This window comes from Homo sapiens, chromosome 6 (assembly GCF_000001405.40).
Source record: "Homo sapiens chromosome 6, GRCh38.p14 Primary Assembly".
Classification (NCBI taxonomy): domain Eukaryota; kingdom Metazoa; phylum Chordata; class Mammalia; order Primates; family Hominidae; genus Homo; species Homo sapiens.
In genome coordinates this window covers 148,091,105-148,667,820 of record NC_000006.12, presented here as the reverse complement: position 1 = coordinate 148,667,820, position 576,716 = coordinate 148,091,105, and the positions used below count along the sequence as shown (strand labels likewise).

At 42.0% G+C, this 576,716-nt stretch overlaps 1 protein-coding gene and 4 pseudogenes across 17 annotated transcripts, besides 42 other annotated features; 2 read left to right on the top strand and 3 right to left on the bottom strand.

Moving 5' to 3' along the window:
- Window positions 10,503-10,562: an enhancer, noted in NCBI's record as "active region_25234". NCBI's record gives its function as "activates an Ori minimal core promoter by ATAC-STARR-seq in GM12878 lymphoblastoid cells {active_cell/tissue: GM12878}" and the evidence as "EXISTENCE:reporter gene assay evidence [ECO:0000049][PMID:35858748]".
- Window positions 19,150-20,197, top strand: RPSAP40 (ribosomal protein SA pseudogene 40; annotated as a pseudogene).
- Window positions 21,991-22,526: an enhancer, noted in NCBI's record as "OCT4-NANOG-H3K4me1 hESC enhancer chr6:148966431-148966966 (GRCh37/hg19 assembly coordinates)". NCBI's record gives its function as "activates a minimal SCP1, AML or CMV promoter by ChIP-STARR-seq in primed H9 embryonic stem cells {active_cell/tissue: H9 hESC(primed)}" and the evidence as "EXISTENCE:reporter gene assay evidence [ECO:0000049][PMID:30033119]".
- Window positions 22,527-23,061: an enhancer, noted in NCBI's record as "OCT4-NANOG-H3K27ac hESC enhancer chr6:148965896-148966430 (GRCh37/hg19 assembly coordinates)". NCBI's record gives its function as "activates a minimal SCP1, AML or CMV promoter by ChIP-STARR-seq in primed H9 embryonic stem cells {active_cell/tissue: H9 hESC(primed)}" and the evidence as "EXISTENCE:reporter gene assay evidence [ECO:0000049][PMID:30033119]".
- Window positions 64,240-71,071: a biological region, named in NCBI's record as "meiotic recombination hotspot D".
- Window positions 64,340-64,561: a meiotic recombination region, noted in NCBI's record as "this region was identified as a recombination hotspot within the HapMap CEU population". NCBI's record gives the evidence for it as "EXISTENCE:nucleotide sequencing assay evidence [ECO:0000219][PMID:20981099]".
- Window positions 64,383-71,071: a meiotic recombination region, noted in NCBI's record as "this region was identified as a recombination hotspot within the HapMap YRI population". NCBI's record gives the evidence for it as "EXISTENCE:nucleotide sequencing assay evidence [ECO:0000219][PMID:20981099]".
- Window positions 66,978-69,955: a meiotic recombination region, noted in NCBI's record as "meiotic double-strand break mapped by DNA meiotic recombinase 1 chromatin immunoprecipitation followed by single-stranded DNA enrichment and sequencing in the germ cells of some male individuals with the PRDM9 A/A, PRDM9 A/B and PRDM9 A/C genotypes". NCBI's record gives the evidence for it as "EXISTENCE:chromatin immunoprecipitation-seq evidence [ECO:0000229][PMID:25395542]".
- Window positions 67,133-71,017: a meiotic recombination region, noted in NCBI's record as "this region was identified as a recombination hotspot within the HapMap CEU population". NCBI's record gives the evidence for it as "EXISTENCE:nucleotide sequencing assay evidence [ECO:0000219][PMID:20981099]".
- Window positions 67,433-68,021: an enhancer, noted in NCBI's record as "OCT4-NANOG-H3K27ac hESC enhancer chr6:148920936-148921524 (GRCh37/hg19 assembly coordinates)". NCBI's record gives its function as "activates a minimal SCP1, AML or CMV promoter by ChIP-STARR-seq in naive H9 embryonic stem cells {active_cell/tissue: H9 hESC(naive)}" and the evidence as "EXISTENCE:reporter gene assay evidence [ECO:0000049][PMID:30033119]".
- Window positions 67,453-67,465: a nucleotide motif, noted in NCBI's record as "nucleotide motif; similarity to the predicted 13-mer PRDM9 A binding motif (LD hotspot motif), CCNCCNTNNCCNC".
- Window positions 67,534-67,828: an enhancer, noted in NCBI's record as "tiled region #590; HepG2 Activating non-DNase unmatched - State 8:EnhW". NCBI's record gives its function as "activates a minimal TATA promoter and a strong SV40 promoter by Sharpr-MPRA in HepG2 cells {active_cell/tissue: HepG2}" and the evidence as "EXISTENCE:reporter gene assay evidence [ECO:0000049][PMID:27701403]".
- Window positions 68,128-69,427: a meiotic recombination region, noted in NCBI's record as "crossovers mapped in sperm cells of males of European ancestry". NCBI's record gives the evidence for it as "EXISTENCE:DNA detection assay evidence [ECO:0005519][PMID:18650392]".
- Window positions 68,766-68,778: a nucleotide motif, noted in NCBI's record as "nucleotide motif; similarity, but not exact identity (6/7 nucleotides), to the predicted 13-mer PRDM9 A binding motif (LD hotspot motif), CCNCCNTNNCCNC". NCBI's record gives the evidence for it as "COORDINATES:motif similarity evidence [ECO:0000028][PMID:18650392, PMID:19165926]".
- Window positions 100,103-100,594, top strand: SNRPEP6 (SNRPE pseudogene 6; annotated as a pseudogene).
- Window positions 107,795-107,974: a silencer, noted in NCBI's record as "silent region_17651". NCBI's record gives its function as "represses an Ori minimal core promoter by ATAC-STARR-seq in GM12878 lymphoblastoid cells {active_cell/tissue: GM12878}" and the evidence as "EXISTENCE:reporter gene assay evidence [ECO:0000049][PMID:35858748]".
- Window positions 115,777-474,353, bottom strand: SASH1 (SAM and SH3 domain containing 1). Of its 17 annotated transcripts, NM_001346506.2 has the most exons (21): window positions 324,598-324,983; window positions 277,559-277,687; window positions 227,587-227,637; window positions 227,414-227,463; window positions 219,397-219,461; window positions 199,236-199,276; window positions 196,318-196,404; window positions 193,599-193,711; window positions 180,106-180,207; window positions 153,365-153,497; window positions 147,928-148,274; window positions 142,456-142,530; window positions 140,225-140,368; window positions 136,160-136,295; window positions 134,855-135,024; window positions 133,841-134,050; window positions 132,920-133,070; window positions 127,265-127,378; window positions 123,003-124,141; window positions 121,675-121,806; window positions 115,777-119,526 (listed from the first exon to the last, which is right to left on the bottom strand). In NM_001346506.2, the coding sequence occupies exons 5-21, from the start codon at window positions 219,408-219,410 to the stop codon at window positions 119,263-119,265; spliced, it is 3,372 nt and encodes a 1,123-aa protein (NP_001333435.1). In that variant the 5' UTR covers window positions 219,411-219,461; window positions 227,414-227,463; window positions 227,587-227,637; window positions 277,559-277,687; window positions 324,598-324,983; the 3' UTR covers window positions 115,777-119,262. The 17 variants fall into 17 exon arrangements, with proteins under 17 accessions (NP_001333435.1, XP_016866088.1, XP_024302152.1 ...); XM_017010599.2 differs by lacking the exons at window positions 219,397-219,461; window positions 324,598-324,983 and adding an exon at window positions 474,196-474,353 and having other exon boundaries at window positions 147,439-148,274; XM_024446384.2 differs by lacking the exons at window positions 219,397-219,461; window positions 324,598-324,983 and adding an exon at window positions 474,196-474,353.
- Window positions 133,819-134,318: an enhancer, noted in NCBI's record as "H3K4me1 hESC enhancer chr6:148854639-148855138 (GRCh37/hg19 assembly coordinates)". NCBI's record gives its function as "activates a minimal SCP1, AML or CMV promoter by ChIP-STARR-seq in primed H9 embryonic stem cells {active_cell/tissue: H9 hESC(primed)}" and the evidence as "EXISTENCE:reporter gene assay evidence [ECO:0000049][PMID:30033119]".
- Window positions 134,319-134,820: an enhancer, noted in NCBI's record as "H3K4me1 hESC enhancer chr6:148854137-148854638 (GRCh37/hg19 assembly coordinates)". NCBI's record gives its function as "activates a minimal SCP1, AML or CMV promoter by ChIP-STARR-seq in primed H9 embryonic stem cells {active_cell/tissue: H9 hESC(primed)}" and the evidence as "EXISTENCE:reporter gene assay evidence [ECO:0000049][PMID:30033119]".
- Window positions 147,143-147,682: an enhancer, noted in NCBI's record as "H3K4me1 hESC enhancer chr6:148841275-148841814 (GRCh37/hg19 assembly coordinates)". NCBI's record gives its function as "activates a minimal SCP1, AML or CMV promoter by ChIP-STARR-seq in primed H9 embryonic stem cells {active_cell/tissue: H9 hESC(primed)}" and the evidence as "EXISTENCE:reporter gene assay evidence [ECO:0000049][PMID:30033119]".
- Window positions 147,417-147,466: an enhancer, noted in NCBI's record as "active region_25233". NCBI's record gives its function as "activates an Ori minimal core promoter by ATAC-STARR-seq in GM12878 lymphoblastoid cells {active_cell/tissue: GM12878}" and the evidence as "EXISTENCE:reporter gene assay evidence [ECO:0000049][PMID:35858748]".
- Window positions 150,494-150,994: an enhancer, noted in NCBI's record as "H3K4me1 hESC enhancer chr6:148837963-148838463 (GRCh37/hg19 assembly coordinates)". NCBI's record gives its function as "activates a minimal SCP1, AML or CMV promoter by ChIP-STARR-seq in naive H9 embryonic stem cells {active_cell/tissue: H9 hESC(naive)}" and the evidence as "EXISTENCE:reporter gene assay evidence [ECO:0000049][PMID:30033119]".
- Window positions 153,329-154,126: an enhancer, noted in NCBI's record as "H3K27ac-H3K4me1 hESC enhancer chr6:148834831-148835628 (GRCh37/hg19 assembly coordinates)". NCBI's record gives its function as "activates a minimal SCP1, AML or CMV promoter by ChIP-STARR-seq in naive H9 embryonic stem cells {active_cell/tissue: H9 hESC(naive)}" and the evidence as "EXISTENCE:reporter gene assay evidence [ECO:0000049][PMID:30033119]".
- Window positions 154,127-154,925: an enhancer, noted in NCBI's record as "H3K27ac-H3K4me1 hESC enhancer chr6:148834032-148834830 (GRCh37/hg19 assembly coordinates)". NCBI's record gives its function as "activates a minimal SCP1, AML or CMV promoter by ChIP-STARR-seq in naive H9 embryonic stem cells {active_cell/tissue: H9 hESC(naive)}" and the evidence as "EXISTENCE:reporter gene assay evidence [ECO:0000049][PMID:30033119]".
- On the bottom strand, window positions 187,757-188,470 carry CYP51A1P3 (cytochrome P450 family 51 subfamily A member 1 pseudogene 3; annotated as a pseudogene).
- Window positions 213,209-213,708: an enhancer, noted in NCBI's record as "H3K4me1 hESC enhancer chr6:148775249-148775748 (GRCh37/hg19 assembly coordinates)". NCBI's record gives its function as "activates a minimal SCP1, AML or CMV promoter by ChIP-STARR-seq in primed H9 embryonic stem cells {active_cell/tissue: H9 hESC(primed)}" and the evidence as "EXISTENCE:reporter gene assay evidence [ECO:0000049][PMID:30033119]".
- Window positions 214,749-215,285: an enhancer, noted in NCBI's record as "H3K4me1 hESC enhancer chr6:148773672-148774208 (GRCh37/hg19 assembly coordinates)". NCBI's record gives its function as "activates a minimal SCP1, AML or CMV promoter by ChIP-STARR-seq in naive H9 embryonic stem cells {active_cell/tissue: H9 hESC(naive)}" and the evidence as "EXISTENCE:reporter gene assay evidence [ECO:0000049][PMID:30033119]".
- Window positions 221,623-222,123: an enhancer, noted in NCBI's record as "H3K4me1 hESC enhancer chr6:148766834-148767334 (GRCh37/hg19 assembly coordinates)". NCBI's record gives its function as "activates a minimal SCP1, AML or CMV promoter by ChIP-STARR-seq in primed H9 embryonic stem cells {active_cell/tissue: H9 hESC(primed)}" and the evidence as "EXISTENCE:reporter gene assay evidence [ECO:0000049][PMID:30033119]".
- Window positions 225,934-226,228: an enhancer, noted in NCBI's record as "tiled region #6687; HepG2 Activating non-DNase unmatched - State 16:ElonW, and K562 Activating DNase unmatched - State 10:DNaseD". NCBI's record gives its function as "activates a minimal TATA promoter and a strong SV40 promoter by Sharpr-MPRA in HepG2 and K562 cells {active_cell/tissue: HepG2 | K562}" and the evidence as "EXISTENCE:reporter gene assay evidence [ECO:0000049][PMID:27701403]".
- Window positions 299,523-300,398: an enhancer, noted in NCBI's record as "H3K27ac-H3K4me1 hESC enhancer chr6:148688559-148689434 (GRCh37/hg19 assembly coordinates)". NCBI's record gives its function as "activates a minimal SCP1, AML or CMV promoter by ChIP-STARR-seq in primed H9 embryonic stem cells {active_cell/tissue: H9 hESC(primed)}" and the evidence as "EXISTENCE:reporter gene assay evidence [ECO:0000049][PMID:30033119]".
- Window positions 300,399-301,275: an enhancer, noted in NCBI's record as "H3K27ac-H3K4me1 hESC enhancer chr6:148687682-148688558 (GRCh37/hg19 assembly coordinates)". NCBI's record gives its function as "activates a minimal SCP1, AML or CMV promoter by ChIP-STARR-seq in primed H9 embryonic stem cells {active_cell/tissue: H9 hESC(primed)}" and the evidence as "EXISTENCE:reporter gene assay evidence [ECO:0000049][PMID:30033119]".
- Window positions 302,962-303,162: a silencer, noted in NCBI's record as "peak6206 fragment used in MPRA reporter construct". NCBI's record gives its function as "represses an SCP1 promoter by STARR-seq MPRAs in K562 erythroleukemia cells {active_cell/tissue: K562}" and the evidence as "EXISTENCE:reporter gene assay evidence [ECO:0000049][PMID:32103011]".
- Window positions 318,872-319,381: an enhancer, noted in NCBI's record as "H3K27ac-H3K4me1 hESC enhancer chr6:148669576-148670085 (GRCh37/hg19 assembly coordinates)". NCBI's record gives its function as "activates a minimal SCP1, AML or CMV promoter by ChIP-STARR-seq in naive H9 embryonic stem cells {active_cell/tissue: H9 hESC(naive)}" and the evidence as "EXISTENCE:reporter gene assay evidence [ECO:0000049][PMID:30033119]".
- Window positions 319,814-320,108: a silencer, noted in NCBI's record as "tiled region #8239; HepG2 Repressive non-DNase unmatched - State 23:Low, and K562 Repressive non-DNase unmatched - State 22:ReprW". NCBI's record gives its function as "represses a minimal TATA promoter and a strong SV40 promoter by Sharpr-MPRA in HepG2 and K562 cells {active_cell/tissue: HepG2 | K562}" and the evidence as "EXISTENCE:reporter gene assay evidence [ECO:0000049][PMID:27701403]".
- Window positions 320,400-320,908: an enhancer, noted in NCBI's record as "NANOG-H3K27ac hESC enhancer chr6:148668049-148668557 (GRCh37/hg19 assembly coordinates)". NCBI's record gives its function as "activates a minimal SCP1, AML or CMV promoter by ChIP-STARR-seq in primed H9 embryonic stem cells {active_cell/tissue: H9 hESC(primed)}" and the evidence as "EXISTENCE:reporter gene assay evidence [ECO:0000049][PMID:30033119]".
- Window positions 325,757-326,336: an enhancer, noted in NCBI's record as "H3K27ac hESC enhancer chr6:148662621-148663200 (GRCh37/hg19 assembly coordinates)". NCBI's record gives its function as "activates a minimal SCP1, AML or CMV promoter by ChIP-STARR-seq in primed H9 embryonic stem cells {active_cell/tissue: H9 hESC(primed)}" and the evidence as "EXISTENCE:reporter gene assay evidence [ECO:0000049][PMID:30033119]".
- Window positions 332,312-333,301: an enhancer, noted in NCBI's record as "H3K27ac-H3K4me1 hESC enhancer chr6:148655656-148656645 (GRCh37/hg19 assembly coordinates)". NCBI's record gives its function as "activates a minimal SCP1, AML or CMV promoter by ChIP-STARR-seq in naive and primed H9 embryonic stem cells {active_cell/tissue: H9 hESC(naive and primed)}" and the evidence as "EXISTENCE:reporter gene assay evidence [ECO:0000049][PMID:30033119]".
- Window positions 335,284-336,275: an enhancer, noted in NCBI's record as "H3K27ac hESC enhancer chr6:148652682-148653673 (GRCh37/hg19 assembly coordinates)". NCBI's record gives its function as "activates a minimal SCP1, AML or CMV promoter by ChIP-STARR-seq in primed H9 embryonic stem cells {active_cell/tissue: H9 hESC(primed)}" and the evidence as "EXISTENCE:reporter gene assay evidence [ECO:0000049][PMID:30033119]".
- Window positions 359,918-360,604: an enhancer, noted in NCBI's record as "OCT4-NANOG-H3K27ac hESC enhancer chr6:148628353-148629039 (GRCh37/hg19 assembly coordinates)". NCBI's record gives its function as "activates a minimal SCP1, AML or CMV promoter by ChIP-STARR-seq in primed H9 embryonic stem cells {active_cell/tissue: H9 hESC(primed)}" and the evidence as "EXISTENCE:reporter gene assay evidence [ECO:0000049][PMID:30033119]".
- Window positions 360,074-360,368: a silencer, noted in NCBI's record as "tiled region #1441; HepG2 Repressive non-DNase unmatched - State 23:Low". NCBI's record gives its function as "represses a minimal TATA promoter and a strong SV40 promoter by Sharpr-MPRA in HepG2 cells {active_cell/tissue: HepG2}" and the evidence as "EXISTENCE:reporter gene assay evidence [ECO:0000049][PMID:27701403]".
- Window positions 376,309-376,810: an enhancer, noted in NCBI's record as "H3K27ac hESC enhancer chr6:148612147-148612648 (GRCh37/hg19 assembly coordinates)". NCBI's record gives its function as "activates a minimal SCP1, AML or CMV promoter by ChIP-STARR-seq in primed H9 embryonic stem cells {active_cell/tissue: H9 hESC(primed)}" and the evidence as "EXISTENCE:reporter gene assay evidence [ECO:0000049][PMID:30033119]".
- On the bottom strand, window positions 389,043-389,149 carry RNU6-1222P (RNA, U6 small nuclear 1222, pseudogene; annotated as a pseudogene).
- Window positions 402,721-403,274: an enhancer, noted in NCBI's record as "OCT4-NANOG hESC enhancer chr6:148585683-148586236 (GRCh37/hg19 assembly coordinates)". NCBI's record gives its function as "activates a minimal SCP1, AML or CMV promoter by ChIP-STARR-seq in naive H9 embryonic stem cells {active_cell/tissue: H9 hESC(naive)}" and the evidence as "EXISTENCE:reporter gene assay evidence [ECO:0000049][PMID:30033119]".
- Window positions 414,579-415,078: an enhancer, noted in NCBI's record as "H3K4me1 hESC enhancer chr6:148573879-148574378 (GRCh37/hg19 assembly coordinates)". NCBI's record gives its function as "activates a minimal SCP1, AML or CMV promoter by ChIP-STARR-seq in primed H9 embryonic stem cells {active_cell/tissue: H9 hESC(primed)}" and the evidence as "EXISTENCE:reporter gene assay evidence [ECO:0000049][PMID:30033119]".
- Window positions 415,079-415,580: an enhancer, noted in NCBI's record as "H3K4me1 hESC enhancer chr6:148573377-148573878 (GRCh37/hg19 assembly coordinates)". NCBI's record gives its function as "activates a minimal SCP1, AML or CMV promoter by ChIP-STARR-seq in primed H9 embryonic stem cells {active_cell/tissue: H9 hESC(primed)}" and the evidence as "EXISTENCE:reporter gene assay evidence [ECO:0000049][PMID:30033119]".
- Window positions 493,184-493,770: an enhancer, noted in NCBI's record as "NANOG hESC enhancer chr6:148495187-148495773 (GRCh37/hg19 assembly coordinates)". NCBI's record gives its function as "activates a minimal SCP1, AML or CMV promoter by ChIP-STARR-seq in naive H9 embryonic stem cells {active_cell/tissue: H9 hESC(naive)}" and the evidence as "EXISTENCE:reporter gene assay evidence [ECO:0000049][PMID:30033119]".
- Window positions 520,191-521,390: an enhancer, noted in NCBI's record as "P300/CBP strongly-dependent group 1 enhancer chr6:148467567-148468766 (GRCh37/hg19 assembly coordinates)". NCBI's record gives its function as "activates an origin of replication core promoter dependent on BRD2, BRD4, P300/CBP, MED14 and CDK7 cofactors, with strong dependence on P300/CBP, by STARR-seq in HCT116 cells {active_cell/tissue: HCT116}" and the evidence as "EXISTENCE:reporter gene assay evidence [ECO:0000049][PMID:35650434]".

Below are 576,716 nucleotides of genomic sequence, written 5' to 3'. Positions count from 1 at the left end.
CTTAAAGTATAATAAGAAAAGAGAAATTTTCCCTGGCACATTATAGTCAAATTATCAAAAATCAAAGACAAAGAAAGGATACCCAAAACAGCAAGAGAAAAGAAACATTAAATTCACAGAGTCCCAATACAGATATCAGTAGATTGTTCAACAAATACCTTGAAGGCCAGGAGAGAGTGGGATGTTATATTCAAAGTGCTGACAGAATTACTCTGCCAACTAAGAATACTGTGCCCAGCAAAGCTATCCCTCAAATATTAAAAAAAAAGACATTTCCAGACAAACAAAACTTAGAGAATTCATCAACACCAGATCTAACTTATAAGAAATACTAAAGAGAGTTCTTCAATCTGAAAGAAATGGATGTTAACAATGTAACAAGAAAACATCTGAAAGTATAAAACTCACTAGCAAAGGAAAACAGGCAAATTGAGAATACTTTAGTACTGTAATTGTGGTAAGTAAACCACTTATATCATAAATATAAAGACTAAAAACAAAATTATTAAAAGCAACAATACAGCAATTGGTTAAAGTATAGGCAATATAAAAAGATATAGATTAAAACATCAGAAAAGTCAAAACGTGTGTTTTGGGGGGTGGTATCAAAGTGTAGTTTGTTTTGATACTTTTCTTTGCAATCAAAGTTAAATCATTTTCAGTTTAAAATAACCCAGGATAACTGTAAGATATCTGTGTAAGCCTCATGGTAATCACCATGCAGAAACCTATAATACTCACTAAAAACTAAAAAACCAACATACTACCAGAAAAAAATTACCCACAAAAGAAGAGAAAGAAGGAAAGAAAGAGAGACAGGGGAGCTATAAAACAACCAGAAACCAAGCAACAACATGGGAGTAGTAAGTCCTTATTTATCAGTAACAACACTTAATGTAAATGGGCTCAATTCTCAAATTAAAAGACACACAGTGGCTGAATGCATAAAGAAATAAGACCCAACTATACGGTGCCTTCAAGAAACACACTTCACCTATAAAGGCTCACATAGACTGAATGTGACGGTATTGGGGGAACCAGCCCCCAATATTTCAACATAGTTCTTTCTATTTTCCGTAAGTGTCAGCCGGTCTGAGAAATAAAGAGAAAGAGTACAATGAGAGGAATTTTACAGCTGGGCCGCCGGGGGTGACATCACATATCAGTAGGTCCATGATGCCCACCTGAGCCCGCAAAACCAGTAAGCTTTTATTAGGGATTTCAGAAGCGGAGGGGGTGTATGAACAGGAAGTAGGTCACAAAGGTCACATGCTTCTGAGGCCAGTAAAGATCACAAGGCAAAGGGCAAAACAAAGATCACGAGGCAAAGGGCAAAATTAGAATTACTGATGAGGATCTATGTTCAGCTGTGCACGTATTGTCTTGATAAACATCTTAAACAACAGAAAACAGGGTTTGAGAGCAGAGAACCAGTCTGACCTCAATTTCACCAGGGTGGGGTTTTTCCCCACCCTAGTGAGCCTGAGGGTACTGCAGGAGACCAGGGCGTATTTCAGTCCTTATCTCAACCGCATAAGACAGACACTCCCAGAGTGGCCATTTATAGACCTCCTCCCAGGAATGCATTCCTACCCCAGGGTATTAATTATTAATATTCCTTGCTGGGAAAAGAATTCAGTGATATGTCTCCTACTTGCATGTCCATTTATAGGCTGTCTGCAAGAAGAAAAATATGGCTCTATTCTGCCCGACCCCACAGGCAGTCAGACCTTATGGTTGTCTTCCCTTGTTCCCTGAAAATTGCTGTTATTCTGTTCTTTTTCAAGGTGCACTGATTTCATATTGTTGAAATACACATGTTTTACAATCAATTTGTACAATAGTGGTCCTGAGGTGACGTACATTTTCAACTTATGAAGATAACAGAATTAAGAGATTAAAGACAGGCATAAGAAATTATAAGAGTATTGAGAACTGATAAATGTCCATGAAATCTTCACAGTTTATCTTCAGAGATTGCAGTAAAGACAGGCATAAGAAATTATAAAAGTATTAATTTTGGGAACTGGTAAATGTCCATGAAATCTTCACAATTTATGTTCCTCTGCCGCGGCTCCATCTGGTCCCTCCATTCGGGGTCCGTGACTCCCCACAACATGAAGGTGTGGAAAAAGATATTCCATGCAACTAGAAACCCCAAAAAAGCAGAAGTAGCTATGCTTATATCAGATAAAATAGACTACAAATTTAAGATTGTAAAAAGAGACAAGGTCAATATATAATGATAACAGGTCAATTTGGCATGAGGATATAACAATTATAAATATCTATGCACCCAACACTAAAACTCCCAAGTATATAAAGCAAACATTAATAGAGTTAAAGGAGAAATAGATTGGAATAAGTAATACTAGGAAACTTTAACACCCCACTCCCAGTAATGCACTGATCATCCAGAAAGAAAATCAACAAAGAAAGAGTGGAGTTAAACTATGCACTATAGTTAATAGGCCTAACTAACATTTACAGAACATTTCACCCAAATGCTGCAGAATACATATCCTTTTCATCAGCACATGGAACATTCTTCAGAATAAAACATATGATAGGCCACAAAACAAGTCTGAAAAAAATTTTAACCTAGAAATTATATTAAGTATTTTTCTGACCACAGTGAAATAAAACTAGAAATCAAAATCAATAAGAGGAATCTTTGAAAATACACAAACACCTGGAGATTAAACAACATGCTCCTGAATGACCAATGGGTCAGTAAAAAAATTAAGAAGGAAATTTTAAAATTTCTTAAAATAAATGAAAATGAAAATACAACATCCCCAAGTTTATGATATAAGGCAAAAGCAATACTAAAGAAGGAAGTTTATAGCAACAAACACTTATATCAAAGAATTAGAAATATTTCAAATAACCTAATGATGCACCTTAAGGAACTAGAAAAGCAAGAATAAGCCAAGCCCAAAATTCACAGTGGAAAGAAATAATAAAGATGAAGGCAGACATAAATGAAATTGAGACTAAAAAAATACAGAGATTAACAAAACAAAAAGATGGTTTTTAAAAAGTTAAACAAAAGGGACAAGCCTTTAGCTAGACTAAGGAAAAAGAGAGAAGACCCAATTAAATAAAATGAGAGATATAAAAGGAGACATTACAACTGATGTCACAGAAATACAAAGTATCACTGGAGAATATTATTTAAAACTATATTCCAACAAATTGGAAAACCTAGAAGAAATGAAAAAATTTCTGAATATATACAAGTTACCAAGGTTGAACCATGAGGAAATAGAAAACCTGAACATACCAATAGTGATAAAAATATCCCCATCAAAGAAGAGCCCAGGACCTGATGGTTCCATTGCTAAATTCTACCAAATATTTAAAAACCTAAAGATTCCACAAAAAACTATTAGAACTGATAAATTCAGTAAACAATATGAAAAATAAATTAAGAAAACAATTCCATTTACAATAGTTACAAAGAATATAAAATACCTACGAATCAATTTAACCAAAAAAGTTAAAGATCTATACAAGGAAAACTATAATATACTGATAAAAGAAACTGAAGAGGACACAAAAAATGGGAAAATATTTCATGCTCAATTATACATAACCACAAAAGACCCTGAATAGCCAAACCAATACTGAGCAAAAACAACAAAGCTGGAGGCATGACACTACCTAACTTCAAAATTTACCTCAAAGCTATGATAACAAACACAGCATGGTATTGATATAAAAACAGACATGTAGACCAATAGCGAATTCAGATATAAGTCCACACAAGAACATACAATGAGGAAAGGATAGTCTCTTTAATCAATGGTGTTGGGAAAACTGGATAACTACATGTGGACTAATGAAACTAGACCCCTATCTCTCACTCTACACAAAAATCAAATCAGAATGGATTAAAGACCTAAATCTAAGACCTGAAACTATCAAACTATTACAAGAAAACATTGGAGAAATGTTATAGGACTTTGATCTGAGCAAAGATTTTTGTGTGTGTGTAAGACTTCAAAAGCACAGACAACTGAAGCAATAATAGACAAATGGGATTACATTGAGCTAAAAAGCTTCTGTATAGTATAGGAAATAATCAGCAAAATGAAGAGACAGCCAAAAGAATGAGAGAAAATATTTTCAAACTACCCACCTGACAAGGGACAAATGACCATAATATAGAGCCAAACCAATACAATAATATATAAGGAGTTCAAACACAAGAGCAAAATAAAACAAAACAAAACAAACAACAATTGGGTTTAAAAAATGGGCTAAAGATTTTTTAAAATGGGCAAAAGATCTCAACAGACATTTCTCAAAAGAAGACATACAAATGAGCAACAGGTATATTTAAAAATTTTCAACATCATTAATCATCAGAGAAATGCAAATCAAAACCACAATGAAATATCTTACCACAGTTAAAATGGCTTGTGTCAGAAAGACAGGCAATAACAGATGCTGATGAGGATGTGGAGAAAAGGACAGCCTCATATACTGTTGGTGGAAATGTAAATTAGTACAGCTACTGTAAAGAACAATATGGAGATTCCTCAAAAAATTAAAAATAGAATTACCATAGGATCTAGCAATTCCACTACTAAGTATAAAAAAGGAAATGTATATATTCAAAAGACACCTGCACTTCTATGTTTATTGCAGCAGTATTCACAATAGCCAAAATATGGAATCAATCTAAGTGTCCCTCAGTGGATGAATGGGTAAAGAAAATGTGGTATAAATATATAACGGACTATTATTCAGCCATGAAAAGAATGAAATCCTGTCATTTGCAGCAGCATGAATGAAAATTGGAGTTCATTATGTTAAGTGAAATAAGCCAAGCATAGAAAGACAAATATCACATGTTATCATTCATGTGGGAGCTAAACGAAAAAAAGTGGCTCTTATGAAGATAGAGAGTAGATTGGTGGTTACCAGAAGCTGAGATGGGGAAGGGGAAAGATCAAGGAAAGACTGAAGAGAAGTTGATTAATGGGTACAAATACATGGTTTCATAGAAGAAATAAGACCCAGTGTTAGATAGATCAGTGGGGTGACTATAGTTTATAGTAATCTAGTGTGCATTTCCAAATAGCTGAAAGAGAAGAATTTGAATGGTTCTAGCATAAAGAAAAGACAAATATTTAAGGTGGAGATCCCAAATTCACTGATTTGATCTTTATAAATTATGTGTCTATAATAGGACACATGTGTCTATAATTATGTGTCCTGTAAAGGAAATAGGAATTTCCTTTTCCATAGTTCCATAGGAAAAAATTTAATCAAGAAGGCAAAAGACCGATATAGTGAAAACTACAAATTGGTACTGAAATACATTAAAGAAAATACAAATAAGTGGAAGGACATCCTGTGTTCGTGGATTGGAAGACTTAATATTGTTAAAACGTCTATAGTATCCAAAGTGATCTAGAGATGAAATGCAATATGTATCAAAATTCCAATTGCAATTTTTAACAAAATAAAAATAAAAAACAATCCTAAAATCCATGTAGAACCACATAGGACCACAAACTGCCAAAATAATGTTAAGAAAGGAGAATAAAGCTGGAGGCATCACATTTCCTAATTTCAAAACATATGAAAAACCTGTAGTAATCAAAATAGTATGGTACTGGCATTAAAAGAGACATATAAGCCAATGAAACATAATAAAGAGCCCAGAAATAATTCTACACAAACACAATCAATTGTTCTTTGACAAGAGTACCAAGACTACATGATGGGGAAAAGATAGTCTCTTCCACAAATGGTGTTAGGAAAACTGGATATCCACCTGCAAAACAATGAAATTAGACCCTTATTTTACATCATATATTAAAAAATCAACTTAAGATAAATTAAATATAAAAATGTAAGAGAGGAAACTTTACAATGACTAGCAGAAAACTTAGGAGAAAAACTTCATAACACTGGACTTGGCAAGAATTTCTTGAGAGGACATCAAAAGCACAGGCAACGAAAGCAAAGATGGAGAACTATATATAATATATATATGGACACCATAAGAACAGTATGATACACACTTGAACCCCTAACATCCAGTAAATATGATGGTATTTAAGATGGAGTGTTTGGGAGATAATCAGGGTTAGATGTATCAATAGTAATGAAGATGGGACCCTAGATAAGGCCATCAAGTGCAAAATTGGAAGAGAGCCCTCACAAGAAAGCAAATAAACTTGAACTTTGATGTGGACTTCCCAGCCTCCAGAACTATGAAAGATAAAATTTCCTTTTTTGAAAAACAGAACTGGATAAGATCTGTCATAACTTAGTTCCAGTGACATGTAGAAACTTCTATATAACTCTAATCCCTCTTCACCATTTTTAAAAATCCAAATATTATACCTATTACAGGTATATTGCTTACAAACACAATATTACACTTTTATAATTATTACTTTATATAAAACATATGTCTTTTAGAGAAGCTGACAGAAAGGATGTAGTTATAGAGTTTATTAAACTTCCAATTTACTATTTCTGATTCTCTTATTTTCTTCTTTTGGATTCAAGTTACCATCTGGCATCATTTCCTTAGTGCAATAAAGCTACATTCTCACCTGCCTTTTTTGTTGTGTTATTGTCAAATATATTACATTTCTGTATGTTATATACCCTACAGTACAGTACAATATAACACAACACAATACATATTGTTTCATATAATTGTCCTTAAATCAATTAAGAGAAGAAAGGAGAAGCAATATGGAATTGCTTTATCTTTTAGAATTACCTACTTAATTATCTTACTGGCACTCCTTGTTTATTTATATTGATTCAAAATACTGTTTGCTGTAACTTGCTCTCAGCCTAAATAACTGTCTATTTCTTAGAAGCACATCTGCTAGCTCTTCTTTATCACCTTTTCACCTTCATTTTTGAAAAATCGTTTTTTCTGGATCTGAGATTCTTTGTTGACAGTTTTTGTGTGTGTGTGTTTTGTGTTTTTTGTTTTTGTTTTTTTTTTTACTTTCAACAGTATGAATATGTTATTCTAATGTCTACTGGCCTCTGTTATCCCTGATAAGAAGTAAGCTGTTAATCTTATTAGTGCTCCCTAGTGCATGATGAGTCATTTTCTCTTACTCTTTTTTGAGATTTTTCTCTTTGTCTTAACTATGATGTGTCTGTGTGTGGCTCTCTTTGCATTTCTCTTACCTGAAGCTTGTTGAGCTTATTGAATGTGTAGATTATTGGGGATTTTTTGGTGAAATTTGAGAAATTTTCAGACACTATTTCTTGATTTTTTAATTCACATATAAAAATTGTATATATTTATCATATACGACATGTTTTGAAATATGTGTACATTGTGGAATGGCTCACCCAAGCTAATGAATACATCTATTACTTCACATACTTATTTTTTTATGGTGAGAACACTTAAAATTTATTCTCTTAGGAATTTTCAAGAATACAATACATTGTTATTAACTATGTACCATGCTGTAAAATAGATCTCTTAAACTTATTCCTCCTATCTAAATGAAATTTTATGTCCTTTAACCAACATCTCCTCAAGTATTCCCCAATCCCAAACCTTTGGTAACCACTATTCTACTCTCTACTTCTATGAGTTTAATTGTTATACATTCTACATATAAGTGAGATCATGTGGTTTTTATCTTTCTGTGCCTGGTTTATTTCATGTAACACAATGTTCATCCAGTTTACCCATATTGTTGCAAATGACAGGATTTTCTTCTTTTTTATGGATGAATAGTACTTTGATGTGTACATATACCACATTTTCTTTATCCATTCATCTGTTGATGAACAGTTAGGATGATTCCATATCTTGGCTATTGTGAATAATGCTGTGATGAACATGGGAGTGGAGATAGTTCTTTGATATACTGATTTCATATACTTTGGATATATATTCAGGAGTGGAATGGTGGTCATATGGTTGTTTTATTTTCAATTTTTTTAGAAACTTCCTTTTTTTTTTTTTAAATAATGGCACTAATTTGCTTTCCCACCAGCAGTATGCAGGTGTTCCTTTTTCTTCACATCTTCTCCAATACTTGTTATCTTTCATCTTTTTGATAACAGCCATTCTAAGAGGTGTGAGGCCATATCTCATTGTGGTTTTAATTTGCATTTCTCTGATGATTTGTGATTTTGAGCATTTTTTCATATACCTGTTATCTACTTATATGTCTTCTTTTGAGAAATGTCTATTCAGATTATTTGCCTATTTTGTAACCAGGTTATTTGTTTTCTTACTATTGATTTATTGGAGTTCCTTATGTATTTTGGATGTTAACCTCTTATCAGATGTACGACTTGCAAACATTTTCTCTCATTCCATATGTTGTCTCTTCACTCTGTTGATTGTTTCCTTTGCTGTGCAGATTTTTAGTTTGATATAATTCCATTTGCCTATTTTTGTTTTATACTTGTGCTTTTGGTTTCATCAACCTTTATTTGTTTAGATATTTTTCTGTATTTTTCTTTCTCTCCTTCACTTCCGCTATTCCCATTACACATATGTTGGTGCATTTAATGATTTCCCACATTTCTCTGAAGTACTGTTTGTTATTTTTATTCTTTTTTTGTACTCTTCAGATAGTATAATCTCTATAAATCTATCTTCAAGTTTGCTGACTCATTCTCCTGTTAATTCAAATTTGCCGTTGAGTACTTCTAGTGATGTTTTTATTTGTTATTGAAATTTTCACCTCCAGAATTTCCATTTGATTATTTTAAAATGATTTCTCTCTTTATTGAAATTCTTTATTTGATGAGACACTTTTATACCTTTCTTTAATTTTTAGATATAGTTTTCTTTAGTTTTTAGATCACCAGTACCCTCAGTTGTGATCTTTGACCTCTCTCCAAGTTAATGATGCTGTTGTTTTGGTTGTTTATTTGTTCAGTGACTTGGCAGACCTAACTATGTGAAGTTTATTTCTTCTGAAGTGTGCAGCCTTTGATGTCCCTTCTCTGATTTTTTTTCTTGTTTTATATTTTATTCTGACTACCTAGGAGTTGCCTGTAGGTCAGTATAAGCCACTTATTTGTCAGAGACTGTGCTTAAGATCTTCTAGTAAGTTAGACTTTTAACCTTTACCATGGGATGTATGTGTAGTATGGAGGCTATCACAATTCAAGGAGTTTATCTTTTTCTCCTATATTCAACCAGGAATGGGTAGCTTGTATTTTCCTTCTCTGATGTCTCCTGAGTGTGCAGCTTTGTCATGAAACAGTCTTTCAGATTGCCAGGGATGTATTATTTTTATTTTTATTTATTTATTTATTTTATTTTATTTTTTTTTGAGACAGAGTCTTACTCTGTCATCCAGGCTGGAGCACAGTAGCGTGATCTCAGCTCAACCTCCATCTCCTGAGTTCAAGCAATTCTCCTGCCTCAGCCTCCCAAGTAGCTGGGATTACAGGCCCTCACCACCACAACTGGCTAATTTTTGTATTTTTAGTAGAGATGGTGTTTCACCATGATGGCCAGGGTGGTCTTGAACTCCTGACCTCAAGTGATCCGCACCCCCTCAGCCTCCTAAAGTGTTGCGATTACAAGCATGAGCCACTGTACCTAGTCTTAATTTTATTTTTAAACCTGACTTCCTATGAGTTGTTCTTGGGTCAGAGTAATTTATAGTTCAGTAATTTATAGTGTTTGGTCAGGAATTGTGCTTAAACCCCTTGTGTCAATGAAGCTTTGTCTCTTTTTGATGAATCTGCATGTGGCTTTGGAAATGTTTTCAGGTATGCCCTGTGCCTTTCTCCGATTGCTCCTGAGTGAAGCCCAGCATATGTACACAGTCTTCCTAACTCCTAGAGTTGACTATTATCCCATCTGGGCCCTTCTTAGATGTTCTTTCCCTGATTCTCTCTGTTAAACTTTGGCTTGTGCTGCCATTTTGTTTTTTTTGCTACTCATATCAGGAAGCTATCATTGCCCTCTTTGAAAAATTTTTAATTGACAAATAATAATTTTCTATACCATAGGGTAAAATGTGACATTGTGATACATGTATACATTGGGGAATTAGCAGATCAGGCTAATTAACGTATCCATCCCCTCATATATTTATCATTTATTTGTGGTGAGAACATTTAAAATTCCTTCTTTTAGCAATTTTGATACATACAATACACTATAATTAACTGCAGTCACCTTGCTATGCACTAGATCACCAGAAATTATTCCTCCTGTCTAATTTGTAAACCAAAAATAAAATTCTAAGGTCCCCAACCACCTGAATGGACATGCTCATCAGCCAGGGCTCTTTTAAAATTTAACCTGAGAGATGGTTTCAACCCCCATAAATGAAAAATGGGGGTTGAACATGCCTCATTATACCTCTCCAGCATTAACATCGACACAGGCCTTAAGTCTGATAAGAAACATTTTACAACCTATTCTCTCTAAAGCCTAGTACTTGAAGGCTTCCTCTGTAAATAAGAACTTGGATCTCCACAATGCTTTATCCTAACCCAAACATTTCCTTTCTAAATTGAGCAATTAATGATTCATGAATTGGGCAACCCCAGAATCACAGCAGAGTCACAGAGACTCCAGCGCAGCCACTTGGTAAAAGAATATTTATAGATGAAAAAGGGGAAATGACGTACAGAAATCAGAAGTGAGATACAGAAATAGCTGGACTGGTTACAGGCTGGCGTTTGCCTTATTTGAACACAGTTTGAACATTTAGCAGTCTCTGAGTGGTTGAAGGATGGCCACTGGGATTGGCCAAGACTCAGTTATTGTTACAGGCGCATACTCCTAAGTTAGGTTTTCAATCTTTTCTGACTATTAAACTAGGTTGCTGTTCATCCACAAGGACTCAAATATAGAAGTACGGAATCCTTCTCAGGCCACGTTTAGTTTGCTTTAACAATTCCCCCCCTTTTGGTCATTTTCTCAAATTCGAGAGATTGACCAAAACCTTAGTCATTGATGTCACTATCACCATTGTAAATGTACTTATGGTCTTGAAACCCACTGGGAAACAATAGAACAGTGGGTTTTGCAAGAAGGGAACAACGACTGAGTAGGGGTACCTCTTTATGCTGGAACATTCTGTTTACAGGAGAAAAACAAAACCTGGTCTGCTCTAGGATCTTTGTGTTTCCTTGAAGTTTTAGTTTAATTATGTCATATTTAGCACAAGTAACTCCATATTAGTTTGGATTGGTCTGTTTGGGCCTACTGCATGAGCTCAGTACAAAATAATGGCCTCCCATAATTTTGTTTAAAATAAAATTCCCCTCTTTGGCAAGGTTCTCACTTAGGTGAGATTGTGACCAAAACTTAGGGCCTTAGCACCACTCTCAATTACCATCATTTTGAGTTTCCAGTCTCAGCATGTCATTTATAGGTTGTGGTGTCCTTATGGTCACACATTTCTTTCAGCTTTCATCATTCTAGTTGAAGAGAGACCATTTGACATTCTAGAGATGGCTGCGTGCAAACATTTAAAAACTTTGAGAGAATACAGCGCAGGAGGGAGACTATTATTATGACTATTGGGAGGATAATATCAAGAGTTTGGAGTATGTGCCTTATACAGGGTTCCCATAAACCAAACCGCTTAAAATTAAATACATTAAAGAATGAGCTACATGAAGAGTCTGCTCACTTGACTAAGTGGTCTTTTCATTAATCCCCTACAACTGAATTTTTTATAATCTGCATTCGATGTATTTCTTTCTTTTTCTTTTCTTTTCTTTCTTTCTTTTTTTTTCTTTTTTCAAGATGAAGTCTTGCTCTGTTGCCCAGGCTAGAGTGCAGTGGTGTGATCCTGGCTCACTGCAACCTCTGCCTCCCAGGTTCATGTGATTCTCCTGCCTCAGCCTCCCAAGTAGCTGGGACTACAGGCAAGAGCTACCACGCCCAGCTAATTTTTGTATTCTTAGTAGAGATGGGGTTTCACCATGTTGGCCAGGATGGTCTCTGTCTCCTGATTTTGTGATCCACCCACCTTGGCCTCCCAAATTGTTGGGATTACAGGTGTGAGCCTGATGTATTTCTTTATAGGCCACAAGTGCCAGCAGCTGCACAGATACTTTTTTGTTTAGCTAATTCTATTATTCAGCATAACTTTCACAGGAGAATTTAAAGCCTGTTGGGTAATGATTGCCTTTACATAGAATCTGCTATGGAGTCTATTATGAGGGATACATTTCTAGTTATTGCCTCTTTTATTCAAAATAACAGAAACAGGACCTAACAAATGATGTCCTAGAAGAGTGAAGGCCACCTGGCAATGTTCTCTTTAAATCCTGATGTGGGTTAAGAGGAGTTTTGGCTGATTATGAGACAATATATGTACCATTAAAGTTTCTCACTTACACTGGGCCTTCATCTTTTATCTATTAAAGTATAAAGTTATTCATGTATAAGGCTGGCTGCAAAATCCTTCACAAATAAAAGTATATGCTGTAAGTGCACATAATAGACCCCTTTTTCACTTCTATTGTTCATAGAGGCATAAGCAAGAAAAAAATATTCAAAGATAACTGTTTCGTGATAGCAGAGAAGTCTTGATCTGTGATTTTGGAAAAAAGTTGTTCACATTAAGGATGCCATCTTCTGGGGAGAAACTGTCCTGGTTAGCTTTACCTTAAGGGTCCCAATGGGTGTACAGTTCCAAGAGTGTGGAGGGACACTGCTCAGTATTGAGATTATGAACCCAAAGTTCAAGGTCCCCAAGTTTTGCTGTAGTGTGGATGGCAAGGACAGTCTTTCTCTGATGTTCTCAGAAGACCCAATCTTTGAGTTCTAGATTATGAAGGCATTGTCCTCAGTGAACCATAAAAAACTTTCTTTATGGGGTGAAAATACACTGTAGCATAATAATCTGCTGTTATAACATCAGCCCTTTCACATTGGAAAGCTGTTTTTTTGTTTGTTTGTTTTGTTTTTGTTTTTGTTTTTGTTTTGAGATAGAGTCTCGCTCTGTCACCCAGGCTGGAGTGCAGTGGCGCGATGTTGGCTCACTGCAAGCTCCACCTCCTGGGTTCACACCATTCTCCTGCCTCAGCCTCCCGAGTAGCAGGGACTACAGGCACCTGCCACCACACCTGGCTAATTTTTTTTTTTTTTTTTTTTTTGTATTTTTAGTAGAGATGGAGTTTCACCATGTTAGCCAGGATGGTATTGATCTCCTGACCTCGTGATCCGCCCACTTCAGCCTCCCAAATTCTGGAATTACAGGTGTGAGCCACCACACCCAGCCTGCAGAACCTTTAATAACAAAAGCTTTAAGGACTCAGGAAGAACAAGGTGGCCATCATGGTTCTCCATGAGTCCATGCTTAACATTAGATTTATGTCCTCTTGAATACCAGTTATTTTTCCAATTTAGGTGCGTAGCACTGATAACTAATGAGTTATCATAGGTAATCTGACTTAGACCATGGAGTTCATTCAAATTATATATCAAAACAATTTTAGTATTGGCTGATTTAACATGATAATCTGGCAAAGTGTTTTCTTGGTATTTAATTAATTTTTGTTCTACTTGGGTTAGCAGTTTTATAAACCAATCTTTTTATTAAAGTTTCAGGAATTCTTACCCAGTCCAATTCTTGAGGAATTGGGGAATTCATGGGAAATTCTTACCCAAGATATGATTTTAAAGTTATTAGAAACCTGTTTTCAAGAGTGCTTTTCAGGGTCCTTTCCATTCTTTCACAAACCTCTTAAAAGACACCATATTATAGGATTTTGCATGCTTGTGAAGTTTTCAGAAACTGCATCAGTATCAAGCAATTAACTGCGGAAATGACTTTAAATAGTGATAGTTAAAGACACAATTGACAAAGAAATTTGGTTATCTCTGTGGGCTACAATAACAACATAATAACCTTAATTATGATTGATAGCATATACTCAGAAATATTAGAATCCCCATTCAATTTTGGAACACATATTACTATCATTCACTAAAATATAACCTGAAGAGTAAACATTATTTTTATTTTGAAAATGCTTCCTGTGATTTTTATACCAAATAAGCCAAATGTCACTGTTGCATCAGTGCATTATTGATGTCAAACCCAATTCTTAATAAAACCTTATAGGCAAATGTATTCAATATTAATCAGTTTGACCATAAGGTAGAATATTATAAACCTTGTATAACCTTTTATGATTTTTTTAAAGAGCAGATTAGTGCTCTAAGAAAAACCTGTTGTGCTTTTATTTCAATGTTAAATTTATGGAAAAACCGAATAATACCCCTTTAAATTTAGTCAATATTTTCACACATAGAATTTTTTACAAAGTTAATTTTTATAAACCTTCCACAATTTATTTAAACCTTTAGCTTTATTTAATTTAAAACAATCCTTTAACTCTGTAAACTAGGCAAAAATTTACATTCCCTTACCTTCTTATAATCTCGTACCAAAAACACATTTCATTCTCCTTACACATCTTATATGTAAACCTATGTTTTCAGTAGTCTCAACTTTCACTTTTGGTGCATAAATTTTCTTTTATGAATCCTTTTATGACTTACACAGACCACCTATGACATGCTTGGACTTTCTAACTTGTCCTAAACATCCCCTCTTTTAAACAACCAGTCATTTTACTTTAGGACAAGAACTTACCATACAAGATCCTTTCTTATATAAAATCTCCTTTCTTTATAACCTTCTTTGCATAGTTCAGGGGCATGGCTAATTCTGCATATTCCCAGGCCTTATTTAGAATTTAATGTCTCCAAAGTAAATTGAAAATTTTCCAAAGTCAAAGCAGTTTATGACCTTAAAGCATTTAGCAAACCTAATATCTGACCTGCCTAATTTAGACCAAATGTTTTTATTTTGCCAATAATCTTTGAAGCTGTTTTTCTTTCCCCAAAATTACTAAAGTTACATGAACTAAAAGGCATTACAGTTTTTATTTTTCTTTCAAAATATTTAAGTATTTATTTTTGTTTAAGCCAATTAGAGCTCTTTTATATAAACATTTACATATACAACACATATATAACTACACAGACAGACAGACTGAATATTAGTACTGTAGTTGTAAAATTTTTCATTTGCCAGTTTTTAAGTTTCTTAAGTGGTTATTGGCTTTAGGGTGGAGTCCTTGGATGAACAGGGCCAGGAAACGGGCTCTGGTGCCTCCTGTTTTTCCCAAGGAGTCCAGGCTGTTAGAGCTTGAATATTCACTTTTAATTAAGCTGGCTTTTAACCATAGCACTCTTTAGTAAAGTCCTTTTAAAATTTCTTATGACCTGACTTTAGCTAGTCCAAACAGTCTATATTTCTGGCTTTTGAACTTTACCATAGGTAACTTCCCAGGTACTCAGAGAGAGGAAAATTTAAGATAGTCCATGGAGGAGAAGAGAATCCACAAGGTTACACAGATTTCAAACCAGAAAGCACTCATTTCCTAAGCTGGGAATCAAACCCAGACTGCCACAGTGGAAGGGCAAAACCTTGTCTACTGAGCCACAGTGCAGGGCAGTCCAATTGCCCATCCCAGAAAGAGTCTAGAGTAGTTAATTTTGAGCTTGCAAAGGCTTTTAACTACTCAAGATAATTTTTAGAGCTATGACATGAACCCTAAAATACATGTTCCCTGGAGGGTGGAGACCAAGAGAAAGTACTGCCACGTGGTTACAAGCTCAAGCCCCCAAGGACATAAAACAAGATGGATACCTCATCCAGTTTCTTGTTTGTTTCAGGGACCCCTGCAGAAAAGTTCATTACTGGCCAGCTTGCTGGGCCATCTTGAGCAGCAAGCTTATGGGGTCCTATGCCCATGTTTTATCCTAAGGTACCCCTCAACATAGAAAAACAAATTCATAGCACAAAATACACCAGATTCATTATGGCTTAAGACTAGCCTCAGAATTCTTTTTTGCATTAATCAAAACTTTACAGAGGAGATAAACCGTGATTTTTACCATTCACTCAAGTAGTTTGCACAGAGAGAGAAGCCAGAAATCTGACTGGTAAGAAATTCTTACCCTTTTGCTGGCATGCCAGGCTTCTGGGTTCCGTTTCCCTGAGTGGCTCTAGTGACCCAGCTCACTACACCATAACCCTGGGGGCCAAGCTGCAACACAAAAGAAAACATTTTTCTTTTTCTTTTAATGCACTTCAGTGCATTGTTTTTCATTTGGAACATTCCATTGTAAGTTATCTTTAGTAAGATTTTGACATTTCTGCCAGACTTTGCTGCCTCCCAGGCCTAATGCATAAGCCAAAAGGAGCTCAGTTTTCCAGAAATTAAGAATCCCATTTTAACCTAAAATATTGGCTTTACTCTCAGATTCTCTTGATTAACTTAGACAATGATTCCTCCTACCTAGGTGTGCAAGAAAAATGAAACAAAAGGGTAGAACACAAAAAGCTCCATGAATTTTAAAAGCCAAGTTTTATAACCCCTGCAATATTACTGCTTACTACCAGTTCTTTTCTGACCCAGTCAGATGTAAGAGACGTCTAACTGGATCCAAGCCAGTTAACTTCCAGATCAAATCCCATCCTGGACCTAGTCCAGTTTCTGTCATGACTTCCAAACCCAGTTTGGATGAGAAATTTGCTCAAAGAAACTCAGAGAGCTCAAAACACAAATCCCTGGAGCTCCAAAATCCAAGAGGGAGCTTACCCACAATTCCCAGCTGCTGTGAGAGATCAGTGGACACAAGTGGGTTCTGCAGTAGCCTGCATGTTCACTCAGCACTCCTGGGGGTGGCTAGAAGCTCCACTTCAGATCCTGCTTCTGACACCATCTGATAAAAGAAAAACTTCAGCCGAATTCAATTTAAAGGAGTTTAATATGTTTATTTGCAATTAAACTCCTTTAAATTGAAGTCAGCTGAAGTTTTTCTTTAATCAGTCCATAGACAAACTCAACCATTTGTCAACCAGAAAATTTTTAAATTTACCTATAGCCTGGAAGCCACGCTTCAAGTTGTCCTGCCTTTCTGAACCAAATCTTAATGCATTTCTTAAATGTATTTGATTGATGTCTCATGCCTCCCTAAAATGTATAAAACCAAGCTGTGCCCTGACCATCTTGGGCACATGTTCTCAGGACCTCCTGAGGGCTGTGTCATGGGCCATGGTCACTCATATTTGGCTCAGCGTTAACCTCTTCGAATATTTTAGAGTTTGACTCTTTTCGTCAACAAATTGACACTTTGCACTTTTTAACAAACATTTTCCCTTTTCCCCTCAACTCTCCTGCAACCTCATCTTCTGGAAACCACCATTCTATTCTCTACTTCTTGAGTTAAACTTTTTTAGATTTCACATATAAGTGAGATCATGCAATATTTGTCTTTCTGTGCATGGTTTATTTCTCTTGGCATAATGTCCTCTAGATTCATCCATATTGTCACAAATAACAGAATTTCCTTCTTTTTGAAGGCTGAATAGTATTTCATTGTGTACATGTACCCTGTTTTTCTCCATTCCTCCACTGATGGACACTTAGGTTGATTCCATGTTTTGGCTATTGTGACTAATGCTGCAATGAAAATGAGAGTGCAAATGTCTCTTTGACATGCCGATTTCAATTCCTTTGGCTATATACTTAGAAGTGGGATTGCTGGATTTAAGTGCCCTTTTAATTGCTGTCCACCATGAATTAAGATCTCCATTATCTCTACAACACCCTTAGGCATGAAATTCTCTGCACTATTTTCCTAATTGAGTCAGTTCCCTTGGGCAGGACTACAGAGCTTTGTCCTTAATAAAGGCTACTGCTCTCCTATGGCAGGAACTCTGCAGACTGCACAGGAGCTTGGGTGTAGATAATAGCCTCCTTATCCTGGTGACATCCCTGCTCTATTGGATGCTGGATGGAGGGAGAATGATAATCTCCAGCCTTCTTAGCTTGCCTTCTCCTTGTGGAACCTCTGCCCTGGGAATGACAGGGGAGGGACCTGGAGCCCCAGTATTCTCAATCTGCTGGTTCTGAAATAGTATTTCCACCCTATGAGTAGGGTATAAGATGGGAGCCTCAGCCCTTTGGGCTATGTATGATCAGAACTTCTGTATGAAAGAGTTTATGCAGGAGGTCATGTATGATAAGAACAAAGCTTCTCATCATAGGGGAAGTGAGAAACAGCAGCAGCCTGCATTCCCAGGGTGAAGCTGTAGCCCTATTCTGGGACACAGGAGGGAGAGGGATCCCCTGTGTCATATTCTTGGGCTTCACTGCCTGAAGTTGAGTGCCCAGAGCAGTGTTTCCATAAGTCAGAGCTTAGAGAGGGGAGGGAGGAAGCAGTCATGGCTCAGAGGACACTGTTAAAGTCAACTAAATATGGCCTGAGGAGGACTCTGTACTTCTGTATTTGAGTCCTTGTGAACAAACTGCAACCTAGTTTAGTAGGCAGACAAGATTGAAAACCTAACTTAGGAGTATGCACCTGGAGCAATAGCTGAGTCTTGGCCAATCCCAGTGGCTGTACTTCGACCATTTATACACTGCTGAATGTTCAAGCTGTGTTCAAATAAGGCAAACACAAACTTGGAACCAATCCAGTCGTTCTGTACCTCACTTCCAATTTCTGTACATTATTTCCCCTTTTTGTCTATAAATATTCTTCCACTACATGGCTGTGCTGGAGTCTCTGTGAATTTGCTCTAATTCTGTGGGCTGCCCAATTTGAAAATCATTCATTGCTCAATTAAACTCCTTTAAATTTAATTCGGCTAAAGCTTTTCTTTTATCAATACAGACTATGCTGTTACCAAGGATTTAGTAAATTTTCTGGAATAAATATTTCTTCATTTTCTGTATGCCCTCAGAACAATGTGCAGAAACTTAAAAAAAACTATTTTCTTTAACTTCTTTTTTAGTAAAACGATTGTTATGCTTAGTAGGCTGCTGTGCTTCTCACTTCTTCTTTCTGGAAATCTGTTAGCAATCACTGTCAATAGATTCTTGACAAAGATACCAAGGGAATTTAATGGGGGAAAGGATAATTGTTTCAACAGTTGGTGCTGGAACAACTGGATATTTATATGCTAAAAAATTACCCTTGTTTCTTACCTCACACCATAAAGAAAAATTGATTCAAAATAGATAAAGACCTTAAGGTAAGAGTCAACAGCATAAAACTTCTAGAAGACATCAGAGAAAATCCAAGCAGTCACAAGTTAGCTAAAGTTTTCATAATTAGGCTTTCTGGATACCCAGAGGAGGGTCCATATGGCATTGTTCTGGATTCCATTGTAACTTCAAGGGAAACTTTCACAACGTCTGGAGCCCTTGATATCCTGCAAATGAAGGAGGAGGATGTCCTCAAGTTTCTTGCAGCAGGGACCCAATTAGGTGGCATCAACCTCGACTTCCAAATGGAACAGTACACCTATAAAAGGAAAAGTGAAAGCATCTGCTTCCTAAATCTGAACAGGACCTGGGAGAAGCTTCTTCTGGCAGCTGGCGCCATTGTTGCCATTGAAAACTGTGCTGATGTCAGTGTCACGCCCTCCAGAATACTGGCCAGTGGGCTGTGCTGAAGTTTGCTGCTGCCACTGGAGTCACTCCTATTGCTGGCTGTTTCATTGTTTCACTCTTGAAACTTTCACTAACCAGACCCAGGCAGCCTTCTGGGAGCCATGGCTCTTGGCAATTACTGATCCCAGAGCTGACCACCAGCCTCTCACAGAGGTGTCTTATGCTAACCTGCCTACCATTGCTTTGGGTCACACAGATTCTCGTCTGCGCTGTGGACATTGCCATCCCCTGCAACAACAAGGGCACTCACTCAGTGGGTCTGATGTGGAAGATGCCAGCCTGGAAGTTCTGCATATGCATGGCACCATCTCCTGTGAACACCCATAGGAGGTCGTGCCTGATCTCTATGTCTACAGAGATCCCAAGGAGATTAGAAAGAAAGAGCAGGCTGCTGCTAAAAAAGCTGAGGCTAAGGAGGAATTTCAGGGTGAAGGGACTGCCCTGGCTCCTGAGTGTACTGCTACTCAGCCTGAGGTTGCAGCCTGCTTTGAAGGTGTGCAGGTCACACAGGTGCCCCCTGTGTCTGTTCAGCAGGTCCCTACTGAAGACTAGAGCACTCAGCCTGCCATGGAAGACTGGTCCACAGCTCCCACTGCTTGGGCCACTGAATGGGTATGAAAAACCACTGAGTGGTCGGTCTTAAGCCATTTTCCACAGGCTCCTAAGCAAAATGGAAATAAGGTTGTTGGAAAATAAACATCAGTTCTTAAAAAAAAAAAGCTTTTTATAATTAGGACATAAAAGTACAAAGTATAAAATAAAAAAAATTGGATTTCATCAAAAGTAAAAACTCTTGGTCCTCAAAAGAAATTTAAGGATATGAAAAGGTAAGCCACAGACTAACAAAATATTTTCAAATATTTTCAGATACAGAATTTGTATCTGAAATATATAAATAACTCACACAATTCAATAATAAGACAAATAATCCAAATAAAAATGGGCAAAAGATTTAAACAGAAACTTAATCAAATAAGATATAGAGAAGGAAAATAAGCACATAAGATAGATGTTCAACATTGTTGTTTATAAAGGAAATGTAAATCAAAACCACAATGAGATATCACTACACACTCATAAATATGGTTCTAATTAAAAAGGCCAATCATACCTAGTGTTGGTGAGGAAGCAGAGCAATTGGAATGATCATACACTGTGGGAACATAACCTGGAACACCACTGGAAAACTGTCAGTTTTTTAAAAACAAACCTGGCCGGGCACAGTGGCTCATGCCTGTAATCCTAGCAATTTGGGAGGCTTAGGCAGGCAGATTACCTGGGGTCGGGAGTTCAAGACCAGCCTGACCAACATGGTGAAACCCCATCACTACTAAAAATACAAAAATTAGCTGGGCATGGTGGTGCATGCCTGTAATTCCAGCTACTCGGGAGGCTGAGGTAGGAGAATTGCTTGAATCCAGGAGGCAGAGGTTGTAGTGAGCTGAGATCGCACCATTGTACTCATGCACTCATAGCCTGGGCAACAAGAGCAGAAACTCCAAAAAACAAACAAACAAACAAACAAAACCCATAAACCTGTTCTACTATGCTGCCATTTCAATCTTAGGTATTGCCTAAGAGAAATGAAAGCATGTGCCCACACAAAGACTTGTACATAATCTTCATAGCAGCTTTACTCTTAATAGCCCATAACTGGACAGAACCCAAATGTCCATCAACAGGTAAAGGAATAAATAACTGGTGGAGGACCAATACAAAGATGTACCACTCAGAAACAAAAAGAAATAAACTATTGATAAAGACGAATGAGTGTCATAAGTATTATGCTAAGTAAAAGAAAGCAGAAACAAATGCCTATAGACTCTATAATTCCATTTATATAAAATTCTGAAAAAGGCAAAACTAGGTTAGTGCAAAAGTAATTGCAGTTTCAGATTATAAATTTTAAATCATTATAGCTAGGCTCAAACACATCTTTATTAATCAAAATAGGAATCATTACAATCAACGCATTTTTGCCAACGATAAGTAAGTTTTTTTATTCCTGTAGCACAAAAATCCTTGCTTCAGGATTCGACAAACTCTTGGAAAGCATTTTCTGCATCCTGCTGGTTGTAGAAGCGTTTTCCCTGCAAAAAGTTGTCGAGATGCTTGAAGAAGTGGTGGTTGGTGAGAAGTCAGGTGAATATGGCAGATGAGGCAAAACTTTGTAGACCAATTCATTCAACTTTTCAAGCATAGGTTGTGCAACATGCAGTCAGGCATTGTCATGGACTCAAATAAGAAAATTGCTTGAATCTGCCATTCGTCTAACATCATTTCCATGGTCTAAAATGAATGGTAAGTGGTAAGTCATTAGCAAAAAAACATAAAGTGAGAAATGCATATTAAAATGATTTATAACATAACCACATTTATTTAAGAATGTATTCCAATATCAAACGGCAAATTCCAATAATGCAAAAACCACAATTACTTAATATAATAATAGAAAGTATGTCACTGGTTGCCAAGAGCCAGGTGATGGTAGAGGGAGGTGACTGTAAAGAGGTTGCAAGGGGATTTTTAGGGGCCATGGATATGTTCTATGTCAAGATTATTGTGATAGTCCTACAACTGCATACATTTATCAAAACTCATCAGATTGCTCACCTGGAATTAATTGATTTCATTTTGCATGTAAATTATTTTTGATGCATTTAAGTTTCCTCCATGTCTTTTTGTGACTTGATAGCTTCTTTTTATTACTAAATAATGTTCCTTTGTCCAGTTATACCACAGTTTGTTTATCCATTTGTTATTTGAAGAACATCTTGACTGTTTACAGTTTTTGGCAATTATTAGTAAAGCTGCTATAAACATACTTTCATGGGCATCCGTGTGAAGAGACCACCAAACAGGCTTTGTGTGAGCAATAAAGCTTTTAATCACCTGGGTGCAGGCAGGCTGAGTCCGAAAAGAGAGTCAGTGAAGAGAGATAGGGGTGTGGCCGTTTTATAAGATTTGAGTAGGTAAAGGAAAATTACAGTCAAAGGGGGGTTGTTCTCTGGCGGGCAGGAGTGGGGGTCACAAGGTGCTCAGTAGGGGAGCTTTTGAGCCAGGATGAGCCGGGAGAAGGAATTTCACAAGACAATGTTATCAGTTAAGGCAGGAACAGGCCATTTTCATTTCTTTTGTGGTGGAATGTCATCAGTTAAGGCAGGAACCGGCCATCTGGTTGTGTACGTGCAGGTCACAGGGGATATGATGGCTTAGCTTGGGCTCAGAGGCCTGACATTCCTGTCTTCTTATATTAATAAGAAAAATAAAACGAAATAGTGGTAAAGTGTTGGGATAGTGAAAATTTTGGGGGATAGTATGGAGAGATAGTGGGCGATGTTTCTTAGGGCTGCTTCGAGCGGGATTAGGGGTGGTGTGGGAACCTAGAGTGGGAGAGATTAAGCTGAAGGAAGATTTTGTGGTAAGGGGTGACATTGTGGGGTTGTTAGAAGAAACATTTGTCATGTAGAATTATTGGTAATGGCCTGGATACAGTTTTGTATGAATTGAAAAACTAAATGGAATAACAGAAGGAGAAAAACAGGTATAAAAGGTCTAAGAATTGGGATGACCCAGGACATCTGATTAGAGAGTGCCTAAGGAGATTCAGCATAGTCCTGCCAGCAAAGATTATTTATTTACTTCAGGAGTTAAGAGTGGCAGTTTGGGGATAGCACCAGGAGATATCAGCTGTGATGGCTTGGAGAAACAGCGTAAACCGGCAGTGTAAACAAGAGCAGGGCATGTATGAGTAGTTGAGAATGGTGAATAGGAGTATGACTAGACAGAAGTTAGTAGGGATGACAAGTTTTTTTGGGGCACAGTCTAAGTTGGTCTGGCGTCTGGAATGAGACTGGGGCCTAATAAAAAGGAATGTCTATACAGGAGCTCAAATGGGCAGTACCTTGTAGCATTCTGAGGACAGGTCTGACTTCTGAGAAGGGAAAGTGGTAAAAGTATTGTCCAGTCCTTTTTAAGTTGGTGGCTGAGCTTGGGAAGGTGTGTTTTTAAAAGACCTTTAGTCCGTTCTACTTTTCCTGAAGACGGAGGACCATAAGGAATATAAAGGTTTCACTGAATACTAAGAGCCTGAAAAACTGCTTGGCTGATTTGACTAATAAAGGCTGGTCTGTTATCAGACTGTATAGAGGTGGGAAGGCTAAACTGAGGAATTATGTCTGACAGAAGGGAAGAAATGACTGTGGTGGCCTTCTCAGACCCTGTAGGAAAGGCCTGTACCTATCCAGTGAAAGTGTCTACCTAGACTAAGAGGTATTTTAGTTATCTGACTCGGGGCATGTTGAGTAAAGCTAATTTGCCAGTCCTGGATGGGGGCAAATCCTTGAGCTTGATGTGTAGGGAAGGGAGGGGGCCTGAATAATCCCTGAGGAGTAGTAGAATAGCAGATGGAACACTGAGAAGTTATTTCCTTGAGGATAGATTTCTACGGTGGAAAGGAAATGAGAGGTTCTAAGAGGCGGGCTAGTGACTTGTACTATAGCATAGCCTGCCTTTGCTGGTGTGTGGCGATTAGGCCTGGTGGAACTGCCATCAATAAATAAAGCGTGATCAGGGTGAGGAACAGGAAAGAAGGAAATATGTGGAAATGGGGTGAATATCAGGTGGATCAGAGAGATACAGTCATGGGGGTCAGGTGTGGTATCAGGAATAATGTGGGAGGCCAGATTGAAGTCCGGGCCAGGAACAATGGTAATTGTGGGACTTAATAAAGAGTGAGTACAGCTGAAGGAGCCGGGGAGCAGAAAGTATATGCGTCAGGTATGAGGAAGAAAATAGATTTTGGAAGTTATGAGAAATGTAGAGAGTGAGTTGAGCATAGTTTGTGATTTTTAGGGCCTCTAAAAGTATTAAAACAGCAGCAGCCGCTGCAGGCAGACATGAGGGCTAGGCTAAAACAGTAAGGTCAAGTTGTTTGCACAGAAAGGCTACAGGGTGCGGTCCTGGCTCTTGTGTAAGATTTCTGACCACACTAACCATGCCTAGGAAGGAAAGGAGTTGTTGTTTTGTAAGGGATTGAGGTTTGGGAGATTAATCAGACATGATCAGCAGGGAAAGCACGTGTGTTTTTATGAGAATTATGCCAAGATAGGTAACAGATGAGGATGAAATTTGGGCTTGACTGAAGTAATGGGGGCTGTCTGTGAAGCCTTGCGGCAGTACAGCCCAGGTAATTTGCTGAGCCTGATGGGTGTCAGGGTCAGTCCAAGTGAAAACGAAGAGAGGCTGGGATGATGGGTGCAAAGGAATAGTAAAGAAAGCATGTTTGAGATCCAGAACAGAATAATGGATTGTGGAGGGAGGTATTGAGGATAGGAGAGTATATGGGTTTGGCACCATGGGGTGGATAGGCAAAACAATTTGGTTGATAAGGCATAGATCCTGAACTAACTTGTAAGGCTTGTCTGGTTTTAGGACAGGTAAAATGGGGGAATTGTAAGGAGAGTTTATAGGCTTTAAAAGGCCATGCTATAGCAGGTGAGTGATAACAGGCTTTAATCCTTTCAAAGCATGCTGTGGGATGGGATATTGGCATTGAGCAGGGTAAGGGTGATTAGGTTTTAATGAGATGGTAAGGGGTGCATGATTGGTCACCAAGGAGGGAGTAGAGGTATCTTATTGTTGTGGGTTAAGGTGGGGGAATACAAGAGGAGGATGCAAAGGAGGCTTTGGATTGGGAAGAAGGGCAGCAATGAGATATAGCTGTAATCCAGGAATAGTCAGGGAAGCAGATAATTTAGTTAAAGTGTCTCGGCCTAATAAAGGAACTGGGCAGGTGGGGATAACTAAAAGGAGTGCTCAAAAGAGTATTGTCTAAATTGGCACCAGAGTTGGGGAGTTTTAAGAGGTTTAGAAGCCTGGCTGTTAATACCCACAACAGTTATGGAGGCAAGGGAAACAGGCCCTTGAAAAGAAGGTAATGTGGAGTGGGTAGCCTCCATATTGATTAAGAAGGGGACGGACTTACCTTCCACTGTGAGAGTTACCTGAAGCTCGGCATCCGTGATGGTCTAGGGGGCTTCCGAGGCGCTTGAGCAGCGTCAATCTTCAGCCGCTAAGCCAAGAAGATCTGGGAAGGAGTCTGAGAGCCTTGGGCCAGAGTTCCAGGGGCTCTGGGAGTGGCGTGGCTGCCAGGTGAGTTGGACAGTCCGATTTCCAGTGGGGTCCCACACAGATGGGATGCAGCTTAGGAGGAATCCCGGGCTGCGGGCATTCCTTGGCCTGGTGGCCAGATTTCTGGCACTTGTAGCAAGCTCCTGGGGGAGGAGGTTCTGGAGGAATGCCACGCCTGGCCGCTGCGGTTCAGGCCTTTGGAAGTTCTTGTGTGCTGGAGATATGGCTGGGGTTTGTCTCACAGTGGAGACAAGGAATTGCAACTTGTTTCTATTATTGTACACCTTGAAGCTGAGGTTAACTAAATCCTGTTGTGGGGTTTGAGGGCCGGAATTTAATTTTTGGAGTTTTATTTAATGTCAGGAGCAGATTGGGTAATGTATTTTGAGAATAAGATGGCCTTTTGACCTTTTAGGGTCTAGGACTGTAAAGTGTCTCAGGGTTGTTGCCAAACAAGTCATGAACTGGGCTGGATTTTTATATTTGATGAAAAAGAGCCTAAATGCTATCTGATTTGGGATAAAGAAAAAGGAACATTAACCTTGACTATGCCTTTAGCTCCAGCCACCTTTTTAAGAGTAAATTGCTGGGCAGGTGGGGGAGGGCTAGTCATGGAACGAAACTGTAAGCCAGACCAGGTGTGAGGAGGGGAGGGGATAAAAGGATTATAGGGTGGAGAAGCGGAGGCTGAGGAAGAATTGGGACCTAGCTTGGCCTGGCGAGGAGCAGCCTGGGGAGGAGGGGAGAGGTCAGATGTGTCTGACCCCTAATCTGTAGAAAGGAAGATTAGAAAGACTCAGTGACGCTTGGGGTTGGGACTGAGGGGACAGGTGGGAGGGAAAGAAGGAAGATTTGGGATGAGTTGCACTGGGAACAGAGACTAGAGAGGGACTGATATGTAAAGGAATGCCTGGACATCAGGCACCGTAGACCATTTGCCCATTTTATGACAAGAATTATTTAGATCTTGTAGGATGGAAAAGTTGAAAGTGCCATTTTCTGGCTATTTGGAACTACTGTCGAGTTCGTATTGGGGTCAAGCGGCATTGCAGAAGAAAATAAGACTCTTAGATTTTAGGTCAGGTGAGAGTTGAAGAGGTTTTAAGTTCTTAAGAACACAGGCTAAGGGAGAAGAAGGAGAAATGGAAGATGGAAGCTTGCCCATAGTGAAGGAGGCAAGCCGAGAGAAAAGAGTAGAGACACGGAGAAGGGGTGGGGGGTTCTTGCCCTCCAGAAAAGCAGAGAAGGGGTTGGGGCACAGAGATATGAGGTCAGGGCACAGAAATAAGGGATTGGGGCACAGAGATATAAGAGGTTGGGGTGTGGAAATAAGGGATCGGGGCGCAGAGATATAAGAGGTTGGCGCATGGAAATAAGGGATTGGGGCGCAGAGATATAAGAGGTTGGGGCACAGATATATGAGGTTGGGGTACTGGCCCCTCCTCCAGAAAAGCGGGACTTGCTGCTAAGGGTGAAGAAGGGGTTGGGGGTTTCTTGCCCCCCAGAAAGGTGGAGAAGGGGTAGAGACATGGAGAGAAAGGGTTGGGGTACTTTCGCTTCCCCCAGAAAAGCGGGACTTGCCGCTAAGGGTGAAGGACCAAGGCAGGCATCCCTGTGTGATCTGACACCTCTGAAACTTGGGTGAATGATCAGAGAGGCATCCCTGCAATGATTAAACACCAAGGGAAGGCTGCCTTCCCAGTCCGTGACTGGCGCCGGAGTTTTGGATCCACGGATAAAATGTGTCTCCTTTATCTCTACCAGAAAATGAAAGAAATTGAAATTAAGAGAAGGGAGAGATTGAAGAGTGGAAAGGAGAAAGTGGTTGAGGGATAGTGAGAGACGTTGGAGAAGGGAATAAGAAGAGGCCGCTTACCTGATTTGAAATTGGTGAGATGTTTCTTGGGCTGGTTGGTCTGAGGACCTGAGGCCGTAGGTGGATCTTTCTCAGGGAGCAAAGAGCCGGAGAACAGGGGATTGATCTCCCAAGGGAGGTCCCCCAATGCGAGTCATGGCACCAAATTTCATGCACGTCTGTGTGAAGAGACCACCAAACAGGCTTTATGTGAGCAATAAAGCTTTTAATCACCTGGGTGCAGGCGGGCTGAGTCCAAAAAGAGTCAGTGAAGAGAGATGGGGTGGGGCCGTTTTATAAGATTTGGGTAGGTAAAGGAAAATTACAGTCAAAGGGGGGTTGTTCTCTGGCGGGCAGGAGTGGGGGGTCACAAGGTGCTCAGTAGGGGATCTTCTGAGCCGGGATGAGCCGGGAGAAGGAATTTCACAAGACAATGTCATCAGTTAAGGCAGGAACAGGCCATTTTCACTTCTTTTGTGGTGGAATGTCATCAGTTAAGGCAGGAACCGGCCATCTGGATGTGTACGTGCAGGTCACAGGGGATATGATGGCTTAGCTTGGGCTCAGAGGCCTGACACATACCTGTGCAAATTTTTGTGTGGCCATAAATTTTCAGCTTAATTGTGTAAATATCAAGGAGCATGATTCCTGGATTGTATGGAAAGACTATGTTTGGCTTTGTAGAAACTGCCAAACTGTCATCCAAAGTTTTCATGCCTTTATACAGTCCCATTGGCAATGAATGAGAATTCCTGCTGCTCCACATCCTTGCCAGCATTTGATGTTGTCAGTGTTTGGGATTTTAGCCATTCTATTAAGCATGTAGTAATATCTCATTTTAATTTGTAATTTTCTTATTAAAAAGTCATGTGAACATCTTTTCACATGCTTATTTGCTATCTGTATGTCTTCTTCAGTGAGGTGTCTGTTCAAATGTTCTGCCCATTTTTAAATTGGGTTGTTTGTTTTTTTATTATTAAGTTTTAAGATTTTTTTGCATATTTTGGATACAAGTCCTTTATCAAATATGTGTTTTGCTAATATTTATTTCCAGTCCGTGGCTTGTTTTCTCATTCTCATGACAGTGTTTTTCACAATGTAGAAGTTTTTTATTTTAATAAGGTCCAACTTATTAATTTTTTCTTCTATACATTGTACTTTTGATGTTTTACCTAAAAATCCATCACCAAATCCAAGGTCCTCTAGATTTTATCCTGTTATCATCTAGAAGTTTTATAGCTTTTGCATTTAACATTTAGGTCTATGTTGGATTCAGTTGCTACCATTTCGTTGAGGATTTCTATATCTCAGTTTTTTTCCTTTCTTGTAATCATTTACCTGGCTTTGGCATATGGGTAATATTGGCCTTATAGAATGAGTTTCCTCTCTGCTTACATTATCCATCTAGCTGTTCTTGCAGGTTGTCTACTTTTTTGCATTAGAGACCTTCACATACTAGTTATATTTAAATTCCCTATTTGATATTTAAAAATCTATGTCATATCTGAGTCTGATTCTGATGCTTGCCTTTCCTTTTCAGATTGTTTTTTCTTACCTTCTATCATGACTTGTAATTTTTTAATGAAAGGCAGCTATAATGTACTGGGTAATAGGAACTGAGGTCACTAGGCTTTTAATGTGAGGTTCTATGTTAGCCTGGCTAGGAGCTGACCATGTTTAATGTTTGCTGTGGCTATGGGTGCCAGAGGCTTCCGTTTCCTCTAGTTCACTTGTTTATTTTGCTCCTCTGTTGTCTTTGGATTTCCTATGAACTCCTTAAACAGAGTCTGTGTCTTACAGTTCTCTCAGTTGTAATCCACTGTCATGTTATAATCCATAATAGAGTCCTGTGGATGTGGTGTTAAGATGCTGGGGCAGGGAAGTGTTCTATAATCTTATGATTAAATCTCAATATTTTAGTGGGCCCGAATCCCTGGGCTTGACCTTCAGAAGTCTTTCTTAACCATTTTTTCCATCTCCTTTGTGATACAAGAAAACTGGGAGGTGGAGGTGAAGATGGAGGCTAGGACTGTCTAATTGTCCTTTCCTCAGGTCAGATAAGGCTATAGTAAAGTTGTTTCAAAGAACTACTTTGGTGAACACTCTGTGTGTATTTCAAAATGGCTACCTTTAATAGGGGCATATTTCAAAAAGGTTACTTTCCCCTCCTTCCTAAAACAGGAAGGGATTTTTCTGTGATCAAAGAACATGGTGCAATTCCTGGAGGTAAAACCCACAAAAGTCAGGGGCTTCACTAAGATTGGAACCCAGGAGCTTTTAACTCTTAAGCTAGACCACACTCAGCCTCCTGGAATTTGTCAAAATTACCATTTAATATTTTCATTAGTTACTGACCACAGCAGCTTCTGCTCCTGGTAAACTGAACTTGGCTGTGATTTTGTTTGTCTTTCTAGTTTCGTGAAGGTAGCTTGCCTTGTGATCTCAATTCTCTGACAGATCTAAGAAAAGTCATTGATTTTCAGTTTGTTCAGCTTTTCTCTTATTGTGAGAATGGGAGTGATGACTCCCAAGCACTTTACACATTGAAACTGAAACAGGAAGTTGCGCGTGCTTGCTTTCTTTTCTTTTCTTTTCTTTTCTTTCTTTCTTTCTTTCTTTCTTTCTTTCTTTCTTTCTTTCTTTCTTTCTTTCTTCTTTCTCTCTTTCCTCTTCTCCCTTCTTTTCCTTTCTTATTCTTCCTTCTTTCTGAAGCAAATATAGCAAACTACTAACGTCTATTCAATCTCAATGATTCATATTCTTCTAAATTCAGGCAAGAGGCAATGGTAGTGGCATTCTTTGGAAGGCAATCTGTGTTCATTGAGAAGTGAATTTACATTCCAGTCTTACTTTACAACCACTGAGATAAAATGGGCTTCAATTTTTATAACAATATCTACTCAGCCTAATGAGCAAGAGAGCACACAGGCCTCCAGAGCTCATTACTGGTTTTTTGGAGCCTTAAAAAAGTATTTTAAGGCATTTTATTATCTAATACTGAAGTGTCTTTGATGGGAAGATAGTTCTTTGAAAGCCATTCCCTGTGTGTCCTATTCACCTGCCTTCCTTCCAGGAAGCAGTCAATAAGATTAATGAGAGTTTTCAATGAGTTAGACTTGGAGAAAAAGGCCCCCAGTTAACTAATCGTGTCTACTTAGTGTTCAAATTGAAGTACCCTATTAAACCAAAACACCCAGATTTTTAAGTTAAGATTTTTCTTATCACTATTAAGTCATTATTATGATAATAGTGACAATAACTAAGTACTTTGGCCTCTTCAGCATGTAATTCTAATAATGTTTAGTTTTATGTATAAATGGTTTAACCACACCTACTGCTAAAATTTTTATTTTATCTTATTCATAAGGAAAATTTATGCTTTATTAGCGATTTACATCCTGCTAGGATCCTGTAGACTAACTTTGCATTCACAATATTTGTTTTTTCTTCACATAGTACACCCCAGATAGTTTTCATAAGCTTAGATTTCCCTAAAAATAAGTTACCTTCCAGCTATAGCTGCTTCTGAATGTTAGATTTCTCTCCTTGCAGTGGCCAGATTTTGCCATATGCCCTTCTGCTGGAGGTGGGATAGGATTTGGCCCCCGTGTTAGTTTTCTAGAGCTTCCATAACAAAGTGCCACAGACTGACTGGCTTAAACAACAGACATTTATTTTCTCAAAATTCTGAAAGCTATGTGTCCAAGATGAAGGTGTCAGCAGGGTTGGTTTCTGCTGAGGCCTCTCTCCTTGGCTCGCAGATGACCATCTTCCCCCTGTGTCTTCACTTGGTCTTCTCTCTGTGTGTTTGTGTCCTAATCTCCTCTCCTTATAAGGATACCTGTCATATTGGAATTGGGCTCATTCTAATGATCTCGTTTTAACTTAAAGACCCAATCTCCAAATATAGTCACATTCTGAAATACTGGGGGTTAGGACTTCAACATACAAATTGTGAGTACGGAGACACAATTCAGCCCATAAGGGTGCTGGAGGCAGTGAAGAGTGGAAAAGAACATTTTTTTGAAACCACTTTGTATTTGAGGCAATTTGCAAACATTATGTCATCCTCACAAAGCCTTATGAGGTAGGAGTTATTATTTCTGATTTACAGATGAGGAATCAGAAACACAGAGACAGGCAGTAACAAAGTGGAAGAGTCAAGATGAACACCTGGGTCTGATTGGCTTCAAAGTCCGTGTTCTGTCCACCAGCATATCCTTCATCTCTGCTGTATCTAAAACTCTTTACTCCGCTGGGCCTTGTCTTTTACAACCTTCTCCACTGAATGACTTGTACTCTTGGCTTCACTGCCCACTCCCCAAACCAAATCATCAACCAGTAGATTTGGGGAAATGAAGATGGTCCATTGCCATCAGAACTGGTAATGGTCCGTGATATGGTTTGGTATGTCCCCACCCAAATCTCATCTTGAATGATAATCCCTATAATCCCCGTGTGTCTAGGGAGAGACGTGGAGGGAGGTGATTGGATCGTGGGGGCATTTTCCCCCATGCTGTTCTCGTGATAGTAAGTTCTCACGAGATCTGATGGTTTTACAAGGCAGTTTTCCCTGCTCTTGCTTGCTCTTCTCTCACCTGCTGCCATGTAAGACATGCCTCTTCCCCTTCCACTATGATTATAAGTTTCCTGAGGCCTCCCCAGCCATCTGGAACTGTGAGTCAATTAAAATTCTTTTCTTTGTAAATTACCCAGTCTCAGGTAGGTCTTTATAGCACTGTGAGAACAGACTAACACAGCCCTTGTCCTAGAGTAACCTGAAGACTCACCCCTTCCTTCCTGCCTCTGGGTCAGCACAAACTCAGTAACCTGAGTAGCACATCTGCTTGGGCAGTTTCCCTTGATGGATCTTCTCAGTCTGGGGTGCTCCAGATATCACTTAAAGCAAACCAATCCTCAGGAATCTGGTGCCATGTTCAGATGCAGTTGCTGTGGGGATACCTGTTTTCCTTAGGCACTGTGTCCTAGAATCTCTCTTCTAAATTAGGAACATTTTCTCAGCTAGGACTCATGGTAAAATAATCTCTTAGCACAGGCCTATCCAGGGCTAAAAACATTGATGAAACATTTGTGTTGCTTCTTTTGAAACCTACAAATAGGATCAGCCTTGCATGTAGGCAGAGGAGACAGCTGCCCGTGGGATGGTTTCAGGACACCCAGGAAAATATCCTAGGTTAAAGAACTTTGTCTCCCACTCAATGCCACTCTTGTGTTTTGTGGGTTCAGTTTGCTTTTTAATTGCCTAGATTTTTCACTCTATTATTGTGAGATAAATTATTTTTGTATTATTGAGCAATTAACTCGTATTCCATTTACAATTCTCAGACTAAATCCCAAGCAACTGCTTCCTCAAATTTTCCACATTTGCAAATCAGTTAGGTTGATTTGCAAAGGGTTTAGAGCTAATCCAACCATTTGATTAATACCGATGCTGATACAAGGGCCAAAAGAGAGTCACTGAACTTCGGTTTTCAGCTCTGCCAGGCAAAAACACACATATTATTTCACATATCTATTTATGCAGGCTGTCCTCCCAGGTTGATCTGCTTCCATTTAAGGTAATTTCTCAGTATTTGCACTGCAGAGTAAATATAAATTTATAAAAGCTTGGGTATTTGCCATTATACAAAATAAAAATATAAGTATAGACAGAAATTATTAGAACTGGAAAGGGATTTAGAAATCATTTATTTCAACCTGATTTTATGGCTGAGACAACTCAAGTTTAGTAAAATAAAGAAATTCATTTAAGGCTTCACAATTAGTTAATGGCAGAACTAGACATTCACTCCAAGTCCTGGCCTCTCACGACAGCACTATTGCCTACCATATACTGTGAATACTTACGTAAGTTCATACATATGCTTGTTATAAGTTGTCCCTACCTCCTTTCCGAGTTGGATTTAGGAAAAAACATTGTTTTTTCAGGCTGAAAATAAGTTAGGAGAAAGCTATGTCTTATTCTTTAAAGATATTCAAGTAAGTTATGATTTATGCCAGCTTTAAAAGGAGGAAATGTGATATTTAAAATGGCATATGAAAATACCATCTATTTCCTAAGTTTTATTCCAATTTACAGTAAATATTTTTAAACCTCTGCATGTAGTTCCTGTACTTCTATGATGTAGCTCTGAGTCTAAACTAACAGCTGAAAAAGAAAATACTAGGCAACAGATGCTATGCCAAAAGCAGGGTCATTTACAGAAAACGCCCTGAAACATTCTGAGGATCACTGTCAAAGGCTATGGACCTAAAGTTAGATCTGTTTTGGTTCATGGGGTCACACCGACACAAGTAATGTTGCTGTTCTTCTGCCAGGTCGATCTAACCTTCAGATAGTCTACGTCATTCTTGGGAGCAGGTGCTTACTCGGATGCAAAAGACTTCTCAGATCCTGCCATCTGGGGTCTTGTTCATCACATTTGGAAATGATTCTTCCATCCCTTACACTTTATAGTAGCTATTATCTATGACTACCCTGCTCTATTGATGGCACGTGCTGTCTAGTACTTATTTGTGTTCCTGTTTTTTCTCTCTGATTAGATCAAAGATGACCATTTTCAGGTGTTCATGCCCATTACAGGACCCAAGGCAGTGCTTTAAGTGTAATATATGGCCCATAAATTAATTGCAAAAGAAAATACAATATATTTAATGTGTTTGAGAATTTAAAAGTTTAAGAGGAAAGGTATATTTCTTATAGATGTGTATAAACGGTCATTTTTCTTATAATCACACTTTTCTGTCCAGTAGATGGATTTATCCATTGCTCTTGGACATTAACTTGTATTAGAGAATATAATTGACATGGAAGATGTCTGTGGGAATGCCTAAAATAGTCATGCTTCTACTGTAGCAAAAGAAAGTTAGACTGGCCCAAATTTCTTAATTTACAGGTAAGGCAATCAAGATCTGGGAAATTATCTCTTGTCAAGGTTAAAAAGCAAGGTAATGGCAGATTTCTGTATTTGCTATAGTTGTCAAATGGGGATTTTTTTAAAAATGTATTTGTGAACTGTAAGAATGCATGCACCTGCATGCACTTCTGTTTTTTGTTTGTTTGTTTGTTTGTTTTTTGGCTCCATGCTTGACATTAACTTTTAGAAAATAATTTAAATTATAACTGGAGTACTTACAGTTCCTACATGAGAGTGCCATTACCTTAGCTTAACTTTGTGAAGACTGTGCTAGTACTAACAGGGATTAAATATTGATGCAGATTATTTCGGTTGGGAAAGAAAGACAGCACAAAGGGATAGGCCTGGTATTCTAATTTCTCATGATACAGTGGATTTTTTTGCTGGGGCACAGAGGGGGTCTCACTACATTGCCCAAGTTGGTCTCAAACTCCTGAGCTCAAGAAATTCTCCTGCCTTAGCCTCCCAAGTAGCTGGGACTACAGGTACATGCAACTGTGCCCAGCTTATCTTCATTGCACTTTAACAGATTTCTTTCCCTTCTGGCTGGCTTTTATCCAGAGCCCGAAGCCCCCATTACAGGACTGTCACCAGCTCACATTACTCTATGCTTGGTCATGGTCCTCAATGTAATACCTGACACTGGGCTTCCTCTCTCATGACCATAGCTCTCAAATGCTCCCTACCTCCTTTTCTTTCTTCCCAACTCTTTGCACCATACACTCTGAAGGCCATATTGCAGAAGCTTTAAAGATGTTGTAAACTCAAACCAACAAAACAAATTCTTTCCTTTTTCACAACTCAGAAAACACATGGAATATATAAAAGATTAGTAAAATAATGTGCAATGCGTTCTGGTGTCTTCTCTTTTTTAAAAAAAAATTGGTTGTGGGACAATTGCATATCCACATGCAAAGAAAAATGAAGTTATATCCTTATTCATATCATATACAACATTTAACTCAAAACAAATTATAGACCTAAATGTAACTGAAAACTATAAAACTTCTTGAAGAAAACATAAGAGTAAATCTTTGGGACGTTGAGTTGGGAAGAAATTTTTTTAGATAAATTTTCTTTAAAGAATTGATAAATTGAACAAAATCAAAATTAAAAATGTTTGTGCTTTGGCCGGGAGCGGTGGCTCGTGCCTGTAATCCCAGCACTTTGGGAGGCCGAGGCCGGCGGATCACGAGGTCAGGAGATTGAGACCATCGTGGCTAACACGGTGAAACCCCATCTCTACTAAAGATACAAAAAATTAGCTGGGCATGGTGGCGGGCGCCTGTAGTCCCAGCTACTCAGGAGGCTGAGGCAGGAGAATGGCATGAACCCCGGAGGCGGAGCTTGCAGTGAGCCGAGATCGCGCCACTGCACTCCAGCCTGGGAGGCAGAGCGAGACTTCGCCTCAAAAAAAATAAATAAATAAAAATAAAAAAATAAAATTGTGCTTCAAAAGACATCATCAATAAAATGAAAAGATATGGCTCAGACTGGAAGAAAATATTCGCTAATCATGTAGCTGTTAAATCAAATTTAGCCTAAAGCTGCCTCCTTCATATTTTAAGTTTGGCCTAAGGGTTTCTCTGTACCTCCTGAGCTATAGTGTATCGTAGCCTGAATGGAGTTGTATACAGACTGTAGCCACCACTTGTGCCAATCACTGAGTTTTGGCCAATCAAAGGTGGCCAGCTGTTCAAACTGTGTTCAAATAAGGCAAAGACGGAGCTGTAACCAATCCAGCTGTTTCTGTACCTAACTTCTGTTTTCTGTACCTTGCTTTCCTTTCTCTGTCCATAAATCTTCTTCCACCATGTGTCTGTGCTGGAGTCTCTGAGCCTACCCTGGCTCAGGAGACTGTCCAATTCGCAAATCGTTCTTTGCCCAATTAAACTGTTAAATTTAATTTTGTTACATTTTTAAAAAACATGTCTGATAAAGAAATATATCAGGGACTCTCATAGTTCAATAATCAGATTAAGAACCCAATTACAAAATGCACAAAAGATTTGACCATATGTGAATGATCACTGAGCACGTGAAAATGTGCTCAACCACATCAGTCATGAGGGAAATTAGGACTACAATGAGATACCACTACATACACACCCACTAGAAAAACTGTAATCAGAAAGACTAACAATACCAACTGAAGGATGTGAAGCAACTAAAACAATCATACATTGCGTGTGGAAATGTAAAATGGTACAACCACTTGGAAAATAATTTAGCAGTTCCTTAAAAAGTTAAATATAAGCTTTTCATATGACACAGCAATTCCACTCCTAAGGATATATTCAAGAGAACAGGAATATATTTCTACCCGAAGACTTATACACAGACGTTCATAGCGGCATTGTTTCTATTAACCTCAAACTGGGAACAATCCAAATGTCTGTCAGTTGGTGGTTGGATAACATAATGCAGTATATCCATACAATGGGCTATTCAGCAATAAAAAGAACATATTGATACACAGTTAACATGGATGGACCTCAAAAACACCAGTGAAAGAAGTGAAAGAAGCCATGCATGAAAGACTGCAAAATTGTATGTTTCTATTTATTTAAAATATCCAGGACTGGGTGCTGTGGCTCACGCCTGTAATCCAGCACTTTGGGAGGCCAAGGCAGGTTGGTCACTTTAGGTCCGGAGTTCAAGACCAGCCTGGCCAACATGCTGAAACCCCTGACTCTACTAAAAATACAAAAAATAGCCCAGCGTGCTGGCACATGCCTGTAATCCCAGCTACTTGGGAGGCTGAGGCAGGAGAATCGCTTGAACCTGGGAGGCAGAGTTTGCAGTAAGCCAAGATCGCACCAAAAAATAAAATAAAAATAAGATATCCAGAAAAGGCACACTTAAGGAGACAGAAAGCAAACCGGTGGTTGCCTATGGCTGAAATATGGAAGCAGAGATGAACTGCAAATGGGCAGGAGGAAACTTTTTGGGGTGTTGGAAATGTCTTAATACTGGATTGTGGTAATGGCTTTATAAGTAAATTTACTACAAATCACTGAATTGTACACTTACCATGGGTGATTGTTATGGTGTGGAAATTTTGCCTCAACAAAGCTGCTTTAAAAATTGAAAATGATGCAGGTCAAAACCTACTAAATTGATGTCTTGACTCACTAATGGCTCATGAGCTGTTGTGGTAACATTGCCTAATTTTACAGTAAGGAAACTCTCCTAAGCTTCTCACTGGAAGTTCTTAAACTTAAGAAGTTAAAATTCTTAAACTTAAGATCCTTAAGCTCTCTTCACTTCTTGCCTTAACTGGAACTAAGATACCAGTTTTATCTGCCAATGCTATGTCCAGATCTCCTGCAAACATAGGCTCACATCCTTCCGTGAAGTTCCTACAGCAGGGGTTTTCCCTCCTCTTCCCCCTTCTCGCATCTAATTAATGGCAACATTCTCCAGTGGTACTTACTTAATCTTACTGGCTTCTCTTTACTTCTACTCCTCAGACTTATTGTCTCTTGCCTTGATTACTGAAACAACTTTTATTTGGTTGCTTTGACTCTAATCTTCTTTACAAGAGACATGCCCTTCCAAAGCACAATCTTTACATGCTAGTCCCTGTTTAAACATTTTAATGGCTTCCAGTGCCCACAGGATGAAGTCTCAACTCCTTAGCAAGGCAAACAGTGTCTGGCAGACAATGATTGATAAAATTTGTTGAAAGAGAAAATGAATGTGTCTCGTGTCATTGATTTTTCTTTTACTTTCATTCTATCTATTTGTAAGTATGGGTGTCTCCCCTACAAATAAAACTCTCCTCTAGAACAAGGATTTGTGTGTTTAAACTCATTTGTCTTCCCCAGCCCCCAGCACAATGTACTTCACACAGTGGGAATCTGATGTGCATTTGTGAGTGGATACATGGAAGAGTACTTCTTGAAGAGCTGTGTTAGGACCCAAGAGTTGCTGGCTCTCCAGGATGCTCTTGGCTTTGGTGTAACCTGCAAAGCAAACAAGAGGCTCCTAGTACAATATGCAAACTCAATGAATGTTCTACATTCCTGAAATCTGCCTGGGGACTCATCATTCAGGCATTGTTTTGACTTAGGAGAGTTGATGAGCTCGGTTCTGGACTCCATTCAGCAGCCTCCTCTTGCCAGCACTCCTAGAATCTTCCAGAGAGGAGGAGGAACACATGTAGCATTTATATTGAATGTAGAGATTTAACAGATACCATCCACATGTGTGGTAATAGTTTTTATCCCAAATGTCACTAGAAAGGCTTTGTCCATCTCATCAAGCCTGGAAAAATGACAAATTTGTGTTACAGAAAGTAGTAAAGGAAAACGTCTCGTTGTCCTTTCCTTTCTATCATCTTGAAAATAAACACTGTCGATGTACATCTTCTTGGTTCACTGCTAAAATAATGAAGCACCTTGATGAATTCCTCTGCTGCCTATGTCTAAAAGGATCATATTCCTTTTATTCTAAAAGTTTGGCGGAGGCATTTTTCAAAAGATGAGCTGGATAACTATTTCTTACACAAAGCTCTTAAAAGAAAAAAAATTACCATTACATTCAGCCAAATTAAGGCTGCCTTCTGTTAGGAAAGAATAGAATTCTTATAAAAAACTTTATATGTGATCATTTTGACTTTTATCTTGGCCTTCAAAGTAATAGATTTAATTAGATCATGTTCTTCAGAAAGAAAAAGAGTAAGATAAAATAGCTGGGACTTGTGAAGAACAAAAATTTTCATTGAACTACTCAGACAGAATCATTTCTAAATGTTATCTTTTGGGTTACATTTTAAAATGGTCTTAATATTTTTATAGCTGTTTCCCTGTATACCCTGTTCTTGCTACCTCCTTGGTTTTGCTTATGCCATTGACTTATTCTGGAAAACCATTCTTTCTTTTAAAGTGCCCAGTTTAAGTGCCATTTCCTCTAGGAGGCCTGCCCCTAAAACTGCAGCTGTCTCTGAGTAAGCTTTTGAAGAGCTGTTTACTGCATTTGAACAGATAGTCACAGGGGGATAAGGATGGGGGAGGGGAACACATCAGAATCTGAGGTGTAATTTGAAAAGGATATTATGATATATTTTAAAATTTCAAAATAAACTATTTGTTGTTAGGGCTAAGCAAACAAATCATTCTTCTTGAGGCAGTGAAAATCAGCCTCTCTTGCCCTTTACCCTTCTTCAAATCAGAATCTCTAGATGGAATGTTTTAAAATTGAGTGAAACTAACATGGAGTCTACACCACACAGTGCACTTAACATGGAATAGTCAACATGTGTAAACTCTTAACAGTTTACAAAGGGCTCACGCACATTTTTCAGTTGGTCCTTATTAAAATCTTGCAGGTGGGATCAATATTACCACTTTCCTCTTAGACAAGGTAGCTGAGTGTCAGAAGTTCACCTCTGTCACGACATAAGTAGTAAGGAGAAAACCCAGGCTGGGATTCACATTTAGTGTGCTTTCTTTTGTACCAAGTTATGATCTCTAATTTTTAATGTCTGATGTCTCTGAATTTCTTGAGAATTTTTTCCCTCTATTTCCTCTTTGTGTCTAGTACAATTATGGGTGGGTGGATAGAGTTGCTACAAAGAGACATTTAAGTATAATATATAAAGCTGTTACAGGATTAAAATCAAAGGGAAAAATATTTTTGATTGTCCAACACCCTGTTAATATATTTTAAATTAAGAAATCTGCAGAAATCCTAAAGCTTTTTAGATGTTAATCACGATTATTCATTTGATACAGCTGGAAAAACTCAGAAGCCAAAGATTTTTATCACAGTTATAAATCAATCATAGAAGCAAAAAGAAAAAAAGTTGCTGTGATTCCTTTTCTGTTCAATAAGAATTATTTCTCTTCTCAATACACATTTGAGCATGCTTATTTGTATTTTAAACAGACTTCTCAAATGAAAACCAACATGGTTTTTGCTAAAAACGTTAAGACAATGAGTAAACTAGTTATCAATTATCGTTTTTCACATAAATATAGACTTTCTCAGGTTTCAATGATGGAGCAAAGTATAATAACTAGACTAAGAAGGTCTCTACACAATAGAAATATGTAACATTTTTGTATGGCAAAGTGGAGCACCTGTGCAATCTAGTTATGGCCTCTATGTGAATTTAGAAACAAAGAGAACTCGTGTGGTGTCTTAATTCTAGATAGCTATCAACTGAAATTGAAGTAAATATTGCAAGTTAATCAAAACTGACTCTTCCTCAGGCTAGGAAAACTGGGTCTCTTGTGAGCTCTCACTAATGAAGACAAAATAAACAATGCTTGCAGTTTATCACTGGCACGTGAACTACTTGCAGTGGGAAAATACCATGTCATTCCAAGTAGTCTTCAGATGCATAAGGACCACATATATGTTTCTTCAAAGTTTGAAACTAAATAAATTTTAAGATTTTTAAAAGTAATATTTCCAAATAAATGATTTTCCCCCATACATTTCCAGCTCCGTGAAGAATGTTTTTTTTTTTTTTTTTTTTTTTTTTTTGAGACAGTCTCGCTCTGTCGCCCAGGCTGGAGTGCAGTGGCGCGATCTCGGCTCACTGCAAACTCCGCCTCCCGGGTTCACGCCATTCTCCTGCCTCAGCCTCGCGAGTAGCTGGTACTACAGACGCCCACAACCACGCCCAGCTATTTTTTGTTTGTTGTATTTTTAGTAGAGACGGGGTTTCACCGTGTTAGCCAGGATGGTCTTGATCTCCTGACCTCGTGATCCGCCCGCCTCAGCCTCCCAAAGTGCTGGGATTACAGGCGTGAGCCACCGCGCCCGGCCTGCTGTGAAGAATTTACCAAGTGATTATTGAGGCTCTACTATGTGCCAGGGGCTTTCAAGTGCATTATTTTATTTTCACTCAATTGTTACAGTGATGTTTTCAACTACCAATGATTGGCTGAAAAAAAAAAAAAAACCATTGAGAAAGTTTCAGTAAGGTGTGGTTTGGTTTTGTTTGTTTTTGTTTTTGAGACAGTCTCACTCTGTCTCCCAGGCTGAGTGCAGTGGTGCAATCTTGGCTCACTGCAGCCCCGACCTCCTGGGCTCAAGCCATCCTCCCACCTCAGCCTCCACAGGCATGTGCCACCACATCTGGCCAATTTTGTTTTTTGTTTTTGTTTTTGTTTTTGTTTTTTAAGAGATGGGTCTCTGGCTGTTGCCCAAGGCTGTCAGTAAGATTTTTATTGTCATTTTGTAGAAAACACAAAGAAGCAAAATCAAAACTGCAAAGTTTCAAGAAATATGAAGATTATCTTCATTAGAACAAGCAGTACAAATAAAAATGCCATCAAAATAAATTCTTTTGCCCCTAATTGAGACTTTATATTTATCAAATTCCCTGTGTTTTTGTCATACTGATTAGTTTATTTGAAAGCTGGATGAATTAAAAGAATTACATGATAATTATTTTGTACTAGAACAGATCAAACTTCTGCAACTTCCCCAGTGTTACAGCCCTATAATTTTTCTCTCTAAATATTTTTAAAACTTACCATTAATGTTTAAAAAGGTTTTTCAAATGTCATATTTAAATACTTTCTCTCCAAGGACTACGTCATCCTTCCACTAATTAACTAATCTGATGGCTTCTGGCCAAAATAAACTCTGTAGCAAAAATTACGTTCATGTGTTTACCACAGTGTAGTTATTTGAATACTTGAATTCCAGGAAATTTTAAAACATGTTTAGGTAAATAGTTTTTAACATTATCCAAATGGCTCAGTTAACTTGATTTACAAAATTATGAGCAATTTCTGTTGCAAAGCAAACTTTAATTTCTGCAGAAGCTTATTGCACCAATCTCTTAAGAATAGCCCTTACTATGGGTCATCCAAATTTTTTGACTTGACCTAAATAATTAATATACAGCTATTTCCCAGAGACATAGCATAACTAAAACTCCAAACACGATTTAGAGTCAGAATACCTGAGTTTGAATGAAAACTTCTAGTCACAACTGAGACTCTGATATATTTAGGAAATGTTACTCATTTTACTGAACCGTTTGTGGCTTCAATTTCATAATCTATATGAAAATTCTATGTAAGTAGATGTTTAAAAATTATTTGCTTTAACCTGGGGTGTCAACACCCACATTTGTGACTGAGCCAATAAATGTCAAATGCAGCAAGCAAATTATTCTTTGAAGCTCATTTTCGCTGTGCTCTTAGATTAGGATTTCTGGGCTGGGGGCCATGGCTCATGCCTGTAATCCCAGCACTTTGGGAGGCTGAGCTGGGGCAGATCACCTGAGGTCAGTAGTTCGAGGCCAGCCTGGCCAACACTGGTCTACTAAAATACAAAAAAACCCTGTTTCTACTAAAATACAAAAAAATTAGCCTGGTGTGGTGGCATGCACCTATAGTCCCAGCTACTCAGGAGGCTGAGGCAGGAGAATCATTTGAGCAGGGGAGGTGGAAGTTGCAGTGGGCCAAGATCACGCCACTGTACTCCAGCCTGAGCAACAGAGTGAGACTCTCTCTCTCAAAAAAAAAAAAGAGATTTGGGGTTTCTGCTTTACCTCAGAATAAATCAGAGCATATTCACTCCTAAGCAGTTACTGACCCCTCCACCTGCCCCTGGCACCCTTCTGTGTGCAGGCATGGCCTGATACTCATCAAGCTCACGCTTCCCCAAATATTCCCCATCACCACCACATTCTGGCTTCTCTAATTCCTTGTGTTACACAATCTTTCTCATATGCATTTCCAAATTAGTTAATTTATGTAAAAGTACTTATTTTCCATGGTTTTTGAAACTAAGTTATCTGAGAATATTTTGCCATGATTACAAAAAAAAGGCACTATAAGATAATCATGTATCAAATAGTAAGCTTTATTACCAAGTCACACACACACAAATAGGATGATCAAATCATTTTTTTCTACCCTAAACCTAGTATGGGTAACACAAACCCCTAATGGTGCCTAAAATAGCACTGTGAAGGATGCCTCACTGACTGTCTACATCAGAGTCATATGGGTATTATAGAAAATGCTGGACTTCTCCCCTGACCTGCAGAATCAGAATTATCTGGAGCTACTTGGAAGTCTACATGTCATTTAAATTCCCTAGGGCAATGTTACGACAGACCTTTGAGCATGGCAGCAAGCATACAGACAGTACTTGAATATGTTTGGATTTATTGAGCAAATCTGCATGTGTAATTACATTTTGACTCTTCTGCCTTTTATTTCTCCTTTTCATCCATGACTCATCCACTGTTCCTCTGTAATCCACCACTGACCCTTTGAGCCACTTTGTCCAGTTCCAAAGCATGTCCTGAGCACCACATGATAGGGGTGGGTCCTTCTTGTGAACACTGTCTTGAGCTCCTTGTTTTTATTTCCTCCTCAAGCCTCATCCCACTCTGCAGCTAACCCCCTCACCACAGATGAGGCATGTGAATTAAGTTTGGACGGGGTGACATGAAGGGAATAAGATTGCTTGTATACAGTAGAGCCGATATCTCCACGGAAGAGAACACAGGCAAGAAAGAAGCTTCATGAGAAATTTCAGATTCATGTTCCTCAAACAGCTTCTATGTTTTTGAGTCATGAATTAGCTGATTTCTTTTCTTTCTTTTTTTTTTTTTTTTTTTTTTTTTTTTTTTGAGACGGAGTCTCGCTCTTTCTCCCAGGCCGGACTGCGGTGGCGCTATCTCGGCTCACTGCAAGCTCCGCCTCCTGGGTTCACACCATTCTCCTGCCTCAGCCTCCCGAGTAGCTGGGACTACAGGCGCCCGCCACCGCGCCCGGCTAATTTTTTGTATTTTTAGTAGAGAGAGGGTTTCACCGTGATAGCCAAGATGGTCTCGATCTCCTGACCTCGTGATCCACCCACCTCAGCCTCCCAAAGTGCTGGGATTACAGGCGTGAGCCACCGCTCCCGGCCGATTTCTTCCCATTATGCTATGCCACCAAAAATACCAACAACACATCTCCTGTAAGCAGAAAAGAATGCTTTAGGCCCTTTGAGTTAAATATTGAAAAAAAACAAGTGTCAAAGGATTCTAACCAAAAAGTCAAGTTATTCAGAGTGAGATTAAGCTAATGACGTATTGTTCATCTCTCAGCTAATCTGGCAAACTTCTCTATAACATCGCCGGGTCTATGAGACTCTTCCTGTTGGTTACTAATTCTAGATAAATGACAACCAGGCAGGTCTTTGAGCTCTCTTCCTTCATGATTCTGAAGAACACTTTTTCAGACACCAGGGACCAAATAATGAGCATTCTGTGCTCTCTGAATTCCTTGGCCAGACCTCAGAAGTAATATAATGGGTAATGCCTCGGAGACCTGGACAGCCCCGTGAAAGCAGCAGCCAAGATGAATTAAGTTGATAACAACAACATACACAGTTCATTCGACTTTGTACAACAACAATAACGAGCTAAGATGATATGTGAGTCTCTAAATTCTTATACATTTGTTTGTGCCATCATCTTGAAATTTTGAACTGAGTTTTATTTTGAGAAATTTGTTTGCCAGGAGAAGTGAGCCTGGGCAGAAATGTTATCATCTGAGTAGAGGTGGTACAGGAGAACAGCTATTACAAAGAGCTCATAAGGTTTCTTTTCTTCCTACCTTGATGAAAATTATAGTATGGAAACAAATGCAAATACAAAATGCAGCTGATGTTACATGTTTTTGGCAAATCTATTAGGGATCTTATTGTTGAGCTCATTTCTAATTATTTCTGTTCTATTCTTACCCTCCTAGCTTGTTTGCCTTCCTAGTCATGACCTTGGCCCTCTTCACACTGACAGGGCCATTTCCTAGGCTGATGGGACTCGGGACCTTCTTTCCCTGGCACATTTCAGGGATGATCTTCCCACCCAGAACCCAGGTCATGATCAGCATTTTAGAACTGTTTCCAGGATGGTCACTGGGAAAAGTCACTGCATTCAGCTCAATAACCTTTATGAAGTGTAGACTAAAACATGGAGTAAGAAATAATAAAGAGGTCAGGCACGGTGGCTCACACCTGTAATCCTAGCAGTGTAGGAGGCCGAGACAAGTGGATCACTTGAGGTCAGGAGTTGTAGACCAACCTGACCAACATGGTGAAACCCTGTTTCTACTAAAAATACAAAATTAGCTGGGCATGGTGGCACACGCCTGTAATCCCAGCTGCTTGGGAGGCTGAGGCAGGAGAATTGCTTAAACGTGGGAGGTGAAGGTTACAATGAGCTGAGATTGTGCCATTGCACTGCAGCCTAGGCAACAAGAGCAAAATTCTGTCTCAAAAGAAAGAAAGAAGGGAGGAAAGAAAGAAAGAGAGAAAGAGAAAGAAAGAGAGAAAGAAAGAAAGAAAGAGGAAAGAAAGAAACAGGCAGACAGATTCTCAACACATACTTTAATCGAGATCCTATATGTATAAATATATTTCTCCTGATGTCATATACATCATTCATGAGAATTTATGGAGTTTATTTTGTTTCTTGATTCTTGATCGATAGAACATGGCTCACTACTCAGGGCCACCAAAAGATTAATTATAAAGATTTGGAGGCCCCTGGGTAGCCAGTTGCTTCATTTTCTCCTGAAGAGGATGGAAAATGTAGCAGATTTGCCATAAGGCATAAGACACTCTAGCAAGATAAGTCATGGTTGCTGGCCTTTCACTCCTTTCTCTAAATTCTTATCAACTGCTACATAAATGTGTGTTCTAGGAAAACGGGACATGTCACCTGGGCAATGACCCTTGGCTCCTTCTAATGGTCCTTGGCAGTAGAAAAGTGAAGAAACACCACTCTTGGGAGACTACCTGAAAACCCAGAGACCAGGGGTCAGAGAACTGTGGTATCTCCCAAGGAAGTTCAGTCTTGAGACAGAGCAGGAGAGAAAGTCTGAGGATTTCCTTGCCACTCTCTGGAACCCAGGAAGAGCTCCATGGGCACTTGATGCCACCAGCTATGCTCCAGAGAGGACAGTGTGGCAGAATCTTCCCCAAAGAAGAAAGAGTTCACACCAGAGGCCAGAACCACTTTAGAAGGTGCATTTAATGTTCTGAATTTGGGGATATGGGAGGCAGTCAAACACAAGTTTTACAGGCAGATTGACTCGAATTCTGATTCACTACTTGCCAGCTGAGTGATGGGACCTTGGGCAAGAAATTTATTGGTATCCATTTTCATCATTTACAAAATGGAACTATTTATACCTTCTTCATAGGGCTGTTGTATAATCTAAAGAAGATAACATTTATGAAAACATTTGTGGCACATCCCAGTATTGCTACTTACAACTCTATGACCCTGGGCAAGTTATTAGACTCTGTGCCTTCATCTGCTCATCTCTAATATAGATGAGATGACAGTAATTACAGTACCTGCCTCATAGGGATCTTGTGAGTATTAAATGAGAAAATACATGTAAAGTACTTAGAATTGTTTCTGGTACTTGCTGTCAGCTATTTTAGTAATAGCAATAAATGTTAGCTATTGGTAGGAGTAAGCATGGAATAAATTGACATTATAATCATTATCATCATCATTATCATCATTCAGAGACCATAAAGTGGTTTAAAGAAACATTCATTACAAAATTTTGCAGGCTCGCCAGATTTGCTCATTGCAGAACATAAACTTGTTCTCCCTTCCTCTTAATCAGCTTCACCCAGTCATAATGCGATCGAAGTGTTTGTAAATAGAAACCTCCAGATCAGGCCACAGGGTGCATATCTGAGACTTCTTCGTGCTTAAACTTCAGTCAAGAAACACAAAACAACTGCACAGAAGCTACCTAGGCCTTTCCAGCAACAAGAAGGTTGAAGTAGCCAGATTCCAATGAGGCTGTCCAGGTAGAGCATCGGATGACTGGCATATCATGTAAACATTAAAGAACGAGAGGACCTTGAGGACTTTAAAGATAAAATAGATATCTTGGTGGCTGTCTCACTCAGCTTCTCACCCAGGGAGAGGTTCTTCATCAATGAGAATTCCTGTTCCATTCTGCTCTTTGGGGAGAGCTTGCTCAATGCTTGAGCCGTTGTTGGACAATTTGAGTTATTTTAAAGTTTTTTTATATACTGAACTAAAGTTGGCCTTCTGGAATCTTCTACCCAGTGCTCATTTCTGTCCTCTGAATATAAAAAAACCAAAAGTCAGTGCCCTCTTCCATACAAAGAACTCTTCACTCTTACAGGCAGTACTTGAATATGTTTGGATTTATTGAGCAAACCAGCATGTGTAATTATACTTTGATTCTTCTGCCTTTTATTTCTCCTTTTCATCCATGACTTATCCACTGTTCCTCTGTAATCCACCACTGACCCTTTGAGCCACTTTGTCCAATTCCAAAGCATGTTCTGAGCACCACATGATAGGGGTGGGTCCTTCTTGTGAACACTGTCTTGAGCTCCTTGTTTTTATTTCCTCCTCAAGCCTCATCCCATTCTGCAGCTAACCCTCACCATAGATGAGGCATGTGATCTCACATGCCACAAAGCTGCTCTCACGCTGCCTCTTCATTTTCTCATCTGTAGCTCTTCTCACCATTTTTCACCCAGTCTTCTTAATTAGTTTCATGAAAATAGGAACATTCCCTCCATGGTGGACATCTTTTATAGCTCTTCTAACCATTTCTCACATTAGTATCATGAAAATGGGAATATTCCCTCCATGGTGGACACCTGTTATACTTGCCGGTCTAGTATCCATTTTTCTCCCTTTCTATTCATAGGATTCCTCATTCATGTGGAAACCTACCTTATGGGGCTTAGATAGATATAATCCCATCTGCTTCCGCTACACCCTCCAAACCAGGAGTGGGCACATGGCCTGTGTGAGGCCACTCACCCCAATTGGTTCAGGGATGTGAGCCAAGCCAGGTGAATGAGACCCCACTCTAGGACTCTGCTGGAACTAATAAGAAAGGGATTTTTATTCTGATGGGGCTCTGGTTCTGCTAAGTTAATAGAATGTACATCGCAGGTGAGGGCTATGCTTGCTACCATTTGGTAAGAACCTATCTAAGAAAGACTAATGCAGGAAATGAAAGTCAAGAGATTGAGAGAGGCAGATTCCTGCCTGCACTGAGCACTTGGCTCCAGCTATGACAGAAGTGGGTTTTTCTCTGGAATTTGTAAGTATGATAGTCAACATATGTTCTTTTCTGGTTTTGAATTTTATTTATGTCACTTTTTTACTTAAAACAAAATTAATTAGCACACTGCCCTTGCCTAAGCTGTGATGAGAACAGACCAGGACCTAGAGTCCAAACCTGCTCCCCCAAGCCCCTCCCTCGTAGCTCTGCAGTTCCCCTGAGATTAGGCCCCTGAGCAGTTGATGTTATCAGTTGTCTTAAATTTGGAATCCCTTGGTTGCAAGAAAAGAAACCCACATTAACTAGCACAAATGTTATTACATTTTATCAGTTGCCTTAGTTTGGGATCCCTTGGCTGCAGGAAAAGAAATTCATATACATCGCACAAATAATAATATTCACAACAGTGCAATCATAAATGGGGCCCTCCTTCCTTTTAAATTGGATCTGATTTATTTTGATGCAATGTCTCAACATCCTGAGATCACTTTAAGTCCTGATTCCATCACCTTTTGAATTAGCCGTTTCTGGCAGGTGTGTAACTTCTGTATACATTTATGAGTATGTCTTTTCTGGCTTTATTTAAACCACTGATACAAAAGATGCATAAGACAAGGCCTCAGAGTCCTGTGGTCCACCACTAGGAATCCATTTAGGTTAACCTGACTATTCATTAATATCCTTTGGGTCTAGTTAGCCAGCCAGCTGCTAAACTATCTACCATTTCTGTAATGCAGCTCATATTTCACATATGGTTTCTAATCCACAAACCTATCTCAAAGGAGACTTTGAAAATACTTTTCTTAAAAGAGAAAGTAATAACCCACCACACCTGGCATCCACTAGACCTTCGCTACTTGCCAGCGCTAATTTCTACTAAAGAACTAAAGAACATGTCATTCTGCATTGTCACCGCCTTTCCAACAAGACTGAGTTCCTTGAGCTGGCTCGGGTCAATGCCTGCAGCATAGTGATGTTCCCTTGACCCTTTAGTTCCCACTGTGGTTTTACTGAATCAAAGGATGAAAGCTTCAGAATAAATAGATAAAACAGAGAATAAACCCAATAATGCTTTAATGAATTAGGTTTTAAATGTTTTATTTTACCTTGCATATTGATATTTGAAGAGAAAAGTTTATTAATTAGGAAAAAAAGAGAGAGATTAGGGGAAGGGGGACAAGAGATGGAGACTTTGGCAATAATCCAGAGAGATTAGCTTGGCCCTTTTGAAGAATTTATGATGATGGCACAGGGTTTTGTTACATTGATAGTTTTTTCCTCTAAAACAGGGGTGTCCTTAGTACTATTCTTATGCTTACAAGCCATAATTAGGAAATTAGAGGGTAATGAATGGATTAGACCGAAAGAGGAAAGATAGATAAAGGAGATAAGCCAGGATGAAAGGAAATGAACTGCAAAGTGGCAAAAGACAGAGAAAAACTGAAAACAAAAAGGACAAAACTTGCCTCCTTTCCAGCAGGTGAATCAAATCATCCCCTTCCTGGGTCACTGGCCCAGCCCCAGGGAAGATTGTGATATGATTGCCATGGGGTGGCCTCCAGGAGAGAGAAGAAGTCAGCTGTTTATATAAACAGCGCATCTCGCTGTTTGGATTACATAACATAGGTTACTGAATGTGGTTCAGATGAACAGGAATGCGTGGTCATATCTGTGGTCAACAGTTTGCAGTGTGTCTACCAACAAATTATTATTAGGCTTCCTGTGTGCTAGTCATTGCAGTAAACATTTTTTTAAACAAAATATCTATTTTAATTTCCATGATAACCCTGAGAAATGATATATCGCTCTCCTTTTTTTTTTGGCAGATAAGGAACTGAGGCTTAGAGATATTAAATAATCACCTTAAGTCAATACTTAATTTGTGATGTAGCCAGAATGTGATTCCAGACATCCTTCACAGGCTCCCAGGGTCCTGAGATTTCATGGCTTGACTTACAGCTCAGTAGGCACCAACAGGTTAAATGTGTTTATCATTGCCTCTTTTTCAAGACGCCTATATTCTTTTTTAAAAAAACTGTGACATTGAACAGTATGTTGTTACTCAGTTTTTCCAATAAAGTTTGTAATAAACTTCAAAGTTTGGATTCTCACTTTAAAGCAAGGGACAAACCCCTTTGTAACTGGACAAGATATTCATCACTCTGAGGTTTGAAGGATATTCACTTGCTCGTGTATTGAAGGATAATGCAGCTGCCTGCAATGAACCCCTGATCACAGTCAGGGGAGGGGGATGGAGAAAGGGGCCTGATGGGAACAAATGGAACATCTGGCCGAAGAACTCAGATTTCCTCCTTTGGATTTTCCCTCTCTCAAGTGCCATTCATTGCATAACCTCTGATGATCAGTTATGATCCTTGGAAGTAAAGCCAAGTTGTTGGTCATACTGTCAATATTTCTTCGGTACTATCATTTGTATTGTGAAAGCCATATGAAGGAAAAAAAGAAAGAAAAATTTTAAATGGCCACTTCTCCCAGAAAGTTTGCAACTTGCAATATTTATAAAGGTTATTAGTGGGTTCTGTAACTGGATGTTACTTCATTTCTTTAATAATTAATCAAACATGAAATGAATCTATTATTATGGATAATTATTTAATGAAACCATTAGCATAAAGTTCCTAAAGCAGAATGCCAGCACTTCAACTGTAATTCAAAGATGTGTTTTTCCCTTAGAAACTACTTTATAGACAAGATGGTTTCTAAAAAGCAACACTTTTCACAGGAATAAAGCAGCACATCTGCTCCTAAGCCCCGTTTTTCTCCTCCTCCTTCTGCAGGTTCCTACCTTCCCCTCTCTGCTTCATCACTTCTCAAAGCACTGCTACAGAAAGTTGATATTAAACTTAGAGTTGTATTAAGATATTAAACTTAGAATCATGAGTTCTGATTCTGAGACTCTCCAGGTACTAGAACTGTCCCTGGAAACTTACCCCTCCTAAGAACTAGGAAAAAGTTACTTCCAAGCATTGGAGAAATTCAGATTGTTCTTCAGCTGCCTTAGGAGATAGTTTAATGTTCCCTTTTATCAGACCCCAGAAGCAAATCAGTAATGGAGTCCCAAATTAACCTTGTCTTTTTGATTCAGTATGAGCTGGGCCCATTGGAATTACTGTCAACCAAGGCCCCCTGGCAAAGACAGGCCCTAACTCAGATCTGGGAGGCAAAGTTAAGACCAGAGGTCTCCCAAGCTTAGGGCTGGCCTACATTAATTGCTTGCTTAAATCTTCATTCTTTACATGTTCTTCTTCTTCTGCTCTGTTCCCTGGACACTCGTGAGGCATTGGAAATTGTACAGCAAGCAAGAACCTGTAGAGAAAAGGGACAAGGAGCCGTGGGAATAAAGTGGCCAACCACAAAATGATCATGATACTTGATGACAAAGGAAAAGGGACAGCTCTACAGGAGATGAAAGAAGATTCCATCCAAGCTGTGGAAACCTTATGAGCAAGAGGAAAGTCTGTGAATACAAGAAATATGGCAAGCCTGAAGCCATATCTGACACATGGAAAGTGGCCATGGCAGGCCCACAGTGGCCGAGTGGCATCCAACTGGCCAGGCTTCACTCACTCAGTCTCAGCAGCCCTGCCAGGACCACGGAAGGTGGCTAAGGATGGCTCTCCAATCAAAGCTCACTGGATTGTCAAGAAATAGAAACCCACTGAAGCTAGCTCAACTGCAGAGGAGATTTATGACACTGAGATGCGTCTTGGAATCTAAGGTTGGTAAACAAGATACAAACCCTGACTTCTAGGATCTGCAAAGCTTCCAGGAATAAAATTTCCATTTGTCTGTGCCAGTGTGGCCTCTTCTCTTGACTTCTCACTCTATGCTTCCTCCACCCCCTTCTCTCCACAGGTTCATTTCCTCATCAGGCTCCATGATATTCAAAATGCTCACTCTAAGTCTGAGGTTCCCATGACTTTCCTGCTTCTAAGCGCTCTTGACTGATCAAAGTCTCTGTATAAAATAGTTTGAATTTTGAGAAAATGAAAGAAGGAGAATTAATTCTTCCTGGGAGACTTGGTAAAATCTTCAAAGGAGCTGATTTACTGCTATGCTTGGAAAAACATACTGAGTTTTTACAATAGATAAGCATGGAACAGCCTTTTTTCAAAGCATTTTGATATTTGAATCTCCCAACAGTGCCATGAAGTATGTTGAGCAGATTATTTATATTATATAAAAGAGAAAACTAAGTCCTACAAAAGGTAAATTAATTGACCAAGGCCATGTAGCCAGTGTGGGATAAATTCCAGACTAGATCCAAAGTTTTCTGACTTTTAATTCACTGCTTTTTCTATTTGTTCATGTGTAGACATGAAAGAATGGGTCTCTTTCATTGCCACTGATAAAATAAAAACTTCAGCTGAATTAAATTTAAAAGAGTTCAATTGAGCAATGAAAGATTTGTGAATTGGGCAGCCTCCTGACCCAGAGTATGCTCAGAGACTCCAGTGCAACCATGTGGTGGAAGACAATTTATGGACAGAAAAAGGAAAATGATGTACGGAAAAGGGAAGTGAGGTACAGAAACAGCCAGATTGATTACAGTACACCGTTTGCCTTATTTGAACATGGTTAGAACAGTCAGCTACATTTGATTGGCCAAAACTCCATGATTGGCACAAGTGTGGGCTACGGTCTGTGTACACCTCCATTTGTTATAGTTCATGATGCACAGAGAAACCTTTAGGCTGAACTTAAAACATTGTCAGGAGGCAGCTTTAGGCTAAACTTGATTTAATACTATCAATAGCCCTAGAACTGGGACTGATACTACTATAATTTTAACTTGCCTTTCTCAAGTTCAATCTCTGTCACCTCCTTTGCAAAAACTCATATATTTGTAGAACATATCTGTCCAACTCATGATGGGAAACCAATGCCATATTTAAACAATTTGATTTGGGAAGAGTTTAATAAAGAGATTATTTAGAGGTGCAGGCAGGGTTTAGGGGAACCAACAAAGAATAGTGCAGGATTCCCAAACTGGCAACAGCACAGATCCATCATCACTACCCCTTGGTCTGAGGGGCAAAATGAGAGCCGAGTCACCAGAACATCGAGAGGGTAGCACGGAGAAGTCACCTGGTAAAAGCTGTGGCTTTCACAGAAGGACGCAGCCAACCCCTGCCAACAACCACCCTCTCTTCCAGCTTTCAGAACTCCTGCCAGTGGGCCCACTGATTCATTGGCTGATTCCACTGGAAGCCAGAGGGTATGGGGAATCCTTGTTGACATTAAGCTTCCTAAGGCAATAGAGAGAAACTGAGGCTGGAGAGGCAAATGACAAACATCCAGTACAGGGAATAAGGGGAGAAATTCAACATGGGAGGCCAGGCGTGGTTTCTGATCTGTTTTGTGTCACTCTCCTTTCTCACCCACACAGGCCTCTAAAACTGCACTAACACATGCATACACACACGTGCACACACACCCCATTCTCCTTCTCCTTTCCTCTTGCTGTTTCCTTTTATATTTTGGAAATCTGACCATTCAAGTCAGTGCCCTGGGTTTTCAGCCAGGAATCCACTCCAGGTCAATGGAGCCAAATCAACTGGTCTCTTGGTCATTGCAAGTCCTGAACTGAACTTGAGGATGCATGCCTGCCAAGGTGAAGGATGAGTTGCAAAGGAAGCACTTATATAATTCTATAGTATTCCAAACCCCGTCCTTTTCAAGACCTTCTTGGTATTGTCAGAGTGGCAGCTCTATGGGATCATTTTGAGGAAAACATCTTGGCGATCCAGACTGAGGTTTTTCATAAGCTCTGGCTGGGTGAGCCAGTGACACCATTGTGGACCAGCTGCAACCAATCTGCTGTCTTCCATGCCAGGCCGAGGGGCTAAGGTGGGCCAATCTGAATTTGTTATGACAGATCAGTGCATCACAACAGTCAAAAGAATGCTCTTAGAGGGCACAACCTGGAAATATTATCTTTCTTCTTCTTTTCTTTTTTGTCTGTTAATGTAACTGGGCATCCAAAAGTTTGTTTTTGTGGATAAGTAATTCCTTGATTTATTTTGCTAACGAATGAAGTTTGCCTTAATTTCCACTTCTGAAAATTTCATAGAGAGATGAATTATATTTGTGACCTTATCCAGTGACATTTTTCCTCTCAGAGTCTTGATAGGAAAGGCAATTTTATTATAAGATAGAAAAGTGACAGTTTAAAAGGGATGGGAAGGTAGTGGTATTTATTATATATCATGATTAATTTTACAATATCTGATACTTTAACAACTGTGTGCCCATTAGAGTAAACCAAAATATTATTATTATTATTATTATTATTATTATTTTGAGACAGAGTTTCGCTTTTGTTGCCCAGGCTGGAGTGCAGTGGCATGATCTCGGCTCACTGCAACCTCCACCTCCCAGGTTCAAGTGATTCTCCTGTCTCAGCCTCCCGAGTAGCTGGGATTACAGGAGCATGCCACCACGCCCGGCTGATTTTTGTATTTTTAGTAGAGACGGGGTTTCATCATATTGGTCAGGAAGGTCTTGAACTCCTGACCTCAAGTGATCCGCCCGCCTTGGCCTCCCAAAGTGCTGGGATTACAGGCGTGAGCTACTGCACCCTGCTGAGTTAACCAAAATATTATATTCAAATAATACTGAAACGATGTTTCTTAAATAAGAGGTCTCAACTCAATGGTGGGCAGGTGGGATGATCCTAGAGAGTTATCTGGTGTGCCTGAAGGTGTTTCCCCATCCTCTACCTCATGGCTGCCACCCCAGAGCCCCTCATATCCCTTCTGGCCAGTTATTCCTCCCAGGGGGAGGCTGCCCATTCATGTGAGACTTTCCTCAGTCCTGTCTCATTGCTTTTTACTTCTCCTACCATGGGCAACAAGGAGTTCAGTTGTCTTGGGATTATTTTATCCTAGAGACATCTCAAAACAGTGCAAGGAGGACTCCAGGAGTTTTTAAGGTAGAAGAGCAAAATCTCCCACAATAGGGCAATATTTTGCAGAAAAGGAGATTTTCAAAGGGAAGAAGGAAGTCAATTTTTTGGGAAACAGAATGTCTGGTTTTTATCTTCCCTGCCTTGCCTTCTAAATTCTTTTTTCTTGGCTGAACTTTTAGAAGTTGGGAGGAAGTTTTGAGTAAGTTTCTAATGTGTCAACTGGCAAAGTTAAAGAGCTTCACAGAACAATGGCTAGCTCTAGTCTAATGATCTCTGCTATATGAAGGTTTGAATGTTAAGTCAGATATAGGCAAAACCATGAAGTAGGAAGTTTTCTCTTCTCCCAGCTCCTCTTCCGTCTCATCATGCTGGCTAGTTTCTCAGAACACATCCTTCTATACCTCTTATTCCTAGCCCATGGTATGCCTTGGTCACAGCCTTTGCATTTTTGAACCCATCGAAACAATCAATTCACTTGATTTCAATTCTCTCAGTATCCAACCAAAGGAAGTTAGCTAGTTCTCACAGACAGGAGCAGAGAACTAAGGAGTTAACAGGTAACTAGGCAGGTAATACATTTGTGTTTAAACTGGGGCATCTTAGAGACTTTGCTCAAATATAGAGAAATTACTGGCAATTTGGAGACCTTTCATGTGTGACAGGGCAGTTGTGTTCTAGGGAGACAAGCCTTTTGGGAGCCTTCCATTCTTGTCATTTCCATCTCAGTTCTGCTTCTTTCACACAGGGTTGATGCTTACAGTTTAATTGCAGGAGTGGTTGGGAGGTGGTGTCAGAACCTCCAGACCTGAGACCCAAATGTGGGAGAATTTTGCCGTTGTTTGGTTTTGTTTGTTTGGTCTTTGAAACGCACAAGCCAGACGCCACTCAGTAAGATCCAAGATTAGTGGCACTGCTTGCTGCCTGATGACTAAGGCAATTAAATAAGTCTCAGTGCTGGCACAGCACCGCAATAACAAATCCCATAGTGTCAAACGCCTCTGCCAGATGGATTGCTCAAACCTTTGGAAGCGTTCTCAAGTACACATAGTTAATCACTGCAGGCCCAGTTCGTGGAAAAATGACATGGTACTTGTGTGGGCGGAAGGTTCCTGTCACTTTCCTTGGGCCATCAATCCCATTGTCAGCTTCTATAGCCAATATTGTCCTGATTCCCCTTCTTGGGGCTCAAGATATTTAAGTATTAGAAATATGATGAATTTAGGAGATCTTGTGATATTTTTTCCAAATATTTTAGATTTTTCTAGAACAGGCCTGATTTCAAATACTGTACCATTGCCTTGAAAAGTACATCATACTCATCATATTGTGTCTCAATTTTTACTTTAAAAGCAGGTTATAGCATTTCTTCTATTCGGCTTATTAAAGAATGTAAGTTACTTGCCCAAGAGGGATGCATATATTGAAAAGTAAGTTAAGCCTTGTGAAAACCTAATTAAAGCTAATATTAAATACACTTATGCCAATAAATCAACAAAGCATTTATTTTTCCTTCAATCAGTGTTTACCACGTTCAGGGAACTTGATGAGATAGAGACTCAGCATGCTGTGATCTCTCTCTTCAAGGAGTTTACAGTTTAATTGAAGATGAATGCACTCGTGAATGATTGTGAACAAGAGGCATAGATAAGCAAGGGTGATAATTGGCACAGATTGTTACTGTTGTAGAAGTTCAGGAAGAGAGAAACAAGTATAGGAAGAAATAGTCAAACAAGTCTTAGAAAGGGGGTGGCAGATGGCCTTGACCTCTAAGGTCTTGCTGGACTTGGATAGATACAGAGGAAGAGTGTCCATATAGGAAAAATACTGAAGCCAAGAGACTGTGGTGGGCATATATGCCAAGATTAGGCTGCAGGGGTGGAGGGTTTGTCTAAGAGAAAGGAGACAAGAATGAAGATAGGTAAGGTTGGAATATGGAAAGCCTCAGGACAGGCAGAAGCTCTCAGACTTAATGGAGTAGTCTGGGGGGAAATCACTAGAAAGTTCTGATGAAGAGTTAAATTTCAGGACCCTTAAGCTGGATAAGAAGCAGGATAAACTAAGGTCTTCCATCATGATTCAGATGATAGTAAGGAGGCCTTAGACTAACTTGGTATAAGTGAAATGGAAAAGGAAAGAGAGATGTAAGTGATATTGAAAAAGATCTATTAAGACTAGGTGCAAGAAATAAAGGAGAATGGGTCATGGTCTACTCCAAACCCAGCCACAGTGTCTGTGGTAATCAGTGAATAAATCTACATTACATGGAATTGAGAGAATGTTGATGCCACTGACAGAAAGGAGACTTCAGAAAGTAATCTATTTGGGTTTGAATTTATGATTGTAAGATGATGAAGTCCAAATTAAAGTATCTCTTAATCAATGAGGTGCGTAGATGTCAGGTGAAAGGTCATAAAAAAAGAATCACTGGCAAGAATATGATGCTGAAGCCATGATAAAGGCTGAACATTCCCAGGAAGGGAGGTTTTTAACCCTTAAATTTGAAGACTGGTTATATCCTACATGGAAGGTCTGTCCGGGGATGAGCAACGTTACAATAGCAGAGCTGTGGGCATAATTTTACCAACTTGATCAAATAGCATTTTAGCATTGAAACACTGTGTGAGAGATAGTTTGAAAATATATTGACTTCTGCTAAATTTAAAAAATGAAATTTCAAAATTAATGAAATGTGTTTCAAACCTCCAGGCTGACACATTAAGCGAATCAACATGGTATATGGGTGGGAGGGGGTTGAGGGTTGAAAAATTGCCTATTTGGTACAATGTTCATTGTTTAGGTGATGGGTACACTAGAAGCCCAAACCTCACCACTACATAATATATCCATGTAACAAACCTGCACATGTATCCCCTGAATCTATAATTTAATATATATATGTGTGTGTGTGGGTGTGTGTGTGTGTGTTGTGTGTGTGTGTATTTTTTAAAGGCAAATATAAGCATGTTAAAAAAAAAAACATGGTGTGTGGCATAACTTGTATCTTCCACCACCTCTGTTTCTAGAATACTATGCCATGATTAAGTAGGGTAGGTTTTTCTGTGGAGCTCTGACATACATTTTATCACAACTATCTTGCTGTGTTGCAGTTGTTATCATCCTGATTCTTATATGAGAAAACCAAAGACCACAGAAATTTGGTAGCTTGCTTCAGATCAAATAGTCAGTGAATGGCAGAAATAAGGCTATTACCAAGAGTTTCTTGTTTCAAATGCCATGCTTTTTCTGCTATGTGATGAGAAGTCATGTTCAATGGCAATGCAGAAAAGGTGGGACCTCATCCAAAAAGCCAGATGAACAAATTCCTGCAATGCTAGGTCTGCAAGAAGAGTTACAAGGGCACAGACTGCTAACTTCTTTTCACTTTCTGTATCCCACAGGGTATATGCACATGCACACATTCACACACACACACACACACACACACACACACACACACACACACAAATCTGCAAGGCCTCTGGGGATCACGAGGTGAATTACAGTCCATTGCAGGTACATAGTTGTAGGATACATGAGGAGTAATTATGCTGCTATATATTAATACTTAATAGATATTGGTGCTTTGCTATTTACAAACTTTCAAACCGTTGATACAGATGAACAAAGTTCCTTTTCAGAGCAAAAGCCCACCATTTCTACTCTTCACCAACAGATGGCACCATGATTGTGCACAGACATTTTAGTCTTGGCTTAAGTTTGTTACTCTGTGGCCAAAATCATAAACTCAGGCAGGTAAAGTAAGTGAATGAAGTGAGACCCAGGTAAGGCAATAGGGAGTGAAACTGTGAATGACTGTGTCTGCCCAGTCAAAAGTGGACAGCCAAATCTCAGCTCTAGACCATTGCTATCGCGCAGGTTAGAGGCCCACTATTGTAAGATACCCTGATTTTTCAAGAGAGTATGAAAATTCATGTGAAAAGTCTGACTTTCGTTTGAATGCTCTTGGTTTTTTAATTTGGCAGCTAATTCACATAGCAGCACTGTGTAGATGAAACACATGCACATCTGCAGGCCAGATTGTGCTTGTGTGTTTTGTTTTGTTTCTTGAGATGGAGTCTCGCTCTGTAGCCCAGTCTGGAGTTCAGTGGCATGATCTCAGCTCACTGCAACCTATGTCTCCCAGGTTCAAGCAATTCTCCTGCCTCACCCGCCTGAGCAGCTGGGACTACAGGCGTGCGCCACCATGCCCGGCTAATTTTTGTATTTTTAGTAGAGACAGGGTTTCACCATGTTGGCCAGGCTGGTCTCGAATTCCTGACCTCAGGTGATCCACCTGCCTTGGCCTCCCAAAGTGCTAGGATTACTGTCATGAGCCACCGCGGCCGGCCTGTGTTTGTGTTTTTTGAGTTAGTTTATTAACATCATTAACTTCATCATTTCCAAAAAGTGCAAATTAGGAAGAGTGATGAGAGTCATAAGAAGAGAGCCAAGAAAGTTAAGAAAGTCTGAACTAATGCCGTCAATATGTGTGCTCTCTGGAAAAGCCTAACTTTACACAGATATGGATATTTTAATTGATTTGAAAGTGATACTTTGGATTCATGAACCAATGGACTTACAAACAGCTTTTAAGATCCTTATGTGTCATCAAGACAAAAGTGCCGACAGCAAACATTTATACTGTGAACCTTCTTTAAAAAGAGATTCTCTTAACATATTTATATAAGGGATGCTGCTCTGTGACTCCAGGAAGGTTGAAAGCCTCTGAAATATTTTAAAAGTTACATCAAACCGGCCGGGCACGGTGGCTCACACCTGTAATCCTAGCACTTTGGGAGGCCAAGGTGGGCAGATTGCCCGGGCTCAGAAATTCGAGACCAGCCTGGGCAACACCGTGAAACCCCATCTCTACTAAAACACAAAAAATTAGCCAGGCGTGGTGGCATGTGCCTGTAATCCCAGAGACTTGGGAGGCTGAGGCAGTAGAATCACTTGAACCTGGGAGGCAGAGGTTGCAGTAAGCCGAGATTGTGCCACTGCACTACAGCCTGGGCGACAGAGTGAGACCCCATCTCCAAAAAAAATAATAATAACTAAAAGTTACATCAAACATGAATTTTGAAGGCAAGATTAGTTGAGAAAAAAACAATTTTATCACTAATTAAGAGAGGGACCAGAGAAAAGGTATTTTGGTATGGTGATAAAACTATATGGGATTTGTAATCAGAAGGCCTGGACTTTAATCTTAGCTCTGTTATTTATATCTACCTTACCTTGGGCAAGTCTTGTAACATTTATGTGTTTAATTTCATTTTTATAGAGTAGGAGTTAATAATTACTTTCCTTACAAAATTGTATTAATTGTAAGTATATAATAATGTTTCTAAATCAAAAAATTGAACAAGCATTTAATTTTTTAAAAAATTGCTGTTAAAATTTTAATGATAATGAAGAAGAAGAGGATGATGTTGGAGAAGAATAAATATATCAGATGAAGTGCATAAAGCAGAAATCATTTGCACTCTGTTAAAAACAAATCTTTCCTGGCTCTGTCTAGACTGAAAGGGAATACGGACTTCTCAGGGACATTGCTATAAAGGATACTAGTCCCAAAACAATGTGAGCATGAGAGAACAACTGCATCCCAAAGCAGTTCAAGCAAAACTATCCTCAGGGCTGGGACTCAGTGAGTCCTGGACAGTGATTTTTAACAGTTTACCCTTACTTTTATAATTAAAATCATTTTTGTTGCATTGAAAAACTTGACTAGAGAATGAGATATATGGGGGTGCATACATCTGCACTGTGATTTTCAATACAGAAAGGTGCAAATGACAAGAGGAGGCCAACTGCCATTACACTGAGGGAGAATCCAGTGCTAGGATATGGGTAGTAAATGAGGGATCCTAGTGAAGTAGATACTATACTGCCACATTTATATTATTTTATATTAAATTTGTATATTAGGTTGGTGCAAACATAATCATGGTTTTTACCATTACTTTTAATGGCAAAAATATGTGATTACATTTGCACCAACCAACTATATATATATATATATATATACACACACACACACACACATATACATGTATATATATACAAATTTATATCATTTTATAGCTAGTCTTTGACACTGTATATGTCATGATTTCTTCAGCTAATTTATTAATTTAAAAAGATTTTGAAGGAGACATCCATTTCAGCCATGATTGAATAATTAGAGCTGGATTTACCCTCCCATCATAAACTACTAGAAAATTGGCAAAATAATAAGGAAACGGCTTTGGGATATTAGGCAACAGGCAATGCAGGGATGTGATTCCTGGGAGAAGAGAGACAAATGAAGTGAACCCAGCTATCTGCTTGAGGGTGTTTCTGGATCATGAATCTTGGAGAGAGATTCATTTTACTTGAGGAGACACAGACTGAATTATGAGGAGGCTAAATTGGCTACAACATGTAGGGCAGAGTACTGGGGAGTGTGGGGAAGTTCATGGAAGAAGAGCTCATGAAAATTTCATAAGGATCAACACCATATTAAATGTAAATGGTTCAAACATTTTGATTAAAAGAGATTGTCAAATTGGATAAAAAAGAAAGACAACTATATGCTGCTTACAAGAAACTCATTTTACACATAAAAACACAAATAGGTCAGAAGTTAAAAAGATAAAACAAGATATATCGTACTAACATTTAAAAGTAAATAAGAAAAATATTGTTTCTATGTTAATACCAAACAAAATTAACTTCACAGCAAAGAATATTACCAGAAACAAACAAGTTATTTCATAATGATAGAAGTTAATTAATCAAGAGAACAAAAAAATCCTAAATGTATGTACACTTAATAATAGATCTTTAAAATATATGAAACAGAAATGAATAAACTGCAAGGAGGAATAGACAATTTACAATTATAATTGGAGAGTTCAGAACCCCTACACCTCCTTCTCAATAATTGATCAAATAAGTAGACATAAAATTAGTAGGATATAGAAGATTTAAACAACTCTGTCAACCAAATTGATCTAATTGATATTTATAGGATAGTCCACTGAACAACAGCAGAATGCTCATTTTTCTCAAATGCACACACAACATTTACTAAGACAGACCATATTCTTGGGACATAAAAGAAGTCTCAAAAAATATAAAAGGGTTCAAGTCTCACACAATGTATTTTCTGACCAAAATGGAATTAAATTATAATCCATAACAGAAAGTAATCTGGAAAAAAATCTTCAAATATTTGGAAACAAAATAACACACTTCTAAGCAATCAATGAGTCAAAGAAGAAATCAAAAGACTACAAAGTATTTTAAACCAAGTGAAGGTGAAAACACAAAATTCCCATACTTGTTTGATGCAACTAAAGCAGTAATAGAAAGTATTAAAGAGGATAAAGAAGTATTAACTGTTTTATAGTAACAAATACTATACTAATAAATTTGACGATATAGATTAAATGGGCACATTCCTTGAAATATAAATGGCTAAAGTTCCTATAAGCAGGAATAAATAACCTGAATAGGACTTCTATCTATTAAAGAAATTGTAGTTAAAAACTTTCCCACAAAGAAAAGTCCAGGCGCATATGACTTAACTGAGGAATTCTAGCAAACATGTAAGAAAAAATGAATACCAATTTTATGCAAACCCTTCCAAGAAATTGAAGAGAAGAGATTATTTCCCAATTCCTTTTATGAGGCCAGCATTACAAACATATTGCAAGGAAAAACACCCTGCACATATATGATCAATTCAGTTTTGATAAGGTGCCAAGATAATTCAGCAAAGAGAGACTTTTTAAAAAATGTTTCCAGAAAATCTGGATATTCAAGTCAAAAATAAATAAATAACCTCAACTCTTACTTCATACCATATACAAAACAGAACTTGAGTTGGGTCATAGTCCTAAGTGTAAACTGCAAAACTATATAACTTCTAAAGGAAACCTAGGAGAAAATCCTTGTCATACTGGCATAGGCAAAGGTTTCTAAAGACATAAGAAGACAAACCCACTTAAAAAATTGAGAAATTATACTATGGCAAAATTATAAACTTTTATTCTTTGAAATATACCTCAAGCAAAATATGTAAACAATCAAACTAGGAGATCTTTGCAGGACACACGTCTAAAATGACTTGTATCAAGAATCTATAAAGAATCCTTGTAACTCAGTAAAAACAAAACCAAAAACAAAAAAAATGGGCAAAAATTTTAACAGATGCTTCACTGAAGAAATACGGTTAGAAAGTAAGTGCTTAAAAAGATGCTCAACATCATTAATCATTGAGAAAATGCAGATTAAGAACACAATGAAAATTATTATGCACTTATTGGATTGGCTAAAATTTTCAAAACAATACCAAGTGTAGACAAGGATCCAGAGCAAATGAAATTTCGTATATTACCAGTGAGAATATAAAATTGGAAAGTTACCTTAGAAAACAGTTTGGCAGTATTTTAGAAAGTTCAGCATACTATTGGACTCAGCAATTCCATTCGTAGGTATTGAATTAAAAGAAATGAAAGATACATATTGACAGAAAGACATGCATGCAACTTTATAGCAGCTTTATTCATAATTTTGAAAAACAGGAGTTATTTAAATGTCAATCAATAAATGGATAGACAAATTGTGGTTCATTCATACAATGAAATATTACTCAGCAATAAAGAGAAACAAACTGCCAATACCACAGCATGGATGAATCTCAGATGCATATTGCTAAATGAGAGAAACCAATCTGGAAAAGCTATAATATGGTGTGGTTCCAATGATGTGAAACTTCTGGAAAGGGCAAATCAGATCTATAGCTGCCAGGAGCTGGAGGTGGAGGGAGGGGATTGACTACAAAGGGCCACAAGGGGAACTTTCGGGGTGATAAAAATAGTTTATATTTTTATTGTGGTAGTGATTATAGGACTATATACATTTGTCAAACTTTATTGAATGTACACCTAAGAAGAGTGAATTACACTATTGGAAATTATATCTCAATAAGCCTTACTTGAAATAAAGAATATAATGGGAGGAAAATGGTTACTGCATAGAGTGATAGGTGCAGTCTAGGGAGCAGTACAGGCTCATAAAGATTCACAGGATCTTTACCATGAGAACCATGCTTTGATCATCTTTAATCTTATATTTGAACAAGCTCAGAAGCTCCTGTGAAATCTGATTTTCATTTAAACCTAACCATAGTAACTTAATGTACACAGCAACTTCCATACCTGAAAATACCCTGAAATGTATAGTCGGCTGACACCTGTCTCCTCGTCCATTCCAGGAAGGGAAATAGTTGAAAGTCTGTGTGACAGGAAACATCTTGAAAACAAAAGCACATTCTATGTCCCTAAAACAAAACAAAACTGCAAATAGTTACCTCTATGCACTCACTTAGATTAGTTAAAATTTAGAAGACTGGCAGGACTAACTGGGGCTAATGTGAAGCAACTGACGCTTGCAGACATTGCTGGTGAGGATGCAAATGGAAACAACAATGGTTCTGCATGCTTCCATCTACATGAAATTCCTTTATAGGGAAATCTAATCAATGACAGAGAGCAGGTCAGTGATTGCCTGGGGCTGAGTGTAGAGAGGGCGTCTAACTGCAAGGGGGCACAAGGAAACTTTTGGGGTGCTGAAATGTTCTTCATTGTAGTGGTGGTTACAGGGGTGACTATATTTGTCAAAATTACTAAACTCGACACTTAAATGGCTACATTTTATTACATACAAATTATATCACAATAGTGTAGATTTATTTTAACAAGACTTTTAAAGGCATCTATCTCATGCAGTGCAGTAGACTAGATATACTTTTTAACTCATTCAATAAAAACAAAAATATAGGTTAATATTTAATGCTTACATTGTTTCAGTTATGAACTTGCTATTCACAGCTAAGATACATAGTAGGTTATTATTGTTTTTTCTTTTCCATGCATTAAAAAAAATTTTTTTTCATTTAGGTTTGTGGAAATAAAAACCCACCAATGAAAACAAAGGCTATTTATTCAGAGCTTGCAATAGCAGGGGAATCAACCACCATCACTTGTATTTTGGCAGAAACTCAAGGCAGGCAGAGGAGTGGGGAAATCTTTAGAGTGGAAAAAAGAGGTTTCAGGTGTGCTCTGGTTAGAAGCTGTTGGCATCAGGAAGTTGGAGGCAGGCTAACAGGAAGTGGGGCATCCTGTGTGATTGGTTAAAGGTGAATATTTGGCTTTCTCTGATTCATCCTAATTGGAAGCAGGAACTGCTGAGACCAGCTCGGTTGAGGAGACCCTAACCCTGTGGCGCTAGAGAAATTAAAGACACACACACACAGAAATATAGAGGAGTGGAGTGGGAAATCAGGGGTCTCACAGCCTTCAGAGCTGAGAGCCCCCAACAGAGATTTACCCACGTATTTATTAATAGCAAGCCAGTCATTAGCATTGTTTCTATAGATATTAGATTAACTAAAAGTATCCCTTATGGAAAACAAAGGGATGGGCTGAAATAAAGGGATGGGTTGGGCTAGTTATCTGCAGCAGGAGCATGTCCTTAAGGCACAGATTGCTCATACTATTGTTTGTGGTTTAAGAACGCCTTTAGTGGTTTTCTGCCCTGGGTGGGCCAGGTGTTCCTTGCCCTCATTCTGGTAAACCCACAACCATCCAGGGTGGGCATTATGGCCATCATGAACATGGCACAGTGCTGCAGAGATTTTGTTTATGGCAAGTTTTGGGGCCAGTTTATGGCCAGATTTTGGGGGTCCTGTTCCCAACAAGGAACAAAAATTAAGGAAGTTGTCAGTTATTAATCAAATCCTGGCTGTTTTTTTAATTATTATTATACTTTAAATTTTGGGATACATGTGCAGAATGTGCAGGTTTGTTACATAGGTATACACGTGCCATGGTGGTTTGCTGCACCCACCAACCTGTCATCTACATTAGGTATTTCTCCTAATGCTATCCCTCCCCTAGTCCCCCACCCCATGACAGGCCCCGGTGTGTGATGTTCTCTTCCCTGTGTCCATGTGTTCTCATGGTTCAACTCCCACTTATGAGTGAGAACATGCAGTGTTTGGTTTTCTGTTCCTGTGTTAGTTTGCTGAGAATGATGGTTTCCACTTCATCCATGTCCCTGACTGTTTTAACTGACTGTTACAGGGACTGTTTGCCTTCATGGACCACTTGCTAGAGATAACAGTCTAACTTCCTACAAATCTGACTTGTAGAAAAATGGCTGGTTTCCTGGGCTGGTTACTGTAGATAATGAATTGGTTTCTGGGGCTGGTTACTCCAAGTTGTGGGTCAGAGTTCTATCTTTGTATATGGTCTGGCCATTGTCTGTATATTCAGTCTGTTGGGTTTCTATGACCTTATCCTGAATGTAAGCCCTAAGTCATCATCAGATATCTCAATCTCTTCTCCAGTTCTATCACTTTAATCTTCATAAGGAAAATTACTGGGGCTCTTTTAGTCTGTCTCCATCTAAATGCCTGTGTCCTGGGGAGCACCCTGCCCTGTCCTCTGGGGGATGTCTTTCTCCTCTTTCCTGTATGGGATCTCTTCATTCCTACTCTCCATGCCTTCCTGTATCTTGGTTCATTCTCCTATTTTGGTGGTACATATTAACTTCTCGAGAAAAATTGCATGAGTGGTAAAACTGTGGGGAGTTTGCACTCCCAAAACTCACCTTAGCCAAGCTTTGCTTATAAATAATATGGATAGGTAGAAATTCTTTTAGAAAATGTTTTTCTTCAGAAGATTTTCCTTCAGAATTTTAGGCATTGCTCCATTGCTTTTTTTTTTTTTAACCTTCAAATGCTGCTGTCTTTTTATTTTTTTTTTGAGATGGAGTCTCGCTCTGTCACCAGGCTGGAGTGCAGTGGCGTGATCTCAGCTCACTGCAGCCTCCGCCTCCCGGATGCAAGCAATTCTCCTGCCTCAGCCTTCTGAGTAGCTGCCTCAGCCTTCCAAGTAGCTAGGACTACAGGTGTGTGTGCCAGCATACCCTGCTAATTTTTGTATTTTTAGTAGAAATGGGGTTTCACCATCTTGGCTAGGATGGTCTCGATCTCCTGACCTTGTGATTCGCCCGCCTTGGCCTCCCAAAATGCTGGGATTACAGGCGTGGGCCATCGCGTGGGCCCTGACTTTCCTTTTCTTAGAGCACCTAGTTTAGAAAACTTGCAATTGTAAATTCTTTCTCTGCCCCCTTTGAGATGTAAATCTTCTCCCAGCTCCTTGCCAGTTTTACAGCCCAGGAATGTCTTTCTCAAGGACCTGTGAACCATCCCTTTGAAATGTAATCACTGAGAAAGATGGCCCTCTCTGTGGATGGGTAGGAGCCTGGCTTTGATAAACACAGGCTAGCAAACACAGATGCCCAATCACATTGACCCACCTCTCTCCACCCTCTAGTACTTTTCCACTGGCTGATTCCAGAGTTTGAAAACTCTCCCACCGTTTGTTTTTGTGGAATTGAGTTCAATCTCTTTCCCCTATTGCAACAATCTTGAATAAAGTCTTCCTTGACTGTTTAACTCTGGCTGGTGCAATTTTTCTTTTATGATATGTTTACATTTTTTGTTTTAAAAATTATTTGGATCAGTAACTAATAAAAGCAAATATTTTTTCTGAAAAGAGATCACATTTTTGACACATCATCTAACTTAGTAAATGTTTCTTGAGCAGTTGTATTGTAATTGCATTATGCCAGGCATTGAAGACACAAAAATAAGCAATAAATTCAGAAAAAGGACAACTACTTCCCAAAACATCTCCTTACATCATTGAATTTGATTTGTTTACTTATAACTGAGACAAAGACTAGCTTTGAGACTTCAGACAAATCCAGACCCCTCACTGTACCTCTGTCCTGTTCTCAAAAAACAATATTGGACTACGTGTTTTCTAAATTTCCTGTTTGACTCCTGGATTCTGAGAAAGTTTTGAAATAACTCAACAACTGGTTTTTGGCAATAAAATTGCTAAAATAATTTAAAATTTTTTACTTTAAACAATTTTAAAAATGTTAATAGCTTATTTAAAATTTTGGTAGAATTAGATAAGAATAATACGGAATTAAACTAAGCATAGCTGAATACTCTGAGAGGTATTTACAAATCAATACTGGAGCCTTATCTGAAATCCTACCAATTTATTTTTCATTGTAGGATGTAGTTTCAAGGTCCAAAAATGTATCTCTGGAGAATATTACATTTTGGAGCCTGCTAAAAGTTTTTCTATAAATATTCCACCAAATGAAAGAAAACAAGCCATCAGCAATCACTCTGACAGATTTATCCAGCGGCTCAGAATGCTGGACTCTAGTCCCAACCCTTGACAAGTTATGAAGGCAGCAGAGTCATCATTCAAATGGATTTAAGTGCCCATTGTGTGTAAAGACCTTCCTTACCTCTCAAGGCCAACAAGCTAAGATGGATAACTGGAGTCTTTTAGCCTTAAAGGGTGTTTGGCATAGCAAAATACAAACATAGAAAAGATAGCTTCACTCCAACTCCTGGCTGAGCTTATCCCAACAGTGTTAGTGAGGCTTTGGAGAACTAGAAGTAATCTGCAGGCTTAAATTCGTTTTTCAGTCTCTTCCCACTTACTATTCGTGTGACCATGGGAAGGCTTACTTAACCCCTTTGAGTCTCATGGAGTTGTTGAAAGAACGAAATGACATAGATTATATGACATGCTTAGCACAGTGCCTGGGATATAAAATGTGTTCCAAAAGTGTTAGCTGAAATTATTAATATTAAGTAAGAGCCAATATGAGAGAGAGCAATAATATTAAAGGTGGGAGTTTAGTTCACTGTGTATTTATTGTAGGGAATCAGAATATGCCACCCCAAAATATGCCATTGGCATAAGGATTATTTTGAGCTGAAGACACTTGAAAAACAGCAGATGCAGGAAGAGCTTTCTGACCTTCCCCTTTCTATCTAAAAGTAGGACATAAAATTTCCCATGAGAAAGGTGCCCTTCCTGTACCAGGAAGAGCAGAATAACTCTTAGTAATCAGATTCTTATCAGCCCAGAGATGAAATCTACATAACAAACCTTAGGAAAACAACTTGTCTTTCCCCTTATATTTACCTTCCCACCCCTGAAAGCCTAAGCCCCTTTTCCTTGTCACTTCTCTACAACTTTATCATTCTTTGTTAACATGCTCTATAAGCTCCAAGTTCTAATCGCCCCTTTGAGAGACCAATCACCAGATTTCTCTTGAATGTATTCATGCTGCATGTGTGAATAAACTGTGTTTTTCTCTTATTCATCTGTCTTTTTTCAGTTTAATTTCCAGTATCCCAGCCATAGAAGCTAAGTGAGGAAAGGAAGAGTTTTTTTAATCTCCCCTACATATGTGTGTATGTGATAACTCTGTCTATTACTAGATGAGGGTTAGTGGGCATGGGAGTGTAATTAAGTACTCTATTTTTACTTTTTTTTTTCCTTTTCTTTCTGTGGCCCTTTGTATTAACTTTTTACTAATGAAATAGTAACCTTTACTCTCCTTCTTTCCACTAGGCACTTCCTTGCATTGCTGGTTTATCTAATTATGTTTGCTTAGAAGTTCTGGAGACTGAATCTTCAGACAATCCAGGTGCCTATGGAATTCTCCTTGACTAGGAGATTACTTTAAGGCTGCAGCTAATTTACAACCCTGTCAAACCCAAGATGGTGCCAGCCCATTCACCAGATGAGACAATAACTCAGGATAAGTCATTGGAACAAGTCACATAGTCCTGCACTGCATGCCCTCCATACCAAATTTCTCTTTCTTAAACCTTAGCATTTTGCCTGGGAATTTCCAAGTAGTTTTGTTAAGGCGTGTTAAAGCAAACTAAATAGGGCCTGAGAAGGACTCCATACTTGTATATTTGAGTCCTTGTGGATGAACTGTCACCTAGCTTAATAAGCAGACAAGACTGAAAACCTAATTTAGGAGTATGTGCCTGTAACAATAGCTGAGTCTTGGCCCATCCCAACAGCCATACTTCAATCACTCGTAGACTGCTAAGTGTTCAAATTGTGTTCAAATAAGGCAAACATCAACCTGTAACCAATCCAGCTGTTCTATACATCACTTCCGATTTTTATACATCACTTCCCTTTCTTTGTCTCTAAATTTGTTCCTACCATGAGGCATCCCTGGAGTCTCTCTAAACCTGCTGTGATTCTGGGGGCTGCCTGACTCATGAATTGTTCATTGCTCAATTAAACTCCTTTAAATTTAATTCAGCTGAAGTTTTTCTTTTAACAGACAGGAGACTGAACCATTTCCACACTGCTGGCTTCAGAAAATAAAGTCGCTTTCCTTCCACAGCACCCCATCCTTGTTATGGTTTTGCAGGTGGCAAACAGCCAAACCTGTGTTCAGTTACAAGAGGAACTGTGAAATCTGGGAGCTCCTCTGGCAGAAGAGGGTTGAGCATCCAATGCTGTGTTGTGTTGAGATCTAGTCTTGCTCAAGTGAGGTTTCTCATCTGAACCACAGAATACAGAAAGTGATCCCAGTGACTATCTCCTGATTTTTCCAAGGATGTTGCATTCTAGTATCATTCTAGAGACCTAGGAAGGAAGTTAATTTGTGACATACAATGAATGCCTTAGGACACTGGGGCTTAATGCAGGTCTTGGACTTGATGTAATCACATGGAAAGTGGTTCAATGGCCTTCAGGAGTCATTTTCAAACATAGCATTGTAAAATTCTGTGCATCTGTTAAAAAAGATGAGGTGAGCTTGTACATAACATGGAAGAATATCCATGATTCATTGATAAATGCAAAAGGTAAAGTCTTGAATAACAAGCATAGAATACCCCATTTTATTTTTTAAAAATCCTACATGCAAATACTTAAATAAAAAACAAATCCTAGAAGATTCTATATCAAATTGGGGGAAAGATTGCCCCAATCTCTAAAATAAAATAAAATTACTTAAAATAAAATTTAAGTAAAAGTAGTAGGTGAGCAAAGATAAACTAGCACATTTTATTTGTATTGTTCAAATTTATTCAATGAGCATCTGCTTCTTTTTAAAATTAGGAATAGTTTAATTCCCAGTTCAGATATGGTTTAAAAAAATTAATAATGTGAAAAGTGAAGGTAACTTTAACAATGCAAGTTGTGAGTGCAGGGGAGTAGGGTAGTAAGAGACAGAAGTGGTGGAAATATGTTTATAAGTGATTGCAGATGTGTGGGGCAGCGCTGGGTAATTGGAGCATTTACAGGCTGAAATATTAGGGGCTGGCAAGGCTCCAAGGAGAGGCTGGGACTGGACGGGTCATCTGGGAGGATGAGCCGAGTGCCTTCGAAGGTTGCCCAGCATTGCACACACAGAGCACCCATCTGCCTCTGTAGCTCTGTCCTCTGGAGGAGGTGCCACAACCAAGGTCTCCTGCCTCCCAAATCAGAGCTTATCTCACATTGGTGACTGTATCCAAGTTCCCCAAATACCAGTCATTCTCATAGTATCTTTATACTATCCTCTAATTTACTTATTTCTTTTGGCTCCATAAATTTGGCTCTGTTTTGACTTATAATATTCATGAAATAATGAGTTTCAGTGTTGATTATATTTTCTACTTCCCAGTACGGTCATGCGTCACTTAGTAATGGGGATACATTCTCAGAAATGCATCGTTGGGCGATTTCATTCTCATGCAATTTCCTCATCATGTGAACATCATAGAGTGTACTTAAGTGTACTTATGCAAACCTAGAAGGTAGAACCTAGTACACACCTAGCCTATTGCTCCATCCACGGTCATGTAGGCAGTCCGTCATTGACCAAAACATCATATAGGACACATGACTGTTTTGAATAATTTTTAAGAAGCTTTAGTCTGTATCTCATCAAAAAGCATCAAAGCATATTTTGGGAAATAACAAATTACATTATATATTAGATAATTATTGAGATCATGCTATAAAGTAGAGGAAGGCAAGTGTATTAAGTATTTAGAAAGAAAGTATCCATATTTAAAATGCTGCTGATAATGCTGGAGAAATGATTATTAATTGGCAGGCTGAGTACAGGATACTTTTCATGTGTATGAATGAAAGTTCAATCAGGGAAGAGGAATGACAATGAGGATGATGGAATAGGACTTTCTTACAGGGATTAAACCTTACACAAGTGTGGGAGGAGCTGGAAGTAAAGGTCTGACATGAGAGCTGGAGGTTCTGGGAAAATGCCCTATGCAGCCCTCCTGAAGCACTGGGACAGATGGGCAAGTCAGCACTTGCAGGGATTCCGGGAAGCCAGCAGATCCAGATGCTGGAGAGGAAGGACAGTGGAGAGCTGATGGGGAAGTCCAGGCAAGATGTTGCTCCTACACCTGGTGGTGGACCACAGTCGATGCTGGTCAGCAGGGCCAGCTGGCAGGAGGAGGGGCTGAATGCAGAGCAGGGAAGCATGATGACCACTGGCAGTAACTGGCATCTCAGCATCTGTTTTTACTGAGCATGCTTTGGCCAACTTTCTTTTGGCCAATTCTAACTCAGAACCATACTGGGAAGGGAATTCTGTGAAACATAATTCTAACCAGCCGAAGTTAACACAGTATAAAGCCACTGTAGCATAAGATAAAGTTAAGAAACAGGAATAAGATGGGAACTACTCTCCTCAAGCAAGAATAATGGCCAGAGGTGTAACCGTCACTTCATGGTTAAAACAATTAACGCAGATATGAACTCTCCCGCTAAGGTGAATCAGGCTTATTTGGACCTTTCTGTTGGGCCTACATGGGTTTTCTAAAGGCCACAAATCCAGGCATCAATAGGCCTGGCCACAATACAAGCAGCTGAGAGCCAATACTATCCACCACTTCTCTGCATGCCTCTGCAAGTTTGTAACTGTGCAGATGCACGAGTAACAGTTAAGGTCACCTAGTCATTCATTCAGCGTGGATTCATGGAGCATCGATGTGCCAAGCACTGTTCCAGAACCTGCAGCTATGGTAGTGAACGCAGTAGACCCAGTTTCTGCTCCATGTCTGTGAAGGGGATGGGAGATAGGCAATTGTCGATATTTGTCCATACTCTATGTGGGATGGAGGTAAGAGCCATAAATACAAAGAAAGGCTCATGTTGACTTTTTATTATTTGTGCAAATTTATGGGGTACATGTGAAATTTTGTTACATGTATATAATGTATAGTGATCAAATTAGGGTGTCCATCTCCTGGGTGCAATACATTTTTGTTTAACTATAGTCACCCTATTCTGCTATCAAACATTGAATTTATTCCTCCTACGTAACTGTATGTTGGCAGGGCACAATTTTAGAGAGGGATCGGTGATGCTGTTTTAGACACGGCAAGCAAGGAAGGCCTTTTTGAGGAGGAAGTTGATGAAGAATGGAGCTCCGTGGCTCTCTGGGAGGAAGGTCACAGGAACAGATGTGCAAAGGCTCAGACAGTGGAAAATACTTCACATGCTCGAGGAACCCCAGACAAGAGTGACTGGAGCAGCAAGGGTCAGGAGGAGACGGAGAGGATATGAGGTCAGAGACCATGGTTAAGACTTAAAATTTCATCCCAGTGGGAGTGAAAGTCCCCTAAGGGTTTCAGCAGCCACGTGGCCTCCTCTGAATGCAAGGGAAATGGAGCCACTCCTGCCCAGTCAGAGTTAACTGGAGTTTTATGTATGGCTTACACTTGTACCGCTAAGTAGAGGTACAGAGGGAAAATTTGGGCGATAATTTAACTTTTGACTGGATGAAGGCACGGGGGTGTCAGAACGGCTCATTTTTTTCCCTAGATAATTTAGTTTCACAACCATGCCTTGTAACTGGCTGAGGGCCTTATCTGTCAGAAACTTAGCCATCCGGCTCTACAAATGAAATCTCATGAGCTCTCACTCCTCATCTGGAGCCTGGACCCCTCAATGGGGCCCCAGGCAGCAGGGCAACAGCATCATGTCAGCATCATGTCAGCGTCCTGCCACCCCTCTCCATGCAGCAGAAGCAGACGGGAGAAAGGGCGGCGACTCCTGTAGAGAGGGGGCTTAACCCGTGAGCGTGAGAGGCAGTGGTGGAAGTCATTTGCTAAGTCAGAAGAGGCCCAAACATAGGGAAAAGGTCGTGTGAGTATAATTTCAACTTCCACTTCCATTTCACGGCCACATGCCACTTCTCGTAGTCATAACAATGTTAAAACTGGAACAAAATAATCGTTTAGGGAACTTCAAGTCCTATAAATGATCAAACTGTGCTGAGCAGTGCTAGGATTCCACAGAGGTGACTCAGGGACACTCTGGAGAATGTCACTGGATGTGAGGAGAAGCCCGTGGGTGGACAGAGGGTCTCCTCCCTTCCAAGCCCTACCCTCTGCTTCCATCTATGCTGGATTGGCTATTTATCTAAGATTTTGCTTCAAGGAAGAGTTTTGGCGCCAAAAAGTAAACAACAACAACAATAACAACCAAAAAAAACAGATTCTGAGATTAATTAGGACTAACTATGTGCCAGGCACTCCACTGAATTTTTTTTTACAAACATTATCTCATTAATCCTCCAATAGCCCTATGAAGTAGATATTATAGTCCTATTAATGAGAAAATTAAGACTTAGTGGAGTTAAGTAAATTTTTCATGTCTCACAGTACTGCAAAGCCAAGATTTGAACCCAGGCCAACTCATCTGACACCTCAACCTCAACTCCTAACTTTTATGCCATCCTGAAAAAAGAAAACCTATCAACCAAGGTTATTCTCATTACCATTCAAGGAAATGTCTTAAAATGTTTAGAATAGCCATTGTGTTCATCTGCTTGGGCTGCCAGAACAAAGTATCACAGACTGCATGTCTTAAACAACAGAAATTTATTTTCTCACAGTTGTAGAGGCTAAGAAGTCCAAGATCAAGGTGCTGGCAGATTTCGTGTCTGGTGAGGACTCCCCTCCTGGATTGCAGATGGCACCTTCTCACAGTGTCCTTTCATGACCTTCCTTGGTGCACACGTGTGCAGAGAGAGAATGCTGATATATTTTCCTCTTCTTAAAAGAGCACCAGGCCAGGCGTGGTGGCTCACGCCTGTAATCCCAGCACTTTGGGAGGCCAATGCGGGAGGATCAAGAGGTCAGGAGATGGAGACCATCCTGGCTAACATGGTGAAACCCTGTCTCTACAAAAAATATAAAAAATTAGCCGGGTGTGGTGGCACGTGCCTGTAGTCCCAGCTACTCGGGAGTCTGAGGCAGGAGAATCACTTGAGCCTGGGAGGCAGAGGTTGCAGTGAGCTGAGATCGCACCATTGCACTCCAGCCTGGGCAACAGAGCGAGACTCCATCTCAAAAAAAAAATTTAAAAAAAGGTACCAGACCTATCAGATTAGGGACCCATATGTGTGACCTCAGTTAATTTTATTACCTTCTCATAGTTGCTATCTCCAAGTATTGTCACATTGAGGATTAAGATTTCAACATAAGAATTTTGAGGATACACAAATATTCAGTCCTTAACAGCCATAAAGGCTAATATAATACTGACACTTATAGAGCTTTCACTATTTAATATATCCTTATGTAGTGCTTACTCTAAGCAGAGCCCTATTCTAAGTGTGAAAATATTGACTCATTTAGTACTTCCAATAGCCCCAGGAGGTAGTTGCTATCAATATTTTCAGATAAGGAAAAGACTGAGGCACAGAAAAAATGATTAATTTGTTCCCTAGTGGTGAGCAGTGATGTAAACCTGTCAAATACTTCACACACACACACACACAAAAAGTTTAATCATCCCTCAGCCTCCCTGGGGGATTGGTTCCACAACTCTGCAGATACCAAAATCCCTGGATGCTCAAGTCCCTGATACAAAATGGCATAGTATTTGCATATAACCTGTGCACATCCTTCTGTATACTTTAAATCATCTCTAGATTACTTATAATACTTAACACAGGCCAGGTGCAATGGCTCACACCTGTAATCCTAACACATTGGGAGGCTGAGGTGGGAAGATGGCCTGAGCCCCAGAGTTTGAGATGGCAGTAAGCTATGATTGTGCTACTGCACTCCAGCCTGGGCAACATAGTGAGACCCCAACTCTAAAAAAAATTTAAATACCTAATATAATGTAAATGTTGTGTAAATAGTTGTTACTGTATATTGTTTCCTATTTGTATTATTTTTTGTTGTTATATTGTTATTTTTGTTGTTGTTGTTTCAAATATTTTCAAGTCAGCATTGGTTGGATCCAAGGATGTGGAGCCCACAGATTTGGAGGGCTGACTATAACTGAGGGATCAGGCTCCTTTCCCACCCATGGCTCCACCTTCTTCAATGGATGCTTCCCATGTCACCATGGAAGGGAAAATAACGTGAGAGGTTCTATGCGTCAGCTCTGGCTTCCTCTCACATTCCATTGGCTAGAACTCAGTCATGTGACCACACCTACCCGTGAGAGAGGCTGGGAAATGCAATCCAGTTGTGCGTCCATGACAAAAAGGAAAACGTTAGGTGAAAAACTCGCAATATCTTCTACTATAAAGACACAATAAGTAATATAAAATATTCTCAATTTATTTGGAGAAAATAACCCAATTTCTGTATTTGATTTTTTTAAGTTGCATATCCAGGAGGGCTAAATGGCAATAGATAATTTTTTTTTTTAAGCAAATGACATTTTCAGAATAGAGTAGCCACATGTCCCAAGACAGAATCCACATCATTTACTGCCTGTGCCAGTGCCATGGCTAGGCAATCTGTGAAAGTCTCCCCTTTGTTTTTCTTCTTTTTCCTGTGTGCACCCCTATTCTTTCCCTCTGAACCTTATTTCCTCCTCCCCACCAGTTTCATTTTCACTTTTGTGTGGTTCCATTCTCACCTGTTTTGGGCATGAATGGACAGGGGCACCACAGACATCACCAGCCCCCCTCACTTTGGTGGCCCTTGAGCTGAAGGAGGAAAAAAAGCTGTTTAGTGGAGCTGAGAGGGGGCTGGGCACAGATAGTGCCTGGTTTGTCCCAGCCCCGACACTTTCCAGCTCTAGTTGACCCAGGACAACTTTGCTGCTCATTTTTCCCACTGGTTAAGGTCCAGGTGTATACAGGAATACGTTGGAGATATTGTGGGTCCTGTTCAAACCACTGCAATAAAGTGAATGTCACAAAAATGCACGTCACAAAAATTTTTTTGTTTTCCCAGTATATCTAAAAGTTATGTTTACACTATACCACAGTTTATTGTGTGCAAAATCATTATGTCTAAGAAAACAATTCACATACCTTAATTTAAAAATGCTTGATTGCTAAAAAATGCTAACAATCATCTGAGCCTTTGACACATTGTAAGCTTTGCCAGTGGAGGGTCTTGCCACAGTGTTGATGGTGGTAATTGTTGCTGAAGTTTGGGTGGCTGTGAGGCAATTTCTTAAAGTAAGACAACAATGGAAATTGAGGCATCGATGGACTCTCTCTTCCTTTTATGAAAGATTTCTTTGTAACGTGAGATGCCATTTGATAGCGTTTTACCAATAGTAGAATTTCTTCCAAAATTGGAGTAAATCCTCTCAAGCCCTGCCACTTCTTCATAAACTAAGTTGACATAGTATTCTAAATCCTTCATTGTCATTTCAACAATGTTCACAGCATCTTCACCAGAAGTAGATTCCATCTCAAGAAACAACTTTCTTTGCTCCCCATAAGAGGCAATTCCTTATTCATTCAAGTTTGATCATGAGATTGCAGCAATTCAGTCCCATCTTCAGGTTCCACTTCTGATTCTAGTTCTCTTGCTGTTTCTACCATATCTGCAGTGACTTCCTCCACTGAAGTCTTGAGACCCTCAAAGGTACCTATGAGGGTTGGAATCAACTTCTTTCAAACTCCTGCTAATGTCAGTATTTTGACTTCTCATAAACCACGAATGTTCTTAATTGCACCTAGAATGAGAAATACTTTCTATGAGGTTCAATTTGCTTTGCCCAAATCCATCACAGAAATTACTATTTATGGCAGCTGTAAGCCTTATAAAATGTGTTTCTTAAATGATAAGAGTTGAAAGTCGAAATTACTCCTTGATCCATGGGCTGAAGAATGAATGTTGTATTCACAGGCATGAAAACAACATTTATTTCCTTGCACATCTCTATCAGAACTGTTGTGTGACTAGCTGCATTGTCAATGAGTGGTAATATTTTGAAAGACATCTGTTTTTCTGAGTAGTAGGTCTTAACAGTGGGCTTAAAATATTCAGTAAATCATGCTATAAACAGATATGCTGTCATCCAGATCCTGTTGTTTCTTTATATAGCACAGGTGGAGTAGATTTAGCATAATTCTTAAGGGCCCTAGGATTTTCAGAATGCTCAATGAACATTGGTTTCAACTTCAAGTCACCAGCTGCATTAGACCCTAACGAGAGTCAGCCTGTCCTTCAGTGCTTTGAAGCCAGGCATTCGCTTCTCCTCCTATGAAACTCCTGGATGCCATCTTCTTCCAACAGAAGGCTGTTTAATCTACATAGAAAATCTGTGGTTTAGCCGGGCACGGTGGCTCACGCCTGTAATCCCAGCACTTTGGGAGGCCGAGGCAGGAGGATCACGAGGTCAGGAGATCAAGACCATCCTGGCTAACATGGTGAAACCCCTTCTCTACTAAAAATACAAAAAATTAGCTGTGCGTGGTGGCGGGTGCTTGTAGTCCCAGCTACTCAGGAGGCTGAGGCAGGAGAACGGCGTGAACCCGGGAGGTGGAGCTCGCAGTGAGCCGAGATCGCGCCACTGCACTCCAGCCTGTGAGACAGCGAGACTCCATCTCAAAAAAAAAAAAAAGAAAATCTGTGGTTTAGTGTAACCACTTTCATCAATGATCTTAGCTGTCTCTCCTGGATAACTTGATAACTTGCTGCAGCTTCTACATCAGCATTTACTGCTTTACTTTCCACTTTTATGTAATGGAAATGGCATCTTTCCTTAAACCTCATGAACCAATCTCTGCTAGCTTCAAACTTTTCTTCTTCAGCTTTATTACCTCTCTCAGCCTTCATAGAATTGAAGAGTTAGGGCCCTGTTCTGGATTAGGCTTTGGCTTAAGAAAATCTTGGGGCTTGTTTGATCTTCTATCCAAACCACACAAACTCTCCATGTCAGCAATAAGACTGCTTTACTTTCTTAACATTTGTGTGTTCACTGGAGTTGCACTTATAATTTCCTTCAGGAACTTTTCCTTTGCATTCACAACTTGGCTAACTGATGCAAAAAGCCTAGCTTTCAGCCTATCTCAGATTTTGACATGCCTTCCTCACTAAGCTTAATCATTCCTAGCTTTTGATTTAAGGGTGAGACTTGTAACTCTTTCTTTCACTTGAACACGTTAAAGACATTGTAGGGTTCTGAATTGGCCTAATTTCAATATTATTGTATCAGGGAATAGGGAAACCCAGCAAAAGAGATATAAGGGGGAACAGCAGATTGGTGGAGCAGTCGGAACACATACAACAGTTATTGAAGTTTGCCCTCTTATCTGAGCATGGTTGGTGGTACCTCAAAACAATTGCAATTGAAACATCAAAGATCACTGACCACAGATTATCATAATAGCTATAAAAATAGTTCAAAAGTTTGAAATATGGAAGAATTCAGTGGTCTACAGTCAGAGCTCTGATCTCACCCTGGGACAGGGCCTCCTGTGGGGAGGGACAGCCACCATCTTTGTGGTTCAGTCAACTCAGTGGTTCCAGCCTGCCAGCTTTGGAAAGTCCAAATGGTCCAGATAAGAAAAGTCTCCCAGTGCAGCACAGCCACTTTGCCAGATTGTGGCCAGACTGCTTCTTTAGGCAGGACCCAGATCCATTCCTCCTCACTGGGCAGGACCTCGCAGCCAGAGCTTCAGCCACTCCAACCAGTTTTCCATAAACAGAGCTCTAATTTCCCCCTGGAACAAAGTGCCCAGGGGGTGGAGCAGGCCACCACCTTGGCTGTTTGGACTTCTCACTCAGCCCAGCCTGTGGGTCCTGGAGACCCCATACCAATCGGGGCTGAAGGGATCCCCAACACAGCACACCTGCTCTACCAAAAAGCAGCTGGATTGCTTACTTAAGTGAATCCCTGATCCCATTCCTACTGACTTGGTAAGACCTCCCAATACGAGTCTCCAGCCACCTCTTACAGGCACACTTGGGCTGGCGAAAGGTCAGTATCCCCCTGGGATGGAGCTTCCAGAGGAAAGGGCAGACTGCCATCTTTGCTGTTTCACAGGTTTCACTGGTGATACCTCCAGGTAGAGGAAAAACCGAGGCAACTAGGGTATTAAATAGATCCCCAATAAACTGCAGCAGCCCTATGAAAGAGCAACCTGACAGTTAAAAGAAAAACAAACAAACAGAAAACAACGACAACAACATCAACAAAAAAGACCCCACAGAAACCCCATTCAAAGGTCAGCAACCTCAAAGATCAAAGGTAGATAAGCCCACAAAGATAAGAAAGAATCAACACCAAAATGCTGAAAACTCAAAAAGCCAGAGAGCCCTTTCTCCTCCAAATGACCACAACACTTCTCCAGCAAGGGCTCAGAACTGGGCTGAGGCTGAAATGGCTGAAATGACAGAAGTAGACTTCAGAATATGGATAATAATGAACTTCACTGAGCTAAAGGAGCATGTTGTAACCTAATGCAAAGAAGCTAAGAATCGTGATAAAACAATACAGGACTGGTAGCCAAAATAACCAGTTTAGAGAGGAACATAACTGACCTGATGGAACTGAAAAACACAACACGAGAACTTCACAGTGCAATCACAGGTATCAATGGCAGAATAGGCCAAGCAGAAGAAAGAATCTCAGAGCTTGAAGACTACCTTTCTGAAATAAGACAGGCACACAAGAATAGAGAAAAAAGAATAAAAAGGAACAAACAATACCTCTGAGAAATATGAGATTATGTAAAAAGACCAAACCTATGACTGATTGGGGTACCAGAAAGAGACAAGGAGAATGGAACCAAGTTGGGAAACATACTTCAGGATAGTATCCAGGAGAACATCCCCAACCTAGCAAGACAGGAAAACATTCATATTCAGAAAATGCAAAGAATCCCAGTAAGATGCTCCATGAGAAGATCTACCCCAAGACACATAATCACCAGTTTCTTCAAGGTCGAAATGAAAGGAAAAATGTTAAGAACAGCCAGAGAGAAAGGCCAGGTCACCTACAAAGGGAAGCCCATCAGACTAACAGTGGACCTCTCAGCAGAAACCCTACAAGCCAGAAAAGACTGGGGGCCAATATTCAACATTTTTAAGGAAAATAATATCCAACCCAGAATTTCATCTCCAGCCAAATTAATCTTCATAAGTGAAGGAGAAATAAGATCCTTTTTAGACAAGCAAGTGCTCAAGGAATTGATCATCACCAGACATGCCTTGCAAGAGTTCCTGAAGGAAGCACTAAATATGGGAAGGAAAAACTGTTAGCAGCCACTACAAAAGCACACTGAAGTACACAGACCAATGACACTATGAAGCAACTACATAAACAAGTCTGCAAAATAAACAGCTAGCATCATGATGACAGGATCAAATCTACACATAATAATACTAACGTTAAATGTAAATGGCCTGAATCCCCCAATTAAAAGACATAGAATGGCAAGCTGGATGAAGAACCAAGACCCATCAGTATGTTGTCTTCAACAGACCCATCTCACATGAAAAGACACACATAGGCTCAATATAAAGGGATGGAAGAAAATTTACTAAGCAAATGGAAAACAGAAAAAAGCAGGGGTTCCACTCCTAGTTTCTGAAAAAAACAGACTTTAAACCAACAAAGATAAAAAAAAGACAAGGGCATTATATAATGTTAAAGGGTTCGATTCAATAAGAAGAGCCAACTATCCTAAATATATATGCACCCAATACAGAAGCACCCAGATTTATAAAGCAAGTTCTTAGATACCTTCAAAGAGACTTAGACACCCACACAAGAATAGTGGGAGACTTTAACACCCCATTGACAATATTAGACAGATTATCAAGGCAGAAAATTAACAAAGATATTCAGGACCTGAATTCAGCTCTGGATCAAGTAAACCTCATAGATAGCTACAGAACTCTCCACCCAAAACCAACAGAGTAAACATTCTCCTCATCACCACATGACACTTATTTTAAAATTGGTCACATAATCAGAAGTAAAACACTCTTCAGCAAATGCAAAAGAACTGAAATCATAACAAATAGTCTCTCAGACCACAGCACCATCAAATTAGAATGCAAGATTAAGAAATTCAGTCAAAATCACACAACTGCATGGAAATGGAACAATCTGCTCCTGAATGACTCTTGGGTAAATAATGAAATTAAGGCAGAAACCACGAAGATCTTTAAAACTAATGAGAGCAAAGATAAAACATATGAGAATCTCTGGGACATAGCTAAAGCAGTGTTAAGAGGGCAATTTATAGCACTAAATACCTGCATCAAAAAGCTGGAAAGATCTCAAATTGACAACCTAACATCTCAACTAAAAGAACTAGAGAACCAAGAGCAAACAAACACCAAAACTAGCAGAGGACAAGAAATACCAAGATCAGAGCTGAACTGAAGGAGATAGAGACACGAAAAACCCTTCAAAAAATCAAGGAATCCGGGAGCTTTTTTTCTGAAAAAATTAATAAAATAGACCACTAGCGACACTAATAAAGAAGAGAGAATATTCAAATAACACAACCAGAAATGATAAGGGGGCTGTCATCACTGACCCCACAGAAATACAAACAACCATCAGAGAATACTATAAACACCTCTATGCACATAAACTAGAATATCTGGAAGAAATGGATAAATTCCTGGACACATACACCCTCCCAGGACTGAGCCAGGGAGAAACTGAATCCCTGAATAGAAACAATAATGAGTTCTGAAATTGAGGCAATAATAAATAGTCTACCAACCAAAGAAAGCCCAGGAGGTACAAAGAAGGATTCTATCAGAGGTATAAAGAAGAGCTGGTACCATTTCTACTGAAACTATTCCAAAAAAATTGAAAAGGAGGGACTCCTCCCTAACTCTATGAGGCCAGCAGCATCCTGATACCAAAACCTGGCAGATTAAAACCAAAGAAAAGAAATGAAAAGAAAACTTCAGGCCAGTGTTCTGATGAACATCAATGCAAAAATCCTCAATAAAATACTGGCAAACTGAATCCAGCAGCTCATCAAAAAACTTATCCACAACAATCAAGTAGGCTTCATTCCCAGGATGCAAGTTTGGTTCAACCTACAGAAATCAATAAATGTGATTCATCACATAAACAGAACTAAAGACAAAAAACACATGATTATCTCAATAGATGCAAAAAAGGTCTTTGATAAAGTTCAACATCCCTTCATGTTAAAAACTCTCAATAAACTAGGTATCGAAGGAACATAACTCAAAATAATAAAAGCCATATATGACAAACCCACAGCCAATATCATACTGAATGGGCAAAAGCTGGAAGCATTCCTTTTGAAAACCAGCACAAGACACAGATGCCCGTCTCTCACAACTCCTTTTCAACATAGTATTGGAAGTTCTGGCCAGGAAAATCAGGCAAGAGAAATAAATAAAGCGTATTCAAATCAGAAGAGAGAAAATCAAACTATCTTTTTTTGCAGATGACGTAATCCTATATCTAGAAAACCCCATTATCTCAGCTCAAAGGCTTCTTAAGCCGATAAGCAACTTTGGCAAAGTCTCGGGATACAAAATCAATGTGCAAAAATAGCTAGCATTCCTATACACCAACAACAGGCAAGTAGAGAGCCAAATCATGAATAATCTCCCATTTACAATTGTCACAAAAAGAATAAAATACCTAGGAATACAGCTAACAAGGGAAGTGAAGTTCTCCTCTTCAAGAACTACAAACCACTGCTCAAAGTAATCAGAGATGACACAAACAAATGGAAAAACATTCCATGCTCATGGAAAGAAAGAATCAATATCGTGAAAATGGCCATACGGTCCAAAGCAATTTATAGATTCAATGCTGTTCCCATAAATTACCATTGACATTCTTCACAGAATTAAAGAAAACTATTTTAAAATTTATATGGGACCCAAAAAGCTCCCAAATAGCCAAGACAATTCTAAGCAAAAATAACAAAGCTGGAGGCATCACACTACCCAACTTCAAACTATACTACAAGGCTACAATAACCAAAACAGCATGGTACTGGTACAAGAAGACCAATGGAACAGAATAGACACATAGACCAATGGAACATAATAGAGAACCCAGAAATAAGACCGTACACCTACAACCATCTGATCTTTGACAAATCTGATCAAAACAAGCAATGAGGAGAGGATTCCTTATTTAATAAGTGGTATTGGGAGAACTGGCTAACCATATGCAGAATATTGAAACTGGACCCCTTCTTTATACCATATACAAAAATGAACTCAAGATGGATTAAAGACTTAAATATAAAATGTACAACTGGCTGGGCATGGTGGCTTACACTGGTAATCCCAGCACTTTGGGAGGCAGAGGCAGGTGGATCACCTGAGGTTGGGAGATCGAGACCAGCCTGACCAACATGGAGAAACCCTGTCTCTACTAAAAATACAAAATTACCTGGGCGTGGTGGCCCATGCCTGTAATCCCAGCTACTCGGGAGGCTGAGGCAGGAGAATCACTTGAACCCGGGAGGTGGAGGTTGCAGTGAGCCAAGATCGCGCCATTGCCCTCCAGCCTGGGCAACAAGAGTAAAACTCCATCTCAAAAACAAACAAAAAAACAAACAAAACCTAAAATTATAAAAACTCTAGAAGAAAATCTAGATAATACCATTCAGGACATAGGTATAGGCAAAGATTTCATGACAAAGACACCAAAATCAATTGCAACAAAGCAAAAATTGACAATGGGATCTAATTAAACTAAAGAGCTTCTGCACAGCAAAGGAAACTATCATCAGAGTGAACAGACAACCTATAGAATGGGAGAAAATTTCTGCAATCTATCCATCTGACAAAAGTCTAACATCCAGCATCTACAAGGCACTTAAACAAATTTACAAGAAAAAAACAAATAATCCCATTAAAAAGGACATAAACAGACACTTCTCAAAAGAAGACATACATGCAAAACATAGGAAAAAAAGCTCAACATCACTGATCATTAGAGAAATGCAAATCAAAACCCCAATGTGATACCATCTCAAGCAAGTCAGAATGAAGATTATTAAAAAGTCAAAAAACAACAGAATGCTGACAAGGTTGTGGAGAAAAAGGAACACTTTTACACTTTTGGTGAGAGTGTAAATTAATTCAGCCTTTGTGGAAGACAGTGTGGTGATTCCTCAAAGACCTAGAGGCAGAAATACCATCTGACCCAGCAATTCCATTACGGGGCATATACCCAAAGGAATATAAATTATTATAAAGATACATGCAATAATTGTATGTTCATTGCAGCACTATTCACAATAGCAAAGACATGGAATCAACCAAATGCCCATCAATGATAGACTGGATAAAGAAAATGTGGCACATATACGCCATGGAATACCATGCCACCATAAAAAGGAATGAGATCGTGGTTTTTGCAGGGACGTGAATGGAATTGGAAGCCATTATCCTCAGCAAACTAATGCAGGAACAGAAAACCAAGTATTTCATGTTCTCACTTATAAGTGGGAGCTGAATGATGAGAACACATGGATACATGGTGAGGAACAAAACACAACTGGAGCTTGTCAGAGGGTGTGAGGTGGGAGGAGGAAGAGCATCAGGAAGAATTGCTAATGGATGCTGGGCTTAATACCTAGGTGATGGTATTTCTGGTAGTTAGGCATGAGTGGATCAGGAGAGGGCTCTTTTCCACCCACTGGGAATGTCGAGTGATGGTTTGGCAGTTATCACATTGCCTTTCTAAAAGCAATGAATTGGAAGCCAGTGCCAGGAAGGAGCCATTTCCTGATGGTCAACACCTGCCCAACTAAAGTGCTAATTGGATTCATATGCCAGGGAGAAACAACTTCCCAGCACATGCATTAAGACAAAATGGTGGAGTATGACCTTCCGAGGGCATACCGCCAGCAAAGGGAAGAAAGTCTCAGATGGTCATGCGTACAACTTCCTAACCACACTGTACGTGCTCTCCTCCCAACGGTAAGGAGGGCACTGTGCATGCTGGCAGCCCACCCTAAGGGAAGAATCATGGGAAAGGGGCCAGCCTGGAAAGTCCTAGGATCAAGGTTAAACAGAGCACTTGATCTGAGTGCCCACTTGGGTCTCTTCCAAGCATAGTTTTCTTTCTTTCTTTCCTGTTCTAAAGCCTTTTAAAATAAACTTCCGCTCTTGTTCTGAAACTCGCCTTGGTCTCTTTTTCTGCCTTATGCCTCTCTGTCTAATTCTTTCTTCTGAGGAGGCAAGAATTGAGGTTGCTGCAGACCCATACGGATTCACCTCTGGTAATTCGGATACCTTCCACCAGTAACAATGGGATGATCTGGGCAGCAAACCACCATGGCACACATTTACCTGTGTAACAAACCTGCACATCCTGCAAATGTACACCTGAACTTAAAATAATAGTTGGGGAAAAAAATTTTAAGTACGATCCTCCCCCCCCACCAAAAAAAAAAAAAGAAATCTGTGAGAATTCTTCAAATGTGACACGAAGACATGAAGTGAGAACATGCTGTTGGAAAAATGGTGCCAATAGACTTGCTGGATGCAGGGTTGCCCCAAGCCTTCAATTCGTGAAAAATGTAGTATGTGTGAAGTGCAACAAAGCAGAGAGCAATAAAATGAGGTATGCGTGTCCTTGATGATCTTATCAAGTTTGAGGAGTGAGCTCCCTGGCTTAGTCAGGGAACCACACGTGGAGGGTTACAAGCTATGTCAAAGGACTAGGGGATAAAAACCAAGCACAGTACAAATGGTTTTTAAGAGCCTGCATCATTCAGGAAGTTGCCAGAAGGAAGTGAGGACTTAAGGATAAATATTAATCGTGCTGGCATAAAAACAGACACACAGACCAGTGGAACAGAATAGGGAGGCCAGAAATCAATCCAACATATATGGTCTACTAATTTTCCACAAGGGCACCAAGAGGATATTTGCCTCTTCAATAAATGGTGCTAAGGAAACTGGATTTCTACATGCAAATAAATAAAATTGGGACTTTATCTTACACCATACATACAAATTAACTCAAAACATATAAAATACCTGCATGTAAGACCTGAAACCATAAACTTTTTAGAAAAAAATGTAGGAGACAAGCTCCTAGACATTGGTTTTGGAAATGATTTTTTTTTTTTTTTTTTGAGATGGAGTCTTGCACTGTTGCCCAGGCTGGAGTGCAGTGGTGGGATCTTGGCTCACTGCAAGCTCCACCTCCCGGGTTCACGCCATTCTTCTGCTTCAGCCTCCCGAGTAGCTGGGACTACAGGCGCCCGCCACCACGCCCAGCTAATTTTTTGTACTTTTTTAGTAGAGATGGGGTTTCACCGTGTTAGCCAGGATGGTCTTGATCTCCTGACCTCGTGATCCGCCCGCCTCGGCCTCCCATGATTTGTTAAATATTACACCAAAAGCTCAGGCTACTAAAGCAAAAATAAATAAATAAATGGGACTACATCAAACTAAAAGGCTCCTGCACAACAAAGGAAAAAACCAGCAAAATGAAAAGGCAACCTACAGACTGGGAAAAAATATTTGCCAACCACATATCTAATAAGGGGTTAATGCCCAAAATGTATAAGGAACTCTTACAACTCAATAGGAGAAAAACAAATAATCCAATTAAAAATGGGCAAAGGACTTGAACAGAATTTTCTCCAAAGAAGACATAAAAATGGCCAACATGTATATGAAAAAGTGCTCAACATCACAATCAGGGAAATGCAAATTAAAACCACTATGAGATAATGCCTCACACCTGTTAGGGTGGCTGTTATCAAATAGATGAGAGACAACAAATGTTGATGGGAGTGTGGAGAAAAGAAAACCGTCGTACATTGCTGGTGGGAATGAAGATTGGAACATTATAAAAAAAACAGCATGGAAGTTCCTAAAAACATTAAAAATAAAACTATGACATGATCCAGCAGTTCCTCTTCTGGGGATATACCAAAAAAGAGATGAAATCACCGCCTTGTAAAGATATCTACACTCCCATGTTAATTGCAGCATTATTCATCATAATTAAGAGATGGAAACAACTTAAGTGTCCACTGGAGGATAAATGGATAAAGAAAATGTGGCATATGTATATCAGTGGAAAGTAACCACTATACTATCTATACATGTCTCATAACATCATGTTGTAAACCTCAAATATACCAAATACAATTTATTTTTACTAAAAGGATAAGCAAATCATAGAGAAGTGGTTGAACTCCTCCCCCAAAAAGCACACATACAGGTGCTCCAAGGCAGACCAAAGCACACAGCCTGGGCTGAGAAGGGGACTAGGTCCCTAAGGGAAGACGTTGGGACAAGAGCCACTTACTCTAATCCTGTGGTGTCAAAGCAGGACCTGAATATGCCAGGCTGGCCAGTGGGGTCCACAGAAACTGAAGAGCACATGTCCAGTCCAGCCTCACAGCTGCCCTGCAAAAATTTGGGGTGGCTCTTGCCAGATTTACCTATTTTTCAATAGAAATGGAAACACCGGACTCTTCATTCTAAAATGTTGATACTTAATGTTTACAAAACGTTAACACTACAAGTGAAACAAAACATGTGCATGGGCCAAATTGACCCCAGGTAGACAATCTATGACTCAGGATTAGGTCCACATGGCACAGTCACCTACAGAGAATTGTCTGTGTCAAATCGGAGTCCGGCAGCCACCACTCAGGACGCTTTTCTATGCATGTACAGATATTCTTTACTTGTGAGTTGGGAGGGCTGATGCCCTGGATCTCAACAAACATTAACCAAAACAGATGAAGGTGACATGGTGATGGATTACTGCTGGGACTGTCTTCATCATGAGGTGACGTCCTCATTCTTCCCTAAGGCAGGCAGAGCTCAAACAAAGTCGCTGCCTCATTTCCACAGAACTCCTTGCTGCTTGGAGGGCCGCTGCCTCCTTCACACTGTCCCCAGGAGCAGCGCTGTGGAGCTGCCCCGTGTCACTTGAAGGGCGTCAGCACCACTGTGTGGTCAGGCTTCATAGCTCCGCACAGGCTGCTGGAATAAACCAGAACCCAGAAAATGTGATTTTCTTAAGTTGCATTGATGACAACTGAATTGAATTGAATTAAAAATACAATTAGCTTGATATGTATACAAATTCAGTGGGAAATGCTTTTGTAGATTCAAAGAATCTTTTGGGGAAGTAGGTAACCCATGCCCAGCCTGAATTTCTAAATTCTTGTATACATTCAGAATGATGAGTACCAGGTTTTCTGAATCACAAAGCTGAACGTGTGAGCAAGAGGTCCAAGGGCACACATTTAGACTTTGCTTCAGGAGTGGGAATTCCCCTCACCAATAACCACATGAATCTCAGGGCAGAGTTGGGGGAAGAAAGTTAAGAACCATATACACATAAAAAGAATGAGCTTATTAAGGAAAAAAATAACTTTACTTTAAAAATTATTATTTTAAATTATTAATTATTTAAAATCATTTGATTAAAATTATTAAATATTACATATGTTTAAAATATAAATTATGATCTATCTTAATTTCTGTTTAAATTAATTAAAATATTAAATGATTATATGTATCAATCTTCATAATTATTAAAATATTGTTTGTTTAAAATGAATAACAACAGAAAACAAACTTCATAAATATCAAAAACAACAGATTTCTTCTATAACAATATAGATCATTGTATAGATGTGTTCAAGAAGAGAGGGAACAAAAGAACTGGGGGTGAAATGGGAAAGAAAGACAAGGAGTTTTGGGGGACAAATATAAAACTGTCTATGGTTAAAGACTCCACTCCTCCAAGCTGTTGAAGCTGCCAACCAGATGGAATTCTTAGCGAGCCATTAAGCCTCTTTTAGTCCCAGCTTCCTTTCCTGCAAAAACGGGAATTACATAGCTGACCCTATCTGTCTACCAAATATGCTGTCAAAAGGCTTAATAGGATTTTTGTGAAAGCATTGGAAAATTATAAAGTATATAAGACATTATGGCATTTACAATAATATAGCTTTAGTAATATACATGGAAAAAAACATAGAAGAGGACAAAAGTAGATTGAGGGGGCCAAAGAGTGGCATGGGTGGCTCTTCTGGTTCTGCCTGCTGTGATGTGGCCATCAGAACAAATTTTCTCCAGCTATCTCTTGCCTGTAAAATTCAAGTTGTCTCAGTAGTCTTTTGAATGGTCCTGATCAGCTTTATTTCAGACTTTATACTTTACATTTTACTTTTATTTTTCTGAATCTCACCCTGTTGCCCAGGGTCTCACTCTGTTGCCCAGGCTGGAGTACAGTGGTGCGATCACAGCTCACTGCAGCCTCCACTTGCTGGGCTTAAGTAATCCTCCCACCTCAGCCTGCCGAGTAGCTGGGACTACAGGCACACGCCACCATGCTTGGCTAATTTATTAATTTTTTTGTAGAGATGAGGTCTCACTATGTTTTCCAGGCTGTTTTCAAAATGAAGCTCAAATTATGCACCCGCCTCAGCCCTCCAAAGTGCTGGGATTACAGGTGTGCGCCACTGTACCTGGTCCAAAGTTGACATTTTAAATAATGCCTGTCCTGACATGGAGTGTTGAAAAGTGTTACGTGTATGAAGAAATTTAGACATTTACATTGATGTGAACTTTGAATTTCTGTGACATTGAAGATTCCTTATCCATTACTTTTTATCAGAGATTGTTTTCCTCCCACTGTAAGTGCCTAAGAGTTAGATTCAGGATCAGCCTTTGCTTAGTTACTCTATATTATTGCTTGTATAGCTTAAATGTATGTATGGCAGTTCTAAGGAAGAACAGTGTGTAGGTAAAAGCAGCCTGAAACCATGAAATTCAGGATAGACACAGCCTCCTTGACCCACAGTTACTCTGGTACAATGACACTGTCAAACACTACTTTCATCTTATCACTTCTTATGGTTCTCCAGTGACTTAAAGGAATCCAAACTCTTTGTGGCAAACCAACCTCTTAACTGTCTTGCTCCAACCCACTTTTCCATCTAGTTCTGCAATCAGCCTAGGATAATACAGCATAACACTATATAGCAGCCCAGAAAGCAAATGGTTTAGACTGTATGTGGAGAATGGGCACTACAGGGGGGTCTTTAGAGAAATATAAACAATAATAAAATGATAGACCATCTGATATTCTTCAGCATTTACAAAAATCCATTGATAGCTAAATAATCCAAAGCAGAAAAAAAATTAAGTCTCAGTATATAGAAAGGAAAACCATGATAATTTCAGGAAAACAAAACATTTTGCAAGAATGAAAACATGATAATAGTGTATTACTTAGGTTTTGCAATCAATGTTATTTACAGGAACCTACTAACGTCAATTACCTGTACCTTTATTGCTTTGGCTAAAAGTGGGATATAACTACCATGGGATTGGAAAGAAAGGAAGAAGGGTAGGGAATAGAGAAGTACTAAATTTCCATCTAGCATAACAGAAAATCAATAGATAATGTTCCAGTTAACAAAAATAGTTCTGTAAGTATACTATTTAGAAATCTAGAAATAAATGTCATCTCGTTCATTATACCGATTATAAAGGTCTATTTTCATATTCTAGATACTCAATTTGAAAATGTCTTGCTTTTCCAGGAAGCTTTACACAGCCAATTGCCAATTTCTCAAGGCACCCTATACACCTAGGTTAAGGTTCTTTGTTTCAGAAAATGGATCTGAGTGCCTATTTTGAGTCTTTTCTTGATAATTTTGAATTCTTTGGACCAACTTCTTATAAAATATAAACGGTTTTTTTTCTACCATATCATTATAGAGTTGACAAATCACTCTGGGACCACTTGTCCATGGTGTCACTTTCTGGTTGGTTGTTCATTGGGCTTGCATGATGAGTGTTGACTTGTCTATTCCATGAGGATCCTTTCAGTGAAATTCGGCAATATGATCTTGAAAACCACTTCCGTGGTCACATAGAAACAACAATGCCTTGGAAACTCACCAGAGAACAAATGAATGAGGGACACTGTCACCCCCTGCCCTGCGATGTTGTGGAACTCTTTCCTTGGGGTTGGCAGTGACATGAGGCAACTGACCTAATGATAGTGTCAGTGGTGGCCCCTACATATAACATTAGTCACAATTTGTTTATTTTTAATATAAAGATTAAATATGCACAGACGTTCTCTATTTTTACCCTTCATTCTAGTGAACTGCCTTTCATACCCCACTCTGGATTGCAAGGTGTGTCTTTAAAGGGCCAATCTCCATGCTCTGCTTCTCAGCATTTTGCAAAATGTCCCTGAGTCAGAAGGGAGGGAGCATGGGCCACTGAGGTCTCTGAAGGAAAAATGGAGCTTTGGCCAGGGTGGAGCAAGGGAGTCATTTCCTTGAGTTCTTTTGCTTTACCTTAAAATTTTATGCAGTTTGTTTTCTATTTAAGAATGTTATACCTATGCATGCATTAAGCAAACACATTTGCATCAAACTCAAAGTGATAATTCAGGCAGAAGCCTGCTTGTTGTTCTAGTATCTCGTTTTTGAAGCATATCTGTAGGATAAAGGAATAAGGGTGATTTGAAATTATCACTAAGGAAAGCCAGCTATTGACCAAATTCATTCAAATGTCCTCCAGGAAATATTTTTTATTTGAATCACAATGGCAGTTTCTTACATTTTCTTTGCCCTCAGCCTATTCTCCCATTTTTCTGGCACCTTCATCAGGAGCTTCCTGTGGTAGTCAGCCTCCCATGGCCCCCAAAGATCCTCAATCCTGGATGTCTGTGCCTTGCTCAGACCCCTCCCATACTGAGCCAGGGCTGCCCTGGGTGGTGCATTCAATACGGGGAAGGTGATGATGCATAACTGCAGAGGTGAGGCCATGAGGGGCACTGCAGTACCTGCCTGCTTCTTCCAACAACTTGCTTACTCTGTGGAAGTGAAGCAGAATATTCAATGGCTAAGGGAGTACAAAGGTTCATATGTCCGCATTTGTCAATCTATTTGGGAGATGCAAAGACATCCACCAGAGAAGTTTTAATTTCCACTTCGCACTGAGTTAATACCATTAGATTGGATGAACATTGAACACATGAATGCACCCTAATTTTATGTGTATTTATTCATTTCTTGGCGAGTCTAGGGACATAGGATATCACTGTATTGCCCTCAGGCACCATTCGGCCCTGCTAAGTGCTTGTGATCATAATGTAGGAAGCCCAGCCAATGGTGCGCTTCTATTTGCATCTTTGTGAAGGATCAACTTCCGCCCCTAATGCCATTAAAACCAAGCACACAAATAAACCCTTGATCACAGAATCACAAAATGTAAATCAAGATTTTCAGAAACAATGCATCCATATATAATTAGAGCCCTGTCAAGAAAAAATGGCATTTTTATTTGGTAATACATCAAGGGCTTTTGGTACCGTTAATAAAGTAAAACAATTTATTTTCATTATTGTTTATTTTGTCTTCATCTCATACTTTTAAATCTTGTTTGTTTCATAATAGGTATTAGTATAGTAATACACTTGAACAAAATTTGTCAGTAAATAAATGCATCTATATCTGTGGTATGTATTCAAAGCTTTGTGTAATGCATGTAAGGTCAAAAAAGTTTGGGGAGCACTGAGATTATAAGCTATCATTTTTTCAGGGTTTTTTTATTAGACAGGGTCTCGCTCTGTTGCTGATGCTAAAATGCAGTGGTGCAATCATAGCTCACTGCAGCCTCAAATTCCCAAACTCAAGCGACCCTCCTGCCACAGCTTCTCAAGTAGCTGGGACTACAGGCACACACCACCATACCCAGCTATTTAATTTTTTTTCTTTTTAGTAGAGATGAGGACTGCATTACTGTGATGAGGTCACACCATGTTGTCCAGGCTGGTCTCGAACTCCTGAGCTCAAGTCATCCTCCTGCCTCAGCCTTCCAAATTGCTGGGATTACAATTGTGAGCCACCACACCCAGCCACTTTTCAGTGTTTGCATAGGAAATTCTTGGACTAGGGATTGCTCTGTCTAAGATGGCCTAGAAGGAGCCACATTATAGCCTTACTGCTCCTCCCTGTTCACAGCTATGGTCTTAATATCAAATGTGAATTTACACACTTTATCTCCTTTAGTTCCATGAGGTAATAATTAGCTGTGTTTTACAGATGAGAAAATTGAGAGTCTCTCGGTTTAGTAACTGGGGCTATATTTAACTATAAGTGAACCCAGGTCATACTGACTCCAAAGCACATGTTCTTATTATTACCCTGCCTTGAGTTTCCATAAGAGTAGGACTTCTTACAACTCAATTTTTCATTCCATGCATATTCTGCTTTACTATCCCTAAGACGTATAGTTTTTTGACACTTGAAAATCTCAGAAGTTAGGCTGCATCTTATAACTGAGGGGGTCTCAGCCCTGCTCCTGCCCAAGTGGCAGTCCTAATGCAGGAGTCGCTGTCTGTACACATGGCCTGTGCATGCTTTCTGACATTCTGGGAGCGTGAACGGTCTACTGTAACTGCACGTGGTTTCAGCCCACAAGCAATTTAAGGACATGGGAATCCGGCGTGTTGAGAAACATGATCTTTTTTCTAGGTTTAACACCGTTGCTTCCTTTAACCATTCCTAATGGGGTTTTCCTAATAAACCATGCCCAGTTTATTTCATGTCTTTGTTCCATTTCTTTCATCTGTATAGAATGTTCTTCCCTCATTCTCTTTCTGGTTTGTTCTCCTCCAAGACTCAGAGTTCAAGAGTCAGATTTAAGAGTTACCTTCACACTAGGCACGGTGGCTCATGAGCTTGAATCCAGGAGTTTGAGACCACCCTGGGCAATATAATGAGACCTTGTCTTTATGAACTTTTTTTTTTTTGAGACAGGGTCTTGCTCTGTCGCCCAGTCTCGAGCGCAGTGGTGCAATCATGGTTCACTGTGGCTTCAACCCCTCTGGGCTCAAGTAATCCTCCTATCTCAGCCTCTGAAGTAGCTGGGATCACAGGCGCATTTCACCACATTCAGCTAATTTTTTTAATTTTTAGTAGAGACAAGGTCTCACCATGTTGCCCAGGCTGCTCTCAAACTCCTAGACTCAAGCAATCTACCCACCTCAGCCTCCCAAAGTGCTGGGGTTACAGGTGTGAGACATCGCATCTGGCCCCCCAAAAATTAAAAAATTAGCTGAGTGTGGTGCTGTGAGCCTGTAGTCCCAGTTACTGGGGAGGCTGATGTGGGAGGATTTCTTGAGCCTTCAAGGCAGAGGCTGCAGTGAGTCGAGATTGTGCCACTGCACTACAGCTTGGGCAACAGAGTGAGACTGTCTCAAAAAAAAAAAGAGTCACGTTCTTGGTAAAGCAGTCCCACAGCACTTAACTAACACAGGTTTCTCCCCTCTCAGTGTCCACTATCACACTTTCAGCTCTTAGAGAGGGGGCCTCAGCCATCGCTATGGCCCTGAACATATAGAACATGTGTAGGTACCACCCTGGACCCTCATAAAGCCTTCATCCCACACATCCCAATCTCTCTCTCTCATGCCCCACCCACTAGTTGAGCTTGCATGTCATGGACGGAGCCCCTTTCTTCCTGTTGGCCTTGCAGTGTGCCCTTCAGTGTGCCCTGCAGGGCAGCGTGCCACTGCCCTGTTCTGTCTGCGATCTGTATGTGATGAACTGCTTCTGTTTCTTCATGGGCTCTGTGCAACTGCTCTTCTGTGTCTCCCCTGACTTCTCTCCTGCTCAGGGCTCTCCTAGAGAGCGGCCATCTTGGTGGGAATAAACTGCACACAGGTCAGACAGAAGCCACAAGGGGACCTACCAGTATCAACAGGTGTTCTGTGAGAGGGACCCCTGGCCGTGGGTCACACATTTAAGCATTAGGTTGTCTGCCAGAATAAAGAGGTACTCCACGAAAGGCTCACTGTAAACATCCATGATGAAGTTCCCTGGAGCGCTTCAAGGGCAGGGCTAAAGTTTGTGGCCACTCTCCTGAGAGAGACCACAAGACCAAATTAGAGTAAAACACAACACCTACTGACCAGGGTGTCAACGGTGAAGGGGTCAAAAACACCGCTAAAGAATAGCCTAAGGCTGAGAGTCCTGAAGGAAGAAACACACTTCAAAGGGGGGCCGATTTGTGTCCCCCAGAATACATGCACTGAAGTCCTACTGAGAAGGTGACCTTATTTGGAAGTGAAGCCATCACGGATATAATTAATTAAGTTAGGATAAGGTCATGTGGGAACAGGGTGTGCCCCTGATCCAATGTGACTCGTGTCCCTTATGGAAGAAGGAAATGTGGACACAGACATGCACACAGGGAGAACACCATGTGCAGATGAAGGCAGTGATCGGGATGTTTCCACAAGCCAAGGAATGCCAAAGATTGCCAGCAAAGCCCCAGAAGCAGGAGCAGAGTCTCTCTCCCAGCCCTCTGAAGGAACTAACGCTGCCCATACCTCCTACTTAGTTATGCAGCCTCCAGAATGGGAAGACAATGCATTTTTGTTGTTTAAGTCAGCCAGTGCGTGGTACTTTGTTACACCAGCCCTACAAAACAACTGCAGAAGCCTCCTTCCCCAAAACTGCTAGTCAGGCCTCACTGGGAAGGTGTGGCTGCTACCCGATGGATGATAGATTAGTTTCCTGAACTGACCCAGGTCAGAATTGGTCCAAGTCACAGGGCTGAGCTGGCAGGAAACAGCCACTGCCTCTCTCAGGCTGGCAGAGGAAGCTTCCAAAAGCCTCCTGCTGGTGCCCGTGGGCTGTGGCTGATAGGCAGGAAAGGGCAACATGGAACTCACTAAGAACTGTAGGGTGCCACCGAAGCTTGGTTCGGGGAGTACCAGTGGATGCCCACCTCCTATGTCACTGGTAGCCGTGCAGGAGGAGCAATGAGAAAGGAAAGGAAGCGTGCTGGGTGCTAGGAAGAGAAGCCCCTTCCTCCTGCATTGGTCCCGCCAGTGCCCTGTATGCACACACAAAGGAGAAACTCACAGTGCTCGGCTTCAGGGTGGGTAAGCGACAAAGAGTCCATTTAGAGCAGAGGGGCAATAAATTGATAGCCAGCTCACCCCTTCTTCCCTTCAATGTATTTAAAGAATATAAAACAGAATGTATGATTTTGAGAAGGATTTGTTTCCACCAAGGAAGTGGCCAAACAAGGGCTGGGGGGCCACATGGCAAACCTGTTCTCCACGGGGGTTCTTAAGATTTTTTTGGTGCCATGAGCTTCTTTGACTGTCTGGTGAAGCCTGTGTATCTTTTCTCAAAATAATGTTTTTAATATGCATAGTCTAAAATACATAGAATTACAAAGAAACCAATGAAATCAAAACAAAGTAATGTAAATTATTAAAAAAAAAAACAAATTTGTGGCCAGTTGCTGTGGCTCACGCCTGTTATCTCAGCACTTTGGGAAGCCACAGCAGGAGGATCACTTGAGGCCAGGAGTTCAAGACCGTCCTCGACAACATCGCAAGACCTCGTCTCTACAAAATTTTTTAAAAAATTAGCCAGGCATGGTGTGCACACCTGTAGTCCTAGCTGCTTGGGAGGCTGAGACGGTAGGATCACTTCAGCCCAGAAGTTTGAGGCTGCAGTGAGCTGTGATTACGCCACTGCACTCCAGCCTGGGTGGCAGAGTGAGACCCTGTCTCAAAAAAACAAAACAAAACAAACAAAAAGCAAAACCAAATTTGTGATATAGTTTGATGATTAATTCTATGTGTGAACTTTATGGCATCATGCGGAGCCCAGAGAGCTGGCTAAACATGATTTCTGGGTATGTCTGTGAGGGTGTTTCCAGATGAGGTTAGAATTGAATGGCAGCCTCAGTAAAGCATTGTAGATGGGCATCAGCCAATCTATTGAGGGACCGAATACAACAAAAAGCTGGAGGAAAGGGGAATTTGCTCGCTGTGCCTAACTGTTGAGCACAGACATCTGTCTTCACCCTTCAGTGGAAACTTACACCATTGGTCCCCTGGTTCTCAGAACTGTACCACCAGGCTCCCCAAGTCTCTAGCTTGAAGATGGCAGGTTGTAGGACTTCTTGACCTCCATGATTGTGATAGACAATACCTTATTTTATTTATACACAGACACAGACACACACAAACACAAATACACACGCACATATATATGTATACAGGATAAAATTCCTAAAAAGGAAAATAACTCAAAGTTTAGACAGGGTTTCATTTTAACATTAATGCATTTTGCGTGGTTTTTTTTTAAGTGGAGTCCTTATTTAACAGGAGGAATGGGCCCTCCTGCCTCCCTGCTTCCATAACCCCGGGATAGACTTCGCCGCCTGTGGAGTCATCACACCACACTGTCATTAGTGCCCATGTCGATGTTCTCCTCCCTGGACTGAGCTCCCAGGGAGCAAGAATTGACATGCTGCATCATTCCTACCCCACCAACCAGCGCAGCGCCTCCTCCGTGCCAGGGCTCCACAAGTATTTGTTGGATGAAGAGTACACAACAAGAAAGTACGCCAGCACCTATATCTTTTTTCCTTTTTCAGGAGGCTACCCCAAGGGAGAGTGGAATTGAGCAAAAATGGAATGTGCAGCCTGGGGACTTTAGGTCTGTGTTCCAGCCTGTGCCTGCCAGCCTTGGCCGCTCTGCCCTAACTTCTAGTTCTGCCTTCTGGGATGTTGCTTTGCATAAGCAGGATAGGGCAGATATCTATATCTATAGATAGATATAGATATAGATATAGATATAGATACACATTTATATTATAGTAATATATATTATATAATATATAAATGTTATATATTATATAATATATAAATGTTATATTAATTATTATATAATATATATAATATTATTATATATAATATAATATAATTATTATATATAATATAATATAATTATTATATATAATATAATATAATTATTATATATATAATATAATATAATTATTATATAATTATATAATATATAAAATAATTATATAATTAATATATAATGTATTTACATTGTATATATTATTATATATGCACATATGCATATAAAATATAAAATATAAGTATATTATAGGTAATATAATTATATATAACAAAATTTTATATATAATATAAAATTTGTGGGTATATATATGCATATATGTACACGTACATAGTTATATATGTACACATACATTTTTTTTACCACCTCTGGAGAACTGTAATACACAAGTGCTTCTATATTACCGCACTAAAAACCAAGATCTAGCAGTGGGTTCAATAGCTACATCATTTCTAAGTAGTGATGAGTACAAATAACATCATGGGCTATTTGTAGCCACTCTGAAGTGACATGAAAATATCTGTGTTTTGAACACTTCCGCTTCCGGTTTATTTATTTTTGAGACAGAGTCTTACTCTGTTGCTCAGGTTGGAGTGCCATGGCATGATCTCAGCTCACTGCAGACTCTGCCTCCTGGGTTCAAACTATCCTCCCACCTCAGACTCTCAAGTAGCTGGGTAGCTGGGATTACAGGCGTGAACCATCACAACCAGCTATTTTTTTGTATTTTAGTAGAGAGGGGGTTTCGCCATGTTGGCCAGGCTGGTCTCGAACTCCTGGCCTCAAGCCATCTGCCTGCCTCGGCCTCCCATAGTGCTGAGATTACAGGTGTGAGCCACCATGCCCAGCCCATTTTCGGTTTTTTATTCCAGAAGTTGCTGGCTGAGGTAGCGTGTGGGTCAGTGTGCTTTCTGTGGGATTCCACCATGGTGTACCACAGCCAGGGCCAGAAAGTGCAGAAGGTTATGGTGCAGCCCATCAACCTCATCTTCAGATACTTACAAAATAGACCCTGGATTCAGGTGTGGGTCTATGAGCAAGTGAATCTGGACAGGAAGCTTTATCATTGGTTTTGATGAGTGTAAGAACCTTGTATTAGATGATGCAGAAGAGATTCATTCTAAAACAAAGTCAAGAAGACAGCTGGGTCAGATCATGCTAAAAGGAGGTACTATTACTCTGCTACAAAGTGTCTCCAACTAGAAATGATCAATTAAGTGAGAAATTGTTGAGAAGGATACACTTTGTTTTTTAGATGTCCTTTGTCCAATATGAACATTTATTCACATTGTTTGGATTACCCTTATGTCATTACAAGATGACAATAAATGCTGTAGGATTGTTTGAATTGAAAGAAAGAAAGAAAAAGAAAGGAAAGAAAGAAGAATTAAAGAAAGAGAGAGAGAGAAAGAAGGAAAGGAAGAAAGAAGGAAAGAAAGAAAAGAAAAGAAAGAGAAAGAAAGAAAGAAAAGAAAGAAAGAAAAAATATCTGTGGTTTTTATGGGTGATGTCACAGACAGTGCTAATACTGGCAATTGTTGCTTACATTCAGAATTGAAGAAAATGCTAAATTGCAGTCAGAAGTTAGTTGGAAGGAAAAAAATGATAAAATTCTTCTATTCACGTTTGTGGACCCCTGAGTTAAGCATCTCTGTGCAAGAGGCAGTTCCAGCATTAGCATTGAGGTTGACCAAGATTTCACCACATATCAGGCCGGTATTTTTGAGGTTCGCACCAGGGAAACTACCTAAACCCAAGTGTCAGCCATTTCTATGTCCTTTATATGCATCAAATACTGTTCTGGAGCAGAGGCACCTTTAGATGCCTCTCTGGATGACCCACTGAAAGGCCTCTGCTACTCCTCTTGTCTCTCCCCTGCCATAATTGCTGCCTCCTGCATGAGGAAGCAAACAAAACACAAATGCATGTGGTCTGAAATGTGAGGAAGAGGAAAGTTCCTGGCTTCACAATGCTTGCTCACATGAAAACACAATCATGTACTTCATCATTCTTGGTGGAAGAGTTGTGTGGTTCTGCCCACGCCTTCGCCAAGTGAGTCAGTCAAAGAGGAAATGCTTGTGTATTTGCATGGGTGGTGCTAGGCAGGATAACTGACCCACTGACCACTGGTGAGGATAAAGACATGACTTACTTCCTTCACTGTGTTGCACAGCTTGTAAAGCAACGTCCCAGAAGACAGAACTAGAAGTTAGGGCAGAGTGGCCAAGGCTGGCAGGCACAGGCTGGAGCAGACCTAAAGTCCCCGGGCTGCACATTCCTTTTTTGCTCATTTCCACTCTCCCTTAGGGTAGGCTCCTGAAAAAAGAAAAAAAAAGGTGCTGGCGTTAACTTTCTGGTTGTGTACTCTTCATCCAACAAATACCTGTGGAGCCCTGGCATGGAGGAGGCGCTGCGCTGGTTGGTGGGGTAGGAATGATGCAGCATGCCAATTCTTGTTTCCTGGGAGCTCAGTCCAGGGAGGAGAATATCGACGTGGGCACTAATGACAGTGTGGTGTGATGACTCCATAGGCTGCGAAGTCTATCCCGGGGCTGTGGAAGCAGGGAGGCAGGAGAGCCCTTTCCTCCCGTTAAATAAGGACTCCACTTTTTAAAAAATGACATGCAAAATACTTTAATATCAAAATGAAACCCTGTCTAAACTTTGAGTTATTTTCCTTTTTAGGAATTTTATCTTGTACAGAAACATAACCAACAAATATTTAGCCAGGAAGAAAGAAAGGAGACACAGAATGACTTGTCATCACCCTGGTGAAAGCACTCAGTTTCCACCGCCTCTCACTTCCAAGACACTTTTTGTCCAGCCCTACTCCCTGCCAAAGTCAATAAAAACACGAAGAAGTCAAAAATAAGGATAAAACAGTCTATAAAATTCCATAAAGCAACTAAATTTGAAGACAAATTCTGGTTGCCATCCCTTAGAAGTGGGTGAGTTAGTATCTGGCGATGAATGAAGGAAACCGTGACAGAAGCTCAGACCTCTGAGACAGCACTCAGCACAGCCTCTGCCCGCATGGTTTAGCAAGTGCTAGAAGCAGGGCCAAGGCCAGTGTGGCTTAGCATTCTGCTCCCTGGGGAAATCAGGCCAAGAGACATCGCAGCGCTCAGCGTTTGGGTGAAACATGGAGATCTTTCCACTAATGTTGATGGAGGGACAGCCTCTTACATGTCTTCTCCATGACTACCCATTGTTTTTCTGGGTGGAAAAATAGGAGAGGGAAGCTTGGGTTGATAACCTGGACACTAGCACAAGTGGCCACCTGCATGGCAACCAAGTAGTTAACACATTTCTGAGGGCAGCTTTGGGAAAGTAACGGGTGCTAGCAATGCCACCTCTCCTTTCTCTGCCAAATATGAGAGTAAATTAATTGTCCAGTTTGCACATTTTTAGAGAGTGTTATGATAGAAACCAGTCCATCCATTTTTCTACCATTGGGCGTATATTTGGCCTCACCTGGCAGTGCCTGAAGAAAAAAATTGATTTCTTGGTTTGTGAAAATCATTCTTTACATACCTTTTGAAAAGATTCCTGCAAGGAACGCTATGCATTTTCTCCAATTTTGGAGGGGAAAAATATCTGCAAGGAAAGTTTGAGTATTTGTAACAATCCTCCACGATCCGACCAGCATGAACCCCTCATCAAACGTTCTTTTGTGGGCTACTCCCTTAAACCTCAAAGCCAGCAGGGGAGGAACCCTAGGGAGGGAGAATGGGAGGTCCCTGATGGCTGGCGCAACCACAGTCTCCATCTGTCCTGACAGCGCAGAGAAATACTACCACGGGACTCAGCAAAGCCCAATTCCATACGTTTGGAGCTGGGACTAACTAGGAAGTGCCTAGGTGCCAAAGTAAATGAGCTTCCTCCCTGGGGTGGTGCCAAGGCCCTGAATTTAGACCACAGCTGAAAGGGCCCTTGGAAAACTTGTGGAAAGCTCCCCTAGGAAGATGGAAGAAATGCACACACTGTCCCTGTGTCCGGCACTGAATCTGCTCTGCAGATCACTGCAGGGTATTGCAAGAGCTGCAGCCATCTCATGTGGAGCCTTCTTCTGGTCTCTAGGTGGACTCTGGCAGCCACTGGGGCCCTTGCAGATGTAGTGAACCATTCTGCAGGGACGAACTCAAACCAAAAGAAAGGATAACTTGTTTTTGGTCCAAGCTTCAGGTCCCAGATATGGGGCAACTTAGAATGTCTCCCTCTTTATCCACCTTTCCTCCAAACCTACCATTACCCACTGCTTCTTTATTTTCTTCAACTTTTAAGTTCAGGGGTACATGTGCAGGATGTGCAGTTTTGTTACATAGGTAAACGTGTGCCATGGTTGTTTCCTGCACAGGTCGCCCATCACCTCGGTATTAAGCCCAGCATCCATTAGTTATTCTTCCTGATGCTCTCCCTCCTGCCATTCCCCACTCTGATGGGCCTCAGTGTGTGTTCCTCCCCACCATGTGTCCATGTGTTCTCATCATTTAGCTCCCACTTCTGAGTGATAACATGTGGTGTTTGGTTTTCTGTTCCTGCATTAGTTTGCTGAGGATGATAATAGTTTTCAACTCCATCCACGTCCCTGTAAAGGACGTGGTCTCATTCTTTTTATGGCTGCATAGTATTCCATGGTGTATATGTATCATATTTTCTTTACTCAATCTATCATTGATGAGCATTTGGGTTGATTCCACATCTTTTCTATTGTGAATAGTGCTGCCATGAACATACGCATGCATGTATCTTTATAACAGAATGATGTATATTCCTTTGGGTATATGCTCAGTAATGGGATTGCTTGGTCAAATGGTGTTTCTGCCTCTAGATCTTTGAGGAATTGCCACACTGTCTTCCACAATAGTTGAACTAATTTACACTCCCACCAATACCCACTGCTTCTAAAACAATCTCTTGAAATAGATTTTCACCTTGGCACATGGGATAGAAGCCAAGAGGAGGCTTATTGGAGCTAGAAGAGGACTGGAATTAGCCAATGGGGAAGTGGGTGAAATGAATCTCAGAAGAGCTATTCCAGAGGACAAAGGGACAGTGAGGTCCCATCTTCTGATGTGCCCTAATGACCTCGGTGTGGAAACCCCAAACCCTATCCCTCCACCTGTCAAGAAGAGAGAGAGGTCAGCCTCCAGCCTGCCTCAGCTGTCCTGCGCCTGCCCCAGTGCCTACATGGTCTTCAGAGAGAGAGGCCTTGTCTTCCTGAGGGAGACGTTCCCAGGTCTGCCCTCCCAGGCAGCTGCATGAGACAGATGGCATCCAGGCTACGATGGAAGGGAGGGGAGAGGCCAGGACCAGTGCAAAGTCCCTAACTTCCCCTGCATGGCTTCGCTGAGTTCTGACCAGAGTTCCTACGGTGGGGGGAGCTTGAGCCCTTTCTGAGCTTAGAGTGTAAACTCTAACCAGCCTGGCTAAGCAGGACTTGAAGCAGCTGCCAAATGAAAAAGACCTGCCAGTTCCCCACCTAGGTGGATACCCAGTCACCCCCATGAAGTTTCAGGGACCCTTCCTAGTGACTCCATTTTAAGGCAAGTAGTCACTAATTACCCGGGGACATTGTTGGTCAAGCAGATCAAAGAGGTTACTTGCTTTCAGAGATGGGACAAACTGGAAGTTCTCAGCATTCTCTTACCTCTATTACAGGACCTTTAGACTAATGACATATTTAATTAAACAGGAGCATGTATGAGAGATAGCAACATGTCCTCCAACAGAATTTCAGCCAATCTGTGTCACTTTCAAATGTGGTTTTACATTGATTTGTTAGGACTTGATGGTTTAGGAAAAGGCAAAGGAAGAAATGATATGCTTTGCAGGTTTAAACTGCTAGATGGGTCCCCTTCCTCCGGGATCTTCTGTGATTCTGAGATCCGATGCCTTAACTAAGGGCATTCTGGGCTGTCAGGAAGGGGTGGTGTTGACTGGAGTTACTTGAGTCTTGCTGAAGGAGGCTTGACTTCAGATGATAAAATTCAGACAGACAGAGAAAGAAGAATGTGGGGAGGACTCTAGGATAGGAAGAAAATTCAAGCACGGATGAAATAGGAGTCACCATGCGATATTCAGGAGACATTGAGGGGACATTGAGATATTCAGGATGAATCGTTATTTACTGAAGGAGCCTGTGGTAAATAAGAGGTTTTTCTCTATGTGGAGGCACTAGAGCCAGGGGAATCCACGTTCAGCTAGATCATTGAGTTCTGAATCTTCCCTCTCCAAAACCCCTGTTAGCTCCACACATTCCAAAGCTCTGAAATGAAACAGCTACAGAATCTTTCTCTCCCTTTCCCTGCCTTGACTACTGCCAATCAGGGCAGGCATTCTTGCAAATACTTTATAATTGAAGGAGGAAAACAATGCCCTGGCTCCAAAGTGGCATTGAGGACACAAGCTGTGACTAGTTTCTGATTTTCCTCCCTGTTGGGTGGGCTTGAGTCATTGATGTGGTCCATGTGGCTGCTGCCCTACCCTCATCTTTACTGTTGCCTGGGAGGTGGCAGGAGAATCTTCTATGAGTGAGGAAAATATCACCCTCCGCCTGTGCCTTATTGGATACAGTTGGGTCCTGTGGCCACTAATGGCTGCAAGGGAAGCTGGCAAAGGGGGCTTGGGAGGGAGGGGCCGACACAGCTGCCACTGGTTTGAGCCAATTACGATTCATGTCCTGGGACTGGAAATAATGAGGCCAAACAAAGCAGAGATTCTGCCATCAGACAGCAGAGGGGTGGCTTTCGCAGAAAGGTCAGTGGGGCAGGCAGGTCTTTTCCCGGCACCTGCTATGTGCACAAATAATGACAATGAGGCTGAGCAGTGAAAGGACCTGCCTGGGGTCACAGAGCAAGCACAACTCCAGAGCACACCACCTCCAGGCTGGGCGCTGTCTTTTCTCCTGTGATCCCAGCACAGTGGACCAAGTGCTGGTGGCTCAATGTAAATTTCAAGGCCCCAGGAACTCCTTCACTGAAGATACTCATAGTTTTTAACCCTTACTATGCATCAGAATAACTTGTGGAACTTGCAAAAACTCATGAATGTCCAGACTTCATTCCCTGAAGTTCAGATTCAATTGGTCTGCAGTAGGCCCCGGGCAGCCTCCTTTGCAAAGCTTCCCAGGTATAATGGTGTTCTACTCTCCCCAGTTATTCAATGAAACACAAACTTAGGTGTTTCTATGAAGGTATTTTGTAGATGAAATTAAAACCCCAAATCAGTTGACTTTAAGTAAGGGAGAGTATCCTAGACCAGCAGTCCCCAACCGTTTTGGCACTGGTCACCAGTTCCATGCAAGAAAATTTTTCCGTAGATGGGGTGGGGTGCGAGGGGATGGTTTCAGGATGATTCAAGCATGTTTCATTTATTGTGCATCTTTCTTTCTATTATTATTACATACTCACCATAATGTAGAATCAGTGGGAGCCCTGAGCTTGTCTTCCTGCAACTAGATGGTCCCTTCTGGGGGTGATGGGAGGCAAGGACAGATCATCAGGCATTAGATTCTCATAAGGAGCCTGAAGCCTAGATCCCTTGCATGTGTAGTTCACAGTAGGGTTTGCGATCCTGTGAGAATCCAATGCCACTGATCTCACAGGCAATCAGATCCTAACAGGCCATGGACTGGTACCAGTCTGTGGCCCAGGGGCTGGGGACCCCTGTCCTAGACAATCCAGATGGGCCTGATTCAATGCATCAGAAGGCCTTAGAAGCAAAGCTGAGGCGTCCTTGATGAAGAAGAAATGTCATGGTGGACAGCAGCATCAGCTGGTGTCTGTGAGTTCCAGCCTGTCCTTCCTGATGATCAGCCTGCCCTATGGATTTCAGACTTGCCTCGTCACACCTCGCAATTAAGCCAATTCCGTGCAAAAAATCTCGAATTATACATCTCTCACGGGTTCTGCTGAGAACCAGGGAGTTATTCAGTAGTTGTTAAGCCAAAGGGCATCAGAATAAAATAACACAAGGTCAAATCTCATCTCTTCTCCCTGCGACCTTCGTGGCTGCAGTTCCTTCAGCTATAAAGTGGGGATCTCGGTGTTCGGTGCACAGGCATCCTGTGAAGGGTAACTGCTCTCAGGAGTGTGTACGTTCACTACACATCAGGACTGAGTGATGGCAGCTGCTCTTATACTGCTAGGCTATTCTGGGCCATGAGCAAATAAATGTTCAGACAAAAAATGCGGCTGGTGTTCCCTCACCATTGCTTGACATCTAAAGTTTAGGGCCTTGGAGTGACCTAATCCGGCTTCCCCCAGCTTGCTCCCGCAGTAGGCAAGAGGGCGCCTGCGCACACACAGACACGTGGACGCTGCACCCCAGCAGGTGCAGGACACCGAGGCGGCCGCCCAGCTCCGGTCATGAAAGCAGCCAGGAGTTCCATCGGTCACCCATCATCGCTCTCCTGGGAGTTTTAATAGGTGTTTTGGTTACAGGACTCCAGGTCTCGCTGCTCACTTGGTGAGTCGTGGCGGTCCTGCCGGCCCTGCTGCCGCCGCACTCGGTTTCGGGGCTGCGGCTCGGCTCCGCACCGCGCGGCGTGGACGCGCTCCTCCCGGGGGCTCCCGCGCCTCCCACCAGCGCCTCCCGGCGAGCTGGCTCGGCCTCCAGCCTGGCGAAGCAGTGCCCTCTGGCGGCCACGCACTGCAGCAGCGGCTCGCTCGGCAAGACGGAGGCCGAAACCTGAAACCGGCTCTGGGCCCTGATTTCTTTCTAAGCCACTGTTTTTTGACTTGGAAATCCATAAGAAATCCAAAATTGTAGGTTTTTCTCTTTTTTTATGAAACAATTTTTGTATTTTCCACAGACAATAAATTAGATGTTTCTGTTCCTGGTAGTGCCCAATGTGAGGATGGATACATTTAGCACCTGCACATGTGAAGGTGACCCGACATTAAAAGTAGGGAAACTCCGTGTGGATTTCGGTGATGAGCTACACGTTCACAAAACCACCCTTGATAGTCATTTCCACAACTTCCAGTCCTGAGAACTGGTCACTCCAGCAGGTTTAAGGTAATAATCTGTGGGTCAAAGTTAAGTCAAAGTTAAGCCTTGGATACGCAGAGAGGAGCCGCCTCTTTGTCTATTTACCTTGTCACTAGCCATCCGCGTATGGACCTCAGCCCCTCGTGTCACCCCTCTGGGTCTCCGTCTCCTAACCTAGGAAAGAAGAGGGTTAAAATAGAGCCTCTTCAGCGTTTGCATTTAGGATCCAAGGGCTAGTCATTCTGGAATAGTCATTCATTCAGCAAATACCACGTGTCAAGTGGAGAGGGTTCAGGTTCACCAGGGAGCAAACCTGTGCGTTCCCGGATGTTAAATTGTAGCAAGGGAGAAAGGTACTAAGCAATAAACCTAAAGATGACACAGTGTGTTAGAAGGTGAGAATGAACGCCAGGTGGAAACTGGCACAGGTGTGGGACTCGAGAGTGGTAGCCCAGGGAAAGGCTGAGGGAGAGGCAGTTTCAGATGACGGAATCAGGCCAGGACTCTGAAAAGTGTCCTTTGAGCAAAGACCTGTAGAAGGGCATGAGAAAACCACAGGGTCTTTCTGAAGAAGAGACTTCCAGGCAGAAGGAAGCCTGCAGAGGCCCGAGGTGAGAGCGGTCCGTTAAACTTGCGGACCAAGGAGAAAGCCTGTGTGGCTGAATCAGAGTGGCTGAAGAGTAGCGATGGCTGGGGAGGCTAGGAGGTCACAAGAGATGGTTACACAGAACCTGCTGGGCCACCGCAAAGGATTTGCCTTTGACTCTGAAAGAAACGGGGCCATTGGAGGTTTTGAGCAGAGGAGCGGCACGATCTGCCTGATGTTTTCACAGGTCTGTCTTAGCCTGCTCGGGCTGCCATACATAACAAAATGCCATAGACTGGGTAACTTACACAGCAAACATTTCCTCACAGCTCTGGAGGCTAGAAAGTCCAAGAAAGTCCGGTGAGGAGGCTGGGCGCTGTGACTCACGCCTGTAACCCCAGCACTTTGGGAGGCTGAGGCAGGTGGATCACTAGGTCAGGAGTTCGAGACCAGCCTGGCCAATATAGTGAAACCCCATCTCTACTAAAAATACAAAAATTAGCTGGGTGTGGTGGCACGTGCCTGTACTCCCAGCTACTCGGGAGGCTGAGGCAGGAAAATCACTTGAACCCAGGAGGTGGAAGTTGCAGTGTGCCGAGATCACGCCATTGCACTCTAGCCTGGTGACAGAGCGAGACTCCATCTCAGAAAAAAAAAATCAAAAAGGCCTCCATCTCAAAAACAACAACATAAAAAAAAAGAAAAAGTCTGGTGAGGGTCCTCTTTCTGGCTTGCACACGGCTGGCCACCTGCCCACTGTGTCTTCACATGGTAGAGAGAGAAAGTAATGCCTGGTGTCTTCTTCCTCTTCCCATAAGGGCACTAATCCCATCATGCAGCTCCGCCTGTGTGACCTCATCCAAATCTAATAATCTCCCACAGGCCCCACCTCCAAATACCATCACACTGGAGGCTGGGGCTTCAACATACGAACTTGGGGGAGATTCAAGTGTTCAGCCCTTAACAAGGTCACCCAGGCTACTGTATGAGCTACTGTAGATCACAAGGGTGGGCGGAGATGGGGGCAGGAAAAGCAGGAAACCACAGTGAGCATCGAGGCGAGGGTGGTGGCTGTGGCTTGGGCTGGTTTGGTAGTAGTGGAGACGGTGAGGAATGGTCAGATTCTGGAGAGACTTTGAAAGCAGAGACCACAGGATTTCCCAACAGGTTGAATGCAGAATGTGAAAGGAAAAAGAAGTAAAGGATGATTAAGTCTGAACGAAGTAACTGGAAGCTGTTATTGAGAGGGGAAATTGACATGGGTGGGGCAGAGATCTGCAGGGGGGCCAGATATTTCATTTGGGACATGTTGATAAACTTTAAGACATCTGTTTGTGAAGAGAGAGAAGTGAATGTGCAAAGTTCAGGAGATTCAGGGGACAGTTGTTGCTAGAGATAATTTTCATCCTATAAAGAACGTGGGTTCTAGAGTCAGGCGGATTTGTGCTCAAATCTCAGTCCTGTTACTTACTGTCTATGTCAGCCTGAAACAATGTCTTAACTTCTCTGAACCTTGTTATTCAATATTTATATTTTCAGCTCCTCATGTGTCAGGCACTGTACCAGGTACTGGGATTGAAAAAATAAGCAAAGTCCCTGTGCTCATGGACTCTACACTGGTCAAACAGGGATGAGAATGAATGTCCACTTAGTGTTCATTGAATGAATAAAGCGTATAAACTGCCTCAGGCACTCAGTATAGTGATTTGCCCAGTAAATAGCTGCTCTCACCACGCTTTCCTTGCTTTCTACCCATTGGAGGACAATTTGTGTTGCATACTCGGACTGACAAGTAAAGATCTAGAGGACATTTTGGGTGCCACGGAAACTATAGAACTGATTCCCCAAGACTAGAAGGTGGTCCAAAATACCAGAAATTATAGAATAATATGTTGCCTGCACAGCAGAATACAGCCTCTGATTTTCCTTCTTTGGAATTATTCTAGAGACCAGATACTAAACCCAGCTCAGGGACATTGTAACAATGACCAAAATTGAGCTGGTGCTTGAGGATGCATGGGTAGTCTAACAAGCAAATAGCTGGGGCAGCATCTTACCATGAGGGTTGTTCTCATTGTAATCAGCATCCTCTTAGATAGAAGCGCTACATTTCTTCTTAAGTGACGAATTTCTGGGATTGCTTCTTTTACTCTAAGCTAACTCTTGGAGATGAAAAGTCAACCACAGAGAGATCACCAAGGGTGAGAAGAGGCCCTGGGATGGAAGTCTGAGGCCCCTGAACATTCAAAGGGTGGGCAGAGAAAGAGGCTGCCAAGGGTGCTGAGAGGCAGTGGCTGTTGAGATGGGAGAGGGCAGAGGGGAGCGGGGAAGATCAAGAATGGGAAGTGGGGGCAAAGGGCAGCCCCACGCAATGCTGCAGAGAAGACAAGGAAGTGGAAGCCGGGGAGGTCGCACTGGATTTAGCAATGTTACTTCCGTCCGTGGCCTTAGTTGCATCCAGGGAGCAGTGGGCTGACGGATATATGAAGGATAAGGAAGAAGAGACAATGGACAGAAACATAATTCAAGATATTTGGCTGTGAAAAGCAAGAGACTGGATTATCTAGACAAGGAAAATGTGAGTTTGAGAGAGAGTTTTTCAAAGGAAAGAATGGTGAACACTGTTCTAGCCTGGCGTGCGTTGTGCTCGCTTGGAGGAGGATGGGGACTCATGACAGGAAAGTGGTGGCAGGAACAACTTGAGATGTGGGAGTGCAGTCTTCCCCAAGGGAGAGTGCAAATATCAAAATAGAGGACTACGGGCTGGCCTGAAGAGCACAGCACCGCCTGCCACAAGCACGTGCCCAGGGGAAAGTACAGAGAAGTGAGGGAGTGAATGAGGGGCTGGGAGTCCTGGGACAGCATCCTGAGCTCAAGTAGGGTTAGATGAATGGAGAAACACTTCCCTGGTCATGGCAGGAGCCATGAGGAAAGATGAGAAGAGGATGCTGGGGAGTTTGCAAGTGAGGCCCAATGGATGATTTCCATTGTTCTATGAAGTGGGAAGAGACTCAGTCAGGCTGAGGGCCAGGTGGATCAGGAGTCTGGAGACACAGAGGATATTCCTTAATTATTTTCTTGTTATTTCCAAGACTTTTTAATTTATTTATTTATTTATTTATTTATTTTCTTTTATTATTATTATACTTTAAGTTTTAGGGTACATGTGCACAATGTGCAGGTTAGTTACATATGTATACATGTGCCATGCTGGTGTGCTGCACCCACTAACTCGTCATCTAGCATTAGGTATATCTCCTAATGCTATCCCTCCCCCCTCCCCCCACCCCACAACAGTCCCCAGAGTGTGATGTTCTCCTTCCTGTGTCCATGTGTTCTCATCGTTCAATTCCCACCTATGAGTGAGAATGTGCAGTGTTTGGTTTTTTGTTCTTGCAATAGTTTACTGAGAATGATGATTTCCAATTTCATCCATGTCCCTACAAAGGGCATGAACTCATCATTTTTTATGGCTGCATAGTATTCCATGGTGTATATGTGCCACATTTTCTTAATCCAGTCTATCATTGTTGGACATTTGGGTTGGCTCCAAGTCTTTGCTATTGTGAATAGTGCCGCAATAAACATGTGTGTGCATGTGTCTTTATAGTAGCATGATTTATAGTCCTTTGGGTATATACCCAGTAATGGGATGGCTGGGTCAAATGGTATTTCTATTCTAGATCCCTGAGGAATCGCCACACTGACTTCCACAATGGTTGAACCAGTTTACAGTCCCACCAACAGTGTAAAAGTGTTCCTATTTCTCCACATCCTCTCCAGCACCTGTTGTTTCCTGACTTTTTAATGATTGCCATTCTAACTGGTGTGAGATGATATCTCATTGTGGTTTTGATGTGCATTTCTCTGACAGCCAGTGATGGCGAGCATTTTTTCATGTTTTTTGGCTGCATAAATGTCTTCTTTTGAGAAGTGTCTGTTCATGTCCTTCGCCCACTTTTTGATGGGGTTGTTTTTTTTTTCTTGTAAATTTGTTTGAGTTCATTGTAGATTCTGGATATTAGCCCTTTGTCAGATGAGTAGGTTGCGAAAATTTTCTCCCATTTTGTAGGTTGCCTGTTCACTCTGACGGTAGTTTCTTTTGCTGTGCAGAAGCTCTTTAGTTTAATTAGATCCCATTTGTCAATTTTGGCTTTTGTTGCCATTGCTTTTGGTGTTTTAGACATGAAGTCCTTGCCCATGCCTATGTCCTGAATGGTAATGCCTCGGTTTTCTTCTAGGGTTTTTATGGTTTTAGGTCTAACGTTTTAAGTCTTTAATCCATCTTGAATTAATTTTTGTATAAGGTGTAAGGAAGGGATCCAGTTTCAGCTTTCTACATATGGCTAGCCAGTTTTCCCAGCACCATTTATTAAATAGGGAATCCTTTCCCCATTGCTTGTTTTTCTCAGGTTTGTCAAAGATCAGATAGTTGTAGATATGCAGCGTTATTTCTGAGGGCTCTGTTCTGTTCCATTGATCTATATCTCTGTTTTGGTACCAGTACCATGCTGTTTTGGTTACTGTAGCCTTGTAGCATAGTTTGAAGTCAGGTAGCGTGATGCCTCCAGCTTTGTTCTTTTGGCTTAGAATTGACTTGGCGATGTGGGCTCTTTTTTGGTTCCATATGAACTTTAAAGTAGTTTTTTCCAATTCTGTGAAGAAAGTCATTGGTAGCTTGATGGGGATGGCATTGAATCTATAAATTACCTTGGGCAGTATGGCCATTTTCACAATATTGATTCTTCCTACCCATGAGCATGGAATGTTTTTCCATTTGTTTGTATTTCTAATCAAGTCTGATACTTAGAACATGGCACACTGTTATCCATAGAACCACCTCCTCTGGCCCTCTCTGTCCCCAGGCCAAATCCATCCTCCCTCTAGTTCCCACAGCCATTTGTACACATCTCTCTTATGGTTCCAACCATATTCATTACCCAAGTTTTGGGGAAAGTCCATTGAGGATGAATGGGGATGGTGGTAAAATCCAACCAGATTAGTCTTAACTGCTGTGGCCGTCACACAAGTACCCTGGGATCCTTCCAGATTGAACTCAAACTCAGTTTGGTTAGGGTCTTCCGGTGTTTTTGTTACAGTATGCAGAAGGTGACAGCTAATACCCTTTTCAGAGTATTCTTCTCTGAGGTCATGTGGGAGGGGTGCTGTATTGGAAATTGGAATATTTCCAAATAATGGTTCCCATGGTTCTCTGATGAGTGGTCCAGACCTAGACCTGAATGAGCATTCATCTTCTCTTCCTCTCTCCCTCCTCCCTTTCTCTCTCACAGACACAGACACACTCACACACACTCTAAGTTCTAGGAAGTACAATGTACATAGTTTGCTCTGAGAGGGTCCTCATAGCTAAGAGTAAAGACAGTCACAATTCTAAGGGTTCCAAAATGAATTGTGTGGTTGAACAGTGGCAACCAACCACCTTCTCTTTTCTTCTTTCCCTATTCAAATTAATGTTCTTTATAAGTGAATACATCATAGGTATCTACATACGAAGAGAGATTACAAGAAACACCAAGACTCTGGCAAGGGTTTCCTAGAAATCATAAGAAAAAGAGCATCTTCTTTGAACTGTTGAATCTTAGGAGTTAGCAGGGGATTGGGAAGATTTGAGGTTTACGGTTAGTTCTTTAAAATGATGCAGCAGTCAGGAGAACACTCACTCCTGGAATACATGAAATATCCCCGTTCGCAAAATGGATTGGAGGAGTTGGGAGTAAGATGATTTAAAAGTGGGCCAGGCACGGTGGCTCACGCCTGTAATCCCAGCACTTTGGGAGGCCAAGGCAGGCAGATCACCTGAGGTCGGGAGTTCGAGACCAGCCTGACCAACATGGAGAAACCCTGTCTCTACTAAAAATACAAAATTAGCCGGGTGTGGTGGTGCATGCCTGTAATACCAGCTCCTCAGGAGGCTGAGGCAGGAGAATCGCTTGAACCCAGGAGGTGGAGGTTGCAGTGAGCTGAGATCATGCCATTGCACTCCAGCCTGGGCAACAAAAAGCAACATTCCACCTCAAAGAAAGAAAGAAAGAAAAAAGTAAAACCAACATTAAGCTTCAATGAAACCCACCTTATTCTATCAAAATTTAAAACACACACATAACTTTAATACAGCAATTCCACATGCTAAGTGATATAGGTATAGTGATATCCACAATAGCTTTTTCTTCTATAACAGCAGAAGGTTGCACTTTCATAGAGTACTGGTTAAACCTGCATAATAGAATATTATGTAGCCTTTAAGGAAATGGGAGAATGTTGACATGGGAGGACCTCCAAGATGTATTCATTTAGAAGTATGGTGAATAGCATGAAAAATCTGCTCTCATTTCTGTATGGCGAAATACATATGCAATTATATTTATAAATACAGAAGAGTTTCTCTGAAAAGATGGTAATTTTTTAAATAGTTTCTCAAATGCATACATTACCTCTCAAAGTTTATTACAAACACCCTCTTCTCCCTATTAAAAATGTGTCTTTGTATCAATTGTGGTACGCTGAAATTAAAAACCCATTATTGTCATGTTGATTAATTTCTAGGCTATCCAGACCTAGACTTGTTTTTTCTTTCTCAGTAGAAGATATGGGTGGTGGTGTCATTTAGCTGTATAATATTGAGCAAGTCAATCATCCATATGGACTCAGATTCTTCATTTGAAAATGATAATCTTAGACTCAAGATGACTTCCAAAAAATATCTTGCTGGTCTAAGGTGCTATCATTATATGACTCGATTATGCATATTTGAAAATAAAGCAATAAAGTGGCAAAGAGAATCTGGGTGGATGTCAGAGGGTGAGTTCTGGTGATGGCAGAATTGCAGACAACTACAATTTTCCCAGTATATTTCATTATTTGACCACTTTATAAATTCCTTTTCATTTCTACTCCATTCATCTTTAAAATACCCAAGAAACAACAAAAAAGGCATATTCAACTGAAGAAATTTATTTACTTTTTTCTAGGTACATAGATGACATAATTATAGACAAGTTTTGATACATAGGAAAACCCTTCCGTCCACCTCTCTTTATGCTAAATGAATCATCACAATAATTTTTACAATTTTTAAAACAATACACAGCTTTCTTGGGCTGAAGCAATTGCAAGAACATATTGGTACTGGTATATTACAGCTACTTACAATGTTTTTAAGAACAGCAATGGAGAAAAATAAGTTATTTAAATATTGATTTCATATACAGAAAGTGCAATGTTGTTAGTTGTTATATAACTTGCTCGACAGTTTCTTTTCTCTATCAATTTTAAATCAAGATAACTTGGACTCAGACTATTATATTTTTTTCTGAAAATAATACAGTACACACATGGCAGCAGTGACTTGGCAAGTTGACCTTTTTTGCTGCAGTTATGAAAGCAAACTTTACTATGTCAGGAACTGATTTCCAATAGATTAGTAATTTCCAATTTCACCCATACCTGGGGGTTCAGGACAGAGAAAAGGGCCTCTGACTAAGGCAAGGCCATGAAACAATATCTTAGTTATCTGGGTACATAAATAGTACTAGCTGGAGCTGACTGCATTTCCTTCCAGACAGCTTTGAAGTGAAAATCATACACAATGTTATGTGTAGCTACCTGAGCCGAACTGCCTTTCCAGGTTTCTTTTGTGCTTTCCAAAGACAACAATTTTCACCATTACTCAAAATTCTGTACCAAATGCAACTGATTAAAACTGGATATTCCTGAAGCCTACCACCTGTTCACTAATGTCCACAGGCAGCCCCAATCCACCTCAGTCAAACGTCACACCCAAACATTCAGCTTTTCTCAGACCAAATTAAATGTTTACAGAAAAAAAAAAGACCAAACGCTAAAGATATTTTTAAAATATTTAAACAACACAATAAAGTAAAAACAACCTCAGACCCCTCAGACTAGACATTCCCACTGAAAATTCTTTGTGGTCCCTGAATTTGATTTTCTATGCAAAGGCATTGATTTCCAAAGAAGTGTGATAAAAATGTGGTTTGGCATTCTCAAAAACTCCAGAAAGTTCCCTCTTCTGCTGCGACTTTCACTGAAATGAAAATCCTTCATGGAGAACGAATTAAAACTTGGAAATTCACATGAGATTTCTCTCGCTCCTTTGTTATCTCATCTCTTACACAACTTTTGTGTGGTTTTTTGCTCAGCTTAAACAATGACAGGATCTGTCCAAATGTCAAGCCGAGGTATTTTGAGAGCAGGAAGAGAAGAAGCCTGTCTACAGCACCCACATCCACCACAGCACGTGAAATGCATTGAACGCTTTAGCTATACAAGAACCCTGCAGCTTCATTACATTGCAAATAGGCTAGGCCACAACCCGAGAGGACAAACAAACATGAGCTGTTTTTAAGAGTTCAACAGAAATTTGGCAGCTTTAGCTTTTTATTCTACATTTCCACAACTTCTTCACATGGCATCTTATAGAAGATGAAAATTAATTATTAAAGAAACATGCATTATTTTTTAAAAATGCATACTAATGCATGAAAAAAATACATCACCTGAGAATGTCTTTTTCCTCAGAAACATGGATCCAGACATAAGCAATATGCTAAAGATGGCTTTCTAATTAATTTATGAAATCACTTCCCCTCCAACCCAAGGGAAATTATTTGTTTTAATAAGTAGATGAAATATTATAAAATGTTCAATCAAGGGCTTGTGGTCAAGGTGTTTCTATTATAAATGATTGACCTTTATATTTTAGATGATTGCATTTGATGCTTAAAATAGTGTTCATGATAAGAATGTAAAGGAAAATCATTTTGTAAGCAATGGAAACCATAATAGTTTACTTGTTTAAATTTACTGTTTGCTAGAAAACCAGACACTAGACTAAAAGAGGACAGAGGCCAGGTGCGGTGGCTCACACCTGTAATCCCAGCACTTTGGGAGGCTGAGGCGGGTGGACCACCTGAGGTCAGGAGTTGAGTTTGAGACCAGCCTGGCCAACATGGTGAAACCCTGTCTCTACTAATAATACAAAAATTAGCTGGGCGTGGTGGTGGGTGCCTATAATCCCAGCTACTCGGGAGGCTAAGGCAGGAGAATCACTTGAACCTGGGAGACTGAGGTTGCAGTGAGCCAAGATCGTGCCATTGCACTCCAGCCTGGGTGACAAGAGCGAAACTCCATTTCAAAAAAAAAAAAGGATAGAATGTGCTGAAATCAGTTGTAAAACAATTTAAAGTAGCAAATACTTAACACATGGCTAATGAGATTTGTCTGGTTCCATAGTGAACCTTTGTTTAAATTAAAAGAATTATCTAAATAAAAAAAGAAGGATAATAATAGTATTAGTTGTAATACTGAAAAGTCTTTTAGAAAACATCTTATACATGACTTCCCTTATTAAGGACATCTTTCTGAAATATGCAGCCTCACAGTGACCTTTTGCAAACATGATCCGTTAACTGAGGACTGAATTTTGGGATGGACATGGTCAGGATTCCAAGTCAATACTGCAGCGCGACGATCCACACAGTAACGATACTAAACTGGTTAAAACCAAAAGCAGTCACTATGAATACAGACACACACGCGCACGCACGCACGCACACACATGATATTTGTGAATTTCAGATAGCTTTTTACTAGATTTGTAGTTAGCTTAAAAACCAAAAACCAACATGAAGTGTGTGGCTGATGAATACCTCTACAAAATAAGCCATGTTACAATGAGACGATTAGAAAAGCTCACTTTTGCTGGAAACATCCCAGAGAGGTTCGATGTCTGCCTAAGCTGAAGATGTGGAAGTATGGTTACAGGGTTGTGGACACTAGTTAGATAACTGCTTAAAAGCTTATATTAAGGCAAATAAAAGCTGATTGCTAGAAAGCAATTATGAAAATGTCTCTTGTTTATCTAAAGAAGAACAGGACTTTTTTTTTTTTTTTTTCCTGGTGCAGCCAGATGTTCTAACTTTTGAACAAATGAGCGTGGTCAGTAATGTACAATAACTCTTGAGTCTGTTACTTTGGCCTAGCTAAGCCCATCTGGCCCTCGGGCATCCTGCAAGATGACAGACAGAAGAGCAAGGGCACTATCAGAAATGGAACAGGCTGCCCCCTACTCCTCCCAGCCTCTACCAGTACACAGAGACAGACTGGAGATAGAGCATTCGCAGCCAGTTGGCATCTTGGTTCTTTTGTCTTCTGAAAATAAAAATAAGTGCTTGTCTTGTCTTTGGGGGTCAAAGAGAACCGCACTAATTTATTTCCTCGAGGGGGCTTTTCTGGAGGAGAGGATCCTCAGTCCTGTGCCAAGGTTTCACGCTGTTTGGCCACACGCCAGGCCTTTCTTCTGGATCTGGTCTGCACGTCCAGAGATGATGGAGGAATTGCATCAGCATCATATGCACAGTGAAAGGGTGGCTCTTGTCCAGAGAGGCCCATTCCGGGCCTGGCTACATGGCCTCAGGGCCTGGCGGCAGTTTGAAGAGTCTGGCTGCAGATAGGAGCTTTCTTATGTGTCTCTCCTCTGTGATGCCGGCCTCCTGAAGGCAAGTGTGAGACAGAGAAGGCACTTGGCTCAGTGTGCTGAAGCCCGCGGTGGAGAGGGTGCCGGCGTACATGGGCAGACCGATGGAAATGAGCCAATCTGACACAGACGAAATGCACCCAGGAGAGACGGGCTTTCGGCAGATTTCCGTGAGTCCACCACTTGGAATCTGGATAAATTAAGAAAGAATATGATAGAAACGCTCCATGTGTCATCGAGGACTACTTCGCGTATGTCTAAAAGGAACAGCACTGAAATACTGCATTGCTAGACTATTATCAGAAAGCGACAATGCAATGAGTGTCAGAGATCAAGACTAGCAGGAAAAATTCTTCTCTAAGATGAAACAAATCTTTAAGGAAGAGTTCCACAAGGTTCTCGAAGGTGTTGGAATGAGGTCAAATCCCATTTATGTGTCCGAGTCTTCAAACTATAAGCATTTACATATTCTGCTATTTTGTTTCACTGTGGATATGCTCTTGACAAAGAGCCCTAAGGTAGTCTGAAGGGACAAATCTGGGTGATCGTGTGAAATGTAGCATTCAGTGGGTAGGGTTTTTATAAAGGAGACTTTCCACTGTATTTTGAATCTATGTTAACAACCAGAAAATTACATGTTTAGTCAATACAAGTTATGAAGAATTTAAAATACAATAATATCAAGGGTTGGCTGGAACAGGGAAGTGGACATTTAACCTTGACTACTGGGTATATAAAGGGCCTGCACCTTTCAGAAAGGTGATTTGCTAACGAGTATGAAAATCTTTGGGATTTTATACAATTTTGATGAAGCAAACCATCTTCCAGGAATATCTACTCAGAAATTAACCTTTAAAGTCTACAAAGATTTATTAACAAGGATGTTCTTCATTACATTATTTAAAATAAAAGGTTAGAAAAATCTAAATGTTTTAACTATGAGACTCACTACTAGAGTACACTGACCTACTAGAATACTTTGAAATACAATAGCCACCCCCCTGCTTATCCATGGTTTTGCTTTCTACAGCCTGAAAATATTAAATGGGAATTTCCAGAAATAAACAATTCATAAGTCTTATATTGCATGCCATTCTGAGTAGTCTGAAGAAATCTCACACCACCCAGCTCTGTCCCACCTGACAATCATCCCTTTGTCTAACAAATCCACGCTGCCTACACCACCAGCCCCGCAGTCACTTAGTAGCCCGTAGTCATCAGATCAACTGTTGCGGTAATGCAGTACTTGCATTCAAGTCACTCTTATTTGACCTTACAATGGCCCCCAAGTGCAAGAGTAACGATGCTGGCCATTCGCACGTGGCAAAGAGAAGCCCTTAAGTGCTTCCTTTAAGTAAAAAGGTGAGAGTTCTTGACTTAATAAGAAAAGAAAAAAAATTGTATGCTGAGGTTCCTAAGACCTACAGTGAAAACGAATCTTCTATCCATGAAATTGTGAAGGAAAAAGAAATTTGTGTATAATATATACAGGGTTTGGTACTCAGCAAGCTTTCAAGAGATCCACTTGGAGGTCTTGGACCATAATCCCTCATGGATAGGGGGAGACTACTGTATTGATGATATCAATTTTTTTTTTTTTAAGTAACAGGGAAACAGATTCATGATCTGATAATAGCCAACAATCAGGTTTCGGTACTATACATTTACGCATACATTACGCATGTGCAGAGAAATGACTAGACAGAGTTTTAATGGACAAGTAAAAATTGTGTGTATTTATGGTGTAAAACGTGGTGTGTTGATAAATGTACACATTGTGGAATGGCTAAATCAAGCTATTTGACATATGCATTACCTCATATACTATATTTTGTGGTGAGAACACTTAAGATCTGCTGTCCTAGCAATTTTCAAGTATACATTGTTATTAACTGTAGTCACCATGTTGAACAATAGATCTTTGGAAGTTATGCTTCTAACTGAAACTGTGTCATTCAGACGGATTTTATTTTATTTCTTAAGAGATGGGGTCTCACTATGTTGCCCAGGCCGGCATCAAAATTCTGGGCTCAAGCAATCCTCCTGCTTCTGCCTCCCAAGTAACTAGGATTACAGGTGTGCACTATCACGCCCAGCACTAGACGGATCTTTAAAAAGTTTTTCACAGTGTTGGGATTACGGATAATTTTCATTTTTTTTTTCTTTCTGAAAGTGTATTTTTAAACATTTCTAGGCTGACCACATATTACTTTCTCCCCAGCTGTCTCCTTTCCATAGCTACGCAAGCCCTTGCCTACTTGGCAGTTGTTAGTATGGTCATCACTAAGCGTGATCACTAAATGTGCCTCAGGAAGCTGGAGAACTGTGGGCTGCTCACCGCCATGCGGTGCTGCTTCCGAAGCTGCTTCACCCGGATCTGGTCCATGTTGGCGGCGACGTCCCGCTCGGGCTGATCCAAGTCCTCTGCGTATCTCTGCACCAGGGCTTCAGGAATCCCACAGCGGCCATGCTGCCAGGGAGAACAGGAATATGACATCAAGAGTCATAAGGATTTTGTTTTTCTTTCCCTAAGATACACCACATATAACGTAGGGTCTCACTGTCACTTAGACTGGAGTGCAGTGGTGTGATCATGGCTCACTGCAGCCTCAAACTCCTGGGCTCAAGCGATCTTCTCGCCTTGGCCTCCCAAAGTGTTGGGATTCCAGGCGTAAGCCACCACACCCAACCCAAAAGTTTGAATTTGAAATGAATATATTTTCTTTATTGGTCAGGATGAATGCTTTAGAGGGAATACTTTTACATCTTTATCTTAAAGTACTGATGAGCTCTAGGAAAATGTTCTGAAGCATAGTTAAGGCAGAACACAATTATTCCACATTTTTCAGGACAATGCCTTCGCCTCAATCAGATCATTTTGCAAAATACAACTCCTCTAATGTTACTGAAGAGAGTCTTCTAAACTGCAGGAGAGAAGGGCTAACTTCTGCTTTACAGATATTCAACTGTTTGCACTTTATCTGCTACAAGTGATACCACCAGCTCACTAGGCCAGCATTTACTGTATGGTCTTTCTCACTACCTTTCATTTAAAGACATTCACTCAGGAAATATCAAGGAGGGTCAGAGAGGTGGAGGAGGATCTGATTCTAAGGCATTCATTGTCATGAGAATTTTATAATAAAGGACTCTCAGGAATGCATCCTAATAGGACCTGTATTTCCAGGAGTAAAGTACTGCTGTATCTGTTAGCATTGCTTTGTCTTTGGAGTCACTTGGTATTGGTAGATCTCATTTTTTTTGAATGAGAAATAATTTTTCATTATACAGCTAAATGTTTTTGGTACAATGGGGGATTTTATATTATCTTTTTCCCATTACCCATACAGATAACTGTATAATACAATTATCACATCTGAATAGGGTTCTTTTGTCCACATTTATTTTATTTGCTCCTAGTAATCCCTCTAAGAGGTCTTCATGCAGGTTATTTTTAACCTCGGTTTACCTACGGAGAGATGAAATGGGGTGGTGTCAATATCTGAACACATGCATGTCAAGTAAGGTGTGGACACGTGGATTCAGGTGTCTCCTGTCCACTGGGCGGGCTACCGGGCTGGCTTCAGATGTGGGTTCATCTCACCTGGCTGCCTGACTTCTACAAACAAAGGCCTGTGAACGTGGTGGGCCCAGGACCTTTGATACCTTATCAGAATACGGCTCCTCCGTGAGATCGATGCCTTCAGCGTGCAGCTTGTTTTCAGTGAGCGTTTCTAGATCCACTCCCCGGGCACAGGAGACCTTCCTGGTCAAAGCCGGGCCCAGCTTCACACCGTGCTCCTGGAGGCTTGTGTTCTCGGGGAGCTCTGAGAGCCAGGGGGGCGGCCTTGTGCTTGGTGGGCTGCCAGGCGCCTGCCCTGAGAGAGGCCTGGGAGCCAGTGCTGGGGGACAGTCGCTAGGGCTGGTGGGGCTGGCGGGGCTGCCCCTTTTCACTGGCAGGCATGGCGCATCGGGACTGGGGAGGGCCCCACTGGGGCCCATGGGAACAGGGTGGAGTCCGTTAGCAAGGCGTTCTCTGCTCTTTTTGGCAGGAACAGGTGGAGGCTGTGATGGAATTTTGGGCTGCATTCTCTGCTCAGCATCTACCCCTTCTTTGGTGCCCAGGGGATGGTGTGTTCCTTCAAACTCGTGTCCTTTTCTGTGGCCCTCCAGAGGCGTCCTTGCTAAACCGTGTTTAGCTCCAGGAGGCTGAGCATCATAGTTTCTGGGCAAACACTGAGGGGGTGACAGGCCGCGACCAGAGGCTGCGATTGAGCCCTCCAGTTTCTTAGTTGTCAATTTCTGAGGTTCAGAAAATCTCTTGCTTTGGGTCAGTAGCAATGCATTGTCGACAGCAGAGTCTTGCTCCAGGGGCTGGGCCTTCGTGGAAGAGGCGGTCGTCTTCTGTGGCACTTCAGGTACAATCTGAGGGGGCGGTTCTGTCACCTCGGTAGGCACGTCTTGCTCAGCACCAGGCTCCACTTGAAGGTCATCCAGGGAATGGGATCGGGGCCAAGTGTCCACAGTCTGGGGGCCCTCCAGGGTCTCACAGCTCCGGCAGATGGAAACTGGGAGGCTTCTTCGGTTTTTATTCAAACCAGTCACACCAGGTGGGTCACAGCTCTTGGACGTGTCTGGGGCAAGGCCACCACCCAGCCTGCCCTCCTCCTGTCCCTGCTTCAGTGCATCCCCTGATTTCATTAAAGGCAATGTTGGGTAATTGCCCAACTGGTTTCTGCTAAAAGACTTCAAGCTGGGCTCGGTGGATGACTTGGCAGATAGGAGGCTAGCTTTCCGAGTCTTGCCTGTGAGACAAGGGAATATTTTACAATCACATTTTAAAAGCAAATCAATCAAACGGATGCATAAAGTTGTGCTAACATAATTGAAATCTCCAACACCCACATCCTATTGTTCAATTACACTAAAAACATAAAATCACCATTTATGACATCGGGTGATAGAGGGTTATTATGGTTCCATTTTTATTTTTAGAAAGAATTCTTAGTCTTATTAAAGGAATCATGAAGACTGAAATTAATTGGGTTACATGGGAAAGAAATACGCTGTGTCAAGCAGTAAAATAAATCTTGGCTTAAGTCTGTGCCCCACTGCAATCGACGTGGAAAGAGGCTGATCATCATACCGCATATTGATGAGATTTGTTGGGTGAGTACAATTTCTCAAGGTCATGATGGAAAAGGAGAGCTGGACTGAATTTCACAACAGGTTCTATAAATGGTATCCCCTACAGAGTGATCTGTGAATACTCAAATCCCACCTTCCCTGAAGCCCCTCCTTCTAGTAAGTTTATCCTAGAAGCAATCAACCAACCTGGACACAGACAGGTAAACTTTTGTGAGTACTTTGCCAAAGAAAATCTACAAAATACTGATAAAGTTTTAGGTCCCAGCAAAGCAACAGTCCTAGTTACAACTGCCAGACTGATAACTGAACTATCAACCAGACATAATCTACTTATCTGACGACTGGTAGTTGATACTAAACTGCTGCTGTTGGATAAGCTTTGCCAAGAACTTACAATTCATGGGCCAGACAATGTGCTGAATGCTTTGTTCTCATCAGTACTTACATGTGCGCGCGCACACACACACACACACACACACACACACTGTCCCTTGTTACATTTTTGGTTGATAACATGTTTGTTGTGTGCTTTGACCCTGTCCACCTGTATGTTCCACACTGATAAACACCAACATGCTATGCATTTGTAGGATATTATTGTTGTTACATAAAGATCATCAGCCTAGTGCTACTACTGAAGATATTGACCATGGTCCTACTTTTCATTATTAGAAAAATCATCACAACTTAAGGAGGCCAAGGCAGGTGGATCACGAGGTCAGGAGATCGAGACCATCCTGGCTAACACGGTGAAACCCCGTCTCTCATAAAAAATATAAAAAATTAGCCGGGCATGGTGGCAGGCGCCTGTAGTCCCAGCTACTCGGGAGGCTGAGGCGGGAGAATGGCATGAACCCGGGAGGTGGACCTTGCAGTGAGCCAAGATCGCGCCACTGCACTCCAGCCTGGGCGACAGAGCGAGACTCCGCCTCATAAAAAGAAAAGAAAAATCATCACAGATAAATGAAGAAATACCTCTTCAGAAAAAAAAAATTGCATCAGATTTTAAAAGTGGGTTGAAATAGAAAATTATTAGAACCTCTTTAGCATAAATTTAGAAATATGACTTTCTTTTCCCTTAACTCCCAATATAAAACTATATATATAAGTTCCATTTTTGCATTCTGCATTACATTAGAAAGATCCCTGAACTTACTTTGAGTTCAAAGTATGGTTCGCTAGCAATCTAGTTCTTCAGCAGGTACACCTGAATTCATTTGGGCATGAAAAATTCTGCCAGTGATATCTGTGAGATCCTTACCAATCACCAACAGTTGGGGGAATTAATTTCCTGAAAAGTTTTGGATATGAAAAGGTTATTAAGAGAAAAAAAAATTCTTCAGAACCTACATGAGCTACATAAGGATTCTGATGTTTACTGAAACTGAGGATGTACTGGGATACTAGGTGAGTTTTGCATCCTGTCTTGACCGAGGCTATCTGAATATTATATATAGTTTGGGGAGAACTACTATCTTCCCAAGTTGATAGAAAACCTTGAATAGCAGGGCATCATGGCTCAAATTCTGAGGTCCCCAAGATGCTTCTTAGAATTGGAATTAGAGTGAGGCAAACAAGGTGCCCAGAGGACAAACTCTAAGGAGGTGAATGCCCAGAGTCATGTGAGTGCAGGGCTGGTACCCGAGAGTGAGCACTTGCTTAGGGTTTGCATCCTGGACACCCACTTTCCTGTCCTTAGCCCTAGTTTTGGTACCCACAATGGCTCTCAAACTATTTTTTCCCATGATTCCCAGTAAGAAATACATTTTACATTCAACATGTAGTACACAGAGACACACATGCATGTACACAAGCACAAACACACACACAGACATAACTGAAACAAGGATTACAAGTGACAGTGCTAACAATACTAACCTTTATCTTAGGGGATGCTCTCTGATATTTTGTATTCTATTTTGTCTTACAAAACTGCTGTCCATGACCCACTAAACTGCTTTCATGACCTACTAATAAAGTACAACCTGCATTAAGTTTTAAAAAAGTTTGCTTTAGTAGGTGCTCAGTAAATATCTTAACACATGGGCTACTAGATAGGATTCCAATGGCTGCTAAAAGCTATCAAACCTGGGCATTTTTTATGACGGCCTTCAAGAGTTTGACAGAGATTTAGGTCACTGTGGCAGCGTAAGCCTCTTACCACTGTTTCTCATCTTGCTACAATGGGAATTCTGGGGTCACAACAGGAAACCACAAAGCCATCCATGGTAACGTTTAGCCCACCTGACCCCATACCACTTAAGACTCCTCTTCTGTTTGAGACAAGTACCTTTTCTGAAATTTCATACTGATTACACTTCCTGACTGGCTGTACAGAGAGGCCACAAACAAGACATGTGGCCATCCAATCCTTCTCTCCTGCAGTAACTGCCTCGACATTCAGGCCATGCAGCCGAGGCATTTAAGACACTGCTGCTGGTATGACCCTGATGGATGGTCTACCTGGTAAACTGTTTTCCTTATGGACCTAATAGCTCCCAACACTCCAATGTTGGTTTTTATTGCATACAGAAAAGGGCATAGGAGACACACAATTTAGGTTTTACAGCTGCAGGTATTTGACACAGAATTTATTAACCTCACCCAGCAGCCAGGAGAATAGATAGGGAGGCTAACTTGGACTAGAATGGTGTAGAGGTGAGAAAGGAAACGATGATTGCTGAGTTCATGACAGGAATAGAATCGTCCTTTTGCAGAAAACTGTGCTTTGAAATCAGTACTTGTCAAAGCAGGTTCCCAGCGACTCATGCTGACATTACCGTTTTCCAGGTTCTCACTGCTTTCGTAGCATCCTGAGTCTCGGGGTGAGCATCCACTCAGGCCCTGGCTGTCAACGAGCAGCTTCTCCTGGGATCCTGACTGGTCGCTGTTACCTAGAGGAGAGAACACGGCATGAAATCAACAAGGTGAGTGAAAAGCAGAGGTTTCAGAGTCAACAGATCTCGACTTTATCCTCAGTTACTGCCCTGAGCTTTTGGAAGAGAACAATTTATCTTAAAATAGATGAGATCAAAATGAACTAGTGTGATCACAACTTTTCTTCCAATAAGGTATTCATCGCACGAAGATAAGTTTGGAGAGAGCACACAGTTGGAATATGTTGACACCTTTTAAGTTAGTTATGCGAACAGAAGCTGACTCTGGCCTTGGGGCTATGAGGAAAGGAGAAAGGTAGAGTGTTGTTTTGGCAGTGGGGCTCCCAGACCCTTCTGAGTGATGGCACCATCAAGGAGAAGCAAAGAAAGAATAAACGCCCCATTCACAAGGTGAGATTAGGTCATATGTTTTTCGGAGATCTGTAAGACTTGTGCTTGAAGACAGTTATGTTGCCAACTTTCCAAATTTGGGAGCTAATATTAAAGTGTCAAATGAAATAAATTTTATTAGCATTTAGGAGCATTCTTAGCCCTCAGCAACACGTGCTGAGGGCTCTTGTATTAGCTCAGCAAGAGTAAGGCTGGCAAGACGAGGCACAAACCCCAAAACTCAGGACAGGCCAGTGGCAAATCTTCTTTTGTTTTTGTTGTTTGGGATGAGTTAGAGGTTGTTTTTTCTTTTCTGCTTCTCCTTTTGTCTTGTGCCAGCACATTTTTGTCTCCTGCATATAAGTAAAAGCTGGGGAAAGCTTAGGAAACCCTCGAACTTGGAAGCTGAGTAACAGATACATGCTTGCTGGTATAGATAAATGGATGACTGAAAACTGAATGTCCTCATTCTGAGTGGATAAAGAAAATGCAGTACCTATACACCATGGAGTACTACTTGGCCATGAAAAGGAAAGAAATAATGTCTTTGCAGCAATTTGGATGGACCTGGAGGCCATTATTCTAAGTGAAGTAACACAGGAGTAGAAAACCAAAATCCACACGGTCTCACTTGTAAGTAGGAGCTAAGCTATAAGCACATAAAGGCATACAAAGTGATATAATGGACTTCAGAGAGTCAGAAGAGGAAGGGTGGGGGGAGTCTAGGGATAAAAAAACTACACATTAGGTACAATGTATACTACTCAGATGATGGGTGCACTAAAATCTCAGAATTCACCACTATATAATTCATCCATGTAACCCAAAACCACTTATACCCCCAAAGCTACTGAAATAAATAAAAAATAAAATAAAGAAAAAAAAAGGAAGACCTCATTCTGAGGAAGGCTTTTAAAGAGAAGCATCATTATTTGTCAACTGTGCCTCAACAAAGCTGGAGGGGAAAAAAAAAAAAAAGCAGCATCGGACGCTTCTGTTGAGTGAATCTGCCCCAAGTAAATCACGTGGAAAGCCACGAGGGCCTTCAACACCCTAGCAGCATCACCCGGCATGTTGTAGAAAGGGCACATGGAGCCTTACATGGGACACTGAGGTTACACGCAGAACATCTTTGCATTATTATGCAGAGTAAGTAAGTGCTTGGTCACATAAAACAGAAACCAAGAAAACATTTTCTACACAAAATAGCTAGTTGCAATGATGAATGGCTTTATTTTCCTTTCTTTTCATCCCCCACCAACTTCCCCACTCCAACCACATACACAAAGAAAAAAAGAAATCAATAAGCCAGAAATGTGATGCCTTTTCTCAGGTCATCAAAATAAAAATGCGGGGAGGCAGAAGGCTCTGGCAGCTCTCCGGCTGTCCACCACTTCCTGCTTGCATTTCTCACGGGGAAAGCATTTTACAGCCCCAACTACAGCAGAGATCGTGGCAGCGTAAGTCCCTCAATTAGAATCCCAAATTAAGAGTGCTACTTTTAAAGTGACTAATGAAAAATTAACTAATTGGAAGCACAAGAGCAAATACTGTCCCCCTGACCACCTAAAAGTGGAACATTCTAGAGCGGTGTCCTCACTGTGTGGAAGAGCCTGTGGCTTTGCAGTGGCCTTTGTTCTGGCCTAGCATGTTATTTAGAAAAATGATACTTATAAAATGAGGGCTTTGTGCTATCCATTACAACCCAGGGAGAGGAGTCGGTGTACTCTGTCCCTGGTGACATGGTTCAGTGCACCACAGTGGCCAAAACAGACTCCAGAGTGCTGGGTGGGAGTAACACAGAAGACCTGCTCCTACTGCAGCATGGAAGTATGTGCTGTGCCTGCATCTTTGGGGACCCCAGCCTCAGCAGACACAGCAGAATACCTGAAATTATTTTGGAGAAGGAGGGGATCCATTGTGTCACCTGAAAACCACAGTTGGCGTAAGGAAGGGGGCTAGAATCGCTGTCTTCATTAGGGAGAAGAGAAAAAGAGGTGAGGTGCCTCTCCTCTGTAGTGCAGAATCAAGACCATGACCTTTTCCCACACTTGTCAGCGTGGGTGCCAAGGTACAAAAGGTAAGAAGGAAGATAAGCTAGAACGCTGAAAATTCTCACAGTCAAATCACAGCAAAGTGCTAGGTTGTGAGGCTGTAACCCCATTTGAGCATGACCTGAACTTTGACCTGAAGGGACTCTGCTTGGGCTAAGCTCTCTCTGCCTCCAGCCTCACCAACCACACACACACACACACACACACACACACACACACACACACACACACACACACACAGAATATGCTAAGACACCTATGAATATTCCAACATCAAAAGGTAGTGGTACCCAAAGGCACATAGCATTGCCTGGGGAGCAGTTACCTTGGGAAAGAAGAGAAGGGAATGGGATTCTTTGAAAGCAGGACTTTCTGTGGGCTTACACCATATTTCTTAAAATGTAAAAGAAATAAGAAAATATGGCAAAACATTAACTTCAGCATGTGCATGCATATGTTTGTTTGTTTTCTTTTCCTCTGTACTTTTCTGCATGTTTGAAATAATTCCTAATTAGAATTCTTATACAAGTTATTGTTTATACTTAGAAATGGCTAAGACAGTAAACTTTAGATTATCTGTATTTTACCACAAGTAAAAATTCTTTTAGCAATTTGTAAGAGGCTTTCATTTGCCAGACCTAAGATAGTGGGTCTGGGCTTGGCGTAAGGAATAGCCATCTGACAATTAGAGTCTTTTCCCAATGGAACCCTATATGATGGCTGGCATTTTCCCACGCTTCGAGGGAGGCTGGACGGGTCTGACTTCCAAGTAGTGCTGGAAATGTACTTTTTGCTCTCAGTTATGGCTAAGCTAGAAACCTTTCAAGATCCCTACATATCTTCAAAGATCTCAATAGACCTCTGCATCTCCCTAGTGTATGGAAATCTTGTTTGACAGAAACCTATCATGTTATCAGTTAGAGGCACTACTTCTTAGCCACGATGACTTTAACTGTATTGGATGTAAAAATCCTATAATGCTAGGAAAAGTCTGGACCCTGACTCTTGGCACTAATGGGTACTCTGGAACCTTGAAGCCTTTGTTTTAGAACCAATAAAAGGAAGTACAACTTTATCTATCAGGGACGTTCTAAACACCAGAGCAGAATAGATCCACAATGGAATGTCTGAAGAGGCAAAGAGGTCTTCTTCACCTTCCAGGTTAGCAACCTGATGGATAGCGATACCCTCCTACAAAATGCTCCTTGGTACAAAAATCTCAGGATGTGATCCCAGGAGGAATGATGGGTCTCAGCCAAAGTGGCATGGAGCAGTCTAAGCACAGATTCCTGCCTTACACTCAGGAGTTAGCTTTTCTCCTCCAAAGCTGTGGATGATAAAGGAAATGTCATGGAGAGTATATATAAACCAGCTGTTGGTTGGATGCAGTGGCTCACACCTGTAATCCCAGCACTTTGGGAGGCCGAGGTGGGCGGATCACCTGAGGTCAGGAGTTTGAGGCCAGCTTGGCCATCATGGTGAAACCCCGTCTCTACTAAAAATACACAAATTAGCCATGCGTAGTGGTGCATGCCTGTAATCCCAGCTACTCGGGAGGCTGAGGCAGGAGAATTGCTTGAACCCGGGAGGCGGAGGTTGCGGTGAACCAAGATCGCACCACTGCACTCCAGCTTGGGCAACGAGAGTGAAATTCTGTCTCAAAAACAAAACAAAATAAAACAAAACAAAACAAAAACCCCAGCTGTTCTTGGTGACTGAGGAAGAGCAAGTGAGCTGTTTCTGGGCAGATGTGGTTCGGGACAATAGATGCTTTAATACTGATTCATACTAATTGAGCTGGTAGGCTACACCAGTTACCGTGCAGGCTCTTTACACGCAACCTGGCCACAGACCCCAAAGTGTCTCTTGGGCAATCAAATACTTACTTAAAAGACCTTGTTATAAAGTGATATTAACTATGAATCACAATTGCCTCCAAATCTATCCCAAATCTATCCCTAAAGGCAGCCTGTTTATCTTAGGCTCAGACATCTATCTGATGGTGTGTGTTTCTCTAGCTTACCAGTTCATTTAGAGGGACTGCCTATTTAGCAGAAGGGAATTTCACCTAATGACACTTGCTTCCACGTTTCTCAGGCCTGATACATTTCAGTAATGTATAATTCTTTTTTCCACCATTAACCATGGTTTTGGTGTGTCTTTTAGCAACAGAAATGCTATTAGCTACTGATATCCCTGAAGCAGAGTCCTTGAAGGAAAACGTGTTTGAATTCAGTAACTGGAAAGGATACTCCTTTAAGATGAATGATTTCAGGAATATTTCTGATGGCAGATTGAATAATACAGAGCAAGATAAGACTGAGTTAATGGAGCAAAGGGTATGGTGTATTCAAATAGACAGACTTCATAAAAGCTGTGAGCTCAGTGATGATTCTGCTCACAGGCTGTAAAAATAAGCTGTCATTTAGGTTGGGAATTTGCAAGCCAATCGATACGGAATTCTCTGCTCTACATATTCACTGCGGAGAGACGTCTCCTCCTTTAACGAAAGCTGATGAATTTCATTTATTCACTAACCAGTCTATTCAATAAGAACACAACTCCTCGTGTGCTCTGAGAAGTAATCAAGCTTTGGCTGAGCGAAAACCTCCCAGCTGGTCAGTCACTTTTGTGCTCAGCTGTCCCAATGGCCTGCTGGAGGCTGCACCTCTCAAAAGTACTGAAAGTGGAGTCTACCCATTTTTTTGGGAAAACTGTAATTCCATTCTTGCAGACACTTGGTGCAGAATCCTCTTCAACTATCACCTAGAAACATGCCCGGAAAGGTGGCGGCGGCACAGGAGGTTTTCTTTTGTTCCCATGTCTGCACTGGGAATTTATGATTTTGTGCTGTTTGACCTTGGCATGGGAAAGAACAGGACAGAATAAGTGACTCCAGGGACCTAAGCACATACTGGCAGCGTAGGTGGGGCCTGCTGTGGCAGACCTCACAGGGAACACCTCTGTGCGTACAGGGACTTACTGTCATACTCTTGTAACAGAAAGAACAGGACAGAATAAGTGACTCCAGGGACCTAAGCACATACTGGCAGCATACGTGGGGCCTGCTGTGGCAGACCTCACAGGGAACACCTCTGTGCATACAGGGACTTACTGTCATACTCTTGTAACAGCTCCACTGCTGTCAAGAGAACAGCTCTGTGTTCCGGGTCCCTGATATTTAACTCATCCAAGTCTTCCTCCTCCAGCAGCTTAAAGGTGTCCAAATCTTCATATCCATTGAACAGGAAAGTGGGCATGTGCTCCTGTGAGAGGGAGAAGGAAGACAGAAGGGTGTCAGCCAGCCCAGACACATGATAACACCGCCAACAACTAGCCTGCAACCCACACACTGTTCCCATAGTCACCTTCAGGCTAATCAAAAGATTAGTAAGTATCATTTGCAATGGATCCTGTACATCCCAGCCCTCTGGCTTAGTAGGCAAGCAGGGTGTTTTATTAATCATGGGTTAGGAAGATGTACATTGCAGGCTGTGATGGATTCTGCTGGCTTGCACTATAATTGTACTCTTGATAAGAGCTAATTCCTTTACCTCCACAGAGCCCACAACAGAGGAGACTCCTCCTCCACTTACAGAGCTATTAAAATCCAGCTTTTAAGTCCTCAGGATCAAGAGTTTTGCAAAGAGGAAACATAATCTCTCATTGCAGACTCATGCTAGTAGATGCCTGGAGTGATGGTGGGAGAGAGGTGGGCGCAGAGTTTCCTTGTGGCCCCTGTGGAGCTAGCTGCGATCAAGGTGCCAGGAGTTTCTGCCTACAGCTCTTCCAGCAGCAAGGTTTGACCCGGGGCTTACGCTATCACCCACAGCTGAGGTCAAGGGCAGTGTTGGAAAACTGGTAACTAACTAACTCTTTCTGTAGAATAATGAATGCTCATCATAGTAACGAGCTGCCCTTATTGGACCACACAGATCAGCCCCAACCCTACCCTAAAAATGCCCTCACTTGCTTAGTGTAGGAGAGAAAAAGGCAGTGAGGTAGTAGCGTGTGACAAGAATCAGAAGCGACTGACTTTTAGGTTAATCCGATCCAGGAGATCCTCCACAGACTTGGGCTGGGGTGGTCGTCCTTTCCGACGCCTCCTGGTGGGGCGTTTGGGTTTCTCCTCGTCTTCACTGAGCACGTCCACGTAGATGAACTTGAACGTGCCGACTTTGTTGTTCAGCAGGCCCATCCAGGTCCCCATGGGTGGCTTGCTGATTATATCGATGATATCTCCTTTCTGTGGCCCAGGGAGCAAAGATCTTTCCATTAGGTACATTCCATGAACGTACAAATCAAGAATCTGTCAGATACACAGGTCATGCAGAAGTGAAGATGCCACAAAGGCCAGAATCGGGGTCCCACAAGTCACCCCTCTGAGTGACCTGCATAGGATGTGACTGTGAGCTCCGCAGAGGCCAGACAGGTGTCTCTGACTGTACGGAATTCCACGCAGGCCCCCGGTCACAGCCCCTCCACCCTCCTGCCCTGCAGAACCAGGGGTGCCTGGGGTACCCCTGGTGCTCTCAGCCAGGCTGCCCGCCCGGCACTCTGAACGCCTTCCCTCCTCAGAGGGCTCCCACTTCTTAGAGGAGGCACTTCCCACCTGTCCTAACCAGTGGCAATCCCGGCCCTGTCATGGCTGCACACACTTTGTGGAACCCCATCTGTCCCATAAAGGTACCTCTGAGCACACAGAAGGCAGAAATCTTTCTTCAGATGGAGAAAACACAGAAACCAGGTGTGTGGAGCAGGAGCCAGGTGGGGAGAGGGAGGGTGTGCAACAGGAATTCTAGAGGGAAGCTGAGGTCAGAGGGGTGAAGTGATGCTAACCCAGGGATTAACACGAGACCCTCCCTCTGCCTCGAGGGCTGGCTGGTTCTTGTTCTGTTTTTCACTACAGAGGAGACCAGTGATCGAGGTAGCCAAGATACTGTCCAGTCTGTACCATAGTAGCCCAGCATTCAACAGTGAGGAGGAAAGAAAGCCTCCTAGAGAAATGGAAGAGCCCAGTTAGCTGCTCTGAGGCCAGGGAGAGAGATACCTTGAGCTTGAGTGAGTCTGTGTCATAGGGACTGGGGGTGAAGTCGGTGTGCACCCTGGCACGCCCGCAGAACGGGCCTCGGTAAGGCGGCTCTTCGTCATCCCCATCTTCCGACTTGACGCTTTCCCGGTTGCTGGTTGAGGAATCAGTGGTGCTCACTGTTTGACCGCCTGTACAGGAAACATAGGAAGAACACGGGTAGATCCAGATTTCCCACCCAGCAAAGCAGAAAGGTATTGAAGGTATGGCAGATTAGGAAATGAAGGCCCAGAGAAAGGAAGCCTTGAGCCACAACCCTCTGTCAGGACCAGGGCAGGGCCCAGTTATGAATTCTCCGAGTGCTATCCCTCAGCTCCTCAGTGGACAGGGGACTCACAGCAAGTTACCCTCATGACCTGGGAATCCATGTGGCACGGAGGATCCCGCGTGGAGGACACTGCAGGGCCAGGCACCAGACTCTGCTCTTAACATTCGTGACCTCTCAGTGGTAATGCACACTCTCTCTAACCATTTTACAGATGAGGAAACAAATTCAGAGCAGTCATGTCATTTGCCCAAAAGGGTAAGAAAGAGCTTAAAGTGGTAGGTTTAAACTTGATCTCGGGGCACGGTGGCTCACGCCTATAATCCCAGCACTTTAGGAGGCCGAGGTGGGCAGATCGCTTGAGTCCAGGAGTTCCACCAGCCTGGGCTACATGGCAAAACCCCGTCTCTACAACAAAATTAGCCGGGTGTGGTGGCATGACCCTGTAGTACAGCTATGCGGAAGGCTGAGGCAGGAGGATCCCTTGAGCCAGGGAGGTGAAGGTTGCAGTGAGCTGAGATCACAACACTGCACTCCAGCCTGGGAGACAGTGAGACTCCATCTCAAAAATAAAAATAAAAATAAAATAAAGTTGATCTTTTCCTTCATACCATTCAGCCAACTCCAACTACCATTGGCCCGAATTTATCAGTCACATATAAAATTCCCCTCCCTTCCCCACTCCCTTTATTTTGCTGGTCATCTTCATGTGCTTGTCTCCCTGGCTTATTCCCCCTGCTCTCTAGATCCTTCCTCTGAGATGCTTTCCCTATTGTCTCCGATCAAAATTCATCACCTCCTGTTTTGGGCTGCTGCTGCTGCATGTCTACTAATAAACAAACACGACTCTGAGTCCAGAGAGTTTATTGGTCTGATTCTCTAATAGCACCTGAAGGGCAGGACTTGGTCTTATTCACCTTGAAATTGCCTGAACCTAGTGCTCAGTATATGTCAGATATTAACTCCAAAGAAAATAATCTACAATGACAAACTCGACTTACTCATGGAGCTCTGCCCACTGAGAGAACTGCGAAGACTTTCTACAGAACCCCCGGCCTTGAGCTTGGGCTTGTCCAAGTGTTCGGGGTCGGGCTGTGAAGGCGGAGGGGAGCCAGGCATTCCATCAAGGCCCGAGTCCTGCCATGGGTTTCAACAAAATGAAGAAGTTCATCAGAGTGGACAGGTGTTGTTTTGTAATTCTCAGCGACTTGGCCTTCAACGAAATCAATCAAATCAATCTATACCTATATTTGATTCTATAACCAATATTCTCCTCCTCTTAAACTTACATCCTCGCTTACTTTTAAAGTCGTGGCCAATGTCACTATTTATTAAGCACTCAAATACTATTTCTCATTCTCGAATAGATATTCTTGGAATCTCCAAGAAAAAAAAAATCTGTCTACCACACAGACAAAATACTTAAAGGTTTAGAGACTCAGCATACGCAAAAGCCCAGTAGCAAGGCTGGACTTCAAATGTAGATCAAGTACAATCCATGATTACTAGAATACCTGGAAGTGTAGTCAGAGGATATTTAATCTACTTGGATAGGAAACATGCACTTTTAAAAAAGTGTATTCCTGGAAAAAAAAAATTGGCTAGATTCTTATATTTCTATTTGTACAAATTATTGGCATTGGATAAGGAAACATGAATTTAAAACCCACATATACAGCAAACATACTATTTTCCAGTCTACCATAAAATTTCCATATGTTACTCTAAAGTTTTAGCTTCTTTCACTTTTCTAAAGTGTTGTCAGTAAAAAGCTGGGAAATCTCTTTCACACCAGAATCCTGATGGGAGTGACTCAGCAGTACTTCCTGCATTTTGAGTAGCTAAGTATTATCCTCTCAGCGGCTCCTCATTTGCACATTTGAGTATAGCATGCTTATTTGATTCGTGGTGCTACATCAATAGACGATATCACACTTCAGAAAGTTTGCAGTGAGAATTGTTTACTTGCCAAAATAGAAAAGTCTCTGGCATATTACATATGGCCGCAGCCACACGGGCTCAAAACCAGCTAAAATGAAACCTGCTATTTGCATGCTGCCGAGTCATCAGAAGGGCCTTAACACAGCTCCGCAGGTCCTGCAAACATCTGAGGACATCAGCAACAGCAGCTTCTGATCCAACACACATTAGTGCTTTCAATGTGAGGAAAGTGAGCAAGCGACCTCAAAAACAACAAAGAAAACTAGAGCTGACATTATTAGGAAGTTACTGAAGCTCCAAAGTATGAATTCCTTAAAAAAAAAAAATTCATTCCTCCTTTCTGCGTCATAAAATAAGTAACTTTTTTCCCATTAAAATCTTCTGTAATGCTTCTGAAAAAAGCACGCAGTTTGAAAAACAGCAATAGTAAATGTGGGTCTCTGATATATTTTCAAATGCTTTAAAAAATTATTAATTTATTCATCACATGTTTATGAATTACCTACAATAACAGGCACTAATCCAGGTATTGGGCATATAGCAGCAACGGAGAAAACAAATATCCCTACCATAATGGTTGGTATATTTACTAAAAAGTTTTTTTAAAAAAACACACAAGGTGGGCGCAGTGGCTCATGCCTGTAATCCCAGCACTCTGGGAGGCTGAGGTGGGTGGCTCACGAGGTCAGGAGTTCGAGACCAGCCTGGCCAACGTAGTGAAACCCCATCTCTACTAAAAATACAATAATTAGCCGGGTATGGTGGCACGTGCCTGTAGTCCCAGCTACTCAAGAGGCTGAGGTGGGAGAATCGCTTGAACCCAGGAGGCAGAGGTTGCAGTAAGCCGAGGCCACACCATTGCACTCCAGCCTGGGTGACAGAGTGACACTCCGTCTCAAAACAAAAACAAAAACAAAAAAAAAACAACCACATAAAACCTTCCATTATTTTTGCTTTACAGAAAATTTATAATGATCAGTTGTTTCTTTTATTCCTTAACTTATGTGAAATGGCTGCTTTAAAAAAACAGAACTAAGCACATAAGATTGCTATATGGTAGTAAAATTATTGAAAAATGCCAAAATGACATTAAAATTCTATGCTTCTGATTCATAAAGCAGAAAACCTCTGTGAACGTAAAGCTTAAGAGTTTTAGTGGCTGTTTCAATCTATCTTGGGGAAAAGCAAACTTAATAAAATGCTTTCAATTAGTAGCATGCTCTCACTAGCATGCTGACTGCTTCATTGCTGGGAAGAAATATAGAATCACTATCACTCCGTCACCCACAAGGACAAGAGAATGAAAAGAATAAAGAAAAAAAATCATGGATAAGACATGCTGAAGGCAGTCCAGACATCTATCTCCTGCAGGTCTAACAAGCCACGGTTTCTCAGCCTGAGCACTGATCATTTTGATGGACAGCTCTTTGCTGTGCAGACCGTCCTGTGCATGCTAAGATGTTTGGCAGCGTCCCTGGCCTCTATCCTCTAGATCAGCATTCTCCAACTCCCGGGCCACGGACCAGAACCCGTCTGTGGCCTGTTAAGAAGTGGGCCGTACAGCAGGAGGTGAGTGGCGGGTGAGCAGGCCAAGCTTCATCTGTTTTCACAGCCACTCTCCATTACCCGCATTACTGTCTGAGCTCCACCTCCTGTCAGATCAGCGGCGGTATTAGATTCTCGTAGGAGCACGAATCCTATTGTGAATTGTGCACACGAGGCATCTAGGTTGCACGCTGTTTATGAGAATCTAATGCCTGATGATCTGTCACTGTCTCCCATCATCCCCAGATGGGATCATCTAGTTGCAGGAAAACAAGCTCAGGGCTCCCACTGATTCTACATTATGGTGAGTTGTATAATTATTTCATTATATATTACAATGTAATAACAATAGAAATGAAGTGAACAATAAATGTAATGCATGTGAATCATCCTGAAACCACCACCTACACCAGCTCCGTGGAAAAATTGCCTTCCACGAAACCAGTCCCTGGTGCAAAAAGATTGGGCACTGCTGCCCTAGATGCCAGCAATATCCACTCCACTTCACCTCAACCCAGTCTGACCATTGAAAGACATTGCCCTGGAGTCCATGGGGGAGCAAAATGATAGCCTCTCACCCCTTCCCCGTGAGAACCACTGTAATCAACTGAAGCTGCTGTGCAGGCTTTGTTTGAATCAAGTGAGGTGGGTGGCAGGCTGGTGACGTTCGGTCATTCGCATAGGGGCGATGCTTGGTTTTAGCTCACTGTGCCCACCAGAGAGCAGCAGCTGAGCAAAAATGTCTGCTTTTCCTGCTGTTTTTATTTGGTAGATAAAGTGCATTACCTACATATTTCAAGCAGACAACCAGCTCATACACAGGAACTTCAACAGGCTACAAAATGAGTGCTATACAGGTGCTGGAGGAGAGTGTCTTGAAAATTGAATGGTCATAATTACCTTGAGGCCCAGCTCTCCAACTATCTTTACTCCCTCCACCCATGCAATTTAGACAGAAACAGTCATTTCTCTAGCAATGAAATTATAGATCCAGGGGGGAAAAATCAATTCTATGATACCTTCCTTCATGGCTACAGATAAGGCAAATGAGGGAAAACACCCCTCTCTGAAACATTATTACCAAAGCCTGGTACCCAGGAAGAACTTTGAGTTTATTTCTTAGACTGGCTATGTGCTTCTAGAACAACTTATGCTATGATCGACAAGTCTACTGCCACCCCCCCCCCCAAAAAAAAAAAGCTTTAGGTTTGATTCAGGTAACATCCATTTTGTAGCAAGGCATAGTTTAGAAAATAAAATCCTTCCTTTGTATTCAAATTTACAACGCTTAGTGCACTGAAGAATAACCATTTCTTTACATGTCTGTCTCTCTTGTCTGTACACAGAAGGCAAGTTCTGTATTTTGTATTCCCAGCACCAAGCACGGTGCTGAGCAGCCCAAAGTGCTTAATAAACGTGTGTTGAATTCAGTGTTTCTCTACGTAAATAAAGCACGGACTTGGAGCAGGTTAATGCCAAGGAGTATGTGTATTTAGCACCATTTAAAATCTCAGAAGGGCCATTCTCAGCTTTTCTTGTCAGGAAGAACCAAGGGAACATTCTACCAGGTAGCTGCATACCTGCTCAGAGACAGAGCTGCTGTATTTTTTAGACATTCTCTTTCTCATCGTCTCTTTCACTGATTTCACCTTTTTCCCAAGAGAGATGCGAGAGGCAGTAGGTGATTTGATGACTTCTTTGTACACAAAGTCTCCTTCTTTACCCTGTAAAACAAAATGTTGCAAGTATTGTTGGTCGCAGAAAATGAAGAACAGGTTTTATTATTTAAACCATTAACATCCTAGCTCTCAGAAATATTGACATTCCTCATGGATCTTGACGTTTTTCTTGTGTTAACTCAGTGCTATTATTTATCTCTTTGATTAAAAATTAAAGCTTATTGACTATTTTTGTTTGCTTAAAGTGGGATGTGAGTCACTTTTTATTTTACTTACTTTTAGTACATTCTTATCAGGTTACATTTTTTCCACTATTTTTAACATCCAAGGGGGCTGCATTTCATCAGTAAAGAGTGATTTACCTTTGGGAGGCTGAGGCAGGTGGATCACGAGGTCAGGAGATCGAGACCATCCTGACTAACACGGTGAAACCCCGTCTCTACTAAAAATACAAAAAATTAGCTGGGCGTGGTGGTGGGCGTCTGTAGTCCCAGCTACTCAGGAAGCTGAGGCAGGAGAATGGTGTGAATCCGGGAGGTGGAGCTTGCAGTGAGCTGAGATCGCGTCACTGCACTCCAGCCTGGGCGACAGAGTGAGACTCCCTCTCAGAGGGAAAAAAAAAAAAAAAAAGTGATTTACATGAACCAATGTTCATGTAATCCCAGCAATGGGGGAGAATAGAGGGATAATACTACCGAATTGCCTGGAGAAAGAGATTAGAACAAATGGTGAAAGCTCAGTCGTTAGAAGAGCAACATCTGATTGGATTTCCATCACCATAGCACTCAGTGTGTAAATTTCTCTCTCTTAAAGAGCTAGATTGTGGTCATCTCTCATTCTAGTCTGCATTTTTTTAAAAAACAAACTTCTCCCTGAGAAAGAAAAAAATCATATTTTCTCTCATTTCTAAAAAAGATTGACAGCAGAAAACTATTGGCTTAAGAATCAATATAATTCGATAGCCAAATAAAATAGTTTAATTCTCTTCCAGGAAATTTTCAAAACATTTCATATATATCCCAGGTGGGTATTTTAGCTGACCCATGATCATAACAAATATGAAACATGAAATCTTCATTTTACAGTTTTATGACACAATGCAAAGGACAAGCTAAACTACATGTAAGACTCACCAAAGGCCGGGCGCGTGGCTCACACCTGTAATCCCAGCACTCTGGGAGGCCAAGATGGGCGGATCACAAGGTCAGGAGTTCAAGACCAGCCTGGCCAACATGGAGAAACCCCATCTCTACTAAAAATACACAAATTCTCTGGGCATGGTGGCGTGCACCTGTAATCCTAGCCAGTCGGGAGGCTGAGGCAGGAGAATTGCTTAACTGGGATCTGGGAGGCAGAAGTTGCAGTGAGGCAAGATTGTGCCACTACACTCCAGTCTGGGCTACAGAGCGAGACTCCATCTTAAAAAAAAAAAAAAAAAAAAAAAAAAAAAAGACTCACCTTCACCCTTGGGGTCTGAGAAAGCAAATTTCAGGAAACAAAACTTGTGTGCCACTGTGGTGGCCTGTCCCTAGACTATGACCCCAAAGCAGGTCTGAGAGGGCAGACACCTGGGCCTGACACCAGACCCCTGAGGGATCTGGTCTGCTTTGGTCCCACAGAGACTGGGTTCATTCCAGGACACCCCAGACCACAAAATCCTAGGCTTAGTATAGGCCATGTGGGGCCAGGTACTGGGCCCATAATAAGACTGGTGTTCCAAAATGCCAGCACATACTCTTGGGGACCAAATCACAGGGCTCCACTTCATGGCACTATGTGTGTGTAGTAGTTACATGCTTGCAACTAGCAAGAAGAAAAGGCCGTGTGCAAAATGACTCAGACCACAGAGGCCAGACTTATCTGGATTTGTTACTTGAAGAAAACTGGAAGCAAAGGCATTAAAGGAACTGTGCTACTCAAGGAAGGAGATGGCAGTGAGAGTGGTCATCATTCATTCCACGTGGAACAGTGGAGTCTGTAAGGCAAGTGAAATAGAGCTTTTTTCCAAACGTGACTCAGGATTACCAAGGAAAACGGTACCCAGTATCAATTCTCAAAGATACTCAATGGTGAACTATTGTCAACCTCATCGCCTGAATCCATATTTTTTGCTTTCCTCTGATGTTACTCACCATTGGGTCAGAATTATTACTGCCAACGTGCAGAGAGCGATTCGTCAAGTCAAATCCTCCAAAACTGCAGGTTCTCTGTGGAAAAGAGGGTAGGGCAGAAAAACTTCAGTTATGCTTAAGCCAGCCGGCAGTGCACCAACCCAGCAGTCCCCGTTTGCAGGACATCTCTGAATCACAAATACGTGGACAGGATGAAAGTAGAAAACGAGAAATGATGAGAAAAAAACACATGAGTCATGTCGTAAGGAAACTTCACTCATTTTTCCCTTTCACAGGCCACTGGAACTCTGCCTACCCCAGAGGTCTAGAATCCCCTTAACATGCAAAAACCAACCATTTTTTTTAAAAAGCCTAAAAAACAAAAGAAAAACCCTCCATGAGTCCAGTGCTGTGAGATTCCCTGTCTCCAGCACAGAACTTCCCCTAACATCAGCTACATTCAGTAGAGATAATGAAGGGATATGTGTTAGAGGATCCATGTACTCAGGCATCCTGAAAACCCAGGTTTGAAATCCCACGGCTCTGACACCAACAGCAAGCTTTTCAAACAGACTTTCATTTTGTTTAGCTTTAAATCGCTGAGAAGAGGGGGGGAGAAGGTTATGTTTACAGTTGTCCAATCAGGCCAAGAGAATTACTCACTCACCGCTTCCCCATCCTAGCCAAAAACGCTGGTAACTTTCCCATCGAACTGCCCAAGTTAATTCATGGTGACCCTTTTCTCTCAGTGAATGAAGATGCCACATTTGCCCAGAAAGAAAACGGTTGATTCAGTGACTGTGTTTGACCACACTTTTTAATTTCAGTAGGAACAATGCTGATGTTATAAAGAATGAAAACTTTATTATCCTTTTAGGTGGTTGCAAACTTCACGGAACTGCTTATATCTTAGTGATTTCTGTATTTGCAGAACTTGATTCAAATTCACTGTTGTTTTTCTAGTAAAAGCCACTGAGTGACCGCCCTGTGCCCCACAACACACATTAATGTTACAGCTAATTATCTTTTTTAAAAATCAGTAATAAAAGTTTAATTGTAGATTCGGGCTTCAATATTTTGTATTACCAGCTTCTCAGAGAAGTCTAATGAACAGCTATTAAATGGAAGAAATGAACAGAAAAGTACAATGTATTAGGTTGGTGCAAAAGTAATCGCAGTTTTGCCATTATTTTCAATGGTAAAAACTGCGATTACTTTTGCACCAACCTAATATACTATAAGCATTGCTTATTCATTAAAAAAAATATATATATATATATATATATATAATTAACTGAATTGATAAAGTAGAAACATCCTAGAAGGAAAATGCCTACATTTTTGAAATCACAGAAATCTAGATGCAAATCCTGGTTCTGCCACTTACTTGCTGTGTGATCTCAGGTAAAGTACTTACACTCTCTGAGCTTTAGATTCTTCATTATTAAAATAATACTTATATCATATTTGAAGCCTTCTAGCGCACTGCCTGGCACAAGGCAGACACTCTATGAATGCTGGTTTCTTCCACTACTTTTCATTAAGGCTGTACTGAGAATGTGGTAGTCATCCTGACAGCTGTTATACTGAAGTTGAGGCTTAGTTAACATTACAAATATGCAAATACAGGGCTGGAGCTTTGTTCTGGGCCTTACAATCTAATCTGGGAGTTCAACTATAAAATCAGAGCATACCAGGAATGGGCCACAAAGTGAGAGACGGCCATTGGGGTCTGGAGAGGGCCAGGAGATAAGGAAAGCATTTCGTGACAACTGACATCAGGAGGTCTCAGAGCTGTTCTTATTCACCGATGCTGCTGCTGCTGCTGCTACTACCGACTTGTTTTCTAATAGACATTATCCTAATTCTGTATTAAATATCAATGGGCAATCTGATTTCTCTTATCGTCAGCTTAACTGGACCTATATCTATTCTATAGAAAGAGAAAAACCTTTCTACACAAATATATTCACCAAATCACCTAACTGGGTAAGCAATGTTATGACCACCTCTCAAGGCTAATTTTTAACATTAACCTTCTCTTTCCAGCTTATAATGCCATGTACATTTCCTCCTTCTTGCAAAAGCAGTGATTTTATTCTAGTTCCTTTCCCGTGACTCAGGGCTTCACAGACATGGTATGGCACCCAGATGCCTCATCATTGTATGGCTTTTGCACGTCCCTGCTTTAAACCACAGCATCTACTGCAATGTTGGAGCCCAAGTTATTTCTGATACATATGAAATAAGTGACAAAGAATTTATGTGGAAATTATGACTGCAATAAATTAGAATCTCATTTAAGTTTTCACATGCCTATTGTATGCATTTATTTCTAAAATGAAAAACTGAAAGAATGGACCAGTTTTCTTAACTACCAACTAAAACCTCTTTCAGTGATAGGCTAAGATATCTGGAATTGATTCTTTTTTACAGTGGAGGAGTGACAAAGAATATAACAATAAAGATTGCTTGAATTAATTTCTAACTTTTTCTATAAGATCAAGTAGTTCTTTAAACAGCATTCCTTCAAAAGAGAAAATGGACTGTAAAGAGACTCATAAAAAATAAATCAATACATGAACCAGCCCTTGACGTTGATGACCTAAATAAATGAAGCCTAAATGAAGTTTTTTTAGTTCACACACTTCCTGTACTGAAAATTATAAAAACACTTTAGATAGATGCTTGGGATGAGGAGGGCTAGTCAATGGAATGGCCATGCAGTTGGAAACACATGTTTTGGGGTTGAATTCAAAAATGGACAAAATTGCAAAATGTCATGCATGTCTGTTCTCTCAAACAAAAATTGAATGACCAAATAAAATACGAGACAAGTGACCACTTCCAGTGGATACAAAGCATTATCATTTCCCTGAGGCTTCATCAAGCAAATATGGCATTTTCGAAAGACAAAGAGCTTGAGGTTGAAGAATAAAGGAAACTTTTAGATAAAATGAAAGAAATATGACAAGGAGAATGGAAAATAACCTTTTAAATAAATCTAGCAAAGAAATAAGATTAATCCCTTTTTAAAAAAGTTCTTTCTATTGTAAGATGATAGAACACTTATTTACATTCTCTGGATAATTAGAAAGTTAAATTTGTTTGATTGTACAACTGTACTACAAGAAAAGGAATATGCAAATATATAACTTCCTACTGAACACATATTTTTGCAAGTGTTCAAACTGTCCATTAGTGTCTCAAGCTCACAGTATTTTAAAAATACTCAGCCTCAGACTGATACTTGGGATAGGGATTACACAGGAGCACGTTAGGTGGGGGCGGTGCCTGGAGATGAGCTTGCCCAAATGTCCATACTCAATGTCAATGAAGAATTAATCACTGGCCTACAACACTAACTAGCACAAATCCCAGAAATATAACTTCTAGAGACAAGGCCCTCATGGAGTTATAGTATTAATCTGACAGTAAATAACATGAGAGGCACATCAACAATTCAAGGTGCTCAGATTGGGAAATTTCTCAGTATTACATGATGTAAACTCACAGAGGTGAGTCATCAATTAACAGAAGAAGTGCGTCTGTTCTATCAAGGTCATGTCAAAACATACAAGAGCAGATGAATTGGGTAGAACACTTCTGAAAGTAAAAAATAAATACATAAAACTAAGACTGGTTATTTTTCAAAATATCTGTGAGTCAGAGCAAACCAGAGGCTGAATGAGTGAGAAAGAGAATTGTTATTTTAAAACAAAAACTCAACCATTGAAAAACTGTTGCCATGATACAGAAAGAGCCAGAAGAAAAGTTCCTGCTACATACTAGTAGTATTAAAAGTGCTGCAAGAATTACATGAATATGAAAGGACAGAAAATAAGGAAAGTCAACATGTGGAAATATGTGGAAAACCCAGGGGCTAGGAAGGACCTAAGGATTCTTTTACAACAGAGAAGGTCGTTTTAAGAATGGCATTGACCAATCCGTCTTCACTTTCACAAAAGCAGAACCCGACTGAATGAATTTAAATTACACTGATCGTCTGGGGAAGAACATCCTGTTCATGAACGGGAAGGCCCCCTGGGAAAACCACTATTGAAGGACACTCTATTCTTTCAGGTCTTTAAAAGGGCCCACAGCCAACTGTCCTGAGCAGATCAAGCAAGGTGCCAGGTGACAGAGGGCCAAGAAATCTACTTCCTCACTTTGCACCATTTTATATGTGCCACTGTGCAAACTAAAAGTTAGGTGGGAATTTCAGAAGGAAAAATATCTATATTCTGAAGTTCAAAGTAAGTCATGCCTTGAAAATAAATCTTACTAGGTCTCTGATCATCCAGCGTTAAAAGTGAAAAACATCCTACTCTTTGAAAGTGAGTACTTTATTCCTTGCTGAGTACAGAAGAATCTATAGGCTAGGGGAAGGCATTTCCAAATGTTGATTTGTTTATAAAGATAAGAACATGGAATAGACTTAAGTAAAACAAAAAAGCTCCCATTTTTGTTGTTAGATTTACGAACTTTCTGCTTGCCTCTACTAATAAAATAAATGTGCTTTAAAATGTTTTCAAATCACCAAATTGGTGACTGTGATGACGGCAGTTTTTCCATGAGCCTGCTCCTATTGTTTTAATTTTAAAACCAAGAGCAAGCATCTCTTTCAAGGGTGAAATGCCCTTCTGTTTTGAATCAGCTTCTTTGAGGTCAAGTGACATAATGGCCGAGAATCAAGACAGCCACTCCTGGAGGCGGCCAAACCCCACCCCTGTACCCTGGAAGCCCCTCTCTGGATTAGCTTCAATGCTTATTTTAATGGGCACTCAAACAGCTTCATCTGACAAGAGGAGAAATGGAAGAGAAGGTGAAAGCTGCCTGGAAGTGAAAGCAGGATTTGAAATTGAAGGTGATGGTGGGATGTGCCCTGACGTCATGAGCAGGAGAGAGGGGAGGAAGCCGGTCCCCGCAGAAGAAAGGCCATAATGCTTGACTGCACATCACAGAAATGACAAGGCCGTCCTCAGGACCATCTTTGTGACTCACAGACTTCTGGTGGATTCTCAAGAGAACCCTTTTAGTACAGCGGTCGACCGTGGCGGCCCACTTCCTCTTTGCCTCCTCATCCTCCTCCAGCAGGCACCGCCTCAGGTCCTGTCTCTCAGCCTTGCTCAGGGTCCTGTCTGAGGCAGGCCGCACTAGCTGGGTCAGGTTCAGGTGGCTGTACAGGCTCCGCTCCACCACGTAGGTGATATTGAACTCGCTGACCGAGGTGCGCCCGCGCACCCTCCTGCCGGGGAAGCCGCAGCTCCCGCCCCCTTTGCCTTTCTGCCGGAGCAGCTGCAGGTCACAGGTGGTGCTGGTGACGCCTTTTCTGGAGGGACGCTGGCAGAGAAAAGCTCTGGAACAGGAATAATTAGTATCCGTTTTCTTCAAGCGGATTTGCTTCCGGACACTCTGAAACTCCTCCAGGGACACCAGAAGGTGGTGCCTGCGACGGTGGTTGTCATAGAAGCAAACACCATCCGTACTTACCCCGTGGCTTAGGGACCCGAGACCCTTCTTCATCTCCCCCTCGGTGAGGGAGCGGGACACTTTCTGGGCCTTTTCTTCTTCTGGGTAGGAGAAGAATGTCCCCATCTTCTTGGGGGGCTTAATCAGGCCCCGGCTCTCTCCTTTGCTGAAGGTTTTGACCAACTTCCGGCCAGCCCCCCAGGTGTCCAGGCTGCTGGAGGATGGAGACGTGGTGAGAGAGTCTGAGTCATCTTCGGGAGGTTTCTCAGGAGAGCCATCAAAGAAAAGGGGCTTCTTGTGCACGCCAGAGTAGAGGGCGGACCGTTCATCCAGGACCGGCGAATTCTCAAACACGTGCTCCTCCCCACCTGGAGGGAAACCAACAGAGTCTCTTGTGAACACACCTTTGCATTCTTGCATACATCTTTCTTTACATTCACCACCTTTCTCCGTATCATGACCCTCTTTATAAACCCAGCTCCCACTTACATATGTACAGAAAAATGAAAATACACTGTGCAAATACATGGTTTCACATGAGCTTAATGTTAAAAGGATTCAGATGTGTTTTCTTCTTCTTTAAATATCTTTGTAGACCTAACACCTTCACAGGCGTATTTAAAATGCCGTTTGCAAAATCTAAGCTAGCCATAATCACAATATGCCTTAGCATTTCGAGATAATGCCCTCTGCAGTTTGTAAATGCAACCCTCTGAAACTAGGAATCAGGATCTTTCCCCCTTCTGAAAGGCACTCCTTTATGTTGGCTCTGGTCGCTTTTTATAGTTGGAGTGTGATAAATGTCATGTGGCTGACAGTGATTGTTTTATTGGTACATATGCCATTTGAGTGACTAAATCTCCAAGGAAGTTTTGGTGGGGAGAAACACTATAAAGCGTTGTATCTTGCAAATGTGACTGACACATCGTCTCCAGCTGACAGGCCAAATGCAAAAAGTTAGGAAACTCAGTGATCCCGGCCAGATACTCCCATCAACTCAGGCCTCACTAGGAGCAGCCAGGGCGTTTAAGGGCCCTGACACGCAGGCAGCTCCAGGGTCCCACTGGTCTCAGGGATTCCAGCTCTTGAAGCCCTCACTGGAGCCAGGTGGCAAGCCAAGCCCTCCAGAGCCCGGTGGAAAGGTTTGGACTTGGCAGGAAAACCAAGTTCTTTTCCGCATGTGTTATGTGAACAGATGTGAGAAAAGAAGTAGGTCAAACTGTGGGTGTAGCGATCCCAACTGGCTGTGTCCCTTTAATTATAGGGAAACTTTGAGCTCTGCAGCTTTCCACCCGCTGAATTGTGAAGAGGAAAAAAGGAAAAGTTCCTTGGAACAGAAGGATGGCACTAAATATACCAGCTGGGACGAGGGCGCCAGTGTGTGGTTAAATGTCAGAGAAAAAGGGGAGCTATGCTCAGTTCAGAGCAAAACTCAGAGGGGAAAAGAACGGCAGCCATCCTTTAAAATTCTAAAAATGGCTTACTTTCCCAATTGATGGGATTTATAGGTACAAATCTAACAACAACAACAAAAAAGAACAGCTGCTATTAAATACAACCCAAGGTCAACTTTACATTCATGCCCAGCAGACGGTGGTGGGGAAGCTGGAAAGTGGAAAAGAAGATGTAAAACTCTGCCTAGCCCACAGTCCCCTGAAGAGTTGTTCAGGGATCTTTCAGGGGGACTTTAAAGGCAGGATTCGGGGTTCTCACAGAAATTCACCAGCCCAGATGCAGGGTACCAATATCCTGGAAGTTTCCCGCTCCTTCCTCAGGACACCTGACTGACAAGGTGTGGAGACCAAGGGTTCTTATGCTGTTGGAAATAAAAATGGCAACCTCTTCTAGTTATAGTCTACCCTCCACTTCCAAGAAGAAGCGACTGGGCTAAGACTAGAGGCACAACCTGTGGCAGGGGCAGCCCAACCATGGACTTCTCTATTAAAGAAGTCGAGCGTGGTTGTGGCTTCACCATCCGCCCAGGTGTCCACGCAGATGTACAAAGGCCCTTCTCCACCCACAGTCCTAAGGGGTTTCAGGGAAGTCAGGTGAGTCCACCCTGCGTATCCTAAGGATCTGTCACTCAGCAGTTGCTTTGGACATTTTCTGGGCTCTGTGCTTAGGATTGTTGTCAGAGATTCCAATACTTTGGTGTCACATCTGAGTCTGGAACCAGCTGGTGCACGCATGTCCATGACGAATGTAGCTCTATTCTCGGGTTCAGGAAAGTCAGCATCTGGTAAGGGGTTGTGAGGGAAATGTAGCAAACGCTTCCCAGGAGGCTGCATCTGCCGGTGCTGAGGGCAGGCCTCCTGTAGTGCGGGCTTTTCCGTCTGAGCCTGACCAGTGGCTTGGAATCCCAACCTTGACCTGGATGGCTTGAACTTGGAGCATCGCTTCTCCCATCCTTCTCTGACTTGAGCGTACAACTCCCCTACTGGAAGAGTGACCATCAAGATGAGCTCACTCCATCACATTTGCTGTGATTTGCTTCACGTGAAGGCCTCCATCATCTATCTTATTCAGCTGAGACCGGCTTACCAAAGGCAAGGTGATTTTGGCAGGAGGAGAGAGGTAGGCTGTGGGCTGACTTAATGCCAGGAACTCAGGGGTATGCTCTGCATCCAGCCCGGCTCTGCCACTCACAGCTCCATGACCTTGGGCAATTACTTCCTGGCTCTGAGCCTCTGTTTCCTCATCTGTAATAATGCCTACCTATCTTTCCATAATACCCCTGGCAAGGCTGTTGTGATGATAACAGTAAACATTATCCTCATAAAAGAGTTACGTGAAAGTGCTGTATGAACTGAAAGGCTTTCTACAAAACTGGCGATTCATTACTGGAGAGAACTGAGTGGGAGCAATGAGGGAAGGAAAGGTGTGCATTCTGTGGCAAAGACACAGAAATGGGCAGATAAAGGGCACCAATGTAGCCTAGGTTAAAGATTGGCCAGGGTTGTCCCTGACAGGATAAGGACTTGAAACCCAGGGTGCAAGGGTGAGAATGAATGAAGAACTGATCTCTCTCCTGGCTTTCCGAGGACTCCAGAGCTGGTGGGGGAGACAGGTGGCAGCGGAGTGAGAACAGGCTGCTGTCAGGGAGCAGGCTGCCTGGACATCGTGCTGGGCCTTCTGCTGGCTGGCTGAGTGGCCAGGAGTCAATTACTTTTAGCCTCTTTGAGTCTCAGGTTCCTCATTTTCGAAATGAGGATGGTGTAAGTGCTTACTTCTGGTAGCTATTCTGAGGATGACATTAAAGAGAATATAAAATCTAAAGTGTTAAGGAAAGTGCCTGGCACACGGTGTGCCCTCAATACATGATGATTATCATGCAGACAACTTGGTATTAGCACAGGCACGCAGGAAGTCAAAGGATCAACCCTTTGTAAGTCCAAGGGCGGGGGAGGGGGGAGGGGGGAGGGGGCGCCTACTGGCGTATGAATCCTTCCTGCTCTGCAAGATGGACAGGGGCCAAGATAGCCTCTCCCAAGTACCACTGCCAGTGAGGACCCTCAGAGAGTTCTCTATTGTGCAGGGGTTGGAGGAAGTTCCAGTTTAGCAGGGAATTGGAGGGCAGCCCAAAGCAGGCGCCTTGAGCTACACACACACACCTGGGGCCTCTCCTGAGAAGATGGGTGAGATTGGCCAACGGCAACTCAGCACCCTGACTCATCAGATGCCAGAGTGTACCTTAGGATTTGAGTTCACTAAATCCATCTTCCATCTGTGAAGCCTGATTTGTGCCCAGATAAATTAAAGTTCAGAGCCAGAATTCCATATGGTTATTACTTTTTACGTTAGAGTTATCCCTTTTGCTATATTTTTCCTTTTCCATTGATGCCTCTCAAAGATAGTTGGATTGATTTATTCTGAAATAAATGTGCAAATTACAATGTCTGTATTTTTAGTCATGTTATTCTAGTGGAAAGGCTGCTTTAACACACCACTATCATGTGTGAAGGGCCCACTGGGGAACAGGCCCAGGACTAGATACTTTGCCCATGTTATCTCAGTTATGGATGAACCCCACCCATCTATTTGTTATATCTGAGGCTTGATTTTGGCCGAGTGTTCATGAGATTTGTTACCAAATGTGCCCTTAAAGTTGAATGTTGGCAATTCCATATGGTTCCCCCAACAGTACCAACTGACCCTGTCTGTGATTTCGGTAAGGGCCGCCACAGGGTACATTCAATACTGTGGAATTCACGACTGGCGGGCAGGTATTAAAACACCCAAATGTAAAATCAGCATTGCATCCAAATGTAAACAGAATTACCACGCAAAAAGATACCCTAATGAAACCCCGGAACTGAAAACAACCCAAGAAATTGGCCACAAAGCTGATTTCTCTCCCCATGTTTTTGTTTTCCATTCGAATCCCCATTCTCTCACAGTTACCCACTTAGCTTCGGTATTATTCTAAGGGATTTAAACCCACGAATAATACCAAACACAAATTAAAAGCAGCAATAAAAACGAAAAACCCTTATCTTTGCAAATAAGGGGAAATTCATTTCTTTACATGGCTTGATTTTATTTCTATATAACAAAAATGCCTCTACAAAAATAATTTTAAAACCTACATGTTAAAATTTTGAAATTCCTCACAATGTAGATATGACATTTTAACAAGTAAGGTGTTTTTTAAAAAGCATAGTCTTTCCAGTATTTTTATCCAATTCAATTATTTTCATTTTTCAAACAGAAAAAATCTTATCTTATTCTTTCATTTTACCTTTTTGGGGAGAATTTATAAGATGCTGCAAAGAGGCACATTACTAACAAGAGAGATGAATAAGGTTGAGATTTGAACTGTCATAATTATATGTCAAAGGCTAACTATCCATTTCAATAAATCCAAGCTGATGTCTTTTGACATTACTGTTTCACCTGGCTAACCCCAGCAATACAACTCTTAAAAGATTCTCTTAGAATCCTAGGTCCTTAAAGCCCCCATTTGAATTGAGACTTGAGACTCTCTACAGGAAGAACAAATCAACCCTGAGAAATTTAAAGGGATATTAGGTGCCTTGATTGTTAGGCATTTCTTCAAAATGTATGTACATGAAATTTGAACTAAATTCACTGAGCAAGAACCATAGTCCTTTCTGGGATTGGAGGCTCATGTGAAAAAGTTAGAAAGTTTATATAAAATGGTATAAGCTCATACATAAAGCTATACTACACCTCGAGAAAATTTCCATTTCCCATCTTTTAAATTGAAATGACTAAGCACCCCAAACGCCTGACACCAGGACCCTTCATTCCATCACATCATCGCATCTGAGCATCACTCTGCTGGCAGGCATAGTCCTGCCAGATTCAGCCAGAGCTCAATGCATTTTCCACTTGAAATCGTATCCCTTTTCTGCTGAGAAACTGACCCCAAATGATTTCTTTTGGAATAACCAGGGTGGAGTCTGCCTTTTTTTTTTTTTTTTTTTTTTTTTTTTACCTTCAGTGCTGGGTTTTTTCATTTCTTCCACCCTAATTAGTTTCTTTCTGACTCTGCGAGTGGAGTTTACCAGCTTGTGTAACCTCTTAAACTTCACCGACTCCTCAGTCTCATCATCCGATTGTTCTCTTGACTGGCAAAGAAACAAAGGAAAAAGTTAATCAGGTAATTGCTCCGAGCTTTGCCCGTGTGGCTGGATGTAGCCGGCCTTGCTGCCAGTCTGAACCTCGGCAGCTCTGTTGCTGAACTTGGGAACCAACAAAAATTTGCCCAAGAGGTTTACAAAGTGCCACATACCATCTTAAGATCTAAATCGGCGTAGAATTAGGTCCTAGGCACGGAAACACACATCCTTGCCCTCAAGGGCAAGTGGGGGCAAGTGGCCTGTGGGGGCATCTGTCTCAACTACTTCCTTGTCCTCTCTTAGGAGGACTCCAGCAGGACTCTCCCTCCGATGCTGGCCCTGTAATTCCAGTTTCACTGCTGTGGTTTGGGCCAGGCTCTCATCTGTCTGGCCCATCAGGGCTTGCTGTTTAACGTGGTCATCAACTACTTCTCCAAACCAAAATTCTGTTGGCTTTTTCCAGCCCTCCCCCGAAAATCAAAAACAGCAGGGCAGGAAAGGGAAAGAGATGCAAACAGCCTCTTCCATCCCATTGGCTAAGACTGTCTGCCACATTGCAGCCAGCCCTTCCGCCTCTCCCGGCTCCTTCTAAGGGCTCACAAGGCGAATGTGAGGACAGACCCTGCATTCCTCCAAGAGAGACAAGGGAAAAAGCTGACCTTTCAGCCATACAGTACAGTCCATATTCCCCAGCAGCCCATTGCACTTTGCAGGGAGTCAGCATGCTCAGGCCCAGCTGTTTTCCCTCAAGTATCAAACATTACAGAGAGAGGGAAAAATATCTCTCTCTGCAGCAGTGACCCAGGCTAAAAACAATCCTTCCCTTGTGAACAAAATGAGGGTTTCATTTCTAAGTCAGCTCCAACATCCAATATGCAGCTTCCTCTGTTGTATCTGTTCAAAATGTGAAACAGCATAAGAGATCTCTGACTAAACGAGTGTGCAACACGGGTGCGTGGGCATGCCTGGGAGCAGCCGCCTCGGCACACCCTGTGCAGTGGGTGAGCAATTCCAGCTCACGTCGCACGCCCTGACAACAACCTTCTCTCCATTTCCTCCAACCCAGTTCATGGAACAGTAGGAAGATAAATGCCTCAAATGAACACACAAAACAAAAACAAGCCTCATCTCTGAATACAAATCTAATGTAGAGACTTTTCTCCCAAAGAAAAGCTCTCACTAATCCCAGTGTTACAGACAATAAAACAGATAAGCAAGAGTTGCAGAGAATACCTCAAGAGAAGAAGAAGTAGAGTTTCTATGCATTATTTAGGCATAAAAATGGTGCACGTTGTGAGTCCTCTTTGCACTATGGCACGAACATTAGTACAAGGATAGTAAGGGATATAAACAACTGATGTCCTGGCCTCTGTCCTCACCCTGGAACTCAAGGCATGGAGCCATGGTACTTTCTCCCTGTATGACTATCAGCAAACCGTTTACCCACTTATGGTTAACTATAAACCTAACATCAGCAAGTCATCAGGACAGAAGTGTTTCTCAGACTTCTCTTCTGTAAAGTGTATTAATATCTATGTCCAATTTCTCTAAAATTACTAGATAAAATGTTGCCTGCAAGTGTCAGAATTAAAGCTAAGTACTGGTTACCTAGTAATAAAGAATGGGAACTGGACTCCCAGGTAACGGTGGGGACAGGCTACACTGGATGCTGACAATTAGGCTTAAAACTAAAAATATAAAAAATTAGAATAATAAGTGTAGTTCATAATACAAAATGGTTTTGTCTGGTTTGAGTTTCATTTCTACTTGGTTGGATTGTTGACATGTGATGAAATGGTTGGAGCGGTCAACCAGAGGAATGAGAACTTGGTTAACCCTCATTCTGGGTAACAAGCACCTGAAAAACCCACAGTTCATGGAATTACATATAAACATTTAAAAACATTCTGCTCTCTTGATGTAGCTCAAAAGCCAAGCAATTCTAATAGAAGAAGAATCAACATTATGTTATAGAAAGTCTCTATAACTATCAACGGGACAAACCTAGAATATGTCTCTAATCCTCACATTTAAAAATGTTGAAATCAGCACTTTGGGAGGCCGAGGTGGGAGGATCACGAGGTCAGGTGATTGAGACCATCCCGGCTAACACGGTGAAACCCCGTCTCTACTAAAAATACAAAAAATTAGCTGGGCGTGGTGGCGGGTGCCTGTAGTCCCAGCTACTCAGGAGGCTGAGGCAGAAGAATGGCGTGAACCCAGGAGGCGGAGCTTGCAGGGAGCCGGGATCGTGCCACTGCACTCCAGCCTGGGCGACAGAGCGAGACTCTGTCTCAAAAAAATAAATAAATAAATAAATAAATAAATGTTGAAATCAAATGAAAATGAAATAGGTACAGATTGTTTGTAATCAAAATACAAGAAGCTGTGTTACAGGATGAAAATTACTGATGTGTATACCTCATACCTAGTTTGCTGGTTGGTGGTGGTGGTGTGGGTGTGTGTATGCATGGGACAGTGGGCAGTAAGAGAAATGGGGTATAGAAAAAACTAATACAAAAATTTTAGTCCACAAAGACACAAATCATTATATGTACTAGAGTGAACTTTCCAAGGAGAAATCAAAATAGTTAAACAAGGACAGTAGATTTAAAGGCAATGCCTTCCTCATAAAATCCTACTTTCCTCTGCCCAGATTCACTGTGGCAAAAAGTAACATATTCCAGGTACTTATTTAATTGTTTTCACATGTTCCATTTATTTTTGAGAAACACACCTTTGAATTATACCTTTGAATTATACTTCTTTGTACCTTTGAATTAATGCTATTTTTATTTTTCTAGAAAAATCAAGATTTGGAGGTGTTTGTCACTGACAAATCACAAACCATGGCAACCAAGTCCTTCTTTTCCATGATCATTTTTTGGACGCTAGACAAGATAGATGCGGCACAATTTATACGAAGAAAAATGCAATATAAAATCCAGGTCATCCAAGGTGTGTGTGTGTGTGTGTGTGTGTGTGTGTGTGTGTGTGTGTGTGTGTGTAATAGAAAATTAACCTAGAAGTCAGCCTAGAAGTTACTTGAGTTCAACAACCTATCCCAAGAATGTATTGCTGCATCCATGATATTGATGGAGAGGTGTTGACTTCTCACTTCCTACTGAGTCCAGAGGAAAAAAGCGTTGTGAAATATTTGCCTTTAAAAAATTCTCTCCAGCTGTTTTAACACAAAAACGCTGTAAAAGGCTTGCATTTCTTCTAAACTGGAGAGTAAATCTTGAATTCCTCATGTCATATTTCTCTTTTTAAGTATATTCCACTTCCCAAATGCTGAAAATAACACAGCATGTCTTTCTTTTTTTTTTTTTTTTTTGAGATGGAGTCTCGCTCTGTCTCCCAGGCTGGGGTGCAGTGGTGCGATCTCAGCTCACTGCAACCTCTGCGTCCTGAGTTCAAGCGATTCTCCAGCCTCAGCCTCCCGAGTAGCTGGGATTACAGGCACACACCACCATACCCAGCTAATTTTTGTATTTTTGTAGAGATGGCATTTCGCCATGTTGGCCAGGCTGGTCTTGAACTCCTGACTCTCAGGTAATCTGCCCGCCTCAGCCTCTCAAAGTGCTGGGATTACAGGCATGAACCACCATGGCTGGCCAGCATGTCTTTTTATTCAGGAAATACACCACCAGGGATGGGGGCTTGAGAATTTTTATATTTATAAACATAAAAAATATATAATTTTTAAATTCAAATACTATGTATATTTTAAAAGAAATCTTCCTATGTGAAAAACTTCGTAGAAGATAGAGGAAATCTGCATTGTATATAAAATAAATGACTGATTCTAAGAAATAGGTTCAGCACTGTTATAGAACAGGTTTTAAACTAAAGTTAAAAAATAAAAGTATATATTCACACACATTCAAACATGAGATAGTGTGGCCTCCCCTCCCTTGTCCCACCCTGGGTCAGAGTTAAACAGATCATCTTCTCAGTGAGAAGGTGAACTCAATCATCTGTATGACAGCTCCTCACCAGAAAACCTTCAAGAGAAAAAGGCAACTTATCCCACCAAAAATTGTGGAAAAGTGGATTTCCAATATTGTAAACAGAAACATTTGATTTCCAGCCTCTCCTCTGCAGATTTTTTTCCAGCAGAAAGCCCATATGGCTCAACTTTTAATTACTTTGGCTAATGCTATATGTAGTAATTCTGTGGTGAATGCTTAAGTGTTTCATTTCTGGTTTCCATAGCAACATTACATCAGATTGCAGACAGCTGGCTCCACAGTTTTAAACCATAACAAATTGACCAAGCCAAGACACAAAACTATAGCTGCTTTAAAGAGATAGCACACCATTTGCCGGCCAGGCCACTGAATGAGGAACCTATGGGGCCCGTCTGGCACCCGGAGGAGGGTGGAGCCTCCTTCCTTCCCAGCTTCTTTTGGAACAAGTGCATCCTTGACACATCTGCAATGTTCTAATAGGAAAGACATGGAGCCAGCGTGGAGAACTTTTTATAACACAGCTACACGCTGGATGATCAGAAAAAAGGAACAAAATGAATAGCATCTGTGAGTACAAACATTTGTGTGCCGGAGCTCACTAAATGCATCCTCTCCCTGCTCCAAGTAAACCTGTCACTGCTGGTCGGTAACAGATACTTCACCGGACCCTGTAACAAACAGTTCTTGGGACTGCAGTGTGCAGAACAAATCCTTTCCAAAAGCCATATGGCACAGTTGTGCAAGCACAATGGCAATATGCTGTAATAAAGGTTAAAACCAATTTGCAAGGAGCAACTAGACCCTTTGGAGGACCGCTTGAGACCACCACGCTGATCACAGGATTACAACTGTGCCCTCTGCAGAAGCACTTTCACTCAGCTTGTTTCCCTAGCTCGAAACACACGACACGCTGTCACAATTAACACCCAGACTAAGCCCACTCATCTCCCCCAGCGCCACGTAACACCGAGAGATATTTAAACATTTCTGAAAAGCAATTTGAAACTGGAAATGTACTTGCCTGTGAAATTCACACACTGGTCTCTCTAACCTAGCGCATGATTAGACATACATACTTCAGCTTTCTAGGTCGGCTGTGTCACAGCGTTAATCTTAAACTTAAGAGAAGGAAGCCAATCAGATATAAGCTTATGAAAAGCAATGTGCAACACTGTCTGAATTCAAGTCCTCCCCAGGAAAAGCCTCCACAATTCACAGCTGAGCCATATATGCTCATTGTCTCAAATTCTCAAAACAATACTCACTATTCTCTAAAAGTTACGCATTTTCACTGGTGAAAATGCCAGGCAAAAATGCTCAGGGTTACCAGGTAGGGAAGTAAACAGGCGAAGAAGGACAAATCTAGAGGAATTTAAGAAGAAAAGAGAGAGAAACATCATAGGCAGGAGCAGCAAAAACTTTTACTTGAAGCAACAGAAAACACATTCTTTCTTTCCCATTGAACGCATTCAGTGACTTACCGGCTTCGGCATTTAGCAAGCCTAAGGGGTAATTCTGAAGACGTCCTGTACCTCCCACCCCCCTCCCCACTCGGAGAGCGTCTTCACTCTTGTAGCATCAAACTCCGCAATCTCAAAATTAAGATTAGGCACTCCTGGAACATGTCTCTCTGGAGTTACATGATCAGGCAGGCTCCACCGTCACAGCTCAGTATCCGAAGGAGAAAGGGGAAGACACTGGATTCAATTAGCTTCTTTCTGCTTGCTGACTGATTCCCCAGTCGCTTGCTAACTGCATAACTCGCAAGAAAGGCATAAGTCATCAGCTCTAAGCAAATCTCCTATTCACCACAAGGAAAAAAGGGAGTGTTGTGCATGGCCAACAATCCCTGTTTTCACTGAGGAAGGCTCCCTGACCTCCTGCTGGCCTCCAGTTCCTTAATTACTGTCTATGGAATTCCAGAGACAGAAAAAAGAACGCGAGAATCTGAGCAAATCCAGGACAAGGAGGACAAGGACTAACCCTTAAAAGTGACTGAACTTAAAAAAAGATCTCTTTTTCAGACATTCTTCTGAACACCCCCTTAAGGGAGCAGTCTCAATTGAAAATAGACACCTTCCAATGGCTATTTTTGAAATTACTGAATTAAAACTTATGATTGTGGTTTTCTCCTAGAGTTGTCACTTTCTCTCTCTCTCCCCATTCCTTTTTAAAATTTTAACAACCAGGGTAAATGTAGGATATTTCCCCTTCATTGGTGCTTCTAAAGCTCTCTTAACAAATTGTTTTAATGCCCATTTCAGAGCATCCGAGTTCTCCTGCATTCTAGAAACGTGAGCATGAGGACCGTGTCACAAGATGATTATTTAATTTTCTCAAGGACCTCAGGGGAGCCACTAGGCACATGCTGTTACTTAAAAAGAACATCATCTAAACAACACAGGACTAAAAACCCACACAAAGTCTCCATGACGTGGGCTGCAAGTCACGTTTGTCTTTTCAGGGCTAAGTTCATTCACTTGGGTAAGTCATTTATTCTCACAGCACAATGTGAGTTGCTTGTTTCTAGATGTCCCTCCTGTTGGGTGAGTCTTCATGTATAATGCTCTTTATAGGACATCACACGACATAAAATACCTAGCTACACAGGACTCAGGGATGCGTAGGAACCACTGTCCCTCCTTAAAATGGCAGAAGTTTAGAGTTGGACAGGATTCAGAGGTTACCTAAACTAAAAACGGCCAGGCACAGTGGCTCACGCCTGTAATTCCAACGGAGGCGGGCAGATCACTTGAGGCCAGGAGTTCGAGACCAGCCTGGGAAACATGGTGAAAACCCGTCTCTACTAAAACTACAAAACTTAGTCAGGCGTGGTGGCATACACCGGTAATCCCAGCTACTCAGGAGGCTGGGATAGGAGGATAAATTGAGTCCGGGAGGCAGAGGCTGCAGTGAGCCAAGATCGCCTGACTGCACTCCAGCTTGGGCGACAGAGCGAGACTCCATCTCAAACAACAACAACAACAACAACAACAACAAAAGGGAATTGGAATACGAAGCTCCCAAGTGGAGGGTCATGTTTTACCACGCACACATTGCGGGTTCTGCATCAGATCACCAGAGCTCCATCCCCTTTTCCTCGGCTCTTGTCCTGCTCTTCTTCCCTGGGCGGGCTGGCGTCTCTCACTCCTTGCCAAGAATTAAACTCCCTTCTCCCACTCTGTCTTCTGCTCAGAAGTATCTCCTCCCAACCTTTATTGAATTTCCTCTTCTTTCTCCTGCAAGGGTTCACCACACCTTCCCTACACTGCCCAATTCCCCATTTCACAAACTGATTCTCCCACAAACTCCCCTTCCCCTGCCACCATCTGACGGACCAGGTGCTTTTGCGATGTTGTACTTCCAACACTTGTATTTGTCCAAAGCTTAGCATTCCCAGGCACTGTGCTAAACATTTGCATACAGACCCCATTTCACAGCAATGGCAGGGGCAGAATCTGAGACTGTATGGTTTTGCTCCTGTGCCACTACCCTACCTCAACAAGACCTTTCTTCATCCAAGACTGACAACTATGCTGCAAAGTTATGCTCACAGTTCCTTAAAACTGAGTGTAGACATTTTCCACCAAATTCCTTCGTTACAGGATAAAAACGAAGAAAATGAGAGTGCCCCAGTGAGACTGGGGTAAAGGGAAGAGGATTAGCCCAAGGTCTCAGGGGTTAGAAAAACCTGGGTTTAATTACCAAGTTCTCTAGCAAATCACTTTACTTTTATGGGTCTTAATATTCCTGCACATAAATGTGGTATAGTAGCACTTTTCTTACGTTGTGGTTGTATTAAATACTGCGTACCTGAAATCCTTACTGAACTGGAGTTCAATAAGGACTTAATATTTTTACTATTACTATTAATATTATTATTTGAGATGGAGTTTTGCTCTGTTGCCCAGGCTGGAGTACAATGGCTTGGTCTCAGCTCACTGCAACCTCCACCTCCCGGGTTCAAGCAATCCTCCTGCCTCAGTCTCCCAAGTAGCTGGGATTACAGGCACCCGCCAGTATGCCCAGCTAATTTTTGTATTTTTAGTAGAGATGGGGTTTCACCATGTTGGCCAGGCTAGTCTCAAAACTCCTAACCTCAGATGATCTGCCTGCCTTGGCCTCCCAAAGTGCTGGGACTACAGGCGTGAGCCACCAAGCCCAGCCTTATTATTAACTCTGCAGTCTTCTATTCATAACTCACTGGAGTTCAAATAACACCTAATTTTCACAAACTGTTCTTTTAGGTGCTGTGTAAATAGCAAAGACCACTTAAAAACCCAACAACCAGGCCGGGCGTGGTGGCTCACGCCTGTAATCCCAGCACTTTGGGAGGCCGAGGTGGGCAGATCACGAGCTCAGGAGATCGAGACCATCCTGGCTAACACAGTGAAACCCCGTCTCTACTAAAAATACAGAAATTAGCTGGGCGCGGTGGCTCACACCTGTAATCCCAGCACTTTGGGAAGCCAAGGTGGGCGGATCACGAGGTCAGGAGTTCGAGACCAGCCTGAACAACATGGTGAAACCCCGTCTCTACTAAAAATACAGAAATTAGCCATGTGTGGTGGCACATGCCTGTAATCCCAGCTACCCAGGGGGCTGAAGCAGGAGAATTGCTTGAACCTGGGAGGCAGAGGTTGCAGTGAGCTGAGATCATGCCACTGCACGCCTGGGTGACAGAGCGACACTCTATCTCCAAAAAGAAAAAAGAAAAAAAAAAACAACAACAAAAAAACCCAACAACCAGCCAGGCACAGTGGCTCATGCCTGTAATCCCAGCACTTTGGGAGGCCAAGGCAGGCAGATCACTTGAGGCCAGGAGTTCAAGACCAGCCTGGCCAACATGGTGAAACATGGTCTCTACTAAAAATACAAAAATTAGTCAGGCATAGTGCACATCTGTAATCCCAGCTACTCAGGAGGCTGAGACACAAGAATCGCTTGAACCTGGGAGGCAGTGGCTGCACTGAGCCGAAATCGTGCCACTGCACTCCAGCCTGGGTGACAGAGCAAGACTCCATCTCAAAAAACAAAAACAGAAAAAACCAACAACCTTTTTACGTGTGAAAGCTTGTCATATGGCCAGCATCTGAGGCTGGTTCTGGACAGGCTGTTCAGATATAGAGAAGACTCTGAGCCAATGCAGGTTCAGATCCCCTCTGTGCCACATGGGAAGAGCCTGTGGCTGTGGGCATGTTTCTTCTCTCATTTCTAAGATAGGCAGTGAGAAGCCTCCTAGGGCTCTCTAGAGGATAAAATGAGACCTTGAATGTGAAGTCTAGAGCTTGGCAGGTAAGGAAGCCCTCGTTCCATGTGAAATACACATGAAGTTCATGCACTGATTTATCCAGATACTTTGGGGAGGGTGGCGGGAAGGATACATCCCCAGTACTTCCCCTGAGCGGCCTCTCCTCACAGCACAGGACTTGGAGAGTGTCCTAAGAGGATGGGAGAGAGAGCCGACCTTGTCCACCCCTTTTTAACCTCACTGCCACGCCTCTCAGGGAGTCATTCAGGTATTTATCAAGATACTCGATGTTGGGCCCTTTGTGAGGACGTACCATGGCTTGACTTTCAGAAAACAGGAGGCTCCCCGGGCCAGGAGCCTTGTCTGATCTCCTGCTCCTTGCATTCCTAGTGCCCACCCATAAATACTGGTGCGATCACTGTGGAATGAAGAAGTTGAGACTCCCCAGCCCTGTGGCTCTCAGCCCTGGCCATGTGTCAGAGTAAACTGGGGGATATTTGGAAGACTAGACTGAGCCAGGCCACCCTAGGAAGCTCCCTGGTGAGGGACAGATTGGGAGATAGACTTTGTGAGGGAAGGCCACTGCTGGTCCTGTTCTCTGGGTGGCGGGCTTGAACACAGTAGATGTGCAAATTTGCTGAGAAGGGACTTCAGTATTTGACTCCTATGGTGAGGAATTGGTCCTCATTAGCTCCTTGGAACAAGGTCCAAAGGCCTTATAGTGGAATATGTGACTGTGTGCGGTCAGATTCAGTTTCTGGTACATTGTGCTCCACTCTTCAGATACCACGTGGTAGAAAGGGCACCAGAGCACCCGGTCTCACCCCCTGCTTCCTTGCAGCATCTCAAACACCCCATGCCCATCACTGCCCTGATGGCTCATCTTCTGCAAACAGCTCTGCTGATTGCATCCACACCCCTAACTCCTATGCATCCTTCAAGTTTCAGTCTGCATATTGCCTCCTCTGGAAAGCTCTCCTGGCTTTGCTCCTCATCTACCTTAGACTAAAGATACTTTATCCAAGGACTTCACACATATATTGGCATTGCTAGATTCCCTAGCCCATCACTAACTGTCATGCAGACAATGTACATGACCATATTCATTTCCACATCTGTATGTTAGTAGCATTTATTGTTTCTGACTACACATGACATATATTATTAAAAATTTGGAGAATGCAAAAATGCACAAAGTAGTAAGAGAAATGACGTATCATCCCATACTCAGAAAACTTGGTAATATTTTGGTTTATGCCTTCCCACTTTTTCCCCATACACACACATATGCACATGCACACACAAAATACACCCTGATGTTTCTGTATGTTTCTTTTTTTTTTTTTTACAAGAAAGGGTTATCTTTGATCTTTACCTCCTCCAACTCCTCTAGTCACTATCAGTGTCCCCAAATCCTCCCTCAAATGCACACGCACAGTCTAAGTAGAAATAACACATTTGCCTGTAAGTGGGGACCTTCTCTGGGTCACGGCTGCCTCAAAAGATTTTCCTTTAGAGAAACCCCAGGCCCCTGGTGTGCACCGTAGCCACACTGTTTCATAGCCCATTTTTTAAAGCTGTATGTTTTGAATATTTTCGCATGTCAAGAAATAGTCAATACAATACAATGTATTAATGATGCAGTAGTATTTAGCCATCAAAGTATACCATAATTTACTGATATCATGGTCCCCCGTAATTAGACATTTGCCTGTTTCCAATTTTTCAAATAATCCTTGGATGCACACTTTGTGGTAAAATTTCTAACATGTCTAACACATTCTTTTTTTTTTTAGAAAGATGACTCGACTGTAGAATTGACGGGTAAAAGGGTGTGTCTTTAGGACTTTTGATACATATCAACAACTTGCTCTGAAAAAATGTTGTATCGTTTTAAAATCTCAGGAGCAGTTACCAACACTGAGAATTACAATATTCTTTTCCACTTAGATAAATAAATATCTATGTTTGTGCTAAACAGATATTTCCTGATTGAAATGAACAAATGAATGAATGCACTGATTCAAGGCATTAGGAAAGGCAAGGAATAGCAATAGGAGGAAGCCAGCATTCCCTGGGTTTATAAAGGTTATCATCTAGACGTCTGAGGGTAGGGACAGCCCCAAGAGAAGTTCAGAAATATGATTAATGTTAAGGTCAACCGCGACAACCGCAAGAGAAAAACACAGAGATATAGGAATTCCGATGTGGGAAGACTCATCTCTGGGTAAGGAAATTGAGGCACACTTCCGTGAGGGGAAGAGGAAACTGCCATGGGTTTAGGGATATTTCCATGTCCCTACATGAGCCTAGTCCAGTATTTACATGGCCCTGGGGCCCTACTTCTCCCACCCACCCCATCCCAACCTTAGATGCCCTCCTATCTAGACAAAGAAGAGCTCAGCTGATGTTGTTGCTTTTATAAACAGCATGTGACACCAGTCAACAGGAGCTTCCCGGCCCTCCTCTTCCCCAAGCTTGATTTCATAATCTCTCCAACTGCCTGATCTCCCTCCACGGTCCAAAAAGTGAAGCACCGAAAGTCCCTCCCTACCTCAGGGGCACTGCACTGACTCTGGGGCCGTGGCAGAGGCCTTTTGGTCACAGTCATCAGGTTAATGTGTTATTCTTCGTATTTAGAAAAAAATTAGTCTCACTGTTCAAATAAGTTAGAGTTACTTGAAAGTGTGTTTATGAGTTGCTAGAAGTAACAGTAGAAAATATGAAACACACTGTGGGTAAGTTTTTTTTTTCTTTTATCACAAAGGAGTCAGGGGAGGACTCATCTGTTTAGTAAGAAATATTTTGCTCATTAGCTGGTGACATCATTGCCCTCTGAAATTAGGAGATTTTGGTTAGCATATGGAAAAAAAAAGATGAGATTCCATTCTTCTCCCAGAGGTACAGTGGAACACTGAAATAATCTCTCTGGCAGTTTCAAAATTAACTAGTTGTTGCCAGATTTGAAGAAAGAGACGGAGGAGGAGGCGGCGGCAGAGAGAAGAAGATAATTACATGATAGTTTTATTTGGAAAAAGTATGTGAGAATTTGAGGTAATATTACCATTCCTTTGGGGCAAAGGCTTGTCAGCACTTAATTCACTTAAGAAACTGCTTTAAAATTTAACCATAAAACCAAAGGAGCAGCAAATGGATGTTATGTTCCCTAATCAACTGCAATCTATTTCTTAAACTCATGAACTTTGAATCGTTTTTAATCGCCCCCATGAGGAGAAGGGAGAAAAATACAAAATCTCAGGAGTCCTACAGCCAGATCTAGGGAGACATAAAACAAAAGTGAATCCTCCCACCCCAATTCTGCAGGTTGCCACAGAGCAGAGAATGCCTTTCCTCCTGAATGGGTGGGGGGAGAGAGTGGTAAGTAGAGGCGAGAGGACTGGCTTCTCCTTCACTCTGTAAATCTTTGGAAGACATTTCTGCCTGGGGCTTTGTCACCCTGACCATAGGTCAGAGAAACGTATTGTTTCATATTAAATAGGTGAGTTAGGAAACAAAGTGTTGGGAAGGTAATCTACAGCTCTACAGGTCCCTCTGTTCAGAGTGGGGTAGTGTTATCCAGAGCAAATCTATGGGATCAGACACACTGAAGACTAAAGCAAAACACCAAACCCACTCATTCCCAAGGGCATCCAATTCTCACATGCCATGGAAAAAGGATGATTCAGAACAGGACTGCCAAGTAGGGCAATTACATACGCATTTAAGGCGCTAGTTTCTGGAGCTGATGAAAGTGTTCATCCCAGAAGCCGTAAGTCTCCTAAGGGATTGGGTGGTGTTTGCAAAGTCACATTACTTTTATGGCATCTTAGGCTGAATGACTCATGTATCAGGCACGATGACTTCTCCGACAGGGCTGCCAAACAACCTTGTCTAGGCAAATGGCAATGTAGAAATACAGAGAACTGATGGAGCCAAATGGCAATGGAGGGAAGGTGGGACCACCAAGACCATTCCTCCAAGCCAAACTTATGCCACCAGGTCAGTGGTCATCTGTCGAAGCTGGAGGCAGGAGGGTCCAATGTTACCTCCTAGACTGACGATCTACAACCTTAACGTTAATCTCCTTCTGTTTGCAGAATAAATAAGCAAATTTACTTCAAGTTCCAAATTGAAGAAATCTAGACTAAATACCTTCAGAGAGGAATTATTTAGAGCTAGAAAGGTTCTTTGTGGTCATCCAATTGGCAAAACAATCAGGTCATGAACTCTGCTGAACACTGAACCACAGAATATTCTTCTCACAACGACTAACAAAATGAGCAAAAGCCCCCCAAGAAGAAAAAACAAACAAACAAACAAACAATAAAACACTAAAAACTAGCAAAAATATTGCGCCAAGAGCAACCAAAGAGAGAAAGCTACATAATCTAATGTACTAAACTCCATGACTAAGGTAAGAAACAAATTTCTGAGGCCCACTGGAAAAGGCCCACAACTTCTACAAAAGCCAGGCTGGCAGGAATCCACAGAATCCTTTCATGTGACTCCAAATCTGGAAGGAAACTGTGTGACCTCTTTATCTTTTTCTGACCTAACAGCAGTGGAAATGGCTACAGAAGAGCAATGAGTGAAACGATGGAAAGTCAAGTGAGGTTGTTCTTGATTGAAATACAGTCTCTAAAATTCAAAAAATGAATGAAAGGCAGAATGGCTATGTTCTACCAATTACCCCAGCTATGAACCAGGTGGCATCAATTACGATACGGCACATTCAACACAGTTTCAGGAGAGAAAAGGCAGAGTCCAGCTATCCCAATGAAGACCACATTTCACCATATATCATGGCCAGGTTGTAGCAACAACAAACATAAATGGACCACAAAATGAAGCCCTCAACTGTATCTTGAAAGGAGAAAAAAAAAAAAAATCTATTGTCAGATAGCATGGCAAACAGGTCAAAACATAACCCTCAATATCAGCACAAATGGAGAACGTGATCAGAGCCACCCAAACAGGACCAAGGACATGACAACTATACAAACAAACTACGGCAAAGAGAGGGGGAAAAGAAGAAGCATAGATAAAAACAAAAAGCCAATCTTTGCTCTCATCACTTCATCATCTCAACTCAAGGAACAGGAAGAAATTCCTAATAGTTGCTTCTCTCTATAAAATAATTTAATAAGAACGTGAATTCAATTAAATGAGACCTCAAAGACAAGATAAAAAACATAAATTATATAAATTTAAAGTTTGCAGAAATAAGGAAACAACCTATTACAGAACCAATTTATAAATAAAAATAAGTAAAGAATAGAATCTATACCCTAGAAGTCAAAATACTGAGAGAGAGAAATGCTTCATATTACTTGACCTAATTTTCTCATATTACCCAAGTTTTCCGATTTACTCAGCTCTTCATCTAGACCTCTGACTTTGCTGCTGCCTCTCCTGACACACATTTCTCCTTCTCCTGGAAAGCTCTTCCTCAGTGTCAACCACCTTCTCTGGGAAGGCTCCCAGACCCTCTTTGCTGGGGCTTGCTGGACTTTCTGTGTGCACCTATCACAATAGGCAGGAAAATCTCAATGAAGTCCACAACCACGCCATCTATTAATCTAATCCTTTTCTCAAACCCAAGCTCCCTGTGTACAAGGACTGGCACATAGTGGGTACTCAATAAATGCTTGCACATAAATAAATGAAAGAATGCTCAAGATGGCATTGTTTCAACCTACACTTTGGTTCAAATGCTCAGTGTAAGAAGAGATTTGCATCCTTTTATAAACTAATTATGTGATGCTATTAGCATAATACTAATAATAAATATTAGAGTGAACATTAGAAAGTTAGTAGTGTGGTGTGGTACAAAGAGGGAGATGAACGGCATAGAGAAGAGAATAAAAGGATATTTTGATAGAAATTATATTGTAAAAAAATTTGGTTGTGTTAAAATATTGCTTTCCAAATGATTTGTCTCATGACTGACTATCGTTCTAAGAATTTTGTTGCAGTGAGCCGAGATAGTGCCACTGCACTCCAGCTTGGGCGACAGAGTGAGACTCCATCTCCAAAAAAAAAAAAAAAAACAAAAAAAAGAATTTTGATACAATGGGTAATTGTGACAACATTCAAATGGACTCAAAACAAGTGAAGGGCAACCTATGATTCTAATAAGCAGGCTTAGGTTGGAGATGGCCCGCAGTCTAAATTCTACTTACGAATAACAATAGTGCCTGGGTATCTCCCCAACCCATCCATTAAATAAGGACCGGCGCTAGGGCAAATGATTTAACAAGGAATTGACATGTAATCAATCAGTAACATTGAACAAGTAATGGAAATCCTCTTATCCCCAACTTCCCCAGCGTTGTTCCCAAGAGCACAATAAAAAACTGGGATTGCAAACTGAAATGCCAATCTCTAAACCAAATTAGATTACAAATATCTGTACTGAAATATAATCAGCTAGCAGGGGAAATGTGGCATATCCTCTGTGGTATGTATGTATTAGGTTGGACAAAGGAAATCACCACTTTTATAGGTCAAAAGCTGTCTAGTATCTCGAGTTCCACAAGGTTCAACCAAATGAAAGAAACAGACCAAATTGTATCCGTAATCTATCTTAAATTAATTTTTTAAAAATAGGTATCCTCAGATTATATAGTATCTGGGTTATTTTGTCATTTGTTTTTATCAATGTGGCCCTTGATATGTTTTTCTTTTTCTTTTTTTTTTCTTTTTTAGAGACAGGTTCTTGCTCTGCCACCCAGGCTGGAGTGCAGTGGCATGAACACAGCTCACTACAGCCTCGTTCAGGCAATCCTCCCGCCTCAGCCCCACAAGTAGCTGGGACTACAGATGCACACTACTATGCCCAGCTAAATTTGTTTTTTTTGTTTTTTTTTTTTTGTTTGTTTGTTTTTGTAGAGATGAGGTTTCACCATGTTGGCCGGGCTGGTCTAGAACTCCTGAGCTCAGGCAATCCACCCACCTTGGCCTCCCAAAAAGCTGGGATTACAGGTGTGAGCCACCACGCCCAGCCAGCCTTTGATATGTCGAGGAAGGCCTCCAAGCAGCAAGCACCCTCAACTTCCTGAAACTGCAGAAATCAGTAATGATAAAGATGTGCCTGGTTAGTTCCCAAAGTCAAAGAGCCAAATGGGCCTGCCATGAGAGTGCCTTCCGACATAACAGGTATGGAACACACACCCACACACTCCATGAGACGACGTCATCAGCACTGTAGGGCCCTAGATTATTTCAGTACAATAACTACTTACACTTCACAGACAGTACTAAGTCCAAACATGCTTACTAAAATCATACCAGACCCACCCTTAAACCCACTTACACAATAATGCCTTCTGAAATAGAAAATAAATTGATTATGTGTTTGGTAAAAGTGTAACCAAGTATGCACTTTTACATTAAGTTTGTTCTGACAATTCTAGCCTATCTGCTGATACATGAATATAAGCCATTACTACCATGTTAATGGCATGTACAAAAATAGCACTTTTATGGGAACTCAAGTATTTTAAGAATGACAGTTGACGGGAAGGGCAGAAGATCTTCACATCAAATAACAAAGAGATGAAGTGCCTGGCCACAGATACAGAGCTAATAGGTGGGAGATTTGGATCTGAGCCCCAGGTCTGACTCAAGTCTGAGCTTAACCAGTCTCCTCTCTTGCCCACGCAGGGTGAAGGCCTGGTTTCCAGGGCCTAGTAGAGGCAACAGCTTCCTTCTTGTGTAACTTTGTGGAAACATGGTGATCTTAGGGACTCAACAAATACATGCCTGAAAACTTTGGCCCCTGTCCCAGAGAAAAGACTGGGAATGGGAGGGCAGAAGAGAAGAAGTGACAAGAAGCCACCTAAGCAATGGCTCCTGGGCAGCTTATAACCAGACGGAACAAAACGGGCATTTCTCAAAACCTCTCACTATGTATATTTTTCCAATGGACTGATTTTTCCTTTAGTCTCACCCTAAGCTGTAGATTAAAGGAATTATTACTTTTACTCTTTTAGTAAGAACTTTAATATATTCTTATTTTACTATCATTTTAGTTTCAGAATCATGGTTTTATTAAAATACAGAGTAATACTTCCTCCTATAATCTCCTACCCAGCGAAATAAAATGAAAATTTATAAGAATTATCCATAAAAATCAGAATAATCATATGAAGGTCTCAAACACATTAAAAGACTAAGATCAGTATACATTATTTTATATTTTTAAAAAATTTACTTTTTTTTTTTCTTTTTTTTGAGACAGGGTCTCGCTCTGTCACCTAGGCTGGAGTGCAGTGGTACAATCATAGCTCACTGCAGTTTCGGCCTCTTGGGCTCAAGAAATCCTCCCGACTCAGCCTTCTGAGTAGCTGGGACTACAGGCGTGTGCCACCATGCCCGGCTAACTTTTTTATTTTATGTAGATCCCATGCTGGTCTTGAACTTCTGGCCTCAAGTGATCCTCCTGCCTCAGCGTCCCAAAGTGCTGGCATTACAGGCATGGGCCACCACACCCAGCCAATAAAAGTTAATTTTAACATAGTTACATGTAGAAAGATTTTTGAAAAGGGTTCATCTACACAAGGTAATACTGCATGCATCGTATACAGAATTGCTGATACCTATCCCAAGGATACAGGGCATAAATGCCTTCTGATAAATTATTGCTATGTTTTGTTTCTTCTTTCTCCTGGTCATATTACAAGTCAAACAAGTAAACTCTTCTGTGTGAGAAATAAAGAACTGAAGAACATGAGCCTAAGACAACTATTAGAGCTTTAATAAGTAGAACCATTTTCTAGCTGTAAACCAAAAAGCATCTTGCCAATTAGAACCCTTTTAAATTTAAACCCACACACTCAGAGTTATGAAAAGATCCCTTAGGAAAAGAGATGCAGTGGAAAAAAAAGTAAACACCATTAAAAAGCAAAACGCTTATTCAGAAATGAAAGTTATTTTTATACTTGGAATCTATCCTCTCTTAAACTTCCTTATCAAACACGCCTATAATTCCAGCACTTTGGGAGGCCGAGGCAGGCGGATCACCTGAGGTCAGGAGTTCGACAACAGCCTGGCCAACATGGTGAAACCCTGTCTCTACTAAAAAATACAAAAAAAAAAAAAAAATTAGCCAGGCGTGATGGCGTGCGCCTGTAATCCCAGCTACTCTGGAGGCTGAGGCAGGAGAATCGCGTGAACCCAGGAGGTGGAGGTTGCAGAGGGCCGAGATCGTGCCACTGCACTCCAGCCTGGGTGACAGAATGAGACTCCTTCTCAAAAAATAAATGAATAATTACAAGAAGACAAAGACAGTAGAAATAAAATCCATCATTTTCTTGGGGATACTTTCACCGGACCTACAACGCCGACTGAAGTACTACAGTATGTGTCACTCTTCACATAATTTATGCATCTAATCAATATTCACTGCCATCCAAGTCAGCAAAACTATAAAAATTGTACACATTTTTTTAGATTGCTGGGAATATTTATAGGTGGGAGCAGATTTTGTAAATTCATCATATGCTGCCATTAAAGAAATCTTTGCGGTCAGACTTTTCCACATGATGAAGCTAATGATATAGGTTTATATGTTAACACCTTTGAAATGTAAAAATAAAACATCTGGTAAATTTTAACCTAGTGTCTAAAAGTTACTCTAGTAAAAAATAAAATAAAATAAAATTCAAAATAAACACAGCAAGAATAGTCAACCTTTAAAATTTTGAGTTGAGCTCACAATAGCAGATTCTATAAAAGACGACAGTGGTTATACAAGTAGAAGGATGCTGCCACTCTGCTCCAAAAAGCAGTGAAATCACAACTGCTCAGGCCACCTTATGAGTGTGTGCACTGTTCTTCCGCCATATTCTATAAAAAGGGATTACACTGTTAACCTTTTCTTGTGTCATAATGGAAATTAAGCCATTTGCCACAAGAACCACTTAAAAGGAACTTCTGCCGGTGCCCTGGCTTTCGGCACATACCAGAATTGTTATTAGCAAATTATCTTTCAGAATGTTCTATTTCGACTAGGGCTGTGACTACCTTTCCTTCCAAAACTTCGAAACTAAATCCTCTGGCTTGAAGACAATGTCTGTTATTGAGGCTGGTGAAAGGACATTGAAAACTCTAAGTAAAACCTGGCCACTGGAGAGGCACATGTTTATGGTTTACAATTTTAGAAAGTCCCAAAAAGATTTAAAAGGTGCCAACTAAAAGATCTTATAATCTGGGGATATTTTAGTTGAGACCTTGGAAGTCCTCAATCAAGGAAACATTGAAAATAGCTCCACGGCATTCTGTGTCTGTGGCCCAAAGTTTTGGACACAGTTCAACCACATGGCTCTCTCTACCTCAAACCAAATTAGTGACAAAAATGTACATATGGTTGAATGGAAGGCTATGAAGAGTGCACACATGGAGGTAAGGTGGTGTTATAAGGCCACAAGCCCACAGTTATAACATTCTTTTTTTGTTTTTGTTTTTGTTTTTTGTTTTTTTGAGACGGAGTCTTGTTCTGTCGCCAGGCTGGAGAGCAGTGGCGTGATCTCGGCTCACTGCAACCTCTACCTCCCGGGTTCAAGCGACTCTCCTGCCTCAGCCTCCTGTATAACATTCTTTGCACAAATATTTCCCAACTCTAAAACTCCCCAAAAGCAAAAGTGATCAGTTATGAAACGATGACTTGCTTTACTCACTCAAAACAACATTTCCCTAGAGGTCCTCCATCCTGGTAAGGAACTCCAGCTACAGAAACACAATTCCAGCTTTTCCTGGAACACATTTTGCTATGAAGTGAAAAATCTACTGAACGGTAAAGATGACTCTAGCCCATCTTGTGCTTTGTTGTCATGGTTGTTGCTTTCATTTTTCTTCATACATTATATATATTCTTAAAAAATTTTAAATAAGATTGCCATCAAATGACCTTTCATTTGGAAAGATCTTTCACAGCAAACATTTTTGTTAATATTCAAGTACCAGGTATAGATCACTAACTCTTACCCACCAGCTTTCTAAAAACAGAAAAACCATGATTTACAACTTACATTAGCAAAAAACTAGAAAACCCGGTAAAACAGAGATCATAATTTCTTTAAATGTCTTCTTAACTAGAAAATAAACTGAATCTTAGGGCACAAAGCTTGAGAACTCTTACAATCACCCCTCCCTGCAGGAGGCAAAGGAAAAAATAAACTTACCAAACTAAATTAAAATGAAAAATAATAAATAAATGTGCAGACATTTAATAAGAAATCGAGCTAAGCTCTCAACCAAAAATCTCTTTTAAAACTTTTAGCACTCCCAACAGAAGTTTATTATTAATGGAAAACAGCACAAAACAGATTCTTCTCTGGCAAAGGGAAATCTATTTTTCACTTCCCCTGGTAACTATCTTTAGTACTTTACACTCTTGGAAACTAGGAATGTGCATATGGATTTATTGTGAGGCAACACGCGATTATCTAATTTCAGCGATTGGGGTGGGGAAGCCTATGAAATCAATGCAAATGAAATCCTAAGGCATGACAGGCATCAATATAGGCATTGAGGTCTGGTGACAAAGGCCTTGTGATCCCTAAAACTTTCATGGCCTGGGCATTCCTGATTCGAGCCAGTGGGCTATTCACATCTCTGTATTCTAGAAAGGAATCGATAGAAAACAGAAAAGCTCCGGCTCTTGCACAAAAAATATTCAAAGCGCCTATAACCCGTGGTGGCTGAATTCTGAAATTAACTGCTCTGCCACAGAGGAAAATCTAAAATAATGAGAATGAATATTTTGGATGGGGTTTCTGGCCAACTCTTCATAAAAATGCAGAACAGGCTAAAGCCAGAGTAAGAGGGGCAAGGGTCATATATATACCTTAGGATTACAATCAAGTTCAAGCAAACTTCAGTGGTGATGGTGGTGGGTTGTAGCTCTGAACAGCATGACCAGAGGTGGGCATGGGTGTTGGCAGAAAGTCAGCTAGCAAAATACACAGAGTAAATCAACTGCTTCAAAAAACTGCATTGCTGACTAGCCTATCATCACCTACGCCTCTCAGCCAAAAGAGAAGTCACTCTTCAGAACTTCTGGAAGACCGTGCTCTGAGAGGAGGAAGCATATGGTATTTCTGGCCCTAGGTCTAACTAAGACAGGCTGAATTTATTTGCGGGCCATCTATGAAGAAATAGTTTGGTAAGAAGTTAGTAATGCAAATGTGTATATGGCATCTCAAATCTGTGTGCATACACGAGTGTGATTTTATTTATTTATTTATTTATTTATTTATTTATTTATTTATTTATTTATATTTTATGAGACAGAGTCTTGCTCTATTGCCCAGGCTGGAGTGCAGTCCTGTGATCTTGGCTCACTGCAACCTCCGCCTCCTGGGTTCAAAAGATTTCCTTGCCTCAGCCTCCCAAGTAGCTGGGACTATAGGCACAGACCACCACATCTGGCTAATTTTCTATTGTATTTTTGTAGAGACCGGGTTTCACCATGTTGGCCTGGATGGTCTTGAACTCCTGACCTCAGGTAATCCGCCTGCCTCAGCCTCCCAAAGTGCTGGGATTACAGGTGTGAGCCACTGTGCCCTGCCACATGGATGTGATTTTAACCTCTGCTCTACAGCATAAACTGTCAGAAAAGGACCTTTCTCTTTCTCCTTTACTTTTATAACTCAAACATCTAGCACAATGCCTGCTATATAGCAAGGGCTCCATAAACGTCTCCCAAATGAATAAAGAAATGCTGAAGAGAATGAAATGTTCCAACTATTAAGAAGAACCCATTTCATTCTCACAATTTATATCTAGCTAATGGTTCTGACCAGCCCTCTGAAAGGGGTCTCATAAACCAATGCTTAATAATGCTTTCTTAGCAGCTTGTTCTAAATGCTTGATAATACTTATATTAACTTTTTCCTAAACAAAACAAGCTTCTCTCTTTGAAGTCTAAGTGTGTGAGGTTTTACTACAGTCCTGTTTCTCTGAATGGACAAAGTCTTCTAACCTCTCCCTTGACTCAGATGCTATTAATCAGGGCAGTATACAGTGGGTCTGATACTAAGGGACCCGGTATGGACAACTGGGTCTTTGTTTTCTCCCCCAAGTTGGGTTTGAATCAGTCCTGAGTTACTGTATTTATTTCTCATGATCCTTTAGGTTCGTGATTTACATCTATATTATGTTAGACTTCAGGACTTGAGGATTAGAGACCCAAAAAGGCACATTGATAACCATGGACACGGCTCTTTTGATTACCTCATCGTCCCGGGACACACTGCTGGCTGGCCTATGACACATTTATTATTATAAACGGTAATGTCTCAGTCACTTTCACACAAAAGTAAACCAGGCAGGGCTTTCAGATTCATAATCCTTTGTTTTTTAGCTGCAGTGGAAATCTGGTGCTTGATTCAGGAAATTGGGAGATGATGGGAGGATTATATTTATTTCTGATAAACTGCCATTTGTTGCTTAGATAGAAAAAAAGGTAAAGACTGAATCTGTAGTTGCAAGACATAAAACATGCTCTTAAGGCAGCCAGGAAGAATGAATGTTCAGGCCAGGTGCGGTGGCTCACGCCTGTAATCCCAGTACTTTGGTAGGCCGAGGCGGGTGAATCACCTGAGGTCAGAGGTTCGAGACCAACCTGGTCAACATGGTGAAACCCCATCTCTACTAAAAATAGAAAAATTAGCTTGGCGTCGTGGCGCATGCCTATAATCCCAGCTAATCGGGACACTGAGGCAGGACAATTGCTTGAACCCAGGAGGCAGAAGTTGCAGTGAGCCGAGATCATGCCGCTGCACTCCAGCCTGAGCGACGGAGTGAGACTCCGTCTCAACAACAACAACAAAAAAGAATGAATGTTCAAATACAATGCTCTTCTTGAAATATTTCTATAGGAGCTGGACATTGGAGAGACAAAGAATACAGTCTTTCTTGCCCAAGGGGGTCACTATTTCCAAGGAGGCTGAAATATGTACAACCAATTTTGATATTCTAGGATAATTCTTTAAGTTTGATCTATAAAGCCAGTTTAACAAAAGCACATAATAGGTAGCAATAAATACGCTTGAGGACGGGAAGGAAAGTTTCAGAGAGCAAGGAACAGTTGGACTCCACCTTGAAAAACTCAGATTTTTACCAGGAAAATTTTGGAGGAAAACATTTTAGATAAAGAAAATTATGTGAGTTAAAGGGCAGAAGAATGAAAAATACAAGGTTTGTTCAGTCATGCATATGGGGTCCAATATGTCTGGTGTATAGGCTATTGGGTGTGGAGATAGAATATGAGATTTAAGAAATTGATTAAAGCCAGATCACATAGAATTTTAAGTGTGCCAAGAAGGGTGGAATTTATCTTATAGAAATGGAAAACCATCAGCGTTTTCAAAACATAACTGCAAGAACAGAGGGATGTTTTACAAAGATGACTGGTTGTATGGAACATAGATAGGAAAAGACAAGAGACTGAAGACAGGGAGATGGGGTAGTTTCCAAATTTTAAGGATGAGATAACCTAAAAAACAAAACACAACTATATAATACGTGAAAAGAGGTAATTCCTTCTGTTTCTGCTCCACACATTGTGAAGATGGCACCCTACAATGTTTGTATGAGGCCAGGCGCAGTGGCTCATGCCTGTAATCTCAGCATTTTGGGAGCCCGAGGTGGGTGGATCACAAGGTCAGGAGTTCGAGACCAGCCTGGCCAATATGGTGAAACCCTGTCTCTACTAAAAAATACAAAACTTAGCTGAGTGCGGGAGTGCACACCTTGAGTCCTAACTACTCGGGAGGCTGAGGCAGGAGAATCACTGGAACCTGGGAGGTGGAGGTTGCAGTGAGCTGAGATCGCGCCACTGTACTCCAGCCTGGGTGACAGAGCAATACTCTTATCAAAAAAAAAAGCCTATATGAAATTCTGGAGCCTTCATTCCTATCATCCCTATGGAACTTGTAGAATAAGAAGCACTGTTTTGGTCATATTGAAACAGTGTGAATAATACAAGGTACGTAAGATGGAAAGGAAAAAGTTAAATTATTATTATTATTATTATTATTTTTTGCAGAAGACATGATCTTGTTTTCTTGTTTTTTTTTTTTTTTTTTTTAAAGACAGGATGGAGTGCAGTGGTACAATCACAGCTTACTGCAGCCTTGGCCTTCTGGGCTCAAGCAATCCTCCCACCTCAGCCTCCTGAAGACATGATCTTATATATAGAAAACCCTAACACTATACACACACACACACACACACACACACACACACACACAGCCTATATAGCTAATAAATTCAGCAAAGTGACAGGATAGAATATCAATGCATGAAAATCCACTGCATTTTTATACACTAGCAATGAACAATTTGAAAAAAATTTAAAAAGCATTGTCACTTACAATAACATCAAAAAGAATAAAATACTTAGAAATAAACTTAATTAAGGAAGCAAGACTTATATACTGAAAACTGCAAAACACTGCTGAAAGAAATTAATGAAGACATAAATAAATGGAAAGATACCCTATGTTCATTGACTGGAAGATTTCGTATAGTTAAAATGATATTACCCAAGTCAATCTAAAGATTCAATGCAATCCCTATCAATATCCCAACGATATATTTTTCAAAAATAGAAAAACTCAAACTAAGATTAATGTGGAATCTCAAGGAACCTTTAAATAGCCAAAACAACCTTAAAAAACTAGAACAAAATCGGAGGTGTCATACTTCCTAATTTCAAAACTTACTATAAAGCTATGGTAATCAAAACAGCATTGTACTAGCAAAATGACAGAGATAGTCCAATGGAATAAAATAGAGAGCCCAGAAATACATCATCACATATATGATCAATCAATTTTCAAAAAGTATGCCATGACCATAAAATGAGGAAAGGACAGTCTTTTCAACAAATGGTTCTGGAAAAACTGGATATCCACATGCAAATGAATGAAGTTGGACCCATATATTTCATCATATACAAATATTAACTCAAAACAGGTCAAAAACCTAAACTTAAAGGCTAAAACTATGAAACCCTCAGAAAAAACCAGAGGGCAACATCTTCATGATATTAGATTTGGCAATGATTTTTTGGATATGACACCAAAAGCACAGGCAACAAAAAAACAAATAGACACACTAGATTTCAAAATTTAAAAGTGTGTGCATCAAGGACACTATCAAGAGAGGTAAAAGGCATCCCACAGAGTGGGAGGAAATATTTACAAATCACATATCTGATAAGGGATTAATATCCAGAAAATAGAAAGAACCCCTGCAAGCTAACAACAGCAGCAAAACAACATAACTGAAGACCAGGCAAAAGACTCAGACATTTCTACAAAGATGATACACAAATGGCCAATGAACATGTGAAAGATGCTTGAGGGAAATGCAAATCAAAATCACGAGATACCATTTCACACCATTAGGATAATTATTATCAAAAAAGTAAAACAACAAGTGTTGATGAGAAAGGCAAGAATTTGGAACTTTTGTACATTGTTGGCAGGAAGGTAAAACGATACAGCTACTGTGAGAAAACATATGGCGGTTCCTCAAAAAGGTAAATACAGAATTACTACATGATCCAGAAATTCTACCCCTAGGTATGTGCTAGGTATGTGCAAAAGAACTGAAAGCAGAGACTCAGAGATACTTGTACACCAGTGTTCAGAGCAGCATTGTTCATAATGGCTAAAAGCTGGAAGCAACCTAAGTGTCCATTAACAGATGAATGGATAAACAAAATGTGGTATACACATAGAGTGGAATATTATTTATCCATAAAAAGGGATGAAGTTCTGATACATGCTGCAGCGTGGATGAACCCTGAAAGAATTATGCTAGTGAAATAAACCAGACACACAAAGACAAATATTGTATAATTCCACTTACATGAGCTATTGAGAGGTGTCAAATTCACAGGGGCAGAAAGTAGAACGGTGGCTGCCAGGGGCAGGGTGTGTGTGGAGGTGGGTGAGGCGGGGGCGTAGGGAGAGTTATTGTTTAATTGGAACAGAGTTTCGGTTTGAAATGATGAAGAACTTCTGGAAGTAAATTATGATGCTGGTTGCACAGCAATGTGAATGTACTTAATGATCAATATCATTAACAGTACCAGTATCACTGAACACTTTAAAATAGCTGATATGGTAAATGTCATCTTATGTATACTTTACTGCAATTAAAAAAAAAAAAAACAAAACCCCAGCATGATAACACTATTTTGACTGTAGATGAGTCTCTGTCAGGTAGAGAAAATAAGCAATCTATATGAACAGACACCTCTTTGCAGACCCAGGTGCGAGTCGGAAGTTTCGAAAAGAAATACAAAGACTAAAATGGTGAAGACTGTCCCTTATCGGCGTAGGTGATCAAGATGTCAAAGACATGATAAACTCACATTGCAGTTTGATGAGCCATCAAACGTTGGGTAAGAACCATCTGGCCAGTCAGCAGGGTCCAGGGCAGCCGACTGCCGGTGCTGGGCCTCGTATTCCTTGAGCTGTAACAAGAAGAAATGGATACTGAAATGGAAAGAATGGCCAGACACTGGCCAGACCTTTTACAGGGAAATGACTCAAATAATACATCTAGGTTCCTGGTTCATAATCTTGTGCTCACGCAGCACAGAGATCACTTTGGGTACCTTCTTCATGCCAGTGTTGGTAACTAAGTACCAGCCAAAGACACCTTTCCCAAAACCAAGAGGAAGACAAGTACCCTGCCCTATGGGTTTTCATCTAAGTCAAATCAACAGGCAAAATGGACTCTTTGTATCCTGTGTTCCAGAAAGAATTTTCACTTTCCCCCTCCAACATCAAAACTTCTGTTTCCTCAGCCTGATTATAAAGAAATTGTCTGTAATTTGGCCTCTGAATTACCTTTCCAAGTGTGTAAGTCAAAAACATGCATGCCCTTTTTAGGAAGAGAAAATGACAGACTACAGACATTTTAGTGAAATGGGGTCAAACCCTGAAACATACACATATATATATATATATATGTGTGTGTGTGTGTGTGTGTATATATATGTGTTATATATATATATTTGTTTTTTACATATATATAAAACAAATATATATAACAAATATATATATAAAAACATATATATAAGCAAATACATATATATATATATATATATATATATATATATATATATATATATATATATATATATATTTGTTGTTGTTGTTGAGACAGGGTCTCTACTCTGTCACCCAGGCTACAATGCAGTGGTGCAATCATGGCTCACTGCAGATTTGACCTCCCAGGCTCAAGCGATCCCACCCCAGCATCCCGGGTAGCTTGGACTACAGGCATGCACCACCATGCCCACCTAATTTTTGTATTTTTTTTTTTTTTTTGTAGAGATGGGGTTTTGCCATGTTGCCCAGGCTGGTCTCAAAATCCTAAGCTCAAGTGTTCCACCCCCTCAGCCTCCCAAAATGCTGGGGTTACAGGTGTGAGCCACCATACCCGACCCTGAAACAGATTTTTAACAATCACATGTTTGTCTTGTTCAAAATGGCTTCAAGTTGCTAGTCCCATGTTATCACCTAACAAACGTGATGGGGTTATTGGAGACCTTTGAGGATGGTCTCTCTATTGAGATCTTAGAGATATTAAAAGTTTAGGTTCAGAAACAAGGTTTCTAGTTTTTGAAAAACACAGAAAGACAATTGAAATCCTATAGCAGGCCAGGCGCAGTAGCTCACACCTGTAATCCCAGAACCTTGGGAGGCCAAGAGAGGTGGATCACCTGAGGTCAGGAGTTCGAGACCAGCCTGGCCAAGATGATGAAACCCCATCTCTACTAAAAACACAAAAATTAGCTGGGCTTGGTGGCACATGCCTGTAATCCCAGCTACTCAGGAGGCTGAGGCAGGAGAATCGCTTGAACCTGGGAGGCAGAGGTTGCGGTGAGCCGAGATCGCACCACTGCACTCCAGCCCGGGCGACAAGAGCAAAACTCCGAGGAAAGAAAGAAAGGAAAGAAAGGCTATAGCAAAGTGAGCAGATTTACTTTTAAAAATTTTTTATAATGTCTTTTACTATACTTCCCAAATAAGTGAGCAAATTTAACTTAGCAAGATGAGATCTTTCAGAATGGCATATGTGAGAGAGTGTTACACAGAAATTGAGCTCTGGGGTTCAAAACAATTGTCACTGCATTCAAACCCTATTACAAAGCAGTGTGCACATATGAATTTAAGACAGTGATCAAATCATGTTCCATGTGCCAAGCAACTTAAAAACAGAAATAATTGAACCTGCCTGCCCACGTGATGGTGACTGGACAATCCCGAAGCCCTGGAGCTTGAGGATGTGGTAGCGCCACTACAATGACAGTTATTGCTCCAGGAAAAAGCCACTTTCACAACTGTGATTTCAACCTGCGAAATTCTTTTCTGCATGTATGTGGGAGGAGGTAGGCAGTATTGATTATTGAGTAAGAGCTTGAATGCAGAACCAAATACCAGCTGGGAGGCCTGAGGACAAATTATTTAACCCCTCTATGTTTCGGTTCCTCCACCTGGAAAACAGGCATGACGATAAATCTGTCTTACAGAGCTGTTACCAGAATTAACTATGATAATGCAGCAAAACTCTCAGCACACTGTATCAAAGCAATAGAGTTAGTATAATACTATTATTATTACCATTGTGCTTTCAGAGAAAAGAAAGCTCAAAGTTCACATTAACTTGACATGTTTAAACTTTTGGGTATTAGAGGTATTAATCACTTTAATATTTCCATTACATTAGGGACACTTGGATTGTTCCAGTCTTTACATTATGTTATACACTAGGATGTTCTCTCCATTTTGATATATTGGCCTGTGAAATGCTACATTCTCCCTGTATGATTGAGAGTATCTGCCCGTTGGAAAATGGGATTATCATGAGATTATTATGTCTTCAGGTCTCTAGTCCATGTTTATATCCAACCTTAGCTGCATCTCCTAGGAGCCACTAAATAACTTTCAGCTTTAAGGAAAACAGGTACAAATTTCTAACTAGTCAATCATATATGACGATTTTTTTTTCCTGCTGTATGCTCATCTCTGCTATCTACTTTGGGGCCTAAAACTATGTGTGCTCTTCTGAAAGAGATTTTAATTCTGTGCCCTACCCAAACTTTGCTACTTAACTGGTTTTTTGGTTTGTTTTCTGTAACAGGGTCTCGCTCTGTTGTCCAGGCTGGAGTGCAGTAGTGCAATCACGGCTCATTGCAACCTTGATCTCCCTGATTCAAGCAATCCTCCCATCTCAGCCTCCCGAGTAGCTGGGACTACAGGGGCATGGCACCACATCCAGCTAATTTTTTTGTATTTTTTGTAGAGATGAGGTTTCATCATGATGCCCAGGTTGGTGTCGAACTCCTGGGCTCAAGTGATCCACCTGCCTTGGCCTCTCAAAGTGCTGAGATTAGAGGTGTGAGCCGCCGCACCTGGCAACTGTTTTTTTTAATTATCCTAATTACACAACTCTAAGTGTTTTAAAGTTACAAAACAAGCTCTCTATTTTTTTTTTAAGTGCACTGCACAGGAAAAAAAAAAACCCATGTAATTACACAGGTTATTACATGGATAATTACCTGTTATAATTACATTTTTATATTCCACTTTGGTTCGAGAAGTTTTGGTTTAATTATAATTTCATGAAGGCATGACCATTTGTAATTTCATTAAAGAATGTATATTAAAGCAAATCTGTAGTGTTTTACATTAATTCCAGGAGTTATAAAATAATGACATTTTAAGGTGTGTGTGTGTGTCTTAAGCAAAAACATTCCCTCACATCCTGTGTTCCCAAATCTCATTGTTTTCTCACAGTTGAAGTCCATGACATGATTTTTTTAGAATGATGGCCATCTTTAAAAGAGTAATGCTTATTCCATCTTGGAGACCTTTAGGGAGAGATATATCATAATGTTCCAATTTCTACTAGTACTTACTATAAAGAGCATTTACATTATATTAAACCGAAATCCACTCCAGCTGCTTTTTAAATTCATTTCTTTCTAATCTGTCCTCAGTAGAGATTTTAAAAAACAAACAAACAATCAAACATTCTCCAGGACATCCGAAATATGTACTCTTTAACAACCCTCAGGCACTTGAAGACTGTGATTAAGTTCTTTTCTGCTTCTTTTGAGATAAATCCTTTCCAACTTCTCCCCATGAGATCAATTTTTTAAAAACCTCCTATGGACTCTATATGTGTCCAAATCTCTGTGATTTGATGCACAGTCGCTTTTATAAGGAAATGACTCAACAATACATCTAGGTTCCTGGTTCATAATCTTGTGCTCTGGTATACCAGATGCCCAGATTACCTTAATGACTTTATAAGAATATCCTATAGGTATAAATTCACATACCCTGCTCTAGAGAACATGACTAAAAGAAGCTGTCTCCACAAAGATATCTAGATGGCTGCTCCCCATCCCCAATCAGCTTTCAGACATCTCATCCCTGGCATGACAAACTCTACAATGCCATTCACCCTCCAGGGCTCCCCACTCCCTTTGGAATCAGGCTGAGTGAGGCTAGACTCCTCCTGAAATCACATCTCTGTCCAACTTCATCCTTCTCCCTCACTTAGAGGTTTCTCTTAAAAGCTTTCTTTCAACAGGCCACTTGCACAATGCTATATATAGTTTGGATGTCTCTTTCCCCAAACCTTATACTGAAATTGAATTCCAATATTGGGGATGGAGGCCTAAAGAGAGGTGTTTGGGGCCATGAGGGAGGATCCCTTAAGAATAGTTTAATACCCTGGGGAGGGGTGGGGAAGGTGATTTCTCAGTCTATTTGTTCCCCAAATAGCAGCTGTTATAAAAGAGCCAGGCACCTCCCCTCTCCCTCTTGTTTCTTCTCACCAAGTGATCTCTGCACACACACTGCCTTCCACCATAAGTGGAAGCAGCCTGAGGTTTTCACTAGATGACCAATCTCTCGGCAGTAGAATCATGAGCCAAATAAACCTCCTTTCTTTATAAGTTACCCTGTCTCAGGTATTCCTTTATAGCAACACTAAATAGACTAAGATACACAAGAGTCCCTATCTCAGGCTGTGCTTCCAGGGAATCAGATGTATGACACCTGAATTAAGAAAAGTTTGAACCAGGCACGGTGGCTCACGCCTGTAATCCCACCACTTTGGGAGGCTGAGGCAGGTGGATCACTTGAGGTCAGGAGTTCGAGACCAGCCTGGCCAACATGGTGAAACCCTGTCTCTACTAAAAATACAAAAATTAGCTGGGCGTTGTGGCACGTGCCTGTAGTCCCAGCTACTTGGGAGGCTGAGGCAGGAGAATTGCTTGAACCTGGGAGGTGGAGGTTGCAGTGAGCCAAGATCGCGCCACTGCACTCTAGCCTGGGCGACAGAGCAAGACTCTCTCTCAAAAAAAAAAAAAAAAAATTAGCCAGGTGTGGTGGCACATGCCTAGAGTCTAAGCTACTAAGGAAGCTGAGGCATGAGAACTGCTTGAGCCTGGAAGGTCGAGGCTGCAGTGAACCATTATCACGCCACTGCACTCTAGCATGGGCTACAGAGCAAGATCCTACCTCGAAAAAAAAAAAAAAGTTCACCATGCCAAAACATCAGTGACAGTCAATGACAAACATTAAGTGCTCTTTGCTTCATCTCCAAAGGACTTTATTTCTGACTTTCACACAGATATGGTCTTGTTGGACTCACATACATACATTATCAGATCAATGTGTAATACTTATTGATTAGATCACATTGACTTGAGCAGTCTTTAGTATAAATAATTATTTTTAAGGAAATGTGATTATTAAATCACGGTCATAGATCTCTCTCAATTTCATATAGACAGTGCTTCCAGTTAAAATGGCAAAGGACATATTTTTCTACAATATCACTCATCAATGCTGAGTATTATCATTCCAATACATTTACTACTATTCTTTTTTATCCAAGGCTTTAAACATGAGTGTATTCCCTTCCCTCTTATCTTCCACCCTCCAACAAACAAATTACTCACATAAATGAATAACCTATAGCTTCCAAGTATGGGCTTTCTACATCTTATGGAATTAGTAAAAGATTGAATGTCCTGAACTTACTTGCCAAGAGCTATGTAAGCCCTTAAAATTGGTACAGCCGCACCTCATTTTACTGAGCTTCACTTCACTGCACATCACAGAAACTGCATTTTACAAACTGAAGGTTTGTGGCAGCCCTGCATCGAACGAGTTTATCAGTGCCATTTTTCTAACAGCACAGGCTCACTCTGAGTCCCTGTTGTCACATTTTGGCAATTCCTACAGTATTTCAAACTTTTTCATTCTTATTACATCTGTTATGGTGACCTGTGATCCGTGACCTTGGATGTTAATATTGTAATTGTTTTGGGGAGCCATGAACCTAAACATATAAGATAGTGAACTTAATGGATAAATATGTGTGTTCTGACGGCTCCACTGACCGGCCATTCTCCCATCTCTCTCCCTCCTGCTCAAGCCTCCCCATTTCCTGAGACACAACATATTTAAATTAGGCCAATTAATAACCCTGCAATCGCCTCTGTGCCTTAAATTGTAAGGAAGAGTAGCATGCTTCTCACTTTAAATCAAAAGCTAGGAATGATTAAGCTTAGTGAGGAGGGCACGTTGAAAGCCAGGGTAAGCTAAAAGCGAGGCCTTTTGCATCCAACAGTTAAGTTGGGAATGCAAAGGAAAAGTTCTCAAAGGAAACGAAAAGTGCTACTCCACTGGACACACAAATGATAAGAAAATGGAACAGCCTTATTGCTGACATGGAGAAAGTTTGAATGGTCTGCGTAGAAGATCAGAACAGCCACAACACTCTCGTAAGCCAACGCCGAATCCAGAGCAAGGCCCTAACTCTTTTCAGTTCTATGAAGAGATAAGGAGGTGCGTCTTATATTAAATCCAGAAACTATTTTTTTGAGAACACCAACAAATTTATGTGACTCACTTTACTGCAATATTCCCTTTACTGCAGTGGTCTGATGGCAAACCTGCAATACCTCTGAGGTATCCCAGTACACAGAAATTGTTATTTAAAATCTGCCGATGACCTAGATCTCCCTAAGCAACATTTTTACTAATGAGCTCGACTTCCTTAAAGCATATGTGTTAATTATCCATCATAAAGCTATTAGAAAATGTCTGTTAATGCCATTAGATGGGATGAAAGCATTCAGTAAATAAAATATCGAAATCCTAACTTAAGCTATCTTTTAAAATTACACTAAAAAAGACAGTACACTGAGGTTTGTTTTGTAAATTTCATTCTTTTCCAGTGATTTTTCAGCTTACGGTAATGTTTCACATATTAGTTCTTTGTAGCCTTTTTCATTTTGATCTTCATTTGTATGTGATAACTGGGTTTTTAGGGGTGTGATGAACCACGGTTTTATAATTTACAGTGGGAAAATATCCATCAATGAAATCAAATTCATACAAATGAAACAGAGTGGACCAAACTGTCTTGATCTGAACATGGGCAAAATTTTTCCCAATATGATGACGCCCGCCTCCAAGACCATCTTCTCTCCTGTTGAGATGTCCTGTAATCACTGATCAGGATCCACAAGCTCCACCCAAGTGTCTTGAAATCCTTGATTGACAGTGAGAGATAAACCCATTTGGTGGCCTGCAGGAATGGTACGTCCTATCACACCCTCTGAGGCAGTTTAGCCATTCTCAATATAGTCAATACAGGAAGTCTAAGTCTTAACTTTCTCTGTACGGTGATTAAATAAGTTTCAATCTTTCTTTTTTTTTTTTTTTTTTTAAGATGGAGTTTTGCTCTGTTTGCCCAGGCTAGAGTGCAATGGTGCGATCTCGGCTCACTGCAACCTCTGCCTCCGCGATTCTCCTGCCTCAGCTTCCCATGTAGCTGGGATTACACGTGCGTGCCACCACGTCTGGCTAATTTTGTATTTTTATTAGAGACGGGGTTTCATCATGTTGGCCAGACTGGTCTTGAACTTCTAACCTCATCAGGTGATCTGCCTGCCTCGGCCTCCTAAATTGCTGGGGAGTTTCAATCTTGAGCAGGTCATAAGTTAAAGAAGGTAGATCCTCTCCACGGACAGTTTTCTGCTTCAAATAACATTTTTCATGAAGTGTTTCATCTCTGGCTACAAAGCAGCTCATTTAGGCACCAGTAGTTGAGGATGTATGCTGCCCTGAGAACAGTCTAATAAGCAGCCCTGTGACTTCCTCATCTGCCAACAGGTGCTCACCCTTGTCTGTAGTATCCAGTAAAGTTTGGAGAATGCCTTGGATTTTTTCTTCTGGTTTCTGTGTTTCTGGGTTGCCTTACAGACAATAGTTGTGCTCTCAATGAGCTTTGTAGCTGCTTCTGCAACCACGCAGAGGCAGCCAACGTGGCCGCAGCCAGGCCAAAGGCTTGAAGCCGCCACTCACATCTGCGCACAGCTGTGCCACCTCTTACTGAGTTGACTTCTGATTTCCTTTCCATGTAAACCATGGCTAGCTATCAAATTATGAGCTCAGAAAGAGCTTCACACAATTTTTTTCTCTGCTTTCTCCCCAGCTTGAAAGTATTCCTTTCTTTTTCAGTTATAGAAACTTGCTGTCTAAAGTGGGCTACTTTAAGGCTACTTTTTAACATTTTCTCTTGCCCCAAGAACGCTGGATTAGGCATGTCACATTCAACTCCCTTCCCAAACGCAGGTGTCCTGAGATGACTGTAGACATCTTCTGCATCTTTGGTTTTACTATTAAAAAGTGGTGCAGTCGGCTGGACGCAGTGGCTCAGGCCTATAATCCTAGCACTTTGGGAGACCAAGGCAGGTGGATCACATGAGGTCAGGAGTTTGAGACCACACTGGCCAACATGGTAAAACCCCATCTCTACTAAAAATACAAAAATTAGCCGGGCGTGGTGGCAGGCGCCTATAATCCCAGCTACTTGGGAGGCTGAGGCAGGAGAATCGCTTGAACCCAGGAGGTGGAGGCTGCAGTGAGCCAAGATCATGCTACTTCACTCCAGCCTGGCTGAAAGGGCAAAACTCCGTCTCAAAAAAAAAAAAAAAAAAAAAGTAGTGCAGTCTCATCTCTCTCCAGGAGTAAATGTCTTGCTCACCACAGAAAAACTACATACAGGTCCATACTTCTCATATGCCCATACTTCTCATATGCACTTTCTAGAAATTCAATTTAACTTTTCCCAAATGTATGGCATGCCCAAGGAATGTAATGGGAGAGAAAACATATGATGAGCATTTTGCACCAGCTGGCAGCTAGGCCAGGTGGTTACTATTGTGGCAAAGCAGACCAGGCTGAGAATGAAGGCGCAGGAGATGAGCAGCATGGACAGGAGGCTGTCACTTTCACCTGCCACCCACTCCACCAGCTGCCCCAGCGCCGACCTGCTCATCTGCACTAAGCCCAGCATTCCAATTATAATCTTTTAGTTATTTTTAAATGTACAATATATTATTGTTGACTGTAGTCACCCTGTTGTGCTAGCAAATCCTAGATGTTATTCATTCTTTCTAACTATACTTTCGTACCCATTAACCATCCATACTTCCCCTCACCTCCTCACTACCATCCCCAGGCTCTGGTAACCATCATTCTACTCTCTATCTCCATCAGTTCAATTGTTTTAATTTTTACCTCCCACAAATGAGTGAGAACTTGTGCAGTTTGACTTTCTGTGCCTGGATTATTTCACTTAATATAATGTCCTCCAATTCTATCCATGTTGTTGTAAATGACAGAGACTCATTCTTTTTTATGGCTGGGTAGTGTTCCACCGTGTATATGTACCACATTTTCTTTATCCATTCATCTGTTGATGGACACTTAGGTTGCTTCCAAGTCTTGGCGATCGTCAACAGCACTGCAATAAACATGAGAGTGCAGATAGCTCTATGCTTACTTCCCTTCTTTTGGGTAGATACTAGCAGTGGGATTGCTGCATCATATGGTAGTTCTATTTTTTTGTATTGTGAGGAACCTCCATACTGTTCTCCATAGTGGCTGTAATAATTTACATTCCCATCAACAATATATGAGGGTCCCCCTTTCTCCATATCCTTAACAGCATTTGTTATTGCCTGTCTTTTGGATAAAAGCCATTTTAGGCCAGGCACAGTGACTCATGCCCGTAATCACAACACTTTGGGAGGCCGAGGCGGGTGGATCACCTGAGGTCAGGAGTTCGAGACCAGCCTGGCCAACATGGTGAAACACTGTCTCTACTAAAAATACAAAAATTAGCCAGGCATGGTGGTGGGACCTGTAATCCCAGCTTCTCGGGAGGCTGAGGCAGGAGAATTGCTGGAACCTGGGAGGTGGAGGTTGCACTGATCCAAGATTGCACCATTGCACTCCAACCTGGGCGACAGAGCAAGACTCCATCTCAAAAAAAAAAAAAAAAAAAAAAATTAGCCAGGTGTGGTGGCAGGCACCTGTGATCCCAGCTATTCGGGACGCCGATGCAGGAGAATCACTTGAACCCAGGAGGCGGAGGTCGCAGTGAGCCGAGATCTCGCCACTGCATTCCAGCCTGGGCGACAGAGTGAGACTCCATCCCACAAAGCCATTTTAATTGGGGTGAGATGATATCTTACTGTAGTTTTGATTTGCATGTCTCTGATGACCAATAATGTTGAGCACCTTTTCACATGTCTGTTTTCCCTTTGTCTTCTTCTGAGAAATGTCTATTCAGATACTTTCTCTATTTTTTAAATTAGATTATTGGATTTTTTTTCCTATTGAGTTGTTTGAGTTCCACATATATTGTTTATTAATCCTTTGTCAGACGGTTAGTTTGCAAATATTTTCTCCCAGTATGTGGGTTGTCTTTTCACTTTGCCTATTGCTTTGTTTGCTGTGCAGAAGCATTTTAACATGATGTAATCCCATTTGTCCATTTTTGTTTTAGCTGCCTGTACTTTTAGGATATCACTCAAGAAATTTTTGCCCAGTCCGGTGTCCTGGAGAATTTCCTCAATGTTTTCCTTTTACTAGTTTCATAGTTGAGTCTTAAAGATTTGTTTTTAATCCATTTTGATTAGATTTTTCTATATGGCAAGAGAGAGGGGTCTAGTTTCATTCTTCTGCCTATGAATATCCAATTTTCCCAGCACCATTTATTGAAGAGATTGTTCTTTCCCCATTGTATATTCTTGGCACCTTTGTTGAAAGTGAGTTCACTGCAGATGCACGGGTTTATTTCCGGGCTCTCTATTCTATTCCATTGGTCTATATGTCTGTTTTTATGCCAGTACCATGCTGTTTTGGTTACTACAGCTCCGTAGTATAGATTTGAAGTCAGTTAATGTTATTCCCCCAGTTTTGTTCTTTTTGCTCAGGGTGGCTTTGGCTGTTCTAGGTATTCTGTGGTTCAATACAAATTTTAAGATTATTTTTTCTTCTTCCTTTTTTTGGGGGTTGGGGGGGATGGATTCTCACTCTCGCCCACGTTGGAGTTCAACGGCATGATCTTGGCTTACTGCGACCTCCGCCTCCCCGATTCAAGCTATTCTTCTGCTTCAGCCTTCCAAGTAGCTTGCTACAGACACGTGCCACCACGCCTGGCTAATTTTTGTATTTTTAGTGGAGACGGGGTTTCACCATGTTGGCCAGGTTGGTCCCGAACTCCTGATCTCAAGTGATCTGTCCGCCTCGGCCTCCCAAAGTGTAAGATCATTTCTTCTAATTCTGTGAAGCATGTCACTGGTATTTTGGTATGGATTGCACTGAATCTGTAGATTGCTTTGGGTAGCATAGCCATTTTAATGATATTGATTCTTCTAATCCGTGAACAGGGAATAGCTTTCCTTTTTTTTTTTTTTTTTTTGGTGTCCTTTTCTTGCATCAATGTTTTATTGTTTTCATTATAGAGAGCTTTCACTTCTTTGGTTGAGTTTATTCTTAGGTATTTTATTTGTGGCTACTATAAATGGGATTACTTTCTTGATTTCTTTTCAGAGTATTTGTTGCTGAACACATACACAGAAATGTATGTGTTGATTTTGTAGCCTGCAACTTTACTTATCAGTTCTAATAGTTTTTCAGTGGAATCTTTGGTTCTCTTTTATTTCTCTCTCTTGCCTGATTGCTATAGCTAGGACTTTCAGTACTATGTGGAATAACAGTAGTGAAAATGGACATCTTTGTCACATAACTTTTATTATAGGATATTGTTGTAATTGCTCTATTTTATTTTTATTGTTGTTAATTTTTTATTATACCTAATTTATAGATTAAACTCTACCATGGATATGTATGCATAGGAACATAAGAAAAAACATACATAGTATGTATAGGGTTTGGTACCATCTGCAGTTTCAGGCATCCACTGGGGGTCTCAGAACATATCCCTTGCATGTAAGAGGGAACTACTGTATATTAAACTAAACTGAGTATATGTGTGCCATTGTTTCAAGGTTTCAGACCTTTAAGGTTCCACTCAATGGTTGCTATAGGTTGAATGTTACGGTTTCTATGTGTTGAATGTTTGTTTCTCCCCAAGGTCATGGTGAGAATTTGGTAGTTGTTGTGGCGGTGTTAAGAGGTGAAACTTTGGGAGGTGATAGGGTAGCATTACCGTCATTATCAAAGGGCAAGTTTGCCCCCTTTAGCTTCTTGGCATTCCTCCTTCTGGCTTATAAGCATCTAGCCTTCCTCCCCTGCAGATCATGTGGTGTACAAGGTGTCATCTTAGAAGAGCACAGTCTCACCAGACACCAAACCTGCTGGGGCCCCTTGACATTAGATTTCCCAGCCTCCAGAGCTATGCGCCAATAAATTCCTGTTCTTGATGAATTACCCAGTCTGTGGTATTCTGTTACAGCAGCACAAAATGGACCAAGACAATGGTAAAGTCTTAACTCATTCAATGGTTCCTTGGTGATTTGAAGGTTTTTGTCAATTTCTAAACCTGTTTATTTGGGACTTATCTGCACAGTACTGAACCAACTGTTCAAAGTGAAAATTCAAGAATCAATGGGTTTGTTGTTCAACAACAAAGCAGGGAATCTCTTAATAAATTGCTGCCTTACTATCATAAATGCTGCTCTAGTATACTAAAGGTTAATTAGGCTTCTTGTAGTGCCTAACTTAACTCAGGGGGAAGTAATAAAAACAAAAAACAAACACAATAAATTGCAATTAATATTTACTTGGATATGAAAGTAAGTATAACCTTTAGATTATTCAAAATTCAGTTTGTGAAGGCATCTTATAGAACCGATATTTATAGGCCAGGTGCGCTTGCTTATGCCTGTAATTCCAACATGTTGGGAGGCCGAGGTGAGAGGATCACTTGAGCCCACGGGTTTGAGACCAGCCTGGGCAACATGAAGAGACCCTGTCTCTGTAAAAAATTTAAAAACTAGGTAGGTGTGGTGTCACACACCTGTGGTCCCAGCTACTCAGGAGGCTGACATGGGAGGATTACTTGGACCCAGGAGGTTGAGGCTGCTGTGAGTTGTGATTGCACCACTGCACTACAGTCTGGGCAACATAGTGAGACCCTATCTCAAAAAAACAAAAAATCCTGATGTTTACAATGTTTTTAGTACATTTGATTTTTATTTAATAATTGATCTTTTACTACTGATTACATTCTTTTCAAAAGGCTTGTGAATTTTGCAGCTGCATTCAGAAGGCCATTTTCCTCATTAATGTGGTCCACAGATCAAAAATATTTGCCATTCATTCATTCACGTTTTCATTGACCATAGAAGTTTCACCTCACAAAGTAGAATGTTTGTATCAAGTAAACAGAATAAATATTTTATCTGACAACATGGGTACCTGATTCCTATACCCCTTGTTGGCCGCAAACATTTTTACACTTCAGAAAGTCAAGTCCTCACAAATATAAACCAGGTATCTGCATGCTTACCCTAGCAAGTGCTTCCTCAATTGTGATCATCTTTTCTTTGACCATCATCATTAGCTGAATCCGCTCCTCATCGCTCATCGTTATTTCACTGGCAACATAACCAACGTCTTCTCCTGGAGATTGAGGACAAAGAACAACAGGAGTGAAAACAAGAATGGCGAAACAGAACGTCAATGCGGAACATCTGCTGTCTCGGGCTAGAGAAGAATGTTGCTCAGGACACTATGTATGTTGAACGTTACTGATGAAGCAAAGGGTGGCAAAAATATGCTGCTTTTTAAGAAGCCAATAAGCACCTCTGATTGAGAAACAGGCTTGCAGAACACGTGGGTGTCACCATAGAAACAAATCCTTCAAGATGATCAGAGCCTTTGAGATAGAGTACCCAGTGGATGGGTTTTGGAGGAAAGTGAGAGAGAGATCCTCGCTATAGGTGGAGTAAAGATCTAATTTACACACCCAACTGGATCATACAAGCATTCCAAGGCTCCTTCAGCTGTGGGTTCTTTGTGTCCTTCCATTAGCAATACAAATGAGAAGAAAATATTTTTGCAAAGAAGTGGGAAAGAATCCTAGGTCATGACAGAGGAAGGTCACAGAGTTCAGACCTGGCAAAACCTTCCATTCCTACTAAGCTATTTCACTGTTATTATTCCTCAAAACTAAGTGCACCGGGCACAGTGGCTCATGCCTGTAATCCCAGCACTTTGGGAGGCCAAGGCAGGTGGATCACTTGAGGTTAGGAGTTCGAGACCAGCCTGGCCAACAAGGTGAAACCCCATCTCCACTAAAAATACAGAAATTAGCCGGGCATGGTGGCAGGCACCTGTAATCCCAGACACTCAGGAGACTGAAGCAGGAGAATTGCTTTGAACCCGGGAGGTGAAGGTTGCAGTGAGCCAAGATCACACCACTGCACTCCAGCCTACGTGACAGAGCAAGACTCCATCTGAAGACAAAAAAAATAAATAAATAAAAAATGCTAAGTGCAAATCACAGACATGAAGCATGTTGAGTTAATCAGAAGAAGGGTGCCATATAGGTCTGTATCTGAAAGTATTATTGTCATAAATTGGTTTCCAAACTGAGGGAAAATCAACTTCCAACTCGCACCTGAAGGCAGCTAGAACCTCAGAGAAGAGAATGTCCCATTAGATTCCAAAGATTTTCCTACAGAGCAAACAGACTGCTATTGCCTCTGGTATATCTGAGCCACATTGGGCAATGGTGCCTCTGGTCAGCGTGTGGGGAAGGACATGTTACTGAACATGAGCTTTAACATCCCCACTCCAGTCCCACACCCTGCTCTCCTCCCCATCTTTCTCATTCATACTTTTTACCAGCTTCCAATATCGTTAGGATGCCCCCGGCTGTGGCTTAATTTGCCTTTGGTGTAAGAGACAGAGGGAAAGAGTCTGCCTGTAGACTTGTAGGAAACCATTTCAGGCACGGCTGACTTTGGAATTTATGTTGCCCTGTATTTCCATCTAATTTCCATTTTGTAATCAATCAATCCAAAAATACTCCTCAAGTTCCCTCAAGTTCCCTTTGCTACTTGCACAGGGAGAATAATAGCGTGTGCTGGGTGAAGAGAGAAGCCTGCTGGGTTGATTCATTTTACTATCTGTGTCACCGCAAATGGCAGAGTGGGTGATGGGGAGTTGGTTGGGTTCTTTAAAAATCCACATTAGCTGGTAAACTGTTGGCTTCCTCCTTCCCTCCCTCTCCCTCTGTACCTCTCCCTTTCCCTTAGCTTTAGACTGTTTTTTTTTTTTTTAGAATCCAAGGTTTATTTTGAATCACAAGTGACGCTGGGTGAATACAAAAAACTGGGAATGCTTAAAAGTAGGACAACTTGAAAAAAGAACCAAGTGGAATGTTGCCAAGGAACCCAGGTGTGCTGTGACGTGTCTGCTGTTCACATCCGTTTTTCTCATTTCCACGCGTACTGATAATTAGACAGACGTTCCACACAGCACAGGACACTAAGATTTTGTAAAGGAAAGCAAGCAGTGTCACTGGTGATCAAGGAAAACTTTTTAATCTACTGATAACCTCATTCAGCTGGACTGGAATCTGGAAGTGGATTTGTTCTGGTTTCTTCTCTGAATACTGGGGAAACATAAATTATGTAACTGAGCCTCAAAGGGATGATATATTTACTTACTATATAAACAACAACAAAAGACACAGCCAAGAGTAGGGCAGAACTCCCTTCACAAAGCCGCCCGGGCAAATTCCCATGATGTCAGACCACTGGAGTTTCCAGGGGCAACACCCCATAACCGTCCCGCTGCAGAAGAGCATCAGAAGTTCAGAAGAATGCAAAGGATCTCAGTGGGAACGCGGACAGGAGAGCCCCAAACCAACACATGCTAGGGCTCTCTAGGCCCTTTCAGGCTAGATCTTGACGAGAGAAGAGTAAAGATCTTTCTGAGGTTGGTGCAACTGAGGAAACGAAAGTTTCGGCCTCTGCTGTCAGATCTATGAAAGGAAAGAACTGTGAACTTGTCCCCTTTTGTTTTCTTTGACTTAAAACAAAAGAAAATCACTGGAACAAAGTCTTAAAGTAATAACAGAAATGTCAGAAAAGTTGAACATCTTATGGGCACATGCGGTGAGTTACGCTAACTTATAGCATCCACTGAGATTAGCCGCATAGGATTCTTCCCATGTTAGAGCTAAAAGGACCTACTGTCCGCCAGCTGCATTGCAGTACCTTTTGAAGTCTGTCTCATTATTCCTTTCTGGTTCTTTCGGAAGTTCTGCCAGAAATACTTATTTTTCTTCTTCCAGTCTCCTTTTCCTTAAAAAAAAAAAAAAAAAAAAAAAAAAAGAACAAAAAGCACAAGCAATAAATTCATCATTAATAACAAAAGTAGCCTCTTCCTTGTAATTCAAAGCTGGTAGGAATACTTTGATTTCACAAAAGGACAGTTTTTTCTTTCAGTTAGTGAAAGAATGGGAGATGCCTATAAAGTTGTTTAAAAGAAATGCAAATTTCCTAGTAGCAAGAAACGGTGCAGTGAGGTTAAGAGGAGAAACGGAAACATCAAAAAGGAAGGCAGAACATGCATTCTTGTGTTTACTTTGATGTTTGTTTAACTAGTATGCCTAATTTGGCCTCGTCTTGCAGTATATTTCCCCCCTTTGGTCTTAGCCACAATTATTTCAACTACACCACAAATAGGGTATTTTAAGAAGTTCACTTGGTTTTGTTGTTATTTCTGTTGTTGATCTACCCTTGGTTTATTTCTGTTATTCCAGATTTAACAACAAGAAGAGAATGGTTGGTATGTCCTGGGCCCACAGGTCAGGGGAGTTGGTCCCCTGGTTCTCTGGGTCTGGCCCCCAGTGTTACTCTCAGAAGTGTGGTCTGCACGGGTCTTGCTATGGCATGCTTATGGCACTCCCTGGCATTCAGGCTACCTGGTGACCCACCTACAGCTTACCCAGGGCACAAAGACAAGCAAGACTGCAATCCCGCTGTGTCATCTCCCAAATGGGTCTCCCTCTACCCACCGCACCCCCGATCCTTTCCAGATGACTGCGGTGACTTTCAAGTGAAAACAAATTCGCTGCTATAGCTAGACATTTTTAATATGTGGTAGGGTTCCGATCATTGATAACACGTAATACCTTTTTAAAAGCAAAGCGAAAGGGGAGAGTAAGTAAAATGAGTGGGTAGAGCAGTCCTTTATTCTTTACAAATAAAAAGCAGCAGCAGCGGTGTCTGCCATCGTGCTGATGTGGCACATTCAAAATAGCAGCTCTGTCACCACTTGTTGTCTGTCTGGTTGCTCCATGGCCACTGGAAACAGGGCCCAGCGAAGTGATGGGTTTCCCCAGTCTAGACTGGTGGTGCCAAGCAATGAAGCAGACGTGTGGGAACCATGTCTTTGGTGCTCCCAGGCTAGAAAGGGCGTCGTCTGTCAAAACAGGATGCCCTCACATTTAAGTTTTGACAGCCCCCAGAGCTGTGGGAATGAAACCCGAGCCTTTCCGCCAAAGACAGAGCTTCATGGCAAGTTTTGTATCACCCACTGCCTTTGGGCTTAACACTGAAGCAAATGTCAGACATGCAGGGTTAAAGCAGACTAGTTATTATTAACTCAATCTTGCTCTTGGACAGTTCGGGAATATTCATTTTCTTTCTTTTTTCTTTTCTTTCTTTTTCTTTCTTTTTTTTTTTTTAGTGAGACAGAGTCTTGCTCTGTCGCCCAGGCTGGAGTGCAGCGGTGCAATCTTGGCTCACTACAACCTCTGCTTCCTGGGTTCAGGTGATTCTCCTGCCTCAGCCTCCTGAATAGCTGGGATTGCAGGCAGGAGCCACCACGCCCAGCTAATTTTTGTATTCTTAGTAGAGATGAGGTTTCGACATATTGGCCAGGCTGGTCTCGAACTCCTGATCTCGTCATCCACCCTCCTCGGCCTCCCAAAGTGCTGGGATTACAGATGTGAGCCACCACGTCCGGCCTATTTATTTTCTTTTTAAGAGACATGGTCTCTTTGTCCAAGCTGGAGTGCAGTGGTGCAATCACAGCTCACTGTAGCCTCAAACTCTTGGGCTCAAGGGATCCGCCCACCTCAGCCTCCCAAGTAGCTGGGACTACAGGTACATGGTGCTATGCCCACCTAATTTTTAAATTTTTGGTAGAGAAAGCATCTTGCTATGTTGCCCAGGTCAGTCTCGAACTCCTGGGCTCAAGTAATTCTCCCTCCTTGGCCTCCCAAATTGCTGGGATAAGAGAAGTGAGCCACTGCACAGGCTGACAATATATTTCTTTGACTATAAGCTATATTCCCTTCTCCCTTCTCCCATTTTCATGTTTCTGAAACAGAGATGCAGCCTAATAAATGGTAATAGCTAACATTTATTCAGCTACTATATCCAGGCACTTAGCTATCTAATGGCAAGATTTCATTTAATACTCAATTATATGACACATCATTGTTCCCACCTAGCAGATGAGAAAACTGAGGCTTGGTGCAAGTGAGCTGCACAAGGTGATAGCTATTGGGTCGGCATATTCAAAGTCAGGCAGCCAGGGTTGATTGAGTACTTAATGTTCCTAATCACTATCAGCCACCCACCCTGTGACCCAAACAAAATAGCTGTTACTAAACCAAGAGTGAATTTTATAATCAAGAATATATAAAACATACAATGCCTTAATTATGCATAATCTTGGATCCAAAAAATTCCAAATTGAAGGATTTATCCTAAGGACATTATTAGGGACACAGACCCCAGGATTTTTATAGCAGCAGTAAATTTTTAAGTCTGCATAATATTCCACCATATTGGATGTGCCATAAGCTAATTAACCAATTCATTCTTTGCTGGATATTTAGGTTGCTTCTAATTTTTCTGTATTAACGTAGAGAATATTCAGTCATGGGAAAATGCTCATAACATATTCAAGTTAAAAACTATAAAACAGTATGCAGAATATGATCACAATTATATTTTTTTAAAACTGCCTAGAAAAAGGAGAATAAGGATGTACATCAAAATCTTAACAGTGTTTATTTCTGAGTAGAAGGATTCTTGTGGGTTTTGTATTTTCACATATTCGTGTTTTCTATAAAGTATTGAAATAATTAAATAGGTAAACCAAGAAAAGTGGTACTGACCTACAGAGCTGTCTTCTGAGTTTGATTTATGAAGAGGGTTCCTAGAAAAGAAAAACAAATCAGATTACCAGAGAGCCTTGCTTTCATGGGAGAACTGAAAATCCTCCTAACTAGTTTGACCCAGCATCAATACTACTTAATACAGCCAGGGAAATTGTTATAGGCTATTTACCACTGGCTTTTTCTACCCATCTGCTGACTTCCTAGAAATAGACTCGTGTGCCATTTGTCGACATTTATTAAAGACTCACTCGAAGGTGAGACCTGTAATATTAAATGAAGAAGACAGACTTCACTAGACGATCACTGAAGTACCTTTCATTCTGTGAACTACTAATACAAGTGAAGTTACTGCCATTGGGAAGTCTCTTGTGTAAGAGGAAAAGAGAAAGCAAATAATAATGAAAACATAAACTCAGCACCACAAATGCCACTTGGGCCCACAGATGAGTACAGTGGTCGGCTCTAGGAAAACAAAGGGGGCAGGGAGGCGGGTGAGACACCCACAACAGGATATTGAGTGTCCCTAATAAAGGGGGCGGCCAGTACACAGTTCCTCCAGTTGGTTGCTGCCAATTGGCAAGTGCAATGTCCATCCTGCTGAATCTTCCAATGTTCAAAAAGAAGACAGAAATCTGCATTTTTTTTTTTGAGACAGTCTTGCTCTGTAGTCCAAGCTGGAGTACAGTGGCATGATCTTGGCTCACTGCAACCTCCGCCTCCTGGGTTCAAGCGATTCTCCTGTCTCAGCCTCCCAAGTAGCTGAGATTACAGGTATGCGCCATCACGCCTGGCTAATTTTTGTATTTTTAGTAGAGACGGGGTTTCACCATGTTGGCCAGGATGGTCTGGAACTCCTGACCTCATGCAATCCTCCTGCCTCGGCCCCCCAAAGTGCTGGGATTACAGGCGTGAGCCACTGTGCCCAGCCAGAAATCTGTATTTTTATACAAGAGCTCTAACATTTTTAAGTGATGGTAAAGAAACCAATGTTTTTAAACATGTGTCCAAATTAATCAATACATGTCTGGGCATCGAATTTGCCTCCCACCCCAACACCTTTGGCTGCCAGTTTGTGAAGGCAGATACAGATTAACCCAAATAATCTGAAAAGTGTGCACAGCCCAAAACCAGTTCATTAAGCATTTCTCCAGAAAAAAACTTAGACAAACAAAATTTAAAGAAAGAAAGCGGGAAAGCCAAAGAAAGTTAAAATTGGTTGTATCAAAAAGGGAACGAGGTGGGCAGATCACTTGAGGTCAGGAGTTTGAGACCAGACTGGACAACATGGCAAAGCTCCGTCTCTACTAAAAATACAAAAATTAGCTAGGCGTGGTGGCACAGGCCTGTAATCCTAGCTACTCGGGAGGCTGAGGCAGGAGAATTGCTTGAATCTGGGAGGCAGAGGTTGAAGTGAGCCAAGATCGCACCATTGCACTCCAGACTGGGCAACAGAGTGAAACTGTATCACCAAAAAAAAAAAAAAAAAAAAAAAAAGGAACAGGGAACAGTAGAGTGTGGAGCAAAATCTTTCATTAGGTGTGTCCAAATCCCAGAAGGAAAATACAGTATCCTTGGGCTTACAGCCAAGGGAAACCAGAAAGAAGGCACCTGCATCAGAAGAGACACAGACACTTGGGGGATTTAAACCTGAATCTTCACTACAAGTTCACCACCAGGAAGGAAGATGGAAGAGGTGATTTTTGCATCTGAAGGCTAGGGAAGACAAGAAAGTGGGAGGCCAGGTATGAGTTACACTGAAAAAATTAGAGCAAAGGCTGAGGCAGGAGGAGAGCAGCCTGGGCAACATAGTGAGACACTGTCTCTTTAAAAAAAAAACTTCTAAAAAGTTCAACTGGGTATGGTGACATGCATCTATAGTGCTAGTTCTAGCTACTCAGGAGGCTGCAGCAGGAGGACTACTTGAGCCCAGGAGTCCGAGGTTGTAGTGAGCTATGATCACACCACTGACCTCCAAACTGGGTGACTGAATGAGACTCTGTCTCATTCAGAGGAAGAAGAATTGAATATCCTAATCACCTAAAGTGATTTTCTGCCTACCTTTTGGATAAAAGGACCTTGAGAATCTAAGGTGACCAGAGAGAGGGGAGGGAGGCTTTTTCACGCAGAGCAGCCTTTAATAAGCCACCACCCTTTGGTGTAGCTGCACTGGTGTGGGCTGACCACTGGGTGCCATTTCTGAGTGGCAGGCCCATGCCCTGCAAGCACCACCATTCTCCACGGCTGAGTGCAGAGAACTGTTGATGACCAGCACAAAAATCTGAAAGCTTTCTATTGTAAACTAAGGGAGAGTCGGAGCTAAGAACAGAATCAGGGGAGAAACCGCTAGAGAGGACAAGAGCTAGTTTTGAATTCTAGTTATTTCCCCTTATTCCTGTGCTGTGAATACAGAACATGTAAGGAAAATCTCACTTATCACCAAATTGTGCCAAAACATGGCTAGGACCTACTCTCCTTCCTCCTATCCACACAAAAATGAAAATACCTGTATTTACCTGCAAGGCTTTTAGGAGGTAGCCATTTCAAAATTTAAATCTTTCAGCCAAAATGTACTGAACAACGCACAAGTAAGGTACATGGATGAACACGAAGGAAGGGGAGCCACAGGTTAGAGACGGAGGGAGACAGGAACAAAAAAGCATAAGAAATGACGAGGGGGAAGGGGAGGAGAAGAATGAGGAAGAGAAGCAGCAAATGTAACATGCTCAGGGCCACGGGAGAAGTGGGAGCAAAATAAGAGCAAGCTAGTTGGCTGGGGACTGAGGCAGGAAATCCTTCAGAAAGAAAGAAGGGTTTCTGCTAAGTTTAGCTTCTTAATTTTTTTAAAAAATCTTACTGTGCTGTACTTTGCACTTCAAGTCATGGGACTGTGCAGCTGCCACCTTACTTCAGCGGGCTGGGGTCTGCAGCTGGTTAAACATGTTTTCTGTAAGGGGCCACCAGAGGGACAGGGAGCCCCATATGTATTTTTGTCCTCACCCTAAGGACTAGGGATGTCTTTTTTTTTTTTTTTTTTCTCCTGGAGACAGAGTCTCACTCTGCTGCCCAGGCTGGAGTACAGTGATGCGATCTCGGCTCACTGCAACCTCCACCCCCAGGTTCATGCGATTCTCCTGCCTCAGCCTCCTGGGACTACAGGCATATGACACTATGCCTGGCTAATTTTTGTATTTTTAGTAGACACGGGGTTTCACCATGTTGACCAGGCTGGACTTGAACTCCTGACCTCAGGTGATTTGCCCGCCTCGGCCTCCCAAAGTGCTGGGATTGCAGGCATGAGCCACCGTGACCGGCCAGGACTAGAGAAGTCTTGACCTAACTGCTATGGACCAAATATCCCCACCTCAGGATAAAACTTATTATGTAATAAGTGAAAACACAAATTGTGAATTTTTACTTTCCCTAAAAGTCATCAAAATACTTCAAAAAGTACACTGCAGAAAAATGTACGCTCCCACTGCTACACCATTAGCACAAAATGTGATTGCATTTTCCTCTCTGAAATGATGACTGACAATATTTTCACTATTTTTAATCTACTGTCTTCAAACTACCACACACTTTGAATAATTTTATCCTCCGGTTTGGACTTGGCCCAGGCATTGCTTGAACTTCCCCAGGATGCCAGCAGATGGCACTGTAGTTTCTTTATTCATCTTGCTGTGGTGAGTGGGATTTTGTTTTTAAAATTTCACAAGTTCACCACCTAGATGCTGGCCAAAGAATAACAAGCCCATGTTTCATAAGCGTGAGGCTCCCCAACTCATCAAATTTACAATCCTTTGAATTTTACGTTGAATCCAAATTCAATGTGTGAATTTGGATGCAGTGACTTTCTCCCTGCAAACAGAAGCTGGCATAGAAGCAGTGCAAAATGCCATCTCCTTTCTCCTTGAGAATGATTATTACAATTCATCCAGCAGGAGCAAAAATCAATGATATAACCCAAGTCCAAAAGTGGATGGCAGCAGGTGGAAGGGGTCATTTACTAATCTCCTGGTGGAAGAAATTAATGCTCAGACGTCAGCTCCAAAGAGGCCTCCTGGTAGTAGTACCTCCTTCCTCCAGCCAGAAGCCCCAGGCCTGAGGATGGTGGGCGCTGGAGCTGGATCTGCTCTTTGGACTCATCTTTTTCATTGTCAATGGGTAAAAAGTATGGTAACTTCAGCATGGATTTTGATGACCAGGAAGCAATAATTAATATTCTGCTGTGCTTTAAAAATCCATTTAAACATTTAATTATCATCAAGTATTGGATTTAAAGTCTCAGAACTGAACCTTAGCAAATATTTGTTCATCAATAACTCCTACTATTAAGACCCCAAATCTATCTGCTTAAGTGTCAACATTTTTCCTCAAGATCCCTAAACTGCTTTAGCTGTTCCTGAAGGCAAAATTCACTTAAGAAAATTCCTACATTAAGGAATTTATCAATCCCATTGAAAAATAAAAATAATTTAAGAGACAGTATCCCCAGAACTGGTTTCTTTCCTCCTACCTCTGTCTTTAACAAATTCTTTGTTAAATTGCTTTGTGTATTCATTTTCACTCATTCTTTCATTCAGTATTTATTTATTCACCTCTCAGTAGGAGTCAGGCATCCTCTGAGGTCCTGAGAACATAGCAATAAACAAGACAGATTCAAGAAGGGCGACTGCAGAGTCAAGGAGTGAGGAGAAGTTGAGGTGATGGGACAGAGAAGGCTTCTCTGAGCAGAAACCTAAATAATGAAATAACATTCACTTCCCCAGATGGGGAAAGCTGGGCAGGGGAACAGCAGGGGAGGGAACAAGAGGTCCCCTTTGGACATGCTAAGTGTGCGGTGCTTATTAAACATCCCTGTGCAGACAGTAAAGAAACAGTTGGACATGTGAGTCTAGAGCTGCAGATAAGAATTTGTAAGTGACTTGCATACTCTAAGCTCTGACTGAACACTACGAAGAGAAACATTATGAAGACTGAGCTCCAGGGCAACCCGATTTTTAGTGGTCATAAAGAGAAAGTGAGGCCCAGCAATGAGACTTAGGAGGAGCAGCCAGTGGGAGAAGGAAAAGAAGGCAGAGTGCTCCTTTACCTTTCTGGTTAGAATATTATTAAACTCCGTTTTACAAAAATTATATCGCAGCTGGGCGCAGTGTCTGACCCTGTAATCCCAGCACTTTGAGGCCGAGACGGGTGGATCACCTGAGGTCAGGAGTTCGAGTCCAGCCTGGACAACATGGTGAAACCCCATGTCTACTAAAAATACAATAATTAGCCAGGCGTGGTGGAGAGCACCTGTAATCGCAGCTACTCAGGAGGCTGAGGCAGGAGAATCACTTGAACCCAGGAGGTGGAGGTTGCGGTGAGCCGAGATTGCGCCACTGCACTCCAGCCTGGGTGACAAAGTGAGACTCCATCTTAAAAAAAAAAAAAAATTATATTGCAGTCTCTCACTCCACACAGTGGAAACTCTAGGTTGCCATATTTTCTTTTCCAGTGAGTCTACTGCTTTACAGTGGAGATCCTCGTAAGACCATAGAGTAGGAGGAGGAACACAACACAGGTCAACATGAAATTCTTTACACTTGTATAGAATTCCACCTCTCAAATGCAATACTCTCATTACCCCCCATCACAGAATAGGACTGTCACTGAGATGGGAGTGATGACATGCCTGAGGTCCAATCGTGCTGGGCAAGGGCATAACTGGGCTTGGTGGCCACGTCTCTGACTCCTGAGTTCAACACCTCACCCTCTTCCCCAGACTCCTCCTCATTTGTATAACAGAATTCCAAATTGTATACATTCTTTAACAGGATGCTTCTTTTCTATTATTTAAGGGATAGACAGAAAGGGGATACCATTACATACTGGCCCAGCTCTTGAGTAAATTGCTAAAATGATACTCAGAAGAACCTGCAAAAACAGAAAGTTTTCAACACCAAACCTCACCATGGTCTATGGAAGTATCAGAACTAAATATTCCAAGAACACTTTTCAGGAATTGACTATCTGGCTATTGCAAGACCCCCCTATCTGCTTCTAGAAGGAAAGGAAGCCAAATACTATGGCTCAAACTCATTTTTCTTCTTCTGTTTATATACAAATAGTCTAAGCTACATCCAGACAAAGACAACTCTATCTCGTTTCTACATACTGAGTCCAGCACACCAGAAAAGTGCAATGAATGGCCAAGCATAAACAAATTCCTAAAATACACTTCATGTTTTGGCTTTGATGAGCTGTCCAGAAACTTCATTATAACCAAGAAAAAAAAAAAAGAAAAGAAAAGAAAAAGAAAGGAAAGTGGTTATAACCTCATTTCCAAGAAAGGAACATATGCTATATGTTACTGGAAAACCTGTACTTAAGGGATTTTCAAAGTTCCTTAATCTTGAGTCTCAGGAAATCAACTTCTCCATTAGTTGATTTCCTGCTGAATTTGAAATCTGGTCTTTTGCTGTGTCTGGGTCTTTTCCTGCATCATCCCAGGCCTGCCAAGGCAGTCCCGAAAGCCAGTAGCAGCCTTTTCTCCACCATTTAAAAAAAAAAGCCTGACACATCTGTGCTACTGAATTGTGCATGTACAGGGGGAGGCAGGGGAAGGTTAAAAGGTTGAAGGGCTTACATTAAGAAGTAGTTAAGATTTTCATTTTCTTTATGTCCTACTTAAGTATGGATAACTGTACCTTCATATTTTGCTCCTTTCATGACAAATCATTACATGTTAAAGAAGTAATTCCTCAATTTAATATTTCTTTCTATCCTTTGGGTATCAAAGATACTTTTATCACACAAACCTATCTCCTCTGTTTAAGAGAAATAGATATGAAACAAAATTCAATTCATACTATCCACTAGTTGCCATAAAAACTCAAGAGTCACCCTTTCTCCAGCCACAGGGCCAGGACTTGGATGATGCCAGAGAGACACAGATAGCCCAAGTTGTAAGAGGTCACCTCTTACAGATTTGGTGTTGATTTGGTGTAAGATTCTCTCAGAATCCGGCAGGTGCAGGGAGTGAGTTGCCTCCTTAAATTCCATGCCCTATGCACCTCTCTTGCTTGGCCCCATGATTTAGCTTGTGAATTCACTGGCTGAGACAGAAAAGCAATTCTATTGCCAAAATCTGGCATACTGTTAGAACTCCAGGAATAATCAATATCAATGACAACATGGGTGACATTTTGTCAAGCCGGTCAAAACAATCCCCATACAGGTTTTTTCTTTCATTTCACAGTCTATTCCCAGCCTGAACTTGCTGGCTTTTTGTTACAGGGTCACCTTTATAAATGAACAAGGCAGGTGTCTGCAATACCAAAACCAAGACAATGGCCTGACCCAGCACACACATTCAGGAGTCAGGCAGAACTAGGGGTAAATGACAGCGCTGCCACCAATCTAAGCCTTGACTGTCTTTCTAAGTGCAGTTGTGATGATAAAAACAGTACCCCTTAATGGACTGTTAAGAGGATCACATGAGACAGTGAATGTTAAGAGCTTTGCGCAGTGTCTGGCACTGGGGAAGCTCCAAGGAAATGTTACTTCTTGTAACTATTCACAGAGCAGTCCCAAACTGACGAACTTAGTCTTCTCCAGCAGACTCGCTGTTCCCATTCCACCAAGTATTGCCATGAGGTATCTCCTATTCTAGAATCTAAGTTTCCAAATCACTAAGGTTCCTCCTTGTAAATTATTTTATCATTAACCTCTCTCAAATAATTGAGATGGACACAAGGATTTCTCTTCTACTTGCCACTTTATAAAAGCAATTTGTATGTTTTTTAGAATTACAAAAAACAACACACATAATGATTAAGCATGACATCAAAATCTCTTTATCCAATGGATTTTCAGCATATTATTTCCATTATTCTCATGTTATTATATCCTATTGTCTTCCTTAAGCAGTATTTAGCTTATTGTGTATGGCACACTGTCTACTAAATAATTTGTCATTGATGTTGCATAGCTTTTCAATATAGGCACTTACATCAAGGGAAATGGCTTGAGTCCGTCGATTACCTCAATTATCATTAACTCTCCAAAACATTAACTCTCCGAAAGAAATGGCAGGATTTTCAGGTATGAAGTGTGGACGTTGACTCTAAACAGTAATACCATCTAATCTTTAATTCTGGTTCAAAGAGGACTTTTTGCCCCATAATCCAAATTCTCACACTTGGAGGTGCTAGATGGACACTGAAAGATCTAAATTCTCCAACTGTGAGTTGTAGAATGTTTAATTTTTCTACCCCACCCTCTTTGTATATCTTTGATTTACAACTGCCATCAGAACCACTTTAAGTCAGCCTATTCCTTCTATATAAGATGTCTCAAAAGGGCATCTTGCTCAGAAAAATAAGGAGAAAGATGCAGCTAATTTAGACATGCAGGGTTAGTTCTATTGACAATCACCTTTGTTATCCTTCAATCCCCTGCTAATTGCATTAGACATATGGAGGTTGTAGGTAACTAAACATTATCTTTCCTGCTGCAAATCAAGCCTGCCTCCTTTTGTTCTGTCTGTGGTAGAGATCATGAGCAGCTGACTGGTACCTCCATGTGAAGGATGTCTCAAATGCTGTCATAAGGCCACTACCCAGGAAGTGGCACCACACAATGAATGGCTCAGAATGTGGGTTCAGGAGTCCAAGTGCCAGTATTCAAAGCCAAGCTCTACCTGCTACTGACTCTGGGCACATTACTTAGTCCCACTGATTCCCAGTTTCCTGCTATGCAAAACAGAGACAAAATGTTACCGATCACATAGAATTTTTAGAGTTTTCTGTTGTGACTTTTACTTTACTTACTACATGCCTGCACATGCTAAGCACTAAAAAAATTAAATAAAATAAGCTAGCTATTATTAGCGGCCTTTTTTTTCAACCACCCTACCTATGAACCAAGTCATCCTCAGTCCTTCTTCAAATATACTTCCATTTCTTAACTTGTAAGGGGCTGGTTCTCTGGCACCTCGGGAATGGCCAAAAGGCTTTCCAGGCCAAGGACAGATCCCACTCCTGTTGACTCTAAAAATCCCTACAAAGGTGCAGTGAAAGAGATTTGTGTCCTTTCATTCACCAACTGGTGACTTGTACCGAAAGTTAATGATGTGGGTCACTGGCAGAAACTTAAAGAGTTTCACATCTGAAAAGCAGCCAAATGCCATCTCTCCACAGGGGAGGCCCATGGTCTGGTTGTGTCTGGGCCACGGCCTCACTAAGGCCAGGACTATCCAAGTGCAGGAGCGATGTGGGCTTGAAGGAGGGAGAATCAGATCTGGGATGGGATTCAGTCATCCTCTGAGGTTTCCAAAAACCCCTCAGTGGGTCTTCTCTTTTCCATCTGGGCCATATTTTTCTTCATTTGTGGCTTCATGGGTCTGAACTGCATAAGAAGTTGAGATAAAATTGCTCCATGAATGCCAGCTTTGATACTAACAACACTATTGACAGTAACAGCACCTATTCCAGCACTGTGAAGTTATAAATGCCTTCTCAATTCCTTCAAAGTTAATAACTAATGTTCAGAATATCCCCGTGACATATGCTAGAGGGTGTGTGTGTGTGTGTGTGTGTGTGTGTGTGTGTGTGTGTATACTTTTTTTTTTTTTGAGACAGGTTCTTGCTCTATCACCCAGGCTAGAATACAGTGGCACAATCATGGCTCACTGCAGCCTCTACCTCTTGGAGTCGAGCAATCTTCCTGCTTTGGCCTTCCACGTAGCTGGGACTCGAGTCGCATGCCATCATGCCCGACTAATCTTTTGATTTTTTGTTTTTTGTACAGACATCTCATTATGTAGCCCAGGCTGGTCTTGTCCTGGCCTCAAGCAATTCTCCCACCTTGGCCTCCCTAAGTGCTGGGATTACAGGTGTGAGCCCCCATGCCTCAGCCCACATAGTATTTTTTATAATGAGAGGTCATATAAAAAGGAATCAGCAACTGACCAGTTTCATATACAATCAATGATTTATTGTTTGCTTGGTATAGATAATAAAGCTCTATGCCACTGGATGAGTAAACTGCACACGACATGGCGCATACCTTCCAGGAGTTTACAAAACTCAAGAAGATCTTACTGTAACATAAAAATAGTCAAGCTAGTTGCCTCCCATGTCAATATCCAGTTCATTTTCTTTCTTACTTACAGAGTCCCGAGTTTGTTTGGGGTAGCAGTACACCTTGTTAAAAACTCACTTCCCCAGACTCCCTTGAAGTTAGTTGAGGCCAAGTGTCAGTGTCTGGCAGAGAAGAAATACTAGAACTTTATCGTGAGATGTTTCTAAGAAAGCTAGTGTTTCTATGACAAAAAGGATTTACTCCATCTACATGCCTTTTGCCCGGCTCTTCCCATTATCCCTCCTGGAACAGGCATCATTTTATCATAAGGAAGAAAGTTCCATACTAAGGATGGTAGAGTAGGAGAGGGAATAATTCCCTGAGCAGCTGCTCAAGCCTTGGAAAGCCCAACTCCAGACTACCTGCTATATGAGAAGATGTCCCCATTGTCTAAACACTGAAGTCACATGTCAGTTACATGCAGGTGAATATAATCATAACAGTTTGATATCATTTGGCTCTGTGTCGCCAACAGGGGTGAGACCTGGTTGGAGGTGATTTAATCATGGGGGCGGTTACCCTCATGCTGTTCTCGCGATAGTGAGTGAGTTCTCATGAGAGCTGATGGTTTTATAAGGGCTTCCCCCTTTGCTGGCACACATTCTTCTCCTTCTTGTCATCATGTGAAGAAGGATGTGTTTGTTTCCTCTTCTACCATGATTGCAAGTTTCCTGAGGTCTCCCCAGCCCTGTTGAACTGTGAGTCAATTAAACCTCTTTCCTTTATAAATTACTCAGTCTTGGGTATGTCTTTGTTAGTAGCGTGAGGATGGATGAATACACAGTTAGTGGCGAAGAAACGAAAATGACTAACTTCCACAAAGCATTGGTCTGGCTTACCAAAGTAGATTCATAAATCTCATCGTATTTCAGTCTCACAAAAACACTCAAAAAAACTAGCCTTGCTGTATGTATGAAGAGATTCTGGCCTAGAGTCTTTATATAAGTGACTTGTCCAAGGTCACGCAATTAGTCACTGTAAGTCACAGAGCTGGAGATTAAACTCAGCTCTTCCGACACCCAAACCAATGTTTTTCCCACTAAAACTTGAGCTTCATGGAGTCAAGGGGTTCACTAGTCTTACTGATCACAGTATTCACAGTACCTGGTGCAATACTGTGAGCCGAAAGCCAAAACCACATTGTCTCTAATTACCGGTACTGAAAGTGCAATTTAAGTTTGTAATGCTGCCCCTGGAGTCTGCGGCTTCAGGTCAAATTCTGACTTTTGATGATTCTTCAGTAGGCATAAAAATTAAGGTGTAAAAAAAAGGGGCGGGGGAGGGGGCCTTGAAATTCTGCTTTTTATTCTGGTTTTGATCTAACCAGTAAAAACAAATGCCTTCATTTTATGGCCTCACTGTGAATTTTAAATTTTACTTAGGTTTTTTTTTTTTTTGTCTTAAGGAATTACTAAATTATTATCAAAAGCAAAATAAAATAAAACAGGGCTGTAGCACATTGTTTTCACCACAAAAACTAGTTATTATAAAAATGAGCAAAAATTTCTTATGAGCTTAAGCAGCCTACTAAAAAGAAAGTACCTTTGTTTACATTATATTATTATTATTATTATTATTATTATTGTTATGAGACACTCTGGGTCTCACTCTGTTGGCCAGGCTGGAATGAAGTGATGTGATTATAGCTCACTGCAGCCACAACCTCCCCAGGCTCAGGTGATCCTCCCACCTCCTCAGCCCCCAAATAGCTGGGACTACAGGCGCGCACCACCATGTCCAGCTAATTTTTGTTTGTTTTTGTAGAGACAGGATTTCGCCATGTTGCCCAGGCTGGTCTCGAACTCCTGGGCTCAAGCAATCCACCAGCCTCTGCCTCCCAAAGTCCTTGGATTACAGGCATGAGCCACTGCGCCTGCTATTTACATTACTAAATGGCTCCCAAGTATTTTGTAAATGGGGCAAAATTATTCGTTTGCTCTATTTCCTTTATTAAAATTTCCTGCATATGTGTAATAAATATGGGGTCCAAGAGAGGCTTTTCTATGGGGAAATGTGGCTGAGGCTGGCAGGGGCTCCTCTGGAAGGCCCTCTCTGGCCCTCTGTTTGCGTGAGGCAGGCCCAGGTTAAGAGCTGCTGTGAGAATGGGCTGCCACACGCTCGGGCGGTATGGAGATGGGGTCACTGATCCCTATAGAGACGGGCAGGGAGGGCCCCCAGCTTTGAGTATTTTTACCAAATGTGCAAGAACCTAGGGGGAAAGTGAGGCAGCAGGGGGCTGGCCCTTACCAGCCTCGGCCTGGGGTGGGGAAGGGAGTAGGGCAGATGGGGAGGAAAGAGGCTCCATTCAAGAACCTCCTCCTTGCGTTTCCATGGCAATGGCTCCGGAAGCAGGTCAGGACTTTCTCAGTGGAAACAAACAGTGGCTCCCATTCACCATCCCCGAGGCCTGCTGGCCACGCAGGCCGTTGTGCAGCCTGGACACAGAGGACCCTGGAGGGATGTGGGGCCTGGGGCTGCCGCTTTTCTTCTGCCAGCTGCCCTGGGGGCAGCAGGGGAGTCCAGGGGAAGCAGCACTGAAGGCCAAGGCTGGAGGCACTGCGGGCATGGAGGGCCCTTCCTCTCGCTGCCACAGCACAGTGACCAACAACCCCTCCAGACCATGGCTGTGGGAGCCGCCCACCTGCCCTACTTCTCCCAACGGGCAGCATGGACACGCGGCAGCCCTGAATCTGCGTCCAGCCAGCAGCAACCACTTCAGCCTTCCCCTGCCCCACTTCTAATTCATTCACAGACATGGCTAATGGAAAATTTGTATATGTTATAAATACTATGAAAATGGAAACTCAAGTTTTCCTGTCTTCTCAGATCTCATTTTTAAATTCCCAAGCATCTCTGTCACTTCCATGCGCCCTCCACACCTAGACTCACTCCAAGTGGACCCTGTCCTCCCATTCTTAATCACTCCACTCGCTGATTTCACCCTGCCCTCAGATGACTTCACGTCCTTCCCCTTCTGATGTTGTGAGCGCACCAGCACCTGCTGGAAATGATTCAGACACCGGGAAGCTTTCCAAGGTCACCGTGACGATGAAATGACCTCTACCCACATCAGCTGAACAGCCCCCAACTCGACCTGTGCTTACGATGCAGAGTAGAAGCCAAGAGCTTAAAGCTGACAAGACACTGATCTGGGTGGCGATGAATAAAGCCAAGCTGGCTGCTTAAGAGTCTCCTGGGAAACTTCTTAGAAGCCTCCAGGGTTCCACATCTGGATATTGAATGCATTAGGTCTGGGCAAGGCCTGAGGATCTGTCTCTCCAACAAGCTCTCCAAGTAATTGTGATGTGCAGATATGCTTGCAACCACTGGCTTGGCCTAGGAGAGGCCAGGGATCACAGGGCCCATCTTCATTCTCCATTCCCTCCTTGTATCCAACACCTCCAAAATAAAATAAGCAATACTGCAAGTGAGGTGTTCAGAAAAGAATACAGAGTAATACGATAAAACAAGTGGCAAATACTTTTCAAGCATTATCCTGACTTGTAAGGTTTTATTTGGGCAAAGCTTTTAGATGAGAGGTTGGGGACTGCGTTGTCTTGACCACCAAGCATTCCTGACATGAAGGAGACACTCCCTAAAGATTCAACGAAGTAATGAATCAGCCGGTGGATAAAAGAATTTAGAAAGTGGAAGCAAAATAAAGAAAGGCTTGACAAGGCCTTTAGACCTTCCAGATCTCTCCCTCTCTTCACAGTTCTCCCTGCCTCCTGTGATGCACACAGCCCACCTCCTCACGCTGACAGTGGCCCGTCTAAAATACAAAGCCCATCACCAGGAAATGCCTGAGCTGGCTCTGAAAGCCTTCCACCAGCTAGGCCTGGGGCTCCACCACCCATTCCCCCAAGATGCTGTGCTCCTATGGTTTCGCACACCCTTTCTTCCACCAGGAACTTCCTTCCTCTCTGCTTTTGCCTAAGAGAACCCCCAGTCAGCCCTCAGGTTCTCACTCCTATGGGAACCTGTGACGATTTGGAGTCTTGACAATTTAGAACAGCCGGATTACATTTCTCCGAATTCTCTTCCTTGCATAGTTCCAGGTTAGCCTGGACCACAAGAGAGATTTTACATGAAATGCAGAAAGTAGCTCTTTTTTTTCCGTGCTTCACCGTCAGTGTGGGCATGGGGCCCTGCTATAGCTGTTATTGTTGGTCCTCTGGGTCAGGGGCTGGCATGGGGCAGCAGCTGGGCCCACAGCGCTCACATTCCTGCTGGGTCTCCTCCTCAGCTCCTCAGTCCTGGGCCTGTGATGTGTGGAGCTCCTGAGGAAGGACGTCAACAACTCCTGCAGGCCCTCTGCACCCGCGAAGCTGAAGCCTCGCTTGGAGACGGTGACTGATGGCATGGGTGTCAGCCCACCCTGGCAGGGTGGACTTTGTCCTTGCTCTCTTCACTTTGCAGGCATTGTTTTTGCTGAACTGCCTGCCCTGCTGACTTCAGGCTGTACCACCTGACACAGAAGGAACAGCCTCACCTGGCCTGTGCAGCCAGCACGGGCTGTGATGCATGAGGTCAAAAGCATATAACCAAGTCCTTATTCTATCTTAACATTCTACTTCTCAAATAGAACCCTGACTGATGCCAAAATACAGGGCCCTCAGCACCATGCCTATCCCCCAAGCGGGGTTCACCATACCTCCTTCTGCAGTTCCCCTGTCCTGATGGTTTTCGCATTGCATTATAAGCATCTTTCCATGTCTTCAGATTGTAAGAGGACAGCTACCCTACCTATCTTACTCATCTTTCCAGGGCTTACTGCTGGATAAATGCTTATCAAATTAAACTTCCTGAGCTGCCTGGCCCATCACTGGTCTCTCCGAGCACCCCAGTCTTTGATTGTACCTGTAGTTGGGTGGATGAGAAGCAGTCTGCCCCTTGCAGATAAACAGAGCTGGATTCAGAATCCAGCTCTGCCTTACCCAAGGTCTGTGATCTTGCTAAGTCACTGACCTTTCTAAACCTTGGTTTCCTTAACTGTAGAATACCATCTGCATTATAGATTTGGTAGGAGAATTAATAAGACATGCAGGGAGCACGCACTAAGCTGTAGGTGTTGAGTCTCCACATCTTCCTGCAAGTATAGGAATGATATTTATTTACTGATAGCCTCCCACCATCACCCCATCCTTGGCCTAATATTCTGTTTCTTCTTATGCAGGAGAGAGAATAAACAGCAGCCACCTCCGTACATTAAACAATTCCTGGCAGCAGCACCTGTCCCCAGCCATCCCAGCAAGAACACACACAGCCTGCCACCGGCAAAGGACACAGGGCAGACGTGCGGACTCAAGCTGTGTCCGGGTCGGCTGGTGGCTCACTCGCCAGACAGAGGGAAGGGCAACGGAGTTTCCAGTTGGGAACAGCTGAGGAGGAGGATTGTGGACCAGCTGCTCCTACCCCAAGCTCCTGCATTCTGGAATGCTGAGCCCTTCAAATATGCTGTGCAATGGTGCACGCGTGCACACACACGTGTGGACGCAGTTATGCCTGCACAAACGCACGCTTCAGCGCATTGCTACTGCACAGGCTCTATGAAAATAGCTGTTGTTTCCTAGTCGCCCCCATTGCAGGCATCACAAAAGAAACGAAAGGTCATGTGGGAAGGGCATATTTTAGGGGACCATGGCCAGTGATAAGCTCTGTGTGTATGGCACCGTCTAATGAGCCTGAGAAGAGACACCACAGACTCACTGCCCTCACCAGGGGCAGCACTGCACATTACAGAGGGGGTGAGGGGAGGGAACAGCAGAATGTGAGCACCTATCGCGTGCCAGGCAGTGTGCTGGGCATTTCACAGCACCACCCTTGAAAAGAGCTGTTTTTGTGCATGCTTTATTGAATAGAAACCTGAGGCGTAAAGAATTCGAATAACTTGTTCCCAGTCCCACAACTAGCGGAGCGTAAACTCACGCTCAGATTCTGTCCAGCTCCAGAGCCTAGGCCAGCTACAACATAGTGGGATATGCAGAGTCCAAGCTAAATTGATCGGTGCAGGGCATGCTTTAGACTGGAGCAGAAAACAAAAGATGGCCTGAGCTAGAAGGACCCTGGAGACCACCTGACTCACACTCCTCACCATGCCCACGAGGGAGCTGAAGCCCAGAAGATGAAGTGGCAAAGAGGACAAGTCACAGATGGACGAGCCTCCTGGCCAGTGACCTGGCCCTCATGCCCTCAGCCTCTACTGATTAAGGCAGAAGAGTACCTAATATCATAACAACACCTGGCTCTTGGGCCAGTCCATTTATTTTCTGAAAATTAAGTTTGCCATTTTGCCTATGCTTCCCACCCTAGTGTGCCTGAAAAAACAAATAATGATGGCTCCAGTTGCCTTTGGTTATCTTAGGGATGCTCTAACAGCTCATGGGGACCGAGAAGATGCTGGGCACAGAAGGACACATCCACCTCCGTGGGGCAGAAGCGCCCTGTGACCCACTCTGAAGGGCATGCCTCTGTGTGACATCCTCACTCCCATACACACAGGCCCCAGGCGCAGGGCACACACACATGCTCCCTGGGGGAAAACATGGGTGTCTCCACCCTACACCACAGCCCCGCCACAAACAGGATGTGGAGACAGGATGCATTCATGTCAGCACCAGGGGACGTGGCTTGACCTGGATTTCCTAGCAAACTCACAGACCTCATCAGCCCTTTTCACTGAATCTGGTCTACTTCCAAAGGCGGACTGATAATTCCACAGCATGATTTTCTAAATCACAATATTACGTATGAGTTTCTTGGTATTGTACCTTCATCTGAAGGTATTATGTCGTCTGTTGTTTCTTTCTTCCTTTCTTTCTTTTAAGAGACTGGGTCTTGCTGTGTTGCCCAGGCTAGTCCCAAACTCCTGAGCTCAAGCAATCTTCCTGCCTCAGCCTCCCGAGTAGCTAGGACTACAGGCGCATCTCACCGTGCTCAGCAGTTGTTTCTATTTTAGAAGAGGAAAATCTAGGGAGACTTGAACCAGACTATGAAATAGAATCCGGTAAGAAAAGGGGGGCAACCCTTAGAAAAAGATTTGGCAATTTATGGAAGCTACTATGTCAAATGTTTATTTAGAGGTGTCTTTATAATGTTGATATTTACAAGCCGAAAGCACTTTTTATTCACACCGTCAGTCTGGGGAGACACTGACACATGTTGGGTCACGAGTAAGCCCAAGGTAGCTTCTCTGAAATTCCAGTCCTGGGAACAATCCATTTGTAGCCCTATTTCAAATAACTAGGGGCATTCAGTGAATTCAATGCAAGTACTAAATGAGCACTTGCTCTGTGCAAACCATTATTCTGGACACTGAAGAAAATCAGAAGAGTGAGCTCTCAGCCTCAGGGCTCATGACTATGTTGGTTCTTCTGGGATTAGGGAAGTATACAAGTGGCTCAAGCCACAGGCAAAGGCATGAATGTGGGCCAGACAAGATAGATAACAGACAAGATTATCAAGCACTTACTATGCTCTTGATGGCTAAGTGAGGTAAGCACTATAATGATCATCTTCATTTGATAATTGTGGAAACTACAGATAGAAAGGTCAAGTGGCTTGCCCAAGAGTTACAGAGCTGGTAAGGAAGACAACCTGGATTTGAACCCAGAGAGTCTGGTATCAGGTAGGGCATCTTAATTCCAAGGCTATAATGACACTCAGAATGGATTGAGATGTTTGCCTCTAGCTCTGGAAATTTAGGCAAGCTAATGAGTCTCAAATATAATATATACCTCAATGAGTTTATACAAAAAAAAAAAAAAGATAACATATAATAAGAGATTCACACAGTACCCAGTACATAGACATCACCCGAGAAGCCACGTTATGATGATGTTAACAACAATGATGATATGATACGTGTTAAAGTACATTAAGAGACATCAGATCCATGGAAAATGCTACTAGAGTCCAAGGAGAGGAGAGGATACAGACAGTTAAGAGACTGAGAAAGTACTCAGTGAGAAGCAGTCCTTCAAATAGGACTTGAAGGAAGGAAATGCTTCCAATGCATGAAATTCAGACAGCCAAGGGGGCATTTGGGTAATCGTAATATCCAGTTGGGCTGGAATTGGGGTTATATGGAGGTATGAGGTTATTGCTGGGGAGACTGAGCAATAAAGAAGGGCTAGGGATATATGTAGGGGCCACTGATTACCAAGGTGAAAACCTAGACAGGTCCTAATTTATAGATGTCACTGGGGAGAGCTGAGCATCCCCTCAATGAGATGTGGCCTGAGTGTATTTTCGGGAGATAAATCCAAAAGCAATTTCTTGAATGCTCTTTAGTTCACGGAAAGAGCATTAAGGGTCTCACTTGGAACAATAAAGATTAAAAATAAACAGAGAGTGCTATAGTTTGGGTATGGTCTTTCTGTCCCCACTGAAACTCATGATGAAATTTGATTTCCAGTGTGGTGATGTTGGGAGGTGGGGCCTAGCAGGAGGTGTTGGGTCACGGGAGCAGATCCCTCACGAATGGTTTGCTGCCATGCTTGTGGTAGTGAGTGAGTTCTCCCTCTTGAGGGCCTGGATTAATTTCCATGGAAATGGATCAGTTCCTGAGAGAGTGGGCTGTTATAAAGTGAGGTTACTCTCTTGTTTGGTCCTGGCTCTTCACACATATTCACTTCCTCTTTGGCCTTTTTCACCATGTTATCACCCCACAGGACGGCCCTCCCCGGAAGCCAGGGCCATGCTCTTGAACTTCCCAGGCTGCAGAACCCTGAGCTAAATAAACATTTTTCTTTAGAAATTAGCCAGTCTCCGACTGGGCGCAGTGGCTCACACCTGTAATCCCAGCACTTTGGGAGGCCAAGGCGGGTGGATCACCTGAGGTCGGGAGTTCGAGACCAGGCTGACCAACATGGAGAAACCCTGTCTCTGCTAAAAATACAAAATTAGCCGGGCATGGTGGTGCATGCCTGTAATCCCAGCTACTCGGGAGGCTGAGGCAGGAGAATCACTTAAACCCAATGGGTGGAGGTTGCAGTGAGCCGAGATTGCACCATTGCACTCCAGCCTGGGCAACAAGAGCGAAACTACGTCTCAGAAAAAAAAAAAAAGAAAGAAATTAGCCAGTCTCAGCCAGGTACGGTGACTCACACCTGTAATCCTAGCACTTCGGGGGGCTGAGGCAGGTGGATCACTTGAGATCAGGAGTTCATAACAAGCCTGGCCAATATGGTGAAACCCTGTCTCTACTAAAAATACAAAAATTAGTTGGGCGTGGTGGCACATGCCTGTAGTCCCAGCTACTCGAGAGGCTGAGGCAGGAGAATCACTTGAACCCAGAAGGCAGAGGTTGCAGTGAGCCGAGATTTGCACCACTGCACTCCAGCCTGGGTGAGACTCTGTCTCCAAAAAAAAAAAAAAAGAAATGAAATGAAATTAGCCAGTCTCGGGTATTCTATCACAGCAACACAAAATGGACTAAAACAGAGGGAAACAAAGGAAAGACTATAGAAGTTGAAAAACAGGATTTGGCAACTGACAATCAAGGGTCAAGGAAAAAAAGCAGGACAGCATGATGAAAAAGTCTGGGTGAAGGGCAGAAAAGTTTCTCAAGGATAGAGAGAGGGAAGTGTGGACAAAGAGCAGGTAGTTAGAGAAGGGTCAAGAGGAAGTGGTGAATTATGTTATATGAATGGGCAGTTTGGGTGGCTGAGATATTAGTGAGCAGGCATTTTTCAGCAAGAGGCTGTAATAGGCAGGCCACCAGATTGCAAAGGTCAGAGCGAGAGAGTTAAATCTACAATGAGTACCTAAAGAGCTCAAAGCCATGGGCGCAGGTAAGAGCCTTGGGAGAGCTCACAGGCTGGGTAAAAAGCCTGGGGTGCACTCACAGGAAGGGGTGGGCAGAGCTGCACAGAGTGCACATAAAGGAGAAGAAACTCGAAACTTGGTGGCAAAGTCGCAGCCACCAAGGGAGATGAGAGAAGTGTGACCCGGGGAAAAGTCAGCAGGACCCAATGCAACAGGGACTCACGTGGGGAGAGGCCTCTGGTTAGGTTCCTATGAAGCCACTGACCTCTGAAATAACATTTCATCAGGGAATGAAGACAGGAGCCAGGCTTCATGGCAAAAGTTTAGCAACTAGGGAAAGAGAGAAAAAGAAACATAGTCTGGAAGAACGGCAAGAAGATTTTTCTAGAGTAAAGAAGACCTAAGCATGTTTGTGCATGCTCACTCACTCAATCGATTTATTCAACATTATGGAATATCTTCTGTGTGCCAGGAGAGAAGCAAAAGATCTAGGGCTCAAGGAGTTCAGGGTGGAAGGTGACAACGCACGCACGCACGCACACACACACATACACACACACACACACACACACACTCTCTCCACTGCAATAGAAGCAGGAGAGTCCAGGGGGTGTAGAGGCCAAGTACCAGGCCACTTCACCTCAAGTCTGTGGATTACGGGAGAATTCTGGGAGGGGCCAACCCCAGAGCTGAGGTTTTAAGATTGAATGGAGCTTGCCCAGGGAAAGGTCGGGGAGTGGGCAGCGGGGGGTAATGGTGAGAGTGGGAGACAGAGTATCCCGCTGAAGGAGCAGCATTTCCAAGGCTCAGCACGCCCTGGGAGAATAGGGCCTGTCTGAGAAACTGCAGCGGCTTTTGCTCTGCCTAGGGAGCACATAGCAAGGGCTAAGGTGGCCAGGTAGGTGGATGGCAGACCACAGAGGAAGAGGAGGACGAGGAGGAGGAGGAGGAAGAGGAGGAGGAGGATGAGGAGGAGGAGAAGGAGGAAGAGGAGAAGAGGAAGAAGAAGAGGAGGAAGAACAAGAGGAAGAAGAGGAGGAAAAGGAGGAGGAGGAGGAGAAGGAAGGGGAGGAGGATGACGACAAGATCAGATCAGTGGTGCAAGCAATCAAGAGAGCAGCAGATGATCCAAAGCAGGGAGTTGGAGGGACTGCAACAGGCATGTGTGTGCTGGGACTTCTTCCCTGCAGTCAGAGGAAAGAGGGTGAAGACAAAGATCTTTGAGAGGGAGAAAAGGAAAGCTGACATTATCAAAAGAGTAATCAGCTTGCCAGATAAAACATACCTGAGAGCGAAGCATTGTCCAAGGAGAGTAAGTGTCCGCAGAGAACATTTATAAACTATATTCGATCCTCTTTATTTCACCACAGAACACTGCTCTATTGGCCTTCTCTACTTTTATTTACCTTCCTTTTCCATCGTGCTATATATTTTTGGACTTTTTCACCATAAAATAGTTCAAGTGTAGCCACAGATAATGAAAAAAAGTGAAACTAAATCAGTGAATGTTCAACTCCAGTGAAAGACTTAGTAGAAAAGAAGTTATAAATATTGGCTTAGGTGAAGTTTTGAGATTTATTTTGGACCTTCCTGCCTCTACAGATAAATAACTGGGACCTAGCTTATATCTGGATGAGGGTAGAATTTGCTCCTATTTTCAAGGGAGCCCTGAAGTGTAGGTTTTACCTGCTGCTGTTTATTTGATGCTAACGAACACGATTTGCCACTAGCCTCTGTATTTGCATAAGCAATGCATTCTAAGGACTTTGGAATTACAGCTCTGTGGTTAGGGTTATGGGTTCTTAACTGGGATCAAATCTGTGTACTGCTTCTTAGTAAGTGTGTGGCCCTGGGCAACTTACCTCTGTCCTTTAGTTTTGCATTTGTAGATGGGAATCATACCATTTGTCATCTCGTAGGATTTTTGTATTAAGTGAGTCAATGTTAAGTGCTTAGCTCAGTTCCTGGCACATAATAAGAACTCAATAAGCATCACCTATTATTACCTGTCTATGCCTTTTCAATTTTTAGTCTATATAAACCACCCCATGAAGATTTCCTCCATAAACATATTACAAAATAGCCAGGTGGCCCTCCCTACAGTTGGCTTCCTTGAATGTAATGACACTAAAGAATCTTGACACACAGCTTGTCAGACATCTAGGTAATTTTCAGATTCCTTTGTTTACATGCATACAAATAAAAGTTAAACTTTTCATAGAAAATACTGCTAGTCTCCTACGCAATGTCTATTCACCCTCTTTCCTTAAGAAAAGAACCCTGGCCAGGCACGGTGGCTCACGCCTGTCATCCCAGCACTTTAGGAGGCCAAGGCGGGCGGATCATGAGGTCAGGAGATCAAGACCATCCTGGCTAACACGGTGAAACCCCGTCTCTACTAAAAATACAAAAAATTAGCTGGGCATGATGGCGGGCACCTGTAGTCCCAGCTACTGGGGAGGCTGAGGCAGGAGAATGGCGTGGACCTGGGAGGCGGAGCTTGCAGTGAGCCAAGATCGCGCCACTGCACTCCAGCCTGGGCGACAGAGTGAGGCTCCGTCTCAAAAAAAAAAAAAAAAAAAAAAAAAAAAAAAAAAAAAAGAACCCTATGTTGTTCAGGATAGCAATGTGCTCCGTTAAAAATGCTCACTTCTCTAAACTCCCTTATAGCTATGGTGGTCAAGTGACCCAATTCTGGGTCCCCTTTCTTTGCTTTATTTTTCTCCATACCATGACTTTAAATATGTAATTTTTGTTCTAGTATATGCCCCTGCCTTCAAACGTAAGCTCGTGACAGTTCTGTCCATCACTATATCCTGGGCCCCCTGAAGGGAGCCTTCTACAACCGGTAGTTGGTCAGCAAACAGCTGCTGCACGAGGAAATGAGTGGCACACACTGGAATGTGGTGGACAGGGTTTCTAGGAAAGCTCTGCAAAGCACAAGGTTTAGCCTTGGGACCTACTGCCTTCTTCCCTCTCTTCGCCCTGCTTTTTCTTCCCACCTAGAAGATGCAGCAGCCACTTTGAGGCTATGACGGGAAAGAAAAAGAAAGAAGAAAAAAGAAAGCAGTCCAGCCATCTGGGTTTCTGAAGGCCGACTTGAGTCATGGAGCCAGCCCTGGACCCATTCATGGAACTCAGATGTGTCTAAGGAATCACTATTTGTCAGGTTTTCTGCGACTCGTAGCTAAACTCATTTGTTGTAGTTATAAAGCTATTTCCCAGCCCTCTCAAGAAAAGCCTTACCCTCTAAATATTCTTAAAAGTGTCTGGTAATAGAAAATTAGTTAATTTCACCTGTTCAGCCAGTTGACACAAATCCGAGATTGAGCAATAAAGCAGGTATGTCAGAGGCATTTGAACCAGAGCGTCTCCACCTTGAACTGGGGCTGGGTAAAATAAGGCTGAGACCTGCTGGGCTGCATTCCCAGAAGGCTAGGCATTCTTAGTGACAGGATGAGACAGGAGGTTGGCAGGACTGGTGTCACAAGATACAGGTCAAAGATCCTGCCGATAAAACAGGATGCAGTAAAGAAGATTGCCAAAACCCACCAAATCCAAGATGGCGATGAAAGTGACCTCTGGTCATCCTCACTGCTCATTATATGTGAATTATAATGCAATAGCACACCAAAAGACACTCCTAGCAGCACCATGACAGTTTACAGGTGCCGTGGCAACATCTGGAAGTTACCCTATGTGGTCTAAAAAGGGAGGGATGCTCAGTTCTGGGAACTGCCTGCCCTTTCCCCAGAAAACTCATAAATAATTCACCCCTTGTTTAGCATATAATCAAAAATCAACTGTAAGTCTATTCAGTCGAGCAGCCCATGCCACTGCTCTGCCTATGGAGTAGCTATTCTTTGGTTTCTTTACTTCTCTGATAAACTTGCTTTCAGTTTACTCTATGGACTTGCCCTGAATTCTTTCTTGCATGAGGTCCAAGAACCCTCTCTTGGGGTCTAGATCAGGACCCCCTTCCAGTAACAGATAGTCTCATCAATAAGCGATGTAGATAGATATAAAGAGAAGAGGCTCAAATGAAATCTCCCTTGGCCTTCTTTATTAAACTTCCAGTGAAAGCATATGGAGAGACCAGATAGTGTAAGAAAATAAGGATGAATGGGGACCCCACCAAACTCATAATGGGGTAGGGAGGGTCTGTTCTTTCTTTCCACACACCTACTTACCTATCACCTACCTATCAACCCACCTCTTGTATATGCAGGTCAAGCACATCTAGAGGTCAGCAGCCCCACTTGGCAGGGGCATCCACAATAGATGCTGAGATGCCAGGTATGTCGGAAATCTCACTGCTTGTCTCTCTCCCTCCCCCTCTTCTGGTCAGAGCTAACTTCCTGTGACTTGAGACTTTAAACCCTGTTAAATGCTAAATACTACTGACAGAAGTGATGTTATTTTTTAGAAACAGACATTTGAAACATAATTAAGGCCAGATACCTCCCTTAGAATAGGTTTCAGCTGGGCAAGGAGGACAGAGGCGTGCACACAGGGGGTCCCTGAGACAAGCTGGGAGACTGGATCTGCGAGGCAGGAGTCGCAGGAGCAGTGCTCAGCTTCCACGCTGCCTCCTTCTTTGCATTTCTGCTTCTAAGGGTGGGCCCCTGCAGGTCTTGCCCACATGTGTTTTCTAAGTTCTCTTGTTTTTGGAATAAAAAGCAGAGAAAACTTCTGCCCACAGAACACCACTCTGACGCAGAATGATATTTTGGTTGGCAGAGACTTTTGCAGACACCAACCAGACACAGCCAACTGGTTCGCCAGGTCACCCTTTGAGGGTCCTGTACTCAACAGCAAGGCTCCCAGCAAGCATTTTGATGTAAGGGAATAGTGAGATTGTCTATTTGCATCTTCAAATACAATGTATAAATTATTCTATAGCGACAATGCATCAAACCTATTCAAATTATAATCTGACTTAGGATTTTCAGGGTGATACATCTTTAAAAGCAAATGAAATTTAAACACAAAACCTCTTGGGAGATTTTATACAAAATAATCATCAATGCAAGAATAAGTATCACCCTTCTGCAACCATCACAGTAACACTGATTCAGGCAAGAATCATGGAAAGAATCTAAAACCAACAGGTAAAAGTTTGATGAGAAACATAATAGTTTCACGGTCTCAGAGGATCACCTCACAATATATGTATATACATACATACATATATATAAAATATATATAAAAATATATAATATGTATTATATATAATATATATATTATATATATATTCACTACAAAGAAGAAATTGTAACTTCTCAGAGAAAACCTGGCAGATACCACCTTAAGTGAATGACCAAAATTAATATCACTAATAATGAAATAAACGGACATCACGGGCCCCCGATATAATGCACTGTGGCGCAAAAAAACACAAAAACAAATAAACCCTAAACAACAAATACTTCATCAAACAACTAGCTTACACTCTGAAAAAGGCTAAGAAACCCTTTCAGATTAAATGTGACAAAAGACGTGACACCAACATGCCGTGAGCCATTTTTTTTTTTTTTTTTTTTTTTCTAAAAAGTGCTGGATTGGAAAAACACTGCTAAAAGAGACATTATTGGGACAATTAGTAAAACAAATACAGCTGGCACGGTGGCTCATCCCTGTAATCCCAGCACTTTGGGAGGCTGAGGCGGGCAGATCATTTGAGGTCAGGAGTTCGAGAACAGTCTGCCCAACATGGTGAAACCCTGTCCCTACTAAAATACAAAAAATAGTAGCCGGGTATGGTGGCGGGTGCCTGTAATCTCAGCTACTCAAGAGGCTAAGGCAGGAGAATAGCTTGAACCCAAGAGGTGGAGGTTGCAGTGAGCCGAGATGACGCCACTGCACTCCAGCCTGGGCGACAGAGCGATACTCCCTCTCAAAAATAAATAAATAAATAAAAAAGAAAAGAAAAGAAAAAGAAAAACTTGAATAGAAACTATGTATTAGAAAAAGTTATTAAGTTTCCTGTATTTGGTCATTATACTATATTATTCTGTAACAGAATGTCATTGTCCTTAGGAAATATTTGCTTAAGCATTTAGGGGTGACAATCATGATGTCTACCATTTATTCTCAAACAGGCCAGCAGTAATAATAATTAATGGTGGTGTATGTGGGGGGCAGGGGGTGTGTGAGAGAGAGAGAGAGAAAGCTCAGGAGTGTGCAAATGTCAACAACTGGTGGCCCACGTGAAGATTACATGAACATTCACTGCACAATTCTCAATCCTTGAAACTTTACTGTAACTTTAAATTTATTTTAATATTTTTTTCTTTTGAGATGGGGTCTTGTTCTTTCACCCAAGCATGATCACAACTCACTGCAGCCTTAACTTCCTGGGCTCAGGGGACCCACCTGCCTCAGCCTCACGAGTAGCTGGGACTACAGGTGGGCACCACCACACCTGGCTAATTTTGGGGGGGCTGGGGGCGGGGGGCTGGTGCTGGATCAGACAGGGTCTTACTATGTTGCCCAGGCTGATCTCAAACTCCTTGCCTCAAGTGATCCTCCCACCTCAGCCTCCCAAAGTGCTGGAATTACAGGCCTGAGCCACTGCACCCAGCCATAAAAGTTTTCAAAAGAAAGTGTTTTTAAGTTAAAAGCAAAGGATAGCATAGTTTTCAAAAGCCATTAACAGAGAAATAAAGGACAAAATGTTTTTAAACTTTCAAATTGTTTAGAAACACATTAAGTTTGAACCACTTAAAATTACAGAGGCAAAATGACAATATTACAAATGGAGACAGTGGGCGTGTGTTTAAAATTTTTTGTTAACCTCAGAGGAGGCCATCAGTCTCTCTCAGCCACAAGAGCCATGCCACATTTTACTAAGTAAAGGATATAAACACGGAAAGAATGACTCTCCACAATTGAGGGGAAGAAGTACTACCCAGCCTAACTAAGGTTAGTACAAATTTGGTGAGTCACTTCCTCTTAGGAGGAAGAGCAAACATTTCTCGTTTCCTGAAGGATTCAGAGATTCTGAGGGAACACCTGAGCTCTCAGCCTGAATCATGGCACATAATAAACTAGGGCAGGAAAAGCTACAGCCCGTTCACTCGATGCTTCTACCCCACCACAATACCTCCAAGTTCAAAGTCAATGTCAACTTGAGCCTTTTTTGTCTATTTCAGCCTCCATATTACTAGGTTCCTGGGAGGAGGCAAGGCAAGCAAAACAAAAAAAGCTGATGGGGTGTGCACAGTTATCTTCTCAACCTGAGTGGGCAGTGGCCTTGGTTTGCTATGGTACATCACCCACAACGTTCCTCAGACCAGAACAAAACCCACAAAGCCTCTTAAGTTTAGAATTATAGCTTTCTGGCAAAGCAGCCCTCCTCCCAGAACCGCCTGTGCCAGCAGCACACACACGTGGATGGATTAGGCAAAGCTGTGCTCTAAAGCACACACACGCTCTCCCCAACGTGTGCTTTGCATTCCAGAAATACTTGATGCCTAAACCACTTCTGTGCCTCCCTTGGCATGAACGTACAAGTGGCTCCGTGCCAAAGGAAGCGTCTGTTTAGAGATGTGGACTTTCTTTAAAATTTTTTACCATGGAAGATCACAAATAGAACATTCTAGTACAATGATGATGCAATAAAGCAGAAAAAGAAAAGGTTTTAGAAAAAAGATTCTCTTGTTTTTGTCTTATTTATGTTGCCTAAAAGAAATACTGAAAATATAACAAGAAACATAAAATTAGCTTCCATGAGAGCAGAAATTACAGGGTCCAAGTTGGGTCAAGGAAGCAAAAATATTACCTTTAACAGGAAACGCTAGGGATCATTTGCCATTTTTTAACACACACATTCACTGTTGTTTTAAGGTCACCTACCAAAATGAGGTGCAGAAGACGGGTTTTTAATCATTGGTTTATTCTGGAATATAGTATATTTTATATTTGTATCTTGCTTCTTGATAACTTTTATCCTACATTAAAAATTAATGTAAAAGATGAAAATCCATCTTGGTTAATGCACCTATCCTTTCCCTTTCTATTTCCGGAGATTTATTTAGGGTTTATTCACAATAAGTGTAAAATCAGTAACTCTTCACAAAATCCTCAGACATCACCAACTGCATTACAAAACACACTCTTAGCCACCTAGATACACACACATGCATGCAACATGTTAAGGAAAATGACATCGCATAACTCCATAGTACATACGCACATGATCGCCTGTTTGATTTCCGTCAGCATGGACCTAAAAGACACCTTCTTGGAAGGTGGTCCTGGGCAGAGGGAGAAAGACTTACTTTCTTTCCACTTCTGGGGTTGACACGGCGCTACAGAAGCCAAGCGACTCCTACGAGAGAAGATTCGTATAGTCAGTGTGGTCAGAGCAGCAGGCTTCATCTGATTTGTACAGAGTGTCACTTAAAAAAAAAAGGCAGAAGCAAAACTAGATGATTAAAGTCATTGTGCTTACTTCGATCTGGGACCGCAGCTGAAGTGACGTGGGGCTAGCATCGGGTTTCTCCTAAAACAGAACAGATGCCAGTTTAACGGGACTTCCAAACATGTCACACGCGAGAAAGACAAATAGACATGTAAGAAGAGAGGGGAGGATTCGGGAAAGGTTGGGGTATAGAGTGGGAGGAGATGGCAGAGATAAACAGATTTTCTGGGAAAACTAAAATACTTTTAAAATGAGAGCTCTAGCCCCCTAAGATTGAAATATTTTCCAAACTTTGTTGCCAGACTCTGCTGACAATTTTATTTCAGAAGAAAAAAAGCACAATTTCAGTCAAGGGGACTGACAGTTCATGGTGAAATAATTCTGTGGATATACTTAGTTGGTCACTAAGACACTGAATTTACTGCAACCCATTTGAGTTTAGCTGTTTTCCAACGACACTAGACTTCCAATCCAATTTTTTTTTTTTTTGAGACAGAGTCTAGCTCTGTCACCAGGCTGGAGTGCAGTGGCATGACCTCGGCTCACTGCAACCTCCGCCTTCCAGGTTCAAGTGATTCTCCTGCCTCAGCCTCCCAAGTAGCTGGGATTACAGGCATGCGCCACCACGCCCAGCTGATTTTTGCATTTTTAGTAGAGATGGGATTTCACTATGTTGGCCAGGGTGGTCTCGATCTCTTGACCTCATGATCCGCCCCCCTCAGCTTCCCAAAGTGCTGGGATTACAGGCATGAGCCACCGCGCCCAGCCCCAATCCAATTTTAAAGTTCTAAATGTATTCAGAGCACTTAATAGCTTAGGAGAAGTTGTTAATGTCTTTAGGAAGTTGGGAAGCTAACTGAATGTTATCTTGCAGCCTTAAAAATCACTATACTTCCCTAACACAAATGAACTGACCTATCTGGAAATTTAAAAACAAACACTCGCGCGGTATCGAGTTGATAAATGAAATATAAATACTTGATATTAAGAATGCACTGAAATATCATTAAATTGTGAGAGGCAGAAGAATCAAAGAATATTACAGATAAAACCATATGGTGTAACACCCTCATTTCATAGTTCAAGGAGGCTGTATCTCCTTTGAAAGTAAAAGAAAACGAAGAGTATTTAGATAAACAAATTACCTGTGATAAAAATAAATTATGTAAATTATGCATTTTCACATGCATCTAATTGTTCAATTGCCCTTTTCATCATTAACACAATTATAAAACTACACCAATACCGAAAACCTTTTGTTGATGTATAAAAGTAGCAATAAAGTATTAAAATAAGTATAACTCAGAGCAAAGTTATACTTTTAAATAAGGAACAGGAATCCAGCACGAATATAGAGTATCGGAATGAATGCACTTTCATGCAGGATTGTGGGGGAGTGTTCTGGGAATCTGTTGCTCAACAATGTGCATGTGGCTGACAACGCTGCACCGCACACTTGGGTAAACTGTTGGGAGTGTGAATTTTATGTTACGTGGTTTTTTTTTTTGTTTGTTTTGGTTTTTTTTTTTTTTTTTTTTTGCCACAATGAAAAAAAAAGAATGTGCTGGGATGAGTACATCTGAGAATGGGATGACTGTAGACAAGCGGCCAGAAAGAGAAATGGGTTTTAATGGACAAGAATTTAATGAACTGGCAACTCACTCTTCCCCTAATCTCAGGCCCTTGTTATAAACAGTTATCACAGTGGCGTAAAACCTCCATAGAACTCTCATTAACCTCCTCCTGGTTTTCATTGCTGCCGCTGTTCATGACAGACATATTTCTGTACCAAACTTGATACACCATTTCTACCAAACAGTATATGGACAATGTTTTGAGTTATATATTCCAAATGTGAATGGTAGGATGTCAGGCTCAGGTGCAGTTAACAAAGGGGATATATACTTTTGGACATTTCTGGTGCTTACAGACCAATCACAATTTTCCAGGACCTAACCTTTCAGCCTCACATAGAGAAATTTACAAACTTAAATGGCAGGAGGTAAGCAAAAGTATAATTAGCAATTTTTTAATCCCAAATCTTCCTTCCTATTCAGGAGTTGGTACAGAGAACTCAGAGTGATGATGAAACTAAACTGTTAGTTTGTCTGAAATTTTCTCTGAAATTGCTCCTTTAACACCCAATTGCAGCCCATGACCTTCTATAACCATCAGCAAAAGTGACTGGTTCAATTCACCTCCCCTCCTCCATTTTTACCTTTTCTTCAAGCTCTAAGTTTCTACCTCACTAGTAATCATAATAGTCATGCTAGGAAACGATCTTCTTTTATTTATCTGCATTTTTTTGAATAGATTTTATTTGCTAAGTGCATCATTTGCCATGTCATATCACAAACGTAACATATATGGTACATTATGCAAAACGTACCTGCCCCTGCATACAAAGTAGTTGCTTATTAACAACCATATTAAATGTTTGATGATAGGGAAGCAAAATTTTAATCATTTCATCTTAGCATGTTCATTTGCTACTTATAATAGGCATTTGATTCTTTTAGCTATTTAAACAAATTTTTTTTTTTAAAGAAACAGCATCTTGCTATGTTACCCACACTGGAGTGTAGTGGCTATTCATGGGCGTGATCATCACGCAATGCCGTCTTGTGCCCAGAGCTCAAGCCATTCCTCAGCCTCCCAAGTAGCTAGAACTATAGTTCATGACCACGCCCAGCTTGTTTAGCTACTTTTCAGAAAATTGATTGGGGCTATAGTTTGACATATAATGTTAAAATCATGGAGACAGGCAATGTTTTCATGCAGGACGTTTGTTTTATCAAGGGCAGCTTACTGATGTTGAGCAGGAGATCTTGTATAGTGATATTTCTAGTGACTTGTTTTTTTTAAGACCAAGTAAGAGAATAACTTTTTCAGGACGTCTTCTTAATTTTATCCCCCGAGGATAAGAGATTACAGTCATCATTTAGATGCATGTCTTCTAGCAAACACATTCTAAAGTAAAAATATTGCACAACTGAGGAGAAGCTTGTAAAGTCATCCACTAAGTTAAGGACCTATAAATGATTGGAGAAAGAAAAATGGAATAAACTATTGGCAAAATTCCGTTATTATAACACTGATGAGTGTCACATGATGTCAATGACAAAAGAGCAGAAGAGTAATTCCTATAATGTGCCATGTGCCATGCACCTGACTGCTCAGCCATGACCCCTTTATTCAGAGAATAGCTGATGGTTTACACTACAGCTCCCGATCTGGATGTCACAATGTAGACAGAAATAGTAAACATTGTGAACCTCATCAAAACAATCATTGAGTATATGTGTAAATATGTATAACTTTTGGGCATGTTGTACACTGAGAAATAAGAACCTTCTCTCCTCCCCTAACATACACCGACTGTTTCATTTACTACTGCCGTGTAACAAATCATCCCAAATGTAGTGGCATAAACCAACAAGCACCTTATGATGTTCACAGGTTCTGTGAATATGAATTCAGAAAGGCAATAGCAGAAAAGGCTTGCTCTGCTCTACAGTGTTTGGAGCCTCAGCTGGGAACATGCAAAAGCTGGGGATGACTTGATGGGTGGGCTGTAATCACTGGAAAGCTTGCTCACTCAAATGTCTGGAAGCTGATGCTAGGGCTGCACGGGTTGCTGAGGCTTCCTCACAGCAGGATGCTGGGTTGCAAGAGTAAGCATATGGAGAAAGGCAGGCAGCAGCTGTATTGCCCCTTTGGTTTTTTGTTTTTTTTAATTTTTATTTTTATTTTTATTTTTGAGACAAGGTCTCATTCTGTTGCCCAGGCTGGAATTCAGTGGCGAGATCATGGCTCACTGCAGCCTTGACCTTCCAGGCTCAAAGGATCCTTCCACCTCAGCCTCCCAGGTAGCTGGGAGGCACATGCCTCTAGGTGGCACATGCCATCATGCCTGGCTACTTTTTTTGTACTTTGTGTAGAGATGGGGTTTCACCATGTTGCCCAGGCTGGTCTCGAACTCCTGGGCTCAAGCAATCCGCCCACCTTGGCCTCCCAAAGTGCTGAGATTTGTATTGCCTCCTATAACAGCCTCCTATGGTAAGATATCTGCCAGAGTCACAAGCCCTCCCAGGGTTCACGGCCACCTCTCTCAGCTGGGGGAGTGCCAAAGCCACACCGTGAGAGCAACACTGGATGGCAGACATCGCTGTGGCCAGCTTTGGGAATTACAGTCCGCCATGCTGACTGCCAAGGAAATGGGCCTGCTCATGAGTTTTCAAAATGAGGAATGGGGTGCAACCATTTATTCATGACAATATCTGGAAGGATTATCTCGTGGCTTTTACAACATTTACTCAAGTATATCTTGGCAATAGTCAGCCTGAATTATCACTTAAGGTCAAAATATTGCACTGTATTAGGCTGCAATGATCATGTCTCTCATTTCAAACCTATGATTATAGAAAATTTTAAATATACAAAAGTAAAGAGAAGAGGATAATAAACTCCCCAATTCCTACTACCCAGCTCCAACAATCAGCAGTTCAGAGTTGATTTTGTTTCCTCTATACCTTTACTGTTACTTCATGTTCATCTCATTTTACTTTGAAGAAAATCCCAGACATCAAATCATGAAATATCACCATTTCTAAGTTAAGAATTAGCTATCAGAGTTCCTTAACTGTTGCTCAATCTTGAGCACGTGGCTCAACCACCAAGAATTTGACTCCTTCCTGGTACTGGAGGACTTTCTTTGGTCATAAGGAAAAATCGTATTTATGAAATTTAGATACTCCATCTAAATGTTGCAAAGGGACATGAAGAAATGCATTCTGAAGTTGAATGTAACTTTAGAGTTTATTAGAAAAGTATTCACTATTGTTTCCTAAGTGTAAATATACTATCCTTTTTTTTTTTTTTTTTTTGAGTCAGAGTCTGGCTCTGTCTCCCAGGCTGGAGCGCAATGGCACGATCTTCGGCTTACTGCAACCTCCACCTCCCAGGTTCAAGTGATTCTCCTGCCTCAGCCTCTCAAGCAGCTGGGATTACAGGTACCCACCACCACGCCCAGATAATTTTTGTATTTTTAGTAGAGATGGGGTTTCACCATATTGGCCAGGCTGGTCTCTTGGCCAGACTGGTCTCCAACTTCCGACCTCGGGATCCATCCACTTCGGCCTCCCAAAATGCTAGGATTACAGGCATGAGCCACCTCACCTAGCAATGCTTTCAATATTTTTTTCTTATTTCCTCACCCCCTCCAATAGAGACAAGTCTCGTTATGTTGGCCAGGCTGGTCTTGAACTCCTGGCCTCAAGCAATCCTTCCACCTCAGCCTCTAAAAGTGCTGGGATTACAGGCATAAGCCCCTGCACCTGGCTACATCCTTTAAAATTTCTGAATATGATATGCACATAAACTTTGCTTGGAAAAAGCATATTCTACGCAGAATTTAATGAGAAATTACTCCTCAGAATGACCTGGGAGAGCCACACAACACTGGTGGCTGAACTTGAACCTTAAGTGAGGGCATTATAACTTAGTTTGAAATGTTTTAAATACATTAAAAAAAGAAAGTGAATTGTGAATTTTTTCTGTGGCTGGTGAGGTGAGAAGATTTTGAAATTTGACCTATAGATTGAATTGTTCATCATTAAGTCACATATGGATACCTTAGTTAAGAATGACAAATCTCATTAACATTACAAACTCTTAAAGAAACCATCCCAAGTTAAGTGTAACAGTGAAAACTAAACACAAATACAAATATATCCCAACATGAACGCATGCATGTTTGTTCATATATGAATGTGTGCACATAGAGGAAAAAAAACGCTGAGAGTATATCTCACTGAATTTTTTTACAAGCATGTAGTCTTGCATTACTTTTTTCTAAAGATGAAAGATTAGCTTAAAAATACGATCTCCAGGCCGCGCACGGTGGCTCATGCCTGTAATCCCAGCACTTTGGGAGGCTGAGGCAGGCAGATCACGAGGTCAGGAGATTGAGACCACCCTGGCTAACACGGTGAAACCCCATCTCTACTAAAATACAAAAAATTAGCCTGGCGTGGTGGCGGGCGCCTGTAGTCCCAGCTACTCGGGAGGCTGAGGCAGGAGAATGGCATGAACTCAGGAGGCAGAGCTTGCAGTGAGCCAAGATTGCGCCACTGCACTCCAGCCTGGGGGACAGTGCAAGCCTCCGTCTCAAAAAAAAAAAAAAAAAAAAAAAAAAAAAAATCTCCAGTTCCCCTATGTTTTTAAATTATCTACATATGTATGTCTATAAATGCAGAAGAAAATATCTAAAAGAATTCTACACGCCAATGGTTACTTCTCAATTTATAACCTTTTTCAATTACTTTAATATATTTTTAAAACATAATAAAAGATATATATAACAAATTCCTTTTGTAATAAAAAGTATACATATACAAATTATTCATATATTTTTTAAAACTTAATAAAAGTCCCCAAAGTTAACTCTGATAACAATTTAAGAATGACAAATCTCATTAACATTACAAACTCTTAAAGAAACCCTCCCAAGTTAAGTGTAACAATTAAGTCCAACAATTAAGCTAAAAAGCTACCTAAGAAATGTTAAAACAGGCCGGGCATGGTGGCTCACCAGCACTTTGGGAAGCTGAGGCGGGCGGATCACGAGATCAGTAGTTCAAGACCAGCCTGGCCAACATACTGAAACCCTGTCTCTACTGAAAATACAAAAATAAGCCAGGTGTGAAGGCACACACCTGTAGTCCCAGCTACTCAGGACACTGAGGCATGGGAATGGCTTGAACTGGGAGGCAGGGGTTGCAGTGAGCAGAGATCACGCCACTGCACTCCACCCTGGGCGACAAAGAGAGACTCCGTCTCAAAAAAAAAAAAAAAAAAGAAAAAAGAAACAAAAGTATTAATACTTTATTTCTCTAGTTAGGTCATGGCTAGTATTGAAATATTTTCTTGATGTGTTAAAATTTGTATATTTTATTATTAATAGAGAAGGACCATGCTGAAATGATTTCATATTCATACTTTGACTAAAAGAGGCTCCGCTATAGTATGGTATAGTTAAAAAGAAAAATGAATCAGGTGATCAAAAATCTTACTGGGGAGAAAAACCTCAAATGCATTTATTGTCAGATTGGACAATTTGTAGAAAAAATAGTTCCACAAACATTTATTGTATCTAATACAGAAGCTAAAAAAATAAATAAATCCAACAACAAAAGCAAAACCCAAGTATTGCAAGATGAAATCAGTAGTTTGCCAAAACCAAAACCGAAACAAATGTGTACCTGTGTGTGCTTTCACCTGCTTGTGTATGTATACACACACACATCTACAGCCACACTAAAAGGGACTAGGTCAAATACAAAACTAAGTCTCTGACCCTAAATGATGACATTCTGGCTTTAGGAGCTACATCCCATTGTGCAAAATACCAGACTCAAAAACCCACCCAGGGCAGAATTAGATCCTGGAAAACAAATATCATGCCCTCATCCCCACTCCCACTTTGTCTCCACCTTCCTGTGGAAATCCACACGTTCCTCCTCCCTTAATGCTGCCAAGGCTGCAAGCCAAATGAACTTCACAGCTGGAAAAGCAGGAGGGACAAATCCCCCTTCTGTTCCAAAAATGGAGAGGAAGAATACCAGGCGCCCACCAGCTCAGCTCAGTGCCAAGTTCTCCTCCTCCACACTAGGTACAGGAAGGAGGAGGTGGAAAAAGCCAGAGGCGATCGGATGCTTAGCCACATGCAGCTAAAAGTAAAATGCCACATGCTACTACTGATGCATGCAATTAATGGAAGGACCCAAGCTCTGAACTGCTGTGGAAAGTTGCTGCCGGTCACAGATTTACGTTTTTTTTATCACTTTACAAGAAGGCTGTAGAGTTGTGGTATCTCCCAGTTGGCAAACTACATTATATGTGTTCTTCACCGGAGAGATCCTTACCAAGTAACAGATAAACCAGAAGAACAGAAACTTCCAGATAAACTCTACTTAAAAATGTATATATTGCTCAGGCGTGGGGGCTCACGCCTATAATCCCAGCACTTTGGGAGGCCGAGGCAGGCAGATCACCTGAGGTCGGGAGTTTGAGACCAGCCTAACCAACATGGAGAAACCCCATCTCTACGAAAAACACAAAATTAGCCCAGCGTGGTGGCACAGGCCTGTAATCTCAGCTGCTTGGGAGGCTGAGGCATCAGAATCGCTTGAACCCAGGAGGCAGACATTGCTGTGAGCCGAGATTGCGTCACTGCACTCCACCTGGGCAACAAGAGTGAAATTCAGTCTCAAAAAAAAAAAAAAAAATTATATTACTTTGTACACTATCTAGTCTTGGCTTTTATTTGGTTTCCTGCTTATGACAAATGGGTCCATATGATCAGATTCAAGTAGGTTATTTCTCACCTTTTAAAGGAGGCCCCTTTCTCCATGTTTTAAACCTAAAAATACCATCACGTCTTTATTTTTATTGAAAATTCAAAGAGACTCTAACTATTTGCAAAGTTCTGGGAGTCCAAGCGTTGACTCCATGACCTGCTGGCTGCTGTTTAACCTTTCAGTCCTGGCTGACCTGTCTCAGACGAACCAGCCGTCCCACTAGATGAGCTCCAGCAGTCAACACATGGACTAGTGCAGGGCGGTCAGGCATGTAGATCCCAGGGCAACCTGAAAGTCAACATTCTCACCCTTGCCAGGAAATCATTCCACTCTTGTCTGACTTCTCTATTCCAGTCAATTCATGGAACATGTGTCGATTTTACCAGGACTTAAAATTCAACATTGTCAGCCAGGCGTGATGGCTTATACCTATAATCCAGCACTTTGGGAGGTTGAGGTGGGTGGATCATCTGAGGTCATGAGTTTGAGACCAGCCTGGCCAACATGGTGAAACCCTATCTCTTCTAAAAATACAATAATTAGCCGGGCGTGGAGGCCGGCATCTGTAGTCCCAGCCACTAGGGAGGCTAAGGCAGGAGAATGGCTTGAACCCGGGAGGAGGAGGTTGCAGTGAGCCGAGATCGTGCCACTGCACCCCAGCCTGGGCGACAGAGTGACTCCGTCTCAAAAAAAAAAAAAATCTATTGTCTTAGGAGTCTTCTCACTCCCCACTAAATCAGCTGCCCAAAGCTACTGCTTTTCTCTTCCCAAGGTTTCTGGCATCCATCCAGTGAATCCATTCCACTTGTAGTCCTTCGCCTCACAGCTACCTGGGCTACCAGCATACGGCTGCATGGAAAGTACTGTCAGCTGGGAGACTGGAGTCCAGTTCTGCTCCCTGCTGTAGTGTAACCTTTAGAACCTGTTTTGTTTGGTTTGGTTTTTCCAATGGCAACAAACGGCAAATGGACCACTTGATAATCTTTAGGGTCCTTTTTTACTCTAAAAGGGCTATAAGTGGTGTCATGCCCCTCTAATCACTATTGTCAACTCCATCTTCTGGAAATAGTACTCTGTGTCTCTGCTATTCAAAATGTGATTTGTGGACCATCTGCATCAGCATCACCTGGGAACCTGCTATACATCCAGTCATGGTCCCATCCCAGACCTCCTGAATCAAAATCTGCAATTTGCCAAAATTCCCCAGTGATGTGTATTGTTTGAGAAACTCACTGCTTCTGTGTCACTTCTCTCTTCCAAAATCTTTCCTGGAGGCAGGGTGCAGTGGCTCAAGCCTGTAATCCTAACACTCTGGGAGGCCAAGGCGGGTGGATCGCTTGAGGTCAGGAGTTTGAGACCAGCCTGGCCAACAGGGTGAAACCTCATCTCCACTAAAAATACAAATATTAGCCAGGCATGGTGGCATGCGCCTATAATCCCAGCTACTTGGGAGGCCAAGGCAGGAGAATCGCTTGAACCCAGGAGGCGAAGGCTGCAGCAAGCTGAGATGGCGCCACTGCACTCCAGCCTGGGTGACAGAGCGAGACTCTGACTAAAACAAAACGAAATCCACAAAATCTTTCATGGAAACACAATACTGACAGGATGAAGTCCACGTTTCAGAAGAAGAAGCCCCCTTCACCAAATAGCCTGATCATAAACCCTCTTAGTGAACAGTTACCATGTCCTCTGCTCCCTGAGTGCAGACTGAGCCTGGTGTCTCACTTCTGCTTATGCTACCTAGAGTGCTTCTCCTTTCTATCCATCCAAATCCTACTCATCCTTTAGCTCCAATCCCAATACGCTCTCCTATTTAACCTTCTCTGCCCACTTGGGCCTTAAATGATATCCCTGAGTATGGGCACACCAATGACTAGCCACATCACTTATTCATTAAATGTACCTATGGGTAGCGACTCTTCTACTCACTTACTGGTTTTCCTCAACTAGACTGTAAATGGCCTTCCAATAAATTCCTGTTGAAATTCATTGTATGCCACCACAATCCATCAAAATCTATTTACTTAGCATTTACTATCTGCCAGGACATCCCCTTGAGAATGTTACTTTCTACAGCCTTGCACAGGCTCCCTGTACAAGGGAGTACTACTGGGAATCTATTGATTTTTTTGTTTGTTTGTTTGTTTTTGTTTTTTTTTAAAGAGATGGGATCTTGCTCTGTCGCCCAGGCTGGAGTACCGTGGTGTGACCATAGCTCGCTACAGCCTTGACCTCCTAAACTCAAGTGATCCTCCCGCCTGAGGCTCCCAAGCAGCTGGGGCTGTGGGTATACACCACCATGCCTAATTTATTTTTTTTAGAGATGGAGTCTTGCTATGTTGGCCAGGCTGGTCTCAAACTCCTGGCCTCAAGCAAACCTCCCACCTCAGCCTCCCAAAATGATGGGATTAGAAGTGTGAACAACTGTCCTAGGCCTGGTTTGTTTAAATTGGATCACTTTGCCAATAAGCCTGACTCTTTTTTCCTTCCTCTTTTTTTTTTTTTTTTTTTTTTTTTTTAAGAGACAGGGTCTTGCTCTGTCACCCAGGCCTAGGTTGGAGTGCAGTCATAGTCCACTGCAGCCTTGACCTCCCAGGCTCAAGCAATCCTCCTGCCTCAGCCTCCTGGATAGCTGGGACTACAGGTATGTGCTACCATGCCCAGCTTCCTTCCTTTAATTTGTGTTTGCAATTTTACTGCATGGGATGTGTATTTTCATGTTTTTATTTAAGATTTACTTTTGGATTGCAGAGTTACACTAGGAAGCAAAAATAATTCAACAAATATTTAAGATCTACAACCTAGATACATAAGAACTTAAAACAGAATGTTGTAATGTTTAATCACTTTTAGGTAAAAATCAGTAGTGGCCTGTCAGTTTCTTCATCCATACCTAACTCTTCAGCTTTTCATGTCTCATTTCACCCGTATTGCTCGAGGTATAGCAGAAGATGTTAGTCATTGTTCTGGACCCCCATAAGCTCTTGGCCTGGTATAAGAAATTTTCTTCCGAGTGAAACTGAAGGAAAAGTACTCTCATCCCATCATATCAAAGAAGAAAGGTTCTAAGGGGGAAATTTTTATTTCACAGCTGAAGAATTCTATTCCACTAACTGCAACCTTTAAGTCTCACCATAATTAAGGGATCAGTGAATTTCTGCAAGCTTTCATAAGAAAGAAACCTGAAGTGGCAATTTCCACCCAGCCATTAGTGCTCTCTGTTAAAATAATTGAGCCTTTTGCTGTATTAGTTTATATTCTCTTTTTTTTTTTTTGAGATAAAGTTTCACTCTTGTGGCTCTGGCTGGAGTGCAGTGGCGCCATCTCAGCTCACTGCAACCTCCGCCTCTCAGGTTCAAGCAATTCTCCTCCCTCAGCCTCCCGAGTAGCTGGGATTACAGATGTGTACCACCACACCTAGCTAATTTTTGTATTTTTAGTAGAGATGGTTTCACCATGTTGGCCAGGCTGTCGCGAACTCTTAACCTCAAGTTAAGATCCGCCTGCCTTGGCCTCCCAAAGTGCTGGGATTACAGGCATGAGCCACCGCACCCGGCCTGATAGTTTATATTCTGCAGTTATTAGTTACTTATTTATTTAGGCCTCACCACGTTCCAGAAAATGACTTAAGATGGCTAAGTAACTTAGTTCAGTGTTACATGATAAAAGTAAAAAGCTAAAGAGCTAATTAATTTATATGACACAAATAGCAGAGGGAACAAGACTACAAAGTAGAGTAGGCCCAGGGATTCAGTTAGTTCATAAAAGGTGAGCCATGGGATGCTACAGTACAGACAGACAACATGATCAGTTACGAGATGGATGTTACTATACTTTTATGTCTTAAGGTAGCCATAGGAAAATGGCTCTTTCTCTGAGTAAAAATTTCTCCTCTGGCTTCTGGCAGAGATAACACACTATTACTCTGAAAGATACCACATGGAAAATTCCTGAAGAAGTCACCTTGCTCTGGAAATGCTTTCACATTGGGCAAAGCTGAAATTAGGTCTGAGATCCCCGAATGAAAGCGGAGGAGCATACCAAGGGGGCCTCCCTGAGGTCCACACTCCCGTACCCATTCAGAGGAGACAAGAAGTACCCAGGGCAGGAACAGAAATCAGTCTGGGAAGACAGGAGGGTAAGTTCCACCATCTTGAAGCATGGCTGTGCTAAAATACATCAGAGTTGAATTGGTTAAATTCAGGAGTAATTTGAATCTAAGAGGGTCAAGCTTGGTGCTCCCACACCTCATGTCAAACAAGGCGTATACTGCTTTAATGTCTAAACTGTCTTTGTTTAAAACTATGTACTAGATCGTTTAAGCTACAACTTTACCAATGTTGAGTGCATACCACATACCAAGCATTTTGCATGGAGATAAGAATAAGATCTACACACCACAATGTGGCAATGGATCACTTCAATAAGATGTGAGTGTTGTGTTAGAAGAATGCACCTTTTACAGTGTACAAAACACCAGAGTGTCATGTTATATAAATGTAATCATTAAAAGACACAGTGTCCATGAAGACATTTTAGTTATCCTAAAAAACAAATCCAACAAGTTCTATAATTCAATTTTTCATTCTACTAGCAGGACTTGGCATATCCACACTATAATCCACCCCCTGGGTGAATTTCCCAGGGGTAAAGACCATGATATCTGGCCATTCTAGATGGTAGTGGCTATCCCCAGAATCCTCTCACCCTCCCTGTTCTCATCCCATGCTCACTAAGTGATCTCCTTTGCTTTTTTGAGACAGAGTCTCACTCTGTTGCCCAAGCTGGAGTGCAGTGTGCAGTGGCACAATCTCAGCTCACTGCAACCTCTGCCTCCTGGGTTCAAGTGATTCCCCTGCCTCAGCCACCCGAGTAGCTGAGATTATAGGCACGCACCACCCACACTGAGCATGTATATATATATTGTATTTTTAATAGAGATGGGGTTTTGCCATGCTGACCAGGCTGGTCTCAAACTCCTGGTCTCAAGTGACCAGCCGCCTCAGCCTCCCAAAGTGCTGGGATTACCCGTGTGAGCCACCGTGCCCGACCACTAAGTGATCTTCTGAGTACATCCAGTTGCTCACTGGGATTGACTAACATAAGACAAAAGTGACAGGAAGCACTACATAAGCTCATTTCCTTTTGCTTTCTCTGTTTTTTTCCATCTCCTCTTTCATCTAATCATTCCATCATTTTAAAAATAGTTACTGAGCCCATAAGTCAACGAGGATAAAACAGTGAAACAGACACGCACCACTTCAGTGGGGTTTCCATCTAGTGAATTCTTAAGTCACTCACTTTGCATTTCAACTCTAAGCCACAGGTACAACACTCCTTCTGTTCGGGCACCAGGCACATGACATCTGGGTAACTCTGCTCAGCTCTGGATGCCACATTTCCCGGGGACAATGGAAACCAGAGCACCTTCACTAGAATGGTGTCTGGAAATGGTATCAAATACTCAGGATCAATTGGAGGAAGCAGGGCTGTTTACACAGAGAAGGGAAGAAAAATATAAACATGGGAAAGCCTTCCAGGGAGCAGGGAACTGCCCAGTGCAGAGCTGTCCGACCCCTTTCCCCACAGCGGTCCCCTGACAATGAGAGCGCACTGCACACTAGGAGAAACTGAGAAAATTTTAAATGGAAAAAAAAGTATTATTATTTTTATTTATTTATTTATTTATTTTGAGATGGAGTTTCACTGTTGTTGCCCAGGCTAAAAGAGTGCAGTGGCACGATCTCGGCTCACTGCAGCCTCCGCCTCCCAGGTTCAAGCCATTCTGCTGCCTCAGCCTCCCCAGTAGCTGGGATTACAGGCGTGTGCCACCACACCCAGCTAACTTTTGTATTTTTAATAGAGACCAGGTTTCACCATGTTGGCCAGGCTAGTCTCGAACTCCTGACCTCAGGTGATCTGCCCGCCTTGGCATCTCAAAGTGCTGGGATTACAGGTATGCGCCACCACGCCTGGCCAGAAGTATTCTTTTAAAGTAATACCTAATGACCATTGAGAAAATAAAATCAGGCCAGACACAGTGGCTCACGGAGGCTGAGGCAGGAGAATCACTTGACCCTAGGAGGCAGAGGTTGCCGTGAGCCAAGATTGTGCCATTGCATTCCAGCCTGGGGGACACAGGGGGACAGGGAAAAAAAAAAAGGAGGAGGGGGAGGGGAAGGGAGAGGGGGATGGGAGGGGAGAAGGGGAGGGGAGGGGAGGGGAAAGAGAAAAAATCAGAGTATTAGTGAAGATATTAAATATCGAATTGACATAATACTTTTAAATAAAATATTTTCCAATTTTTTCAAGAATGTTGAGCTTACTTCTTTGAAAATAATTGTCTTTGAAATAACTGTCTATATGCTTGAAAGAACTATATGCCATTCCAGATCAAGATGTTTAATGATGATCTCTTGATGTTCTTGTTGGTTATTAGTAACAAGAAGTTTTACTCAAACTAAGAGGTAAAAATTGTTTTAACCTTTTTTACAACCATTTTAAATTTATTAAGCATTTTACAGCCAACAGAAATACGGCAATTTCTATTTCAAGAATGTAAAAGCACCTTATTTCATTAACAGACACAGTGAAATCTCTTATGAAAACATAACAGATTTTAAATCTAGTTTAATTTTTCAATTAGGTACTACAATATACTGACAAAGTTCTTGCGTGCAGCCTTGTGCATGCAGTGTTCATCCTGAAGCTAGCTTGGCCGTGCTGGTCCAGAGCTGCCTCCCACCACATCTGACCACTGCACCTTGGACTCCATGCCTGAAGCTTCAATTCATCTCTTCCATGAGCTTCAGGGACCCTTGACCATGATGACCAAGTATGCCGCTGAAGTACACATCACCCATCCTGTGTACTGCTCATGGGAATCACTTACACCGCTCTGCCCTGGGACCATGTTCCAATAAGCCCTGTCAGCGGTTCTCAAACTTAGTGCCTTGCAATCCCTGGAGGGCTTCTTAAACACAGATTGCTGGGTCCTACCCAAGAGTTTCATCTGCATTTTTACCAAGTTCCCAGGTGACACTGATGCTACAGGCTGAGGAGCCACACTTTGAGAACTACTGGTCCAAAGAAGGCTGCTCAGAGCTGCTTCTAGTCAGATTCAGTGGCCTGCAGGTGAAGGGGTAGGTGTATCTGGAGCCCCACCTGAAGTCTGGCCTGGTTTTCAGTGCTCTAAAAGGGATGATCAAGACTAAGGATTTTAAAGTTAAGAGGAGGCTGGACTCAGTGGCTCACACCAGTAAACCCAGTGCTTTGGGAGGCCCAGGCAGGAAGATCCTTAGAGGCCAGGAGTTAGAGGTTACAGTGAGTTATGATTGCACCACGGCACTCCAGCCTGGGCAAACAGAACAAGCCCCATCTGGCCGGATATGGTGGCTCACGCCTGTAACCCCAGAACTTTGGGAGGCCAAGGTGGGCGGACAACTTGAGGTCAGGAGTTTGAGACCAGCATGCCAACATGGTGAAACCCCGTCTCTACTAAAGATATAAAAATTGATCAGGCATGGTAGCACATGCCTGTAATACTAAGTACTTGGGAGGCTGAGGCAGGAGAATCACTTGAACCCACAGTAAGCTGAGATTGCGCCACCGCACTCCAGCCTGGGTGACAGAGCGAGACCCTGTCCCACCTCCCCCCCCCAAAAAAAAAAAAGAAGAAGAACAAGACACCGTCTCTAAAAGAAAAAAAATTTTTTAAAAGACAAAGATGGACTCACCATCATTTTATTAAAAAGGATGGGGGAGGAGGGCAAGCAGAGCCAGGTGTCCAACAATAGAATAAATTACTTACAACATGTGGAAACCACATCAATGGAGCATTCAAGCTTGACTGCAGGACTGTCTGCTGTCTGGGATGGGGATTTTTTTTTTTTTTCTTCAGAAACTGGTCAGACCTCTGACCGACTACTATAATTCCACTACTTGATTGGAGTGTAATCATTGGAAATGAAATTAAGTTATTGTGGTATAATTTATCGTTTACATGAGTTTTTTTTAATGGGAGAAGGAACTGCAAGTTCTAGCCCAATCACTCAAACATTTGAAACAGACGACCTTCCAAAGTTGGCAACAGCCTACAACTGAACAAACATTTATGTCTTCATCTATTCAACGAGTGTTTCCTGACCAGTTTGTACTCAGTTGACGTGCTGGGTACTGGCAGTATAAAAAAACAGTCACTGACCTTCAAGAGCTCGCAGTTAAGCAAGAGAAACAGTAACTGAGAATATAAAAAATTAAAGGCTTTCATGTTATCATATAAATAACGTCGGAACTGATTAGTATGCAGATTGGGTGACTGAATAAGGGATTTACAAAATTATGCAGCCTGATCAAACAGGAGGTGCTAAATTTGAATGGTTCCTCTAATAGATCAGCTCACATTTTGTACTAATGAAGTGTCACTATTATTGTTGTCTTTGCTATTGTAAAATCATGTGGTGCTATCATGACATTTAACCACTTTCTCATTCTCTGAACCATATTTTCTAACCATCTTTAAATATTGTGTAACCATCTTTAAAAAGCTCCAGAATCAATTGCAAGCCAATACATTCTGAAATCATCAGCCACAAATTTGCTTTTAAAATAAATAAACTTTTGACTTAGTCATGTTGTATAATGATGTAACACATTAAAAAACACATGGGGCTGGGCGCGGTGGCTCACGCCTGTAATCCCAACACTTTGGGAGGCTGAGGCAGGCGGATCACAAGGTCAAGAGATGGAGACCATCCTGGCCAACATGGTGAAACCCTGTCTCTAATAAAAATACAAAAATTAGCTGGGCGTGGTGGCGTGCGCCTGTAGTCCCAGCTACTCGGGAGGCTGAGGCAGGAGAATCGCTTGAACCTGGGAGGCAGAGGTTGCAGTAAGCCGAGATCACGCCACTGCACTCCAGCCTGGCGACAGAGCGAGACTCCATCTTAAAAACAAACAAACAAACAAACAAACAAAAAACCACACACGGATAGATATCATATTATTTGAGAAAGAAAAGAATTATATAAAAATTGGAATCTCAGAAACAAATGGCAAACTCTAGCCCAGGGCAAACTTTTTATTGGTCTATTATAAATGTTTGCAAAATCAGGTTTATAATGGAAACAGGCGGACAAAGTTCCAATGTAATATACATAAATGACATGTTTCTGTTCTTGTATAGTGATTTTCCTCCCTTCTGAGCATTAATCTTTGAATGACTTACTCTATAAATTATGAAACTTAGTTCAAAAGCAAATGAAATTTAAAATACCCATTTATTGAATGGCAAAAGTGCCACGTTGAAATTACTGTGATTTATCTGTGTCTGTAATGGTTACTACAGCAAACATACTTCATTGCTCAAAATTATTACCTGGTTGCATAGTTTACTGTGGTTTAAACATAAATTTATCTCGCTGTTCAGAACAGCAGCTGTTTGTCAGGGTCATGTTCATTCATCCACAGCCACAAGGCCCAACTTTTTCTTTCTACAACTCTAAAGTGGCACACTGACGTATACACGTAACACTCACTTTCTGGAAACCAATTAAATTCACACGGATCACTGACTACTAATATGGGAGGAGGGGACAAGGTGGAGTACTGTTTATCCAGAACAGAGTTCATCTCCATGCTCACATGCCTGCTTGGACCCCGCATGGTTCTGGCAGCTCAGGCAGAAAGCATAGATTGGCACTATAAAAGCAGCCCTGTCTGCAAAACAAATGGGATTCTTGGGCATTGGTGCTTGTGGGCACTGCCATCACAGTGACTGAGTCATTGCTGCTGTGCCTAGGTAGAGAGATTCTGGTTGAAAAGCCAACCCTTCCTCTATACCAAGAGGAGGGCCTTCTCCTTTCCCTCCTCGTCATTTACCTGGTAGAGAAGTTGGACAAAAATGCATATTCTCCATCTGGAAGAAAATGTGCCACATTATGATAATGGACTAAATGGCTCACTATATAAAAAGTGCTGATAAATAAACAAGAAAGACATTACTTTAAATAGAAAAATGAGCAAATGACTTTAAGAGATGGGTCAGACAAATAAGGATAGAAAAATATGTGTGCTCTTATAAATAACGAGAGCAATATAGTTTAAAAGCACAATAAGATTACTTTCCAAACTGGTAACTTTTTCTCCCTAAATACTGGGAAGTATAAGATAAGAACAGGGCAAGAGTGCTGCTGGTGGGAGTGCAGACTGTAGAACATTTCCAGGTGGTCAACAGTGTTTCAAGAGTCTTTCAAATGTTCCTACTTTTCAGCCTGCTACACTCATATCTAATAATTGGCCCTGGCTGGGCACAGTGGCTCATGCCTGTAATCCCAGCACTTTGGGAGGCCAAGGTGGGTGGATCACCTGAGGTCAGGAGTTCGAGACCAGCCTGGCCAACATGGTCAAACCATGTCTCTACTAAAAATACAAAAATTAGCTGGGCATGGTGGCACAGGCCTGTAGTCCCAGCTACTTGGGAGGCCGAGGCAGGAGAATTGCTTGAACCCGGAGGGTGGAGGATGCAGTGAGCTGAGATTACACCACTGCACTCCAGCCCAGGTAACAGAGCGAGACTCTGTCTCAGAAAAAATAATAAATAAAAATAATTGGCCCTAAGGAGACAGTGAACTCTTAAGGTAAAGATACACATTTAAAGATGTTCATAGTCACTTCCTTCTTTCTTTCTTTTTCTTTCTTTCTTTCTTTCTTTCTTTCTTTCTTTCTTTCTTTCTTTCTTTCTTTCTTTCTTTCTTTCTTCCTTCCTTCCTTCCTTCCTTTCTTCCTTTCTTTTCCTTTCTTTTCTTTTCTTTTCTTTTTTTGGAGACAGGGTCTCACTCTGTCACCCAGACTGGAGTGCAGTGGCGGAATCTCGGCTCATCACAACCTCCGCCTCCCAGGTTCAAGTGATTCTCCTGCCTCAGCCACCCTGAGTAGCTGGGATTACAGGCACGCGCCAACACACCCAGCTAATTTTTGTGTATTTTTAATAGAGACGGGGTTTTGCCATGTTGGCCAGGCTAGTCTCGAACTCCTGACCTCAAATGATCCACCCGCCTCAGCCTCCCAAAGTGCTGGGATTACAGGTGTGAGCCACTGTGCCCAGCCACTTATTTCTATCATAACAAAAAATTGGAAATTGCCTAAATAGTTCAAACTGGGGGACACAAATTATGGTATACTCAAAGACAAAGACAAAGGGTACATAACGATTAAAAAAATAGGGAACAATAATTCATAAGGGAAAGGTATTCCTTAGTGAAGGCTAAGGAGTATGAACAAGCCCACCATATGACTTCAGCATACAGCTTGAAGTCATTGTATATTTTGGTATATGGTATACATATATAAACAGTGGCATGTAAACTCCCTGGGGAAGGAAATTTTGTGTGTTTTCTTCACTGGTGTATCTTCAGGACCCAGCAGAGTGCCTGGCACTTAATAGATACTCAATACTTACAGAACAGATATGTATGTCAGACAAAAGCATGTGGTTATATCTGAGTTGCAAGTGTGAATAGAGGACTTAAGTATCATCCTTATTTTTTTTAAGCCTTCTGAATTTTCTACAATGTATATATACAAATTTTACAGTCGAAAGCAGAACAAAAATGTTTCTGCTTAAAATCGGTTTTTCTTAATGTTATTCCTTCTACAGACCCAGAGTCAGATTTGATCTAAAATTTACATACACACACGCACACTATCAAGATTCTATACCACAACTGGGATATAGAAGGTCCATGACATAGAAGATCTATGTTAACTTTTTAAAATCATATATAACAAACTTCTTTTCTACACATAGATCTTTGCAGGGCACTTGTCATTTAAAGGTACATTATTCAATACGCACACACTTCTTTTTTACTGTATTATATTAATAAGGATTTTTGAAACATCAATAATGCAGAATTTTTCTCACAGAAATTTTGCTTTACTTTCCCTTTTTCTTAAAACACCTTGTTGAACTCTCCTTTCCTGTAGCATGAAAAGGAAGAATTAAAGTATTTTCTTGTTGTCTCTTAACTGGCCTCAATCAGCTAAATACCACCAGGGTGTTAATTACAAAACAGTTATTTCATATAAGGTTATGCATATTACTACATAGAAAATCTCCATGTACACAAACTAAGCCAATTTCCCCCTAGCACATAGCATGTCTTTTTCTCAGGAAAAGCCAACAAGCAAAAACTCAGAAGAGTACAAACAGGAAACCTATTAGGACCTGCTCTCCAAGGGCAGAAAACGGATGGTCTGTAGCAGAGCAGATAAAAGCAGCGAGTCTGAACACAATGATTGATGTGGCTGAGAAACAGGACAGGAGGGCGGACGGCATCCCCAATACTACATGGTCATCTAAAAAGGATGACGTGAACCTAGAGATATGATTGTTATTTAAAGAATAGAGACAATCAAGAGTCTTACATGAGTACCATCAGATCTGTTTTTTAAAGAGCCATAATCCCTATAGGGATACGGCATCAACCTCAAAGTCATCCACATTTTCTCTGTCATGCCCTAAAACAACGTATGCAAATTCAAAGCACTAACACTTGAATTTTTCATTCATTCTATAAAACATAAAGAGAATCCAAAAAGGGTGCTCACCTTTGCCCCAAAACTCCAAGCTAGAATGAGAAACCATTAGCATCCCATCCCAGTACAGATTTTAAATATTCTACCTATACGTTTTGAAAGTTGCTATGAAGACTCTCTTTGAATATTCCAAATTTTAATCACCAGACAAATGGCCTTCACATGTAAATGCTTATTACCTGAAACAGAAAATGATCTTTGGAAATGGAGAGGATTTGTCTGTTTTTGCCATAAATTATTCACAGAGCAACAAGAAAACCTCTCAAATTTCACCAAAAATATTATAAAGTTGGGAGCAATATGCCACGTGACAATGCCAGAATGGACAGGAGATGGGAGGGGAGTAAGTTTCAAGGAAGATTCAATCTTGGGGAAAGGACTGGCTGCATGGAAACTGCAGAGGGCTTTCAAAGTTATGATCTGAGGGTGGAAGAAGGGTTATGATTTGGGGTCTGGAGATTAAGGTGTATTCACAGAACTTTAGAGAAATTAAAGATGCTGCCTCCTCCTGGGCCTTCCCTGATCCCCTAAGACTGGATCAGGTGCTTCCATCGGAATACTGCACCACGCTATCTGTACTCAGACTTCAGTGTACCCTGGGCACAGGCTATCGGTTGCTCACCATTAACATCTCAAGACCTAGCGAAGTGCCTGGTTCAGAGTAAGTATCTAATAAATATCTGTATCGTGAATTCAAAAAGGAAAGAGTAGAGAAGACTGGAAGCGGAGACACCATCACACATAAAGCCCAGTGCCTTACTATGGAAGTCATTTAAAGTCCTACTGTGTTTTTAGTTGCTGGTTACTAACATTGTATAATTTGACTGACAAAGCAGGAGAAAGACAGTATGTTCAACAGTGAAGCAAAACAATGACAGAAACATGTTCACGGAAGGACACAAACCATGTTAAGTGCTATATATAACTTCTACCACATGTGTCAAGGGTTTTGTCAGGGATCACGTAGACTGCCATTTGTCCTTGTTTATCCCGAGTAGGCAGCCAGGGAAAAGCTGAGTGGCGTGGTAAGGAAATACATAAAAGTAAATTAACTATTTTCTTGAAAATTCCCTCTTAAATAACTATATGCAAGTGGTAAACAAAAAATTGAAATGATGGCTGATTTGGTTATTTACACCTAGATGTTGTCAAAATTAACTATAGAAAGAACAATGTCAAACACCTTTGGAGCTACCAAACATCTATATACCTCATAAGCCCCAAGTATTCACCAAGTGCCCACTAGGACCACTGGGTTTGTTTTCAGATTGCATCCCACTTCCCCACCTTTTGTCAATCACAACATCTCCACCTATAAATTGAGTACATGTGCCAGGGCCAATCCTGGAGCTTCAGGTGCTTCTGTAGCGCTTTCTGGTTCATCATAACCATCATCATCATCAAAGTTATCATCAACGTGATTATCACCATCTTCATCTTCTTCTTTGCTTCATTCCCATCATTGCCAACATTTATCTAATGCTAACTGGGTGCCATACACCATTCTAAGCACTTTTTCGTTACGTGTAATCTGAAAAAAACTTATAAGGTAGGAACTTTGCCTATTTCCAGTTTTTTTTAAAAAAAACCAATGAGGAAACTGAGGCATGGAGAGATTAAGTCATCTTGCCCAAGACCATGTCTGAAGGTGGCAGGCTCTGTGGAGTCTATCTGATTTGACTATGGGATACATGCTCTTTTATTTATTTATTTATTTATTTATTTTGACAGAGTCCCGCTCTATTGCCAGGCTGGAGTGCAGTGGCACAATCTTGGCTCACTGCAACCTCTGCCTCCTAGGTTCAAGCGATTCTCCTGTCTCAGCCTCTCGAGTAGCTGGGACTACAGGTGCATGCCACCACACCCAGCTATTTTTTGTATTTTTAGTAGCCACGGGGTTTCACCATGTTGGCCAGGATGGTCTCAATCTCTTGACCTTGTGATCCGCCCGCTTCACCCTCCCAAAGCGCTGGGAATACAGGCATGAGCCACCGCGCCCGACCAGGGATACACACTCTTAACTGCTACCCTAAGATCTACTGGCCCTCCCAGTCAGTGCTCCAGGGCTGATAACAGGCTTCCTTTAGCTTCCTGAGTCTCTGCCCTCCTCCCCTACTCTCTAGCCTGTACCCAAGTGTGTTTTCATTTCTTCTTTGCAAGGCCTTGTTCTGGTAACTGCACAATAACCCTCGTCTTCTCCCAGGGCAGGGGTTCCACCCCATCCATGTTCAGTGACTGAGTCTCTTCCACCTACTCACAGACCTAGCTATGAGCAGACACACAAATATGGGCTGTTCTCAGTTTCCCAGGGCTACCTCTACCCCATTATCTTGTCTTGAGGGTCCCCATCACCTGCTGCTTGCCCAGACTTCAACTACCTACTGGAGGACTGAGTCTTTCCAGTAAATCCCCACAATGAGGTCTCCCTCAATGGCTGGGTCTAAATTCAGGCTGGTCTCTCCTGCAAATTTCTGCTCAACTAACCATAACTGGCCTTGTGTGGCAAAAACCCAAGGTTGCTAAGAATGGTAATGAATCTCACTTAATGATTCCCCGTGTTCCAGGGCAGATCCTGGGTTATTTATCTGTTTCTGTTGCAATCCAACGAAGTCACATTCTCTCTAGAGGCAACACAACCCCAAGACACAGAGCCACTGTTCTGAGCTGGTGGCGTGTGTGCAGGAGCCCCCTCTTCCTGCAGGCCTCTGAGGGGTCTGCCACCTGTCAGACATTGTGCCGTTAATTAGGTAACACTTGTGAAGGGTTTTGCGACACATAGCACACATGTCGTCCAGGATCTCACACATGGTGCTCCACGCTGCAAAACTCAAGAGCTATTTTTAAACTGTATCTAACAGTTGAGCAAAACTTGAGTATCTCCTATTGCAGACCACTTTAAACTCATTACTCTTCCACTGAAAATTCCTCAAAAAGAGTGTACAGCTAGTGGGGATTATTAAATAGGATACAGAGGACACTTTAGGAAAAAAAGAAAAGAAAAAAAGAAACAACCTTGTTGCAATCCATGCCAAGTTTCAGGGAAACCTCAAAGACTTTGCTTTTGTTTCATCTATTCTTTTGAAAACAAGCAATTCAAGAGGAACAGGAGGGAACAAATTGCATCCTGTCTGCCCAGATGTCATGTCCATATAGGTGAGTGTGTCACGGCACTGGTGGGCCATCTGAGGGTACACTGAAGAGGCATCTGTGATGCCTGTAACCTGCTAAGACAAAGGCCAGCTTTTCTAAAGCCCTGGACAGACTTGCTTGGGCAGTTAACCAAATGCCTTGATGGATGTAGGCTTGAAGTGTGGGATCTCCTTTACCGCCCCACACTATAATTACACAAAGCTTTTCTGGCTTAGGGAAAAATAAAAGGTTTATTTTTAATTAATGAGAGCAGGTCCCTAATTCTCTCTTTAAAAGAGCTTCCTCTTGCCAAAGGGAATCCTCTGAATGAGTGGGTAGGTTTAATGGACTGCCTTTGGCTAAGAGGTTTGCGGGTAGTTTCCCCAAAGAGTTAAACTCCAATGACAGAGCCATGGATGTGGGCTTCCTCTTATGGCACTCCATATCATGATGGCTCTGCGGTGACCTTTGTCCTGCTGGCTCTCAGGTGATTGCTATCAATCTTTAAATTCTTGAAGTTTGCAAGGGCAGGTGCTAGCATGTGTTCAAACCTATTTGTATTTATCTTTCAGATATCTGTGCTCCCAGACAACATTAATGATCATACCAAGTTACTTAGTCAAACCTGAAGAGTGATCTTCCCTCTGATTTAAGTGGTTTTCATTTTTTAAAGAAAACGGTCCTACAAAATTAATTTATGTATATTTCCTGCAAAATTAATATTAAGTATTGCTTTATCAATCTTGTCTTCACCCCAGATGTGTGACATAACCCAGGGACCCTTTAAAGAACAGGTTGTGTCAAGCAAATGTCAGAAAAGTGATACTATTTCCTCGCACTTACTATTTAATAGGAAGGAAAGGAAGCGGCACAAATACATTAAAATCAGTGCCCAGGCCCCTTTAGAGTAATCAGAACTTCCTAGACAAACAAATAATTATCACTAATGTCAGTATGTAAATTGTTCAGCTGGCATGCACACACCAATAGCACTAATTAATTTTTTCTCTCAAATTAAAAATACTCAATACAAAGTTCTAAACTCATTTGTCAATGGAAGCCCTACTCATTTGTCATCATAAAAATAAGAAAATACTGTGCACTCTGTGAAGTCGATGGTGGTGACTCATGTTGATTAAATGCACAGTCAGGCATTATACTTGGCACTTTAAAAATATTCCCTCTTGAGAAATGTATTAACTCTTCCTGGGCTCAGTAGAATGTAAGCTCCAAGAGGCTGGATGCAGTGGCTGACGCCTGTATTCCCAGCACTTTGGGAGGCCGAGGTGGGTGGATCACTTAAGGTCAGGAGTTCAAGACCAGCCTGGCCAAGAAACTACAAAAAATTAGCCCGGTATGGTGGCAGGCATCTGTAAACCCAGTTACTCAGGAGGCTGAGGCAAGAGAATAGCTTGAGCCCAGAAGGCAGAGGTTGCGGTATGCCAAAATCGCATCACTGCACTCCAGCCTGGGCGACAAAACAAGACCCTGTCTCAAAAAAATAAAAAATAAAAAAAAAGAATGTAAGCTCCACAAGAGCAGACACTACCCACTTCCCTCACTGCTGCAGCTCCAGGACCTAGACCAGTGCCTGGCACGTTGTAGGCATTCAATAAGTATGTGTTGGATAAACTTTTTAATATTATTTCCCATAGTTCTCACTGCAGCCTCCAAAGGTAGGTATGGTGTTTATCTCCTTACAGAAAGAGAACCTGAAGCTCAGAGAGACTAAATCACTTGCTCATAATCACATAGCTAATAAGTGGCAATGCCAAGGTTTCTACCCCAGTCTACCACCTTCCTGCATTCACCCTCGCCCTCATCCTGAACCATTCTGCTTGACTGCCTAAGAGTCTCTTACATTCAATTCTCTGCTAAAGACATTTGCATCCACAAAAGTGTCCACATGAATATACATATGGGAACACGCCAGAAATTCTTCCCATTATATTTTTTCTGACTGTGCCTTAAGACCTAATACTCAGCATGCCTTGGTTCTAGAACCTAATTATTTTAGTGCTTCTTTTATTTCCTTACATAATAATTTTTGTTTTTAGTAAATATCGTACTGACAAAAGTACAGACACAAATTTTATAGGACAACTTGCCCCTGCTGTAAATATTACTGATGTGCTCCTGGCTAAGGAGGGTCCCAGAAGTGACCCAAGCTTCCAGTGTTTTCCATTCTCCAAAGAGGGACGGTTACCATTCTTCAATGGTTTTTACATAGACTTCATAAAAGGGAGGAGTGATTCCCCATATATTTATTCTTTTTTTTTTTATGCTTCGTCATCATTCTTTTCTCTTCCCTTTGGCATGTTCATACAACCAGGTTCAACTCTCCCCATAGAAAGAAGAGGGGAGCAGAAGGAGAGGCCCGGAGAAGGAATGGGAGAGGGGTAAGGGGAGAAGAGGGAGGAAGGAAGGTAGGGTGGTTCATTCTCTTATTGTATCCATTCCTTCAGAGCCAAAAGTGCAAACTTCTTGACTAAATGTTCTACATCAACGGCCTCGATTTACCTGACATTGATTATTTCAGGCCACACATCAAGCTAGGTGCTAAGAGCACAATGACGAATGAGCCTGGATGCATTTCTTTCACTCCTACCGCTTCTCTTGAGCCCGCATTCCACAAGAATGTCCCAGCAGCACCTCAAATACATATCGTAAGATGAGCTCCTGATCTTTCCCGCACATTCTCCTTCCTCCTCCCCTTTCTCCCTGTTAACAGCCACACTCCCCTCCCAGCATCTTCAGTTAGCCCTATCCATTCCAATTTAGGTCAATCGAGACCTAAATTCCTCCAACAAAATATTTCTTCTGTTCGTTTCCTCATTTCCATTTCTACACTTAGTGTCTTTGCTCAGCCAGCAGCAATACCCTTTGGACTGCTCTTCCTCCTCCCAAGAGCATAATCCTTGGGTCATTCTCCCAATCAAAAGTTTTCCTATGTCCCCTCTTAACAACAGAACAATGTCAAACTATTAAACTGGCATTTAAAGCTTCCACATTATGGATGGAACCTATTCTCCAAGTCACTTAGTCTCACTAATGTAACTGAAACTGAACTTCTCTAAGTTCCCTTGAGCATCCTAAACAAGATTCAAACTAATCAAATACCAAAGTAGCTCAAATTACTAAATTAAAAGTAAAGAACTGTGCATTCAACAAGAAATCAACACAAACAACAGGTTTACAGTTTCCAAAATGGTAAATATTTCCCTACAGAGTCTCATCATTAAAACTTCAGCAATATTCTGATACACTGAGCTGCTTTAAGGAACACGACTTTTCTTTTTTCAACAGTAATGATTTTCCTATGACCCTTTCTCTGTATTCTTTATGACTTAGCATCCTAGTGATATAGTTTGGATGTCTGTCCCCTCTAAATCTCATATTGAAATGTGATCCCCAGTGGTGGAGGTGGGGCCTGGTCGGGGGTGTTTGGGTCATGGGGGTGGATCCCTCATGAAGAACTTGCTGCCCTCCCCATGGTAATGACTGGGTTCTTGCTCTATTCGTTCACCAGAAGCCAAGCAGATTCTGGTGTTGTGCTTGTATGGCCTGAAGAACCCTGAGCCAAATACACTTTTCTTTAGAAATTATCCAGCCTCAGGTATTCCTTTATAGCAATGAGAGGCGGACTGATACGCATAGCTTTTAGGGAACTCATTGCAAACTGACATAACTATGGTACAAATTCTAAGTTGAAAAACGAAACACTAAATGCTTCATCAAATCACTTTATATCATTTTTTAAAGCAACTTTTTCTTTCATTCATGGATGCTGTAGGTGTAACTATAATTTATTAAATAATTATTCTCTCAAAACCCCACTGCCCATTTACATACCTGCTACTATTACCAGGAATAGAATGAGATACAAATTGAAATTTATGTGAAAAACAAACACTAAGTGCTAAATAAATGTAAAATAAAATAAAAATAAAAGTGATTTCTTAAGTGAACCATAAATTTCTCAATCCTTGTATCAAAATCTAGCCAAAATAATGCTTCTGATTTGCAAAAAAATGGAACCACCTTAAACATCTTCAAATACATATATATATATTCCTTCAACATCTCAACTACAAGTTACAACGAGTCATGAGTGGCAACATTCAGTGTGGCTTCAGGCCATGAAAGGGTTATGCAACAACATAAATTATATCAAAACGGAGATTCAGTATTTGAAAAACTGATGAAAAATCTATCAAGAGTGAAACCTCCATAGAGACTTGGGTGAATATTCCCATTATGGTTTTTGGGAATAAATTTTCAAACAACTGAGAATTTCAAGGGGGATTTTATGATTCATATTAATTTCATCAAGTTGGCTGAGCACAGTGGCTCACGCCTGTAATCTCAGCACTTTGGGAGGCCGAGGCAGGCAGATCACTTGAGGTCAGGAGTTCAAGACCAGCCCAGACAACATGGTGAAACTGCGTCTCTACTAAAAGTACAAAAATTATTTGGAAGTAGTGGTGTATGCCTATAATCCCAGCTACTTGGGAGGCCAAGGCACAAGAATCGCTTGAACCCGGGAGGCAAAGGTTGCAGTGAGCCAGTATCACACCATTGCACTCCAGCCTGGGCAACAGAGTAAAACTCTATCTCAAAAAAAAAATAACACTAATAAATAAAATAAAAATTCATCAAGTTTTACAGAGACAATTACTAAAAGGCCAAATGGCATTTCTGTTTTCTTTTATAAAGTTTAGATACAGCCTTGTACATGCTGAGGATTCAATATATGTTGACTGGATATAATTGCATAAGACTGAACTCCATAAATCTTGTCTTCTATGTTATGTGCGTATGTTTACTGGGGAAATATTTTTATATTGTATTTCTCTTGGTCCCTAGGGTACCTGTAAGGCTCAATCAATATTTAGTGACTGATTGAATCACAGAATTATATATGTAACTAGAACTAATGAAGTAGATAAAACAAAAATACAAAAATACAGACCTGGAAGGCCTTTTTTTTTTTTTTTTTTTTTTTTTTTTTTGGAGATGGAGTTTCGCTCTTGTTGTAGGCACTCAGGCTGGAGTGCAGTGGCACGATCTCAGCTCACCGCAACCTCTGCCTCCTGGGTTCAAGCAATTCTCCTGCCTCAGCCTCCCGCATAGCTAGGACTACAGGCATGCGCCACCATGCCCAGCTAATTTTGTATTTTTAATAGAGATAGGTTTTCGCCATGTTGGTCAGGCTGGTCTCGAACTCCTAACTTCAGGTGATCCACCCGTCTCAGCCCCCCAAAGTGCTGGGATTACAGGCATGAGCCACTGTGCCCGGCCGCCTTTTATGTCTGTCACAGATGTGTGAGCAAAGCTTTTATATTCTACTACTGGGTAGCCTGTGGCACTACAGCGTGTTAGTTCACAGTGAGGTCCTCCTTACAACTAACCCACCTTACACTGAACACTCATATCTAAAGCAACATGGTTGTTTATTTCCTTATGAAGTTTCTGTTTACTACGGAATGTCACTTTAAGTGCAACTTATAATTAGGCTTGTCCTATACAGAAAATGTAATCCTAAAAATTGTGATTCATTGGCTTACAGGAAAATATGGCTCTTGTCTCAAGAGAACTAATTCTGAGAACTTTAAGAACTTTCTGGGATAAGAAACACCTGCTCTAGATTACTAGTAATCTCTTTTGAGATTTGAATATGCAACCATTAAATGTATCACTGTGAAGTACTGCCTTCCACAAATGTTACCTTTTCCTTATAACAAAAACATACAGCCGCCCCAACATTTCAGCAGTTTCTTACGGGGAGGGCTCATCAGGACTGCTCTGTTGGGAGGCCGAGGCAGGCAGATCACAAGGTCAGGGGTTCGAGACCAGCCTGACCAACATGGTGAAACCCCGTCTCTACTAAAAATACAAAAATTAGCTGGGCGTGGTGGCGGGCGCCTGTAATCTCAGCTACTCACGAGGCTGAGGCAGGAGAATTGCTTGAACCCGGGAGGCGGAGGTTGCAGTGAGCCAAGATCGCGCCACTGCACTCCAGCCTGGGCAACAGAGTAAGACTCTGTCTCAAAAAAAAAAAAAAAAAAAAAAAAAAAAAGGACTGCTCTGGAAAACACCCTACCTAGTTCAATGTCCCTCTTGCACAGGTACCCTCACACCTTCTATTTTAAGAAGAAATCAAATTTGTGTCAAGATAAGAGCATGTTCCCTTATAGTCTGGGGTGAAAGTTATTCTCCTTTTTTGTTGTTTGTTTGTTTGAGATGGAGTCTTGCTCTGTTGCCCAGGCTGGAGTGCAGTGGTGCAATCTCGGCTCACTGCAGCCTCGCCTCTGCCTCCCCAGTTCAAGCGATTTGCCTGACTCAGCCTTCCGAGTAGCTGGGATTACAGACACGTGCCACCACGCTCAGCTAATATTTGTATTTTTAGTACAGATGGGGTTTCACCATGTTGGCCAGACTGGTCTCGAACTCCTGACCTCATGATCCGCCCACCTAGGCCTCCCAGAATGCTGGGATTACAGGCGTGAGCCACCACGCCCAGAATTGGTCACTTGATACATACTTTGTGGCTGCTTCCAGCCGTTCACATTTATTAAAAACACAAGAAAATCTCTTTCTGTTGTCTGACTTAAAATATGGATTGCAGTTTTTAATGACAATCTTGAAGTCACTAAGGTAAGAAATTTCTTACATAGCCCTGAGGTGGTACTGGTAGAAGACAGCCTCTCCTCTCTTGCCTTAGCAATATGGATGGCAGCTTTCAGAGTATTTCAGACACTTTCAAGAAAACAAAACTGAATTTGAGAGTTGATTTACGCAGGAACTGAATAAACTTCTACATTTAATATTGTTAATCATAAAATACCATCTATTTATGACTCTTTATAATTGGATATCCAGTTAATATCTGTTAAGCTTCTGCAAAATACAAGTCACCGTGAGGCACAAGGCACTATGGCATATGGTCTGAAGGACACAGAGATGCAACTTAAACCCAGCCATCCAGATGCTTAGAATTTGGCAGAAGAGATGAGACAAGCACGTGAATAATAATGCATGGTAGGAAAGCACAGACACGACATGAGAAGTATCATAAAACTGCAATGCAGGTACACAAGGGCAAGAGCCACTTAGCTTGGGGAACCAAGAAGAGCCTGCAGAGAAAGCGGCATTAGAGCAGGGTGGAGTGACAAGCATAGCAGGTGAATGTAGCCGAGTGACAAGTGTAGCGGGCAAAAAAGGTGGTGGGAGGGAGGCAGGGGCTGCCTTTTTCTCCAAAGCAAATCACTTCAATTTATGCGACTATGTGTAAACTGCAAGATAATGAAAATAAGGGGACACCTTACACCATATGCAAATATTAACTCAAAGTGGATCAGAGGCCTAAACGTAAGACGTAAAAGTGTAAAACTCTTACAAGACAACATAGTGAGAAAGGCTCACAACACTGGATTTGGCAATGATTTCAGTGGATATGACACCAAAAGCACAGGCAACAAAAGAATAAACTGAACTCCATCAGAATTATGAAAACGTTTGTGCATCAAAGGACACGATCAAGAGTGAAAGGCAACCCACAGAAGTGAAGAAAATATTTGCAAATCATATCTGATAAGGGATTCATATCCAGAATGTATAAAGAACTTTATACATGGAGTTGGATTGAAATAAACTTCTTTTATACATTGAGTTGGATTGAAATAAACAATCCAACTCATAAATGGGGAAAGACTTGTGTAGACATTTCTCCAAAGAAAATACACAAATGGCTAATAAGTATATGAAAAGATGCGCTGGGCGTGGTGGCTCACACCTGTAATCCCAGCACTCTGGGAGGCTGAGGCGGGCGGATCACAAGGTCAGGAGTTCAAGACCAACCTGGCCAACACAGTGAAACCCCATCTCTACTAAAAATACAAAAATTAGCCGGGCGTGGTGGCGGGCACCTGTAGTCCCTGCTACTTGGGAGGTTGAGGCAGGAGAATCGCTTGAACCCAGGAGTAGGAGGTTGCAGTGACACAGCAAGACTCTGTCTCAAAAAAAAAAAAAAAAAAAAGGAAAGATGCCCAACATCACTAACATTAGGAAAATGCAAATCAAAACCATAATGAGATACCATTTTATGTCCATTAGGATAGTTATTATCAAAAAGGAAAAAAAAGTGTTAGCAAGGATGACGAGAAATTAGAACCCCTGTTCCCTCCCTGCTGGTAGGAATGTAAAATGGCATAGCCAGTATGGAGGTTCCTCAAAAATTTAAAAGTAGCTGGGTGCGGTGGCTCACGCCTGTAATCCCAGCACTTTGGGAGGCCGAGGCGGGTGGATCACCTAAGGTCAGGAGTTTGAGACCAGCCTGGCTAACATGGTGAAACCCCATCTCTACCAAAAATACAAAAATTAGCCAGGTGTGGTGGTGCGCGCCTGTAGTCCCAGCTACTCGGGAGGCTGAGACAAGAGAATTGCTTCAACTCGGGCGGCAGAGGTTGCAGTGAGCCGAGACTGCGCCACTGCACTCCAGCCGGAGTGACAGAGCAAGACTCCATCTCAAAACAAAAACAAAAAAATTAAAAGTAGAACTGCCAGATCATCCAGCAGTTCCACCTCTAGGCATATTCCCAAAAGAAATGAAAGCAGGGATTTGAAGAGCTATTTGTACACTCATGTTCATAGCAGCATTACTCACAATAGAAAAATGATGGAAGCAACCCAACTGGCTGTTGGTGGATAAATAAACAAAATGTGGTATATGGGACAAGGAAATATTATTCAGCCTCAAAAGGGAAGAAAATTCTGACACATGCTACAAGACAGATGAACGCTGAGGGCATAAAGCTAAGTGAAAAAAAACAGTCACAAAAGGACAAATACTACATAATTCCACTTACAGGAGGTATTGCGAATGGTCAAATTCATACAGACAAAAGTAGAATGGTGGCTGCCAGGAGATGTGAGGAGGGGAAATAGGGAGTTGTTTAATAGGCACAGGGTTTCAGCTTTGCAGGACGGAAAGAGCTCTGTGGATGGTTGGTGGTGATGGTGGAACAACATGTGATTATGCTGTCACTGAACTGCAACTCAAAATCAGTTAGGATGGTAAATTTTACGTTATGTATATTTTACTATAATTTTTTAAAATAATTTTTTTTAAAAAACTAAAATAATACAAGATAAACTCAACTTAAAAAGTTCCACCCTCCTCTATACCACTCCTGCCATGGACTAGGCTTTCCTAGACCCTTGGAGCGCCTGATTCTCTCTGCTCCTCCCTTGGAGAGGCTGATTCTCTCTGCTCCTCCCTTGGAGAGCCTGATTCTCTCTGCTCCTCCCTTGGAGCGCCTGATTCTCTCTGCTCCTCCCTTGGAGCGCCTGATCCTCTCTGTTCCTCCCTTGGAGAGCCTGATTCTCTCTGCTCCTCCCTTGGAGAGCCTGATTCTCTCTGCTCCTCCCTTGGAGAGCTTGATTCTCTCTGCTCCTCCCTTGGAGCACCTGATTCTCTCTGCTCCTCCCTTGGAAAGCCTGATTCTCTCTGCTCCTCCCTGCCTTCACTGTCATCCCTGGACTTGGCACCTTGCTTCACCTGTCTCTTGGGGCCAGACCCTGTCTTGCTTACCTGGATCCCCAAGCCCAGCATTCTGCATCTATGCTCCATGATCCCCCACAAGCTGTTGTAGAAGGTGATAGGCATATGTTGGCTGCCTTTTCTGCTGTGTGCTGATGGAGAGGACACTGTTCTAAGTTTGAATACTGGCAAGTAGGAATCTGTATGCAAACTGTAACACTATTTCACATAATGCAACAGATTAAAATAACATTAAACATATTCCAACTGCTTTTATCTACGACTTCTTTTTTTTTTATCTCTTGCAGCTCAGAAATAGATTTTACTCGTATCAGCAATGTTCACACTGGGCCCCCAAATGAAGTCCTTCAGAGGTATTCTTTGAGATTCCTATGACCAGCCAGAACAAACAAGCACAAACAAAAACAAGCAGATTGCTGAATAAATTCAAATCTCACTAAAATGCTGGCTTGTGTTCAAAATTGTCATCTCCTGGGGTCAGGGCAGGTGACTGGCACCCAGCAATGAGAAGAATGCCCATCTGACCTGTTCTACAGCCCTGCCCTACCCTGCCCCATTCTGAAATCGGTGTGGCATAGGCACAGGGCACATCTCTGCCTGCAGAAAATGTCTCTAAGTTTTCTTTTACCATGGAGGCCACTTCCAGCACAAGAACTGGAGTCCAAAGATTACACTGTCGATTTCTGATTTTTTTTCCTAAGTAACAAGTTGCACTTTAAAGTTAGCAAAAGAAGACACATTCCCAGGTCAAACCAGTAAGTGCAGCTTTTCTCATGATGTGCTGGGATACAGAAGTACAGAACTTATCCACCAGGCATAACAAGTTTCTATGGGAAAATGGAGTCAGGGGTCCAGCTGGGGTTTCTAAGATGAATCCACTCCACAGAGGGAAAGAGTGAGTGCATACGGCCTCAGCCTAGAGTCATTACTAGTGGCCATTTTCATCTGGGCGGTAGAGGCAGTGAGGACCCAGAAGTGAGGATGGGCTCTAGGTGGATGGAGAGCCAAGCAATATGAGGAGGGAACAAAGGCCAGAGGTAGCAAGGAAGAAGGCTCACAGGAGTGAGGTGGGGCTGTGCAGAGGAACAGATGGAAAGGGAGAAGGAGCAGACTGCCAGGGTAGTTCCTTGGTATCTTCATTCTCAGCCCTGCTAACCTGAGCCTGGAGTAGAATGCAGTGGGAACAGGGCAGAACTTTCTGTTTTCCTCTGTGCCTTTCAACCAAAACCCCCTAGTCAAGGCGGGAAGGAAGAAGGGACAAGAGTTGGAGGGGAGCTTTCTATTCTCCTTTCTTCCTGCTCCTCCTTCTCTCTCTTTTCCACTTCTCCTGGCAACCATTACTTGCTAATATTCTCACTGGCACATACATACATGCACACAGAGGTGATCACAAGCAGAAGGGGATGCTTAGGTGGGCACAGCTAGGAGACAGGCCTAAGAAAGGCACAGAATCACCCCATGTCCAGGGTGTGGAGTAGGAAGAGGAAAAGGAAGAGGGAAGCAGAGGCAAGAGGCAGAAGGCAGGAGTATCCCCGGTTTGAGCAGTAAGTTCTGCAAGCTTTCAGTCAAGCCGCCCTGTGAGCAGAATCAACTATCTCTTCCTAGACTGTGATGAGCTAGCTTGGTTCCACTCCGCTTCCAACACTGCATTATTATTTTTTCCTCTCTGCTATTCTGCAGCTCCTTGCGACTACACAATACACTCAGCTGTGTTAAACAAAAACACAAAAAGTTGCTGCTGTCTTGGACAGTTCCCTATCAGATGAACAGAAAGGCCAGCAACCATAGCCTGGGCTGGGGCTGGGGGTGGGGTGTTGGAGGGGGACTGGGGACTGGGATGAGGGCGAGGCTGGGGTGGGGCACGGGCTGGGAGAGGGGAACGGTGGGGCTGGGGCAGGAGGCTGGGCTTGGGGGGCAGGTGGTGGGGGTGGGGCTGGGGTTGGGATGAGGGTACGATAGGGCTGGGATGGAACTGGGACAGGAGTGAGGGTGTGGGAGGCCGGTGGTGCTGGGCTGGGGGTGGGGCAGGTGGTGGGGGTTGGGGCGGAGCAGGGATGGGCTGGGCTGGGGGTGGGTAGTAAGTCAGTTTAGAAAGGACTGAAGTGCCAAGCACATTTTTTTTTCTATTGTACCGGTTTTTATGTAGTTTATCCTCAGTGGATCCTGGACGTTTATATTTGTATACCCATTTTAAGACAACAGCCTATCCCTTAGAACCATATTTAAAAAATAGGTTTACATAAGCAAACTTTACAGCATGAAAGACTTTTGTCTTATCAAATACACTTTCATTGGGAGCCTTTCTTCCTCTAATTAGAAGTCTGAACTTGTTAACATATTTTATGTTTTTATTAGCCAGCAGGTTCATTCTGTAATAAAGGCATTTCTTTTCCAGAATTATACTTTCAAAACTTTCTTGCTTAAAAGATTTTTCTCATTAAATATTTATGCTTATTTTTAAAACCCAAGAGTGTAATAAGAAAGCCTCACTTTATGAGTCTAGGAATGCAAATATCTCCAGAATGCACAGCTATTGTCATTCATTCACCCCACAAAAATTTATTTGTCACCTACTATATTCAGGGGATTGCTCTGGCCATAGAGATACAGTAATGGACAACATACTCACTATAGAAAGGTGAAACAGCATTCAAAGTACTATGGAATTTTGGAATTAGGAATAAAGGTACTAAAAATCACTGAATTGTACACTTAAAAGGGTGAATATTATGGTATATGAATCATATCCCAATTAAAACACTCATTTTAAAAAACACTATGGGAAGGTGGGGTGCAGTGGCTCACGCCTGTAATCCCAGCACTTCGGGAGGTCGAGGTGGGTGGATCACCTGTGGTCAGGAGTTCAAGACCAGCCTGGCCAACATAGCAAAACCCAATCTCTACTAAAAATACAAAAATCAGCCAGGGGTGGTGGCAGGCACCTGGAATCCCAGCTACTTAGGAGGCTGAGGCAGGGAGAATCACTTGCACCCAGGAGGAAGAGGTTGCGGTGAGCCAAGATTGAGCCATTGCACTCCAGCCTAGGTGACAAGAGCAAAAACTTTGTCTCAAAACAAAACAAAAACCCAGCTGTTAACAATTGTTATCTTTGAGACCTGGGTATTAAGAGACGTTACAATTCTACTGTGGAATTTTTATTCAATTTTTTTACAATGAATGTATGTTGTAATTGTATAGCAAAAATTACTTTTGGCTGGGCACAGTGGCTCATGCCTGTAATCCCAGCACTTTGGGAGGCCTAGGTGGGAGGATCGCTTGAGGCCAAGAGTTCGAGGCCAGACCAGGCAACATAGTGAGACCCCATCTCTTAAAATATATATATATTCTTATATTAATATTCTATATTATATCATGCTTTATAATATAGCGTTTTGATATCATATTACCCAAGGACATAAACTAATCTATAAATCAAGTCAACACAAACTGATTCTTCTAGAAGGCTCTGAGGAGACTCTAGAGAAGAAAATGCAAGGTTAGGGAGTGGCCAGGGAAGATTTGGCATTGGCCTCCTGGTTTCAAATCTCATCTCTGATACTTACTAGCTGTTCAACTTTTAACAAGTGCTAACTTTATAATGAATATCTCTACTATAAATAATAATATCTATGATAAGTATTCATTGAGCTCTAGCATGTACCCAGGAACTATGTCAACTCTAATGTGCTTTTAAAAATGTCGTTTTTGGGCCGGGTGCTGTGGCTCACGCTTGTAATCCCAGCACTTTGGGAGGCCGAGACAGGCAGATCACGAGGTCAGGAGATCTAGACCATCCTGGCTAACATGGTGAAACCCTGTCTCTACTAAAAAATAGAAAAAATTAGCCGGGCGTGGTGGCGGGCGCCTGTAGTCCCAGCTACTCAGGAGGAAGGGGAATGGTGTGAACCCGGGAGGCGGAGCTTGCAGTGAGCCAAGATCGTGCCACTGCATTCCAGCCTGGGCGACCGAGCGAGACTCTGTCTCCAAAAAAAAAAAAATGTCATTTTTGGCCGGTCGCAGTGGCTCACCCCTGTAATCCCAGCACTTTGGGAGGCCAAGGCAGGCGGATCATTTGAGGTCAGATGTTTGAGACCAGCCTGGCCAAAATGACAAAACCCTGTCTCTACTAAAAATACAAAAAAAGTCCGGCATGGTGGTACACGCCTGTAATCCTAGCTACTTGGGAGGCTGAGGCAGGAGAATCACTTAACCCGGGAGGCAGAGGTTGCAGTGAGCTGAGATCGCACCACTTCACTCCAGCCTGGGTGACAGAGCAAGACTCTTAAACAAAAAAACAAACAAACAAAAAGTCATTTTTGTGATAATTATCAGCATGGTTGTTATTACCGCCTTCCCATACTTTGTTTTTTCCTCTTTAGTTTTTGGCAGTACTTTAGGTAGCAAGGCAGATAAAGTACCGTACCCTGAGGTTTAGACATGTGAAGTGAAACTGATGATCAATGATGCAGAATAGCTTAATTGATAATTATCACATCGCTAGCATTGAAAAGATTCATCAAAAATATTAAATAGTAAAACTTTCCTTAAGTTGAAATTCTCCTTTAGAAGGAAATGTTTAATCTTCATGAATCAAAATGACTGACTCCAATGAAGAATTCAGATAAAATACCCAAACAGATCCCGAAAGATGAAAGAGATCAAAGGAATATCTCGGAGAAAAGAAACCCACACCCTAAGGAGAAAGGACACACACATACAAACAAAGACACCCTTTGAAATCACAGATGAAAATCTGTCTTCCTTTTGGCATCTTTGTTAAGAAATCATGTCTCTGCTGTTGCACACACTAAAAAAAAACATACACCCCCCCACACACACATCCAGATGTTCACGAATATTCATGATGTGCTTCCAATTTGGTTTGGACTTGCTCTTGATTTATTTTTGATTAAGTTTCATCAGCTTCTGCTGGGGCCCATGAGATGGATGACATTGCTGTAGCACAAATTTAGAACGTCTTCATATTCTAAATAATTGCTCCAGTCTCTCAAACTATGCCTTATACATAAATTACTTATGCACAGGTCTCAGAATGGCCAGAGACAGGAGCAGTGGCTTACTCCTGAACTTAGATTCTTAATACCATTCTAGAGTTGGTAAATTAAGTCTCCATTTCTAATACACAGATTGACCTGTCAAGGGAGAAAAAAAAGCAACAACTTAATTTTCTTTTTTGAGAAGTGCAGTGAAACACTAAGGGAAAGGTATGAGCTGTGCTCTGGGGTGTATTGAGATGTATTTTCCAAAGTTACCCCATGAGCTAGTGTGTGTCCTTCCTGATATTGAATAGTTGAAAAGTCAGGATAACTGATGTGACCGCATCAATTTTTTTTTTTTTTTTTGAGATAGGGTCTCATTCTGTTGCCCAGGCTGAATTGCAGTGGTGCAATCTCGGCTCACTGCAACCTCTGCCTCCTAAGCTCAAGCCATCCTCCCACCTTAACCTCCGAAGTAGCTGTGACTACAGGCATGCGCCACCATTCCCAGCTCGTTTTTGTTTTCTGGGTGTTTTTGGTAGAGGTGGGATTTCACCATGTTGCCCAGGCCAGTCTCAAACTCCTAAACTCAAGCGATCCACCAGCCTTGGCCTCCCAAAGTGCTGGGATTACAGTCATGAGCCACCACACCTGGCCAACACCAAACAAATTTGCTCAACATTTTACCATCTTGTTTTCTTCAACTTAAAATTCTTAAAACTTCCAAACCGAAAGAAAAGACAATCCCAAATGCAAACATACTGCTGGAATGGGGGCAATGGTCTTCTAATGAGAGGGAGCGAGAGAAACCTCCCACTGATACACATGGTGATCCACAGCTCAGAGCTTAATTCTCTTTCTTTTTCCCCCAGACAAAGTCTCACTCTGTCGCCCAGGCTGCAGTGTAGTGGCGCTATCATGGCTCACTGCAGCCTCAACTTCCCGGGTTTAAGTGATCCTCCCACTTCAGGCTTCCCAGTGGCTGGGACAATAGGTGTGTGCCACCACGCCCTGTTTATTTTTGTATTTTTTTGTAGAGACAGGGTTTTGCCATGTTACCCAGGCTGGTCTCAAACTCCTAGGCTCAAAGGATCCACCTGCCTCTGCCTCCCAAAGTGCTGGGATTACAGGCATGAGCCACCAGGCCCAGCCCAGAGCTCAGTTCTCTCTACTGTTAGTCATTTCGGTGTACAGGAGCTGTGGTGAGAGATCAGTCTAAAATATGGACTGCGTGCGTCAGGAGGACAATGTCAGGTGTAGTGTGTGACAACACCAGCATAGGCTCAGGGCCCTGCCTCAGCTGACTACCAGGCTGGGCCCTGCAGGTGTCTGCCTAATTCCATTCCAGATGCCAAACTGCCTCAGGCCCCACACAGGGTTCTGCAGAATAGGTGGGCCACTTGGCTTGGACCACTCAGTCATCTCCTACAGTCTCAAATGTAGACTGTTGACATCACCGCTAAATGACATAGATCCAGCTACAGAAACCCACTCTGAGGGCCTGGAAATAAGCAAACATTCACTGCACTCCTTTACATTTTGTCTCACTTCAGATCATACTGCCTCTAGTGTGCTACAAATTAACATTTTTAAATAGCCTATAATTAGCTTCTGATTAGCCTAAATAAATTATACTGTAATCTTCCATGTTAAAAATGTATATAATTGTTAAATGTAAAGACTGAGATCACACTACAATTTTGGCATCCTGGTTTTAATATTCCAGGCTCCAAAAAGGCACCTGGCCTGGGCCTCGTTCACCCCCTGAATGGTCCTGACTCCAAAAACAGGGATGCTCCTTTCCCTCCCAAGCCCTGGCCAAGCCCTGGCCAAACCCTGGATACCTGCTAGGTTCCGCCATCAAAGTGGCCACTTTTACCTGAGTTCCTAACTCTTCTCCCCAGTTAGTGTCAATTTCCTCAACATTTAGGAATGCTGTCTGTTGTATGCAAATGGAAACAACAAAGCTCAGACTTTTTCCTTTTTGGCAAGTACTAGTATTGAAGTAGTATGCTAGTTTGGTGTTTAAGCCCTCAGGTGTACTACTTTTTATTAAAGCAAGCAAACAAAAACCATTTCTAAATGTTCAGGAGCAAGAGAAAAAGAAGCTGAAATTCTGTAATCCTAGCATTTTGGGGGGCTGACGCGGGTGGCTCACCTGAGGTCAGGAATTCAAGACCAGCCTAGCCAACATGGTGAAACCTCATCTCTACTAAAAATACAAAAATTAGCTGGGTGTGGTGGCGGGCACCTGCAATCCCAACTACTTGAGAACTTGAGAGGCTGAGGCAGGAGAATCACTTGAACCCGGGAGGTGGAGGTTCCAGTGAGCCGAGATCACGCCACTGAACCCCAGCCTGGCAGACAAGAGTGAAACTCAAAAAAAAAAAAAAAAAAAAAAAAAAGAAGCTGAAATTGTTGATGCACATTTGAAAAATCTGAAGCTCTCTCTACTCTTAGACTGTCATGCACAACACAGCCAACCCGGTGGTTTCCGCAAGTGCACAAACAGTCTGCAAAGGTGTCTAGTGCCTAAGTGTAAGGTTGGAAACACCTGAACTGACTGCAGGGTTAATAAAAAAGAAAAGCCTTCTTAATTACCAAAGGTACAGAATGCCAAGATCAAATCTGGCACCAAGAGATCTGTTGATGTCCACGTTCCCATAGTGCCATGTGCAAAAAATGCTGACTAAATTGGAACAGGGCATTTGATTACAAATGTGACTTTGTCTGAGAGAGGCCAGAGCACAGAACTGTATTACCATCTGGCTTAAGATATAATGCTTCAGTGTATTTGACATCAAGTGTGTGAATCCCACAGCAGAATGGAGTTCAGACTCACCATCTAATGCCCACAGATACTGATCACCATCTTCAAATCAGCTGTAGCCCAAAGCTAGCAAATAATGTAAGTGAAGACAAAAGGAAACAGAACAAAAACTAATGCCATTTAGAGAAACAACGGGGCTTCAGCAGGATAACTCAGGATAGTGTGCGGCACAGTTCTCATTCTTATCCTATGGGGATAAGAATAAGAATTCAGGGACGACATAAGTCTTCTGTGTTTCTATGCTCTGGGGGCAGACCTGTGTTCCTTAAAAACAATGGTGACCTTGTAGACTGAGCTGGGCAGAGTCTCACTTTCCTGATCATTTTCTTGAATATTCAGGAAGCTCAAATGTACAACAGGAAACCTGTTTCCCATATGCTTTGCTGTCTGTAGCAAATAACAAAAGAGCAGTCAGTGAAACCAAACAAAAACCCACACAGACTGGACTATGTGCGCATGTCTGCGTGAAGCCACAGGCAAAGCAAGAACAAGTTCACCTTGGCCCAGCGGTCAACAATTGCAAAATGGCAATTTATTCTGTTTCGCCCTGTGAATAGGAATGAATCGGAATATTCTACTTTATCTTTTATATCATTAATAATCCAAGGACCTGTGAAAGAACAGCCTGCCTCTTTTTTCCCCTCACATCGTTTATACCATAGTTTCTAGCCACATTTACCCCTCCCTCCATTTTTGGCCTTGGATGAAACTGTGACGTCTCCCTGAAGTTACTCCCCACGGTCCACACCTCCCTCAACCAGGTCAGTCTTCCCTGTGCCTTCTGATTGGGAAGCCTGGGTTACCACTTCCTCTAAGGAGTCATCAGGGACCCTCTTCTGTACTCCTGCACAGCACGGTAAGAGTATGTTACTTGCCTCACACCCCTACTAAACTGTGGCCTCTTTGTGGGCAGGGAATACATATTTTGTCTGTGATTCTGGAAAGGCAAAATCCCACATGACAGACTCAATGCTCATTAAATATTTCAAATATATTTAAATGCTCAGTTGAATATTTACACACATGAATGAATTCAACAAATACTTATTGGGCACCTATTATGTGCCATGCACTGTTCTCTATGCAAGGGTACAGTAGTGACCAAAACAGACCAACAAAAATCCCTGCCCTCAAACCAGGCAGGACCCACTAGAAGGGACAGGAAGCAACTTTGCAGGTGCTGAATGTGTTCTCTATCATGCTGGGCTGCGGGTGACGTGGGTATATTTATTTGATGAAGTTATACAACTGACATTTGTGCATTTAGATGTATATAAGTTATACCTCAAAACAAATTTTTTTTTTGAGACGGAGTCTCACTCTGTCACCCAGGCTGCAGTGCAATAGTGCGATCTCGGCTCACTGCAACCTCCACCTCCAGTGTTCAAGCGATTCTCCTGCTTCAGCCTCCAAGTAGCTGGGACTACAGGTGCCAGCCACCACACCTGGCTAAATTTTTTTTTGGATTTTTAGTAGAGATGGGGTTTCACCATGTTGGACAAGCTGGTTTCAAACTCCTGACCTCAGGTGATCCACGTGCCTCAGCCTCCCAAAGTGCTGGGATTACAGACACGAGCCACCGTGCCAGGACAAAACAAACTTTTAAAAAACATAGTAATCATGAAGTGTGAGTGGGATGTGAGGATGAAACAATGGCAGGATGCTGCTAGCTGTGGACGCCGGGAAACAGGCACAGGACGTTCACGGTATTATGATCTTTATAGATGTTCACATTTCCAACATAAAAAGCTATTAAAAAAATCCCTGCACTCACTTGAATAAATATTAATGAAGTACAAGTAATGGATACTCTTCAGCATTACTGCAGGGATTTTTCAACTCAGAACAGAAAGGAACGGAAAGAAATCAACAGTTACAGTCACTTATGATGACAGCAATTTTTTTCATTTAAGCCTCTAATAACTTTGAGATACTTTACTCCCATTTTATAAATTGGGAAACTGAGGCCAGGAGAGGTTACCTCACTTGCCAGGTAAGTAAAAGAGCCAGAATTTGAACCAAGTCTGTGACTCCCTCAGCCTCTTTCCATTAATGTTTCTTACACCCTCTTGCTCACTGCAACAAGCCCGGGTAAGGGCTCTTCCTCCAGCTTGGAGAGGGGGTGGTACAGTCAAAAGAGGCTCTGACAATTAGCACTGGTTACAATGGACACTACTCTTACTGCCTCTGTCTTAATCCAGAACTATATTTGGAAGGTTTAAGTTATTAAAATTGCAAGGAATGATAAGTCATTCCTACACCATTAACAATGGTTCTCTTTCTTTCTTTTTTTTTTTTTTTTTTTTTTTTTCTGAGATGCAGTCTCACTCTGGCACCCAGGCTGGAGTAAAGCGGCATGATCTTGGCTCACTGCAACCTCGCCTCCTGGGTTCAAGCGATTCTCCTTTCTCAGCCTCCCAAGTAGCTGGGATTATAGGTGCGCACCACCACACCTGGCTAATTTTGTGTTTTTGGTAGAGATGGAGTTTCACCATGTTAGCCAGGCTAGTCTTGAACTCCTGACCTCAAGTGATCTGCCCGCCTTGGCCTCCCAAAGTGCTGGGATTACAGGTGTGAGCCACTGCACCCGTCCAGCAATGGCCCTGCTATGACCTTTCACAGTTATAATATGCAATATTTTTATTGACATTCCCAGTCCTTAAAGACCTCAGTGCATCTCCACCTGGGCTCCCTTTTCCTTGTATTCACAAAGTCATGACAACAAATTGGCACAGAAGCTGGGCCAGGCTTCAGCTGCTGATGAGTATGTCATCATCAACAGAGTGCTGCTGGGGGTAGGGACTTCTCTGTCAGCTCCGTGCCACATCAACAACTGCACAAACTTGTTTTCTGCCAATACCCACACAGATTCCACCTCAAGATGCTGAGGAAGCTGATACTGCCAGTAATAAGAAGCCACCTTGAGTACTTTCCTGACCATGGTGTCACTTTGACAGATGTCAGACTTAGTATCATTCAAGTTGGACCATTATGGACTTGGAAAGCCACTAGCATTTCTGATTGCAGCTTCTCCCAGCCAAAAAAACACATGGTGCCCAGGGATTGTGCCAAATGTGGAGAGATATGGGCAACTTCCCTGCTGTTCACAAGCACTAATGTCCCAATCCCCAGCAGAGGGAAAGGCTGTGGTCCAAACACACCATTCCTGTAGGGCCCATTTGGTGCTAAATAAAAACTCTCACCATAGTTATAAATGTGAATCATAATCTCTGTTTATATTGTTGAATTTTTACCCATCTGTACTCTCTGTTGTCTTCACCAAAACTAACTGGCCCCAAAGACACTTTATCAAATGCATTATTCCAGTCAGGATCCGGGTGATTAAGTCCTAGAGAAAGAGCTTGACATCCAGTCCAGAAAGTTAATTACTAACATAATTATCAAAACCTTTTATTTTTCAGGGTTAAGTCAAGCAACTCTGTAGGCTGAGTGTCCTTTTGTTTCGTTTGTTCTCCAGTTGATACATAATTAGCTCTTAAGGACAATGCATTTTTTGACTTTTTAAAGCCAAACACAAATATCTAAGTATCCTATCTGTAGACTATTTCTTCAATCTCCAAAATTCACCCAGAAGATTTAGAATGAAACAAAGCCATAAACCAATTCAACCCATCACCCAAAATTCTCTGTCCCCAAGGCTGTCTTCTAAAATGACTTTTTCTAGAGCAGATACAACAAATCTAATGCTACTTTTCCCCTATAAAATGTTTGAGGCTTCTAATATGTTACTGCATATTTCCTCTTCTGCTTTTAACAGGTTATTTCATCTCAAAGCCATCTCGCACTCAGCTTTGACAGGGCTGCTGACAAACATAGAAAGAAACTGGCCAGTCACAGTGGCTCATGCCTATAATCCCAGCTCTTTGGGAGGCCGAGGCAGGTAGATCACCTGAGATCAGGAGTTTGAGACCAGCCTGACCAACATGGTGAAACCCCAACTCTACTAAATACAAAAAATTAGCCGGGAGGGGTGGTACACACCTGTAATCCTAGCTACTCGGGAGGCTAATGCAAGAGAATCGCTTGAACCCAGGAGGCAGAAATTGCGGTGAGCTGAGATTGCGCCAATGCACACCAGCCTGGGCAACAAAAGTGAAACTCCATCTCAAAAAAGAAAGAAAGAAAGAGAGAGAGATAGAGAAAGAGAGAAAGAAAGAAAAAAATTATTAAGCTGCAGGTCCTCAGACCTGAAGTTGTGCCAACCAAGCAGCCAGCAGGGAAGGCATATTGTTTACTTGTCTGAAGGCAGAATTGAAAGATTAGAAATACATGTAAAATTCTGATGCAATAAAAGGGAACATGACAGACTGGAAGTCACAGCTTTTCAAGGAAATGAGTTCCCATCAGGAATCAAAACTGTTAAGCACTGTGAGAGGGAACTTTCAGTAGGTTAACAGTGTTGTATCATAGCCTAAATGATGACTAGCCTCAAAACACATCTAACATGGACATCTAGACTTTGGAGCCATGTGAGTGACACAGGAAACATCCAGCACCTAAACCCGATCCTTGCCAGTTTTAGAATTTCCCTTTTCCACTGCAACTTGTCTGGAATTTCATAGAAAGAGAATCTGAAGGCTGAGCGCAGTGACTCACGCCTGTAATCCCAGCACTTTGGGAGGCCAAGCCGGGAGGATCATCTGAGGTCGGGAGTTCGAGGCCACCCTAGCCAACATGGTAAAACCCTATCTCTACTAAAAATACAAAAATTAGCCAGGCGTGGTAGCGGGCACCTGTAATCCCAGCTACTTGGGAGGATGAGGCAAGAGAACTACTTAAACCCAGGAGGCAGAGGTTGCAGTGAGCCGAGACCATGACATTGCACTCCACCCTGGGCAACAAGAGCAAAACTCTGTCTCAAAAAAAAAAAAAAAAAAAAAGAGAGAGAGAGAATCTGAATATGCCAATTTGGGGTCTTACTTGCTAACTACAATTTAAAGAATGAACAGTCATGCTTCCAGCCTGGCTTGAATCAGCTCCCATCAATTTTACTCACCACCAAATTCTTGCACCTTTGATGGGAACTAATTAAGCTCATGTGGTGTTTTCTCCCCCCAGACTGTCTTCTGCGGTTTTGGAACAGAGCACGCCAAATTAGCCCCATCTGTTTGAATGAGAAGGAGGTTTTATTATCTAAATAATAAATCAAAATAATAATCTAAATCCCACCGATGGGCAGACTTTCTCTCCTACCTAGAAGCTGCCTTCCAAAGTTCCCAAACACCATGGGATGATGATGGTAACCCCAACTCCTAACCAGCTAGAATCCTGAGAAGAGCAGTTTAGTGTTGTGTCAGTGGTCTGTCTTCTGCCAGTTCACAGCAATCATTTCCTCAAGCACAGTAAAATGTCTGAGGAGGCCACAGAGTCCTACCAGACTATCATTTGAGGCAAGAATTGCAACATTCTGGCCAGGCGCGGTGGCTTACGCCTGTAATCCCAGCACTTTGGGAGGCCAAGGCGGGCAGATCACCTGAGGTCAGGAGTTTGAGACCAGCCTGACCAACATGGAGAAACCCTGTCTCTGCTAAAAAAAAAAAAAAAAAAATACAAAATTAGCCGGGCATGGTGGTGGGCACCTGTAATCCCAGCTACTCGGGAGGCTGAGGCAGGAGAATCAGTTGAACCCAGGAGGTGGAGGTTGCGGTGAGCTGAGATCACACCACTGCACTCCAGCCTGGGCAACAGGAGGGAAACTCCATCTCAAAAAAAAAAAAAAAAAAAAAATTGAAACATTCAAGAATTCAGGGCATTATGCAATATTTATTTAAGTTGTCCTGTGGTAATCTTGCCAAAATGAGAGTATTTTTTCATTAACTATGCTTCAACAGGAGAGCCTAATGAATTTTAAGAGTGTGGGAGTCTTTTGACACATAAAGTTACTTTCTTCAAAAGGAGGAAATAACCCCAGCATTCACACATGTCAAGGAACAAAGTTAAAAGAAAGAAGCCCTTGACAACACTGCCGCCCACCTGGGCCAAGGCGTCAGGCTCCCGTGGTGATGGCTGTCAGCCCCTGGATGACACTTCTCAGCCTCAGTCAACTTTAAACTAACTCCCATCCCTGCAGCTACTAAATTGGTGAACATAAAAGAAAGAGAATCAATTAATATTTGGCAGTCATGATATAATGTTACTCCTGATCCAAGGAATGTTTACTTGGTTAAGAAAAGAAATAATAGTACATAAGAACACCATAGTCTTACCGTGGAAACAGATTATGTTCACTTGCACAATATAGGGCAGTGGTACCCAACCACTTGCTGAGTCCCTTGTATGAGAGGACTCACAGAACCCTTGTATGTAACATAAAAATAATTATTAACAAAAGAATTATCTGTTCCTACTTAGTTCTAAATTAGTTACTTAATTATTATTTTTGTGTGTGTGCTCACCCTAAGTAGATAAACAGGAGGTGGGAGGAGGATAAATAAGGATTCAACTGAATCAGCAGTTTTCAAACTTTTTTTTTTTTTTTTTTTGAGACAGAGTTTCACTCTTGTTGCCCAGGCTGGAGTGCAATGGCGCGATCTCGGCTCACCACAACCTCCGCCTCCCAGTTTCAAGTGATTCTCCTGCCTCAGCCTCCCGAGTAGTTGGGATTAGAGGCATGCGCCACCACGCCCGGCTAATTTTATATTTTTTTAGTAGAGACGGGGTTTCTCCGTGTTGGTCAGGCTGGTCTCGAACTCCCGACCTCAAGTGATCTGCCAGCCTCGGTCTCCCAAAGTGCTGGGATTACAGGCATGAGCCACCGCTCCCGGCTTAGTTTTCAAACATTTTTTTAAAGGCAGAGGAACTCTGTTACTTAAAACATATCCATGCAGCCCCCACTATATGAGATGGCTCAAAAGGAACAGGTCTGGATGAGGAGACAGAGGGTTGAACATTTTCTTCTGCCTCAACCCCACTTCTTGAGGAGGTCCTGAGGTTGGCATAATGAAACAAAACTATTTGAAAGGCACGGAACTAAAGTGAATCCAATAGTAAGACATTTAAACTGAGAAATGCAGACGCTTTTATGATATTTTATAGCAAATATACAATTTTGAACTACTAGTATACATATAAATTATATATATAGCACCTATGCTATTTAGTTACTGTTTATCACATACAAGTCCAAATGCATCTCTGATTATACACATAAAGGTTTTCACAAACAGCCAAATTTATTTCAATGCACCTGAGTGAGAGGAGACTATAACCATGAAAGATGGTGATGACAAGTCTCAAGGACAGGGAATATGAGCTGCAATAAAATGTTAAGTAATAAAGGAAGAAGTTTTTTTTAAATATATAGATACAGCATTGTATCACTGATTTTTTTTTTTTTTTTTTTTTTTATAAAAGTGTCTTTAGGCCGGACGTGGTGGCTCACGCCTGTAATCCCAACACTTTGGGAGGCCAACGCGGGTGGTCACCTGAAGTCGGGAGTTCAAGATCGGCCTGACCAACATGGAGAAACCCCGTCTCTACTAAAAATACAAAATTAGCTGGGTGTGGTGGCGCATGCCTGTAATCCCAGCCACTCGGGAGGCTGAGGCAGGAGAATCACTTGAACCTGGGAGGTGGAAGTTGTGGTGAGCCCAGATCACGCCACTGCACTCCAGCCTGGGGGACAAGAGAGAAACTCCGTCTCAAAAAAAAAAAAAAGAGTGTCTTTAGTGGTGGGCTAGTTTTGCTGATTTTTAAATGCCCACAAAAACACTAGAAGGATACCCGCTAAAACACCAACGTGATTATTGCTAGGTGAGGGACTACAGGTGATTTATTGTTCCTTAAAATTTTATGTTGCTTTCCAAAAGAAGAAAAGAAAAAGAGAAGAAAAGAAAAAAGGAACGAAAGCTGGAAAAAAAATTAGCCTAGACACCCTTTGGGCTTAGAGTCAATAAAAAATGTAGTATACACTGGTGAACAGTAAAAATATACTTTTCCCTTAAGTAAAAAAATAAAAATAAAAATCTATTTTTTTTTTTTTGAGACGGAGTCTTGCTCTGTCGCCCAGGCTGGAGTGCAGTGGCGTGATCTTGGCTCACTGCAAGCTCTGCCACCCAGGTTCACGCCAGTCTCCTGCCTCAGCCTCCCGAGTAGCTGGGACTACAGGCACCCATCACCACGCCCGGCTAATTTTTTTTCTATTTTTAGTAGAGACGGGGTTTCACCGTGTTAGCGAGGATGGTCTTGATCTCCTGACCTCGTGATCCGCCCGCCTGGGCCTCTCAAAGTGCTGGGATTACAGGCGTGAGCCACAGCGCCCGGCCAAATCTGTTCTTTTAATGAGTGCAAAGGTTCGATCCTATTGCTCCAGCCAACACTCACTCAGTTTGATATCTGCGGCAGAACTGGGCCAGTCTTTTAGGGACCTGAACATTCTACCCCACACTAGTGCAGCAGCCTACAGATTGATACCCCAGGAAGAGCTAGCACTGGGATAAAGACCAAGGAAAAGCCCAAATTGGAGCAGCTCTGCTCACAGAAGCATATTCCCAGGACCCCCACTCACCACTTCCAGGTCCTGGGAAACCCGCCGTTTCCGCAGCTCCTCCATCCTCTCGCACACGTCGGAGAAACAGGTGTTGTAATAATCTGCATACTGCTGCGCCAGGTCATCGATGTTTCCCAGTGAACCGTCCTGAAGGGGTGGACAAACAAAGGCGGTCAGGTCAGTCCACCCTGGAAAAGCCCACAGCCATCGGACCTCCCTCTACGCAGAGTTAATAGTAATAAAGGTTGGTATTTAAGTGGGAAACATCAAGTGCCAGGTTGTTTTACATGCAGGATCTCCTAACCCTCAGGACAGCCCTCTGACAGGGGCCTGTTTTTTCCCACTTATATTGATGGGTAAACAGGAGCTCAAAGAAGTTGAGCGACTGCCCACAAATCCCAGGACTAAGAAGCACAGAGGCCAGCTCTCCAACCTCGGACGGTCTGGTGCCAACACCAAAGTCTTCAATCCCCATCTCTCTGCCTGCCTAGCAGGGCTAAGAGAGGAAACACCAGGGAAGCACCTTCAGCAAAGGCACTGTGTGAGGAAGAGGCTCCTAATGCCCAATGTGGCCCCTGGACTGCACCACCACCTACTGGGAAGCTCATAAAAGAGATGTCAGGACCCCTCCCAGGGATTCTGATGGGAGCCTGAGAATTCAGGAACCGATAGAGAATTGCATCTGGGACAAATCTCACTGCACCTCTCAGGAGACCCTCAGAAAAGTGGAAAATCTTTTTATTCATTTAGTCATTAGTGTTCATTAATATTCATTATTATGGTCATTAATATTCATATTATTCATTAGACTCATTATTCACTAGGCATTCCAAGTCCAGGTGCAAGAGTACATGTTACAAATTCACCTGCATAAATAAATAAACATGTCACTTGTTTCTTCCCCAAGGCAAGTGCCACGTAATTGCTCTAGAGCTCATTCTGAGTTTCCACCCAGCTCCATAGCGCCTGGTATTGGTTAAGTGGCCTTAGGCACGTCTCAACCTCTGAGGAACACTGAATAATCACAACACCTACTTCAGTGAGGACTACTGGAGTAACACGTGTGAAGCGCTTAGACTTTAGCCGGCTCGTGTAGTCCACCCGGCATGTAGTAAATGCTAAAAATTTCTCGCAGTGTAATACTCACTGCAAGATTATGTTCCACACTATAGTCTTCCTTTAGAGCAATGGATTCCTAAAAACATACCTGAATACATACAGGGAGGATGACAGAAATACCTTGTACATTTGTAAGTTATGCCATTTCTTCTATCAATTCATTCAGAAAGACCTCTCCTCTCCTCCAGCTCTTTTTTTTTTTTTTAACCTCCCAACATTCTGCTCTTTGGTATAAATAAATGACTTTACCAAGACAACCAAGGAAAATACGACTTTTAGACCACCTAAAGCCACACACACATTTTCCATTTTACAGACTGCTAGCCAACCCCTTCAGTTATTTAATGTTGGTGCACTGCCCATAGCAACACACGCCTAACACTGCGAAGCAGGCTTAGATGCAAGCAGGGCTTGGGAGTTGAATTTCTCCCAAAGCCTTTCTGCTAAAGACCTACACCCTGGTCAGCAGGCCTGGGGCAGAGCAAGGATCATCTCTACCCTACTTCTGCATTCACTGATTTTACAGAACCAAGGGAGAGGAGAAACAGAGACGGGAAAAAAATGACGCTTCAGAAAAGCTCCTTGCTTCCCCACCAATAACATGTTCTGCATTTGAGCTGATTGCCTCAAAGTTCCTAGCACAGTGTGGAGACAAGAAGGACTCTTCTAAGGCCAGTAAGATCTTTGAATGTGTCTGGACAAAAGTCACCCCTTCACTACAATCAGTCTTGTCTGTCTGAGCCCACAGCCTGGACTGACACAGCAGGCAACGTGGGAGACCCCCTCCTCTTCAAAATGTCGTCTATTGTCAAGTGTCCAGTAGAAAAATAACAAAGGTCAAGATAGAATCTGTTGCTGCCCCTCTGAGGACATGCACCGTGGCCCTCAGCCTCCTGGCCTCTGCTGTGCTGCCTCCAGGAAAGGAAACTGCCTGAAAACAGAACCTGGGCCGGGCGCAGGGGCTCACGCCTGTAATCCCAGCACTTTGGGAGGCTGAGGTGGGCGGATCACCTGCGGTCAGGAGTTCGAGACCAGCCTCACCAACATGGAGAAACCCCGTCTCTACTAAAAATACAAAATTAGCTGGGCATGGTGGTGCATGCCTGTAATCCCAGCTACTCAGGAGGCTGAGGCAGGAGAATCACTTGAACCCGGGAGTCAGAGGTTGCGGTGAGCCAGGATTGTGCCATTGCACTCCAGCCTGGGCAACAAGAGTGAAACCCTGTCTCAAAAAAAAAAAAAAAAAAAAAAAAAAATTAGCAGGGCGCATTAGTGGGCACCTGTAATCCCAGCTACTCAGGAGGCTGAAGCAGGAGAATCACCTGAGCCTGGGAGGCAAAGGTTGCAGTAAGCAGAGATCGCACTATTGCTCTCCAACCTGGCCAGGGCAGCAGAGTGAAACTCCGTCAAAGAAAGAAAGAAAAGAAAAGAAAGAATGGAAAGAAAAGAAATAATTTACTAAGGATGCCGAAAGAAAGAAAGAAAGAAAGAAAGAAAGAAAGAAAGAAAGAAAGAAAGAAAGAAAGAAAGAAAGAAAGAAAGAAAGAAAGAAAGAAAGAAAGAAAGAAAGAAAGAAAGAAAGAAAGAAAGAAAGAGAAAAGAAAGAAAGGAAAAGAAAAGAAAGAAAGAAGAAAGAAAGAAAGAAGGAAAAAGAAAGAGAGAGAAGAGAGAAGGGAAGGGAAGAGAAGAGAAGAGAAAAGAGAAGAAAAGGGAAGAGAAGAGAAGAAAAAAGGAAAAGAAAAGAAAGGAGGGCCGGGTGCGGTGGCTCACGCCTGTAATCCCAGCACTTTGGGAGGCAGGTGGATCATGAGGTCAGCAGTTCGAGACCAGCCTGACCAACATGGTGAAACCCCGTCTCTACTAAAAATACAAAAAAATTAGCTGGGCTTGCTGGTGGGTGCCTGTAGTCCCAGCTACTTTGGAGCCTGAGGCAGGAGAATTGCTTGAAACCAGAAGGCGGAGGCTGCAGTGAGCCGAGATTGCGCCACTGCACTCTAGCCTGGGCAACGAGAGCAAAATTACACCTCAAAAAAAAAAAAAAAAAGAAAAGAAAGAAAGGAAGGAGAGAGAGAGAGAGAGAGACAGAGGGAGAAAGCAAGAAAGAAAGAGAGGGAGAAAGCAAGAAAGAAAGAGAGAGAGAAAGCAAGCAAGCACCCAGGTAGTTCCCAGGACAGAGGGAGCTGGGCTATCTTCAGCACCAGGGCATCCTCCTTGATTCACCTAGGGATGTTTGTTTGCTGATACTTCAAAGAAACAAAGTGCTCACCATCCCTGTTCACCCTGAAGCCTCTCCTAGTTTCTTAGCTCCTTTCCCCAGCCTATATTGACAAAGACAAAGGAGCTCCCTTTTGTGTGTGAGTTTGAGGGCAAAGGGGAGCAACTTAACCTGAAAGCCCATTTTTATGAGTTACAGATCTGATCCCTATCACAACCGGGGACCCTGGAAGATCCTGGGCTCTTTGGAGTTGTCTTGGTCTCAGGAACGTGATGCTGTCCTCATCCAGAAACTTCTGCCTTCATCCAGCCAGGAAACAAAACACACCTGCCACTTTGACCAAATAGAAAGTCCATGTCTCCCAACAGCCAAGTGTACTTGTTAAGGGGGTTTACAGCTTACACACTACCCTGTGGCTTTCTGGTCTGGAATAGAAATCCATCACTCTCTCTGTCTCTTATACACAGAGGTCCACACTGAGGTATTCCAACATGGAATACTGGTTTCTCTCTAAAACAACCAGCTTTCACGTTTGTGAACTGTCCAACTTATCACAACCAACCGTCGTCTTGGACTAACCAAGACCACTGGGAAAAAAACTATTTATATATTATTTATGTAATTATTAATATAGCTTTGTCCAAACTACTTTCTTCCCCTTTTTCTCTTCTCTCTCATATATCCTAAGAATATTCTGATGATGTAGAAAAACCAAACTCAATGTCTTCTACAGCCTCACAACAGAGATCACTTCTGACACCAGACATGGTTGGGCAGGGGAGGTGGTTCCCCTCCCTCCACACTCCAAAGAAGCAGCAAGTTCTGCAGTGGACACTAGCTGGGTGTTTTCCAGTTCAAATCCGACACTACCGAACCAGAGACAGCCTCATAACCCAAAGGCTGAAGGCTCAGTCCCACAAGACTGCTCTTCACTTCTGATGCCAGAAGCAAGCTCCAGGTTGTTTTACCTGCTACAAATTAGGGTTCCCACGACCCCCTTTTGGGGCTCAATTAATTTGCTAGAGTGGCTCGGAAAACTTGGGGAAACACTATACTTACATTTACTGACTTATTTTGAAAGAATTCACAAAGGATACCAATGAATACCAGATGAAGAGATGCACAAGGCAGAGTATTGAGGAAGGGTGTCGGAGCTTCCGTGCCCTTTCCAGATGCTCCACCCTACACAAATTTCTATGTGTTCAGCTATCCAGAAGCTCCCAGAACCCAGTCTTTTGGGGTTTTTATGGAAGCTTCATTATGCAGGCATGATTGATTAAATCAAAGGCCAATGACTATCAGCTCAACCTTCAGCCCCTCTCCCCTCCCCAGAGGTTGGGAGGTGGGGCTAAATGTCCCAACCCTCTAATCCAGCCCGGGTCTTTCCTGTGACCAGCTTCCATTCTGAAGCTACCTAGAGTGGCCAGCCATCAGTCAACTCATTAACATACAAAAAAATACACTTATCACTTTGGAGGTTCCAAGGGTTTTAGGAGTTTGCCGGAAAACAAGATTAAGACCAAATATGTATTTCACAATATCATAAAACCAACAACAAGCCAACTCTTCACTTCAGTTCTGTTTTTCCTACGAGTGAAATTCTCTATCCCATTCCCAATCACTCAAAACTCCCCCAATAACTTGGGGACCTGAAAAATATATTTGTTGCTCCTGAGGAAAAGAGCAGCTGTTCAAATCAACTCAGGCCAAAGAAAGCCAGCATTTCACACCCTACAACATGCCATAATAGCCACTCCTCACTCCAGATAATAATTAGAAAAGGGTGGCACAGCTGCTTTTACATCTTCCCAAATTACTTTCCAGATGTGCAGTAAGTCCCCATAATTACCACTTTCATCAGTCCTGATGATTTAAATGCCAAGAAAGGCAACAGAATAGAAGAATGTATATGTGTGTTTTTAAGAGTGGGTCTTGTCTGCCATCCCACAAAAAGAATCTTTTACATTCCAATCAATGAAACCAACCAACTACCTGATGATTATCTTTACCCACTCAAAATTCAGGCTTTAAAAAATGAAATAATAAGAATAATCATCATTTCTATGTTATATGGGGGTGGGAGGAAACTCTGGGAATGATGGATATGTTTATGATGTTGATGGTATGGCATATACTTATTCCCAAACTCATCGAATTGTATACATTCAAAATGCACAGCTTTTCACTTATCAAGCATACCTCAATAAAGCAGTTTTTAAAAAGCCATGCTCTTTCAGGACTGACAGTGTTTGCATTATTTTTATTCAGCTTATTCCTTGAGATAGCTACAGACCTACTCCATAAAAATATTTAATTTTACTAAAAATACTTGCAACATGAGTCTGCAGGAAATTTAAATAATGTAGATGAGGTTTCCATAGGATCGCATGCTGCCATCTTTACGGAAACACAAAATCTACGTCTGACTCAACACCCCACCATACTAATGTCAAGCACTGATGTTGCAAAATAAACTTGTAACTATAATAAGACTTAAAATCATCTCTACATTTATTATAATAAATATCATGATTAAAACACTGAAACGGATTCTTTTTTAAACCTTTTCTTTTAAGGTGTTCAAAAGTTTCTGGTCTGGAGTTTATTGCTTGCCTCATCTGTTTCACTTCTTTCTTATTTTCCCTCTTTGGTTCTCTGGCATTAAACTTAAGCAATATTAGTTCAAGTTTAGGAACATGGGAAAACGTTATTTCCTCAAAATAATTTTTTGAGAAAATTGTGAAATTTTGAGTCACGCGATCTTTTTATAAGAATTTTCCCACCCCTGTCTTTGAAAACAGGAAAAGAGATACATGCAGATTCAAGTTCTCTTTCCTTTTCTTCTCATAGAACCTGGTCACAGCATCTGTCCATATGTATGACAATCCATTTCACTTGCTGAAGATTTAAATTAAATCTGTGGAGTCATCACCCGTGTCAGCTCAACGGACAACAAACTTGTATAATCTTCCCCCAAAGCCACAGAGCATCTTTGTCCCAAACACCCGTCTTTCATACAACCAACATAAAAATACAGAGATAAGGGGCATTGTACCGAGCAGTTCAGATTGGGTGGACTGCTGTTGCAATTAAGGAGAAAAGACACAGAGCACTGTTTCCTCAACAATCGGTTTCACAGTATTTCTGAGATTTATCCCAATTCACTTCTGTCTCTGGAAAATGGAAAACCTAAAACTACTAGGAAAACAAAAGGCATTTGTATCGTTACTTTTGTTATTTCTGCGCTTCTTTCCCCAGATGTCACTTCCAGTTTAGAATAAGTTGACAGATTCAGGAGAGGAAAAAAATAAAAAGAAAAAAAAGCATCTGAAAACATCAGGAGATACAATGTGATCTGTTGCATGCAGATTGTATGCAAACGAATGTGTGATCCTCCTATTTTATGTATCTATAAAGTTTTCCCCAAGGGAAAACTCATGTGTGTTGCTCTAACTCCCCAAAGTTGAGAGAAAGACAGACTGCTGACTCCTTTATTGTTTCTTTACCTTTTCCGTCCTTAATAATAAGTACATATATTTTTATATAACATAAATTCTGTTATATTTACATTGCTCCTTGTTTGAAGAGGGATGGATGGAGATATATACATCCCCTCTAAGCTAAATCCATTAAAAAAAGAAATCACTATGGTACAATGAAACCTAACTGATTTTTTGAATGACTTCCCAAGGTGTTTTCACCCTTAATTAGCTTGTTTAAAGATTTTTAAGGTGATAAACACTTTTAGCAACCTTTCAGGTGAAATTGCTACAACCATAAAAATGTCTTTAATTCTCGTTTTCTTGTTCGGCCTCATTGAATCCCTGTAATGTTACTGTTCTCACCAGCTCTGTCATCACTTCCTGCCACGTCGTCGTCGTTCTGCAGACATTCACTGACTGTAATAACTAATCTCAAATACTTTTCTGAGGTATCACTCCCAGTGTTTCTACAGATGGGTTGAGCTGGAAGTATACTTTGTCTCAGGAAAAAGTTTTAACGTGTAACGACATATGCCAGAGGGACGTATTAGGTCATGCAAATGGCAAGTGAAGCCCCCAGGGGCACACCCATAGGGCAGGTGGCTGGAGTGAGGCTTATTTCATACCTTCCATCCCCTCTCTCCAAAAACACCCAAAACCTGCCAGCACCCATGTCAAATCCTGGCTTTGGCATATACGGTCATGGTGATGCTATTGCGCACAGGTGGATCCCGGTTACCACAGATCCCCTCCTGAAGAATAAACGGCCTCCCAGAAGGCAGGATTGACAAACCCTCCTCCTCAGAGCTCTCTCAGCACCTGCTTCTAGGTCTCCAAATGTCTAAGGAAAAAAATAGCAGGAAAAAAAATTGGGGGGCCAGGCACGGTGGCTCATGCCTGTAATCCCAGCACTTTGGAAGGCCAAGGCAGGTGGATCACCTGAGGTCGGGAATTCGAGACCAGCCTGACCAACATGGAGAAACTCCGTCTCTACTAAAAATACAAAAATTAGCCAGGCGTGGTGGTGGGTGCCTGTAATCCCAGCTACTCAGGAGGCTGAGGCTGGAGAATCACTTGAACCCAGGAGGCGGAGGTTGCAGTGAGCCAAGATGGCACCATCGCACTCCAGCCTGGGTGACAGAGCGAGACCGTCACACTCTTCACAATGGACCTGCACACATGGCCGAGGACACAGAAGGCGGAGATCTGGCGGGCTCTGGAGCTGTTGTGGGTTCAGATGCTGTCTCATGCCAGCAAGGTAAGCCAGCAGATCAGTGACACCATGTGGAAGCTGCCACAATGCCTGGCATCCTACACCAACCTTCAGAGTCAAAAAAATATGCTGCTGATTCACTTCCAGCTCCCAAATCTCACACAAGGTGTCTTTTGTAAAGGTCGCTAACCCAGAACCATACCAGAAAGGGTGAACGCAGTACAATCCCCCACAGAGTCTTTGGATAAATTTAAACATTTGAGACTTGCATTTGTTTAAAGGATATCACATAGCATATTAGAAGAGCACAGAAGAGGCTGGGCACAGTGGCTCACACCTGTAATTCCAGCACTTTGGGGAGGCAGAGGTGGGTGAATCACTTGAGGTCAGGAGTTTGAGACCAGCCTGGCCAACCAAAATGGTGAAACCTCATCTCTACTAAAAAAATTACAAAACTTAGCTGGGCGTGGTGGTGCATGCCTGTAATCCCAGCTACTCAGGAAGCTGAGGCGAGAGAATCACTTGAGCCCAGGAGGTAGAGGCTGCAGTGAGCCAAGATTATTGCGCCACTGCACTCCAGCCTGGGCAGCAAAGCAAGACTCTGTCTCAAAAAAAAAAAAAAAAAAAAAAAAAAGAAAGCAAGAAAGGCACTGATGGAGTTCGCTTCCTAGGCAACAGCCATGGGGGCCCACACTGTCTCTATTTTAGAACCCCACTGCCTGTGAGTTTCCCTGTCACCATCCACCCCTCCTCCTCAGCACACCCTTACATGCAATGATTCCCCAAGGTCCTCTGCATTTTTCTCTTCTTACACTCCCTGCTCCCTTGGGGAAATGTCATCTGTGGTAGGACAGAGTTAAAGTCGCGGCAGAAACACTTTCCCTCTCCTCTACTTCCAACAGGCCCAGTGCAGCCTGCTTGACCCTAGGATTCGGCAGGCTTGAGACTGGTAGCAAAAATGTTATTACCAAAATCTTATGCATGAACTAGTCATCCCCAACTACCTACTGGGAAGAAATCTGAAAAGTTTAGTCTAAATATGAACAAACTCAGTTTCCTGGCCAGGCAGAGGAGCAGCTCTAATAAAAGAGATGACGAAGAAGGCCTACTCCACATCCCTCATGCGGAGTATATGCTAGCACCTCTGCACAGCACAGTGATTTTCACGTATGATGAAGAAACTGAGGAAAGCTGTCAACATTCGCCTGTGTTTATGCCCTTCAATCATCAACAGTTCACAGGATATTTCATTAATTCAAATAATATTTACTAAACATCTACTATATTCCGAGTGTTGTGCTAGGTATTAAGTATCCAATATAAAATCAAAAAACATGAATGTTTATTTCTACTGCACAGAAGAGCAAAGTGTGGCCATTAGTTTATTTTAATGCAGTCATACGGTTAAGTCATGAGAACTTGTTGAAGGGATTTACTAAGCTGTGTGCTTAATATTAGATCTCTTTGGAACGAAAGGCTCTGAAAAATCCAATCTGCTGGCTATCAGTGGCTCAAAAGAGTATTACACAAAAACCCTAAGAACTTGAAAATGTGGAGAAAAGAATGGGAACATTGATCATTGGTTTTTAGAAAGTACAAGCCTAGATTCAGACTCAAAATGGACATTTGGATTTAGCAGATGGCAGTTTTAGACTGAACTCATTTTCCATTTTTAATCTGCCCTGAGCTTAACAGAATCACAGATTTGAAAAGCAGCACAGATAATTGGGTGGGAATGAAGTCACAATTATAGACCACATTCACAGATCTTGATGAGCATGAATCACACTGGGTTTTCTCTGGCCGCCTTTTTGGCACACAAACGTGAGGCTGTGAACATTTTCAAGCATTTGACCAACAAGATCTGAATGTGATATGACCAGAATTTTAGAAATGAAAATATTGATCTCAGAACAATCTGAAATTTCTAGTACTATGGTTAAATGATGTACAATATTTGAGTTTTTGTGTTTTAGAAAAATTATAATCTGCCACAGCTTGACTAGAGAGCCTCGCGGTGTGACCGTCTGTGGTATGAGACTGAGCTTGACTCTGGCTGATTTCCTCACACAGCTCCCCGGCGCAACTGGTAAGTGAGACGCAGGAGTCCAGACAACTCAATCAAAACTGACTGACAACAGGCATGACGCTGGTAACCCTCTGCTTTTATACAGCTAAGGTTGAAGCAACTGTTTCTTGGTGCTATTGCCAAAACTCCACATTTTTAAGAACTGACAGGTAACAACTGAAAAATACTCTTTGTGTGGCACCTACGTTCCGCATCTCACAAATGGCTGCACACGATATCCAGGACTTGCTTTAAAATCCTGGGCCTGGGAGGGGTGGTGAGTGCAGATATAGATGGAACAAGATCAGCGGTGATGGAACATGGCAGCTCTTTAACATATGCTCCCCACTTGGTATACATCTGAAATTTCCCACTGTAAGGAGTTTTTAAAAGGTGACTTATTTGTTTACGTGTTTGTTGTTACCAGGCAACTTTAGAGTTTATGAAAACTGGGAATGGATCTTATTCATTTTTATAACCTCAATATCTAACATTATTGCAACACCCAACACTTAGCAGTTACGTAATAAATACTTATCAAATGAATGAACAGATGGATGGATGGATGGATGGATGGATTGATGGATGGATGGCAGTAAAGTTGATCCCTCTCTTTCCTGAGAGTGCCATAAAATTCACTCGGTAACTAGGAATTGACAGACTGCCCGCTAAACCAGCATTTTTATATATAATGGTGAGCTTCTAGTCACGATTCTTGTCCCTACTGACCTCACAAGAGTAATACAGTCTAATGAGACATTGATACATGAAATATATCATTAGAAACAATAACAAACGAAGATCTGAGGGAAGGGGGTAGGAAGAAGTTCCATACAGAGGGAATATCAAATGTAATTCCTCTGAGTCCAGAGAGAGAGCTTAACATGTTCCAAGAGGTAAAGCTACCCTGGGTGACTAAAAGGTCAGAATGCAGAGGTGTGGCAGGACAGGGGACTGGAGAGACAGGAAGAAACCCAGGTTTGGTGATTCCTCATGAATTCAATAGCCATAGATATTTAAGCAGGAATATAGAGGGCATGCACTTTGCTTTAAATAAAGTACGAAACTCGCTGTCATACACTTCAATGAAAACCAAACCACAGAGATTTTGAAAACTGTGACCCTGATTTCATTAACTTTGCACCCACACAAAAACCTCTCAACAGAACATACAGTTGGCACCTGTGAATTGATAGTGCCTTGTCCCTCACCAGCTAGAAAAACCAAACTAACAAATGGGGATATAATCCTAGAAGCTCATCCAGCCCTTGGCCAGCTCTGTTTCATTATATTTTTGTCCAGCTGTGAATCTTAATGCTGCTGACACCAATAAAGTGAACCATTAGCATGGTGTCTGCCTCTGTGATCCTTGACAGCAGACCCAGTCCCACCTCTGTCATGGAAGAGGCTGAACAGTGAAGACAAGATCTAAACCCACTGGGATGTTATTCCTCTTTACAGGTATGGCCACAGCCCAACAGGAAGAGAAAAGCTTCACAGAATAAGGGTGGCCTACATGAGAAAGAATTATCAACCAGGCACGGTGGCTCACGCTGATAATCACAGCACTTTAAGGCAGGCGGATCACTTGAGCCCAGGAGTTTGAGACCAACCTGAGCATCGTGGTCAAACCCCAGTTCTACCAAGAAAAATATATAAAAATTAGCGGGGCATGATGGCACACGCCTGCGGCCCCAGCTACTCAGGAAGCTGAGGTGGGAGGTTCAATTAAGCCAGGGAGGCAGAGGCTGCAGTGAGCCAACATCGTGCCACTGCACTCCAGCCTGGGCGACAGAGTGAGACCCTGTCTCAAAAAAAAAAAAAAATTGTGGCCGGGCTCAGTGGCTCATGCCTGTAATCCCAGGACTCTGGGAGGCTGAGGCGGGTGGATCACCTGAAGTTGGGAGTTTGAGACTAGCCTGGCCAACATGGTGAAACCCCGCCTTTACTGAAAATACAAAAAAATTAGCCAGGCATGGTGGCGCATGCCTGTAATCCCAGCTACTCCGGAGGCTGAGGCAGGAGAATCTCTTGAACCTGGTAGGCTGAGGTTGCAGTGAGCCAAGATTGCGCCACTGCACTCCAGCCTGGGTGACAAGAGCAAAACTCCGTCAAAAAAAAAAAAAAAAATTGTGGGTGACAGAGAACTCCAGTCAATGGAACAGGAAGTTTGGCATCTGAACCCTTCTCTCTTTCTCTGCTACTTACTGACCCAGAGTAAGGTAGTTAAATGTGTACGGCCTCATTTTCCTCATCTGTAAAATGGTAATTACAAAGCTACCCCACAGGCTGTAATAGGATTAAATAAAATACTTGTAAACCCTTGACAGATCATCTGGCATTCAATAAGCACTCATGAAATAGAAGTCCTCACTCCTCCAACAGGAAGGTTAAAATTTCTCCTATTATTTGATGGGACCAAGTTATATCACATGAGTGGCACAGAATTCCAACCTATTATAAAAATAAAGATCTAGAATTTCAATACAGGGAAGGGCCTTAAATATGATCTCATTTGATAACTTTATTTCAAAGATGAATTAAGAGTAACCAAAGACCACAGGGTTTTGAGTGACTTGTCCCAAAAGACAAGAAACCAAGCCTCCTAAATCAGAGTACAGGAATTATTGATTTCTAATTATTTACATTTATTGCTGATAATTTTTAACATGTTGAGAGTCAAAGATCTTCCTGAATCCAAAGATATTTCCCACACCAAAAGGAATAAATGGAAAGTTCCTGGGTTCAATGGGCTTAATTAAAGTCTCACAATCTTCTCATATCCTGACAGAAAAAAAGCAACTAAGATTTTAAAATAAAGATAGCCCATCTAGAAGGGCACTGAATACACAAGGAGCTTATCCAGAAAATCCTCAGCATTTTACTACCATCAGGGAGACCAGGAGGAATGCCACTGGTTCCCTCCACAGGTTTGAGTTTCATCTTTTGTGTTTTTTTTTGTTTGTTTGTTTGTTTTGTTTTTTTTTTGTTTTTTTTTTGTTTTTTTTTTTTTTGAGACGGAGTCTCGCTCTGTCGCCCAGGCTGGAGTGCAGTGGCGGGATCTCGGCTCACTGCAAGCTCCGCCTCCCGGGTTCACGCCATTCTCCTGCCTCAGCCTCCCAAGTAGCTGGGACTACAGGCGCCCGCCACTACGCCCGGCTAATTTTTTGTATTTTTAGTAGAGACGGGGTTTCACCGTTTTAGCCGGGATGGTCTCGATCTCCTGACCTCGTGATCCGCCCGCCTCGGCCTCCCAAAGTGCTGGGATTACAGGCGTGAGCCACCGCGCCCGGCCGAGTTTCATCTTTTGTTTTTAAAAACAGGATCTCATTCTGTCACCCAGGCTGGAATGCAGTGCTGCAACCACCGTTCACTGTAACCTCGAATTCCTGGGCTCAAGTGATCCTCCCTCCTAAGGCAGCCTCCCGAGTAGCTGGGACTACAGGTCACGCCACCAGGCCCAGCTAATTTTTTGTATTTTTTGTAGAGATGGGAGTTTCACCATGTTGCCCAAGGTGGTCTTGAACTCCTGGGCTCAATGTGATGCTCTTGCCTCAGCCTCCCAAAGTGCTAGGATTACAGGCATGAGGCACCATATATGGCCTGGTTCGGGTGTTGTAAGAAAACAAATACAAGAGCAATGCTGTAGCCACGGAAAACATGCATATATTCCTTTTGTGGTGATGAGCGCTTACAATAAGCCCCACCCAGAAGCTAAAGGAAAACCTGTTTGTTTCTATTTACTAGAAACTATTTTAGAGCCCTTCATTCATATGACACCAGTTGGATAGTGTCTTTCCAAAGTCAGAAAGACGCAGGAGGCACTGTGGCTCACTCCTCTAATCCCAGCACTTTGGGAGGCCCAGGTGGATGAATCACTTGAGGTCAGGAGTTCAAGACCAGCCTGGCCAACATGGTGAAACCCCATCTCTAGTAAAAATACAAAAAAATTAGCTAGGCATGGTGGCACACGCCTGTAATCCTAGCTACTTGGGAGGCTGAGGTGGGAGGATTGCTTGAATCCAGAAGGCAGGGGTTGCAGTGAGGTTGGAGATTGTACCACTGCACTCCAGCCTGGGTGACAGAGCAAGACTGTCTCAAATCAAAAACAAAATCAGAAAGAAACCAGTTTACCCCCACTGTCTGGAAAAATGCCATGCAATCCCCAAAAAACTCTTCACAACACACCTAGCCCTCTCCAAGTACAGTGCATGAGTTAGCTTCTGGCATCTACCCTTCTGATGGCTCCTTGAACTCCAGGCCAATCACACCACACAGCTCAGTGCACTAAGGATGCCATTCAGGGACTCAGAGGCCAGCTTGTGAATGTCAGGTATAGGGGAACTCTGTTGCGTTCATCCTATACCACACTCTGATCTGTAATATACAGGAAAAATCCGATTTAGAGAATGTCAGTCCTACAAAGGAACTTTTCTTGTTCCGGCACATGTGTATTATCTGTATCCATATCTATGCATCTGCCCATCTATCCAGGTAACTATATAAAATATTACATATGACATCATGGCCATACTTTCATTTCCGTTTTGTGGGGAAGAAAAGTTATTTCCTAACTACATCATTTCCCCTCAAGATGATCTCAATTTTCATCATAAAAGGCTTTTACTTTTGCCAAGAAAATAATGTGAAAGTACTCTGAAAAAGCATCTGAAGCACATGAATCTGTTCTTATTCGTAGATTTAAAACATCTTGGAAGTTAATGAAATTGTCTTCCGTTAGGGATTTCTGTTAAGTAAGTAGATTTTAGCTGTTCTTGTCACCACAAAAAAAAAAAAAAGTTAACTATGTGAGATAATAGGTGTGTTAACCTCTTCACTAGACTGTCTAAATGTATCTCTATGTCTCTGTGTATCCCACAACATCATGTTGTGGCCAGGTGTGGTGGCTCATGCCTGTAATTCCAGCACTTTGGGAGGCTGAGGCGGGTGGATCATTTGAGCTCAGGAGTTCGAGACCAGCCTGGGCAACATGGTGAAACCCTATCTCTACAAAACATGCAAAAAATTAGATGTGTGTGGCGGTGCATGCCTGTAGTTTTAGCTATTTGGGAGGCTGAGGAGGGAGGATGACCTGAGCCCAGGAGGTTGAGGCTGCAGTGAGCTATCATTGAGCCATTGCACTCCAGCCTGAGACAGAGTGAGACCCTGTCTCAAAAAACAAAAAAAGGCCAGGTGTGGTGGCTTGCACCTGTAATCCCAGCACTTTGGGAGGACAAGGCAGGCAGATCACTTGAGGCCACGTGTTCGAGGCCAGCCTGGCCAACATGGCGAAACCCCGTCTCTACTAAAAATACAAAAATTAGCCATGCATGGTGGCAAGCACCTGTAATCCCAGGTACTCAGGAGGCTGAGGCAGGAGATCGCTTGAACCCAGAAGACGGAGGTTGCAGTGAGCTGAGATCGCACCACTGCACTCCAGCCTGGGTGACAAGAGTGAGACTCCATCTCCCCCCCCCCCAAAAAAAATGCTGTAAACCTCAAATACACACAATAAAATTTAAGTTTGAAAAGAACAATATCTTGGAAGTTAAGAGTGAGAGTGGAGATTATTTGCTTTGTGTCACATTCTACACAGGGTTACAATGTAAACTTGACAGTCATTTCTGCCTAAGAGAACTAAAAAAGCTGCAACGAATTCACATCATTCTCCTAACCCAGTTACTGTGAGAATGAAAATACCCATTTTCTCAGTTTGCTTACAAGGTGAGAATTTATTAACATCACCACTGGCTTTTTCACTGACATCTAATACATAATTTTTTGAAAGAGCAATTCATTTCATTGAAGAATTAACATTTTTATCAGTTCATCTTGGCTAACAGTTTTACTGGTCAATGTTTGCTTGGACATTCCTACTCCCCTCCTTCCCATTCATATTCCTGGATTTACAATGAAACAATCCCTTAAAAGGAAATGAACTAGTTAAGGCATGCCTATCACCTACCCAAACTTGTTTATGCTTCTCGATTGCCCTATAAAAAGGGGTAATTTCACTTTCTTCTCTGGGATGTGGATACAAGTATTTTTATTTTAATTGTTTGACACATTATGGGAAGAAAGCCTGCAAAAAATTCAATGTACTGTCAAGACGCCTAGTTGATTCTGTCAGGATGGACCGTGTGTTTCCATTCTCAGAGCACAGCAGTTCAACTGTTTTTTGTTGTTGTCCTTGTTGTTGTTTTTGAGACGGAGTCTCACTCTGTCACCCAGGCTGGAGTGCAGAGTACAACAGCACCATCTCAGCTTAGTGCAACCTCCGTCTCCCAGGTTCAAGCAATTCTCCTGCCTCAGCCACCCAGGCAGCTGCGATTACAGGTGCACACCATCATGCTCAACTAATTTTTTTGTATTTTTAGTGGAGATGGGGTTTCACCATGTTGGCCAGGCTGGTCTCGAACTCCTGACCTCAAGTGATCCCCCCCACCTTGGCCTCCCAAAGTGCTGGGATTACAGGTGTGAGCCACTGCGCCCAGCCCAGTTCAGCTGTATTTTATACTGGGAAATCAAATTCTGGGCTCCCCACTGTACCCTCAAGCACCCTCTAAACACAACAGTTGGAAAGATCCTGCTATCCTGTTGGAGACTAAGTCAGATCATGTCCCTCTGCTCAGAAACCTTACTCGGGCTCCTGTTTCTTTCAGAGAAAAGGCCACAGCCCCCAGGATGACACAGAAGGCTCCTCACAACTATACACCCCTACATCTTTCCTGCTTCAATGTGTGCCTCTCCCAGCCTCACTGCCCCAGCCACACTGGCCACCTTGCTACTCCTCCAACACACCAGAGCCACTCCACCTTGGCCAGGCCTTTGAACTTGCTCCTCTCTCGGCCTGCTCAGCTCTTCCCACAATTACCTACCCTCATCCTCTGCGGATATTACTCAAATACCCTCTTCTCAAGAATATCATGTCTAAAATTGCAGCTCCCTGACCTGTCCACATTGCCTCTGCCTTATATTTCTTCTTTTTTTTTGAGACGGAGTTTCGCTCTTGTTGCCCAGGCTGGAGTGCAATGGCGCAATCTTGGCTCACCACAACCTCTGCCTCCCAGGTTCAAGCAATTCTCCTGCCTCAGCCTCCCGAGTAGCTGGGATTACAGGCATGCACCACCATGCCTGGTTAATTTTATATTTTTAGTAGAGACAGGGTTTCTCCATGTTGAGGCTGGTCTCGAACTCCTGACCTCAGGTGATCTGCCCACCTCGTCCTCCCAAAGTGCTGGGATTACAGGAGTGAGCCACCGTGCCCGGCCCCTTATATTTCTTCTTACCATTTTTTCACCATCTGAAATAGTTTGGATATTATTTGTGTAGGTTTTCATTGTTTCCCTCCCCTAACTAAGGTGTCAAGTCCAGGAGGGCAAAGATTTTTCTAAGTTTTCTTTTTTGTGCTTAGGACAGTATCTAGCAGGCTCTCAATATAAATGCACTGAATGAATGAATGAATGAATGAATGAACGAACAAATGGAATAAATGAAACAATCAATCAACATGCACCTTGCCAGGCACTAAGCTCAGGCCCTTGGGGAGATGAATATAAACAATTTATATATTGCTTTATGCTTTAATTTTTTTCCCTTCTAAGTAGCATATCTACTTTTCAGTCCTCAGACCTTAAAAGTAACTAGCAAGTTTTAACTTGTAAAACATCCATGACTTCATTATAATTTTTAAAGCCAATAAGGCACTATGCTGGTGCCTTATGCATGTATATCATCCTGTTCTCTTTGTATGATTTCAAAAGAAACAAATGGAATACAGTTCAAGGTGTTAATTACATAAGCTTATTAAAAACAAACTCCTAAGAGGCGTCAGTTCTAACATCTGGCACGTCTATGTTTATGTAGTTTATTAGTTTTATATATGTGAGAAAGTAAAATGTAGGAGCATAATATTGCAAAACAGCCACTACCAAAGGAAAATTATTTCATTCCATAAACAAGCCTTATAAAGAACTAGCTCTAGTGTAAGTCTGAAAGGGAAAGAGCGTGGCAGCAAAAACAGGTTTTTACATGCTAGTGTTTCTGGATTCATGGGAGGGTGGTACTGTGCTTCCTTATGTAACTGCAATCTAAACAATTTTACATAATCAGAAAATAAGTGTTTGCATTATCCCATTTTATAAAAATGAGTGAAGACCTTTTCCAGGCATTTTGCATAGCCAGGTCATAAATGATCTACATTGAGAACTCTGGATAATTTTTTGCAATTTGTAAGTGAATAACTACTACTGGGGGAAATGGTTCTGATAGTAAACATCCCAGAATAAGGCCTATGACCTCCAGGAGCAAACTCAGGCCACAAATACAGGAAACAAAGATTCTCAGTAGGCCATTAGAATTAACTGTCCTCCAAGAACTGGCAGGTACTTCACCATCCTCCTGGGTCACGGGGAGGCAGGTGCATGGAGGGGCCTGAGTGCAGGAGGTTCCCTGCCCCCACTCTGCCTTTCCTTATTTAGGACCACCATGAACCCAGAGGACATCCTGGCTCTGACCTAAACTCAAGTCAGATCTGTACCCACCTCCCTACAGACAAGAGTGGCAGTGGGGACCTGACATGACTCTCATGCTAAACTGCAGAAGAGCCAACAAGGCAGCTGAGCACAGTGGCTCACGCCTGTAATCCCAACACTTTGGGAAGCCAAGGCAGGTGGATCACCTGAGGTCTGGAGTTTGAGATCAGCCTGGCCAACATGATGAAATCCCATCTCTACTAAAAATACAAAAAAAAAAAAAAATTTAGCTAGGTGTACTGGCGGGTGCCTGTAATCCCAGCTACTCAGGAGGCTGAGGCAGGAGAATCACTTGAACCTAGGAGGCAGAGGTTGCAGTGAGCTGAGATTGCGCCACTGCACTCCAGCCTGGATAAAAAAAAAAAAGAATAGCCAACTAGGTGCTCCATAGATATAATTCAGAAAATGCCCAAAAAGAGATCAGTCAGTTAATTTCAACTTAACTTCATTTTCTCTTAAATATTAGCCCAGTGACATTGGTCTCTTCTCTCCCCATCCTCCTCTGTGGCAACAAAGACCTTAGAAGGTAAAACATGGAGGAGGGAAGGGAGATTGGCCACTCCTGAAACACACTTCTGTGAGGCTGGTATTCTCACAGCAACATTCAAGGAGATCGCCAAGAGAATGACAGTAAGCACAAGGCACTGGGTAAGATCCTTCACCAATTGTGTTTTCATGACAGCGTTTCACTTCTTACATAAAAAACATGTATTAGTCCTCATTTGAGAATACCTTATAAAGTCAGTACATATTTTTGAAAAAATGAGACCCTTATTAGGTCAGAATATATTTTTGTAGGGTTTTTTTGTTTTGTCTTTTGTTTTTTTGAGACAGAGTCTCACTCAGTTGCCCAGGCTGAAGTACAGTGGTGTGATCTCGGCTCACTGCAAGCTCCGCCTCCCGGGTTCACTTCATTCTCCTGCCTCAGCCTCCCGAGTAGCTGGGACTACAGGCGCCCGTCACCACGCCCAGCTAGTTTTTTGTATTTTTAGTAGACACAGGGTTTCACTGTGTTAGCCAGGATGGTCTCGATCTCCTGACCTCGTGATCTGCCCACCTTGGCTTCCCAAAGTGCTGGGATTACAGGCGTGAGCCACCGCACCTGGCCAGGTCAGAATATATTTTTGAAAAAGCATGAGACTCCAAAGCAAAGAGAGAATTTAATAGGAGAAAACCAAGATGGCACTGTTAAGAGACAAGAAAAGGAAAAACCTGAAATTGAGATATTTCAACCTAGTGTGTTAACATAGGGATGACTCAAGGACTAGATGCTGGGACCAGTATTTCAAAACTTTCCACACACCAGTTCTGTGTAAATTTCCTCCTGATTCCAAATCTTGCCAACCATCTTTAAATCTCCAGTGATAGTTAATTACCTACTTGTTTTTTAGAGTTGTCTTGGGTTTTGTCTATATATCACAATTTGTTTTTTAATAAAAGATGTACAGATAGACTTAAAAGGCCACAGAATACTTTGTGTAGACAGGGACATTCGAAAGGTCACTTTCACTTGATCTATCCTTCTATCCTTCCTCACCTCTGCCTTCCACTTACAAAAGAGAAAAATGCTATTTGTTATTAACAAATTATCTATTTTGAGAATTTTTTTTGAGGAGGTGGTTGGATTTTTGTTTTTGCTGGTTTGGGTTGGGTTTTTCTTTCCTTTTTTTTTTTTTTTTTTTTGTTTTTCTTTTTTTTGAGACAATCTCGCTGTGTTGCTCAGACTGGAGTGCAGTGGCATGATCTCGGCTCATTGCAGCCTCTGCCTCTCCGGTTCAAGCGAATCTCATGCCTCAGCCTCCTGAGTAGCTGGGATTACAAGCACACACCACCACACCCAGCTAATTTTTGTATTTTTAGTAGAGATGGGGTTTCGCCATGCTGGCCAGGCTGGTCTCAAACTCCTGACCTCAAATGATCCACCCGTCTTGGCCTCCCAAAGTGCCAGGATCGCAGGCATGAGTCACCACGTCCGGCCAGGTTGGGTTTTTTTGTCATGGAAAGGGAACAGCCAGTATGGTAGAGTGGTTAAGATGCTAGGCTCTGACCTTAAGAAAGTTATTAAATTTTTTTTGTGTCTTGGAGAGAGGTATCTGCCTCAGGTATTATTTGCATTGCTGCCAAATAAAGACATAATCCATGTAGAACACTCAGAACAGTGTCTGATACCCAGAACTCCATAACGATTACTCTTATCATTAACAATGGCCACTGTTGCTTATCATTTTAATAGACTATGATGACCAACTCTTAAACTATCTTCAAAAAACTTTCCTGCATCATAATGAAATCACCTTTGCCTGAGTAGAAACAGTTTCAACATGTGAAGCAGATGTGACTACAGATGAAAACAGTCTGCAGAAGTCCCAGAGACTCATGACAAACCCAGCTTCCAAAACAGCCTTTTCCCCTCTCATAGCAGGCTGTGCCACTAAAGACAGATTCTCCCTCTGTGCTGCATTCCTGGAACAAGCAGCCAGTCTCTCTACCTTGCACACGCTGATGATTTCTAGTTGTTTCACTTAAGCACATCCAGGTACTCTCCCCAACACGTACAGCTCTGCCAGGCCAATGCACGTGTCTGTTTCCTTCATAACTCTTTGCAGCTCCACCACAATGTTGCACAAGGCAGGCATTTACTAAAAGCTCCACAAGTGAATGGATCCGTATCTTCCAGAGTAAGAGACAGCATGCAACTTCCCACATCATATGAATGCCTTGAAAATTATTTGTTTTTGTTCCATTTGATCAAGTTTGTAAAACAAGCTAAATGCCTTCTATTGACTTCCTGATATTTGTGGATTCAGAGCCCAGGAAGATTCTTGTATCTATATCAGACAACAAATAGAACCCCGTGTGTGTGTGTGTGTGTGTGTGTGCGCGCGCGTGCGCGCGCATGTGGGGGAGGTTGGAAGGATGAGAATTAAGGGGAAAATTTCCATTTATTGAGCATCTGTATACCTATACTACATTGTCGGTATTCTTGTACATCATTTCAATTAATGCACAACACCAATGAGGACATCAAAGCAGGAAGGTTCCATGTCCACTGCCACATGGCTAACAAAGAGCTGGTCCTAGCTGGGAGCAGTGGCTCACACCCGTAATCCCAACACTTTGGGAGGCTGAGGCAGGTGGATCACTTGAGGTCAGGAGTTTGAGACCAGCCTGGCCAACATGGTGAAAACCCGTCTCTACTAAAAACACAAAAATTAGCTGAGTGTGGTGGCTTGCGCCTGTAATCCCAGCTACTCAGGGGGCTGAGGCAGGAGAATCACTTGAACCTGGGAGGCAGAGGTTACAGTGAGTCGAGATCGTGCCACTGCATTCCAACCTGGGCAACAGACTCTGTCTAAAAAACAAAAAAAGAAAAAAGAGAGCAGATCCTGGCTTCAAATCCATTCCTGTCTACTCCAAAATCTGCCTTCACCACCACAGAAGTACGGGCTCACTGCAGTTGGGCACACAACAAGCTTAAGCTAACCTTACTGCTTATTTAAACTATAAAGCCATCTACTGAGGCCTTCCACAGAAAGTAATCCCCACCCCATAATATTTTAAAATAAAACTTAGGGTTAGTTAACAGTACTCCTGAGATGCCTACAGTGTACAGTTGAATAATTCACTTAACCTGAATTGAGGAAACATATGGCTGGGTGCTTGGCCAGGCCAAATTGCCACATCCTCCACTCCATTATTTCTTCCTGAGGCTGGGCTTGCGGTAGACCCCGCAGCCCTGAACGACTCCACCCACAGGCCCCATGGGAAAAGCTGTGACTGAAATGCTGGCACAGCCGCTGCCACCCAGGCACTCGAGGCCTCCGAGGGGTGTCCCCCTCCTGGGCTTTTCACCCCAGCACTGCAGATAAGAAAATGAAATGGAAGTAAGGAGCCAGGGGGATGGGGGCAGCAGCTCCGTCCATCCCCACCAACTCCATCACCCCAACCTGGGGCAGAAGACCTGGACTTGTAACTCACAGACTAGGAAGCATAGGCCAGATACAGATAGAGGCTTCACCTCAGCTGGCTGCAGAGGGCAGGAGGGCTGCGTGTCATCACATCCTGCTTCACCCTGGTCCACCCTCCCCAAGGAAAGCTTCCTGAGGAAATCCTGACTGCTACAGAGAAATGGGTGGTTCAGCCCGAGGACGTAAACAAGAGCAATGTGTTTTGTTCTGTTTCCCTGCAGACCTGCGCAGGGCCTCTGGCTAAACAATTCTTTGGCAGCCATGCAACTAAAAACCAAGCTAAGCGGTGGCTCAGACAACTAAAACTTGTAAGTAAGAATGTGCATGGTCAGACTCAACTGAGGATTGCTAAAAGGACTGAGGTGTGTTCTCACCTAAGTTTTTAGCTTAAGGAAGCATAATTATAAACCGCGATTACTTTTGCACCAACCTAATACAATAACAAAAAGATACACTGTGGCCAGGTGCGGTGGCTCACGCCTGTAATCCCCGCACTTTGGGAGGCCGAGGAAGGTGGATCACCTGAGGTCAGGAGTTCGAGACCAGCCTGGCCAATGTGGTGAAACCCTGCCTCCACTAAAAATACAAAAATTAGCCAGGTATGGTGGCAGGCGCCTGGGAGGCAGAGGTTGCAGTGAGCAGAGATCACGCCATTGCACTCCAGCCTGGGCAACAGAGCAAGACTCAGTCTTAAAAAAAAAAAAAAAAAAGCTACCCACTAGTTACAGAATCCATCAGAACCCAAAGATGATGAGAAGGAAGGGAAATTACTTGCAGAAGCGTATCCAAATGGAATCCTTGGCTTATGCCTGTAATCCCAGCACTTTGGGAGGCAGACGGGCAGGATCAGGAGGTCAGGAGTTTGAGACCAGCCTGACCAATACGGTGAAACCCCGTCTCTGCCAAAAATACAAAAATTACGCGGGCTTGGTGGCCCGTACCTGTAATCCCAGCTACTCAGGAGGCTGAGGCAGGAGAATCGCTTGAACCTGGGAGGCAGAGGTTGCAGTGAGCTGAGATCGCACCATTGCACTCCAGCCTGGGCAACAAGAACAATACTCCATCTCAAACAAACAAACAAACAAAACAAATGGAATCCCTATTTTCTTTTAGTTTTACAAATGACAAAATTCAGGCCCAAACCTAAATGCTTGCCGAGCTTATACTCAGGATCCAGACATTGCAAGTCAGACACCAGAAATGCACCATCGCCCCACCAAGTCCGGACAAGACTTTAAATGAAGTTCTTCTTGTTCTGTTGTCTGCTCGTCTCCTTCCAAGTATCCAATATTTTCTTGTGTCTATATCTTAGCAACTAAGTTCCTCAGCACAGTGTCTACCTTTCTTAAACTTCTTCTCAAAAATGATCTCTATGGGTTTTTTTTGGTTTGTGTTTTTGAGACAGGCTCTCCCTCTTTTGCCCAGGCTGGACTGCAGTGGCGCGAACACAGCTCACTGCAGCCACAATGTCCCAGGCTCAAGCAATCTTCCCACCTCAGCCCTCCAAGTAGTTGGAAATACAGGCAGCGCTACCATGCCTGGCTAATTTTTTTTTTTCTTTTCTTTTTTGAGACAGAGTTTCACTCTATCCCCCAGGCTGGAGTGCAGTGGTGCCACCTCGGCTCACCGCAACCTCCACCTCCCAGGTTCAAGCAATTCTCCTGTCTCAGCCTCCTGAGTAGCTGGGATTACAGGCGCACGCCACCACGCCTGGCTAATTTTTGTGTTTTTAGTAGAGATGAGGTTTCACCACTTTGGCCAGGCTGGTCTCAAACTCCTGACCTCAGGTGATCTGCCTGCCTTGGCCTCCCAAAGTGCTGGGATTACAGGCACGAGCTACCCTGCCCGGCTAATTTTTGTATTTTTTTTTTGTAGACATGGGGTTTCATCATGTTGTGCAAGCTGGTCTCGAACTCCTGAGCTCAACGATCCACCCACCTCAGCCTCCCAAAGGGCTGGGATTATAGGGATGAGCCACTACACCCAGGCAAAAATGATCTTTATATTCCTAGCTCCATCTCTCCTTCAGTTAAAGCTCCCATTATGTGAGCCATTTCAGCAAGGGAGAGCAAGACATCAAAGGTGCTTAAGGATCGATCATGGAGGATGCATCATTTGAATTCTTAAAGGGAAATATGGTCATGAGGTGGGCAAGAATGAGATGTACTTCAGTATGACCCCCTCCTCATCACCTCTACCAGGAGAACCAACAATATCTTTGCAGAGAACTCTGTGCCCTGCAAGATGTCTCAGTTAAAAAAAAAAAAAAGATAGTAAAAGAATTTGATCCAATAAAACAAAAAATGGCCATCAGGCTTCCTAAATACTGTAAATGTCAAATGACTGATACAAATAGTAGGTGCTAAAGAATGTGCAAAGAAGAGAAATACTGATTTTGCAATGTCAACAGACCATACGATTTAAAAAAGCAATCATGGGTTGTAAATCATATGATAATGAGGCATGACAGCTGGGAGCTAGCTTGATCACAAAGTACCTGACACAGTGAAATACTTGAAGGGAAAATTTTCTTTTTCCTCTCCTTTCTTTTTTTTTTTTGTGACAGAGTCTCACTTTGGTGCCCAGGCTGGAGTGCAGTGGCACGATCTCAGCTCACTGCAACCTCCGCCTCTCAGGTTCAAGTGATTCTCCTGCCTCAGCCTCTCAAGTAGCTGGGATTACAGGCACATACCACCATGCCTGGCTAATTTTTGTATTTTTGGTAGAGATGGGGTTTCACTATGTTGGCCAGGCTGGTCTCCCACTCCTGACCTCAGGTGATCTGTCTTCCTAAGCCTCCCAAAGTGCTGAGATTACAGGCATGAAGCACTGTGCCCGGCCGGAGGGAAAATTTTTGTTAATCATGGAATGTTCTTAATTTTTTAATATTGGTATCTTTGACTCCATGCTTCATTTGTACTATTTTGCAATGTTTCCTATGGTCAGAACCCTTGGGGATGATGCAGACTCTATCCTTGTGTTCTTCCCATTTCCCGTGGCAGAACCTATTCTCATCTTGACCTTGTATCTACAGAAACCTTCCTTTTGGACTTGAGTCATTTCCTGTCCCAACTATAGCAACTGCTAGCCTTACGTTCTTCTTGAATATTGAATTGTGAACTCTAAACGTGCTCAGGACAGGCAACTTTCACGTTTCAACTTCCACCCTACATTAGTTAGGAGTCTACACTCTTGCTTTTGTAATCCATCGCTGAGCTTGATTCAAAATTACTGATTCCACTGTCATTCTTTTAATTGAGTATGGTCCTCTCCACACACCCCATCGACTTCCCACAGCTAATGGTGAGTGTGTGTGTCCCCAAAGGAAAGTGGAGCAGTGGTGAGCCATCTCTCAAGACTTCAGGGGACCTTTCCCTTCGTGACCATGAATCATCTTCCTTCTCGATCTCAACGTGAAAACTTTCCTTTTCCTCTGCTAATAAGAAGTTTCTTAATAGGATGTCTGCTGGGCTGTGTAATAATCTCCAAAGGGAAGTGATGGAGGTTTTGGCATGAGTCATTGACGTGGAGCTGGAGGAAGTAATGGGCAGTAATGGACCAGAGGGAGCAGTCCTTTACCAACAGGATGGGCTGCCGATGAGCTGGGAAATTTTATTTTTCTAACTCTCCATTTTTATATTACTTGGTGAGGACATTTCTCTCAATGCATTTACTCTGAATGAATGGTGGGCATTAATATTAATTTATTCAGGGATCAGAACTTTTTAGAATGTATGTCCCATTAGAGTTTAATTAAAATGTCCATTATAGAATCCACAGGGAATAAAATATCCTATAAGTGGTTTCCATTTTCTCCATATCCTCTTTTACTTTCATTGCTAACCCTCAGCAATCCAGCAAGGAGTGATTTCTGACTCTCCAAATCTTGTAAGATGCCTGCACATCTTACACAGCCTCAAAGACCAGGGAGTGAGGTGGTACCAGGAGGGGTCTGAAGCAGAGGTTAAGAAGAGCCTCAATCGGCCGGGCGTGGTGGCTTATGCCTGTAATCCCAGCACTTTGGGAGGCCGAGACGGGTGGATCACGAGGTCAGGAGTTCAAGACCAGCATGGCCAAGATGGTGAAACCCCGTCCCTACTAAAAATACAGAAAATTAGCCGGGTGTGGTGGCGGGCGCCTGTAATCCCAGCTACTCAGGAGGCTGAGGCAGAGAATTGCTTGAATCTGGGAGGTGCAGGTTGCAGTGAGCGAAGATCGTGCCACTGCACTCCAGCCTTGGCAACAGACCAAGACTCCATCTCAAAAAAAAAAGAAGTGTTGGGAGGCCCAGGCAGGCGCATCATTGGAGCCCAGGAGTTTGAGGCCAGTCTGGGCAACATGGTGAAACCCTGTCTCTACAAAAAAATAAATAAATAAAAAAAATAAAGAAGAGCCTCAATCACTCCGTCCCTAACACTATCCACCGCCACGTCCTCCAGAACACCGTGATTCATCTGATGTTGCATTCAAAGGATTGAGGACAGGGAATTCAAAGGGTGAGGCCAAGGGGTGAGGCAGGGCAGCCCTGTGTTTATGGATATCACCACCAAGGTTCCTTTGCAGCCATGCAGCCCATGCCCAAAACCCTTGGCCAGGGTCCCTGCCCCACATCAGCATATCTGCCCAGACCTAAGAAGCCACTTCAGGAATCCCTGCACCAATAAGACTTCTATGCTGCACTACAACTTTCTCTCCACACCCTCTCTCCCAGCTCTGTCCTGGGTGGCAGTTGGGATAGGTAGCAGTTGAGATTCAAAGAGGAAAACAAAGAGGTATTATCTTCTTTAGGAAACTTTAACTCAATTCCACTACTTGTATGTATGTATGTATTTTTGAGGCAAGGTCTTGCTCTGTTTCCCGGGCTGGAGTGCAGTGGCACAATCATGGCTCACTGCAGCCTCAACCTCCTGGGCTAAGGTGATCCTCCTGCTTCATCCTTCCAAGTAGCTGGGACTACAGTCACACGCCACCACACCTGACTAATTTTTTATTTTTTGTAGAGAAGGGGTCTCACTATGTTACCCAGGCTCAATTCCACTATTTTAAAACAAAGATGGAAAGCATTCCTAAGCCTCCGTTTCCTCATACGACCACACCCTCACCCTCACCTCACTTTCAAAAAAAAAAAAGGCATATAATAGTAAAAATGGCAAGCAGGAAAGGGGAGAAAACCAGGGGCATTAGACTGAGGCCTTGTGTGGGAGGGAAGATGGGGCACATTGCAATCTCTTCCTCATTGCTCAGTCCACATCACTGCTTATCTCATAGAACCTAGTAAGAAATGCTGGACATTTGGCCAGGCATGGTGGCACATGCCTGTAATCCCAGCTACTCGGGAGGCTGAGGCAGGAGAATCTCTTAAACCAGAGAGGCAGAGGTTGTAGTGAGCCAAGATGGCGCCACTGCACTCCAGCCTGAGCGACAAAGCAAGACTCCATCTCAAAAAAAAAAAAGAGGCCAGGCACGGTGGCTCACGCCTGTAATCCCAGCACTTTGGGAGGCCAAGGTGGGCGGATCACAAGGTCAGGATATCGAGACCATCCTGGCTAACACGGAGAAACCCCGTCTCTACTAAAAATACAACAAACAAACAAACAAAAAATAGCTGGGCGTGGTTGTGGGCGTCTGTAGTCCCAGCTACTCGGGAGGCTGAGGCAGGAGAATGGCATGAACCCGGGAGGCGGAGCTTGCAGTGAGCCGAGATCGCGCCACTGCACTCCAGCCTGGGCGACAGAGTGAGACTCTGTCTCAAAAAAAAAAAAAAAAAGAAAAAGAAAAAGAAAAAAGAAATGCTGGACATTCATCAGGGAAACCGTGCTTCCCTCTGTCTCTGTCTCTCCTGTTGCTCACTAAGTACCCTGGAGGAGGCCCCTGTCTTCTTCTTCCACACTGGTCCAACCCATACCTGATAAATGTTTCCTGAGTCGGTTTCTATGCTGCCATGGCCAGGGTCATATTGAGGCTCTCTGCTTATCTATCTTCTCAATGTTCTTTTTCTACTGGCCAAGGTGTAGGGCTGTGCAAGGTAGGAAACCTGGAAAAAGTTCTGCTGTCCTTTTTTTCCCTTTCCTTTTTTTTTTTGAGACAGAGTTTCACTCTTGTTGCCCAGGCTGGAGTGCAATGGTGCGATCAGCTCACCACAACCTCTGCCTCCCAGGTTCAAGCGATTCTCCGGCCTCGGCCTCCCGAGTAGCTGGGACTACAGGCATGCACCACCACGCCTGGCTAATTTTGTATTTTTAATAGAGACAGGGTTTCTCCATGCTGGTCAGGCTGGGCTGGTCTCAAACTCCTGACCTCAGGTGATCCACCCGCCTTGCCCTCCCAAAGTGCTGGGATTACAGGCATGAGCCACCGCGTCTGGCCTTGCTGTCTTTATACTTTCCTCTTTCTCCCAACAGCTCAAAGCTGCTACCCTGTGGTAATAGAGCAGCCATCTGTATTGTTTCCTAGGGGCTGCCATAACAAAGCACCAATAATTGGGTGGCTTAAAACTACAGAAATGTATTGTCTCCCAGTTCTAGAGGCTAGAGGTCCTCGCCACTTCCTAGCTGCTGGGGGCTGCCAGCGATCTTCGGCATTCCTTAGCCTGCAGGTGCATCACTGCAATTCTCCACCATCACATGCTGTTCTCTGTGGGTGTCTTTACTTCATCTTCCCCCCGTGCACATCTGTGTCTGTGTCCCAGTAAGGACATCAATCATGTTGGACTAGGGCCCACCCTAATGACCTCAACTTAACTTGGCTAAATCTGAAAAGAAGCCATTTCCAAACAAAGTCACACTCAGATACCAGGGATTAGGACTTCGAGGTATCCTTTTTTGTGGGAAAAAAAATCAACCCACAACCACACCTCACAGGGTCACTGTAACAATTAAATGAGTTAAGGTATGGAGAGAGCTTAGTATAGTGTTTAACACATAGTCCATGCTCCATAAATAACTGCAGCTAATATCAATATTATCCTTACTCTTATTACTAGGTCATCCATTCTTTCTGCCCCACAGCATCTTTGTTAAAAAGGCTTTAAAGCCTGGCGGGGGGGTGGCTCACGCCTGTAATCCCAACACTGGGGGGCCAAGGTGGCAGATCACTGGCAGTCAGGAGTTTGAGACCAGCCTGGTCAACCAAAATGGTGAAACCCTGTCTCTACTAAAAATACAAAAATTAACTGGACGTGGTAGCACATGCCTGTAATCCCAGCTATTCAGGAGACTGAGGCGAGAGAATCGCTTGAACCCAGGAGGTGGAGGTTGCAGTGAGCCAAGATCACGCCACTGCACTCCAGCCAGGGCAACAGAGCAAGACTCTGTCTCGAAAAAAAAAAAAAAAAACAAAGGCATTAAAAGCAAGTCCTGTGGCAGCCAAGTTTCAAAGAATATTCCAGCTATCACACAAAAATGCAACCTCCAATCCAACTCCTTGGGAAAAAATCAATTACGATGACTGACTAGATTAAAAAAAAAAATGAAGGACGTCCCTTGTTCTGTCCACTGAGCTCTGAGGCATCAAGGAAGCATGGAATGCAGAGCCATGTAGGAATCAGTAAAGGAAGTCCTCCAAAGAAGCAGGTGACAACCAAATTTCTGGTTCCTTTGGTTTGTAAAGAAAGAAAAAAAAAATTCAGCTGGGTGCGGTGGCTCACGCCTGTAATCCCAGCACTTTGGGAGCGGAGGCGGGTGGATCACAAGGTCAGGAGATCAAGACCATCCTGGCTAACACGGTGAAACCCCGTCTCTACTAAAAATACAAAAAATTAGCCAGGCATGGTGGCGGGCACCTGTAGTCCCAGCTACTCAGGAGGCTGAGGCAGGAGATTCACTTGAATCCGGCAGGCAAAGGTTGCAGTGAGCTGAGATTGCACCACTGTACTCCAGCCCTGGCAACAGAGTGACTCTATCTCAGAAAAATAAAATAAAATAAAAGACAATAAAGAAATCTGCTGCATCAAGGGACTCTTCCTTTCATGAAAGATTTCTCCTTAACATACTATACTGTGTGATAGCACTTTACCCACAGCAGAACCTCTTTCAAAATAGGAATGAATCCTCTTAAACTCTGATACTGCTTTATCAACTAAGTTTATGGAATACCCAAAATCCTTTGTTGTCATTTTAACAATGTTCACATCATCTTCACCAGGAGTAGTTTCCAGCTCAAGAAACCACTTTCTTTACTCATCCATAAGAAGCAACTCCACATCTGTTCAGGTTTAATCATGAGATTGCAGCAATTCAGCTTCAAAATGTGACATAGGGACTCAAAATGAGCGCACGGTATTGGAAAAATGGCACCAAAAATCTTGCTCAACACAGGGTTGCCACAAACCTTCAATTTGTTAAAAAAAAAAAAAAAACCGGCCAAGCACAATGGCTCATGCCTGTAATCCCAGCTACTCAGGAGGCCGAGGCAGGAGAATCACTTGAGCCCAGGAGGCGGAGGTTACAGTGAGCTGAGATGGCGCAGCTGCACTTCAGCTTGGACAATAGAGTGAGACACCGTCTCAAGAAAAACAAAAACAAAAACAGAAACAAGCCATAACTGCAAAGTGCATAAAATGAAGTATGCCTATATATACATACTTGTATTTTTTTTTTATTTTTAAATAAAAATTCCAAGGACCACAGATGTTTAAACATGGCATTAGGGCCGGGTGTAGTGGCTCACGCCTGTAATCCCTGCACTTTGGGAGGCCAAGGCAGGCGGATCACAAGGTCAGGAGATCAAGACCATCCTGGCTAACACGGTGAAACCCCGTCTCTACTAAAAATACAAAAAATTAGCCGGGTGTGGTGATGGGTGCTTGTAGTCCCAGCTACTCGGGAGGCTGAGGCAGGAGAATGGCGTGAACCCGGGAGGCGGAGCTTGCAGTGAGCCGAGATCACGCCACTGCACTCCAGCCTCGGTGATGAAGGGAGACTCCGTCTCAAAAAAAAAAAAAAAAAAAACAAAAACATGGCATTAGGAAACAGGAAACCAAAGAACCAACCAAGCATCTAAGGAGGGGTGACTTAAATTTAACGCAAAACAATAAAGGTAATCACTTCTAGTTTTAAAAGATAGTTAAGAGTCTGGCCATATCCCTAGTTGTACAACAGTGACTATCTGTCACAACCAAGGCACTGGTACAATATCAGTGTGCTTCTCTCTGCCTCCATAAAAATTATTTTGAAACAGACCCTCCTGGGACCCCAGAAGGTAGTGTGTCACTATTCCCTCCCCTCATTCATTTTGCTAAGTAGTTTTTCTGCCAAAACAACACTCCGAGCCGCTTCAATCCTCCCTGCCAACTGCATTGCATAATTCAGTGCTTACTTCTCTTGAGCCAACCAGCAAATGCAAGATTCAAACCAATCTGCTTTCACTTGCTCATTGGTCTCTGGCTGATCCTTGGGAGCCATCGGTGACCTACAGTCCTTGAGCAACTCTCGCCCTGGATTATCTTCTTTATACATCAAGACTTGAAATAGAACATACTCAAACTTGTCTGCAAGTCTGTCTGCAGGTGTACAAATAACAGGTTTATGTGTCTTCAAATCTTGATTTTTTTTTTAAAGCCAAACCTAAGATAAAACCTAACTGCTCTGCAGCTTGAATTTTTTTTTTTTTTTTTTTTTTTTTGAGACGGAGTTTTGCTCTTGTTGCCCAGTCTGGAGTGCTGCGGTGCAATCTCAGCTCACTGCAACCTCCGCCTCCCAGGTTCAAGCGATTCTCCTGTCGCACCCTCCCGAGTAGCTGGGATTACAGGCACATGCCACCACACCGGGCTAATTTTTGTATTTTTAGTAGAGACGGGGTTTCATCATATTGGTCAGGTTGGTCTCGAACGCCTGACCTCAGGTGATCCATCTACCTCAGTCTCCCAAAATGCTGGGATCACAGGTGTGAGCCACTGTGCCTGGCCGAAAATCTTTTAGGTGACAACAGGAGGCTGACTTTCCCGATGTCGTGGAAGTAGGCCTTTCTATTTTCTACAATAAAGAACAAAGTGGACAGTCATGGGTGCTGTTCTGGAGCCTGTCTCAAGCTGGTTACAATGAGGAGTAGGAGTCTGTGCTTCTCTCCACCACCTTGGAATTGATGGACCTGCAAATGCAAAGCCTTAGGTGTTTGCCACACTGACCCACACTGGCATCCAAGACACCAGGATCCAGGGAGCCTGGGTGGAAACTGGGAAAACCCAGACTGTGGGAGACTTTCTGGCTTTACCATCAAACTCTGCTCAAAGAGCAGAGGCCAAATCCATCTGGGTCTGGTCCACCCTGTGGGGCAGTGTGCAAAGATATATAAGCTCAGTATTTTACCTGTTTTACAGGTAAAACAGATGAGTTTGGAAGTCTAAAATCTGCAGAAGCCAAAGTCAGCCAGCAATTGTTGAATTATGGTTATTGAATAAAATGTGGGTGTGTTTAAAAGGAAACCAGGAACCCTACATTATTTACATGGCCAAAGGATGCCAACAACAGGAAGTTTCTAGTAGCTCTGAGGGCATAAATCCAATCAGCATATGTGCACAGCAAAAGAAATAATCAGCAGAGTAAACAGACAACCCACAGAGTGGGAGAAAATTTTCGCAAACTATACACCCAACAAAGAACTAATATCCAGAATCTACAAGGAACTCAAACAAATCAGCAAGAAAAACAAATAATCCCATCAAAAAGTGGGCTAAGTACATGAATAGACAATTCTCAAAAGAAGATATACAAACGGCCAACAAACAAAGGAAAAAAATGCTCAACATCACTATCAGGGAAATACAAATCAAAACCCCAATGTAATACTACCTTACTTCTGCAAGAATGGCCATAATCAAAAAATAACAGATGTGGGTATGGATGTGGTGAAAAGGGAAAACACTTTTACACTGCTGGTGGGAATGTAAACTAGTACAACCACTATGGAGATTCCTTAAACAACTAAAAGTAGGCCAGGCGTGGTGGCTCACACTGTAATCCTAGCACTTTGGGAGGCCAAGGCTGGAGGATCACCTGAGGTCAGGAGCTCGAGACCAGCCTGGCCTGTCTCTACTAAAAATACAAAAATTAGCTGGATGTGGTGGTGGGTGCCTGTAATCCCAGCTACTTGGGAGGTTGAGGCAGGAGAATCGCTTGAACCCAGGAGGCAGAGTTTGAGGTGAGCCAAGACAAGAGCAAAACCCAGTCTCAAAAAAAAAAAAAAAAAAAAGAACTAAAAGTAGATCTACCATTTGATGCAGCAATCCCACTCCTGGGGGTATCTACCCAGAGGAAAAGAAGTCATTATATGAAAAAGACACTTGCACAGGCATCCTCATGGGCTGTGTGTGGTGGCTCATGCCTGTAATCCCAGCACTTTGGGAGGCTGAGGCAGGCGGATCACCTAAGGTCAGGAGTTCGAGACCAGCCTGGCCAACATGGTGAAACTCTGTCTCTACTAAAAATACAAGAATTAGCCAGGTATGGTGGTGTGTGCCTGTAATCCCAGCTACCCAGGAGGCTGAGGCAGGAGGATCACTGGAACCTGGGAGGCAGAAGCTGCAGTGAGCAGAGATCACGCCACTGCACTCCAGCCTGGGGGATAGAGCAAGACTCCATCTCAAAAAAGAAAAGAAAAGAAAAAAAAAAAAAAACAGAATGATACAATGGACTTTGGGGGACTTGGGGGGAAGCGTGGAAGAGGATGAGGTATAAAAGACTGCACACTGAGTGCTGTGTACACTCCTCAAGTGATGGGTTTACCAAAATCTCAGAAATTACCCCTAAAGAACTTATTCATGTAACCAAATACTACCTGACCTGTTCCCCAAAAACTATTGAAATTTTTTTAACCTGTATTCAAAAATAAAATAAAATAAAACCAATCAGCATATGTAAAAGTACATATGAAGTGCAAGAAATCATACCAATGTAAATATGATCATTCTAATCTCTAGAGCAGCACTTCTTAGATTAAGGGATGTGACCTGGTAAGCTTCTCTCGAGGTTTAAGGAATGTGTTCATTCTATTCGTCTCCCCTCCTGGTCTCTATGGAAGCTCTTCCACTATAGAAGGCATCCTGCTTTCTAAAGACCCAGACTCAGAATATGCAGCCACTCAGGGGCATGACAAACCAAAGAGTTCTTGATACAAAATATTAACGTGGGGTAACTAGCTGACATTTTCTTCTGTTGAAAAAGGAGCCAGTTCTTTGATAATGCTAAAGTTACATCATGAAGATTTTATAATATCTTCTACATATCATTTAGGAATCATTTGACACCTATTTAATGCTCATCATGAAGTCTCAGTTTCCCAATCCTCTAATCAAGGCAAATTGCTACTACACATCAGTGTTATGACGCTCTTCCAGTAAATCACCACCTGGGCGTCACATGTTAGGTGAGTTACAACAACATGTTGCAGAAGACAGTAATGACCATACCCCAGTAGACTATGTCTTAATGCCATACATTCTGAGAAGGTTTTTTTTAAAAAACTGTAATTCACAATAAAATGAGCCTTAAAAATGAAATGTTTTACCTTTTCAGAATAAATGTTTATGGTCTTTACAGACTTTCCCAAAGATTTCAAATTCCTGTAGGCTCTCTTTAGATTCATAACTAAATCATCCCAAAATAACAATTTATGTAAGTGGCAAGTTTGGCCGGGTGCGGTGGCTCATGCCTGTAATCCCAGCACTTTGGGAGGCAGAGGTGGGTGGATCACCTGAGGTCAGGAGTTCGAGACCAGCCTGGCCAACATGGTGAAACCCCATCTTTACTAAAATACAAAAATCAGATGGGGGTGGTGGCATATGCCCCTAATCCCAGCTACTTGGGATGCTGAGGGAGAATTGCTTGAACGCGGGAGGCAGAGGTTGCAGTGAGCCGAGATTGCGCCACTGCACTTCAGCCTGGGTGACAGAGCAAGACTCCATCTCGCGGGAAAATAAAATAAAATAAAATAAGTGGCAGGTTTATTCATTACAGGCTTATAGTTCTTCCTCAAACCACAATGAGTCCCATTTTCTGCCATATTCACGCTGAAATGTGTGGTCAAGTTTTTCATAAGTCTGGTGGGGCCATTGTTATATGATGGCTTTATAAATTCTTGACTGGAAACCTAAGACTCTTAATTAAAGCTCAAAGATGCAGAATGAGTGATTTGCAGAAAATAGCTCATAAAAAATAGCTGCTAACTGAATGAAACCCTGGGAAAAGAGTCTACAAAACAAAACAAAAAAAACACAAAAAAATCAGGATTATAAAAACCAATTTAGTACATTCATGAATCCATCACTCAAAAAATGAAATCATAAGTGAATGCTTTTAATATTTTACATGTTTCTAAATAAGTAAACTATTCAAAAGCTCTCTTATATTATTGTGCCACTTAGACACATAAAAAAACTAAAAATGGCAATGTGGGTACCATTTAAACAGAAAATATACTTTTATTACAAGCATTTTCTTGTTTTCAGAAAATCTTGGCTATTCAAAAGCATTCATATTTTCTCTCTTTTTTTCTTTCTTTTTTGTTCTGTTTTGCTTTGTTTTGACACAATGTCTTGCTCCATCACCCAGGCTGGAGTGCAATGGTGCCATCACAACTCACTGAAGCCTTGACCTCATGGGCTCAAGGGATCCTCCTGACTCAGCCTCCCAAGTAGCTGGGACTACAGGTCCATGCCTGGTTACTCTTTTAAATTTTTTTTGTAGAGGTGTGGTCTCTCCATCTTGCTCAGGCCAGTCTTGAACTCCTGGCCTCAAGCAACTCTCCTGTCTTGGCCTCCCAAAACACTGGGATTACAGGAGTGAACCACTGTACACAGCCTTTTTCTCTTGTGAGTATAGAAGATATTTTACACACATATTTCTCAATATGTAAACTGAAGGTTAATACCTTGAAGCAATTTATGTACTTATTTTTAAGCTACATATTAAAAAGGGCATATTACCTCAATCAAATCAATAGTTAAGATCAATTGGTCAGGTATGGTGGCTCACGCCTGTAATCCCAGCATTTTGGGAGGCCAAGGCAGGTGGATCACCTGAGGTCAGGAGTTCGAGACTAGCCTGGCCAACATGGCAAAACCCCATCTCTACTAAAAATACAAAAATTAGCCAGGTGTGGTGGTGCATGCCTGTAATCCCAGCTACTCAGGAGGCTGAGGCAGGAGAATCATTTGAATCTGGGAGGCAGAGGTTGCAGTGAGCCGAGATCGCGCCACTGCACTCCAGCGTGGGAGACAGCAAGACTCTGTCCAAAAAAAAAAAAAAAAAAAATCAATCTTAAATTGAACATGTAGAATCAGAACATCATCCCTTCATTTAAAAATGAAAAATTAGTAATGCAGTGGTTCACACTTGTAATCCCATCACTTTAGGAAGTTAACTTGGGAGGACTGCTTGAGGCCAAGAGTTCAAGATCAGCCTGTGCAACAAAAAGAGACCCCTCCAATGCTAGAAAAAATAAGAAAAATATAATAAGCTGAGCGTGGTAATGCACGCCTATAGTCTCAGCTACTGGGAGGCTGAGGCAGGTGAATCCCTTGAGCACAGGGAGGCGAGGCAGCAGTGAGTCTTGATTACACCACTGCACTCCAGCCTGCGTGACACAGGGAGACCCTGCCTCTGAAAAACAAAAAATAAAAAATTAAAAAGATTAAAATAAAGATATATTAATTCATATTCTAAATAAAGAGATTCAACTATTGTTAGTAGTTAATAATAACTCACTTTTTTTTCTTTGGAGACAGAGACTTGCTCTGTCACCCGGGCTGGCGTACAGTAGCACAATCTCAGCTCACTGCAACCTCCACCTCCCAGGTTCAAGCAATTCTCCCTGCCTCAGCCTCCCCAGTAGCTGGGATTACAAGTGCCCACTACCACACCTGGCTAATTTTTGTATTTTTAGTGGAGGTGGGGTTTCGCCATGTTGGCCAGGCCGGTCTTGAACTCCTGACAGGTGATCCACCTGCCTCGGCCTCCCAAAGTGCTGGAATTACAGGCATGAGCCACCGTACCCAGCCAATAACTCACATTTATGAACTGCTCATCGTATGTCATGCACAGTTCTATTTATTTATTTATTTATTTATTTATTTATTTATTTATTTATTTATAAGAAGGAGTCTCACTCTGTCTCCCAGGCTGGAGTACGGTGGTGTGATCTTGGCTCACTGCAACCTCCACCTCCTGGGTTCAAGCAATCCTCCTGCCTCAGCCTCTTAAGTAGCTGGGACTACAGGCGCCTGCCACTATGCCTGGCTAATTTTTGTATTTTTGGTAGAGATGGGGTTTCACTATGTTGGCCAGGGTGGTCTTGAACTCCTGACTTTAGGTGATCCACCGCCTTGGCCTCCCAAAATGCTGGGATTACAGGCGTGAGCCACCAAGCCTGGCCTTTGTTCTCATTATTTAAATAATCCTCATGAGAACCCAATGATGTTGGTGACTGTTAACCTCATTTTACAGATAAGGAAACTGAGGTACAGAATAATTAAATAACTCACCCAGGTCACATGTCCGGTAAGGGTTAAAGCCACAATTTGAACTCAAACAACCTAAAATAGTTCCTTTGCTCTTAACTACTTTACTATTCTACCTATCAGTTTTCTAAGAGATGTTCAATTAACTTTTGTTTGTTTGTTTCTAAATGTTTTAACTCACAGATTAAGGTTGTTACTCTTCTCTTTCAAAACTTTTTTTTTAAAAGACTGGGCATTTCCAAACAAGGAATGCTACAAAGTTGTTAATGGTTTATTTCACAAAGGAGGTCCTTAAAATCCTATGAAAACAGACAAAGACAAACTCCTATAGCAAAGATACATATTCTTGAACTAGAGTATTCCTTTCCTCTACAAATAATTTAATGTTGAAACACTAAATTTTTAAAGCACACACACACATAAACATGTTTTAGCTCTAGGTTAAAAACAATTGTTGGCTGACAGCAAGACCAATACAAAATTATTATTAAAGTCAACAAAGTCAAGGGTGCTTAGGATACATTTTAAAGGAAACTAGGTCCTACTAGATTAAGGGCAGTTAAAAAAAAAAAAAAAAAAAGCGGTGAGTAACTAGGGCTCAGGGCATATCCCAAGATTTTTTATTCTGCTCCTCAATGGCTCTTTACTTAAAAATCATGTGATTCTTATAATGCTTTTATTTTCTTTCTTACTACCTCATGCTAGGAGAAAGAAGGAAGCCACAACCAGGCAGAGTGATGGGTGGACACATGGAAACTTCCTCACTCACTACTTGCTGCAAAAGGAATCTAGCAAATAGTGAATGAAACATCAAAATCAACCATGAATGGAACTTGCATCAGACACCCAAGGAGAACTGCAATGTATCTCTGTGAACACAGAGAACATTAGTCTGAAGAGCAAACATAAATACAAATATATTTCCGTTTTCACCAATCATCTTGAAAAACAAACATAAATACAAATATATTTCCATTTTCACCAATCATCTTGAAAGCCATAGAAGAGCCTTTCAGAAAAAAAAAAAAAAAAAAAAAAACTACTATCGCAGAAAGGAAATACTAGCCCTTTCTCAAGCGTTTGTCTTCTGAGTCTCAGAGTTACCATAATGCCTGGATACCCAGTCTCCAGGATGGAGATGTCTGTATTACATGACTTGACATGGCAGGAAAGATACAAGATAGGTTATCTCTGTGAAGCATCTCTCCTCATAAAGAATTAATGCTGCCCAGTGAAACACTTCAGAGAACAAAAGAAGGGACGTTCAACATCTGGCTAGGAGCAAAGCTAATGAGGAAGAGACCTACCATTTTCAGGTCTTCTTACAAAAGTGAATTAATAAATAGATGAGCATATCATTTGAAAAATGACAATTTATGTACTCAAAAAATACATTTTATCTCAAAATTAGTCTGAAGGTTTAGTTAATTCTTGTAGTCTCAGTCTGTACTCACAGGTATTAAATGGTATCACTGATAGTGAGAGTCAGTCTCTGTCCATTTAGATTCACTCTTTTGAGACCAATTTCATTTTTACTAATGCCAAGAATGTGTGTCAACCACAGGTAGGCACATCGTCTATTACAGTGGGATTATGACAGTCAAGTCTTAGACACGAAACAATCAGGTAGCACCACAGCACTCTTAAAAAGGACACATTAGATAAACAATAGTTTTTCCTCTTACATCCTTTGTAAAATTGAGCTACGGATTTGCAAATGAATAAATTTGCATTGAACTACATATTTCCCACTATTTCACTGTACTCTACAATTAGCTTTTAAAAGAATGATTTAAAGATCTTTCAGTGGTGTGCATATTGTTATAAATAATAATTCCCCCTTTTAAGGAACCACATTCTATCAGTATAGAGAGACAGGTATACAAATATTTGTACATATATACATGGATAGATACTTTTTTCTTTTTTCTTTAATAAGAATTACAGATGAGATCTCGCTATGTTACCCAGGCTGGTCTAACTCCTGGCCTCAAGCGATCCTCCAGCCTTGGCCTCCCAAAGCAGTGGGATTACAGGTGTGAGGCGCTGTGCCTGGCCGCCTTTTCCTTTAGAGAGAAAGAAAATCTGCCGGGCGCGGTGGCTCACACCTGTAATACCAACACTTTGGGAGGCCGAGGTGAGTGGATCACGAGGTCAGGAGATCGAGACCATCCTGGCTAACACGGTGAAACCCCATCTCTACTAAAAATACAAAAAATTAGCCGGGCGTGGTGGCAGGCGCCTGTAGTCCCAGCTGCGCAGGAGGCTGAGGCAGGAGAATGACATGAACCCGGGAGGAGGAGCTTGCAGCGAGTCGAGATCACACCACTGTACTCCAGCCTGGGCGACAGAGCGAGACTCCGTCTCAAAAAAAAAAAAAGAAAAAAAGAAAATCACAAGGCATACGACATCTCTAAAATGTCTTGCATTAACTCAGCCCACTCTTGAGCATAAAAGAATTATCAAAAGAAAGTTACCATGGAGCAGTCTTGATTACTTTAGAGACTGTACAAAGTGTTGGGCCTCAGGCAGCCAGAGGACAGGTAATGACTCGACACAGAAACATCTGGTTGGGGCTCTCACTATCCCTGCCTGGGTCACTAAAGTAGTCTCCTTCCCTCCAACCTCATTGCCACCCCATCGCCTACAAAAGTTACTTTTCTGGCCGGGCGGGCGTCGTGGCTCACGCCTGTAATCCCAGCACTTTGGAAGGCCGAGGCAGGCAGATCACCTTAGGTCAGGAGTTCAAGACCAGCCTGGACAATATGGTGAAAACCCATTTCTACTAAAAATACAAAAATTAGCCGGGCATGGTGGCAGATGCCTGTAATCCCAGCCACTTGGGAGGCTGAGGCAGGAGAATTGCTTGAACCTGGAAGGTTGAGGGTTGCAGTGAGCCGAGATCGCGCCACTGTAACTCCAGCCTGGGCAACAGAGTTTGACTCACTCAAAAAAAAAAAAAAAAAAAAAAAAAAAAAGAAAGAAAGAAGAAAGAATGAAATAAAAAAGTTACTTTTCCAAAACACAGACGCAAGTAGTCCCATGCCCAATGGCCTCTTTCACCGGTGCCCACAAACCTTATCCAGCAACATCAGCACCCAGATCTGGGAGATCTGTGCCCTTCCACCTTTGTCCCTCTTTGCTCTGTGGGGAAGGGCCCACCTCGCACCTTCCTTTTTATCCCTCTCACTAGAAAAGACCTCTCTGGGAACTCCTACTTATCCCTCAGGGCCCAAATCCAAAGGTATGTCTGGTAGGGGCCGCCCAGACGCTCCTGGGTTGCTGATCCTGAGTGAAGGGATCCTACCGCCTTCGGGGCGCTCTGCCCACTGCCCTGTGAGGTTGGGTATATACTCAGCGACCGTGGGGCTGAGGCTTTTGCAGCAAAACTAACCTTTTGTAGAATTCAAGGGCAAGTATCGCTAATAGCTCAATAGCTTAAACAAACAAAAATTAGCAGCCAATAAACGTCTGAAGAAGATGTGTGAAAGAATGAACTATACACAGTTGCAAATGGAAGTCAGTTTCAGGGAAATACATGATCCAACTCTCAGCTTCCCCATCTACTATCTGCATGACTTAGGACACAGACGTTTACATCTGAACTGTAAAATGAGGGCAAGAATACTCACTGACCACACCTCCTACAAGGATCAAGTAAGGAAATGTATGCGCAAGATCCAGCACAGCCCCAGGACTCTACACAGGAGCACTGCCTCTCACTCCGTCCCCATAGAGCTGCATGCAAAGGACCTCAGTAAGAAGCCAGGTGGCAGAGGGAAGGGTTGTATGGCTGAGCAAAAGAAAGACAAGGTAGAGAACAGCAAATAAAGGCAGAAAGGCAGGAGAAGGGAATCATGGAAGAAGGTCACTTAAGCTTAAGGGGTCTCCTTTAGCAGGAAAAGATTCGGCAACCCCAACCAAAATTATCAAAGCCGGCCAGGCGCAGTGGCTCACGCCTGTAATCCCAGCACTTTGGGAGACCGAGGTGGGTGGATCACTTGTGGCCAGGGATTTGAGACCAGCCTAAACCCTGTCTCTACTAAAAATACAAAAATTAGCCAGGTGTGGTGGCAGACGCCTGTAATCCCAGCTACTTGGGAGGCTGAGGCAGGAGAATCGCTTGAACTCGGGAGGCAGAGGTTGCAGTGACCGGAGATTGCACCACTGCACTCCAGCCTGGGAGACAGAGTGAGACTCCTTCTCAAAAATAAATAAATAAACAAATAAATAAATAAAATTATGAAAGCCATTGACTTAGTCTTTGCCAAAGAAGTGAACATCCAGACGCCTGAGTTCTGCCTCCTCTCTGTTACCCTGAGTAAGTCTTTTACACCTGGAAGCCCTCCAAACCCTTCTCTCTAAATGAGAGTTGAGGGTGCATTTCCAAGGGCGCTTCAATCCCTTCCAGTACATAACCCTGCAACTTCTCCACATAGAGAGGCCACAAGGCTTTCTTCAGTGGGCTAAAAGGAACATCATAAAATTAAGGTGAAGTCAGAATATTTGAAATGTGCTTGACTCTCAAATTCCAAGACGTAAAATTAATTAAGTCATTAGCTGATAGGCACAACTCTAGACACCTCCCAAGAGAACATGTAAATTAACTGCTTTCAAAGGAGTTAGCATTTTAAAAGCCCCCTCAGGATCTCACTAACATCTCCCCGCCCCACACTGGGCCTAAAACAACAAAGGAAAAGAGGGAGACATTTTGTTTGTTTGTTTTAGGGGTTTTCTTGTTAATTTTTTAGGAATGGAGTAAATAGTAAGATAGGATGAATATAGCAGTTCTGTGGACTGATGCCTGCCTTTCTGTAGCTTGCACAGGAATTAGAGTAGGGGAAGGTTCGGAGTATCTCTATACAATGGATATTTTTTAAACATGCTGGGAAATGGGTGTAAATTGTAGAAACAGAGCAAAAACAGAGGAAATTTCAGGTTTGGGGGAGGTGCATCTTGCAGGATCCTGCAAACAATAGGCACTTACTAACCCCCTTCCCAGTTAACAAGTAGATTTAAAGGCTTCTAAGGCTTTGCCTTAGAAGTCCTCAAATCCTGTAGGCAGAAGCTGAAGAACCATCACAATTTACCAAATGGATAAATCAGTTCTGAAAAAAGGATCTACCACACCTAACTGTATCAACAACCTTAGCAATTCCCGCTCTTAAAAACAACTTCCCTCCCCTACCTAAAAAAAGGAATGCCGTGTCTGCCAACTATGGAGTAAAGAAAAAAGGGTAAAATTCCACAGGATTCTAACTCAGTTTTGCACTTCTCAATAGAAGTCTACACATGTCACAGGGAGAAGTGACATGCTTTGAAAACCCTGGCCTACCACATGTCGTGGTGTTAGTGAACAGAATGGCACATTTCACAAGAACGCCAAGGTTTAATAGCTCAGGGCTTATAAACATGTTGCAGTTTACCATTAGTTTCCAGTGGAAGCACTGGGATTTTAATTTGCACGATGAAACTGCCCAAAATGCAGTTTCAGCCAGAGCAGAATGTATTCACATCTTTATAAATGTAACCCATTACATTACAGCAGGCACATGTGTCTTGACAGAACAATGCTTTGATGTGACTCCTGCATTTAAGAAATACATACTTTTCCCCTTTTTCTTTCAACAAAGCCATGTTCTCAGCACCCAGTTAAGTCAGGAGCACTGGAGATAGAAAAATGAGTAAGACACTGACCCTGCCCTCCAGGCACTCACAATCTAGTTAATTTTTTTTTTTTTTTGCAAGCTTGTTTTCTCTTAATTCTATATCCATTTATATATTCACTTATTAGCATTTATTTATTCTAGTACTGCTCAAACATTTTCATGCCGTAAATTATACTATTATTTCTTTTCTAAATGAGCACTTTGTTAACAATTATCTGAAAGCAACTATTTGGTGCTTAACTGTGCATGGACTGAATTAATCTAAATGCAAAATGTGTCCTAATGAACTCAAACAACCATCCTGTATTTACTGAGATCCATGACTCTGGGGCAATACTTTCACTGGGTTATAACCAACAAAATCCCCTGGGGGACAACTGCTCAATATTGCTCATTCACCTAAAAATGTTTTCACTTACTAAGCTGTGAGTTTTGTCATTTCAAAGTTCCACATACAGTATTGATAAGCTGTGTGGTTTGATTTCCACAATTAGAATAATCTGAAAAAGTAAGGTAGAACTGTGTCTGAAATCTGTTAAGGATAATGTTCAGATGTGTAATTTCCCAACTACCTCTACTGTCCTCTTCAAGTTCAGTACGGAAAAAGAATCTTGTAAGTCACATTTTACCTAAAACACACAGGATTTCTAAATGTACTGAACTACATTTCTACTGAATTCATCTGAGAGTTAACTATGGAGCGTCATGACATCAGGATCCCTACTGGAGGGGCCAGCGACCAGGGACAAGTCTAACATTGTCACTAACATGGTATGTGCCATTGGCCAAGTCACTTCACCTGTCTAGATTGATAGATGATTGCAAAATCTTATATTTTAAATAAAAAAGGAAGGAAATGGTGTCTCTTGTTTCAGTGAGAATAAAGTCAACTGTTAATTTTGTGTCTTGATGTATTTCCCCGAAGACTCAGTTTGTATAAACACTTGGATGACAGCTTTCCCTCCCTTTTAGCCTGGTGTCTCCCTGCAAGACATCTACAAAGGAGCAGTAAGCCATGTCTTCCTCTGAATTTTACTAAGGAACAATCTCCATGCCTGTTTACCCCAGATAAACAAGAGGAAAACATGAGCAAACACAACCTGTCTGGGACAGGCTTTACGTTCTTCCCAGCCTGATCCTGAATGATTAGCTGAAGTACATATTTTCTTTGCTCCTGCATCTGCCCTTTCAATAGCAGGTTTGAGCTTCTGAAGCCCCACCCCATCTTTTAACTCAGCCAAAGAACACTCCACTACAACTGACCCAACAGTGCTGGAATCTGTCAGGGAAGGGAAAGCAAATCTGCAGAAAATGCCACTGGCCAACCCTCTTCCCCAAAAGAACCCTCAGCCCAAGTTTCATTTAAACAGGCCCCCAATCCTCCCCGCCCCCAGCCCAACGCCCTAGAGTAAGGGATACAATGGGATATTATCAAACCAATTTCCTCAGTGACTGAAAACTTAGAACTGGATCTAGACAAGAAATAACAGGATAACTTAAAAACAGTCTATCGGGCGCGGTGGCTCACGCCTGTAATCCCAGCACTTTGGGAGGCCGAGGTGGGCAGATCACAAGGTCAGGAGTTCGAGACCAGCCTGGCTAACATGGTGAAACCCCGTCTCTACTAAAAATACAAAAATCAGCCGGGTGTGGTGTTGCGCGCCTGTAATCCCAGCTACTCAGGAGGCTGAGGCAGGAAAATTGCTTGAACTCAGGAGGCGGAGGTTGCAGTGAGCTGAGCTCGTGCCACTGCACCCCAGCCTGGGCGACGGAGCAAGACTTCGTCTCAAAAAAAAAAAAAAAAAAGAAAAGAAAAAGTTTATCACAACTTTAAAATGTCCATTAGGTTTTCTGGAACTTCAGTGAAGGATCATATTCATCTGTATACTTCAGAAAATGCAAAAACAAAACCTTTTAAATCTAAAATATATATTAGATTTAGGTATATTATATACATGTGCTATATATAGTATGTAAATATACATTGCATGCATATTTATATACATTTTTCAATACTGGAGAGTGACAAGAGCAGATAGAAATCTTTAACCAACGCTCGCTGGTTCTCTGTATAGTAAGAATCATAAATACCAATGGTCACCTGAAAATGGAGTAACTGGGCTTTTAGGATGTCCAGAAGGAAGAGACAGGAGACTTTGCAGGAAACAAATAAAACCTGAAAGACAGCTACACTTATTGAGCCTCTACTATATGCTATACAGTCTGCTGAGTACTTGATACACACATCAACCCAGCTAAATCTCAGAAACCCCAAGAAGCAAGTCTTCTTTTCTTCAATTTTCAGGTGATGAAACTGAGGATCAGAGAGGTTGAATGACTTGGCCAAGATCATGTAAACAGTCAATTGGAGAGCTGGCATTTGACCTAGTATAACTTACTTTGAAGCCCAAGAGTTTAATCACTGTGCTAAAAACTGTACACGGTTTATCATTCCCAAAGAAGAACTTTCACTCCATCTCCTCCCACTCAAAAAATATAAGATCTCAAAGCAAATCTAGAGACTTTTCTGATAATCTGCACATCTGGCCATTCCAAGTCTTTAAACTAAAGTTGTCTTTTATGTATGGATTAAGATGTCTGACTGTAATAAACCTCGCCCATCTGATTCCAGTCTACCTGCCTAACTACAGCTCCACCAAAGCAAATCTATTACTTCCCCAAGGTATTCAACCCTGAGCAGGTTAAAACTTCACCCTCCATACAGAAGAACTGCTTCCCAGAGACTATGCCAAATCCAGGGGCGCTTTTAGTCACTGGACATTTCAAAATACATGACAGCACAGATTTAGCAAAATAAGTCCTATTGTTTTAGCCCCAAACATATAAAACAAATATCCTGTAACTCCACAAATTGAAAAACTGCAAAAAAAAGTAGGCAAACATTTTGGCAGTTCTGAGTAAGGAAATGTTTGTTTTCCCTCTTGTGGTCACACAACAAATGGTGAAGAGATAAACATCAGTAACATCAGCCTTTTCCCTAATCCAGCACCAACCAAATATTTATTTACATCTACTTTTTGAAGGCCTCTTTCTCGCCTTTTCCACACCAACATGTCAGCAGGTGTCCCAGATTAAACTGTTGAATATCATACCCGATTGTTTAAAAAACACCTTTTGACGGGACCTGTGGCTGGTTATTTTTTAATTAGGGTTTGAAATCCTATACTGTGTGTATTTAGCCCCCTAAGAACTAGAGCCAGAGAAGGACGCCTCTGCGGAGTGGGTTGCCCAGTGGGTGGGCGAGAAGGGAGCCCCCGGTTTCAGAGGGGCTGCTGCGAACTGTACTTCCTGCGCCGCCCCCTCCCCAGGTAACTTACCAGGATACCCATCACGTCGGTCCAGAGTCGGGAGAACGCCTCGGATGTGCCAGCACCCGGCTTGGGCTCCGGTTCCGGCTCCGGCGCGGGCTCGGGCTCCGGCTCGGGCTCGGGCTCAGGCTCCGGCCCCGGGCCAGCTGCTCCCGCGTCCTCCATGGCCGTGTCCCGCGCGCGGGCCGTGCGTCCCAGTCCCCGCGGCGCCCTCGCCCCGCACCCGCGCGCAGCCTGCCCGGATGCCGGGTCCCCGCCCGCGGCGTCACCGAGCCGCGCCCCCGCGCTGCATGCCCCGGCGGCCCCGGCCACCCCGCGGGGGCCCTTCGCAGGCGCCCGCACCTCGGGTCTAGGTGGCCACGGGCTGCGCGACTGACAACTCCAGAAACTTTCCCACCCCGCTCGGCGCAGCAACAGGGTAGCAGGAGGCAAAGTCCGCACCACTGAGTTGTACGGCGGGGAATTCGCTCGGCCCAGAAGCAATTAAACCCACTGCAAAGGCGTTTCTTCCTGTGACGGGAACCAACTAACTAAGGCACGCGACTCGTTCCTTCTAGCAAGTCTTGGCAGGACCCGGCAGGGGTGGCCGCGGAGCCTCTAGATCTTGGAGGGAGCTCCCCGGGACCCCTCTCTTCAAAATGAGCTCTTCCAGCTCCACATGACTCTCTCCCTCGAGGCTAAAGAAAGCGTTTAGCAACAAAAGGTGCTCTGATGTCAGGCTCTTTGCATGGAAATGAGCCTCGGACAGGAGAACAAATCGCCTGTTGAAAGAGCAGCCGCGCCGCGGTCTCCGGCCCGCACAAGTTTCCAATCACGCTATTCACGGAAACGCTTTTGGTAACGGAAACCCGAGAAAGTTAATCTTTAAGCGACTCCCGCCCAAAGGCTTCACAAGTAGTCCGTGTCGCTACAATGCATACCTCGCCCCTCGTGAAGTCAAGCGACCCAAGGAATTACAAATCCTGCCTCTGCCAGCCAAGACTTCTCTGCAAAACAAGTGTGAAAGCTTGGGCACGAGCCATTGTTTGGATCATTTTTTATGAGTGGGGGCATTTTGGCTCCTGAATGCCCACAATGCCATGCATTGCTAGGGCTTTCGGCTAATTAAGGGAAATGCGCTTTGGGTTTTAATTATTCCTTTACATTAGGGACACAGGGAAGGGCTATTTTCGAAACTAAATTCAAATGATTGTGTAGCCAGTCAGCCTACACACACTTGGGGCCCTGTGTGTGTTTTTCCAAGGGGAAGCCCCAGGACAGATTTATTTTATAAGGGAACTAGCCCTGGAGAGGTGATTTTTCCCTTTTGTGATTCTATCTTTCAAGACTACTCAGAGTTTTCCTTGGAAGGTGACAATGCACGTCACATTCGATTTGGTGATTGATCACTTTTGAAACAGTTAAGAAACCACATGGAGTTTGCTCCTCTGTTAGGGCCTTGTGGTTTAAAAGGAAAAAAAAAAGTGAGATGCCCCAGGGAGAGAGCCCTGCTTGTTTTGAGGCCTCTCCTGTTTCTTGTTGATTGTGGGGTTTTTTTTGTTTGTTTGTTTGTTTTGTTTTGTTTTGTTTTGTTTTCCTTCTGAGTCCACTTGAAAGGGGATAAGAGCATGTCCTTGAATTCCCCTTGTTCAAGTATTAAGTGCTGTGAGCACCAATCAATGCAATGGGTGAATAGTCCTTACAGGAAAGTTCAAAATGTAAAAACATTTTCAAAAGTAACTAAATTTATAAACACAATCCCTGATAATTTTTGTGTGTTTTTGGCGGGTGCGGGGCTGGCGCCTGTAATCCCAGCACTTTGGGAGGCTGAGGCGGGCGAATCACTTGAGGCCAGGATTTTGAGAACAGCCTGGTCAACACAGCAAAACCCTGTCTCTACTAAAAATACAAAAAAAAAAAAAACAAAAAAAAAAAACAAAACATAGCAAGAGTGTTGGAACATGCCTGTAATCCCAGCTACTCAGGAGGCTGAGGCAGGAGAATAGCTTGAACCCAGGAGGCGAAGGTTACAGTGAGGTCCTGCTGCTGCACTCCAGCCTGGGTGACAGAGGAAGACTCTCTGTCTCCAAAGAAAAAAAAAGTATGCTGAAAAATTTTTTTAGAGACAAGGTCCTGCTCTCTCACCCCGGCAGTGCAGTGCTGCAATCGTAGCTCACTGCGGCCTTGAACTCCTGGGCTCAAGCAATCCTCCTGCCTCAACCACCTGAGTAGCAGGGACTACAGGCACACCGCTGCACCAGACTAATTTTTTAAATTTTTTATAGAGACATGATCTCTTGCTGTTGCCCAAGGTGGTCTCAAACTCCTGGACTCAAGGGATCCTCCCTCCTTGGTCTCCTCAAGTGCTGGGATTATAGGCATGAGCCACTGCGCACAGTCTCTGACGATAATGTTTGTGAAAGGAAACCAAAAGAATTATTAAATTTCTCCTTAATAGCATTGAGGCATTGTGTTGAAGTAGAAAGAGCACTGAACTATGAGTCAGTACAGCCAGGTCTTGTGCTTTCCTAGGCTGATGCCGGAGTTAGGCCAGATGGGTTTTCAAGGCTCCCTCGTGCTCTGTGATACTTTGAATAAAAATAAATTCAGTTAAGGCTGATGAGGTTTTTTTAATTGTCATTTCTATAAATAGATAAATATAAGTAAATGATAGGAAAAGATAAATAGCCTTTACAGTTGACTGTATTGGTATATTTAAGAATTTGAATTTATTCACCACGTGATACTTTTTTTTTTTTTTTTGAGACAGAGTCTTGCTCTGTCACCCTGTCGCCCAGGCTGGAGTGCAGTGGCACCATCTTGGTTCACTGCAACCTCTGCCTCCCAGGTTCAAGCGATTCTCCTGCATCAGCCTCCTGAGTAGCTGGGATTACAGGCATGCACCACCACGCCTGGCTAATTTTTGTATTTTTAGTAGAGACGGGGTTTCACCATATTGGTCAGGCTGGTCTCGAACTCCTGACCTCATGATCCACCCGCCTCAGCCTCCCAAAGTGCTGGGATTACAGGCATGAGCCACCGTGCCTGGCCTGGTACTTTCTTAAATTTAAGAAGATGCAGAGGACTGTGCTGCTTCCAAGGGGCAGCCTGTTCTCTACATAAACACTTTCCAGCAAATAACTCAGCAAGGAGCCAGGCAAGCCGGGCAGTTGGGGCTGGGGTTAGGATGAAGCCTGACTCTCCAGCACCAATCCAGAATCATTTTCTTCTTGACTCATCAGATGACCTGGGGCAAAGCATTTGACCTGGTGCTAGTTTCCCCATCCAAGATGAGGCAAGGCCATACTAATGGCCACCTGCTTCTTCACAGGTTATAGTATGTTTCAGGGTCATCTAAAGACACGTACAGTTTAGTGACAACACATACCCGCATCAGTGTAATTAAACGGGCCGGGCATGGTGGCTCATGCCTGTAATCTCAGCACTTTGGGAGACTGAGGCAGGCACATCACTTGAGGCCAGGAGTTCGAGACCAGCCTGGCCAACATGACAAAACCCCATCTCTACTAAAAATATAAAACTTAGCCAGGCATGGTGGCACACACCTGTAGTCCCAGCTACTTGGGAGGCTGAGACAGGAGAATCGCTTAAACCTGGGAAGTGGAGGTTGCAGTGAGCCACTGCACTCAGCCTGGACGACAGAGCGAGACTCCATCTCAAAAAATACATCTATATAGATATTTATATAGATATCTATATTTATAATTATATATCTATATATATACACACACATATAATTAAACCTTAGCCAGCATTTTGGCACTTATAGAAATCAACCTATTCTAGATATTTAAGCTGTTTTTCCTGGTGCTTCTTAATCAATGGATAGGGAAATGAGATAATGTTTTGGGAGAAATGTTGATGCCTATACATAGAATGTGAAATTTGAGGCCAGGCATGGTTACTCATTCCTGTAATCCCAGCACTTTGGGAGGCCGAGGCAGAAGGATCATCTGAGGTCAGCAGTTTGAGACCATCCTGGCCAACATGGTGAAACCTCGTCTCTACTAGAAATACAAAAATTAGCTGGGCATGGCAGCATGTGGCCTGTAGTCCCAGCTACTTTCTACTTATCAATTTCCATGTGTTAACTCAACATGATCTGATTACCACTCCCAAGATTGACGACTCTTTTCTCTCTTAGTTAATGTCACTTGTCACTCCTTTCTTCTAAAATTTCCTTCAGGGGCTTTTTATCTCTCTCTCTCTTTTTTTTTTTTTTTTTTTTAAAGACAGAGTCTCGCTCATTGCCCAGGCTGGAGTGCAGTGGCCCGATTTCGGCTCACTGCAATCTCCCCCTCCTGGGTTCAAGCAATTCTCCTGCCTCATCCTCCCAAGTAGCTGGGACTACAGGAGCCTGCCACCACGCCCGGCTAATTTTTGGATTTTTAGTAGAAATGGGGTTTCACCATGTTGGCCAGGCTGGCCTCAAACTCCTGACCTCAGGTGATCCACCTGCCTCGGCCTCCCAAAGTGCTGGGATTACAGAGATGAGCCAAGGCTCCTGGCCCTTCAGGGGCTTTTTAACAAAGTTGTCCTTTCCTTATAAAGAAATCACCATCATCATCATCATCACAACTTCAGAGTCATATAGGATATCATTTACCAAGAACGTTTTATATTAGAATTCTACCTCATGGAAATGGAAAAGGGCCTCGAAAAAGATCTAGGTCAAATCCTTCATTTTACAGATGAGGAAGTAGGCTCCAGAGAACTTGAATGATAAGTCCAAGTGAACACAGCTACATGGGGCAGAATCAAAGTAAGAACAAACTGATTTATATTATCATCTTTTTTTTTTTTTTTGAGATGGAGTCTCACTCTGTTGCCCAGGATGTAGTGCAGTGGCGTGATCTTGGCTCACTGTAACCTCTGTCTCCTGGGTTCAAGTGATTCTTGTGCCTCAGTCTCCCCAGTAGCTAGGATTACAGGCACGTGCCACCATGCCAGGCTAATTTTTGTATTTTTAGTAGAGACGGGATTTCACCATGTTGGCCAGGCTGGTCTCGAACTCCTGACCGAGTTCGAGTGATCCGCCCACCTTGGCCTCCCAAAGTGGTGGGATTACAGGCGTGAGCCACTGCACCAGACCCAAACTGATTATTTTAAAAGTCTTTTCATCTGTATCATACTCCATTTGATTCCCACAAAGTTCTTCAAGGCAGGGAAGTGTAGATATTCCATTGAAGATGGGTATACCGGAATCCTACTCCCCTTTTTCTCTTACCATCAGGAATCTCATCCAACTCATTGAAATCGTCCTTCTGTGGGTGAGTGAATTCCAAGGAAAGTGACGTAGAAGATTTTTCTAGACTTCTAGTAGAGATGCAAAAGTTGATTACAGAATCAATTCTGTGGCTCATAATAAACATTTGTTGTCACAAATGAGTGAAAACTATCACCATAATGCATTCATTAAGAATGTTGATAATTTAGCAATCTCTGTTATTTATTGGAAATTAGTCTCCATCATATTGTTGCACAGATAAGTGTACAACACATATATACATATACACACGTATGTACAGATAAATGTTTACACTGGCTTGCTTTGTAAAAACTTGTTCTTAGGGCCAGGCACAGTGGCTCACGTCTGTAATCCCGGCACTTTGAGAGGCCCAGGCAGGCGGATCACCTGAGCTCAGGAGTTCAAGACCAGTCTGGCCAACATGGTGAAACCTCGTCTCTATAAAAAATACAGAAATTAAGGGCCAGGCATGGTGGCTCACGCCTGTAATCCCACCACTTTGGGAGGCCGAGGTGGGCGGATCACGAGGTCAGGAGATCGAGACCATCCTGGCTAACGTGGTGAAACCCCATCTCTACTAAAAATACAAAAAAATTTGCCAGGCGTGGTGGCGGGCGCCTGTAGTCCCAGCTATTTGGGAGGCTGAAGCAGGAGAATGGCATGAACCTGGGAGGCGGAGCTTGCAGTGAGCCGAGATTGCGTCATTGCACTGCAGCCTGGGTGACAGAACGAGACTCCATCTCAAAAAAAAAAAAAAAAAATTAGCTGGATGTAGTGGTGGGCACCTGTGGTCCCAGCTATGGGAGGCTGAGGCTGGAGGATCACTTTAGCCCGAGAGGCGGAGGTTGCAGTGAGCCGAGATTGCACCATTGCACTGCAGCCTGGCAACAGAGCGAGACTCTGTCCCAAACAAAACAAAACAAAAACTTGTTCTTAACTGTGGGCCAGAATTACAAAAGTTTAAAAGCCATTAGTCTACAAGTTGTGGGGTATTTAGAGTATAGGTACAGCCTATTTAGGTCATTATGTCAACATACGAAATGTAATTAGTTTTCCGCTGGGCAGGGTTAAAGTAAGGTAAAATAGAGATCAGGCCTGCAGAATCCCTGCGAAGACAAAACCACTTAGTGAACTCAACCTTTCTTGATTTGCAAACCTAAGGAAAACTTAACTTGAGCTAACTCTTACAAATGCCTGTATTACAGAAAAACAGAACTTAAGCTCAACCAATCAGAGGTAGCCAACAAACTTTCATAATTAGGAACTTTCATAGGAGATCAATCAAATAAGGCAATTGTGTAATTATATCCAATCAAATGTTTGCTTTGCTTTACCTCTGTTTCTGTCTTATAAAGGCCTCCCCATAGATTCCCTTGGTGGAGTTCCTGAACCACTTCTGGTTTAGAGCTGTCAAGTCCATGAAATGTTGTTTGCTCAAATAAACTCTATTAAAATGTTTATTGTGCCCCCATTTACCTCTTTAGCAGCAGTAAAGATACAGTTTCAGGGCCGGGCATGGTGGCTCACGCCTGTAATCCCAGCACTTTGGGAGGCTGAGGCGGGCGGATCACCTGAGGTCGGGAGTTTGAGACCAGCCTGGCCAACATGGTAAAACCCCGTTTCTACTAAAAATACAAAAAAATTTAATGGGCGTGGAGGCAGGCACCTGTAATCCCAGCTACTCGGGAGGCTGAGGCAGGAGAATCTCTTGAACCAGGTAGGTAGAGCTCGCAGTGAGCCGAGATCTTGCCACTGCACTCCAGCCTGGGTGAGACTCTGTCTCAAAAAAAAAAAAAAAAAAAAAAAAAGGATGCAGTTTCATAATAGAAAGCACAAATGTAATGAGGTCAAGACAAAGCTAGGTTTTCCATTTTTACTCAAGTTCCTATATTGGGCCAGTTGTTTATCTTATCTGTGAAATGGGAAAATTCCACTTATTTGATACAGTTGTGAGGTTATCTGTGATGACACAGGCACCTTGATAAATTATAATTCATCATTATAACCTTTCTCTTTTTACCCTCTTTTTGTTTTTCCTTCCCCTACCACTCATCCAATGAGGCTGTATCTATAAATAGGAAATTTCCTTGTTCATACCTACGTCTCTGTGATCATGAAGAGGAGTCAACTCTAGCTCTGGAATGCCGTTGCTGAGTAATGGAGCTGGGAGTTTACCTCGGGTGGGGCGGGGTGATTAGGATGCTTCAGTTTTCATAGTAAAGGTATTAACAGCAGCAGTAACCATCGCTGTCATCATTTATGGAAAACCTACTCTCTGCCAGGCATTGAGCTGAGGTTCAGATGTATTTCAGTGAAACTTTCACATTCCTCAAATGGAATTTATGATTTCCTACCATGATCCAACCCTCCCTCCCTGCTCCTTTCTTGCTTCAGTTTTCGGATATATCCATTCATTTATTCAAACTACCAACTTCATCCTTCCCTTCCCTCACCATCTCTGTGATCCAAACCACAGATAAGCCCTGCTGATTTGAATTCTTTTTTTTTTTTTTTTTTTTTGAGACAGAGTCTCACGCTGTTGCCCAGGCTGGAGTGCAATGGCGCGATCTCGGCTCACTGCAACCTCCACCTCCCGGGTTCAAGCAATTCCCCTGCCTCAGCCTCCTGAGTAGCAGGAATTACAGGTGACCCCTACCATGCCCGGCTAATTTTTTTTTTTTTTTCCTGAGACAGAGTCTGGCTCTGTTGCCCAAGCTGGAGTGCAGTGGTGCGATCTCAGCTCACTGCAACCTCTGCTTCCCGGGTTCAAATGATTCTCCTGCCTCAGCCTCGCAAGTAGCTAGGATTACAGGCACATGCCACCACACCTGGCTAATGTTTGTATTTTTAGTACAGACAGGGTTTCACCATGTTGGCCAGGCTGGTCTCAAACTCCCGACCTCAGGTGATCCACCTGCCTCGGCCTCCCATAGTGCTGGGATTACAAGTGTGAGCCACCACGCCCGGCCTCAAATTCTTTTTTTCTTTTCTTTTCTTTTTTTTTTTTTTTTGAGATGGAGTCTCACTCTGTTGCCCAGGCTGGAGTGCAGTGGTGTGATCTCGGCTCACTGCAACTCTGCCTCCCGGGTTCAAGTGATTCTCCCTACCTCAGCCTCCCGAGTAGCTGGAATTACAGGTTCCCGCTACCATACCTGGCTAATTTTTTTTTCCCTGAGATGGAGTGTTGCTCTGTTGCCCAGGCTGGAGTGCAGTGGTGCGATCTCGGCTCACTGCAACCTCTGCTTCCTGGGTTCAAGTGATTCTCCTGCCTCAGCCTCCCCAGTAGCTAGGATTACACGCGCGTGCCACCACACCTGGCTAATTTTTGTATTTTTAGTAGAGATGGGGTTTCACCATGTTGGCCAGGCTGGTCTCGAAGTCCTGACCTCAGGTGATCCGCCTGCCTCGGCCTCCCAAAGTGCTGCGATTACAGGTGTGAGCCACTGCACCCGGCCTCGAATTCTTAAATTAGGCCAAAGTCATCCACTTCCCTTCACCTCCATTACCATCACTGGAGACCACACTGCTATTATCTCTTTTTTTTTTTTTTTTTTTTTGAGACGGAGTCTCGCTCTGTGGCCCAGGCGGGAGTGCAGTGGCGCAATCTCGGCTCACTGCAAGCTCCGCCTCCCGGGTTCACGCCATTCTCCTGCCTCAGCCTCCCGAGTAGCTGGGACTACAGGCGCCCGCCATCACGCCCGGCTAATTTTTTTTTTGTATTTTTAGTAGAGACAGGGTTTCACCGTGTTAGCCAGGATGGTCTCGATCTCCTGACCTCGTGATCCACCCGCCTCGGCCTCCCAAAGTGCTGGGATTACAAGCGTGAGCCAGCCGCGCCCGGCCTGCTATTATCTCTTAAAATATTTTATTGCAGATGGCTCACACCTGTAATCCCAGCACTTTGGGAGGCCGAGGCAGGCGGATCACGAGGTCAGCAGATCGAGACCATCCTGGCTAACACGGTGAACCCCCGTCTCTACTAAAAATACAAAAAATTAGCCAGTCGTGGTGGTGGGCTCCTATAGTCCCAGCTACTTGAGAGGTTGAGGCAGGAGAATTGCTTGAACCCAAGAGGCAGAGCTTGCAGTGAGCTGAGATCACGCCACTGCAGTCCAGCCTGGGCGACACAGCGTGACTGTGTCTAAAAAAGAAGGATATTTTATCTAGCTGGGCGCAGTGGCAGATCACCTGAGGTCGGGAATTTGAGACCAGCCTGACCAACATGGAGAAACCCCATCTCTACTAAAAATACAAAATTAGTCAGGTGTGGTGGCGCATGCCTGTAATCCCAGCTACTCAGGAGGCTGAGGCAGGAGAATCGCTTAAACCCGGCAGGCAGAGGTTGTGGTGAGCCGAGATCGCGCCATTGCACTCCAGCCTGGGCGACAGAGTAAGACTCCATCTCAACAACAACAACAGCGACAACGATATTTTATCTAGAGCAGTGCTTCTCAAAGTACATGCCCACAACTCAATCATTAGCATCACCAAGGAATTTGTTACAAATGCAAATTTCCCGGCCCCACCTCAAGCCTTCTACTGAGTCACTCTGGGAGTGGTACCACCAATTTGTTTTTTGATTTTTTGTTTGTTTCAGAAAGGGTCTCCCTCTGTCACCCAGTCTGGAGTGCAGTGGCTTGAACACCTGGGCTCAAGGGATCCTCCCACCTTAGGCTCCCAAGTAGCTGGAACTACAGGCATGCACCACCATGCCTGGCTAATTTTATTATTATTATTATTATTTTTTGTAGACACAGAGTCTCCCTATGTTGCCCAGGCTGGTCTCGAACTCCTTGGGCTAAAGCAAGCAATCTGTTTTTTAACAAGTTCCCCAGAGGATAGTGACTAGTGCTCAAATTTGAAAGCCCCTGCAGACTATAGGTATGTCAGAGTAAGGAAGAGGAGCTGAGGAAATGTGAAGTTTTAAAATAGAATACAGTGTATTAAAAAATCTATACCAGCAGATTGTTTTTATTTTTATTTCTTCATGTATTTTTTGAGAAGGAGTCTCGCTCTGTTGCCTAGCCTGGAGTGCAGTGCCACAATCTCGGCTCACTGCAACCTCCACCTCCCGGGTTCAAGGGATTCTCCTGCCTCAGTGTCTTAAGTAGTTGGGATTACAGGTGCACGCCACCAAGCCCAGCTAATTTTTTGTATTTTTAGTAGAGATGGGGTTTTACCATGTTGGTCTGGCTGGTCTCGAACTCCTGACCTCGGTGATCCGCCCGCCTCAGCCTCCCAAAGCGCTGGAATTACATGCATGAGCCACCGCACCCGGCCAGTAGATTATTTTTAAAAACTCACTGGCAAAATAACTAACTTACCATGAGACAAGTGAATGAAGAAATCAGGTATTTGGAGATATTTGGTTGTATCCTTTTTTTTTTTTAAAGCTCTGTTGGATTTGAGATACTTGGTTTTAAAGGGCAGACGATTAAATATTGAAATTAAAATGCATTCTCCCTTAGAATAGCATATGTTTTAGGAACACAGATTCATTTAAATACTTGTTATTTGTTACAGACGACAACAACACATTTTCTGCTTATAGCAGAGATTAAATCTGAAAGATTATAAATAGTCCAATTTATTTTTTACCATAGTTCCTGCTGCTGAAATTGAGCAATGAAAGTATATAAGCTCATTTAATTTTTGCCTACAGTCAGCAATCCTTTCTGGCACTCCTACATGGGGCATTCCACAATGCCTTGGGGGAACTGACTTCAAGGAAAGACTGATAGGTTAAAACATTTTCCCCATCACAAATCCACACCATTTTTTTTTTCCCCCACAAATGCCTTACAGGTGAGCCAAACCCATGCTAAAGCATTACCTGTTAAAAAGCCCTTCATCAGGGAGTGTTTGGTGAAAGAAGTGGGAGAAGAGCTAAGAGCAAACTAAAGAGAAATTAAAACAAAGTGCAGACAGCAGAACAGGCTAGGGAGAGAAGGGAAATAAACAAAGTGAGGCTGCAGGGATGTAAATCCTTTTCTCTGGGCTGGGTAGGGCAGGGGGGAACACACCTGTAATCCCAGCACTTTGGGAGGCTGAGGCAGAAGGATCACTTGAGCCTGGGAGTTCCAGACCAGCCTGGGCAACAAAGTGAGGTCCCGTCTCTACAAAAAATTAACCAGGCACTATAGCATGTCCCTGTAGTCCTAGCTACTGGGGAGGCTGAGGTGGGAGGATCACCTGAGCCTGAGAGGTCAAGGCTGCAATGAGCCATGATTGTACCACTGCAGTTCAAGTTGGGTCACAAAGCAGAAAATTTTTCTCTGAAATGTTTTATTCTACTCTGATAGGCAATAGCCAGTTAGGTTTTCATCTGTGTTGATGCTGTGTAAAGACCAAGTTCTGGCTGGGTGCGGTGGCTGACACCTGTAATCCTAGCACTTTGGGAGGCTGAGGTGGGCGGATCACGAGGTCAGGAGTTAGAGACCAGCCTGGCCAACATGATGAAACCCTGTCTCTACTGAAAATACAAAAACTTAGCGGGGCATGGTAGCAGGAACCTGTAATCCCAGCCACTTGGGAGGCTGAGGCAGGAGAATCACTTGAACCCGGGAGGCAGAGGTTGCAGTGAGCCAAGACCGTGCCATTGCACCCCAGCCTGGGTGACAGAGTGAGACTCCAGTCTCAAACAAACAAACAAACAAAAACACAAGTTCTGCCTGGGAATTATTCCATCAATAATATCACAACAGGTATTTATTTTATTATACACAGCGGGTTCAGACTAGATTTCTAAAGCCACTTGTAATTCTGAACTATGAAGATTCGGAAAAATTTGGTAACACATTATAGACAAGAAGCAAATTTCTGGCAAGATCTATACAGATGCCCATGAGGATCAAAAAAGTGGGCTATGTGAATTGCATCCCATACTGTTTAAGGCAGGAACCAAGAGACTTCAACTCACCATTGAGTTACTTCTGAATTAAGATGAGAACAGCCTCTCCTACAGAGAACCGTAAGATTATATGAAAGCCACCCGACACTTAGGAGAAGAAAAAAAGGAAACACTGAGGGAAATGATCTTTAGAATCACACTTCCTGCTATTTCTCTTTTTTGCTTAGGAGATACAAAAAATAAAAAAGGGGCCAGGCACGGTAGCTCACACCTGTAATCCCAGCACTTTGGGAGGCCGAGGCTGGCAGATCACCTGAGGTCAGGAGTTCGAGACCAGCCTGGCCAACATGGCGAAACCCCATCTCTGCTAAAAATAAAAAAATTAGCCGGTCGTGGTGGCAGGCGCCTCTAATCCTAGCTACTTGGGAGGGTGAGGCAGGAGAATCGCTTGAACTGGGGAAGTGGAGGTTGCAGTGAGCAGAGATCGTGCCATTGCACTCCAGCCTGGGCGACAAGAGGGAAACTCCATCTCAGAAAAAATAAAAAAGTAAAAATAAAAAGGAATGTGTTAATAAGAGACCAGAGATTGTTAACTGTTTCCAAGTTATGTAAGAAAAGACTTAAAAGTGCAGCTGGGAAGTATCCATCAACCAAATTGATTTATCAATCTTGTCTTCTAATAAACTTTACCCTATGAGAATGTCCACTTGGCTGTCTCTCTTGCTCTTAAACATGGTTATGGAAAATATTTTTTTCCAATAAATTTTAAAGCTCCAGTTAAAACTCTTGCTCTGCTTCTTTGAGGTGCCATCGTGTTATGTGCATAGAACAAAAGATTCTCACTCACGTAATTAATCCCAGGAAACAGAGGATCATTACAGTCTTATCCAGAGTTGATGTATGCTTGCACAATACTTTGGGTGAACAACAACACCACACGTATGATTAATGACATTTGCATGAGTATTTTTAAAAAAGGCAGTGAGCTGAATATAACATTCTGGGAAAAGTATGTGTTGAGTCATTATAAAGCAAAGTTCGATATCCTTTTTTACTACTCATTTTTTAAGTCACAGATCTACCAGATAATTACTTGAGGAAGACCCATGAGTGCCAGATGCATGGTGGAGCCCTGAGGTTAACCCTGTTTGTGTCTGTTCTCTGTCTTTCATGGAAATGCCAACATTTTTGTATTAGAGTAGCATGATTTTTATACTAGTAAAATTCATCTGCCAGCCCTTACAAAGAGACACTCCCATTCCTGTTCCTGAAAAAAAAAGAAAGAAAACTCAACTTTTCCCTCAGCTGTAAAATTCCATTGTTTCAGAATCTCAGAAACATATATCTTTCTTCTCACGCCATCTAACTCTTCTCCTTACCAAATATAGTAAGTCATAGGGACTCGCCCCTGTTGTTGAAGGCCATGTTCCTCTCTAGAGTACTTTCCTTCTAATTGCATTTTTTGTGACACACACGGATGCACAGACACACACACATACACACTCACACACACAAAGGCTTAGTTATCTCAGTTCTTCTGAGCTGTCTTATACAATTGAAGATATAAATAAATGAACTCTATGAAGAAATCATCAAAAGAGGTGGCACTGTGGCAATGTCTTCAATGAGTTTCTCACATATGGAGAGAGAAGCTTCAAGTGACAGGACATTGGGGTCATGGTTATTTCTTTAAATAGTGCCTTGGTCTAGCTTAGTGAAACAATTCCCTGTTAAGGGAAGTACATAGCATGCTCTGCTCCTATGGCTAGTGCTGGCCTGAATGAGGTTTGAAATCTAAAAGACATATTAATATGGGTGAGCAGGCACCAGATTTTCTGCACCATTTCCCTCTCAATGAACACAATTCTTTTTTAAAGGGATTGTCTAGGCATAATTTTTTTCCTATGCCTTATAAATGAAACAACTAGGTGCTAGCTATCTAATGAATGTTCTCAAAAATCAGATGATGTTGATTCCAATAGCAAAGAGACACTTAACAAAGAAGCCTTGTTCTAGAAATGAGGTCATTTGGACAGTCTATCCATTAAGAAAAAGCCTATTTTGCTTTCAGAGGTCACCTATTGGGGCAGGAAATCCATCTTTCAGCCAGTGAACTAACATCTGGCCTAAGTCTTCTAAGCTGAAATGTCAATTTCCTGATCTGAATGGAACACACATGAAAGGAAGAAGATGAAAAATACAGATCCTCATGTGCTAAAGAATTCTTCAGCAGCAGCACAGATAAAGATTCTCCAAAAAAGAGCTACTTTTTAGTGATCAAAACCAACAAAAATAGTAAAATGCTTGTATGAAATATTTTCTTCTGTAATAATGTAAAGATAAATGACAGCAAGGGGACAAATCAATCATTCACTGGTAAATCAAAAAATAAATCTACTTTAATTTAGACCAACTAATCACAATTTATGGTGGTTTATCCCAGGCTGGGTAAGTTTTACTTCTGTGCTGAGAAATGGGAGCAGGAGCAAGCTTACTAGGTGCAAAAGTAATCACAGGTCTTGCCACTATTTTTTTTTTTTTTGAGATGGAGTCTTGCTCTGTCACCCAGGCTGGAGTGCAGTGGCAAGATCTTGACTCACTGCAAACTCCACCTCCCGGGTTCAAGCAATTCTCCTGCCTCAGCCTCCTGAGTATCTGGGATTACAGGTGCCCACCACTGCGCCTGGCTAATTTTTGTATTTTTAGTAGAGATGGGGTTTCACCATGTTAGCCAGGCCGGTCTCGAACTCCTGACCTTGTGATCTGCCTGCCTCTGCCAAAGTGCTGGGATTACAGGCGTGAGCCACCGCGCCCGGCCTCACTATTTTTAACTAATAATTAAATTACTAGGATATAACTTGAAGAGAACTGAGAAGGTCTTTAACCTACATAAGAAAGTAATTTTTAAAAGCTGTTTAAAAGTACCATAAAATAGCCAGGCACAGCACGCCTGTAGTCCCAACTACTTGGGAGGTTAAGGCTGGAGAATCACTCGAGGCCAACCGTTCAAGGCTGCAGTGTGCTCTAATCGCATGTGTGAGTAGTCACCGCACTTCAGCCTAGGCAACAAAGTGAGACCCCATCCCTTAAACGAAAAACTGCCATAAAACACTTCACGTATAATTCTCTAATTTGCCACTCAGTTTACTTTTTGTGTTCTTTTTTCTTTTTCTTTTTCTTTTTTTTTTTTTTTTTAGACAGAGTCTTGCTCTGTCACCCAGGCTGGAGTGCAGTGGTGCGACCTTGGCTCACTGCAAACTCCACCTCCTGGGTTCAAGTGATTCTCCTGTTTCAGCCTCCAGAGTAGCTGGGATTATAGGCATGTGCCACCACCTCCAGCTAATTTTTGTATTTTTAGTAGAGACGGGGTTTTGCCATGTTGGCCAGGCTGGTCTCGAACTCCTGACCTCAGGTGATCTGCCCACCTCAGCCTCCCAAAGTGTTGGGATTACAGGCGTGAGCCACTGCACCTGGCCACTTTTTGTGTGCTTTAAACATATTCCATAATTTTGACTAATCTTTCTTCTACCAGTGTACATTATAGAAATTTCTGGCCGGGCGCAGTGGCTCACGCCTGTAATCCCAGAACTTTGGGAGGCCAAGGCGGGTGGATCACAAGGTCAGGAGTTCGAGACCAGCCTGGCTAAGATGGTGAAACCCCGTCTCTACTAAAAATAAAAAAATTAGCCGGGCGTGGTGGCAGGCGCCTATGGTCCCAGCTACTTGGGAGGCTGAGGCAGGAGAATTCCTTGAACCTCGGAGGCGGAGGTTGCAGTGAGCCGAGATCGTGCTACTGCACTCTAGCCTGGGCGACAGAGCGAGACTCCATCTCAAAAAAAAAAAAAAAGAAATTTATATTGTATGTGTCATTCATTCATTCATTCATTCATTCGTCCGTTCGTTCCTCCATGTAACAAATACTGATTGAGGACCAATTATGTCTCACATGTGCCAGGTCTGGAGTTCAGGATCACTTAGTCTAGTAAAGGAGATAGAAAAGTAAATAATAGGCATACATACCCCATAAAGAGGTGCTCAGAGGAGAGAATGGCCAATATTGGTGAGGAGCAAGAATTGTTCATGAAGGGGTTGAACCCCTTACAAAGGGATTGAGGAGCACAAGATTCACCAGCCAGTAGGGGAAGTAAAAGGAAAGATTTTCAAGGCAAAAGGAAAAGTCTGGAGATGTTAAAGATTGTAAAGTCCTAGTGTGGAGGGCAGGATGTGACGGTGGAGGTAGGAAGCAGTAATGAGTATGGCCCCATATGCCAAGCTCGGAGGGCGGATTTTATTATGTATGCCTCATTTAGTGGCATGCATTGCTCTAACTTCACCCTCTTTTATCCTTCAAGCAAGGAAAGCTGAGTAGTAATCCGAGTGAATGATAAAATCTCATTATGTTTTAACAGTTACTGTGATAAGAGCAATATGGCGGCCAGGCGAGGTGGCTCATGCCTGTAATCCCAGCACTTTGGAAGGCCGACGCAGGCGGATCACCTGAGGTCAGGAGTTCAAGACCAGCCTGGCCAACATGGTGAAACCCCGTCTCTATTAAAAATACAATTAGCTGGCCACGGTGGCGCGTGGCTGTAATCCCAGCTACTCAGAAGACCAAGGCACGAGAATTGCTTGAACCCGGGAGGCAGTGGTTGCAGTGAGCCGAGATCACGCCATTGCACTCTAGCCTGGGCAACAGAGTGAGACCCTGTCTCAAAAAAAAGAAAAGAAAAGAAAAGAAAAGAAAAGAAAAGAAAAGAATGTATATATATATATATGCATATATATATATATATATATATATATATATATATGCATGCGGTGGCTCACTCCTGTAATCCCAGCACTTTGGGAGGCTGAGGCAAGTGGATCACCTGGGGTCAGGAGTTCGAGACCAGCCTTGTCGGCATGGTGAAACCCCATCTCTACTAAAAATACAAAAATTAGCCAGGCATGATGGTGGACACCTGTAATCCCAGCTACTTGGGAGGCTGAGGCAGGAGAATTGCTTGAACCCAGGAGGTGGAGATTGCAGTGAGTGGAGATCGTGCCATTACACTCCAGCCTGGGTGACAGAGTGAGACTGTCTCAAAAAAAAAAAAAGTTCAAGAGCAATGTGGAATCACTGAGGATTATAAATGGGGAAATGCTAACCTGCCTCATGTAGGTTCATTTAAAAATTAATGGCCATAAGGAACCTAACCTAGAAGAAGATGAAATTTGAGACAAGACAATTTGCAAGAGTCATGCTACTAATCCAGGCAAGAGGTTACCATGGCATCGGGGCAAATACTGTGGATTGGCTCACCTAACATCCATTCTGACTCCTGTCTAGCATGTAGGGGCTAAAAAGTACATTTTTCAGGGTTTCCTTGCAACTGAGGGTGATATGGTTTGACTGTGTCTCCACCCAAATCTCATCTTGAATTGTAGTTGCCATAATCCCCACGTGTCGTGTGAGGGACCCAGTGGGAGATAATTGAATCATGGGGGTGGTTACCTCCGTGCTATTCTCGTGATGGTGAGTTCTCGTAAGATCTGATGGTTTTATAAGAGGCTTTTCTAGCCAGGCACAGTGGGTCATGCCTGTAATCTCAGCACTTTGGGAGGCTGAGGCGGGTGGATCACCTGAGGTCAGGAGTTCAAGAGCAGCCTGACCAGCTTGGTGAAATCCTGCTAAAAATATTTTAAAAATTAGCTGGGCGTGGTGGCATGCACCTGTAAACCCAGTTACTTGGGAGGCTGAGGCAGGAGAATCACTTGAACCCGGGAGGCAGAGGTTGCAGTGAGCCAAAATCGCGACACTTGCACTCCAGCCTGGGCAACAGAGTAAGACTCTGTCTCAAAAACAACAACAACAACAACAACAACAACAAAAGAGGCTTTTCCCCTATTTCACTCTGCACTTCTCATTCCTGGTATCATGTGAACAACGACGTGTTTCCTTCCCTTTCCGCAATGATTGTAAGTTTTCTGAGCCTCCCCAGCCATGCAGAACTGTGAGCCAGTTAAACCTCTTTTCTTTATAAATTACCCAGTCTAGGGTAGTTCTTTATAGCAGAGTGAGAATGGACTAATACAGAGGTCAAGGATGGAATTGAGGTTCTACCAAGTTAACACAATTGCCTAAGGCTTTTATTGGTAACTGGGGAGTAGCTCAGTGCACACGTGGCTGGCACAGATGGAAGCAGAAGCACCATCATCCCACAGCACTGGCTTCCTGATTTGGAGGCTGCCTGATGGCAGCAGAGGCATCGGTGGCCCAGTTCCGGGTGAGTTAGCAGACTTAGGGTGCCCAGCCGTCCTAGTTTGACCAGAACTACCACAGTTTTAGCACTGGAAATCCTGCATTCTGAAAAGCCCTCATACTCAGGCTAACTAGGACTGTTAGTCATCCTATAAAATTGCATTATTCCTGAAAGCTCAGCCCAGAGTCTATTTCTTTATTCTTCCCAAAAATTCAAGCCATCTATGTATCTTAATAAATACCTTAAAAAGAAAACACTAAAGAATCTACTTTTTTCTGCAGCTGAGAACTTGGAGGAAGACAGCAAGAGCAATGGCTATAAGGCTGGAGTGGAGAAGAAGAATCTGAGAACATTCCCAAGCTGAATTGGAAGGACTGGGTGATTCATTGGATGGCAGAGTTGGAGAAAGGGAAGGAATCAAGGCTAATGTCAGGTTTCTGGCTTGTGCAACCAGGCAGGGGACAGTGCTACTCACTGAGGCAGGGAACACAGATGTGGGAGCAGGTTTGAGAGGGAAAAGAATGAGTCCAGTTTGACTTGTGTGGAATTTTAACTGTTTTTGGAATAACCATGTCCACAGCTCATGGATAATCTAGAACTCAGGAGAGCAGTTTGGGCCAGAGATGTGTCCTGACTACAAAGGAATCCTTAAATGATTTTCTACCACTCTTCTCCTCAGTTCTTCATCACCTGATCCTTCCAGCCTGCTGCCCTCCCATTTGCCATTCTTGAGTTATACCTCACTTATGCTTGTTTTTTTTTTTTTTTTTTGAGACAGATTCTTGCTCTGTCACCACGCTGGCGTGCAGTGGCATGACCTCGGCTCCCTGCAACCTCCGCCTCCCGGGTTCAAGCGATTCTCCTGCCTCAGCCTCCTGAGTAGCTGGGACTACAGGCGTGTTCCGCCCAGCTAATTTTTGTATTTTTAGTAGAGACAGAGTTTCGTCATGTTGGCCAGCATAGTCTCGATCTCCTGACCTCGTGATCCTCCTGCCTCGGCCTCCCAAAGTGCTGGGATTACAGGCATGAGCCACTGCGCCCTGCCATGCTTGTTTTTAATGGAGAGCCTCAGTCTTCTATTCATGTGGGTCACACATGTAGCCTCCATACATGTGGCTCATGTATGCCTGAGCAGTGCCTCCCTTTAATTGGTATCAACGTGCATGGATGTCATCCAGGAAGCTTTCCCTGGCCTTTCTCAGCCTCCTCTGCATCTCTGTAACACCCAGCTATTTTCCTATCACAGCAGTTATCCTACTTCTTTGTAATTGCTTACTGAGTTGGATCTCTCATGATTAATTGCAAGCTCTGTGAAGGGAGGGGCCATGGAGTCTTACTCACTGCTAATACTCCAGTGACCAGCGTCAGCCTGGCCCATAGTAGAGATTCATATGTATTTGATAAAGGAAATCACCAATGGAGACAAGACAGAGCAGTGACTATCAAATGAGTGTACACATTAGAATCACTGTGACACTTTAAAAAAGTACAGGTGTCCAGGCCCTAGCTAGAACTATGTCAGAATCATTGGAGATGGGACTCAGGTATGTTTATTTTTTATTTTTTGAAAGAGCCACCGTTGGCCAGGCATGGGGCTCACGCCTGTAATCTCAGCACTTTGGGAGGCCGAGGCGGGCAGATCACTTGAGGTCAGGAGTTCGAGACCAGCCTGGCCAATGCGGCGAAACTCCACCTCTACTAAAAGTACAAAAATTAGCTGGGCATGGTGGTACATGCCTGTAATCCCAGCTACTTGGGAGGCTAGGGCAGGAGAATCACTTAAACCCGGGAGGCAGAGGTTGCAGTGAGCTGAGGTCCTGGGTGACGGAGCTAGAACCCTGTCTCAAAAAAAAGAGGAAGAAAGAAAAGGAAAGAAGAAAGAAAGAGAGAGAGAGAGAAAGAGAAAGGGAGGGAGGGAAGTAGAGAGGGAGGGAGGGAGGAAGGAAGGAAGGAAAAGAAAGAGAGAAAGAAAAAAGAAAGAAAGAGAGAGAAAGAAAGAAGAAAAAGAAAGAAAGAAAGAAAGATGATTTGGATGGGTGGTCACGGATGAAACCCCTCTGTGTAAATGAGAATGGAAAACTGTGAAAGGCAAAAGATGGAGAACATCAGAGTCAAAAGAATGAAGAAAAATGACACAATGTCTGAGAGAGAGAGAGACTGGTTCTAGAAGTAGGAGAATTATCATGGCATGATGCCAAGGGAGGTGAGAATGACAGCAAGGAGTAAGGGATCCGCAGTGTCCAAAGCAAGAGAAGAGTCACAGCAGCAAGAAACGTCAGCTGAGCATGCATTTTGGAGTCAATGGTAACCCTACCCAGCCTCTGCAATTTCAGGGTCAGGGGAAGGAGTAGAAACTGGATTGCAACGGACTGAAGGATGACTGGGAGAAAAATAGGTAAACAAATGTGAAGAAGCCCAAGAAGATGGTTAAGAATGTGAAAGAGTTGAGCAAATTTATAAATTAAGCCGAAAAGAACTATGTAGAGAAGGACAGATGGAAGGTTTCTTTTTATTTTATTTTATTATTTTATTTTATTTGAGACTGAGTCTTGCTCTATTGCCCAGGCTGGAGTGCAGTGGCGCAGTCTCGGCTCAATGCAATCTCCACTTCCCGGGTTCAACTGATTCTCATGCCCTCAGCCTCCCAAGTAGCTGGGATTACAGGCACCCGCCACCATGCCTGGCTAATTGTTGTATTTTTAGTAGAGATGGAGTTTCACCATGTTGGCCAGGCTGGTCTCGAACTCCTGACCTCAAATGATCTGCTTGCCTCGGCCTCCCAAAGTGCTAGGATTACAGGCATGGGCCACTGTGCCCGGCTGAGAGATGGAAGATTTAAGAGATGCTACTGTTAGACCAAGATTCCAGAGGAGATGAATGTGGTAATATTATTATCACCATCATTTATACATATATTTTAATAAATGTATATGTATACCATTTATATATGAAAGTTAAAAATTTACACATAGAAGAAATTATCACTGTAGGAGTTTTCTCTTTTAAAGATCAAATAGACTCCTCCTTTCCTATTAACACATTTTTCTTACCCAATCATAACAACAGAATTGATCAGACCTTCTAAGTAAGGAGGTAAGGACTGCATTCTAATTACATTTCCCTGATGCTATGCCTAGACCATCTTCGATGGATTTCAGTTCAATAAATACTTACTAAGTGTCTATTTTGTGCTAAGCATTGGGAATGTGAAAATAAGTTGTAAATCCTGATTTTGATGAGCTTAGTCTAGTGAGGGAGACAGACACATAAGTAGGCTGGTATGAATGTAATCACAGTTTTTGCCATTACTTTCAAAGAGTGCAGTCAGCCAGGTGCCATGTTTGATCACCATTATATTCCTGAAGGCAGAAATGGCAGTATTTTTAAGCACAGCAATCTCAGGGGTTCCTCTGTTTCAGTAGCTCATAGGACAAAGAGCTTCATTTTGATCTTTCATGCACATACATCCATTTGCCATTACTTTTTTTTTTTTTTTTTTAAGACAGAGTTTCACTCTTGTTACCCAGGCTGGAGTGCAATGGTGCAATCTCAGCTCACTGCAACCTCTGTCTCTGGGTTCAAGAGATTCTCGTGCCTCAGCTTCCCAAGTAGGTGGGATTACAGGCATGCGCCACCACGCCAGGCTCATTTTTTGTATTTAGTAGAGATGGTGTTTCACCACATTGGCCAGGCTGGTCTTGAACTCCTGACCTCAAGTGATCTGCCTGCCTTGGCCTCACAAGGCATGGGATTACAGATGTGAGCCACCGCGCCTGGCCTGCCATTACCTTCAATGGTAAAAACCGTGATTATGTTTGCACCAACCTAATACTATCAATCCTGTGTGATAAAGGAACGCACAAGGTGCTTTATGAACAAAGAGACTGGACGGTTAGTGCAGCCTTGAGGCATTATGGAAGACTTCTTGTAAGAGGCTTCATCTGAGTTAGTAAGAAGTACTGAAGGAAGAATCAAAATTACTCAGCCATGTGGTGGCTAAACTGGACTCAGACTATGAGAACAATGGGAGCAAAGGCACAAAGACATAAAATGACATTAAGTGTTGGAGGGACTTGAAGCTCTCTGTTTTAAAAAACACAAGTGAAGTCTGGGTACGGTGGCTCACGCCTGTAATACCAACACTTTGGGAGGCTGGAGGAGGAGAATCTCTTGAGCCCAGGAGTTCCAGACCAATACAAGTGGGAGAATGGCTGAACCCAAAGCTCAAGGCAGATGGATGGTCAAACACTTTCCACCTTGTAGGCTGTAAGCGAAGGAGGTTGGACTTAAAGACCTGAAAGAACCCACCCTTTGTCTTTTGGTTCTTCCTAATGTCCTCTTTGGGATGGTAATCTTCACTTTATTTTGAAGAGCACCATGTACCAGGGACAGTCCCTTGGCTGAGTAGATGATTCCAAAGCCTGCTGTAACAGAATACACACATTAGGGAGAGAGGGAGTAAAATTTGGAACACTTCACTAATGTGAAGGTCATACCTGCCCAAAGGCCAGCCAGAAGCGGTGCCGCTATCAAGGGGGGTGGCCCATACACCAATAATGTACCTTGATATTTTCTAGCAGCAGCACCAATCAGCTCTTTTCAGAGGGTCTTGTCCAGATCTTTCCACAGGCTCTGCGATCTGAAGTAAAGTATTCTCCCTTTATCCTTAGGGGATAGATTCCCCAACCCCCAGTGAATTCCTGAAACCATGGATGGTGCTGAACCCTATAGATATTATGTTTTTTCTCATACATACATACTTATGATAAAGTTTAATTTATAACTTAGGCACAGTAATACATTAACAACTAACGATAAAATAGAACAATTATAACCATATGCCAGCATCACTGCTCTTGTACTTTGGGGCCATCATGAGGCAAAATAAGGGTGACTTCAACAGCAGTATGGTGATAGTCAATCTGATAACTGAGTCAGCTACTAAACAACTACTGTGTAGACCACATGGGTACAATGGACAGAGGGAGGAGTCACATCCTGGGAGGGATGTTGCTGGACAGCACAAGATTTCATTATGTCCCTCAGAATGGCGTGCAATTTAAAACTTATACATCGGGCCGGGTGCGGTGGCTCATGCCTGTAATCCCAGTACTTTGGGAGGCCAAGACTTGCGGATCACCTGAGATCGGGAATTCGAGACCAGCCTGACCAACATGGAGAAACCCTGTGTCTACCAAAAATACAAAATTAGTTGGGCGTGGTGGCGCATGCCTGCAATCCCAGCTACTCGGGAGCCTGAGGCTGGGAATTGCTTGAACCCGGGAGGGGAGGTTGTGGTGAGCCGAGATCATGCCATTGCACTCCAGCCTGGGCAACAAGAGCAAAACTCCATCTCAAAAAAACAAAAAACAAAACAAAAAAACAAAAATCTTATACATATTTATTTATTGAGTTTTCCATTTAATATTTTAGGACTAAAATGTGGGTAACTAAAATTGAGGAAAAAGAAACCATGAATAAGGGAGGACTACGGTGATTCACAATCTCCCAGGTTCCTTAACTCCAAATTGAAGGGGGTAAAAAAAGATAAATGGGGCTGGGCGCGGTGGCTCACGCCTGTAATCCCAGCACTTTGGGAGGCAGAGGCGGGTGGATCATGAGGTCAGGAGATCAAGACCATCCTGGCAAAACACGGTGAAACCCCGTCTCCACTAAAAAATACAAAAGAATTAGCCGGACGTGGTGGTGGGCGCCTGTGGTCCCAGCTACTCGGGAGGCTGAGGCAGGAGAATGGCATGAACTCGGGAGGCGGAGCTTGCAGTGAGCCGAGATCGCGCCACTGCACTCCAGCCTGGGCTACAGAGCCAGACTCCGTCTCAAAAAAAAAAAAAAAAAAAAAAAAAAAAGAAGATAAATGCGGCTTCTTCCATATTCCATAACAGGAGAATGGTCAAATAAATGATGATATGATGTCTTGAAGGAATAATATCTACAGATTAAATTGTTAAAACCGTATAAAATATGTAACAGCATGGGAAAATATTCTCTGTGTGAAAAATTTTAAGAAATTAGTAGTATAGCTGGGCGTGGCGGCTCACGCCTGTAATCCCAGCACTTTGGGAGGCTGAGGCGGGCGGATCACAAGGTCAAGAGATCGAGACCATCCTGGTCAACGTGGTGAAACCCCGTCTCTATTAAAAGTATAAAAATTAGCTGAGCGTGGTGGCCGGCGCCTGTAGTCCGAGCTACTCGTGAGGCTGAGGCAGGAGAATCGCTTGAACCCGGGAGGCGGAGCTTGCAGTGAGCCAAGATCATGCCATTGCACTCCAGCCTCGGCGACAGAAAGAGACGCCGTCTCAAAAAAAAAAAAAAAAGAAATTAGTAGTATATGTGCCCACAAAAGGTGAGAAAAGAAGCTGCCAATGTTCTATGGCCATGTTTGCAGTACAGTAAGGAGCTCAATAAATATTTTTTGAACAAACAAATAAATGAATGTCAAATGAAAGCTGTTGATGCATTCAGATGATATGATTTTGAACTAAACTATCTGAAAATTTTTCTATACTGTTACTATGCTGTTTAATGATAAGCATAATGTTAATAAAGAACACTGATTATTTACTGTATACAGGTACTGCCCTGTATATTAAATATTTTGTAATGCTACCTATTCATTGCCTGGCAAAACATGCCTGCTGTTTGTCTGTTTCCAGACTCAAGCATTCATGGAGACAAATTCAATGCCAGCCAGACATAGAAGTGTTCTAAAAATTGGTCTGGTGAATGAAAGAATGAATGAATGCCTCCATGAATGACAGTGGCAGAAACTGAGGGCCACGATACTAGTGCCTTAGACCAAAAGGTCTCTGTGTGATGCATGGGGATGAATTCTCAGTCTAAGTCCTGGGCTTTTAGATTCTTTATGTAAATACTTGCTAGTATTAAAATGACTGAGTTCCTGAAGCTGAGAGACAAGGGTTCTTTTCTCAACAGTTTCAGAAAACACAACCTTTCACATAACTTATGATAGTTCCTGAATGCCTCACTGTTAAATAATGGAATGCGTTGCTAAAGGTTGAGATATTATAGCATTTCCAAAAAGGCAGCAATGCACTATGGCAAATATTTCATGAATGGAACCTGAATGGATCCAGTATCCAACAAAAGCAAGATGTTGGGAGTCCCATTAAAAATTTTTTTCCTTGGCCGGGCGCCGTGGCTCACGACTGTAATCCCAGCACTTTGGGAGGCCGAGGCAGGCGGATCACAAGGTCAGGAGATTGAGACCATCCTGGCCAACATGGTGAAACCCCGTCTCTACTAAAAATACAAAAAAATTAGCCGGATGTGGTGGCACATGCCTGTAATCCCAGCTACTCGGGAGGCTGAGGCAGGAGAATCGCTTGAGCCCAGGAGGCGGAGGTTGCGGTGAGCCGAGGTCGTGCCATTGCACTCCAGCCTTGGCAACAAGAGTGAAACTCCATCTCAAAAACAACAAAAAAAATTTTTTTCCTCAATATTTTCTCAAACCTCCTAAATAATAACAAATATTCAGGAACCACTTCTTTTGATCCACCCATAGTGTTTAACTTTCCTGGTTTTCCAGGTTTCATGATAAACATGGTGTCACAGATGAACAAGAGCTCTTTATTGGACCAAATTTTATCACTGGCTTACGCATGCAAGGGTTCAGTAGAGACCACTGGAATTTCTTGTCTTCATCCAAGAGAAGTATTTAGCCTTTGGTCAGTAATATAAGCAATTTCACCCTTGATTTTTCTTGGATACAGAGTCTACCTTCTTTGCTATTCATCTCTAGATTTTCCAATGAAAGCCACTATTTTTGAAGTTGTTTTGTGCTGTTGGCTATTTCTCCTGATTCCTTCCCTTTCCAGCTAACTCAGAATGGAGTGCAAAGTCAGCCAGGTGCCATGTCTGATCACCATTATATTCCTCAAGGCAGAAATGGCAGTAGTTTTAAGCACAGCAGTCTCAGAGGTTCTTCTATTTCAGTAGCTCATATATGACAAAGAGCTTCATTTTGATCTTTCATGCACATTTGCACCCAAGATACACACCTTTTCTCATAATTCTATAACCCCTGACATACCAGAGCTGAGGCACCTCTGTATAGCAATCATAAATACTACCTGTATCATCTCAACATATGGTGACTGATTGCTCTGAAAAACATTTATAATCTATGAAGAAAAAACAGCAAAACATTTCATAAACCAATGGTGTCAAATGCCACTACTCTCTTGGTGTATAAAACAAAATGTCTAACTTTCAGTGCCTAGGAGGAGAAAAATGGAGACTCCAGATAATGCGCTGCCCAGCATTTCCTGAGAGCTTTCTTCTAATCATAGATGCATTCTGGGCAAGCCAATTAATCTGGGCATGATGCCCTGAAGCGGGCCGTGTGCTGTTCGAAGTCAATAACAGTGTGACATATATCTATGCTCTGTACCCACTTAATTTGTCCCTGGCTGGAATACATGAACTTTTATTTGTGCTATTATCATCATATCCTGTCTACACAGAAAACAGCTTCAGAGTGGCTCCCTTCATATTCAGTGCATTACAAATAAAGAGGCCAGTCTGCCCCACGCTGCCTATGCTTGGGACTCTGGTGGGTTCCCTCTCAGCCTCTCTCATTGAAAACAGCAGAAACAGAGGGAAGAACGTGGAAGCTGCTGCCAACTGGGAACACCTAGATAAGGGTAAAACTTGACAAGAAATTGTAAACATTGCACTCTGACTCCAGTAATATTATATTCTCAGTAAATCATTTGGAAAAATAATAAAGGTTTTACATCAAGCTAGGCAGAAGTAATGTTTGGACTATGTTTTGATTCTATTTTCAAAACATTGGTGCTCCAGGAAATCAATGAACAAAAGGAGGACTGTATCTCAAGGCTGTGAGGGGAACAATCTATTGGTCATAGCACAGGGATTTAGGAAGGTTGAAATGCCCATGGGTGTGGCAGGCTGGTCTTAGTTTCGAGGCTTTTATTTTTTCCTTGACACAGGGTCTTGATCTATGGCTCAGGCTGGAGTGTAGTGGCAAAATCATGGCTCACTGAAACCTCGACCTCCCAGGCTCAAGTGATCCTTCTATCTCAGCCTCCTGAACAGCTGGGACTACAAGCGTGCACCACCACACCCAGCTAATTTTTAATTTTTCTGTAGAGATGGGGTCTCACTATGTTGCCCAGGCAGGTCTCGAATTCCTGGGCTCAAGCAATCCTCTCGCCTGGGCCTCCCAAAGTACTGAGATTACAGGCAGGAGCCACTGTGCCTGGCCTAGTTTTGAGATTTTGACAGGGTAAGAAAGCTCCCATAACTAAAGCGAGGAAATCTCTTAAATTTAAGAAAGTTTGAATTTATATAAAACTGATCAACTAGCGGGGTTACCTGCATCATAAAAAAGTACGGTCTTTTAAAGATTCATCAAGGAATCTAAGGTAGTGGTTGAACAGATTGGCTTTGGCTTCAGACAAACTTCAACTCCCAGCAAGTTACTCTCTAAGGTTCACTTTCTTAGTTATTAAATGGGGTCAATAACAGAGTCTCTGACATAGTGTTGATAAGACAAATAAAAAAGTTAGTTTGCAAAGAACTAAACACCATGAGTGCCACATAGCAAATGATCAATAAAAACATATTAGCTACTTTAAAAATTATTATGTGGAAAAGTGCTTACTATAATCTCTATCTGGCATAAAGGGAGCAGTCACAGTCAATATATGATCATGGTTGTTATTCAATTTTTCATTTAAATTCTATTTAATAACAGTAATAAATAGTAGCTAATTTAATCCCTTAAATGCTTGCAGATCATTAACTGCTTTAAAAATCATTTATACGGGGCTGAGTACAGTGGCTCACACCTGTAATCCCAGCACTTTGGGAGGCCAAGTTGGGCGGATCACCTGAGATCAGGAGTTCGAGACCAGCCTGACCAACATGGTGAAACACCAGCTCTACTAAAAATACAAAAAATTAGCCAGGCATGATAGCAGGCGCCTGTAATCCCAGCTATTCGGGAGGCTGAGGCAGGAGAATCACTTGAACCCAGGAGGCAGAGGTTGCAGTGAGCCAAGATCGCGGCACTGCACTCCAGCCTGGGCTCCGTCTCAAAAAAAAAAAAAAAAAAGTCATTTATACCATTTTTCATTAATAGACTTGAAACTTAGGGGAGCAAAAGGAATTCTAAACCCACCTTCTCGTTCTTGTCCCTCCTCTTGAACTAAAGACAGTAATGATGTTGGGTGGAGACGCAAGAAAGAAAATACAAAGAATGCCTATTTCCAAACTTTTGTTTGAGGGCCTAAACTGAAACTTATGCTGTAGATTAGAGGGAAATGACCGTGAATGTCTTAGAAATAACTCCTAGATTCAGGCACAACATAATGCATTCAGCGGGCTCAGTAAATTCCTCATTACCATATAAATTGTTTTCAAATCTGATCTAATAGGATATGATTAATAATTGGGATTTGTTTTCTTCAAGAAGCTGAATGATTGAAGGGAACCTGATACAGTTTAAAGGGCCATTTCTCAATTGATCAAGTACTTTTTGTTTTGTATAAACAAAAGTATTCTGATTAGAATTAGAATGAGCTCCTTGTGGATACTGAGTGGGGAAGTGTGTAGCTGTGGCCTTGGAGTTGCATGAGTTCACCACAGGAAGTGGGGCTGCATCCACTCACCATATGGCTTTTAAAGTGAGAATTACAAAAATAATGGCTGCTCCGGGACAGGACTTCTAACTCCATGTTGTTTATCCTCTGATTAGAATACCTGGTAAGGCTCCCAGTGTCGCTTGGGCTACATCCCACTCCTTTTTGTTTTCTCTCTAGACCATGTCTGAGACGCAAAAGCTTGTTTCTGGTGTAAATTGAATGCAACCTGACTTGCTTATGAAAATCTGGACAGGAAAACACTGAGCTTATGCTAAAGGTGATTTTCAGAGGAACAAGGTTTCCTTGTTGAAGTTGACCAAAAATCAGAGCTATGCAAGGGGGAGGGAAGGATTAGCAAGTTAAGGGAAATAAAACCAGCAAAATAAGTCCTCTGATGAGGAATTAATGCAATGTGTTCAAGCCAGTTGACACAATTACAGCTCCCACTTCTCCGCCAGAAGGAGCAGGTAGCAGTATCTAATTCCATTCCCCACCCTACACCCGGCATGCAGCCGCACGTGCCACAGCCACCGAGGCCCCTGTCAATTAGAAACAGCATTAAAATGACATGCCATCTGCTCTACAAATGTCATCGAGCTCGTGCCACCTGTTGAGGGGTAGTGGGGGCAGTGGAAGGGTAAAAAGTCTCGACATAGGTTTGTGTATTTATAGAAACAAAGAACCATTTGATTCAATGTCCTCCCTCTCCCACCACCCTCTCCTACCCTTCTTTGCCAGAAATCTTTTTGAATAGTTTTGCAGCAGTATTTTCTACCCAGAAGAACATTTAAATACCATGCCCCAGGAATCACAGGACATGGAAAAATATGTGATGTACCCCAATTAGTAGGGAAAGTAATAGCTTGAAGCTACTCTTGAGCCATCCCCCACTTGCATTCACAAATAAACATGAAGGAAAAGTGCAGCCAAGAGGATTTGCACTTAATGAATTTTCTCCGGGTGAATACTAAGACACCAGAATGGGTATACAGGAGATTATGAAAGCTCTTTTCCAAAGATCTGGACATTAGGAATAGTATGTCCAAATCAGGACATCATGTCAGCTTCTGTAAGCTTCCCTCCTAGTCTCTGCTAATGTAGTTCCCCACTTCTACAATATCTGTGCCCAAGTTTGAGGTTTGGCTCAGTTGGTCTCTCCTCTCTCTGCCACTAACTCCTAAGACTTCTTTTTTGTTGGGAAGGGGTGTTGTTTTGTCTTGCTGGTGTCATTTAGTGAATCTCCCTCCTCAATCCTTGCACATCCCACTGAATCTCTGTTGACACTTCTACCTGTCCTTTAAGACACAATCTGATGCCACCTCCCCAGGAAGCTTTTCTTGACTGTCTCTTCTCATCTAGCAACAGCCACAGCCTCCTTCTCCTCCTCCTTCTCCTCCTTCTCCTCCTCTTCTTATCCCTATAGGACAATAGAACCTATCTCCTAAGGCTGGAATTAACTTATATAATGAATATAAAGGCACATCTAAAACCTAGCGTAGAGTAAATGGTCAATAAACTTTAGCAAATTTTACTTTATGCATTAGGTAGTTTAATTCTCAGAGCATATTTTTATTCAGTGCTTCTACTAATTCTGTTTTCACTTTAGAGATGAGGAAATGGGTATTTCTAAAGGTTAAGAAGCTTGTCTATGGTCATTCACTCAGCTTTAAGTGCCAGAGCACAATTTTCAAAATATTGCCTTCATGCTTTTTGGTTGTTGTTGTTGTTATTAATAGCAGGATCTCACTCTGTCACCCAGGCTGGAGTACAGTGACATGATTTATAGCTCAGTGCAGCCTCAAACTCCTAGGCTCAAGCAATCCTCCCACCTCAGCCTTCCAAAGCACTGAGATTACAGGCATGAGCCACCACGCCTGACCACCTTCATGGTTTTTGATGACTAAGTACTATCTAGAGTATTGCTTCTTTTTTCTTCCTGATCAGGCTTATGGAGGTATAATTTACACACTAAAAATCATGCTTTTCATTGCACAACACTGTGAGTATTACAGTCATGTAACCAGCATGACAGTCAAGATATAGAACAGTTCCATCACCCAACAGACTGCCCTCATGCTATTTAACAGTCAACTCGTCCCCCGACCACCAAACTCCAGAAAACACTGATCTGATTTCTATCCTTACTGTTGGACTTTTTCCAAAATGTCATACACATGGAATCATACAGTATGCAGCTTTTTGAGTCTGGATCCTTTCACTTAGCAAGAAGCATTTGAGATGCATCCAGGTGACTCAGTGTAACAGAAGTTTCTTGCTTTTTATTGCTGAGCCGTATTCCACTGTGGGGATGTACCAGAGTTTACCTGTTTACCAGTTGAAGCAGGTTTGAAAATTGGTTAGTTTTTCTTGATTATGAACAAAGCCATGATAAACATTCAAGGAAAGGTTTTATTTTATTTTTTTGTTTTTCTGAGACAAGGTCTTGCCCTGTCGCCCAGGCTGGAGTGCAGTGGTATGGTGCCATTTTGGCTCACTGCAACCTCCCTGTCCCAGGTTCAGGGGATCCTCCTACCTCAGCCTCCCGAGTAGCTGCAACTACAGGTGCATGCTACCACATTCAGCTCATTTTTCTATTTTCAGTAGAGATGGGGTTTCACCATGTTGACCAGGCTGGTCTCAAACTCCTGGGCTCCAGCAATCCTCCTGCCTCAGCCTCCCAAAGTGTTGGGATTACAGGCGTTAGCCACCACATCTGGCTGACAGGTTTTATTTGAAAATAGGTTTTCATTTCACTTTTTCATACCTAGAAGTGGGATTGGTGGGTTATAGGGAAAGTTCGCATGTATATTTAATTTTATTAGAAATTTAGGTGTGGTGGCAGGCACAGTGGCTCATGCCTGTAATCCCAGCACTTTGGGAGGCCAAGGCAGGTGAATCACAAGGTCAGGAGTTTGAGATGAGCCTGGCCAACATGGTGAAACCCTGTCTCTACTAAAAATAAAAAAATTAGCTGGGCATAGTGGCAGGCGCCTGTAATCCCAGCTACTTGGGAGGCTGAGGCAGCAGAATCGCTTGAACCTGGGAGGCAGATGTTGCAGTGAGCCGAGACCATGCCACTGCTCTCCAGCCCGGGCGACAGAGTGACACTCCGTCTTGGGGGGAAAAAAAAGAAAGAAAAAAAAAAAGAAAAGAAAAAAAGAAGCTTAGGTGTGGTGGTGCTTGCCCATAATCCCAGCTATTCAGGAGGCTGAGGCCGGAGGATCACTTGAGCCCAGGAGTTTGAGACCAGCCTGGGCAACATAATGAGACCCTAGCTCAAAAAAACAAAACAAAACAAAGCAAAACAAACAAACAAAACCCTGTCAGACTGACTTTCTACACCATTTTCTATTCCAATAGGCAATGCTTGAGAGTTTCCTTTGCTCCACATCCTTGCCAGCACTTGCCATTACCAGCCTTTTTTTTTAAAAGTCATTCTAATAGTTATTTTGTTGTTTTTAAATTTGCATTTTCCTGATGACTAATTATGTTGAGTATCTTTTCATGTGTTCTGTTAAATCTTTTGCCCGTTTTAAAAATCATGCTATTTTCTTGTTATTGAGTTTTGAGATAACTGAATATATATTCTGGATACAAGTCCTTTATCAAATACATACTTTGCAAATATTTTCTCTCAGTGTGTGGTTGCCTTCTCATTTTATAGCATCTTTCAAGGAGAATTTTAAATTTTGACTAAGTTCAATTTATCCATGTTTTCTTTTATGAATCATATCTTGTTTTAGTGACAAAATCTTATTTACCACAGTCACAGTGATTTTACATTGAGGTCTACAATCTATTTTTTTTTTTTTTTTTCACATATGGATGTCCTATTGTTCCAGCACCAGTTGTTAAATAGATACAGCAGAGATTTGCACTGAGGCTTTTTTGATTCTAGAGGCTAAGTTTGTTTTGTTTTGAGACAACGTTTCACTCTTGTCGCCCAGCTGGAGTGCAGTGTCGCAATCTTGGCTTACTGCAACCTCCGTCTCCTGGGTTCAAGAGATTCTCCTACCTCAGCCTCCCAAGTAGCTGGGACTACAGGCACGCACCACCACACCTGGCTAATTTTTGTATTTTTAGTAGAAACGGGGTTTCACCACGTTAGCCAGGCTGGTCTCAAACTCCTGATCTCCGGTGATCCACCCTCCTCGGCTTCCCAAAGCGCTGGGATTACAGGCCTGAGCCACCAGGCCCAGCCTAGAGGCTAAGTTTTACCATGTACTTCCTGTACTATGCTTGTTTATATTTTTAATTTTCTACTGGATTCTAAACTCTGCCAGACTTCCCTACATTCCCCCACATGGTGCCTTGAACATCATATGTCCTCACTGAATACTCCTAGGTTGACATTTAAATGGAAGATGGGATATTAATTACTCAAAACTCGCCAGTTTTTGTTCTCCTTTGCCCAAGAAATGAATGATACCCTTGTACATGGTGTGTATGTGTTTAGAGCTCTGACCCACCCAACATGCTGGCAAAGGTCACCTGTCAAATGTTTACAATTGACCTTCATACCCTAAGTCTTTTAATACAAGGAGAGAGGAACTAGCTTTTTTTTTTTTTTTTTAAAGCAACATGAGAAGGTAACATAAGCCTCCATCTACCAAGGATATGGGGACAATAGCCTTTCTTCTGACCTCATTCCTGCCTGTTGTACAAGCCAGGGCTGTCCTAAGGAATGATCATTTGCCAATCTGTTCTGACCAGTGGGCAGGGCCAGCTCAGAGACAATCTGGGGCCAGAACTAGTGGGTGGATATGGGTGGAGGTGGGAAATATGCCACACTAGTGTAACTGAGATTAACTGAGGTCTTGATTCTGATCCTAGAGTAAATAAGCTAGTGCAGGCAAGCCCTTCATGTGACCTTCAGCTCCATGGATTTATAAGCAAAGGCCTTTCTGTAACCCACAGAGGGCAAAGCCAGCAAACCACTGCTTAGCCTTTACCACTGAAAAGGCAGAAAGTCTTGCAAAGTCTATTTGAAAAGACGTTGTCTTTATACTCCATCACTCTTTCTGGATTATAATAACCTTCAGTTCTCACCGAATATTCTGTACTCTTTTTTCCCCCCAGGCAGCATAACTACAAGCACCAAGCCATTCCTGATGGGACCATTTAGAGAAAGAGAATCTTTTTTTTTTTTTTTTTTTGGAGACAGAGTCTTGCTCTGTCACCCAAATTGGAGTGCAATGGTGAAATCTTGGCTCACTGCAACCTCCACCTCCGGAGTTCAAGCGAGTCTCCTGCCTCAGCCTCCTGAGTAGCTGGGACTACAGGCGTGTGCCACCACCCCTGGCTAATTTTTGTATTCTTAGTAGAGATGGGGTTTTGCCACGTTGGTCAGGCTGGTCTCGAACTCCTGACCTCAGGTGATTCACCCACCTCGGCCTCCCAAAGTGCTGGGATTACAGGCATGAGCCACTGCGTCTGGCAGAGAAAGAGAATCTTATGGACTGACAAGGAACAATTCTATTTTCTAGACATGAGAAACTACATCACAAGACAGTAAAGCAGAAAATACTTTAAAAAGCTCCTAAGTTGCCAGGTGCGGTGGCTCACACCTGTAATCCCAGCACTTTGGGAGGCCGAGGTGGGTGGATCACCTGACGTCAGGAGTTCGAGACCAGCCTCACCAACGTGGTGAAACCCTATCTCTACTAAAAATACAAAAATTAGCCAGGCATGGTGGCGCATGCCTGTAATCCCAGCTACTTGGGAGGCTGAGGCAGGAGAATTGCTTGAACCTGGGAAGCGGAGGTTACAGTGAGCCAAGGCAGCGCCATTGCACTCCAGCCTGGGCAACCAGAGTGAAACTCCATCTCAAAAAAAAAAAAAAAGCTCCTAAGTTTTTGATGAACAACTGATATGATACCTGAAGAGTTCTTTGCCTGGGACCCATTACAGAGCAAGTTCTTTAAAATGCCGTATTGTTACCCATTATTATACATTTTTGGGGGGGGCGGATTTAATATCTTTTTAACTGTGGCAAAACACCATTATTAAATTTTGCCCAAGGTGCGATACATATATACACTTGGATGTGTGCATGCATACACACACGTACACAAACACATGTGAGACACCACAGAAGAAGTGAAAGAGGGACATGGAGGTTAGAAATCCAGAGAAAAAGATGGATCCAGAGATACCCAAGAAAGAGATCAAAAAGATAGTGAGGACACAGTGGCTGGTTATACTTCTTGCTTATCTCTATGGTAAACCTGTGAGTGTTCAGGCTGTCTCTCTTCCGTGTTTTCTGCCCTCATATTACCATAGATCTCCTGCTAGGATCATGGCGCCTCTTCAGTGCTTTGCACATCTTGACCATTCAGAGTCAGCTGAATTATTTCAGAAAAGAATTAAATAAAATATATTTGTCGTGCAAATATTACTGGAAAAGTCATCAAACCCTGAGCCAAGTGACCAATTAAGCAAAATTCTACTAAGTGATTTGCTTTCCACCAAAATAAAGCCAAGTTAAGTTGACTAAGAGGCTGAGCAGACATTTTAATAACCTAATTCAACAAGCAGCTGCCTAATTCAACAAGCAGCAGAAGGGAGATGACAGGTCATTCTGGTAGGGCTGGATTCTTAGGATCAGTCATACATCAACCTTTGAAGCCTGGGATCAGCAAGGGGTGGAATAACAATAAATACAATCAGATGCTTGGAGCCTTGGGGCAGCCACGGAACCTGTTTCATAAATATCTTGTTCCAGGAGGATGCTATTATTTAATGGGCTTGGCACCTCATTATACTGTAAGCTCTTTTAGGGTAGGGCTCCCAGCTTCCTCTCCAGTTGCCTATAAAGGTTGTGCTGGCCAGGTGCGGTGGCTCATGTCTGTAATTCCAGCACTTTGGGAGGCCGAGGCAGGCAGATCACGAGGTCAGGGGTTTGAGACCAGCCTGACCAACATGGCGAAACCCTGTCTCCACTAAAAATACAAAATTAGCCAGGCATGGTGGCACACACCTGTAATCCCAGCTACTCAGGAGGCTGAGGCAGGAGAATCGCTTGAACCTGGGAGGCGGAGGTTGCAGTGAGCCAAGATTGAGCCACTGCACTCCAGCCTGGATGACAGAGCGAGACTCTGTCTCAAAAAATAAGAAAGAAAAGAAAGAAAGAGACAGAGAGAGAGAAAGAAAGAAAGAAAGAAAGAAAGAAAGAAAGAAAGAAAGAAAGAAAGAAAGAAAGAAAGAAAGAAAGAAAAGAAAGAGAAAGGTAGGTTGTGCTGAGGATGTGACAAGCAGCCAGTTCTCTGGGTCACTCAAGGATGACTAAGAGGAACTGTCACCCTATATGTTTACAAATACCAAGGCCTGGTCATCTGACCCACCTCTGCTTGAGCACATTGCACAGAGTGAGTTCCTAGAGGTACATTCCCATTCCTGTGGCCAGGATGAAGCTCTCCCAATTCTTGAGTGCAGCTGGTTTCTGAGACACAGGGGTTCTGCATGGGCTGTTGGGTGATGTGTTCTACAGCCTCTTTCTCAGGGGGAAAGGAGGAATGAAGAAGAAAACCTGACCCTGTCTCAGCTCGGGAGAATCTTGTGTGTGTTTCTAGGGAGAGGAGACTGTGCGAATAGGAGGGAAAGACTGCTTCAATAAAACAAAAGAGGGGCTGTAAGTAGGAGTGTGGATGGATGCCTCCCCTACCACAGCAAGATTGAAGACTCCCTGGAGAAACTTAGTGTGGGTTGAAGTAGCAGCTGCTTTGAGAACACAAAATATTGGAAGCAGAAAGCAACCTCAGCAATAGAGGAAGTGGCAGTGGGTGAAGAGTCTTGCCAATCAACAAGAGTTTCCCTGGGACCCAGCTGAGGCCTGGAACCTTGGGGCTCAGAGGCCTGTGGCCCTGGCTGGAAGACTTGTGCTGGTTAATTTCCATCTTCCCCTCAGATCTATCTCTGCCATCTGTCCCTTTAGAGGCGGACATCTATAGATGGCATCCTGACTTCCTGGTTCTCTGGCTTCTTTTGGGTTGGGTCAATGGCAGAGAGAACAAGCGAGTGGAAAGAGAAAGAAGTAGGTAGGGTATTTATGTCTATTCTTACCTGTGCCCCCCACCTGCCAAAGTTTTAGCAGTTGCTACATCCCTCTAAGGCCAGGGATCAGTAGAGGTAACTCCTTCTTCCAGGGTTCTGTTTTCTTTTTTTAAAATTGTTTTAATTTTGAATTTTTATGGATACATAGTAGGTGTATATATTTATGGGGCACATGAGATATTTTGATACAAGCATATAATAATCACACCAGGATAAATGGGGCTCATCACCTCAAGCACTCATCATTTCTTTGTGCCATGGACATTCCCATTGTACTCCCTGAGTTATTCTAAAACATAAACGTTCTGGTACCTGATTTAACAACCGTTTCCTCGAATTTCTCCTTCAGACTTAAGCATAGGAAAGGCTTTCTGATGTTGCTAGTTTCTGGTGCGTCACTATCTTTGGTTGTTCTTTAATCCTGCCCACAGCTCTGTTAAATAGTCCCCTTATTTGACTCTTGTCAAACTCACTGGGTCTGCCAGTTGTTTAAATGCTGAATCCTGACTGAAAGAGAGATCATTTTCTTTTCTTTCTTTCTTTCTTTTTTTTTTTTTTTTTTTTTGAGTCAGAGTCTCGCTCTGTCGCCCAGGCTGGAGTGCAATGGCACGATCTTTGGCTCACTGTAATCTCTGTTTCCTGGGTTCAAGCAATTCTCCTGCCTCAGCCTCTCGAGTAGCTGGGATTATAGGTGCCCGCCACCACATCCAGCTAATTTTTGTATTTTTAGTAGAGATGGGGTTTCACCGTATTGACCAGGCTGGTCTCTTGGCCAGGGTGATCTCGAACTCCTGACCTCATGATCCCCCCGCCTCGGTTTCCCGAAGTGCTGGGATTACAGGCGTGAGCCACTGCGCCTTGTCAAGAGATCAGTTTCAAGGTTTCCACAGAGCAAGAGCTTTGGTGAGCTTCTGATTGTAAACTCAGGAACAAATAGAACCTTTAACTCTCCTCAGGAACCCATGCAGCAGTAGACAAAAGACGCAAAGAACTTGAGGAAATGAGCCTCAGCCCAGGAATGTTAATGAGAAAGAAACTCTGGAACAATGACCAAAAGTGTATAAATAGGGGATAAACTGCTGAATACATTCTAAAGAAATGTGTATTCAGGAACTGAGTAGTATAGACTGTAGAAGTTATTTATTTATTGATTTATTTGAGACTGAGTCTCGCTCTATCGCCCAGGCTAGAGTGCAGTGGCACAATCTTGGCTCACTGCAACCTCCACCTCCTGGGTTCACGCGATTCTGGTGCCTCAGTCTCCCAAGTGGCTGGGATTACAGGCACCCGCCATCACCACGTCCAGCTAATTTTTGTATTTTTAATAGAGACGGGATTTTACCATGTCGGCCAGGCTGATCTCGAACTCCTGACCTCAAGTGATCCGCCTGCCTCGGCCTCCCAAAGTGTTGGGATTACAGGCGTGAGCCATGGCACCTGGCCAGAATGTAGAAGTTATTTTAATAAGCTTTTCTAGAAGTTGTAAAATTTTAATGCTAGGTCTTTAAAAAGTTCTTTTTCTTCTCTTTTTTTAAGGTGGAAGATTTGGTTATTTTTAATTTTAATTTTTATTTTATTTGAGATGGAGTCTCACTCTGTCGCCCATGCTGGAGTGCAGTGGCGTGGTCTCGGCTCACTGCAACCTCTGCCTCCCCGGTTCGAGCAAGTCTCTACCTCACCCTCCCTAGTAGCTAGGATTATAGGCGCCCACCACCATGCCCGGCTAATTTTTTTTTTCTTTTCTTTTTTTTTTTTTGAGACGGAGTCACTCTGTCGCCCAGGCTGGAGTGCAGTGGCGCGATCTTGGCTCACTGCAAGCTCTGCCTCCCGGGTTCACACCATTCTCCTGCCTCAGCCTCCTGAGTAGCTGGGACTACAGGTGCCCACCACCACGCTAATTTTTTGTATTTTTTTAGTAGAGACAGGGTTTCACCATGTCACTCAGGATGGTCTTGATCTTCTGACCTCGTGATCCGCCCGCCTCGGCCTCCCAAAGTGCTGGGATTACAGGCGTGAGCCACTGCGCCCAGCCATTTTTTTGTATTTTTAGCAGAGACAGGGTTTCACCATCTTGGCCAGGCTGGTCTTGAACTCCTGACCTCGTGATCCACCCACCTCGGCCTCTCAAAGTGTTGGGATTACAGGCGTGAGCCATCGCACCCGGCCCCCGATTTGGTTATTAATTTGAGATCTTTCTTCCTTTTAAATATAGGCATTTAGAGCCATACATTGCCTTCTGAGCATTGTTTTAGCTGCATCTTATAAGTTTTGGTATATTGCATTTTTCCATCTTAAAGCATTTTCTAATATTCCTTGTTATTTCTTCTCTGATCCACTGACTATTTAGGAGTATTTTTATTTTATTTATTTATTTATTTATTTATTTATTTATTTATTTATTTATTTTGTTGAGACAGAGTCGCTGGAGTGCTGTGGCACAATCTTGGCTCACTGGAACCTCCACCTCCCGAGTTCTAGCGATTCTCCTGCCTCAGCCTCCTGAGTAGTTGGGATTATGGGTGCCCGCCACCACCCAGCTAAGTTCTGTATTTTTAGTAGAGACGGGGTTTCACCATGTTAGCCAGGCTGGTCTCGAACTCCTGACCTCAAGTGATCTGCCTGCCTCAGCCTCCAAAAGTGCTGGGATTACAGGCGTGAGCCACTGCGCCCAGCCTAGGAGTAATTTTTACATATTTGTGAATTTCTCAAATTTCCTTCTGTTATTGATTTCTAATTTAATTCCATTATAGTCAGAAAGCATACTCTATGATTTTGATTCCTTTATCTTGAGTCTTATTTTATAGCTTAGCATATGGTCTATCCTGAAGAACGTTCCATTTGTGCTTGAGATGAATATGTACTTGGCTTCTGTTGGATGGAGTCATAGATTTATTTTTAAATCAATTTTAGGCCAGGCATGGTGGCTTATACCTGTAATTGCAGCACTGTGGGAGGTTGAGGTGGGTGGATCACCTGAGGTCAGGAGTTTGAGACCAGCCTGACCAACATGGTGAAACCCTGTTTCTACTAAAAATACAAAATTAGCCTGGCATGGTGGTGTGTGCCTGTAATCCCAGCTATTCAGGAGGCTGAGGCAGGAGAATCGCTTGAATCTGGGAGGCAGAGTTTGCAGTGAGCTGAGATCGCGCCATTGCACTCCAGCCTGAGCAACAAGATCAAAACTCCGTCTCAAAAATAAATAAATAAATAAATAAACAAACTAATTTTAAAGTACAGAGGTGCCTGGAATCAAACACATTCTCATCTCCTTTACCTTACCCATTGTTGAACTGGGAGAAGAATAGTTGCCATCATCTCTTTCTTTCTCTCTGTGTGTGTGTGTGTATATATATATATATATATATATACTCCTGAGGTCAGGAGTTCGAATATATACACACACACATATATATATACACACACACAGTATATAAATACATACACACAGAAATACATAAACACAGAAATTATATATATATATACACAGTGTGTATATATATATTTCTCCGTGTGTGTGTGTGTGTGTATATATATACACACACATCTAATGTACCCTATATATATATGATTTCTGCGTGTGTGTGTGTGTGTGTATGTGTGCATAATTTCTGCAGCATGGAGATATTTTATATACGTTTGAGAATAAAGCAGCATGAAGTAACAAAAACAGCAGAGATTTAAAATTTCCAGCTCTAACTCTTTAACACAAGTATCATGGCAAATCCTAGAAAATCAGAAGAGTGGTTTTGGATTCCAAAGATCCCTTCTAATGTTAAAATGGTAGGCAATTACTTACCTTCTCTACCTCTCACTTAGTCTCTATTAACCAAGGTCATAATATTACTAGTTTTTTTTTTTTTTTTTTTTTTTTTTTTTTGAGACGGAGTCTTGCTCTGTCGCCCAGGCTGGAGTGCAGTGGCGGGATCTCGGCTCACTCCAAGCTCCACCTCCCAGGTTCACGCCATTCTCCTGCTGCCTCCCGAGTAGCTGGGACTACAGGCGCCCGCCACCACGCCCGGCTAATTTTTTGTATTTTTAGTAGAGACGGGGTTTCACCATGTTAGCCAGGATGGTCTCGATCTCCTGATCTCATGATCTGCCTGCCTCGGCCTCCCAAAGTGCTGGGATTACAGGCGTGAGCCGCCACGCCCGGCCTATTACTAGCTTCTTAAGGGTCTTGTAAATGATGAAATTTTTGATTAAATAAGAAATAACATGAAAATTATTTAGCACAGTGTTTGGCACATAATGATCATTTAGTGAATGTCAGTTGTTTTTAATATAGAACTACAGGTTGGGTGCGGTGGCTCATGCCTGTAATCCCAGCACTTTGGGAGGCCGAGGTGGGAGGATTGCTTGAGCTCACAAGTTCAGCCTGGGCAACATGGCAACATAGCAAGACCCCATCTCTACAAAAACTGCAAAAAAAAAAAAAAAAAAAAATCACCAAGATGGGGTGGTGTGTTTCTGTAGTCCCAGCTACTTGGGGGACGGAGGTGAAAGGAATGCTTCAGCCTGGGAGGTTGAGGCTGTAGCGAGCCATGATCACAACACTGCACTCCAGCCTGGGCCACAGAGCAAGATCCTGTCTCAAAAAGAAAAGAAAAGAAAAGAAAAACCCCAGGTTGGGCACAGTGGCTCACGCCTGTAATCCCAGCACTTTGGGAGGCCAAGGCAGGAGAATCACCTGAGGTCAGGAGTTTGAGACCAGCCTGGCCAACATGGCGAAACCCTGTCTCTACCAAAAATACAAAAATTAGCCGGGCATGGTGGTGGGCATCTGTAATCCCAGCTACTCGGGAAGCAGAGGCAGGAGAATCACTTAAACCCAGGAGGCAGAGTTTTTTTTTTTTTTTTTTTTTGAGATGGAGTTTTGCTCTTGTTGCCCAGGCTGGAGTGCAATGGCACGATCTCGGCTCACTGCAACCTCTGTCTCCCAGGTTCAAGTGATTCTCCTGCATCAGCCTCCTGAGTAGCTGGGATTACAGGCATGCACCACCACTCCCGGCTAATTTTGTATTTTTAGTAGAGACAGGGTTTCTCCATGTTGGTCAGGCTGGACTCGAACTCCCGACTGCAGTTTATCTGCTGGCCTTGGCCTCCCAAGTGCTAGGATTACAGGTATGAGCCACCGAGCCCGGCCGAGGAGGAGGTTTCAGTGAGCTGAGATTGTGCCACTGCACTCCAGCTTGGATGACAGAGCAAGACTGCCTCAACAACAACAAACTCAAAAAACAAAGATATAGAACTGCAATGACTACTAATAAAAAAGGGTTTTACTAGTCCTTTTCTTCTCTACAGTAAAAGAAATAGGGAATTCTTTTTCACAGTGCTGTCGGGTTTTTGAAACTGTGGCTTCATGTTGCTTCCTTGGTCTAAATGAAAGGAACAAAGTATCTTAATTCTGGCCAGGTGCAGTGGCTTACATTTGTAATTCCAGCATTTTGGGAGGCCGAGGCAGGCAGATCACCTGAGGTCAGGAGTTCGAGACCAGCCTAGCCAACGTGGTAAAACCCCGTCTTTACTAAAAATACAAAAAATTAGCCAGTAAGAATATAAATATAAAAATACAAAAAACTAGCCAGGATTACTCATGCCTGTAATTCCAGCTACTGGGGAGGCTGAGGTGAGAGAATCACTGGAACCCGGGAGGCAGAGGCTGCAGTGAGCCGACATCTCGCTACCACACTCCAGCCTGGGTGACAGAGCAAGACCCCATCTCAAAAAAAAAAAAAAAAAAAAAAAATCTTGTTTCTGAGAGGTAAAGTTGTTGTTTGTTTGTTTGACCAGGCCCCTAAAGCTTATTCTAGTGCACCTTAAAAGATTGGACCACCTGGTGAGAATATTACGGAGGGGAAAGAGCATCCGATGGGCACAGGAAAGTCAGAGTGGATAACTTTTAACATCCTTCCAACCTGGAGTTTACCAAGGCTGACAATAGAGGCTATGAAAATGAGTATTAGCATAAAATCATCTTGTGAATCTGATCATACTAATGAAAGGACACATTAATCAATTTATTTCTTGGTACTATACTCAGGTTTTTAGCCTTCCATATTCAGTTTACTAAATCACTTCTGACAGCATGTTATGGTAATGTAGTCATAGAAAAGAGTTAATTCATTTCTACCCAAAAGCAATTTACTGCCTCTCAAGTGTAGAATGGGAGCTGCAGTGTGTTGCCAAACTGATACCCATGCATCAGTGGAAACAGGCCCCAGGCATTGAAAGTTTCCTTTCCTCCCCAGCATCTTGACAACATTATCTACTCCTAAAAATCTCCACCAAATTATTTGTTGGTGGGGCGGGTTAGGGTTGGCTAGTGCTCACAGGCACCCTGTAAATTTATTCTGATTTAAAAGTTGAGAGCTTTTAACCAAAGATAGCATCCTGAATTAATGTTTGCTTCTCAGCCCCTCCTAATACAGGTTGACCTGATACTTAAAGGCTTCTTATGTTTATATCATTTTCAGCCATCAAACCCCAGAGAACCCTGAAAGGCCTTTTTTTTTTTTTTCTTTTGAGGTGGAGTCTTGCTTCCATCTTGCAGGCTGGAGTGAGTGGCGTGATCTCGGTTCACTGCAACCGCCACCTCCCAGGTTCAAGAGATTCTCCTTCCTGAGCCCCCCGAGTAGCTGGGATTACAGACGTGCACCACTATGCCCGGCTAATTTTTGTGTCTTTAGCAGACATGAGGTTTTACCATGTTGGCCAGGCTGGTCTCAAACTCCTGACCACAAGTGATCCACCCACCTCGGCCTCCCAAAGTGCTGGGACTACAGGTGTGAGCCACCGCACCCAACGACAGTCTTTTAATGATATCAGAATATCTTAATTCTTGTAGCACCAATAAATGCTAAAAAAAAAAAAATTCTTTTCTAAAATCATTACAAAAAAAATCTTTGTAATGTTAGAGTGTCCGCTCCCCTATTTTACTACATCTCCAGCAACTGGCTATAGTTTAAACTTCACCATTCTCTAGAATATAAAGCCTAAGAGGACAGAGAAGTTCATTTTGTTCCCGCTGTTTCCCAAACACCTTCAACCATGCTGGGCATAGAGTGAGGGCTCAGTAGGTATTTGTTGAATGAATTCCCTCCTTTAACTCAAAAACATTTATATACAGTTTAAAGTGTTTTTAAATGCTTGCAAAATTGTCTGTGTGCTTTTATTTGTGAATTACTTAATGATATTTTGACTGAAGAGAAAACATAACCTAATGGCTCTCTGCTAACAAACTTACAGACTCATTTAAAGTGAGTCTTTCTTTTCCTTCCTTCCTTCCTTTCTTCCTTCCCTCCCTCCCTCCCTCCTTACTTCCCTCCCTCCTTCCCTTCCTTCCTTTTTTCCTTCCTTCCTTTCTTCCCTCCCTCTCTTTTTTCTTTCTCTTTTTCTTTCTTTCTTTTGTTCTTTCTTTTTTCTTTCTCTCTTTTCTTCCTTCCTTTCCCTCCCTCCCTCCCTCCTTTCCCTTCCTTCTTCCTTCCTTCCTTCCTTCCTTCCTTCCTTCCTTCCTTCCTTCCTCCCTCCCTCCCTCCCTCCCTTCCTTCCTTCTTTCATCCCTCTCACTCTGTTCAGGCTGGAATGCAGTGGCATGATCATAGTTCACTGTAGCCTCTACCTCCCAGGCTCAAGTGATCCTCCCACCTTAGACTCCTGGGTAGCTGGGACCACAGATGCATGCTACCATGTCAGGCCACACTAATTGTTAAAAAACATTCTTTTGTAGAGATAGGGTCTCGCCATGTTGCCCAGGCTGGTCTCCAACTCCTGGGCTCAAGCAATCCTCCTGCCTCAGCCTCCCAAAGTGCTGGGATTACAGGTGTGAGCTACTGCACCTAATTAAAGTGAGAAATTGCCACATAAGAAATTATAATAAGGCCGGGCACGGCGGCTCATGTCTATAATCCCAGAACTTTGGGAGGCCGTGGTGGGCAGATCACCCAAGGTCAGGAGTTCAAGACCAGCCTGGCCAACATGGTGACACCCCATCTCCACTGGAAAAAAAAGTACAAAAATTAGCTGGGCATAATGGTGGGTACCTGTAATTCCAGCTACTAGGGAGGCTGAGGCAGGAGAATCGCTTGAACCCAGGAGGCAGAGGTTGCAGCGAGCCAAGACCGTGCCACTGGAGTCCAGCCTGGGCGACAGAGCGAGACTCCATCTCAAAAAAAAAATATATATATAATAATCAATTAGTTGCAAATCAATAATTCATTCTATTCTGTTTTAATGAATGCTATTTCCCTTAAAACCTGCAAATTATAGCCATGTACTAATTTTTACCAAGAGTGGTGGTATTTTGTTAACATCAGTGCTTCAATAGGGTCCACCAGATAAAATATTAATAATTTTTTTTTAAGAGATAGAGTCTCGCTCTGTCACCCAGGCTGGAGGGCAGTGGCACGATCTCGGCTCACTGCAACCTCTGCCTCCCAGGTTCAAGCAATTCTCCTGCCTCAGCCTCCTGAGTAGCTGAGACTACAGGTGCACGCTGCCACACCCAGCTAATTTCTTTTGTATTTCAGTGGAGACAGTGTTTCATCGTGTTGCCCAGGCTGGTCTTGAACTCCTGACCTCAGGCAATCCACCTGCCTTGGCCTCCCAAAGTGCTACAGGCGTAAGCCGCCACACCCGGACAATAATTTTTTAGTATACATATATATCCCAAATACTGCATAGGATGGATGTATGTTAAAAAATATTCATTATTTACATAAAATCTAAATTAAACTAGATGGCTCATATTTTTTTTTACAATCCTAGTTTCAAAGTTAGTATCATTGTTCTCATCTTAAAGTGTTGTCACAATCAAATAAAGGTTGCTTAATACATAAACCTGTCACTGTCTTTATACACAATGTCTTTAGTCTAAGCTATTTTACCATCCTCTTTATGCAGGAAAATAAACAAACCAAAGAGGAAAATGACTTCCCCAGTGACGGCCCTGGTGCGACCCTCTCCACAGGGTCTCTCCTTTGTAGTTCTGGAAGGTCGGCTGCTCCCCGCGACAGCGTGCACCATGCCCAGAGTCCTACTCTCTGTGCTGAATGAACCATAGTTCACACGACAGACTCTCTTCAGGGTGCTCTTCCAGAAGTTTTCTGGAAGAGCAGCAGTCCTGTCCATATGGAAATACTAGAAATTTTAAGAATGCAACAGTAAAGAGATTCTCTTCCCTGAAGGCCTTTCTTTCCTTAGGTTAACCTCATGCTGAGGAAAAGCATCCACAGCTGCAGCCCTTTGGCTCTTGGCCTTTGCTTTCACAAGCATGAAAATGTGTGCTTTCAATATTTTGCTAAATTCCCCAAATCCTTTAAACAAGGAGCAACAGTGAGGGCAGAGTAGTAAACTACATCAGACTTGGGTATCCTCCATGCCAGCTCCTTCTCATTAAATGCTCTAGGGGAAGAAGCCCTTGTCCTTGACCCCTTTCTCCAAACTGCCGCACCGAAGGGATTTTGGACATGTGCCCACATACGTGTAACACTCTAGATAAACAAGTTTAGGGAGACTGTAGGTCCCAGCATGCTGCCTTTTGAGTCGGACAGAGCAGCGTTTAGAACCAACTGTCCTTGGGTCAATCACTCTATCCTATTGAGCCTTAGTTTTCTCATCTATAAAATGGGGCCATGAATACAATGAATCCCATAGAGTTACATGAAATATTGTTGTAGTTATCTCCAGGAACATAGTAACTGCTAAGTAAGTCTACTACTTTAAATATAAAAAATAAAATACATACTTAATGATAATAATACACAAGGGCCTGGGGTAGTGGCTCATGCCTGTAATCCCAGCACTTTGGGAGGTCGAGGCAGGTGGATCACTTGAGGTCAGGAGTTTGAGACCAGCCTGGCCAACATGGCGAAACCCCATCTCTACTAAAAATACAAAAATTAGCTGGGCATGGTGGCATGCTCCTGTAATCCCAGCTACTCGGGATGCTGAGGCAGGAGAATTGCTTGAACCTGGGAGACGGAGGTTGCAGTGAGCCGAGATAGCGCCACTGCACTCCAACCTGGGTAACAGAGTGAGACTCTGTCTCAAAACAACAACAACAAAAACAAAAACAACAAAAAACAAAACCCACAAATATCCCATAGAAATTTGCTTTTTAACAAGTATTCCCTCCTTTAAAGTAACAATGATTTCCAACAAGTTTTGATGGTAACTAACAAAAGGCGTAATGAAAGTCAATACATATAAGAAGTGGTATTAGAATAATACGAAACTTTGTTTCATTGTTTGGAAAAATTGGACTAGGGCAAAGGATAGAATACAGACTGTCAGAATATTGAAAATTAACAATTTCACTAAGGGGCAAGGTGTGGGCAATACAGCAGTTGTCCCCACCCACCAGGTGAAGTGCTGGCTGCTGTCAACACACAGCCCTTCTTTGTGCTGGGGTGTGAAGGAGAGAGGCATGGCAGGAACAATTCTGCACCGTTCTTCAGCCCAACTGCACGTCCTCAGACAGGGGACAGTGCTTTTCTGCTGGAGCTGTGCTGCCATACGCCGCCATCAGCTTAAACTGAATGTATCACAGGCTGCCGAGATAACTCTCTGCCCTGTGGGATTGTCACCCGGTTGATCAGTAATCAAAAGAGAGCTGGCAGGGTTGTTATTAGTAATATCACTTGTTTCTGTTTTTCTCCATTACTCCCCCTCTCCAAGGGAGAAGAAGCTGAGTTAAGAACAGAAACCAGAATCTGGGTTCTGCTCACCCAAAGAATAATGCATCCATTCTGTTCAGAAAATGCCTTGATTGTTGATTTGTTTACTTCAGCTCCTTCTCTGAAGGAGAGTATCAGAATTTTGGGGACAAAGCAAAAACTGGAAGAGAGAGAGATAAAGTATGCACGTGTGTGTGCAAACAGAGAACTCCTTTCTCTAAGTGCTGAAAATGCCTCTGTAATGAGCCTGCCCACCCAACTGCAGCATCAAGACTAGGGTTATTTTTCCCCCAAAGCTACATTTAAACTACCTAAAAGTGGGTAGCTAGGAATGCCGGTACTCGTTTACTTCATTATCAGGACCTCAGTTTACTCATCTATAAAATGAGGACATTGTATTAGACTGGTGTGTGTACGGGTGTGTATGTGTGTGTGTGTGAGAGAGAGAGAGAACGAGAAAGAAAATAATAATAGGTCTTATTAGTACAAAAGACTTACTAGGCATCCATTAATTTTTCTTTGCCTATTTCAAAAGTGGGAACCAGATTCAATTCTATGCATTTTCACAAAATGGCTGTGCCAGTGTTTTTTAATTCCCATTCTTTGGAAAAGGCAGATGTCAATATAGAGCACAGGGAGTGGTGGAGACTAGAATACCTTACTGAGCTGTGGAACCCCTTTAGAAAGAAACTCAGCACTTTTTCCAAGTTCTTTTTTCCATCCAATAAGATATAAGGGCAACTCAAAATTTTAAGAAATTTTTGCTCCCCTCTCGTTCCTCCTTATGATTAAGACCTTGGGATCTGATCACACAGGCTGAGGGTCACAACTCCACACTGCCGTTTATCAGGTGTTGTTTAAAACGTGGGGCATTAGCAATTCCAGGCCTCATGCAGGCTTTTCTGTGTAGGAAAAATAATAAATAGAACAGTAGCAACTATGTATCACGTACTTAGTTATGTTCCAGGCAGGGTGCTAAGCAAGTGTTTCACCAGTTGCTGCTTAATCTTCCTACCTCCTGGTGAGAAAGGGCCTATTACTATCATTCCTATTTGGACTTCATTCTGGTGAGGAAGGATCTATACCATCCATCCCTACTGAGAGGTTCAGTCATTTGTCCAGAGTCTCAGAGCTCGTAAGGAAAGGGTCCAGGATTTGTACCACTCTGACCCTGAGGTCTGTGTTCTCAACCGTTCCTGGATTCTGCCCCTGGTCTCCATTTCAACCGCTGATCCTGCGACAGTTTCTTGGCTGTGTAGCCTCATTTGAATTCTTGTCTGCCTTCTCTTGTGGCCAGTAACACATCTGCAAAGCCACTTGTGGCCATGGACCCGAATTTTTTTGTGCAAAATCCAAGCACGCCTCTTTAGAAATGTGCAAATGACCAGTGCCACTTGGGCATCTTTGGGTGGCGGGGCCAGCCCAGGTGTGGCTGACATAGTCATATGGTGCTTTTCAGAGAATAGATTCCCTTTGCCTCCCCAGATCCATGCCAAGGTCTCAATTGCAATTCACAGGCTTTTTCATGAAACAATTCAGCCATCCAAATTAGGCCAATGACTATTTCTCAGATTTCTCTTGCTCCCTTGAGAAATGTTAATGCTCAAAGAGTGTATTTGAATAAGAAATATTTCCCAAGTTCCAGTGAGAGACTAGAACCTTTGCTTTTCCTCCTCCCGGGACGGCTGGCATAGTTGTTCTAAGGTAAGGACTATAACAGCATCCTAGACAGAATCTGGAACACTGTTGTCCCTTGGGGAAAGCTCTAGCTAATGGCTTCTCCTAGGATTCCAACTCACAGCACCTCTTGAGCAGGCTTAAAGGGTGCTGGCATGTGGGTTGTAGAAAATTTAGATCCTGGCATCAGTGGCGTAAACAAGATTTCTCCAATTCCCCTCCCCCTCCCCCTCCAGACTAGCTGAGTCTCTGGCTCCGACTCTGCCCACGCTGCCTGGGAAAGTACAGCTGTCAAGAAGGCAGGTGGAAAGCCTCCACACACAGTGCTGCCCAGTGTCCAGGGCCAAGCAAGTGGCGCCAATCCAGTGCCATCTCCGAAACCTGTGGGATGCAATCACTCCACTTCCATTCAGAAGGGAAGAATAAGCAAACAGTTCAAGGACACTTCCTCACCCCAGGCATGTATCTGACAGAACTGCAAACCAATCGGAGATGTCTCACTGGCTGCTGATTCCTGGCTGCATGCAAGGAGCCAAGCCTGAGGAGAAAAAGGGCAACATCTTTGCTCAGTGCTAGTCTGGAGTGCTCTGGTCCTGAGAACATCTAGAGGGGCATTCCCAGCAGCACTGAGCACCTACAGGGTTTGGATCGTTTAGGGTGTGCAGGTTGCTCTGTGGCCACTATATCCAGGTGAAATGAGCCCTTTGAGATTATTACAGATCATGGTAGATCTTATACACCTTTCTGGGCTGCTGTTGATTCACATAGACCTTTTTTTTTTTTGAGATGGAGTATCACTCTGTTGCCCAGGCTGGAGTACAGTGGGTGGTGCGATCTCGACTCATTGCAACCTCCAACTCCCAGGTTCAAGTGATTCTCCTGCCTCAGCCTCCTGAGTAGCTGGGATTACAGGCACATGCCACCATGCCCGGCTAATTTTTTGTATTTTTAGTAGAGACAGGATTTTGTCATGTTGGCCAGGCTGGTCTCAAACTCCTGACCTCAGGTGATCTGCCCACCTCGGCCTCCCAAAGTACTGGGATTATAGGCATGAGCCACTGTTCCCGGCCCTGATTCACATAGACCTTTTAAAGCCTGGCATTGAACCTACGATCAATGGAATTCACATGCCTCTTCCCTTGCTCTGCCCTGATGCTAGTTTGCTGGAGAGGGGAACTGAGTTGCCAGGGTACAGCTCTGGCTTTAGCCACATGTGGAGCATCTGAGTCCCCATGAAAGTCGGTGTTTAAGTAACATGCCCTTTACACCCCTCTTCCTAGGGCAGAGCCTTCTCAAGGCTATTTTTTGAGGTGTAGAGCCCCACAGGCCAGTGCATTTCTATAAGCACGTAGAAGAGACTGAAGGCAGAATGTTGCTAATATCTGTAATAATAGCCATATCCCAAAAACAATCCCATTTCTGTGGAAGGCTCCATTAGCCCATATCCCAGGATAAAGCAGGTAGGGCCTGGGATTGTCGGGAGCCCCTAGGCAAATGTGTCACCTTCTGCCCATGTGGATGGCAGGCAAGCTCAGAGCTCAGGGCAGATGGTGGTTTAAATGCTTAAAAAAAATGAATTGGATAACCATCCAAATGGGATGGTTTAGTTATATAGCTCCCTGAGGCAGGAAATAACACTAAACTATTTCTCCCAGCTGCATGATTCTATGAAAAGATCATCACAGAAGACAACTCTGTCTACTTTCTAATCTCAAGTAACCCTGAAAAACACTTCATTAAGTACATTTGACAAAGTTAGTTCCTTCCTGTTCCATATTCAGGCGTTTTTTTCCTGAATTCCTTTGCCTGATTTTGCTACCAGTGTTAAAGATGCTAGCCACTCTTTCTCAGGAGGATCTTAAAATAACCAAATTCTTTTAAGTACTAGTATCTATTTTTCTTGGCTCTAAGCTCTTCCATCTTCTTTTCCAAGTCTGGATTTCTGGGTTCTTTTTCTTTAACCTTATCCCCAGTACCCGCTGGGAAATCAGCAACAACAAGAATAACAATGACAATAAATACCTTATACCCCAAGTTATGGCTTTCTTATTCTTATTTTTTATTTTTGGTTTTCATTTGACTTAAAACAGCATTTCTTTTTTTAAAAAAAAAGTCCCCGAGTCATAAATACACTGTTTGTTGTTGTTGTTGTTTGTTTGTTTTTTGATACTTTGTCACCCAGGCTAGAGTGCAGCGGTGTGATCACAACTCAATGCAGCATTGACCTCCTAGGCTCAAGCGATCCACCCACCTCAGACTCCCAAGGAGCTGGGACTATAGGCGCCATGTCACCAGGTCCAACTAATCTTTTTTGTATTTTTTTAGAGACAGAGTTTCGTCACATTGGCCAGGCTGGTCTTGAACTCCTGACCTCAAGTGATCTGCCCACCTTGGCATCTCAAAGTCCTGGGATTACAGGCATGAGCCACTGTGACTAGCCATCCTGCACTTTTTAAAAGCTATTCTTTTAAAAATTTTAAATTGACACATAATAATTGAACATATTTATGGGATGCATGTGATATTTCAATACCTGCAAACCATGTGTAATGATCAAATCAGGGCAATTAGCGTATCTGTCACCTCAAATCTTTATCATTTCAAAGTTATTCTTGATATTCCTTTTTAATGGATTTCATCTGAAGCAAGAATGAGCAAATAATCAACTGCCTGATTTTGCCACTTGTGGCCATGGCTGATTTTTGCCATGTCCTAATTGGCTGAGGCAGGAGGATCGCTTGAGCAGGGGCAGTTGAGGCTGCAGTGAGCCATGATTTGCACCACTGCACTCCAGCCTGGGCAACAGAGCAATATTTTCTCATACAGAAAAAAAAAAAAACAAGATAAAGTGGAAGAATGCAGGCATTAAGAAAAGATGCCTTTTATCTCTTTCATAAAACATAATGAAATTTTAAAGAACCTTTTCTTTTTTTCTCTTTCTTTTTTTTTTTTTAACTTTTTTTTAGTATTTATTGATCATTCTTGGGTGTTTCTCGGAGAGGGGGATTTGGCAGGGTCATAGGACAATAGTGGAGGGAAGGTCAGCAGATAAACATGAACAAAGGTCTCTGGTTTTCCCAGGCAGAGGGCCCTGCCGCCTTCCGCCTTCCGCAGTGTTTGTGTCCCTGGGTACTTGAGATTAGGGAGTGGTGATGACTCTTAACGAGTATGCTGCCTTCAAGCATCTGTTTAACAAAGCACATCTTGCACCGCCCTTAATTTCCTTCTTTTTTGAGACGGAATCTCACTCTGTCACCCAGGCTGGAGTGCAGTGGCACGATCTTGGCTCACTGCAAGCTTCGCCTCCCGGGTTCACACCATTCTCCTGCCTCAGCCTCCCGAGTAGCTGGGACTACAGCCGCCTGCCACCACGCCCGGCTAATTTTTTGTATTTTTAATAGAGACGGGGTTTCACTCTGTTAGCCAGGATGGTCTCGATCTCCTGACCTCGTGATCTGCCCGCCTCGGCCTCCCAAAGTGCTGGGATTACAGGCATGAGCCACCGCGCCCGGCCAAGAACGTTTTCATTAATTCCTAGTTCTCAACTGGGAGAGAGAAGAGAAATTTTCCTCATATATTTGGGAATCAAAGACGTAAAGGCTAAAGGGTGTTGGTTGTAATCACCGAGAAAAACTAAATATTTCATTAACACTGAGATTTCCCTCACAGAAAGCTGGGTACGGTGGCTCTCGCCTGTAATCCCAGCACTTTGGGAGGCCGAGGTGGGCGGATCAACTGAGGTCAGGAGTTTGAGACCAGTCTGGCCAACATAGTGAAACCCCTTCTCTACTAGAAATACAAAAATTAACCGGACATGGTGGTGCATACCTGTAATACCAGCTACTCAAGAGGCTGAGGCAGGAGTATTGCTTGAACCTGGGAGGCAGAGGTTGTAGTGAGCTGAGACTGTGCCACTGCACTCCAGCCTGGGCTACAGAGTGAGACTCTGTCTCAAAAAAAAAAAAAAAAAAAAAAAACACAACCAAAAAAAACCATTTTCCTCACAGAACTCATGGCTGTCATTTGTGTTCACAATGGCTATACAACATGAGTATGCTGTCAGGATATAAATGCAATCACTCTCTGGTTATTTATCAAAGGGGACTGCATCCCCTGCCCCTATTCCTCAACACACAAAACTCATTGCACTTCTTTTTAGATTCCTGTATTTCAGATGTTCTCCAAGTCTGACAGCCTTATCAGTAACAATTGTCTATGTCTCTAAGGCTAATCAGGCTTAAAAAGAAACCTTTGCCAAAAAGCCAGCTCTAACTTACTTTACCATGGCAAAGGCATTGGTTACCGTGAAGAAAAATCCAGACAAATCCACCAGAGATGCGTAAGGGGCAGACCTTCCTCTGACCACTTCACTGCCTTTTACCCTGAAGTCAACAGGAAAAGAAAATAGTGACAAAATGAGGTTAGAGGCTGTAGGCTGGAGATCGTGAGGCATGTGAAGTTAGATAGGCTCACGCCTTTCCACAGGAAGGGACCAGTGGGGTGTTGGCACCAAGTGTACCATTCGCCCTGCCCTGAGTCAACACCGGCCATCCCTCCCTTCTCTTTTCTTGCCTTCCATCAACTCAAAGTATAAAATGCTTCTCAGTTATGGATTGTGAGGTGACCTGGGCTGGGAATGAAAACAAACAATCCCTTGAAACTGATGTTGTGTTTTAGTGCTTTGTTTTGTTTCGTTTTACACAGTAAAAAAGAAAAAGGGGTTCCAGCTACTCGGGAGGCTGAGGCAGGAGACTTGCTTGAACCTGTGGAGAGCCAAGATCATGCCGCTGCACTCCAGCCTGGGCAACAAGAGTGAAACTCCGTCACAAAAAAAAAAGAAAGAAAAAAAGAAAAAGGGCACAGGCATGCCCTAAATTGTGCACCGTGTGGGATTCAGCTGTCTCCACTTTACTGCCTCTCTAGTAACCTAAAGGGTAGGAGGTGAAATCTCTCTGGCCAGTCTTGTCTGGTAACCAGGCTTTGATGTCAATAATTTGAGCAACATGTGGTGTTCACATTTAGAAACACAGACACCGGGGCTAGCTGCTGAGAACCAGGTTGGAAGTGTCAATCTAATTACTACCAGGACATTTTTCTGATCTTAGAGTGGCCTCAGCCTGGAAAGTGTGTGTGTGTGTGTGTGTGTGTACATACACGTGTGTATTCCGTGTGTGTCTGTGATGGCTCTAGTGCTGGCGTGGGATTTGCTGAGGTGTAGGAAATGATAGAAGTCACATATTCTTGAAGTCAGGAATAGCAAGCAAGGACCACACATGAGGTAGATAAGAAGTAAAGTAGTAGCAGGATTGTTTCTGTTGAGAGATGGCTTCCTGGTTCATGTACGGATGCATAGGTAGTTCAACCCCTTCCTCTGGTTTATTTCTATATTTTTAATTATACTGAATTTTAGATAATTGATTTTTACAGACATCTGGGGGCTGTTTCTTTTCAAATTCTACATCTTTGGAGACAGCCTGTGTTTCTGCCACTGTCACAGGGTTGGGCTGATTCCCGTGATGCCTCTACTGTAGGAGACGGTAATGAGGGCTCATCGCACAGGCGAATCCCAGGGCCGCTCTGTCATTTACTCTGATTTCTCTAAGTGATTGAAAAGCACACTTGACATACACTCCCTCTTCAGAGATCAAGTTATCATTAAATCCAGGGAAACTCTCTGACAGCTGGGGCCCGCGGGTTTTCAGCTTGGTGCTTGTTCTTGCAAAAGCCGACAGCCATAGCTTATGTCCCACTGCCACAAGCACGGCCAGTTAGGGCGATGATGAAACGTCTTTTCTGTCTGCAGTTTATTTTGTTTGGTGAGAACGAAAGCCCACCAAAAAAGTGGACTTGCTTTGAATACAGATGTGAGCATTTCTTACAAAACTCAAGCCCTACTTTTTCCAGAGAGGACTAAAGGTTAGTTCCATACTGTACCAACAAACAAGAAACCATCACTAAGCAGCTAAGAAGAGGGAAACACAAATGGCTTGGGAGACGGGAGATGTCTGGGAGGATGCCAGTGTGCACTCAGATTTAACAGCTTCATCAAAGGGAATGTGTTAAATGCTCATTAACTAAATTTACAAATGATCCCCAACTGGGAGGTGTTGCAAACAACAGAGGAATACCACCCCCCACCCCCCCACACACACGCACGCACTGATTACAGGCATGTACACACACATACACAGAACAGAAAGTGAAGTGTGAAGTAACAATCTGCTCAAAAAACAGACCCATAATAAAATAATCTTAAATACAGACATTCAAAGACAGCATTAGAATAGATTTAATACAGAATTGAGGCAACAGCTCCAGAGCAGCAAGTTGCCATCTCTGATGGATGTTACCGGGGAGACAGACTGTGGCCATGGTGGCAGGGGGTGTGACCATCCTCAAAGGATCCTGGAAAAGATGTGACACACACCTTGAAGGAGAGAGAGCAGGGGCCACTGGACACCAAGACTGAAGACATTAAATGTTAACATGCCGATAGATTCTAAATATTTGTTACTAAAATCCTTAATTTTCCAAGGCGTAGGGACTATTGGCCCAGAGGACGCTGAATACTGATAGTAGAGGAAAGAGCACATTGGCTCACATCAGCACCCCATAATTGCCCTACTGATCCTCAAGAAGCCATCATTAGGAGCTGACTTCTTGGGGTATTGTCCTGGGTATTGCCCAAGCATCTGGAGGAAGGAGAGCATTCTGGAGCTGAAGTCTCCTCCTGATGCCATCAGAGACCTGGGGCAAGAACGGCACCTCCACTCACATCTCATCCCTCAAATCTGACCCTCTGGACTCCACCCATAGGCTCCTGGAGCAGCACACTGTGGTCTGAGGAAGCGCATGGAGAGGGTGCAGGGTGGTATGGAAGCCTGGGTGATGGGACCCCCAGGCTGTGGTTCTGCCTCTGCTGCTAAACATTCATGTGAGTGCATGGTTGAGTCTCTGGACCGCTCTGGGTTGCAGTTCCCTAAGTAGCTTAGAGATTTGTTATGGGCTGATTTGTGTCCCATCCCCCCAAATTTATATGCTGTAACCCTACTCCCCAGGACCTCAGAATATGACCGTAATTGGAGACAGAGTTTTAAAAGAGGTAATTAAGTTAAAATGAGTCACTAGGGTGGGCTCTAATCCGTATGACTGGTGTCCTTCTAGAAGAGGAGGGGGTTAGGACATAGACACACACAGAGATGGCTATGAGAAGACACTGGAAGAAGACAGCGAGCCTCAAGCCAAGGAGAGAGGCCTCCGGAGACACCAATCCTGTGGACACCTTCATCTCTGACACTTGGATCTCCAACTTCAAGCCTCTGGGACAGTGAGAAAACTAATTTCTGTTGTTTAAGCTCCCCACTCCACCACCCCAGTTTGTGATTCTCTGTTATGGCAGCCCTAGGCAAACTAATACAGAATTCTTTTTTTTTTTTTTGAGATGGAGTCAAGCTCTGTCACCCAGGCCGGAGTGCGGTGGCACCATCTCGGCTCACAGCAACCTCCGCCTCCCAGGTTCAAGTGATTCTCCTGCCTCTGCCTCCCGAGTAGCTGGGACTACAAGCATACGCCACCACGCCCAGCTAATGGAATTATTTTAAAAATTATTTTATTTTTTTTTTTAGAGACAAAGTCTTTTATGTTGCCCAGGCTGGAGTGCAGTGGCATGATCTAATACAGGACTCTTAATGGAGGGTCCATGAATCAGCTTCAGGGAGATCTCAAATCCCTTGATGTTTGTAAAGATTTTATGTGGATGTGCATGTGGGCACTTTTTAGAGAAAGGTACATTCTTTAGAGGAGAATCATAATTTTAGAGATGCTTCTAAAAAAGAAAGTTAACATCCATTGACTATCACTAGATTATTGCTAAAGTTCCTTATAGAACTAAACTTCAATCTTTAATGCTTATAATTCCTTTAATTTCCAACCCATGCAAGCAACCAGAGACTTCAGTAATACAGAAAGAATCTGAGGCACCTGCTGATTGTAGATCACCAAATCTATAATTCAGACATCTTACTACCTTAATTATGTGTTTGCATTGAAAACTGTTGGCGCTTCCTTTCTCATTTGGTTAGAACATAGTGAAATAAGTCCAGGGTTGCAGGACTGATATATGCTCAGAACATTTCACTTTTCACTTGAAAAGTAAAGAAAGGGGAGAAACATCTTCTACTGGAATTACCTGTAGGAAACCCTTCTTAAAGATCTGATCAATGTCTGTTTTAGAACCTAAGGAAAATTATGGAAAAGAGAGAGAGGAAAAAAAAACCAAAACAGCCTGTCACTGCTTTGGGAAAAATAGCAAGGGCAGCATCAATACTGGACAAAACCTGTAAAGTGTTCTCTAGCTACTATCCCAGAAAGTGGTGTTCCCTGGGCCCCCAATAGCCAGAGGCTACTCTGTAAAGTAATGTTCTATCCTTGGAGGATGCTAGATGCTTATCTCGATTAACACACGCCACAACCATAGCAAGGAGATAGGAACTCTTTTCCAGGGAAACAAACAGGACTTTGGAAATGGCAAGGCAACTTTTCTAAGGCCAGAGATGGCAAGTATTGGAGGTTGGACTCCAGGGCAGGCAGCCCTACCTCAAACCAGTCTTTCTGTGGGGCTCAACATTTCCCTCCCTCCCTTTTTCTTGTTCTCTCTTATTCTCTAACAGGAAGACCATATATCCTTGAAGTTCTGCTCCTTTAAATAATCCAAAGAACACAAATGCAGAATAATGGCTACCTTTGGAGTTGAGAGAGGGGGCGTGGATATGGGAGAGGTCCGGAGTGGCATTAGCTGTGGAGGTAAGATGTTATCTTAAGCCAAATAATGGGTAATGGGCATGCACTTGTTGGTTTGTTTGTTTTGTTTGAAAAAGTATTAAATATTAAACAAAATTTTCAAAATCTGTCTTTAAAAAGATTTATTTGGCCTTAAAAACGTTCATACCCTTTGGCCAAGAAGTGCCATTTCTATTGGGACTCTATCGGGAGAAAATTATCTGAAATGAGGATAAAGATTTATATGCCAAAAGTTCATTATAGCATTTGTTTAAATTTGAAAATCTTGAAATAACATTAAAAGTCCAACAAAGAAGAATGATTGGGCAAATTAAGCTACTTCTATGAGTTGGAATATTATACAGACTTCAAAACAAGATGCTCTCAAAGAGTTTGTAATGGTTCGAGGAAATTCATTTGATAATATTTTAAGTGGAAAATTAGGATATGAAATTATGTATAAAATAAGATTTCAAAGCTCTGGAAAATACTTTGAAACAAGACTAACAGGAAACAAAGCAATGGGTACCTCTAGGTTAGGTTATGCAATTATGGTTATTTTGTTTTTGTTTATAAATTTTAATTTTCATACAGTAGAAAATGTATTACTTTATTTTTTTTTGGGATGGAGTCTTACTCTGTCACCCAGGCTGGAGTGCAATGGCATGATCTCAGCTCACTGCAACCTCTGCCTCCTGGGTTCAAGCGATTCTCATGCCTCAGCCTCCTGAGTAGCTGGGACTATAGGCGTGTGCCACCACGCCTGGCTAGTTTTTGTATTTTTAGTAGAGACGGGGTTTCACTATGTTGGCTAGGCTGGTCTCGAACTCCTGACTTCAGGTGATCTGCCCGCCTCGGCCTCCCAAATTGCTGGGATTACAGGCGTGCGCCAACATGCTTGGCCATGTATTATTTTCATATAATAAAAAAATTGTAAAATTTAGCCTGCCTATTAGTTCTTGTCATCAAAAATCTTCGGGTAGGTTCCTATAGTGGTCATTGGAATGATTATATCCTTGGCCTGAAGTGGATAATGTGCTATTCCTGCTAATGGACTATAGCTAACACTCAGGGTGAAGGGAAGGCATTTTGGAATTTCTGGTTCTTCCTGGTTATTCATTAAAAAAAAAAATTACATAGATATGATATTTCCCCCTAAACAATTCAGTGTGTTCCTGTATTGCTCCATCTATTGTAAGACCAGATGTAGATGAGGAAAGCTCTTCACTGGCTTAGTATCAGAGCCAGGTAGTCAGATACACACAAGTGGGGAGTACTCATTTTTTTTGAGACAGAGTCTCGATCTTCACCCAGGCTGGGGTGTAGTGGTGCGATCTTGGCTCCCTGCAACCTCCGTCTCTCGGGTTCAAATGATTCTCCTGCCTCAGCCTCCCAAATAGCTGGGATTACAGGTGCATGCCACCACACCCAGCTAATTTTTTGCATTTTTAGTAGAGACAGGGGTTTCACCTTGTTAGCCAGGATGGTCTCGATCTCCTGACGTCAGTTGACCCATCCTCCTCTGCCTCCCAAAGTGCTGGGATTACAGGCGTGACCCACCGCGCCCAGCCGGAATACTCTTGTTCTTTCTATGACCATGTGCTGTGATGCTGTGTGGTTTCTGTCACGTACACACACACAGGCACACTCATGCACACACCCCCTACCTCCCTGCCTACATTCCACCCAGCCTGACTGCTCTGGAAGGAAGGTATGTAGCAGGAGTCTGGGGGCCTCTGGGGCAGCTGTCTCAAGACCCAAGCGGCTGCAGAACAGTGGTCGCAGCTGTGGGGGAGGTGGGGGAGAGGAGGAGGAAGGAGCTGACTTGCAGTCATTTCTTTCTGCTCTTTGTCCCTGTCCTCTTCATTTGGCGCACTCAGCTAGACGGGAGGACAGTATGTCACTAGTTTGACCAGCTGCCGATGTCTCCCAAGAAGGAAGAAGTAAATCTTCTAATATTACTTCACTGCAAGCACATTCTAAGCTTTCTGGCAGGGAGTCCCCAGATGAAATTGGGAAGCAGTTGGCTTGGGATCACTTCAGGTCTCCTCCTTGGGATACATGGATGTATTCCTGACTCCAGGCGTTCTCTGGATACATCTTTAGGTGTGTCTTCTCTGGCAGACAAATGAGCTATGCTTAGAACCAGTGGCTGCAGCTCAGTTCTGATGACACGGAGAAATGAGTTTGGGGAGGGGGACTAGGGTTGGACTGTGGATTGGTGAAAGGATACCGCATCTGAAATAAAAGAACCTAACACTGTATTCTGCCTCTAGCCCCCAATTCTCCTTCTCTCCTCCTAATATAGTGGTTGTGTTAGTTCGGTTCCTCTGACAGTTTGATTCCCCAAGACAGAATTAGAAATGCGTAAGATCTCCTGAGGCTGGGCGTGGTGGCTCACGTCTGTAACCCCAGGACTTTGGGAGGCTGAGGCGGGGGGATCACAAGGTCAGGAGTTCAAGACCAGCCTGGCCAACACAGTGAAACCCCGTCTCTATTGAAAATACAAAAATTAGCTGGGCGTGGTGGCAGGCGCCTGTAATCCCAGCTACTTGGGAGGCTGAGGCAGGAGAATCGCTTGAACCCGGGAGGCAGAGGTTGCAGTGAGCCAAGATCATGCCACTGCACTCCAGCCTGGGCGACAGAGCGAGACTCCATCTCAAAAAAGAAAAAAAAAATCTCCTGGGCAGGATGCCTGTGAAGGATGGAGCCTGAGAAGGAGAGCAGCAAGGGAGGAGGTTGAATGGGAAGAGCTTTAGACTTCAGTGTAGTCCTGAGAATTTCACTGCCAGGCCCATGGGGAGACCCAGAGTAAAGAGTGCCCATTGGAGAAGTCCTGCAGTGTGCAGGAATGGCCATGCCAGTTTCCTGCCCGGCTCAGCCACTGGCTGACTGTAGCCCCGGGCGGAGACCTTTCTGTGAAGATAGCTGTGGACCCTGAAGTGGGGATACTTCCCTCAAGATTGTCCTTCAAAAGGAGGTCTTCGTGGTCTACCTCCATGGCCATGACAGTTATGTTCTAATTTATGGTTTCATTTATACCAGTGCTGACATGATTGTGTACTATAGTCACATTTCTTTTCTCATTATTTTTTCTTTCTTGGAGTTTTCTTTCTTTTCTTTTTCCTTTTTTTTTTTTGAGACGGAGTCTCGCTCTGTCGCCCAGGCTGGAGTGCAGTGGTGCAATCTTGGCTCACTGCAACCTCCACCTCCCGGTTCAAGCAATTCTCCTGCCTCTGCCTCCTGAGTAGCTGGGACCATAGGCACGTGCCACCACGCCCGACTAATTTTTTTGTATTTTTAGTAGAGACGGTGTTTCACCGTGTTAGCCAGGATGGTCTCGATCTCCTGACCTCATGATCCACCCACCTCAGCCTCCCAAAGTGCTGGGATTACAGGCGTGAGCCACCGCGCCCGGCCTGGAATTTTCTTTTTAAAATTCGGTCACTTCTCTATGTCCCTGTCCATTATTCTGCTCCGAGCTCTGACAGAACCATGACACACCTCACAGGAGGCTGAAGTCATCAGGCTCATGAGTCGGTCCCATTTCTTCCTTGAGACATGCCTCCTGGAGCCCTCCCTGTCTGACTTGGTTGTGCTTTGCACATTCCCTTGTTTTAGTGGAGCATATCCTCCAGGAGCTTGCAGATAAGGGGTGTAGGTGATATAAATGCTTTGACTCCTTCTATGTTTCTAGTCCATCTGACCCTTAATTGAGGGTTCTAGGTCGGAAATCGTTTGCCCTCAGAATCTCCAGGCTGTTGTTTCCTGGATGCTGGTGTTCCTGTTGAAAAGTCAATGCCAGCCAGGCGCGGTGGCTCACGCCTGTAATCCCAGCACTTTGGGAGGACATGGCAGGAGGATCACTTGAGGTCAGGAGATCCAGACCAGCCTGGCCAACACGGTGAAACCCTGTCTCTACTAAAAATGCAAAAAAAAAAAAAAAAAAAAAAAGCTAGGCATGGTGGTGCATGCCTGTGATTCCAGCTACTTGGGAGGCTGAGGCAGGAGAATTGCTTGAACCCGGGAGGTGGAGGTTCAGTGAGCCAAGATCATGACACTGCATTCCAGCCTGGGTGACAGAGCAAGACTCTGTCTCAAAACAAAACAACAAAACAAAACAAAACAAAACAACACTCTTCCATTTAACCCTACTCTTCTGAAATTTCACAATGACATGCCATATTCTCTATGCCGGCACTAGGTCTTTTTCTCTCTTTCTCTCTCTCTGTCTCTTTTGTTGTTGTTGTTGTGAGACAAGGTCTTACGCTGTCACCTAGGCTGGAGTGCAGTGGTGCCATCATGGCTCACCATGGCCTTGACCACCCAGGCTCAAGCGAATCTCCTGCTGCAGCCTCCCGAGTAGCTGGGACTATAGGCATGTGCAACCACACTCAGCTAATTTTTTTTCTTTTTGTAGGGACGGGGTCTCTCTATTTCCCAGGCTGATCTCAAACTCTTGAGCTCAAGCGATCCTAGGGATGGGTACAGTGGCTCACCCCTGTGAGGGTCCTTAGATCCTCTTTTGATCTATTTGTTCATCAAGGTAATGAAGGGCTACCATGGATTGAACACCTAGTATGTGCCACATATTGTACTTTCTACTCAGTATGTCTCATTTCACCTTCACAGAATCCCTGCAAGGTGAGTGTTATTATATCCATTTGTGGACCAGGACTGCGGCTCAGAAGCTTTTCCCAGGACACTGAACTCTGACAGGTGAATAGCTGCCAAGTGGTGGAGGTTGGCCTGCAGTGAGCATCAGTCTGACTTCGAAGGTAACTGCTCTTTCCAGGGCAACCACCCAGAGGCAGGTTCTAGTGCTAGGTGATGGCAGGACTTGCATGTGAAGTGCTTCATGGGAGGGTGTAAGTTCCATGGGGCTGAGACCTTGGCTGTTCTGTTCACCACCATCAACCAAGCACAAGAACAATCCTTGCCGTGTTGAAAATACACAATCTTTTTTTTCTTTTGTTATGTCGGGGGGGAATGATGGGGGGGAATGATGTTAGGGGGAATGTTGGGGGGAATGTCGGAGGGGGGAGTGTTGCAGGGGGAGGATTTTTTTTTTTTTTTGAGACATGGTCTCACTGCCACCCAGGCTGGAGTGCAGTGGCATCATCTTGGCTCACTGCAGCCTCTGCCTCCCAGGTTCAAGCAATTCTCCTGTCTCAGCCTCCCAAGTAACTGGGACTACAGGCATGCACCACCACACCCAGCTAATTTTTGTCTTTTTAGTAGAGACGGGGTTTCATCATGTTGGCCAAGCTGGCCTCAAACTCAAGTGATCTGCCTACCTCAGCCTCCCAAAGTGCTAGGATTTCAGGTGTGAGCCACCACTCCTGACAATCAATATTTTTTAAAATGATGATGGATGGATAGATGAACATAATTTCATTGAATTCTCAGAGCAACTCAGTCATAACTCTAATTTACCCTTTTGCAAAAGGTTAGAAAGCAAATCTCAGCATTCTGGGATTTTTGTTTCCCAGCGAATTGCTCTTTCTAGGAAGTGTTTTTGTGTAATCTTAGAATTATCCATGATGATAACCCATGCTACCCCATGGCAACCAGAACCTAACGGGATAGCTGAGTTGGCTTGGCCAAGTGATTGAACATTTATTCAACAAAGTATTATTGAGTCAGTGTCCACTATGTGCTAGGCATTAGCCTGGGAGATTTACATTCATTAAATCTCATGTTATCCTCACAATAACCCTGCCAAGTAGCCAGGTGGCCTAAATACAGTTTCTTAAAGATTCATTTGCTTGGCTGGGTGCGGTGGTTCATGTCTGTAATCCTAGCACTTTTGGGGGCCGAGGTAGGCGGATTGCTTGAGCTCAGGAGTTCAAGACCAGCCTGGGCAACATGGTGAAACCCGTTTCTACTAAAATACAAAAAATTAGCCGGGCATAGCAGCATGCGCCTGTAGTCCCAGCTACTTGGGAGGCTGAGATAGGAAAATTGCTTGAACTCAGGAGGCGGGGGTGGCAGTGAGCTGAGATCGCACCACTGCACTCAGCCTGGGCAACAGAGCGAGACTCTGCCTCTATTAAAAAAAAAAAAAGATTCATTTGCTCAATGAAGAGTTTGCTTAAAATTCAACCTCTAGACCTTTGAGAGTCTGAGAGTCTAGGTTTCATTTTAGTGTTCTATATTTTCTTGGCATTTGGGAGCAGTTTAGTGATGAAAATAATTAGTTCCTCCAAGGGCATATCTAACTTAATTTAGTGTTTATATTACGTATTTATTGCACTTGCAGATTTTTTTTAACTATTTAAGAAATACATGAAACATTTCACAAATTTGCACATCATCCTTGCACAGGGGTCATGCTAGTGTTCTCTGTATCATTCCAATTTTAGTATATGTGCTGCTGAAGTGAGCCCAGAATTTTCTTTTTTCTAATGATGGGATTGTTTTGTATACTTGAAAGTGCCTTGTTCTATTTAACCTACTTTTGCATAGTTAAGCTCTTTTTAGTCAGTTTATGTAAGGCCTTTTATTCAAGATTTAAATTAAATTTAAAAGTAAATTAAATTAAAATTAAAATTTAATTTAATTCAGTATTTCTTTCCAGGACATGTGAAAAGACCTAAAAATGCTCCAAAGGAGATAGAATTTTGCATGAATGAGTTTTTAGGTAAGATGTTCCCCAGCCAGGCTGTAATGAGAAAAAAAAATGGAGACCAAGATGTGGGCAGACATTTAATAAGCCTCTCCCGGCCGGGTGCGGTGGCTCACGGCTGTAATCCCAGCACTTTGGTAGGCCAAGGCTGGTGGTTCACCTGAGGTCAGGAGTTTGAGACCAGCCTGGTCAACATGGTGAAACCCCATCTCTATTAAAAATACAAAAAATTAGCCGGGCATGGTGGCGGATGCCTATAATGCTACTCGACAGGCTGAGGCAGGAGAATCGCTTGAACCCGGGAGGCAGAGGTTGCAGTGAGCCGAGATCATGCACTGCACTCCAGCCTGGGTGAGAGAGCGAGACTCCGTCTCAAAAAAACAAAACAGAAAAACAAACAAAAACAAAAACAAAACAAGGCCGGGAGCAGTGGCTCACGCCTGCAATCCCAGCACTTTGGGAGGGTGAGGCAGGCGAATCACGAGGTCAGGAGTTTGAGACCAGCCTGGCCAATATGATGAAACCCCGTCTCTACTGAAAATACAAAAATTAGCTGGGCTTGGTGGCGCGCGCCTGTAGTCCCAGTTACTCAGGAGGCTGAGGCAGAAGAATCGCTTGAACCCGGGAGGCGGAGCTTGCAGTGAGCTGAGATCACGCCACTGTACTCCAGCCTGGGTGACAGAGCAAGACTCTGTCTCAAAAGACAAAACAAAACAAAACCCTGCATATTTTTTCTCTTTTAAGTAGGTCAAAATAGATGGTTCTTCAAAATAAAGCACAATTGTCTTTATTTTCCTATTTGGAAAACTATTGGAGTGTCAACATAATAATGTCTGCAAACTTTCGGAAAGAATTTTTGTAGAATTTCCTGGACATTACCTGGAATAAGGATAATGTCCTTCTGACGCTGCAGTGTTATATGGGAGGCTGAGATCAACTCACTTCTGCCCTGTGTCTCTCCCCAGAGAGTTTGACCAGTGACCCTGGGTCCAGCTTTTCCTGGCACTCTCAATAGAAGCAGCTGGCTGGTCGGAGCACGGTGAACCCAATGTCTCTCCATGCCATGCAATTCTACCATTCTAACTTCTCAGGTGTTAGCATGGTATTGTTAACGTGGTATTTTGGAAAGTATATCAGTGGGAATGTCCAACAGGCTGGACTTTACTGTGCTGTTGACTGTAGTGGCCACATTGGCCACCTGACCACGCCAGGAGCCACCTCAGCTGCAGGTGCATTTCTGCGTGATGGTTGTCATTTCCATTAAGAGTGCAAGACTCCAGGGGCAGACTCTCTGGGTTCAAATACTGGCTCCCATATATCCTAGTTATGGGACTATTCGTGTGTCCCCTTTCTTTATCAGTAAAATAGGGATTTTTATGTGTCTACCACACCGTGTTGTTGTGAGGATTAAATGAGTTAATATGTCTGAAGAGCTTAGAACAGTGCCTGGCACATAGTAAATGGTATGTAAGTTTTAGTAACGCATAATTATCATCATTATTATTATTTTTTAGAGATGGGGGTCTTGCTACATTGCCCAGGCTTGTCTCTAACTCCTGGCTTCAAGTGACTCTCCTGCCTCAGCCTCCCAAGTAGCTTGGATTTCAGGTGCAAGCCACTGTGTCAGGCTACCATGATTATTTATGTGAAGTACTTGGAACTACACAAGGCACTTCTTGGGTAAAAAAATGCACAGGGGTGCACTCGCAGGTGTATATATTTAAATGAACAATTGCTTCTTCTATGATCCTGGAAGTGCAATTTCCCAGTGGTGCAGTTTCTCTTCTCTCTGTCTCCCTTTGCTACTACCTGCCCTCAGCTTTCTCATCATCCGCTCCCTTTTCCCTTTGCATATACTTTGTTCCCTCTTCCTCCATCCTAGCTTACTTTTTCTTTCGCACACTTACAAATCGACTGGGCGCTGTTCCTCTTTTCTCTTACTCTTCTAGGTTTTATTTTATTTTAGTCACCGAAGTGATCTGAGAAGTGGCTGTAAAAAGGTAATGCTAGCCTACTGACATGCTGCCTCAAACTGAAGGGGGTGAGTCACAAAAGGAGAGAGTCCAAGGCTGGACAGAAGAGACGCAAGTTCCTTCTGGCTTCAGAGTTCTATGTCCACCATTTCAAATTTAGAATCATATTTTATTAACATTTATCTTTCACTTTGTATGGCTTAAGCACTAGGCTAGGGCTTTTACACGGATTATTATTTAATCCTTACAACAACTCCTTACAGGCAGGTATTACTCTCATCTTACAAATGAAGAAAAGCAAAAATGGAGAGAGAATTAACTTATCCAAGACCACACAACTGGAAATCAGAGAGCCAGTGTTGGTGCCTATACTCTCTAACTCTAAGCTCCAGTCTCTTCCCACTACTCATAATTCCTCCCACACAAAAAAGTAGAAGTAGGCTAGGCACAGTGGCTCATGCCTGAAATCCCAACACTTTGGGAGGCTGAGGCAGGAGGATTGCTTAAGACCAGGAGTTTAAGATAAGCCTGGGCAACATGGTGAAACCCTGTCTCTACAAATAATAAAAAATCAGCTGGGTGTGATCATGCATGCCTATAGTCCCTGCTACGTGGGAGGCTATGGCAGGAGGATTGCTTTAGCCTAGGAGTTCAAGGCTGCCATGGGCCATGATCATGCCACTGCATTCCAGCTTGGGTGACAGAGTGAGACCACACGCCCCAAAATAATTGCAATATAATGTGATTAATGTAAATACATAGCGGTACTTTTAAGATCTTATGGAAATGCAAGCGAGCTAGGGAGGGGAATTTCTAATATTTCCTAGGCAGAGTTTTGAACTGGGGTCCTTGGAATTTTGGAAGGTCAATGGAGGAACCACTTGAAGCTGTCTGCAAAATTTTCTTAGAGGGGTTTGTGGCCAAGGGAGTAGAGAGGTGGAAGTTTGACTGGGGCATCACAGAAGAGTATTAACTGTGTGAATGTTTGAGCTGATCGAGAGTTTGCCAGGAATTAGAAGAGGAATAAGACAGTCTAGGCAAAAGAAACCACAAGTGGAAAAGTACATACAAATAATTTTCTTGGACTTCAGCCTAGGGTACCATTCAAGGAAGCAGCAGGAGACAAAGCACCTAGAATAGGTGGTTAGGGTCCAGACCAAGAAACAAATGATGTCCAGGGCCAAGAATGAATTCTCAAGGATATTAAAAATGCTCTTGAGAACATTATTACCATTCATTGTAAAATATATTCTCCAATGCCATTAAACAATATGACGCAAGTTCTTTCTTCCCCTTTCCAGATGCTTGTAGCAGATTCTCTGTATTTTAGGATAAATTTGCATTCAGGAGTAGAGCTGGAGCCTAACCTTGTTTCTGGGTGATAATGTGTTCTGAATTCTAAACAATGGCTTACAAAACTTCTGAAGAGCCACGAGTTCTGTGAATTGGCATGGTGGCACCACCCATTGGTGCCTTGGTGGTAGGTCATTGAATCCCTGGTGTCCAAATATGGGGCTGTAAATTAGAGGAGGGGCAGGGCAAGAGGATATTGCCCTAAATGAAGATGTGCTGGGTTTGTTACTGGAAAAGAGGCAGAGAGATTTTGGATCTGGATTTTCTTTGAGGTAACAGTAAATTTATAATCCAGGTATCACTGTGGAAGTCTCTGCCACACTGATTTTATTTTCTCCCCAAACTTCTGAGGTTGATAAATTAATCAGGTAGATTAATTAGGTTAGTTAAAATAAGACATATACACAATCATCTCCCACAAAGGAAGCTTGTCTGAACTGGAACTGTCTCTATAGATTTCAAGGCTCATTCACTTGTCTCTTTAGGACAGGAACGATATTCCTAAGGCTGATAATTCCCCTTTCTGTCTGAGTTGATCAATACATCTTTTTGCATCCTCAGCACAAAAACCCAAATGTGCTTGCTTCCTTTTCTAAAAGAAAGCCTCTGTCTTGCTGGGATTAAGAGGGCATAGTCCCATGACAGAGTTTGCAGTCAAATTTTGGCACCTGAAAAAACCTTCCCTCTTTAAAGAACTGCGGGCAACCAGTCAAGAGGGACCAGAGTTTTGGCATTTGGACTGAAAACATTACCTGCCAACTAGGCTGCTCTGAACGTATTGTTTCTGAAACCAGGGAAAGCGCATGTAACAAGAGGAGGCTTTGTTCTGTTGGAAGATTTTTGATGAGTCCATCTGCCCCAAGTTGAAAGGAGAACCTGCCAGCCATGTCTGTTCACTTTCTCCCATTTACCAGCCTCCCTTGGACTCCTGAGCACCCTCTAGGGCATGACTGTTACCTCTCACAACTCATATTTCAGACATTTTTTGCTTTGTTCATCCCATGACCGTGGAATTCTATGTTTCATACATAGTTGCTTTGACTGGCAGTCTAGCACTTTTCTCTCAATGACCCAGTCTCTCCTTCTGGTTGCAATCCTACCAAGATGGCAAGGAGAAATTTGCCCAAGCAAAGCCTCACTAGGTTAAATGCCCAAACTGACATTTCTTCTAGAGTTCCCTTCTCTAATTCTAATTTCTTCTAGAGTTCCCTTCTCTAATTCTACTTTCATTCAACAAGTATTGACTGGGCACCGACAGTACCAGGCACTGTTCTCAGCTCCTCAGAGACAGTAGTGAGCAAAGCAGCCTTCCAGAAGCCCACCTGAGAGGCCTCAACTTGCCAAAGCCCAGGCCAGAAGCAGAGAAGGGGCAGGAGAGGCCCTCAGGCCAGGCAGGGGTCAGCACCCATGCATTGAGTGGTTGGGCTCTCAGACTCTACCTCATGACCTCTGTACTCTTTAATTATTTTTCATGAACAAATCTATTTTTTTTTTTTCTTAAGAGACAGGGTCAGGCTGGGTGTGGTGGCTCATGCCTGTAATCCCAGCACTTTGGGAGGCTGAGGCAGGTGGATCACCTGGGGTCAGGAGTTCAAGACCAGCCTGGTCAACATGGTGAAACCCTGTCTCCATGAAAAATACAAAAATTAGCCGGGCATGGGGGTAGGTGCCTGTAATCCCAGCTACTCAGGAGGCCAAGGCAGGAGAATTGCTTGAACCCAGGAGGCAGAGGTTGCAGCGAGCTGACATTACACCACAGCACTCCAGCCTGGATGACAGAGGGAGACTCTGTCTCAAAAAAAAAAAAAAAGAAAGAAAGAAAAATTTAAAAAAGAAGAAGAAAAGAAGAGACAAGATCTCACTCTGTCACCAAGGCTAGAGTGCAGTGGTGTGATCATAGTTTACTGCAGCCCAGAAATCCTGGGCTCAAGAGATCCTCCTGCCTCAGCCTCCCAAGTAGCTGAGACTACAGTTGCATGCCACCATGCCCAGCTAATTTTTGTAATTTTTGTAGAGACAGTGTTTCGCCATGTTGCCCAGGCTGGTCTCCAATTCCTGGGCTCAAGGAACCTTCCCGCCCCGGCCTCTCAAAGTTCTGGGATTATAGGCATGAGCCCCCATGTTCAGCCCAAATATAAACCCCTTTTTTAATTAAAAAAGAAAAGACCTTCACAATCTGTAGAATACGATTTCCACAGAGAAGACGAAGACGGAAACAAAGTTGTTCAGCAACCTGAGAAGAAAACTCCTTCAGTAAAATATGAGATACTAAATGGTTAATCGGATGGTCCCGATCCCCTGGGGGTTGCAACATGAAATACATCGTTACATCCTTCATTCTTAGCGTGTGTGCAAATCTTTAAAAAAGTTTTCATAGATAAGTAGAGGCTGGAAAAGCTCTGGTCTTTAACAGGAAAAACTTTTCTTGGCTTACAAAACCTTTTTTAGAGTCTTGGGGGAAAATAAATATCTACATAATTATATAAATATATCTTATATAATGAATGGTAAGTCACAAAAATGGCAAAGCCCGGTGAAGGAATTCCGAAGCAGTCACTGCCTAGCGCCCTCGGAATTTTGATGAATTCATCAGTAGCACTGAAAATCCCTAGATACTGACAGTTACTTTATACCTGTTTCCCACAATAGTCCTTTCCTGAATATATCAGTCTAAATGTCAGAAGGCACCAAAAACAGTCTTAAAATTTGAAAACAGACAGCCTACATACCCTGCAATCTTGTTCCTCCATGAAGTGAGCTGCTGGCCATACGTTCAAATGGTCTCTGACTTCCTCTCTGACTCAGATCGCATGAATCTGCAGCACTGATGTAAGGCTCTAAATGGGAATCTGTTTTCAATTCAGGGCAGATGTGGGACACTCTCACAGCCCTAGGGATTATCAACTTTAAAACAAATCGCCTTCAGGACGATAAGAGAGGCAGTAACTGCTTCCTGAGGCCTCACTGGGGTCCCTTCCAAATGCTTAACATATAACACAATAACTATGACACAAAAGCGAGTTTCATTCTTCGGGTTCTCGGACTTTAAAATGAAGCTTGCAAATACCCCTCAGAAACAAAGCTTGAAAATGTATCTCAGAACATTTAAATAGAAATCCAGATATTTTAGTAACTAACATACAACAGTGATCCAAATGCCCCTTTCTCCCGCCCCCTACAAAACTCTCAGCACGGTGTTTGGCTCATTGAATATAGTTTTTCCACAAATTGAAATCGAATTGTTCTGGTTCAGAGTTTTCTTGGCTCAAGAAAAGGAAGGGAGGACTATTCCAAGACTTCCACAGAGAAACTTCCAGAAATCCATTTAACACGGTAAGTTTAATGTTCTAGGATTAGTGTTCATCAATGGACTGTACATCTCAGAATGTCCTCTGTTCTGAGACCACTTTGTAGAGTTGGCTGATATGCCAGGCTTCAAACTCTGAAACACCTTCGCTGGGGCTTAATCTAGTTTAACCTGATTTAATAACCCTGAAAAGAAGTTACAAAAACATGAATTTTGAAGACATCTAAAGGAAACATAGAAACATTTCCCTTTTAATAAAATAAAACAAAAGTTTTATACAGTCTTAAAAAATATTAAAAGTTAATGTGCATGGCACTTCCCTACACAAGTAAGTTTAGGTGTTGGTAACATCAGTGAATAGTCAGAAGATAGTCACATTAAATACATATATTTGGAAAACAGTCTATTCTTTAAAATTAATATTGTGAGTGTGACATAACAGAGCTACATGGTAAAGCATCAAGTCACTAAGGAACATTAGGGTTAGTATTTCTCCTATCTTCATGGGGAAAAATAAACTTCCTGTAGCTTAGGAATGTGCTAACATAACCATTAGGCAGCAGTAGCAGTGGTATTAGGAGTTGTGGATGAGCTGGGCGCGGTGGCTCACACCTGTAATCCCAGCACTTTGGGAAGCCAAGGCAGGTGGATCACCTGAGGTCAGGAGTTCGAGACCAGCCTGACCAACATGGTGAAACCCTGTCTCTAATAAAAGTACAAAAATTAGCCGGACATGGTGGCGGGCGCCTGTAATCCCAGCTACTTGGGAGGCTGAGACAGGAGAATCACTTGAACCCAAGAGGCGGAGGTTGCAGTGAGCCAAGATCGTGCCGCTGCACTCCAGCGTGGGCGACAAGAGCGAGACTCTGTCTCAAAAAAAAAAAAAAAAAAAAAAGTTGTGGATGAGATGTCCAGAGACCCAGAGACAAAGACCTGTCCCTAGATTTCTCTTTAACTGAGTGGCCTTGGACATGCCATTGCCCAGGCTACCATTTCCTTATTTGTAAAGTGGCTGAATTAGGTTGAAGATATCTAAAATCCAAACCTCTAATATCAGTGATGGTGTATTAACCAAGAACTGGTAAAACAGAAGGTAAGAGCCTTTTTGTTTTTTTGTTTTCAAAAGTAATCACTAACTGCCACTAGTTTGACATCTCAGACAAATTTTTTTTTCCACTTTGGAGTATATATCTACAATTCTGGCTGATAAAGCAAGTTTTAGCCAAAAAATTGGATCTGAAGGGTCAAGAAACCCACTACCTTATGTAAATTAGATGCCTAGCTTTTTTTGGTTGGGGGGTTGACAGGTTTTTAGGGAAACAATCACCAAAGGCATAACTCCCCAATTTTAATTCTGCTCATCGGTATCAGTAATGCACTTATTTAGCAATTAGGATCAGTTCAATACAAAAAAAAATTTTAAAATATTAAAGTCAGTAAGGAAAAGCATATATTGCCAGCGAGCAGTGGGTGGTTTTGATAGCTGGCAGGTAAGGTGAGGGATACCCGGGGTGGAGGATAGTGTGGTTTGGTAAAAGAGCACCGGCTTATGAGTTGGGAGACCCAAGATCTAGTTCCAGGGCTGCCACTAACTAGCCCTGTGACCTTTGCCACCCTCTTCCCTGTTTCTGGCCTGTTTCCTTGTCTATACCAGGAAGGTCTTAGTCTGTCCATCCTCTTGCTGTCCCAGCAACCAAAAGAGAAATTCTGCCCCGTTGAATACAGCTTTTGCTATAGAGTTTGGCTCTTAGGAGCACAGAAGCCAAATCTATAACATCAGTGTATATCGGTCTATGGTGTACGGCAGAAAATAATTGTATACTGGGAGACAGCTAACTGGGAGATGATCATTTTCACACTTGTGGGAGGTACACACTCACCTGCCAAATACCAGTAAAGTCCTGTTCCAAAGACCATCGTCACAATTAAGGTTTTCTTTCCAGAATTTATTTTCATTTATCAGCTATGATTTGAGGATACAGGAACAATCTTTAAAATAATCATGTATAATACTACTGTTGAGGGTTGAATTGTGCCCCCCCACACCCCTCAGATTCATATACTGAATACCTCAGAATATGACCTTATTTGAAGATAGGATCTTTACGGAGGTAATTAAAATCAAATGAGGCCATCAGGGTGGGCATCCTAACATGCAATCTAACAATGCAATCAAACATGCAATCTGACAATGAAATGACTCAACAAAGAACAGGAAAGTATAAAAAATTACAACCCTAAACAAACTAGTTGGGGGTGGTGGCTCACACCTATAATCCCAGCACTTTGCGAGGCTGAGGTGAGAGGATCGCTTGAGCCTGGGCAACATGGTGAGACTTTGTCTCTATAAACTATTTGAAACATTTGCTGGGCATAATGGTGTGTGCCTGTGGTCTTAGCTACTTGGGAAATGGTGGTGGGAGGATTGCTTGAGCCTAGGAGGTTTGTGCCACCGCACTCCAACCTGGACAGCAAAGGAAGACCGTATCCCAGAAAAAAAAAATTAAAAAAGACAAAAACCAATTGAGAGGGAGGGCACACAATTGGGAGTGCCCATAGCTCTGTTCTTGCTCAAGGTATCATGTGCACTAGCTCCTCCATGGGGCATGGGACTCCAAGCATTTATAGTATACCTCTTATTAATGATAAGGACTTTTTCCAAATGTAAACAAACCTGGCAATAATGTCTTGTTATTTCATACTATTAAAAGGTAGGCTACAGTGATATTCTCTATTAAAACACTTTATCAAAAATAAAAAGAGATAAAAGAGATACTAAGAAATGGGCATGGTGAATGCACATGAAAACAAGTGCTTATTACATGAAACGAGTGGCTATAATTTCCAAAGACATAATTCAAACTGGATCCAGCATTGTTATTCCCCAATGCCTTATCTGACAAAGTTTAGAACTGAGTAACCGATATGAAGCCATTATAAAGGAAATGCAAATATCTGAAACTCATCTATTTATTAAAATCAATCTCCATTATCTTTCTTCTTAAAAAGCTTAGAAATAAATATAGTCTCTGAATATTGACAGTATTTGTGGCTCAAACAAAGCTGAGATGAAGGCTGGACTCAAAACAGTGCAAGAAATAGAAAGGAGAAAATATTTTAAGGTTAACTACTTAGGCCATGCAGGTAAATGTGACCCCAGAGGGAACAGAATTCCACAAAGCTTAACTTTTCAATGACAACATGAGAATGTTCAGCAGAAGCTGATAGACCAACCATTCTGTCAGTTTGATGCTTTCAAAATGGTAGATGAGGGAAATTGCACAGAGTTGAGCAGAGTTTTACAACTTGCATATCAGCAGTTGATTACATTTTTTCTTGATATTTTCCACTTTTCTGCGACATAGTAGCTTGTTTGTATGTTATTTACATTAAATGTTATCTGCCTATCTTTCCCATGTGAGCTTCAAGTAATAGGGTAAGCTTTATAGAACTGTGCAATATTTCCTTTTGAAAGAAAAATAATAAAAATTTAGTTGTGTCTGTACCACCTGGAGGTCAGCTCTCTTTGTGGACATCAAAAAGCTCAGCTTATTATTTTATTTCACAATATTTGAATATTTCTTTTTAAATGAAAGATTCTTTCTGTGCATTTCCTAGCATCCCAAATTGTTTGATTCAGAAAAGTTTCTTATCATTGCAAATCTCTTCAGTCAGTCAAAATTTCCTGAACTAGAAAGTTCAGGAACTAAACGGAACTGAGAGGCTGGTGATGATTCCAGCACAGAGGAATAGCTAAAAGTCGTATTATTTATTGTTCATGTAGTGGGTTAACACACATTGGCCTTTCGTTCGTGGGATTCATAAAGTTTCACATGGTTTTGAGATGATTCAAGGGTGAAGACTTTAAACAACATCCCTTCCAACTCTCAGACTATGATTCAACACATTGTTTCTCATAATTGCTTGCTGTTAAGAGTCAGCTAAGGATGCCTGTTGAAAATAGACTCCACGCCCCCTTCCCTTCGAAGGCTGATTCTGCAGGTATGGTGGGACTCTGGGGCTCCTTATCATTGGGAAGGTTTAAGAAACATTTTATTTCTTGACTCTTAATGTTGGATGGATATTGGAATCACTTGGGGAGCTTTACAAAAGTAGCACTGGGGCCGGGCACGGTGACTCATGTCTGTAATCCCAGCACTTTGGGAAGCCTAGACAGGCAGATCATGAGGTCAGGAGATTGAGACCATCCTGGCTAACACGGTGAAACCCCGTCTCTACTAAAAATACAAAAAATTAGCCGGGCGTGGTGGCGGGCACCTGTAGTCCCAGCTACTCGGGAGGCTGAGGCAGGAGAATTGCTTGAACTCAGGAGGTGGAGCTTGCAGTGAGCCGAGATTTCGCCAGTGCACTCCAGCCTGGGCGATAGAGTGAGACTCCATCTCACACACACACACACACACACACACACACACAAAGTAGTACTGGGCCTGGGTCCCACGGAAGAGATTCTGGCTTAGTTTATGGTGTGGCCCGGGCATTTGGATTTTTTGAAGCTTCCGGGTGCTTCTAATTTGCAGCCAAAGTTTAGAACCGCTGACTTGATTGAAACAATAGCCAGTTATCTGTAACATATGTGAAAGCAATATCTAACATTTCCATTAAGACATACAAAGTGCTTTTACAGATGTGTGTCTTATTTGAATCCTTGACAACCTGGTGAAGTAGGTTAGAGTTGGTTATTATCTTTCCTTTACAGGTAAGCGAACTAGACTTCAGAGAGGTGAAGTAGTTTGATGGAGGACCACTCGCAGCAGAATTCTGGAACTGCTGAGGTGTACCTTAGGCATGCTACTACCTCACTCTCTATGTGCCCTGGCTCCTACTAGCTCTCCGGCTTTCCCAGCCTCCCTTTAAAAGAAAAGAAAAGAGGCCAGGCATGGTGGCTTACACTTGTAATCCTAGCACTTTGGAGGCTGAGGTGGGAGGATCACTTGAGCCTAGGAGTTCAAGACTAGCTGGGGCAACATAGTGAGACATCATCTCTACCAAAAAAAAAAAAATTAAAAAAAAATTGGCTGGGCATGGTGGTGCACACCTGTAGTCCCAGCTACTTGGGAAGCTGAGGTGGGAGGATCACTTGAGCCCAGGAAGTTGAGGCTGCAGTGAGCCATGATTATGCCACTGAACTCTAGCCTAGGCAATAGAACAAGACCCTGTCCAAAAAGAAAAGAAAAGCTCTCTTGTTTCTAGAGCTTCTCTTACGTTGGAATTGTTATTGATAATAATACAACAGCAGTAGGAGCTAACATTGGGCCCTTTGTATACATTGTGCTAAGAGCTCTACATGCATTATCTTAATTGTCTTGAAGACTCTGTGAGGTAGGTCATATATGTTATATCCCCATTTTATAGCGTAGGAAACTGAGTCTTAGAGAGTAACTGGCTTGCTAAGGGTCATATTCCTATGCAAACATTCTTCTTATTTTATCTAAGCCTTTTCTTATTTTCCGTTCAGTCAACCAAATTTCAGCAAGTGGCAGAGAGGAAAAGAATCAGGTAAAGTATTTCTGAGCTGGGCACGGTGGCTCACGCCTGTAATCCCAGCACTTTGGGAGGCTGGGTGGATCACCTGAGGTCAGGAGTTCGAGACCAGCCTGGCCTACATGGTGAAACCCCGTCTTTACTAAAAATACAAAAAATTAGCTGGGCGTGGTGGTGGGCACCTGCAATCCCAGCTACTCAGGAGGCTGAGGCAGGAGAATTGCTTGAATCTGGGAGGCGGAGGCTGCAGTGAGCTGAGATTGTGCCATTGCACTCTAGCCTGGGCAACGAGAGCAAAGCTCTGTCTCAAAAAAAAAAAAAAGAATTGCTGAATACGCGATGATTGACAATGACAACTTCCTTGAATTGTATTACCACTTCTAATATGGGGACTGGATTTTTAAAGAAACTTCTGGAGCCAGTCACGCAAAAGCATGAGGATCTAGTGCTTGAAGGATTCAGTTGGAGAATCATGGGTTGTTAATTCCTAACTAACCCTGCCTTTCCAGAGACAGCAGTAGTTCCCTGAATTAAGGCCTAGATCTGGCATCAGAAGGCTTGGGCACAGGTCTCAGATGGCTTTTTTTAGCTGTGGGGTCTTGAGCCAGTCCTATCCAGGACAAAGTTTTATGTTCTGAGTGAATCAGGCCAAGTTGGAACATTAATCAATGCTCTTATGTCTACTTTTCTAAGGTTTGCAAAACGCTGAGCATATTTTTTTGTGGTCTCAGTATTCAGAGCTCAAAGTACATCAGGTGAAGAACCTGGAATCTACAAGTTCAAGAGGCATGGGGAGCACCTTGGTGAGGTCCACAAACTCTTTGCAGAAGTTCAGCACAATTTTATGGTGCTAAAAAGAGAGTGAAAGATGTAAAAGAACAGAATTTCTTTATCCATCCAATATATTTATTTTCCTTCCTCCCTCCCTCCCTCCGTCCCTCCTTCCCTCCCTCCTTCCCTCCCTCCTTCCCTCCCTCCTTTTTCTTTCTTGGCAGGGTCTTGTTTTATCACCTAGGCTGGAATGCAGTGGAACCTGCTTAGCTCACTGTAGCCTTGAACTGCTGGGCTCAAGCAGTCCTCCTGTTTTGGCCTCTGAAGCAACTGGGACTACAGGTGTGTGCCGTCATGTCTGCCTTATCAATCCAATTTCTAAGACTGTCATTTTGTGTGGGAATTCTAGTTCCTCTTTGCAAACTGGAGGTTATATAAAAATCAAGGAGAAATTATTCTATTATATATACTACAAAGAGAATAATGACTACTAAAGCTTAAATTTATAATGCATTATGTAATACATAAATCTCAATTTATTCAGCAAATAGTGAGCACGTGGTCTGTACTAGACACTGGGAATATAATGGCCAAGGCCCCTACTTTCATGAAGCATGCTTTCTAGATGGCCATAGATAAAGGACAAGTGCAAAAACAGATTAGTAAAACAATAGCTGTGCTCAATTTTTCAAAAGAAGCCAACAGGGGGTCGAGATGGAGGTTGTTAGGAGAGGTGATGGAGCAGGCAGGCAGAGGTGACATTTAAGCTCAAAGGATATGAAGAGGCCAGCTGCTCTGAGTGTGGGAAGAGAAACATAACTGGCAAAGAGGTTCATAAATGAAAAGTCCCTGAGGTGGGAGAAAAAAGGTTGATGTAGCTGAGAAACTGGAAAAAGTCAAGTATGACTGGGTGTGGACAACATGACAAGAGGCCACAAGGCTCTTGAGAGGCCGGGTTGTATAGCCCTCATGGGCAATGGTGAAGAGTGTGAATTCTATTTGAGACCCAATAAGAAACCATTGAAGAATTTTAAGCAGAGAAACAGCATGATCTGATTCCAGTCTTCATGTAATTCTTGTGGTGTTTAGAGAAAGGACTGGAAGATACTGAAGACAATAATGACCTTTTTCTTCCCAAGCAATACTTGTTAGAAAAAGCAGAAGTTATAATCTGCTCATATTTTTAAAGCAGTCTTCTATGAACCTAATCCTTCATATTTTTGTATGGGTAAGAGTTGTTCTACATTCCCAGCTGGGACAGAGATATAGATATATAGACCATTGAGCTTTAACCTGCCCAACCATGACAGGAATGCATTTCACAAGACCTTTTTTTTTTTTTTTTTTTTCGGTCAAAATAAAAGATAACAGAGTCCTTTCAAATCACGTCATTGAAACGCATACCTTCAGGTCTCCCTTTCATCAGAGAAAGGTGTTGAAAGTTACATCCAGCCCTATGTAACCTCCTTAAGCCTCAGGTTGAGCCCTAGGGGCTCTTTGCTTGCTGGTTTTGTACAGGTAACAATAAACAAAACGACACCTAGGATAAATGATTGTCGTACAAGTGTTACTTTCATTATGATAGAGCTCTTAGCATCCCCAATATACATAAAAGTTAAGACATTCAGATTTCCTCCGGACCAGCTCAGAAATGAGTCCTCCACCCTCAGTCTTCCATTTCCACCATCCAGACAGGGGCAGGAAAACAGTAACATTCCTTCTAACACGGAGTTAGATGTGTACAGATGGTAGTGGACAACTGACACATTTTACAGCTCTAAAAGTCCAACTCTCTTTTCCCTGTGACAGTTTCTTTTCAGGTTCCAGTTCAATGCAAAGCATATTTCCATGGTTGAGTTATGAACTCCAAAAACGGGGGCTTGTAATGGAAATGCAGACAGACGCTTCGCCTTAGCTGTGCTTCTGGGCACCGCTAGAGTCATCAGTTTTAATGAGAGCTGTTAATATCACCTCCATCAGAATGGTTGCCCTGGGCTGACTTTCTGGGCTGTGCACAGGTGCTCTTGGCCAAGAATGTAATGTAGGTTATTACATTATCAATGAGGCACAGATGTGCTTTCTGACTGAACTCAAGGTGGTGTTCTGGCCAAGTGCATCACTCTTTCAGTGGGCCCAGGTCTGTTTGTATCAAAATGCTGTTCTAGCTCAGTGAACCTCAGAACTGCCTTCTGCTTCCCCAGGACACGAGTTCAGAAAACCTGCTTAAGAATGCAAGGATGGGCTCTCCACAGGCAGGCACAGGCTTTCTCAAGAACATGAAACTTGTCCTGCCACCTTCTGCTTCTTCGGGGAAGGCTTCAGTTACTGCATATTCATTCACTGACTCATCAGGTTTTTCTTGGGCACCTGTCCTGTGCCAGGTACCCTGGAGGAGTTAAGGGTGATCCTGCCAAGGAGTCTGCCTGCCGTCTCTCTGCAATGCTGTCTGCTGTTTCTGTCCTCTTCCAACTTCTTCAGAATCATCTCTCAAAACTTGCATCTCCATTGCCTCCCCCAGAGGTTCCAGTGCTAACATTATGGTGTTTTTTCTAGTGCTGAATGTTTGCCTGAATTTACAACCCCAGCAGCTCCGTTCCTCTAAGCTTGAAACCCCCATTAATTGGGCTTTTACTTTCTTTCTTTCTTTTCTTTTGAGACAGAGTCTTACTCTTGTCACCCAGGCTGGAGCGCACTTGGCTCACTGCAACCTCCCCCTCCCGGGTTCAAGCGATTCTCCTGTCTCAGCCTCTCAAGTAGTTGGGATTGCAGGTGCCTGCCACCATGCCTGGCTGATTTTTGTATTTTTACTAGAGATGGGGTTTCCCATGTTGGCCAGGCTGGTCTCAAACTCCTGACCTCAGGTGATCTGCCTGCCTCGGCCTCCCAAAGTGCTGGGATTACAGGTGTGAACCATCTTGCCCGGCCTTCATTGAACTTTTTCTTATTCAACTTGCTCCCTGGGATCTATCTGAGTCTGACTTGAAGCCAGATTTTTTGTAAAGCTAGTAGCTGCAGGTCCTGCAGTTAGCCTAGTGGCCTGGCTTGACACTGTCAAGCCAACAGGGAGCTTGGGTGCTGAGAACTGGCTTGGAAATGCCACATTGGATGCAACACCACACCTGTCTGTGTCCTCAATGAGAGGTCCCAGAAGTTTGTTAGGGAGCGCATGATGACTCAGGAGGAAAAATGGGTTCTCCTCTGCATGAGGGAGACATTTAGAATTGATCTTGACTTTGAGAGTGATATTGCCGTGCTGTTCAGGAAAACTGATATCTTATACAGGAACTAAATAGTGGGAAAGGAGACCACCGCACTCTACAGCACAGCCTCCCTACTGTCAGTTCAGTTTTAAGCACAGAGGTGAAAAGACATGAATAAGACACTGGGAAATGCGTGCAAGCCCGTGCGTGTGTGTGTGTGTGTGTATGTGTGCAGTTTGTGTGTGGGCCTGGAGAAGAGTGCAGTGTTTTCATGAGCATCTGAGTGCACGAAGCTGGGGGAAAACATGAAAAAGGCACGGTCAAGATGGAGTGTGATTCAATTCTTCCATCCTTTTGCTTGTTGCATGCCCCTCAACTGTTAACCAAAGATGACAGAAAGATCCCGAAGACAAATGGATGTCCTTTTCCATTTCCTTTCTGCCTACCCAAGCCCATCCCCCACCATGCCTAATTTCAGATCACTTCCTCCTTTCTCTTATTCCCATGCCTTTTCTACTCCTTGTTTGACTGATGGTTTGGCAGGGGCAGCATGAAGGGGCTGATGGCACTAACCCCGTTGTCTGTCCCCCATACCCTGCAGGGACGTGGCTGTTGTGGCAGAATGCAGGACTGTCATTCCTGCAGCCCACCTCAGAGCCCCAAAGATATGGGCTGGTGGCAGCAGTCCCCTGGTGGCGCTGGGACTGTTCTACATGGCTGGCCTCGTTATGAAGTGAATCTCTTGACAGGCAATTTGTGTCCGCCACCTGTATCTAGAAATCCTTTGCTAAGGCTGAGAGATGCTTCCAATCTCTCCTCCCAGGTGTAGCTTTCATGACGTGTTCCACTTCCACTTACCATATAAATTGCCCTGTTTGCATTTCCATTCAGTCCTTGAAATATTCTGATCACCTCTCCTTTCTCATAGGGAGAGAGGCACATGTTTTATAAGTAGGAGAAAGGCAAGGACATGGAGACCCAGCAGATGATAGAAAGTAAGAGTCAAAGCGACACAATTCCGACTCAGGAAGCTTGGGTGGTACAGCCACTCCCTCCAATGAGGAGAGGCTGTTTGGATACAATGCAGAGGTGTGAGGGTTGACTATTCTATCTAGGGATTTGCTATGGACTTTCTTTTGTCAAACACCAGGTGGAAATCTTCATGGTGATTAACTCAATAGTAGAAAATTTGGACAATATATTAGTATTTAAAAAGCCCTTATGCCGGGCGCAGTGGCTCACGCCTGTAATCCCAGCACTTTGGGAGGCTGAGGCTGGCAGATCACCTGAGGTCAGGAGTTCGAGACCAGCCTGGCCAACATAGTGAAACCCCGTCTCTACTAAAAATACAAAAATTAGCCGGGTGTGGTGGCACGCGCTGGTAGTCCCAGCTACTCGGGAGGCTGAGGCAGGAGAATCGCTCGAACCCAGGAGGCAGAAGAGGTTGCAGTGAGCCAAGATTGCACCACTGCACTCCAGCCTGGGCCACAGAGCAAGACCCTCTCTCAAAAAAAAAAAAAAAAAAAAAAAGCCCTTATAGGAGATTTACCAAACATTATGCAGATTCTAAACAAGACACATGAGAAACTGATTAATGTTATTATATTTATATATCACATGCATAAACTCTATCATAAGATTTTTTGGGGGGAGCAACTATAAGATTATTTACGTGATAATTTAAGCAATATTTTAAAATAATCTTTTTTTTTTTTTTTTTAAAGACAGGGTCTTGCTTTGTTGTCCAGGTTGGAGTGTAGTGGCATGATCATAGCTTATTGCAGTCTCAAACTTCCGGGCTTAAGTGATCCTCCTGCCTCGGCCTCCCAAGAGCTGGGACTACAGGCTGTTCTACCATACCTGGCTAACTTTTTGATTTTTTTGTAGAGACGCATTCTTGCTATATTGCCTAGGCTGATATCAAACTCCTGGGCTCAGATGATCCTCCCACCTTGGCCTCCAAAGCACTGAGATTACAGGCATGAGTCATGGCACCCAGCTTTAAAAATAATCTTGATTTAAAATAGAAACACTTTCCAACAAATATTTCATAATATAAAAATTAAGCTTCTTCAAATTTCATGAAAAGTGAGAAAAACATTATGAAAATGGTATCCTCTGACCTCTGTTCTTTTAGTATTTTCAAAAGATTATATATTTCAAATATATATGCATATTATATTCAAACTTGCATGAAAGAAAAATGTTGGTTTTTAAATATGCCATTTTGTTCTGAAATAAAAACTGGGTAAGAATCATTTAAAAAGCCAAACTTGGCCAGGTGCAGTGGTACATGCCTTATAGTCCTAGCTACTCAGGAGGCTGAGGCAGGAGAATCACTTAAGTCTACGAGTTCGAAGCTGCAGTGAGCTGTGTTTCCACCACTGCACTCTAGCCTGAGTGACAGAATGAGATCCTGTCTCTTAAAAAGTAAATAAATAAATAGATAAAAAGTCAAGCTTTACAGTGCTTCCAAATGGTGTTAAAATGACAAAAATCACCTTAGTTTTAAAAAGAGGTTATGATCCCAACAGAAGTACTCCCTTCTTAGTATAAGGGGTACCATCTGCGGGATCCAAAAGTCTTCTCTATGAAAGCAGAGTCAGTTCCCAGCCATATGTTTCCCAGGCATTTCTTCTCCATTGACCTTATATTTCATTTATGCAATGAATGAAAGCGTATTAAGTTAGGCGTGTGCTGGGTTCTGGAGGTACAATCATGAGCAGGACAGACCTAGCCCTGCCTTCCCGGGGCACCCAGCGACAGGCAGCGACACAAGCACAGCCATAAACCAGGGCCAGGATGGGTGAAGGACCGAATGCTCTTCGTGGCGCCTTCAACAGGAGTGGCTCACCTACTTTTGTATATTGGTGAGGATGGTAGGGGAGTGGGGGCATTTTGCCCTTGCTTTGAAAAAATTCAAGAGTGCTATCTGGACTTCCTCTCTCTTCAGCCGTGCAGTTCAGTAGAACAAACTGGGAACAGTTTGGGAATTGTTTACACCATGGGCATTGGCAACCCTGTCCCTTCATAGAATTTTGGCTTAGTTCTAGACACACTGAATGCCTTGAGTGTGAGGATTAACTCTGATGGTTCTGTTTTAACTTTCCGAATCTTTAGGTATTGGCCTGGAGTGATTCCAAGCTCTCCTGGAACAGGAGGTGCCCCCACTCTGGGCATAAATATCTCTCCCTCATCCCTCGCAGACAACGATCTTTGAGTACCATCCAGTCATAATATAGACATGGCCAAGGTAACGGAGGTAAACAGAAAACAGGAAAAATACTAGGCTGTTTGCACTGGAACATGGTAACCATGAAATGAGCAAACATTTAATTTTGTTCATTGAGGTCAACGTGAAAGCTGCTGAATCTCTTATAACAACTTTCAGGACACTTGGTGCATGCCATTTTGAAACACCTCAAGCTGAGCCTGTTGTTCTGAAATGTCAGAATGTTCCATTCTGGTAAACATTCAACTTGTATTGAGTTTTCCCTTTGTGCAGAACCCTGTGAAGTGCAGCTAAAATGTATAAGGGGAATGAAAGAGGATAAAATGAAAACTGTGGAAGCCGTGAGTCAGTAGGCAGTGAAAACTATCCGAGAAGGCTTTCTGCTTTTGGTTGATTACAGACTGAATCTATGACCCAGGGAAAGAAGCCCACCCATTCTTTGTACGTGTGCCTTATTTCTGTGGTTCCCTTTTCAATATAAGGGGCTGCTGAGACAGTAATTTTTACATGTGGAGTAAGGTAATCTCAGAACATTCCTGTGTGAGTTTGAGGCAGCTTTGAATCCTGGTTCCACTGCTATTACCTCTGCAGCTTTGGGCAGGTTACTTAATCTCTGTGATCCTGAGTTTCACATCTGTAAATTGGGGGTAATAAAAGTATCTATTTAGGGGTTTATTGTAAGGACTACAAAGGAATTATGAATCTAAATTGCTTAGTGCAGCCTGGTCCAAAAATGTTCAATGAATGTTAAGCTATTATTATGGAAAATTAAGTCGACTCTGGAAAAATCAATGATTTAGGATTCTTTAGTTTGCTAGTTTTGAAAATGGCTCAATCTAGCACAAGCAAGACGGTATGAGCATTCTAACACATAATAAATGGAAAGCTGAGTATGGTGGTATGCCTATAATTCCTCGGGAGCCTAAGGTAGGAGGATCTCTTGAGCCCAGGAGTTCAAGGCCAGCTTGGGCAACATAGTGAGATCCCCATCTCTTAAAAAAAAAAGGGAAAGCCAAGTACTCATCTATTCATTTACTCATCAAACAACATGGAACATTTTTATGTGCTTGCCAGTGGGCAAAGCACTGGGAGTGCAGGTATAAAAGTAACAATTCCCATCTTCCAGGATCTTAAAGACTAGTGGAACAGATCCAAAAGTAAAGTGACGGCCAGGTGTGGTGGCTCAGCCTGTAATCCCAGCACTTTGGGAGGCCAAGGTGGGCGGATCACAGGGTCAAGAGATCGAGACCATCGTGGGCAACATGTTGAAACCCCGTCTTTACTAAAAATACAAAAATTAGCTGGGCGTGGTGGCACGTGCCTGTAGTCTCAGCTACTGAGGAGGCTGAGGCAGGAGAATTGCTTGAACCCAGGAGGCGGAGTTTGCAGTGAGCTGAGGTCGCACCACTGCACTCTAGCCTGGCGACAGAGTGAGACTCCGTCTCAAAAAAAAAAAAAAAAAAAAAGTAAACTGACAATGACAATATAGCATGTGTACTTAATAAATGCAGTTTGGCAGACTTATGCTTTGAAAACCCAGAGCTTGTGGGAGAAGCATACTGAAAGGATTACATGCTCACTAAAGTCTAATATTCAAATTCCAAAGGAATTGGCGACGGAAGTCAGGAACACATGAGAGACTACTTGAGGTCTGGCCTCGGGAACTCTCTTCTTCCCAGGCAGATGTCAACTTTTGTCTCTAAGATGAATGCCAGCCTTGGATAGGAATTTTAAAATTCCTTAAAAAAGCTCTAGGCCAACCCTATGTGACTCAGGTTCAAGCCACATTTGCCACCAGGGAAGCCCTAACCATGTGCCAGAGATCTGATGCCTGCCCTTCTACCTGGGATTCCTCAATCCATAAGGTTTAAGATCGGAACTGGACTCTTCCTTATATGTGGGTAAAGACTAGTCCTGGCCCTGAACTCCATGCTTCTGGATAGAATCCTGCTACCTCTCAGAGACTTCACCAATGACTTCTTTTGCCCTTAAGCTTGTATTTTTTGTTAACAGCCGTATTGATATTTAATTCACATAGTATACGATTCACTCATTTAAAGTGTAAAATTTAATGGCTTTAATATATTCCAGAGATGTGCACCTATTATCACAGTTAACCTCAGAATATTATGCAAAAAAAGCCTCCACACCCCATACCTGTCACCCCCAAAGCTCTCATCAACCCAGATCTAATCTACTTTTCATTTCTATAGATTTGCCTATTTATTTATTTATTTTGTAAGTTTTAAAAGTCATGTTTATTGAAATCTGAATTTACATTCAGTAAAATTCACCCTCTTAAGTATAAGATTTGACAAATGCATAGTCATACCATAATCAAGATGCAGAACAATTATAGAATCACTCTAACCATTCCCTTCTGCCTCTTTGCAGTCAACTCCTTTTGGATCCCAAGGAACTCACTGACCTGCTTTTCTATCAAAAGGGTCAAATTTTGTCACTAAAATAATCTATGGTACTATGGAAAAATTTGCAAGCATACAAAACACACAAACCAATTTTTAACATGAGACACTTTGAAAAGTTTCTTTAGCATACCAACAAAATGAAGGTAGCTTAACATTGTACTACAGATGTGCATTCATCAAAGTCTACCATTTAAGGATATTTAAGAATATACTATATTTAAGAATACACATATTTAAGAAGATACTGTAAAATAACAATCTTTAGAAGAGTCAAAAGAATGTGATTTTAAAACAACTTTATAAATTAAAGCACTTTATAAAGTTGTCTTAGATAGTTGTAAAATAGTCAGTCTAGTTAGAATTAATGTGTTCTAAAACTGATCTACTTGAAAAACTAAGATGAGTTATATCTTTGTTGAGTATGTGAACCATGATTAAGGTCTTGCTATTTGGTGTTAACACTGTCAAGTTACAGACCATGGCTGGTTCATAGAAAAACTACTTTAAATAATGGAATTGAATTCCGCAGAAATTTTCTATGGGACCAACTCAGCTATAGGGCAGAGGCACAAAATTGTCAAGTAAATATTCCTATAGATAATTGAGGCCATGACAAAATTCACCCTTATTACCACTACGAAAGGGACAAAAGAAGCAAAAATGTCCATTCTGTAGATACTAAAGATTACATGTTTAAATACATCTTATCTACTTGAAAAGCTTTGGCCAAGCATGGTGTCTCAGGCTTGTAATCCCAGCACTTTGGGAGGCCGAGGCGGGTAGATTGCTTGAGTCCAGGAGTTCGAGATTAGCCTGGGCAGCATGGTGAAACCCCCTCTCTACAAAAATGCAAAAATTAGCTGGGCATGGTGGCACACACCTGTAGTCCCAGCTACTCAGGAGGCTGAGGTGGGAGAATCACCTGAGCCTAGGATATGGAGATTGTAGTGAGCAGAGATGGCACCACGCCACTGCACTCCAGCCTGGGCAATGGGGAAAGACCCTGTCTCAAAAGAAAAAAACAAATAAAAAAAAAGCCTCAGTGATTCTTTCAAGCCTCAGACCTTGAGCTCATCAGCATCTCAAAACTCAACCAAGTCCAGTCATGTGCCACAACTGAAAAGGAGATTTGCCTGTGTATAAGAGGATGTTATAGACTGACTTGTATTTCCCCCAAATTCATATTTTGAAGGCTGAAACCTCCATATGACTATATTTGGAGATAGGGTCTTTAAGGAGGTAATTAAGGCTAAACGAGCTTCTGAAGGGTTGGGAGCCCTAATCCAATAGGATTGGTGTCCATTACAAAGAGGAAGAGACCCGAGGAATGTGTGCATACAGAGAAAAGGCCATGTGAGGACACAGGGAGTAGAAGCTGTCTGCAAGCCAAGGAGAGAGGCCTCAGGAGAAACCAAGGCTACCAACACCTTGGTCTTGGACTTCCAGCTTTCAGAACAGTGAGAAAAGAAACCTCTGTTGCTAAAGCCACCCAGACTGTGGTATTTTGTTATGGCGGCCCTAGCACACTAACAGTGGACTCATGCAATATGTGGCCCTTTGTGTCTGGCGTCTTTCACTTAGCACATTTTTTTCAAAGTTTAATCCATGTTGTAACATGGATTAGTACTTCATTCCTTTTTATTGATAAATAATATTCCATTGTATAAATACATCTCATTTGGTTTATCCATTCATCATTTAATGGACATTTGGGTTATTTCCACATTTTGGTTATTATGAATAATGTTACTATGAACATTCATGCACAAGTTTTTGTACGGACATATGTTTTCATTTGTCTTGAGTATATATCTAGAAGTAGAATTTCTAGATCACATGAAAACTCTGGGTATAACTTTGAAGAACTGCCATACTCTTTCCTGAAATGGCTGCACCATTTTACATTCTCACCAGCAATGAATGAGGTTGCAATTTCTCCACACTCCTGCTAACACTCATCACTATCTTTTTAAAAAATTCTTATTATTAGAGCCATCCTATCGAGTGTGGCATGGCAAATCACTGTGGTTTTGATTTTTGCTTCCCCAATAACTAGTGATGTTAAGCATCTTTTCATGTGCTTATTGGTCATTCATATGTTCTTCTTTGGAGAGCTATCTATTCAGATCTTTGGCTTATTTTTTAATGGGCATTTTGTTTTGTTTTGTTTTTAATGATAGAGTCTTGCTATATTGCCCAAGCTGGAGTATGGTGGTTATTCACAGGTGTGACCATAATGCACTACATTCCAATCCTTCTGCCTCAGCCTCCCAAGCAGCTGGGACTACAGGTGCATGTCATTGTGCCTGGTGGCAATTAATTTTTACCTTGTCTTATTATTGAGTTGTTATCACTCTTTGTATATTCTAGCTCCAGTTTCTTTATCAGATATATGACTTGCAAAAACTTTGTTGCATCTAATGCGTTATATTCTATTTTCTTTCTTTCTTTTTTTTTTGAGACAGAGTTTCATGCTTGTAGCCCAGGCTGGAGTACAGTGTTATGATCTCAGCTCACTGCAACCTCCACTTCCCAGGTTCAAGCGATTCTTGTGCCTCAGCCTCCCAAGTAGCTGGGATTACAGGTGCACGCCACCAATGCCCAGTTAATTTTTGTATTTTTAGTAGAGATGGAGTTCCACCATGTTGTCCAGGCTGATCTTGAACTCCTGACCTCAGGTGATCCGCCCACCTTGACCTGCCGAAGTGCTAGGATTACAGGCATAAACCACCGTGCCTGGCCTATATTTTATTTCTTTTTATTTATTTATTAAATGTATTTATTTATTTATTTTTGAGACAGAGTCTCGCTCTGTCACCAGGCTGGAGTGCAGTGGTGCGATCTCAGTTCCCTGCATCCTCTGCCTTCCAGATTCAAGTGATTCTCCTGCCTCAGCCTCCCCAGTAGCTGGGACTACAGGCACGTGCCACCATGCCCAGCTAATTTTTTGTATTTTTAGTAAAGATGGGGTTTCACCATGTTGGCCAGGATGGTCTCAAACTCCTGATCTTGTGATCCACCCTCCTTGGCCTCCCAAAGTGCTGGGATTACAGGCATCAGCCACCGCACCCGGCCAATGGGTCTTTTAAAGTACAAAGGTTTTAGTTTTGATGAAGTGAAATCACATTCTTTCATTTCTTCTGCTTTTCGTGTCATCTCTAAGAAATCATTGCCAAATCTAAGGTAAGATCTACTCATGTATCTTCTTTTAATAGTTCTATAGTTTTCTTATATTTAGGTCTTTAATTTTGAGTTAAGTTTTTGTATATAGTGTAAGGTAGGGGTCCAGCTTTATTCTTTTGCATTCAGTTACCTAGCATTATTTGTTGAAAAGACTACTCATTTCCCAGTTGAATTGTTTTGGCCCTCTACATGAAAATCAAATGACCATAAACATGAGGGTTTATTTATGGACTCTCAATTTGATTCCACTGATCTATATATCTGTTGTTATGCCAGCACCACATTGTAGCGTTGTAGTAAGTTTTGAAATAAGAAAATGAAAGTCCTCTAGCTTTGCTCTTCTTTTTTAGGACTGTTTTGGCTATTCTAGGTCCCATGAAGCTTGCAAGGCTTTTGAAGGACCAGCTATCTTTGGTGCCTGGTTCCAGAGTCTATCTGCAGGCTGAGCATCTGAGGGTGGCTTGCACGTGTGCCGAGGCTGCCCCACGGGCTAGTCCCCCTGTGCCACTGAATTATTCAGTCTGCCTGAATGGACTTTTTCTAGGTCCTAGAGCTGGATCTTGTGAATCCAAATTCCTGATGGGTACCTTGTGAGGGAGGAGATGAAATTCTAAGTCCAGCTCTCATAGTGTTCCAAATAGGGTTGATGTGTTAGGTCTGATGGCTTACTCTGAAATCCTAAGAGTTATTAATAATTAGCTTTGGGCTGGGCATGGTGGCTCATGGCTGTAATCCCAGCACTTTGGGCGGCCGAGGCGGATGGATCACGTGAGGTCAGCAGTTTGAGACCAGCCTGGCCAACATGGCGAAACCCTGCCTCTACTAAAAATACAAAAAATAGCCAGGCGTGGTGGCAAGCGCCTATAATCCCAGCTACTTGGGAGGCTGAGGCAGGACAATCGCTTGAACCTGGAAGGTGGTGGTTGCAGTGAGCTGAGATCATGCCACTGCACTCCAGCCTGGGCGACAAAGCGAGACTCTGTCTCAAAAAAAAAAAAGAAAAAAAACCACAAAACAACAACAACAATAAAAAACAAATAATTAGCTTTGATGGTGTCAGTATAGCCATGATGTAGCTGTTGTTTTTGAATTATTAAAGTAATATAATCACATCCTAAAAAAATGGCAAACAGGGAAGAAAATTCACCGTAATCAGAATTCGCTTGTTATAGGTTATAATGTTATTTTCGATTATCTAATGCATTACTGTACATATACTCTTTTTCCTCTGTAGAAAGAAGTTTTTGCATTATTTTTGGAATTTAATTTGAACTGAGAATTCCACTAGGGATTTGTGGGTATCTATCATTTCCCTTGTGGTTTTCGAGAGGCCACATACGTTTTTGGAGACATAATCAAGCAAAGTCATACGTCAAGACTAGAAAGAGTTTACTTCATATGGGTGCATTCATAGGAATGCATTTCCGGGATTTAAGTTAGGCTAAGACTTAACGTGTAGCTTTTCTCTCTATTGCACTTTTTCCTCTGTAAGAAAATATGTGCATTTCCTCATCATTCTCAGTAAACTATCGCAAGGACAAAAAACCAAACACCGCATGTTCTCACTCATAGGTGGGAATTGAACAATGAGAACACATGGACACAGGAAGGGGAACATCACACTCTGGGGACTGTTGTGGGGTGGGGGGAGGGGGGAGGGATAGCATTAGGAGATATACCTAATGTAAATGATGAGTTAATGGGTGCAGCACACTAGTATGGCACATGTATACATATGTAACTAACCTGCACATTGTGCACATGTACCCTAAAACTTAAAGTATAATAATAATTTAAAAAAAAAAGAAAATATGTGCATTTCCAAATGCCTCATCTCATTGTAATGATTCTTCATACTAGCTGCAGATGTTTTGGCCACATCAGTTTGGCTTCTTACCCGTCTGAATAGAACTTGCCACTCCATTTATTGAAACCTGGGTTCTTGGAGTCATTATGCTCCAATTTTCTTCAGGTTGACCAGCAAGGGGCACTAAAGTATAGCATCTATTTTCTCCTAGCCACAGCAGAGGTTTCGGTAAGCAAGTAATTGAGCAAGAATCTAGAAACTGTGCACTCTTATAGTCAGATCAAAAAGCTGTTGGTGGTATATTTGATATTTTTCAGGGGTATTGATACTTTTTAAATGAAAAAAATTCTGATTGGACAAAAAGGGAGCAAAACAATTCCAAATACAGAATCACTCTTTGTTTGTAAGCCATAATTCTCCTGTCTAGTCAATACTATTAGGTAAACTGGCAGAATCCTGTCATTGCTTTTCTGTGAATTACTGCATTTTTTCTTTTCTATCCGGAGAACATAATGGGCTAGCCACATAACGAGTTCCTAAAAGGATGAACTACTTGATGTTACACTGACAAGCAATTATTATAGGGGCCTATTGGTTGGTCTTTTTTTCTTCCCTTTAAATTTTGCTTGCCTATTTATTTCCATCAGCTACTAAGGATGACTCTTTTATTGTCTCAAATAAAGGATGCAATCTATATGCTAGGCACACATTATGAATAATTCCTTGTCATAACAAGGCACAAATGTCCTTCAGAGACCGGCACAAAGTTACTGAAGCTGTTCAGGATTTGGTAATGAGCTTTTCTTTCTTTTTAAAATTTTAGCTTTTATCCATGCTTAATCATACCAAGTTACTGAAACACTAGGGATAGGGATGATAGAATTTAACAATTCGTCCACCCAGCTAGAAGCAAATACCCATGATGGTTTCTAATTCTAAATCAAATAAATAGTTTTTGGAAGCTCTGCCCACCTATCAATACTATAGAAATAATGCATGTCAAAGTAATTAATTCAACAGGAATGTTCAATTACAGCCACTGTATCATTTTTTCAGTAATGTTTCATTCTTTTTTTTTAAATACAGTTTTTTTTTTTTTTTTTAAGACTAAGGCTTTTTTAGGCCTGGTTATTTGCAGCCTGTGAGAATTGTGTATTCAAATGGATCACATACTTCTTCACTCATCACAGCACTCTTCTCTCAAATATAATCCTAAACCTCAAATGGCTGATTACTTAAGAACCCTTAAGAAGTCTTAGCTGAATGATGGATCTCTGAGAGTACGATTTCTAATATTTTTCTCTCTGTTAGCCAGAATTAGAAACTGGAGGTTGCAGAGCAAAGATTTTTAGGAGCCGAGGCAGATATCCAGGGTGAGATGAAAAAGACAGAACAAGAGGAAGGAAAAGATGAATGCTTCCGTGTTTTCTAAACAACCCTGAAGACAGTCTGTCTTGGTTTCTTGAGATGATTCTGATATGCCCAGGTGTTGTGCCCCTCCCCCTATCTGCACCTTTCTTGTCTCTGATGCCAGAGGGATGAGGGCAGAGACTGTAAGTGACTGGCAATGCTAAGAGCACAGGCCCTGGAGTTCATCTGCAGGGTTCACATTCAGGCTGTGTGGCTTTGGGCAAGTATTTAACCCTCAGTTAATTCTGCTGTAAAGTGAAGATTCATTCACTCACTTAACAAATATTTATCAAACACCTGCCTTATGCCAGGCACCATTCTAAGCACATATGTTTTCTTCGAGGATCAGATGAGAGAATGAATGTAAAGCACTTAGGACTGTGACCATAAATAATGACCATTACTGTCTATTGAGAATCCGCGGTGCACAGGCCCTAGGCTATATATTTTAGGCAATTACTTAACCCCTGTTTGTCTGTTTTCCTCATTTGCAAAGACAGTGTCTTGTCTCACATGGCTCTTGTGAGGTTGAAACAGGGTAATGTACATAAAGTGCTTAGAACAGTGCCTGGCATGTAATAGAGTTTGCCATCATTACCTCTGTTTCTCAGACATGACCTGGAGAGGTAAATGTTATTATCACTGCTTTAAGATGAGTTAACTGAGGCGTAGGGAGGTAAGGTAAATCGGTCAAGGTCAAATGGCTGGTAAGTTGCAGATTCGTACCCCTATCTGTCTAGACCGAAAGCTTATGCTTTTCTCAGTGTACCTTGGTACCCTGGCTCCTAGAAGCATTGAACACCTGGCTTGATCACACAGACTGTTTACACATGAGCCTTTTTGTAGCTCTGAAATGCCACTTCCCAATTCCTCCAAGTCTCCCCTATCAGCCCACGTGCGCATGTGTGTGTGATGCATGCACACACACACACACACACACGTGCACATGCACTCACATCTACAGTCTCTGCAGGAGTATTCATTCTGATAAGCAGCTTCTCCCCTCAGGGAAATTATGCTGTCATTCATTCGTTTAGCAAAATTGTCATCCACTGCTCTAGGACCTGTATATTCTTTGTTAGACAATAAGTAAAAAATGTAAATTTATTTTTTTAATCTGTGAGCCTTCTCAGGGAGAAAGCCATTTTGCTGGCGTGCTTCTTTAGTCACTCATTCATTCATTCATTCATTCATTCATCAGTTATTCATCAAACATTCACTGTGAGCCAGGTTCTATACTATGTAAACTGTTAAATTTCTAGGAACCACACACTATGTTTTCTCAGTATGTAAAATATTGAATCCTAATTGGAGATTTTGTATAAATTAGTTTTAAAAGGACAGAATACAAAAAAAATACAATGTTTGCTTGTTTGCATTTAACATCCACAGTGGTCCTCACTGATTGTCAGAAGAAGGTAGTTCTACCAACACTTCACAGTTTAAATAAGGAGCAGATTTTCTCACAGTGTCCTTTGTATATCTTCCCCTTGGGAAACACAGCTACAAATCATATGGAGATGCTTTAGCACCAAATGAAGCTCCTTCTGAGGCTTGTGGGGGGAAGTGACTGCTTTCATAAACTGTTCTTTTTGACTTGATGAAGTTGAAAATGTTGCAAATGTTCCAAAGAACAACATTACACCAAGCTGATGGGAAATTTGTGGAAAATTAAGTACCACAGTCAAATATGGTAATTGCTTCTTTATAAAGATACAAGAAAAATGTTCCACCTACCCCCTGACAAATGTACCTGTATCAGGTAGAGGGTAGATTTTGAGGACTTGTACCCTTATGGCAGAATTCTGCACGTTATGCCGCAAAGAGTTAGAATTATTGAGGATGTGTTTGCTGTTTGTTGTTCACTGAACACCCATTCTTTCTTCTTTTAATAACATATCAAATTTCCCCTGGGGAAAGCTTTGTACCGGCTCTTGGATTAAAATAAACAAACAGGAAAATGCCCTTACTGCCTTCTCTCCTAGTCCTTCAGGACCCTAGGCTGCACTATCACCAATTACCACCCTCACCAAGCTTCTTTCTTAGGAGATCTTGTTGGGAATGCTCTAGAAACCAGTACTGCTTAAGAGATAAAGCTTTCACTCAGCTCCATTCTTTGGCAGTTTGGAGGATTGTAAAAGAAATGTTAAATATTTCGGACTTGTATGAATTGTTAGCATTCAGGGGTGACTGTGAGGTTTCCAAGAACTTGAAATAAGGGCTTAGCATTGAGAATTAAATGGCAAAATCAATACATAATGCAGTACATCATAAATATATGCCAATGTCTAAAAAAGAGATACTCATTAAACATATTTACCAATTACCATGCTCAGAACAGATGGTATACTCTCAGCCTTTAATCCTTTAATTGCTGGAATTTGAGGAGGTCTAGGGTTTCCCAGGGAGGGGCCAGAGTGGCCAGGGTGGCAGCGCTTTATCAACTACAGTAGCATGAAAGTATTTCCATAACTTAACATTCGGTTTTAGTTTCTATGAAATAAATGAGTCCCCACTTGCATGGGAACTTTCCAAAGAAATATTTACTTTCATAATTAATTTTTACTCATAAAGGTTTATTGTTTCTTTAAGAGGCCCCACAAACTTGTATAAGGTTTAGGCCCCAGTAAAACCAGATTTTAGGCCCCGGATATGACCACAACTGCATTCCAGCTGAGTATCAACCCAGCCAATAAAGGGGGATGGCAACTGTTAAAGGCGTCTCCATAAGGGGTTCAGGATGGGCCAACTCCGGCTGTGGCCTGAAGGTGCTCACTGTCCACTAGAGGAGGTGCTCTTGTCCCCAGCTTTGACTTCTGCCATCACAGCGTCAGGTCTCCCCATTTTAGGAGATGGAGGTACCAGGCTATCTTAGCTTGGTGTCATTATAATTTCTCAGGATCTTTCATCGAACCTTAATTTCTTCTATTTCATGCTTACCAAGAAGCCTTCTTATTGTAATTTAGCTGCATTGTGGCTGCCTATGGTGTGCTGAACCTTGAACTTAAGGATCTCATTTCTTGGGCAGTTCTATTTCTCAGGGCAAATTAATAAATTCGCATTCTAGTTTACTATTAGTTATTCTAATTACTTGGCCAATGGGAATTCACTTCTGAGAGACAATCTTCACCTATGCCAAGGTTTCTAAGTCTGTGAAGCTAGTCCATGGACCATGGCAAATTGACTAAAATAAACATTGTGTCCTCAGGGATAGACAGTCCATTCCATCGCCCTTGGCCTTCTTCCCTTATTTTCAGCAGCACTTTATTGGAACTGTTTATTTGTCTCCCCACTAGATTGTAAACTCCTTGAGAGCAGGGCCATCTGCATTCCAAACACTTAGTACAAGTACATAGCATAGGTTAAGGACTCAATAAATATTTGATGAATCAGTAAATGGAAACAAAAAGTGTGTGATATTCTTTGGATACCAGTAAACTCGTAGCGACGCAAACTTTTAGTTAAATTTACAAATCATTTTGTTTTTGAACACATTTACTTTTTCATTGCAAAAGTATTCATAATATTTTGGAGGCTGAAGATCTTTCAGCTGTTTGTTTACAAGCATGTCAGATAAATTATGAACCTGACTGTGGTTGATACAAAGTAATCCCTTCCTTAAAATATTTTCTTTTTACTATAGAATAGTCTCTCTATTATTTTATGTCTATCTGATCTGCAAATATTTAGGAGGATTGAAACTCCTTTTGTACTTGGCACCAAAAGCTAGTGATGAGAAATGAGTTGAATCAAGAATAAATGAGTCCTGGGATGAATCCCTTTATGGAAAAATGTGTGAAATAACACAAATGAATGGTATTGATGCTGTCACTAATCATTTTCAACACCCAGAAAGGTCTACTGTTTGTTTTAAAGCACACACACATAAACATTACCCCACTACCTTAAAATTTTCGGGCTGAAGTTGAGAGAAAGAAACAATTCTAAAGGAAACATTCTGTTTAAAAAGAATTGCCAGAGGAAAATACATGAACTGAATGACGATAAGATAAATGACAATGAAAAGACTTCTACTTATTCCTGTTAGCTCTTGTTTCTGAATCCACTGTTCTGTCAACTCTCAAGAATATGGGTAATCTATAAGACAGAGAGAGAGAGAGGAGAGAGAGACAGGGAGAGAGAGAAAAGAGAAGAGAAGAGAAAAATATGAAGTCTGAGCATGCATGTATGTGTACACATGTGTGTTTGTGTATGTGTTAGGGATAAGCAGATGTTTCCCAGCTTAATTCTTTTTTTTTCTTTTTCTTTTTTTTTTGTTTTTTTAGACGGAGTCTGGTTCTGTCGCCCAGGCTGGAGTACAGTGGTGCGATCTGGGCTCACCTCCATCTCCCGGGTTCACGCCATTCTCCTGCCTCAGCCTCCCGAGTAGCTGGGACTACAGGCGCCCACCACCATGCCCGGCTAATTTTTTTGTATTTTTTAGTACAGACGGGGTTTCACTGTGTTAGCCAGGATGGTCTCGATCTCCTGACCTCGTGATCCACCCGCCTTGGCCTCCCAAAGTGCTGGGATTACAGCCACGAGCCACCGCACCTGGCCCCCAGCTTAATTCTTGTTTTCTCAAACTTGGCAACCAAACCCAACCCAAACCAAACCGTACCAAAACACTACCCCCTTCTCACTAACATGTCTTCCGAAAGAAAAAAGTCCCTTCAGTTATTAAGAGCTACACTGCCAGTTCTATAACTCAACCTTACTAAAGAACCCCAGGAGAGACAACCAGTAATGCATTTACTATGGGATAATTAATTGTTCTAACTTAATGCTTCCAAATCAGTAATCACTTGTGTTAGATTGACCTTTTGTATCTCAAAGGTGGGAAACCGTCTAGCCTCAAGCGGAAGTTCTCTGGTCTCTATCTTTGTATCACTTTTCAATTGCAGCATAATGATGAACAGTATCCATGCTATAATACCAAGAACCGATTTTATTATTAGCATCTACAACTTAATTGCAGGCTACCTGGTGTTATCTGCTCTTCCTTGATAGAACCGTATTTGAGAGAGGAAAACAATCATTTGGGAACCGTGTTTGTGTCGAGAAAGAGGAGTTAGTGCTATTTGTTTTCATAAGCAGAGAGGAAGTTATCAACCCTGCAGATTCTAAAATTCTAAATCTCAAGAGCTTTTAACATTTCCTCTTTAAGGCATCAAGCAGCTGTTTCTCTTGGGAGGGCTCCTGGAAACCAACTGAGTTGAACATGGGGTAATGGAATGTGGATTTGAAAAAGGAATACCAAGATACAGCTTGTAATCTTTCTCTCTCTCTCTCTCTCTCTCTCTCTCACACACACACACACACACACACACACATACACACACACACACACACACACACACATGCCCCAGGCCTCAGGCCCCAGGCCCCAGAACCTGTGAACAGCTTAGGGCAAATGAAGTTCTTTCTTCCTTACAGCCAGGCAAAGCAAGAATCCACTCTGTCAGGTGGCTTTTCTCATGTCGCCCTTGGGGCCTATGCTTAGAGAAGCCCTGTGGCCGGCAGCACAGCTGTGACCCAGTTGCCCTGAAATAGGAGCAGTCAGACACGTGGCCCCAGGAGAAACAACAGCAGCAACAACAACAGCAGGAGCTTCTTCTCCAAACTGCTGCACCCTCTTTAAGAGGGTCTTCCCTATTAAAGAAACGGAGGCCTACAATGTGTACCTTCCTCTGCCTCCCACTAGAGCTGCAAACAACGCCTTAGCACCCAGGAACACTGGCCCACTCTCTAAATGTCTGTGACATTTGTATCATCATAATAACCCTTTATAATAAAACAACGTCCTACCGCTGGGTGTGTTCATCCATCAATATGTGCATGTAGTATTCTGATGTGGTTGTCTTGTTGAGGCCATGGGAAAGACCAAGGCCTGTGAATAAAGCCGGTCTCCTCTGCATGATAGGGATACATTTTCCAGTGTAAACATGCAAGGAATATACGTGTTTGAAGACAGGATACCAAAACCTAGTAGGTGGTAAGGTCTAGGCTTCCAGGAGTCTAAGCATACTTTCGGGTCCTGCCTGGTAGAGGGGAATAATGGCCTTGCCACATGGATGCAGGCTTAGAGCTGGGAAAGGGGGAAGATGGTCAAGTGCTGTGTTGAGAGCAAAGAACAAAATTGTGGGTTATTTTATTCTTTTTGCTATTCCTAGTCATTTAATGGGGTTTTCTTTACATGTTTCAGCCTAGTCTCAGAGTGCTTTGGGGAACTCAGAAACCAATCTCATCAGTGGTTGCCAACAGAGTTGAGGCAGAGAGTGTCCCCTGAGGCTGGTGTAGTTGTCAGAGGAGAGACTCCAAATCCTGGCCAGGTGGGCCAGGCGCTTCCCACATGGCAAGTCTCCCTGCATAGCCTAATGTGGAGGATCAGATTTGATTTAATGAAAGAGTGGTCTTCCTGGCATCATTTCTCTAAAACATAAAACTGGCCATTCCTCATTTCCATAGTCTCCCAATTACTAACACGTTTATAAAGCTCAATAATGACTGTCACGTTTGTTTAGGGAGCTAAAGGTGGAAGTCCAACTTTAAAGCAGGATTTCAAGTTTCCTGATCACATTGAATTCTTTTTTTTTTTTTTTTTTTTTTTTTTTGAGACACAGTTTCACAGTTTTACTCTGTTTGCCCAGACTGGAGCACAGTGGCGTGATCTTGGCTCTCTGCAACCTCCACCTCCTGGGTTTAAGCGATTCTCCTGCCTCAGCCTCCTGAGTAGCTGGGATTACAGGCACATGCCACCACACCTGGCTAATTTTTGTTTTACTATTATTATTATTATTATTATTATTATTATTTAGATGGAATTTTGCTCTTGTTGCCCAGGCTGGAGTGCAATGGCACTATCTTGGCTCACCTCAACCTCCACCTCCCAGGTTCAAGCGATTCTCCTGCCTCAGCCTCCCGAGTAGCTGGGATTACAGGCATGAGCCACCACACCCAGTTAATTTTGTATTTTTAGTAAAGACGGGGTTTCTCCATGTTGGTCAGGCCGGTCTTGAACTCCCGACCTCAGGTGATCTGTCCGCCTTGGCCTCCCAAAGTGCTGGGATTACAGGCATGAGCCACCGTGCCTGGCCAATTTTTGTATTGTTAGTAGAGATGGGTTTTCGCCATGTTGGTGAGGCTGGTTTCAAACTCCTGACCTCAAGTGACTCGCCTGTCTCAGCCTCCCAAAGTGCTGGGATTACAGGCGGGAGCCACTGTACCTACCCAACATGGAATTCTAATTCTCCCATACAATCAGCCAGCCAAAACATCCTGTTTTTAGAGGTAGCCAACCTATGGGATTTATACCATTAGTAAGAGTTAAAAAAAAAATCACATATTGAGTGCCAATAAACTGGAGAACACAGATTTACCCAGCATAGAGCCAGAGCCCATGGTCCTTAAGGAAGAAATGATTTTCCCTTTTTTGGCTTGGGCTAGTTCATAGAGAAAAAGAATCCTAAAAAAATAGTGTCTATCTGTAGATGAACCAACGGCATAAGGGACCCTGAGGCCCCCATAGTATATTCCACCAGAGAAGAGATCAGAATAAATTGCGATATGTATTTGTTATAGTGGCAGCTACCCTTTTTGAAAGAACTACAATGGAATATTGAGGTCATCTCTTAACTTGTAAATAACCTTGTGAATGATAAACGTGCTTTCTTTGAAAGCTGTGATAAACATTGAGGTGTGAAAAGCAAGTGAAAGGGGACTTGAAACAGATGCAAACGGACGCTTTACTTGGCCTTGAGAAAGATTGAACACTAGAAATTGGAGTCTTTGTTATTAAGGGAGAGATTCTCAAATCACTTGGGCATGAAAGTGTTCCCAGGCTAATTCCAAGCTACCAAAATACAGAGTCCAAAGACACTCAGAGTCTCGTAAAGTGCCTTGCCAAGAAAAAATGGAACTTTGCCTTCTTGGCTTCCAAAAAGAGGGTTTCCATCCAGGTTCCCACTGGAATGGAGAAGTCGTTCACATATTTTCCCACCCTTTCTGTTTCTCTGAATCACAATGACTTTATTTTAGCTTGTTACTTACACAAGGAAAATGATCCCTTAGCACTACTAGTCAAGTCCTCACCATTTGCTTGTTAGTTGCATGTAAATAGCAAGAGACTGGTTGACTACAGTTAATCCTGAATAGTCCTACATTATCTTACGATGTCCGTGTGTGGAAACAACTAAGGCACCAAGAAACTAACAAAGATCATTCATGACCATTTTGTTTACCTCTTTCTATCAGATATGAAATCATAAGAAGATCAAAGTAATAATTCATGGATGGGGGTCTCATGCTCTTCATTTTTGACCCAATTCTCAGGTTATTAAAATAACATTTAACATTTAGTGAACGCTTGCTGCTGTGCCAGTAATAGAGGTAATTGATACAAATGTATGATCTACTGGAATCCCTACAACAGTCATACGAGGTGGGTACTGGAATTAGCCCCATGCCCAGATAAGAAGGTTGAAGCGTGAAGGAGTTAAGTCAACTTCCCAAGGTCACAGAGCTAATAAATGTCAGAACAGAGATTTGAACCCCAATTGCGTGGCTCCAGAACCTGCCCTCTTAACTATGAAGTTTTACTGCTTTATGCAGCTATATGATATTGCAGCTCGCTTCATTTCTGATGACTATCTGTGTTCAAATTCTCTGTTTAAATATTTATACAGAATATAAATGGGTACCCTGAGACTTTACAATGGGCATATTGCTATGAATTTCTTAGACACAATTCAAGGGGTCTATAAATCTCAAGTTTTAAAAGCAAGAGGAGATGCCATTTGCCTAGGAGTTCTCATCTCAATGCATGTATTTTAAGACAATTCTAGATGTACAACTGCAAAATGTATGACTTCAGCACTTGTATGTGCCCACTTGCTTGGAGGCATTTGGCTTGTTAGAGTTCTTAATATGTATATAATCCAGCTTTTCAGGTAGGCTGAGTGACTTGCTCAGGGCATGACAACTAGTTAACTACATAGCCTGGATGAGAAGGCGAGTCTCAGTTCCTATTTCCAGCCTCTTCCAACTATTTCTTCATCTCAAACCCGCAAATAAATAAAAGCAATCTTTAATGGGGCAGCAGAATTTGAAATTGTATTTATTTCAATGAGTACCTAGAATCTGATGGTTCTAATTCCAGTGGATATTTTTTTTCCCCTTGATGGCCTTTAAATATTTTACAGATTTTTCAGAGCTTGCCAAAAATAGGTCTGTGAAGACTTTGACATGTTTTGTTTGTAAGAGAGGAAAAGAGATAAAAACATAACTTTAAAAAAATGGTGACTATGCAGGCAAAAATAATGATGTGGGAAATTAAATCCTGCCTAGAGGTCTGAAGCCGATAACTTTTCCTAAACCCAGCAAGAAGATATTTTTCTTTCATGGGGAGCACAAAATCATTGGCTATGCCTTTTCTCTTTCTTTAAAGAATAGCTCTTCCCTTTATTAGCCCAGGACAGATCAAATGACAATAATGCCAAACGGGAATTTAATTTAAAATATCTTCCTCTTTATCATGTTGAAAAGCCTTCAGCTCCAAGTTGGCGAATACTGTGAGTCGTCTTGGCCCGCAGAGCCCTGACGCATAGAGAAATGCATGTGGTATGAGGGACAGCCACCCACCAGCAGCCTCGGGTGTGGGAAAATATTCCTTCAACTAAGGGAAGGCAGCCCAAACTCTGAAAATTTGATCTTCTTTTGCCAAAGAGCCAGCAACAAGATTCTGGGTTCCATCACTGTTATTATAACTGTAGGGGGAAAATAATGACTTAATTGTAAACCAATGACCTCACCCTAATAACCATGTTCTAATCATTTCTAAAGAAAGCTGCCTTCTTCATTCCTGCCAACTTTCAAATGAAACAGATGACATTGGAAGATGATTATATTCATTAGCAATTATTCCATGAAAACAGTGAGAATTTGAATTTACCCTACACTTAACCCAGACAACTAAAACTGCAGTGCAACCTCGGGCCAAGTGTTGATCAACACTGTGTGGGGACAATGTTTAGACCTAGGCTTTGAGCATTTGAGTGTTTCCTTTCCCCAGTGAGGCACTGGTTCAGGTTAAAAAAAAAAAAAAAGCAAACAAAACAACAGAAATGTTCTTCCTCTTAGGCATAGGAATTGTTTTGTTTAGAATCTTTGAATGACAGATCTCTGATATAACTGCATTTTTTTACAGGACAGAATGACACATGGTACAAGCTTTCTGTCTTACTGCCACACGTCAGTGTCCTGGGAGATGAACCAGATGCAGGTGATGCCGAAGAGGTGACGGGGCCAGGGCTGGGGCATGAGCACTGGTCAACACTGACACTCAACAGCTCCCATCTGGCTTGTGTGTGAGCACCCGAGTGTAGCTCAAGGCAGGGACAATATTTGCTGGAAGTTTAGGTGTTCCCTAGGCGTCCTAGCTAGGCAGAGGAGGGAATGAAGATAGGTTTTGCAAGTAGAAATAAAAAAGAAGCACTATTATAGCATGATAACATTTCCTAAAGTCATTTTATGAACCATTTTTGGTTAATTAAAAAAAAAAAAAGCCGATCTATATGTCATGGCTGAGACATTGATTAGCAAGGTGCTACTTTTACAGATGAAAGAACTAAAAACAAGAAAGACAATGATTCGCGCACAGTGATTTGCTGGAGATTGATTGGCAAGTGTGAGCCAGACCTGGAGTAGAATTCAACATGTCTGGTGCCTGCTCCAGAACTCTGACAATGAAAAGGAGTCCAGATTTTGAGAATGAAGAAGGTTTCAAAAGCTAAGCCAGCTTCCCTTTCACAGAGGTTCAGCTGGTCAGGCTTCTTTCAAATCCACGCCCTGTTACGGGAGAGCACGGTGCTAGGAGCGTGTGGGAGGGGCAGCCCTGAGCCAACACTCCCTCTAGAAAAACATCCTAAGGCCATATCATGGTGACAACGGGACAGGATTATTATATTCCTATTGGAAGGATCACACTGTTATGTTATCATTTCCTTTAGGAAATACCCACATCCCCAAACTACTTAGTGATTATGAGTCCCTACAGAACAAACAACCCTCACCTTAGACCAAAGAAATATGTCTCTCAGTCAAACAAATGTACGTAGAATCAGTGAGCGCAAAGCCCTACCTCAAATAAGTTCAGAAGCCCCTCAAAATGAGGTCCCGTGATAGAGTTTCAGTAACTCTAATGTCCCTAGTTGAGCTAACCATCTGGCATGGCAAACTCATGGGCCAGTGAATACTCGGTACTTTGCAGATTCACAGTTTTTGTCTCTGCTTCTATCCGACCATACCTCTGCCCAGCTCCCTGCAATCTGCCTGCTCTTTTGGTCATTGAATGACAGCGTATCCCAGAGTGACTTTTGGGAGCTATTTTTGAGCTTACCCATATTTGTAGTTCCCCAACTCACCGGGAATGGAGGCTGGGTGAGTAGCAGAGGAACGTGCCTAGATGTGACAAAAGAGTGGGGTAGATGTATTAAATGAATATTCAATGAGAACCCACTGTACGCCAAGCCCTTTTCTAGTCCAGGAAACTCAGCAATGAGCAAAGTCATAAAAATCCCTTCTCTCATAGAATTTACAATTTGGGATGTGTGTGTGTGTGTGTGTGTGTGTGTGTGTGTGTGTATGTGTGTGTATGACACATACACACATTAGGGACAGGGTGGGTAAGATATAATGACTAAAATGTGTGGAAAACTTCATATGGTATATTAAAAGAAAATAAAAGTCCAGGCACGGTGGCTCACGCCTGTAATCCCAGCACTTTGGGAGGCTGAGGCAGGTGGATCACCTGAGGCCAGGAGTTTGAGACCAGCATGGCCAACATGATGAAACTCTGTCTCTACTAAAAATACAAAAATTAGCCAGGGATGGTGGCGCATGCCTGTAATTCCAGCTACTTGGGAGACTGAGGTAGGAGCATCGCTTGAACCTGGGAGGCGGAGGTTGTGGTGGGCCGAGATTGCGCCACTGCACTCCAGCCTGAGCAATAGAGAGAGACTCCATCTCAAAAATAAATAAAATAAAATAAAATAAAGTAAGTACTATGGGGTGAAACTAGGAAAAGGGGATAGGAGGCTTTGAGGTGGAAGGTGATAGCTGTAATTTAAATAAAGTGATAAAACTCAGTGAGAAGGTTACATTTGAGTAAAAACTTGAAGAAAAAGTAACAAGCCGTAAGGTCATATGGGGAAGAGCATTCCAGCCCCCAAAACAGCAAGTGCAGAAGCTCTAGCTAGGGCCACCCTGATGCCCATTTTCAGGGTGTGCTATTCTCATGGTACCCTATGTAGGTGGTGTCCACTGGGATTGTGTTATGAACAATGTGCATTGGAAAACATGGCAGACCCGTCATAAAGCAGGAACAGCAAGGAGGCCTGGAAGGGTAGGGGGAGGCCAGAGAGAAAATGGAGGGCCAGGTATTTTCAGGCTCTTTCAACTAGCTCTGCTGGAAAGCTAGCTTACTGTCCAGGGAATTTTTAGACAGTCCCTTTGCCCATGTCTGCTGATACCACATGCCCTAAAAGCAGGTAGGCTGTGTCTAGCCTTCTTGGGTTTGATAGTTGATAAGTGAGCTCCATGAGGGAGATGTACAACTGATGTGTCTTTGCATGGCGGTTTTTTCAATTCTCTAGCTCCCTGATGAATGTGGGAATAAAAATTTATATCAGAATCGACACTGGTTATAATGTGAATTTATGACATTACTTGAGAATATTCAATTCTGCTGTAGAGGACAAAAAAAATGGAATAATGAAATCCATCATAAACCCTGGGCATAGTTGGTAAGTAAGCAGGTACCTTATGCGATATAGGCAAAACTTATAGGATGTATTAAGTATAGATAGAGAGTAATGTAGTATATACTGAGGCATGTTAAAGATAAACAGAATGCATGAAATATATGCTGGAACAAGGAAGAATATTATAGATAGAAATGTCAAGTCATATGTCTTGATCATTCTATCTCTAGGCTGACAGCTCAGTCATCTCTAGATGAGCCATTCATTGGTAACTCAATATGGTCTCATTCTGAGTTTCACATGAACTGTGCTAAAAAAAAAAAATGCAGATAAAACCTTTCACTGTTCAGTAAGTGAATTGGCCAGGGGGTCCTTGTTTCTTATCTTAGTCCATTTTCTGCTGCTATAACAGAATAACCTCAGATGGGATAATTGATAAAGAATAGAAATGTATTTCTCACAGTTCCAGAGGTTGGGAAGTCCAAGGTCAAGGGGCCCAGATCCGGTGAGGGTCTTGTTACTGTCATAGCATGGTGGAAGGGCCAGAGAGAAAGTTGGAGAGAGAGAATGGAACTCACAGCCCCCAGCCCTTTTATAATCCACATTAATCCATTCATGAGGATGGAACCCTCGTGATCTAAACACCTCCCATGAGGCCCCACCTCCTAACACTGTGGCATCAGGGATTGCATTTCCAGCACATGCTTTTTGGGGAGCACATTCAAACCATAGCATCCCTGCATCTCTCTGACATAGCAAATGTGTGTCATTGGCCCAGCAGGCCTTCTGTCTGTGGGCCCCCTTGCTCAAACCTCAACTCTGGTCTCCTGACCACACTGTTAGTGTAGAGAAAGACAGGACGTTTGGAGCTTGCATAGTCCAGAAGTCAAGAAGCGGTTGCTGTCACCTGCCTGCAACCCATCCTTACGAACTGACTCTATCTCCTTCCCCTTGCTTTTCCCTGTGTGTTTTAAATTAATTTAATAAACTGTGTGAGGCCGGGTGTGGTGGCTCATGCCTGTAATCCAAGCACTCTGGGAGGCTGAGACAGGTGGATCACCTGAGGTCAGGGATTCAAGACCAGCCTGGCCAACATGGTGAAACCCTGTCTCTACAAAAATACAAAAATTAGCCAGGCATGATGTGGGTGCCTGTAATCCCAGCTACTCAGGAGGCTGAGGCGGGAGAATCACTGGAACTCAGAGGCAGAGGTTGCAGTGAGCCGAGATCGTGCCATTGCACTCCAGCCTGGGTGGCAGAGCAAGAGTCCATCTCAAAAAAAAAAAAAATTTAATTTAATAAACTGTGTGATTTAAGCAGCCCAATTTAGTCTGTGTTCCTTCCTGTTCCCTGACCTCTGGAATAGCTTGGGATAGTTTCCTGCATGCCACCATTTCCTACCCACACCCCTCCTTGCCATGCAAATGCAAACCCCAAGGTGCTATGAAGTCTCCAAGAGTCCTTGTATTAGACCATTATTTTCTGAATCCTAATATTCATAATGAATGAACAGGGTCCTTCAGAGTCCTTGAACACAAAGAAGGAATTTTAAAATATAAGAAGAAAACTAGCCTACAGTGTCTCTGCATGTATGTTTTACATTTTCCTTAATAGTGAGAGACACGATAAGGTTTGATTGACTTTGTCCACCAGTAAACTTAAAATAGAGGTTCTAGAAATAACGTGTAACTAGCCAAGGGGAAAATTTAAGGCCATTGTGGAAGAGTAGGAGTTCTTGTGAGAGTCAAGGTCTTAACTCGCAAGACTTCTCCAACTCTTTGCATCTACAATTATTTACTGAATAGCATTGCTACAAACATGTTTGTACTGGTCCCTGTGAGTAAGTGGGCTGAAATACAAGGAGCTGTAGGTTTGACTCATCAAAATATATGTGTAAGAGCCAACCATAGGGCTCCTGGACATGTTATTATATCCTGGAAACTGCTGAGTTCATGTATAATTTAGACATGTAAAACCACGCACAAATACATATTTTAAAAATTATACAGTTTCTAATCAATTTAACATATACTGTGGAAAATAATCATGCTGAAAAAATAATAGTGTTAGCTATGCCTCCATGATTGAGTAGGTTAAAAAGGACAATAAGGAGTGATAGTAACAGAAAATATCTTTTTGATTAGAGATATTTTATTTTTCTGATTTTGTCTTTTCTTTCAGTGAGTTAAATACATTTGAGGAGATTAACGCCAAATGATTAAGATGACATGATAAGATAAGGTCAGCAATCAGGGGCTGTTAATCTACCTACAACCCCCATCCACCTCCACCATACACATACACCAATTGTCTTTTAACACTTACGTTCTTTGCAGAATTGGGTTTGGTTATGTGATTACCATTGACACGTTATGACGCAAGTGCTCCTGGGGTGTAGACCATTGTTTTTATTAAACTTCTGAGCCAAAATCATAGAATGGCGGTATTGAGCAAGGAGGAGGGAGAATCCATGTATTGTTGGTGCTTGTTATCAGATTATCCCAAAATGGATACTATTCTACTTCACCTGGGACCGAAGACAGCCCACAGACCCATTACGGGTACATTTTAGATAATATTTCTGATGTTAGAGAATAAGCATTTTCAGACCCCACCAGGTTCTCCAGCTTCTTGGCCTGAGCTTTCAGTTCCTCCTCCTCCTTCTTTTTTTTTTTTTTCTGAAACGGAGTTTCGCTCTTCTTGCCCAGGCTGGAGTGCAATGGCGCAGTCTCGGCTCATTGCAACCTCCGCCTCCCGGGTTCAAGCGATTCTCCTGTCTCAGCCTCCTGAGTAGCTGGGATTACAGGTGTCTGCCACCACGCCTGGTTAATTTTTGGTATTTTTAATAGAGATGGGGTTTCCTCATGTTGGCCAGACTGGTCTCGAACTCCTGACCTCAGGTTATCTACCTGCCTTGGCCTCCCAAAGTGCTGGCATTACAGGTGTGAGCCACCACGCCCGGCCAGTTCCTCCTTCTTCTTATCCTCACCTCCCCACCCCAAGTTAACTCAGACTAGCCCAGATATGCCCTGAGCAAAGGAAGGGATCCTGCCAAGCCCTAGATGCTTTGCAGAAACCTCAGTGATAGAAGCCAAATACGGATATTCAGTATAAACACACACATGCACACACACACAATGACATTCAAACTTAACACTTGAATCAACTAAAAAAAAAAAGCTTTGCTAAGTTTGCTAGCTTTTTAAAGAGATGGTTTAAAGGGACTGCAACTCAGAATGTACTTTTCAATAGAAATAGTAATTCTAAGGCAAGCTTAGGATACTGCAATTAGCCTAAGTGGTAGGCTGGGCATGGTGAAGCCAGTGCCTGTGGTCCCAGCTACACTGGAGGCTGAGGTGAGAGGATTCCTTGAGCCCAGGAGTTTAAAGCTGCAGTGATCTATGAGGGCACCACTGCACTCCAGCCTGGGCTACAGAGTGAGACCCTGTCTCAAATTGTATCCCTATCCCCACCCAAAAAAAACCTAAGTGGTACTCATTTCACAGCAAATGCTCACTTCCTCTCTTTTTCTAGTATTTTTTTCTTTTTCTCTGTGGATCACATAAAGGGAGGAACATTTAGTTTTTTTTTTTTGGAAACAGAGTCTCACTCTGTCACCCAGTCTGGAGTGCGGTGGTGCCATCATCGCTTACTGCAGCCTCAAACTCCTGGGCTCAAGAGATCCTCTCATCTCAGCCTCCCATGTAGCTAAGAATGCAGGTGTGTGCCACCATGTCCAGCTAATTTTTTTTTTTTTTTTTTTTTGTAGAGAGGAAGCTGCCATCATAGCTCCCTGTGTTGCCTAAGCTGGTCTCAAACTCATGACCTCAAGCAATCCTCCCTCTTTGGCCTCCCAAAGTGCTGCGATTACAGGCGTGAGCCCCTATGCCTGGCTGATTTAGATAGTTTTAATTAACATGTAATTCATTGCTTAATGTCTTTAATTATCTCTTCTCTGTAAGCACCATGAAAGCAGGAGTTGATTCTTGTTCCTACCTGTATCACCAATGATTGGCACATAGTACATACACAATATACATTTTTCAACGATATGAACGTATGAAAGAATAAAAAGAGAGAAAGAAGAAAGGAAAAAAGGTGGACACTGGGTGGGTGAAGGTTCTGGTCTGCTTGAAAGCTTCCCCCTCTTTCTCTGGCAGATGAGAGGGCAAAGCCCTACAGCATGGTGCTTTGCAGTACTGAAAGGAGCATGAACTTCGGTGTCAGACAGACTGGGTCTCAATCTTCGCTCTACCCTTGGCTGTGCTTCACTATTTTTTTTTTTTTTTTTTTAAGATGGAGTTTCTCTCTTGTTGCCCAGGCTGGAGTGCAATGGCGCGATCTCGGCTCACTGCAACCTCCGCCTCCTGGGTTCAAGCAATTCTCCTGCCTCAGCCTCCCGAGTATCTGGGACTACAGGCATGTACCACCACGCCGGCTAATTGTGTATTTTTAGTAGAGACGGGGTTTCTCCATGTTGGCCAGGCTGGTCTTGAACTCTCGATCTCAGGTGATCCGCCCACCTTGGCCTCCTTCACTATTTAACCTCTCTGAATTTCAGTTTCCTCATCTATATACTGGAGAGAATACCAACTGCATACAATCTTTGTTACATATACCAGATAATGTACTATATATAAAAGCTCTCTGCCAGGTGCCAGGCTCAGAGTTCTGAATAAAGAAACACTAAAAGCTAGTTTCTCGTGGGCACTGACTTTAGGAAATCTTTGAGGTACACATTGCAAGTTTTAGGTGATGCACAGTGGGGTTGTAGGATGAAAAGCTAAGTGCCAAGTCCTCTGATTTTCCTTCCTCACAATCTTTGGCTTAGAGATTTAATACTTTGTCTTCAGCCACCTCTTGAGGGCCAATCCCATCTACTCATCTAAGGCTCTGTCCCACATCTTAATTGTCTTCTGCATAGTTGCATGTTTTACTGTCAGCTCAAATTTAACATACCCGACAACACCGAGTATCAGTTTCTTCCCCAAAGAGTGTCTCCTTTCAGATTATCTTTCTGTTAATCTTACTTCTGTTCCCTAGAACTTCAGGTTCAGAGCCTCAGAATCAGTTATCCTTGACTCACCTAGAAGAAGGATCAAACCATGTCTTCTTGAGCCAGTAGGCCCGAGCCCAAGTCTGAATATCGACAGTTGCCTGTTGAATGGATGAGCTTGTTTTTCACATCCACCAAAACCTGTTTTACCTATTGCCTTCCATATTCTTATTAATAAATCCTCCCTTCTCTCCTACTTATTAAAGCTTGAAACCTCAAACTCATCTTTGGTAACATACTCTTAGTCAATGACAACATTCAGCCAATTCAATGGCTCCTGTCCCTTTTCCTTGATGTGATCTTTCATATTAATTTCTTTTCCTCTATCTGCCACTACAACTCTTGTCCAGATCATACCGAGTAAGAGCATGGACTTTGGTGTCAAACAGAATTGGGTTCAAGGACAAGCTTTGTCACTTTTTAACTGTGTGCTGCTAGACAAGTTGCTAGCCTTTTTCCTTATCTAGCAAAATGAATAATAATAGTATCCATCTCGTATGGTTGGACGATTAATTAGGTAACAGTCACTGACAGCATCCATTTCTCACTGCTATTCATGCTCACGTATCAAAGAGTTATATCTTCTTCCTTCCAATGATGACATTTCTTCTACAACATTCCTGATGAACAGGTCATCTTGCCTAGACTTGACTCTCTTCAAGGTTGGGTGGGCCAGTGTGTGAGAAAATGTGAGTTATTTATGAATGAGTTTAGTTGTATTAAAGGTCGTCCTTATACTGAGCTTATGTTCACCTTTCTATCATTTTAACTATCTGGGGCAATAAAGAATTCACTGAAATCATTTTCTACATTACAGCAACATTTTAAGCCTGTGAAGTCATCTCTTGCATTCCACTTTTATATTTCATCTTGCAGATTAAACATCACAAGTTGTTGTAATCTTTCTTCTAATGTCCTCTGGATCCACTCCACTTTATGAATATTCTTTTAAAAATTTGTTGTCCTAAGCTGATCATGAAAATACAATGGACTCAGATTAGGAAAAACCATCTTGAAAATGAAGAACAAAGTTGGAGGAGTCACACTTCCCAATTCCAAAATTTTGTCCACAGCTTCAATAATCAAGACAGCATGGAACTGGCATAAGAGGAGACATAGATCAATGGAATAGAGTTGAGGGTCCAGAAATAAACCTTAACATGTATGGTCAATTGATTGCTAACAAGGATGTCAGAACAATTAAGTGAGTAAAGAATAGACATTTCAACAAATAATGCTGGAATTAACTGAATATCCACATGCAAAAGAATAAAGTTGAGCGCTTTTCTCACACCACACAGAAAAGTTAACTCCGGGTGGATAATAGACACAAATATATGAGCTAAAGCCATAAAGCTCCTAGAAGAAAACATAGAAGTAAACCTTCATGATCTTAGGTTAGGCAGTGGTTTCTTAGATATGGCACCAAAACACAAGCAACAAAAGAAAAAATAGGTAAGTTAGATCTTACACAATTAAAAACTTTTGTGTAGCAAACAGTACAAAATAGAATGTGAAAAGACAACCTACAGAATGGGAGAAAATATTTGCAGATCATATATTTGATAAGGAATTTGTATTCAGAATAAATAAATAACTCTTAAAAATCACTAATAATAAGATAAATAACTCAATTTAAGATGGGCAAAAGATCCAAATAGACATTTTTTTCAAAGAAGACAAATGGACAAAGTGCATTAGGGAAATTCAAATCAAAACCACAATGAGATACCACTTGACACCCACTAGAGTGGCTATAATAAAAAAGATGAAATTGACAGGTGTTCACAAGAATGTGGAAAAATTCGAAACCTGTTTACATAGCGCTGGTGAGGATGTAAAAGGGTGCCGCAAGGGTGCACTTTGGAAAACTGTCAGTATTCGACAATGTCTAACAATGTTAAACACAGAGTTACTATATGGCCTAGATGTATACCTAAGAGAAATAAAACATATATTGGCATAAAAACTTATAGCTAGGAGCAGTGGCACCCACCTCTAGTCCCAAATACTTGGGAGGCTGAGGCAGGAGGCTCATCTGAGCCCAGGAGTTGGAGACTAGCCTGGGCTATATAGTGAAACTCAATTTCTGAAAAAAAAAAGAAAAGAAAAAGAAACAAAAATCTCTTATATTGATCAATATTCAAATGTTCGTATTAAGTGTGGTCTATCCATACAATGAGGTATTATTCAGCAATAAAAATGAATGAAACACTGACACAGGATAGAAAATGGATGAGCCTCAAAGAATTGTGGTGCGTGAAAGAATCCAGTCACAAAAGACCACATATCGTGTAATTTCATTTATATAAAATATTCAGAATAGGCAGATCTATAGAGATGGGAAGTAGATTAGTGGTTGCTTAGGGGCTGGGTTAGGGGTGAACAGGAAATGACTACTGATGGTTACTGTGTCTTTTTTATAGATGATAAAAGTGCTGGCCAGGCGTGGTGGCTCATGCCTGTAATCCCAGCACTTTGGGAGGCCGAGGCGGGTGGATTACCTGAGATCAGGAGTTCAAGACCAGCCTGGCTAACATGGCGAAACCCCGTCTCTGCTAAAAATACAAAAATTAGCTGGGTGTAGTGGCATGCACCTGTAATCCGAGCTATCCAGGAGACTGAGACAGGAGAATCGCTTGAACCTGGAGGCAGTAAGCCAAGATCGCACCATTGCATTCCAGCCTAGGCGACAGAGCAAGACTCTGTCTCAAAAAAAAAAAAAAAAAAAAGTGCTCTGACGTTATATTATGGTGTTGGTCGCACAACTTTGTGAATATATGAGAAGTCATGGAATTGTATACTTTCAATGAATAAATTATAAGGCATACAAGTTATATCTCAATAAAGCTGTTTGCTAAATTTGGACGTCACTTTTTTTTTAAACAGCTTTGTTGAGGTATAACTCTGGTGTTATACGTTTAGTATTTGTTTGTTCACCTCTATCATAAGCTATATAAGCTATATGTCTCTTAGGACTGGGATCATTTTTATCAATTGTTACACCTCCACTTCCTTGTATAGTACTTTTTGCCCGAATGTTAATTTAAAAATGTTTGTTGAATGATACATTTTAGGCTAAATGAATACAGTTTGCATCAGCATTAGGGTAGACATGTCACATGTAGTCCACTAACCCTCCCCAAGTCTTTTATGTGAGTTGTTGTTAAGCCAGGGCAATTCTATCCTGTACTTGGGCAGAAATTTCTTGAAAAAAATCAAAGTTAAGAGTTTACATTTATTTTAAAATTTTTATCATGTTAGAACCCATCAGTCATTTTAGCCAGTTAAGTGTTTTTTTTTTTTTTTTTTTTTTTTGAGATGGAGTCTTGCTGTTTTGCCCAGGCTGGAGTGCAGTAGTGCGATCTTGGCTCACTGCAACATCTGCCTCCCAGGTTCAAGTGGTTCTCCTGCCTTAGCCTCCCCAGTAGCTGGGGTGACAGGTATGCACCATGTTGCCCAAGTTTTTGCATTATTTAGTAGAGATGGGGTTTCACCACATTGCCCAGGCTGGTCTTGAACTCTTGACGTCAAGTGATCTGCCCGCCTCGGCCTCCAAAGGTGCTGGGATTACAGGCATGAGCCACTGCGCCCAGCCAAGATTTTCTTGGATTTTTTTCTCTGTCATTAAGTGTAGTCTCTATTTCTACCTGCTTTGTACTACAAACCAATTTAAATAAGCATGCTGTCTTTCTCCATAAAAACATTAAACTGTAGAACAATGTTTTTATGGAGAAAAAGAGCTAAAGTCACATGCTGGTGGAGCATAAAACGCTCACTTGAAGAACACCTTGGTAATGGCTCCAGCTAACTGTACCATGACCTAATCCTGTGGCTGGAACCTCTGGGGAGTCTTATCCACCTCCCCAAATCCATTTGACAAGCTCAGGTCCAATACCACTTCTTTCATGGGCTATTCTCTGATCTTCTCAGAATGTCTATCTTCTATTGAATTTGCCACAATATTTTGTTTGTACTACTCTTGAGACATCCCACACAACCTTGAATTATAATTGCTCACATGGGTGTCTCAGCATTTATTCTAGACCATAAGATACTTAAAAGGAGGAATTGTGATTTCTTTGACAGTTTTGTCTCTTAGAATTTAAGGGTGAGGGTGCTTAATAAGTATTAGAAATAACGGATAAGTAAAATATTCAGTGCTATTAAAAATACTATTAAATCTCAACACCTCCAGGGGTTACATATCTGAAAAAAGATATCATACATATCTATATAAATTCTAAAATAAATTGAAATAGTCCATATCAAAAACCCTGCTGGAGTAGGTAACTCTTCACAATCGACTTCAATTATTCATGATATAATTTTTGCAGGCACATCAAAAATTGTATGTTTAGAGGTTAGAGGATGAATCCTCTTACAGTTTTCAAACCAGTCTGTACTAGCTTGAAATGTAATGTTTCTTGCACTTGAATTTTCCCTGCTTTGTGTCTGCCAGTCTTGGCCCAATGCTTGGGTACTTTTTTTATGTTATTGTGGTGCTTACAGGTGTTTTTCCAGCTGTGTTTTTCTATCCTGAGGTTACATCGGAGTATGACATGATCAAACCTCTTCTTTGCACCATGTCACAGAACCACCTTAATGGAAGAGTGGACAATAACTATTGTGGTTTTCTCCTATTTCAGGTGATGGAATGGAACCATGTGTGTACAAAAAGATACAGGAATGTACATATTCAGTTTGCAATATAAAAACATACACTGTGATTGGAGAGGGATTACAACATTCTAATTGCAATTTTTGTCATTTATTCAATAAATATTTCCTGGCTGGGTATGATGGCTCAAAGTGCCTGTAATCCCAGCACTTTGGGAGGCCAAAGCAGGCAAATCACCTGAGGTCAGGAGTTTGAGACCAGCCTGGCCACCATGGTGAAACCCCATCTCTACTAAAAATACACAAATTAGCTGGGTGTGGTGGTGCATGCCTGTAATCTCAGCTACCTGGGAGGCTGAGGCAGGAGAATTGCTTGAACTCGGGAGGCGGAGGTTGCAGTGAGCTGAGATTGCACCACTGCACCCCAGCCTGGGCAACAGAGTGAGACTCTGTCTCAAAACAAACAAACAAACAAACAAACAAATTCCTGAGTGCCTACCATATGCTGATTAAACTGTTCTAGATGTTGGAGATGCAGCTATGGACAAGACAAATACAGTCTCTTCTCTCCAGGAATTTACCTTCTAATGGAGGAGAGAGACAAAAACAACTTTGTACATAAACCTTTTCTGATAGTCATTAAGAAAATAAAGCAACATGGTGTCCAAATTCTAGATTGCTCATTTTAAAGGCTAGGGTGCCTAAAACCACAAGGAACATTTCAGAATTAGTAACATTCATACTTCGTAGAGCTATACTTAGGCTAATAAATGTTTGGTATTGTTGCCTCCCCAACAGCCACCTCAGACCACCTCCTGACTCCAAGTTTCCCTGCTCATCAATCCAAAATTTTGTTGAATATACTACTTCCCCACCCCCAATGGAGCTTAAGGGTTAACCTGAACTCTCTAAACCAATCAGGGCATTCCTACTGTCTTTGATCGTGAGTGTTGTAGGCAGAGACATATAACCCAATCCTTGCTAATGAGACTTGAGGTAGGACCCCAGCTTCCGGAGAGGTTGCCTGGCTCCTAAAAAGAGAAAGATACCGGAAAAGAGATGGACTCTTCTACCACTGGAAATCAGATGGTGTCCTGAGTGACATAAGTGTACTTACAACAGCCATTTTGCAACCATAAAGAAGCCAGTGGGAATACACAGGCTACGTGTCCTCGAAGGCACAGAAGAAAGAAGAGAGAAAACTATATTCTTGATGACACAGTTGAGCTACAGAATTGTCCAACCCCGGAGGTGCCCCACTTCGCGTTGTGGGAGATAATGCATTTTCCTTGCTGTTTAAACCACTTTGAGCTGAGTTTTCTATTACCAGCAGCCTAAAGCATTTTGACAGATAAAAGTAGATACAAATGCACATATATAATGAGCATCCTGACTGAACGATTAAATGTGTATGTAGGCATGCATTACCTCCCCACTCCATTTATGATTGTCACATTTATTTTTACTTCAGGGAAAAGCAACTATAGAATTTAAAAAATCAGGATTGAAAACAAATACCTGAATTTCCTACAATTAAAAAATCAATCCATTAAGTAGTGGTATTATGCTAAAATAAAATGAATGCTTAGAAATTTGTTAAGTGTTTATGATGTAATAAGACATCAAATAAACCATTTTTCTTTAAGTTCTTTAATAAAAAAAATCTGATGTGGAGTCCAGTCTTTCATTTTTATCACTGGAATAAATAGAGAATAGTCATTGCAATCAATTGCCTGTTTGTTTCCCCAGAGAGCTCTCCCACAATCATACATTATGTATGGAGATGAGAGGGGAAAGTGGCTTCCTTTTCATACTGTCTTTTCTTCTAAACTACAGTTTCTCCATTGGGTCTACTTTTAAATAAAATGAGAGCAAAAATGCTAAACTATTGTTGTTAGAAAACAGCTTTCTCTAAGAATGAAATGCCAATTATCTTGCAAATATTTGCTGTTTCTCATTTGCAAAGTTCTGTTGGTCACTTTGATGTAGACAAAGCTTCTGAATATTTATAGATTTCTCATTTTTTGGAGAAAGACCAGAAAGACAGTAACAGCCTCACTGGGTTGTTATCTAGCAATTCAACCTTTATTTTTATTTTATTTTAAAAATTTCCATAGTTGTTGGGGTACAGGCGGTTTTTCGTTACATGGACAAGTTCTTTAGTGGTGATTTCTGGTATTCTGGAGCACCTGTCACCTGAGCAGTGTATGCTGTACCCAATGTGTCTTCTTTTATCCCTCACTCCCCTCCCACCCTTTCCCCTTCAGTCTCCAAAGTCCATTATATCATTCTTATGCCTTTGCATCCTCATAGCTTAGCTCCCACTTATAAGTGAGAACATACGATATTTGGGTTTCCATTCCTGAGTTACTTTACTTAGAAAAATGGCCTTCAGCTCCATCCAAGTTGCTGCAAAAAACATTATTTCATTCCTTTTTATGGATGAGTAGTATTCCATGGTGTACATATACCACACTTTTTAATCTACTCTCAATCTTTATTTGTAAAGTACAGATGATAAAGAATTAGATTTATGAAAAACCTAAATATATATTCTTCATAAATTACTTCTGTAAGTGTAACTCTGTCCATAACCTTTGGTGTATTGCAATTAGGAACACAGTTAAAACTGGTATCTGAAGTGTGCAGGGTGAAGGAAGTGATGGAGTTGCGTTAACAATAGCCACTCCAATGCTTAAGACAATCACAGGACTTCTTTCCACCCATAACCAGGGGCTCCTCTTGCTCTGTTTGCCTTCCAGTTTGTTCTATCTTCACCTGTAATAGGAAACCATAATATTTCTTCCTACTCACTTCCACTAACCATCCCAGCGGTCCTTGGGAACCACTTCTCCCACATCTGTCTGCAAGAAGGAAGCTGTGGAGCCACGATGGGTCACCTATACAAAGGCCCAGATTTTTTGGGAAGGAATCAGTGTCGATGTTCTCAACTTCCATAACTATTTTTTCCTAAGATGATCTACTTTCAGGAAAAGTTGGTTCATAATTGCTTAGAAAACATTTACGCAAAATTTTTTCTATCAATTTATAAAAAATAAAACTATACCCATCTCCCATCTCATTACTCATTCCCAATATTACTATGGGGCATTGCTCAGGGGTGTGCAAACTGCTAAAGAGCTAAATAAAAGTATAAATAAAAATAATGGAGGCCGGGTGCAGTGGCTCACTTCTGCAATCTCAGCACTTTGGGAGGCCCAGGAGAACGGATCACTTGAAGCTAGAAGTTTGAGACCAGCCTGGCTAACATGGTGAAACCCCATCTCTACTAAAAATACAAAAATTAGCCAAAGGTGGTGGCAGGCACCTGTAATCCCAGCTATTTGGGAGCCTGAGGCAGGATCATTGCTTGAACCCCTGAGGCAGAAGTTGTAGTGAGCCAAGATCGCACCACTGCACTCCAGCCCGGGCAACAGAGCAAGAATCTGTCTCAAAAAAAAAAAGGCTGGGGGGAAGCCTCTCTAATGATTCATCAAGGCATCAAGGCAACCTAAACACATAAGGCTTTCTTCTACTTTTTTTTGTTGCTTGGAGGGGCAGGCTGGAGTGAGCAGTTGCATGATCATAGCTCACTGTATCCTTGACCTCTTAGGCTCTAGTGATCCTCCCGCCTCAGCCTCCCAAAGCATTGGAATTATAGGTGTGAGACACCGAACCTGGCTAATTTTTTAAAATTTTTGGTAGAGACAAGCTATCACCATGTTGCTCAGGCTGGGCTCAAACTCCTGGCCTCAAGTGATCCTCCTGCCTTGGCCTCCCAAAATGTTGGGATTACAGGCATAAGCCACTGTGCCTGGCCCATGTAAGACTTTTTATTTTTCTCTGTTATATACAAAATTCTGTAAAATCTTGGTGCTGGTAAAGTGATATTTTAGATTATACATATATAGAGATATGGATGTTCTCAATTCCAAAGAGCCAAAGCAGTATAGATTATTGAGGCTGATCTTTTCAAATGCAACAAGAATGTTTTGTGGGTCTACCAAAGTTTTTGGTGATATAATTGATAAATCTACACATCAGCATTTTATGTCATTTCTTTGAGCTTGGTCATGCTTTATTGAATAAAGTAGGCTAAGTCTATTTTTTTGAAATTGAGTCATGAGCTATGTCCTGCAATTAGTCACTCCTTGTTTTATCTCATTGCATATATTCTACCCTCTAGTTAAAAAAATAAACTCACATGAAGTTATAATAGAATCTGAGACATCACATTTAAAATGGGTGGGTTACATGAGCGAACATTGTTAGGAGGCAGAGAAGCAACATAGTTTAAAGACAAACAGTCAATGGATTGCTGTGTCCTCTGTCATGTGGTCACTTGTAACCCACATCAGCGGAAGCCTCTTGGTTGAACTCAGTCTCGCTTATGAGTGACAACAATCATGACTGCATCTTTTCAGACAAAGCAGTGACTTGATTCCAGCATAATCTGAAATGTGAAATTTTTATTTACACAGCACTTTGATATTCAAAGCACTGTTCTAAGAACTTTATAAATATTAACTCATGTAATCCTAGTTACAGGCCTCTGAGGGGGGTCACAGATATAACTATATTTCACATTTGGGGAAACTGAGATTGGAGGCCCACCTAGTTAGTTAGAGGCAGGACTGGCATTCAAATCCAGACAGCTCGGCTCTCTCTCTGTCTAGGCTCTTATCCACCATGCTCCGCTGCCTCTCCAGGAACATTTTCAATTCTTGGGTCTTTTTTAAGAGAGTTCTCAGCATCATCCTTTGTTTGCCTTGGCCGTGCCCAGAATGTTTCAGGATGATGACCATATTTAATAACATTTAGTTACTGTCCATCTGAGACTCAGTTCGCATGCGAAGTACTATTATCCTCATTATATAAATAAGGAGAGGAGGAACCAAGAGGTCCGGTAGGTGTAACTAAGACACAGTCAGAAACAGAAGCCCCCAGCCCTGTGATGTAATGATAAGAGAAGTTTCCATTCCCTTGTTTACTAGGAGTTGCTTAGTAAACATATTTGGAGGGACTGAGAGAGAGAGAGAGAGAGAGAGAGAGATCGAAGGGGAAGGAGGGGGAAAAAACCTAAAACACAAAACCCTTTGCAATAATAAAATTTATAAGATAATGGTAGTAAAATGATTCAATGTAATTATTCAACATTTCCTTATGTGGAGAATTATTATGCAATTATTCAACATTTCCTTATGTGTATTATGTATGTAGTCATAACCGTAATGTTTTCAGTACTAACTTGACAAACAAGTTGCAAATCTTTCTGGAAGTCAGAGGCTTATGTAGTTCACTTCTTGGTGCAAAATCTCAGCAGCTCTATGGGGCAGAAGCGATTTGAAGTGCACAGGGCATTGAATGATCTCGGTGTCTCTTCCTGAGGGTGCAGCCCCAATCTCCTTTCCAGCTTAGGAGCCTGCAGAGAGAGGAGTACCTCCAGCCTCTGTGCTAGCACCTTCCCCACCTCAGGAATCGCTTCATTCACTTGCCTAAATAGTTTTAATTAAGGCAAGAAGGAAAATGTGTGAAATATTTTTCTGTGGCTATGGTATTAAAGACATAGATAGGGATTGTGTCTGGGAAACATCCTAATTGTTGATTTATCTGCCCAAACAAATTCACACTATTCCTCAGCTACCTAAGGGGCTCCATTGCATGGGAATACATTTGATATTGTGGCCCCTTAATGTGAAGGAGGAAAAGCAAAGGTGCCCCACACATTGACCAGGGAGACCATAGGTTAGAAGGGGAGAAGAAGTTCACCTTGCTTTTGAATTTAAGAAGAGGGAAAATAAAACTTTATAAAGGAAGAGAGGAATGTTTTTCAGTTTTATTTTATGGGTAGTGAAAAAAGATGCAAAGGAAGAGGCTGAAGAAAGGAGGTAAAGGGAAACATAAAGAAGGCTACTACGAGGAAGAGTGAGAAGTAAAGAACAGGCTAAGTGACCCGCAGGGAAAGGAATCTTGCAGAATGGGAGAAAGACTCAGTCACTGTGAAGTGTTTTAATGGACTTGAACTTCTCCTGTCACTTCCTTCTCTTCACCACTGTTATCAGTGCCCTTTGAAATTCTAATCAGCCAATTAATCTCTGTTCACAACCACCGCAGCTCACCAAAGGGAAAATTATGCTCTGGGCTGTAGCCAAAGCAATATCACCCCTTGTCTAGATGAACTCAAATCAAATCAGCCTTGGAAGTTACAGGCACCTTCCTCCTGCCTTAAAGTAGCCACTGTAAATTCTGTGGGATCCAGGTCATTTTCAAAATGAAACGTTCCTGGAGAAATGTTGTGTAAAAATCAGAATTATCATATGTTCCCCAAACCCTTTAAATACAGAGGACTTCTGCCTATTCACTGTGTTTGTAGTCTCAGTCTGTTACGTTTCAGATCTATTCACTTCCTTGCATACAGCTATGCAAAAGATATTTGTGCAAATGGTGGATATAAATTCAGTACTAAGCAAGCTCTGTTGAGGCTCTGTCATGTTAATACCAGTCACGAATGAAAGTAAAATTTTATTTTGAGGTTTAACCTTGTAAATTACTCAAAAGCAATTTTTTATTTCCAGCTGATTTATTTGAAGAAAATAGGCTCAGATTTATTGGGCCTGTTAATAATAAAAAAAAATAAATGACCTCCTGTAGTTTTTGCTGCTATTTATTGATCTCTTTCAAATTTAGCAAGCAATTCAATCTGCAGTAAGACGTGTTGAATGGAGTGGATTGCAAATGTAAAAATGGAATGAACATTTAGAAAGCATTTTCAAGTCCCAGAAAGTAGCTTTAATAAATGGGAATAAATTAAATTTACATAAGTGGAGGGAAAAAAGAGGGATTTTGTTTTAATGATGAACTATGCAGAAATCATTTGTTAGATATGGGGTCTATTGGTCACATTTTATTTTATTTTTTGAGACACAGTCTCACTCTGTTGCCCAGACTGGAGTGCAGTGGCACGACCTCGGCTCACTGCAACCTCTGCCTCCTGGGTTCAAGTGATTGTCATGCCTCAGCCTCCAGAGTAGCTGGGACTACAGGCGCGTGCCACCATGCCTGGTAATTTTTGTATTTTTAGTAGAGACGGGGTTTCACCATGTTGGCCAGGCTGGTCTGAAACTCCTGGCCTCAAGCAATCTGCCTGCCTCAGCCTCCCAAAGTGCTGGGATTACAGGCATGAGCCACCATGTCCAGACTGAGCATTTTTTCATGTATCTGTTGGTATTGGCCATTTACTCTTGTTTTCCCCATCCAATCATTGCTATTCCCACAACTACTAGTTCAACTAGTAGTGTAGTTGTAATAATATGAGTACTGCTATGGTTTGAATATGTCCCGCTAGAATTAACGTTGCAACTTAATTCTCATTGTGGTGGTATTAAGAGGTAGGGTCTTTTGGGAAGTGATTGTCATGGATGATTAAGTCCACCCTTATGAATGGATTAGTGCCTTACAAGACGGCTGGAGGGAACAAGTTCAGACCTCTTCGCTCTTCTGCACTTCCGCCATGTGAGCACACAGCGTTCATCCCCCTTTTGCTCTTCTATCCCTTCTGCCATATGAGGATACAGAGTTGAAGGTGCCATTGAGGAAGCAGAGACGGGGCCCTCACCAGACACTGAAACTGTCTGTGCCTGGTCTTGCACTTTCCAGCTTCCAGAGCTGTGAGAAGTAAATTTCTATCCTCTATAAATTACTGAGTCTGTGGTATTTTGTTACAGTGGCACGAACAGACTAAGAAAAATAGATTTGACTTCAAAATGAGAAGAATTACTGGAGGTGCTTTCGCAGGCTTAGATGAAGAGACCTCCAAATTGCCAAACCCACATGTATGTTTCAGTGCATGTCCTATTTCACCTTTGCTATAGTTGCCACTATCTACTATTCCATTCTTCTTGAAACTCTTTTGGCTTCCTCAATACCATGCACCATTTTGCATGTCACACTCCCATCCCGGACCCTCCCCTCAGGTTCCACCTGTGCTGTAAAGAGCCTCCTATGCACGTGGGGAAACACCCAGGCCTGCAAGTCTAAACTCAGTCCATTTCCCCATCACCTGCACAGGTCATGAAAGCTGCCATTGAACCATTGCAGCAGGGTCTCAGGTGTCCCAGGCATGGACCAGATAGCAGGATGTGGGCTCAGTGGGTACGTTCCCTTAGCTCTGCCAATTTTTTGCCCCAGAAGGAGGAGGAAGGCCAGAGGAGGGTCCCCTTAAGTGTGGAGCCAGAGTGAGGGCCATTTCACCTGTATCTGCGTTGTTTGGGAGGATAAAGGTGACAGGTTAACAGGTGAGAATCATGAGGCGTGTTAAAGGACTAGGGAAAAACGAGTTTGGAGGAGATAATGCATGCAGCTGAGTGGGAATCATCATAGCGTCAGAAGAATTTGAGGATAAAGACTGAACTTTGATCATAGGGGAAATGGGGAGGTCTGAATTCTTTTGCATAGGGGAAGAGATAATCAGACATTTCTGTGCAGGGTGGATGAGAAAATAGGAGAGAAAACAAGGAGATTGGCAACGTTACTGCAAAGTTTAAGATATGAAGTAAAAAGAAGGGAAAGCAGAAAGGGGCTCCTGGAATTTCTACAATGAGGAGAGAATCAATTAGATGTAGGAGGTGAGGGAGATGGAGAACCTAGGCCAAATAGTTTCGCAAGATAAAATGTGGCCAGGCTGTTTGATTCCTAGGAAGGCTCTTCTGTTTCTGAGAAGTGAGGATGCTGCGTGGGCATGTTTTGAACACTGTTCCTATAACCAAGGCCAATCCTGGCTCCCATGAGCCTGTGGTCCTCCCTAAGGTCTTTCCAAGGAAGCCCAGTCCTTACCTCAGCACCTCCATCCACTTTCAGGCTGAGCATGAACATGCAATTTCAGCTCTGAGTTCTAAGTTATGCTCATTTTGGATTGGAAGAGGGATATTTCAGAGTTTATAAAAATGCAAGATCCTTTTCATTAAGGATAAACAAATCCTTTCTGAGGCAGGCACACTAGCCAAGGTCAGATAAGGTTAAACTATCATCACAGAGAAGCAGAAGGGTTCACAAGGTGGTGTGGACTCTGAACTGCCTGGATTTAAATCCCTCTGACTGCGTGACCTACAAAGTCCAGAGCAGAACTTCTTCCAAAGTACTGCTAGCAGGAGTCAGTTTTCTGTCCTGATGTGGCAGCTGGGAGGGAGGAGGAAGCTCTCCCTCCAAGGTCCCAGCACCAGCTCTCCTTCTGCCACCAGAGCAGTGAGGACAAAGGCCAGGGACCCTTTTTCCTGCAAAAGTCAGATACCCACCAGCTTAGTTGCACTGGGGCAGCTGTGTTGTGTTAGAACCAACAAAGTAGAGGAATGTCCCACTAAAGAAAATGAGCCCTGTAGATTTGTGCCATTCAACAGAAAAAGAACAGTTTTCTGTTCCCCTTACTGAAGCGTAAAATAACTTTTGGCAAAAACCTCTGTCATCTTTACATGTTAGGTTATGTTTTTGGGTTGGGGTCTTATTGTGTGACCATCTGTGGCGATGTGTTTACTAGCTGTTTGTCGCTGGTTCTTTTTTCCTCTTCCTCTTTCCATGGTTGCTTGGCAGCTAAGTTTTTTTATTTTTTTTTCATTTCATTTCAATCAGTGGCTCACAATTTCAAGCAGATGTTTTCAAAAGTGCTTGACTTTTAAGCAGAGTGTATGCAGTGCCCTCTTGGCAGTGTTGCTACACTCAGCCATGAATCTGGTTTGCAAATGAGGGTGCTGGGGTGCCTGGGAACGGGAGCTTCTTGAACTACAAGTGCCCAAGATTCATTTTTTTTATTTATTTTTTTTTTTTTGAGACAGAGTCTCATTCTTTCACCCAGGCTGGAGTGCAGTGGTGCCATCATAGCACACTGCAGCCTCAAACTCCAGAGCTCAAGTGATCCTCCTGCCTCAGCCTCTCCAGTAGCTGGGACTACAGACACACACCACCACACCCGGCTAATTTTTTTTTTTTTTTTTTTAGAGATGGGATCTCACTATGTTGCCCAGGCTGGTCTCAAGCTCCTGGCCTCAAAGGATCCTCCCACCTCCCACTTTAGCTTCCTAAAGTGCTGGGATTATAGGCGAGAGCCAGTGAGTCTGGCCTGGGTGTTCTAGATTCTTGACATCCTTCCTCAGGATATTGGTGCCTGGGCCTGCGCTGGAAGCATCTTAGCAGTTTAGACTGCCCTGGCTGTTTCCTGAGGGATACAGGCCCACCACAGACTGTAAGGCTGGTGGGCTTTAGATTAGGAGGACCTGCGTTTGAACCCTGCCTCCACCACATGCTGGCTGTGTGATCTGGATGATGTTCTCAGTTTTCCTGTCTGTAAAATGGGGATAAGAACAAAACGGTACCACATAGGCTACTGTGAGGATGGAAAGTGATAACATGGTAAAGCACTTTGCTTCAATAACTGCCACTGGGTTATGGAGTGTCACTCAGCAAGTACGCAGCACATGCCAAACAGTAAGCAATATTCCTATCAAGATTTTTAAAGTCCTTACAACAATCCTATGCTATGCATATTATTGTCACTGTGTTAAGGACAAGGCTCAGAGAGGTTAAGCAACTTGCCCAAGGTGGCACAGCCAGTCTGGCTCGAGTCTGTCTAGGTTGCTATTCAGGATTAAGTGGGGCCATGTGGTCCATAATAAGCAGTGTGTACTCAGGGACTCAGTGTCAGGGACTAGTGGTAAGCGCTTTATAGCCCAGGATTTCATTTAACTCCCTAACCTAAGTCTCTAGCGGTGCTTGGAGGGATGCTATTACTATCTTCCTGATAGAGATGAGAGACATTAGGCCAGGCATGGTGGCTTATGCCTATAATCCCAGCACTCTGGGAAGCCGAGGCAGGATGATCATTTGAGGTCAGGAGATCGAGACCAGCCTGGCCAACATGGTGAAACCCGTCTCTACTAAAAACAAAAAAATTAGCCGGGCATGGTGAGCACCTGTAATTCCAGCTACTCGGGAGCCTGAGGCATGAGAATTGCTTGAACCCGGGAGGTGGAGGTTGCAGTGAGCCGAGATTGCACCATTGCACTCCAGCCTGGGAGACAGAGCGTGACTCTGTCTCAAAAAAAAAAGAAAAAGAAAAAAGAGATGAGGTCAGGGAGAAAATGTGCTGCTGAGAGAGGCTGGCTTCAGCACTGCCATCTCATCCTCTTTCCCTGCACTGTGGGACACTCTCCCCATCATTCAGGGCTGGACGGACCTGACTGGTCGTCTCACACAAATGTCCCCAGATGCCAGCGGTCTTCCTGGAGATACAGGAGTTAGAACCCACATGTCCTGACTCCAGCCCATTGTTTTTTGTTTTTGTTCATGGTATTAGAATAACAATATCATTTGCCACTGTAAGTAATTCAATATGCTTCATGTTTTTCCCCCTCCAGCCAGTCTTATCATAATAAAAAGTTACCAAAATAAATAAATATTAAAAACCCAATCTGCACAAGCACAACGAAGTACAGAAGGCCAAGTAAGCAAGAAATCCGAGTATTTCTCTTTAGACAATAAAAGTAGTAGGAAAAAGAACAGAAGCTAAAAAATGATACAAGTAGATGTGGAAAAGTAATACTATAAATTCCTTCATGTCATCCATATTCTAGAAACTTAAAATCTACTGTTACATATTAGAAGGTATTGCTGGTATAGTTCTGCCAGGGAAAAGGTTTTCTTTTATAAAAAGAAGTTAGGACAATTTGGGAGGCCGAGGCGGGCAGATCACTTGAGGTCAGGAGTTCAAGACCAGCCTGGCCAACATGGTGAAATCTCATCTCTACTAAAAAATACAAAAATTAGCTGGGTGTGGTGGCGGGCGCCTGTAATCCCAGCTACTTGGGAGGCTGAGGCAGGAGAATCACTTGAACTCAGGAGGTGCAGGTTGCAGTGAACCAAGATCGCACCATTGCACGGCAGCCTGGGCGACAGGGCAAGGCTCTTTCTCAAAAATAAATAAATAAATAAAATAAATAAATAAAAAAGTAGATATTTCTGCTAGCTCTGTCCACTATACACCATAGCAAAATTTTAGTGCTGTGGAAAAGTTCCAGCAAGCACAGCAAGTTGACTCTGATTTTACAGTTGACCCTGACGTCTGGGGATGCGATGAAACGACACCACAATTTATCATCAGAAATAAGATAGTCATTACAATGTTGCTTTCTATGATACCTCGTAGAGGGCCGTTTATTACTGAGAATCCCATTTTTAAAGATTTTAAAAAATTACAAGTTCCCTCATCAGCAGTCTGGCAAAATGTCTGCATCTGTCCTCATGAGGATAACCTTTTTCCACTCCAGAGCACCCATCCCAAACAGAAGAAGCCCAGAGTGTTAGCTTTTGTTGAGCTAAGTTGTGGAAGACTTATTTAGCATGATTTAAACATATTAGGTCTTATCAACCTTTCCTTTTCTAGAATGACTGCCTCAGTGGGACATAGATTTTAAAATTTCATAAGTTTCACAAGAAACTAAGATTTGCACACTTTGGCCAAACTAAGAAAGGTAATGATTGGGTTTCCTACTGGTTTCCAAACTGGGTTGTTTTTTTCCAGATGCTTATTGAATTTCAGTTGGAATAAGACAGGTGGTTTTAGGCCGAAAGCAATTTAAAGCTGACAAAAACATAAAGCTAGGTGAGTGGCCCTTCTCACAGGGAGCCTGTCCAGGTGCTGGCAGAACCCCTCACAGTCTTCTGTCCAACTCTCTGCAGGGCCAAGTGACAGCATGGCAGAATTCCCATGATGATCCCAGATGAACCAGGCATCCCTGGACTCCTGGGCACCAGGGTGATAGGAACGAGCCCGCCAGACTCCTCAGAATGTTTTGTTCTGGAATAGCTCTTCTACATCCATCTACCAGTGATGACTACAGGGCCAGGGCAGGGATGGCCCCAGAGTGCAAGCAGGTGCAAGGAACACAGTCATTTTCTTTGTCTCCTGTTTCAGCTCAGTTCAGCAGAAACACATTGAGCCCCTACAGACTGCTATACAGTATAAAAAAGCTGTTGGTAATAACGGCATGAAATCTCATGTCATGCAAAGCACTATGGCAACATGAGACTTTCCTCCCCGCTCCCTCATCCAAGCACGAATTCTCTAATATATCAGAGCTGAGAGAAATACCAAATATACAGCTAGGCACATTTTGGGGCTCAGTTGTATTTAGGCACAAACAATGTTGGAGAGGGATCTGGTGGGAGAATAGAGCTGGGAAATCATTATTATTCTGAGAGGTAATATTGATGAGAGAAAACACATATTGAACTAGACACTGTCCTAAGTAAGTGCTTTACATGTATTATCTCAATTAATACTTGAAGCTCCTCTATGGGGTAATACTAATTTTAATGTCAGAGAATGAAGTATAGAGATATAGAGTAACTTACCTATAGTTATATAGCAGAAAAGTGGTTCAATATCCAAATCCAGGTTAAATTAACTACAGAGTTCAAGAACCTAACCATTTTCACTCAACTGCATGTATCATTTCATCTTATATTATTAACATGTGCGAAATGAGGGGCATATAAGCATTTTGTACGAACATGCCTATTTTTTTAACTTCACGTCAACATGCACGCACCATCAGTTTCTGTCAATTACCAAATGCACAAATCAGAATTAGACCTCAGTCCAGTGTCAGGAGCGATGGATACTCCTGTCAGAAAAAAGCCAGCCTGAATATATTGCACTTGGTGTGGAGTGACAGAACTGTCATAAAGGTAATCATGTAAAAACCCCAATCTGCCATTATCAACTTTTTGAATTTCTGAGAAGAAGCTGTTTTCTGTGTTGGCTAATGGCGAACACAATTCTTCTATTCATCATTTCTAGTTTTATACTCTTGGGAGCAGGTTATCATAACTATCAAGCAGAGATATAAAAGACTAGGAAACATTTAGTTTTAGAAAATAATGGCTTAGAACCCTAGTAAATCAAAAGAGCAAGGGGAAAATAAACTAGACAGTTAAGATGCCAGCTGGAGATTTTTTGTAGTAGGGCCCTGACAGTGGTTTGCAAATTGAGTATTGCAGATGATGAAAAGGAACCTGCCTAGGAGATCCGAAGTCTCCAAGCACATACAGACCAGAGATAATGACAAGATCCTGAACTGAAAGCGACCTCTAATCTAGTGCCTGTTTTCAGGACTGACCAGTTGGTTGTTTATAAGAGCAGAGAGGTCAAAAGAACTGTAAGGATTTAATAATACCTGTATGGGTAATTTTCTTGAGAAATGAGAATAATCACCTGAGCCTCCCTTCCCCGTGCTTTTCTCAACACTTTAAACACACACACACACACACACACACACACCCTTTGGCTAGGGAATTCCAGGCTTCTACAGCAATTACATCTCCACAGAATCATTGACATATTAATTGAAATAATCTTGACTCTTTCCAGTTGAACTTTTTTTTGCTATTAATTTTTGTCACAGAAAATTTACTTATTCCATAAAAGCGGAGAATACAGATTCTTAATCTGGGGTTCGTGGGTAGGAGCCTCTGAAATAGAGTGAAAAATTTAGTCTGTGGAGGTTTCTGTGCAATATCCCACAGAGAGGGTTCTTCTCATCAAGTTTGCAAAGGAATTGGAGACTGCTTAAAGTTTTAAAACTATGGTCTTAGGGGTCTTCTCATGTATCTGAAGGACGCTAGAGTTTTTACAAAAATTCGATTTCACTCTAACTCAGCATTGCTAGAACTTCATGCTGACAGAAGGCTCTAGCCCAGCAGTTGTTTCTTTTTAAATAAAACCCAAAATAACTGTGGGAGATGTCACAGGCAGGGGCAGGAGAATGTAAAAGGAGGATCACAAGCTATCTTGTTCTTACCAGGAGAAGCTTAGTGATGTCCCTGAGTCCCCTCCCCTGAAGCCATTGCTTGCTGCTCTACCGTCCCCATCACCGGACTGCATGGCTCAGGCACAGAAACTGGGTTCAAGCCTCACTCTGTTACTTTCCACTGGTTGTGGGACCTGGGTCAAATAAACTCCTCTCTATATTACTTTTTTCTTCTACAAAATGAGGGAAACAAACCTTCCTCTCAAGATTCTTGTGGGGATTAAATGAGATAATGAGGAAGTGAGTGCATGACACACAGTCCCCTGTCAGAAACCCTTGAGAATAGATGTGTTTAGAAATTCAGGCTTTGCAGTTCCACACATGTAATTCTATTCTTATCTTCTCTATCATATAATACCACCCGCATCATCCATAATCAGATATACACGTATTTCTGTAGCAAAATGGTAAGAATAGTCACATTAAGAGAGAGGAATGAAGATTACAGACAGCCTTACGTCAATTCAGGACTGGTTTTGCCACTAAAAATGTTCAGCTTTCAGAGCATCTTGGACTTTGAGAAGAAGCAATTAAGATGTCTTTTGTCAACAATTGTTGGTTGAATCCTACTTTCTTCAGCCCCCAAGGTCCTAATTCTTAATCACTGTTGAGACACCAACCTTGGCCTGTCCCCATATTCCCCATCTCTTGGCATCAGTGCTGCCCCATGGCTGTACCTGCTTCCTGGGTGTATTTCTCCTACCTTCATGCTCATTTTGCACAGTGTCCTGCTTAATCTGGTGGCTCCTCTTTCCTGCCTGCTGATGCTCTGGGTGAAGATGATTTCCCTCTTCTCCCGGTTCTCCTAAACTCCCAATTCCCTGGGCAACCCTTCTGGCGACAGCTCCACTATTCCAGGACTGTCTGCTGCCCAGTGTACCCTCGGGGAGCTATCAAAGTGTCTCCCAGTGACGCTGGTTGGTTCACTGGCTAGAAGAACACTCTTTTCCTGAAGCTGAGAGGGGACATTCCTCAGTCCCACCCAAGTATGCCCGAGAGCGGCTTCCAGGTGGCTTGACAATGACGCAGCAAATCCTCTTGAGGCCAGCACTCCTGGCTTCTCTTCCCTATTCTAGAGTGTCCTGAAAGAAGGAACGTGGGGGTTCCAGCATCCATATAACAGATGCTTCCAGCGCATGGTGGCAGTCACGACAGGGAGCAGCCGTCACAGGCCACCCACATCATGGCACCTGGCTGTGGGGATCATGCAGTGTATCACTGGTGTAGTGGAAAGAGCATGATGAGACACACAGGGGCTTCATTTCTAGCTCTGTCACATACTGTGTGAACTTGGGCATGTTACTTTAAATTTTCTGGGCCTCAGCTATGAAATAGGGACTAACCTATATAAATGCCCCAATAAATAACTGGTACCTTCCTTTAGTGCTTTTTTTTTTTTTCCCTTTGAGATGGCGTCTTGCTGTATAGCCCAGGCTGGAGTGCAGTGGCACAATCTTGGCTCACTGTAACCTCCACCTCCCACGTTCCAGCAATTCTCCTGTCTCAGCCTCCCAAGTAGCTGGGATTACAGGCACGTGCCACCACACCTGGATAATTTTTATATTATTAGTAGAGATGGGGTTTCACAATGTTGGCCAGGCTGGTCTTGAACTCCTGACCTCAGGTGATCCCCTCGCCTTGGCCTCCCAAAGTGCTGGGATTACAGCCATGAGCCACCGTGCCCAGCCTCTTTTAGAGCCCTTCAAAAGGCTTTTCTTTGCCAACCCAGGAGACCCACAAAGAGTAGGAACCTGTCTTCTCTTTGTATTTATTCCTAGCACAGGGTCTGGACCACAGCAGACAGGTAATAAACTGTTGAATGAATCACTGGATGAATGTAATTGTTTCTGAGGTAGGTAGCATATCTTTAGTTGCTCCTAAATCTGATATCCACAATTCGATAAGAGGCCACAAGGTTGAGGATGGCTGGGCCATAGTTTCATAATCCAAATAACCATATTTCCCTTGGATATGGATAACAGAGTTAGACTGTTACAAGCTCTTCCACTCAACAATGTTTTCTTTTTTAACAGAACTTTAAATTTTATACACTGAGCAACACATCCCAATAACCAACATGAAAAGTGTTCTACTTCAGAAAAAATATGTCTATTTAGAGCAATATTTGAAGATCTACTACAATTCTATACCTTTGTCACAAATCTTCAACTACTAGTAATTAGAGCTCAATTAATCCTAACATTCCCTTGGGTTCAAGCAGATTATAATGACCAAACTAACTCTGAAAGGCTTTGTAGACCTCAAGATTCATCCAGGGTGTCACATAGGTTTTGGGAATTAAGACACTTTGGATTTAAAAGCCATTCAAGCAGCTCTGTATTTAATTATTCCCCAACTCTCTTGGAACAGAGAAAAAACCAAATGACTTGTAACTCATTAATATAGACAGCAATGATATAGTTTTTTGAAGTATTTATTTATTTGAGACAGAGTCTTGCTCTGTTGCCCAGGCTGGAGTGCAATGGCGCGATCTTGGCTCACTGCAACCTCCACCTCCTGGGTCCAAGCAATTCTCCTGCCTCAGCCTCCCAAGTAGCTGGGATTATAGGCATGTGCCACCATGTCCGGCTAGTTTTTGTATTTTTTTAGTAGAGACAGGGTTTCCCCATGTTGTTAGTCAGGCTGGTCTTGAACTCCTGACCTCAGGTAATCCGCCTACCTTGGCCTCCCAAAGTGCTGGAATTACAGGTGTGAGCCACCATGCCTGGTCTGTTTTTGCAGCATTTTCAATTAATCTCAGTTCCTTTATCTGTAAAAGGGGCATCAGCAGTCTTTACCACGTTGTGTGAAACATCCTGGTGACACAGTTGGCTTGGCCACTGTGAAAAGTCATAGCTCTTGGGTGGAGCATTACTGTAATATACTGCCAAAGGCCCTTTTCAGTGCTGATGTTTCATAATTTCAATATGTGGTCAAGCCATAAACGAAAATTATGTAGGGCTTTTGCTTACAATCTATGTTTTCCTTTCTGTCTGATGTTTAATTTTGCTATCTCTGGAAGACACATTGGGGAAAAAAAATACACTGTGTGTATGTGTTTCATTTGTCTTAGAGCACACTCTTTCTTTTTTGCCTATAACAGAGTAAAACCAAAGACAGTCTCCAAGAGTGATCACTATGACTAGAATCCTAGTAAGACAGGGGAAAGATCAGAGAGGAAAAGAAGCTGAAGTTAGATGCAACCGGAACAGCCAAGCTTGAAAGAGGGGAGGCATACGGGTTGAGGAGCCCTTCACCATTCTGAGAGGTGCTAAAATGCATTTCTCCCAGAGAGTACATGGATGCTGGATACAAAATCTGTTATTCCGGAGGCTTGAGATATAGAGAGGTAAGATGCTTGGTACAGCTGACAACGGGTGAGGACAAAGAGGGGAATAAAGATGTGTAAATTGCTCACACTTGGCCTGTGTGGCCCAGCATTTCTTCCAGGACTCAAGAACAGATGTACACTTGATTTAACCAAGCCCCACATACTTCTTCCCACAAGAAGAAAAACCCCTATGAATTTCTCTTCTCTGTTCATTCCCTCTTTATTTTATTCAATAGAACGTTAAATTTTGCCTGAGTAGAGGTACGCAGTCACATAGATGAGTCTGCTTCATCTCTTCTGATGGCAAGAGGCAGTATGTGGGAGATGAGAGCAAGAAGAAACAGCTTTTGATTAATATTTCAGTCACAGGACAGGAATTCAGCTATGATGAAGGTGTATTACGGAATAGCTGCCAGACAAATATATTTTGTCATTTCATCTTGAATCATCTGGCATCAGATTCACACTGAATCAAAATTCAGGTGATTTATAAAGGCACATTAAGTTCTATTAGTATTAATGGGAAATATGCATGTGTATCAATACATGCATTAGTGGAGACAGATTCCCTGAAGGGTTTTTGCTTTGGGGCGAAAGCTACTATTTGTGCCTTTTGCACAATGGAAGTAGAATTGTGCCTACTAAATAAGTGTTCAATATCGATGCCCAGCAGAAAAAGGCCTTATTTTTAAAGATGCAAATAAAACGGTATTTTATATTTGTAATTAAAGGTATTATAGCAAATGGCCACATCTTATTACTGCTATTTAGAATTTGTCATTTAGGATTTATTCTTATTAGTAACCGTATTCAGTCAGTTTCTATATAGTTGAAAGAGTAGTTGTTTGGTCCTTTATTCCCATGTCAAAGATGAAGAAATAGGCAAAGTTTGGCCTATTTGATTTATATAGAAAGGCATTCCAGAAGTAAAATAACAAACAGTGTCAGAAAAGACAGTTTCTCCAATTCACAAAACAAGAAAAAGCTAAACCTATCCCCTGTTCATTTTCTGGGGGCAGGGAAGCAAAAGTTTAAGTCAAGTGAGACGCAACAGAAATGCCATGATTTATTACACTTTTATCAATAATAATGATGTCAGCTGCTAAGCAAAGAAAAATCCAAAATGGCTTAACCTCCTAGGAGGTTTATTATTTCACAATAACAGTTCTGCTATGCTGTTAAGGACCCTGTCCCCTCTTCCTGTCCACCATCCAGAGGTCGTGCCTGTACTTCAAGGGTGACAAATGGCTGCTGTAGTTTCTGACTTCATTGTGAACCCAACAATGCCAATGGAGGGAGAAGGATCATGTCCTATGCATCTCTTTTTATCAGTAGGAATGTTTTCCGAATAGTCCTTTAGTAGACTTCCCTTAGCATCGCACTGGCCAGCATTAGGTCATGTTCCTCTTCCAAAATCATTAAGTGGCTAGAGAAGAGAAATTCCATGATTGGCTTAATCAGTTTTACCAACCCATCTCGCGAGCTCCATATCATGTTGCCGTCCTGAGCTTATGGTCTCCCAGAAGAGGCTGGGCACCACACCAAACGGGGGCTCAGCTGATGAGGAAGCAGGAAGAGGTGGGGCAGGAATGGATGGGTGGTCATCCACGTGTGTGCTCCACAAATGTGTGCCATTGCTGTGATCCTTAAAGGTCTGCTTAAATGCAGTCATGGTCTCTGAGGCCTCACTGGACTGATGAGAGAGCGCCAGGTTTTGTCATGAATTTAATTCAATACCATCAGATTCACAGACTTGAATACTAAAGTCTGGGGACTCAAGCCAGCTCAAGCACAGTTTCTGAGCTTAGCAGGTAAATGACAAATGACTGAGCAGACGGCTTACACTGAACCTGAATCTTGACTCTGACTCACAAATGTTTTAAAAGGGACAAAGAGGAGAATGTTCAGGAAATAAAATATTAATACAGTTTAGATGTTGGGTATTCTTGCATAACTGAAAAGCAGGGGCAAATGAATCCATCTCTTCATTCTGTCTGTGTCTGCGCCATCCCAACATCTCAAGGCAGCACATGGGGCTCCCGTATTCTCTTTGTGTGTCCTTCTGTCATACCTCCTCCCAGGGCCTTCTTTCACACTAAAGTGTAAACAACTAATAACAGCTTAAGTATCATCATTTCACTAATAAGCTTGGCTGTGTGGCATAATAGAACTGAGGGAAAGGGAAATAATTTTAGAACTGTTCGGGATGGAGATCTAGAAACTAAGAGGACAGTCATCAGTCTAACTCACAGCATCCAGAGCTGCCCCGTTCAGTGTGGTAGCCACTAGCCACATGAGTCTATAGAGTTTACATTTAAATGATTTAAAATGAAATAAAAGGAAGAATTTAGTTCCTAAGTCACACTGGCACATTACAAATGCTCAGTAGTTACTGCTCCTATTGGGTATACTGCGCTGGCAAATGCAGAGACTGGACATTTCCATCAGCATGGGAGGGGCCAGGGGACAGTGCTGCTCTGGAGGACATGGAAAATCAGGGTGGGACAGATAGTGCTGTTCCCAGGAAAACCCAATGTAATGGGATGCTTTGCCAATGCTTAATTTGGTTGGGAAGGTCTGGTTGGCTCATCCATTTTGGAGCAGTAGCCTGGAGAGGGGCCGGGTGTCAGTGGGTAGACAGTGAGCAAATAAAAAACTTTGAACAGAGGGGGCACATTTGTGCTAGGGATTGACCCAATTATTAACTCCACAGGGAACACTAGAGGACAAGGCTGAGGACAGCAAAATGCCTGGAGCTGGGTGGAACATGAACAAGCTGAATGTTTTTTAATGCATAATGTATTTATGTTAATTTGTGTGTGTGTGTGTGTGTGTGTGTGTGTGTGTGTGTGCTTTGAGATGGAGTCTCACTCTGTTGCTTAGGCTGGAGTGGAGTGGCACGGTCTTGGCTCACTGCAACCTCCACCTCCCAGGTTTAAGCGATTCTCCTGTCTCAGCCTCCTGAGTAGCTGGTATTTCAGGCACCTACCATCACCCCTGGCAAATTTTTGTATTTTTAGTAGAGATGGGGTTTCACCATGTTGGCCAGGTTGGTCTCAAACTCCTGACTTCGGGTGGTCCACCTGCCTTGGCCTCCTAAAGTGCTGGGATTACAGGCGTGAGCCACTGCACCTGGCCTGTTAATTTGTATTAATGTAAATTTTCTATTTATGGCAAGTTATATTGGCTTTATGCTAGTGACATTACATTTCTTAAATATACAGCTATCAAAATTTCAAAGGAAGTAAATTTGAAGAAAAATATTAGATGAAAACTAGTACTAGTGAAATGCAATATGGGATAAAGTTTCATATGATTTGCAAAAGACTGAGCTTTGAGAAACCCTGATTTAAGGCAACAAGATCCATTATGAAGGTATGTTTCTAGGTGGGGCTGACTTCTCCATCAGGTGCTCTAGGCATAGCACTGACAGCTGGCATGTTTCTAGGCTTAGTAGGTTAATGACAATACAGCAAGGGCCCATGAAAATGTATTAATACATTTTCTCTTTAATAGATTAAGTCAGGAAAAAAATAAATGGCAAAGAAAATCTTTTAATTATTTATCTTTATGCTGACATTTGTAAAGTGCAACTTTCTATATATATATTTTTACAGAGGAAGGGGTTCTTGAAGGCAAAAGTGCCTAAAGCCCATGAAAATCATAAGGCAGCCTATTCCTAGGCAAACCGGGAAGGAACCTCTGAGGCAATGGAATGCAAAAGGATAGAGCTCGCTCAGCTGCACCCACAGTGGGTAGGGGTGGAGATGCTGGATTTGAGCAGGAGGGCATCAGTACAATCAGAGAGCAATGCTCCATGTGTGCTTATCTGCTAAGTATGGCACAGGCTCAGGGCAGGTCAGCAGACAGGGTGCCCAGGGTTCAGTCCAGGCCCACCAGACAGCAGGGTTAGGATAGTTGGATTAGTCTCCACTTTTGTGATGACTACCTGTTGGTCAGAATTGATTGGGGAGTGGTGGTCAGAGCTGAGTCTTCAAGGTGAAGTTCTTCTGGGGACTAGGGAAAGGCAAGGTTGGGAAGGGCAGGATTTAGGGCATCCTCTATTAGGAAGACCTATTAGGACTACTTAGCACTGACATTATAGGGGTATAGAGACAAACACCTACTTGGCCTGAGTCAGGCCAATTATGATGATAAGAAACACAGAAGTGAGAACCAGAGACACACATAATGCAACCCCTAAATACAAAAAGGGACTTGGGAATGCTGGCAGATATTGCTTTTGGAAAAAAGAAGTTTATGAAAAAATTATCTAATGCACCCTGAAGGCAAAGGCTGATGGGCAACCAAGCGCAAGGCCCAGTTAAGGCTGACCCGAGACCTCTTGACAAGTTCTGGGACGACAGAGGTATAAGAACCATTTCAAGTCGAAGGAGAGTGGTTAAAGGCCAGGTATGCGGACCACTTCTATAAGATCTCATAGTTGCTCTCTTGTTGCCGAGCGAGGCGAATGACATTGATAAATCGCCCCATTATAACTGGTGATAAAAGCAGCAGGTACTTAAAGGACTGACCAATAGACATCTGAAAAGACAAATGACTGCTTGAAGATGACTGATACAAGTTGGAAATTAGCGATACCCATTGTGAGGAGAACAGGACAAAGCACGCTGGACAGAGATAATACCCCAATCTCCTGAATGCTCATTGATGTGGGTCACCTGACAGCCTTCTCGGAAAAAAGTCTTAATTACTAAAAACATATGTGAAAACACCCTGAGGACCATGATAGCTCATGCAAATGTAAGGTATTATTATGATTCAACCAACTGAAGTGTTGAAAATTAAAGCAATTTTATATACTTTCATTTGGGGCACAAGTTTTGGGGCATTCGGTTAGGACTTTTTTTTTTTACTAAATGGTCTGGATACTTACTATAGTGATGTGTAGAATCAGCATAAACAGTTTTTTTTGTTTGTATTTTTGTTTTTGAGAAGCAGTTTCACTCTCGTTGCCCAGTCTGGAGTGCAATGGCATGTTCTTGGCTCACTGCAACCTCCACCTCCTGGGTTCAAGCGATTCTCCTACCTCAGCCTCCTGAGTAGCTAGGATTACAGGTGCCTGCCACCATGCCTGGCTAATTTTTGTATTTTTAGTAGAAATGGGGTTTCACTACATTGGCCAGGCTGGTCTTGAACTCCTGACCTCAGGAGATCTGCCTGTCTTGGCCTCCCAAAGTGCTGGGATTACAGATGTGAGCCACTGCACCCAGCCAAGAATTTTATCTTTCAAAAACCTCCAACTTTTGGGGGAGACTCAGAATGACTATGCAATGAAAAAAGTCTTGCAGATAATTCTCCCCTGTGAAATTGGTCTCTTTTGTACTGTCGATTGTGGTGGTTTCTATACAGTAGCATCCAGCACCTATTCCGCAAACCACTTCCTTCTTAAACCTCAAGGGTTTCTGCAAACCGCATTCAAATGATCTGTAGAAAGCGTTACCCTACACTTTCCATTACATCAGAGCCTTGCCGAGCGGCCCGAGAGGGATTCATCAACTGCTGCTGTGTCCCCATGTGTCTGATTAGCCACAAACACATAATGAATGTGGTTCAGCAGTGTAGGAAGCCGCAGTGGAGAACTGCAGCAAAAATTCCCGGCAATTTTTCTGGCAGCTGTCATCAGTCAACAAAACCCAAACTGACACCTTCAGTTGCCAACAGTTTTGGGTAAAACACATGCATGTTCCCAAGGTACAAGGGCCACAGGTTGAGAGTAAGGTTAAACGATAGAGTTTCTCTACTGGATGGAATGGAAGAAGATAGCAAAGTGAGCTTTTGTGATATTAATAAAGAACCTAATGGATTAATGGAAGGGACTGCTATGTAGGTTTCTGGTGAGTAACCGGTGATGCTGTGAAAGCTACGTGTGGCATCCAATAGTTAGCCCATTTTTACTTCAAGAAAACTCATCCTCGTGCTCTGCAGCAGCTGCTACTGTTTGGATTATGAATAGTTATACGCCAGATGGTGTGGCAGAAAGGACTCACACATATTTTCACATGGACAAATATTATTATTCCAAAACATAAACACGTTAATATAAGTGTTTTTTCTCCTGGGAGAAATCCAGCCCCTGATCTCAGTTATAAGAAAATGACTCAGTCTGTATATGCAAAAATTACCTGCCAAGGTTATTATTGGAAGAAACCCACACCACAGCGTTCCCCAAGTTTTCCTTTCCTTATTTGTAGTCAGCTGCATTTAATGTGATAAAGGAGAAACAGAAAGGAAGGGAGGGAGAGAAGACGGGAGGATGGAAAAGAAGGAAGAGGAAGAGAGTGAATGAAGACACGAGGTAAGGAAGGGGAAAATCACTGTCCCTCCACCCCAGAATTCTCATAATGGTGACAGCAGTGTGTTGGCCTGGGAATTATAATGCCAAATACCTGGTGACCAAAACTAGAAGGCAAAGATGGAAAAGATGGAATCAGGCCATTTAGACACATCAGTGAAAGATTCTTCTGAAGCATACTTCCAGCTCTTTCTCTGATTTTATTTGGAATGTTTCAAGGACAAAGAGTCCATCACAGTCAAGTCAATATAGTTCTCATAACAATGTATCCAGATTTCCCATTTCTAAATTTTTCTTAATTTGGTCTTGTTACTTCTTGCTGTCATTTCAATTTTTCTATATTCTTTCTTTTCTGTTTTTTGTTTTTGTTTTTTTTTTGACACAGCCTTGCTCTGTTGCATAGGCTGGAGTGTAATGGCACAATCTCTGCTCACTGCAACCTCTGCCTACCGGGTTCAAGCGATTCTTGTGCCTCAGCCTCCTGAGTAGCTGAGATTACAGGCACATGCCACCATGCCTGCCTAGTTCTTGTATTTTTAGTAGAGACAGAATTTCGCCACGTTGGCCAGGCTGGTCTGGAACTCCTGACTCAGGTGATCTGCCTGCCTCGGCCTCCCAAAGTGCTGGGATTATAGGCATGAGCCACTGCTCCTCACCTTATATTCTTTCTTTCCCCAGAAATTCCTATAATAAGCTTTTCTTCACAAGAATCTTCCACTCTTGGTGCCAGACATTTTGTAATCAATCCTAAACCCTCCTTCTTTATCTCTCTTCCTGCTAAGCCTTGGTCATTGCCTTCCAAGACTTCTTGCCTAGTTTTCCAGCCTCCCGGCAGCCCTCCTGTCTCCTAGCAGGGTAGACCAGCCCACCAGGGCTCAGGGAGGGCAGACCTGGGGTGATGTGTGCAGGAGGAGATGGAAAGGATGAGTCCAGCTGCAGTCCTTGGATGTCTTTTCGCTATGTGGGCCCTGTGGGTCAGCTCTTTTAACGTGGAACCAGCGCTGTGCCCTACTGAGAAAGGCACACTAGGAAGTTCTGTCCTTGCAGGCAATGTTAGAGTTGGCTTCCATTGTAGAGTAGTTTTTAGTGGGTCCTCTCTTTTGGCATACAATTGCAGGTTTACTACCTACAAGCGAACAATTCACCTAGCATCCTGACTTTCATTCTTTGGAGTTCAAATAACAGATAATTAAAAAAAAAACTGAATCCAGCATTTGCCTATTGCTTGACCACCCTGCTGCATGTACACCCTTCAGCTCCAGGACCACATGTGGTCAGGCTGATAAGTATAAGTGGGTGACTCGGTGGGGGCTAAGAGATAATATGGACCGGGTGAACTGGTGGATATACACCTTCAATAGCATTCAAGCTAAAATGCCTCACAGCCTTGTGCATTCCCACTGGAGAACATCTGCAGGCTGTGTCCAGCCTCAGGGCCACAAGTACACAATCCCTGCTCAGCAACCCACCACCCTTTATGTTCAAGCACATCCCCATATCTTTTATTTTTGTGGCCTCCCCTGGCAGGACCCACTCCATCTGTTCTCCTTTATTCTCAGGCTGTTTGTCTCAATGTCACTTCCACTGGTCCTGGTTCAGATCCTTGGTATCACGAACACCCTCCAGGTCTTCGACAGGCCCCAGGAGCCTTCTGGGCACCCCAGAGCAGTCTCTTCTCTAAGGAAAGCATTCTGGATTACTGCAGCTGTTCCATGGGTGATACGGTTTTGAGCTCTAGGACAGCAATTCTCAAAGTGTGCCCCGAGATCAGCAGTATCGGCATTGCCTGGCAACTTAGAAAAATGCAAATTTGGGGGTCCCACCCTAGGCCACTGAATCAGAAACTCTGGGGGGAGATGCACAGTGGTGGGCCCAGCAATCTGGGTTTTAATCGGCCTTCCAGGAGATTCCACTGCAGGGACAAGCTTGAGAATCACTGCTCTATTCAGTTGGTCCCACCCCGGATGGCAATGTACTTTGGTTTGCCTGTATCCCTCTTAAATTTCACTCCCTAAAACTAAAACTTAACCCATTTAGAGGAACACAGGGGCATTATGCAGACAAAATTAGATAATACCTAGCACAGTTTCTAGCACATGCTAAATTTGCCATACATGTTAATTATTATGATCGTGTCATCATTAATATTATTACGTCAGTGTGGTCCAAGGTCAAATGACCATTTTATGTACAGTAACCTTCTACTATCACTCTAAGAGTCAAATATCTCTATGGTGTTTTTATCTCTCATTTACAGCTCACATATTTACGTGGTAGATGGAAATGTAGACTCTATATTGAATACAACAGCATAAGTGATAGGGCTGAAACTTCCTCACCAGTGGAGAGGAAGTGATCTTGTCACATCAGCCAAAAGTTCTAAGAGCTTGAGGAGGAGGAAGAAAGTTTCCCCAGAATAAAAGAAAGCAGTCACAGAGGTATAATTTCTTTGAGGAGGACACGGGTGGAGTAGTGAAAGGAAAGATCAAAAATTAATTTTAAAGCTTCCCTATATTTCAAAGAACACAGAGAATCTCTCTTCTATGTCTGTCCTTCAATTGTAAATGCCCTGTAAAATCTCCATCCTTCTTCCACTTTAGACAAAAGGCTATTTTGAGTGTTACTATGCAAAAAGTAGAAATGCCAGCCTGTGCGAGGTCTGTTCAAATTCACTCAGTAAAGAATTCTTTCATTAAAATAACTACTAAAGGAGAGCCAAGAGGTTGACCTTCACATTGTTCAAGAGCCACACCAATCACCTCGCCTTGGCACGCACTTGGATCTCTTGCCAGGATTTCAGCAGGTGTTTTCTGAATTGCATCCAGAATCACACTGGACAGAAACACAGCAGAGGTCGCCGAAGCCACATCAATAATGATAAGCAGATGATCGCGGCCCCCTCCCGCTCGCTCTGTGAGCTGCAGAGATCACAGCACTGCTGTCTGTGGGAGGCAGCGCAGCCTTGAGCTTCTAGCCAACAACCAATGTCATTTTAACATATTCAAGACAGACTAGCTGAACCAATGTTTCAGGCTAGAGTTCTAAAGACACAAAATGAGGTTAGGAGAGGAAAGTGAACAGGAAAATATACATGAATATTTTTTATTAGTAACTTTCATTTAGAAATTTGGGACATCTTCAATACAAATGCTTAAAATGCTGTAGTCACAACTGCTATATTTGCAAGTCCACTTTTTTATTTTTTAACCCAACAAAGTATAATCAAAGGAAAAAGCTAATTCTGAAGTATGTTCCGTCTTGGCATTGTAAGCAGCCAGTGCAATCACTTAAAATACAATTCCATCAAGGGTCGCAGATGAGAAATACTACTATTCCGGGTTTTCTCAGATTCTGGCTCTCAGGGTGACCTATTCAATATCCCTCAGTTGATATTCAGAATATCAGTTTTGACTGATGAGCATCTTCACACATGCTGGTCTTTGCCTTTCTCCAGGTTGCCTTCTCTTTTCTTTCCTTTCCTTTCCTTTTCTTTTCTTTCTTTCCTCCTTCTCTCTCTCTTTTTCTTTCTCTCTCTCTCTCCTTCCTTCCTTCCTTTCTTTTTCTTCCTTTTTCTCTCTTTCTTTCTCCTCTCTCTCTCACTCTCCCTTCCTTTCTTTCTCTTTTCTTTTTCCCAAGACAAAGTCTTGCTCTGTCACCCAGGCTGGAGTGCAGTGGTATGCTCAGAGTTCATCACAGCTCTAACTCCCGGACTGAAGCAGTCCTCCTGCCTCCGCCTGCCGAATAGCTGGAATTACAGGTGTGCACCATCACATCTAGTTAATTTTTAAACTTTTTATAGAGATGGGGTCTCACTATATTGCTCAGGCTGGTTTCAAACTCCTGGCCCCAATTACCAACCTTTTGGATCCTGTATTTGAGAAACAACTACAGTCCTTAAAAGGAGAGAAAAGGGAGTGAGGCCTTATAGCCAAGCTCAGTTTTTTTTTTTTTTTTCTTGAGACGGAGTCTTGCACTGTTGCCCAGGCTGGAGTGCAATGGCAAGATTTCAACTCACTGCAACCTCTGCCTCTCGGGTTCAAGTGATTCTCCTGCTCAGCCTCCTGAGTAGCTGGGCACCCACCACCATACTCAGTTAATTTTTGTATTTTTAGTAGAGACAGTGTTTTGCCATGTTGGCCAAGCTGGTCTCGAACTCCTGACCTCAGGTGATCCGCCTGCCTTGGCCTCTCAAAGTGCTGGGATTACAGGTGTGAGCCACCACGACTGGCCAGCAAAGCTCAGTTCTCATCCCCGTACTGATATCAGCCTCTTGGGAAATACTGAAAAAGTCATTTAACTTCTCTTTGCCTCAATCTCCCTTCTTTGTAAAATGAGGGATTAGTTAAATCAGGGGTCACAGCTGAAATATTCACAGGCCCCGATAAGTACTCAAAAGGTAGGTAAGGAGGAGAATACTTGCCCTGTCTACAGGGGACAGCTATACTCAGCACTAGCTGATAATTGTCATCTTTTGATTCTGTTTCAAACAAAACAAAACAAAACAAAACTGTCCCTGGATTATTATGTGAAAATGTCTTAATTTTAAATATTTGCTAAAAATGTAAATAAAACAACAACAATTATAAAAACCATATGTAGGTCAAACAGAACATGTTGATGATGCTTTAGAGTTCTTGCCTTCTGTGATTCAAAATTTCTCCTGAAACCTGTCTAAGACCTGTCAGTCTAAACATACAACATCTTGATTTTCATCATTTGTGTTCCAGTTGTGGTGGCTTGCTTCCCCTTTCAAAACATCAGATGGACTGGATACCTCTTTTTCCTGTATGTAGCACACACTTTATTTATGTCAAATATAACTATGTACATGCCTAGAAAAGTTAATCATCTTGACCTGAAGTATGCTGCCAAGTAGCCAAATATCAGTGGGCGGCTACCTCAATATCAATAAAGACAGAAGGGAGAGATGGGAGAAGCCCACAAACTAGAAATAAAACTAAGTCAGGATATTAGTCCATTTTCACACTGCTAGAAAGAAATATTCAAGACTGGATCATTTATAAAGGAAAGAAGTTTAATTGACTCACAGTTTCACATGGCTGGGGAGAACTCAGGAAACTTACAATCATGGCGGAAGGCAAAGGAGAGGCAAGGACCTTCTTCACATGGCAACAAGAGAGGGGAGTGAGTGAAGGGGAAGAATGCCCTATAAAACCATCAGACAGGCACGGCAGCTCATGCCTGTGATTGCAGCACTTTGGGAGGCTGAGGTGGGCCAATCACTTGAGGTTAGGAGTGTGAGACCAGCTTGGCCAACTTGGTGAAGCCCTGTTTCTACTAAAAATACAACAATGAGCCAGGCGTGGTGTTGGGCAGCTATAATTCCAGCTACTCTGGATGCTGAGGCAGGAGACTCACTAGAACATGGGAGGCGGAGGTTGCAGTGAGCCGAGATAGCACCACTGCACTCCAGCCTGGGTGACAGAGCCAGACTCCATCTCAAAACAAAACAAAAACAAAACCCACCAGATCTTGTGAGAACTCACTCATTATCAGGGGAACAGCATGAGGAAAACCACCCTATGATCCAATCACCTACCTCCCTCGATACATGGGGATTACAATTAGAGATAAGACTCAGGTGGGGACACAGAGCCAAACCATATTGGTCAGTGAGGAAGAAAGAGGAAAAATGTTTCCTGTTCATCAAACAGTAGCTGAGGAACAGATCCTAGGAAAATGACCCTCAGGAGCATGAGTCCAGCTGTGAGGAAGGAGAAGCTTTGAGGGAGCAGAATGCTCCAGGTGGCAGGAGGGTGGCCTGCAAGAGAAATTTTGGCCTGAACTCTCAGGATGGGGACTGATACCTGGAGAATTTTCTAGAAAGGACTTGGTTAACTCAAGGGACAGGGAGGGAAGTATGAGACAAGTTTGCTAGTCTTAGGAATAAATCTATGGAAAATAATTAGACTTCTCTCTTATCCTGAGCAAAAATAGACTGTTGTCTGCAGAAGATATCCATTAGGTGCTGACTTGATGTAGTTTGTATCCTACATAATCCTGTCAGCTGACTGGTGTTTCATGTTTTTCCTTAAAGATATGTTTTTCTCCTTACTCCACTTGTACCACACTGGTCTGGGACCACTGCCATCTCATGTGTAGGTCCTGTAACAATAGCTTTCTTACCAGCCTCTAGAATCTTCAGAATCCAATCTACCTTGCCAGACTCATTTTCCCTAAATGCTGCCTTTATCAAGCCATTCTACTGTTCTGACTCCTTCCACGACTCCCATGTCCTACCCAGTCTAAGATCCTCTGTTTGGTCTTCAAGACTCTCCAGGATCTGCTCCATTCTCTATCTTTCCCCAGTCCCTCACATCCATTTCCTGTTCAATCACTCAGCAGTATCCTGTCACCAGAGGCGTTTCTGCCTCCCAGCATTTACTCGACACCATCATCTCCTTCATCTGGATGCCTATCCCTCTCCTTTCCAAATTCTATCCATCAATTTCCATCATGAAACCTTCTTTGACTCTTCTGGGCCTCACAGACTTCCCTGACTTCAGACTTGCTATTCCACTTAATTTCTGAACCATGCCGTCTGCCACTCAATTATATATTATTCTGTTCTCTAATTGTTTCATGGATGTTTGTCTTATCTCACAATTATATTTTGACCTTCCTGAGTCAAGATCACGTCTTCTTCCTCTGTATTCTCCATAGAAACAGCGGATTTAGTCATAGAGGCTGGGCTCGATGAGCACTTGCCTGATGCTTCAATGAGGCAGGTATTCAGATGAGCTCACTGGGAGAAAGAGGATGGTGGCAAAGAAAGATGGCTGGGGTCTCTTGGGAGGAGATGATCAGACAGGACTATGCAGAGAGTTACCACTGTCCACTTTCCCCAAATAATCATGCATGGCCATCATGCCCTCTGCTACCTGCACTTTCATATATGGTTCGTGCTTGTTGAAGCTGTGCTAGGTTGAATTGTTTCACTGGGTTGTATGCAAGGGGAGACCTAATCTACCAACTGTCCTGGACCAGCACATAGCCTTGAGACTTAAAGCTGCACTTGGAGGCAAGCTTCTGAATTTGAGCTCCCAGGGGTTACTATTATCCTCTTTGAGAGAAGCATGATCCAGTTATGTCTGACATGAAAGTGAACTTCTAAGTGACTCCAATATTCTGCAAGAGTGAAGACATTCAAGAACTCAGATGCACTAAGAGCAAAAAATGATGAGAGAACTCTTGATGGAAGAACCACTCTGATCCTCCTGGTGGAGAAGGCTGAGAGACAATGTCCAACATTCTGTAGGAAATCACCAGAGCCTTAGATTTCTCACTCCCAGCCCACTCATTAACCAGAGAGCACCAAGCCTGTTATTAAATCTCTATGTCTCACAATCTACACAGTTCAGATAACAACCTGCTGACCACAGGAGAGGTTGGGTGCATTAATTATGATAGAAAGCCACTGTGGAAATATACCAGGCCCTCCAAAATCCATTTCTGTTGGTTCACACAGGTTGAGTAGCCATTGGTTCATAGTAAATTGCAGTCCCTCCTGCCCTGGGCTGTGCCTGTCACTGGGTGTCTGTGCTGGCAGGTAATCTGTCCATGACACAGACTAAAAGGCGCGTAAGAGAGGCTAATGAGTTGCCACCAGCTCCCCGAGGCACCTTCTGGGGCTGCTGACTTAGCTCTCTCACGGGAAGCCACCACCCACCTGCCAGGGGAACTGGTGACACATGTAGTGGCAGTGCTGGAGCCGGGGTGAAAGAGAGTTTCAAAATGAGGGGAGAATTTTCAAAATGGCAGTTTGGACAACCATGATTTAACAAAACAAGAGGCTACCTTGAATTTGCATGGTAGCTGCTTATAAGTCCGATAGTTCTCTCATGTGACTATCTGATTTGGAAAACTCCTTGAGCAGTTCTGGGTGGACAGGACCAATGCCTACGTCTCAGTCCTTTGTGTATTTCCTGAGCATCGGCCTCTGCCCAGTCCCCATAGGTTTAGGACTCTGGAGCCAGTCAGAGCCTGCTGCTACATCAGCTCCCAGCTCCTTGGAGCACAGATGTTCCTCTCTGCCTGGAGGACATGCAGAAAAAACCTTTTTAATTTTTCTATAGTTTGTCAAAATGAACTCTTAATAAAAATAAAGACATTTAAAAAAACCTAAGTATTGTAAGAGCATAGAAATGATTGAGTTTCCAGAATACAATATATTGATGTGCTTGCTAAGTAAACGAGTGAAATAATTGGATAAACAAAAGTAAATGTATTAAATGTTTGAATATTGATCTAAAAATTGTGCTTTTTAGTTATGTTTAGAAATAATAATACATTTTTTTACCCTCCTTTCTCCAAAGACATCACACAGAATGGCTTACCAGCTCAGATATAGCATTATAATTTAAGACATCAGAGATACTGAACATTCTTTTTTTGTTTTGTTTTGAGACGGAGTCTCGCTCTGTCGCCCAGGCTGGAGTGCAGTGGCGCGATCTCGGCTCACTGCCAGCTCCGCCTCCTAGGTTCACGCCATTTTCCTGCCTCAGCCTCCCGAGTAGCTGGGACTACAGGAGCCCGCCCCACAACCGGCTAATTTTTAGTATTTTTAGTAGAGACGGGGTTTCACCGTGTTAACCAGGATGGTCTCGATCTCCTGACCTCGTGATCCTCCCGCCTTGGCCTCCCAAAGTGCTGGGATTACAGGCACGAGCCACCGCACCTGGACCTGAACATTCTTTAATGAATAGAAGTGACTACTTTAGAAACCAATGTTTCAGTATGCTCACAGAATAAACTTAGTGTCATAAAAGATGGTAGTATAGGTCATACTGCCAGGGAAAAGACAGATGAGTCACATCGTTGCCACGAAAAGATAATTTGTTATACCATCCAATCTAAAAATTACCTGTTTGCAACAGAATTTTCTATTTCCAATGAAGCTGAAATTTACATTAGAAAGGAGAAAACAAAATGAAATTTTATGCTATGAGACAGTGAAGGATAACTAAAAACAAAAAACCCACTGGAATGGGGGGTGGGGTCTGTGATCTTGTAGCCAGACTATGGGTTGTTTGGATAGAGGGACTTCAGTTTACTCCACTATAAAATGACATGATCATCTAGAATCACCAAAGTCAGGGAATCTCTGCATTCTTTGATGCATTCAAGACTGTACCAAGTCATCTAAAGTAAACTCAGCAGTTCTTGGTCACATAAAGGGAAAATGGCAGGTACGAATATGTTCAGTTCAGAAATCACAAAGGTTAGTCTTAGACATTAGAATCCTCCTTTATTACACCCTTCTGATCATGTTTATGTATACACACCTTAGAGAAAATCTTAAAAGAGGTACAGTTAAAGAAAACCAAAAGTAAAAATCCAACACAGAGTTCCAAGAAATGCTTCATTTATGTTAAAAATCTACCTTAGAATAATTCCTTTCCACTAGTGAACCATATTGCTTCCACAAAGTCATAAAGCCTTACATGCCCATAGCTGTTAGTATTCTTCATCAATAGAATTAGAAAAAGTTCCTGCCAAACAATTCATTCAAAGCCATTTATCACTAACAAAATTTGATATGTAGAAGGCACGTTTCACTTAAAGTAATAAGCAAGAGTACAATCCTTTGATTATAAATTCCCCTTTCATCTTATTTTATAAAAAGCCACAAGGAAAATGCCCAGCATGATGTCCTTGATATTTAAACACTTTATTCAACTTACCATTAGTTTGCTCCAAAACTCAGCTTCCCTTGTAAAATGCTCCATAGTGAAGGGATAAATTTCTTGTTCTGCCTTGTCAAATGTGTCACTTGTGCTGCTCAAGTGACTGAGCACAGGGAAGCAAACATTTTAGCCAAGCCACTTTCATAATATTGACTGTTGCATTCTCTCATAGCTGGGAGTCTTGGGAGAAATGGAATTTACATATGTGGAGGTAAGAAGGGTGTGGGCATTTCTCACAGTTATGATTCAAAATCGAGATATGTCTCATTCAAGAAGATAATAATATAAATCAAAGAAGAAAAGTATCCCCTAGCATTACTGCCACTTATGACAAGGCAACTGACACTGCCATGTGCACAGGCGCCACGCCTCAGTCATCATGCCAACAATAATCCTTCAGTGGGTGGTGACGTTTCCTTCTGGCATTTTTTTTTGACTCTAGTAATTATAAATCTCTCAGCTCACTTTAAGGTGTGTTCGGTACACAAGAATGGACACCTGGAATGCAAGTAGAAGTGCAAGCTCAGGAAGGCAACTTCTGGCAATCCTGCAGGCAAAATTAACCAAAGTTGGCTACCAAGTGATTCATGCTCCGTGCTACTTTGTTAGAACAGGTCAATTAGGATTTTAAACAGCCATATAAAAATATAGGTGCTTATAATATTCTCACTTTTTTCTGAAAAGAGGCAGGAGAAGATAGAACGTCCTCAAAATATCCTTGAGAGCTGGATCTGTGGTTATCATCTCAGGCACAACTCATCTTCATCCGTGCTGATTAATGATACTCAAAAGAAACATTCTTATAAACAGAGAAGTCTAACGCTCCTACCCACCATTCCTGCAAGTGGAACAAAAATGGAAAGGTAGAACCCAGATGAAGCCTGATGGGAGAGACCTGGAAGAATTCTGGTCCTTTCTTTCTGTGGACTTTACACTTTCAATGAACGTTTCTCGGACATTTGGATCCAATGAAATTGCGAAAGGTTATGAAGAAAAGAAAAACTCAAATGCAAAAACTGCTTTTACCCTTTAATAACCCTTCTCCTGAGTGTTCTAACCACATCTCCCTTCCTTTGCCAGTTCCTAAGTCCACAGGCCTTACTGTGTACTGGCCCTTTGTAGCACAACATAACTGCGGTCAAATGCTGAGCTTTACCTCCAAAGCCTGGAGTGGAAAATCAGAAGCCAACATCATATTGTTCCAATGTGGAATTCACCACTTGGACAGTTTTTCTCCTGCAGGGAGAGTCCATCCCTCCCACATCTACACATGAGTAGGGCTTTCTAAAATGTTTAGTTTTATAAAATTTTACCCAGGAAAACAGTTATGTCTACTGCATTTTCTCTAGTCCCTGGCTATGTCAAATTAGTATTAGCTTTGCCAGATTAACTGCTTAAATGCACGAAAACAATTATTTACAAACCAAGAGACCCAGAAGAATGCAAACCTGGTCAAAAAACAGTAACTTTTCAAGAGGAAATATATGATTTTGCTGGGGAGATATCTAAAAGTCCTTGTTGACTTTCCTTCCTCAGGAGCCTGGGGAGGGCTACCCTTAGCTTAACCACTTCATTAACCTCTGGGCCTTCAGAACCTGTTGTACGAGTCCTGCCTCATAACCGAGTCCACCTCTGTGCTGGTGTCTGTGACTTGCTGAGTCACTTTTGCATACTCTGCAACTCTTCCAAATAGGTGAAACAACTATTTAGGTCTGGCAGGGAGTTTTCTTCTTTCCTATTGGTGAAATCTCATGTTCTATCTGGCTTAACATTCATTTCACTGAGTACAGGCACATGTACTTTTACAAAGATATACTTTTGAAAAGCTACAATACCTCCATGATTCTAAATTGAGTCATATTTTTGGAAAACTCAAGGACATCTTGATACTTAAAGGAATCCCTGGCATATCCACTTGTAAGCTTTTACAACTTTTGCAAAACCACTTGCCAAATGAGTGTTTTACAAGTGTGGGATTTTATAGACTGTGTTTTACTAAATTGAGGGACACCAGCTTAGCCCATGTGGCCTATGACGAACTCAGCTAAGGTCATTGGAGCACAAAAGTGGCTCTACAGGTAAATACTGATTCTTTTCCAGAGAGAGTTATTGAAGTTTTTTAGGCCAGGCACTGTGGCTCACGCTTGTAATCCCAGCACTTTGGGAGGCCGAGGCGGGTGGATCACTTGAGGTCAGGAGTTCGAAACCAGCCTGGCCAACATGGTGAAACCCCATCTCCACAAAAATACAAAAAAAAAAAAATAGCCAGGCATGGTGGCATCCGCCTGTACTCCCAGCTACTTGGGAGGCTGAGACAGGAGAATCGCTTGAACCCAGGAGACAGAGGTTGCTGTGAGCCAAGATAGTGCCATTTGCACTCCAGCCTGGGCAACAGAGCAAGACTTCATCTCAAAAAAAAAAAAAAAAAAAAGTCTTTTTGAGTATTAGTGACTTTTACTTGTGTGCAGACAATTTACAGGAAAAAGGATGCAAAATCAATTTACATTTTCTAACAAATTAAAATGATTTTAAGAGCAATCTGTAAAGGGTGAGTCAGTGGTGCCTTGAAAATGAACCTTTAACCTTCCTGCCCCTTTCTTACAAAACCAAGGCATTGAAAACCCAAAGTTTGGCTGGGTGTGGTGGCTCACATCTGTAATCCCAGCACTTTGGGAGGCCAAGTCGGGTGGATCAGAAGGTCAGGAGATTGAGACCATCTTGGTCAACACGGTGAAACCCCGTCTCTACTAAAATACAAAAAAAAATTAGCCGGGCGTGGCGGCCCATGCCTGTAGTCCCAACTACTTGGGAGGCTGAGGCAGGGGAATTGCTTGAACCAGGAGGCAGAGGCTGCAGTGAGCCGAGATCGTGCCATTGCACTCCAGCCTGGCAATAGAGTGAGACTCCGTCTCAAAAAAAAAAAAATAAAATAAAATAAAAAAAGAAACCCCAAGTTTCTTCTCTTTGCCCGATGTTGATTCAATTTCTTGAAGAGCAGGCTAGATGCTCCTGAGGAATGCAAAGTGCTATGTTTATCACTACCATACATATTAGCAACAGGGTTCGGAGGTTTTAATTTAGAGTTTTTCCCCCTTTTTCTCCTTCTGTGTATTTTTCTCCTTTTCCTATGTCTCTCCATGCCTCCGCGCCTTAGTATGGTAGAAAACAGACCTAGCGTGCAAGGCTTCCTGGTGTTTTCTAAAAGCCTGATTTCCAAAGGGGAGATGGAATTTGAGGAAAGAATGTCTCTGTGAAACAAGCCATGGTGGGTGTGGTGGTGCTTTCATGTAGGAAAACACTTCCCCTGGTCTAGGAGGAGGGCGAGGTGCAAAGGTCGTAGAGAAGCATGGCTCCCCGGCTTTCTTCTGGGAGGCAGAAGACCCTAGGAAGGAAGACTTAAGGGATGTCACAGGAAGAGAAGTGATGGGACTGGGATTCACAGCCTCCACAAAGATTCTCCTACTTGCAGAGGTCATGGAGGAAGCAGAGAGCTGCTGGGCATCAAAGGGGCCACTGTGGTCTGGGACAGTGGGGTGTGCTGGTGAGACCATAGTCAAGGTGGTTTGCCTTACTGGGTATTGTATAAGCTTCCTTAAATCTGGTGCAGCTCTGGGAAGGAAAGGAGAGCTCAGCAATGACAAAAATGAAGAACAGCTAGGGGCTCACAGTGGCTTTAAAACAAATATAAATGTTTGCGGACAAAGATTCATACCGGGTACTCATTCTGGTGCCAAACACTGGGGTGAGGCCAATTTTTTGCTCAGTTTTTTGAGGAGTAGGCAGGCAGAGTCATGTCCCTAGCATTATAACTAGAGAACCAGAGTGTCCTACCAGACAGTGCTGTGTGTAACTTTACCCCCAGACTCAAGGTCATCCAGAAGTCTTTGCGGAGTACCTTGACTCTACCACTGGGATCCAAGGTGTGGAGTTTACTGCTGTTGTTTCCTGACCCTGAAGAGTTAAGAGGCAGAGGATGAAACAACAGATTGTGAAATTTCTGAATTAGAAGAGATTATCACGTTAATTTTGATTTTGGCTTTTGAACTGTAAATGACAGACAGCACATCCTTACCAAATAAAATCCTATGGCAGAAAAAAAGATGCATTTAGTCCATATGTGGTGGCTCATGCCTGTAATCCCAGCACTTTGGGAGGCCAAGGCGGGTGGATGGCCTGAGGTCAGGAGTTCGAGACCAGCCTGGGCAACATGGCAAAACCTCATTTCTACTAAAAATACAAAAATTAGCCAGGCATGGTGGTGGGCACCTAGGAGGCTGAGGCAGGAGAGTCACTTGAACCTGGGAGGCAGAGGTTGCAGTGAGCTGGGATCGTGCCACTGCACTCCAGCCTGGGTGACAGAGTGAGACTCCGTCTCAAAATAAATAAATAAATAAATAAATAAATAAATAAATAAATAAATAGATCCATTTAGGATCTCAATGACCAAGTACCCCACCGGACCATAAGCATGGAACTGTCACCCCAGAAGTCAACCTGGCCTTGTTCTTCCAGTGTTAAGCACAGTGGTTTCTGAAAATGTATTGCAAGTATTGCCTATGTTCATTGCCAAATAGTTTCCAGGACCACTGACAGATGTAAATAGAAAACAAAACTAAACAGAAGCCCTGCCATGATGGTTTGAGCCTATCAAACAGAAAACGGATCTTCTTCAGCCTTCTTTAAGTGATCCATAGAAGTGTAACAGATGAAACTTACAAAACCTTACATGAGTACCAAGAGCTAAACCTTAACTCCCTCCTATAGGAAGCCACACAAATACAGACAAGCAGAGCCAGCCTTCTCCCTTCATGGAAGGAAGGTATTAATACACAGAGCACAAGAGCAAAAGAGGAGGGGAATGGATGGCCTATGTGTGGGTGTGAGATGAAGTATATGCCAAGGCTGTGTCTTCCTTTTCATCGACTGTTTCCATAAAAAGTGTAAGAACCTGGCAATTGTCAAGTTGCTGTGGTCAGCTACATGTTGTCCTGCGTTAGGTTGCTGTTGGTGGACACTACGGGATCCCAATATGCGTGGAAAGGTGGTCTATTGTCTTGCCTCTGTCAGTAGAAGATGGTGAGTGAGGCCAGGAAACATCCAGAAGAGGATAGACCCTCTTACCACAGAGCACAGGCAGGGGCCTGGGGAAAGGTGTAGATACACTCTCTGCCTATTCTCCAGGTATTGGACATTGGGTATGCAGAGTCCCTGAAGGAAAAGGAGAAAGATCTGCTCATGGATAGAATATTCATGTGCTACACACATTTCTTGCTTCCTCTGTAGCCTAAAGATGGGTTCAGATCTAGCAAGCCTGGTAGTAGTGTGTGAATCTTTTCTGGAAATGAATCAGGTCTAATTTAAAGTGCATTTAAGATGCCCCTCCAGGCTGTAATCTAATCTCAAGATCAGCATGAACTACTGGCCTGGGAATATCAACAGGGTCTGAAGAGTTCTTGATATTTTTAAGAAGACGGGAAAGGAGGAAAAGATTTTGAACTAAAATTTGTTGAGTACATGCCATGTTCCTAGCACTTTTTAGGTGTTAGCATTTCATTGTCTTCACAACCCTGTGAAATAGACATTATCTTTCTTTTACTGAAAAGGAAACTGAGGCTCAGAGAGTTACCTGGATTTCTCACGGTCAGTCAGCTGGCAGTAGTTGTAATAGTGAACTTATTGGAGGTGGCTGAGCTGCTGGTAGTAAGAAGACCACAACTTCTCTAAGTGCTGGGAGCTTTAAATACCTATTTCATTTAATTGTCCAATAACCAAGTAAGGTCTATGCCAATTGCACAGTTTGAGAATATCAGACTGTTTCAATAACATGACTGTGGTCATTTAGATATTAAACCAGGATCCACACCCAGGCTGATTTGCTTCAAAGTTCATGTCCTTTCCATTATCTCGTAATGCTCCTTTCCCTCTAAGTTGTAAATAATGATATTGTTCTTTTAAACAAAAGGTAAAAGTCTAACCAGAGGATGTCTAAGAAGGCCTTGGATAAAAAGTTGGTAGAAGTTGCTGTGTGCTACAGTCATTGAAAAGATGCAGGAAAGACCTATCTCTAGGTTGAGAAAGTCAAATTGATTTATTTCATATAAACACAGAAGTTGTGCCAAGGTTAAATTAAATAGTGATTGACAATGGTTGAAGACCACAGGAGAACAGATATCCAATACTATCTGGCCGATACTGCTTTACTTATTCATAGTTCTTTATATTTTACTCTGAATTATATTTCGCAGCTTAAAATATAAATATTAGAGATAGGTTTATTAAAAATGGGAAAGGGATAATTAAGTAGAAAATGTCTCAGTTATTCATGCCTCTCCGAGAATCACAGTGTCAGGATCTTGGAGCCTAACTACAGACATAGTGCCAGGTACAGAGTAAGTCTCTGGAACATCACAACCCAGCTCCCAATGCCGAGGGTGCTCTCTGTCAGAAACAGAAGCCCTGAACTTGCCTCCTGTGCCCCTCCTGCCAGGTGTGGACATGTCAGGGCACAGTTATTTGGCAATATCTCTCTGCTGTTTTGTTCGCTCTGCTCATTCCTTTCCTCGAAGAAAGCGAAGTTAATCATTAAAACAAGTCACCTATTATTTAAACAGCTTCTTTGTTTCTGATGATCTTAAAATATATTTTTGGAATCAAATCTACCCATACAGAAAGTCAAGCAAAATGTAGTCTAAAATGTGCTATAGGGACAGGGTCTAAATTTCTTGGCAATAGCTGATAAGTTGATTGAAACCAGATTTGTGACCCACTGTTAGCAATGATAGAGAATCCTAAAGGGTACAGTTTGGTCCCATTTTGTACTGATGCAATCTTCTTGCTTTTGCATTACATTCTAACTCTGCTTCTGATGGACAAAGATGGGGGTGCCAGGATATGGAATCCTCAATTCTCATTGTAGCTCTTTGCAATGTATATATCATCTTTCATGGAAACCTCTCACAGGACATTTAAGGCAGAAGAATGTTCCATCAGTTTCGTCTCAATTCCCAGTGTATTTTCTTAGGCTATTACATGAAGTTTCAATGTTTTTGAGCCACAAAGACATCGTTTATCCCTCTGGTTAGGTCTACAATAAAATCAGAATTCTGAGTTCCTTTTTTTTTTACTCTCTCTGTCGCCCAGGCTGGAGTGCAGTTGCAGGATCTACGCTCACTGCAACCTCCGCCTCCTGGGTTCAAGCAATTCTGCTGCCTCATCTCCTGAGTAGCTGGGATTACAGGCATGTGCCACCATGTCTGGCTAATTTTTGTGTTTTTAGTAGAGACGGGATTTCTCTGTGTTGGTCAGGCTGGTCTCAAACTCATGGCCTCAAGTGATCCGCCTGCCTCAGCCTCCCAAAGTGCTGGGATTAAAGGCATGAGCCACTGTGCCCAGTCAGGTTTCTACATTCTGACAAATGCCTCCTTTCCTTGGAGCTCTACTCTGATTCCTGTTTGACCTTCTACAGACTCGTTTGTGCTGAAGAGAAATGTGGACAGAAGAACTTACTGCAGAGGCAATTAGAATAGGGACCGGAGTTCAGCCTTAAAAAACAGAACCCCTTAACTTGGTTATCTTGCCATCACCAAAGGGCATTCTCCAAGGGGAATACACTGCTTTTATAAGGCAATGTTCATTGTTGGGAAATTCTAGTTAGTATAAATTTCTTAAACATGTTGATTCAAAAACCGAAACCAACTGCTAGTAATATCCAAGGGGAAAAATGGCTTTTTGCTAATTGAAATAAAAGTCCAGCAAGCCAGTCAGAGGACCAGCAGTCTTCAACCTTGTTAAGCCCAGTTTAGTAAACTCAGCTGTTCTCCATGGAAGCATGAGTTTGTGCATATTACAATAATGAGCTATCTTAAAAAAAAGATCCACATCTCTTTTCATAAAAGGTGCAAGAGGACCATTTAAAAAGGTGTGCTGAGTTCAGTACTATTTGGAGCAAGAGAAGAATGGGAATGGCTTACTGGAACTAGGCACATAAAGTCATTGTAAGACCAGGAGGAAGTGCCATAATTCTGGGGTTAATGCTGCCTTTAGTTGCTGTCTCTGCTTCTCTTGTCAGACTGGGAGTTAATTTGGAAAAGTGACAGCAGCCCCTGCAGCCACCGACAGGGAGATGCCCAGCATTCCTTAGCTTGGTACATCAATAGCGGAATACCAGATCTGGCCCTGATCATTTAAACTCCCATGAAGAGAAACCACAATCTTCTTTCAAACCCGTACTAATCAATATCTGCCAAGGCTTATCCTCTGTCACCTTAAGAGTAGCCTCTAGTTGGCTGGGTATGGTGGCTCATGCCTGTAATCCCAGCAATTTGGGAGGCTGAGATGGGCAGATTACGAGGACAGGAGTTCGAGACCAGCCTGGCCAATATGGTGAAACCCCATCTCTACTAAAACATAAAAAACTTAGCTGGGCATGTTGGTGCATGCCTGTAGTCCCAGCTACTCGGGAGGCTGAGGCAGGAGAACCTGGGAGGCGGAGGTTGCTGTGAGCCAAGATGGTGTCACTGCACTCCAGCCTGGCGACAGAGTGAGATTCCATCTCAAAAAAAAAAAAAAGGGACTCCAAATTTAGAGAACATCAAGAAGTTCAAGTACATTGTTTCCTGGTACCCTAGAAAAGGCCCAAAAAGTAAGCCATTCCTATGAACTCAGCCTAAAGTACCTTTATACCTCCCAGAAAACCAGGGCTTTGAGCTGAGTTGTGGACCAATTCATGTTCTTTTAAGCAGAACCTGATAAAATAGTTGATAATCTTTTTAATTCTTCGTAACTTCAAAGGGCACATTTTGGTTGAAGAAGCACAAACATTCCCTGAACACGTTATAAGTCAAATGTTGACTGTGCCCTTACTTTTGAGAACCACTGAAACACAAGGAAACCAAACTGAATTAGTTAGAAGGGAAAAAGAATCTGATGTGTAGCATATCAAGCCATTTCTACTACACACACAATATTTATGAAGGGAAGCAAATCAAATAGGTTTTTCCGATAGGAACACATACGTGGAGCCAAGCATAAGAAGTTTTTAAAAGGCCAGGTATAGCTTTTATAGGCTCATGCCTATAATCCCAGCACTTTGGGAGGTCGAAGTGGGCAGATCGCCTGAGCTCTGGAATTTGTAACCAGCCTGGGCAACATAGTGAAACCCCGTCTCTACCAAAAATACAAAAATTAGCTGGGCATGGTGGTCTGTGCCTGTAGTCTCAGCTACTCAGGAGGCTGAGGTGGGAGGATCACTTGAGCCCTGGAGGTGGAGGCTGCAGTGAGCAGAGATTGTGCCACTGCACTCCAGCCTGGGTGACAGAGCCAGACCCTGTCTGGGGAAAAAAAAAAAATCAAAAAATGAATCAAAAGAAAAAATATAGATTATCTTCATATACTATATTTTCTCCTGTATCCTCTAACTATGCAGGTATAAATTCTAAAAATTAGTGTAAATCATTATATTTAAGTCCATTTTGTTGTAAGCATCCTGTGAACATTCTTAGATAGCCTTGTTAGATTTCAAAATAAAGATTTCTCCTACACACACTTCAACCCTTTGTTTCACCCAGCAAATGACTGACAGCAACACACAGAGTTGATCCTTTCAGGTCTTTAAACCGTGTGCAATGATGGTTTCCCCAGCTGATGGACTGAGCATGAAGCTCCTCCAGTAGGGTACTGGCCTCCAGTGGACATCCATCAATGATGTCTGCCTTCTTGTGGCTTCCATAAAAAGCTCTCCTGCCATCTATGCTGCAGAACGTCCCTGACCCTTGCCACCAAACAGGTGTAGGAAGATTCTGCTGATTCTCTGGCAGAAGGGTACTGGCTTGATTTGTGCCTGTGGCCATCAGTTTCTGACAAGCCAAGCAGCCTCTGCAGATCTATCACGTGGGATGTGGACACGCAGCTTTGTGACCTAGCACGTGGCTTCCGTCCTCCTCCTGCTGTGTCTGACCACGCGTGAGGCCAGCCTGGCTCCAGCTGCTTCAAGAAGGTGGCCGTCACTTGCTGGCTAAGGTGGACACAGATGCCTGTGAAATTTGGATGTTTACTTCACAAGGCCCCGGTGCAGAGCAATTTATAAGAAATGCAATCTCACAGAGAGGAGTAAAAAAGGGACATATTTGTAATTGATGATGGGGAGGTAAAACTCCATGCGCTTGCTTTGCAGTCAGTGTGAGGAGATGGCTACGGGATAAGTGGCACCAAAGGAGCATTAGTTGCAGATTAGTTTTCCTGACTTACAAAACCTCCCCAAATAATTTAGTAATGAAGACCTCTTCTGTGAACTGTCAACTTTATTTATCTGCTCAACCTCCGTTCTGAATCAGAGTCATTTATATACTCTTTGTGGAAGGTGTCACATTCAGCCGACAGACTACAGCACGCTCTATGGATTTACAGAGAGATGTGTCCTTTAAAGTCAACTAAAATGACGGTTTTTATCACATAGAATGTGACCCACAAAAATAGCTTTTTGAATTATTTCGGTGATAGACACGCTGTATTTTGGTCCAGCAATCAGAGTCATTATTTCTAACAGAGAGTAATATGCCATTTCTCAAAACGGCTTTAAAGAGAAGCCTGGTGGCATTATTTTGTGCTGTAAACAAGGTCATTGGAGACATTGGTGGGCCCTGAACAAAATAAAATCTGGAGAGGGTGGAGCAGTTCGGTGCGAGCTTGACCCATAGGGCAGAAGACCTGGGTCTGGGCTGTCTACTAACTAGTCAGGTGGCCTTGGGTGGGCCACACCCCTACTTTCAGTTTTCTATTGTCCCTGTTTTACAGGGTTCAGAGAGATTGCAGTAAAAATAAAGATCCTCTGAAAATGCCCATGGCATCGTGTACCTGTGGTGATGCACCATCCTCACGCTATGAGGCTCCTCAGCATGAATAAGTGTTCCCTCCATTCCAATTCCCTCGGAGTTTTTAGTTCAGGGGAATGTGTGGGTCATCCTACACACTTCCAACCCCTAGGGACTGAAGCTTCTCAGCTCACTCTCTCCCCTTCTTCCTGTCTCTAGACCACACTGAATTCCCCACAGAGGGGAATTTTGGTCTGTTATGGCTCTGACGGGGCTCTGATTATGCTGAACTTTATGCCTCTTGTAATCCTGTGTTGGGCACCTACTCATATTGAGTACTAATCCCCATCATAAAATCTTTCTTATTGGTTCCCAAACATCTCACTCAGAACACCCTTCCCTTCCTTCCTTCCTCCCCTCCTCGCTACCTCCTTCCCTCCCTCCCTCTTTTTCTTTATTTTAATAGAGATGGGATCTTGCTATGTTGCCCAGACTCTTGAATTTCGGGTGTCAAGTGATCCTCTGCCTCAGACTTCCAAAGTGTTGGGATTGCAGGTGTGAGCCACCACATCCAGCCTCCAGAGTACTCCTTCTGTCATCTCACCTAGTCTTCTGAGTGCAGAGTGATCCATATCCCAGAAAAGGTGTTTCCTAGCTCTAGCAATCTGAGTGCATTTCTTCATCCCCAATCCATCTTCTGTCTGTAACTCCTACCAAACAAATCTGCACATTATCTATCTATCTATCTATCTATCTATCTATCTATCTATCTATCCATCCATCCAACCATCCATCTATCTATACTGACACAGGGTCTCACTCTGTTGCCCAGACTAAAGTGCAGTGGCGTGATCATGGCTCACTGCAGCCTCTACCTCCCTGGGCTCAAGTGATCCTCCCCACTCAGCCTCCTGAGTAGCTGGGACTACAGGCATGTGACATCACACCCAGCTAATTTTTGTATTTTTTGTAGAGACAGGGTTTGCCCATATTGCCCAGGCTGGTCTTGAACTCCTGGGCTCAAGCGATCAGCCCCCTTAGCCTCCCAAAGTGCTGGGATTACAGGCGTGAGCCACCAAGCCCGGCCACGTCATTATTTCAAATGTCCTTTTAATTCAAGTCCTTTATTTATAAGACTTGAACTTCTTTGGGATAGGGTTATATTCCAAAATAGCCTATAAATAATAAATTCTTAAGGAAATTTTTGATTGATTGTTGGTCATTAGATACTTTCTACTAGAGGACTAATGTCGTAGGAAACATTCATACATTGGCTCATTTTCTTAGTCATCCAACCAACATTTGTTCAACTCCCACTATGTTCCTTCCAAATCTAATTGAACTTATCTGGAAGTTTTGAAACAATGACTAGAGAGGCAAGATAATGAAATACAGATAAATGCATATAGTAAGACCCCCTCCTTCTCAGGTGTTTCTTTGGGTTTTTTCTATTTGCTCTTTAAAATAGAAAATTGCCCTGTAGCTTTCTCCGATTATCTTTCATTGCCTATGTAACAGACACCCCGAAATTCAGTGGCTTAACATAACAGTTTATGCTCGTCTCTTGTAGCCCAGAGGGTTGACTGGGCTCAGTGGGTAGTCTGTGTCCAGGATCTGTCATACGGCTGGAGCTTGAAGGGTCTAAAGGCTCAAGTGGGATAGATGCCCAAGATGGCTCACTCGTGTGGCCTGTGTTGACACTAGCTGCTGACTGGGAGCTCAGCTCGGTTGCCAACTGGTATATCTACACATAGCCTCTCCATGTGCTTTGGGCTTTCCACAGCCTGGTGGCTGGGTTGTGAAAGATTATAACATTATAAGAGCAGGCATTTAAGAGACACAGGTGGAAGCTGTAAGACTTCTATGGCCCAGCCTTAGAAGTCCCAGAATGTCACTGCCATTGGTTCTATCAGTCAAACTAGTCACTCAGGCCAGCCCAGATTCAGAAGAGGAGAATTAGCCTCTGTCTCTTGACATGCGCATATGGAGAAGAGGAATCCGCGACAGCCATCTTGCTGACTTCCTATCTTAAGAGAAGTCCCCCAGCTACCATCATCCAGTGGTTGACAGGAGCTCTTTGTTTTCTCAGTCAGTTCTCACAAAAGCCTGGTGAGATAGGTCTTATTATTTCTCCTATGTTGGAGATGGCAAAAATAAGCTCAGAATACTTGTGTGGCCAGTTCAAGGTCAAACAAACTGTAAAGTGCAGAGTAGGGTGTTAAACCCTGGATCCCTAGCTCAAAGCACAGGGTTGTTTTTGTTTTTTTCCATTATGCAACTCTCCCTGGAATTATGACAGCATGTGAACAGCACCCATAGAAAAAGAAGATGGAAGGAAAAGAAAGGGTGGATAGAGGTGCTTTCATTTAAGTGGTTGTAATTATCTGATGATGGCAGTTTCTATACCACAGCCCGTTACTCTTAAGGTAACATTTTTGGATGTTCAAGCCCTCAAGCACTCTTGTTTTATAGGAAAATGGTCTCTAATTTTAGACAAAGCCGTTCAAGAGTACATACTTCAGCCAAATGGAAGCTCAACGTATAATCTGAATTGCAATTTACTGTAGGGTAATACGTTTTTATTAAATGAAACAAATGTTCTCTAGTAATTTTTAAATTGTCTTGAAAATAAGGCTAAGATTAATCCTGCTATCAAATCTGAGCTTTAAAAATTAATTAGAAGACAGAATTTAGTATTCTGCTATAATGCAAGTTGGATTTTTAAATAAACACTTAATCCTGCAAAGAAAACACAATTCACAGAACAAGGGAGCTCAATTATTTCAGCCTCTTTTCTCATTTCCTTTCAGCTGCAGGGGGCAGCACTGCTCAGCTAATGGCTTTTTTCTTTTTCTTTTTTCCTTTCCTAACAAAAGGAAGAGTCATTTCCTTCTATACAATGTTTTCATCCCTGCTCTCCATTGTACAATGTGTGGCTTTCTTGAGGCACTGCCTCTCGAGTCCCTACCTCAAACTTCACTTCAAATAGGAGATTTTATGTTGGGGAAAGAAGGATTGGTAAAGAATTCTTACTTAAAAAAAATCCTGCCCTCTCCCTCTCTCCCTCTCTCCCTCTGTCCCTCTCCCTCTCCCTCTCCCCACGGTCTCCCTCTCCCTCTCTCCACGGCCTCCCTCTGATGCCGAGCTGAAGCTGGACGGTACTGCTGCCTGATTCTCCTGCCTCAGCCTGCCAGCGCGCGCCGCCACGCCTGACTGGTTTTCGTATTTTTTTGGTGGAGACGGGTTTCGCTGTGTTGGCTGGGCTGGTCTCCAGCTCCTAACCGCGAGTGATCCGCCAGCCTCGGCATCCTGAGGTGCGGGGATTGCAGACAGAGTCTCGTTCACTCCGTGCTCAATGGCGCCCAGGCTGGAGTGCAGTGGCGTGATCTCGGCTCGCTACAACCTTCACCTCCCAGCAGCCTGCCTTGGCCTCCCAAAGTGCCGAGATTGCAGCCTCTGCCCGGCTGCCACCCCGTCTGGGAAGTGAGGAGCGTCTCTGCCCGGCCGCCATCCCATCTAGGAAGTGAGGAGCGCCTCTTCCCGGCCGCCATCCCATCTAGGAAGTGAGGAGCGCCTCTTCCCGGCCACCCATCATCTGAGATGTGGGGAGCACCTCTGCCCTGCCGCCCCGTCCGGGATGTGAGGAGCGTCTCTGCCCGGCCGCCCCCTCTGAGAAGTGAGGAGACCCTCTGCCTGGCAACCGCCCCGTCTGAGAAGTGAGGAGCCCCTCCGCCCAGCAGCCACCCCGTCTGGGAAGTGAGGAGCGTCTCTGCCCGGCAGCCACCTCGTCCGGCAGGGAGGTGGGGGGGTCAGCCCCCCGCCCGGCCAGCCACCCCGTCCGGGAGGGAGGTGGGGGGATCAGCCCCCCGCCCGGCCAGCCGCCCCGTCCGGGAGGTGAGGGGCGCCTCTGCCCGGCCGCCCCTACTGGGAAGTGAGGAGCCCCTCTGCCTGGCCGGCCGCTCCGTCCAGGAGGGAGGTGGGGGGGTCAGCCCCCCGCCCGGCCAGCCGCCCCGTCCGGGAGGGAGGTGGGGGGGGTCAGCCCCCCACCTGGCCAGCCGCCCCGTCCGGGAGGTGAGGGGCGCCTCTGCCCGGCCGCCCCTACTGGGAAATGAGGAGCCCCTCTGCCCGGCCACCACCCCATCTGGGAGGTGTGCCCAGCGGCTCATTGAGAACGGGCCATGATGACAGTGGCAGTTTTGTGGAATAGAAAGGGGGGAAAGGTGGGGAAAAGATTGAGAAATCGGATGGTTGCCGTGTCTGTGTAGAAAGAGGTAGACGGGGGAGACTTTTCATTTTGTTCTGTACTAAGAAAAATTCTGCCTTGGGATCCTGTTGATCTGTGACCTTACCCCCAACCCTGTGCTATCTGAAACATGTGCTGTATCCACTCAGGGTTGAATGGATTAAGGGCGGTGCAAGATGTGCTTTGTTAAACAGATGCTTGAAGGCAGCATGCTCCTTAAGAGTCATCACCACTCCCTAATCTCAAGGACCCAGGGACACAAACACTGCGGAAGGCCGCAGGGTCCTCTGCCTAGGAAAACCAGAGACCTTTGTTCACTTGTTTATCTGCTGACCTTCCCTCCACTATTGTCCTGTGACCCTGCCAAATCCCCCTCTGCGAGAAACACCCAAGAATGATCAATTAAAATAAATAATAAATAAATAAATAAATAAATCCTATTTCTGTATAAAGCTATCCTTCCTCTGACTAGAAACAACTAGGAAATAAAGAGAAGACAAAGATAAAAAGGAAAGTCAACACTAAGTCACATCATCATTGAAGGCGTCCGTGGGGAATGTCGTTGACGGTGCACCTATCGGGTGTTTGTGTCTTGAAAAATCAAACCCTTTGGAGGCAAGGGCAGTCCTTGGCTTTGGTCCATTATATGTTACAGGACTCCTGAAGGCTGAGGGGTAAGTCCCTATTTTCCATAGGTTTTTCCTAAATGAGGAAGGGCAAGAAATAGTAATTATCTGAGCCGTGCTGCCCCCTGCTGGTAGCAGTTATGCAACCCTGCAAACATGTTCCCTAAATCCGTTTCCAACGTTTGTTCAGAACTCCAAAGCTCTCATAGATCATCCAGGTCATACTCTCCCTGCCCAACTTCATCCCTTCTGCAGAGTGGAAGCTGCAGCCAGCCCTTGGAGGGGAAATGACTTATCATCACAGGTTTTAGCTCAGGTCTCTTTCTACACTACCCAACATCACGGAACACCCAATACACGAAATTCACATGATAGTGCTGTTTGGACATTCTTTTAAAAGACATACATTGGAGTCCAGAGCTCTATGGTGAATCTTATCCTTCGGATCTGACCTATTTAATCAGAACTGTCAGAATTTTCTTTAAACACTGAAATATGATACTTAGGATAAGTGTGGTATTTATGATTTCCCATATCTCTTTCATGGAATAAAATAATAGAAAACTTTACTTACTATTCTGTAGTCTAGTTTCTGGAGAAAGTAATCTTTCATAACTGGAGCTAGTGATTTGAGGCTGCAATTAAGATAAAGGAATTTGATATTTACAGAGCCAGGACGTTCCAATAGTCTTTCTAAATTTTCATGTATTTAACTAAGCTATATTTAGGCTTTATTCATACTTGAGCTTTATATATAAATCGAATGACCAGAGAAAATTTTGTCTAAAATTTTAATCGTCAATGCTTATTGGAAAGTTCAGAATTTCACAGTGGCCCAGCAAGGTAATTAATGTGAATCAACTGGCTTGTCTATTCTTTTGGTACCTATCCACACACTCTGATTAACTAATTTGATTACCAGTTCAAAGATAGTGTCTGTCTTAGCCAGTTTGAGCTGCTATAATAAAGTACCATAGACTGGGTGGTTTATGAACAACAGAAGGTTATTTCTCCCTGTTCGGGAGGCTGGAAGTCTAAGATCTGGGTGGTAGCATGGGTGGGTTCTGGTGAGGACCCTCTCCTGGGTTGCAGACTTCTGTCTTCTTATTGTTGCTTCACATTGTAGAAAGAGACTGGAGAACTCTCTGCAGTTCCTTTTATAAGGGCACTAATCCCATTTGTGGGAGTTTCACCCTCAGGACCTAATCATCTTCCAAAGGCCCCATCTCCCAACACCATTGCATTGAGAGTTAGGATTTCAACATACGGACTTTGTGGGGACACAAACTTTCAGTTCATTGCAGTATCCATGTTACATTCATGGACATGGTAAATGATAGCTTTTAAACTTCCACATCTAATAAGGTGTTTTTCGCAACTGTAATACAATGACAACTGGGAAGCTTCTGTGTCAGAGATTCTTAACTTTCTTTACCAAGAACAAAAATCTCTTGCCTTGAGATGCCTTCATCCAGTCTCTAGTCAAAGCTCCATCTCAAACATGGTACCTACAAACCACTTGACTTTGGTCCCTTCTCATTTTGATAGCATTCTGGTATTTACGTTCTTAGTTCTCTCAATTTTAAAATCTTTTAACATAGAGTCTTACTCTGTTGCCCAGGCTGCAGTGCAGTGGTACAATCAGAGCTCACTGCAGACTTCAACTCCCGCGTTCAAGTGATCCTCCTGCCTCTGCCTCCCTGGTAGCTGGGACTACAGGTGTGCATCACCAAGACCAGCTAATATAAAATTAATTATTTTTTTTTAACAGACAGTCTTACTACATTGGCCAGCCTGGTCTTGAACTCCTGGCCTCAAGTGATCCTCCCATCCCAGCATCCCTAAGTAGTTGGGATTATAGGTATGAGTCACCATATCTGGCAGATTCTCAGTTCTTGACAATTTTTTATACAGTAAAAATGTCTTTCAATTTGTGTGTGTGTGTGTGTGTGTGCGTGTGTGCACGTGCTTGGGCATGCCTGGAGAATGAGCTAAGCTGTAAGCTTCCAGAAGGCAGGTGCTGAGTCTTTCTTTCTTGGATATTCTTCTGCAGTGCCTGGTACAATCTTCTACCGAGGGAAGAACTCAAACTATGTTGGCTGATGCACGTGGTGTTTCTTAGAAAACTGATTATAGGAAAAGTCTCACGAAGCCTACCAGACCTTGCCCTTCTTAACAAATGTGTCTGTTTCTCCCAAGACACTGTCTGCTTATCCTGCAGCCTGCGTGTTTTCTAGTCACTACCAATTAGCATAATTACTATCTCAAGGCCTTGCCCTTTATTGATCCTGGTAGTTACAGCAGTTTACAGTCACGAGACGTGCTGACAGAAGGTACAAATATATTCACCAGGACCTCCAATGGAGTTCTGTCCCTTTTCTTGCTTTTCAGAATTGCTTTTGTCTGCTTTTGTTTCAGAGTGTGCCTTCCTTTTCCTCATTTCCCCCAAGTTTGCTGTGGCAGAAGTTCAGTAGATCACTCAACACAGCGCCAGAGAGCCGTAGGAAGATATTTACAACAAGAGCTTAGTTTCAATACAGACTAACGTGCTCAATCTGTCAAAATAAATGTAAAGTCAGATAAATAATCAGCAAGGTATTTATCAAATGCCATGCCGGCACCATATGGAGGGTTATTCAGGGATTTTTAGTTAATAGAAGGGGTGGAGGCTGGAGTCCCTGGGTTCTGAAAAGACTCTCACCAAGATGCTATTAAAGAAATGAACTAACAGTGAGAAGGCTGGCAGAATACCAGCCTATATCCTGAACCATTGTCAAGAAAAGGTATTCTTGAGCCTGTAGAAACTAGAAGTACTTGACAGAAGTGGTGACATTCATTGACATAAAGAATACTGTTTCTAATCTATATAAGAGTGCGCCAAGCCAAGGATTTATTACATACAATAAAACTACTATTTGGTGATACTGAATATATGTCTTGTGCATATTTGGATGCATATAAAATAAGCATCCAGGAACAAGATGGGCCTAAGAGAGATCAGGAGAGGAAGCACTCTTAGGGCAGAAATATCAGAAGGGTTCCTCCCACTTCATCCTCCTGAGTCACTAGGAGTACAGGTGCATGCTACCATGCCTGGCTCATTAAAATTTTTTTTTTTTTTTTTGTAGAGACAGGGATCTCACTATGTTGCCCAGGTTAGTCTTGAACTCCTGGGCTCAAGTGATCCTCTCACCTTGGCCTCCTAAAGTGCTGGGATTACAGGCATGAGCCACTGTGCCTGGCTGTGATCGTGCCACTGCACTCCAGCCTGAGCAACGAAGCAAAATCTTGTCTCCCCATCCCACTCCCCCCACCAAAAAAAAGAAATCTTAGAAGGCCCGATGGAGGCTTTAAGGCCCAGAAGGCAAGTGGCTTGAATTTCTTGAGCCAATTCTGATTGGGTAGTAAAGATTACCTGGAGCCTGGCCTGAAGAAACTGGCACTTGGCTGCTAGGTGTGGGAATGAAGAGGTGCGCTGCATGACTCCTGGGTGTGCCAGACACCGAGACCACACACATGCTTGGTTCTGAGCTCTGCGGAGGCTCAATGGAAACAAATGCCTTGGTTGATGCGTAACACTGACTGTGACATGAGAGGGGGATGGGAAGACCCCCTGCTGTAAATTCAACATCCCTGCCTGATAGCTGCTCCTTCCTGCTTTCATCCACGGCCAGACACCAGCCAAAGGTGATGCCATGCCCATCCCTCTGCTCCTCAACCATCGATGCTTTGTTCTTTGGTAACTGATGGAAGCAGGCGATCAATATTGTCTTCTTGTTCTTGTTAGGTTTACCCTCCCCACTGTTGGCATCTAAGCAGCCCAATGCAATTTCATCTTATTAAAATGATGCTCAAATGCAAAACTTCTCTTAACCAGTGGAGTAGTAGAGAGAAATGTGAATGCTATGATTCTATTTAAATAATACAGTGTATGCACTCAGTAATGTATCTGGCTACTCATATGTAGGTCAGATGTAGGTATGTGCATAAGATTGAGGCCTTTGTTTTGATGTAAATATTTACTATAATTAATATTGCTTTTGCCTACTCAGCATCTGGTTCTCCTTCTTTGGGTAGATTAGTCTGATTTTTCCTGGGAGAACAAATCCTTTTTCACTCTTACCCCTTATATTTAAGGAGATGACACCACTGTCAGCTCTGGGGTTGCTCAAGTGATCTGGAAGCAGCCAATAAGTGCTTTTTGTTCCTCTTGCATAGTGTTTGGTTTAGGGGTTGTTATGGGGAATTGTGTCTTCCTTAAAAAGGATGGGTTGGAGTCTTAACCCTTACTACTTCACACTGTGGCCTTATTTCGATATACATTTTTTCCTCCTCCTCCTCCTCCTCCTCCTCCTCCTTCTCCTCCTCCTCCTTCCCCTCTTCCCCCCTCCTCTTCCTCCTCCTCCTCCTCCCCCCTTCTTCCCCTTCTTCTTCTCCTTCTCCTTCTTCTTGTTTGGAGCCCTCGAACTCCTGACCTCAAGTGATCCACGTGACTCGGCCTCCCAAAGTGCTGGGATTATAAGCATGAGCTGCTGCATCTGGCTGAATATAGGATTTTTATAGAGGTAATCAAGTTTAAATGAAATAAATCACTGAGTGGGACCTAATCCAGGATAACTGGTGTCCTAATAAAAGGGGAAACTTGGACACACATAGAAGAGGATAATGTGAAGACAGAGAGAAAGCCAGCCACAGGCCAGGGCTGCCAGAAGCTGGAAGAGAGGCAGGGAGCAGAGGCTCACAGCCTCCGAAGGAACCAACTCTGCTGACATCCTGATCAACTTCAGGCCTCTAGACCTGTGAGACAATATATCTCTGATGTTTAAGCCACACAGTGTGGGGTACTTTGTTACGCAGCCCTAGCAAACTAATATGGGGATGATCAAGTTCAGCAAATCGGAATGAATCCCAGAACTTGTATTGAAGCAACTGGGAAAGAGAAGATGCCTTTTCCCTCATAGTTGTAAGGAAGTAACAATAGAGCTTCTGGGGCTGCCAAGTAGCCAGGATGTGTTTGAGGCTGAAGCCAGCACAGGCAGGCAGAGCTACAGGTTCTGAGAGAGGAAGATGGGATCCTGGTGACATTGTTTGAGTCATGAGATTAAAATATTTTGAAGTAGCTTCCAGGCCCTGAGTTTTCCATTACATTGGCCAGTAAATTCCCCATTTTTGCTTAATCTAGGTTGAGTTGCATATCCTATCACTCTTGTTCAAGAGGTCCCAACCAAGGTATTTGGGGCATGACTGAGCTGCCTCTGGGATGACAGCTGCCTCAGCTGCTTCCTATTATTGCATGAATATGGCTCTAAACAGTAAAGGGAGGCATGATGGGAAATCCTCATCACTATGTCCTCCGTATTACATATCATAATGAGACAATGTTGTACCCACCTGAATCATGGACTCCTTCAGAGCTGTCATCCTGTAGCACACACAGAGTGGCTTGAAAAGAGTATGTGTTCAATAGCAAAGTGTGAGATTAAACCGAATCATTCAAATATGACTGACACAGGTCAAATCTACTTTTGCAGTGACCTACGACACTTTTTTCATGCTATTTCCAAATGATACTCCTTGAGACAGATGCTTTTTAAAAAGAATAGGTTTTGAAGCATCACTTACACTAAGTGTAATAACACTAAGAAATAAAAATACAGGATATTTCAAGTTCACTGATGGTGAAATATTTCTACAATCTTTACTTTGGGACTCTTGTGCAGTCACATACAGGAAAGTCTTTTTTCTTGTAAGGAGAGTATTCACAGACTGTCACAGTGGGATGGTGCTGAGTGGGTATGCAGACAATGGGGGAGATACTGCTAGGCCAGATTGGGACTATAAGTCTCAATATAATTGAAAGTCACCAGTGAAAATGTGGCCCAGAATAGTCATGACCCCGAGTGATTGCCATCTGTTGATTATTGGTCTCAGTCCAATTTTTCAGTCTAGTATCCACATTAAAAAAGATATACACATATATTAGCATCAAAATAATTATCCACAACAGCATCTGTGCCAAGGACAGAATGAATGGGCCATTTGAAACGCATTGTCCATTCATGCCTAAAGGTGACCTCTGCAGTAATTCTGGGGCATTCTCTTAGATGATTTTGCTGGCTTGGAGCAAGATTCTGACTTGCTGAGTTCTGAGATAAATAATGGATTATTCCAAACTAGAACCCAAAGGGAAAAATATGGCTATCCATTATTTATTTTTTATCAAGGATATCCTTTATCCAAAAAGTGATTTAGAGCAGCTTACATGGTTGCACATAATATAGCTATCTCATATGGATTTAAAATAAAAACAAAAAGTAAGGCAAGGAAAAAATGTGCATGAAAATCAGATAGTGCCAGAAGTGAGATTAGTATCAAAAAAGAGTTTTGCTTGTAGTTGGCTTTCTGGCATAAAATATGAAGAGGAAAACATGATCAGTTGCAAGAGTCACAGTATTTATATAGTAAAAACAAAGAAAGAAAGAAAAAAAATCTTCAATAGTCCAAGTAAAAAACTCTGCCTGACACAAGACTTTTTACACACAGGAATTTTTCCTTGTTATAGTAGCCCACAAGGGATATAGCAGAACAAAGACCTAGGCTCTTTCCTTTTGCAGGACCTGTATCCTACTTTCTCCTCCCCCTTGTCTTCCCTCAATAAAAGTCCTCAAGGATCTAGAACCAGAAACATCATTTGACCCAGCAATCCCATTACCGGGTCTATACCCAAAGGATTATAAATCATTCTATTATAAAGACACACACACACATATGTTTACTGTAACACTATTTACAATAGCAAATACTTGGAACCAACCCAAATGCCCATCAATGATAGACTGGATAAAGAAAATGTGGCACAAATACACCATGGAATACTATGCAGCCGTAAGAAAGAATACGATCGTGTCCTTTGGAGGGACATGGATGAAGTTGGAAGCCATGAGTCTCAGCAAACTAACACAGGAAGCAGAAAACCAAACACCACATATTCTCACTCCTAAGTGGGAGTTGAACATGAGAACACATGGACACAGGGAGGGGAACAACACACACCGGGGTCTGTTGTGGAGTGGGGGCAAGGGAAGGAGAGCATTAGGACAAATGCCTAATGCACGTGGAGCTTAAAACCTAGACGACGGGTTGATGGGTGCAGCAAACCACCACCACGGCACGTGTATACCTATGTAACAAACCTGCACATTCTGCACATGTATCCCAGAACTTAAAGTAAAAAAAAAAAAAAAAAAAAAAGTCTTTCCCTAAGTTAATGTTTACCAAGCCCTCACTATGAGGCAGGCACTGTGTTAGTTACTTTCCCTATAGGGTTTCAGTACATGATGATAACACAGTTGTGACAGGGTGGCAAATAGTATTGGCCTTCTGATAGATGAAGACAGGTTTGGGACAGGAGTGACATATCTGGGTGGGTCAGTAGGTCTGTCTGATTCCAAAGTTTCTGTGCTTATCAGTAGCAATATGCAGCTTTTAAAGAAGGGGCTGAAAGATAGCTAACAAAACACCTCTAGACAGTTCCAATTAGGGTTATATGTTTTTAAAGCACTCCCCAAAGGAACAGATTGTGTTTGATGATTCTAGCAGGAAAATGAGGCGATGATCTTGCTAACAGATCAATGTGTGGGGTCATCAAAGTTTATTGTGGATCATGTTTTTTTTTTTTATGAAATGAAAGCCTAAAATAGACCTTGTCAAGAGTAAGTTTCAACACCTTTAAGTACAAAAAGCTTCACTTTGCTGTCATTTGAACTTCTCAATTTCATATTTAACAGGACAGAAACAATCAGAGATGGTTCTGAGTGTGGAAATCTGGCCAATAAAGACAGTTTGTGAGGAGGCCAGGCTGGCTGTTTCTCCAAAGTTTCTAGAGCGGTCATGCCTATTAAATTGACTGCACGTGTGTTGCATAGCGTGCCTGTACTGCTCAGAAAGGTGACAATGACTGAGACAGCATTATATCTATCCCCTACATTTGTAGCAGACAGAGCCAGAGAAATCTTCACAGCAGGGGATGTTACCAGAACAATATAAAGGGAGCCTGAAGAATGACCACAGTGCTGCTGGTTTCCAGGCAATACTAGCAGCCGACACATCAGAGTTCAGCGCCTTAAAAGGAGCTACAATTGGTGTGTGCGAGCAAAACTGTCCTGGGATGAAAAGGTAGCGCCAATGAAAGCACTGAGCTTTGCAAACGGAGGCAATGGTTACCCCTCCCCTCCCCAAATTTACGTATAGACACACATACGCGTGCGCACACACACATAGAATTGAGATAATCTTCAATGGCATTGTCATGTGTTTAATATTTAGCTCCTCCATCTAGATCACTGTTGTTTGTCAAATCACCAATGTACAGAAGGCAGGAGGCAGCCTCCATGGCTTCTCATAAAACCTAACATGGAAGCATTCTCATGAAAATGTGTACTGATGAAGGCGATCAAGAAGATAAAATAGTAATGGATGTAGAAAAAGAACACTACCTATCTTGGCAAGAACCGCTCTGAGTTGAAAATAGGTTAGCACTGGCGGTGGGGTGAAATTAGGGAAGTAAAGGCAAAGCAGAAACCGGGAGGAATCGGAGCATCTATCTACCCATCCTTCCTGCAAGGAGTCTCCTGAGATGTTTCCGTAACAAGTTTGTCTATTCACAGTAGGAGGCATTTCAAACTGATCTGTTTGAGGATGCATTTAATTACTGTCATGTTGATAATGAAGCGTCTTCTCACCCTCCCACCTACAGACTTAATTGTATGTACACCCATCTTTTCTTGTAACCTCACTTCCAGATATCTTTCCTTCCATTCAAAGCTAATTTCAAATACTCCCCTGTTCCTCCCACTTCCTCTTAGAGCTTTCACCATTAATTATTCCCTTTCCTGTCCTGTACTTGGGGGGGAAAGGCTGTCACACAGAGATGCCCAGAAGAATCTGAACAAACAGGCCTTGCTCCGCTTCCCCCAGTTTGTTATCATTAGATCATACCCGTTTGTCCTCCAATCATACTTCTGCAGGACTGTCCATAAAAATACACAGATATCCTCATTTCTTTCGGTCTTTATTTTCGAAGTCTCCTGTGTCAGGTAAAAGTTAGGTTAAATAAATCTCTATGCTTTCCTCTTGTTAATTTGTGTTTTGTGATAGGGGTCTCAGCCATGAACTGTGATGAGTGAGAAAAAGATATTACTTTTTCTCCCTCCTAGCGCCACACTTCACATAGTCACCCAAGACAGAAACCAGAGCGTCATTGTCAACACTTTGCAATCAGAATCCATATTCAACCTGTCACTAAACCTTGCTATTTCTACCTCTTTAAGAGCTGAGTAGCTGTCTTCTCCATTTCCACTGCCTGCCTCAGGATATGACCATGGTAGCCAGGATTTATGGAAGACTTTCATAACAACTCTTTTTCTTTCTTTCTTTCTTTCTTTCTTTTTTTTTTTTTTGAGACAGAGTCTTACTCTGTTGCCCGGCTGGAGTACAGTGGCACAATCTTGGCTCACTGCAACCTCTGCCTCCTGGGTTCAAGTGATTCTCCTGCCTCAGTCTCCCAAGTAGCTGGGATTACAGATGGCCATCACCATGCCTGCCTAATTTTTTTATTTTTAGTAGAGACGGGGTTTCACCATGTTGGCCAGGCTGGTCTCAAACTCCTGACCTCAGGTGATCTGCCCGCCTCGGCCTCCCAAAGTGCTGGGATTACAGGCTTGAGCCACTGTGCCTGGCCGACTCTTCCTGATTCCAGTCTTGATCCCTTTGCATGTATCCTCTCCCTTCTTACATTTCTATTGCTCCCAAAGAAGTGAACTGAAACTCTGGCGAAGTCACTTACCATCAACGACCACTCTCCAGGAGCATAACAGTCAAGCTTCCTGACATGGAGCAAAGGTACTTTTAGCATGAGCCTTTCCCTGACCTCTTCAGGACAGCCACCCTTGATTTCCTCCCCATGCACCTTACATCTAGTACAGCAAGCTGCCGCCAACCCTGTGCACAGACCTCTGGCATTGCACCTACCAGGCCGTTCTGTTCCTGTCTTCTATTTGACTCCCCTCAGCCTGAGCAGATGCAGGTGAGTGATTCTGAACCTTCAGATCCTTATGTCTACAGAGAAACTGGTACCTAGTAAGTGGTCAATACATTTTGGCTCCGTGAATAAATAAGTGAATATTCGATTCTCTTCTGACTGCTGGGGATGGCCTTATCTGACAGCTAACGTCTAAACAAGTTTCCTAGAGTGATTAACACAAGCAGGCAAGGATGAAAGAAAGAAATGCAAAACACAGTGATCCTGAGGCCCAGAGAACCAAAACAGGGAAGGGCAGAGGGGTGGGGACACGGCAGGGAAAGTGCCTGCTACATGGGTCAGCTTTGCTCTACACACCTTGGTTGGTTCTCTTTGAGATCTAGTTTTATTCATATAAGAAATCATTTCTTTAAGTTCAGTGCCACATATGAGTTTCATTATAGGCCAGCAGAAAGCAATAAAGTACCCTGGAGACAAAGTAATAGCATGAAAACGTGTGGAGCTATGGTCCAGCTTTGTATTTGAATAAGGACTATATTTAACACAAAAAGAAAACCTCCCAGGACGGATGCGGTGGCTCATGCCTATAATTCCAGCACTTTGAGAGGCCGAGGCAGGCGGATCACTTGAGGTCAGGAGTTTGAGACAAACCTGACCAACATGGTAAAACCTGGTCTCTACTAAAAATACAAAAATTAGCCCGGTTCGGTGGCGCATGCCCGTAGTCCCAGTTACTCGGGAGGCTGAGTAATATTTTATTTTGTTAGCCCTATTTCATGCCCATTTCTTATGGATTAATTTAAATTCCAATATGCAAGTGGTAATAATATGGCCATTGGTAGTCCCTTCTGTGAATCACAGATTTTACAGTAACGTGGAGAAACAGGCATTTCTTCATCTTCGATGTCTACTTGTTTGGGAGCAATTTATCAAGGAGACTGTTGAACCATCAAGAGTAAATTGTGTACTTTGGGGTGCAAACTGCTAATTGCTAATGCATTAATTAAAAGATTTCTTGTGCTTTTTTGCTCCAGGAAGCAAAGCCTATACAAATGTACCCAGTCACCTTTTCCTGACCTGCCCCTGCTCCCACCCCTTCTTGGATATTCGGAATGAGAACACGAAGATAATTTGTATGCACATTTCTGACAACCATTTTAGGGTTCTGTAATGATAAAGAACAATTAACAAAGGCTTCCCTGGCATTGACTAACCACTTTCTGGGCAAATGGTTTAATTAACGAAGAGGCTGCTTCCTTTGGTTTAATCACACAGCATTTAAGTAGAGGCCGCTTAGGCAAATAAAAGGCTGTTATTTCTTTTGGGTATTTTGCTAATGTCTGTCTGTCCACAAGATGGCAGTAAACGTTTGATGAGTTTCTATGATAACTTTAGTCTTTTGTGTGTAAATGTGTGTGTATGGAAGGGGTGGGGGTGAGACTTCCTTTAGAAGAAAAATTTTATTTATTTGATGTTTTACATTGTTTTACACTTTATGTCAAATACGTCTACTAGTATATAATTAATTTAAAATATCTTCAAGTGGGTGACAGTTACACTGTTTATCCTAACAGTTCAGCTGTGTATCCTAACAAAAATAATATCGTCTCCATCTCAACTGCATCTAACAAAAAGGATGAACAAAAAGTTAACATTTGATTATGAGAAATTAGAGAGTTCTAACTTTACTGGCTAATAACTTGGAAATATATGAACAAACTGGTTCATTTCTGAATCCTAGGTGAGTGGGTGCTATAAGCAAGAGTTGTGGGTACTATATGCAAAAGTGAAACACACTAGGATCTTCTCTGTAAGAAGCTTTAGACCTACAGAGACTATCCAAGTGAGTGTGTTCACAAAATTGTTATACAAGCTAATGGGTGACATAAGGGAGATATGAATGAGAAACTGTGTCACTAATAGTAGAGGAGAGATGATTTTTAATTGGTGGGAACCAGGAAGGCATTCTTGGAAAGTGGGGCACTCAATATTTGCTCTCACCTAGGAGTGGGACCCAGACTTGTGAGTTGCCTGCACATAGGTGTGAGAGTAAAAGCTCACCTGGACAGGTGAAGAATACCTGGGGATGAATAGGTCAGTTGACTTGGTTGCAAAGTGTATCTAAAGGGTAGGATTGGGAAGAGTGAGCTTGATGGTTGAATGTGAGTTTTAGAAGTTTGGATTTTTTTCTGGAGGCAATGGAGGATCACTAAAGGTTTTGAGCTGAGAAGGAGCCTAGTGGCAGTGGCTCAGAAAGAACAGCCTGGAATCTCTGCAGGATGTATTGAGGTGGAGAGACACTGGCTGTGTGATAGTGTGTATAGGTCTAGAGAAAGGTGGTGTTATGGTCATATTCAAGCTACAGTCCTGAAGCAACGACCATTAACTTCATTTCTTTAGGTGATTTTCCTCATTCGAAAGCAAAGGCTTGGACGAGGTGGTTCTTTTCAGCTCTAAAAATTACAGGCCTGGCTAGGATAATAGCAGGGGTATGGAGACAGGTGAATGGATGCAGGAGAGATTAGCAAGGCAGGCAGAGAAGCACCTGGTCTCTGACTGGAAAGGGAATGGAGGGACATTGGAATGGAAGCTTGGCAGGAAGCAGAGAAGAGAGATAAAGGCAGAAGAACATTTTATGCAAAAGAACATTATATGCCTAGAGTCACAGTGGGATTGTAAGTAGAGAATGGCAACGCCAGCTATGTGAAGAATATTTTCAGATTTGAACACTGGCATTATTTGTAACAGTTAAATCATAGACAAAAGAATTGTTTAAATGTATCTGAAAGATTTGGGTAAATTATCTGAAGAGGTAGCCGAATACTGTCATGGAGGTTTCCATTCCTTTCTTCTTGATACATGTAGTATTCAGCACACATAACATTGCCAGAGAAGGCAGAAAGGCTCTTAAATGCAGTATTGGAATGGACACAAAACAGGCAGGTCTTTGTATACAAAGATGGCTACTATGGGCCTCATAGGAGCTGGGCTCCCAGCTGCTTTCCTGCTGGTGGTGACCTATGAGGCCCAGGCCACCACGTGTGCTCCCAGAGCCACAGCCACCGGGAGTGTGGAGGTAGCACAGGCTTCATGAGTCATCATTGAAGACCCAGTTCTCAGTCCCAATGTTATCTCAGCAACGAAAGCAACCCAGTGGTGGGGGTTTCTCTCCACCCACTTCTGACTAGATCGTTGTGCATAAAGGAAAAATGTGAAGTGAACAAATAGTTATTGGGGAGTGGATTCAAAAGTGCAATTTCCAGAGCAGTCACAGGGTAAGATCAGGCAGTTTCAGGCTAATCTCCAGGACCACAACACTGGATGATGACAGCTGATGCCCAGAGAGGGGTGACTATGGTTGGAGGGTGGACCCTGATGTGCCTTCAGATTGCCAGAGATTAAAGTCTTTGTGATACTGCTCAGTGTTCTGCATTGAACGTGGACATTTTCATTTCATGTGCTGAATGTAGTGAATTCATTTCTAGAATGTTCAGTTTATCAGCATATCACATCCTCAACCTTTCTGCATCAACAGGCATTTGCCATATAATGAACATATATGTGTATTTGTTAAGACAGGAATTTATGCCCTTTAATACAGGAAGCTAAAACATTCCTAAGTAGGTTAATTTTACAGTAAAATCTCTGGCCATCTTCACTTCCATGTTTGTATTTGGAACTGCGTATAAATCTGCATTTGGTCTCCAAACTTTCTAACATCTAAAATCCTTTTCCTGAGAGTCTGAAGTGATTCAAACATCAGGGATTGGAGAAAAGTAGGGAGTTTGAAGACAAATATAAAAGGTAAGATCACAGCTTTGGGAAACCACGAGTAACTTCAATTTTCTAATAACAAAAATATTAACTATTCTTTTACTACAAACATTATAGAAGTACTATACAACTCTTTCTTCTTCTTCTTCTTCTTTTTTTTTTTTTTTTTTTGCCAAATCCAGTTTTCTTTCTTATTTTAAAAATACTAACGTAATGGTTAAAAGCAATATTTTCTACAATGTGCTGAGAAGTTAGTAGAAGATATGGCTATGAGGTTACTGAAGGTATAGGACATAAGAAAAAGAAATTCCCCAAGGAAGCAAGGACTAAAAGTGATATGGTTTGTCTGTGTCCTCACCCAAATCTCATCTTGAATTGTAATTCCCATTGTCCCCATGTGTCATGGGAGGGACCTGGTGGGAGGTAATTGAATCAATGGGGCAGTTACCTCCATGCTGTTCTCGTGGTAGTGAGTGAGTTCTAATGAGATCTGATGGTTTTATGAGGGCCTTTCTCCCCTTTTGCTCACTATTCTCCTTGCTGCCACCATGTAAAGAAAGACATGTTTTATCAGAGACTAGGATTGCAACCCCTGCCTTTTTGTGTTTTCCATTTGCTTGGTAGATCTTCCTCCATCCTTTTATTTTGAGCCTATGTGTGTCTCTGCACGTGAGATGGGTTTCCTGAATACAGCACACTGATGGGTCTTGACTCTTTATCCAATTTGCCAGTCTGTGTCTTTTAATTGGAGCATTTAGTCCATTTACATTTAAAGTTAATATTGCTATGTGTGAATTTGATCCTGTCACTATGATGTTAGCTGGTTATTTTGCTCGTCAGTTGATGCAGTTTCTTCCTAGTCTCGATGGTCTTTACATTTTGGCATGATTTCGCAGTGGCTGGTACCGGTTGTGCCTTTCCATGTTTAGTGCTTCCTTCAGGAGCTCAACAAAGATCAAAAGAGCAAAGAAGGCCATTACATAATGGTAAAGGGATCAATTCAACAAGAAGAGCTAACTATCCTAAATATATATGCACCCAATACAGGAGCACCCAGATTCATAAAGCAAGTCCTGAGTGACCTACAAAGAGACTTAGACTCCCACACAATAATAATGGGAGACTTTAACACCCCACTGTCAACATTAGACAGATCAACGAGACAGAAAGTTAACAAGGATACCCAGGAATTGAACTCAGCTCTGCACCAAGCGGACCTAATAGACATCTACAGAACTCTCCACCCCAAATCAACAGAATGTACATTTTTTTCAGCACCACACCACACCTATTCCAAAATTGACCACATACTTGGAAGTAAAGCTCTCCTCAGCAAATGTAAAAGAACAGAAATTATAACAAACTGTCTCTCAGACCACAGTGCAATCAAACTAGAACTCAGGATTAAGAAACTCACTCAAAACCGCTCAACTACATGGAAACTGAACAACCTGCTCCTGAATGACTACTGGGTACATAACAAAACGAAGGCAGAAATAAAGATGTTCTTTGAAACCAACGAGAACAAAGACACAACATACCAGAATCTCTGGGACACATTCAAAGCAGTGTGTAGAGGGAAATTTATAGCACTAAATGCCCACAAGAGAAAGCAGGTAAGATCCAAAATTGACACCCTAACATCACAATTAAAAGAACTAGAAAAGCAAGAGCAAACACATTCAAAAGCTAGCAAAAGGCAAGAAATAACTAAAATCAGAGCAGAACTGAAGGAAATAGCGACAAAAAAAAACGCTTCAAAAAGTTCATAAATCCAGGAGCTGGTTTTTTGAAAGGATCAACAAAATAGATAGACCGCTAGCAAGACTAATAAAGAAAAAAAGAGAGAAGAATCAAATAGACGCAATAAAAAATGATAAAGGGGATATCACCACTGATCCCACAGAAATACAAACTACCATCAGAGAATACTACAAACACCTCTACGCAAATAAACTAGAAAATCTAGAAGAAATGGATAAATTCCTCGACACATACACTCTCCCAAGACTAAACCAGGAAGAAGTTGGACCTCTGAATAGACCAATAACAGGATCTGAAATTGTGGCAATAATCAATAGCTTACCAACCAAAAAGAGTCCAGGACCAGATGGATTCACAGCCGAATTCTACCAGAGGTACAAGGAGGAACTGGTACCATTTCTTCTGAAACTATTCCAATCAATAGAAAAAGAGGGAATCCTCCCTAACTCATTTTATGAGGCCAGCATCATCCTGATACCAAAGCCGGGCAGAGACACAACCAAAAAAGAGAATTTTAGACCAATAACCTTGATGAACATTGATGCAAAAATCCTCAATAAAATACTGGCAAACCAAATCAAGCAGCACATCAAAAAGCTTATCCACCATGATCAAGTGGGCTTCATCCCTGGGATGCAAGGCTGGTTCAATATATGCAAATCAATAAATGTAATCCAGCATATAAACAGAACCAAAGACAAAAACCACATGATTATCTCAATAGATGCAGAAAAGTCCTTTGACAAAATTCAACAACCCTTCATGCTAAAAAGTCTCAATAAATTAGGTATTGATGGGATGTATCTCAAAATAATAAGAGCTATCCATGACAAACCCACAGCCAATATCATACTGAATGGGCAAAAACTGGAAGCATTTCCTTTGAAAACTGGCACAAGACAGGGATGCCCTCTCTCACCACTCCTATTCAACATAGTGTTGGAAGTTCTGGCCAGGGCAATTAGGCAGGAGAAGGAAATAAAGGGTATTCAATTAGGAAAGAGGAAGTCAAATTGTCCCTGTTTGCAGACGACATGACTGTATATCTAGAAAACCCCATTGTCTCAGCCCAAAATCTCCTTAAGCTGATAAGCAACTTCAGCAAAGCCTCAGGATACAAAATCAATGTACAAAAATCACAAGCATTCGTATACACCAATAACAGACAAACAGAGAACCAAATCATGAGTGAACTCCCATTCACAATTGCTTCAAAGAGAATAAAATACTTAGGAATCCAACTCACAAGGGACGTGAAGGACCTCTTCAAGGAGAACTACAAACCACTGCTCAAGGAAATAAAAGAGGATACAAACAAATGGAAGAACATTCCATGCTCATGGGTAGGAAGAATCAATATCGTGAAAATGGCCATACTGCCCAAGGTAATTTACAGATTCAATGCCATCCCCATCAAGCTACCAATGACTTTCTTCACAGAATTGGAAAAAACTACTTTCAAGTTCATATGGAACCAAAAAAGAGCCCTCATTGCCAAGTCAATCCTAAGCCAAAAGAGCAAAGCTGGAGACATCATGCTACCTGACTTCAAACTATACTACAAGGCTACGGTAACCAAAACAGCATGGTACTGGTACCAAAACAGAGATATAGATCAATGGAACAAAACAGAGCCCTCAGAAATAACGCCACATATCTACAACTATCTGATCTTTGACAAACCTGAGAAAAACAAGCAATGGGGAAAGGATTCCCTATTTAATAAATGGTGCTGGGAAAACTGGCTAGCCATATGTAGAAAGCTGAAACTGGATCCCTTCCTTACACCTTATACAAAAATCAATTCAAGATGGATTAAAGACTTAAACGTTAGACCTAAAACCATAAAAACCCTAGAAGAAAACCTAGGCATTACCATTCAGGACATAGGCATGGGCAAGGACTTCATGTCTAAAACACCAAAAGCAATGGCAACAAAAGACAAAATTGACAAATGGGATCTAATTAAACTAAAGAGCTTCTGCACAGCAAAAGAAACTACCATCAGAGTGAACAGGCAACCTACAAAATGGGAGAAAATTTTCGCAACCTACTCATCTGACAAAGGGCTAATATCCAGAATCTACAATGAACTCAAACAAATTTACAAGAAAAAAACAAACAACCCCATCAAAAAGTGGGCAAAGGATATGAACAGACACTTCTCAAAAGAAGACATTTATGCAGCCAAAAGACACATGAAAAAATGCTCGCCATCACTGGCCATCAGAGAAATGCAAATCAAAACCACAATGAGATACCATCTCACACCAGTTAGAATGGCAATCATTAAAAAGTCAGGAAACAACAGGTGCTGGAGAGGATGTGGAGAAATAGGAACACTTTTACACTGTTGGTGGGACTGTAAACTAGTTCAACCATTGTGGAAGTCAGTGTGGCGATTCCTCAGGGATCTAGAACTAGAAATATCATTTGACCCAGCCATCCCACTACTGGGTATATACCCAAAGGACTATAAATCATGCTGCTATAAAGACACATGCACACGTATGTTTATTGCGGCACTCTTCACAATAGCAGAGACTTGGAGCCAACACAAATGTCCAACAATGATAGACTGGATTAAGAAAATGTGGCACATATACACCGTGGAATACTATGCAGCCATAAAAAATGATGAGTTCATGTCCTTTGTAGGGACATGGATGAAATTGGAAATCATCATTCTCAGTAAACTATCGCAAGGACAAAAAACCAAACACCGCATGTTCTCACTCATAGATGGGGATTGAACAATGAGAACACATGGACACAGGAAGGGGAACATCACACTCTGGGGACTGTTGTGGGGTTGGGGGAGGGGGGAGGGATAGCACTAGGAGATATACCTAATGCTAAATGACGAGTTAATGGGTGCAGCGCATGTACATATGTAACAAACCTGCACATTGTGCACATGTACCCTAAAACTTAAAGTATAATAATAATAAAAAATAAAAATAAAAAAATTAAAAAAAGACATGTTTGCTTCCCCTTCTGCCACAATTGTAAGTTTCCTGAGGCCTCCCCAGTCATGCTGAACCGTGAGTCAATTAAACCTTTCTCCTTTATAAACCACCCAGTCTTGAGTATGTCTTTATTAGCAATGTGAGAATGAACTAATATGAAAAGTAATTTTGGAAAAGTCAGAAGAGGAAAATGAATCTAGAATTAGTGAATTTTATTTTTTGCTTTTAGATTAGCCATCACATCTTTCTGAACTCAGCCCTTTTCTTAATTCTCATCTACTTGGGGCCTCCCTCTTTAGTGAGCTGTCTACGTGGACGTGTCTCAGACAGGCCCAAGCCTCAGTGTCTTGCTCTTTTTTGCATCCCTAGCATCTACTTTGCCAATGCCTGGCTCCAGAGGTGTCTCTGCATATGTTGCATAAATCAATAAATCACCCCTTTGCTTCTCCCAATCATAGTTTATATGTGCTCACAGATGCATATTTATAAAAAGTAACACTGTATAAACTCAACATATAGTAGGAAGGTGAGCTTGATGTTACATAATGAATACCAATGAAAACCAAATAATCATGATAGCAATACTTTTTGGATGATTCACATTGTCCCTTCTTCCTTTCTTCTGTCCCTCCCCTTCTGTCCTTCCTTCCTATGTATGTTGAGTATCTATTAAATGTAAGGTACTAAAATTACAGAATGTCAAAAGAAATCTTGGGGTAATCTAAGGTAACCCTGGTCTTATGGTGAAGTTCCTCTACCATATCCTTGACAAGAATCCTATCCCCTTGCCTGAGCAAGAGCAGTGAGGGAACCCATGATCCCTATAGGCCGTGCATTCTATGTACGGACCTGTGATTGTCAGGATGATTTTCCTTATTCTTTGGTGTAAATCTGAGCTCCTGTAACTTCTATCTTTTGGTCCTGCTTCTAACGTATAAATACAGAAAAATTCTAAGTTTCTACATAATGGTCCTTAAAATATCCGATGTCATGTATCATGTCCTTAATCTTCTCCTTTCTTAGACTAAACTTCAGTTTTTTTCATATTCTTTACATATCTGGACCTCTCTCCTGGACAACTGGGAGCTTAGGGCTCTGACACTGGCGGTGATGGGGGTTACCATATTCCAGAAACCTGAGCCAGACAGCGGGTGGGAGGTACCAGCTGTTCTCAGGCTGCACTTTGGGGACTACTCGATGAGGTGAGAGGCAATCAGAAGATTCACAGTCAGAAAACTGGACAGGCTGCTTTTTATTTTCTTTCTTTTTTTTTAGAGACAGGGTTTTGCTCTGTCGCCCAGGTTGAATTGCAGTGGCGCTATCATAGCTCACTGTAACCTCAGACTCCTGGCCTCAAGCCATCCTTGGTTCTCAGCCTCCCAAAGCACTGGAATGACAGGCAGGAGCCATCATGCCAGGCCCCAACCTGTATCAACAATTAATACCCACCTCCCTCATCTCTAGACCTGTGGCTTTGAAACTCAAGCTTGCATCAAAACCACCCAGAGGGAAATACAGATAGCTGGGCTCCACCGTCAGAATTTCTGATTCAGCAAGTCTGAGCTGAGGCCTGAGAATCTGCATTTATAACAAGTCCCCAGGCGATGTTGACTACTGCGCTAGATGTTGCAATGAGGGTGAGACTGCAAAAGATGAGAATAGAGGGCGCAAAATTAACATAGGATCAGGGCTGAGACTAGCGTGAGACAAGTTATGGGCCTGCCTGGGGCGCAAACTCTATGGAGTCTCTCACCCACTTGGCCATGCACGTGAGAGCCAGTGGCAACAACTCCTGTGCCCAGCAAGCTGCCAGCTGGAATAGTTTTCCACGCTGCAAGCTGCAGTGTGGCCAGGTGGTAGGTAGGATGTTGATCCTCAAAGCTTCAGCCCACATATGGACATATAAGAGAGTCCCTAGTTCCTTCACCATCCTGGTGACTGCTAGAAGTTGTTGCTACCCGTATGAAAGAGTTAAGTTGTCACAGTAAGGCTCTTCTGGTAATAAATGTCACAAACCACCTGCCAAATACTTCTGTGTAATTTTGGGCAGTGTTAAACAGCAGGGTTTTATTCTAACAAATATTTAAAATCTAAGAGTAGATTTTAAATATAATAAAGGTAGATTTTAAAATTCCATTCAAATCCTGCACATAGTAGAACTGAATTCCTTTTTTAAGAGGAAGTAAAATTACACAAAGTGCAGCAGTCTATAATAAGTAACGGGTGCGATCGGTGAACTATTATCATATCATTTCTATCCTCAAAGGCTTTCCTGTCTCCTAGGAGACAAGCATGTAAATAAGTGATTCTACATCACAGAGGGAAATAAGCAGAGGTCCAGAAACAGGGCTACCCACCAATCGCGTGGTGACAGAGGAGAGAGGGTCCTAAGGACAGATGAGGATGTTCTTGATTTTGTACTCCAAGTAAATGTATTTAAGAATGGTTACCCCAACCTCTGAGAAATCTGAAAGTGGCAGCTGGAAATGCCAGGTAAAGAGGGGTGGCAGGGAGACACAGAGCTGGCATTGCGGTCCACTAGCCCCAGGGGCCTGACCTTGTGCCTTCTTTTCCAGCTGCGGAGGCCCTCAGGAGGTCACTGCACCCCTAATAACCTCTCTCTTTAACATAAAAGAAATTTAGTCTCAAGTTTCTCAGGAACTTAATAGTATCATCCATCCATTCCACTCTCCAACTCCAGATAGAGCTTTAATAATCAAGACAAATACGTGTTAGTGATACTGGCTTTTTTGTTTGTTTGTTTTGTTCTGTTTTGTTTTGTTTTGGTGAGACGGAGTCTTGCTCTGTTGCCCAGGCTGAAGTGCAGTGGCACAATCTCGGCTCACTGCAGCCTCTGCCTCCCGGGTTCAAGCAATTCTTCTGCCTCAGCCTCCCGAGTAACTGGGATTACAGGTGTGCACCACCATGCTTGGCTAATTTTTGTATTTTTAGTAAAGACGAGGTTTTGCCTTGTTGACCAGGTTGGTCTTGAACTCCTGGCCTCAAGTGATCCGCCCACCTCGGCCTCCCAAAGTGCTGGGATTATAGGCATAAGCCACTGCGCCCGGCCATGATGGTGGCCTTTTTGAAGGCCCCCAGGAAAGAAGGATCACAGTGTCGCCTGTAAGCTGCTCATCAGCAGAGTGCGTCCACTGCCTCGCCTGACTGTTAGTCATTAGGTCCTACCTTTCTTTCTGGCCATTTCAGCCCACCACGTGTTATTACATGAGAGAAACGACAACCAGCTGGTTTTCTGGGAGTCTAAAATGTGCCCCTTCACGATGTGTTAGGTGCTGGGGATGTTGTATAACCCAGATTCTAGCAGATGAGGACAGAACCCGAAGTCCCTCCGTAGGGGAGGAAAGAACTTCCTGGCTCTTCACGTACTGTAAGTGCCCTGTTACAGAGGAGGACAGGGAGAAACTGAGACAGGGCCCTGACCTGCTCTGTTAAGTCTGTACCTCCTGTGGCAAGGAGGGCCTCTGTCACTGGGCAAGTAGACGGATAACTTGCTTACAAGGCAACATTAGAATCTAGACATGCTGTGCTTGGAATGAACTCTTTCCTATATTGATAACCTGGATCAATTTCCTTAGTTGGGAAGGAGGAGAGTGGGGTGTGACCTTATACGTGGTAACTCTCCCAGGGCAGACTCCAGTTTATTCATCTATAAAGTAAGTAACGTAGATAAAATATGTGTAAGGTCCCGTCTAGCTCTTCAGTTGTCTAAGTTCCGCTGGTTTTGCAGTGCTAAATGTAAAAGCTATCCTAGTTGTATTTTATTTAATTCATTAAGCAGCTCTGATTTCATTTTGTCTCTGTACAAGACAAATGGATGCTTTACATTCACAGCTCTGCTGTAGCCCCTTCTGCTAAAGGGTGTTCTGTCCACCTGATTTTGCATTCCAGGCTTGTCCCTCAACCTGAGCCTGTCCCTGCATGTCACAGGCTAATTTGTTCTAATTCCATTGAGTTCACAGCCCCGTGGATGCGTTTTCCTATTGGCAAGCTCAGGGCTGATTAATGGGCAGTTACAGCAGGGGACATGGCGGGTAGAGAGGGTCGGCAGAAGGGGATGGATGGATGTTACCTGGAGTATTTCACTAGATTCAAATGAGAAAGTATTAACCTCTTTACAGGAGAACACATGGCAACACTGAATTGACAGAGTTCAAACACCAAAGGGGCATTTGAGAACTGGAGCTGCCCGATGGCAAGAGGGCACTTGTATCAGAAGCTTCACTGCACAGGCCTACAATAAATGGTGCCTTGACATCAAATGAGTTGGTTGGCTAGTTCCTTCCCCATGAAATTGTTATTTTAAACCCCAAACTACCTGGCATAATTTCCAGTCTGCTGACTGAAAATCAGAATGGAGCATAACTATTTTCCTTGCAGAAAAAGGCTGCCCAGGGATGTACTGGAGATGATCAGGAGAGACATGCTTTTCTCCTTCAAACCTTTTGCCTGCTTTGTATTTCCAGTTTTCACAGCCCACCTTTTTCAGAGACCACACACAGAGACTACACTGATTGGAATCAAGTTTAAAGGCATGGCTTACATTCAGGTGAGTGAAAGAAAGACTGCCTTCAAGCTAAGGAGACCCTGCTGTGCAGTCCCCATTCTCCAAAACTTTATCTCTGAATCACCTTTTCTTGAACAGGGTCTAGTTTATTTTAATTTGTCCTTCAGAATAAGAAGTTTTTTTGACTGAAGATTCACTTGGATGAACTTTAACAGAGGCTGAATCAAACCCAAGTGTATGCTGTACTCTTGGGCTTCAGTTCACAATCTAGATATATACTGCAGTTAAGACAAGAAGGAAGAAAAGAAAAAGGGACATGTTAGTAGCAATTCAGTGACTCTTCTAGGCTTCACCATGGTCATCCCCATTTAGATACCAGTAAGTGGATCTCCTAGTCCAGAACTGCCAAAGTGATTTGTGCCCGAATGCAGAAGAATTGCATCCAATACTAATTGAGACAAATATGAAATTTGCAGCTACCATTTATTGAACATTATTATTGAGTATATTACCATGCATATTGCTGGTCACTTTACCAATATTATCTCATTTAATCCTCAGACCAGTTCTCTGAGGGAGCTATAATCCTCCCCATTTTCCAGGTAATCAAACAGAATCTGAGAAGGTTAAATGACTTTATTAAGGTCACATAAGTAGAAGGTAGTACAAGTGGAACAGAACCCAGCTCCATCTGACTCCAAAACTTGTGATCTTTCAATTCCCTCCCATGAACCTTGAGAACAGAGAATAGTTATTTCATTGTCAATTTCACCTTCCAGTATGGTTGGTATTTCACATTCAATTCTGATTGTAGCTATGCAGGGGCAAAATATACGGGTTCCTCCTCTTTATGAATAGAAAACCGGTCTAAGATTATTTTTGAACATTTGCCTTTAGTACCTTTTAAACACATGCATCAGTTTAATGTCAAAGCAGAAGCTTTATGTATTGGGCCATTGGCACCAATATGTTTAGATTATATGCAGGTCTGAGTCTGTTTTACTAGAACAGGGCCTCATTCTCTCAAATATATCCATCAACCATCCATCAGTGTAATGTACATCACTCATGGAAAGAACATGTTTCCATCAGACCTTTTTTTCACTCCATTTCTATTACTACATATGGCAATTACAATTTTAGGAATCAGAAGGCTATAAAGTGGATAATCTAAGAATGATTAATTTTATTCTGTTAGAAAGTTGTCATTTCTGCTCTTATGAATGGATAATAATAACCTCACCATTCCCCTCCTCCTTCTTTAGGATATAGGCTAAATATTGGTTTGCTAGGGCTCCCCTAACAAAATACCATAAATTGGGTGGCTTAAATAACAGACAGCTATTGTCTCAAGTCTGAAATGGAGGTGTTGGCAAGGCAGATTTCTGCTGAGGGATGTGAGGGATAATCTGTTCCATGCTTCTCTCCTAAGCTCCCTGTGGTTGGCTCGCAACCTTTGGCATCTCTTGGCTGGTGTATGCATTACCCCATCTCTGCCTGTGCTCACAGGCATTTTCCCTGCCTTCCTGGCTGTGTCCAAATTTCCCCTTTTTATAATGACACCAGCTATATTGGATTAGATGCCCATCCTACTTCCTCATATGACCTCACCTTAAGTAACTGCATCTGCAACAACCTATTTCCTAGTAAGATTACATGCTAAGTACCGGGGGCTACTTCAAAATGGGCATTTGGGGAAGGGGATGCAGTTCATCCCAGATCAGGCTAGGCCCTTTTAAAATTCAGTGCATAATGGCGATCAATAGAAACCTTTATTAATAGCCCAGGATTTAACTAAACAAACCCCTTTGCCTTCATGCACTCCAAGTGCTTTTTCTCGTCCCAACATCATTCTCTCCATGATGAGTTCAGGGCCCCCAAAGGTCCTCTAAAGCATGCTGGCAAAGCATCTGTAGGAGATGAAAGGCTAGGTACACATGTAAATGCCACCTCTCTTCTTGTCACTGTGGAGGAGACTCTAATGTCGAGGAATTGATACTCAACTCTCCACAGTAGCACCTCTTTCATTACTAAGTCCCTAGAACTTCATTGAGCTGGTCCACCCTTTCCCCCCAGCCTCCCCATGAAAAGCAGAGTAAGGTATTGTCCTATATATGTCTTAAAGCTGAAAATGCACAAAGCGTGAATACTCTAAAACCCGGAGTACATTCATCTGGAAAATCTGTCCTTAACAGCTGTGGGATGTGGACAAAGAGTTTAGCATATTTGAGGATCCAGGTTATTCCAAATGACCTAATGAGAGGGCACTGGAGATTTAGGTTTGGGTGGTGGATAACTCTTCAGCTCTAAACCTATGCCTCCAACTGCCTACCTGTCTCTCCATTCACATGCCTTGATCAAACTGGAAGTCATGGATTGTCCCTTGTCTCTGCCAAACACCTTGTGGTATTCCTTCTGCACAGCACCTGTCGCTTCCAAAGGTCAGTGAGTCATGTCCCCATCCGCGTAGTTACTCAAGCTGGTAACTATTGTCATTTACTCTAGCCATTCCCTTACATCTAACAACAACTCTCACCATGCCCTGTTCTATTTCCCTTTTAATGTCTTCTGACCTGTTTTTACGTCTCTCCATTCTCTTGACTCCTGCGTAAGCTCAGACCTCAGCATCTCTCCCATGGAGAATGCAGCAGCCTCCAAACTGGGCTTCCTATACACAGTGCCCTCCCCAGGCCCTGCTTATCTCTGCTTTTACATCATCAAATACAGGACAAGAGTGCCATTGCCTTTTGACTGCAAATCCTCTGTGTCTACTTCTGTCTTCAGTATAAAGTTCAAACATCTCAGCGGGGCAGAAAAGGCCCACCCCTGTCTGGCCATAACTTCCTTTCTAACCTGATCTCCTTTGTGTGATCCTTTGTTAGGAAACAGATCATGCACTTTCATACCTCCATGGAGCTTCCCCTGCCTGGAATTCCTTTCCCTTTCTCTCCTATAAAATGCCAATTTATGTCTTCAGACCAAGTGGAAACTACTACTTACTGGAAAGACTTTCCTAATGATCCCTGGGCATAATTATTTCCATTCTCTCTGTGCAGTTTCTTATGTATCCTTTATTCTTGCTCATAATAGAATTAAAGTGTAATTCTTTATCAGCCTTCCCTCCTAGGTTGTTTATTCCTTTGGGGCAGGGATTTTTTCTTATTGATTTTTCAATTCTTAGACCTTGTCTGAAATATGGTAGGTACTTAATACATTCTTAATGAATGAATGAAGTTAAGCTCATCATTTCTTTCACATTAGGAGATTTTTCTCCCCTTTGTTTTCAGAATGCTATTCTAGGTGAGGAATAAGGTGGGGGAAACCTGTCCTTATTAAATATCAAGTCTTATACAAGTATATAAAGGTGATACAGAAATTGTCAATTAGAACGATGAAATAGAATAGATATCCCAGAAATAGACACAACTACAAACTTGAGTTATGACATTTTTGCCACTGAAACCAGTAGAGGAAAAATGGACTTTTCAGTAAACGGTGCAGGGGCAGCTGGTTATCCGTATGAGAAAAGGATGAAATTGGATGCTTATCTCTCACCATATACAATATTTAATTGCAGGTGAATTAAAGAATCACAACTATTAGTATGAGACTTTTAAAAGACCATACAGGAAAACATCTTTATGATCAGAAGATCAAGAGAGATTTGTTAAACAGGAAGTGAAAGGCAAAAAACCTAAAGGAAAAAAATGCTATATTAAAATTAAGAAAGTCTGTTCATGGAATGACAGAATAAAGAAAGGAAAAAGACAAACCATAAATTTGAGAAATATATTTATAACACATTCAACTAGAATTTTAACTGGAATTCTATTTAGCACACCACTTTCAAAGATGAGCAGACAGAAAAAGATATTTAGGCTTTGAGGAAAGCATTATGTGTGAAAGACAATGATCAACACAACAAAAAGAAAAATGAAACAACTTAGAACATGCAGAGAATATGCTAGAAAAAAACTTAAAAAATATAATATCTTTAGAAGCATGTAGAGCTGCATCTGTTAAATAAAAACAGGATGCTATAACAAACAAATACTCCAAGAAAAGAAGGAGCTCTTGGAAAAAGTAAAGGCTTTTATGGCACAAATGAAAAGCTCAGTTGAAGGATAAGAAGATTAAGTTGAAAAAGTCTCCCAGAAAATAGAAAAAAAATGACAAAGGGATGGAAATTAGGAAAGAAAAATACTAAGAAAATGCAGGAATTATACTAGGAGGCCCAACGTAAGCAGATCAGAGAAACCAAACCGAAGAAAAATATTTATGAAATAGTGGAAGGAAAATTCTTCAGAACTGAACAACATGATTTTCCAGGTTGAAAGGCTCACCAAATACCCAGTGGTATGGGTGAAAATAGCCCCTTTTTGAATGGCACATTGTCAGAAATTTCAGATCATCTGCAACAAAGATCTACAAACTTACAGAGAAGAAAATACAATTTCATACAGAGAATCAAAACACAGAAATATTGGACTTTTCAATAGCAAGACTGGAAGTAGATGTTTTCTAAATTCCCAAGGGAAAGAATTTTCGACCTACAATCCTACAACCAGCCAATAAAGTCACATTTAGACATTCACATATCAAAAATTTAATCATCTATCATCCTTTCCTACAAAGCTACTGGCACATGTGTTTCAGAAAGACGAGGTTGTAAAACAAGAGAAAGAAAAACCTGGAACCCAGGAAACAGGATATCCAATGCAGCAAAAACACAAAGGGAGTCCCTAGAGTGACTGTGAAGGGAGATTTTAATGACAGCTGTTGACCATTGATAGGGTTTGGCTGTGTCACCATGCAAATCTCATCTTGAATTGTAGCTCCCATAATTTCCATGTGTTTTGAACGGGACCCCATGGGAGGCAACTGAATCATGGGAGCAGTTTCCCCCATACTGTTCTCGTGGTAGTAAATTGGTCTCACAAGAGCTGGTGGTTTTATAAAGGGAAACCCCTTTCACTTAGCTCTCATTCTCTCTTGACTGCCGCCATGTAAGACGTACCTTTCACCTTCTGTCATGATTGTGAGGCCTCCCCAGCCACGTGGAACTGTGAGCCTATTAAGCCTCTTTTCCTTTATAGATGACCCAGTTTTGGGTGTGTCTTTATTAGCAGCAAGAAAACAGACTAATACAGCCATCCCGATTGGAACAGGTCAGAAGATTTCTTCAACATGGTAAAGATAATAGACTACTTAATAGGCTTGAACATTGTGAAAGGAGATTTACACAATTGGGGGACATTTGGGAATTAAATTCATGATGGTCATATAGAAAAATAAATGAATCAAACAAAAGTTAATTGTTAATTTTAGGGAAAGCCCAACATTGCACAGAAAAAAAAGTAATTGTAGTATCATGTTGTACCACATGGCTAGGCTGTGAATAGTGTTCATATGGTCATAATTATGTAAACTCCAGCTAATGATCTACCCAAAATATGATCTAACCCTGCTGAGAGGAGGGGGAAGGTGGGAAATGTATGAAGAGTGAAATTCTCATATTCCAAAGACAGAAGAAAATAGGTATTTTCTAAATCTGAAAAAAACCAATTAGTAACAAAATAGGCATACAATGTAAAGATATTTAGGTAAGCATTTTAAAAAATCCGTTGAGAAAGTTGAATGCAATTGCCTCCAGGGAGCAGAAAATTGTGGTGAGTGTTGGGTAGAAACTGATGTTTTTTATGTCAAGACGGGATGCTATTAGCTACTTTATGTGTTTGTGAAACTTGGATAAAATAACAACTAAGTTAAAAAATAAGTAACAAAAGAATATACACAGTATTACATATTTTATAAAGTATAAAGCCAAACAGTATATTGTTTAGCGACACATACATAGGTGCATGGGAAACCATAAAGGTAATGAAAAAATGAATGACAAAGTGGATGGAAATTTTTTTAAAAACATACAAACCAACAACAACAGGATATAGCAATTAGCTGGGGCAGAGGGATAAGAATGGAGAGGGAACTCTCAGAAAATCGCAACAGTGTGGGTAATGTTCTGCTTCTTAAGTGGAGTAATGGGTTCATTTTTTTTTTATAATTCTGCTTTGTAATTTGAGCATATATAAATTTATATATACTATATATAAAATGTATATGTATCGAACATTTTATGAAAACAAAAGATGTTGTCTTTATAAAATGCATTAATGAAAACCTATAGAATATTGATCGTCTTTTAATCTATAGCTTGATTTCAACTTTTAGCAGTAAATTTAGAAAGTTCACAGAGATGATCATTATGTGTAATGAGCATCAGGACTTATTATAGGTCAATTGACATCAAGAACTTAATGATATGGGGATTTTCCATATTGCAGTTAAAACTATTTAACAAAAAAAGAATTCTCAACTTTTCTTCCTTTGAACTACTAGAGAATTATTGATGTTTATGGTCTTCGTCTTTATTTGGGTTCTACTTGAGATTAATTGTGGCCTGCCCCACACTTTACCTAACTGCTTTTTATGTTAACCTAAGCTACCCCAATACCCATTAGCACTGAGTGCCATTAGCAGTGATATTACCTCCTTGACTACTCATGCTGAACTCACGTGTAATAACAATGAGGTAGGCTATTAGGAAGAATTCGTCTTACACAGCACGACTGAAAAACACTTCTAAGTCTTCCCCAAGTGATATAAAATGCACCAAAAGTTATAACAAGAGAACATCCAATCTCCATAAATGGCTCTATTTGTCAGTAGCTTTATTTTCAATACCAATTGTTGGAAAGTAATGTACTTCTATCCACGTTTCAAACTGTACTTACTGGTAACTAATTTGCACAGCCTGAGAGATATTTATTTGGGATGACATTGAACTGAGCTTTCAATATTTCTGATCTCCATCTTCTCTTTGGATAGGCCATCTCTGACAGAGCAAGAGTCAAAAAATATGTATTTGAAATCTGCTGATTGTCATTTGGTTGCAGTGCTTTATTTGGAAAAACTACTTCCAGGAACTGTGTTGGGATGCCAAAGCTGACTAGACTGCACCTTTGCCTTTAACATTACAGATTTTAAAAAAAGTTAAAAAAACAAAAAACCCTCATTTTTTTCAAGCAATATCCCATATACTTACAGTCCAACTGATATTTATTGACTATCTCTGACATGAATAGCTCTAATAAGTTATTTTCCTATTCGATGACACAAAGGGATGAAACAACCAAAACAGCTGTCAGATTAAGAATGCTGTTGTCACCATCAATTAAATCCCTTTGCTAGATAGCTCTGACCACGCACCTGTTTCCTTTCCTTTTCCTTTTTTTTTTTTAAATGGAGAGCTACTCTCCCCCCCTTCCCCTTCTCCTTGTATTGAAAGAAAGGCAGGAGGGGAAAGGGACGATAATTTAGCTGAAGGTCAACTAGGGCACCTGCTAATGGCTCCCTCTCCTCCCATCACTGATTGCCTGAAAATAGGAAATCAGCCCAAATCTATTGTTGTGATCAGGGAGCAAAAGCTGTAATGCTGGTGAGTGAGCACGTGCTTCTTCCTGCCTCTTTTTCCTTCGAAGAAAAATGATTACTACATTTAACTGACACACTGTAGAGCAAATCCCTTCTTTAGAGCTCATCAGTCTGAAGGGTGATGGGGATGCGGCCCAGAAGAACTGGTCTCCCCTGATGAAAACACCTGCTGCCAGAGCCGCCCACCGCCTCTTTCCTCTCGCTTCCCTCACGTTTCCATGGTTCAAGGTGATCCTTAAAACCATGGATGAAGTGTGAGGCTTGCAATGTGTCAGCACCTAAAAGTGGGTACGCTAGGGTATCCTGGATTTTCCTGTGTTTGGGAGAATAATCAGCGATGACTCAGTTCTAAGAGCAGGCCAGACCCATGATGGGGAGAGAAAAAGCAACTGTGAGAAGCTGATGGTGTCCCAGCCTGCATCCAGTCTGACCCTTGTCTGTCCTTCCAGACAGGATATGAGCAAAGTTACCTAGCAGCACCAGCGGGAACTGAGCCAATGAAAACCCCCTGCCCTGCTGCATTCTAATTTCACAGGTGCCCCCGCCTTCCGGGCACAACAGGAAATGAGTCAAGGCAATGATGATAATGAGAGGAAGAAAAAAAGTGCTTCCTCTGTACAAAATGCTTACACACAGGTAATCTCATCTTTTAATTGACTTCTTCCTCAATGCAAAGCAGGTTATTGTCCTTATCTTTAAGAATGAAGACATAGATTTTCTGAGAGAGGTGAAGGTGATGTATGAGGTCACATGAAGGTCACAGCTAGGAGCTGACTCAGCTCATGACACCTCTCGGAAGACGGGGAAATTTCCAACTGAACTTTTTGTAGTTAATACTTGAAAACTTTTGCCTCTCATGAGACTAGGTTTTTTTGAATATTATTTTAAAATGTTTTATTTCCTGACAGTATACAATCTTTATGGTAGGTAATATATTCTTAGAGATGCCAAGAAAAAAAAATTATTATCACCATCTACAAACCACTGTGAATTTTTGTGCTTCCATGGGATACTAAGAGTCAAAGACTTTTTATATTTTTAAATCTATCATTTACCTTTTAGCAAGTATCTGGTTAGTAACTTGGCATAATGTTTTACTCTCTTCATTTTTTTTTTTTAAGAGACAGTCTTGCTCTCTCACTCTGATGGGAGTTCAGTGGCACTATCATAGCTCACTGCAGCCTCGAACTCCTGGGCTCAAGCAATTCCTCCTACTTCAGCCTCCTGAGTGGCGGGGACTACAGTAGTGCGCCACCAGGCTAATTGTTTTATTTTTTGGAGATACAGCATCTCTCTATGTTGCCCAGGCTGGTCTCGAACTCCTGGCCTCAAGCAATCCTCCTGCCTCAGCCTACCAAAGTGTTGGGATTACAGGTGTGAACCACCGTACCCAATCTCTTTTTCATTTATTAAATGAAATTAATCAAATTTACCTGATTTGAAAATTTGAAAACAATAAACTGCTAAGCATACCTGTATTTTGGCTTTAGTTTAAAAAGTGAAAGATGGCAAATGTTTCTTCAATTAAAAATGCAGTCACAATATAAGCATAAAATAACTCATATAACATATTAGGACTACCCAGGAAACAACATATGCAATAAAAAAAATAGTGACAAATATAGAAATACTGAATTTGTAAGGTCATTCAACTTTTTGTACTCCAGCAGCAACAGATTATGAACTGGTTTTATTAAGCACTGTAGCCCCAATAATTAATTTAAAGGTTGCAGCTAGCACAGTGTCTGGCCCAAATAAAGTATTGAGTTAATATATGTTCCCTGATTAGCTTGCTTCAACTGCTTCACAAAGTTTACTTACATTGAAAAATCATGTTGTACCTAATAAATACATCGAATTTTTATGTCAACTATACCTTTTAAAGTATTATACATATATAGTCTCTAAATAATAACTAAATGAGCTGGTGTTATAATGAATCTGTTTCATGATTTTGAATTATTTTACAATAACGGTAACGGAATTCTTAAAGTCTTTAGCAAAATAAACATACGTTCATTCTGTACCTATTTTTGGATCTATAAATCATGAAGTAAAAAGTATTCAGGCCACTCAAATGACATATAATTGGACATAAAGCCTGTGGTAGCATGATTTTAATTTTAGGAGAAATTAGTCTCTCTGTAGACTTTATTCTTATGAAACACTCTCCTATTTCGTTTTTCCTTTTCTTCTATTCCTCCCAGTCGCTGCTCTTAGACATCATCAATGTGCTTGTGTGTATAAAAGGCCGTGGCTCCATTGCGCCCCCTGGTGTGAAGTGTTTGTTCCACCAGAACTCCGAATGTCCAGAATTCCATCTCCATTTTGCTTTGAAACATTGAGTTGACTATTAATATGACCATATTAATGTGATCAAAATAAAAAAGCAACAAAACAAAATTGAGAGAGGACCCTAACCTCTGAGCTCCATCTTCCACCACCAAGTCAATTTTAGTCCATTCACAAGGCTTCAAAAGATTTTAAAAAATACACTGTGTAATGATTCAGGCCTCTATATAGGTGGTAAATGGCAAAGTGCCCATCATCACTTTTTTCTGGACTCATAACTAAGTTATACTATCTCAGGCCCTAGCACAGAATCAAACATAATCTCACATTAGACCCACTCAGTACAATTTTATGAGACATTCTTTCTTGCAGACACCAAGCCAGCCCACAAATATCACAAACTGTGTAAAATACATTCATTTTTATTCTGATGTGATATTCCATATTATGGACTATTTTGTTACTTTAGATTTGTTGCTCTCAGTGGTGATATTATCCAGTTGATGATTTGATTTTCTTTTTGTTCTCATAGCCCCAGATGGACTACAAATACAATATAATCAGTCCCTAACATACGAGTGAGCAGTGTTCCTAAAGTGTATATATAACTTAGTCATTTGGAACTCAAAATACATTTTCCCACAGAAAAAAATTTAAAATATGATAATTCGTTTCCAAGGGTAACCCCTAAAATCAATTTAACCCAGATTGAATTGGAAATATTTTACTAACAGTACCATTTCTACTAAAGTTGGCCAACCATTTATAAAATTATTTGTCCAGGAAAATGAATTCTGAGGTTTACCTTAGGACTACCAGAAACACTCCTCTCTTTCAGAGAAGTAGAAAGACCATCTGGCTTCTGACTGGGGGGCTGCAGGGGGTCTGGCTGGAGTGACCACGCAGATACTCTTTAAGGGCTGGCATGTGCATGGGTGAGGAGAAAAAGGCAGAATTCATACCATTTCCCCAAATCACTACCCGGCCTCTGTCCTACTGTATGGGAAGAACGCTCAGTATTAGATGATTTCGCATTTAGGAGCACGTAAATCCTTCAGCTGAAAGATGCCACGGCATCTACTGTGCTTTCAGGGACTCTCCCCAGACACACAGTGAGAAAGGGATTATGAAATGTAGGAGAAAGCACGCACCCACTCACTTATCAGCACACTCAGTGATCCCTGTGATATTACAGCTACTCTGACAGGTGCTGGGGATACAGAGGATAGAGATGGATAAGGAACTGTCCCTGTCCAACGGGCTCACATTCTAAGCAGGAGTGACAGATATCTATCTAAAGGGTGGTCTGCAAGCATAATAGAAAACACAAGCAAGCATTGTGTTGTAACTTCAGGGGGCTTACATGATAGCTGGGGATACATAATCAACAACCAAAAATTAAATCGGAATAAAGAACATAATATTTCAGATGTCACAAAGGAAACTAGAAGCAAGAGGTGAGGGAATAGTGTACCCTGTTCCTTGACCATAGAACCCCCCTTTTCCCATGGAATATCTTACATCACTCAGAACATAACTGTGACATGAAAGAAAACTCAAGGATATTTGAGTGTGGAAAATAAGTAGTATAAATCCAAGAGAGGGAGAAACTTTTAATTAAGCCATGCTAGGTTAACCCCTGTGCTTATCTTTGCTTCTGTCCAAATTTCTCTAAAAAGGTAATAAAGATAACAAAAATAATGGAAGTACACAAGGGATAAGAGAGAATGAGAGAGCAGACAAGGTGATTAAATTCTGAAACATGGACAGCTGAACGCAGGGAGTAACAGACAGAGCAGAGAGAAGAAACCCAAAACTCAAGGCTGGTAGTGGAGTGTCAACAAGAAATTATGTGTTTTGCACCAAAGAACTCCAGCATGTCCTAGGAATTGGAAGCCACAGGTGCCCGGAGTTGAAATGGAACTCGCTGAATTGGTGCAGTTGAACCCTCCATCCTCCTTCCCCAGCCAGTCCCTTCAGCTCCCAGGGGAAGCAGGTTTACTTGCTGGAGAGGAGGAATCACAGAGGCTGTGGAAATGGGAAGGAGACAGGTCATGCAAACACAGGAGTTGGGAGAAGGTATGTCCTTCCCACCTCTGTGCCCCATTTGCATCTCAGAACATTGTCTGACAACTACTAATCTGAGTTGATAACCTCTATTCAGGGGAGGTTAGAGTGTTTTACTCAGGGGCAATGGATCAGCAAGGGGATGGGGGGGATTAATACTTGGGGTCTTCCAAAGCAATGTCTAGGTCCACTGGTAAGACATGAAGTTCATTTGTGCACAAAGAGCATCTGATCAGAATTTTAACACTTCTCTCTTAGACACAAATGGGCTATTAAGGTCATGGGACTTGTGAGAAAACTCCAAAACATTAGATGGAACTCAGAGGAAACAGATTAATTCAGAGAGCAGAAAAAAATTTCCTAAAGGATTATCGTTAGTGTCCTTACGAAGTTATAAGAGGAAAGCATTCATTAACAAAAAGGAGAAAGAAACAAAAAGCACACAACAATAAGAAAGAGCTCTTAGAAATTTCAAAAGAAGAGAAGAAACTAGAAGAATTGTAATGATTCCAATACACACAAAAAGACAAACGTTTAAGGTAATGGATAAACTGGTTATCCTGATTTGATCATTATACATTGTACCCAAGTATCAAAATATCAGACACCCACAAAATATGTACAATTGTAACATATCAATTAAGTTTTTTAAAAAGAAATGAAAACACTAATAATAATAAAAAAATTTAAAACTTTAATAGAAAAGCTGGATGACAAAGTTTAGTATATGTTCTAGAAAGTAAAACAAAAAAGTCACGCTGGGCGCTTTGGCTCATGCCTGTAATCCCAGCACTTAGGGAGGCCGAGGTGGGTGGATCACCTGAGGTCAGGAGTTCAAGACCAGCCTGGCCAACATGGTGAAACCCCGTCTCTACTAAAAATACAAAAATTAGCCAGGCATGGTGGCAGGTGCTTGTAATCCTAGCTACTCAGGAGGCTGAGGCAGGGGAATAGCTTGAACCTGGGAGGTGGAGGTTGCAGTGAACCAAGATTGCACCATTGCACTGCACTCCAGCCTGGGTGACAGAGCAAGACTCCAAAAAAAAAAAAAAAAAAAAAAAAGCCGAAAAGATGAAAAATAGGGGAGAAGAGAAGAGATGAGAAAACTAGAATACCATAGATGAGATATGATCATATATCTAACTAACAGGAGTTTCAAAAAGCCAGATAAAGAAGAGAGAAGAAACTTACGAGGAACAGGAATTTATAGATTGAATGAGCCCACACAAGAGTAGCACAATAAATAAGAAAAATTCATACCAAGGCATATTGTTGTGAAATTTTACGGTTTACAGAGAACTTCTTTAAATGTTTTTTCTTGGGGCAGGGAACACTAAATCACATACAAGAAATTGGGTATCAAAATATCTTTGAACAATAGTACCACTAGGAAGCTTGAAAATAGTGCAAAGATTTCAGTGATTCTAAGAGAAAATGATGTGCCATCTAGAATATAATATTGATCTAACTAACAAATGCAGTACTCAAAACAATCATATTCAGGCAGAATAGTAATAGTAACACAAAAATTTGCCCCTGTTGTATTTATTCTCAGGACGTTGCTGGTGAGTGTGCACCACCAAAATGAAAGAGCAAGTCACATGACAGAAAGAGATGGAATCAGGGAAACAGGAAATCCCATATGGGAGCAAAGGGAAGGGAGTTCCCTGAATGATGGTGATAGTAGCTTCCAGAACATATATTGTTTGTAGGGTGCAGCAAAAGAGCAAGGGTTTTAGAAGGAATGCTTCCACAAACAAAAAGGGAAGTTATTTTATTATCTGATGGTTTGACAACATTAGGAAAAATTTGTATAGTTCTTTTAGAAAAGTTAGGGCTGAATTCATGATGAATAAAAAGAAAAGGAAGCAAACAAACATGCAAAGAGACCAAGGAAATGATTAACTCCAGAGAAAACAAAACCTTGAGCAAGAAAAAAAAAAAAAAGAAAATGATAGTAAACTACATGACTCAGCTGTGAACAGTACTTACATAATTATAAGCAATATAGCATTGATATAAATATAAACTGTAATTAAGTTTCATTTGAAGTATGGTGGAAAGTAGTGTGTGTGTGAGGATGGGGCAAGAAGGGTGAGATTGGGTAAGAAGGAAGTCAATAATGCATATAATTTAAAAATAAATATACATTGGCCGGGCGTGGTGGCTCATGCCTGTAATACCAGCACTTTGGGAGGCCGAGGCGGGTGAATCACTTGAGGTCAGGAATTTGAGACCAGCCTGGCCAACATGGTCAAACCCCATCTCTACTAAAAATACAAAAAAAATTAGCTGGGCATGGTGACAGGTGCCTGTAATCCCAGCTACTTGGGAGGCTGAGGCAGGAGAATCACTGGAACCTGAAAGGTGGAGGTTGCAGTGAGCCAAGATTGTGACACTGCACTCCAACCTGGGTGACAAGAGTAAGACTGTGTCTCAAAAAAAAAAAAAAAAAGTAAATAAATATACATCCAGTTAAGCATGTAATGTACTGATATGGGGGTAAATACTAAAGGACTTGAAAGTGATTGTCTCTGTAGAGTGGGAAATTAGGAGCAAGGAGATGGGAGAGAATACTTGTTTTTCTTTATCAAGCTTGCTGTACTATTAACCTGTTAAAACTATCTATATGCATTGCTTTGTTAAATACAAGAACTCAATGAAAAACAATGTTAGCAATGTGGAAAAGGCATATGGTATAAAATTGTATCCATCTTATGAATATTCACTAAATAAAAGAACATTTAAATATAAAAAAGTTGGTTATAAACTGTAGTGGCATTTAAAATGGGCATTTTGGTGCCTTCGGTAAGGATCTGCCACTTTGAACTACTGCAAATTAAATAGCCTTTTTTTTTTTTTTTTTTTTTGAGATGTAGTCTCACTCTGTCGCCCAGGCTAGAGTGCAGTGATGCAATCTTGGCTCACTGCAACCTCTGACTCGTGGGTTCCAGTGATTCTTGAGCCTCAGACTCCCAAGTAGCTGGGATTACAGGCGTGCCCCACCACACCCAGCTAATTTTTGTATTTTTAGTAGAGACAGGATTTCACCATGTTGGCCAGGCTAGTCTCGAATGCCTGACCTCAAGGGATCTGCCTGCCTCAGCCTCCCGAAGTGCTGGGATTACAGACATGAGCCACTGCACTGGGCCAACAAGCCACTTTGAAGAATGGTTTACCACATCACACTTTGATTATCAAATGTCGGCAAAAGAATCACATCATGTTCCTATTTTATTTAACAGTTCATGAAATAAAAGCTCAATGTTATGAATTTTTAAAAGCAGGATAATATAATTTGTCTTTTTGTCAATTTTGAGTAAAGTAAGTAAAATCTTAAAAATTCTCCACTACACATGAATTAATTCAATAATAGAAGAAAATAAAATAATTAAAATAAAGTAAAATAGACATTTTTACTGCTTTTATTTCAAATGTTTTGATGCCACTGCTTTTCTTATTGTATTTCCAGAAATGCAAGTAGCTCCATTTAGCACTTGGCTGATCCATACTATATATTTTATTTCAAAGACTAGAAAAAGGAGGCCTAGAAAAGTTAATGGTCAAAGGTCTCCCAGTAGCATGGATGAGATGTAGAACAACATGGCTTCCTGGACAAGAACAGAACAACATTTCTAAACTTTAAACTCAACGAGAAAAACATAGTTGTCTCTGTTCAAACATGGATTAACTGCACTTTCAGGCAAAAACTCAGTTGAGCCACTTCAATTACACTTGACAAAAGGTTCAGTTTTCCAAAAATGAAATAGCAATATGTTTTTTTTTTCCATTATGAAACTACAATTTTCAATACAGCAGAGAAGTTTATTTTGGATCAGAAAGAAAAAAGGAAAAAAACAGCCATGAAATTTCTAAGAAGGTGAGAAAACTTCAGAGGCCACAGTTTCAAATAATGACAGTGGAAATAACTTCAGTAGTTAAAGAAAATATTTATATAGGAGACTAAAGCGTTACACCATGGAGAACTCTCCTAACCCCTTCTATATGGACATTTTGTCTCACATCCATGTGCTAAACCTAAAAGACCCTTTCTGGAATGTTCTTCATCCCCAGCCAGGCCTGTCTAGTCTGCTTTCCCTTTAGAGCTCAGCTTCAGACCACCCTTCTTATCAAATCCTCTCTACTTTCTGCCTTTATCTGTTTTTCATCTTTCTAGTTCCTTTTTACTGGTGATACATACAAAGGGTAGCACTTAATTTTTCAAGCCTAGTTTCCTTTGTGCTAGTTTGGGCTCCACTGCCAGAAAATAAAACCTTTGAAGGCAGGAATTATTTCTTACACCTCTTTGTATCTTCAGAGGACCGGCCCCACAGGAAGCTCTGAGAGCCCTGACTCCTGAGCTATCTTTATCACCAGCTCTTCCTGGAGACTTCAGAAGGCTTCCACTTCCTTTACTTATTGAAGCAAAGCACTCTGATGAGCTTTCCTTCTTAGGTGCTTAGTACAGAAAGAGGTTTATTTTTCCCTCTCTTTCTCCCACAGTAGCATAATGATGCAACATGGATTAAAACCACTTGGGTTCAAATACCAGACTCACCACTTCTTAGCTGCGTGATCATTGACAAATTATTTAATCTCTCCCAGCCTCAGTTTCACCATTTATAAATTGGAAATAGTAGTATCTATTTCATAGTTTTATTGTGAGGAATAAGTGAGAAAATATCTGTAAATACTTCTTACGATGGCTGGCATGCAGTAAGAATTCATTACCTCCTACTTGTTGCAATTCTGTAAAAAGTCTGGGCCTCTTATATCTAAGATGCTTCTTTATGGAGCATGGTGTGTAGTGCACTGTACCAGGCCGAGCAGCTGGGCAGCAGTTCTGCTCCGTGATGGAGCCCCTGCTTGGTAACCCCACTCAACACCAGCAGAGATGCCTGCAGTGTTATTGGCCCCTGTAGAATCTGCTCACAGCTGCTGGCAAGGGTGGAAATACATAAGAATCCTGGATGAAAGTGACCTTCAGAAGGGGAGATGAGCACATGGAGCTCAGTTTGATGGTGAGAGACTGTATATGCAAATGGACAATGGCCACAGTCTGCAGCAACCAGCCCAGGAAACCAATCTATTGTCTAGAGCAGCGAGGCCAGAAAGCCAGCCTGCTCTCTGCAGGTCAGACTCATGGGAAATCAGACCACTATCTCTAGTAACAATTCAGCAACCCAAACAATAACTCCTCTAACAATCTGCCCCAAATGGCCAGGATTTCATTAGTAACTGACAGCTTCCTTAATTTTGGTCACTGCCTACAACTTAGGACTAACTAGAGAAAGCCTTGACCAGCCACACAGGATGTCCTGCTTCTAGGTATAGAATCTGCCTCCAGATTCCCCATGCCAAAACCCTCCAATCAGACCATACTTGAAACCTTCTCTTTTTTCCACCGTAAAGCCCTCCCACTCCTCTGCCTGCCTGTGAGCCTTGCCAAATGCAAGTGACACAGTGCCTGACTCCCTTGCTATAGCAAGCTCTGAATAAATAGCCTTTGCTTGTTCTCATTTGGTTGGTCTTCTTTTATTTCCACCAGGGGCTTATTTAAAACAAAGGCTCAAATGTCCCGTCACCAGGTCTCAATCTGAACCAACTTCCAGATTATAGATGAACGTAGTCTTCACTGTGCTACCTGCTCTGAATATATCCATGCAGTTTCATTCAATTTTTCTGGAGGAGACCGATCAGCAATTTTCATAAGATAAGTAACACTATCTGTCTCAGTTGTAAGACCTCAAAAGTGCTGTGTCTGTTGGATCATTCACCAACTGTTTTACATTTCTGAATCAGAAAGTATGACACTGATAGTTCATTTTCCATGTAATTCTAACGCAGGCTTAAATAACAATTTCTTGACAAAAGCAGTCTGATTTTAGAATTGATGAAAAATTGCTTCTTCTTTTTAACATTTGCAAATAGTCATATTTCCATAATAAAAAGTCGTCTAGTTAGCTCGTGCCCCTTTCCTTGTATTTCTAACCTATTAGCAAAGGGACTCCAGCCTTCTGCAACATGTTTCTTTGTTATAAAGCCAGAAAGCCTTGCAAGTAAACAAAACAAATAATCCCTCAAATTTATAATTGGACAGGAAAATCACAGGGACAGAGTGACTAATCACCAAACCAAGAAAGACCTGAGGGATGAGACTCTCAATAATCCTTTGCTGAGGGAATGGTAAAATGAGCCAGCTGTGAACCGAGGGATGTGCAGCTTGTGTGTGTGTGTGCTCATGGGACACAGCCAAGTCGAGGGACTCAAATAGACCCTTTACACCACTCGCGACCCTAGCCATTAAGCTCAGGGGAAAAGGTTTTGTTTTTGTTTTTGTTTTTTTATGAAGCCACAGTTTGGGGACCCCACAGGAGGAAAGGGGCCTCAGTGGTGAAGAGGGGTTGTGGCTGGACCTCAGGAGGAGCCCTAGGGCAGTCAGAACTTGTCAGCAGCTCCCTTAAGCCAGTTGGACATGTCCTCCTCTGAAACCTTTTTTAAAAAAATTAAAATGCCTAATTTCTCTTAAAATCTGTTTTATGTAAGTTTCAATCAATTAATTATTTTAAACTTCTTGTGTCATTTATGATGCAGGAGATATATTTTAGTGTGATCAAAATATTTTGGAGTTAAATAGAGGTGGTGGTTACCCAACGCTGTGAATGCCACTGAATGGTTCATTTTAAAATGGCTTAAAGCGAATTATATGAATTTACCTCAGTTTTAAAAAGTGAGAGGAATGAGGAGAGAAAAAAAACACTCTTTCTCAATAGCTGTCATCAAATAGAGACCTCCAATCTCTTTAGTCATTCATTCATTCATTTAATAAATGTCTATTGAGCTTAAAAATTGTTTTTGGTGCATTTTCTCTGAGCTCAGTGAATTGTCATTGCTGTATGTCTAACTGTCATCTCAGAAAACATGTGAATTCATCTCATAGTTGTCACTGTCCTTCCTCCCCTCCTCCTCTCTACCCTCTTTTGCTTTTGAGACAGAGTCTCACTCTGTTGCCCAGGCTGGAGTGCAGTGGCTGGATCTCACTGCATCCTCACCTCCGAGGCTCAAGCAATCCTCCCACCTCAGCCTCCCAAGTAGCTGGGACCATAGGTGTGTGCCACTTTGCCCAGTTAATTTTTTAATTTTTTTTTTGGTAGAGATGGGATTTCACCATGTTGCCTAGGCTGATCTCAAACTCCAGAGCTCAAGCAAACTGCCTGCCTCCCAAAGTGCTGGCATTACAGGTGTAAGGCACTGTACCCGGCCTGTCCTTCCCCTTTGATAACCTGGTTCTCTCTGATCACTCACTCAAATATATACACATAAATCCTTCTGACACAAAAACATTCTCTCCATTCCCATTCTTTTATAAAAGTATCAAGTGTTGAGACCTCCAGTTACAACTCTGTTTTACGAAGCTTCCCAACACCTGTCCAGTAACTCTAATGCAACACCTCGAGGGCCCAGCCTGCCAGGATCTGGAGCTCTGGTCTTCACCCCCAAGACTCTGGAATCCGGGAATATGTCCTTCCCTAGAACATGTGTCTCACTGACTTTAGGGAAATAAGAACCGCCTGGTACTTATTTTTTCAAACCCCCTTAAAAGCAAACTTCCAAAATGCCACATTCCATTATCCCAAAACTCACCTTTAAAGGTAATGGGACATTAATAGATACCAATCGTACAACAAAAAGACAGAAATGCATAAGTAAAGAGTAGACTAGATAAGTGTAAGCCATTCATTGCTACGCCAAGTAAAAATTATGTTTGAGTGAAAAGGTATTTTTTTTTATCATTGGATTCGGTAATGAAGTGACAGGCACGTAAAAATCTTGCCTTTTCTTTATTTCTATTGTACTTACAAGGAGATAAACGTCTGTGTGTTCTGTTTTATTTGTAGTTCCCATTCCAAGATCTCATAAATTATTTATTTTTATTTGGGTTGTGTTGTCTCCTAGGATTTTACTTCAATGTGTTCGCCAGCGTTCTGCTAATTTTTATTTTAAAGGGGAAACATGGACAGAATCTCATTTACATCTAAAGCATGAGCTAACTCCAAATACTATCGCTTCTCCCCGGAACTGGTTTTTAAAATAGCAGGCTGGGCTCTTACTTCAAGCCTGACTCTGTTTTTCCCATCTCAACTTTATGTCTGTGCGATTTGTGAATTGTAAACAACAATCATTCTTTAATGTTCTTAGCGAAATACTTTGGCTGCATTTCAAGCCTTTTATGTATTCTCCTCATGACGTTATCTGTAATTAAGCTTTAGATAATTAACATTTCCCTCAAAATCGGTATCTCTATATCTTTCCCCCTTGTTTGTTACAGAACTTTAAATTAAATTCAGTACTGCTTCCACTCTGTCCTCATCCCTGATCCCAAAGGTCAGCCAAGTTTTAGTTTAGGTTTTTTTTTTTTTTTTTGCATGTAAATAATAAAAGGAGCATGGGTCAAAAAGTAGCATTTGATGTAGTAGTAAAAACCGGGGTTGGAGACTAGGAAAGAAATTGTCTTTATGCAGCTATACTATTCCTTTTTCACTCAAACTACTCTCAAAAGCCTTCTCAGCCAATTAATGGACTAAGGCAGCAGGTGATGGGATGACTGGAGGCGAGGAGCTGATTCAGCCGCACCTCTTAATGTATCCCAGCTACTTTTAGGAGCAGTTTGGCTCGTAGGCTGTTCTCTAGGCTGGAGAGGAGGCATTTTACTGTTCAGAGGTAGTGATAATATGCTGGGAAATAGTTCACACAAACCATTTCACCATTATTTTGTTATTTCAGCTATTAGGAAAATAGATGCTACATTTTACATCTAGATGGCACATATCTCTGTAGGAATTCCAACTCTTACAGAATCCATTTTCCTTTATATCCTTGTAGATGGGGGCGAGTAGTAGCGTGAATGAACCCTGTCTAAAGCATGTGGAAGACGAGGAGGAACGCAAAGCCCTTAACATCGAAGCTATAGGACAAACTGGCTGTATACTTTGCTTGAAGAATTATGAATCATGATAAAAGTAACCTGTAATGCCCCTAGAAATAGGGCTCTTGTTTAATCTCTGCTTAAACATTGACTAAAGACACAATGGCCACATCTAGCAATGTGATTCTGGAGACAGTGCTGCGGTCTGCAACGGGACATGAATGGCCAAGCCAAGCTTGCAAACATGGGATGCTGTGCGTGGGGACAGACCTATGGAGTCTTGCTCTGTTACTCAGGCTGGAGTGCAGTGGCATGATCTTGGCTCACTGCAACCTCCGCCTCCCATGGTCGAGCAATTCTCCTGCCTCAGCCTCCCGGGTGGCTGGGATTACATGTGCCTGCCACCACACCTGGCTGATTTTTGTATTTTTAGTAGAGACGGGGTTTCACTATGTTGGCCAGGCTGGTCTCGAACTCCTGACCTCAGGTGATCCACCTGCCTTGGCCTCCCAAAGTGCTGGGATTACAGGCATGAGCCACTGCACCTGGCCCAGATCATTTTTTAATGAAAGGGGAGTCTACCGTAAAAATTCAACACATGTCTTCAAAAGGGAAAAGGTTATCTTTCACAGAGGGTTTGAATGTAGTTATTAAAAGGTAACAAGCTTAGTACAACAGGAAATGAATTAGGGATGTTTTAGTCACACAAAGTAAATAATGATTCACGTTTACTAGGGAAGAAGCTGGAAACCTTTAGTATTTAAGACTGCAGGTGGGGTACTAAGTGCCTCATTACAATTATAAGTGGTTGATGCTGGGAAACCATCCTTCTAAAGAGGGTCAAGACCACTTTCTGCCTCTCTAGACACAGATAACCAAGAAGGTTGTAAAGACTGCTATTTGTAGAGAAATAGCAAAGCCAGCAATCTATTCTTACCAATGCTCTTTAAGAGCTCAGGTCTCCCATACTCAATCACCTAGTACATATTTCCACTGCATATGGTGACAGAATAATGTGTATAATATATGTAGCAGGGAGCCATGGACTGAATGTGTGTGTACCCCAAAAACTCATGTTGAAATTTAATCCCCAATGTGATAGTATTTGGAGGTGAGGCCTTTGAAAGGTGATTGGGTCACAAGGGCTCATGCATGGGATTAGTGTCTTATAAAAGAGACAAGGAATTGTCCTCTCCCTTCCACTATATGAGGATACAACAAGAAGGCGCCATCTCTGAACCAGGAAGCTGCACCAGACACTGATTCAGTTGGTGCCTGACCTTGGACTTCCCAGTCTCTAGAATTGTAAGAAATAAATTTCTGTTGTTTATATGCAGGCCAATCTATAGTATTTCTGTTATAGTAGCCCTAATGGACTAAGATACAGGATTTCCATTTGAACCAGAGTTGTGCTCAAACTAGTATTCCGAATACTGTGCAATGCTGGGAAAGGGTCCCCTTTTGAGAGTGACCAAGAGGTCCCCTGGACAAAAATATTGAAGGGAAAAGGAGATGCACAAGAAGAGGCCCTCGGTGAGGGACACCACTTCCGTGGATAGCAAGGTGCCTGTCACACCTGGTAAGATTTGCCTACGGTCCTAACTTTGTCTATGGTACTTACATGTTGTACAGCAAATTTGTCAATGGCAATCAATACAATGCTGTCACCTTCACATGCGATAGATAGTAGGGCTATGCAAAAACCTATATTTTGTTTTTCAAAAATTATCTTGCTTGAAAACTAGTGAAATCTACACGAGAAAAAATCCAAGAAATTTATTTATTAGAGCCACAAACCCAGAGGTTATTAATGAAACAAAAATGTTTTCTGCCCAGGCATTTCATACTGAAGCTGAAACAGCATGAAAATAAATGTAGGGTGTGGTGGCTCACACCTGTAATCCCAGCACTTTGGGAGGCTGAGGTGGGCGGATCACCTGAGGTCGGGAGTTCAAGACCAGCCTGGCCGACATGGAGAAATCCTGTCTCTACTAAAAATACAAAATTAGCTGGGCGTGGTGGCACATGTTTGTAATTCCAGCTACTCGGGAGGCTGAGGCAGGAGAATTGCTTGAACCTAGGAGGCAGAAGTTGCAGTAAGCCGAGATCGCGCCACTGCACTCCAGCCTGGGCAACAAGAGCAAAACTCCGTCTCCAAAAAAAAAAAAAAAAAGAATGTAGCATATTTAGAGCAGCAGATTTTTGTTTCTTTAAATGTTGTCCTCTTAAAGATATGAACATGTCCAGGCCAGTTATTCTCCCACAGACAGGATTTAGAGGGAGCTGTGTTTTCCATGGTGAAAATATCCAGATTCATCAAAAGAATAAAAAAAGCTCACAACTAGCTAAGCTCAAACCTTCAAGGGAATGACATGTGGAATTCCTCAAATGTTTACATTCAGAGTTCCAAAGATAGATATACTGTCTGCATAATTTGGTAAATACTTCTTTTGTAAAGTAAATATAATTTTTATTCTGAAAAACTTAATGACAGAGTTTTCCTCAAGGAAATTTTGGATTTAAAAATCCTTATTTAAGATAGCCAGTTTTATTTTTTCCTTTTTTTTTTTTCATAAAGTTGCAGGGCTGGGCGTGGTGAGTCACGCCTGTAATCCCAGTACTTTGGAAGGCTGAGGCTGGTGGATCACCTGAGGTCAGGAGTTCAAGACCAGCCTGGCCAACATGGTGAAACCCCATCTCTACTAAAAACACAAAAATTATCTGGGCATGGTGGCGCATGCCTGCAATCCCAGCTACTCGGGAGGCTGAGGCAGAAGGATTGCTTGAACCTGGGAGGCGGAGGTTGCAGTGAGCCAAGATCGCACCACTGCACTCCAGCCTGGGCGACAAAGAGAGAGTCCATCTCAAAAAAAAAAAGGTTGCAAAGTAGTCCTTAATTCAGATTACTGCTGGGAGATTTGATAAATAGGTGAACACAGCACTATGGTTAATACCGTTTGAATTGTACATGTATGAAATAAAAATATTACTCATTCCTCACAGTTATGGGTCGACTGGTTGGTATATAAAGCTAGTGTGAATGCAGGGCTGGACTGATCAGCTTCTTAGTTGGGCAGTGGTAGGCTGCACAGAACTGTGTCCTCCATGACCTATAATGAGTCCCGCTTTCTTGTGTTTGGGTGGCAACCACCCTAGAGGGGCCCAGAGGGCCCAGAGGGTAAGTAAGGACACTCATGCATAGTGCATGAACTTCTGTTAAAATAAGACAATGAAGATAAAGGATATGCTTCTGAGGCTGATGATACAGTTCTGAGACTGATATGCTCTCAATTTAAGTCTCAAACAAAGGAACTACTGTACTGTCCAGTTTAAATCAGATGCCAAGAAACTACAGATTCAACTCCCCCAGGACTCATACATGAATCTTAAGGTAATGGAGCTAAAATAAAACAGCAAGTAAACACTAAATGGTTGTTTTACAAAAACATTGGCAAGACCAACGTTTTGGGGTTTTGTAGCTTCTCCATTATAGAAGGTAGTCTTATTTTTTATGGGAAGAAGAGTATGTGGGAGATCAAATGTTTTAAGGTGATTGTTGCAATTGGTTTGCATATGGGGCAGACACAGCCTGTAGCTGAGCAGGCAGGAAGGATGAATGCCTTGACCAGGGTGTGGGCAGGCTCTTCAGCTGACAGGAAGATGGTGCCCATGGCATAGCCGAGGAGGTGGCAGCCAGAGCTCCAGCAGCGGCTGAGGTGGTTTCCCAGAATTGGGAGCACCTCATACACACCTTCAGGGCTATGAGCGTGCTCAGCAGCAGGTGGAGAGGAAGAAAGCAAAAGGAAATGAAGTAATGTAGCAGGGAAGTCTGCGTGTACAGGTAGATGTGCATCCCACATGGGCACTCCAGATATTGAAAACACACACACACACACACACACACACATACACACACACACACACACGTGTATAAACTAAGAAGACCTGTAGCCCCTGGGGTTGCTCCCATTTCTGGTGGTGACAAAGACAGAGGCACAGCCCCCGTTACTAAAATTGTGACCCAGATTCTACTCCATTGCTGGAAACCAGAGAATGGCTGTGTGTGGCTGGTACCAGCTCTTGCTGAAATATTACCGGTCAGAAATTATTTTAATTAAACAGTTGAAATAACATATGCAAAAATACTCTCTGGAGAACTATACATTTATGTCATAGAAATATTTTAAAACTAAACATTCATATAATAGCTGGATATTTGTTAAACATGTCTTTCTCAAATAGAATGGACATATATGAGATATATGTATATATTTACATATATGTATGTGTATAACGAGTTTTATGACAAGTAAACCTTTAAATAAAGAGCATAGAGAATGTTTCTTTTTATAGATTTATTTTATTTTATTTTTTTGAGACAGAGTCTCACTCTGTTGCCCCAGCTGGAGTGCAATAGCATGATCTCAGCTCACTGCAACCTCTGCCTCCCGGGTTCAAGCAATTTTCCTGCCTCCACCTCCCAAGTAGCTGGGATTACAGGAGCCCACCACCATGCCCAGCTAATTTTTGTATTTTTTAGTGGAGATGGGGTTTCACCATGTTGGTCAGGCTGGTCTCGAACTCCTGACCTCAGGTGATCCACCTGCCTCAGCCTCCCAAAGTGCTGGGATTACAGGCATAAGCCACCGTGCCCAGCCTACAGATTTCTATTATTAATGTTTCTATGGGAAAAATGTAACAGTGAACTTTCCTGACATAGGGTTTCTTTGGGAAGTAGCAGTGTTAGACCTGTCCTCAAAATAGAGCATTGTTGGCCCTATTTTCCTCTGGAATAACAGTTTGAAATCTGCTTGTGAAGTAAATTACAGGAAAGAAGAATATTAAATAAGTTAAAGGAAAGCCAAAAATATTTTACCTTTGCTAATAGTCTAAATATTCACAGGGCATTTATCACGATGAAATGCATGGCTGTAAGTCTCTAATTAAATTGCTATTTCCAGGCCTGGAGCTACAATGAAAATTCTGTAAAGAAGGCTATAAACCAGTTATCAACCTATTTTAATCACAGTTTAAATTAATACAAGAAAATAGTATTCAAGGAGAGGGCGTAATTTTAACTCACACTAGACAGGCTGAAAATTCCAAACAAGATGGCAAGTGCTCCATAGACAAGGACTGCTTCTCTGATTCCTTTGCATGCACTCAGGGCATTGAATAGGACTCTGCAGAGCGAGTATTCCATAAATCCTGCAGACTGACTTGTAAGAGTATCTTAAAAAATAATAAAAATGCCGTTTAACTCAAGTTTCAGGTTAGAACATCCTATGAGGCTTTCCCTGGCCAGTAATAATAAAGTCATCAAATAATGATGCCAACAATTGGACATGCTCACCAACATAGTATAAAGGGATCAATGCTGCTAAATTTGCACAGAGGAAATCTTGCTTGCTGTTGAAAATCAAACATGAGGCCATTGTAATTCACCACCCGTCCAAGAACCAGAAAGGGAAAAGGTATGATGAAAACCAGATTAATCTGTGGTTAGACGCAAGGCACGCTTTAGTCCAAAGAGAACAGCTACCGTGGCACATTCCCTAGGAGTACCTGTGTACCTGCCCTACCCACATGGTTTCCAGAATTCCACATAAAGATGTTAATAAGGTCACTGGCTCAGGCTCCTCTCAGGGAAAAATGACAAGAACTTTTAAATAGGGACATTCAAAACATTTATTCGACAACTATTGTTAAATATAGCAGTCCCTGCTTATTTGCAGTTTTGATTTCTGAGGTTTCAGTTACTCACCAGTAAACCAAGGTCCAAAAATATCAAATGGAAAATTCCAGAAATAAGCAATGCATAAGTTTTAAATTGCACAAAATTTTGAGTAATGTGATGAAATCTTGGGCCATCCCACTGTGTCCTGCCCAGGACATGAATCATCCATTTGTTTAGCAGATCCACACTGTTTACACGGATCACCTGCCTGTTGCTTACCTGGTGATCAGATCCACTGTCATGGTACTGCAGTGTTCAGATAACCCACATTACAGTAAAGTCCCCAGAGCTCAAGAGTAGTGATGCTGGCATATTGTTATAGTCCTATTTTATTATTAGTTATTGCTGTTAATCTCTGACTGTGCCTAAGTTGTAAATTAAGCTTTATCATAGGTATGTATGTGCAGGAAAAAAAATAATATATATATTTTTATATATTTTATATATGTATAAATACACCTATATATGCATATATATACATATATATACACCTATATATGCATATATATACATATATATATACACACACACACACACACATACATATATATGGCTCAGTAGTTTCTGTGGTTTCAGGCATTCACTGGGGGTCTTAGAACGTTTTCCCTCCAATAAGGGGGGACTACTGTTATCTAGTATGTGCCAATTACTGATCTAATTATTGAAGCTCTAATCATAAGCAAAATACAACTTCTGACCTTCAGGAGATTAAAAAAGGCCCTAAGAAAAGAAGTATTGTATACTTTGAAGAGAACTAGATATAAATTACAGAGCAGTTACCCTACTTACAAATATGCACTGAGCACTAGAAATGATATCCAGCCACAGCTTTAGCCTGGTTCTGCTTCAAGCTACCAGCTTTACCCCAGCACGAGGCTGCAAAACCCTAGTGAGAATCCTCTCATTTCCGTGTGGGCTCTGAACCTTTTTTCCTCCTTTTTCTTACTTTGATATGACTCTTTCCTCTTAAGTCTCATTGTTTTGTTTTGTTTTTCTGGTCTTGACACCAGAGTTTTTACCTTTGGTATAGACCTCTTACCTACCTATATTTCACCAAGCTTATATATTTTAAAATTCTTCAATTAGTCCAGTTTTAAAATGTGCATAAAGGAAAATAATCATTACGCAGTGAATGATTCATTAAACAATAAATTTCCATGAGCTCATCACTGAGCTTCAACAATCATCAATTTCGCCAATCTTGTTTCATCTATCCATAACCCCTTTTTACAAAGTTAATATTATTTTCATTGCTTGAGTTATTTTGATTTCTAATTGTTACTGAGAAATAAAATAGTTTCCAGGTACAGGGCTAATACCTAGCAAAGAGTAGATCTTAAAAATATTTGTTCAACAATGATTGCCTTCAGTAAAACTGTCTTTGCTTTTAACGTGGGAGGAGTTTTCAAACTGTCTGAAGAAAAAAAGATATTCCGAATTCAGTGTTAGAAGGTGAGGCTTATGAGATTTCCTTTTTAGAACAAGCAAATCTTTTCCAGGTTTTCCTGTTCTGTTTCCCTCCCACTGCCCAGTAAAAGGAGGTACCCAAACAGGAAGGGAGGACAGAAAGCATCCCATAGTAGCAGAACTCAAGGCAAGGATTTCTCTCCACTCTCTGGAAACATTTAATTAAAACAAACATTATTCTAAAATATGTAGTTACTTTGCAGGGTCATGGGGTGTCTTTTTTCTGGAAATACATTTACTCAAGCATATTTGGTTCATTGTATAGGTTTACATACATTAACCTGCATACAATATCAAACGTACCTGTTTTGGAACCAGGGACAAAGCAATACACGTCTCAGAGAATGCTGAACAAAACAAAACAGACACAAGCTCTGCTGAACTTCAGCAAGAAGTCCCATCAGAGCAATTTGCTGGATCCGAGTTCAGCCCAAATCTACTTAAAAAATTGCCAATGGAGAGGAAATAACACTTTAATAATGGGTAATGCAGAACTAGTAAAAGTACTTAAAATCATATTAATTGAAAAAAAAAAAAAAGATAGTGTCATCCAAGGATGACAAATGAGGAGACCACATCCTACCCTGGCTTTCCGTCCATATCCCAAAAGATCATAGTAAAGTTAAAATCTCAACCTTTACTTTTACCTGTCAAGCAAAACCACAGTAAAATCTCATTTGTATGGATAGCATAAGAATTAATCAAACAGGCTGGGTGCAGTGGCTCATGCCTGTAATTGCAGCACTTCGGGAAGCCAAGGCAGGTGGATCACCTGGGGTCAGGAGTTCAAGACCACCCTGACCAACATGGCAAAATCCCTCTCTATAAGAATACAAAAACTAGCCAGGCATGGTGGCTGGTGCCTGCTACTCTGGAGGCTGAGACAGGAGAATCACTTGAACCCGGGAAGTGGAGGTCGCAGTGAGCCTAGATCACACCACTGCACTCCAGCCTGTCTCAAAAAAAAAAAAAAAAAAAAAAGAATGAATCAAACAGTATTTAAACAGTATTTAAGTAATCTGGTATAGTCAAGGGAAGACAGATTGACCTGAGAATCAAAGAACCTAACTGTGTAACCCTGGGCAGGTGATTTAACTTGTCTGAGCCTCAGTTTCCTGGCTGTGCCATGTGAATACACTAAGTTAAAGGTTTTCTTTCATGTTTTAAAGCAGCAGAAACTGATTTCACAAGAAATCCTGCATGAATTTTCAATATATACTATACATAAGTGTGGAGCTACTCTGGTTGAAATAAAGGCAAGAGCCCCAAGTGCTCAGCAGCTCTCCCTCCCCCAGGCCTCTCAGGCCTTTTGTGGAGCAACAGGGTTTTAGGATCCCTTCTCTGGAATTCCTGAAGATTTGTCAACCCTAAAATCCTAAGACTGTATCATGGCTAAAGAAATCTAAGGTTAAACTGATTTATAAAACTACTGAGAAATGTAATTTTTTTCACATATAAAACATTATTAATATTTCTTTCTTTTTTTTTTTTTTTTTAGATGGAGTGTCTCTCTGTCGCCCAGGCTGGAGTGCAGTGGCGCGATCTCGGCTCACTGCAACCTCCGCCTCCCGGGTTCATGCCATTCTCCTGTCTCAGCCTCCCGAGTAGCTGGGACCACAGGCACCCACCACCACACCCGGCTAATTTTTTTTATTCTTAGTAGAGACGGGGTTTCACTGTGTTAGTCAGGATGGTACTGATCTCCTGACCTTGTGATCTGCCCGCCTTGGCCTCCCAAAGTGCTGGGATTACAGGCGTGAGCCACCGTGCCTGGCCAAAACATGATTAATATTTCTATGTGATATTCTGATTTCTTAAAGAGGGTACACCCGCAAACAAAAAGCTATATAATAGTCCCCTTTTATCCACAGGAAATAAGTTGCAGACCTCCAGTGGATATCTGAAACATTGACTAGTACCAGACTTTATATAAACTCTGTTTTTTTTCCTATACATACATACCTATGATGAAGTCTGAGATACAACAGCAAAACTAGCATGAAATTCTTTTTCCTTCATCATAAGTTCAAGGACAGAAGATTGGTTCTTATGGTAGATCTTGGCACCCTCAACATATGATTTTTTCTTTCCTTTTAAAATTGAGAACTTTTACATTTTCATTTAAAGGAAGTACTTTATGGCGTCTCTTTGGCGTATCCGAATTGCCAGTATCACTACTGTTGCACTTTGGGACCATTATGAAGTAAAATAAGGGTGATCTGAGCACAGCACTGTGATAACCCTCCAGTCAATCTGACAACCAAGATGGCTACTAAATGACCCACAGGTGGGTAGTGTAGACCATGTGGATTCACTGGACAAGGGGATGATTCACATCCCCAGCAGGATGGAGTGGGATGGCATGAGGTCTCATTATGCTACTCAGAACAGTGCACAATTGAAAACTTTTAAATTGTTTATTTCTGGAAATTTCCATTTAATTTTTTTGGACTGAAGTTGACCTCGAATAACTGAAACTGTGAAAAGTGAAACCATGGATGATGGGGGAACTGCTGAAATACTATTCCAAAGCTAAGTCAATATACTTATTAGAATTTCTTCTCATCTGCTCCATCTGAAGTCAACGTTTTCTTTGAAATCATATTTCTGCATTTTCCCCCATTTCCTAACTAACCATGTATGGATGCAAATTATTTTATAATTATTTAAATAAGAAAGAATACAAAAGGCTTCCTGGAGTAATGGTTTTAAGTAAACTACTGTTTAGACTAAAGTTTTCCTTATGAACTACTGATCATCACTTAATTTTAGGTGAAAATTTTTACACTGGCATCTCACTTGAGCAGTCTAAATGATGGCACACACATGGAGGAAAAATATTAACAGTGGTGACAATACTTACAATTTTCCTTCCAATTATGCATTTCTATATATACTATGTGCTATGGGCTAAGTTGCTGTATCCCCCAAATTCCTAGGTTGAAGCTCTAATGCCCGGTACCTCAGTGACTGTATTTGAGACAAGGCCTTTGAAGAGGTGCTTAGCTTAAAACGAGACTCTTAGGGTGGGTCTTAATCCAGTCGTACTGGTTATCCTTATAAGAAAAGAAACCTTGGATGGAAAATCGAGGCACCAGGAGTTGGTGCCCAGAGGAAAGGCCATGTGAGAACACAGGAAGAAGAGAACTCAGAAGGGATCAAACAGGCCGACACCTTGATCTTGGACTTCCAACCTCTGGAGAAAGTAGAAAATAAATTTCTGTTGGTTAAGCCACCCAGTCTGTGGTATTTGGTTAATGTAGCCCTAGTAAATGTTATTTACACATACATATACACATATACAAACACTCTAGCAAAGGATGCTTTCATCTACACATCCACACACACACTCCTCACGGATGATTATCTTCTGCAGTTGAAAGCTTCTTCATATATTTAATAGCATTGCCAAACATTGAAAATAGCCCTTCACCAAACTATTTTGGAATTTGGTGCATTGTTATTATATATGACAGATGTTTTCATCTCACAGTAAAATGTGTAGGTTAAGCCTGGAAAATACTACATAAAAAAAAATTGATCTGGGAGTTGTGGCTCATACCTGTAATCCCAGCACTTTGGGAGGCTGAGACAGAAGGATCGCTTGAGCTCAGGAGTTCAAGACCAGCCAAGGCAACATAGTGAGACCTCATTACTAGTGAAAAAAAAATGTATCAGGTGTGGTGGCATGCACCTGTAGCCTCAGCTACTCAGGAAGCTGAGACAGGAGGATCGCTTGAGGCTGAGAGATCGAGGTTGCAGTGAGCTGTGATCACACCACTGCATTCCAGCCTGGGTGACAGAGGAGACCCTGTCTCAAAAAAAAAAAAAAAAAAATGCATCGAGAGATACAAACTTCTTCATGTTTGTTCAGTTTGCTAAAAAAGTTCAGATAATATTTTATACTGTGCAGGGTTACACATAGATGAGATTGGCTAGCAAAGAATTTCGGGAGCAAAAATGAATTCCATAATTAGTCAACTTTTCCTTTTAGGTATTACTGGATTGTTTCTCTGTGAAAGACAATCACCAAAATAAGATTTTTTCGTGTTTTTTTTTTTTTTTTTGCCAAGGATTTGGTAGCTCTGCTTTGTAATATGTGATGATAGTAATAAATAAATAATTTCTCTGGCATTAATGATATTAACATTTTATGTAACTCATTCATTAAGGTCTCAAGTGGATGCTCAAAGCTATTACAATTCAGTACAAGTCACTTAGTATGAAACACACGCCTCCCACAGCACTACACTGGTTTTAAAATTGATAGCACCATCAGGTCTACAAGGTCTTGAGAAGAATTTCATTTTCTCACCAGTCTAAAGTGATTGTGCTATGTTCCCTGACCTTCAAAAGCTTTTTGTCATTTTTCTGCCATGTAGTGCAGAGGTTCTTTCCTCCATCCATTTCATTTAAATATGTGCTATGTGGGTAAATCCAATAAACTAAGTAGCCATTTAGTTAAAACCCTTGTGGGGGTCAGAGCTCTAGGGAACATTTCAAGGCACTGATGTTCCTTCTTCAACTCTGATTTCCTAGATCATTGATCATCTTCTACCAGCTCTTTGAAATGGATCCTCTTACCACACGCCCCTTAATCCCCTGTGTTGAAAGGAATGCTAGGTCTGGTACCCATTGGTATCCATCCCCCGGGGGAATGAATGAAAGGAGAGGGAACTCCTTTTCACGATTAATAGTCTAAAATTCTCCCAAGGAGACGCAAGCCCTGGACATCGCCAGACAAAAGTCCGTGAAGGTGAGTGGGGAGGATTCTCTTTCCTGGCTTCCTTCCCTAGAGCACCACCTTTGCTTATAAACAAATCTCCTGTCGCTTTTCCAAAGATAAGTCACAGGGTCAAAGGTGCCTGTAAGGTCGTTAGAACATTTTTCTTCCTGGGAGTGCTCTTTTGTCTGGAGAGCACATCAAGGTTGAGATTGTGAAAGAAGGTCAAGTGCATCCCAGGGCCTTGTAAACAATAAGTGCTTAATACTGTGGAATACAAATGAAGGAATGAGGAGGAATGTGCCATTTCAAAAATGTGTAACTCAAAATATGGCTTTGCACTACACGTATGCTTTTCGTGGTAGGTTTTAGATACACTATAAATTAAAAAATAGGTTTTAACTTGAAAACGGGATTCCATGGTGAAATAAATCTGCTAAGCACTGGGTTAAACCAAGTGAGGGATTTTTTAAACTGCAGGACCCCTCATAGCTTGAATTTTTGAAAGACGGCTGGAGCATTCAGGGATTCTGAAACTTGTTTAGCCATAGGACTTGTTTCTTCTACAAGATACTTGGAAAAGGTTGTGCTAAATAGTCTTTAACTTGCAGAAGGGATTAACTATTTATCGCCCTAACTGACCATGGCAGAAATTTTAGATCTTCCACGTGTTTGTGGGACTGACATGGCAACAGTGTCCCAGGCAGCAGAGCATAACTACCTTGTTGAAATAGATGCACCACTTCTAATTTTCTTTTCTTTTTCTTTTTTTTTGAGATGGAGTCTCGCCCTATCACCCAGACGGGAGTGCAGTGGTGCGATCTTGGCTCACTGCAACCTCTACCTCCCAGGTTCAAGTGATTCTCCTGCCTCAGCCTCCCGAGTAGCTGGGGCTACAGGTGCGCACCACCACGCCCGGCTAATTTTTTTGTAGTTTTAGTAGAGACGGGGTTTCACTGTGTTGACCAGGATGGTCTCAATCTGCGGTGGCTCACGCCTGTAATCTCAGCACTTTGCAAGGCCGAGGCCGGCAGATCACGAGGTCAGGAGATCAAGACCATCCTAATTTTCTATAAGATGAATGCATGTGTGTGGTGGACGTATCGCTGCCAAGTTTACCTTCAACTTTTTCCCTATTAAAAAGACAGGCTTTTGGATGAGAGGCATTTACTATACTGTTTCATAGTAGAGTAAGATGATAGGGTACTATAATAAAGTTTCAAAAAGGGAAGAGGAGCAAAAATAAAATTTGAAGATGTGTAGCGATAGAAGAAGCTTCCCTCTTTACTCCTAAGCTGCTAACGGAGCCTGATAGAAGAAAATGCAATTCAAATCAAACCAACAAGAATACTAGGTGCCCTGGGGAAGCAGAGCAAGATGCTTGCCTGTGCTGACCCACCTGACCGAGGACCAGCTCTTGTCTTGGTATCTCAGCTGCTGTATATTCATTTTATTACTTAGTAAATACAACACATTTTCCAATGATGATCGAGTCTCATTTAAATATGTGTATTAAGAGGTTTGGTCCTGTTTACCTATAAGTTCAACAACAAAGAAATGATTATTTTAATGTATTAATCCACCCAGGGTGGCCAGTAAACAAATGGTTATGAACATTATATTGCAACACAGAAAAACTTAAGTTTTAGTGTTAAGTTAAAAATATGTAGCTAAGCATATATATTTAATTGTATCTATAAAAAAACATAAAAAATAAATATAATAAAAATTAAACTGTGAATAGTGATTATCTTTGAGAGATGTCATTATAGAGCTTCTTTCTTTTCCTTTCAATAATTTCTTAATGTGAGATCTATAATTTAGAGTGTTTAAAACTTATATGTTTTCAATAATCTAGTTTCATTCTCAGGTGTGATTTTGTTATCCAGGGGCCATTGTTTTTTGACTTGAGTTACTCATGTTTTGTTATGAATACAAACTGGAAAAAAATAGAGATTGAGATATACAATTTTTAAAAATTACAGTTAAATTTCCAGGAAATCTTGGTCCTGTTGATTAGTAGGTGATTGAAAAGACAATAAAGTCTGCCTCACTCTGAGTTAGAGCAGATGGCTTTCATTATAACCAAGGTATTGATTTTAGATTAACTTCCAATAACAGTTTTTCTCCCTCTTCAAAGGGGATGTGATACTTTCACTTTCTGAAATCGGTGCACAGTTTTGCACAAGATTTGTTGTTGTATTTGTTGTTGTTTTCCAATGCAGGTGGCAATCAAATTTTCAACAACCATAGAAGAAATCTTAAATAATATTTTTCTTACGTCTATATTCAATTGTAGATATAACAAAACAAACCTGCCACCAGACAATAAGGGATATTTTTCCTTTTGTTGTCAATAATAGAAATCATATGCAATGCTGAACTGAGAATATATGACAAAAGTTTACAGAATCTCCTAAAATGCAAACCTAGCACTAAACTTACTATGATCCCACTCAAACTGACTATGATCCCACTTGAAGAAGAGAGATGACAAATGGCCAGCAACTCCCCGCCCCCACCACTAAATAGAAGTTATCCAGGTTTAACCCCCAAGAATTACCCCCAGGAAATCAATGACCTGTTTTTTCCAAAGAGCCCAGATTTAACACTTGGATGGTCTATATTGTGCCTTCAACATAGAACCTACTTTACCAAACAATTAAAAGGTAAACATGTACTATAATAGATACTATAAGGAAATAATGATGCAAAATAACCAGGTAGCAAATCTTCCAGCTTAATACCATGACCAAGTATTTCTGACTGACACAGTGTTATCCTCAGTCTGACTAGCTCACCTGTGGCCCCATCACACAGAGGTATAACCCTGAGCAACTTTATGAATTACTTATGTGATACTGTCTCTCAATCCACAACACAAACCACATCTCTTTTTCTTAGGAAAAAACGCAGGAGGAGATGTGGCTAAAAATCTACAACTGAAGCTACTGATTTCCTTGTCTATGCCACGTGGAAGGAGAAATCTGTTAGCAAATCTGAGAAGGATCAAAATTCCATTCCCTCACGCCTGTAATCCCAGCACTTTGGGAGGCCGAGGCGGGTGGATCATGAGGTCAGGAGATCGAGACCATCCTGGCTAACAAGGTGAAACCCCGTCTCTACTAAAAATACAAAAAATTAGCCGGGCGCGGTGGCGGGCGCCTGTAGTCCCAGCTACTCGGGAGGCTGAGGCAGGAGAATGGCGTGAACCCAGGAAGCGGAGCTTGCAGTGAGCCGAGATTGCGCCACTGCAGTCCGCAGTCCGGCCTGGGCGACAGAGCGAGACTCCGTCTCAAAAAAAAAAAAAAAAAATTCCATTCCCCACTTTCTTCAGTTACACTGTTACTGGAATACGAATTTCACCTCTTGGTGTTCATTTCTCCTTCCAAAGCCTGTGGACAATCCTATTGTTGAAGTATTGAAAGATCCTTTGCTGAAATCTTTGTAAACATGTCACATTTTTTTAATGCATATCAGATCACAAATTTCATGTAATTTCTCTAATATTTTCCCATTAATAGTATACTCTAGTGATCTTCACCCAGAGAAGCAAATATATTAGTGCCAGATGCCCTGTGCTCACAAGCAAAGCTGAATGCATTTACATTTGTAAATATCCTCTCCAGTAATATCATTGCTTTTTTTTTTTTAAACATCAATGTTTGCAGAGCCATCAACCATTCCAGAGCAATCTGTCTTGCTTGTCTGTGCTCAACTGTGAAAATGCATCTTGATCTCCTACTTATTCCCCAAAGCCATGACTCAAGCATAAAAGCAGATCTTTATTACTAATTGATCTGGTCTTTTCCTGTCCCCAAAGCATGTGCTGCTCTGACCACAATTCTGAAGAAAGAAAAATAGTAATTGAATATTTCAGTTAAATGCAAAACCGCACTTTCCATTCTTCTCCCAACTAAGGTTGGCCTAGGATTTCTGAAAGGCCAGCATTTCTAGAAGTCTTCTAATAACCCAAAGCAGATAAAACATGGTGTTCTATTTTCTTTGCTCTAACTAAAGGAGGCATTCAACTATACATTTTCCATTTCCATTTTTATATTTTCCAGGTTTTATTCTCCATGGGATACTGCTATTGCCTTGGACTTAGAATATTTTTTCTTGGAGTTCACAATTTGTAATTGATTAAATAATACCCTCTGGCCAGCTTATGTTATGAGCTAGATGTTTTAATTTTTGCTCTAAACTTTGTGAACTGTGTATAATTGCTCAGTAGTTTAAGATCACTTTTTCTTGTCCCATTAAAATGTTGGAAAACAAATAAATCTAACTGAATGGTTTTCCCTAAACTGTTTAAACTAAGTTAATAATCTATTAATTATGTGTAATGGGATTTAACACTAAAATGGAAAAACACACATTATTTTGACAAATTACCCTTAGAGTCTGATAAGACTTAACTAATTATTTATGTACAGTGAAGAGCAATCTGGTAAACAAGCACATCAACCCTGCTAAACCATGTGGAAATTTGGTTCCAATTCATCTCACCCCTTCCAGGAATGACCAGCAAAACTACACCGTGGCTTATAAGAAAATCCACCATGTGCTGATTTACCTAAGGCTTGGAAAAGATGCTTACATTTAATTAAACAATCAGTAGGACAAAAAAATACCACCACCTCAAAAGTAAAACTAAAAACATTGAAATGCCATAGGTTTGCTGCATGATTTCTTTCAGTTCAGGATCATTTATTTTGAGACAAAAGCCAGTTTGTTTGAGATACTTCAACTCTTAAAAATAATCAAGGCATTGATTTAGGTAATTTAGAATAAGCCCATCTAAATCTTTTTATTATATCCATCAGAAAACTGAGGCCCTGAAAGTTCGGTTGCCTTGTACAAGCTGACAGAGGTATTAACATTGACTTTTGGCTCACAAGCCAGGGCTCTTTCCACCAGAGTGTGTCACCAGTGGCATCTCATTCATAGGAGTGGCCAGCTCTAATGGAAGGACAATGACCCAACTATTTTCCAGATTTCTTTTGATGGCTCAAAAAAATCTTTATACTTTTTTTAAAAATGATTTTTAAAGATCTAGTGCTATAGTTTGGTTTATTTGTCGTCTCCAAATCTTATGTTGAAATTTTATCCAAAGTGTTGGATGTGGGGTCTAATGGGAGGTATTTGGGCAGTGGGGGTGGATCCCTAATGAATAGATTAATCTCCTTCCTCGGTGGTGGCAGGAGAAATGTTCTCACTCTATCAGAGAGAACTGGTTGTTAACAAGAGCCTGGCCCCTCACTGCCTCCTTGCTTCCTCTCTCACCATGCAATCTCTGCACATGCTAGCTCTCTTTCCCCTGTTGCAGTGAGTGGAAGCAGCTTGAGGCCTTCACCAGATGCACATGCTGGCACCAAACTTCTTGTACAGCCTGCAGAGCTGTGAGCCAACTCTTTTTTAATTATAAATTACCCATCTTCAGATATTCCTTTATAGCAACACAAATAGACTGAGACACTTAGTCTACTTTAAGTTGGATTTGGGGATCTGTAAGCACTTGATTGATAATATATATTGCTATCCTTGATTTTTCCTGTATTTCTTTAAAACATCAGCGTTTTTGACTATTTAAAAAAAAAAAAGAAAGAAAAAGAACCATATTAGCCATGTTTAGCCAGAAAACTTGGGGAATCATTTTACGCTCTATACCTGTTTCAGAAATAAAAATTTTTCTTGAAAGAAAAGTTTTAGAAAACGCATTTGACCACAGAAACTTTGTGTGTGTGTGGCAGTTGTTTTAATAACAACTATTCACATGCTCTAGAACACCGAGCATACTGTCTTGCATTCCATGGTGCTTGTGATGGTTAATTTTATCTGCCAGCTTGACTGGGCCAACGGATGACCAAGTAGCATTATTTCTGGGTGTGTCTGTGAAGGCAGTTCTGGAAGATCAGCATTTGAATTGATAGGCTGAGTAAAGAATAGTGCCCTCATCAGTGTGGGTGGGCCTCCTCTAATCCATTAAGGTCCCAGTGGAACAAAATGTTGAAAGAAGGATGAATTTGCTCTTTCTGTTTGAGCTGGGACATCCATCTTCTCTTGCCCTCTGGCATCAGCACTCGTGGTTCTCAGGCCTTCAGACTTGGACTTAATCACACACCACTGATTTTCCTGGTTCTCTAGCTTGCAGACAGCAGATTGTGGCACTTCTTGGCCCACATAGCTGTGTGAGCCAATTCCCATAATAAATCTCCTCTTAAATGTATGTACCTCCTATTGGTTCTGTTTCTCTGGAGAATCCTAATACTATGCTCAATAGTTGCCTAATAATTTGAATTGGTACACATTGGCTGTATGAATTCCTTTAAAATACTTCTATACATGTACTTTACCCAGATTTTTCCATGGTCTCTCAATGATTTGCCCCCAAAGACTACTTCTAAAGGGATTAATTTTCAATAAGTCTTTGAACTCTTGCCATTCAGGGAAGAATACATTGTTGTTATTTTTAGTCAATGATGACCCTTTTATACAAGATCTCTAGCTCAGTAAAAACTTTTAGTGGGAGTATGATTTGAAAGAGCAGAGAAAGTCAATATTCCACTTGAGCTTCTAGAAAATATTTCTAGTTTAGACTCCGTTGGGACCTAAACTGGACAGAGGAGGCACATGTAGATTGGCATGATTCTGTTTCTTGAATAGGTGGCAGCCACACAAGTGTTTGCATTAAAATTATTCTTACAATTTGGCAAATATATTTTACACTTTTTTATGTGCATCTTTTTTGATTTTTGATTTTTAAAAAGAAAAGAAAATATCACCTAACTATAAGCCTAATGATACCCCTGCTTACCCACCAAAAGGTGAGAATGAGACCGTCACCTGCGTGGCTCTTCTCGAAGTCAGCTCCACCATCCTGGCCTTCTCTAGCAGACACTGGAGCAAAAGGGCAGAATTGGGAAGCTGTGTCCTTTTTCCAGCTGCTAAATTCATTCTTCAGAATATGATATCTGAAGTGATGGTGAATTTCTGTCACATTCGGATTCAAATGTAAGCATTAAAATATATTTCTGGCCAGGCACAGTGGCTCACGCCTGCAATCCCAGCACTCTGGGAGGCCGAGGTGGCAGATTACTTGAGGCCAGGGGTTCAAGACCAGCTTGGCCAACATGGTGAAATCCCCATCTCTACAATAAAGACCAAAATTAGCTGGGTGTGATGGTGCATCCCTGTAGTCCCAGCTAATCTGGAGGCTGGGGCAGGAGAATAGCTTAAACCTGGGAGGCAGTGGTTGCAGTAAGCTGAGATCGTGCCACTGCACTACAGCCTTAGCAACAGAGCAAGACTCTGTCTCAAAAATAAATAAATAAAATAAAATAAATTTCTAAAGCCACCTCACAGGAATTTGGAAATTCACTTACATTATCCAGACCTCTGTTCCCTGCTCTGGAAAAGGCTGACAATGTACTCTCATATTTACTCCCTATGGGATTCTATATTTCAGTTTGTATTTATTAGAGATCATAAGGTTATTAACCATTCTCTTTGTCAGGAAAGCATTTATTAGTATTATTGTTCAAGTACTCCAAGGTACACTGTTGTCAAAACCTGATCTATATCTGTTTTGTTTTTGAAATGGAGTATCGCTCTGTTGCCAGGCTTGAGTGCAGTGGCACCATCTCGGCTCACTGCAACCTCTGACTCCCTGGTTCAAGCAATTCTCCTGCCTCAGCCTCCCGAGTAGCTGGGACTACAGGCATGCGCCATCACGTCCAGCTTATTTTTGTATTTTTAGCAGAGACAGGGTTTCACCATGTTGACTAGGATGGTCTCCATCCCTTGACCTCGTAGTCCGCCCACCTCACCTCCTATAGTGCTGGGATTACAGATGTGAGCCACTGCGCCTGGCCTATATCAGTTTTAAGAAATAAAAGACATTATAGCTTTTAGTCTTTGTATTTTAGCCTTCCTGAAGCGAATTCTCCTTTTTTTTATCCACAGGTAGTTAAAACAATAACCTTCTTCAACATTTTAACAAGCTGATGGTAAAAAATGACTGAATATTTCCAAGTTCATTTCTCAGCCCACAGGCTCTGGAATATGAATTAGGTGCACTGATAAAAATGTTGAATCTTTAATATTTCACACCAAAAGAAATGCCTCCAGGTAGTTTTTAGCATACTGCTGTAATCTTGGGTAATGAATTAATCATACCCATCCTTAACATAGAATGTTAAGGTGGAATCCACACAGAAGAGTATGGATCGGATAAGCAAGCACTTTTGCTCCTGAAAACTATTTCAACCACTACATTAGAGTTCATAGAATTGACTAATCTCCACAGACTAGGATCTAAAATTAATATAGGCCCCAAAGCCCCAGTCTCAGAACAGTGCCAGGTGAAAATCCCAAATCAGACTGCCAGAAGTGCTTCCAAGTAGAAGAAGGGCACCCAGGGAACCAGTCATATTAATTCAGTAAATAGGAATTTATGCCACTTACCTTTGTCCTGAGGCCTTTCTGATTAGCAACCCATTTACAGCTAAATCGGGAGGGATTACTTTGTGGAAGCCTGGCCCCCTTAACTAGGGAGGGGCTGTTTGTATGTCTACTAACATTTCTGCCTATCTAGGTGGCACATAATTAATATTGAGGTTCATTAGACATTTAAATGCCAATAGTGGTCATAACAAAGGAAAACAGCCAGGCGCTGTGGCTCATGCCTGTAATCCCAGCACTTTGGGAGGGTGAGGCAGGAAGATTGCTTGAGCCCAGTAGTTCAAGACCAGCCTGAGCAATGCAGCGAGACCCAGTCTCTATAGAACATTTTTAAAAATTTTAGCTGGGCTTGGTGGTGTGTGCCTGTCGTCCTAGCTACACAGGACGATCCCTTGGGCCCAGGAGGTTGAGGCTGCAGTGAACCATGATTGCGCCACTGCACTCCAGCCTTGGGTGACAGAGAAATACCCGGTCTCAAAAAAAAAAAAAAAGAAGCACAGGCTGACTCACCAGTCACTCTGTCACTCTGTCATACTGTGGGGGAGGCTTTGGCTTATGTGTAATTTTGATTATATGGAATTATTTTATTCATTGAATATGAAAGCTGGTTTTATGTTTCATTATCCACACCTCCAGTGAACTCCTCCACTCTCTGTTATTTATGGCTCTAGTCATTTCTTACAAGTAATATTTTGGAGCCTAGGGTGAGTAGTATGAAACTCATGAATAAAGCTTGGTTACATATGTGTGGTTGGACCTGGGAAAAATGGCCCTAGGCTGGCAGGCTCCTTGCTTGTAACCCTGGGCTGCTGAGGGGCAGGGCAGAGGTGCCCATACCAACTCACTGAGTCAGTAGGGAGGAATCTTCAGAGGTGGGAGAACACTTACAAATGTGTATTAATATTGTCCTGTATCAACACATCACATATTATTTGTAGATGACCATTGCTTCCCTCCCTCCCTCCCTCCCTTCTTTCCTTCCTTCCATAAATATGTGTTCAGGTTCTATTGCATCTAAGGTACCATTCTGGTAATGCAGATTAGACAAAAGTGTATGATGTAGATTCTGTCCTTCAGTTTGAGCATGGAAAGTGGAGTCAGAGAGGAGAGGGAGCGATGGAGAGAATCCATGCCACGGTCAAAAGCCGATCATGAACTTCACCTACATTATTAACAGTTTTATTAATTCTGTAAGATCAGTTTATCCCATACTCATTCTACAGGTTTCCTACTTCTAAATACCAGCTTTGTTTAGAAAGTATCATTCTTTTTAGAAATTTTACAAACAAGATACAGAATATAAATATAGAATGAGGAATTGGCATGTATACATAACTGTCATACAAGGTCAAGTGAGATAAGTTCTGTCAGAAAAGTACGAAGTGTTATGAGAATTTAGATAAATAGAGATTGCTTTGATTTGGGAGGAGCAAAAAGTGAAAGTGCTAGAAAGAAGCTACCTTTTAAACTGGCCACAAAGAACATGCAGGATTTCAATGGACAAAAGAATTCAAGAGTTCAAATGCCATCAACAAGAATGGGGCAGGGGAGACAGGGACAGGTTGAAGTTTGGCAGCAAAAAGCCTGTATTAAAGATGATCATTTTGGTGTATACATGCTAAGTTACAGGACTCGGGCAAGATCCTAGTGGAAAAGTCCAACAGGTAGATTAAAACACAGCCTCCAGCCTTTTGAATCCTTTTCAGTCCCTACATATTGAAGATAGCTGACATAGAATGTGCATAATTTTAAAGGAAAGAGGGCTGAGAAGAAAAGGGAAAATGATAGAGACATATGGAATGTTCACATTTAGGAGCAGAAAGAAAGGAGAAAAAATAAAATCTTAGAAAATTGTAGCATGTGCATGCCAAGGAAGTGAACATATTAAAGGTTGTGAGGACACTGACTTATGTTTAAAAATTAAAACTGCTTTGACTTTTAACTTACAACATGTGCTCAAATACATCCCATACGGACCAAAGACTTTTAAAGAGAAACAGAAATTTTAAAAACTAAAAGAAGCTACAGATAAATATTTATCTGATGTCAGAATGGGAAAAAACTTTCTAAGAGTAAAAGCAAAGTGTACTAGTCAGGGTTCTCCAGAGAAACAGAGCAAATAAGAGATACATATGCACACAGATATACATGTATCCTGAGACTTTCATACCTGCATAATCTCACAGCAATTTCTTATAATAAATCTATATATATTTATATAGATACATATATAAACATATATATACACATTATGTATACATACATACACATATATATTTATATATGTACACACATATAATGAAGTTTATTATAAATAATTGACTTATGAGATTATGGAGGCATGCAAGTCTCAAGATCTGTACGGTGAGCTGGCAAGCTGGAGACCCAGGAGAGTTGATGGGGCAGTTCCAGTCTGAGTTCAAAGGCTTGAGAACTAGAATGGATGATGTAGTCCCTGTCTCAAGACCCATGAAGAGCTGATGTTTCAGTCTGAGTCAGAAGGCAGTCAGGCAGGAAGAATCCTCTTTTACCTGGGGAAGGGTCTGTCTTTTCGTTCTATTGAGGTCTTCAATTGTTTGGGTGAGGCCCACCCACATTAGAGTAGGCGATCTGCTTTACTAAGTCTACTGGTTTAAATGTTAATCTCATCTGGAAAAAAAATCCTCAAATGAAACACCCTGAATAATGTCTGACCAAATATCTGGGTACCCCATAGCTCAGTCAAGTTGACACATGAAATTAATCGTCACACAATGTGAGATATGGCTACATAAAAGTTGAAAAATCTATATAACCAGGAAAATATTTTGTAAAGATTAAATAGGTGCATCCTGATACCCTCCCCCCCGCCCCGCCCCACCTTATTTGTGTCCTATTTTTAGCCTCACCCCTCTGAGCCCAAGCTGCAAGAATGACTTCCCAGAGCAGGGGGGGATGTTCATTTGCTGTCTTGAGCAGTGCTGGAAAGTCAGGAGAAAGAGGATTGCTAAATGCTGAAATCTGTTCAGTCACAGTTGAACTTATCAGAGGATGGGCATGGCCCATCAGATCCTTTGCTTCTCCCAGGGTGTGAAGAACATGTACTTCTGCCCATGGGGCCAGGAGGCCTATTGTTCTATGCTAGAAAGATGATCCAACATAGGGGAAGTTAAAAATAAACAGCCAGAGGGATTGTATGAGGAAAAGGGAAACAAGGAGTAGGAGAAGAGAAATGGTTAGAAGTGGGTGTCCTGCTTTGGCCAATGATATGAGGAATTCAGAGGGTGGAGAGATCTCTGTCTCAACTTCCAGTTAGTGCTTCAGAAAGAGATGGCCCCTTGGCTGCTCCTTTACCTACTCAGGTGCAGCCGCTTCAAGGTACGGCTTCGTGGTACGGCCTCATGATATGCTAAGTGGTAGGGCTGCTTAGGCACATGGAGGCCTGGACGTGTAGCTTTTCTGGGCACCTTTTGGTTCCCATATGATGTGTTGGGGACCTGCCCACTAGAGGGTCTTGGACCTGAGTTAAGAGCCCGCCGGCCCGGCACAGGCTTACCATGGTGAGGTGAGGAGACCTCTCCACAGGGAATGGGGGTGGACAGCTTCATCCCCGGAAGAATGAGGCAGAGAGGCAGAGGGTGCTATAGCAGCCACTCAAGAAGAATCCAGTCAGCTGGGAAAGTAGGGGGAGGGAGAGAAATGGAGGGAGATGAGGAGAGAGAGAGAGAGAGAGGAAAGTAGGGAGAGAGAGAGGAAGGAAGGGAGGGAGAGATGTTAGGTGGAAAGGCTGGCAGCACGCCCAATGATCATGTGAATCCAAGTTGCTCTTCACTGCTCTCAGAGGTTACCTGAGTCCCTTCCACTTAAGACACTTAACTCCACCTTGGAACAGAGCCAGGAAGGAGTTGGGAACAAGAGAGACTAAGCAATTACCTCAAAAAAACCAAACATTACTACAAAGGGCTATTTACGGGATAAGTTCAGACTAAATTAAAAAATAAAAAAGGCCTAACATTCATTTCTGCCTCTCTACCAAGTGACTGTGAGCTTATAAGGAAGACCAGCATAATTACAGGTAAAATAAACATACCATGTATCTGCACGTTGAAAGATCCGTATTGCCTGAATTTGTAAACCTGGTATGTTTCCATATGTCAAAAACAACATTAATAAAAAAGTCCGATAACAAATAAAGGAATAATGCCAGAGATAAAAGGTTAATTGCTTTTACTTACACAGAACTCTTTCAAATAAATAAGAAAAATGCTAAGACCTCAGAAGAGGAATGGACGAAAACTAAAACAAAATATCCTGTTAATTTATAAACTAAGATATAAGAGTAGCTAATAAGCATATAAATACTTAACAAGTTAATCAAGAAATAAAAGATAAAATAATAATTAGTACCATTTTCACTTATCAGAAGAGAAAATATTGACAACTTATCAATATATATCAAGGACATTCAAAATGTCTATATCTTTTGATATATTAATTCTACTTCTAGGAAATTTTCCTACAGAAATAATAAAAAATGTGGACACATTTAACAATGAAATCAACATTGTTCAAGATATATGGAAAGATTTGAAAATGTAAAATATAATACATTTCCCAAGGTCACAAACAGATAAACATCTACCTAGTCTCATTTTAAAGAGAGACTAGAAGAGAATTTTACACCATAACTTTTCTTGCCACTTTATTTCAGTCTTTTATCAGCTTTGCAGTAAAGCCATCTTTCACATGTCTAACTGAAATACACCTTGCTTTAATTTAAGCCCAAGTGGACACAATGAATAACTCCGTGGCATTGTTTCATTAAATTAAAAGACAACAATTCTCTCTTGGACCAAATTTTTCTTCCTTCTTTCGATGAACACTCACTTCTGGGACTAAAGCTGTTTCTGACTGCCTAGGATCGATACCTTTCTTCTTATCTGGCCGTTAGCACCCCATCTGGCCAGGTCCCAGATGCCTGTTTGCTCCCTTAGCCTATGAATGGGAAATGGGCCACAGGGAGACAAGCACACAACTGCAACATGGTGTGGAAAGAGCTCAGGCTGAGGTCTACACATCTACACAAGGCCTATAGGTGCACAGAAGATGCACCCAAGTCAGTCTGGTAGAGTCACATATCAAAGAGGAGGAGAATGTCTTAGTTCATTTTGTGCTGCTATAACAGAATACCAAAGGCTGGGTAGTTTATAAAGAACAGACTTTTATTTCTCATAGTTCTGGAGTCTGGAAGTCTAAGATCAAGGCACTGGCATTTGGTATCTGGTGCCCCCTCTGGAGGGGACAATGCTGTGTCCTCATGTGGTGGAAGGCAGAAGGTCAAGAGAGGGTGAACTCCTCCCACACCTGATCCCATTCACGAGGGAAGAGCCCTTATAGTGTAATCACATCTTAAAGGCCCACCTTGTAAAACCGTCACATTGGCAACACCTGAATTTGGGAGGGAATCCATTCAAACCATAGCAGAAACTGTAGAGCTGAACGGAATTTCCCCAAGTGGACAAGGGCAGTGGAGAGGTGGGAGGGTGAGTGTGGTTATTTCTGGCATGTAAACATATGTGAAGGTATCCAAGTGAGAGACAGTGTGTCTTCAGAAACTGAAAGACTATGCAGTGTGATTACGCAGAGAGGGTGCCAAGAAGGATCACATTAGCATGAGTGGGAGCTTGGGGGCAGGTGACAAAGCCTTGCAAGCTAACATGAAGGAGTCTGGGTTTTAACCTGTGAACATCTGGAGTCAGTGAGTATTCTAAGCAGGTGAAACATGATCAGATTTCAGTGTTAACCAAAACCACACAGATACTGTGGATGTAGGTTGGAGGGGTAATCTGGAGGCACATGTACCAGATAGAATGAATGATGGATCCAAAAAGAGCAAAACGGGATGGAACAGAGAAGAGGGGTACAGGGGGAGGATTCAGAATCAAGAAGGCTTTGAGACTTACTGGATATGGGGTTGGGTTGAGCAAAAATGAGGAGGTGGTGATGACAACCTAAAAATGTTACCTTATTAAAACATTTGGCCTCTCAGTAGATCTCACACTTGAGTATGCATGAGAATCATTGGAATCCTTGTGAAAAATCTTGATTCCTGGGACATGCCCCAGATTAATAAAGTTGGGGAGAAGGACCAGAAACACATTATGAGCACTCCAGGTGATTCTGATGTAAGTCTACTTTGAAAACTATAGCAGGGTTGGGCACGGTGTATTACACGCCTGTAATCCCAGCACTTTGGGAGGCCGAGGCGGGTGGATCACGAGGTCAGGAGATCAAGACCATCCTGGTTAACATGGTGAAATCCCATCTCTACTAAAAATACAAAAAATTAGCTGGGCGTGGTGGCACATGCCTGTAGTCCCAGCTACTCAGGAGGCTGAGGCAGGAGAACTGCTTGAACCTAGGAGGCGGAGGTTGCAGTGAGCTGAGATCGTGCCACTGCACTCCAGCCTGGGTGACAGAGCAAGACTGTCTCAAAAAAAAAAAAAAAAAAAAAAAAAAAAAAAAAAAAAAAGGGAAACTACAGCAAAAAGTTTTTTCTTTTAATTTTTCCTTTTAAATAATTTGCAAATTACTACTCCCAATGAATAACTAGTAGGTAACTATGCACAATGAAGTGAACAAAAATATTTGATGGTAGCCATGGTAGACTATCTGTATGGTCCATATCTACCAATCTAGAATATGAGTGGTGGAGAAGCGGGACAACGAGGTGATTTCTATGAAAGAGCAGCAGAATTTAAGGGGTTGACATGGGAAGATAAATTAGTAAAGATAGGAAGGAGAGAGCAGCAAGAGAGGAAAGGCGAGGAAGGAGAGGTAGTAACTGTGGGGACTAACTCAGGAAGCTCTGCCCCAAAGAATGCAGGACAGCCACCATAGCACTGATTATAAGTTCTCAGGGCTGCCCTTTCAGACTGCAACATTATCTCCATCTATTTAACTTTTTAAAAATTAAAAATATATAATTCCTGAATAATACAAAGAAACAACATTCAGATTTCCTAATACCATGAGATTTTTCACAGGTTTAGCCAGGAAATCTAATTCGTACAAAGACTAAAGACGTGAATTCTGGGGATGCTACTGATAAGCATATTTAAAGATTATTATTTCTATTAGTTTAAACCATCAAAGCATTTTAAAAAGCCTCTAGAAATACTTTTATGAAAAGTATATGCACCTCTATTTAGAAATAAACATTTTCTTCTAAGATTAAAAACTTGCTCCCAGCTGCATCAATAAACCTGTCATAGTTACATAAGTCTAAGGCAGTAGGCAATTTGGAAACAGCTCACAAATTTCCTTCTTGAGCAATTTCTGATTAGCAAAAGTCTAAAGAGAGCTAGTGGATCAGCCTGCACAAAGCATTTGGAAGTGTGTATTCACATTCACTGATATCAAATGCATTATCCTGGAGGCAAGCTAGTGAAAACATCAGTGGGACTGAAGTGGGTTAAAAAAGAAAAACCTTTCAGAGATAAAAGCATCTTTAAAGTTTTCTGGAAAATTTAGTTACTGTCTATTGTACTTGAAACAAAATGAGAGTTAAAAATATTTCTGCCCCGAATCCCTATGGGACACCCATTACATTATATTGCAAAGTTTTATTGAATGAACTCCCAAGTGAATGTGGGTGGACCCAGATAATGACATCTCTTCATAGGTCACAAGGAGGTGAGAAGCAATTCTTGAATTTCAGAACTTCAGCAAAGTGTAGTCTAAATTGGAGTGGCCCAACACAGCAGGTTTGAGAGTAAATCTAAACAGGTCACCTCCTATACCAGTCTGTAGTTTAAAAATCCCACTAGGGGCAGATGAGTCAATTGCTTGAAACCTCTCATGTGGCTAGTGGTGTTTTGGGCCTTGCTGGAAGGTCTCTGAGTTTTACCTGCCTGATCTTTTTCGGCAGACCTAGAATCTTCCTTTCCCCCCATCTTCCTCCTTCTCCTCCATGTATCCCATCCTGGTGTTGTGACCTGAGTCTACTCTGCTCTCCAGCCAAGGCCCAAACTTCAGGACCTTGACTCTGGGTTCTATTCCTGTGACTGATGTACTTTCCACTACCAAGAGATTGGGTAGGAGTTTGGATAGAGTTTCATATGTATTTGCAATTAGATGTTGTAACAACATGTATTAATAAAACACGCTCTATATAGAAATAAAATGAAGAAGACATGTACATTTTATTATTAGATATTGCATGAGACAGTTAAAAATAATGAGATCCCACAAAAAACATGCTGGCTGAGGTGGCTCACTCTTGTAATCCCAGCACTTTGGGAGGCAAAGGTGGCAGGATCGCTCAAGCCCAGGAGTTTGAGACCAACCTGGGTAACATAGTGAAATCCCATCTCTACAAAAAATAAAAAATTAGCCAGGTGTGGTGGTGCATGCCTGTAGTCCCGGTTACTTGGGAGACTGAGGTTGGAGGATCACTTGAGCCCAGGAGGTCGAGGCTGCAGTGAGCTGTGATTGTACCACTACATTCCAGCCTGGGCAACAGAATGAGACCCTATCTCAAATAAATAAATAAATAAATAAATAAATAAATAAATAAATAAATTTGGCCTATGAATGGCTCTCATGCTTGTTAAAAAAAATAGATTCCTGTGCCTGTAATCCCAGCACTTTGGGAGGCTGAGGTGAGAGGATTGCTTGAGGCCAGGAGTTCAAGGCTGCAGTAAGTCATGATTGCAACATTGCACTCCAGCCTGGGTTATAGAGCAAGACCCTGCCTTGCTCTAAAAAAACAAAAAATAGATTTCTGAGCCCCACCCCCAGATTGGCGACATCAGTGGGGAGAACCAAGAAAGCATTTTTAAGGAGCATGGTAGTGCTTCTTAGGTAAGTCCACTTTGAAAAACGAAGCAAAAAGTGTTCCTTTAATTTTTCCATTTCAATGTTATGTAAATTACTATCCTCAGCTAGTCATTAGTAGATACTATGCACAAGTGAAGAGAACAAAAAAGTGATGCAGTATAGACGGGCTATGTATTTCTCCTTTGTGCCTTGTAAATAACCTCCTTTAGCTACTACATGAGCACAAGCAATGGACAAAGCTTTTTAGGTGGTCTGAGGAAAATCAGGAGTTTTCAACTGGTATATATTATTATAGCAAGGAAAGAGAAAATACATTATTTTTTCTACCCTGGCATTTATGTTTGACTAGGTATTAGCTAAAATAAGCAATTTGTTTTTGGTTGGGGGGTAGAATATAGCTTTTTGATTACCTAGAGTTTGTTCTTTTAGAGATAGACTGCTGGGGAGGTAAGATCTTATCTGTGGTAAAGAATGTATCTGAACAAAGAGCAAAATGAAATTCTAAGTTGTCTCCTAGCTACTGATCTTAGCTGGCATCTGAGAAATTCTGTAAATGACACTGGCCCCCATGCACTGACCCTGATATGCTAGCATGCGGAACATCAAAGGGGTGTGTGCACGCACACTAAAGGGGAAAAAACTCTTAAACCCTAAGGGGTTGAGTTCTATTTTTGAAAAACAACTTTGATGAAAAGCCCATAAAATTACGTAAAACTGGGATCATTTAAAAGTTGGGAAAAACTATCCCTGGTTGTCCTAATTTCAAATAATGACTTTTTTTTTTCATGCTAAACATACAGCCTATGGGATTCTGGGTTTCTGTCCCCCTCCAAATAAAGTAGAAAACAGATTCTCTTACCTTTTTTTTTTTTTTCTTGTTCTTGGCTTCTAAAGCTCTGCTTGTTAAGTGAACTTCTGAGCTTATGAGAAAGATAAAAGCCTTTTTCATGTGAGGTAGAGGGGAAAGTGGTAGGGAACGACCAGGAAAATGTTATTACTAATAACCTGCCCAAATTAGGTAAGCACAGGGGGTGAACGAAAAGATCTGATAATTATTTTTTTCTAAGTAAAAATTTAATGGCTGCAAAGGGAAAGACCAATGAATTGAATGGGCAGTGAGTCTAGCTCCTAACTCGCATTTAAGAAATGTTTTATAATGATGGCGGTTGCCTACGTGAATGCCCGCCCACTGCAAGAATGAAAGTGAATGAAAGTGAATGAAATCCCTTAGAAGACCTTTGATCAGGCGCTATTCCCTGACAGAAGTCAGCTTGCACCGAGAAAGAAACAATCCATCCTGATGAGGGTAGGGTGATGGCTACCAATACTCAATTAGACAAAAGGTGACACCCAGGGGTTTATAATTCTCGAGGCGCCCCAATTAATTTATGTAGCTGCTAGTGTGTGTCAAGCTGAGGTGGGAGTTAAAATTTTTTTAAATGTATTTCTTCTCAATAGTATTCATATTTATTAATGTTCATTTGGTAATGTTATTCCCCTGCAGAGAAAAGGAAACGTGTTCATCTTAGCATTTTTGCCTACTTCCTCTTCCTTTTCTCCTTGTTTTAATTAACAATTGCTCAGTGCCCTGAGGGCTGTCATTAATTAAAAGATTTTTTTAAAAAAAAATCCTTCAGGAATAAGAAGAACTGATATTTTCTTCTTTTTAAACATGAAAGTGGTTTTAAGATTTATTTTGTAGTGAGTTTCTCTCTTTTAATGTTCCTCTCCTTGTGATTACACGTATTTCCAAAAGATTCAGTTGTTTTTATGCAACTATAGGAGTTTTCAATATAGGAAATAAAATCTCTTGATGTTTTATTAATTCATGCTTTCCTTAGGGTTTGGTAAAAGAGCTTTTACACCATGGGAATGATGCTTTAATAGAAAAGAATATAAACATTAGTAACTCTTATAATTGGGAAAATGCACGGTTTGGTAGTTTCTTTTTTCCATTGTTTAAGAAAAAGGTAAAGATGTGCTTGGGAGTAAAAGAATTCACTGATGAAGGCAGATGGAGGAGATAAGTAGTAAGTATGTATGCCTTGAAGCCATCAGGCTGTGACTTACACTATCTAATTACTATTTTGACCACTGATAGAATTTTTTCTCCCTTTAGTCTACGAAAAAACAGATTAAATAAGAGACTATAAAGGGACTAAAATGATTCCAAAGGTGGCTTAATGAAAAAAGAATAAAATGTTCTGCAGTTTTATGGAAGGTTATAAACCTTATGAAGTGAGCCGTTTTCTGATGATAAAATGCTGCTGGAAAGGCGGTCCAGAACCTTCCCCGACACAGGAGAACAGTCTCTTTCAGTACCAAGGTCATCAGGAGAGGCTTACAAATATTTTATCACTGCTCAAATCCCTTTTGTTGCAGTTTCTGAACTCCACTTCTCATGTTAAAATATCAATGCAAACCGTAGGAATTAATTTAAAAAATAATTTGTGTTTGAATTGAATTATAAAAGCCAGTTTGTCTTTATTGAGGCCTCTTGGTGGGAAATCCTTAGTGAATCGGTAGGTTTTTTCTTCAGTTCCTCTTCTCCTTAGCCTTTTTCGGGATGTGATAAACCCACACTCCAACCTTTTTCAGCAACACCAGCAGACACACACTTTTCAGTGCAGTCATTTCTAGTTAATTATCCGTCAACTCCGCTCAGCACATTCCTCTCCTTTTCCAAATGTGGGCCACTGCATGGCTCCCTATTGGCCCACTCTGATCTCCTCTCTCTATAGTCTATTCTTCAAAAACTTTGGCCACAAATGATTATTTGGTCAACGCTGTGGCAAATAATCCTAAATACAAATAATTAATCCTGAATTTGTGCACTTCTTGACCTTTTGATTTAAAATACCTTTAAAATCATGAAAGCAAGGCTGGGCGTGGTGGCTCACGCCTATAATCCCAGCACCTTGGGAGGCCGAGGTGGGCAGATCACTTGAGGTCAGCAGTTTGAGACCAGCCTGACCAACGTGGTGAAACCCCATCTCTACTAAAAATACAAAAAAAAAAAAAAAAAAAAAAAAAGCCAGGTGTGGTGGTGTGCACCTGTGATCCCAGCGACTCAGGAGGCTGAGACAGGAGAATCACTTGAACCTGGGAGGCGGAGGTTGCAGTGATATGAGATCATGCCACTGCACTCCAGCCTGGGTGACAGAGCTAGACTCTGTCTCAAAAAAAAAAAAAGTTATGTTTACACTATACTATAGTCTAAAAGTGTGCAATAGCATTATATCTAAAAAAGCAATATATAGACCTTAATGAAAATGCATTATTGCTAAAAATGCCAATGATCATCTGTGCCTTCAGTAAGTCACAATCTTTTAGCTGGTGGAGATCTTGCTTCGATGAGTCCCTGTCACCCAGGCTGGAGTGCAGTGGCGCGATCTCGGCTCACTGCAACCTCCTCCTCCTGGGCTCAAGTGATTCTTCTCCTGAGTAGCTGGGACTACAGGCATGCGCCACCACGCCCAGCTAATTTTTCTATTTTTGTAGAGATGAGGTTTCACCATGTTGGCCAGGCTAGTCTTGAACTCCTGACTTCAAGTGATCCATACGCCTCAGCCTCCCAAAGTGCTGGGATTATAGGCATGAGCCACTGCGCCCGGCCGACAATTTCTTAAAGTAAGACAGCAATGAAGTTGCTGCATTGATGGACTCTTCCTTTCACAGAAGATCTCTCTGTAGCATCTGATGCTGTTTGATAGCATTTTACTCACGATAGAACTTCTCTTGAAATTGGAGTCAATCTTCTGAAACCTTGCTCCTGCTTTTAAACTAAGTTTATGGAATGTTCTAAATACTTTGTTGTCATCTCAACAATGTTCACAGCATCTTCACCAAGAGTAGATTCCATCTCAAGAAAACACTTTCTGGCCAGGCATGGTAGCTCACAGCTGTTATCCCAGCACTTTGGGAGGCTGAGGCAGGAGGATCACTTGAGCCCAGGAGTTCACGTCCAGACTGGGCAACATGGTGAAACCCCCGTCTCTACAAAAAAATACAAAAATTAGCTGGGTGTGGTGGCACGTGCCTGTACCAGTTACTCAGGAGGCTGAGGTGGAAGGATCACCTGAGCCTGGGGAAGTTGAGGCTGCAGTGAGTTGTGATCACACCATTGCACTCCAGCCTGGGTGACAGAGTGAGACACTGTCTTAAAAAAACAAAACAAAACCAAAAAACACTTTCTTTGCTCTTCCATAAGAAACAATTTATCCATTCAAGTTCGATCGTGAGATTGCAGCAACTCAGTCTTGTCTTTAGACTCCACTTCTAATTCTAGTTCTCTTGCTGTTTCCACCACATCTGCAGTTACTTCCTCCAGTGAAGTCTTGACCCCTCAAAGTCATCCAGGAGGGTTGGTATCAACTTCTTCCAAATTCCTGTCAATGTTGATATTTTGACCTTCTTTCATAAATCACAAATGTTCTTAATGGCATCTGGAATGATAAATCCTTTCCAGAAGGTTTTCAATGTACTTTGCCCTGATCCATCAGAGGAATTACTATCTATGGTAGGTTAGCCTTACAAAATGTATTTCTTAAATAATAGAGCTTGAAAGTTAAAATTATTCCTCGATCCATGGGCTGTAGAATGGATGTTGTGTTAGCAGGCATGAAAACAACATTCATCTCCTTGTACATCTCCATCAGAGCTCTTGGGTGACCAGGTGCATTGTCAATAAGGAGTAACCTTTAAAAGGAATCATTTTTTTTTTTTTTCTGAGAAATGGTCTCAATAGTGGGCTTAAAATATTCAGTAAGCCATGCTGTAAACAGATGTGCTGTCATCTAGGCTTTGTTGTTCTTTTTGTGGAGCACAGGCAGAGTAGATTTGGCATCATCCTGAAAGGTTCTAGGATTTTTGGAATAATCAATGGGCATTGGCTTCAACTTCAAGACACCAACTGCGTTAGCCCCTAACAAGACAGGCAGCCTGTCCTTCGAAGCTTTGAAGCCAGGCATTGACTTCTTCTCTCTAGCTATGCAAGTCTTACATGGTATCTTTTCCCAAGAGAAGCCTGTTTCATTGCAGGCACCTGTAGCCCCAGCTACTTGGGAGGCTGAGGCAGGAGAAATGGCGTGAACCCGGGAGATGGGGCTTGCAGTGAGCTGAGATTGTGCCACTGCACTCCAGCCTGGGCGACAGAGGGAGACTGCCTCTCAAAAAAAAAAAAAAAAAAAAAAAAAAAAAAAAAAAAAAAAAAAAAAAGAAGAAGAAGAAGAAGAAGCCTGGTTAATTATAGGGTAAATCTGTTGTTTTGCATAGCCACCTTCATCAATGATCTTAGCTAGATTTTCTGGAGAACTTGCTGCAGCTTCTACATCACCACTTGCTGCTTCACCTTGCATTTTTATGTTATGAAGATGGCTTCTTTCCTTAAACCTCATGAACCAACCTCTTTTAGCCTCAAACTGTTCTTCTACAGCTTCCTTACCTCTCTCAGCCTTTACAGAGCTAAAGAGAGTTAAGGTCTTGCTCTGGATTAGGCTTTGGCTTAAGGGAATGTTGTGGCTGGTTTGATCTTCTACCCAGATAACTAAAACTTCTTCTATATCCACAAAAAGGCTGATCCACTTTTAATCATTTGTGTGTTCACTGGAGTAGTACTTTTAACTTTCTTCAAAAACTCTTCCTTTTGCATTCACAATTTTGTTGTTGGGTACAAGAGGCCTAGCTTTTAGCCTATCTTGGCTTTTGAGATGCCTTCCTCACTAAACTTAATCATCTCTAGCTTTCAGATTTAAAGTGAGAGACATGCTACTCTTTCTTTCACTTGAACACTTAGAGGCCATTGTAGGGTTATTAATTGGCCTAATTTCAATGTTGTTGTGTGTCAGGGAATAAGAAGGCCTGGAGAAAGGAGGCCTGGAGAAAGGGAGAGAGGCATGAGAATGACTAGTCACTGGAGAAGTAGGAGAACACACAGCATTCATGGATTAAGTTTGCTGTCTTATATGGGCATGGTTTGTGGTACCCCAAAACAATTACAATAGTAACATCAAAGATCACTGATCATAGATCACAGATACAATGAAAAAGTTTTAAATATTGGAAGAATTCCCAAAATGTGACAGAGACGTGAAGTGAGCACATACTGTTGGAAAAATGGTACCAAAAGACTTGCCCAATGCAGGGTTGCCACAAACCATCAATTTGTAAAAAAAAAAAAAAAAAAAAAAAACGCTCAATATCTGCTAAGCACGGTAAAGTGAAGCACAATAAAATGAAGTATGCCTATAAATTATTAGTTCTTTATGATAGTGTCTCAAAGTAGAATTACTAGTTTAAAGTTTGTGAACACACACATCTAGATTAAGATACAGACATCTTACATATCTAATGTAGATCTTAAGATATATTGACAATGCCAACTTTTTGTTGCCAAAGTGGTGATGTTTGTTTTTTTCTGCTTTTTATTTTTAAATGATTTCAAACTTATAGAAAAATTATAAGAATCATACAATGGATACTATTTAATCATCTGATTTAAAAAACCTGGATACCCTTTGCCCAAAGATGCAATCAAGTTTTGCCAATTGGCTCAATCCCGTCCTTCATAGCAAAAGCACTGCTCCAGGATCCTGGGTTGCACCCAATTCCGGGTCTCTCTAGTCTCCTTCAGTCTGGATCAGTTCCTCAATCTCTACTTTATTTTCATCGTGAAGATTACATTATCAATATCAGTTTTAATGTCTCATCATCTTCTGAAGTGCAACAAATCCAAAACTAATATCAGCATCTTTCTCTGCAAATCAACTTTCCCACTGACCTCCTACTTTTTTATCATCCTTCTTCCAATATCCTAGGCTTAAAACTTTCCCTCTCCCTTAATCCACACATAATTATCAAATTGTTAAAGCATTATTATTCAATTGTGCTTCAATACATTTACTTGTACTTTCCCATTGGCACCTAAACTCAACGTGTCCATCACTCAACTCATCAGCTTCTTTCTAAAACCTCCTCCTCAGCTTCCTATCTGCATGAGTAACCTCTTCATGGCACCAACATTGGCCAAGTGTGCCAGCGTAGCATGAGGAAAGACAGGCAGCTGGAAAGGACCTGACCCTGTGTGCTAGAAGAATAGGTAGGAATAGAAGAGGGAGGGCATAAAGTGTGAATAAGCCCTTAAATGCTATGCTACATAATCCAATTTTATTCATGTCTTCTTTCTGGACTATATTGTGGGCATTTTAAGGCTCTAGCAATTTAAAAATCTGCTTTAGCATGTGATCGCTAATAAGCTTTTTATATACAGAGAGGACTAAATAAAAGTTTGTTGATATATAAAGTTGATAAATTACATTGAGACTTAAAGTCTTTGAGAGTTCATACTCTACCGTGAATTGCTTTCTTCTCTAAATGTGGCATGAATATATTGAACCATCTGATTTTAAAAACATGGGAAATCATCGCACCTTCCCTCTAAACAGCAGTAGAAAGACTGTGTATACTAATTTAGCAAACATTAGTATACATAGATTTTGCAGAAAAGAAACATTCAGCAAATACTTATTGAGGGCCTGGTACACACACACACACACACACACATGTATATATACACATACATATTTATAGACAAATATAATTGATGTATTATTTAATTAAGGAAGTGATAACCATTTGGGAATAAAAGTATGAAAACATATATCCTCAATTAAATAGAGTACCTTTTAAAATGATAAGCATATTGGCTTAATTTTTTTTCACAGTCTTTTAAAAACTGGGTTTCCAGTTTTCATAAGCCAATAAGGAAAGCTAGCGGTTGTGCTCTTGGAGAGGAAAAGCATGTTTTTGGCTGGCAGTGTGTGTGGTTGCAAATGCATAAATTCTGTATCTAATATCTGGCTTCCCATTCCTGTTCTGCCACTTGCTAACTGTGTGATGGGGCGAGATGGGTCCTCCAGACCCCAGCTTCTTCATTTGTAAAATGGGGGAATGATGATAGTTCCCACCTTATAGTGTTATTGCATTAAATGAATTAATACACATGAAGAGTTCATAACAAATGGTGAAGATGGATGATGCCCTCCCGAGGATTCTTTGAGTTGCAATAATCTTATTTAAATCCAGTCAATCCTGATTATTAATATATTTACTGATTCAATTAACATTCACTGTAGTTCAGTAAGCTAGGAGCAGTGATGGGTAAGACATAGTTCCCACCATCAAAGGATATCATATTATAAAAATTGAAGAATCAAAATAATACTGTTGGGTAAGGATGAGACACTTCGCTTCTCTTCCCAGCTTTCTATCTCAGCTCATAAGAGAAAACATCCATCCTTGCATGGCTCAGTGGATTCTTGGATGAATCCCTCACAGCCAGCTCTTTACTTTAGTTCTGAACTAGTTCTCATGGGAGAGGAGCTGCTTATCTGATTAAATCTGTTATTTATGGGGCCATGTTTCCCCTAGTGATCAGTAATCCTGCACAGAAATATAATGGGTATCTCTGGGCTCAGTTCAGCCTGATATTGGACAGGTGAGCATGCCCATATATTTAGGTTCTTTTTCTTTCTCTCTGCTGTCCTTGGGCTCACCTTTTCCCTCTCCCTCCACCCACCAACTCTCTGAACATGAGAGTGTATGTGCCTATACACCTTCTCCCACACATGAGCATAGGATCCCAAGGTCTAGATTTTGGATGGGACATAAGAGACTCCATTCCTTCTTTGTCCCAAATTATGCCTGCCATCCAGCTTTCCCTTGGATTTTCAGGGAACTATTCAGATACTGATAAAATTTACACTGGATTTCTTATTCGATTATTGATCCTTTTGTAGGTGTTCTTTGGCAGAGAACCCTGTAGGTAAGAAGAACAAGTGCCAGGATTTGGATATCCTGAACACCTAAAAATGTGTTATGTAAACTTTTTCTACAAGACATTTTATCTCCTAAAAACAAAACTCTCTTAAATTATAATCCTCCAATTGCTCTGTTTCTTTAGTCATCTTTATCTTGGATGATATCTACATAAATTGTCTCAATTTCTCTCCTCCTTCTCCTCCTCCTCTTCCTTTTAGTTTTGTATTTTAGTTCTGGAAGCCAATCTGTGAGATAATCTACTCAGTCTCTCTGTAGCTGAGGAAACAGGAACAGAGTGGTTAAATACTTAATTAGCCTGTAATCTCAGCACTTTGGGAGGCTGAGGGCAGGTGGATCACCTGAGGTCAGGAGTTCAAAACCAGCCTGGCCAACACGATGAAACCCTGTTTCTACTAAAAATACAAAAAAATTAGCCAGGTGTGGTGTTGTGTGTCTATAGTCCCAGCTACTCGGGAGGCTGAGGCAGGAGAATCACTTGAACCTGGGAGGCAGAGTTTGTAGCAAACCGAGATCGCGCCACTGCACTCCAGCCTGGGTGACAGAGCGAGACTCCATCTCAAAAAAATCAAAATCAAAATAAAATAAAATAAAATAAAATAAAATAAAAATTTAATTAAGGACATGCAGCTAGTTAACAGCTAAGCTGGAACTTGAGTCCAGATTTGCAGACTTCATGTACTGTTCTTCCCATCAGACTATGTTATCTTCTAATTTCCGACTCCATCTTTGACACATTTCAGTTTTCATCCCAGCTACATCAACAATATTGTCTCAGTTTTACCCCCTCCTCTATGAGCCCTGCTGCCATTGTCTTAACTCAGGCCTTCACCATCTCCCATTTTCATCTCTTTCCTCCAATCTTTCCGACATGGGGCTGCTAGAGTCAGTTCCCTAAAACAAAATACGAACTTACTAGTCTTCTGGTTTATAGACCTGCAATGCTCTTTATTGCCCCCTGGATTGGCTCCAAATTCCTTGGGATGGCATTCTAGCCGGAAGCTATCATTTTAGACTCATTTCTTGCCACTCTTTCTCCACCTTTCCAACTTCCCTACCCCCATAGTGCCTGTGCCTTGGCAACAGACTGGTCCCCAATTACAGTATGCCCATGCCTATTTCTCACATTCTTAAAAATTGAACTAAACTCTGATCAATGCAAACGTTATCTAACTATCTGAGTCAGACCAATCACTCTCTTAACAGTAATTTTATCACACCTAGTCATGCCATTGATGGCATTTCTTGCATGATGTGATTTTCATTTGGATCCATGCTTTCCCCACTAGGCCATGAGCACCTAGAGAGCAGGGACTAGTGTTCTCTTCCTCCTTATGTTTCCAGGGCCTAGCCCTGATTTGTTAGTTCTAACAGTTTTTTGGGGCATCTTTAGGGTTTTCTATATATAAGATCATGTCATCTGCAAACAGATAATTTTACTTCTTCATTTCTAATCTGAATGCCTTTTATTTCTTTCCTATCTAATTGCTCTGGCTAGGACTTTCAGTGCTCTGTTGAATAGACATGAGAGTGGCTATCCTCGTCTTGTTCCTGATGTTAGAAGAAACGGTTTCAACTTTTCACCATTGAGGATGATGGTAGCTGTGGGTTTAACACACATGGCCTTTATTATGTTGAGGTCTATTCCTTTTTATACCTAGTTTGTTGAGAGTTTTTATCAGGAAAGAGTGTTAAATTTTGTCAAATGATTTTTCTGTGACTATTAAGATGGACATACGATTTTTATTCTTCACACTGCTTATGTTGTGTATCACATTTATTGACATGTCTATGTTGAATCATGCTTGCATCCCAGGGACAAACCTCAATTGATTATGGTGTATGATTCTTTCATATACTGTTGAATTTGGCTTGCTATTATTTTGTTAAGGATTTTTGCATCCATGTTCATCAGGGATATTGGCCTGCAGTTTTCTTTTTTTGTAGTGTTCTTGTCTGTCTTTGGTAATGCTGACCTTGTAAAATGCGTTTGGAAGTGTTCCCATTCTCCTCAATTTTTTTGAAGAGTTTGAGAAGACTTGCTATTACTTATTCTTTAAATGTTTGAAAGAATTCAGTAGTGAAGCCACCTGGTCCTCACTTTTTCTTTTTTGAGAGATTTTTGATTGGTGATTTAACCTCCTTATTAGTGGTACCTTCAGATTTTCTATTTCTTCATGATTCATTCTCGATAGGATGTATGTATCTAGGAATTCATTCATTTCTTCTAGGTTATCCAATTTGCTTATATATAGTTGTTCATAGTAGTCTCTTATCCTTTGTATTTCTGTGATATCAGTTGTAATCTCTCCTCTTTTCTTACTTTATGTATTTGAGACTTTTCTTATTTTTTTCTTAGTCTAGCTAACGGCTTGTCAATTCTGTTTTTCAAAACATGTCAATTCTGTTTTTCAAAACACCAATTGTTAGTTTTCTTGACCTTTTCTATTGTTTTTCTAGTCTTTATTTATTTCTGCTCCAATCTTTGTTATTTTCTTCTTTCTGCTAACTTTGGGCTTAGTTTGTTCTTCTTTCTCTGGTTTCTTAAAGTTAGGTTGTTATTTGAGATCTTTCTTTTTGCTTAATGTAGGTGTTTATTACAATAATCTTCCCTTTTAGAACTGCTTTTGCCTCATCTCATAAGTTTTGGTATGTTAAGTTTCTATTTTCATTTGGTTCAATTTTTAAAAAATTTTCTTTCAATTTCTTCTTTTACTCATTGGTTGTTCAGAAATATGTTGTTTACTTTCCTTATATTTGTGAATTTTCCAGTTTTCCTCCTGTTATTGATTTCTAGTTTCTTACTTTTGTGGTTGGAAGAGATAATTGTTATGATTTCAATATTTTTGAGTTTGTTAAGGCTTCTTTTGTAGACTAATATATTGCTATAAACTGAAAGTTTATGCCTCCCTACATTTCACATGTTAAAATGTAATAATCAATACATTTTATGATATGATATGATAATTAGGAGCCAGGGCCTTTTGGAGGTGACTAGGTCATGAGGTGGAGCCCTCATGAATGGGATTAGTGTCCTTATATAAGAAGCTCTTGCCCCTTCCATTAGTGAGGACAGCTGTCCATGAGCCAATAAGCGGACCCTCACTAGACAGTAAATCTTCTGCCACCTTTATCTTGAACTTCCCAGCCTCCAGAACTGTGAGAAATACATTTCTGTTGTTTAAAAGCCATTTAGTTTATGGCATTTTGTTATAGCAGCCCAAAAGGGCTAAGACACATATAAGGATCCTGGAGAATGTTCTATGTGTGCTTGACATGCATGTGTACTCTGATGCTGTTAGATGAAATGTTCTGTATATGTATGTTCAGTCCATTTGGTCTAAAGTATAGTTGAAGTCCAATGTTTCCTTATTAATTTTTTTGACTGCATGATCTTCCCATTGTTGAAAGTGGGGTATTGAAGTCCTCTACTATTATTGTATTGCTTTCTATTTCTCCCTTCAGATACATTAAAACTGCTTTTATATTTAGATGCTCTGATGTTAGATGTATATAAACTTATTATATCCTCTTGATGAAATTATCCCTTTATTATTATATATCGACCTTCTTGGTTTCTTGTTTCAATTTTTGACTTAAGCTCTTTTTTGTCTGATATTAGTATAGTTACCCTGTTCTCTTTTGGTTTCCATTTGCATGGAGTATCTTTTCCTATTCCTTCACATAAACCTAGGTGTAACTTGAAGTTAGAGTGAGTCTCTTCTAGGTAGCAGATTAAAAAAAAAAATCCATTTAGCCATTCTTTGTCTTTCAAATGGAGAATTTAGCTCATTTACACTTAAAGTAATTATTGATATGAAAAGACTTACTACTGACATTTTAGTAATCCTTTTCTGACTGTTTTGTAGTTCTTACTTATATTCCTTTCTTCTTCTCTTGCTATTTTCCTTTGTGATTTGATGATTTTTTAAAAAAATACTGTATGTTTTGATTATCTTTATATTTTGTGGTCTACTATAGGTTTTTGTTTCGTGGTTACCATGGGGCTTGCATATAACATATTATAGTTATAAAGTGTATTTTAAGCTTATAACAACTTAACTTCAATTGCATACAACAACTCTCCACTTTTACTTTCTCATTTTATGTTTTTAATGTCAGACTTTACTTCTTTTTATATTGTGTATCCATTAACAAATTATTGTAGCTATAGTTATTTTTAATACTTTTGTATTTTAACTGTTATACTAGAGCTAAAAGTGATTTATACATCATCATTACAGTATTAGAGTATTCTGAATTTGACTGTACTTACTTACTCTTACTTACCTTGACCAATGATGTTATTAATTAGTGTCTTCTCATTTCAGCTTGAAGAACTCCCTTTATCATTTTTTGTAAGTCAAGTCTAGTGGTGATGAACTCCTTCAGCTTTTGTTTGTCTGGAAAAATGTTTATTTTTCCTTCATTTCTGAAGGACAGCTTTGCTAGATAAAGTATTTCTGGTTGGCATTTTTTTTTCTTTTAGCACTTTGACTATATCATCCCACTCTTTCCTGGTCTGCTGGGGTTTCTGCTAAGAAATCTTCTGACAGTCTAATGAAGGTCTCCTTGCATGTGATAGGTCTCTTTTCATACTACTTTCAAAATCCATCATCTTTGCTTTTTGACATTTGATTATAATATGTCTTGGTGAAGTTTTTTTTGGCTTGAACCTGTTTGGGAACCTTTGGGCCTCATGTATCTGGATGTCCATATTTCACTGCACTTGGAAAAATTTTAGCTATGATTTCTTTAAATAAACTTATTTTCCTTCCTCTCTTTATTCTCATTTGGAGACTCCTATAATGCATATATTCTTTTGTTTGGTGGTGACTTGTAAATCCCATAAGCTTTCTTTGTTCAATTCTTTTTTCTTCTTTTCTCCTTTGACTGCATAATTTCAAGTGACCTGTCTTTGAGTCCACAAATTCTGTCTTTTGTTT

Coding starts and splice junctions, on each gene's coding strand:
- SASH1 (XM_017010598.3), bottom strand. CDS start 324,753: ATGGAGGACGCGGGAGCAGCTGGCCCGGGGCCGGAGCCTGAGCCCGAG. Junction 199,277..227,413: donor ACCCCAGAAGTGGAAAGAAA/GTAAGTCTTTCT, acceptor TTTCTTTTCTAG/GAACCCTCTTCATAAATCAA. Junction 135,025..136,159: donor CAGTGGGCAGAGCTCCATGA/GTAAGTCGAGTT, acceptor TTTCCTGTACAG/GCGGTCAAACAGTGAGCACC.